This window comes from Apiospora hydei (assembly GCF_038363865.1).
Source record: "Apiospora hydei strain CBS 114990 chromosome Unknown utg000010l_segment0_segment0, whole genome shotgun sequence".
Classification (NCBI taxonomy): domain Eukaryota; kingdom Fungi; phylum Ascomycota; class Sordariomycetes; order Amphisphaeriales; family Apiosporaceae; genus Apiospora; species Apiospora hydei.
In genome coordinates, this window is record NW_027117369.1 from 1,658,481 (window position 1) to 2,141,554 (window position 483,074).

General features: G+C 53.0%; 180 protein-coding genes across 180 annotated transcripts; 77 read left to right on the top strand and 103 right to left on the bottom strand.

Moving 5' to 3' along the window:
• Window positions 1-7,404: 7,404 nt before the first annotated feature.
• PG997_014704 (Ras family protein) lies at window positions 7,405-8,011 on the top strand (the record flags this gene model as incomplete). The annotated part of the gene is made up of 2 exons (XM_066819018.1): window positions 7,405-7,476; window positions 7,751-8,011. 2 exons carry the CDS (start codon window positions 7,405-7,407, stop codon window positions 8,009-8,011), a joined length of 333 nt encoding a protein of 110 aa, XP_066661206.1.
• Window positions 8,012-11,982: 3,971 nt separating this feature from the next.
• Window positions 11,983-12,403, bottom strand: PG997_014705 (uncharacterized protein; the record flags this gene model as incomplete). The annotated part of the gene is made up of 2 exons (XM_066819019.1): window positions 11,983-12,248; window positions 12,355-12,403. 2 exons carry the CDS (start codon window positions 12,401-12,403, stop codon window positions 11,983-11,985), a joined length of 315 nt encoding a protein of 104 aa, XP_066661207.1.
• A 294-nt stretch (window positions 12,404-12,697) lies between these two features.
• PG997_014706 (uncharacterized protein) lies at window positions 12,698-12,977 on the bottom strand (the record flags this gene model as incomplete). The annotated part of the gene is made up of 2 exons (XM_066819020.1): window positions 12,698-12,845; window positions 12,877-12,977. The coding sequence occupies 2 exons, from the start codon at window positions 12,975-12,977 to the stop codon at window positions 12,698-12,700; spliced, it is 249 nt and encodes an 82-aa protein (XP_066661208.1).
• Window positions 12,978-13,011: 34 nt separating this feature from the next.
• PG997_014707 (uncharacterized protein) lies at window positions 13,012-13,338 on the bottom strand (the record flags this gene model as incomplete). The annotated part of the gene is made up of 1 exon (XM_066819021.1): window positions 13,012-13,338. One exon carries the CDS (start codon window positions 13,336-13,338, stop codon window positions 13,012-13,014), a length of 327 nt encoding a protein of 108 aa, XP_066661209.1.
• Window positions 13,339-17,889: 4,551 nt separating this feature from the next.
• On the bottom strand, window positions 17,890-18,822 carry PG997_014708 (uncharacterized protein; the record flags this gene model as incomplete). Its single annotated transcript, XM_066819022.1, has 1 exon — window positions 17,890-18,822. One exon carries the CDS (start codon window positions 18,820-18,822, stop codon window positions 17,890-17,892), a length of 933 nt encoding a protein of 310 aa, XP_066661210.1.
• A 2,721-nt stretch (window positions 18,823-21,543) lies between these two features.
• Window positions 21,544-21,750, bottom strand: PG997_014709 (uncharacterized protein; the record flags this gene model as incomplete). The annotated part of the gene is made up of 1 exon (XM_066819023.1): window positions 21,544-21,750. The coding sequence occupies one exon, from the start codon at window positions 21,748-21,750 to the stop codon at window positions 21,544-21,546; it is 207 nt and encodes a 68-aa protein (XP_066661211.1).
• A 4,074-nt stretch (window positions 21,751-25,824) lies between these two features.
• Window positions 25,825-26,474, top strand: PG997_014710 (zinc finger protein odd-paired-like (opl); the record flags this gene model as incomplete). The annotated part of the gene is made up of 2 exons (XM_066819024.1): window positions 25,825-26,160; window positions 26,289-26,474. 2 exons carry the CDS (start codon window positions 25,825-25,827, stop codon window positions 26,472-26,474), a joined length of 522 nt encoding a protein of 173 aa, XP_066661212.1.
• An 8,227-nt stretch (window positions 26,475-34,701) lies between these two features.
• PG997_014711 (uncharacterized protein) lies at window positions 34,702-37,221 on the top strand (the record flags this gene model as incomplete). The annotated part of the gene is made up of 1 exon (XM_066819025.1): window positions 34,702-37,221. One exon carries the CDS (start codon window positions 34,702-34,704, stop codon window positions 37,219-37,221), a length of 2,520 nt encoding a protein of 839 aa, XP_066661213.1.
• Window positions 37,222-38,029: 808 nt separating this feature from the next.
• On the bottom strand, window positions 38,030-38,566 carry PG997_014712 (uncharacterized protein; the record flags this gene model as incomplete). The annotated part of the gene is made up of 1 exon (XM_066819026.1): window positions 38,030-38,566. The coding sequence occupies one exon, from the start codon at window positions 38,564-38,566 to the stop codon at window positions 38,030-38,032; it is 537 nt and encodes a 178-aa protein (XP_066661214.1).
• A 1,131-nt stretch (window positions 38,567-39,697) lies between these two features.
• PG997_014713 (uncharacterized protein) lies at window positions 39,698-40,267 on the bottom strand (the record flags this gene model as incomplete). The annotated part of the gene is made up of 1 exon (XM_066819027.1): window positions 39,698-40,267. One exon carries the CDS (start codon window positions 40,265-40,267, stop codon window positions 39,698-39,700), a length of 570 nt encoding a protein of 189 aa, XP_066661215.1.
• Window positions 40,268-41,352: 1,085 nt separating this feature from the next.
• Window positions 41,353-41,802, bottom strand: PG997_014714 (uncharacterized protein; the record flags this gene model as incomplete). The annotated part of the gene is made up of 1 exon (XM_066819028.1): window positions 41,353-41,802. One exon carries the CDS (start codon window positions 41,800-41,802, stop codon window positions 41,353-41,355), a length of 450 nt encoding a protein of 149 aa, XP_066661216.1.
• Window positions 41,803-42,333: 531 nt separating this feature from the next.
• PG997_014715 (uncharacterized protein) lies at window positions 42,334-42,866 on the top strand (the record flags this gene model as incomplete). The annotated part of the gene is made up of 2 exons (XM_066819029.1): window positions 42,334-42,596; window positions 42,704-42,866. The coding sequence occupies 2 exons, from the start codon at window positions 42,334-42,336 to the stop codon at window positions 42,864-42,866; spliced, it is 426 nt and encodes a 141-aa protein (XP_066661217.1).
• Window positions 42,867-43,582: 716 nt separating this feature from the next.
• Window positions 43,583-44,746, top strand: PG997_014716 (uncharacterized protein; the record flags this gene model as incomplete). Its single annotated transcript, XM_066819030.1, has 1 exon — window positions 43,583-44,746. One exon carries the CDS (start codon window positions 43,583-43,585, stop codon window positions 44,744-44,746), a length of 1,164 nt encoding a protein of 387 aa, XP_066661218.1.
• An 891-nt stretch (window positions 44,747-45,637) lies between these two features.
• PG997_014717 (rhamnogalacturonase) lies at window positions 45,638-47,776 on the top strand (the record flags this gene model as incomplete). Its single annotated transcript, XM_066819031.1, has 4 exons — window positions 45,638-47,206; window positions 47,360-47,551; window positions 47,644-47,680; window positions 47,757-47,776. 4 exons carry the CDS (start codon window positions 45,638-45,640, stop codon window positions 47,774-47,776), a joined length of 1,818 nt encoding a protein of 605 aa, XP_066661219.1.
• Window positions 47,777-50,825: 3,049 nt separating this feature from the next.
• On the top strand, window positions 50,826-52,647 carry PG997_014718 (uncharacterized protein; the record flags this gene model as incomplete). The annotated part of the gene is made up of 4 exons (XM_066819032.1): window positions 50,826-51,019; window positions 51,102-51,358; window positions 51,427-51,635; window positions 51,724-52,647. The coding sequence occupies 4 exons, from the start codon at window positions 50,826-50,828 to the stop codon at window positions 52,645-52,647; spliced, it is 1,584 nt and encodes a 527-aa protein (XP_066661220.1).
• A 261-nt stretch (window positions 52,648-52,908) lies between these two features.
• On the bottom strand, window positions 52,909-54,426 carry PG997_014719 (uncharacterized protein; the record flags this gene model as incomplete). Its single annotated transcript, XM_066819033.1, has 1 exon — window positions 52,909-54,426. The coding sequence occupies one exon, from the start codon at window positions 54,424-54,426 to the stop codon at window positions 52,909-52,911; it is 1,518 nt and encodes a 505-aa protein (XP_066661221.1).
• Window positions 54,427-55,069: 643 nt separating this feature from the next.
• Window positions 55,070-59,153, bottom strand: PG997_014720 (major facilitator superfamily domain-containing protein; the record flags this gene model as incomplete). Its single annotated transcript, XM_066819034.1, has 5 exons — window positions 55,070-55,337; window positions 57,198-57,915; window positions 57,971-58,044; window positions 58,171-58,698; window positions 58,984-59,153. The coding sequence occupies 5 exons, from the start codon at window positions 59,151-59,153 to the stop codon at window positions 55,070-55,072; spliced, it is 1,758 nt and encodes a 585-aa protein (XP_066661222.1).
• Window positions 59,154-59,467: 314 nt separating this feature from the next.
• On the bottom strand, window positions 59,468-60,781 carry PG997_014721 (uncharacterized protein; the record flags this gene model as incomplete). The annotated part of the gene is made up of 2 exons (XM_066819035.1): window positions 59,468-60,144; window positions 60,289-60,781. 2 exons carry the CDS (start codon window positions 60,779-60,781, stop codon window positions 59,468-59,470), a joined length of 1,170 nt encoding a protein of 389 aa, XP_066661223.1.
• Window positions 60,782-61,904: 1,123 nt separating this feature from the next.
• Window positions 61,905-63,633, top strand: PG997_014722 (Haloacid dehalogenase-like hydrolase-domain-containing protein; the record flags this gene model as incomplete). Its single annotated transcript, XM_066819036.1, has 3 exons — window positions 61,905-62,682; window positions 62,757-62,908; window positions 63,019-63,633. The coding sequence occupies 3 exons, from the start codon at window positions 61,905-61,907 to the stop codon at window positions 63,631-63,633; spliced, it is 1,545 nt and encodes a 514-aa protein (XP_066661224.1).
• An 832-nt stretch (window positions 63,634-64,465) lies between these two features.
• Window positions 64,466-65,636, top strand: PG997_014723 (uncharacterized protein; the record flags this gene model as incomplete). The annotated part of the gene is made up of 2 exons (XM_066819037.1): window positions 64,466-64,879; window positions 64,962-65,636. 2 exons carry the CDS (start codon window positions 64,466-64,468, stop codon window positions 65,634-65,636), a joined length of 1,089 nt encoding a protein of 362 aa, XP_066661225.1.
• A 908-nt stretch (window positions 65,637-66,544) lies between these two features.
• On the bottom strand, window positions 66,545-67,408 carry PG997_014724 (uncharacterized protein; the record flags this gene model as incomplete). Its single annotated transcript, XM_066819038.1, has 1 exon — window positions 66,545-67,408. The coding sequence occupies one exon, from the start codon at window positions 67,406-67,408 to the stop codon at window positions 66,545-66,547; it is 864 nt and encodes a 287-aa protein (XP_066661226.1).
• A 426-nt stretch (window positions 67,409-67,834) lies between these two features.
• PG997_014725 (uncharacterized protein) lies at window positions 67,835-68,776 on the bottom strand (the record flags this gene model as incomplete). The annotated part of the gene is made up of 1 exon (XM_066819039.1): window positions 67,835-68,776. The coding sequence occupies one exon, from the start codon at window positions 68,774-68,776 to the stop codon at window positions 67,835-67,837; it is 942 nt and encodes a 313-aa protein (XP_066661227.1).
• A 938-nt stretch (window positions 68,777-69,714) lies between these two features.
• On the bottom strand, window positions 69,715-70,614 carry PG997_014726 (uncharacterized protein; the record flags this gene model as incomplete). Its single annotated transcript, XM_066819040.1, has 1 exon — window positions 69,715-70,614. One exon carries the CDS (start codon window positions 70,612-70,614, stop codon window positions 69,715-69,717), a length of 900 nt encoding a protein of 299 aa, XP_066661228.1.
• Window positions 70,615-73,393: 2,779 nt separating this feature from the next.
• PG997_014727 (MFS general substrate transporter) lies at window positions 73,394-75,180 on the bottom strand (the record flags this gene model as incomplete). Its single annotated transcript, XM_066819041.1, has 4 exons — window positions 73,394-73,397; window positions 73,580-73,687; window positions 73,714-75,082; window positions 75,171-75,180. The coding sequence occupies 4 exons, from the start codon at window positions 75,178-75,180 to the stop codon at window positions 73,394-73,396; spliced, it is 1,491 nt and encodes a 496-aa protein (XP_066661229.1).
• A 777-nt stretch (window positions 75,181-75,957) lies between these two features.
• PG997_014728 (ascus development protein 3) lies at window positions 75,958-77,735 on the top strand (the record flags this gene model as incomplete). The annotated part of the gene is given in 7 exon segments (XM_066819042.1): window positions 75,958-76,034; window positions 76,108-76,431; window positions 76,489-76,572; window positions 76,627-76,762; window positions 76,776-77,324; window positions 77,381-77,539; window positions 77,595-77,735. The coding sequence occupies 7 exon segments, from the start codon at window positions 75,958-75,960 to the stop codon at window positions 77,733-77,735; spliced, it is 1,470 nt and encodes a 489-aa protein (XP_066661230.1).
• A 191-nt stretch (window positions 77,736-77,926) lies between these two features.
• PG997_014729 (uncharacterized protein) lies at window positions 77,927-79,019 on the bottom strand (the record flags this gene model as incomplete). Its single annotated transcript, XM_066819043.1, has 2 exons — window positions 77,927-78,319; window positions 78,375-79,019. 2 exons carry the CDS (start codon window positions 79,017-79,019, stop codon window positions 77,927-77,929), a joined length of 1,038 nt encoding a protein of 345 aa, XP_066661231.1.
• Window positions 79,020-79,899: 880 nt separating this feature from the next.
• On the top strand, window positions 79,900-81,420 carry PG997_014730 (uncharacterized protein; the record flags this gene model as incomplete). The annotated part of the gene is made up of 1 exon (XM_066819044.1): window positions 79,900-81,420. The coding sequence occupies one exon, from the start codon at window positions 79,900-79,902 to the stop codon at window positions 81,418-81,420; it is 1,521 nt and encodes a 506-aa protein (XP_066661232.1).
• A 1,188-nt stretch (window positions 81,421-82,608) lies between these two features.
• Window positions 82,609-82,884, bottom strand: PG997_014731 (uncharacterized protein; the record flags this gene model as incomplete). Its single annotated transcript, XM_066819045.1, has 1 exon — window positions 82,609-82,884. One exon carries the CDS (start codon window positions 82,882-82,884, stop codon window positions 82,609-82,611), a length of 276 nt encoding a protein of 91 aa, XP_066661233.1.
• A 795-nt stretch (window positions 82,885-83,679) lies between these two features.
• On the bottom strand, window positions 83,680-85,698 carry PG997_014732 (integral peroxisomal membrane peroxin; the record flags this gene model as incomplete). Its single annotated transcript, XM_066819046.1, has 2 exons — window positions 83,680-84,261; window positions 84,328-85,698. The coding sequence occupies 2 exons, from the start codon at window positions 85,696-85,698 to the stop codon at window positions 83,680-83,682; spliced, it is 1,953 nt and encodes a 650-aa protein (XP_066661234.1).
• A 499-nt stretch (window positions 85,699-86,197) lies between these two features.
• Window positions 86,198-86,488, top strand: PG997_014733 (uncharacterized protein; the record flags this gene model as incomplete). The annotated part of the gene is made up of 1 exon (XM_066819047.1): window positions 86,198-86,488. One exon carries the CDS (start codon window positions 86,198-86,200, stop codon window positions 86,486-86,488), a length of 291 nt encoding a protein of 96 aa, XP_066661235.1.
• Window positions 86,489-87,561: 1,073 nt separating this feature from the next.
• On the bottom strand, window positions 87,562-89,211 carry PG997_014734 (uncharacterized protein; the record flags this gene model as incomplete). Its single annotated transcript, XM_066819048.1, has 1 exon — window positions 87,562-89,211. The coding sequence occupies one exon, from the start codon at window positions 89,209-89,211 to the stop codon at window positions 87,562-87,564; it is 1,650 nt and encodes a 549-aa protein (XP_066661236.1).
• A 258-nt stretch (window positions 89,212-89,469) lies between these two features.
• PG997_014735 (uncharacterized protein) lies at window positions 89,470-89,817 on the bottom strand (the record flags this gene model as incomplete). The annotated part of the gene is made up of 1 exon (XM_066819049.1): window positions 89,470-89,817. The coding sequence occupies one exon, from the start codon at window positions 89,815-89,817 to the stop codon at window positions 89,470-89,472; it is 348 nt and encodes a 115-aa protein (XP_066661237.1).
• A 1,710-nt stretch (window positions 89,818-91,527) lies between these two features.
• Window positions 91,528-91,870, bottom strand: PG997_014736 (uncharacterized protein; the record flags this gene model as incomplete). The annotated part of the gene is made up of 2 exons (XM_066819050.1): window positions 91,528-91,662; window positions 91,703-91,870. The coding sequence occupies 2 exons, from the start codon at window positions 91,868-91,870 to the stop codon at window positions 91,528-91,530; spliced, it is 303 nt and encodes a 100-aa protein (XP_066661238.1).
• A 2,848-nt stretch (window positions 91,871-94,718) lies between these two features.
• On the bottom strand, window positions 94,719-102,948 carry PG997_014737 (uncharacterized protein; the record flags this gene model as incomplete). The annotated part of the gene is made up of 7 exons (XM_066819051.1): window positions 94,719-95,171; window positions 95,228-100,612; window positions 100,650-100,798; window positions 100,890-102,279; window positions 102,407-102,594; window positions 102,633-102,718; window positions 102,860-102,948. 7 exons carry the CDS (start codon window positions 102,946-102,948, stop codon window positions 94,719-94,721), a joined length of 7,740 nt encoding a protein of 2,579 aa, XP_066661239.1.
• A 1,669-nt stretch (window positions 102,949-104,617) lies between these two features.
• PG997_014738 (uncharacterized protein) lies at window positions 104,618-105,514 on the top strand (the record flags this gene model as incomplete). The annotated part of the gene is made up of 1 exon (XM_066819052.1): window positions 104,618-105,514. One exon carries the CDS (start codon window positions 104,618-104,620, stop codon window positions 105,512-105,514), a length of 897 nt encoding a protein of 298 aa, XP_066661240.1.
• A 249-nt stretch (window positions 105,515-105,763) lies between these two features.
• PG997_014739 (glucosidase 2 subunit beta) lies at window positions 105,764-107,655 on the bottom strand (the record flags this gene model as incomplete). The annotated part of the gene is made up of 4 exons (XM_066819053.1): window positions 105,764-106,413; window positions 106,468-107,207; window positions 107,279-107,408; window positions 107,559-107,655. 4 exons carry the CDS (start codon window positions 107,653-107,655, stop codon window positions 105,764-105,766), a joined length of 1,617 nt encoding a protein of 538 aa, XP_066661241.1.
• Window positions 107,656-108,500: 845 nt separating this feature from the next.
• Window positions 108,501-109,179, bottom strand: PG997_014740 (uncharacterized protein; the record flags this gene model as incomplete). The annotated part of the gene is made up of 2 exons (XM_066819054.1): window positions 108,501-108,675; window positions 108,821-109,179. 2 exons carry the CDS (start codon window positions 109,177-109,179, stop codon window positions 108,501-108,503), a joined length of 534 nt encoding a protein of 177 aa, XP_066661242.1.
• Window positions 109,180-110,513: 1,334 nt separating this feature from the next.
• PG997_014741 (uncharacterized protein) lies at window positions 110,514-112,029 on the bottom strand (the record flags this gene model as incomplete). Its single annotated transcript, XM_066819055.1, has 4 exons — window positions 110,514-111,508; window positions 111,621-111,670; window positions 111,725-111,823; window positions 111,893-112,029. The coding sequence occupies 4 exons, from the start codon at window positions 112,027-112,029 to the stop codon at window positions 110,514-110,516; spliced, it is 1,281 nt and encodes a 426-aa protein (XP_066661243.1).
• A 3,702-nt stretch (window positions 112,030-115,731) lies between these two features.
• PG997_014742 (uncharacterized protein) lies at window positions 115,732-117,463 on the top strand (the record flags this gene model as incomplete). The annotated part of the gene is made up of 2 exons (XM_066819056.1): window positions 115,732-117,316; window positions 117,390-117,463. 2 exons carry the CDS (start codon window positions 115,732-115,734, stop codon window positions 117,461-117,463), a joined length of 1,659 nt encoding a protein of 552 aa, XP_066661244.1.
• Window positions 117,464-118,556: 1,093 nt separating this feature from the next.
• PG997_014743 (uncharacterized protein) lies at window positions 118,557-119,112 on the bottom strand (the record flags this gene model as incomplete). Its single annotated transcript, XM_066819057.1, has 2 exons — window positions 118,557-118,667; window positions 118,912-119,112. The coding sequence occupies 2 exons, from the start codon at window positions 119,110-119,112 to the stop codon at window positions 118,557-118,559; spliced, it is 312 nt and encodes a 103-aa protein (XP_066661245.1).
• Window positions 119,113-121,124: 2,012 nt separating this feature from the next.
• PG997_014744 (uncharacterized protein) lies at window positions 121,125-122,300 on the bottom strand (the record flags this gene model as incomplete). The annotated part of the gene is made up of 1 exon (XM_066819058.1): window positions 121,125-122,300. The coding sequence occupies one exon, from the start codon at window positions 122,298-122,300 to the stop codon at window positions 121,125-121,127; it is 1,176 nt and encodes a 391-aa protein (XP_066661246.1).
• Window positions 122,301-123,260: 960 nt separating this feature from the next.
• On the bottom strand, window positions 123,261-125,815 carry PG997_014745 (ATP-dependent RNA helicase MAK5; the record flags this gene model as incomplete). Its single annotated transcript, XM_066819059.1, has 4 exons — window positions 123,261-124,101; window positions 124,157-124,242; window positions 124,424-124,798; window positions 124,838-125,815. 4 exons carry the CDS (start codon window positions 125,813-125,815, stop codon window positions 123,261-123,263), a joined length of 2,280 nt encoding a protein of 759 aa, XP_066661247.1.
• A 354-nt stretch (window positions 125,816-126,169) lies between these two features.
• Window positions 126,170-127,432, top strand: PG997_014746 (tRNA (cytidine(32)/guanosine(34)-2'-O)-methyltransferase; the record flags this gene model as incomplete). Its single annotated transcript, XM_066819060.1, has 2 exons — window positions 126,170-126,272; window positions 126,339-127,432. The coding sequence occupies 2 exons, from the start codon at window positions 126,170-126,172 to the stop codon at window positions 127,430-127,432; spliced, it is 1,197 nt and encodes a 398-aa protein (XP_066661248.1).
• Window positions 127,433-127,470: 38 nt separating this feature from the next.
• PG997_014747 (gnat family n- protein) lies at window positions 127,471-128,088 on the bottom strand (the record flags this gene model as incomplete). The annotated part of the gene is made up of 2 exons (XM_066819061.1): window positions 127,471-127,775; window positions 127,875-128,088. 2 exons carry the CDS (start codon window positions 128,086-128,088, stop codon window positions 127,471-127,473), a joined length of 519 nt encoding a protein of 172 aa, XP_066661249.1.
• Window positions 128,089-129,193: 1,105 nt separating this feature from the next.
• On the top strand, window positions 129,194-130,235 carry PG997_014748 (uncharacterized protein; the record flags this gene model as incomplete). The annotated part of the gene is made up of 2 exons (XM_066819062.1): window positions 129,194-129,278; window positions 129,343-130,235. 2 exons carry the CDS (start codon window positions 129,194-129,196, stop codon window positions 130,233-130,235), a joined length of 978 nt encoding a protein of 325 aa, XP_066661250.1.
• Window positions 130,236-130,625: 390 nt separating this feature from the next.
• Window positions 130,626-132,053, bottom strand: PG997_014749 (uncharacterized protein; the record flags this gene model as incomplete). The annotated part of the gene is made up of 2 exons (XM_066819063.1): window positions 130,626-131,915; window positions 131,985-132,053. The coding sequence occupies 2 exons, from the start codon at window positions 132,051-132,053 to the stop codon at window positions 130,626-130,628; spliced, it is 1,359 nt and encodes a 452-aa protein (XP_066661251.1).
• Window positions 132,054-132,502: 449 nt separating this feature from the next.
• Window positions 132,503-134,293, bottom strand: PG997_014750 (uncharacterized protein; the record flags this gene model as incomplete). Its single annotated transcript, XM_066819064.1, has 3 exons — window positions 132,503-133,613; window positions 133,676-133,929; window positions 134,099-134,293. The coding sequence occupies 3 exons, from the start codon at window positions 134,291-134,293 to the stop codon at window positions 132,503-132,505; spliced, it is 1,560 nt and encodes a 519-aa protein (XP_066661252.1).
• Window positions 134,294-136,088: 1,795 nt separating this feature from the next.
• PG997_014751 (uncharacterized protein) lies at window positions 136,089-136,857 on the bottom strand (the record flags this gene model as incomplete). Its single annotated transcript, XM_066819065.1, has 2 exons — window positions 136,089-136,286; window positions 136,348-136,857. The coding sequence occupies 2 exons, from the start codon at window positions 136,855-136,857 to the stop codon at window positions 136,089-136,091; spliced, it is 708 nt and encodes a 235-aa protein (XP_066661253.1).
• A 330-nt stretch (window positions 136,858-137,187) lies between these two features.
• On the bottom strand, window positions 137,188-137,635 carry PG997_014752 (uncharacterized protein; the record flags this gene model as incomplete). The annotated part of the gene is made up of 2 exons (XM_066819066.1): window positions 137,188-137,487; window positions 137,582-137,635. 2 exons carry the CDS (start codon window positions 137,633-137,635, stop codon window positions 137,188-137,190), a joined length of 354 nt encoding a protein of 117 aa, XP_066661254.1.
• Window positions 137,636-145,218: 7,583 nt separating this feature from the next.
• On the bottom strand, window positions 145,219-147,470 carry PG997_014753 (cytochrome P450; the record flags this gene model as incomplete). The annotated part of the gene is made up of 8 exons (XM_066819067.1): window positions 145,219-145,347; window positions 145,425-145,730; window positions 145,772-146,045; window positions 146,164-146,289; window positions 146,374-146,735; window positions 146,810-147,009; window positions 147,091-147,213; window positions 147,464-147,470. 8 exons carry the CDS (start codon window positions 147,468-147,470, stop codon window positions 145,219-145,221), a joined length of 1,527 nt encoding a protein of 508 aa, XP_066661255.1.
• Window positions 147,471-147,717: 247 nt separating this feature from the next.
• Window positions 147,718-148,849, bottom strand: PG997_014754 (dehydrogenase reductase SDR member 13; the record flags this gene model as incomplete). Its single annotated transcript, XM_066819068.1, has 2 exons — window positions 147,718-148,080; window positions 148,169-148,849. The coding sequence occupies 2 exons, from the start codon at window positions 148,847-148,849 to the stop codon at window positions 147,718-147,720; spliced, it is 1,044 nt and encodes a 347-aa protein (XP_066661256.1).
• A 586-nt stretch (window positions 148,850-149,435) lies between these two features.
• PG997_014755 (uncharacterized protein) lies at window positions 149,436-150,879 on the bottom strand (the record flags this gene model as incomplete). Its single annotated transcript, XM_066819069.1, has 4 exons — window positions 149,436-149,821; window positions 149,902-150,123; window positions 150,198-150,708; window positions 150,805-150,879. 4 exons carry the CDS (start codon window positions 150,877-150,879, stop codon window positions 149,436-149,438), a joined length of 1,194 nt encoding a protein of 397 aa, XP_066661257.1.
• Window positions 150,880-151,407: 528 nt separating this feature from the next.
• On the top strand, window positions 151,408-153,285 carry PG997_014756 (vera protein; the record flags this gene model as incomplete). The annotated part of the gene is made up of 4 exons (XM_066819070.1): window positions 151,408-151,539; window positions 151,605-152,131; window positions 152,192-153,103; window positions 153,171-153,285. 4 exons carry the CDS (start codon window positions 151,408-151,410, stop codon window positions 153,283-153,285), a joined length of 1,686 nt encoding a protein of 561 aa, XP_066661258.1.
• Window positions 153,286-158,192: 4,907 nt separating this feature from the next.
• Window positions 158,193-160,542, top strand: PG997_014757 (CAMK protein kinase; the record flags this gene model as incomplete). The annotated part of the gene is made up of 4 exons (XM_066819071.1): window positions 158,193-159,148; window positions 159,199-159,512; window positions 159,568-159,873; window positions 159,980-160,542. The coding sequence occupies 4 exons, from the start codon at window positions 158,193-158,195 to the stop codon at window positions 160,540-160,542; spliced, it is 2,139 nt and encodes a 712-aa protein (XP_066661259.1).
• A 1,098-nt stretch (window positions 160,543-161,640) lies between these two features.
• Window positions 161,641-163,065, top strand: PG997_014758 (zinc-binding alcohol dehydrogenase; the record flags this gene model as incomplete). Its single annotated transcript, XM_066819072.1, has 4 exons — window positions 161,641-161,777; window positions 161,852-161,888; window positions 161,955-162,683; window positions 162,754-163,065. 4 exons carry the CDS (start codon window positions 161,641-161,643, stop codon window positions 163,063-163,065), a joined length of 1,215 nt encoding a protein of 404 aa, XP_066661260.1.
• A 91-nt stretch (window positions 163,066-163,156) lies between these two features.
• Window positions 163,157-165,187, bottom strand: PG997_014759 (uncharacterized protein; the record flags this gene model as incomplete). Its single annotated transcript, XM_066819073.1, has 4 exons — window positions 163,157-163,701; window positions 163,781-164,037; window positions 164,129-165,057; window positions 165,125-165,187. 4 exons carry the CDS (start codon window positions 165,185-165,187, stop codon window positions 163,157-163,159), a joined length of 1,794 nt encoding a protein of 597 aa, XP_066661261.1.
• Window positions 165,188-165,754: 567 nt separating this feature from the next.
• Window positions 165,755-166,639, top strand: PG997_014760 (NAD(P)-binding protein; the record flags this gene model as incomplete). Its single annotated transcript, XM_066819074.1, has 3 exons — window positions 165,755-165,981; window positions 166,047-166,260; window positions 166,349-166,639. 3 exons carry the CDS (start codon window positions 165,755-165,757, stop codon window positions 166,637-166,639), a joined length of 732 nt encoding a protein of 243 aa, XP_066661262.1.
• A 279-nt stretch (window positions 166,640-166,918) lies between these two features.
• PG997_014761 (heterokaryon incompatibility protein) lies at window positions 166,919-167,944 on the bottom strand (the record flags this gene model as incomplete). Its single annotated transcript, XM_066819075.1, has 1 exon — window positions 166,919-167,944. One exon carries the CDS (start codon window positions 167,942-167,944, stop codon window positions 166,919-166,921), a length of 1,026 nt encoding a protein of 341 aa, XP_066661263.1.
• A 52-nt stretch (window positions 167,945-167,996) lies between these two features.
• Window positions 167,997-169,565, bottom strand: PG997_014762 (heterokaryon incompatibility protein-domain-containing protein; the record flags this gene model as incomplete). Its single annotated transcript, XM_066819076.1, has 1 exon — window positions 167,997-169,565. The coding sequence occupies one exon, from the start codon at window positions 169,563-169,565 to the stop codon at window positions 167,997-167,999; it is 1,569 nt and encodes a 522-aa protein (XP_066661264.1).
• An 818-nt stretch (window positions 169,566-170,383) lies between these two features.
• PG997_014763 (uncharacterized protein) lies at window positions 170,384-171,607 on the top strand (the record flags this gene model as incomplete). Its single annotated transcript, XM_066819077.1, has 2 exons — window positions 170,384-171,466; window positions 171,545-171,607. 2 exons carry the CDS (start codon window positions 170,384-170,386, stop codon window positions 171,605-171,607), a joined length of 1,146 nt encoding a protein of 381 aa, XP_066661265.1.
• Window positions 171,608-171,788: 181 nt separating this feature from the next.
• Window positions 171,789-172,133, top strand: PG997_014764 (uncharacterized protein; the record flags this gene model as incomplete). Its single annotated transcript, XM_066819078.1, has 1 exon — window positions 171,789-172,133. The coding sequence occupies one exon, from the start codon at window positions 171,789-171,791 to the stop codon at window positions 172,131-172,133; it is 345 nt and encodes a 114-aa protein (XP_066661266.1).
• Window positions 172,134-172,162: 29 nt separating this feature from the next.
• PG997_014765 (aaa family protein) lies at window positions 172,163-172,786 on the top strand (the record flags this gene model as incomplete). Its single annotated transcript, XM_066819079.1, has 1 exon — window positions 172,163-172,786. The coding sequence occupies one exon, from the start codon at window positions 172,163-172,165 to the stop codon at window positions 172,784-172,786; it is 624 nt and encodes a 207-aa protein (XP_066661267.1).
• A 560-nt stretch (window positions 172,787-173,346) lies between these two features.
• On the bottom strand, window positions 173,347-175,089 carry PG997_014766 (beta-lactamase/transpeptidase-like protein; the record flags this gene model as incomplete). The annotated part of the gene is made up of 2 exons (XM_066819080.1): window positions 173,347-174,652; window positions 174,719-175,089. The coding sequence occupies 2 exons, from the start codon at window positions 175,087-175,089 to the stop codon at window positions 173,347-173,349; spliced, it is 1,677 nt and encodes a 558-aa protein (XP_066661268.1).
• A 510-nt stretch (window positions 175,090-175,599) lies between these two features.
• Window positions 175,600-177,201, bottom strand: PG997_014767 (uncharacterized protein; the record flags this gene model as incomplete). Its single annotated transcript, XM_066819081.1, has 6 exons — window positions 175,600-176,021; window positions 176,096-176,289; window positions 176,364-176,481; window positions 176,560-176,670; window positions 176,730-176,976; window positions 177,052-177,201. Coding segments are annotated over 6 exons (1,242 nt in total), but the record flags the coding sequence as incomplete, so codon positions are not given.
• A 1,006-nt stretch (window positions 177,202-178,207) lies between these two features.
• Window positions 178,208-178,549, bottom strand: PG997_014768 (ribokinase protein; the record flags this gene model as incomplete). The annotated part of the gene is made up of 1 exon (XM_066819082.1): window positions 178,208-178,549. One exon carries the CDS (start codon window positions 178,547-178,549, stop codon window positions 178,208-178,210), a length of 342 nt encoding a protein of 113 aa, XP_066661270.1.
• A 1,742-nt stretch (window positions 178,550-180,291) lies between these two features.
• On the top strand, window positions 180,292-181,485 carry PG997_014769 (uncharacterized protein; the record flags this gene model as incomplete). Its single annotated transcript, XM_066819083.1, has 1 exon — window positions 180,292-181,485. One exon carries the CDS (start codon window positions 180,292-180,294, stop codon window positions 181,483-181,485), a length of 1,194 nt encoding a protein of 397 aa, XP_066661271.1.
• A 1,163-nt stretch (window positions 181,486-182,648) lies between these two features.
• On the bottom strand, window positions 182,649-183,437 carry PG997_014770 (uncharacterized protein; the record flags this gene model as incomplete). The annotated part of the gene is made up of 1 exon (XM_066819084.1): window positions 182,649-183,437. The coding sequence occupies one exon, from the start codon at window positions 183,435-183,437 to the stop codon at window positions 182,649-182,651; it is 789 nt and encodes a 262-aa protein (XP_066661272.1).
• A 1,028-nt stretch (window positions 183,438-184,465) lies between these two features.
• On the top strand, window positions 184,466-185,478 carry PG997_014771 (uncharacterized protein; the record flags this gene model as incomplete). The annotated part of the gene is made up of 2 exons (XM_066819085.1): window positions 184,466-184,477; window positions 184,534-185,478. The coding sequence occupies 2 exons, from the start codon at window positions 184,466-184,468 to the stop codon at window positions 185,476-185,478; spliced, it is 957 nt and encodes a 318-aa protein (XP_066661273.1).
• Window positions 185,479-186,561: 1,083 nt separating this feature from the next.
• Window positions 186,562-188,234, top strand: PG997_014772 (uncharacterized protein; the record flags this gene model as incomplete). Its single annotated transcript, XM_066819086.1, has 2 exons — window positions 186,562-187,124; window positions 187,202-188,234. 2 exons carry the CDS (start codon window positions 186,562-186,564, stop codon window positions 188,232-188,234), a joined length of 1,596 nt encoding a protein of 531 aa, XP_066661274.1.
• Window positions 188,235-189,156: 922 nt separating this feature from the next.
• On the top strand, window positions 189,157-190,738 carry PG997_014773 (Glycoside hydrolase- family 43; the record flags this gene model as incomplete). The annotated part of the gene is made up of 2 exons (XM_066819087.1): window positions 189,157-189,453; window positions 189,488-190,738. 2 exons carry the CDS (start codon window positions 189,157-189,159, stop codon window positions 190,736-190,738), a joined length of 1,548 nt encoding a protein of 515 aa, XP_066661275.1.
• Window positions 190,739-191,764: 1,026 nt separating this feature from the next.
• PG997_014774 (uncharacterized protein) lies at window positions 191,765-194,527 on the top strand (the record flags this gene model as incomplete). The annotated part of the gene is made up of 1 exon (XM_066819088.1): window positions 191,765-194,527. One exon carries the CDS (start codon window positions 191,765-191,767, stop codon window positions 194,525-194,527), a length of 2,763 nt encoding a protein of 920 aa, XP_066661276.1.
• Window positions 194,528-194,944: 417 nt separating this feature from the next.
• Window positions 194,945-196,828, bottom strand: PG997_014775 (uncharacterized protein; the record flags this gene model as incomplete). The annotated part of the gene is made up of 3 exons (XM_066819089.1): window positions 194,945-195,284; window positions 195,398-195,795; window positions 196,784-196,828. 3 exons carry the CDS (start codon window positions 196,826-196,828, stop codon window positions 194,945-194,947), a joined length of 783 nt encoding a protein of 260 aa, XP_066661277.1.
• A 350-nt stretch (window positions 196,829-197,178) lies between these two features.
• PG997_014776 (uncharacterized protein) lies at window positions 197,179-198,658 on the bottom strand (the record flags this gene model as incomplete). The annotated part of the gene is made up of 3 exons (XM_066819090.1): window positions 197,179-197,849; window positions 197,915-198,531; window positions 198,618-198,658. 3 exons carry the CDS (start codon window positions 198,656-198,658, stop codon window positions 197,179-197,181), a joined length of 1,329 nt encoding a protein of 442 aa, XP_066661278.1.
• Window positions 198,659-199,820: 1,162 nt separating this feature from the next.
• On the bottom strand, window positions 199,821-201,971 carry PG997_014777 (cytochrome P450; the record flags this gene model as incomplete). The annotated part of the gene is made up of 6 exons (XM_066819091.1): window positions 199,821-200,382; window positions 200,490-200,519; window positions 200,604-200,752; window positions 200,824-201,026; window positions 201,105-201,239; window positions 201,359-201,971. Coding segments are annotated over 6 exons (1,692 nt in total), but the record flags the coding sequence as incomplete, so codon positions are not given.
• A 1,245-nt stretch (window positions 201,972-203,216) lies between these two features.
• Window positions 203,217-205,345, bottom strand: PG997_014778 (uncharacterized protein; the record flags this gene model as incomplete). Its single annotated transcript, XM_066819092.1, has 2 exons — window positions 203,217-203,430; window positions 203,538-205,345. The coding sequence occupies 2 exons, from the start codon at window positions 205,343-205,345 to the stop codon at window positions 203,217-203,219; spliced, it is 2,022 nt and encodes a 673-aa protein (XP_066661280.1).
• Window positions 205,346-207,016: 1,671 nt separating this feature from the next.
• Window positions 207,017-208,429, bottom strand: PG997_014779 (NADH kinase pos5; the record flags this gene model as incomplete). The annotated part of the gene is made up of 1 exon (XM_066819093.1): window positions 207,017-208,429. The coding sequence occupies one exon, from the start codon at window positions 208,427-208,429 to the stop codon at window positions 207,017-207,019; it is 1,413 nt and encodes a 470-aa protein (XP_066661281.1).
• A 1,193-nt stretch (window positions 208,430-209,622) lies between these two features.
• PG997_014780 (oxidoreductase domain-containing protein) lies at window positions 209,623-210,818 on the top strand (the record flags this gene model as incomplete). Its single annotated transcript, XM_066819094.1, has 2 exons — window positions 209,623-209,666; window positions 209,735-210,818. 2 exons carry the CDS (start codon window positions 209,623-209,625, stop codon window positions 210,816-210,818), a joined length of 1,128 nt encoding a protein of 375 aa, XP_066661282.1.
• A 610-nt stretch (window positions 210,819-211,428) lies between these two features.
• On the bottom strand, window positions 211,429-212,980 carry PG997_014781 (lysocardiolipin acyltransferase; the record flags this gene model as incomplete). The annotated part of the gene is given in 4 exon segments (XM_066819095.1): window positions 211,429-211,786; window positions 211,881-212,329; window positions 212,418-212,645; window positions 212,663-212,980. The coding sequence occupies 4 exon segments, from the start codon at window positions 212,978-212,980 to the stop codon at window positions 211,429-211,431; spliced, it is 1,353 nt and encodes a 450-aa protein (XP_066661283.1).
• Window positions 212,981-214,272: 1,292 nt separating this feature from the next.
• Window positions 214,273-215,453, top strand: PG997_014782 (Lipid droplet-associated hydrolase; the record flags this gene model as incomplete). The annotated part of the gene is made up of 2 exons (XM_066819096.1): window positions 214,273-215,254; window positions 215,392-215,453. The coding sequence occupies 2 exons, from the start codon at window positions 214,273-214,275 to the stop codon at window positions 215,451-215,453; spliced, it is 1,044 nt and encodes a 347-aa protein (XP_066661284.1).
• Window positions 215,454-217,104: 1,651 nt separating this feature from the next.
• PG997_014783 (uncharacterized protein) lies at window positions 217,105-218,714 on the bottom strand (the record flags this gene model as incomplete). The annotated part of the gene is made up of 6 exons (XM_066819097.1): window positions 217,105-217,569; window positions 217,622-217,754; window positions 217,825-217,994; window positions 218,066-218,139; window positions 218,204-218,431; window positions 218,489-218,714. 6 exons carry the CDS (start codon window positions 218,712-218,714, stop codon window positions 217,105-217,107), a joined length of 1,296 nt encoding a protein of 431 aa, XP_066661285.1.
• A 3,792-nt stretch (window positions 218,715-222,506) lies between these two features.
• PG997_014784 (uncharacterized protein) lies at window positions 222,507-225,116 on the top strand (the record flags this gene model as incomplete). The annotated part of the gene is made up of 7 exons (XM_066819098.1): window positions 222,507-223,472; window positions 223,533-224,017; window positions 224,086-224,110; window positions 224,173-224,239; window positions 224,292-224,605; window positions 224,661-224,877; window positions 224,938-225,116. 7 exons carry the CDS (start codon window positions 222,507-222,509, stop codon window positions 225,114-225,116), a joined length of 2,253 nt encoding a protein of 750 aa, XP_066661286.1.
• Window positions 225,117-229,118: 4,002 nt separating this feature from the next.
• On the bottom strand, window positions 229,119-230,402 carry PG997_014785 (uncharacterized protein; the record flags this gene model as incomplete). Its single annotated transcript, XM_066819099.1, has 1 exon — window positions 229,119-230,402. The coding sequence occupies one exon, from the start codon at window positions 230,400-230,402 to the stop codon at window positions 229,119-229,121; it is 1,284 nt and encodes a 427-aa protein (XP_066661287.1).
• Window positions 230,403-230,501: 99 nt separating this feature from the next.
• On the bottom strand, window positions 230,502-231,550 carry PG997_014786 (glycoside hydrolase family 92 protein; the record flags this gene model as incomplete). The annotated part of the gene is made up of 2 exons (XM_066819100.1): window positions 230,502-231,225; window positions 231,354-231,550. The coding sequence occupies 2 exons, from the start codon at window positions 231,548-231,550 to the stop codon at window positions 230,502-230,504; spliced, it is 921 nt and encodes a 306-aa protein (XP_066661288.1).
• A 1,281-nt stretch (window positions 231,551-232,831) lies between these two features.
• On the bottom strand, window positions 232,832-233,761 carry PG997_014787 (uncharacterized protein; the record flags this gene model as incomplete). Its single annotated transcript, XM_066819101.1, has 1 exon — window positions 232,832-233,761. The coding sequence occupies one exon, from the start codon at window positions 233,759-233,761 to the stop codon at window positions 232,832-232,834; it is 930 nt and encodes a 309-aa protein (XP_066661289.1).
• A 649-nt stretch (window positions 233,762-234,410) lies between these two features.
• PG997_014788 (uncharacterized protein) lies at window positions 234,411-234,920 on the bottom strand (the record flags this gene model as incomplete). The annotated part of the gene is made up of 1 exon (XM_066819102.1): window positions 234,411-234,920. One exon carries the CDS (start codon window positions 234,918-234,920, stop codon window positions 234,411-234,413), a length of 510 nt encoding a protein of 169 aa, XP_066661290.1.
• A 636-nt stretch (window positions 234,921-235,556) lies between these two features.
• Window positions 235,557-237,152, bottom strand: PG997_014789 (uncharacterized protein; the record flags this gene model as incomplete). The annotated part of the gene is made up of 1 exon (XM_066819103.1): window positions 235,557-237,152. The coding sequence occupies one exon, from the start codon at window positions 237,150-237,152 to the stop codon at window positions 235,557-235,559; it is 1,596 nt and encodes a 531-aa protein (XP_066661291.1).
• A 1,931-nt stretch (window positions 237,153-239,083) lies between these two features.
• PG997_014790 (Heterokaryon incompatibility protein 6- OR allele) lies at window positions 239,084-241,810 on the top strand (the record flags this gene model as incomplete). The annotated part of the gene is made up of 1 exon (XM_066819104.1): window positions 239,084-241,810. The coding sequence occupies one exon, from the start codon at window positions 239,084-239,086 to the stop codon at window positions 241,808-241,810; it is 2,727 nt and encodes a 908-aa protein (XP_066661292.1).
• Window positions 241,811-242,491: 681 nt separating this feature from the next.
• On the bottom strand, window positions 242,492-244,758 carry PG997_014791 (uncharacterized protein; the record flags this gene model as incomplete). The annotated part of the gene is made up of 8 exons (XM_066819105.1): window positions 242,492-242,830; window positions 242,919-243,371; window positions 243,437-243,633; window positions 243,690-244,109; window positions 244,169-244,371; window positions 244,444-244,496; window positions 244,547-244,594; window positions 244,651-244,758. 8 exons carry the CDS (start codon window positions 244,756-244,758, stop codon window positions 242,492-242,494), a joined length of 1,821 nt encoding a protein of 606 aa, XP_066661293.1.
• Window positions 244,759-245,761: 1,003 nt separating this feature from the next.
• Window positions 245,762-246,545, bottom strand: PG997_014792 (uncharacterized protein; the record flags this gene model as incomplete). Its single annotated transcript, XM_066819106.1, has 2 exons — window positions 245,762-246,147; window positions 246,209-246,545. 2 exons carry the CDS (start codon window positions 246,543-246,545, stop codon window positions 245,762-245,764), a joined length of 723 nt encoding a protein of 240 aa, XP_066661294.1.
• A 1,559-nt stretch (window positions 246,546-248,104) lies between these two features.
• Window positions 248,105-248,843, top strand: PG997_014793 (uncharacterized protein; the record flags this gene model as incomplete). Its single annotated transcript, XM_066819107.1, has 2 exons — window positions 248,105-248,155; window positions 248,205-248,843. The coding sequence occupies 2 exons, from the start codon at window positions 248,105-248,107 to the stop codon at window positions 248,841-248,843; spliced, it is 690 nt and encodes a 229-aa protein (XP_066661295.1).
• A 710-nt stretch (window positions 248,844-249,553) lies between these two features.
• Window positions 249,554-250,441, top strand: PG997_014794 (uncharacterized protein; the record flags this gene model as incomplete). Its single annotated transcript, XM_066819108.1, has 1 exon — window positions 249,554-250,441. The coding sequence occupies one exon, from the start codon at window positions 249,554-249,556 to the stop codon at window positions 250,439-250,441; it is 888 nt and encodes a 295-aa protein (XP_066661296.1).
• A 432-nt stretch (window positions 250,442-250,873) lies between these two features.
• On the bottom strand, window positions 250,874-251,592 carry PG997_014795 (uncharacterized protein; the record flags this gene model as incomplete). Its single annotated transcript, XM_066819109.1, has 2 exons — window positions 250,874-251,069; window positions 251,204-251,592. The coding sequence occupies 2 exons, from the start codon at window positions 251,590-251,592 to the stop codon at window positions 250,874-250,876; spliced, it is 585 nt and encodes a 194-aa protein (XP_066661297.1).
• An 861-nt stretch (window positions 251,593-252,453) lies between these two features.
• On the bottom strand, window positions 252,454-255,459 carry PG997_014796 (beta-glucosidase M; the record flags this gene model as incomplete). The annotated part of the gene is made up of 10 exons (XM_066819110.1): window positions 252,454-252,624; window positions 252,686-253,826; window positions 253,883-254,049; window positions 254,112-254,241; window positions 254,308-254,411; window positions 254,465-254,553; window positions 254,606-254,739; window positions 254,799-254,962; window positions 255,032-255,114; window positions 255,198-255,459. 10 exons carry the CDS (start codon window positions 255,457-255,459, stop codon window positions 252,454-252,456), a joined length of 2,445 nt encoding a protein of 814 aa, XP_066661298.1.
• Window positions 255,460-258,108: 2,649 nt separating this feature from the next.
• On the bottom strand, window positions 258,109-260,011 carry PG997_014797 (uncharacterized protein; the record flags this gene model as incomplete). Its single annotated transcript, XM_066819111.1, has 5 exons — window positions 258,109-258,256; window positions 258,547-258,642; window positions 258,718-258,976; window positions 259,502-259,696; window positions 259,912-260,011. The coding sequence occupies 5 exons, from the start codon at window positions 260,009-260,011 to the stop codon at window positions 258,109-258,111; spliced, it is 798 nt and encodes a 265-aa protein (XP_066661299.1).
• Window positions 260,012-260,205: 194 nt separating this feature from the next.
• Window positions 260,206-262,000, top strand: PG997_014798 (cytochrome P450; the record flags this gene model as incomplete). The annotated part of the gene is made up of 5 exons (XM_066819112.1): window positions 260,206-260,235; window positions 260,281-260,387; window positions 260,502-260,924; window positions 260,997-261,344; window positions 261,577-262,000. The coding sequence occupies 5 exons, from the start codon at window positions 260,206-260,208 to the stop codon at window positions 261,998-262,000; spliced, it is 1,332 nt and encodes a 443-aa protein (XP_066661300.1).
• Window positions 262,001-263,956: 1,956 nt separating this feature from the next.
• On the top strand, window positions 263,957-265,161 carry PG997_014799 (uncharacterized protein; the record flags this gene model as incomplete). Its single annotated transcript, XM_066819113.1, is given in 3 exon segments — window positions 263,957-264,199; window positions 264,216-265,124; window positions 265,153-265,161. 3 exon segments carry the CDS (start codon window positions 263,957-263,959, stop codon window positions 265,159-265,161), a joined length of 1,161 nt encoding a protein of 386 aa, XP_066661301.1.
• Window positions 265,162-266,011: 850 nt separating this feature from the next.
• PG997_014800 (uncharacterized protein) lies at window positions 266,012-267,198 on the bottom strand (the record flags this gene model as incomplete). Its single annotated transcript, XM_066819114.1, has 2 exons — window positions 266,012-266,609; window positions 266,696-267,198. The coding sequence occupies 2 exons, from the start codon at window positions 267,196-267,198 to the stop codon at window positions 266,012-266,014; spliced, it is 1,101 nt and encodes a 366-aa protein (XP_066661302.1).
• A 1,367-nt stretch (window positions 267,199-268,565) lies between these two features.
• Window positions 268,566-270,132, bottom strand: PG997_014801 (uncharacterized protein; the record flags this gene model as incomplete). Its single annotated transcript, XM_066819115.1, has 2 exons — window positions 268,566-269,100; window positions 269,156-270,132. 2 exons carry the CDS (start codon window positions 270,130-270,132, stop codon window positions 268,566-268,568), a joined length of 1,512 nt encoding a protein of 503 aa, XP_066661303.1.
• A 1,312-nt stretch (window positions 270,133-271,444) lies between these two features.
• PG997_014802 (uncharacterized protein) lies at window positions 271,445-271,747 on the top strand (the record flags this gene model as incomplete). The annotated part of the gene is made up of 1 exon (XM_066819116.1): window positions 271,445-271,747. The coding sequence occupies one exon, from the start codon at window positions 271,445-271,447 to the stop codon at window positions 271,745-271,747; it is 303 nt and encodes a 100-aa protein (XP_066661304.1).
• A 1,584-nt stretch (window positions 271,748-273,331) lies between these two features.
• PG997_014803 (uncharacterized protein) lies at window positions 273,332-274,119 on the bottom strand (the record flags this gene model as incomplete). The annotated part of the gene is made up of 2 exons (XM_066819117.1): window positions 273,332-273,778; window positions 273,856-274,119. The coding sequence occupies 2 exons, from the start codon at window positions 274,117-274,119 to the stop codon at window positions 273,332-273,334; spliced, it is 711 nt and encodes a 236-aa protein (XP_066661305.1).
• Window positions 274,120-275,280: 1,161 nt separating this feature from the next.
• PG997_014804 (Elongator subunit ELP3) lies at window positions 275,281-277,005 on the top strand (the record flags this gene model as incomplete). Its single annotated transcript, XM_066819118.1, has 1 exon — window positions 275,281-277,005. The coding sequence occupies one exon, from the start codon at window positions 275,281-275,283 to the stop codon at window positions 277,003-277,005; it is 1,725 nt and encodes a 574-aa protein (XP_066661306.1).
• A 52-nt stretch (window positions 277,006-277,057) lies between these two features.
• On the bottom strand, window positions 277,058-278,181 carry PG997_014805 (uncharacterized protein; the record flags this gene model as incomplete). Its single annotated transcript, XM_066819119.1, has 2 exons — window positions 277,058-278,083; window positions 278,158-278,181. The coding sequence occupies 2 exons, from the start codon at window positions 278,179-278,181 to the stop codon at window positions 277,058-277,060; spliced, it is 1,050 nt and encodes a 349-aa protein (XP_066661307.1).
• Window positions 278,182-278,874: 693 nt separating this feature from the next.
• PG997_014806 (uncharacterized protein) lies at window positions 278,875-280,029 on the top strand (the record flags this gene model as incomplete). Its single annotated transcript, XM_066819120.1, has 3 exons — window positions 278,875-279,454; window positions 279,715-279,738; window positions 279,863-280,029. The coding sequence occupies 3 exons, from the start codon at window positions 278,875-278,877 to the stop codon at window positions 280,027-280,029; spliced, it is 771 nt and encodes a 256-aa protein (XP_066661308.1).
• A 1,162-nt stretch (window positions 280,030-281,191) lies between these two features.
• PG997_014807 (uncharacterized protein) lies at window positions 281,192-282,011 on the top strand (the record flags this gene model as incomplete). The annotated part of the gene is made up of 2 exons (XM_066819121.1): window positions 281,192-281,296; window positions 281,361-282,011. The coding sequence occupies 2 exons, from the start codon at window positions 281,192-281,194 to the stop codon at window positions 282,009-282,011; spliced, it is 756 nt and encodes a 251-aa protein (XP_066661309.1).
• A 666-nt stretch (window positions 282,012-282,677) lies between these two features.
• PG997_014808 (uncharacterized protein) lies at window positions 282,678-283,268 on the top strand (the record flags this gene model as incomplete). Its single annotated transcript, XM_066819122.1, has 1 exon — window positions 282,678-283,268. One exon carries the CDS (start codon window positions 282,678-282,680, stop codon window positions 283,266-283,268), a length of 591 nt encoding a protein of 196 aa, XP_066661310.1.
• Window positions 283,269-284,903: 1,635 nt separating this feature from the next.
• PG997_014809 (pectinesterase precursor) lies at window positions 284,904-285,482 on the top strand (the record flags this gene model as incomplete). The annotated part of the gene is made up of 1 exon (XM_066819123.1): window positions 284,904-285,482. The coding sequence occupies one exon, from the start codon at window positions 284,904-284,906 to the stop codon at window positions 285,480-285,482; it is 579 nt and encodes a 192-aa protein (XP_066661311.1).
• A 779-nt stretch (window positions 285,483-286,261) lies between these two features.
• Window positions 286,262-286,864, top strand: PG997_014810 (uncharacterized protein; the record flags this gene model as incomplete). Its single annotated transcript, XM_066819124.1, has 1 exon — window positions 286,262-286,864. One exon carries the CDS (start codon window positions 286,262-286,264, stop codon window positions 286,862-286,864), a length of 603 nt encoding a protein of 200 aa, XP_066661312.1.
• Window positions 286,865-287,540: 676 nt separating this feature from the next.
• Window positions 287,541-288,963, bottom strand: PG997_014811 (uncharacterized protein; the record flags this gene model as incomplete). Its single annotated transcript, XM_066819125.1, is given in 2 exon segments — window positions 287,541-288,740; window positions 288,757-288,963. 2 exon segments carry the CDS (start codon window positions 288,961-288,963, stop codon window positions 287,541-287,543), a joined length of 1,407 nt encoding a protein of 468 aa, XP_066661313.1.
• A 1,164-nt stretch (window positions 288,964-290,127) lies between these two features.
• Window positions 290,128-291,574, bottom strand: PG997_014812 (uncharacterized protein; the record flags this gene model as incomplete). The annotated part of the gene is given in 2 exon segments (XM_066819126.1): window positions 290,128-290,637; window positions 290,654-291,574. 2 exon segments carry the CDS (start codon window positions 291,572-291,574, stop codon window positions 290,128-290,130), a joined length of 1,431 nt encoding a protein of 476 aa, XP_066661314.1.
• A 1,496-nt stretch (window positions 291,575-293,070) lies between these two features.
• PG997_014813 (family 32 glycosyltransferase) lies at window positions 293,071-294,529 on the top strand (the record flags this gene model as incomplete). The annotated part of the gene is given in 2 exon segments (XM_066819127.1): window positions 293,071-293,394; window positions 293,411-294,529. The coding sequence occupies 2 exon segments, from the start codon at window positions 293,071-293,073 to the stop codon at window positions 294,527-294,529; spliced, it is 1,443 nt and encodes a 480-aa protein (XP_066661315.1).
• A 1,455-nt stretch (window positions 294,530-295,984) lies between these two features.
• Window positions 295,985-296,611, bottom strand: PG997_014814 (uncharacterized protein; the record flags this gene model as incomplete). Its single annotated transcript, XM_066819128.1, has 1 exon — window positions 295,985-296,611. One exon carries the CDS (start codon window positions 296,609-296,611, stop codon window positions 295,985-295,987), a length of 627 nt encoding a protein of 208 aa, XP_066661316.1.
• A 2,510-nt stretch (window positions 296,612-299,121) lies between these two features.
• PG997_014815 (uncharacterized protein) lies at window positions 299,122-299,583 on the top strand (the record flags this gene model as incomplete). The annotated part of the gene is made up of 2 exons (XM_066819129.1): window positions 299,122-299,286; window positions 299,344-299,583. Coding segments are annotated over 2 exons (405 nt in total), but the record flags the coding sequence as incomplete, so codon positions are not given.
• Window positions 299,584-300,849: 1,266 nt separating this feature from the next.
• On the top strand, window positions 300,850-301,259 carry PG997_014816 (uncharacterized protein; the record flags this gene model as incomplete). The annotated part of the gene is made up of 2 exons (XM_066819130.1): window positions 300,850-300,962; window positions 301,043-301,259. The coding sequence occupies 2 exons, from the start codon at window positions 300,850-300,852 to the stop codon at window positions 301,257-301,259; spliced, it is 330 nt and encodes a 109-aa protein (XP_066661318.1).
• Window positions 301,260-302,251: 992 nt separating this feature from the next.
• Window positions 302,252-302,991, top strand: PG997_014817 (uncharacterized protein; the record flags this gene model as incomplete). Its single annotated transcript, XM_066819131.1, has 2 exons — window positions 302,252-302,410; window positions 302,524-302,991. The coding sequence occupies 2 exons, from the start codon at window positions 302,252-302,254 to the stop codon at window positions 302,989-302,991; spliced, it is 627 nt and encodes a 208-aa protein (XP_066661319.1).
• A 373-nt stretch (window positions 302,992-303,364) lies between these two features.
• Window positions 303,365-303,844, bottom strand: PG997_014818 (uncharacterized protein; the record flags this gene model as incomplete). The annotated part of the gene is made up of 1 exon (XM_066819132.1): window positions 303,365-303,844. The coding sequence occupies one exon, from the start codon at window positions 303,842-303,844 to the stop codon at window positions 303,365-303,367; it is 480 nt and encodes a 159-aa protein (XP_066661320.1).
• A 1,602-nt stretch (window positions 303,845-305,446) lies between these two features.
• Window positions 305,447-306,229, top strand: PG997_014819 (uncharacterized protein; the record flags this gene model as incomplete). The annotated part of the gene is made up of 2 exons (XM_066819133.1): window positions 305,447-305,632; window positions 305,753-306,229. 2 exons carry the CDS (start codon window positions 305,447-305,449, stop codon window positions 306,227-306,229), a joined length of 663 nt encoding a protein of 220 aa, XP_066661321.1.
• A 446-nt stretch (window positions 306,230-306,675) lies between these two features.
• PG997_014820 (uncharacterized protein) lies at window positions 306,676-309,181 on the bottom strand (the record flags this gene model as incomplete). The annotated part of the gene is made up of 8 exons (XM_066819134.1): window positions 306,676-306,932; window positions 307,019-307,290; window positions 307,343-307,506; window positions 307,574-307,655; window positions 308,257-308,746; window positions 308,849-308,930; window positions 308,998-309,124; window positions 309,177-309,181. The coding sequence occupies 8 exons, from the start codon at window positions 309,179-309,181 to the stop codon at window positions 306,676-306,678; spliced, it is 1,479 nt and encodes a 492-aa protein (XP_066661322.1).
• Window positions 309,182-310,071: 890 nt separating this feature from the next.
• Window positions 310,072-311,043, bottom strand: PG997_014821 (uncharacterized protein; the record flags this gene model as incomplete). Its single annotated transcript, XM_066819135.1, has 3 exons — window positions 310,072-310,560; window positions 310,808-310,931; window positions 310,997-311,043. The coding sequence occupies 3 exons, from the start codon at window positions 311,041-311,043 to the stop codon at window positions 310,072-310,074; spliced, it is 660 nt and encodes a 219-aa protein (XP_066661323.1).
• Window positions 311,044-313,688: 2,645 nt separating this feature from the next.
• On the top strand, window positions 313,689-314,327 carry PG997_014822 (uncharacterized protein; the record flags this gene model as incomplete). The annotated part of the gene is made up of 2 exons (XM_066819136.1): window positions 313,689-313,944; window positions 313,996-314,327. The coding sequence occupies 2 exons, from the start codon at window positions 313,689-313,691 to the stop codon at window positions 314,325-314,327; spliced, it is 588 nt and encodes a 195-aa protein (XP_066661324.1).
• A 1,091-nt stretch (window positions 314,328-315,418) lies between these two features.
• Window positions 315,419-316,349, top strand: PG997_014823 (alpha/beta-hydrolase; the record flags this gene model as incomplete). Its single annotated transcript, XM_066819137.1, is given in 3 exon segments — window positions 315,419-315,757; window positions 315,823-316,020; window positions 316,032-316,349. The coding sequence occupies 3 exon segments, from the start codon at window positions 315,419-315,421 to the stop codon at window positions 316,347-316,349; spliced, it is 855 nt and encodes a 284-aa protein (XP_066661325.1).
• A 258-nt stretch (window positions 316,350-316,607) lies between these two features.
• Window positions 316,608-318,679, bottom strand: PG997_014824 (uncharacterized protein; the record flags this gene model as incomplete). Its single annotated transcript, XM_066819138.1, has 4 exons — window positions 316,608-317,311; window positions 317,387-318,061; window positions 318,127-318,587; window positions 318,657-318,679. 4 exons carry the CDS (start codon window positions 318,677-318,679, stop codon window positions 316,608-316,610), a joined length of 1,863 nt encoding a protein of 620 aa, XP_066661326.1.
• An 863-nt stretch (window positions 318,680-319,542) lies between these two features.
• PG997_014825 (fungal transcriptional regulatory protein) lies at window positions 319,543-321,932 on the top strand (the record flags this gene model as incomplete). Its single annotated transcript, XM_066819139.1, has 7 exons — window positions 319,543-319,655; window positions 319,728-319,768; window positions 319,825-320,495; window positions 320,657-320,945; window positions 321,004-321,678; window positions 321,734-321,788; window positions 321,833-321,932. 7 exons carry the CDS (start codon window positions 319,543-319,545, stop codon window positions 321,930-321,932), a joined length of 1,944 nt encoding a protein of 647 aa, XP_066661327.1.
• Window positions 321,933-321,963: 31 nt separating this feature from the next.
• On the bottom strand, window positions 321,964-322,523 carry PG997_014826 (putative ribose 5-phosphate isomerase RpiB; the record flags this gene model as incomplete). The annotated part of the gene is made up of 2 exons (XM_066819140.1): window positions 321,964-322,054; window positions 322,126-322,523. Coding segments are annotated over 2 exons (489 nt in total), but the record flags the coding sequence as incomplete, so codon positions are not given.
• A 614-nt stretch (window positions 322,524-323,137) lies between these two features.
• On the top strand, window positions 323,138-324,095 carry PG997_014827 (tagatose 1-6-diphosphate aldolase; the record flags this gene model as incomplete). The annotated part of the gene is made up of 2 exons (XM_066819141.1): window positions 323,138-323,220; window positions 323,306-324,095. The coding sequence occupies 2 exons, from the start codon at window positions 323,138-323,140 to the stop codon at window positions 324,093-324,095; spliced, it is 873 nt and encodes a 290-aa protein (XP_066661329.1).
• A 655-nt stretch (window positions 324,096-324,750) lies between these two features.
• On the bottom strand, window positions 324,751-325,673 carry PG997_014828 (uncharacterized protein; the record flags this gene model as incomplete). The annotated part of the gene is made up of 2 exons (XM_066819142.1): window positions 324,751-325,481; window positions 325,550-325,673. 2 exons carry the CDS (start codon window positions 325,671-325,673, stop codon window positions 324,751-324,753), a joined length of 855 nt encoding a protein of 284 aa, XP_066661330.1.
• An 867-nt stretch (window positions 325,674-326,540) lies between these two features.
• Window positions 326,541-326,753, top strand: PG997_014829 (uncharacterized protein; the record flags this gene model as incomplete). The annotated part of the gene is made up of 1 exon (XM_066819143.1): window positions 326,541-326,753. One exon carries the CDS (start codon window positions 326,541-326,543, stop codon window positions 326,751-326,753), a length of 213 nt encoding a protein of 70 aa, XP_066661331.1.
• Window positions 326,754-327,396: 643 nt separating this feature from the next.
• PG997_014830 (vitamin H transporter) lies at window positions 327,397-328,308 on the top strand (the record flags this gene model as incomplete). The annotated part of the gene is made up of 5 exons (XM_066819144.1): window positions 327,397-327,613; window positions 327,675-327,882; window positions 327,948-328,021; window positions 328,060-328,183; window positions 328,257-328,308. 5 exons carry the CDS (start codon window positions 327,397-327,399, stop codon window positions 328,306-328,308), a joined length of 675 nt encoding a protein of 224 aa, XP_066661332.1.
• Window positions 328,309-329,223: 915 nt separating this feature from the next.
• Window positions 329,224-329,906, top strand: PG997_014831 (uncharacterized protein; the record flags this gene model as incomplete). The annotated part of the gene is made up of 3 exons (XM_066819145.1): window positions 329,224-329,346; window positions 329,469-329,614; window positions 329,687-329,906. 3 exons carry the CDS (start codon window positions 329,224-329,226, stop codon window positions 329,904-329,906), a joined length of 489 nt encoding a protein of 162 aa, XP_066661333.1.
• Window positions 329,907-330,231: 325 nt separating this feature from the next.
• PG997_014832 (uncharacterized protein) lies at window positions 330,232-330,954 on the bottom strand (the record flags this gene model as incomplete). The annotated part of the gene is made up of 1 exon (XM_066819146.1): window positions 330,232-330,954. One exon carries the CDS (start codon window positions 330,952-330,954, stop codon window positions 330,232-330,234), a length of 723 nt encoding a protein of 240 aa, XP_066661334.1.
• Window positions 330,955-332,715: 1,761 nt separating this feature from the next.
• PG997_014833 (Alpha/Beta hydrolase protein) lies at window positions 332,716-334,907 on the bottom strand (the record flags this gene model as incomplete). Its single annotated transcript, XM_066819147.1, has 7 exons — window positions 332,716-333,023; window positions 333,091-333,255; window positions 333,311-333,427; window positions 333,490-333,631; window positions 333,700-334,138; window positions 334,197-334,714; window positions 334,776-334,907. The coding sequence occupies 7 exons, from the start codon at window positions 334,905-334,907 to the stop codon at window positions 332,716-332,718; spliced, it is 1,821 nt and encodes a 606-aa protein (XP_066661335.1).
• Window positions 334,908-336,325: 1,418 nt separating this feature from the next.
• Window positions 336,326-336,925, top strand: PG997_014834 (uncharacterized protein; the record flags this gene model as incomplete). The annotated part of the gene is made up of 1 exon (XM_066819148.1): window positions 336,326-336,925. The coding sequence occupies one exon, from the start codon at window positions 336,326-336,328 to the stop codon at window positions 336,923-336,925; it is 600 nt and encodes a 199-aa protein (XP_066661336.1).
• Window positions 336,926-337,587: 662 nt separating this feature from the next.
• PG997_014835 (uncharacterized protein) lies at window positions 337,588-338,169 on the top strand (the record flags this gene model as incomplete). The annotated part of the gene is made up of 1 exon (XM_066819149.1): window positions 337,588-338,169. One exon carries the CDS (start codon window positions 337,588-337,590, stop codon window positions 338,167-338,169), a length of 582 nt encoding a protein of 193 aa, XP_066661337.1.
• Window positions 338,170-338,197: 28 nt separating this feature from the next.
• Window positions 338,198-338,991, bottom strand: PG997_014836 (uncharacterized protein; the record flags this gene model as incomplete). The annotated part of the gene is made up of 2 exons (XM_066819150.1): window positions 338,198-338,205; window positions 338,316-338,991. 2 exons carry the CDS (start codon window positions 338,989-338,991, stop codon window positions 338,198-338,200), a joined length of 684 nt encoding a protein of 227 aa, XP_066661338.1.
• Window positions 338,992-339,852: 861 nt separating this feature from the next.
• Window positions 339,853-341,902, bottom strand: PG997_014837 (uncharacterized protein; the record flags this gene model as incomplete). The annotated part of the gene is made up of 6 exons (XM_066819151.1): window positions 339,853-341,051; window positions 341,109-341,264; window positions 341,316-341,363; window positions 341,419-341,478; window positions 341,534-341,722; window positions 341,779-341,902. The coding sequence occupies 6 exons, from the start codon at window positions 341,900-341,902 to the stop codon at window positions 339,853-339,855; spliced, it is 1,776 nt and encodes a 591-aa protein (XP_066661339.1).
• A 655-nt stretch (window positions 341,903-342,557) lies between these two features.
• PG997_014838 (uncharacterized protein) lies at window positions 342,558-344,579 on the top strand (the record flags this gene model as incomplete). The annotated part of the gene is made up of 7 exons (XM_066819152.1): window positions 342,558-342,726; window positions 342,765-342,991; window positions 343,049-343,219; window positions 343,281-343,456; window positions 343,537-343,553; window positions 343,594-343,758; window positions 343,828-344,579. 7 exons carry the CDS (start codon window positions 342,558-342,560, stop codon window positions 344,577-344,579), a joined length of 1,677 nt encoding a protein of 558 aa, XP_066661340.1.
• Window positions 344,580-348,898: 4,319 nt separating this feature from the next.
• On the bottom strand, window positions 348,899-350,814 carry PG997_014839 (cytochrome P450 monooxygenase; the record flags this gene model as incomplete). Its single annotated transcript, XM_066819153.1, has 5 exons — window positions 348,899-348,973; window positions 349,044-349,922; window positions 350,030-350,275; window positions 350,330-350,547; window positions 350,613-350,814. 5 exons carry the CDS (start codon window positions 350,812-350,814, stop codon window positions 348,899-348,901), a joined length of 1,620 nt encoding a protein of 539 aa, XP_066661341.1.
• Window positions 350,815-351,418: 604 nt separating this feature from the next.
• PG997_014840 (uncharacterized protein) lies at window positions 351,419-353,064 on the bottom strand (the record flags this gene model as incomplete). The annotated part of the gene is made up of 8 exons (XM_066819154.1): window positions 351,419-351,791; window positions 351,857-351,970; window positions 352,067-352,452; window positions 352,508-352,597; window positions 352,644-352,712; window positions 352,771-352,790; window positions 352,843-352,871; window positions 352,916-353,064. 8 exons carry the CDS (start codon window positions 353,062-353,064, stop codon window positions 351,419-351,421), a joined length of 1,230 nt encoding a protein of 409 aa, XP_066661342.1.
• A 1,110-nt stretch (window positions 353,065-354,174) lies between these two features.
• Window positions 354,175-356,526, bottom strand: PG997_014841 (uncharacterized protein; the record flags this gene model as incomplete). Its single annotated transcript, XM_066819155.1, has 6 exons — window positions 354,175-354,397; window positions 354,482-355,130; window positions 355,190-355,225; window positions 355,294-355,620; window positions 355,700-355,893; window positions 356,351-356,526. 6 exons carry the CDS (start codon window positions 356,524-356,526, stop codon window positions 354,175-354,177), a joined length of 1,605 nt encoding a protein of 534 aa, XP_066661343.1.
• A 123-nt stretch (window positions 356,527-356,649) lies between these two features.
• On the top strand, window positions 356,650-359,439 carry PG997_014842 (uncharacterized protein; the record flags this gene model as incomplete). Its single annotated transcript, XM_066819156.1, has 1 exon — window positions 356,650-359,439. One exon carries the CDS (start codon window positions 356,650-356,652, stop codon window positions 359,437-359,439), a length of 2,790 nt encoding a protein of 929 aa, XP_066661344.1.
• A 1,089-nt stretch (window positions 359,440-360,528) lies between these two features.
• Window positions 360,529-361,527, top strand: PG997_014843 (uncharacterized protein; the record flags this gene model as incomplete). Its single annotated transcript, XM_066819157.1, has 1 exon — window positions 360,529-361,527. One exon carries the CDS (start codon window positions 360,529-360,531, stop codon window positions 361,525-361,527), a length of 999 nt encoding a protein of 332 aa, XP_066661345.1.
• A 735-nt stretch (window positions 361,528-362,262) lies between these two features.
• On the top strand, window positions 362,263-364,225 carry PG997_014844 (peptidase S10- serine carboxypeptidase; the record flags this gene model as incomplete). The annotated part of the gene is made up of 5 exons (XM_066819158.1): window positions 362,263-362,642; window positions 362,685-363,271; window positions 363,340-363,515; window positions 363,566-363,724; window positions 363,815-364,225. The coding sequence occupies 5 exons, from the start codon at window positions 362,263-362,265 to the stop codon at window positions 364,223-364,225; spliced, it is 1,713 nt and encodes a 570-aa protein (XP_066661346.1).
• Window positions 364,226-364,666: 441 nt separating this feature from the next.
• PG997_014845 (uncharacterized protein) lies at window positions 364,667-365,218 on the bottom strand (the record flags this gene model as incomplete). Its single annotated transcript, XM_066819159.1, has 2 exons — window positions 364,667-364,929; window positions 365,113-365,218. The coding sequence occupies 2 exons, from the start codon at window positions 365,216-365,218 to the stop codon at window positions 364,667-364,669; spliced, it is 369 nt and encodes a 122-aa protein (XP_066661347.1).
• Window positions 365,219-365,960: 742 nt separating this feature from the next.
• PG997_014846 (BAG domain-containing protein) lies at window positions 365,961-368,658 on the top strand (the record flags this gene model as incomplete). The annotated part of the gene is made up of 2 exons (XM_066819160.1): window positions 365,961-365,991; window positions 367,538-368,658. 2 exons carry the CDS (start codon window positions 365,961-365,963, stop codon window positions 368,656-368,658), a joined length of 1,152 nt encoding a protein of 383 aa, XP_066661348.1.
• An 845-nt stretch (window positions 368,659-369,503) lies between these two features.
• Window positions 369,504-370,909, top strand: PG997_014847 (60S ribosomal protein uL13). Its single transcript, XM_066819161.1, has 5 exons — window positions 369,504-369,795; window positions 370,065-370,200; window positions 370,388-370,557; window positions 370,581-370,699; window positions 370,767-370,909. The coding sequence occupies exons 1-5, from the start codon at window positions 369,775-369,777 to the stop codon at window positions 370,903-370,905; spliced, it is 585 nt and encodes a 194-aa protein (XP_066661349.1). The 5' UTR covers window positions 369,504-369,774; the 3' UTR covers window positions 370,906-370,909.
• Window positions 370,910-374,409: 3,500 nt separating this feature from the next.
• Window positions 374,410-374,631, bottom strand: PG997_014848 (uncharacterized protein; the record flags this gene model as incomplete). Its single annotated transcript, XM_066819162.1, has 1 exon — window positions 374,410-374,631. The coding sequence occupies one exon, from the start codon at window positions 374,629-374,631 to the stop codon at window positions 374,410-374,412; it is 222 nt and encodes a 73-aa protein (XP_066661350.1).
• Window positions 374,632-384,032: 9,401 nt separating this feature from the next.
• Window positions 384,033-384,203, bottom strand: PG997_014849 (uncharacterized protein; the record flags this gene model as incomplete). Its single annotated transcript, XM_066819163.1, has 1 exon — window positions 384,033-384,203. The coding sequence occupies one exon, from the start codon at window positions 384,201-384,203 to the stop codon at window positions 384,033-384,035; it is 171 nt and encodes a 56-aa protein (XP_066661351.1).
• An 8,272-nt stretch (window positions 384,204-392,475) lies between these two features.
• PG997_014850 (uncharacterized protein) lies at window positions 392,476-394,337 on the bottom strand (the record flags this gene model as incomplete). The annotated part of the gene is made up of 3 exons (XM_066819164.1): window positions 392,476-393,834; window positions 393,964-394,023; window positions 394,140-394,337. 3 exons carry the CDS (start codon window positions 394,335-394,337, stop codon window positions 392,476-392,478), a joined length of 1,617 nt encoding a protein of 538 aa, XP_066661352.1.
• A 1,191-nt stretch (window positions 394,338-395,528) lies between these two features.
• On the top strand, window positions 395,529-397,204 carry PG997_014851 (uncharacterized protein; the record flags this gene model as incomplete). Its single annotated transcript, XM_066819165.1, has 2 exons — window positions 395,529-395,772; window positions 395,838-397,204. The coding sequence occupies 2 exons, from the start codon at window positions 395,529-395,531 to the stop codon at window positions 397,202-397,204; spliced, it is 1,611 nt and encodes a 536-aa protein (XP_066661353.1).
• A 399-nt stretch (window positions 397,205-397,603) lies between these two features.
• On the bottom strand, window positions 397,604-398,880 carry PG997_014852 (uncharacterized protein; the record flags this gene model as incomplete). Its single annotated transcript, XM_066819166.1, has 2 exons — window positions 397,604-398,684; window positions 398,759-398,880. The coding sequence occupies 2 exons, from the start codon at window positions 398,878-398,880 to the stop codon at window positions 397,604-397,606; spliced, it is 1,203 nt and encodes a 400-aa protein (XP_066661354.1).
• A 1,191-nt stretch (window positions 398,881-400,071) lies between these two features.
• PG997_014853 (uncharacterized protein) lies at window positions 400,072-401,413 on the bottom strand (the record flags this gene model as incomplete). Its single annotated transcript, XM_066819167.1, has 3 exons — window positions 400,072-400,564; window positions 400,749-400,911; window positions 401,059-401,413. 3 exons carry the CDS (start codon window positions 401,411-401,413, stop codon window positions 400,072-400,074), a joined length of 1,011 nt encoding a protein of 336 aa, XP_066661355.1.
• An 848-nt stretch (window positions 401,414-402,261) lies between these two features.
• On the bottom strand, window positions 402,262-403,975 carry PG997_014854 (uncharacterized protein; the record flags this gene model as incomplete). Its single annotated transcript, XM_066819168.1, has 3 exons — window positions 402,262-403,041; window positions 403,119-403,614; window positions 403,662-403,975. The coding sequence occupies 3 exons, from the start codon at window positions 403,973-403,975 to the stop codon at window positions 402,262-402,264; spliced, it is 1,590 nt and encodes a 529-aa protein (XP_066661356.1).
• A 727-nt stretch (window positions 403,976-404,702) lies between these two features.
• Window positions 404,703-405,677, top strand: PG997_014855 (mitochondrial 54S ribosomal protein mL57; the record flags this gene model as incomplete). The annotated part of the gene is made up of 2 exons (XM_066819169.1): window positions 404,703-405,461; window positions 405,531-405,677. The coding sequence occupies 2 exons, from the start codon at window positions 404,703-404,705 to the stop codon at window positions 405,675-405,677; spliced, it is 906 nt and encodes a 301-aa protein (XP_066661357.1).
• A 1,217-nt stretch (window positions 405,678-406,894) lies between these two features.
• Window positions 406,895-408,064, top strand: PG997_014856 (uncharacterized protein; the record flags this gene model as incomplete). Its single annotated transcript, XM_066819170.1, has 1 exon — window positions 406,895-408,064. The coding sequence occupies one exon, from the start codon at window positions 406,895-406,897 to the stop codon at window positions 408,062-408,064; it is 1,170 nt and encodes a 389-aa protein (XP_066661358.1).
• Window positions 408,065-409,581: 1,517 nt separating this feature from the next.
• Window positions 409,582-410,675, top strand: PG997_014857 (pectinesterase precursor; the record flags this gene model as incomplete). The annotated part of the gene is made up of 3 exons (XM_066819171.1): window positions 409,582-409,769; window positions 410,055-410,451; window positions 410,547-410,675. 3 exons carry the CDS (start codon window positions 409,582-409,584, stop codon window positions 410,673-410,675), a joined length of 714 nt encoding a protein of 237 aa, XP_066661359.1.
• Window positions 410,676-410,981: 306 nt separating this feature from the next.
• PG997_014858 (uncharacterized protein) lies at window positions 410,982-412,349 on the bottom strand (the record flags this gene model as incomplete). The annotated part of the gene is made up of 4 exons (XM_066819172.1): window positions 410,982-411,301; window positions 411,575-411,915; window positions 411,971-411,992; window positions 412,049-412,349. 4 exons carry the CDS (start codon window positions 412,347-412,349, stop codon window positions 410,982-410,984), a joined length of 984 nt encoding a protein of 327 aa, XP_066661360.1.
• Window positions 412,350-413,373: 1,024 nt separating this feature from the next.
• PG997_014859 (uncharacterized protein) lies at window positions 413,374-414,047 on the top strand (the record flags this gene model as incomplete). The annotated part of the gene is made up of 2 exons (XM_066819173.1): window positions 413,374-413,637; window positions 413,790-414,047. The coding sequence occupies 2 exons, from the start codon at window positions 413,374-413,376 to the stop codon at window positions 414,045-414,047; spliced, it is 522 nt and encodes a 173-aa protein (XP_066661361.1).
• Window positions 414,048-414,574: 527 nt separating this feature from the next.
• On the bottom strand, window positions 414,575-416,570 carry PG997_014860 (cytochrome P450 oxidoreductase; the record flags this gene model as incomplete). Its single annotated transcript, XM_066819174.1, has 3 exons — window positions 414,575-414,931; window positions 415,043-415,482; window positions 416,489-416,570. The coding sequence occupies 3 exons, from the start codon at window positions 416,568-416,570 to the stop codon at window positions 414,575-414,577; spliced, it is 879 nt and encodes a 292-aa protein (XP_066661362.1).
• PG997_014861 (uncharacterized protein) lies at window positions 416,466-418,408 on the bottom strand (the record flags this gene model as incomplete). Its single annotated transcript, XM_066819175.1, has 6 exons — window positions 416,466-416,631; window positions 416,740-416,831; window positions 416,866-417,439; window positions 417,553-417,876; window positions 417,955-418,075; window positions 418,159-418,408. The coding sequence occupies 6 exons, from the start codon at window positions 418,406-418,408 to the stop codon at window positions 416,466-416,468; spliced, it is 1,527 nt and encodes a 508-aa protein (XP_066661363.1).
• Window positions 418,409-419,522: 1,114 nt separating this feature from the next.
• On the bottom strand, window positions 419,523-421,586 carry PG997_014862 (Cytochrome P450; the record flags this gene model as incomplete). The annotated part of the gene is made up of 8 exons (XM_066819176.1): window positions 419,523-419,694; window positions 419,788-420,022; window positions 420,103-420,291; window positions 420,359-420,420; window positions 420,495-420,736; window positions 420,821-420,896; window positions 420,962-421,134; window positions 421,230-421,586. The coding sequence occupies 8 exons, from the start codon at window positions 421,584-421,586 to the stop codon at window positions 419,523-419,525; spliced, it is 1,506 nt and encodes a 501-aa protein (XP_066661364.1).
• A 1,430-nt stretch (window positions 421,587-423,016) lies between these two features.
• Window positions 423,017-424,384, bottom strand: PG997_014863 (uncharacterized protein; the record flags this gene model as incomplete). The annotated part of the gene is made up of 1 exon (XM_066819177.1): window positions 423,017-424,384. One exon carries the CDS (start codon window positions 424,382-424,384, stop codon window positions 423,017-423,019), a length of 1,368 nt encoding a protein of 455 aa, XP_066661365.1.
• A 1,988-nt stretch (window positions 424,385-426,372) lies between these two features.
• PG997_014864 (BcABA1- cytochrome P450 monooxygenase) lies at window positions 426,373-428,143 on the top strand (the record flags this gene model as incomplete). The annotated part of the gene is made up of 4 exons (XM_066819178.1): window positions 426,373-427,214; window positions 427,269-427,332; window positions 427,377-427,955; window positions 428,024-428,143. 4 exons carry the CDS (start codon window positions 426,373-426,375, stop codon window positions 428,141-428,143), a joined length of 1,605 nt encoding a protein of 534 aa, XP_066661366.1.
• Window positions 428,144-429,757: 1,614 nt separating this feature from the next.
• On the top strand, window positions 429,758-431,704 carry PG997_014865 (cytochrome P450; the record flags this gene model as incomplete). The annotated part of the gene is made up of 6 exons (XM_066819179.1): window positions 429,758-429,817; window positions 429,888-430,050; window positions 430,127-430,203; window positions 430,266-430,512; window positions 430,580-431,549; window positions 431,671-431,704. The coding sequence occupies 6 exons, from the start codon at window positions 429,758-429,760 to the stop codon at window positions 431,702-431,704; spliced, it is 1,551 nt and encodes a 516-aa protein (XP_066661367.1).
• Window positions 431,705-432,463: 759 nt separating this feature from the next.
• PG997_014866 (uncharacterized protein) lies at window positions 432,464-433,108 on the bottom strand (the record flags this gene model as incomplete). Its single annotated transcript, XM_066819180.1, has 2 exons — window positions 432,464-432,871; window positions 433,106-433,108. 2 exons carry the CDS (start codon window positions 433,106-433,108, stop codon window positions 432,464-432,466), a joined length of 411 nt encoding a protein of 136 aa, XP_066661368.1.
• Window positions 433,109-434,802: 1,694 nt separating this feature from the next.
• Window positions 434,803-437,347, top strand: PG997_014867 (uncharacterized protein; the record flags this gene model as incomplete). Its single annotated transcript, XM_066819181.1, has 4 exons — window positions 434,803-435,059; window positions 435,111-435,574; window positions 435,762-435,863; window positions 435,918-437,347. 4 exons carry the CDS (start codon window positions 434,803-434,805, stop codon window positions 437,345-437,347), a joined length of 2,253 nt encoding a protein of 750 aa, XP_066661369.1.
• A 1,391-nt stretch (window positions 437,348-438,738) lies between these two features.
• PG997_014868 (ribosome biogenesis protein nop10) lies at window positions 438,739-438,924 on the top strand (the record flags this gene model as incomplete). Its single annotated transcript, XM_066819182.1, has 1 exon — window positions 438,739-438,924. One exon carries the CDS (start codon window positions 438,739-438,741, stop codon window positions 438,922-438,924), a length of 186 nt encoding a protein of 61 aa, XP_066661370.1.
• Window positions 438,925-439,780: 856 nt separating this feature from the next.
• PG997_014869 (nin one binding (NOB1) zn-ribbon like domain-containing protein) lies at window positions 439,781-441,184 on the bottom strand (the record flags this gene model as incomplete). The annotated part of the gene is made up of 1 exon (XM_066819183.1): window positions 439,781-441,184. One exon carries the CDS (start codon window positions 441,182-441,184, stop codon window positions 439,781-439,783), a length of 1,404 nt encoding a protein of 467 aa, XP_066661371.1.
• A 1,242-nt stretch (window positions 441,185-442,426) lies between these two features.
• Window positions 442,427-445,076, bottom strand: PG997_014870 (uncharacterized protein; the record flags this gene model as incomplete). Its single annotated transcript, XM_066819184.1, has 3 exons — window positions 442,427-444,176; window positions 444,256-444,878; window positions 444,927-445,076. 3 exons carry the CDS (start codon window positions 445,074-445,076, stop codon window positions 442,427-442,429), a joined length of 2,523 nt encoding a protein of 840 aa, XP_066661372.1.
• Window positions 445,077-446,700: 1,624 nt separating this feature from the next.
• Window positions 446,701-447,576, top strand: PG997_014871 (uncharacterized protein; the record flags this gene model as incomplete). The annotated part of the gene is made up of 4 exons (XM_066819185.1): window positions 446,701-446,811; window positions 446,913-447,265; window positions 447,351-447,417; window positions 447,508-447,576. 4 exons carry the CDS (start codon window positions 446,701-446,703, stop codon window positions 447,574-447,576), a joined length of 600 nt encoding a protein of 199 aa, XP_066661373.1.
• A 507-nt stretch (window positions 447,577-448,083) lies between these two features.
• Window positions 448,084-449,267, top strand: PG997_014872 (uncharacterized protein; the record flags this gene model as incomplete). The annotated part of the gene is made up of 2 exons (XM_066819186.1): window positions 448,084-448,604; window positions 448,679-449,267. 2 exons carry the CDS (start codon window positions 448,084-448,086, stop codon window positions 449,265-449,267), a joined length of 1,110 nt encoding a protein of 369 aa, XP_066661374.1.
• Window positions 449,268-450,768: 1,501 nt separating this feature from the next.
• Window positions 450,769-452,937, top strand: PG997_014873 (major facilitator superfamily transporter; the record flags this gene model as incomplete). Its single annotated transcript, XM_066819187.1, has 5 exons — window positions 450,769-450,966; window positions 451,024-451,430; window positions 451,492-451,625; window positions 451,688-451,896; window positions 451,975-452,937. The coding sequence occupies 5 exons, from the start codon at window positions 450,769-450,771 to the stop codon at window positions 452,935-452,937; spliced, it is 1,911 nt and encodes a 636-aa protein (XP_066661375.1).
• A 644-nt stretch (window positions 452,938-453,581) lies between these two features.
• On the top strand, window positions 453,582-454,686 carry PG997_014874 (uncharacterized protein; the record flags this gene model as incomplete). Its single annotated transcript, XM_066819188.1, has 3 exons — window positions 453,582-453,725; window positions 453,795-454,135; window positions 454,164-454,686. The coding sequence occupies 3 exons, from the start codon at window positions 453,582-453,584 to the stop codon at window positions 454,684-454,686; spliced, it is 1,008 nt and encodes a 335-aa protein (XP_066661376.1).
• Window positions 454,687-456,115: 1,429 nt separating this feature from the next.
• PG997_014875 (uncharacterized protein) lies at window positions 456,116-457,491 on the bottom strand (the record flags this gene model as incomplete). The annotated part of the gene is made up of 3 exons (XM_066819189.1): window positions 456,116-456,383; window positions 456,464-456,864; window positions 456,928-457,491. The coding sequence occupies 3 exons, from the start codon at window positions 457,489-457,491 to the stop codon at window positions 456,116-456,118; spliced, it is 1,233 nt and encodes a 410-aa protein (XP_066661377.1).
• Window positions 457,492-458,426: 935 nt separating this feature from the next.
• Window positions 458,427-459,143, bottom strand: PG997_014876 (uncharacterized protein; the record flags this gene model as incomplete). The annotated part of the gene is made up of 1 exon (XM_066819190.1): window positions 458,427-459,143. One exon carries the CDS (start codon window positions 459,141-459,143, stop codon window positions 458,427-458,429), a length of 717 nt encoding a protein of 238 aa, XP_066661378.1.
• Window positions 459,144-460,531: 1,388 nt separating this feature from the next.
• PG997_014877 (uncharacterized protein) lies at window positions 460,532-461,612 on the bottom strand (the record flags this gene model as incomplete). The annotated part of the gene is made up of 2 exons (XM_066819191.1): window positions 460,532-461,325; window positions 461,399-461,612. 2 exons carry the CDS (start codon window positions 461,610-461,612, stop codon window positions 460,532-460,534), a joined length of 1,008 nt encoding a protein of 335 aa, XP_066661379.1.
• Window positions 461,613-463,777: 2,165 nt separating this feature from the next.
• Window positions 463,778-464,050, bottom strand: PG997_014878 (uncharacterized protein; the record flags this gene model as incomplete). The annotated part of the gene is made up of 1 exon (XM_066819192.1): window positions 463,778-464,050. One exon carries the CDS (start codon window positions 464,048-464,050, stop codon window positions 463,778-463,780), a length of 273 nt encoding a protein of 90 aa, XP_066661380.1.
• Window positions 464,051-464,595: 545 nt separating this feature from the next.
• PG997_014879 (uncharacterized protein) lies at window positions 464,596-466,325 on the bottom strand (the record flags this gene model as incomplete). Its single annotated transcript, XM_066819193.1, has 2 exons — window positions 464,596-466,180; window positions 466,246-466,325. The coding sequence occupies 2 exons, from the start codon at window positions 466,323-466,325 to the stop codon at window positions 464,596-464,598; spliced, it is 1,665 nt and encodes a 554-aa protein (XP_066661381.1).
• A 1,207-nt stretch (window positions 466,326-467,532) lies between these two features.
• PG997_014880 (oxidoreductase family protein) lies at window positions 467,533-467,916 on the top strand (the record flags this gene model as incomplete). The annotated part of the gene is made up of 1 exon (XM_066819194.1): window positions 467,533-467,916. The coding sequence occupies one exon, from the start codon at window positions 467,533-467,535 to the stop codon at window positions 467,914-467,916; it is 384 nt and encodes a 127-aa protein (XP_066661382.1).
• Window positions 467,917-469,190: 1,274 nt separating this feature from the next.
• PG997_014881 (uncharacterized protein) lies at window positions 469,191-470,222 on the bottom strand (the record flags this gene model as incomplete). Its single annotated transcript, XM_066819195.1, has 1 exon — window positions 469,191-470,222. One exon carries the CDS (start codon window positions 470,220-470,222, stop codon window positions 469,191-469,193), a length of 1,032 nt encoding a protein of 343 aa, XP_066661383.1.
• A 3,135-nt stretch (window positions 470,223-473,357) lies between these two features.
• Window positions 473,358-474,353, bottom strand: PG997_014882 (uncharacterized protein; the record flags this gene model as incomplete). Its single annotated transcript, XM_066819196.1, has 1 exon — window positions 473,358-474,353. The coding sequence occupies one exon, from the start codon at window positions 474,351-474,353 to the stop codon at window positions 473,358-473,360; it is 996 nt and encodes a 331-aa protein (XP_066661384.1).
• A 63-nt stretch (window positions 474,354-474,416) lies between these two features.
• PG997_014883 (heterokaryon incompatibility protein-domain-containing protein) lies at window positions 474,417-474,713 on the bottom strand (the record flags this gene model as incomplete). Its single annotated transcript, XM_066819197.1, has 1 exon — window positions 474,417-474,713. The coding sequence occupies one exon, from the start codon at window positions 474,711-474,713 to the stop codon at window positions 474,417-474,419; it is 297 nt and encodes a 98-aa protein (XP_066661385.1).
• Between the last annotated feature and the right edge of the window lie 8,361 nt (window positions 474,714-483,074).

The following is a 483,074-nucleotide window of genomic DNA, read 5'->3' on the forward strand; positions in this document are numbered from 1 at the left end:
CTATTTTCTCCTGTTTTCGGAGGAGTTAGTCGTACGTATTTTAATTTTTCTTTTATTATTAAAATAAAAAGGCGCAGAGAGTATTTTTATTAAGTTTAGATAATTATTTTATTATTTATAGTAGGTTGAATATAACGTTTATTATAAACGTTACTAGGTCGAACTTAATACTACTATAAAACCTAAGGCTACCGTTAGCGCTTAAATGTTTATTTTTAAATATAATAAAAATAATTAAAGTATATAAAAGAGGGAGTATTAATTAATAATTATTACGAGTAATAGTATAATTTAAAAGATATTACTATATTATAATAAGGTTTTAAGTCTTTAATATTTAAATAATTATAACTATTTTATTAATTATTTTTTTAAATATATTTTTAAGTAACTCTCTATATTAATATAGTAGGGGCGTGTCGCGCTACGGATACCCCTAAGAATAACGAACTTACGGACTTCACCGTTCCGATCCTACTAATCCTTACACTCTATAGTGCCTGCGCACCAGCTTCTTCGGTGCATTTTTAAGTAATCTATACGAATGCTAACATTTACGCATAACGACTAGATCCGATCGGAATAATAAAACGCGGCATTATTTATTATAAGTATAGATTTAAGCTTCGGCTATTTACCGTAATACGGGAGTAGCTCCTTAAAAAAGTTTTTAAAAATCGTAGTGTTAATAGTTCCTTAAAAGACTCGCGAATAGAGAATCCCGTCCTGCGTGTATGCAGGTAAAATCTAATAGCGTCGATCGCGGTGAAACTAGGCTATTTAAATTAGCGTTGTCTTTAAAGGAGATTATTTAGTTCGCCTAAACCTAGTACGCTTATCGTACTTAGATTCGTCTATATATACTAAATAGTACGAAAAGAACGCCGAAAGAGTGTATAAATAGAAATCTCGTAGGTCGGCGTTACGTTTTTACGCTACGCGACGAGCGACTTTTTTAATCCAGCCGGCCGATACTAAAGCACGGCCAACGCTCGAAATCGTCACGAGCGTTTCGAACTCGTCCTAAAGGAACACGACTATCTCGTCACGGTACATCTCCGGCTTTTCGATTAATCGGTCGCATAATGCACTAAGCATAAGAGGTATAATACTCTTAGGTCGGCCGACGCTGTTCGAAAGAGCTTTCGTGGAACCGAAATATCGGAAATTCGATCGTATCCTGCGAATAAAGCGCTCACTGCATTTAATAATCCTAAGTATCTCGTTATTAGTATATTTTCTACTCGAGATTATATAATTTAACTGCTCGTGTATAGCATTAACGAGGTTAAGTGCTATAATTAATAACGTCTAGTTAATCCGTTCGCGAATTTATAAATAGACGCAACGACGATTAACGTACGCATAGCTTAAAAATAAAAGGCTCGGCTTAACCTCGAAAGCTTATAGTGAGGAGTGTATAACCTACTTAATTATATCCGTTCCTTTATTTTATTACACTAAATTAACTAGCGCTAATACTAAGATAAGAAGCCGAATATACTTTATTCGATTCTATATAATAGTTTCTATTAAAAACTATAAGTGCTTAGAAAAAAAACTTATTACGCGGGAGGGTTATATATATATATTTAATATATATAATAGATTAACTCGACTATTTAATATTATACGGTTATCGGATTATATAGTTAAATTAATAGACTAAGCTATAAATAATAAGCGTCGAATTCGAGGTATTTTATTTCCTCTTTTTATAGTTCCCTCGAATATTCACTAGTGTAAAAGTATTATATAATTATATAATACTTTAATAATAACGCTAGTTAATTAAGTACGTACCTTAAACAAGCGAAAGTATTACGCTAGTTATATAAAGTATTTATTAACGTTAAGTTATATATAAATTAAACTTTAATAAATAGTTTAATTTTAAAAAGCGAAAACCGATTTCGAATTTAATTATAAACTACTTAATAAAAAGCTACTTAAAAAGATTTCGAAGGGATTATACTTTTTAAAGAGGAACTTTTATTTTATTTTATTTTAATTAATTATTATTTTATTATTAAAAAGAGAGGTAAATAAAGAGGCGGCGAACGTTCGACGCGATAATAAAAAACTATGTAAAAATAAAGATCGTAATGAACGCGCTAAATTTTATCGCGACGTCGGTTAAACGATCGAAGCGGGCGAAGCTTAGCGTTAAAGCTCGAGAAGCTTTACTTTCGAATAAAAGCGATAATAAACCGGAGATAAGCTCGAGTAATAACGTATTTATTAACCCGGAGGTATTATAGTATATTTACGAGCTCGTAGTTAATTTTTATAACGAGGTTTAAAATTTAAAAAGATTATTAATAATTAATAAGTAATTATTTAATAGCTTACCGCCGAGCTTTAAAATATTACTTAGTAATTAAAAGAATTAAAAAATAGCGCGGCCCTCGCCGATAGCGTTTAAACGAGCCCGTAGGTTTTTTACGCGTATATTATACGTACGCTTTTAACGAGTTAACCGAATAATATACGTACGTTTATTTCGATAAATACGACGCTTTTTATGTTTATTAATACTTTATATTATATTATTAATATATTTCGAATAGAGGACGAGAAACGAGCTAATATAATCGCCGGAACGGTTCGAGCTGCTATTAAGAAAGAGATACGAGCGACGGGAGAATAGAAGGACTAGCGATGCCGCGCCGTAATTATAAACCTTAGGAAGCCTTAGCGTATTAAGATTATTTACCGAGATAAGACTAAGCATCGCCTAGTTAAATAAGCCGCCGAGAAGATTAGCGTGTTTAAAGCTCGCGTTTTACGAAACGAATTATATTTAATTAAAGTTAATAGCGTTAAACGTACCGCGGTTTTAAATAAAAACGATAATATACGAAATAAAGCCGCCGAGGTATTCGAATAAGAGAACGAGATAATAATCGTTAAAATAATATAGCTAAGCCGAAAAAATAACGAGAAAGTATACGGCTTTATAATCGTTTATTTAACGAAGGCGGCCGAGGCGCGGAAGTTCTTCGAGGAGGGTTTTTTTATACCGGAAACGAGTTGGGCTATATAAGGATTTTCGAGCAACGAGAGCGGCCGGAGTAATGCTATAATTGCTAATAAGTGAAATATAAAGCGTTCTAGTGTAAAAACGCTTAAACTTACGAACGATATATAAAGTAAGGATATAATTACTATAGCTACGAAGTTACCGTTTTAAAATACGTCTCGTGCGAAGGACTATACGAGTCGTTTAATCGATATTATTCGAAGTTATATTTATCGAATTATAATTAAACCGTTCCGTATTATTTAAAATAACGTAAAAAAATAAAGACTCGTTTACGATAGTTTTATTAACGACGAGGATATATAATACGCGATAGTAATTTCGATTTAAAAGCTATACGCGAGGATAATTTAAGGGAAGCTTTTAATAATACCGATAAAATATTATAAATAAGTTAAAATAATTTTATTAGTTCGGAGAGAAAAGAGGTAGCCGATCCGGAGCATATTTTAAGTTAATAAAGAAGTGGAAGTAGAATAGGTCCCGGTGAAGTCGTTAAATATTACCGCGGTAGTCGTGCGGCTGCCGGAATAAGCGGTTTTAATAACGTTTATATACGTTTTTATAAAAGACCCCCCGGCGTTTTAAAAGACGTGTAAAAAGCTTCGCATTATTATTAAAGTAATAAAAAAGAGAACGGGGATAATAGTAAAGTTAATTATTACGGCGGATTTTAATCGATATAATTAACTTTAAGGCGAAGAGGAGGTGCGATTAAAAAAGTAAAGAGAGGCGGATTCGATTATTTATTTTATAGCCGAATTCGGTTTAAATAGTTTATTTCCGCGGGGTATAAAAACGTGGAGTGGCGGAGTTTATAATACGATTATTAACCTCGTTTTAATATCGAAAGCGATAAAAGAATCTTTAATTAAATATAAGGTGCTCGATACGGAATATAGGTTAAATTATAAGACTATCGAGACGGTCTTCGAGACGACTACACTAGTGCCTGCGGGCTAAGAACGACTTCTCTTTAAGAACGCCCCGTGAAAGGACATTAACGCCCGGATCGTAGCTGTATTAACTACGACGCCCACGGGCGGTACGGTTTAAGAATAAACGGACCGGTTAATAAACGTTGTTTTAAAAACAGTGCACGTATTAACTTTTAAAACTAAACTATCGCCGTATACGAAGCGATAATAAATAATAAACTTAATATAACTCCGGCGTATTTATATATATTAAAAAAACCGAGCTTAAGCCGAAAAGAGGGTAAGCGGCGTTAAATATAACTTAAAAGCGACGGCTAAGGGTGCCGTTAAATAATACTACGAGGCTATTCGATAATAAAAAAAAGCATTAGCACGACTTTCTCGCCGATAACGATAATATTTAAAAAGTAGTAAAATATTTTAAAGCGGGCGACGACACGGCGTTTAAAAAGGTTCTTTAGTTTATTTATACGAACGGAACGAGCATAGTTAACTATGTAAAATAGGCGGAGGAGCTGGTTACTAAGTTTTTCTCCCCGCTTCCGGACGAGATTACCGACGAAAGGGACCGCCTATAGAGGGCGCCCATCGAAATGCGCGCTATTACGATAGAAGAGATCGAACGGCAGCTGTTCGCGGCCAAGTCCTGGAAAGCACCTAGAGAGGACGGCCTTCCGGTGGCTGTTTAGTAAAAAGTTTAGCCGGTGGTTAAACAACGGGTTTTTACGTTATTTCGTACGTCGCTCGAGGAAAGAGAACTATTAGCTTAATGGCGCTACGCGAAGATTATTTTTTTCGAAAGCCCGGTAAAAAAGATTACACGATCGCGAAAACTTAAAGGCCGATCTCGCTACTATTTATACTCGAAGAAGTAATAAAGTCGATTATTACGAAAAGGGTTTTATACTTAGTAAAGATATTTAAGCTCTTTTTAATTAATTACTTCGGCGCTCGAAAATAATAATTAACGAAATAAACGTTTATACTCTTATAAGAATAAGTCTACGCTATTTAACGAGGTCGTAAAGTTTTTAGTTTTATAAGTTTTAACATTAAAAGAGCGTATAACGAGGTATTTAACGTTAAGCTATTTTAAAAAATAAAAACGCGAGAAATATTAAAGTAATTACTCCGTTAAATTCGCGCTTTCTACTCCGGTCGTACGGCGACGATTTTAATAAACGAATACACGTCCGAAAGCCGTAACCTTTTATAGGCGGGCCTATCGTAAAGGTCTCCCCTATTTCTAATCCTATTCCTCTTTTTTAATGCGGATCTAGTACAGCGGCGGATCGATTACTACGGGGGCGCCATCGCCTTTATCGACGATTTTACCGCTTAGGTTACCGGCCTTACGGCGCAAAGTAACCGCGAAGGCATAGAAGCCATTATTTAAAACGCCCTCGCATGGGAAAGGAGGAGCGGTGCGACGTTCGAAGCGGACAAGATAGCCATTATTCACTTTGCCCGTAAGCCGTATAAAGCCGACCCGACGCCTTTTAATATTAAAAAATAAAAGGTGCGGCTTAAAAAACACGTTAAAATCCTCGGGGTTATTATAGATACTAAGCTTAAATATAAAGAATATATCGCCGAAGCCGCGGTTAAAAAACTAGAGGCCGTTTTTAAGCTGCGACGGCTTAAGGGGCTTACCTCGGCCACGGCGCGACAGCTTTTCACGTCGATAGTGGCGCCGGTAATAAACTACGCCTCGAACGTTTAAATATACGAGTATAGGTATTAGGTAACGAGACCGGTTTAACGCGTTTAAAAGATCGGCGCGCAGGCGATTATAGGAACTTTTATAACGGTAACGATAAGCGTTACCGAGGTAAAAGCTTATATTATCGTAGCTTAAAACCGGTTTTAATATAAAGTAATTAAAATATAAACGAATATTTACACTTTTTTAACGATTAACCCCTTTCGTAATAATACGGCGCGAATATAAAAGTTTTAAAGATATTATCGGTCGTTATTTTATTAAGTTGCGAACCTACTTAAAAATTTACCGATAAAAGAGTTAAAAACCGTGGAAGCGTTTATATTAGCTTCGTAAAAGAGCCGGACAAAAACGATCGCGAACGAGTTAGACGCGAAAGCTAAGATCGAACGTGCCGACTAGGCTATGCGTATTACGGTCAGCAGCTCGGCTAGGAACGGGCTAGTAGGCTTTAGAGCAGCTATTAAAATACGGAGATCGATGCGAGGGGACCGCTTACACTTAACCCGCGCTGTGACATTCGGTGTAAGAATAGAGCAGAACCCGTATACGGGAGAGCTAGCCGCTATAATAAATACCCTATATTCGTTACTAAAGCTCCGGTATCGTAATATCTTACTCGTAACGAGGAATAAAATAGCGGCCTTTACACTAGGAAAGCTTTATTAATAGTTTAAGTAACGATATATTCGTTAAGCTTATTAAGTTATTTCGAGCTTACGAAGAAAAAGAAATAGTATCACCGTCGCTTAATTACCGACGCGTAAAATAAATGAACTTATAAATTAAGCGAAAAAAAAACGAAAACTATAATATAACTAAGTGCCGAACTAAGGATTAAAATATTAAGGACGAAGTTAATAATATTAAACCTCGCGTAAGTTAAACGAAGCGCTTTAATTAGTTTATTAAAACGCGTTAAGTAATATTTTAAGCGCGTCGATATAGCTCTTTTAAAAAAATATACGAAATAGCTATATAACCGACTTTCGTGAAAAGAAGCTAATATACTTACTTAGCTTCGAATAGGGAAAGCGAGGTTAAACGAATACCTATATTAAATTAAAGCGATACCGACCGACTAGTGCGACTATAAATACGCGAGAGAGACGGTGGAGTATTTCCTCTTTCGATACAGTAAATAAATAATATACCGACGAGAAATATTATAGTATATAAATACTTATAAGAGTAACTTATTCTTTTATTTAAACGGAAAGTTACCTTTAAACGATAAGTTTTAATCTCTTAATATAAAGGCTATTCGAGTAATAATACGATTTACGATAATTATAAACCGATTAAATATATACTTATTAACTTAAAGGGGTACACCTTAAGGTTATTTATTAACCTATTTTACTATTATTAATTAACCCGTGTTTTAAACTATAAACGCCGTTTTAATTACTAAGGATAAAATATTAAACACTTAAAAAAAAGCTTTTAAGCTAGCTTATTAAGAAATGCTATTAACACGAGATCTCGAATAAACACGTATTAACGGTAATAGAGTAACTAATTAAAATTAAAGCATATATAAGCTTTAAATAATAAGAAGCGACTTAAGAATATACCGTAAATTAGCGTTAGTTACCCTTTCGGCTCCGCCGCCCGGGCGTTAATAAACTATGTGTATATATATAAACTACCCACACAGCCTTGCGATGTCGTTACATATGCCGCTTTACTAGCTTGTAATGTTAAGAGAAGAACGTGTCGGCAAAACGGCTCTTACAACCCGGTTCTTATCGCAGCGATTTTTCGAAACAGTAAGCTATATACTTGCTATTAACTGCCTAGACTCCTGCTTATTAATTCTTTCGTCTTTTATAATATAATCTCACTATCGAAGACTTATACCGTAAGCAAGTAATAATCGATAGATACGTATATATCACCGGATTCCTAAATACTGCTAAGTAGAACGAGTATACCGTATTACGTAACTAATGGATACGATACGGCCAAGGCTTCTTCTTGGTCTATAGTATTACATGCCGGTCGTCTTTCTCTATAATACGCGACCTCCACGCGGAAATCCAGAAAACGAGGACCTATCCCATTCCGATTTTACTTATCGGGAATAAACGCGACCTCGAATCTGGGAGGGAAGTGTCGATTCATGAGGGCCGTGCTCTTGCGCAGGAGCTGCGCTGCGGATTTATCGAGACTTCGGCGAGGGACGACGATAACGTTGAGAAAGTGTTCTATACTATGGTTGGAATACTTCGGCGGCAAGCCGTAGCTGCAGCAGAGCAGCAAGGGTCTAAAAGTGGTATAGAGAACTTCTGCGCCGAAGAATAAGTAAAGAGCTTTTGGAACTACTTTAGGAACTGGACTTCTCGTGTCAAAGAAGATTCTCCGCCGGAGGCCCTAAGCTGTGGCTCTCCTTTCTAGGACGCTGCTGAGGGATTGCGAGCACCTACGAGCCGGACATGCTGGACTGAATGCACTTGGGCGGCTCGTTCTCTAGTATGAGGATGGTTAGGAAGTGTGACAGGAGAAGGCAGCAGTGGCAGCTGCTAACCTTGAAGCGTCGGATGGCAACGGAGAATGGCGCCAAAGCGTGGATGTCGGCTGGCTCAATTCGTGCCGTTTGGCTATACCGTTTACCGGGCCCGCTGTACCAATCGTTTATATTATAAGGGTAGGCATGGCCGTAGGTATCGATGAATCTGAAATCTACCTGGATAGCCGGGTCAGTCGTGTTGCGTCCATAGTTTGGAGGACGCCGGAAGGTCTAAGGCTTACTTTTAGATCGGCGAAGATGCTCGAGATCTTTCCTATGGTCTTGAGTAATCTACCGTTAAATTGCGCCTAATATTCCGTTTCTGCAGTCGCCGCCATTTTGTTGTGGCACTGATGGTAAATGTGTCCGTGGAAGCGTTGTTTACGAGGGTGTTGTGAAATGGAGCGGTAATGGTGAAAGGGTTCTTACCGAAGGAGCAGCTGTTGGAGGGGTAGCTGTTGGAGGGGTAGCTGTTGGAGGGGTATTGCGAGCCTGGATCTTGAGTTGTGCATTATTTGCTATCGCGGCTTCCTATCTTTACGATTATTAAGGAGTTAGGTCCTGGTTGAACAATGTCATGGTTAGACATTGCTTTTTTTAAACGGACTTTAAATGGTATATTTTCTACGGCCGGAAAATTGGGTTTAACGTATCCGGCGGGGTGTGGAAGTGAATGGGAAATCTTCTAGTAGTTTAGTGATTAACTAGTTAATAATAATATTCTATAGAGTTTAAGAATATCTTAATAGATACTGTAAAGAAAAACCTTTAATAAAAAGGCTTTATCCGTTAGGAAGACTTAGTCTTAGGGTTAATATTTTAGAGATGAAATGACGACCGTTTCTAAACAGTAGATGGCCTTGGCTTTTGCCGTTGAAACGTCCTTTATAATGAGGTATGCCGGCCGTAAAATCAAATAGAGACGAGTTGATAATTTGTAGCGTATTCGGCCTCTCCTGATCTCTATGTTTGGACGTAGGTGCGTTTTGGTACGCTTTTTGAGATATCCTCCCCGTCTAGGCTTTGCCCTTTTCTTCGGGGATTCCAAAGACCGACGGCCTCGGTAGTTATCTCGGTATATTAATGTAAGCTATATTCGAAATATTTTTATCTCCCGAGCAGAGCTTAGTGTAATGTGCACACCCTTATGTATAGTCTCTTTTAATAAATAATTAGTTTATAGCCTTAAGGTGATGTTTATAAATAAATAAGACTAGATAATCTAATTTAATAACTGCCTTTAATCACTTAATTTATTAAATATAAATATTTATATACCGCTTTCTCGTTTATACCTTAGCTTTTTCGGTCTTAATACTTATATTAAGGATATATTAATATAGAAATTTATCCATTCGAGAAACACTCTATATATATATTCTTAGTTTTAAACTTTACTCTGTATTTATAGTGAGTAAATTTCCTTTTTAACATTAGTTGTATATTTGCCGATATATCTTAACTTGTCTCAGATGGCCTTTATTCTGCGCACCTCGCCTGTTAACGGATGTACCTTTAATTCAGCATAGTTAAACGGTACCCCGAAGAAGAAAATCGATTGTGAGAGTAAGAATTGCCCATATTCCGTTAAATATATTCTAAAAAGTTGAACGCTATTAATTAAGTTATGTAAATAGCATTAATAATAATAAGTTAATAATAAATAGGAAGTAAAATAAGTTATTATATTATATTATACTCGGTTAATTAATAATTAATAAAGAGTGCGAGTAAACCACGGGATAAAGTATATTAACTATCTCGAATAAAGATTTATTTTTATAAGTGTCTTTCCTGTTTTTAATCCCTCTTAGTAAAATCACTCGGGACATTAATATTATAGAGGTTATCTAGTGCCACGAAGGCTTTAAAGTCATTAATAGTAAATTTAGTTATTATTGTATAAAAGCTATTATTTATATAAATAACACGCTTTACCTTATATCGTGGAAACTACGAAGACACGACGGTATTAACCTTTTAAAGCTCTTCGATATATATATGCTTTAAATAAGTAATAGAGGTTATAAGTTATAGTAATCCTAGAGAGTAGTAAAGCTAAACCTTAACCATTATGTGAAAAAGCTAAAACTATCGGATTACGCTAATAATAAACTCGAAGTATAAATACAGCGAGAGATTAAAACGTGGGAGATTTTACAGGGCTACCCTCACCTAAATATCGTATTATACTACGGTTATTATAAGAAAAATAACCGTGCTACGGTATTTACTTTTAAGAGATATAAGGTAACCCTCTCCGAGACGGTTAACCTATAAGGTTTAAATAAGTATTAATTCATAACGTTAGGGCGGGCTCTAGTTAGCAAAGAGATACTTGTCCAGCTTGGAGCGATTCGAGGGGCACTCGAATATCTTTATCATTCCCTCAATCACGCGTATAATGATATCAATCCATCGAATATTATACTGGACCAAGATGGGATGCTGGTCATTATCGACTTTAGTAGCTACCGTGCCGTGGGAGAATCACTGCAAGTCACGGGCACAGCCAGAACGCACGGATGGTATAACCCGTAAGTAGACCAGTCATCCGCCGAAAACGATATATAGGCGTTAGAGGAGTTAATAGTATAGCTGTCGGGCTCGGTGGATTAACTTCATTAGTGATTAATGTTCTTTATTCTCGCTTTGTAACTACCTAAATTAGGTGCCTTTAGAGTTAATCCCTCTATAAAATCGCTTCGCATATGTCTTCCTCTTATACCCGTGCCACACCCCTACTTTAGCATGAATTCGCTAATGCTCACCAATTAAAGTTAGTGTTAATCGGTTGAATATAGTAATTAAATCATTTGAATGATTAATATTTTCATTTCTTGTCACTAGTATCGCGTTTTTTTCCTTCATCGGAATGCCTTTTCTCGCGTTTTCTACTAAGGACCGGTCATAGGGAGCAGCTGCCTTCTATTCCGCGGCAGAGTTGACGAACATCAGCGAGATAGCTAAATTCTACGAAATTCCGCGACCAACGCTTTCCAAACGCATCCACGGCCAGCAACCTCATTAAAGCCACGCTCTAACACACATTGCTCATTAATATCGAAAAGAAGTCTGTTTACCGTTATAGTAACCGACTTGGTCGAATAAATCTTTTCAGTCCGACGGGAATTTGTGGAGGACGCCGCTAATCTCATCTTACAAGAGCGCGACGCGCTCTCCGATTCTGATAACGATCCTCACGATCCTCCCCGCGTCGGCTAGCACTGGACTTCTCGATTCCTGAAAAGATATAGTTATTCAAGAAGGACCAGAAACAACTCGATCATAACCGTCAAAATACAGAAGATGCCGAGGCTGTTCGGGGTTACTTTACATAGCTCGATCTGATCCTTCAGGAGCACGGTCTCCAACCAGCTGACATCGGAACATGGACGAGACCGGCTTCCAGATCGGTGCTGGGAAGAACCAATTGGTCATCACAAAGAGGGAAATGGCACATTATTTTGGTCTACCGGAGAATCGAGAGTCTGCTGCTGCGATTGAAGGCATCTCGGCTGTGGCGCATACCTACCGGCCTTCCTGCTCCTGACTGGTGCAGTTTATTCATTACGATGGTATGAGCAAAGCCTTCATCCAGACACCGGACTGCGACCTTGCGAAACAGGGTATTTCAATGACGAGATCAGCCTTGAATGGCTGGAATACTTCAACTAACACTCCCGCAAGACCCAAGTCAGCAATCGGCGACTGCTCTTTCTCGACGGTCACGGTCCGCGACTTGGTAGGGGACGTGCTCTGGCATCTAGCCCAGGAGCTGGTCGAGGACATCCTTGAAAATCACGTGGGCATGTCGCGGCAGCGCCTTAAGGCGCTTATTGACGCGCGTGTCAACGACGCCGTAAGGGAGCGCTTCTCTATATTTCAAGCTAGACTCAATAGAGCTTGTGAGGAATAGGATTGGTCTGCTCTCGCTGATTAAGTTGGTGTTTGATGTTAATAATGCATGATGCCTGTTCTTGGCGAGCTTGCTGTCGAGGACTGTTGCCAAGCTCGGCCGGAGGGGCCGCACTGCATGCTGGGTCAGAAATGCTTGTCTTGCAGGCCGGCGCGAATGGGAGGGAGTAATGAAGAGGAAGTGGTGGAGAAGGAAAGAACGAGCTGGGACCTTGCTTACCTTGGGACGAAGGTCGCGGGGTTCGGGGTTTAGATACAATCTGGAACATGGAGTTTGAGATCTATGATAGCTGTGTATAGATTGCTAGATGGTGTTACTAAAGAAGTCGAGCAGGTTAAACAAGAGAGAACATGTGCGTTCTATCCTCCGCTATATATCGACTCGATGCCTCTTGAACCTTTGCAGTTATTTTTGTAACGTGCGTTGATCGTCTGTTGGCCACCGTGCTGGTTTCGCGACAGTTGTCAAGATTGCGTTCTGCGTTCTGCGACTAAAGTACGATCGATTCCTCCGCGTCGGTCGCCATTGTCGCGTCTCACCGCACCGCCTCGCCTACCCAAGCTCACGATCTTTGCAGCTTAACAGGCACAACCCAGCCCTGGAGCGTATCCAACCGCATGTAGATGCGACACTCGTGACGCAGGTGCTCGAGACCGTCCGACAAGGCACCCTTGGCAACGAACGTGTAACCGTATGGTCCGAACTCCAGTCTGAATAGCATGCCAATCGCTCCCTTCTTACCCCTCCTGTCTAATACAGAGCAATCCCGGTATGGGTTTCGCGTAGCCGCTCAGCAACCAGGGCGGGTGGGTGAACTTCTCGGCCGTGATAGGGTGCCGCATGCCGCCCCCGCCCACGACACGATGCGAAGGCACATTAGGGCGACCTTCGTCGAAGTCCCAGCCCCCCCTTGGGACCGGGCAGGCATGCCTGCGGGGAATATGGCCTGATAGGCGCTGAGTGGCGCGTCTCGTCTTCCTCGGAGCCGCTATACGATGGACCGCCCTCCCGCTTGCCCACCGACCTTGTCCACGGCGGAGGCAATCTGCTTTCTGGCCCGTCCTCTTCCTCGCTCTCGTCGTCCCGGCGAGGCAGTGTCGGGGCCCCATACAGAGCCGCTTCGAGCAAAGCGTCCCGAAGCGCGTCGGATTGGAGATTTCGCAAGAATAAGCCGGTCAACTGGACGACTGCCGTGTAGACCATTTTGTCGGCCCCGCCCTCGACCGATACTTCTCCCACGTCTTCATTGGGCACACACGGATGGCAAAATAACGTCCGTGGATCGGCTCGGTCGATTTGGAGTAGTAGCAGGGACTCGGCCACCGCTATATGGCCGCACGCAACGCCGTAGTAAACCATGCAATTAAAGGCTCGTGCGAGCGCTATGGCAATCTGAGCTCCGGGCTCGGCAGTGCCATGACTCGGTACCCGTCCTCGATTGATTGCTGTTTATTTGTTCCATGAGTTCCATTAATCTCCGCTAGGTTGCGTTCGAAGCCCGGCTCCATCAGGGTTTGTTGGTCGAGGTCTTAACCTCCACTTGGATGCTACCCGTCTGTTCGGTCCGGTCCTTCGCCGCGCTGGCTCTTCGTTTTCCAGGTCCGCCTCGTTCGGTAGTGGAGTTCCGCCGCTCGTTCGCGTGATTTCGCGGCTGTTGTCGCCGAATCGCAGGTCGGTAAATCCGTAGTTTATCCGTATTACTTCTTGGCTTTCGAGATGTTGGAGTTGCTGGCGCAGCGAGTCTGCAAACTTGATCCAAAGACGAAGCCATTTCGGATAGAAGTTGCTATCGACTCTTGAAGATCCCGTGGAAGCTACGGACTTGTTGGTAAGGTTGAAGTTTTTATAGAGGTAGGTGTGGCAGTTCTGTAGATATTCATTCAGTGTAGTCGGTTAGTTCTCTCGTATAAGCCGTTCGAGGAGCAGTAGCTAGGGTTGCAGTCTGTTATAATGTGTGACTGCTTTAGTGGCTGGCAAAGGAAGGGGGAGAGGAAGGGCACGCGGCGGGGGTGGTCGAAGCGTTGGTACTGACATTTTGACCCTAGACGGAGCGCTCCCCCTGGTAGCCCTTCCGTGCTAGGTTGTAGTGACTGGCTGTTAATATAGTTACATCTGTAAACGCAGCCAATCCGAATCAAGCAAAGGCGTGGTACAGTACAGACCGCTAGAGGCCTCGATTGGCAGATGTTGGAGAGCCGCAAATGCAAGTGGGGAGCAGTTGAAAACTCTACAGCCAGCTTGCACCCAGTAGGTACTGTAAAGTCTGCTACTATTGTGTCGCTGCAGCTATCTCTCTATATTAGACCCGTCTTGAGAGTACGTTCACATTACTGGAGTGTGTATATATGTATTACTGTATATACGGTACATAAAATCCATTTGATTATTTCTTTCTGTTCTTCCACCCATTTATCCCGTTTACTAATAAACTTCTACCTCTTCTACCCTTTATACTCCTCTAGGTTATCGAAATAGCCTTTCGGTGCCACCTCCTAGTAATTGATCTAGGTTGCTCGTAACTTTCTTATCGCGAGGCGACTTAGGTCTAATGCGTTAGAAAAAGCAATAATTAGTTGCATAGAGTATATATATAACGTACTATCTGATTAGCATGCCATTGGCGGCAACCCCCAAGAACCGCCTGAAGCTCCGGACAAGCTACCCCGGCGCCCGCCCCAGCCCCAAATATCAGCCCCACGTGTTGTTTGCGTAGTGTGTTGTGATTTCAAGCGCGAGATCTCCTCTTAAATATTAAGGAGTTCCTGCTTCGTCTTCGTAAGGGTCGCCGTGCGGCCGCCTACGCATTTCCACCGTTCTATGTCGCAAGCCATTTTATCGACTCTGCATTGCTTCTTCGCTATCGATTTATATAATCGACATGGATCATTTTGCTGTTCGGTTGCCCATATAAGCTTTAAGCCGCAGGTCTCTCCCATCCGGCATTCCTTTGTGCACTGTTGAGAGAAACGGCCCTATCGCCAGTAGCCACAGGCCCAAAGGGTTTGGCGGAAGAAGCATATAGTATCTTGAAGAGAGAAGTAAGATAAACTTGGGGAAAAGTAGAAGTGCTAATTTAAGGTATATTTACGCTTTTATTGCACCGAGGTGCTCGTTAACCCTGCTAACCAAGCCGTCGGGACTAATTACCGGCCGCAATATCAACCCTACCTACGGCGCTCAGTTAGTGATTGACTGGTGCAACCACTGCCCCGCCGTACCTAGAAACCGGGCTTTGCAGACCTAGCTGGCATAATTGAACACGGTACGCACCTTGGGTGCCGCCCCGGCGAGCTCTACAGCTAATCAAGTCTTTACCGTTATACCTAAACGTTTCGCGGACCGGATGGTTTCTTACATAAACCAGTCGTCCGGCGTATACCGGCTGTCCGCACCCCGCCATTCCCGCCCGCGGTGTGGCGGATGATGTACGCCGGCACAAGAGCTTCGATAAACAGGGCTCGCAGTATGTCTCTCGTGCTTCCAGCGACCGTCATCAACCCCCTCAGGTCCCTGAATGGTCTCTGGCAGGGAGTAGCTCTCGCACAGGTAAGCGTATGGCAGCTCTAGGACGTCGGGAAGCTGTGGAAGGCGCACTACTCCGCGGAGGATTCACCCTTTTAGGGATTTGATATGCTTATGTCTGCTGAGCAGATAAGGTGGAAACTGTTGGTTTTACTTGGGAATATGGCCAATGCCTTGTTGCTTGCTCTTCTCTGTCCATATATAAATATAGAGGTCTTAGGTTTTTTCAAGCCCCTTGTGCTTTCCTTTCGACTTCCTACTTCTTCGACCTCTTTCGACCTTTGACTACAATACCTCAGACCACGATGAGTATACTGTACGACCTGCGTTATGTCCCCTTTGGATTAAGCGTGCTTACTACGCTCTTATGGTGCTTTAACGTCCTATCACAGGATAGAAGAGATACCCGAACGCTAAAGGCCTGCCAGTTACTCCGTGTGAAGTTTCGCCTCGCGTTCTTATTACTTTTTAGTAGCTATGTCCTTATTTCCCTTGTTACTAGAGTTATATTTCTTGCGTTTACTATTACCCTCGAGACGAATAGATAAATAGTCTATCTTCTTAGTTCTATTATTTGCCAGTGCATGATAAGTCAGGTAAAGCCCTTAAAGAAGAGAAATAAGATCTTTACTAAGAGTATCAGTGTATTCGGACGAGTGGGACGCGGTCATCAGTCCAAACTGCCCTCGGCCTGTTCTGGTCGACTCTGGGTTTGTTGACTGCTCTCGTTTGCTTTTTGGGAGGGGCAATCCTCGGAGATACCTAGGTCTTCTATGGGAGTACGATCATGCTCGTTTCTGCGGTCTTATTCCGACTGTGGATGGCATGTGAATGGGCAGTCTTCTCCCGACGTATACATCAGGTTAGGGGGCTACGTCTTTATAGAGGCGTTTACTGTGTCCTTGATGGCCGCGGCCGGCATTCTGTGTATAACGTGTGCTAAGACCTGGGATCTGGTTCCCGTGCTCAGACTGTACACGCTACTGGTAAATGGCTTATCTAGTATAAAAAGGGGCTAAGCTGACGGACTAGGTGCTCTCGTGCGACTATGGTATCTAAGACCTCTTGGCCGCGGTGTCGGCTATTAGGAATGAGGAAGGCTGTGACGAGTGGCCTGGAATACGATGATCCGAAGGGAAGCTCGAACCGCGTTACTCTACTTAGCTTTTACGCTTTTACGCTCTTACGCTCTTACGCTCTTACGCTCTTACGCTCTTACGCTCTTACGCTCTTACGCCTTACACGGGCTGTCCGTAGGCGGGTTTATTATCGATCGCGTGTAGGTCGATAATAATTGTGTGCGAGTGTCGTCGAGTGGCTGTAGTGTAGCTCGGAGAGCATTCAGGCGACCATATGGAGCAAGACTTAGGCGCCCTTACCTAGCATTTTGGGAATCATAATCCCGTAGCGGTTCATTTTATTAGATAATTATTAAATGATTGCTACTTACCCATACCCTGAGTGCTCGGACCGATCCCGAAAACTCCGATTAGGGCGATGGCATAGGCTCTTCTGACCGATTGACATTATATTATCCTATCTCGATTAGGAATCCAACTCTCAGGGAAGATTCCTCCTTACTAGCTTCGAGCGCCAGATCGAACGTAGCCTGTTACGTAAAGGGTACGAAGGCTTAGTACTTAGGCACGTCTTGGTGGCGATATCCATGGAGAAGCCCACAAGCCTTCTTATATGAAAAGAAAAACAAGCTAAGGACTAGTAGACCGGCGGGCGACAGGGTTCTGTTGGATGTGACTGGCCATCGACGAGAACTAGTTGGAGAAGCCGGGTAGTGGCATGATGAAAGCCAGCCGAGTGCCTATATCGATCCCCTGAAGTATAATAGTGTAAACGATATCCGCTCCGTCTAAGGCCTGTGCATGAACTCGGACTATAAGCCCGGAAGCACGCCTGAGCTACTCGGTGGATTGTTATTAACATTGAGCGAGGAAGTGATGAAAGGAAAACATCCTTCCCTTCGGATCAAGTACCCTAAGTGTGACACATGTGGCTCGAAGCGAATGCTCACGTGTTAAGGCTGGAATAGGTACTTGGACAGATATGTGGGAATGCATAAGATTTATATCAGTGGCAGTGGTCTTTTGTGGATGCTAAATAGAACTACTTCGTATACACTTTACCAACACAGCTTCTAGCCCCTTTGGCAACGGCTGCAAACATTTCGTTACGCTCAACTACCATGACATTACCATTAAGGTCGTATCCTCGAAACTAATCCTTTTGTGTGTCCAGAGTTACATTGAATGGCAACTCATAGCCATTGGGACGAATCTTGAACGATACGTTTAACGGGGATGTGAAGAAATAATCCCTTTCCTTAATATTGTAGCTTAAGACACGCCTCCACCGGCCTAGTATTCCACACCGGTGAGAAAGAGGCGTGTAATTGTCGTGGTGCCACTCAACTGCCTCGACCGAGAACTTGAAAATAGAGCCTGCCTTTCGCTTCGAGGGACCTGATCGCGAATTGGTCTTTCTCCTTTTATGCCGTCGTGGCTGGCTCGGTGTCTCAAGAGCGAGTGCACCCCTTTTCCTTAGCTCTTGAGGACACTTATTGTCAATTGTCCCCTGTTCAAGGTGACCTAAATCGGAGTCCCCGCCAGAAGGTGGATATAGGACGGCCTCCTGAGCCACATCTTCGCAGCTCACCTCTACCGAAAAAGTGCGTGCACTGCCACTGCCGAAGAGGTCCAAAGACCAGTTGGTGATGTCCGAGTAGTCCTTATGAACGTTTCCGGGGCAAAACGGCAAGTCATACGAGTTCAAAGGCAAATCGATAGAACTGGAAGGTATCTTCTCGGGTTCGAGAAGCCAACCACTAAAATCCGTGGTACCAACGGGCCAGCCGTTGGAGTCGAGCGGTGCTTCAGGCCAGAACCCGAGGCCGAGTGGTGCTTGAGGCCAGCAGTCGGTATCTAGCAACGCCTTGGACCATCGATTCGAGTCGAAGGATGATTCATTGATAGTGGATGCAAATTCAGTCGTATGCGAAGGGCTGGCAGGAGACGTCTTATAGCTCTTATCATGAGCATAGATTAGATTGACCCCGTCATCAGTCTGGGTGAGGTATTCGAGGACGGACGCCTCGAAATCATCGAGAGATTTATAGAAGCATCCTATCGGATCGGTGAACGACGACTCCATAGTTCGTAATAGTGCAAAGAAGTGTGTGTTGGAAGAGAAGATGAAGTGGTGTAGGAGGAGAGGAGCAAGTAAAGGGAGGAGTCCGAGTATATATACTTGTAGCCTGCATCTGTCTGTTCCAGGCATGAGGCGCGACCCTCTGGAGGGTTCCTTGAGGCAACTGGTTCCATCATAAGTCAAAGCCACGAACTTCTGCTTGTAGCCAACTCAGACACTAATGACAGCCAAAAGTTGAAGGAGGCCCATGATACTCCATATCATCGGAGGCCGCCTTGCCCGGCTACTGGACACCAACGAAGCTGATAAAAGGGGTAATCGGCTAGCTTCGCAGCCGACTGCGCTCAGGGGCTAGCCGCCCGGAACACAACAGCACGCCAATCAAGTCTTCAAGATTTATCGAAGCTTTCTTACAGCCGGCTCATATCCGTCGGCAGGGAGTTGTCGTCGCGGCCAGCGCAGCCCGTCTCAAGTGGTGATCCAGTGGCAGTACATTGCATTCGCTATCATGTATGAACTGCCACTATGCCAGCCCCTAACATGGGACCCTGGAAGAAGCACAGAACATAGCCTCTGATGTCTGTCTTCGCGATGGCCACTGAGCTCGGTAAGGGGCTTTGACAGTTGGCGCGAGGAGCGTATCTTGGGACAATATCCGTTCTGGGCTTTGTTATATTTACCGTTGGCTAGGTCGTCGTTCCTTAGAGGCCCCTTATAAAGTTGCAAGACCAGAACGCTTGAGGCTCGATCTGCTTAAGGAACACCTATGAAAGCACCGAGTCCCCGTTGCTCGCTTCTTAAACTTCTATCCTTATCCTTCTCACTTTCCTTCCGAGAATACACTTATCACCAGTAGAAATTGTCACTGAGAGTCCTTCCTCGCCATTGGTCGATATACGACCACCGCTCTAGTTGTCAAGGCATCGCCCTAGTCATCATAATTATCACGGGACTTCTCCTCCATCGAGCGATTCTATTTTATCCCTTTTGGTGCACCATGTCTGACTTACTATTCGGCTCATTCGGCTTCTTTGTCTTCTGTGTCTTCTCTCTCGTTTTGTTGATATCTGGACCTCGACCCCCGCAGCCCTCGCTCCCTTAGGAAGCATGCCTCCCAGACCGCCGTGGCGGTTGCGGTTCCAATTTCCAAGCCAAGTCAGTATTTCGAGTGAGCAGGTTCTTACTGATCTTGTCGCCAATATATATCTGATATTCACCTAGCCCTGACGCAGCCGTCCAGTCGACCGTTCTAGAGGAGGACCGGAACGCCGAACAGCTTAGGACCTCCGGATATATTATACTCGAAGAGACATTGATAACTCTGGCATACGGTCCAGAAACACGTGAGTCCCCTGAACGAGTCCTTCTGCAATGTGGCCGTCTATTCTAATACATCTCTAATATCCTCTTAGCCGTACGACTTTTCTTACGGTATATTACATCGACGCGAAATATTTCAAAGAGGCCGAGTCCGAGCTCAAAGATGTGGACTAGATTGCAACAATCGTACCGGTCAGAGTAATATCGGCTGAGTTGAGTGCCCTACGCCTACGCCTCAGCGAAGCGGCTGTGTCGAGGCGCGTGATGCATAGATATAATTGCTATCGTAAAGGTGCTGCGCTTTACGGTTATTTCTAAGAAGGCTTTCAATCGTTACTGTCATTACCGGCAGGTTAAGAAACACTGGGATTTCAGTCGTTAGTTATCATTACCGAAGGTTGAAAAATTCTAGGGGTAGGAGCATATAAAATGTTTAGTCGTTAAACTACCATTTAATAAGTCGTACAAAATGGACGACACTAATATCGTAATCTCTGTCCGATATCGTTCAGAAGGTGACCTCGACATAACAAAATTCTTCGTCCTATTGTTTCATTAGCTGGAACGCTGAAGGTGGTGCGCAGGATGATGCGGGTGGCGATCCTAGGCTGGTTTGGGGGGGCTTAGTCTAATTAGTGATAGTTAGTTGGGAGACGTTGCTCGAGCACAAGCCCGCCCGGCACTAATTACAGTGCCGGCGACCTACGAAACAAGACTAAGATTCGAAAACGACACGATTAATCTACTCTACCTATAGAACCATCTTGCTCTCTAACTATTCAAGTCGAATTAAAGGCCACGAGCACATTATACCTTACTATAAAGAATTATGGAGTTTATCCTACCATTCAGCAATGGCCTTGGCGAACGTCTTAGTTTTGCACTATCCCAGGGTCTTGTCTACACTATTGACTGCGATATCGTTATAAAGATGCCATTCCAGTACCCCGTTAAGGACCCTAACTTATATCATCTACTGGATCTCTCCCTTAGAAGTTTCGTCTCTCTAGAAAACGAATTGGCGGTCTATGCTACGAACAAAACATATTATCATCCCAGCATTGCCCGACAACTCGAAGCAGACCAAACCGATTGCCTTTTCTTAGAACGACTTACACCATTAGAAGCCGTATGGACTCGCTTAACTGAACTAGACCGCCGCCGATGGGCTCTGGAACTGCTTGATGCAACAAGCTGGCTAGAAACGCATAATTGGGCTAATGGCGACCTTGCCGTGCGGAACATTGGTGTCGATAGCACAAACCGTTTGAAGCTTTTCGACTTCGGATCAGCTATTAATAGTTCCCACCCAGATTACGCAAACGACACCATAAGGGATCATTTTGACCTAGCGACTTGCTTGCACTACATTCTTTCTGGAGTTATCTATTCACCGCTGCACGCTTACACGCCGAAGTTGTGGAAATCCGGGTAAAGCTGACGGGTGGTCGCGGCACCATTGCATAAGGCGCCGAAGTGCTCGCTGGCATTATCGAGGACGGTTGGACCGGGCGAGATCCTTTCCAGAGCTTCCGTTAACTTTCCAAGCGAGCTTCCGAGATTCTTGGTCCTTTGACGGACAGCAATCTGCCGGAACACTCCGAGTGCCATTATCAACGCCTCGAGTCGCGTTGTAGAGATTGGCTTCAGAATTCGAGCCGTGACGTCCGTTGGAAGGACATTGATGAATACCTTTCTTGCTGTAAGGATGTTGGCCACGAAGGCGATTTGGAAGTTTGGCGTTGATAGGTATCTATACAATCCCTCTTGCTATGGCGGCGAAGAAGGCAAATAGCGGCTAAGAGAGCGACAAGAATGTGTGTAGATGGTGAAATCCGCCGAGGAAGGGGTGCCTCGTGTTCTCGATGCGTTTTAAAGACAAAGTGTTCCGACTTAAGTCTTTATAAAAGTATATAGTAACGGGAAATTAGGCTTTTACAACAAAGTGATCTCGTAATTTGTGATAGATGATGCGTAAATATGTGCTGGTTGGGAGGGGTCGTGGAAGGGGCGAATTGCGGAAACACCTAAGGCAAACCAGCTGTGTAGGGCAGCACGGGAATTTCATGACAATATGGGTGATTTGCGACGACTTATCGACTGGGCTCTCTATGTTGATACATGGGGCTCGGCGTCCTATGGTATGATCCTGTTTTAAGAGCCCCAGGAACAGGTCGTCCTGCATGGAACTGAGTATATGGGTTGGTGTGCTGCATTTGGGGTCGTTGCCCAGCCTCCGCACGCTGTTCCGGAAATCTAGGGCGCTGGCTAGGAAGCGGGACTTGGTGGACTCGATGTTCAGCACACTGTCTGCACGGACTTGGCCGCTATGAGAGTGTCTGTTAGCAATCCAGGCAGCGTTTATGATGCGGGACAAGTGATTGGGGTCTTGGATACCCGGGCCGTGGCGTGAAGTCTTTATAATGGAAGTGAGATCGTTCCCCTAGTCGGCGAGTGTGTAGATTGCCTCTTAAACAGCCTCCTCATTCTAGTCGCCGATGGACAGCCCCACTGTACCGGCGCATGGCTTGTCGCAACCAGACGTATCGCAGAATGGGACCTGGAGCCTGGAGCCTGGAACTTAGACGTGCTAGCTGCCCTATGAAACAATGGCGTAGCGTTTAATAGGTGGCTATTCTTAAGAGCCCTACCAATGGGGTCTAATGACATCCATTCAAACAGCGACACGCTAAGAGAAAATAATTGGCTCCCTACGGCTCTTAGTGTCTGCCTGGATCTGCCTGTGGCGGCGCAGGTCCCAGGCCCTAAGCATTGTAGCTAAGCCTGCCCCTCTTTACCCGGTGATTCACGAGGCAATCTACATGCTCGCCAATTGGGGAGACGACCTCACTTCCATCATGAAGACTACATGGCACGGCTCGGGTATCCAAGACCCTAATCACCTGTCCCGCAGCATGAACGCTGCTTGGGGTGCCAACAGACATTCCCATACCGGCCAAGTCCGTGCAGACGGTGTGCTGGATATTGAGTTCACTAAGTCCCGCTTCCTAGCCGGCGCGAGATCGCTGAATCCAACTAGATGGTAAGCCCCTGAGCGTACTATAAGAAAAACGCACCCCTTGCTATTCCGCTAATAGACATACCTGCTTCTGGTTCGGTGAGGTGCTGCCCCGAGATTCATCGTTAGCAAAAGAGCGATGCAGACTCTGCCCGTCTTACTACGCACTTTAGTATTTCACTTGTTTCTCGACTCAGTTAGTCGATGTTTTCCTACGGTCTCTTTGCTTACCACATCTTGGGATCACGTGGTAGTCGACCTAGCTAGGAACGTGGCCAGAATTGAATGGCTTTGCTACTGTAATACTGTATGAGATTTTAATGCGTCATTGAGCCAGTCGTTGTCACAAGGCCTACAGGTAACTGATCGGAGGAGCCCTATTTATGACAGCTCCCAGGGTCCACTGACCCCTAACCTAATTCAACTAAAGCTAAGAGCTTCCTCTAAGACCCCCAGTCCAAGAGTGCACTCCAGCTCGCCTTGTGTGCGAACCCTAAATTGCATAATGGGTACGGGGCTTCGGATGCCTGTTCACATCTTCAAGGACCTAATCACTTCCATTCTATAGAGTCTTTAGATCAGTCTGACAAGCTGGATACCCTCTGGGTGCGCAGCGGAGGACGGCGGGGCACTGTGCCGATTTGCCCTATTAGGTTAGAATCCCACTATATTTTCTCGAGTTGCTTCCGGCAAGCTAAAAGGGTGCATTTCCGGCCTCTAGTCCCCAGTAATTCCTGTATTCATTTGGCTTTACTTCGTGGGCAGAGAAACAGCCATATTCTGATGCAAGCGTGGTACAGTGTACTATGTACCTCGCTTCTAAGAAACTGCCCGGCCACCCAAGTCCAGTTTTAAGAGCCGTATTCTGAGGCATGCTTGGAATACCCTTGTCGATATGTCTTTGCCAAGAGATTGACAAACCCACTAAGTCCAGGTAGAGAAGCTATATTCAGATGCATTCATTATCTACCCTTGTTAATGCTCTTTTGCCAAGGCCTTGGTAAACCACAATCCATAACACTATACCAGGTTATAGAAGCCAGAATTAAATGCATTCGTAATTCACCCTTGTCCATAGTCTTTTGCCGAGAGCGTAGCAAATTATAATCCATAACCTGGTTCCAGGGTATAGGAGCCACATTTAGATGCGTTTATCCTCTACCCTTATTAATAGTCTTTTACTCAGAGCTTAGTATATCGTAGTCCACTTAATGCATTTATTAAAATAAAGCTTGTACTAGATGCATATATACACACACGCGCGCGCGCGCCCTTTATTAAGCTAGGGCTAAGCCTTAAAGGGTAACTATTACTTGTAAAATTCTATAAACTTTTCTTAAGCTCCTGTTAATACTCCTTGAGGCCCTTACCTAGACGTGCATTTTAATCTCGTTATTAAACCGTACTTACGCTATAGTATTTAATATTCGTATACTAGTAAATAACGCGTTTAATTAGTGGCAAGTTAGCTCGGAGTTATATAATATTTCTAAGTCTTAAGCGTTCTATTTTAAACGGTTAAAGCAAGATCTATTAAGTTAGTATAAATATAGAGATGTTTAATTTAATACTGTAATACTATACCGTAATAACGAAATCAAACCAACCGGTAACACCTACCTTCTTCCCCTACTCTTTCCCGAAGCCGGTCTGTTGCTATGGCACATCGAATGGTCGCCCGGACGGCTTCCAGGCCTGGCTTCTACTTATCGTTATCATTCTTCCCTTCACTTCCAATATACTGCAATAAGAGGAGTTCCCTCTTCCTATTTCGGTGCACTGTAGCAGCTCTGTGCGCTGAGGTGGCCATCTGGCGCATCGGAATAGAAGGTGCTCGACTGTTTCCTTTGCACATACGCATGCGCATTCTGCTGACGGGCCCGGAAAACCCACTCCTTTCGGGGAGCCACCCGGTCAACCGTGGCGATGCCATGACCCCGTACGCCTTATGCTCCATTCGGAGACCTTCCCACAGGAGTGCAGCAGCCCCTACCAAAAGGCTGCAACGGTGCCGCCCCATATTCCGACACTTTTACTTGCCTATATAACCCTCTGTTAAATAGATCCTTTATTCCTTTGTCTCGTTAAGAGAGAATCGGCAATTCTTTAGCCTGCTAACCAGTTTATTATCCTTTACCCTTAAGGGGTTTCTTTATTACCTCTTCCTACGCCTATACACACTAACATCTGGTCGTTCATTACCCTATCAACAACCCTCTAGGTTTATAGACTAAGAGGTTGAGCCTAGAGTCTCTTGCACCGCTAATATGGAATACTAAATGCCTACCTTTACCTATAAACCTAACAGATACGATTCCACTATCGACCTCGAATTTAAATACACGCCTCCACTCCATCACGATAACCTACTCTTAACTAACCCTATACCGTGGCCGGGCCTAAACGAACGGTTTATAGATTTGGATAATTACGATCATGTATCGGAAGCTTCACTGCCGCCATCTGCGTTCCCCGTCGCGTCGGCCAACCCTCAGTCGTTACAACAGTATCCCCTTCCGGACCATCTACCGGACCTATTGATGCCTGCACACCCGATACACGTACCCTCGTTCAACTTTCTGGGTGAATGTGATATTTGGTCTCTGTGGGAAAACACGTCGGAGGGCCGTTATAGTCTTCTCTGGTACCTCGATATAGCCAGGACGATGGCGGCGGGTAACATACACCCGAACCTCAACAGCGACAACAACATCCCCAAAGACCCTCACAATCAAGTCTTAGGCCTGGAGACGAAATCGGCGCTCACCATGGGCTCTGTACTGCCAAGCAACACCAAGAAGGTGAACATCAGACGCGCGCAGGAGCACACGATAAGACTCCACGAAATACAATGTAGGGGCCGCGACGGCAGTGACACCAAGGACGTCATCAGTGAGGAGAGCATCTCGGTGACCAAGATTGCCAAGCCACGATATCGGTGCAACTGGCCCGGGTGCGCGAGCGAGAAAGTCTACAAGCGCAAGGAGCACCTCCGACGCCACGTCAATACGTAAGCCATTCACCGCCCTCGCTGAATTTCTTTTCTCTTTCTTTTTGTCTTTATCCTCCCACCCATAATCAAACCCGCATGGCTACAACGTAGGAAACATCTCTTTTGGTGAATTTGCAGTGCCAGTTCTGTAACAAGAAGCCCTTTAACCGCCACGACAACTATGTGTCCCACCTGAACCGGCACGCCTACCAGAACCCTCGTACGGGGCGCACCAAGTACTTTCCAGAGGCCTTGCCTGTCTACCTGCGGGAGAAGAACCTGACCCGGCGGCAGGAGAAGAAGAGTATCTACGCGCAGCAATAGACGTAGAGAGCCTCCCACGGAACGTGTACACTAAATATACGTTACGGAGTCTGGGTTGGAAAAGAGGATAAAATTACTGTTGGAATTTCTTTTACTATTTTTATTATAACGCTGTCACTATATAGGTTATAGAGGAAGAGGAGACTCCACGAAAAGTAATACGATATGTTCTTTGGGAAATTTGCGCCTGATTTACTTTTTAGCCTCGCCGACGTTCTGATGGCTGCGTGGTTAACCGTGCATATAATCACTTTTCCCCTATAGTTGCCCTTATTCCCGTCCTGTGCCATTTGGAGGACTAGGGAGATTCCCCTTAGCTCTCCGGCATATACAATGGACGTGTAATCGTCTCCCGGTATCGCCGCCCTTTAAAGTTTATATTTATAATAATAAGTGGCTCACGATCTAGGGATAAACAGCCCACTTATACTATCCCCTATTATGTTAATGTATATAATAATCGATAAATAACCTATAACGTGGTTTACTATTAAGTCGAATATATTATTAAATCGAATACTTTTATTATTAACCTATTTAATTAAACTTTAACGCGTAATAACTTTATAATTATAATATTTTATTTATTTTAAAAAAAGCGGATAACCTTAGTAATTTAAGCGTTACGAAACGGTCTAACCCGAATTAATTAAAAAGCTACGGCGAAACACTACGTCGTCTCATTATCCACCCTTAGCGACTAACTCCACGGCCGAACCGCACGACGCGAAATCCGACACTTAAAGCATAAATTAAATACGATTAAAAAAAGGTGCTTCGTAAATATATAATTAATTTAGATACCCGAAGGATGCCTCTAAAGATAACTAGTATAAAAAATATAGCCAATCTCTTTATCGCGTTGCGCGGCGGCGACCGCGTCGGTAAGCACTGGGCCAGGCGCTTTATCGACCGTAACCCGGACCTTAAGACTAGAATAAACCGTCGGTACGACTATTAAAAAGCTTTCTATAAAAATCCGAAGGTTATTTCCGGCTAGTTTAGCCTAGTTATTAATATTAAGGCTAAATACGGCATCGTCGACAAGGATATATAGAATTTTAACGAGACCGGCTTTATAATGGGCATAATCGGGTTAATACTCGTCGTAATACGCGCTGATCGGCGTAGGAAAGCGAAGTCGGTCCAGCCTAGTAATCGGGAATGGTCGACGGCCATTGAATGTATTAATTCGTAAGGCTGGTGCATTCCGCCTTTTTTAATCGTTTAGGGCTAATATTACCTCGTGAACTAATCGCGCGAAAATAGCTTACCGGGCGATTAGGTAATTAAACCGATTTTTAATAAATAAACCGATAACGAGACAAGTTTAAATTAAATTAAACACTTCGATAAACATACTAAATCGTAAATAAAAAGTTATTACCGCCTCCTAATTCTCGACGACTACGAGAGCTATATTTCGGCCAAATTCGAAGCATACTGCCAGGATAATAACATTATTACTATTAATATGCCTCCTTATTTATCGCACCTACTCTAACCTCTTAATATAGCACTTTATTCGCCCTTAAAACGTGCTTATTCGAAAAAAATCGAGCTATTTATTAAGGCCTCGATAAACTATATTACGAAGCTTAAATTCTTTATCGCGTTTAAGGCCGCACATTTTATTATTTTTATAAAAACTAATATTAAATCTAAATTTAACGCATCCAGCTTAATACCTCACTATCCGAACGAAGTAATAAGTAAGCTAAATGTGCAACTTCGGACGCCTACACCGGAGCAGTCGCGACCCGGGACTCTAAGCACGTATAACCCTAGACGCCGTCCAACCCGTAATAAACGACTAGGTATTTTATTTATATAAAAAAAAGGTATTTACCTATTAAGGAAGTTCTCTAACGCTAATTTTAAATACGGTAAACTAAATAGCGAAAAGTATAACCCGAATAGCCCACAAGGTAACTATATTAAAAAATTAGGTCCGCACCCTTCAAAATGCTAATTTAGCCCTTTCGAAACGCCGGAAAGCTAAAAAATCACGAGTCTAACTTAAAGGAGCCCTTACTATTAAGGAATCTCAAGCGCTACAAGACGAAAAAGTAAAAGGGAAGCGTCCACCGACCGACGAAGGCGAAAATAGTAGCTCGTCGAAACGACGCGCGACGGGCGGTAGGCGCTATAGCAACTGCGGCGAAACCGGTCACAATACGCGAACGTATAAAAAAGATATAGAATTAAATAGCGAATCGGATAGCGAGTAATTTTAATTAATTTAAAACGTTATAATTAAATAAATTTATATAAAAATATCGAAATATAAAAAAAGTGTTCGACTTAATAATATATCCGACTTAATGGTAAACTACGTTAATTAAGGGTAAATTATAAATGTATTTAAATTTAGCTCGTATACGTATTATAATACCTTAGTGTTTAAAACTAGATTATAATATACTAAACCCTTAATAAAAGAGCACTAAGAAAGGTAAATAATAAATACATTAAAATATACGGGCTCTTATACAGTACCCCTAGTTCGGTACTATATAGATTTTAAATATAGCTTTTACTGTGAGTATAGGCTATTAACCGTTAATAGCTACCTGTTTACCTATATAAGATTAGCTAGCAAGCTAGAGGGGCGGTGAATAAAGAATTATTAAAGTTATCATTGCATTTCCAGCCTTAAGTCCTATAGCTTTAAATCCTTATACTAATAATGACGTAGGTAAATTAAGTAGCCTTGTAAGAAAACCTCCAGATCTGGCTTAGATAGTCACCACCCCCCTCCCCACTTTAACGTCGAGTCTGTAGTTTCCGCGCGCGCCGCTTCTTGGCTTTCTCTCGCAGACCTGAGAAGCCCCTCTCGAACTTTTACGATACGCTCTTCCCTGATATCTGTTGCCCTGAGCCATGAGTTCTCTTTTTGGGAACGACCTAGCTATTTGATAAGATACTCGCTCTTCCTATTCCGTAGCCGCTTGTCAATCAGCTCGACGCCAGCATCGTTGCCCTGAAAGCTTACGTCGAAGTCTTTGACCATGTCTGGGCTAATATTAACTGTGACTTCCTACGAGTTATCTTTATTCTCAAAGCCTTGCCACTTAATAAGGTACTAGACAGTCCGACCCTTTTTCTATTTAGTAAGTAGTTTCTTTACCTGCCAAATGTCCTGCTCCGCGTCGAGTGGAACCGGTGTTCCTATGGTAATATCGGCTGTGTTAACCGACTCTGCTGGGTTTTCTCCAGCGGAGTCCGATGTAACGGAATCTCGGTTCGTACTAGAAACTGAAAGGGTTTCTGTCAAGGACGATTGCTTAAGACCGATAGATGGCTCCCCGAGCCGTGGATCGAGTATGCCGGTGATTAGCATGTCTTTGTGGGGTTCGCCGATGGGCGAGAGCTCTGCGCTACCTCGGGTAGATAATAATATATCAGGTACTTCTTCCAGAGTAGCAATATTAGACATATCATCAGGTGGGAACCCTAATGGCAAGAGACGAGACGTGTTAATGGAGAGCTCGTAGAGGCCGTAATTATTTTTTGGCGCACTGATAGTCACTTGGCCAAGGGTTTGTTGCTTTTGGCTCCAACTTTCCGAGAAGGCATGAGTGTCTATAACCGAGCATGAAGTCGATTTTATAGGCGTGCCTGACGGCAATGGTGTTCGGCTCTGTTGCTTAGGTCTTCCTGTATTGGGAGTCCATTTTTACTCGACTTTAACAGTGAGGCTTTCAATCCCATGAGCATCGTCGAGGTGGTAGACCAAATCAGATCGGCAAACGAAAACAGACGAGCATGAGAGATATAGGCATGGAATCGAGACCGAGTCCTCCTGGCTTGCGATGGATTCGGATACGCAGCGTGAGATGTGACGTTTCCAGGAAGAGAGGTCAAGAAATTGCCTCATTCTTTGACTCGCCGGGAGCAGGATGTTGCGAAGACAAGCTGGGTAATATCCGGCACAGGCAACGGCGTGGCGAAAGGTGATTGGATTGTATTGTGGCGGGAATGCTCCGCTATCGAGGTAACGTTAACAGTGGTTTTCCCATTCTTGCCTGCCGGTGATCCACGAGCTACACAGGAAGCAAAATTCGGCAGAGCCATGTTTTTGGCAGGAGAAACGCCGACTGCAGTCGTAGATATGTTTCCACCTTTTCGCAACCGGAATTCTAATTTAAAAAAGTTAGGTAAGAATCTCGATAGTAAAATAAATAGGGGGATATATTCCTTACCTCTCTATCTCCTGTCCGCAAAAAGCTGTAGGACAGCAGCCGTTGAAAGGCCGTAGTATTTCCTGGTATGCGACACGACAATTATCTGTTCGGAGTGCAATGAGGTCTTGTAGAGCCGTAACCCAGATATTACTGCGCGGTGCTGCTTTGTTTGACAAGGAAACGGCGAGACGGCCGCGCTTAGGCATTATGTGACGAACACGGTCAAATTGGGCCCGGCGCTAGTCTTTTGCTTCTTGCTCACCCCCGGGGTGTGAGACGCGGTTATAATGTTGCTGGTGGGTTTCCAGTGCATCCATCACTAGCTGACTCCTCTGTTTATAGAGCTGGTCTCTTTGGGCTATTAGATGTTTACGGTCTTCCTCGAGGCCGACCGTATTTATCTTGTAGGATAGCGCCTTGATCTGTGACGTGACTTCGCTGTAATCGGGCTGGCTCTGCAAAGCCTCTCTCAACTTGGCCGGCAATACTGACGGGAGATCGGGGTCTCTCCTTATAGATGCCGATCGAAAATTTTCGGTAAGGTCACGCCGGGGTTTTAAGCCGAGGAAGCTTGCAGTTCCATCAACGTTGGTCATGTCTGTTAAGTAATGTCCTACTAGGGTTCTTGGATTCCTATGCGTGGTAAACTTTATAACTTGACCTATAGAATAGCCATTATCTAGGGTTACCCCGTTAACTAACGATATAGAATTCTATAGAGGAAAGGTACGTACCGTCCACTTTGATTAGTGCTTCGCGTCGAGAAGCATGTAGGCCCATGCTTACGAGAAAGTTAACGCGTACGGCCCATGCAGAGGCCTGGGTTCCTTAAGATTTAGGACTCTTTATTTTGTCTTTCGGCCCTTTAGCGGACTATTCGGGAAAGAGAGGCTGGTCGAGCTTGTTATCCGCCCATTCCAGGATCCTATAGTTTTCACCCGGTCGAGGTGTTAAAGTAAGGATTTAGTTTACCGTCCTAAAGTCTCTAAACGCTTAGGCGGAAAGAAAATTTACGAGCTAGTGCAGGATTAATTGAGCGAATAGAGGTAATAGGTCATCTTTTCCTTCGATTTTCTCAGTTAGAGGGTGCTTAGGTTTAATACGTTAATTGAAAATATTATCGTGGGATTTTATAACTTACTTTTTTAACGTGTCTTATATACCTTTAATATACTCCCGTTTAAAGTCTATTTTAAATTCTAGCTCTCCGTTTTTCTAGCTAATTATATAAATAATATCCTAGTATATACTTAGTATATACCGAAACTATAGTGGATTACCGAACTCTAGTCTCTTACCTTATAAACGGCCTAGTAAACTTCCTTTAGTCTTATTAACGTAAAGTAATGAGTTTTAAGTAAATTAGCACTATCTACCCGGCTGCCTTTATATACGTAATTATAATGATTATAAGTTTAGAGCTGCTCCTGTAAGTAAACGTAATTTGCTATCGTGAGAAAAGTTAGCCGGCGCTTCTCTCTCGAAAGGCCTAGCTTATCGGCTAGCTCTCCGTCCACATACTAGCCATACGTTAGTCACAATAACTGCCAGTTAAGCAAGTATATTAGATTTAACTCACTGGCGCTATCGAAAGCTTAACTTCCTCCGGAATGCTAACTTTGTAATCGCGTTCCTATATATTGTAGAATCGCCGCATCTTATTTCTAATGCTTTAGGTAGTGGCTTTCCCCGTCTTGTCTAGCCTTCCTGGTGTGATCATTCCGACAACTTCGGTAAAGTGCTTTATCGTTCGTATTTCGCGAGGGTCGGACTTTGGATATTGTATCATATATCTGTTCGGGTTAAAATTCTATTATCTCCTTAGGAGTTACCAATATACGCTTCCTAAATTTTTATCTCTCGTTCGTAAGCCTCTTTGCTTTTCAGTTAGAGCTTCTTGCGAACAACGTGATTATCAATAGTAGACCGCTTTATTAATCCATTTCGTATGGCATGGTCGAGAGCGGCTTATATATTAAACTCACGGCGACGATTTAAAGAAGTCATTTTCGTCTATATTAAAGGAGTATTCCAACGTTAATAAGAGTTTTAAGAGAAGATTATTTAATAGTACAATAAGAATAAGAAGTTTTGTGCTATATATAAAAGGAAAATTTAATAACTAAGGTAAGAATATCTTAAAAAGAAAAATCCGGGCCAAGTTATAAGAGGCAGATATTTATAAACATCCATTTTTGGCTCTATAGGGCCATATACGGAGCCCCTATTTCGTGTGATTTCCCCTGACTCCATTTTTAGCCTAAGTTTAAAGGTAGGACTTCGTTCATATCCATATTTGTCCAAGTGGTTTATGGATCCTGGTACACTTTGGCAGTTCACTTTCACCAGCTCCGTTGTCGTAATGGATAAACCGGAGGGACCTGAGCAGGAGTGAGCAATGCTAAGGCTCTCTAAGCCGAACCTGAGCCGGCCTGAGCGAAGCCTGAGTAAAAGCGGCGCGAGGTTATGTAATCGCTAGCGTCCAGATTGACGAGGTATAATAAAAGAGAGAAAAGAGCGGCGAGCAAGGATCCCCTTCCCAAGGCTGAGGATGTAGGAAGGTCGAAACGGCTCAAATGATGTTGCCTCAAATAGCACTACATAAGGTATTTCATGATGAGACTCGGCAACAGGATGCATAATGCAAGTATTGGTGACCGAGCCACATAGTCGAGTTTCGTCCATGGCAAACCGCGGCAGCTGGACAGCAATGCATGTCGATGATGGCCGGCCATAGCAATGATCCGACGACTACAAATCAGCTGGGTTGAGGCTGTTCGGTGCAGTAAATGGAGCGGCCGTCCTCGCCGTCAATCTCCTCCCTACTCTCGCGTCGGGGGCTGTTTCGGCTGCGGCCCTTGGGGAGTGTTCCGACAACGCGCCTTTCTTAAAGAAAGCAACATTGGCCCCAAGCTACTTATCGGGCGGGTTATATTGAGCTGTGTGATTATTCAGCTGGAGGCATTGTACGCACGGCAAGGAAATGACAACCACGTGGGAGGAACATGTTCAGGGTTGCAAGATTAGGGCACGTTAGTGCTTACCTGCTGTGCTGACTGCGCCGCAAGACAACCTGTGGTCAGACGCTAGTATGGCCGCTCAACACGCACAAGAGGAGATCCCGTTGACGGAAAGTTCCAAACGTGCGGCAAACACGGCAGATATACAGAAATCTCTGAGATGGAACAGTAGATAGGTCTAGGCATGGGAGTATCTGGTGTGGGGGTAGGTAGTAGGGCTGAGTCAGTTTCTATTTTGGGATACTTGGGTTTTGTGGGTACGCTGAATATTTTGATCGCTTGACAGAGTGGGGAGTTGTCGTTCGTTCTATCACAATGCTTGCTTGCGAAACTACCGGTAAGTAGCTATTGATGGCCCGGCCAGTAGCCGGGGCTGATGGGTGTGGCGATCATTGAAATACAGCTACACGGGACAATTGCCGTGGGAGCTTTTGAGTCAGAGCTCTTGTGGATATGGTGTTCCCGTTATCAGAGGAACCCCCTTGCAACATGTAAGACCTAGCGAGACCCCTGCAGGAAAATATGCAGCCGCCCTCGACAGCTGGCTTTGGCTCAATCACAAAACTTCTCCTCAGTAGCAGTTGAAATTCATATGTTTTATTTTATATCATCATCATATGTCGATTCAATGTGAATATTGTCTCACCCGCGATGTTGATCGAATGAAAAACAACAGTCTGTTGGCCGCGCTGGCTTAAGATAAAAGATTACGGCCCCCAAAGCCTTGCGACTTCACAATGTGCACCATCTTACCCTAGCTAGCGTTGGGCAGGGGCAAACAACCGGGGGGTTGCATATCGACCTTATTATAGGATGTTCAGCTCGGGCTTGGCTTCGTACAGGGGTCTGGAGCCTCGCGACTTAGATCATGACCCAGAGTGTCATTGGGTTGCGGACATTTAAAGGAGCTGACTTCTTTTCGACATGTTCAAACTCATTCGAATCTGTCAATCCAACGGATACAGCTACATCCATTGAGCTTCATTTCACTCGGCAAGCCTAACGCTGATGAGAGGAACAATGGCGCAACAACACGACATTGAAATGCGGCAACGTCTTGCATCATCAGAGATCTACTCAACACTCGGCGATTTGTCCAACGCCCAGAGTCCCCTATCCCAGCCCGATCCATCCTACGCGAATTATAAATCTTCTCCGTACCATCGGGTATCCCAAGTGAACGAGGATGATCCCCGCTCGGCTCGGCCGCTACTGAATCACCAGGGCTCCTCCTTTTCCTACCAAGACTCCGAATATGCCTCCACGTACGGTCAGGATTTCCAGAAACCGGAAGCCAACTTCCAAGCTCCTATGGGCACGCCAAAGAAGGTGCTCGAGACGAGCTGGCTGCGCTTCTTCCAGAGTTGGCCGGTTCACATGCTGGGCATAGGGTCGACTGTCGGCATCGGCTGGCTCGGCTCCTCGCGTGTGTTCTGGTACCCCGAGAACGGCCCGGTTGTGTTCGGGCAACAGCTTACCCACGATATCGTCTCCAACCTGCTCCAGCTCGTGGCCAAGGTGCACGAGATCATGATCATCTTCTCCTTGTCGGCCATGGCGCTGGCGATGTTCCGGCGCCGGCTCGTAGGGGATGGCATCCGGCTCGGCTTTCTTACCGGCGGATACCGCGTCGGAGACCTGGCCTATCTAACGAGCTCCTCCTTTTGGCGCCAGGGCATGGACAAGTCGAGGCCTTGGGAGGTCCTCCTATGCGGGTTCCTAGTCTTCGCCACGATCATGTCCACACTTGTGGGACCGGTGTCTGCTGTACTCCTGGTCCCGGCTCTCGGCTGGTTTGACTACGCGCCTGGTACCGCCTTCAGCAACGTCAAATCTCCCCTCCTCTATCGGATCTCCAGGGATTTGGCTTGGCGTCCTACTATGCATGCCGATGAGGACGACGAGCAGACCGGGGTTTGTACGGAAGGCTACGGGATCTACATGTCGTCCTGTCCGGCACGAGGATTCAGAGAGATCAACGATTGGGTGCGAGATTGGGCGGCCACCGACCTGAACAACTCCCTCACGTTCCAGTCCACCACATCGGACATTGGTCGCCAGCTGAGATCGACCCAGGCCTCCGAAAAGCCCTCCGTGGTTCTCAGCACCACCCCATCGGAATTTCTGATGCAAAGCATCGGCTTGATGAAGAACTACATCGGGAATACTAACGTGGGCGAGGTGTCTGGGAGTTCTAGATACAAGTTAGCTACTAAAGGGGTGGATGATCCGAAAAACAACCTTTCGGCAGAGCTATTCCAGCCGCTAGTGCAGTCTCAATGCGAGCTGTACGACAAACTGATATTCATGGCCAGCGAAACGGTCTACTTTCCGACCGATGATCTCAGCTGCATGGGTGACGAGGACTGTCAACGTCTGCAAGAGACCCCCTACAGCTTCAACCCGAACGCGTCCTTCTTCTCCAACAGCACCAACCTGGACAGCGATCTCAGCCACTACTTCGTCGACTACGACGGCACCTCCCTCGTCTACCTGACGGGCCAGATCCCCGACGCCGTCGTCGGCCGCCAGGGTGCCAAAGTCTACATGTGCAGCATAGTGGCGAGCTGGATCCCGTCCCAATTCACCTTCGACCAAACGGCCAACGACGAGCTCGTCTCGACGCTCGGCTCGGACCAGAGCATGCAGAACGTCTTCCGCGAGCCGCCGGCCGCGCGCCGCATCGTACGCTTCGATGATGCCTGGCTGCGCCTGCTGAACCCGACGCTCGTCAACACGACGGACGCCGAGTGGACGGCCCTCGAGGCCCTCACCGGCCACTTCAGCACCGACACCATGCAGCAGGGCGACCACAAGCAGTACACGACCATGGCGGCGCACGAGGGCAACGACACGGCGGCCGCGCTGTTCCTGGCCAAGGTCTTCGGCGTGTACCTGACCGAGGCCCTGGCGCGCACGTCGACGACGTGGCGGACCGTCGTCAAGCTGAGCCGGAACGAGACGAGCCTCTCGTACGCCAACCTCGACTACCAGCATCACCCCGTCTGGAGCGTCAACAACATCACCGTCCACAACGCGACGCACGTCTGGGACCACGAGAGCGGACAGGCCCTCAACTTCACGCTCGACGCGTTCGATCGGGCGCTCGACGAGGGCTCGCTGCTCATCGTGCTCGAGGCGCAGCGCTACGGGTACGGGACGGGGCAGCAGCGCAAGACGCTGCACTTTGCGCAGGCCATCATCGGCATTTACCTGGGCACCGTGTTCCTGTACGCGGCCGCCATCAGCGTGGGACACGTGCTCGAGCTCTGCCGCATGCGGGGCAGTCGCGGGGACCGCATCCGCGTGCTGAGCGTCGCGGCTTGGTCCGATCTGCAGGACTTGATGATGCTGGCGCTCAAGACGCCGGCGCCGGGCGGGGATCTGGCCGATGCAGGGGCGGGCGTCACGTCGGCGCAAACTTGGAAGAAGATTGTCAGGGCGCGGGCGGATGAGATGGATCGGGTGCAGCTGGTGTTGGATGATGGGGCGCAGGCGACGCGGAGGCTGGATGAGACGGGGAAGGAACGGTACTATTAAAAGATGTATTTTACTATAGATATATATGAGTAGCGGAGTAACTAAGGGTTGTAATCTTTTATGACCTGTAATTTGTCACCGCAATCATTGCTATGAGCTTCTGCTTTCTTCTATTGGCCATATTGTATTTCCATCCCTGTTTTCGTGCGGTGACAGACTCCGTGTGACCAACGACTGACCTATTCTCAGGCCAGTCCGGACTTCGATGCCTGTTCCTTCAAGTACGCTATCTGGGCCGCTGTGGGAGCAAACTCCAAGCGGGAGTTGATGTCTGTGATCATCTTAGTAACACCGTGACCATACGCACTCCCGCAGAGCTTGTGAGCATCGTTTTAAATAGGTGGATGTCTCGCAATATGTAATAGGCTTGTTTCCACTTGTTTCGCTGTTTTCTTGAAAGTAACCCCCTGTTTCTGAAGCCGGGAGAAGACCTTCAGTGCGAAGGGCACGTATGAAGTACCCCAGCATTAGCATATTGCAGTGATCCGTGCGATGATCTGAGTGGCTGCAGAAACCTTTGCGTCGTTTACAGTTTGTCCAGGCCGGAATTGCGCCAGACATCTCCAGGATGATATTCTCGAAGGGTTGCAGGAGCGAATCGATTATTTCCTGACGAAGTTGTCTAATCATCTCTTGATGCCAATGTTAGGATGGAATTGATGTAACGTTCTGTAGTTGTAGTCGTAATAGTTATTAAATCTTATTTGAACTTACTGGCAACACCGGGGGAATCAAGGCAGATTCGAACGTATATCCAGACCGCATGTAGCGTGCTAAAAAGCGCCCTGCTTTCACGAAGAGTTCTTGGCTACCCAGTACCCCACGAAACCCACAGAAGTTCCAAATGCGACTGGAAGTCATTTTTCATGCCTCCACTGGCAGTGTTAAGCCACGCGAGCGCCCACGGTCTCACGATGTGCGTCATGTCGTACTTGTCGGTCATAATGGTAATATCGTAAACCTTCTGTAGGGGTGGCCCATATTCAAATCGTGGTATGAGATCAAACCTCGCATGCACCATCCCAAGCACCGTCAGCATGGCTTCAGGCGAATCATCAGGTAGCGCAACTGTCCAATCGACACCCTCTTTGGGCGGCTTGGACTCGGCGAAGCCGCCAAACAGCATTCTCTTCCAAACCGGCGAAGCGCGGGCCATGGCCTGCGAGCAGACCCGGAAGGTGTGGGCCACATCGTGTAGGTGGTCACATTGGTCGGAACTGGAACTATGAAGCTTGGTGGAACATCTGGTAGTGCCAACTTTGAGTAGAAGGTCTCCATCACCATGGATGGTCGTGATAGCGTGGTCTTTAGGTAGGAATGGGCATGGATCTGGTGTCGAGGCCATCATGTAAGTGTTGTGGTGTAAATAAGGTATACGGCAGTTAAAAACCCTGAGAAGTCTGGCTATGAATGGGATTTTACGTAGCTTTAAAGTTGATTCCCATGCGGTTGGCAACAGGTTCTTAAATAGAGTGCCCATGGTGTAGTCTGTTTGCCTGAAACTCTGTTCGTTGAGGTCTGAGTTTTGGTTGTCAACGAATATATGCTGGGCCAAAATTAATTGCCTGAACCAAACACTGTTTCTGTAACTACAGGCTTCCATTTAAAACGGGAACTCGAAGGTAATACTGATTGTCAATCCCAGGATAGGAGTAGAAAAATCTCGGCTGATTCGACAAAACATTTTTGGCTGGAATACATACAATTCCAAATATAGCATTTTTCCTATACTGTGCGGTGTTCATCTCTTAAGACATTTTGCCAGAACATGCTTGCATTCAAATAAGGTATCCTGTTTTGTTCGAATCACGTTTGCTGAAAGACACACTGGACAGATCTGGAAGCAGCCTGGAAATACGATTATAATGAAGGTCTCGAATATCCCTGAATTAGAAAATAGTGTCGCGGGTTGGGGTTCCTGTTCTCTCCACCGCATAGCATCTTGTGGTAAGTTACTGAGACATCCAACTGAGTATACCCCACTATTTTCATCAACACAGACTCCGAGTCTCCTTAGTCCCAGATATTGGGGTATGGCAGATCGAAGAAATATTCGCAAACCCTCCAAGCGCCCCCATGGACATGTCTCCAACAGTTCAGTGGATACGCGAACCCTTTCGACGCCTTCTTTACATGCTGGTGCTTCACACACCACGACCAGATGTATTCGGTCAGTAGTATTGCACCGAGCACGAACGTACAGTCTCTTATCAGACGGCGCATCGATATCTGCAAGCCCTGTTGCGTCATCCGCCACGGCTCGGGCGGGCGCGTGATGCGAGGACCGCCCATGGTGGTCAAGTCACCCCCATTTATGAACCACTTGGGCGTTGGCGTGGGGCATGGTCCACGCGAAGAGGCTCTCGTCAGTTGATACTGCCAGTAAGGCCTACTGGAGACGCACAAAGGCGCGCGCCCCTCCCACCCCGTACTGTGGCACCATCGGAGTCACATCATTAGCAATGATATCTGAAACTTATAGCACAGAGTTTTCGCTCAAAACCTTCCCCTGGATGTTGAAGGAATGGAAATACGAAGATGGTTCTCTTACCAGATATTGATCAAACGTACCGGGTATGCTGTATGCAATGTCCCCTTCCAGCGTCGTAGCTCGGTTCGCCATCCAACTCATCTTGACCGCGATGCAGGCACTGTGCATGGGCTTCTGGCCCGTCAGGTACTCCACAGCAATGCCCGTCACGGCCACGATGGCGCCGGCACGCTCGGCGCGTGTGCCCAGTGATGCCCAGTCCGTGTTGTAGAATTGCATGTCGTGAGGCGCAATTAACTCTTGTAGCGTCCATCCGCAGAAGGACCAAGCCGAGGGTTGCCCCGGGTGATCAATTCTTCTGAACACATTAGGGAGCCCGTTCGAGTCGGCAGCCATGGTTTCATCCTCCTCCAGCAATGGTTCTGGGCCTCTCTTCACGTCGTACAGGTACGTAACACAGGTCTTGGCGTCGCGGTACCACTTGAACATCGAATCGATTGACTCGGTCTCCTCGACGGAGTTGGCTTTGCTGATACGGCACGTGTCAATCCACATCCATTGCAGGCCCGCCCTTCTTGCGGGCGATTTTGCACGCGCCGCGGATCTTTTGCAGTTGTGGGACCTTCGCGACGCCCTCGCCGTCAGTTCTCGGCTTGGAGCTCTGTTCCCCAAACTGCTCGAAAGTGGCCTCTTGTCACTCACGACGCGTTTCCGGGTGGGTTGAGATGGGGTTGTGACGAATCTGAGGGTCTAATTACGCGACGTTACATTTCACGTACCATCGGGCATGACAATGCAGGAAGCGATGCCGTAGCCAAAAGGTCGCTCTTGTATCTACATTTGCATGTGCGCTTCAATGGTCTATTCGTGTCATTCATATCCATTCGCTAGCTATGTCGTATCTTCCTAGAATGCGCCCTGGAAAACCCCACGCCGCCATCCAATGTCTGCTGCAGCTCAAAAATGACAGGTACGATGCCTTCACGTTCCCGGAAGCTCACTCCACAATGACTGATCTTTAGACACATCCAACAGTCTACCAGAGATGTTTTCCCTCGTTCCAGAGATTGTCAATGCCGTATATGAGCTCCATGAACAAGACATTTGATGCGGTTGTGATAGCCGACAACTCCGGCTCCTTGACGCCAGCTACTTTTGGCACAACCCAATCTTCAAGCCCTGTGCCCGAAAATGCTTGAGCTCTGCCTCTGTGAGTGTGAAGCTCACATTTCCCACGATCTGATCGATTTCCGTGCCAGCTTCTTTCATGAGTCTGTGGCAGCCTTCATGGTCGCTATCCAGGACGGGCGTCTGAATGATGATAGACTTTAAGTTCCGTGCCACTGTACACACTGTCTTTCCAAGCATGATGCTCCTTGCGAATTCCGGATAGAGATGAGCCTTACGAAAGGAACGCTTAAGATACTTCAACAACAGCATACTGCATTCCGAGGCCTTATCATTATCTGACAGGCTGCAGCGACCGCGGCGTCGTCCATTGCTTGCTGCGGATGGATCCTCGCCTGATAATTGAAGAAGAACCTCCTCCCAGGGCCTGAGCAGCTTGGCAATAGTGTCATGGTGTATTTTGATTATTCGGTCTGAGAGGAAAAGGTCAGTAACGGGCACTTGAATCCATGTCAGAGTGGCTGAAACTCACCAGCGACATCTGGAGGGGTGAATAGAGAAAGCTTGAATGGGTATTCGCTCTGCATATTGAGTGCCAGGTAATGTGCAATTGCGACGAAACGGCTTTGGTCGCCCAGGACCCATGTGATCCATAACTGCAGGATGGCTGACAGGTACTGCTTGCTATCATTTTCCCAGACTTGATCAAGCCAGGCTCGGGCCCATGGCTTCAGGAGATGCGTCAAATCGTACTTGTCGGCGATGACAGCAATGTCGAAGAGCTCTTGCGGACTGATGGTTTGTGGTACGTCGTCGAACTTGGCATGCACTATGCCCAGAAGCGTCGACATGCTCTGAGGTAAATCATCCGGCAAATTGACAACCCAATCGCCTGACGGGGGCTTGGACTCGGCGAAGCCACCGAACAGCATTCTTCTCCAGACCGAAGAGGCGCGGGCCATGGAGCGAGAACAGACTCGGAAGGCAGAGGCAACATTATGGGAGTGGGTGACGTGGGTAATACCGAACGGATATCGTACACACTTCGTACTCCCAACGTTGAGCACGAGATCTCCGTCGTCGTCAAACACCACCGTAGCAGGTTCGCTGGGTAGACCGGGGCAGGGCATTGATACATCATCTGTGATTAAAAAATCCATCACGTCCCAATTGCCCCAGACAGGGAGGAAGTCTCGAGATTGAGAAACAATAATGTGGTGGTCGGTAGAAAATTCGGAAACAAAACGGCCATGTGGAATGTGGCATTGGCTAAGTTGATGTGAACTTTACGCAGGCAGGGCAAGTGAGAGGACATTTCTGCATGTATTCAATGTTGAGTGGAACCGAATGTTTTCTATAGATACTAGTTACAGAACATTGACCTTAGCTACACATCTCGAATACGTATGACTTTCTAATAGTAACGGTCAGCAGGCTAGCCCTTCGAACGCCGTGACCTTGTGATCGGGCTCGATGGCTGCAAAGCCGTGGATATGATCGATCTCCTCCATGCTGCCGTCGAAACCGTTGAACAGCATGATGGTAGATCTTCCACCGTCGCTGACCTTGTCGGCGGCGGCGAGGAATTAAATCAATCGCACGTTGAGCCCATTGACTTGCAAGAGCTGCCTCTGGCCGCGGGCCGGCAACAGGACGTTGGCCTTGTCAAAACACTCGGTCGGTTGCCGCCCTATGGATGTGAAGCGCGGGGCTTTTCGGTTACCATGCACGAAGAAGCCGCCCTATCCCGTAATGGGTGTGGGTGACCGCGCGGAATTAAGAGTCCCGAACCGATACGCGGTGCTTGAGCTGCGGGTGCGGGCAATGACCGCCTCCGCGCGCCGGGTCCAGACCGCGTACCAGGGCTCGAGGCCGCCGGGATGATCTCGCCGGCACTTACCTGGCACTCCCCTGGATCAGGAGTACTATAGGGGGCATGAGCGAGGAAGCGGAGGTTCTCAAAGAGGAAGAACTCGTCAGCGCTGGACTGATGAATGGTCACCAGACTTATGAGATTGGGGAATAGATTGTATTCAAAGGATGAGATGGGTAAGAAGCGACGAGTAGCTTGGGGGATTTAGATCTTTACTGCATGGCCAGTGATATCTTTATACTCTCTATTACTCATATGTGTACATCCGAAGAGCAATAACTGCTTGAATGATCTACCAAGTTGTTGGTTTATAGCTATCAGCAATGTGCCCTCTCCGGAGCTTCAGCTATGGGATGCAGGCGCCATTGAGTTATTTCGTGTGTGTCGTTCACTTAGTTTGATGGCTATCCAACACCAGGTCGTATTACTACATACTGAGAATATTTGGTGGCGTATTCGATCTGCTCTTCTGTTGGTGGCAATCGAGACTCTCGGGTCAGCCAGCGCGGCAAGAAGACAGAACGAGCAGCTTGATAGAGCAGCGTCTGGCAGTAGTTGTTGCGATTGCAGCATGTGTTGCCAACGACCCCGAGGATGGGAAGAGAACCTAGTCAAGCTTCAAACGACAAGAAATGACACCAATAACTATCCGCACCCAGTCGGGTCTGAATCGGGGAATTTGTAAAGATGATCAAGATCAGTTTCAGGGTACCTGACTTAGGTAGTTGAAGAGTTAGGTGGGGTACGTGGGGCAAGAAATAAAAAATCACAGCAGCCCGAGCCGTCTCCAAATTCGCGACACAACGAACATCGCATCGGGCCTGCAAAAAAGTTGGACGACCCTAACTCTCCGGCAAATTCCCCAGAAGATGGCGACCGCAACTGCGCCCGCGGGCTCGAGCGACGCCCTCACCAAGCTCGTACAGACGACAAGCTCCCTCATCTCCCAGTTCGAGCCCGTCTTGCACGCGGCCGCGACCGACAAAACTTCTTCAGCAACTACCCCGCCATCATCGTCACCCACCCCGCAGTCGCAGACCATCGACGCTCTGTCGCTCGCCCACGACTCGGCCAGCCTCATCAGAGCCCACAGCACCAAGATCTCCTTGCTGATCATCAACGAACCCTTTACGCCGTCCGCTATTGTCAAGGTCCTCAAGGAGCTCGTCGCCGGCCCCATCCCGGGCATTGCGTCTGCCGTCCAGGCGTGCGACGTCGACAGGTACACGACGGTCGCGCGACAAGATCTGGCATGGAGGTGCTACCGGGTACTGAAAGAGCTGAAGACGTTGATTGAAACGATACCGTTGAACGGCAAGGTACTGCCGGCAGAGAAAAAGAATGGCATCTCCGGTGGTATGGGCAGCATGACTGCCACCGGTGTCATTTGGGCCGCATGCGACGATGTGATATTGTTGAAAAAGCTTGGCATCGCAGGCCTGCTAGTGAAGAAGGTGGAGCAGTACAGGGACACGTTGAAGGATGTACTCGACGAGCTAAAGGAGTGGAAGGAGGAGGGCGAAGAAGCCGAGGACGAGGAGGAGGACGAGGTTGAGTACGTCGCGCACCAGCTCGATGCTACCAGCCTATCAGTACAGGACACTCAGGATGCCCTGGACGACCTCATGAACACAAGACATATTCCGCGTGATGATCCGGACAAGTTGGGCGAACGTCTGGATTCATGCCTGAAGAGGCTCCGACTTACCACTTTGTTGTACTCTGCGGTCATCAAACGAAGGCTCAAGACCCTGCCATCACTGCCGGCTGAGCCAGGCAGCCCAATCGTACGCCGTCTAGATGAGGTTTTCCCGATACTCCGAGGACTTCCCAACCGCTTCAATGAGCTGGCCTGCGCATTCTACGAGTTGGAGCCTGGCCCAATTGACGATGCCATGGATGCCTGTTTCTTCGACGCCTTTGCCGCGTCCGAAATGCTGATGAAGTCTTGGGCTGGCCAAAAGGATGAATTCACCGAATGGGCCGAGAAGTATCAGGTCAGCATCAAGAAACCCGAGGAGACCGAAGGATAAACCCATTGCAGTACTAGCATTCACAATTGATACCTACTTGTCCCCCGAATCTGAACCCGCTCTCGCAACCTGGAACCCGTAAACCCACGATGGGAGCAGGCAGTCCATGGTACTCTATCATGTCAGGAGTCAATGATGTTGCATGAGGGCACAGATCTTTGCGAATGATGAACGAATGAGAGCATCATGTCGGCGCTTGTTGTTGTGTGGTTCGGTCGTGTTTTGCCCACTGTTAGCCCCGGTGGAATGTGCTCCGGACGAAACAACGGTGGCATGGTTCAATCAGGCCATCCCGGCACCAGAACCAGCACCTCCCAGAACAGGCAACGGGCAGAAGATTGTGCTGTTCAACGCGGGGGACGTGCTGCATCAGAACCCGGCTCGCAGATCGGTTTAGTTACTCGTCCACCCACACGGTATTCAACGGCGTCTTGGTGTCAATTCCCATCAATCATCGCATCTCGACCAAGGCCAGATTTGCTGCAATGCAACGCACACTAGATGATCTTGTAGCTGGAGATGGCGAGCTGGCCGACTTGGACCGTCCTTCCGTTTCCTCTTTTGGCAAATTGGCCATATGCTTACCAGCCTAGGGGTACAGCACAGCCCATGCTCTCTCCACCAACGTGCCCTGATTCCGCCAATCAATGCGGCATCCTTTAATTAACACACACCGGCACCTGCTCCCCTGCATCACGGCCGAATCTGGCAGGTCTGGGGCCATGCGCCTGCAATTCGGAGATTGTAGGACAGGGTGCAGCGCATCGGCATCGAGTTCTTTTATAAGTCGACAAAAGCGCGCAAAGCAAGCAGCAACATGATGACCTCGTTCTGGATCACCACCTCCCCACGCTCATTTTCGGGAACCCTCGCAGCAGTGTTGTTGTGATCATGCTTCTCCAAACGCCTCTCCTGGCGGCCTTCGCCTTTGCCTCCACTGCTTTCGCCGCCTTCGGATTCACGAAGTCCGGCGATAACTATGTTGTGGATGCAGGCTCCGACAATCCCCTCATCTTCACCGTCAACGGCAAAAGCTGCGACATTACTTCCATCAGGTTCCGCGGCGTCGAACTGCAGGATAAACAAGGCAGTCATATATCTTCAGGTCTCGGATCTGCTACTGTCAGTGCCACCACTGTCAACAACCAATATGTCAAGATCACCTGCCAGACGTCGACCTTGACGCACTACCTGGTCGTCAGGTCCGGAGACAGCACCATCCACATGGCCACCTATATCTCTGCCGAGCCTTCCATTGGCGAGCTGCGATTCATCGCGCGACTCAACTCGGGCGAGTTGCCCAACGAGCATCCCTACGGAGCTGTGTCTACTACCTCCGGCAGTTCGTCCACCGTGGAGGGCTCCGACGTCTTTGTTGTCAATGGACAAACTCGATCCAAGTTCTACTCAAGCACCCGCTTCATCGACAAGGACGCCCAGTGTGTCTTCGGCGGCTCGGACCTGAAGCATGTCTGCATGATGACCCCGCAACAAGAGTCTTCGTCGGGCGGCCCCTTCTTCCGGGACATCGAGTCAAACAACGCCGGACCTGCGACCAACCTCTACAACTACATGAACAGCGGCCACGTCCAGACCGAGGCTTGGCGCACCAACGTCCTGCACGGACCTTACATGATGACCTTCTCTCGCTCCGGTGTTCCCACTGGCAAGGGATTCGACGACTCCTTCTGGGGCCAGCTCAGCGTCCAAGGCTATGTTCCCAAGAGCGGTCGTGGTTACGTCTCGGGTACCGCCTCTGGCGTCGCCAGCAACTTTGAGACCGTCATCCACTGGTACAATGGTGCCGCTCAGTACTGGACCAAGGCTGGGTCGAACGGTGCTTTCACCTCGCCTGCCATGAAGCCGGGCACCTACACCATGGTCCTATACCAGACGGAATTCAAGGTAGCCAGTGCCAGCGTCACCGTCGCCGCCGGGCAGACCAAGAAGCAGGACATTGCCAGCACGCTCCCCAAGCGCAACACCCTCTGGAGCATCGGCGACCTCGACGGCCAGCCCACGGGCTTCCTCAACGCCGACAAGCAGCAGCGCATGCACCCCTCGGACTCGCGCATGACGGCATGGAAGCCCGTGACGTACACTGTGGGATCCTCGACCGTCGGCCAGTTCCCCATGGCATTATTCAAGAGCGTCAACGACCCGGCCACCATCAAATTCAACCTCGACGCCGCGCCCGCCGGCACCGCCACACTGCGCATCGCCACGACTCTCTCGTTCGCCGGCGCGCGCCCGGGTGTCAAGATCAATAACTTCAGCCCCGCGACGCCCGCGTCGCCGCCCAAGATCGACAGCCGTGGCGTCACTCGCGGTGCCTACCATGGCAACAACGAGGTCTATGACTTCAGCATTCCCGCTGGCACCCTTGTTGCCGGGGCCAACACCGTCGTCATCAATGCTGTGTCTGGAAGCAGTGGTGCTACATTCCTGTCCCCCAACTTCGTAAGTTGCTCTGAGCTCATCCTACCCCTCTCTCTCTCCTTCTAACCAGGGCCGATTGGGGGTTGCGTCAAACAGATCTTTGATTCCGTCGAGCTCTTCACAAGCTAGATGTAGTCAAGTGGAGAATTGACACACTGTTCGCGCCAAATGTAGATCTTCGATAGCGTCGAGCTCTTCACGGCAGGCTCGGGCAATGGCGGCGGCAATGGCGGCGGCGGTGACAACTCGCCCCCGCCCACGACGACTACGGCTCAGGCCCCTCCTGCGACTACCACCACGACGGCCCCCGACTCGCAGCAGACTCAGTATGGTCAATGTGGGGGGGTTGGGTACACCGGACCTACTGTGGCAAGTACTTGTCGATCTACCTACGTTGGCTGAGGAGTTGGACAGAGGCGAGTTTCAGGTGTTGATGATTGCTGACACGTCTACGGTAGTGCGCGAGCCCGTTCCAGTGCACCGTGTCTAACGACTGTAAGTTCAGCTCCAAGAAGAGCAGGAAACTGTAGCTGCTACACCTGATGCTGAGATGATACTGACTGAGATGCAGGGTACTCCCAATGCCTATGAGGGGCAAGTGTGAATGGTCTGTGAACTCTTCGACATGACATCGAGATGCCGTATGCCGCAATGCAAGCGCCGGGTCTAAACCCCCAAGTACTTAATCAATATCATTAGTTATGCCGAAATGCAATTGTTCCTCCATCGGGCGTCTTACAGTGAGATCAGTTGGGCTAAGTGGACTCAATACACAGATTGAATCACATCATCTTGGGGGTGCCGCTCTAACGAGAGGAAAGAAGCAGTGTTACAAGTCCGACTGCCTTGTTCGGCAGCGGGCAGTTGGTGGCAATAAGCTTATGTACTTACCTTACCTATTTCTCAACCATGGAGAAGAGGTCAAAGCGATCTACTCTAAAAGGTACTCAACATGAACCCCCCAGCAAGCCCCTTCATCCGGCCGAGGAGATCATGCACAGCGTCGGCCGCCGTTCCGACTCTTGACAGGTTCCACACTGACTTGGTTCTTTTGCAGGGTCCCCTACAAATCACATGTACGCATGAGGATGCCGATGCATATGCATATTCCAGCAATGGACCTTACGTATGTGTATGTATGGCCCCGGAGGATCACCGAACGCTACGCTATCGGGGCCAACTACAGATCAGGCCCTCGCAGCTGCAGATGAGGAGTGCACCGCAACTGTCTGTTTGATGTAAACATTCCGAAGTCGCTCCCGAGTACGGCGCTGCTGCGAGGGGCGTATGGTCTTCATGTGGTGAGGTTGATTGTTGCCCTCCCTACTCTTCCGAGCAAGCCTCGGCACTAACCCAGCGCGGAAAGAGGTGCAGGGCCAGAAGTCGGCCCTCACTTTAGGGTTTCGGGATCCAAGGATGGGTGGTGGAGGGAAGAGACTATCGATACGTGGATGTTGGCCAATGTCAATGTCGTGACCAGACAAGGTCTACTCTTGACCAGGCCGGACCGAGCCTTCAGTCTCGAGAAAGTTTATGCATGTGCGAGGGAGGCAACTGCCAATTCAGAGACCCCAGTCCTTTTTTGACTTGAGTCTCTACACCAGTTGGGAAACGGGTGGGCAGATCTCATCTCACATTTGATGAGGAGACCCAGTCTCTTGCCCCGCCTGTTCATTCTAGGCTGCCAGACGGCCCAGGCCTGCTTGCAAGAGACACAAATCAAGGCACGTGGCTAGGTCGTAATGAGCGAGGGAGCTGTCCAGCACCCGTTTCGGCCCTGGCACCTTGTTGAAACGGCACCTTCTGCAAGCATCATCCTGATGCGCGTCCAGCATCTTTCTTGTACGCAACGCTCGCTCGCTGAATTGGGGATGGATGTCCGGTGGGGTCGGTGAACGTCTTTTGTGGGCTCCTTCCTTAAACCCATTTCCCATGCCGCGTCCCGAATGACACTGCCATGACACTGCCGGGGAATATTCTCCTGCAATAACTCTGCAGCATTCCAGTTTGCAGCATCGTGCATTGAGCATTGACGGATTGTATATCGTTTCTTCCTTTCATTTCCTTTTCTTTTTCCGCACTCTCTTCTTCGCTCGGCCAGGCCATGGATCCGGTCGTCTGCGACGACTTGAGCAATCTTTACCAGGAGCAGTTCATCATCGAGCCACCTTCTCTGGAGCCGTGCAGCTCTTAGCCCTACGTTGAGTCTACCGATCGCGTCTAGTGGCCTCCTACTTAGACATCAACCAAAGGAATATGCACCACTGCATCATGCACGATGCATCACTATCCCACGCAGCGTACTTTTCGATTTGCACGTCCTAGTCTCGACCGTCGACAGCGCTTTTCTGGTTGCCCAGCAGTACTTTTTAGGCCAGAACTGGCTTGGAACGTATGTGATAATGTAGGGAAGCGTCTCTCAACTCCATTTCGGTGTACTGCAACTTGTTTCAAACACATCGTGGCCTCGGAGCTGCAGTCATTTCACGTCTTAGCTGCAGTCTTGATAGGCTGTAACCCTCCGCGCTTATCTGCAATAGGGAAGATTGCCGAAGCAGCTTGGACCTCGACCAGACTCGGCAGGCCTTCCACCATCTGCCGACTCCACCATTCAACATTCTCTCCATGGCAGTTGGTGGTAGTGTTCCAATAGCGCCTTAGTAGCGCAACCAAGCACTTTCCACGGTTGTCTCCCATCGCGATTTCTCTCGGATTATATGTATATGATTATATTGCCCGAGAAGCAACGAAAATCCCCCGCGGATGCAACCGGCTGTTACGGTCACGTCACACTGATCAAGTTTCAGCGTAGCATCGATCTGCGCTTCATTATTCACCTTCACACTCCTTCTGCTCGTGCACCGTCGTTATCGTCAGCAGCCTCGTCACACATACACCTTCTTACACCGCTCACCTTGGCAGACGCCACTCCGTCTGTCTGTGTGTTCAATGTCTATCAGACACATTGGGACCCCGCATCATGCACCCCATGAAGGCCTGTCACTTCCAGAGCAAGCCCTTGCCACTTTGCACTCGACGACGACAACGACACAACTCCACGAATGTCTGCTATAGGCAGCCGTTGGAGCGCGGGCGCCTCCCGCGGCGGCAGCCCTGCGTAATGTCGGCCGTATCTGTGCCTGGACTAGTGCAGATCCATCTGCAATATTCTTTTTTGGTGGTCCCGGTGGCCGAGTGGGGGGTCTGACAGTCTGAACAGGGCCTAGACGGGATCAAAGCGGCATCAAATCTGCCTGCCATGCTGCAAGGCCATCGCATGGCGGCCCACGAGGATCATCCCCTAGGCCATATTCCATGTCTATATTACCATCAGGATCTCGTGGCACGAAAGACTCGGGAGGTTTATTGGTTATCTGATCTGATGCTTTCTTCTTTTCTTTCTTTTTGTATATATTGTGACGAGCGGCTGGTCCCCCCTCATCCTCCCTTGCCGGCTTAGCGAACCAGAAGGACGAGAACCCTTTTACAGCAACCGTTGGTCATGACTGGTCAGCTACCACAAGGAGCAAACGGTCCGGCAGCCTTGTCCTTGTTATTTGCTTCCTTCAGCCTGAGTTGCTCGATCATCTTGATATGGCTTGCCTGGTCCCTTAACGCCCGATTTTCATGTAAGTGTGCCATGTTCTCTTGCACGCTCAGCCTTTTCAACAGCCCACCTACTTACCGTGGCATAGACATCGCTTGTGTCGCGATCTGTACACTCGTCAGCACCACTGCTTCCATCATCCAGCAGATCCACGTCATCGGCTGGTACCGAGATGTCGCGGTGGAGGAGTTCGAGGCCAAGCTGGCAACCCCGGTAGCCCGGACCATGTCATTGCCAATGGCTCGACCGGCATGAACTTGGTACTCTTCTACATACGTATGTGACCTCTCTGATGTTTGACCTTTCCAGGACGCCAAGCTTACGATACACTCAAGAGTTCTACTGTTACAATGTCGAGTCCATGTTCGTCCTCTTCTGGGCGGCCGAACTGGGCCAGTCGGTTTATGGATTAACGCAGAAGTATCATCTGGCAACCAAGCTGAGGGACTTCAACTACGCGGCCAAGGCGATCGCCGTCCTTTTGCCGCTGATTTTCGTGTCTTGTCTACGGGCTCCGGCAGTTCAAGCCAACAAAACTGGTTTCACCGTCCTCGCCAGTCTACCTTGTAAGTGACGATGCCGCCCCCGCCAACGCACGTAACATACCAGCCCATACTAAGACCAAATGGCCTAGTGTGGCTCAGTATAGGATTCGGGACTATCATCATGATTGCCATCTTGGGCCGGTATATCTACACTCAGCGCATGCTGTGTCGATTCGATCCCGGACGGACGGCTTCCAATTCGACGACGCCGAGCCGCGGCAGTCGGAGAATCTTCTCGCGTCTATGGTGCACCTACGTCTACGACCGCTGGGTTGCGACGCGCTTTTTCGTTGCCTTTGTCAGGCTCGCGTGAGTACTTTTAATGCTTGACGTTTGATAGGATAGCCCCCATACTAATTGATCATCTCGCACTTAGCCTTTTCCAGGTGACCGTTACCGTCTTCCAGCAATTCGCCCCCACCGGCTCCAAAAGCATCGGCAACGCCGTGGCGGCTCCCGGCGACGCCCCCGACCTGAGCGTCGAGCGCGCCAGGATGGCCATGCACTTTTTCATCCCCGGCAACACGCCCGGCGTCGCGCTCATGATCATCTTTGGCACCACGGCGACCTTCCGCCACCACATTTACAAGACGTTCGTGCCCAAGCGGTTCCAGAAGTCGCCGCTGCCGCTGTACGACAACAATCCCGGCAGGACGTCGTACCCGCTGGAGAGGGCCACTACTAACGCGTCGGTGACGAAGCCGATCCCGCGCAACAACGCGGCGACGCCGGTGCCTGCTTGCCCGGAGAGGGCACTCATGAAGCAGGTCTCCTTCCGGTCGGATTCCGCCATGTCGTCGTTGAGCTCGCCCACGTCTTTGAACTCGCCGACCTCTTTGAACTCGCCGACCTCTTTGAACTCGCCGACGCCACTGTTACGTCGTTCCGACAGCGTCAAGTCCTGCATGCGGCAGACCGCACCGACGCCGCCCCTGCGCGCAAAGTCGGTATCCTTCCGATCGGACCTGGTCATGCCATGCTCGCCCACGCAGTCGCCGACGCGGCTGGTGCGGTCGCAATCTGTCCGGAGCACGAGGCAGACGCCGCCGCCGCCGACGAGGCTCCGGTCGAATACGGCCATGTCGTCCTATAACCGGAGGACCCCAACGCCGAAACCCGATCTCATGAAGACGCTGCCCGAGCGACCGCCACCATCATCGCATTCACAGTCGAATCCGCTTGAGGGCCTTGCTATGGGGCCCGGTGTCGAAACGGAGTGGCATGAGGATAGTGCGGCGTTTATTATCAAGCGGATTGAGGCGAGGCATGGGGTCCGGATCAGTCCCGGGTCTCGGGATGGGTTGATATGATGCGATGCATGCATTCAGAAACGAAGAAGCGACTGGAGTGGAGTCGGAGCTCCAGAGGAACCTGGAGGATACCCGATTGATGTGAAGGAGCGATTTTGAAATTCTTGCGCTTGATGGTCATGTCTCTTGATGGATATGGTCCTCCAAAGCGAACGGCCGAATGTTGCTGTTATTATACCCCAGATACCCCTAACGCAGATACCCCTTGATTTCATTGAATAAGAACTATACTCCATCTTTCAAAGCATGCCGTACCTCTTCTTATATAGGAGCAAAACTGACCAACTTATGCACTTGCGTGATTTCTTCCACGTTGCTGCCTGCTTTCCATCTAGCAGCAATGTAACCATCAGGCCGAATCAGAACGGCCCCGGTCTCTTCGACCCCAAAAGCTATCTCGAAGTCTCCTTCATCAACTTCCTCCACATCTGGACCAAGAAGCACGCACTCAAGTCCTTCTAGTTCTCCCAGCCGCTCCCGCAAACCCCCATCATTGGACAGCAACACCCACCCACCGCAGAAGAGGTCTAAGCTCGAGATAACCTCGCCCTTCCTCTTGAGCCAGATGTGCGGTGCCCTAGTCCCCGGCTGCCCCTTCCACTCCGCCGGCGTCTTCGCCAAGCCCAGTCCGCCATCCTCACCCTCCATAGCCACGGCCCCTGAGTTCGCGTAAATCTGCCCCAACTCCATCGCCACATCATCCAACACCTCAATGTCCTCCTTCCCGTCCTTCCGCCTCTGCTCCAGCCACGCCGAGTCCGCGACGTACTCCCGGTAATCCTCCCGCGCAAAGATCTGATCGTGCCGCACCAGCGCCACGGCCCGGCGCTCCGCCTCGTACGTCGCCAGCAGCGCCCGGTCCGCGCGCCCCGCGAGCACGGCCTCCAGCTTCCACGCCAGGTTGTGCGCGTCCGCGACGCCCGTGTTGGCGCCGTACCCGCCGCGGTTGGGCGGGAGCGCGTGCGCCGCGTCGCCCGCGAGGAACACCCTGCGGGACTCATCCGTGAACGCGTCCGCGATAGACCCCCGCAGAGCCCAGGTCCCCCGCGCGAGGACCTCAATCTCCTCGTCGCGGCCAATGGCTTGCCGGATCAGCGCCTTCCGCCCGTCGTCGTTCAACGCGGCGTGGGCCGGGTCCGACGTCATGAGCGCCCAGCGGCCTTCGCGGTAGGTCACGAGGAAGGCCTCGAGCTCGTCGTTCTTGATGCTCCACTGTGAGACGCCGCGCGTGAGGTGGTGCTCGATGGCGGGGCACCGGAAGAGCGTGCTGTGTATGGTGCGGAGGTGTCCGACGCCGCTGGTGCTGATGCCGAGGTCGGCGCGGATGCGGCTGTTGGCGCCGTCGCAGGCGATGAGGTGGGAGCCTTTGACTTGAAGGGTGTTGCCATTGGCGGCGTTCGTGGCGGTCAGCGATACGGTGTTGTCATCATTGAGCGTCCAGTCGGTCATGGTGTAGCCGAGACGCAGATCGGCGCCGAGCGCGGTCGCCTTGGCGCGGAGGATGGGCTCGAGCTTGTCCTGGGCGATGCCGAGGGCTTCGACGGGCGTGGCCGAGCTGAAGTCTGGAGGCCCGGGTGGCTTTCCGCTTTGGTCGCCTTCGTTCGGCCCGCTCCCGGCGGGCTTGCTGGTCCAATGCGACTCGTTTTCCCACTCGCCGTTCAAGGTCCGGGTCTTGACTCGGCGCGGCTTACCGCCGGCCCTGCTGGGAAAGGCTTTCAGCTCCGCCTCCAGACCGTCCACGGTTCGGAACAGCTCCATCGTGCGGTGCGTCCAGCCCATGGCGCGGGGGTGTGGGGAGCTGCCGGGGGTGCCGCTCTATGAGGATGCACGGGATGCCGCGCTGGGCGAGGAACAGGGCGCTGGATAGGCCAACTATGCTGCCGCCCAGGATAACGACTGACGTCTTTAGTGATTCTGCCATTGTGATAATGTTCAGGGGGGATTTGATAAAGTGGCAATAGTACACACGGTTTGCAACAGGTCTATAACGAGGAACTCATGATATGTCTTGTGCTGGTTTATAAACATGTCACTCCGGAGTTGTGTATTGCCATCGGCCTTCGGGTGTTGGGTAGCTGACTGCCAGGGTGGGCCTCTACCAAGACCGGAACCGAGCCCGATGGCCTAGACCCGGGGTTCGGGCTTTGGGGCTAGAGCCATTTTAGCCCAGGGGGTACTGCAATTAGCAAGTAGCTAATGTTCGACGCTGTAAAATAATAGTCTATTGGTCTGTTGATCCAAGGTTGACGGCATTTGTTGAGTCAATGCACTAGCAAGTTGAAGAGGATAGATATGGCATACTAGGGGATGAAGATGGACAAAAGCCCCTGGCTAGTCCATAGCTATATAACTAACGATATTTCATGTTCGTTCAATGTATACATTAAGAAAAATAAATCCTTATTAGACTGCATCTGTCCTTCTACGTTTCAAACGGCACCTTACTTCTCAGCCGAAGGCGCTTCCCAAGTCTCCAGAGGAGTAAGGGAGTTGGCACCAAAGCCAAGCATACGAACCCCAACAGCGAACAACCCCAGCCCAGCCCCAGGACCTCAAACATCTTGGGTCCCGCGATGGGCAAGGCGGCGCCCATGATACTCCGAAAGACCGCACTTGCCGCCACGGCCGTGGCCGAGTACGCCTCGTAGCAGTCCACCAAGTAAGCTCGACACCCTGTCAATGCCCCCCCCCTCAACGCCCCCCCTAAATTTGATGGGCAAATGAGCCAATGCAGTAATAAATTAATCAATTAATCAACATATACTTTATTTAAATACACAATTTAACGCGTGTGAACGCGAATTGAATCTCCCTCACGATCGGCTCGATTTTGATCAATTACTGGCCCTTCTGCAGCCTTTTTTTCGGCCTCTTCCTTGGCCGGCCCTCCCTTACATCGGCTTAGACCTGCCTAATATTTACCAACGATACGAAGCCCTCATTAGGGTCCTTATCGACCTTCCTTCTCTTTTAAGCCTTCGTCTTCTCCAGATCGGCCTCTAGACCGGCTTTTTTATACTCCAGCCGGCCGATTCGAGAGGTCAAATCGTCGATACTCTTCCCAAACTTCGCCTACAGGAATTAGCGTATTAAATCACCGACGACGTCCTTCCCGAAGTAGGTAACTCCGAAATCCTTTAACTGCCGGCCGGTTTTAAGTGTCTCGATCCTTCCGAGCTCCGGTTCCGGCGGCCGGCTCGCCTCCTCGGCCGCTAAGGCCTCGTCGACGGCTCGGAGCGTAGCGGACCTCCGGAGCCGGTTGTTTATCGGCTTCTAAATATTAACGGGCCAGAGCCCGGTTATAGACCAGCCCTTAGCGATATATATAGGTAATAAGCCGATTTTCCGGGCCTTAGCCCAGGCTTATAGGAAGTCCCCTTTCCGGACGTAGCTGTCATTAGAAAGGGCACACGCTAACTCCAGCTCTCGCCGGAACCTCCTTTTAAGTAGGCGAAACAGCCTATATCTAAAGGCTGAAAAATATGGCTACTATAGGAGGGGGTAAAAAAGCTAAACCTTAGCCTCTAAGGCCGCTAATATAAATTCCTCGGTAATATAACTACCGTGGCCATTTAAAATAAAGAGTCTTTATTATAAAAAGTTAACCGGCTAGGTTTAAAGGATAAAGATCTTTTTAAACCACTTAACGGCGATAAGGTTAAAAGTCTAGCCTTTAGAGGAAGCTTTAAACGCCCAGTTCTTATAAGGGGCGTTAATTTCATTATTATTAACGGGGAACTACTATTACTAAACCGACTAGCTTTTAAAAATTACTAATAAAAAAAAGTATCACCGACGGCGTTAATAGTCTTTAAAATAGTAGCTCATTCGTAATTAGCCGAGTTATTCGTTATTAAACTTTTAATTTTAACCGGTTTAATAACGAAAAAGCCCCCTTAATCATTATAAAAATTCCTACCTTATTAGCGTTAAATCGTAAATATAATAGAATCTTTACGATTTATAAGCTAATAAACCGGTTAAAAAACAACTGCACGGCCCCGTCTAATATACATACGAAACGCCGAAAATCCATCGCTCGAAACCGCACGAACTTCACTGCCTTATAACGACGCAGAAATCGGAGTAGCCACTTCGATCCGAAGGTATAAAAATCACCCTTCGCAATTAAAAAGCGTTAAACATACATACGGAACAGCCGGTACGTCGATACGTACCCTAAACCAGCCTAAAAAAAGCCCAGTAAGCCAAAAAACGCTCCTCAACACACGTAAACAGCTACCGGTCCTTATCGGACTCCTACCGGCTTCGACCCCCTTAAATCCGGCGGCGGAAAGTACGCTTCGCGACGTTATTCCTCCTATAAGCTTAATTAAGGGAGTATCCATCTAAAACGTCCTAGATCGCCTGCTAGATACGCTTTTCTTTATTAAGCATAATAGTATTAAAAAAAAAAAAAGAGGTTCAAATTAATATGTTTAACTTTTAGATTAAAGAAGATTTAACCCCCTTTATATACAATTAATGTGGTTCAGGGGCTGTATAATCGTCTGATTTAAGGGGGGGCATTGACAGGGTGTCGAGCTTACAGCTGCAAGGTCTGGAAGATGCCCGACATGGCAAAGGTAAACGGCAGGAGGCTGACAAGCGGTACGGCCCAGTGCGCCTGCTTTTCCGCCGCCCAGCCGAACACGAAGAATGTGACGGGCGAAACGAACGCGAATTTTATGCTAAGGGGTAGTCGCATCTCCGGTTCGTAACACCCGTTGTTCTTCTGGACGCGGCTGACCAAGTCGCGATCCGACGCGATCATAAAGACGACAAGGCCCAGCAAGCCGCCCAGGCCCGGGGAAAGGTACACCAAGCCGGCCAGTCCCACGCTCCAGCCGTAGGTCTGGGTGAAGACCCGACCGATGGTTGTCAGGAGCAGATAGTACGCTCCGTAGGCGAAGGCGGTATATAGCGAAACGGCGAAGACGAGCGGTTTGAACAGCAACGTGAGCGGGCGTAGCAAACCCCGCGCGATAACAGTATAGGCGTTGCTGCTTTGGGGACGACCGCCCGAGCTTGTTGTAGAGACTGAGACTGATTCATCGTCGTAACAGCTCCGCAAGGCTTCGGCCTTCGGGGTTACATTCCGCAGCCTTTTTGTTTTGCGTTCCACCAAGACGCGGTGATTGGTTTCCTTAATGAAGAAAATGCCGAGCACAGCCGCTGGCGTGGATACAATCAAAAATAACCAGAAATCCCATCTCCAACCGAGACTTTGAGAGAGATAGGCGCCTATAAGTGGTCCTAATGTTGGTCCTAAGTGGTGAAGGTTAGAGAAAGAAAGAAACGAGAGGAGAGGGGGAGAACTTACCGAAAAGGGGTCCAATACTGAAAATACCCATGGCCAGTCCCCTTTCCTCGGTCCGGAATAGATCTCCCACGACACTGGGTCCTAACGTCTATATCAAAGAAACAGATTAGTCAACTCGAACCTGCTTCCAACAGGCAGCCAGGAAAGGAATGCTAAAGTGTGATTACATTACAGCCGGCGCCCCCAAGCCGCTAAAGAACCGAGCCACGATCAAAGTAGCGGTATTGGGGGCCATCGCGCATCCGATCTGCCAAACAACAAAGAAGAGATTGGAAGCGTCGAGAACGATTTTGCGTCCGTAGATCTCGGATAAGGGCGCAAGAAACAGCGGCCCAATCACATAGCCCAGCAGGTAGATACTGACCGTCGCCGTCACCATGGTTGCACTCTTTTCGCCCAGGTCTGTCATGATGGCTCGGATACTTGTTGACTGGACGGCCGAGGCGAAGGGGACGAAGAACGTGATGACCGAGAGAAGCCCGATGATGGTCCATTTCTTGCGGAGAGGGAAGTTGAATGGCATCTCCGGATCATCTTGGCTCTCCCATCCCACGATGCCCTGGGCCAGATTGGAGAGAGGAATCGTCGGGCGCAGATCATCGGGGCCGGGTGTTGGGGGTGCTGAGTCTTCATTTGATGTCAAACCCTTCTCTCCAACCACCATAACAGCTTTTCTTGCGTCCCCGGTGACTGAATCTGACAAGGAACCGGGACCCATGGCCTCTAGTCTTGGGGTATTTTAATATGTTTGAAGGCGAAGGAAATCCTGCTGTTGACGTTGGTCAGGAATATAGAGATACGCACCTATGTTTTTCTAAAGAAATGTAGTTATTCCACAGTAGGCCTTCTGTGACATAGGCGTATCATCGATATAGGATGATGCATGTTTCCTGGAAAGGCACATGTAGCACGATGTCTTCATCAGGGGTTATGCTACTCAGAAGGTGCTGGGCATGGCATGTATCCTGAGTCAGTTGTCAACTTAAAGTTTGCTGTTAACCTGCACAACGTACTTATTTGCGGATCCTCTCAGCTGGGACCCGAACCGCTTAACGGCAGGGATACCATCTCCACGGAAAACAGGTTTGCGGGCAATTTCCACCTTCGCGTACGGCAATATCGGACGCGGCTTGTCTGGGCCCCGTGCTGGGACTGAACAGACTCCACTGGCGGACGCGACCATCTCGTAAACCATGCGAACGAGCTACGAAACGGATACGTATACATATTCCAACGACATATAATCCAGCTTATCAACGATGCCTGCCTGGACTCGTAACCGGAACTGTCATTACCTCCAACTGGGACTTTCGATGTACGTATATCAACAATTATATTGATTTGAAACCTGCGTAGCGGAATACACTACAGCTACTATAAGGCCAGTACAGGGTTATAAAAGTGGAGGTGTGTTGTAAACAAAGTATAGGTCTTGCAGTTCTACCTGCAAAAGCCAAGTAACAGCAAGCGGGTCGAGAAGCAGAAAGTAACAATCCCTTATTTCTTAATCCTTGCAGCCTCGCCGCCATACCGGCTAGTAGTCATGGTGTAGAAGGTATTGCCCGCGCAGAGAAGAAGCAGAGCATCGACAAAGCGCCAGTGCTCACCCGTCATACGGTCATCCGTCTTCAAGTGCTCGCACTCCGCCAACATCTCCTGCTCATTGAGCAGCTGCAACACGAAAGCCGCCGCTTTGGCATCATCCAAGGACAAGCCACAGCCGGTCCGCAGCACCTGCACCAAATTGATAAACACGACCGTTTTCCCGGACTCGAACGACGCGAGCTCCTTGTCGAACGAGCCCAAGTCGTTGACGATGGAGATGTGGTCCCCTGCCAGCCGCAGTATTTTAGCGGTCACGGGGTCCGTCAGCGAGACGGGCGACGCGATGCTCAGCTTGCACGCCGCCGCGAGCCACCAGTCCGCAGCGTCCATCCAGCGGTAGTCGAGGTACTCGCGCGGCGACGCGAACCCGCGCGGCTCGGGCTGCGAGTGCATTACCCACTCGAGCATCCGCTCGATGAAGTCGTGGCCCGCGTCTGTGCCCGTCCGCTCGTCGCACCCGCGGCACAGGGCCACAATCTCGTCGATGCGCGCCTGGAGGGGAGTAGTAGTAGTGCTGCCGCCGCCCTCCGTTGTCTCGGATTCCGATGACGAGGGGTTGGTGGGGGCTTCTGGCCGCGCATGCGCGCGACGAAATCGTCTTGGACGTTTTTCAGATCCTCTCCGGGGGCTTCCTCCCAGGAATCTGGTTGTGGGGACGCACGTCTGTCAGCAGGCCGTACGTAACCTTAAGTGAGCAACGAGGAAATACGAACCATCGAACATGACGACAAACAGGATACCCACAGCAATCAGCTTCATGCGCTCCTCGTCGGCCTTGGGGAACAGGTTGATGGCGAACGTGACGAAACGCTCGCCCAGCGGCGTGGCAAGCTCGCGCTGGGCAATGGTGGCCAGGTTCCCTCCACGAGACAGCTTGGCGCTGTTGTAGCTCTTGTCTGCCGCGATGAGCTCGCATAGCTCGGCCGCATAGTCAAGCGCCGCCTTCCAGTGCCGGTTGTGATGGAGGCATGTGAGGCCAGTGTGATAGGGGAAGCCGGCTGCCTTGGGATCGATGGGGAAGCAATTGTCTGAAAAGGGGTCGTGGGCAGAAGGGCGGCTGGTGACGGGGTTCTCAAAAGACCAGTCCTGGGCTACCAGGAAAGGCGGAAGTCGGGGAATGTAATTCCATGAAAACACCACAGGGATCACGTGCTCTATGTCCTGAGGAGCGGCGAGCTTTTCCAACTTTAGGGTTCGGGCTGACATGGCAGGGTCTGTCTGGTATCTCAAGTCATATATCGGGGAAGACAGATGTGACACTACCCGTGATGTCAAGAGGTAATAATAGGGGTCACAAACGACGGTGAGTGAACACTTAGAAAGAAATGAGGCCAGATATAGAAACTTACTAAGAACATCATCGGTTGTTGGAGAAAGATGCTACAGGTAACAAGCTAGGGAGTTGGAACGACCTCTTGCGACGGGCAGCTATGATGAAATTCTTGGCACTGTGATCGTACAACGGTTTACCAAAGTGATTTTGGTTTGGTAGCAGGTCCGCTCAATCCCAGTCTCTAGATTACGTAACATGTATAGGCAGTTGGGATCTCGAACGGTCCAAACAGATGAGAAACTCGTCGAGACACAGTTTCCCAGTGACCTGCCAACGAGGCGGGACCGAGTTTAATGCCAAAGCAACAACGGCTGGACGGCCCGCAAAATATGAGCCCTGTCATGACTCGCATCATCCCACAAAGGGCTCGGCCCGCAAAATACAGTTTGTCTCACGTATACTGAGTTCGGCTCCAGTTACCTAAGATCATGTGCACCAGTCCCCGACTCGTGAAGTGGTTCACCAACTTCGGTTTAGGGGTGAACATGTTATTGCGCCGAGTAGGTGGTGCATCGTGGGATGCATTGACATTGTATGCATAACCGATTCAGTGCATTGATCACCGTATGAGACGTAACAATGGCTCTCAAACGTTTCAAAACAAATACACTCATCGATTGGTTAAGGAAATCAACTAGGCTCCACTTCTATAAGTGTTTATCGTAGTCATGGGCATATAATGGTAATGATAGAACCTGTTCCATAGTACAGCCAAGAACGCAGGAAACTGGCCGAAACCAAACCACAGGGTCTGCACTCCGTCTGCCCGGTTCCCGCGCGCTCTTGAAGACGAGCACAAGAAGCTCCTGAGGTCCCATGGGGGTCAGAGCAGGGAAATTAGAGAGAGAGGAAAAAAATCCGTGGAGACGACCCAGCACGTCACGAGCTATGTTGTGACTTATATATTACACGCCGCGTCTGCAAGCGGGAAGGCCAGCTGATAAAATTCCCAAGAAATCCCTTTTCATCTTAGACTCCCCAGACAGTAAAACTGAAATGCTGGACTCTCGGCCGATCAACACCATTATATTGGACATTGGAGATGTTCTCTGCAGCTGGGAACCTTCCTCGGCCCTCCCCATTCAACCCAAACTCCTCAAAGAGTTCCGCACCTCGCCTATCTGGCGCGAGTACAACTGTGGCCTACTAAGTCAAGATGAATGTTACGCACGTTTGGCAACGCACTACGGCATCCCTTTCGACGACATCACTACAGCTTTTGATCTGGCCAGAGCTTCACAGGGTCAGAATGACGACGTGGTCGGCTTTATTCGAGAACTCCGAGCTAGCCACCCAGACCTGCGCGTGTATGCCATGTCCAACATCTCGAGACCCGACTGGGAAATTCTGCAGGCCAAGGCGTTCGACTGGGACATATTCGACTTTGTCTTCACGTCCAGCGAAGCCGGCATGTGCAAGCCCGAACTCCGTTTCTACCAACACGTCCTATCCGCCGCCAACATCACCGCCAGCGAGGCCGTCTTCGTCGACGACAAGGCTGAGAACGTCCTGGCCGCGAAATCGCTCGGCTTTCGCGAAGGAATTGTCTTCGACAAGGCCGAGATGGTGCGGGAGAAGTTGCTTGCACTCCTCGAGGACCCCGTGGTGCGGAGTCGGCAGTGGCTCCGGGCCCACGCTCGGAATCTTCACTCGGAGACGAGCACAGGTGTAGTCGTGCCTGACAACTTTGGTCAGCTGTTGGTCTACGAGCTCATGGAGGATTTGAGCTTGATCGAGCTTAAGCACTTTGATCGGACATGGAATTACTTCATTGGTAAGCAAGCACCTGCATTTTGTTTCTACATCCTCCTAGCAGAACAGCTCGAAAAGGGGCTAACTATGCGATAGGGGCCCCCTTTGGAACATCCGAGAACTACCCCAACGATGTCGACACGACCTCATACGCACTCAAGGTCCTTTCACCGAGCCTCGAGACTTCGAATTCGGTCATGGATGAGATGATTTCTCCGGAAATGGTAACTGCAGACGGAATTGTCAAGGTAAGAAAGGCATTGCCCATGGAAACTGATCCTTGTCCTTGTCCTTGTCCTTGTCGATAGGTATCACCGAGTCGGAAAATTGACACTGACTTCTGATGTGCTGCACACAGGTATACTTCGACAGGATACGAGACCGGACGGACCCAACAGTCTGTGTAAACGTAATCAGGCTCTTCTACACCTACGGGCGCGGCCAGGACCCGGGCCTAGCCGCGACCAAGAAATGGGTGCAGGACGTGCTCCTGCACCGAGCCTACGAGAACGGGACGCGGTACTACCACCAGCCCGACGTGTTCCTGTACTTCTTCGCGCGGCTGCTGCGGGAAAACCCGCAGTCCGATCTGCACCGGAGCCAGGCGTCGACGCTCCGGGACCGCCTGCGGGAACGCGTCAACGTGACGGCGGATCCCATGGCCTTGGGTATGCGGGTCCTGGCTTGTCATTATATGGGCATCCGCGACGAGGCGGACTTGAGGCAGTTGTTGAAGAAGCAGCAGGCGGATGGGGCGTTTGAGATTGGGTGGCTTTGCCAGTATGGCAAGACGGGTGTCAAGCTAGGGCATCAAGGGCTCACGACCGCGCTGGCTGTCAAGGCGATAGAGGCGATTAACGGGTCTTCGGAGGCTAGCTACGGGAGCATGTCCCCTACAATCAAGGCTTCCCTGGCGCGGAAACAGAGTGAAGATGCCTGCAGTAATGGAGGCGACAGTGGTATCGGTTACTAGCTAGTCAATGTGTGCGCGTGCACATAAAGATACGTACTTAGCAATAGTTAATGTGACGCCGGTGTCCTGACTCGCAGGACACGCATAATAGGTCTGCAGCCTTACGTTTCTGTTTCTGTTCCAGGTCGGAATAAGCCGTTGGTCGTGTGATTAAAGTACGCTTACTACTATGAACACAAGGGCGAGCCGGTCGAGACCAAGGACACTGTTCGCGCTCCGGCACCCAAATCAAGTCGCCCAGGCGCGAATTGGTAAGGGGAAATAGCCACAAGGGTCCTCGAGGATCCTGGTCCAGTATCACACATTGCGACGTTGAACTCTAAAATCTTGTTATAGCCCGAGTGACTAATAGTATTCTGGTCGATTGCCGAATGCGGCAATAGCTAGTTTATGTGGACAACGTGCGTACCAATCGGAAAATGCGCAAACGACCTAAATGTTTCGGCACGATGCAGTTAGTGGCTCGAGCGGCGGCCCGAAACAACTGGTTACCAAAGTTGGCACTTTAACGGGATGACCCGACGCAGGCACTGAAGCACTCCTGATGCAGACGCCAAGACCGAGTACATGGATGAATGTGGATATACCAAGAAACTATAAATTGTTCTCGAATGGCGGTACAGTACGTAATGTATACTACATACGAGGTGGCCAGACTCAGGGATGGACTGATATGGTCGATGCAGTCTATCTTCCTCCTTTCCGGTTCTATGCTTACACCATCGATGAGGCATATGAATCTGTGAATGTACAACATAGTTGACGCCCACTGAAAACTCCAGTAACTCACGATGAACATTTGTCACATCAAGTTGACAGTCTAACATCCACCATGTCGGTCGACATCGCCAAGGAAATGCCGGCCAATCCCCGGGACTGGACCGGCGGCATCGAGAGCTATCTCGAAGAGCACCAAATTGTCTGCGAAAAGGTCACGCCTTTGACTAGCGGCCTGTCGAGCTGGGTATGGCGCCTCGACGGTTTAAGCGATGGCCGTTACCGGGAGGGAGAGCCGGCGATTTTGAAATGCGCCGAAGGTATGGCCAAGCTGGCCCCCGTGCCCCTCGCCGCTGACCGGCTGCAGCTCGAGATCAAGGCTTTGAAGTCCCGCGCTGTAGCCGAGGCTTGCCGCCAAGAGCCGTCGGTCCGGGTCCCTCGCGTGCTGCAGGAGACGCAACGGGGGTACCTGATGACTTGGGGTGGTGAGATGGACCTTCGGGTAGCATATAAGGAGGGTAAATTGATGGTGAGCAGCAATATCTTGGACCGCCAGTGCCAGTGCCCTTGTTACTCTTTTGCGGCACCAACTAAAGCTAAATCCCAAACAGGATCCAGCAGCAGTCGGCGCACGCCTGGGGAAGTGGTTAGCATGTCTCCATCTAGCCGGAACCGACCGTGACGAGTGGAACACCCGGAACTCAGACGTCGACACTTTTATCGCTCCCGGCGGCCTGGAGGAACAAGCCATCCGCACCGCGCTGGGGACAGAGGGAAGCAGCGTGCAAGAGATAGATCACGTGATAGACGTGCTGCGTCAACCGGCCCCCGTCCAAACCTTGACACCCTGGGACTTCAGACCCATGAACACGCTGTTGAAGTTCAAGGAGCCCGGCGCCGTGCCCGAGCTCACAATCGTGGACTGGGAGTTCAGCCACTATGGCGATCCGGCCTACGACCTCCGACTGTGGGCGGCCGAGGCCATGGTCCTCGAGGCCAAGTTTGGGAAGGGAAAAGAAAACAGCGGGAGCTTGCTGTCCTCCTGCCTGGCGGCCTATCGACTCGGCACGGGTGATGCGATTGTCGACGACAAGTTTGTCTGCAAGACGGCTATCGCGCTGGGCGCTTTTCTCTTGCTGTTCATGCCGGCGCCGTTTTGGGATTGTGTCGAGGAGGATAGAGAGCCATGGGTGAAGCTGGCGCTCCAATACATCAAAGCTGGCGCCGAGACGGATATGGGTTGGTTACTACAAAGTAGTTTAGGGCCATTGTTGATGAAGCCCTGAAACAATTCCGATTCCTGCCTGTCCCTCCTAAACATAAAAAGTTTGAACGTATTCTTGATTGTTGCCGGCGTGGTCTTCGTCATATTCGCTGATGGATGTGAGCCGATACACCTATCCTGATTGACTAACTTGTCTATTATCGTCCTCCGAGACCCAGAACATATTGGTCTTATGTGTTCAGCCCAAAGTCGAAACCACAACACCAGGCTCGCTCCCAAATCCATGTGCTGGAGCACGGGGTTCCGAGTAGACTCGTACTCGGAGTTCCAGGTACGCCTCTACTCGGAGTTCCGAGCACGTCTATACTCGGGGTTCCGAGTTTAGGTTTCGCGCCAAGAAGTCCAAGGCTGGTCATATCATGCATGCCGTGTCCATCATAGGCCCAGAGCTTCAGTCATCGTATCGATTAATACAGTAGTAGTTGACCAGTTTAGCCAAAAGGGAGTGTGCTCGCTGGCGTCTTCATATGTGAGGGCACCCGCCAGGGCCCCCAACTAAGATGGGTCAATACTGAGAAGATCGATGCCTGTAACACCCAAATATCTTTTCAGTATCTCCATAGCACGAACAAGACGTATGACGGGCCGTCATTATGTGAAAAATTGATTTTGCAGCTAGCTTGGGTCAATCTGAGTTTCAGTGTAGAACTATTTTTTGCATACAACAGAAACGCCCATGTCGAGGCCGTTAAGATTAAAAGTCCCCTTGCCAGTAAGCCACCGGTTAGGTTCGACCAATTATTTTTGTTTGCGTGAGTCCATATCATATCCCAGCCCAAGTTTTGGTTATTCAGGACTCACTATCTGCTCCTGTTCCGGTGCTTGTTCCACCTCCCCCTCTTTCTCTCCCTCTGCTTCCGCCTCCGCCTCCGCTGCCTCCTCTAAAGCATCCTCATACTCGTCGAGGTCCTATTCATTGTAAAACACCCATTTATTGTCACTGCTTCTCCAAGTCCGTCGTTTGAGCTCACCTCCCATGTCGACATCCCAACCATAGGACAGCACGACCCTTTCCATCTCGGCAACCTGCTTTCGTGTGTGATTACCGTTTCCCATCATCGCGATATCTGGACCCGTGATAACCTCGGCGTCATCTGCCTCAACAGGCTCCTCGGTATTGACCTGATCATCGTTGCCCGCAGAAGTTTGCTCGTCGTCCTCGGGCTCCTGGTCATCCTTATTGGTAAAGACACCGATGTGGATGATGACCTTCTCAAGCCACGGGATGTCCTTCAAGTTCGCCGCGAGTGTGTGCAGCTGAGCGGGTGTGTCCGGCGGCACAGGCCCTCCACCCAACCTATAGGAACTCCTAGAGGAATCCGAAAGCCTGAACTGTATCGTCCTGATATTCGGGCACAGCAAGCGAATCGCCGCCAAGTTCTCTCTATCCAGGTCGTGGATGTCCGTGGGGCCGCACTCGCCCCAGAGACGATGGTCGAAGGCCCTCAAGCCGGTTTCGATGTATCGAATGAGGCGGGCTTGGCGCCCGATCCGCGCCAAAAAGATGGCGACCGCAGCCGTCTTGCCCGTGTCCAGGTTCCCGTAGCACTCCTCGCCCCAGATGGAGAGCTGGTTGCGGGAATAGAGCATGGGGCTGGCTTCGTGGAGCATGCGCTTGTTGACGCGCAGGATCTGGGGGTTCGGCGGGTCCGGCCACGTGAAGCCGTCCCAGGGACCATCCTTTTCGCAGTTGATGTAGATGGGGAGTTCACTAACTAACAAGTATTCGTAAATTTCAAACCGCAACTCCGTCGGCAAATGGAAGAAATTCATGTCGAAAGATGTCTGACGAGGTTCGCCAATTCACTGAAATTTTGGTGGCAAGTTGAGGGGGTGAAGACGGGAGGTTTTCCTGGCTTGTGCCGGGCCGGGGGCAATTGGACGTAAGAGGACGGACGTCTGAATACGTCCGCCCGGGCTTGGACTCGGGCCCATTGGATTAGGTTGGGGCCGTCAGTTCGGGGTGGGTCATGAACGCATCGCATCACATCTCTAGATCGGATGAATTGCGTTTGAATGACGACAGGATTCATTCGACCAACTGAAGTCTTGGATGCCATGTTGGTCTACAATCTGACACTAGCCGGCCCCGCGTTGCTGCTTGGACTCGCGAGCATTCAGCCTACACGAGAGACAGAGAGGTGAGAAGAACACAGCCAATCGAACTTGAATGGTCTATCCAGTTTGTAGAAGCTCATGTTACCTTCTCATCCTCAAGCCAGGTCCTATTATGACCGGGCCCCATAACCGTTCACTTTCCCGTTGCAATTCCAGCTCCACGAGATCATCCTTGTACGCTTCGAGGTCCTCTTGGCTGTAAACGATACATTCACCATCGCTGGTAGTCCAAGTCCGTCTCTTGATCCGTTTCACTTTGACAGTCCAGCCATAGGACAAGGCAAGGCTCTCCATGTCATCAATCTCTTTGCGTCTGTGATTGCCATTCCCAACAACCATGACCTTCTTACCAGTAGGGATCTCATCGAGCCTGTTGGCCAAATCGTACTTCACTTCCTGATCGTCTTCATCGACATAAACGCGAATGTCGAGAACGACATTTTCTGGGTTCGTCATACCCTCCAGCGTCGAGGCGAGTGTTTTCAATTGGAGCTGGGTTTCCGGTAGCTCATACAATTCCAACAAGCTGTGACCGCTCAATTCCCAGTCGACGAGCCTGAATTCGAGGGTAGTAGTGGGAGGACACATTTCCTGTATGGCCAACAGGTTTTCCCTGTCCCACTCGTCAAGATTGACGGTGTTGTTCGCCCGGTCTAGGTCGCGTACGAAGGTCCAAAGTGTCAACGCGATATGTCGAACAAGGCGAGCCTGGCTTCCGATCATCACGAGAAATGTTTCCACGATGGGCTTTCCAGATCTCAGCTCTGCGAACTCGTGGAGGGGCATTTCCAACAACGAGAGCTTGTTCTTGGAGTAAAGTAAGGGGCTGGCTTCTTGGAGGATGCACTTGTTGGTGCGAAGCAATTGAGGTTGCAGTCCTTGGTTTGTGCTGAAAGGCATTTCTCGATCTGAGACGAAGGGCAGACCTTGCGTATAACAAAAGATTGGTATCCCATCGTCTTTGACAAATAAGTACGCAAATATCTCGAGTCGTATCTGCAAAGGCAGCTTGAAGAGATCCATTCTGGGAGTTGAAGTTGCCAGTTTATGGAGCGACTTTGAAGTTTACATGGCACAGAACTGGGGTAGGGAAGGTAGTGGTTTAATATTAAGTTGATTGAGGGGAGATCTGTGAGGTACATATATGCAGTGCCTCGTTGTTTCGGGCCAATCCATCGGATGGCTCGGAAAGTTGTAACTTCAGTTGATGGAAGTTTCCTAGCCGGCCCACTGTCACTGACATCCGAATGGGGTGTCGTTGTCGTTATGCGTAACCGGTCCCTACTCTATCTCTGGTCCAGCAACATGATTTTCCATGCAACAGCGTCCCCCTCACCGCCTGCATGCGAAAGTAAACCGTATTCCATGCTAACGGCTTGCATTAGCCAACCATCTGAAGAAAGGACTTGATGTATGTTTCACGCTAAAGTTAAAGACAATCTTTCTGGTTGCAATGTTGCTGGGGCGTGGAAAATCCGCATGGTACCCACTACTATGGCATTAGTCAAAAGGCAAAAATGACTTCATGTATCTTATTACTGGTAATACTGTCCAAGTCAAAAGTAGAAGCACACAGGAAGCATCACCATCTTATGGTCAAAAACTACTCTGATAGGATTATTGGTAGCAGACAGACACCAGGAGCGCGGTCAGGTCCCGTATTTGGCGATCGATCATGTTGATTCGATGTCAGGGCAGCCCCTAACCGCGAGAAACGGCTCGGTATAAGGTATGGAGTTGCTGTTGATGAAGAAGATAGATTCTTTGTTTCAACACATATTGGACTGGTAGGGAAACTGGGAAGCTGTAGCTGCGTAAATTAAGTAATTATTACACGGTCACAGTAGTTGGGAAGCACTTGATAGTGAAACAAACACATTTCTCAGTCTGCATGATACAAAGGCTTCCAACATTTGCAAGGAGCATAGCAATTGTAGGTAGTTTGATTAATCAGCGTGAGACTAATTCCAACGCCATGCGTGGAAACCACGTCTGGCGTAGTGGCTACATTGGGCCATTTCTCTTTCAATCTTCCGTTCGTATTCTTCCTCCCGAGCCCAGCGCTCGTACACTTGCAGGGCCTTCGAACAGTAAAATATGCGCCGACCGTCACTGCTCCGCAGTGTTGGCTTCTTCATCTCTGTCATTCGGACGAACCAACCAAAGCCCAGGGATTTTACCATGTTTGAAATATCATCATGGCGTGTCCTTTGGGACCTGCTGCTGCCACTGCTCTCCCCGGCTTCGGTTGGAATATTTGGAAGGGGATAGTGGATTGGGTTCCCATTTTCGTCAACGTAGCCACGGAGGTTGACGATGACCTTCTCTAGGGATGGCATGTCTTTGAGATGCAGTGCGAGTGCCTGGAAATGGTCGTGGGTGCTTGGTGACCAAGAGCATGTCGGTAAACAGTCGGAAGTGGGCTGAGAATCTTCCAGCAGGAACTCGAGGGTATGGATGTAGGGACACATTGTTCGGATTGTTGTCAACTCTTTTATGTCCGTCTCGTTTAGGCCAAAGTAGTGATGATACGTGTCACAGCCGCCGGTGTTGAAGGTCGAAAACCTTATGGCTACGTAACGAATGAGATGGGATTGGCCCCCGATCCGACTCAGATAGTGATGCGCTCTTGCATAATCCCAGGTTCGATCACCGTCATGAAATTTGTCGACCTCATGGATGAGTTGAAACTTGTTGCTGCAGTAAAGCACTGGGCTAGCTTCGAGCAAGATTTGTTTGCTAGTGCGGAGTATCGCAGAGCTGAGTGCCTTTGTTCTGAAGGATCTTATGGGCACCTGTGTAATCAACAAGTGGGCATAGATCTGCAAACGAATCTCCACAGGAAGATCAAGGAAGTTCATTTTCCAAGTGTTGGATTAATATGTGCGGAGGGATGTCAAGGACAAGATGCCAGGAGTGAGAACTTTGTGTTGGGGATTGGTAGGATGCGGGGGGACTTCTCAGTTGTACGACGTCTCACGTGAGCTGCAACAAGCAGATTCTTTCCATTCCTGATTTTCATGCATGAAGTGGGCCTTTGAGCCTATTAGGGCTTCATACAGTGACCACTCAACCATGCTTCGTCGGTTTACCTTCGAAGATTTGATGGCAGTATTCAGGATGGCATTCACTTGCCCCTCATCGGCAGAAGCTGGAAGACGGCTGATACTGGTCCTTGTAACAGCATGCAGTCACCAGAACCCCTCAAGTACTGAATCCATTCTTTGCGGCCTAGAGCTTGAAGCTTCTGAAGCCTGTTTTATTTACATCCGTCTTTTGTTTTGGGCTTTTGTGACGGTCTTGACGTTGGCCTGGGCCGAAATACGCAGCAGGTGACAAAAGTTGGCGATAAGAGCTTCACAAAATGCATGATGTTATCAATCAGTGAAAAAGTAACGACATATCGATTGTCAGGTCCCCCAAATTATTGGGATGGAGGGAGATATGTCGAGTTGGAAAATGATCCTTCAGCTCCTAAATGCACATCATGTGGTAAGAAGCAGCCACACATAGGTCATGTGTGGGAGGTTTTCCGTCATGTTCAAACCATAGCATGGGAGACTACCACGACTTGTACCTGTGAGCAAGCAGCTTGGTAACGGTAATGGCTCCTTGATCTATCTGAAACTAGAACTCGATCGCAGATAAGTTATTTATCAGCCCCAGAGTCGTTGGTTAGGTGATGAGGTCGGTGGGTCAGAAGATACGGTGCTATCAAGAGAAGGACAACTTCACCTAACAAGGTAAAAAAGGTGAAGGAAGATTCCTTTGTCTTATGGGTGCTACCAGCTAGACTTCTATGGTTGCTGTTCTTAGGGGTCCCTTGAGCCTGTAAACTGCGCTGATGTGTTTGTACGTGTTGGAAATCTGTGTGTCTGCTAGCTGTTCATGCTCCTTTGTGTTGGCTCAATGTGTGTGGATGACAAAGAAAACGTGATGTGTAAGATGGCCTTTCCCATAATTGTTGAACCAGCGGTCGCTTCTGTAGCAAGTAATAAAGTGTGAGGGTACAGCTTGTAAATACGTAAGGTAGGAGCGTTAATCATTTGTCCCTAAGTACGTGATGAGAGCTTATTGTTCAAGTTTTACAATTGACACGAACAACTGTTAGGTCAATGAGAGCAGTGATGAAAGAGCGAAACGGAGTGAGCACATGTTGTAAATAAACATGTTAGAAGCAGCTATCCATGGTAACAGACTCCATAAGTTGGAATTAGTAGCTGGCATGCCGCCAGCGATTCCAGGAGTTGCTGGACCACAGTTCCATCCTACCATAATGATGACCAAGATGCCAAATAGAAAGAGGACACCGCCTTCAAATAAGCAAACCGTGTAGGACGACCGCTTTTCCACATCCAAGTGAGCTGTAACTGACAGCTGGTGAGCCAGCAGCAATCTCAAATATTGCTGGGCCAGTGGTCATTTTCATAATACACACTTAGCAAGACGCTAAAGAGACGTAAGACGGCCTGCGCGCATAAGAGAACTTTGCAAACCAAGGGCTTGTCCCTGAACTCATAAGTTGTAACTAGTCGCTGATATGGCGTCAGCGATCCCAAAAGCTGTTGAATCGGTGGTGAATCTCAGGACGCAGACTAAACAAGATACCAAAGGGAAGGGGCACCATATGTAGACAAGCAAAATGTGTCATAAATTACTTGTAACTAACTTCACAACCCCAAGTTAGTTGTCGATATTCCAATAGCGATCCCAAGAAGTGGTGGTTTAGTGGTCAATCCCACGTCGCCAAGTTAAGAAGAAGGGCGAACCGCCTCTAGATATCTAAACAAGAAGTACCAAACAGTGACTTGTACCCAAACTTGGAATCCCAAGTAAGTTATCGGTATCTGAACAAGGAGCGATCCCAAAAGTTGTTGACTCAGTGGCCAATCCCCCGTCTGCGAGTGAAGAGGAAGGAGAACCGCCTTTAGATGCCTAAGTAAGCAAGCTGTACCAAACAATCACTTGTCCCCAACCTTATAAGTCCCAATTGCTCGTCGATATCTCAACAAACAGTGATCCCAAGGGTTGGTGGTTCAGTGGTCAATCCCACGTCGCCGAGTTAATATGCTAACAGGGCGGTCAGGAGTTCGAGCACGGCTACGAGCACAACAGAACCGACAACGCAACACAGCACCACTTCCACTTGCTGACACCTAACTTGCAGTAGCTAACTCCTCCTTGCATTACACGTCACAGTGCTATGGCATCTCACTGACCCTACAAAAACACAAAAGAATTGCCCTCACACCCATGGGAAGCAAGTAAGTACAAACCCCCTACTACACCAACAACTCTGGGATCGCTCTATTTTTTTGAACTTTTTCACCTTCCCACCTTAGCGGTAATATCTACCTACCAACTGTATGCTTTCCATTCAAAATATTTAACATGGTCTACATTGCTTCTGCATTACTATCTCTCGCCCCCGGCACGCACTCGAGTTGGTATGACTAATCTTCAATGGTACGCAAGATAGAGCACATGACTTCCTACCACTGGGACAATGACAGCACAATACGGAAACTCAATATCTCCTTCATAAATGCCTCTTTGAATCATCATAGTATGTTGGCCGCCGCCACTGTGCTGATTGATGTTATTCTATGACGTCCAGTATTCGGGTCCACTTTTTAGCCCCTATCTATGAATAGTGACCATGTAAGCGCGCATACTGCTATGATGACAAGGTATAACCACCACACCAAACCTACAATCCCTTCCTCCACACCCAACGCGAATACCCAGCCTCCTAGAGCGGGTCCCACAGCCCGAGCAAAACTGGCCAACATATTGCCTGCCCCATGAATGGTGCCCAGAACAGACTTGTCAGGCGCCGACTCAGTCAGCAGGATGACGGTGCTGGGGATCGCCATCGTCCGCGCCATGATCTGGGCGCAGACCACCAACCCGAGCAGCACGTAGCGTACTGCGCTGTCCCCGGCCACCAGCGAGAGTACGGCGCCGCGGCGTACGTGGCAGGGAAGAGAACGAGCGCGATCCGGAAGACGCCGCGGGTGCCGATCCGGGCTTGGATCCGCGGGTAGATGAACAGCTGGAGCAGGATGCCGCATATCCCGAAGCTTGACATCCAGATCCCAATGGACGCGGACCTCAGGCCGAGACCGCCGGTGAAGGTGAAGATGGTGGCTTCGGTGTTGTCGGCGGGCGGGCTGCTGAGGTAGACGGGGAATATGTGCATGAACGCCGAATTGTGCAAGGGCAAGAGTCCGAATGAAACCAGTGATGCCAGTACTTCTCGAGTCCATATCTGTCGAAATGGTCTTGGCGTTGAAGTTTTGAGTGGTCCAGTATCTGCGGTCGGTGGTTTCTCGTCATGGTCTCCTCCCTCGACCAAAGCATCGCCGTCTTGGCTCCCGACCGTCGCGTACCCTCTGCCCCTCCTAGGGTAGATGTAGGCCCGGAACCACCTAAGCAACGAACGGCCCGCCCGCAATCCGTAATCCTCGGTCGCCTCTCTTCCAGGCAGAGTTTCGCCGAGTCCGAAAACGGCAAGAAGTAGAGTCCCAGCCAGAACCAGCGCGTTCATCAAGGCCGGCAGTGCGTATGGGTATGCGAGAGCCCACCCAACACCCTCGGGATTCCCATCGAAGTTGAACGCGCCACCGGGACCAAAAAGCCATGGCAGGTTCGCGACCGGCTCGGCCAACCAGCCGCCCAGAGCCAGACTGGCCACCATGCCCGAATTGAACACGAGCGGGAGCAGCAGGAAAGCCTTGGTCTGGAACCGGCGCTCGCGCACAATCTCCGCGGTGACGGTGCGCATTATCCCGACATTGCCGTTACCCAGCCCGGCCAAGACGCGCCAGAACAGCAGCGCGCCCAGCGACCGCGAGAGCCCGAACCCGACGTTGGCCAGCACCGAGACGGCGAGCCCCGCCAGGATGGAGATGCGCCGCCCGTGCCGGTCTGAGAGCCAGCCCCAGGGCAGACTCACGAAGAACTGGGCCAGCGGGAACGCGGCGACCAGGATGCCCGAGTAGGTGGATACGCGCGCCGCTTCTGCGTCTGGATCCGGGGCTGATCCATTGTCGTTGGCCGGAGGCAGTACCGAGCGCACTAGGTAGAAGATGTAAGGTAATAGACAGACGTTGGATAAGGGCTCCGATAATCGGCAGAGGGCGAGAATGAACAATTGGTCTTTATTGGGTAGGTCTCTCCAGCGCACAGCTTTTGATGATGGTGGTAGTACTGCTGCTGCTGCTTCAATTGTAGCGTTGGCCGCTTCTGTATGCGGGCGTTGATGCGCGTGCGAGGGCTCGCCCCCGCATTGGCTGCTGCTACTTGCCGCAGGCGCTGCTGCTGGGCCTAACAGGTGATCAGTGACAATAGCTCAGTCTCAGGGTCTTGGCACCCGGCAATTGTAAGTGGTGAGATCTTTCGGCATACTACTTACCAATACTCATGATGCGTCAAAGTAGTGATTGAAGCTTGCCATGCATTTCCCACCTGGAAAAGGTTTGCTGGAATCATTTGTTCTTCCTGACATGTGTGACGATTGTTTGTCCTCTGCAGGTCTTGGCGAGTTCAAGGCAACTGGAACCTGGGGAGAGTGATCAGTCCTACCTACAGCAGCCAGTTTCGGGGAAGGGCTCCTGGATATATGCCTTTCCCACCCCGGAATTTACGCGTCGCAATCTGTCGTGCTCGACTCATTCCGATCGCCTTGTTTTCTCTGGGCATGACGTGCAAATGGGAGTTCTTCCAGGTGCGTGCTTTAATCTGGGCATGTTCCCCTGCCCCTGACTCTCGCTTGGCTTGGCTCCGTCCGACGGGTAAGCTGCCTTAGGAAGTCAACCCCGCTTCCCATTGCCCCCAGACAGTTACCCTGCAACCACCCCCAGTCTACTGCCCTATCCCGCATATCACAGGGAGGGGACGGCATATCTGGGCAACGAATAGCGGGGTTTCGGGGCCCCGGACTGCCACCAAACGACATGTCTGTTCTGGGCAGTTCCGCACCTCCCTCTCGAGTTGTCAATTCGCAGCCAGCTTTGGCGCGTGATTGGAGACGTATATGCAGACGCTGGTGCATATATCTCATCAATATGGTAAACCGGGTCCATTGAGTCATTTGATAAATGGTTGCTGAGGACCCTTTCTAAACTGCCTCCGTCGACAGGTTCTTCCCAGCTGCGACAGCTGGACCTGATCTCAACAGATCAAATCGACAGAGTAAAGCCATGGCCATGTTCACCCAAGCAGTAGTCAGATTGCATCTCCTGTGCATCTTCTTCGCAATAGGGTCTTTCGTATGGGGGTAGGTACATTTACCACGAACAGCGACCGCGGCCGTGAGGGGGAGTTTGTTACACTCGCTGACCCCTCCCCAGCTACAATGTCGGCATCCTGTCCTCCATCCTCGTGCACCCGGGCTTCGTCGCCGCCATGGGCGAGCTGACCGCCGCACGCAAGGGCGTCATCACCGCCATCTACTACCTCGGCACCTGGCTCAGCTACATCTTCATCTCCCACCCGGTCAGCGACTACCTCGGCCGGCGGTACGCCGCGCTCATCGGCACCGCCGTCCTGGCCGTCGGCACGGGGTTCGAGGCGGGCGCGACCGCGCCGCGGGCTTATGCCATGATGATCGTCGGGCGCATCATCTGCGGGCTCGGCGTCGCGATGGTGTCGACTTCGGTGCCCCTTTATCAGGCGTAAGTTGATCCACCCTGCCTCTTGGGGTTATGTGCTCCATTCTAACTCGAGTACAGCGAGATCGCACCGGCGGGGCAGCGCGGCAAGTATGTCGTGCTGAACCATGTCGGGTTCGTTGCTGGTCTGGCCAGCGGATTTTGGTAAGAGTCGTCTCACCCTTGCCCGAACATCACTTGCTGATGAGTTGCTACCAGGGTCGGTTATGCTGTCACATTCTGGGAGTCGACGCCCCATCAAATCTACGTCTCCTGGAGGTTCTCCGCCGCCGTCGTCCTGATCCCCGCCCTCATCTTCGGCGCCGGGCTTCCCCTTCCTCCCCGAGACGCCCCGGTGGCTCATTGAGCACAGCCGCTTCACCGAAGCGCAGCGGTCCCTGCACTGGCTACGCGAAGGCAGCTGCACCAACGCCCAGATCGACGACGAGCTGACGGAAATCCAAGAGTCCGTGGAGGCTTACCGGATGTCGGGCCTGAACTGGCTCTCGCTGTTCCGGGAACGGCACCTCTTCGATCGTCTGTGGCGGGCATCCTTGCTCCAGTTCATGGCGCAGATGTGCGGCGCGACCGCGATGAAGTATTACCTCCCTACCTTGTTCCTCAAGCTGGGTTTGGGGACCAGGGTGTCCTTACTCGCCGGCGGCATCGAGTCGAGTCTCAAGATCGTCATGACGGTCATCGAGATGTTGCTCATTGACAGGCTTGGTCGCCGAACGACGTTGGTTGCCGGGTGTGTGGCAATGAGTTCGGGCTTGCTCATCAATGGTGTGCTGGGCCAAGTCTACCCCGACAACCAGAACCGAGCAGCCGACATTGTCTGCGTCGTCTTCATCTTCATCTACGCGATCGGGTTCAGTCTCGGGTTTGGACCGACGGCGTGGGTATACGGGTCCGAGGTGAGTACGAGTGGATCGAAGGCGTATAAGCACGGAAAGTACTGACTCTCGAAAAGATCTTCCCGACTGCCATACGTGCTCGCGGACTGAACTTCTCGGCCTCGGGCGGTGCCATCGGATCCATCGTGGTGGCTCAAGTTTGGCCGGTAGGCATCGAGACGATTGGATCCAACATCTACTTCTTCTTCTTTGCAGTCACAGTAGTCTGCATCCCGGTAAGTCTCGATGTATAACGGTTTCGGTACATGTTCTAGCTAACAACGACTCAAGATCATCTACATGTTCTACCCAGAGACGAAGGGTCGTACTTTGGAGGAGATGGATGATCTCTTCCATGCAAGTCTTGTCCGGAGACACGTGGAGCCTGTTGACGGGGATACAGAGACGGTTCTACCGAAGAACGTCCCGTAGATATACATGTTGTCATGTTGCTTAGCGAGCGAGTAGCTAAGGCACAGGCGATTATCTTGGTTATCCTTTGATCATACTAGGTGCAATTCCAAAGATAGACTGAAGTAGATTCGAGATACCAAGGCATTAAGGGATACAGTTTGAAAGTAATGACCGCCTATGGTTCCCTATATCCCCAAACCAAGAGCGTTTCATCTCTCAAGAGACTTGAACGATGCATAGACCTGCAGTGCCCCTTCCACGCTCTGTATCAAGCCAAACACTATCGTTAGAACCAGTACGAGGACGGCCACCCAGAAGGTATACCACTGCACGCCGTTCCGGCGGTCGTGCCACCACTGGGTCAAGGTCTTGGGTTGTGCCTCATCGTACGCCTGCTTCAGCATGATCAACCGGTCCCGCCAGAAGTGAAACCTTTCAATCTGACGCAACTCCGTCTTCAGCCGTCCGCAGTGACCCAGGCGTCGGTCTATCGAGGGAGCCTCGACAGCCACCGGCGAGTCTCGCGGTCCGTGCTGGGGCATAGCAGCGCGGGCGTCTGTAGCGTCTCTGCGGCTAAGCCATTGGGCAAGAGGCTTTCCGAGCTTGGAGATGGACACGTCAGCGATGACCAATTTCCAGGATTTGGCGTACCATTACTTGCCTGTGGTTCTGGTATTCGAGGAATGATGCATGATGGAAAATGTGCACTTTCGTATCGTCGTTACTCAAGCGGAGATGGTCGACCAGGTTCTCAGTCCAGATGATGTCAATGCCGCCGATCCTAGACAGATTTTTTGCCAGAAACGTCTTTTCAAGTTTCATACCTTCATGCGACAGGACGAGTGGGCCATTGAAGTAGTCCCTCAGGAAGGTCTGTAAGGTGCCCTGGGTCCAACTCAGCTCAGTCCGGCCTGAGAAGCTGAGTGGTGTGATACCAAAATCGCACATGAGAAGCAGGCTCGCGGACAGATTTATTGAGCTGTCCAACAGTTCGCTCTCATTCTCGTGTGTTCTAGATAGCTTGGAACGGAGAGCGGTGCGAATCTCGTTTCTGGTCGCACCTAACTTCAGCATTCGGACCACCTCGATAATGTCGGCGTGCGAGCGTAGAGCATTGTGCCGGCCGGCATCGTGCAAGGCCTGTCTGCATGCTCTGCTGTAGTACTCCCAGAAGGGTGTGAGGTCACTGTGGAAGCCTTTCGGCTGCGCATTGCCACATTTACCCCAGAACTCGGTTGCCACAGTAGCTCTAGTGGACTGGTTGAGTGCGCCCAAGAAATCCGATTCCACTGTATTAGCCATGGGATAACTGATCAAAACACTAGTGAGACTTAGGGGCGTATATAGTTGAGTAGTTAACTCATTGAAAGCCTTTCATCTTTGCAGGAGGGGTGACCTTTCGACTTGGGCGAAGATTAACACAAAGAGGGAACTACCGCCGTTCACCGCTGCTCCAGAAACGGCATGCCATGTATGCGTCGACTACCCAGTCACTCAGTTTCAGTTAGCCACTAATGAATAAATTGCATCCAATCAAGCTGGCAGGACATGAAGAAATTCGTGAGGGTGGGTGTGACAAGATAAGCAGACCCTCTTGCGGTTAGTCTTAAGAACAGTTTACCCTCATGTGATGAGGATGCCGGTGTAGTCGATTCTGTATGCAAGTAAGCCCTATTTCCATACACATCCGAAATTAATCATTGTGAAACCGACAAGTAAATATAGGTAGGGTTCGGTCAGAGCTAGGACTAAAATTGGACTGTTGATCCGGCAAGTTTTACCAGCGTAGATGATGAGAGTCAATAATTTGGAAGATCTGTGGCCAGCTATTTGAGATAATATCTAACCGGCATAGGTACCTTCTGATACAAACCACCTGCACACGCGATCTTGCCTGCGCTGCATTCCATGGTTGCATCAGTGACGGGAGGATACGGGGATTACAATGTCGCCACACATGCTCTGGGGACCGCTTTCAGGTGCTTCCCCGCAACCCCAGATTCGCCTCACTGTACCTTATTTAAATGCTGGATTGAGACTACAAGAAGGAGGAATTCAATCCGACCAAATTACCCTTGAAATATCCATCCACAACTCAGCTAAAACCCCAGCTTCCCCGCGACCTTACACCATGTTGGCTGACGTGAAAGGTACCATAGTCGATACAATTGTCGGCTTCATCATGGGATTCCGTGGGCGACCAGTAGCGGACCACCAACCGCAATTGGTGTCCCATGGTAGCACATTCTTCTCGTTGCGCAAACATCGGCGCAATGCAGACAATCGACAGATATGTACTGAAATGGAGCAATGTGTTGGTCGCCTCATCTGCAGATCGGGCAGAAACTCCATCTGGGAAGCCTGCGGACCCGCACGTGACGCCTTCGACGAGATGGCGCCGCAAATCAAGGGGTACCTCGACAGTTGTGCTGAGCCTATCTCAGGTTGGGTGACATGGTCCATGTATATGATTGGTAGCGACAAGGCTAGCGCTATTCCAACAGTACTTTTCTGCTGCGATGTCGCCTCGCATCGTCGAGAAGTCCGAGACATCATCAAACAGAGCGGTATCCTCAGAGGCTACCCAGGAGTCAAGACCGGAGACATGCCCCAGACACCAGGATTCGAACAACTCGTTACATTGGCCGCAGAAAGTATTCCTGGTCAGCTTTCGTTTTCTCTTTCGGTCAACACAAGCGAAAGGTGTTTGACTATCGGAAACAGCTTCGATTCCAGCATCGACGGATTGAACACAGTTACGCTCGGAGGAGTCATTAGGATCCGAGACAAGTTCCTATTGACAACTGCTGGTCACCCTTTCCGCAAAGCTGCAGAGGTGCCCATTCTGTGTACAGGCTCTGATCACCGACGTATGGAGAGTGAGGAAGCTCTCAGCTTGGATGAAGACTCTGATGCCGAGGGCGCTGACAGCAGCAATTGGACATCTCGCGCGACTGGGGCCAAAAGCTATATTGACTCCAGAGTACCAAGTTTACCTGGGTCTGGACGGAAAGAAAAAGCATTTTGGAAATCACGTCAACGCCCACTTTCCACCGGTGGAGAATCCTTCACGGTTCAAAGCTTTGCGAAACCCCTGGCACATCTCAAGATGCGAGACAGCTTCAGCATGGGCCAAATGGGCGGTCTGTTTTTGACGGGTATGGCCTGCTCGGCTGCCGATCTCGACTACGCTCTTATTGAACTTGATGGGCACGACTGTGCGGCCCTAATCACTTTCAATGATCCGCGGACACCAGGGAGGTACGTCTCGGTTGAGGCACTCGCCGAAAATACCGTAATCAGCACGTCAGCCCTTACCATTACTTCTCGCGGCACGTTACCCGGAACAGTTTCCGAGACTCCATCGTATGCTCGAGGTCCTCAGGATTTGAAGTTCCGGCGAATGATCAGAGCATTTGCCGATGGCAGACTAGAGAAAGGCGACTGCGGGTCCTGGGTGATAGATGCGGACACGGGGAATCTGCATGGTCACGTTATTGCAGGCTCACCCGGGTCCGGCGCCATGCTGGTCTTGCCCTTCTCCGATGTATTTGATGATATCTCGCATCGCGTCGAGATATCGCCAGAACTCCCTGTGATTGGCGAAGAAGCGGACAACAACGCGAAGCGTATTCCCGGATTCCCCGGCATGTGGCCCATCATGATCAATATTTTGCTAATTTTTGGGGGCCACTTTTTGTAATCGGAGTTTTTGTAAGGAGTCTTACGGGTGCTGAGTATTGAGGGACTTCTCCAAGTTTACAATCTTGGGAGTATGGGAGTTAGATTGAGCCCTTTTAACTGGCTTGAATGAGAAAAAAGTTATAATTTCTCAGGAATTATGCAACACTGCCTACCTTTTCTTGTTTTTGAGCTAGACCACAATGGTTATACGAAGGTAATTTTGGTTGCTATTCACCCTACCAGATCTCTTAGGTACGTGACTGGAAGACGCAGGACAGACGACTTCCGTTACACCTCACTCCCCTGTTCTGCCTTCATTTCCCTATGTCTCCTGCTGAGAATCTATATCCATTCAATTTGAAATTAAAGCTTCATCCACGCCTTTCCTCGTCTACATACCACATAGAACGGCCCGCCCAATTACAGCCACAGTAAAAGTGACACCAATGGGCCTGCTCCATTCAGCCCAGAATCTTTTCTGTCGGGTTTTGTTCTCTCTGCTCTGACCTTTTGTCCCTTCCATACATGCCAAATCCAGTTATCTCCGCGAGAGGAGACGTAGTTGCAAGCATGTGAGCACCGGAACGTTTGCTTTGCCACATGAATCTCAATACCATCAATAACGGATCGATCACACTGCTTCCTCGTCTACAAGTGGCGCATGAGGTCTTGTTTGGTGGGAGCCGTATAGTCATATCCGTCATGCATAAAGGGGAATACCCTGGTTATAACAGGTCCCCTTTCAGATAACGTTAGTGGTAATCCCCCTAGAGCTGGGGAACGAGTGGTTTAACTAACCTGCCCCGTCTCGGGCTTGTTATGTTTGGGGCCTGAGCTTCTGCCTCTATATCAGAAGAATAGGTTGATGACCCCGGCGTCTTTGAAAGTGCCACGTCCGGAGGTTAGAGGTTATAACCAATATTGTTGCCAAGCTTCACGGATACTCGTGAATTGTCAACATCACTATAAGAAATTAATACACTAGGTAACTACATTCCATATAGTCAATACAGAGGAGTTGTTTATTATTTACAGAAAACGTCTTATAGCTAGCCACCGTTCTAAGTTTCATCTGGACTCCGTATTAGTTTGTGGACCTAGCATGATTAGTTTGTGGACCTAGCATGATTAGTTTGTTATCAGCTAACTCCTTACCCTGATAGTCCACACAATACTTCCCAGCATCCCTCTCAAAGAGCCTTACCACTCACCAGCGTCCCAAGTTCCCTTCCCTTTTCAAATCACTGCCAGAGCATATCCTCTCCATGAAGGCAGCGTCCGGGTCCTCGCCCGGCGCAGGAGGGGGCGCTTCCGGACCCATCGTCCACTCCCGCAACCTCTGCATGTAGTACTTGGCATCCTCCACGTCGGACCGCCGGTGCGGATCGCACAACCCCTCCCGGTGCTCGTGAGCATGGATGGATCGGGTCTCCAGCGGCCCTCGCGGGCTTCCCGGAGGGAGCTTCGGCGGGGGCGGAACCATTCCGTGCGCTTCCCACTCCTTCGGCCGGGGCTGGTAGGGCTGCAGCCAGTCGAAGGCGCCGGGGCTTTGATACGTCGGACTGGACTGGAAGCACAGGAAAAAGCCCAGCAGGATGAAGCGATGCTTAGCTACGCAGTCGTTCAGATCCACCCCTGGGCCAACAAAGGGGCTAGACTATTTGGTGGCTTGGTAAAGATATTGCGTTCATACCTTTGCAGTTTCCAAATCAAACAGTCTCTCAGGACCAGGTCACTTAACATAGTTAAAGTAAAGAGATATGCCCTTAAAGCAAAGTCCGGAAACATACTGATATCCCAGTATCAGCTCCTTCAGGTCAACTCGTATGATAATCTTAAAGGAATCGATTAAAGGATACATACGTAGCGCGCAGTGCATTATTACGCTTCTTTATAAAAATTAGAATACTAGAAATAGTTACTACAAGTCCATATACTCTCCCATGAGAGAATCCAAAGTCAAAAGGACGACCCCGAGTGGTATCTTCCTAAGAACGCCAGCCCTATGCATTCTGGCCTTACCTGACCTGAACCTGACCCCGACCCATTCCAGCTGCACAATCTCATAATCCCGTAATTACACCCAATCGACCATGCCAAGCATTATGCAGCCGGCCAGTGCTGCTTGCTCCCGGAATGACTTTGGCATGTTCCGTTGAGCCCCTTAGTCTCCCAAAACGCCCGCTGTATCTCCCCATCTTACAACTTTGATTTTTACCATTGGAGTAGTGTCGACTCAAAAGCCGCATTCGAATTCGATAATCAGGTGCTCCTGCCATCATTCAAGCCCCATGGCCACTTCGTCCCCAAAGCCCCAACTGGCCTGCTCTTTACGGGATCCTTGGATCTCCAGTTCCAGGGCCGGCGTCAGAGAACCATCGTTCTCATGGGCGCTGTTCACAGAGTCGCTGGTGCGCCTAGTCCGCTTAGAACTGTTCGTCACCTTCTTGCCTCGGATCGACGGGGGGTTGCTGTGACTGTGGTGGGCATAGGGGTTTATGCCGAAGCCCGGCCACTTGAAGCCTCGAGCCGACTTGGACGAAGTAGACAGCACGGAGGCGGTGTCGGTCTCCTCGTTATCCCTATCGTGCTCGTTGCTGGTTTGCGAGTGGCCAGGATCTGAGCTGCCACTCTGGACCGAAGAGGAGAGTGGAGCCTTGGACTCAGCTACATCCTGACGGGGTGGAGCTGGGCGTGCCGGGAGTTCTGGAGGCGGGGGCGATATTGTTGGTTCAGCTGGTGTCGATGATCCGGATATCTCTGTTTCGTCATTTACCTCAACAAGCTCGGCATCCCGATACCACTTTCGCCGACGGGTCCATCGTCCCCAGCCATCCGCACCTCGGCGGCCATTGTTCCACTGTACGATACCATATTAGCGACCCTCCTTTCGTTCCATATTACCGCCTGATAAAGATGAGCATACCTTGTTGTCGTAGTAGATCCAACCATTCTTGCCGGCTTCGGAGTCATAGTCGTGCTCGTCCTGAATGTCGGATACTCCGTCCACGCGCCACTTGCTTCCCTTAACCCAGCGCCACCTCGCATGGCCATCCTCAACCTCGGGTAATGCGAACTCGTCCTTTGGTGGGACCTCATTATTGTGCTCATCCGTCCATGCCGCTCTCTCGTAGGCGAACAAGTTGTTCGTCCAGCCAAGTCCGACCCACCTCCTCTGATTCTCATAAAGTATAAATGTAAAGCGCACTCCGGTCTCCTTGCCGGACGAGAATCCTGACCTCGATCGCTGAAGCAGAGTAGTCAGCGCCGACGTAGACTGCGACTTCTTGGTCGCGTTGGATCTCCCCAACGTCTTCCCGTTAACGGCGTCCTTGGTAAGCTTCTTGGGTCCTTCGAATTCGAGCCCGGTGACCCATCTGGCAATTCGACGAACCGTGGCGCTCCGCCACAGCAGGGTCCTCGAGACCTTGCAGATTCGACTATGCCAGCTGAGCACCAGCGTGCCGAATAGCATTATAACGCGCTTGGTCGTAATAATGCGTAAAGGTGGCAATGTTAGGATGACCCATACAGGTGTCACCGCTAGGATCCTCACGAACAGGGCCGTGAGGGCCGGTCTGGTGGTAGCACTCGTGGCTGTGCGCTGCGTGCTCAGGAAATCTGTCATCAAGAGCAGGGGCTCCAGGAGGATGTTGCACCGTGTCGTGAAGACCTTGACGGTATCGACGATTTCATCTAGTGTCTTCTGATGACGCGTATTTGTCGATTCGCTCTTATTTCTTTGATGGTCGCCCTTCTTGCTGCTCGCCCCACCGGCAGCGGAACCCTCGGCCGCACTGCTTTTCTTGCTGGACTTGCTCGAGGACGACGACGCCCAGGACGGATGCTCGCCCCAACCGCTGCTGCTCAAGGGGCTGTACCGGCGACCGTACATGCCTCCGATGATGCCCATGACGACAACGATCGGCCCAGCGAAGCGGACCAGGAAGTCGCCATACTGCACGGTCGCCCAGAAGACGACCAGCAGCAGAAAGCTTTCCCATGCGTCGCCCGTCGTCCAACTCAGCAGGCCCGCGAGCTTATTGAGGGGTAGCAGGAACGGGTGGCTGTAGGCGAGAGCTCGGGTGACTTGCGGCGGGGTGGCGAGGAGCAAGGGTGACTTTTGGTGTACGAGGATCGTCGAGCGTCGGGCAGCGGCGGTAGCCGTTGTCGAAAGGTTCGTGGAGCTGAAGGCGGCGTAGGTGGGCGGGGGAGCGCCGTAAGGGTTTTCGATGATGGGCGAGGAAACGGAGCCGTCGACGTCGCCGTCGCCGCGGGGTTTGGATGGGGTCGACATTTGGGTGAGGAGCCAAGGAGTGTCCTGAGACGGGAAAGGGTTAGAATTCAGCCACCATAATCATTCCGTGGGGGGGGCAGATCAGGTGCGCAAACGCGAAGCCGCTAAATTGGGTGAGAGGAAGAGGAACGCGTCGGAAGATGAGATGTGTCGTGGTCGGACTCCTCGGCGTGCATAACTGGGGAATATCGAATTGATTGTGGCAAGATGCAGAACCAGAATGAGAGAGGGATGGATAGAGTGCCCGCGATAAAAACGATGTCGTCACCCCCAACCAGGTACTGTAGCCAGGTAGGCACTAGGCTAGGAGGGTGCCTAAGCTCCGGCCGCTTGGGGGTCCGCGGAGAGAGAGACAGACAGCCGCCAGTGGAGAGGACAGAGGACAGACAGTAAAGCAAAGTGGCCCTGGATCGCATGTTGCGGGCATGTGTAAAAAACCAAGAACCAAAAACCAAAAAACAGCGTGTCCGCACCAACAACTCGACTTACCAGGGCAGCCATGAAGAAGAAAATGCGACGCGGCACCCTCACTCGGTGGCCCACGTTTGGCGGAAGGGATGTGCGATGCGATGCGATGCGATGCGATGGAGCACAACGGGAGTTAGTAGCAGCAGCAGTGGGTGCGCTCGCTGCAGCCTCTCACAAGCAACCCACCCGGATGCAGCGCATGCATGCTCCCCCCGCTCTCGCTCTCGCTCTCACGCACTCTCGCTCTGCTCCCGCTGCTGCCTCTCTCGCCAAAAGCCAGAATCGGGCAATGTCGTTCGGTTTCGTCTTCGTCTCGAGCTAGATAGCGCCCTGCAGTGGATTAGTTCGGCCTCAACAAGAGCCTCTTGCCGCTGATAAAAGGTGGGAGTTGCCGCGTGCCAAACAGACTGCAGGTCCCCAAGGTTTGACGGTGAGATGGCCGGCTTCGATTATGCCGAGGATAATTGAACTGGCGGGCTAAAAGTTGCAAATGATGGTGGGGAGAAGGTCTGCTGCTTTCCAGGTCCGGGCCAGCAGAGACAAATGAATAAAAATAAATCAAGCAGGTAGGTTATTGACTGTTCGTAGTCGTACACGGAAATTCAACCGAACCCTTGCGTTCCTGAGAGGGACGAGTCAGCAGACAGCCCTGACAGCGCCAAGGTCCAACGCCAACGCGGGGCACGCGGCTTTTCGGTTCAGCTATCACATGCCAAACCATTGGAACAACCCAAACCATCGAATCCATCGTACTACATCCTCCGCACCTTGCAAAACCGCTGTCTCGGCCCTCGCAGGTTAGGTACGTAGTATTTCATCGCCAGGAACAGACAGAATGTTTGAAAGTGAAGAAACGGAACACTTGCAATAAAAAGACCATCCAGTATACTTCCGAGGCACTGAACTCATGAGAAAAGGCCACTGGAAAATGGGGGAAACTCTCGAATTGTACCCAGTAAATGCAACTTTTTGGACTCGCTGTATTCGTCCGCTGTGGAAAAAAAAATGTACATAACTCTTCCATCCCTTGATTGTAAACATCACCGGAGTGATGCTGTCCATCCATCCATCCAGCCAGTACGTCGCTGGCTGGCAAAGCTCAGTAACCACACCCTCAGACCTCCTGCCGCAAGCTTTGGTAGGGTATCATATGCATGTAAAACTAAAGAAACCACCTCACCCTTCGTAAAAATACAGCGTACCTCCCTTATATATGACGACAATAGTCAAATTGCTCAAGACTTCATGTTTGGGTTTTGCTCCCAGAGCCATCGAGAAAAATGACGCATTCGCTTGTGGCCCATCTCGCCGTTCTCGTCGTCGCTCCGATCGAATGTCATCTTGATCGATGATCCGCCCGACACTTGAGGGACAGTTACGTAACCGACCCCGTGTTCACTGATAAGGCCATCTTCCCCCAAAAAGTGGTGTCTTGAGTCTTACCCGTAGGCACTCCTGCGGATTGATTGTGAGTTCGAACGGCCCTCCTTGTACCAGCGCTGTTCGTCGATCGGCGCTGATGACCAGCCTAACGCAGGGCTCGCTTCGGCTGCCTCTTTGCCAAACAAGTTGGCTTCGAAGCTCACCACCTTCACTGATAAGACGTTCGTACGACGAGATCTCAAATGTACCCACAAGAGGACCTTGGTTACCACCAATGGTTGCCACTTGCGCCTGAGGGGTTGGAGTTTGGGGAGTCGGCATCTGGGGTGACGGAGCTGATACCGGCGGTATTATCACCGGCGGAGCTAGTACGGGCGCTGCCAGTACCGGGGCTGCTGATGCTGGCCGGTCTGCTGCCGGCGGAGCTGCGTTTTGTGCCGTTTCCATTGCAGGCTCTGGAGCTGGATTCGCGGTCATACCAGGGGCCGAATTCGTGGATCGGGCGCTTGAAACAGGGCGTGATCTCGGCTTATCTCGGCCTTTGATGTCTGATACTAATGAATTCTGGAACGCATCCGGATTTGCCGAGAGCCGCTCGAGCGTCTCCTCGAAGGAGAAAATGTGCACGGAGTCATTAATCTTGGGTGTATTCTCCTTCTCTGCCGGGTTTGTGTCATGCTCTGGCTCCGAGATCACGTCGCCGATGTTCGAGAAAGAGCTCACACTGTTGTCGCGAGACTGTGGTGCTCTGTACTGGGGACCAGCAGACCGTATGGTATCCGGGGGCTTTGGCTGAGGGCCAGCTGAGTCCCTAACACGCAGGCCTTTCCTCTCCGCACTGAGCTTCTCCCAGGTTTTGTACCCACATCGCTGGGCTACCCAGTCTCTTGCGTCATTGTAGGATCCTTCGGGATACCCTTTTCTCTTCGGGGCGTTAGCCCGATCCAGGTCAAGCTTCGATAGGTCTTTTGCCGGTACCCAGCCATAGTTCTTTTCTTCATCGAAGTACATGACGGGGAACTCTCTTTTCTCCACCGACTTCCCGCCGTCCACGTAGTTCGACATCCATCCGATAATCCTCTGGTATCCCTCGAAGTTGTAACAACGAGGCGGATCGTGCTTGATGAGTTCTGATGCCGCCAATGTGGAGTGTCGACATCCTTCCGGGAGTTTATCCCATCCTAGAATCACGACGGCCCAATGTTGGCCTTCGTACTTTGCATAGTAAACGTGGGATGTTTTGGGGTGGGTGATGATGCTTGATGCTGACTTGGCTGAGGGTTGATTGGGCTTCCGTGGAGATCGGTCCGGGGCCGGGGCGGGTAGATCCTTAACTCTGGCCTCGCGTTTGTGCTCGTTGCGCGGAATATACCCGGCTGCATACTTGGCGTTGACTTCTGCGTTGTGCGATTCGCGGCGTTGATCTGTGCAGTCCGGGATATAGTAGCCGAGTTGAACAATGGCCGGCCTCCTGTCTCGCGTGGGGAGCCTGTGCAAACTTCCAGCCAGGTGCTTAGCTGCAGCGTTGTCCGCTTTCTGCTTGAAATGGATTCTGTGTTCCTCGCAAAACAAGACCCAGAACTGGTTGGACTGCTCGGGCCATTCGATTATGGTATCCCAATCATTACGGTCGACGGCGTTCTTACGGACGTCCGCGAACATGAGCGTTTTTATTGGGTCCGGTCTGACCCGCCCTGGTGTTACGGAGGCCGATTCCGTGACCCGTTGCCTTTTGGGTAAGGGCTATCATCTCCATCGGCCTTCCGCTTTGAACCGAGAGGCTCCTGGTCATGTGTGGAGGAGTCTGACGATGGTGAGTGAAGAGGAATAGAGCGAACCATGTTGCCGTGGAGCTCCCAGCGACAGGGACCCATCTCGGCGTGGGCGGCACCGGAATGTTGTGTATCCATGGCCTTTGCTTCACCCCCCGTCCTTTGAGTCAACGGAGGCCCGTGGGTCAGATGTGGGCGGCTGTTGTTGGTCCTGTTGAGGGTCGGGGTAGGTTAAGCTGCGGAGGTAGTCCTGGGCTTCGCGGCGGCGACGAGCTTCTAGGTCGGCCATAGACTTTGTATGATCGGCCGTTACCTTGTCCATGGCAAGTCTGCGTTGGTCATCTGACATACGAAGCGCGCTTCCGGCAGATAGGGCGGAAAGCTCGTTCTTCTTCCAGGTGTCCAGTTTGTCACGCTCCTTACGATATCGTTCCTCCATAGCCACACAGTGTCTCTTCCATTCCTGGCGAGCACTAAGAAATGTTGGCGTCGACATTTTAAAATGTAGAAGGAGGAAAGGGGGGTTGATAGGCTTACAACTGGATGGGAAGTCTGTGATATCAAAGTTGGTTAGAAGCCTGTGTGTTTGAAGCGGCGTAACGCATCCAGTACCTAGCCGCGGCCGTCGTGGGTTCGGCGGTGAGCGGGGGTGCCTTCCCCGTTTGCGCGTTTATGAAACTGAGTAAGTTGTTGTCTTGTCCTAGGGTGGCTGCGTTGTGTTGGCGATGAGTGGTATGGTGAGGAGATGTGTGATAGAGAAGTGGGCAAGAACGGGCCACGAAGCGCCTAGCAGGGCTGGCGGGAATGCGAGGGCGATGCTTTGGTTCCCAATGCAGGCATAGGGTAATTACAGACCCTCGAGGTTCGTAATCGGATGGGAGGGGATGCACGGATAGTGACAGCGCCTAGATGGGTAGACGTTCTTTTGCCTACGGTCAGTAAGCAAGCACGACCTGGCTTCCAGATTCAGCCACCACACGAGGAAAGAAGAACGCAGTGGTTGAAAGAATGGACAAGACAGCATCCCACCAATCAATTTCAAAATCAAAAGGGGGCGGGGCTGAGCGGGCAGTTGGCTCGTGCGCGCTGTTTACGTGAGAAGGAGAGGCAGAGTGAGTGTTGCTCAAGAGAAGGAAGGTGGGAGAGTGTGTGAGAGAGGAGGGCGAATAGGATTCGGCCCATTCAGCCAGTCAGCACTGTGCTGGATGTGTGGCGGAAATTCCAATCTAACGACGAGGTTGGGGGCATTGATGGGATGGGGTCGGGTTAAACGTAAAGTAGGCATTAGGAAGAAACGATCAAAAAGAAAAGAAAACCCTCGCTAGCGTACGCGCTTTCCCACATTGGAGATTTATAACTTTTAGGCTGTACATGGGTGCATGTGCCCAACCCCTGCCAGGTAGAATACGTACCTCACTAACCTACATGTATGCACTACGGGTAAAACCCTTCATAGCTACCAGCTCTTATTACCCGGCCTGACGATCATATGTTTTATACCACCAGGGGTCGCAAGCCACTCTGATCCCCCTCTCCTATATGTGGTATGAATATCCTATCGTCACATCTCGGGCTGGTGCACCAGCAACCACCGACCTGAAGGCAACGCCAGGAGACTCCCCCGTTCTCAGGAAGGCCGAATGCAGAAACATGTCCCCTTCGTGGGCGTAAGAAGCGCTTTCGCCATCTGGGAGATAAATATAAGATAGATGGAGAAGATAACACATGAAATATATGTTGTGGTCAGTCATACTATTCGAGACTTACCAGACCAGTAGCAGAAAGGACTGATGGATTAGCACTCACCTCGATATAGTCGCATATGGAAAGCCAAACAAAAATAAGGATGCGAGTATCACGGGCGGAACACAAGCAACAGAGACCGGATGGGCAAGTCGAGAGTAATGTCTCAGCTGCGCCCAGGTGCAGTCTGAGTATCGAACCAATATGTTTTCTTAGGTTCCGGCGGTGCCTACCAGCCAGCCATTGCGGAGTACGCAGCGAACAAACAAGCTGCTGGCCAAGGCCCGAGTCGCACTGCATAACGCAAAACCACGCCCGATGACGTTGCCATGAGATATAAATAGCCACAAAGAAATTCAAGCAAATGCATGGGTATGCAAGTAGTTCCGTCTCTATCACCAGCCCACCAGTCGTGCGTCTACTTCATCTAGAAAAGACACCGGGAGAGAAAGCGCTGCAACAATCACCACGTGTAAGGAGACCCATAATCATCACTATCGCCGTCATTGTCATTGTCCATCACCCGGCCCCGGCCACCCCCGCTGCCGCCCCCACCGGTCCTCCGCCAGCCCAGGCCCTTGGCAGCAAAGTCGCTCATCTGCAGCTGGTCCATAAACGACTCGCGCGCCGCGCAGCACCTTGCACTCCTCGCCCCGGAACTCCTCCTCGGCGCGGCGGAGGCCCGAGGTGCACCGGCCCAGCGTGCCCCGGCGCCGTGCGTCCCGGCACCACTGCGTGTTGGTGTTCTCCCCGATCCGGTCGTTGCAGGTTGCACAGACCGACTTGGTTTTGACCTTGCGACACATGATGATTATGGGATTTCCTTTCCTAAGTAGTCTAAACGCATCCCAAGCAGAAGTGTAAGTGATGCGCATGAGAAGCTTTTTCCCTTTGGGCAGGAGAGGACGGAATGTTTGGAAGGCAAGTAACTTTTGAGCTGGAGACAAGTGGGTGCGGCGTGAAGGGGAGCATGCATTGTGAACACGAGGCTGTTATACCTTAACACAGGTAGGGTCGGTGACAAACAATCGGGCTCGGATAGGAGCCAGTCAGGGTCGACTCCTGAATGATCAGATCAGCCAAATCAAGGGACCGCAGTGGTGGCTGATTGTTTGAGGTTACCTGGACACAGCGCGAGTCTGAGACAAAAAAGAGCAAGGCAAGGCAGTGCAGTGCCCACGTACGTGCTTGTTCAGGGCGTCGTGTGTGTCTTTGTGTGTGCGTGCGTCAGCAGCGTCGGGCAGCAAGACCTGGAGGCGATGCGGTTGGGCCGAGGTTGCTCCCGCCCGTCAGAGATTGAGATAAGAAGAGCACGCGTCCCCCCCAGACTTCCCGTTGCCAGTGCTTTGGCGGGCTGACGACTATATATACGGCCCACGGCCCCAGGACATTCTCGCTCATCTCCTAACCTATCCTCTTTCGACTACACGTGCATCGATCTAGCTGGACTTACCCGAGTCCTCGCAGTTTGTGACGCAGGCTGCTCCAGGTCCGTCATCGTTGCTGTTCTCTGTGTTTAGACAGAATTCGATCTTGACCAAAGGATCGGCCAGGCCCTGGGATGTGTAACCGGGTCTCCAGAAGTGGTTGTTGCACGACAGGAGTCATAAGTCCGTCATAACTTCGGGGTCCTCGCAGCTCTCGGGTGCATTGTTGCTTCATAAACGAGCTGCTCCCCAGTCGAGCTGTCTGTGGGCAGATCTCTCCCATCGCCAATGCAACTTGGGTGCCAGCGTCTTGAGCAAAACATGGCGTCCCATGAAAAACCGGAATTGCTCATACTTCTCAGAACTTGAGTGTTTTCCTGCTCTAGGTTGCTATGGAGCAGCTGTCCCGAGCTGTGTGCTTCGTTTGGGAACTCGCAGCCGTCGGTCTGCAGGACGCCCGTTCGGGCAAATTGCACACATAATCGAGTTTCACAATCAGAGCGGCTCGCCACAAGACGGCCCACGAATTTGCATGCGAGAATAGGAGCCCTCCTTCGTCAATAACCACGTAGTTGGACAGGTGCACGATGAGAAGCTGGCCTGGAACATTTCACGATTCGAGAGCGAATCGATAACGAACCTCGATGGCCTGTGTGCGGAGTTGAGCATCCCGAACAGCTTGCGCGACGGATTGGGACTCTGAGTTCGCTGTTCATGTTACTTCTGCATCACCCTGAGCGGGGAGAAGAGAATGTGACTGACAGCGAACATGGTCCAAATGGTCCGTGGCTACGCTCCGATCGTGGTCCGAGACGGCACTTGGTTTTTCATGCAGGTAAGCGAACTGCAGAATTCCTGTTTGCCGTGATTTCGCATATGGAAATAGCTGACATGGCTTTTGCAAGGTAGGGCCCGGGCCAAAGAGGACACGAGAAAACCAGAAAACTCAATATATATCACTCATATGAGGCTTGGTTCGTGCATCCAGGAGCCTATCGTCGTGGGACTCTCCAGCGGCCAAGATCGCCCTTTTCGTGCGAGATCTTAGGTGATCGAAGTACGCCACTGTGCTTCCCAGCTGCCTCGGGAGTCAGAGCCTCCTTCCAATACACGGGCCGCTGGAATCTCATCTTCAGGTGCTAGGATAGCACAACAGAAACAGGCGTGGATCACACCAATACACAGCACCAAGCACCTGTTAGCAGTGCCGATTCAATGCAACCCCTAGCCAGTCCTTCGAGAACACCACGAGCACAGCCAGATCGGGATCTAGATTATCCATCGGGAACTATATCATCGCGTTGTGCCAGTAACGCACCCCAAGTCCCAGAGCAAGCAGGTGGCGAACGACATGGTGATATATGCCTGGCCGTCTAGGCAGTCACGGCCGATATTCGGCTTGACGACCGCGTTCTGGCCAAGACCAACTCCCTCAGATTTGTCGGGCGGCAGACAGCCGCGACTGTCTACCACTCATTATTCAAGATGATTCCACCAGATAGAAACGCCACTGAGATTTGTCCTGTACGGCTACATTATTACACAGGTACAGTAACATGAGTTTGTAGCGTAGGGGGAGAAGTACGCAGGCGAACGGGCCACCAATATTCGGAACAACCGCTTGCTCGAGAAGTATCTCTGAGAACACTTCCCGGGGGCAGCGAGTCCAGGAGTATACACAACATATTAGAAAGTGCTAGGCATGATACATCGACCCCCATAGCTTACAGGGGGTACATGATGTATGCCAAAGAGGGGAGAACGTAGGAGATACGGTGACCATGGCTAATGAATGTGCCCACGACTTGATCGCTGCAAACTCCGTTTCTTTCTCTTCTTTCTTTTTGTCCTCCCAAGTTCGAACATATCACTTAATCTTGGCAAAAATCGGAAAACACGCCCAAGTCTTAGAATAAGCCAAGTATTTATTATGGTCCCTCTTCTTCTCTTCTTCTCAGAAAGCAGATCGCCTCAATGTTGATCAAGCAAAAAAGAACTCCCGTCTCCTATAGAAAAAAACAGAACATATACACACAAGACACAGAAATTCCGCCTTCCTTCTTGCCAAACTCCGAAATGCTTAACGTGACGAAATCTTGTGATGTGATCCTCCCAACGCCACAACGTCATGATGCTCCCCAATCGTTGGGTACGCCGATCTCGAAAGCGTACGCCACCAACGTTATGCAGTGGAGCGAAAGCAAGAACACACATTCCTCCTCTTTCTCTACCAGAAGGGACACCAACCGATGTAGTGCTGGCAGAGATTCTCCAGTCTGGTGGCCTGGATGATGAGCTTGTTGACCTGGGTCACTGGCTCCAGCTCCTCGTCAGGCTTGAAGTCACGACCATTAAGCTTCTGACTAACGCGGCCCAGGACTTCGACAGCCCGAGCATTGCGGGCTTCCGTCTCGATGTTCTCGGTGTGGCCGTTGACTGCGCTCGAGTTGGTTCTAGCACGAGGTCGAACGCCAGGCGGGCCACCCGTAACAGAACCATCAATCTGTCCCGCAAGGAACTCGGACGGTGGCTGGTTGGCTGCCAGGATCGAAGGTCGTCTAGCTCGAGGAGCGCCAGGGTTGGCCTCCATGGCATGCTCGCGATCTGCATTGCGGAAGTCGGGACCCGTGGGAGACGCAACATTAGTGAGACCCCAACTAAGGAGGGGATCGTGAATGAACTGTTCGCAAACTGGATTAGCATAGCACGCAAATAGAATCGGGACACAGCACTTACAGCTTCGAGAACAGCCATGACGCTCTCCTTGTTATCTCTCAATACCCGCATCACCTGTTCGCACGTAATGCGGAAACTGCCCTCGATGTTGCTAACTTCCATGGCATATGTGAGCATGCGCGTCAGCCGGAACGGCACCTGCTCGGGGTACTTGTCTCGCTTGCAAGCCACTTCGAAACAATCACCGAAATCGATATGGATGATCTTGCCAGTGACACGGTCAAGCATGAAGTTGCTAGGATGACGGTCGCCAAGGCCGAGGATGTAGCCCACTATGCTCATCACACCCAGCGATCGCGTGTAGTTGGTACGTCGCTCCAACCAAGCCTCGGATGACTTGCTCTTCAGCCAGAGGACGCGATACAGATCCTGGCCAGTAGTGTTGTCCAGCGCGTAGCCGAACACTTCCACTTTCTGCATCAGCGTAAGTGTCTCGTAGTCAGGAGCCATCTGAACCATGATGCGGTGCTCAATATTAGTCAAGATCTTGCGCGTATCTCTGTACTCGCGGATGAGAACATGTAAGGTGTCGCTGTTAGGGACCCAACCAAGTAGACCCGAGTTCTGACTGAGAGGGATGGCTGGGTAGCGCTGGATGCCGAGATGCCTCTTATAGCATTCGGAATCGTGTGCGAGCAGTGTGTTGCACAGGCCGAAGAGCTGCATGCAACGCTCATCTTGACGAATATCCTCGTGTCCCTTGAGGACGAAGGCATACGTGCTTCCATCGCTCCCGTTCATAATCAACTTCCTCGGACGCTGCTTCGAGTTGATGACACTAACAGTTGGTTCGAAAGAGATGATTCGGACGATAGGCTGGCCACTCTTGTAAGTGCCAGGCACCGCTAGATCAAGGTCCTTGGAAGCCAACAATTGCGGGGAACAATAAGCCAGCTCTAGAGATGTCATCTGTGGCAACTGGCGTCCAATGCGACGGAATACGTGATAATACAGCTCCCAGGCTTGGTTGATGTCATTAACATCTTGGCTCGACTCGTAATGGCGGCACCATTCCCGTGCTTCGGATAAGTCGCGGCCAAAGGTCTGCGCAAAGCTGATTTCTCGCAGAGTCTGCGGGCCCCTTTCGAGCTGATCGTGCAGCGGCCCCAGAGTGCTGAACATGCCATCGACGTTCTGGTCGCCAAAGTACAGTCGCGATGCCTCCTCAAGTGCCTCATACCACTGCTCATGCCAAAGAACAGCAACACGGATCAACTCGTGACTAACAGAATCGGCTTGCTCGACCAGATTAGGGCTGTGCGCACGCATGCTGTCCATGATTTGGGCGGCCGATCGTGACCTGCGCGTGCTCTGAGATGACTTCATTGCCACCGTGAGGGGGTAAACAAGGGCTTGGGGATGGGTTCGTCCGACGTCAGATAGCAGGTTGTGGATCGACTGTCGCACGCGGCTGTTTGGCTGATTGATGCGAGCAATGAGTTGCGGGATAACTTCGAGCCAAGTATCGACACTGACAGTACCGAAGCCCTGTACAACAGCATTGTTGACTTCGCTACTACCACCATGGGCGAACCAAAGGGTGAGAAGTCTAAGAGTGTCCTGAAGAGAACTGCCAGACGAGAGGGCAATAGACTTGAAGAATCCTTGTACGGCTTGAACAACGTGGCCGACGACGACGGCGGGGTCCATCCGGGAGATGGCTCCATTGGCAGATGGCGAGCCGATAGCCTGGACGATCTCGAAGTTCGCCAGTGCCCAAGCATGCCATGCCTTGTACCACTTGGGATTGTACTGGGTTGCCTTCGAGTACGAGGTCAGGATATCCTGCACGTTGTGGTATTGCCAGTCGTCCTTGTTCAGAGCAACCTGCCATTCACCTTGTCGGAGATAGCACTTGGCCAGGAGGTGGGTGTACTCGTTCAGTTCGTCCATGGATCGCATGTTGACACGCTGGGCTTGCGTCTGTGGGTTGGAGACGGGGTATCCAAACTCATTGACCGGGCCCAACACACCCAGCTCATTAGGTACCTGAGGCTGGATACTGCTCCGAACAACATCAAACTGGCGGCTAATATCGGCTGTGAAAGCACGCAGGCAGCTCAATGTCTTCTCGGGGTATTCTTGCTTGCGTAGGTCTGGCGTTTGGCCGTATTCCCATTGGTACTTCAAGATCGCGTACATGATGGGCGGCGGAGACGACATCACTCTCCTGTTAGGAGTCTGCGGCATGTTCTCGTCACTCCAGTACGGGATGACCGACTCCAAGGGAGCCTCGGTACCGATGAGCTGTTTGAGCCACTTCTCAGCAAGGCCCATGCGCTGCGACTTTCTGCAAAGGTTGCAGAACTTGATCCACATGTGCATGTTCTCATGTGGTGCAAGTACCAGTCCACGGAGTCGCAACATCCTCGACCAGGTTTCCACGTTGCGCTGGCAACCCTGAAGGCGCACTTCCCATGTCCGACGCAGTGTCGCCTTCTTCTTGTCGTCGGCTTGCTTGTAGACAATCAACTCTTCAAGCTCTGCAAGCATTTGGACTCTAACCACGACTTGGTACGCTCGGTTGTACGATTCACTAACAAGCGCACTAAGCTCCGTATCAAGGCCCTCACGGGTTTGTTGGATGCAGGCGGCTGCCTCTCGGAACTGGTTCCGGTGAAGAGCAAGAATGGCGCCGAAGAAGGACCTGTCCGGAGAATGGCGCTTAAGAGACTGCAGGTAGTTATCCATGGCATCCCATTTGCCCAAGCCCCATGCAGCGGCAGTAGCGAGAGGGGCAATCAATCGTTGGATCTCGGGAGCTGAGTTGGACCAAGTATTGCCTGCCAAGCCTGCCAGGGCATCCCACTCGCCCAAGGCATGGAAACATCGCATCTTGCCCATAACAATATCGATAGGGATCGCTTGATCGGCTGGAACATTCGCTTCGCGTTTGTTATACGACTCCAGAGCCTCGTCCCATCTCTCCAGCTTCTCGAACCATGTCTCTCTGAGGCGGATACCATCTTTATAGAGCTGGGCCTTACGGAGAATGCCGATTGCTGCATCGTACTGCTGAAGCTGGTTGTTGATGTCGATCAATGCCTCGACAGCCGGGCCGCTCTGATCTTGCAAGAACTCGAGTTCCTTATAGTGAAGTGCCTTGGCATAAGCATGGCAGCGGGCTGCTTCTCTTCCGAGGATCCTGATGTCGATCGGAAGAGCCTTGTCGTCGTGTTCCATGAACTCGGCCAAGTTGAGCAGAAGACCCAGCAGATCCGGAGGAACATGCTCACACTTGATGGCTTGTTCGATATTCACTATCAGTTCGTCCTGATAGTTCTCATAAAGCTCGCTCCAGCAGGAAACGAAGGCAGAGTTAAACAGCTCGCGTGCGAGTGGGAGATGCATGCTGGCCAGAACCGCACAGGCCCGCAGAGCATGATTGGGAGATTCCGTGAGAAGTGTTGTGCTGAATCGTCTCAGCCACTCCTGCCAATCTTCCTTGGTCGACTTTCCCTTAGTATCCCACGCGGTCTTGAGATGGATAGCATTCATCTCGAGCTTCTTGGATCCGAGTTCGGCGAAAATCGGCTCGTCTTGCTGGTCGACAAATTGCGTCTCGGAGCTCAGATCTTGGGGCAGTACTTCACCCTTCTGCAGCTTGCTGACAAGGAGTTCGTAGTTCTGGTGCTGAATGGGATGTGTCTGCAGAACCTTATTCACAGTACCCATAAAATGCAGGTAGTCCTTGCCAAGTTGCTGGATGAGGGCACAGAGAGTGTCGAGAGCAGCATGTCTCAGAGACATATCTGCCCCAGAAGCAAGGAGACGAGCCAGCGGATGGATGATCTTGGCTGCGTAATCGTTGAGGTTAACCTGGCGAGAGATCTTGCCAATGGTTTCGACAGCCGACTTGCGCAAGAATGTAGGCTGTCCAAGCTTCTCAAAGGTCTGAACGACCACTGGGATGATGAGATGCATGTACTCTTCAGCACTCGCACCGAAGACAAGGAAAGCATGCAAGACCTTCTCCGAAGGTATCCGCTTTGGCGATGTGTCCTTATCGAGCACACTAAGCATCATCGGGAGAAGGCGCGCCAGGTAGATCTTGAACTCCCCTTCGAGAGATCTGGATATCGCCTCAATCAAAGACAATATCGTTGACTGAAGTGGGCCAGAGGATTTGGGCCAGAAGTCCTGCAGTGTATCTACGATCTCCGGTAGAAAGTTGCGAATGTGCTGTCTCACGATGTTGACCAAGCCAGCTAGTTGACTAAAGTAGGGCTCCTTCTTCGTATCCGGACAGGTCCTGATCGTGGAGATGAAAGCGGGGACGATACGATCGAGGAACGGGACACATTCGAGGCCAAGAGTGCGGAAGATGTTCATGATGGCCTCAACAACAGCAGCATGATGCGTTTGGAGGGACTGGTCCTTGAGAATGTTAAGTAAAGCATTGATGACCACAGTAGGGTAATACTCCTTAGCAGACGGCGTCAGTCCGGTCATCATTAGCGAAATATCCGTCATGCGTGTGGCTTCGACGTTTTGTTTGGCGTCGGGTATACGCTCTTCGACTTGCTGTAGTGTTCGGTTTCGGTTAGCATACTCCCAATCTTTCTGGGGGTCTTTCTCGAATGCATATTTGTATTCGTTCGGTCTTTTAGGCGTGTACTTATATCTCCACTTGTCGATAGTACAGACGCTGTTGAGTTCGTCAAAGAAGCGGGTAAATACCTGATGTCGGTAAGGATCCAATGCACCCAAAATACCCATCAATTTGATCGTTTCCTGTCGAAGTGGTCCGCGCTGTGGTTCGGATCGAATGATCGCTTGGAGGATCTCGAGGAGTTCGGGATATTCGAGGTAGGGGTCAATCACGTAGCCACTGTTGCTAGCAAGTTGACCAAGTGTGTGGAGGGCCGCTTCGCGTTTCGCCGTCGAGCTTTGATCCTGTAGTGCGTCAATGATGATGGGCATAAGCTTCTCCTTGTGGACGAGCATGTCTTCTCCTCCAACTGTGCAGAGCTCTCCAATAGCTTTGAGGATAGTAGCCGCCACAGCTGGGCTTGTGTCTCGCGCTTTGGGGAGAAGAACGGCCATCATGGGTTCAACATAGGGTTTGACGAGGCCTTGCGCATTCTGGACGAGGAGGCTGAGCAGCTTGGCACTCTCTTCCTTGTTGCGCGCCACATCAGTATATTCCAGCTCTGTGAGCATCTGGATGAGGGTCTTTCGTAATGATGGAATGACGTAGGCGGGGTTGTAGCGGGCCAAGCGGCCTATGATGGAAATGGATACTTCTCTGATGGAGAAGTCCTCGTCATTCAAGGCGTAGAAGAGGGTACGGATATTCTCGGCCTTGGCCAGGTGAGGGTCGAAGCGCTCGTCAAGTGCGGCGAGGACTGTTCGTCGGATACCGGCTTCGGGGTCGGCCACTCCCTACAGTCAGTAGTTTCTCTATAACATCGCCGACTACCTGGAGAGCGTGATAACTAGTCTGGTTGACGATAGGGTCGCGAACGTAGAGTTGACAGCAAGTAAGAGCGGCGGCTTCTCGAATTTGCGCATCGTCATCTTCGACATACTTGATGGCCACATCACGTACGAATTCGTTAAGAACATGTCCTAGCAGTTGGGTTAGTATCGCGGTCGCTGCCAGTATCGACCTCAAGCAACACCGTGCAGCTGATATTGCAGAATCATAAGATGTACTCACCTGAGAAATCGAAGCTGCCCAATGTATTGAGGGCAAGCTTCACTTCCGCCTTCCTGTGCTCGTAGGCTTGAGGATCCTTGGGGTCCTTTGGTATCACCGGCACGGAGGCGAGTGTGTTGGGGGTTGGTGCGCCAAGCGGTTTGAAAGGCTCTCCGCAGAGGACTTTGCTCAGCATATCCAACAGGCGTTCCTGGATAGTCGCCTTGACAGGTGGGATGTAGAATGCCATGTCCACGAGAGCTTGAGTCAGCTTTGGTGTAAGCTCGCAGGCGAAGATGGGATCCAGCAGGGCCTCCATGTACTTGCTCAGGGTCTGACCAACAGCAACGGCAAGTCTGCTAATACAGTCGAAGACTGGGTCGACCGAGCCACGCTTCCGAGATTGGATGCTGAGACCTTCTCTGACGTAGATCAACACTCCGTCCAAGTACGGGGCAATTGCGCTCTTAACGGAGTTGGCAATGTTTCCGATGGCTAGGAAGGCGTCGTTACGCTCCTTATCCTTCTTCAACATGCCAGAAAGGTAGACCATGAACTTGTGGAGGTATTGGTGCGAGAACTCAGACGGAGCGTAGTTGGCCAAATCCGGTGTAAGTACCACCACCGTCTTTCGGATGATGGGATCTCGGTGGTCGCGATATCGGTAGACAATCTCGCAAGCCTCCATGTAGTGGTCTTGCATGAACATGCCACCCTGTTCGAGTAGCTCCTTGAGTACCAATAGTGATCCATGGACAGTCTCAATGGTGTTAATCTTGAGGCCAGAGATCATCTCGTTGTACATCTTATGCATCCAGCCGCTCTTCATCTCTTGGTCTCGTTCGCGGATTATTCGAAAGCAGGCGCAAACTGTCTCGCCCGAGGCCACACGGATAAGTTGTCGAGGGTCGCGCAGGCCCACCCAGACCAGCTCGAAGATCAAGCCGACATATTGGTACATGAGAGTGGGCGAGTTCCGAGCCAGCTCTCGCAACACCAGGACGGCGCTGTACCGCTTCTCTTCGACGCGATCTGATTGAAGCCATTCCAATGATGTCTTGACTTCGGATTCGACGAGTTCAGAGATAAGAGAGCCACCAGGTCGGCACAGCTTGCCCAAGGCAATAGCCGCAGGCTGCATAGGTACAGTGTCTTGACCACGGAGAATCGTCTTCAGGTTGTTCATGAAACGTGTGTATTTGATGGTGGCATCCACTGCGTCGAAATCTGCGAGGGCGTCCATTGCGTAAACACCGCCCAGGCGATCTGCCGGAACGCTGCTGTGAATTAGTTGTGTTATCTTCTGGTTGACGTTGTTGTAGAAGTAGGTAAACTGATCGGTCCCCAAGTCTGACACCACGCATGCGTTAGCAAACCAAGACCAAGTCCGGAAGTTGGGTTTGGAAGGGTTCTGGAATCAAGAATAGTCATGGGAAGGTGAGCATGAGCGTAGCCTAAGGCCGTTGCAATATTTGGGTGTTTCCAAACGCAAAGTCGTCAAAAAGCTGTGGGCTTGCTCAAGCTTGCTCAAGCTGCACCAGGGCCAAATTGTTTGGACCTAAGGGAAGCTTAAACCATGCCGTCGCCTCCAGCGTAACTGCCCGACGAATAAGACTTCCGCCAAATTTCCAGGCAGCGATTTCGCACCAAAGCTCAGCCTGGCAAGCTGAGCCAGGCTGCTCGTTTCCATCCTTGGACCGCTCATGCTCACCACCAAGCACGCCTCCTGCACCAATATCGCCGGGTTCCCACTCCGAGACTTACCTTTGGACTTGGACACGACCATTTCTCGCAAGCGCAGCGCCGCATGTTTGCGTATTTCGTCACTCGCCCGGTCTGAAGACGGATGCCTATTGTTGTTGAGTAAGTATTTGTGGGAATAATGCGAATATTTGCTCTCGAGTGCTACACTATAGCACGTCGTCGAACTACGACGGAGAGATGTGGATCGCCGAACGGATCGGTAATGGAACGGGTTCGGGTATGCTGACTTCGCCTTGAGGTCCTTGACGATATCATCCAACGCATTATTCAGTGCTTGCTGGGCCGCAGCAGTGGGGTTATTAACCGGGACCGACATGATGCCTGTTCGTTCCGACGAAGCGCGTGCGTGGGAAGATCGAAGACAACAAAGTCGGGATTATAGGAGAGGCTGGCTCTCGTTAGTTGTATCGTCGCGGACGAAGCGATCGTCAATTATCGATGCCAGTTCGAAGTGCCAGCGAGGAGATCGACTCGGTCGTATCGACAGTCGAGGTATTCGACGACAGCCTGGTCGGTCGGCAATCAAGCGTGGGTGGTTCGTTGGACCTGGACCCCTGATGATCAACCACTGAGCCGTCTGCGCCCTCGGCCGTGTCTGCTACAACTTCAGCAGAGGGCGACAGACACCATTGACGTTGCGCTGCTTCATGCGACACGCGCTCTGTTGTGTCAACAATGCCGATGACGTGGGAGAGGCGCAGTCGATGGCCTTTCGAGAGCTCGAAGGTGCGACGTCGAAATCGGGATTGAGGGGAGGGTTCGTCGGTGGGAATGAGATGATTCGAAGTGTTGAACTATGTACAGCTCCCACCTTTGATGATGGAACTGGGACTTGGATCGAGCTGCTTGGAGGTGCACGCTGCACACGGGCCGACCGACAGGATGCAACAGTCGCTGTCTGATTGGGCGGATGCGTGCTGATGACTCCAGGCGAGTGCTGCAATGATGTCGAAGTACTCAGGGATGTGCGCAAGCCCAGCTGGAGACTGTGAGCTGGGTGCGAAAAAGGTGAGCGAGGACAGTGTGGATGCTCGAGTCAAGCAAGAACGAGCTGTCAGAGGTACAGTGCAGCTGGGGCTGCTTGCGCTAATCCCACTTCCCGCGCGCTAACGACTTGGAAGCGTGAACCGAGCAAGCGAGCGGGCGAGCTGCACTTGTTGTTGGAACTGGATATAACGATGTGTTCGCGGAAAAGGAGAGGACGAATAAAGGATTATAGTGAAGGACGAGGCAGATCTCTTCGCCAGGATCTGAACGCGATCCTTATGTCCGCGAAGGAAACATTCGGAGAAGGCTTGTTATTGTTGATTCAATGTTCTATTTCAGGAACCAGCTCAAGCAATGGGAAGCTGCCAAGCGATTATCGAATAACCGCGCTAGTGACGCTGGCGTTATCGTTATCGATACGGACTTCTTAGAAGTCGCATGATGGGGAGTGACGCTAGCGCGATAATGCTAGCGCTTATCGTTATCGATATGACTTTCTCAGAGGTCGTGGTTGCCGCATAACGGGAGGTGACATTCGCGCCACTTCGCATCTCCATCATCTCTTTTGGCCAAGACAGCTTTGTGCACACGACAAGCCAGAAAGGGGCTTGACCGACGGATCACAATTGAAGTTCGTCCTTGTAACTCGTTGTCATCTTATAGTCCCCTATACCGGGAGTAGTTGGTTGAACTTGTGAACCTCCTAGCTTCTATTCTCATAATCTGCATATCAAACCCACCCAAAACCATCGAAGCGCAACCATCCGCTTCTCGCCACCATCGTATCTTCGGCGACCGTTATATCTTCGCGAAACGTTCTATACATCGCGCCAACCGCTCAGGGGCTATCAACGAGGCAGATACCACTTCGTCGCCGAATCTCAGGGGCTTCCTGTACACCCACGGGTCCAGCGTCTTCGCTCGCAACATCTACAACCACTATCTCATCCGCACCCGACCACCCGACCACCCGCCCAATCCCCAGCACATCTCTCAAAATGGGCAACGATGGCGGCTCCATCCCCAAACGCCGCGAGCTTGTCAAGAACGCCGCCCGCCTCCCGACCGCGACCGAGCTCAAAGAAACCCTGCACGAGTCCCTGACCCATGCCTGGACGACGTGCCCCCTGTCCTCGCAGCCGCTCGACCTCAACAACAAGGACATGGTCGTGTCCGACTGGCGCGGGATCCTCTACAACTACGAATCGATCCTACAGTGCTTACTTCCCACGGACGACGCCGCCGTGCCCGAGGCCCAAGAGGAGGCCTTCCGCCAGACCGACATCAAGGGCGTCAAGGATGTCGTGAAACTGCGCTTCACCGTGCGCAAGGACGAGAAGGGTCGCGAGTTTCGCGCCTGTCCCGTCAGTCTCAAGGAGTTGGGCGGGGCCGCGACCAAGGCCGTCTACATTGTACCATGTGGCCATGTCTTTGCCGAGGCCGCTATGAAGGAGTTGCAGCCGGCGGAAGGCAACGGCAAGAGCAACAGCAGCAGTGGAAGCGACGAGGCGAAGAAAGAGCCAGAGCAGCAAAAGCAACATTGTCCAGAATGTAGCGAGCCATTTGAGGAAAGCAACGTCATCCCGATTTTGCCAACCTCGGATGCCGAGCTCGGGAAACTGAAGGCGAGGATGGAAGACCTCAAGTCGAAAGGTCTGTCGCATAGTCTGAAGAAGGATAAGAGCGGCGGCAAGAAGAAGCGCAAGGCCGAGGAGGCCGCGAACGGTGAGAAGGAGAACGGCACCAAGAAAGGAAAAAAGGAGAAGGAGACGGGTATCGAAAGCCGTATCAACAACTCCATGACAGCCTCACTCACTGCAAGGGTGTTAGCAGAGCAAGAGGAGAACACCAAACGGCGGAAGATTGCAGAAGGCAGGCGAGAGAAAGTGAGGTGATGATGTAACGAGGCGAGGCATCAAGACCCGAGAAAGGGCGTTGCTACACTACTAATCACTTGTATATAAGATGATGCTCAATGATACCACGATTCATGATTCTCAAAACATCGCCAAACTCTTAGATTCTTGTGATTCAACAGGCTAAAAACAGATTTTGTCATCCCTCGCTTAAGTCATCATCCATCGTCTATCCACTGTCTAACTCAGTGTGTATATAAGATTTGTGTAGCATCACCGCGAGTAAGCTTACAACTCGTCCTTCTCCCTTACGTTGCCGGGTTCCACAGCTTCTTCGCAAGCAGCAGGGGTGCCAACTTCCATGCGGTAAACGCACTTCTCCTGCTCGGCAATCCGCCAGAGCTCTTCGGTCTCGGCACATGCCAGCCAAACATCGGTTCGGCGGTTCGGGCCGTTCCAGCAGCCCTGCCCGTTTTCGTAACGCATCACCATGCGCTTGCCCCGGCCCAGACCCTTGCCGTCATGGCGCTCTTCTTCGTCGCTTTCTTCCCAGTCAATGCGTTCGAAGTTGCCCATAGTAGTGTGGCCATGACCCTTCTTGGACTTCTGAGAAGTGCGGGACAGCCAGCAAAGCTCGTAGTTGTATTCTCCGGCATCCGTGGACACACACTTGTCCTTGAGGTAGCGGAAAATGTCGTCGGCGCCGTAATCCTTCTGGAGATCCTCCTGTTGGCTGGACAGATCACGCTCCTTGGTGCTGATCTCGCTCTCGACAGCCTGGTAGGCCTCACGCGCGGCAATAACGAGGCGAGACTCTCCAGAGCTTGTCGGGTTATCGGCTAGAATACCGTTCTGGATCAGCCAGATGCGGATGAAGTTCAGCTTATCGTGGACGAAATCGCGGACAGGGCCAGGGAGGTAAGCCTCCAAACTGTAGACTGTAACTTGTTAGCATACCATATTAAATAGCCAGAAAATATCACACAACTTACGGATATCGGTATCGGTAATCTCGCCTTCCTCATACTCCTTCCAGTTGATGCCGTTGGAGTCGGTATCTTCCTTCAGCACTTCCTGGATGTCATCTTCATGGAGGGTCTCGGCCGGGGCCTCCACGAGCTTGGCAGCATAGTCCTCCCATGCACGGACAGCCTTCTTGACACCCTCGTCGTTGAAGTTGGGGTTGTACTCCTCCTTGAATGCGGCCAGGATGCCTTGCAGCTCTTCAACCTTGCCCTTGAGGTCGTCTCGCTGCCCCATGACAACTCGGAGAACATCTCTGAGCTCGTTGACCCGGTTGCGAGCCAGACCAACCAGAACACCGAGCTTGCCGGTACCTTCGGTCTTGACCACCTTGCCACGCTCGGAGCGTTCAACCTCGTCGTACTTTTGCTTGAGCTCGTCACGCTTGAACTCGAGACCCTTGATCTCCTCTTGCAGGGTCGTGATCTTAGCCTCGACCCGGCGTCGGAGCTCTCTAGATTCCTTGGCCATGGTACGGCGCTTCTTGTTGGCCCGCTCCAGGTTCTCCTTGCGTTCCTTCTCGACTCTCCGCCATTCCTTTCCGATAGTCGCACAGCGGTTCTCGCACTTGACACCGCCGATACCGCGGTACTCGTCGCTGCCGTCACAGCACAGTTGGTAGTCACAGACACCGTCATTCACGTACATGAACGGGACGTAAGCGCCAATGTGGCCCTCGTTGGCACACCAGAAGCCGGGCAGGGCATTGCTCGCATTGGTGGTGCCGGAGAAGGCGGCAGGCAATGGCTGGGGGGCGAGAGAGGGTCCAGGTAGGCACACGCTGCCGTGCCAGGCTCGTCGGAGCCGTCAGGGCAGTCGCAGCTGTTGTCGTTTACTTTGGACGCGGGGATGGAAATGGACGGATGGCCGATGCAAGTGAAAGTGTCCTTGAACTCGTAGAACTTGACAACTGCAGAGCGATTGGTTGGTCAGTCGTTGTTTGCCACACATACTCAACCTCAAAAACGTGGGCTGTTGCAATTGCAATCTCCCAAGGTGTACCAAGCTACCCAGCAACCTGAGGGCCCTAGAGAAAGACAGGAATTGGGGGATGACGTACATTCAGGGCCGACACCTCGTGGTAATGAACCAGCAGCCACGAGGCCACTGTGAGCAGCAGCTGTGCCCAATAGCACAAATGCCCGTGATTGCCGCATGTTTGCTGTTGTTGTTGGGGATAGAACCCTTTCCTTGAACAGAAGAGCGAGCGGATGCTAGGTGAACTGAACTGAACACGAAACACATCAGAGGAGGAGCTCCCGAACAGCTAACGAACTAACGCCGCAGCTCCCCTGCCCTGCCAGCTGGCTTGGGCTCTTTGGCTCTTAGCCACGCTGTGTGGGGTGAAATGTGGCGTGCGGGGGTTCAATTCAGGGATGGCCCCCAAGCACCAAGACCCCCTCGCTTTATTGATCAACTCACAATTGACAGAACCCGGGGGCATGGTTGCAACTCTGAGAAGCTGCCACTCATGGCTCTTCCAGAGAAGTGGCATGTTGAGATTCGAACACTTACTCCGTACATACCTACATACTTCCATTGCCATTTAACATAAGTCCTTCGCAGTTATTTGATTTTAGGGGTTTATTTTAGGTAATTTTGCTGCACAATTCAATTGCACTCCTCGGTGACGATGTAAGGAATAAGTTCCCTCAAAATCTCCTAGCTCCTTGTCTCCGTCACATTGGATGGACTACTTGGGATGTTTTCCACCCTTAGCATCCCAGACCAAGCTTATTTGAACGCCATCACTGACCGATTGTGCCTAAAGCAAATACGGCATGCAGAGTTATGTTGACACTGAGACGTTGTGCAACCAGCAATATATTCCTATCTGATTACCTCCTAATTAAACCACAACCATTCAACACAACCAATCGCCCAAGACACACTACACAATTAATCCCACATTAATCCCATCGGACTTCGCTGCAAGCGCCATGACTTGTGATGCGCCGCCAGCAACCGCCGCCGGCCGGCAACATGACATACCAGCCATCCTCTATCCGAAGTAGGGGCGCTCGACCTTGGGGGCCAGGTTGGTGACCAAGCTGTACTTCAGCTTCCAGTTGCCGTCGGAACTGTCAACGACGAAGTAGTCGTCGCATCGCTCGTAGATGCGGAACGTCTTGGTGGCGTCGTTGAGCGCCGCGGGGTCCCAGCGCGAGTAGACGATGCTGCACGTGATGATATATTTGGTTAGCTCTGTCTCTTCCACTCTTATGTTGGACCGAAAGATGTGTAATTGTTATAGGTAGGAAGAGTAAGGGGCAAGGAGTGTGTTCGGTGTGAAGTGAAGAAGAAACAAAAGAGCAAACGTACTAGGTGGTCACGTTGGCCGCCTTCCCATCCTTCTGGGGCACAATGATGGCGTTGGAGACGTGGTGCGCAACCTTGGCGCCGGCAAAGGCGGCGCGGATGTTGTCGGTGGTCTGCTTGAGCCCGACGGAGAGGCCGCCGTAGTTGGGGCCCAGGGGGCGGCTGTCGTAGACGATGTCGTTGGTCATGGACTCACCGAGGCGGTTGTACTGCTTGGTGTCCAGGGTGTAGGCGAGAACGTTCTCGCGCTGGTGGATGGCCTCGTACAGGCCCGGCTCCAAGGCAGCGGTGCCGTACGTCGTGGCCGCCAGGGACATGGGGATGCTGGCGACGGCAGCGATGAAGGCGGTAGAGAACTGCATGATGGATGGATTCGTGATGAAGAAGGGGATGAGATGTAGTAGTTGTTTGATGGTGAAGATGGTTGGCTTGCGAAAGGATGCTTGTCTGGTGGTTTTTTCAAATCGTTGATGGACTGGCATGCCAGCCATACTTATACTAATTCACCAGACTGCCCGCATCGTATGGCAATATGGGACTCTTGACGACTTTGCATATAGTAAACCAAGATACGGAGGTCCGCTGGATCTAAAACAGCCTTGGTCCCTGGTTCTCTGCTTTAGGTGCTGTGCAATATGCCCTCTTACACTTCTCGACAATATCGAGGCCTGAAACACCTGGGATTTCTTAAGTTTCGTTTCTGCAGTTTCTCTGTGTGCTCACCAGAGCATTGTCGTTAAAACAGGTTCAATGATTCATACCTCAGCCCTATCTTAGTCCCTTGGGCACAGTGGATCACTCAAGGGGTCCAAGTGAGATTCGGTGCTAAATTTCGAAGGCCTGGACCGAGTCTCAACATCATCTTGGAGAGTGCCCCAGCGTACGGGACGGTTCGAAAAGCTTGGCTAAGTTGGGGACGAGCCGCGTTCTTGGAACAGTCTGTGCATAGTGTATAAGCATGGCTCGGTGAGACATTCCTGTTTCCGGGGAAAGCAGAAGCGAGGCAAATCCTTCTAACTGCCAACACAACGGAATAGAGTGCTAGGTCCCTGAAGATGGCTTGCAAGTTCACCAAAGTCAATTCCGTTAGCTGTGCTGCTGCGAAGCAAATCTGGGGTAAATCCGCTGCCCTGGGGAACTAAGCAAAACTTCGCACGGATGGACATTCACATTTCGAAGTTAGAGACATAGATGGGCAAGGTGTTAATCTGCTTCCTCGTTTCATGGCCACAACTTTAATGTTACGTAACCTGGAGAGTCTCTTTGGTCTCTGGTACTACTCCTTTTTTACAAGCCTCCCTCGTTAAAGTAGACATTGCAGATGCGAATAAGCATGAAGCTCGGGCAAGCTACACAAGCCCCTGGTATGCCGAGATCCACATGTATACTAGGTGTGCGCAATGAATTCCTTTTCAGGTGAAATTGTTTCATTCATCGTCTGTGATATCGTAACCCAAAGACTCCCAAACGGTCTTTCTGCCCATGCTGGCCCGTCCCCTTCTCGTACAACCCGCTATCCCTGAAAATGTAAAATGCCGTAAAACCACAAGTGTCGTGGTTGAACCCCGAGGAGATATAGGAAGCGAAAATTCCCACCCATGAAATGTTTATCAGAGAAACCTGCCACCCAAACCGAACATAAGGAATAGAAAGACAAGAAAAAGAAAAAGAATAGAATAGCCCCCTACCCGTCGTCTTAGATCAGGTTCTGCGCAATATTGGCATACTTGCTGTCCGGGTACTTGAGGTTATTCTGCGTCGACTTGAGCGACCCCAGCGCCTCCGCACTGACCCCAATCAAACTGTCCGCCCCCGTCTTGTCCCCGGACGCCTCCCAGAACATGGACCCGCCGAGCCCCTTGCCCGTGGCGTACGAGACCTTGGCCCGGACCATGTCGGGCGTGTCGTACGAGATGAACTCCCTCTTGCCCGCGTCGTACGACCAGCTCGCCCCGACCTTGTCGTCCTTGTTGGTCACCTCGGCCCCGGCCTTGGGCAGCGCCTTGTAGTCCCAGATCCCTTGCTCCCACGACCCCTCCCCGATGCCGCTGTAGGGCTTGCCCGGTCCGTCGGTCGACTCGAAGGCCCGGCCGTACAGTGGCATGCCCATGACGATTTTGCTCGCGGGGACGCCCGCGGCGATGTAGTCGGTCACGGCGCGGTCGGTGCTGAAGGGCGTGGCGTCCTTGTTAGATGGGTCCGGGTACAAGTTCGCCTGGTGGCCCGTGGCGTTGCTGAAACTGCCGGCGTAGTCGTAGGCCATGAGGTTGAAGGTGTCGAGGTACTTGTCCATCTCGCCGAGGCGCATGTTGTTGTAGTTCTGCGGGCCCGCGGGCACTGCGGCTGTGAGCAGGAAGTGGTAGCCGTCCAGGTCGTTGCGCGACGAGTAGTCGTCCAGCTCGGCCCGGATCGTGGCCAACAGCGAGACCAGGTCCTGCGCCTCCTGGTCGTTGGCCGGGTACTCCCAGTCGATGTCGACACCGTCGAAGCCCCAGTCCTTCATCAGGGCTACCGACGACTTGGCGAACTGCTTGCGCTTGGCGTCCGTGCTGACGGCAGACGCGAACCGCCCGTTCAGGCTGTACGTCCAGCCACCGATGGAGAGCAGCACCTTCATGTTGCGGTTGGCCTTCTTGAGCTTGAACAGCTGCTTCACGCAGCCGTAAGCATAGCCTGAGGGGTCGTTCCAGGCTGGAAGGAGAAGATCAGTAAAAGTACATCTAATCATGCTTGAAGAATGCCTATTGTTGAATCCCACATAGCAGATCCAGCTTTGGAAAAGGATAAAGAAACCTCGACTTACAGTCACCCTCCCAATGTATCTCGACATCAGCCCACGAATCGGACGTAATACTTAAGGTGTTGTCAGCTACCGTGTGGTCCTCGCGTTCCGGACTTTGTACTTACACCGTCCCGTCATCCTGAAAGTTAGCAAATGCATAGAGAACGTTTGTGATCTGGTTGGCAGGCAGCGACTGGGGCTTGTAGTTGCGGCCGTAGATACCCCTATATTGCGGCGAGTGTCAGTGCGTATGTTCAAATATCAACTTACAGGAATTTGAATATGCGACTTACCAGTTCACGAAGTAGGCCGAGTTTTCGTAACCGCCAGCGCGTTTGTCGACGCTGTGTGTGAGAGGAGAGGCGTGACTGACCGATGCGTAGAGGGAGAGGCAGGTAGTTGCCAGCAACTGGAACGTGTTAGACAGCATGACGGCAACGTATGTATAGAACACGCGAAAGGAGTGGTCGTGTTATATATATGCTAGCAAGACAGTAGAAGGCAAGACAAGAAGTCGACGTCAGATGTCTGACTCTGGAAGCTATAGTTGGTGTGGTCGAGATGAGAATACCACAGAAGAACAACGGCTGGTTACGACACCTTTATACTGCATGAAGGCCAGGCACATGGAACGTCCCCCGTTTGCACTTTCCCGGTAGGTGACAACACGCGTCGAGAGACATGTTGCCATCGTGTTGCATAAGCGATGTCTCTTAGTCGGTACCCCATGTTGTCAGCTAGGCGGTGGGTGAAGAAAGGGGGGCCGTTGAAGGCTGACCCGACCCACACATCCTACAGTCTAAGCCCATCGTTCCCCAGCTGCTGGTAGCATGAGCCTCTCTTGCGCATCCTCCGTGGGGAATGAAGCCAGAAAAGTAGGCCGGGTGTGCCAGATGTAACAACAACATGAGAAAGCCACACGCGGTCCATGTGTGTCCAGCCCTTCTAGGGATCATTTCCGGAGCTGGTAATCTCCGAATGGAGGATGAGGAACAGAAACCGGTGACCCTTACAGAGAACAGGACACCTGCAAGACAGGGAGATAATCCTCGCCCGAATAGGCGGCAACGTTGCCACATATGTCTGCCCTGAAGCCTTGCGGCTCGAAAGACGACCAAGTCGCGTGCGGTCGTCAGCAGGTGTGGGAGTACCTAGTCAAATGATGGGTGTCGTCAATCAGGGGGTAGGTAACATGGCATATGGGGGACCCAGGGAAAGTGACAGGAGGTCGAAGTCCTATGCCGCAACGGGAAGGTGGAGTGGACAGGGTGTTTCTGATTAGCCGAACGATCTGCTCTGGGATGTCTCGGTATTCTCTCCAACAGAGCCCATCCTAGCCAGTCCTTCTGTATAGTGAGTGGAATGTACATGAGCAAGAATGGGGGCTAATGCGCCTTTGCCATCGAAGCGCCGAATCATGTCGCTGTGATTCGGGGAACGCTGCTCTCGAAAGGAGGGCCCGTCTTATCTCAGGGTCACATCCGTCATCTCCAGTGCGCGATTAGGAACCCCGATCTCTGAAGCCTCTCAGCGAATGAAGACCCTTGCTGCAAGTCATGATGGGCTCGTCACGGCTCGCGTGGGCAAACTACCCGTGATGGCAAGTGTAAGACATGCAGTTTTGATAGCAGATGCCAAGAAGAACCCAAAATGTAGATTTGTCTCGTCCATACGTACGGTGTATTGATGTGGGATGAACCACGCCTGCTCAACGGCTCGGCTTGCATATAAATAGCATGGTAGCACACGCTTTTCAGTAACATTGGAGATGTTTCTGGTCAGTCGCCAGGGGTGCACGCAATTGTTCGGCTGCATCCCAGAGGCGCGAAGCCAAGGAACCGGCGTTCATGAGGATCAGGGGCCACCTGAAGGAAGCATTGGGCTTTTTGGGGGTGCGGCGTGGAAGAAAGGCTATCAGATAGAGTGGCCGAGGGAGATTGGCGGGTCGGCCCTGCATCTGCTTCGGGAAGCATGTGCGAAAGAGCGTGGTTATCGCGTGCAGTGGTTTGACCAGTCAGCTCTCGCCCTGGCCCATCTCACGACCACGACCCTGTACCCCAGCAATTCCATCACACTCCTTCCTAGTCCAGGTTCATCTGTTCCACAGTCTGGGCAAATGCCAGCATGATGGGTTGCATTCTGGCCGTGAACGATTAACTCTGCAACGTTACCAAGTCGATGGCCAAAACCATCGCAGTGGGTATTGGCAGCTGTGAGCTTCTTATCGCCGGCCGTGACGGATCCTCCGCTCTGCTTGAGCCTGAATACCCCAAGAAAGGAGGAGACAGTGATGTGTCAAGCAAGTAAACGCGAGGCTTGCATATCGAAAGTAGATGTGAACAGACCAGAGCCCCAAGACATCGTGCATCTGCGCCACTCCCGAATGGGGGCCCGGCTGGACACAGAAAGCTGACTGGGTTCTACCATTGTGGCATGGTAGTATGACAAGCATCCCTGAACTCCTGGATTAGATATGGCAGGCATCATAGTCCATCCGACGGGGAGCTTGCTGGGTTGTACCGAAAGCCGATGTAGCTATGGCCGCTGTATCGTCGGGGTTCTGCGTTGTGGTACAAAGATAGGCGTCCACAAAAAGATAAACAATTACGGGCGGATCATCGGTGCGGTTCGGTTCATGTGGAGTCTGAAACAAGAAACATCCGACATTTGCCAAGGGATGGAAGAGACGTACGGAAGAAAAACTTGTGTTATCTCCGAGGTCAATACCCAGTGATGACTTGCATATGCTTCTCCCTTGCTCTGTATTCCCAGCGCAGAGGTCCACGTCTGAGACAAGGTCAGGTAGACAGACAAATGACATCAACCTTGTCATGGTCAGGGGGCAGCTGATGTGAGGACAGGGGCAAAGGCGACCGACGACGCCTGTAGGTAATACCGGAATATTAAAGTATCGGTCATATCGGGAAAGGTTTCAATTGCTTACACAAAATGTGGTACGAGGACGAGCCGATCTATTCTCTTTGCGTAAGGAAAAAGGAAGCTTGTGGTTACTGCGCCGTATGCAAGCACTTACTGTATCACTTGGTTCCTGCATTTTGACGCCCATCCCAACCCAGCCTCCAAAGCACAGTGAGGCCAGCAGGCTTTGGCATAGGGCGAAATATGTGCCCTACCGAGCCTTTTCTGTCATATTCAAAAATAATATTAGCCCGGAGAGTACCGGGACTGAGTATATTTGAAATTATTCGAGATATATAACAATATGGAAGCTGCATGCATTAGGTTTGATGTCTTGTAGAAACTGTGATGAGAAGACGGAGACGGGATCATTCATTCTATCATTCATTCTTCAGCGGGGAAGACCCCGCCAAAGCTAGCCTCAAGGGTCGCCCCGATAGAGCAAGATGGCCCCCGAAGAGGCCTAGCCTGGCAAGCCTGTCCACCATGGTGCTAAATTTGGCGGTAACCAGGCCGAAGCACGCCGCGGCTGAAGCAACGCAGGGATCCACCACTTTTTGACGATTAAATCTTAATTACTTTCTTCTTGGGGGTCGTACTTTGGGGGCCGTATTTCCTTCAATTCGATTTCGCCTGGAGGATCTTTACCCAATTGATTATTTTCATACTACCTTGAGGCTCAGGTACGCCCTACGAGAACAGTCGGGGGCCACATCGTTAAAGCTGCGACGCTCCAAGCCCCCCAGCCTGCTGCTACGCCAGATCTATTTACGCTCGGCCACCTGTGCGATCCGCCGCCAAACAACAACCCACTTCCTCAACAGCTGGGAGGAAGTGGTGTGGTGGAAAAAAGCAATTGGGAAGGATTCTCTTCCAGCGAACCGAGTTATTGACTTTTCTCCGTTACGCGACTGCTGGGATTGCTTGATTGCTTCTCAGGCCGATAATCTCCTGTGTCCTTCCTTCGAGTTTCACAGATATTGCCCATCGGACGAAACGAGACACACCTCGGCGCGGAACCTCCTATTACGCTGCCCTACCACGACCGACCTTGCCACGAACCCCCTGCCGAAGATACGAGCGCGACATAGACTCCCTGTGTCGCCCTGACCGATGCGGCCGAGACAGCCCATCTGCTCACGACCGTAGGGCGCAGGCCCCCAATAATCAACCACCCCCTCCCACCCCCTTTTCTCGCTACGGCGTACAAACGATGCGACACTTCGCCTCCTCGAGCGAGCGACAGCCCTTCGTCGACCCCGCCGACCAAACCCTCTCGCCCGCCTCGTCCACGACCCTCGGCGACTTCGACTATGCCGAGGACGTAGAGAAGGACTCGTGGCAGGACCGGCTCGCGTCCGCCGGCGGCCGCGGCGGCCAGTCTTGGAATAGCTGGTTTAGATCAAGACAGCGGGGCTTCCGGCGCATACTCAGGAGGCATCCCGGACACCCCCTATTTACCGTGTTGAAATACACCATCCTATTAATATGTATACTTATTATCGGCACCCCGATCCTCGCGCCGTCGTACACGCGGCAGCCCAAGCACTACCGGGACCTGGCCGCGCGATGTCAAGGTCCAGGCCCCTCGGCCGAGCCGGGCTGCGCAAACCCTTTCAAAGAGAAGGTCTTTATAAGCGTCAGTCTGTACGACAAGGACGGCCACCTGGCCACTGGAAGCTGGGGTCGGACGCTGCTCGAGCTCGTCCGTCTGATCGGCGAGGATAACGTTTTCGTTAGCATCTACGAGAACGACAGCGGCGAGGCGGGCGAAAAGGCGCTCAACTGGCTGAAGAGCCAACTGCGATGCCGCCACAAGGTCGTGTACGATCCACATGTCTCGCTGTCCGACTTCCCGACGATCCGGATGCCGGACGGCACAGACCGCATCAAGCGCCTGGCCTACCTGTCCGAGATGCGCAACCGCCCGCTGCGGCCGCTCGACCAGCTGGACGAGAACGAGGATGGCGGCGTAGTGGAATACGATAAGATCCTGTTCCTCAACGACGTCGCCTTCCACCCGATCGACGCGGCGCAGCTCCTCTTCAGCACGAACCAGGGCCCCGACGGCCGGACGCGCTACCTGTCGACCTGCGGCATGGACTTCGCCAACCCCCTGCTATTTTACGATCTCTACGCCCAGCGCGACGCCGAGGGCTTCAGCAACGGCCTGCCCATTTTTCCGTATTTCAGCAACGCCGGCGCCGGCCTCTCCCGCGCCGCCGTCCTGCGCCAGGCCGACGCCGTCCCCGTCACCGCCTGCTGGGGCGGCATCGTCGCCATGCAGGCCCGCCACGTCCAGAACCTAAACCAGTCCCTGCCCGACCCGGACTTCCGCGCCCCCGGCCACCACGTCCTCGACCCGGCCCAGCCCGCCAGCGTGACGAGCCCCGTCCGCTTCCGCTACGAGCCCGAGGTCTTCTACGACGCGTGCGAGTGCTGCCTCTTCCTAGCCGACGTGGCCCAGGTCGCGCGCAAGGCCAGCGGCAAGACCGAGAAGGAGCTCGGCACGTACGTGAACCCCTACGTCCGCGTCGCCTACTCCCAGGAGACGCTCGCGTGGCTCCCCTGGGTCCGCCGCTGGGAGCGCCTCCTGAGCGTGCTGCAGCGCATCCTCACGCCCATCCTCCGCCTCCCCACCCACAACCCCCACCGCGCCGTCCGCGAAGGCGAGAGCTTCATGGAGGAGGTCTGGGTAAACAACGAGGGTTCACAAGGTGGCCACTGGCAGCTCACCCAGCGTGTAGCCAGGAACGGGCTGCAGTGCGGCGTCCGGGAGATGCAGCTCGTTCAACAAGGTAAGTTCACCACAACCCCTCACCCCTATGAAGAATTTACAAAGACCAAATGAGGTAGCTAACATGATATCAGGCGAACGCACCAACGACGTCAACTGGCAAAACACCAAGATGCCCCCTGGACAGGTCCTCCACTTCCCGACTTAAACCACTCTCTGAAAGCGCGTGACTACGACTTTGACGACGACCACTTACTTCCTGTTTATCTGTTTATATTGGTGATGTTACCACAGGGATACAATACGTATTCCTTACGTTGGGGAAACGCTCCCGTATATTTGCTTGTATATGCATTTTTGGTACATTACTTGGAAACAACATGACATAATCTTGGCCAATGGCAGAATTGAAAAAGAGCCAGTGCCATCTTCACATATTATCTGGGGGACTGTCCTGTGTCTATATTTGGATATATGGATTCATCCACATAGTTGCCTATCTAGCAGATAACGTTTGCTCGAACATGAATATACTCAAGATACACGATATCTTCTATTCATCATAGCTTCGCTTCACGGCGGTTAAAACGTGCGTATATAATTTTTGTAGATGTCCAAATGAAGGTGCTCGGCTTCGTATCATTGGATCATAGCCTCCAGCAGTGCCATCTCCAGAATTGAAGACGACGTATATCGGTCGGTCAGCAGTATCAAATGTGTTCAGACGAAAGTACTATTCGCAATACGCAAGTAAGGTATATTTGTCCCTGAGAACTCCTACGCCGGCTAGCATTGATATCGACACATAAAACCAACATTTACCCATATCAGTCAGGCAGACTCCCCATCTTTCCCAAGATGGATCCAGAGCCCAAGCCAACCGACCCATAAAGCCAATGCCCATCCAGGTATCTCACCGCCCGCACCGCCCCGAAAGAGGAAAACAGGCTACTCCAAAAAACGCAAGGAGGTATCCGAAAATAAAGAGCAAGCAGGAAAGACGGCAAGAGAGCAGACCCAATCCACCAATCGAGCGAATAGACTGCGTCTTGTTCAGGAGTCCAAACCCACGAGACTTCCCCAGGTTTGGGCGAAACGTCCTCTGAACTTCTCCCACGGCTTTGATTCGCGCAAATGCTTCACGGCATTGACATATCCCTTCTTCGTTGCTTATTCCGTAGCTTCAACCGGAGCGTTTTAGTCTTGCCCAGTTGCTGGCGCGCCTTACTTTTGCCCAGCGACGCCCAACGGGACGCCTTCGTTTTGGCTTGATTGTGCATGATTTTACAGCGGCCAAAGATCTACTTGGCAGCCGTCTTGGGCTTGGAAGCAGTTGCCTTCTTCGCCTTGACCTCATCAGTCTTGGCTTCAGTCTTGGCCTTACCAGTGGCCCTGCTCACTGCCGACTTGACCTATGTAAGAGTTAGCCATTTGCGTCGTCGCGAAAAGATCGAAATTCATGGAAGTATGATGGAGAGAAGCGGGGAGGGTAGGGTGTGCTGTTCCACTAAAGATGCTGATCCGCATCGGCAACGATAAAGTAAAATGACACGAGCAAGTCGCGGCCCGGGGCAGTACGAGAATCATACCGAACCGAGGGCGACACAGCGAATATGGAAGGTAATGCTTGCATGGGGAAACAAAGATCTGACTAACCTTGGCAGCGACACCGTTCTTCTTCGCGGGCGTCTTCTTAGTGACGCCAGCAGGCTTAGTGGTGACGGAAGTAGACTCAGCGGCAGGCTTCTTGGTAGTCTTGGGCTTGGTGGTGCGCTTGATGGCGGGCGCGGTGTCAACGGACTCGAAGACGCGCGGCTTGGAGTTGCCGGTCGCAGAGCGTGTTCCCTCGCGAGCCATTTTGACGTGTGATATTGGGGTGGTTTTGGAAAGTTGGTAAAGCGTAATCTATATGTACCGTTAGCATGCGACGTAATTGAAGACGCGATGCATCGCATCCGTCCATGCGACGTTGTGCGAACATGCGCGGGCGAATGCGACAACTGCGCAAAGTTGGATGGGCAGTGGATGGGCCGACTTACGAAACGGGCGGTTAGCTTGTCGCAAAGATTGCGGCTGTGAGTTTAGGACTTGGAAGGATGTTGGTAAAAAGTAGAAAGTAAGTTCAATTACAATCTCGTACAGCTTCAGGTGACAATTCGAGGAAAGAGGAGAGTGGTGAAGAAAGAGAAAAGAGAAAAGGAGGAGGGCAGAGGCAGAAAAGAGATGGGATGGGGATGGGGATGGGAACGGGGAGCTGTTGTGTGGCCCGGCTTGCGAGAGCGTGCAAGAGAGAGACTGGAGTATGTGCGTGTGTATTGCCATCGCGCTCTAATCCCAACACACCAACACCAGACCCCAGCTCCGATCCAGCAGGGCCAGGACGAGACGAGACAAGCGAGGAGCACGTCGCCCGCAATAGCAACCGCCATACTACGAGAGCGACCGAAAAGACGGGGAGCTAGACGAGCTACTGTACCTAATGCCTAACCTACCTGGTCACCTGGACCTGAACGCCAGAGGCTGGGTCGGCATGGAGGGAAAACCCCATCCATCCATCGATAGCCATTGATAAATGGGCAGGCAATAATAATATCACTCGAACCAGGCAAATGACACGCGGGTAGTCAGAAGTAGGCGGTGCTTTCCCCTCTTCTTCGCTTCCTACCCTCTCCGTTCCATGTGGCTCTTGCTCTTGCTCTTGCTAGAGGCGACGGGAGATCCGAAATGGGGACGATAGGTGTCAAATAATAGACCAGACGTGTTGGTCGAGAAATCGCGGTGTCTCCTTCCGTAGTCCATGGAAGCTGCCCCCTCCAACATCGAGAGAGGGAAGAGGAGGGTGGTGGACACCTGGTTCATCTCATTCGATGGAAAGGGTGCCCTTTTCTGCATGCCGGATCAAGCCTAACGGCTACGACTGCTCTGCTCTCCCACCACTGCCGCGCGCGGCGCGCCTCGAGGTTTTCTAGTCATTTCTCATTCATGATGACGATTTTTCATCTAGACGAGAGAGGAGCAATTCGGCCATTGGTCTAGAACTTTCCTGGTGTCTTCCCGACTTCTCGCTTGAGAAACATGGGACATAGGGTTAGTTCACGGAAGGCTGGACTCGACCGAAAGGATGAATGAATACAGCAGCGAGTAACTGCAACGGAGACGCGATGCGTTGGCCAGTCCCACGTCAACAGCCCAAATGATTGGCCCAATTCGTGCATGGCCTGTTTGTATCAACCATACCCGCGATTGACACTGAACTGGGATGTTCGCATTGGTGTTTCATGAGTTGATTGAAGTAAAAAGGTCGCGGGAAGAGAGGGAGGAGAGAGCAGGAGGATTGGAGGAGGGGAAACTAGGGGAAGGCACCACTTGCGCATCAATTGTCGCACCTCCACGCTGTTTCCCCCGCATTGCAGCAGATCCCCATTGCGCCTTCCCTGCAAGCAATGAAGGCATCTGCATCGCCGTCGCCGCAGTCTTCTTTTGACATGCGTAGAAAAACCTTGGGGCTTACATTAGGGAGGTGTACCTTGAAGCCCTTTAAGAACCCGTATTAATACCGTCTTTCGATGTATAGAGGCAAATCGCATGTAAGTCGGTAAGAAATAGTCATTCTATTGCAATGCGCATCCCACTGAATGATGGGACCAGGCATCTCCTTTTCCCCCTTCCTTTTTACCTTCCGTTTCTCGCCAAGAAAGCTCAAAGGCCTTCTACCTTGATATCTGGAAATACCAAATTTCTGTACATTAACTTGTCGCAGCTCAAGAAAGATGTTATATACTGAAGCACCAAGTGTTTTTATTTTAGGTGAGGAGTGTATACAGCCATTTTTCATCAATGGACTGCGCGCTTGGCGCGACTAAATCACGTCAAACTCGAACGCCTCCCCCGTACTTCTCGACCCCCCATCTCCTATGCCCCTCGACCAAACCAACCGTGAACTCCTCGTCATACCCCTTCGCATCCTCCGCCCAAGCCGGCTTCCCCGCGCGCCACGTAACCCAGTCCTCAGCCTTGACCCCCTCGGGCGCGCGCAGCAGGCCCATCGCGACATTGAGCACGGCCTGCGCCGCCGTCGGCTCGCGGTGCTTGGTCGCGAGGAACACCGTCGCGCCGCACACGCCGCAGAACCCGCGCGTGTTGGGCGCCGACGACTTGTACGTCTTCAGGGTGCCGTACGGTCGTTGCTGCTGATGCTGCTCTTCTCGGCCTAGGTCCGCCGGAACGGGCGGCTCGAGGACCACGCGCGGCACCAGCATCCAGGGCACCACGTTGGCGCCCGAGAGGCGGCCGCAGTCGCGGCAGAGGTCAAGGAACGCCTTCCACTTCGTCGGGTCCGAGGGCGAGACGTAGTCGCGCAGGTACGTGTCGTCGAGGACGGCTTGGCTCGGACGGGGGATCGTGAACGACACCCCTCCGCAGTGACACTCGGCGCGGAGGCGCTCTGTCCCGTCCGCGGCTCGTTCCGGCTCCGCGGCCACGAACGAGTCCATGTGGTTCGGACTATACCAGATGATCTCCTCAGCGCCAGCAGAAGCCGCAGCACCCGGCAGTAGCCACCCCAGCAACCCGCCGTCGGGGACCGACTTGGGGAAGCCGTGGACGCGAAACTCCCAGAAACTGCTATCGAACAGCGAGACCGGCATGGACCACTGACCGTCCGCCCCATGCCCACCGATCGTCGACCCGCATGTAGAGCAGAAGAACTGGGGCGTAGGGCGACCCGGTATTTCGTAGCTTGCCATCTTGTTGCTAGGCATTAAGCCACCGGCCCAGTCTGGTTTGACGCCGGGTGGCAAAACGACCCCCATCCGAGCGTACGTCCCCTGCGCGTGCCGGCAAATGCTGCAATGGCAGAGATAGCCCCGCAGCGGCAAGCTGGCGACGGGCAGGCTGACACTGAACGCGACGGCGCCACAGTGACACTGGGCCGCCACCTTCGTGGTCTCGTGCGGGCCCGAAGGTGCCGCTTTGTCGTGGTTGAGGCCCTTGCTCAATAGAGCAGTAGCAGTCGACTCTGACATCCCAGCAACTGACTGCGACATGTTTGCTAACGTAAGTACCTAGGATAGTTTGCGCGTGGGTGTCGTAATTAGACAGGATTGAGTGAAGAGATAGTTCCAATAATCGAGTTATGTTCCGGGAATTTGAGACATAAGCGTTGACCGCTCCGGGGATGACTTGTCTACATATAGGTAAGGTAAGCCAATTGCAGCTACCTCGCATGTATGCAAGTGTAAGTGCTTACTGATTCGACAACCCTGACGCCCGTATCTACATTTTCCTTTTTCTGGCCAGCTGTCATATTACAGTTCATATCTTGAGAGCAGTCCTGGGAAAAGTAAGTCCACACGATCTGTGTTTATTATATTTGGGAAATCGATATAAGTAGGCAGTAGGTTGTTTCGAAGAACCCGCTGCTTGATTTGCTGAACACGACTGGCTCGATCTCATCGCCCCTTTCTGCTGCCATTGCCACATGTTTTAAATGACATCGGCTCAGAGAGAAACAATGGCAGACCAGACCATTGATATTGAAGAAGAAGAATCACTGCCAAGAAATGAATTGATTTCGTTCTACCGAATGTAAAGTAATCGTCCCGACTCCCGGGCTCTTGGGGCTTTTGATGCAATAAGGAAATGGATGGCCCTCCATGTTGAAGTTGGGCAATTCATTAAGCTCCATAAAAGCCCCCAATAATTACCCCAGGTTTCCCGATATTCTGGGCAGCATCCATACGATTATGCACCAAAATCATGAAATGCCGAGGCTGGGTAGCTTTGGAACAGCGACTCGAATTGTCAGATGAAAAGAACTCGTTGCTCGAAGATGAGGGAGGGACCAGCCGGCATACATGTGCTCAAGACTGATGTGCTGTGGTATTGTACATTTGCTATTGCTTATTCTATCGAATGCTGCTGTCTGGGTATCAGATTAAAGAGGAACCGAAGTGGTGGCCGAGGAATATAACATGGCGCAACTCTGTGCAAGTATATACGAAGCATTAAAGGCCTTGGATGTCCAGGCCGTCAACCTTGCCCAGGAAGTCGCCCTTGGCACCTTTCAACAGCTCGTCCACGTCCAGCATGCCCGTAGCGATGTACTTGGTGCTTACACCGGTATTGATCCGCTGGGACATGAGCTCCTTCAGCTCGGCCTTGAGAGCACCCATTTCTTGCTTCGACATGTTTTTGCCTTCTTTTTGCTTCTCCTTTCTCACGCTACCTCGTCCTCCCCACTTGCCCGCCTTCTCCAGCTCGTCGCTGTCGTACTCGACGCCCAACTCCTCGGCGGCCTTGCGCATCCAGTCGTCTTCCTTGCTACCCTTCTCCTTCGCCTGCGACGCGTCGGCAATCTTCTTGGCCAGTGTGAGGCGCGGCTTGAGACGGCTGGCGAGCTTGCGGTCCACATCCATTGTCTGCACAAAAAAGTTCTTGCCCGCTCCTGATCCTCTACCCTCGGCGTGGACCTTGGCAATGAGTCGCCGTGTCGAAATGACTTCTTCAGGCGCGCAGAGCAGGATACTGATACCAGTCTTCTCAGCACGAGCTGTGCGCCCGGATCGATGGACATAGGAGCTCGCATCGCGAGGGACATGGTAGTGGATAACTATATCAACCCCTGGGATATCGAGACCACGAGCAGCCACATCAGTAGCAATGAGGACAGAGGCTTGTCCATGAGGGGCATTAGTGAAGCGTTCGACTGATCGTAATCGAGCTTTCTGAGCCATCTGAGAATGTAAGGGGTTTGTCGGAAGGTTGAGTAGCTGTAACATGGGATTTATGCGTCTTGCAGAGCTGATTGAGTTGGTGAATACCAATACACGTTTGTTGGGGTAAATCCTATTGATACAGTCAGTTGCAACCCATAGGTCTATCAGAAATGGCAGCATCTTACATCAGTAGTAGGTAAAGGTATAGGTCCTTTTCCATGGCTCCGCACTCAACAAGGCCCTCCTTGAGACCTTCCGCCATTTGTGCAACCTATCGATTCTCGGCGTTAGTATTGCTCTCCAAAGGGGGAGGAGGAAAGGGTGGAATCTATGTCTTGGGAGAGGATATATGTAACCTTGGAATGCTCCATGTACATTCAGTCCTCAAGACAGCGGTATAAAGAAGGGTAAATACTGGAATAGGGACGGGCTAAATCCCTAAAGGTGCTTACAGGATTAACATCACAGTACACAGGCTGCTCCTCGCGGAAGTTGAGCTTCTTCAGAAGATACTCCATCGAGTCTGCCTCATTCATCAGGCCAAATTTGCCCTTGCCCGCAAGCTTCTGCTGCAGCCCCTTGTGGAAGGTGGCGGAGAAGACCAAGGTCTGGCGCGGCATAGGCTTGCGCGCCTCTTCATCTTCGTTGGCCGTGTAGCGATCGAGACCGTTGAGGATATCCTCGGCTTCCTTGAAGGAACCCTCGCTGAGTAGGCGATCGGCCTCATCCACGACCAGGAACTTGATGTTCTTGAACTTGTTCATAAGCTCGGTGCTCGAGCTCAAGACTTCCCACAGGCGACCGGGGAGTGCCAATAACGATATCGGCTTTGGTCAGCTGGCGCTGTTGCTTGTGCACGGAGAGACCTCCGGTAACCGAGCAGATGTAGGGGAGTTGGGCATGCCGCTGCAGAGGTTCTTGATATGTTCGGTGAGTTGGTGGGCCAGTTCTCGTGTGGGCGATAGTATCAGGGCGATGGGGTCCCTGGATTCGGGCTCGTCCGCTTCGTGGGTCGACTCGAATACCTCTAGCCATCGCTCGACAATGGGAATACCAAAGGCCAATGTCTTTCCGGAACCCGTCGAGGCCTTTCCGATAACGTCGTGGCCGGCTAGGATGTGCGGTATGGCTGCCCTCTGGATCTTGGTTGGTTTGCTGAACTTCAGCTTCGCAAGACCCGACACCACCTGCGGTGACAGATCCATGCGAACCCAGGCCGAAACGTTGACTTCATCTTCTGCTGCCTCCACTTTTTCCAGCGCATCAAAGGCGTTGCCCGTCACTTCCAGGTCGTCTTCAGACTTGTCGGCTTTCTTCGTTGACTGTTTCTCCTTCTTCTCCTTTTGCTCCTGCTTCTTCTCGGCCTTGGTCTTCTTCTCTTTCTTTGCCTTTTCTTTAGGTTCCTTGGCCTTCTCGGTAGGGGCCTCAGCAGGAGTCGTTACTTCCTCGACTTTGCCTTGGGTCTCGGTGGTATCAGCTTCCATTGGGCCATCGCCGAAGCCCTCGAACTCGTCGTCGTCGCCTTCGGCATTGTCCTCGGCCTGTTCGTCCTCATCTTCATCGTCCGCAGCAATAGTCCTAAACTCGACCGAGTTGTCTGGCCTTTTGATGACTTCTACATCATCTATCTCCTCAAGTCCAAAGAAACCCTCGGCGTCGTTCAACATGTCGGGGAGCTCGGCGGCCTTCCATTTCAGCGCATCGGCGGCAAGCAATCGGTTCGGCCTCCTGGTAGGCTTTTGCGACTTGGGCTTGGGCTGGGTTTTCTGCTTCTTGGAGGCGGATTGGGCGCCGCCAGCAGCCGCAGCCGCCAGATTCAGCTTTCTCTTCTTGTAATCGACCATGGTGAGGCTGGGTATTTCGCAAAAAGTTGCGAGATGGCGGGGCGTCTTTGGTCGGGATGATGCTGAAGCTTCAAGACTCGAGGTTTCTAAATTTTTGTAGAGATCGGCATCTTTTGGGACCGACATTGCCCACTAAAACCGCCCACCAGTACCATCCCAGCACTGACCATACCTTAATTCCGCCCTGTTTCGCAGCATCCTATTCGCTGGGAAAAAAATAATTGGAAATCTCCAGAATGAACCACCCCGCCAACGGTAAGGGAAAATGGGCAGAATATTAGGTAGACAGTTATTCTCTGTATACCGTCAACTTTGAGTACTTACGGGATACTGTAAAGGAGACAATAACGCGAAATGGGCAAATCTTCAAAAGACAAGCGCGATGCCTACTACCGCCTGGCCAAGGAGCAGGGCTGGCGCGCAAGAAGTGCTTTCAAACTGCTGCAGCTGGATGAAGGTCCGTTTCCGACGTAGAACCCCGCCATCAGATGAAGAAATCTCAATAACTCATTCAACCCCTCAGAATTCGATCTCTTCGCCGACGTCACCAGAGTCGTAGACTTATGCGCTGCACCTGGCAGTTGGTCGCAAGTCCTCTCACGCGTACTCATTAAGGGTGAGAAGTTCGGCCGTGCGGCATGGCAGAATCGCGAGGTCAAGTTCCGCCAGCAGATGCTGGGAGTCTTTGGCCCGGTAAAGGAGGCCCCTGAAGAGCATGTCGTCGAGGTAGATCCCTCCGAGGACGAGCTGAAGCCAAGAAAGGACGTCAAGATCGTTTCGATCGACCTGCAGCCTATCAGTCCCCTGCCGGGTATCATCACTCTTCGGGCGGACATCACGCACCCCGCCACGGTCCCTCTTCTGCTTCATGCCTTGGACCCGGACTACGATGCCACGTCAAAGGACCAGAAGGCCGCCCACCCCGTCGACTTAGTCATCAGCGATGGTGCCCCTGATGTTACTGGCTTACATGATCTGGATATTTACGTGCAGTCGCAACTACTGTTCGCTGCCCTGAACCTAGCTCTCTGTGTGCTGAAGCCTGGCGGCAAGTTCGTCGCCAAGATCTTCCGCGGCAAGAACGTGGACGTGCTATATGCCCAACTAAAGATCTTCTTCGAGGAAGTCCACGTCGCCAAGCCCCGCTCATCGCGCGCCAGCAGTGTCGAGGCCTTCATCGTCTGCCTGAACTTCCAACCCCCAAAGGGGTTCTCAGCCAGCCTGGAGGAGCCGCTCGGCGTGGGATACCGCTTGTCGGACATGATGGAAGAGAGGCGAAACGTGCTTTCAGCCAGGGCGCCGACGGTCCTTCAGAACCCCGAAACCAGCGCTTGGAATTGCAGTCCAGAATACCCGCGCAGCACCAATGCCGACGGAGTCACGGAAGTCGAGTTTGAGGATCTACGCGCCCCTGAGAAGGATGACGTGAGATGGATTGCGCCCTTTATCGCCTGCGGTGATCTCTCTGCCTTCGACTCCGACGCTTCGTACCGACTGCCCCCTGGTCACGTATCACTGGACCCCGTGCAGCCACCAACCGCGCCGCCTTACAAGCGAGCACTTGAGATGAGGAAGTTGGCTGGAGGTGCATATGGAAAGACAGGGACCAAGAGCTGATCGAGGCGCTCCTATGTCTGTCAATTTGCTAATGAATATCATGAATCTGGATGCTGCGCTGCGGGCCCCTCTACTACACCGACCATGACATCCTTCATTCCGCACTCCTCCCATGTCTTGGCACCCAGCGTCTTGCGGTACATGTCCATCGCATCGCTGGTTAAGAACATGAAACGTCGCAGATGCGGCCATCCTTTAATAACCTCGCCGAGACACTCAAGCATCCAACGACCAATGCCTTTCCCCTGATGTTCTGGCAAAACATAAACATCGGTCAAGTAGGCGAAAGTCACATCGTCCGTGATGACTCTCAAGAGGCCGACTTGTTTTGGACTGCCATGGCCTATGGATAATCAGTTTATCAGTGGAGAGCTTCTCATTCACCCAGGTCAGGGAAGATAGCACAAGGTGAAACAACAGTCCTGAAGTATTCCAGGCATACCTGCGATTTCCGCCGTGGATTGCGGGAGGGCGTAGAGACCGAAGCAGAGCGAGTTGTGCAGGGCTTTTCTCATCTGATCTCTGGGTAGACCCTGCGCCCACCACATCAGATCAGAGCCTAGAACCGCATTGATTTCGTCGACCTGGATGAGCTGCGGTTCGGTCGAAATCAGATAGTCATCACGATACCAGTTCTTCACTTCGGGGTTCAACATTCTCGCGACCTTAGGAGATAGGCACGAAAATAAATAACTGTTCACATAAGTAAAGTCTTGGAACAGTGTCATCGTTGACCTCCATGGCCACCCCCTCAGTGCAGAAATTGATAGACTTTCAGCTGAGCCCGCCTCACGTCATGGCTCACGTGACCTCCGCAACGTACACCTCCTCTCAAGGCAAAGGAGTGCAGTAGGCACGCCGGTTTTGAAACCGGAAACAAGCAGCAGGTTGTCTTTTGGACTCTCCTAAATTACTTGTTCTTACATATGCCAACACCGTCAGTCAGATAGCGTATGCAATCCGACCTGGTATGGTCGGAACCACCCGAAGTATGATATATCCCAACATCGTTGTACTTGGGGGCAATATCCTGAGCAAATATGGGGGAATCATGGTAAATGGCGACGGCGCTGCAGAACGGGTGTGGGCTCCCCAAAAGGTCACGTATACGTGAGGCCATTGCCGCAAGTACCTGGATGGTAACCTGCGCGCTAAGTCTTGTCGAATTCATTCGCGTTCGGTCTACGTGACCCTCTTTTTATGTTTACTGTACCTTTCTTGTTCGAAGGCTCCCAGAGGGGCGTTTCGTCTTCTTTCAACTGGGGACAAAATTACGTGTTCACCATCACACGGCTCCATCGCATTTGTTCATCATACTTGTACAAAACCACTTTGGAGACTGTTGCACATTTGGGCCTGTAAGCAGGCGTTCGACGCTCCAATAATCTTACAACTTCACTCCTGATGCAGATACGGCATTCCTCACGCTCCATGAAGCAGGAATCGCAACCGCGCGCAATGATGGCTGCCTTTTCTCCCAACGCACTGTACGACGAGAAGTAAGTGTTGGCTGTTGCTTGGGTGTTTGCCACTGCTAATTTTGATTTTCTTGTAACCATCCAGACTCCTCCGAACGGGAAATTTCTCTGATGTGCTAGTCCGGTGCGGCGGCCAGAGCTGGCGGCTTCACAAGCTGATGCTCTCTTCCCGATGCCTGTATTTTCGAACCGGTCTTTCAAACGCTTGGGTAAGATTAATCCATCAGCGTTCACCCAAAACACGTATCCCAAATAAGCACAAACTAACAAGAATGCTCAAAAGATGTTCGGAGACCCGGCATATTTCTACATCGATGAGGAAGATGCCCAGGCAGTTTGGTGGATCATTACCTGGATCTACACGGGATGTGAGTAGGGCACGAGATGACCTGATCCATGATAGTTCTGTTGGCTGACATGGTTTGTACATAGGCCTACCTGGTGAGGTCTTCGCCAAGGATGGTAGCAACATTACTGCATGCCTGCGTCTGATCCACTGCTCGCGGGTATTCCTGCTACCCGACCTGACCGCCTACGCACGAAACCACCTCCACCACGCCTTGCACAAGATGATGATCGAGGCCCAGACCGCGTTCTACGAGGCCGAAGACAGCGATGAGCAGCTCGATGTATCCGAGCTGCGCGGCTTCTTCGCCGGCGTCAGGATGGTGTACGAGGAGGAGGACAAGAACGAGTTCGCGTGCGAGCAACAGTACTTTGTCAATGTCGTCAAAGGCGCTCACTTCTGGCCCCTGTTAGACTCCAACTTCCAGCGGATGACTCAAGATTGCCCGCACTTCTGGACCGAGGTCATGTCGCTGCAGCAGATCGCCATCACCGAGGGATCCCATTGGCCCTACTTGAAGCCCGAGGAGTGCTGCAAGTGCGAGCACAGCCCCTGGAAATTCGACGACCTTCCGCGGTCGACCCACTGGGCGAAGCTGAAACTCGTCAAGGGCAAGTGCGAAGCTACGTGCAACCGCTGTACAGGCGAGGAGGAAGAACGAAAGTCGTGGACTGAGTTGTGGAAGGAGGAGGAGCGACAGCTTCTTCTCTCCCCGGACGACGAGGGAGAAGAAGGGTCAAGCACAAGCAACGATAGCGACACTGCGTATCTGCCTACACCATCGGCAAGAGACGAGGAGCCAAACACTGACGCACTTACGAGTGCACAAAAAGATCGCGATGAGGAAAGAGAGAGGGACAGGAAGTGGCTGGAACGGCTGTTGAAAATCAGTGGAACAGGCACCATCCCGACAGCGACGCGGGATATGCTCTGGAAGAAAATCGATGAGATGCGGCAAGAAGCCCAGGGAAGAAGCTGAATGTGGGTTCAAATCTGCCGCCGCACTTGTGGGATGCATACACTCCAAGGTTTCAAGGGGAATTGGTCACGATAAAGATAGCTTTGAAGGTCTTTGAGGAAGTGACTTGCTGGTCAAGCATGTAATAGATCCGCGACACTCCATAATTCTCCCTCTTTCCTGTACAATGAGTCACCTTGACGATGTATAACTGAACCGCCATACTATGCTATCTAGAGATCTGCAGTGTTACTATATCCAAAAAGGGGGAAACCAAACGCCCCGTCCAAAATGTGATTCCCACCCATTGCCTAGGCTGTGCTCGAGAGATCCCCCTTACCTCCCAACCACCTTGCCTTTACGTGCTTTCTTGCTACCAATCCGGGGCCTCTTCTCCCTCAACCACTCCGATTACGAGTCGGAGTACGAGCCCGAGTATGAGTCTGAGTACGAGTCTGTCCCCGAGTCCGAGTACGAACCATCACCCGAGTTGTTGCTCAACTCATCCACCTCAGGAGCGTCAGCAGGAACCACAAAGTCGGGATCGCCGATCTCGTCGACCTGCACGACCTTCCCGTCAGCAGAAACTCCTTTTTCGTACCCCTTAACTTCGCGCTCGTGCCCCGACACGTCGGCGTACCAATCCAGCACCGACAACTCGCTCGCAAAGTAGCGGTCGTAGCCGCCAGTCGTGCTCCCCGCCGTCTTCTCGTCGAAAAGTCCGCTCGTTTTCGTCTCGTCGGGGACTCTGAGCCGCGCGCCGCGGCTCCTCGCGTTGGCATTGGAGTCGAGGTCGACCACGAGCCGTACGTCGACCCTGCGGCCTGAGAAGAGCGGGGGGCGGAGGAGGCGGCGCAGCTCGCGCCGGACCACGCGGGCGAACCGGTCGTATCGCGGAAAGGGCAGCACCCTCTTCCATGGGAGGCCGTCGTCGGTCGAAGCAGCCGCATGGACGAACAAAGCCCCGGGCACCTTGATGGGCCACTCGTAGCCGAGCTTCTTCTTCTTGTCGTCGTCATCGCCGGCGGCGGCGACGACGAAGGCGTCGTAGTCGCTGAAGCCGTACGCGTCGCGGGGCTGCGCCTTGGCCAGCGCGCGCAGCTCCGTGCGGGTGCCCACCAGGTTGGTCTTGCGGCGGGGGATCCGGCGGTAGGCGATGCCAAAGGGAACTCGGAAGAGGCGGTCGACGACGAGGCGGAGCGTTTGCAGGCTGGGGAGCGCCGTCAGCGCGGCCGGTAGTCCGGGCAATAGCCATGGGCTGTCTGTGGGTCGGAGAGATGGGTCGAAACTCGCTTGCGTATCCTTGTCCGGCCAATAAGCAATTTCAAACAGCGGAAGAGAGAGATGGCGGAGATTTTGGCCAATCTGGATGTTCTGTTGTAAGGGCGTTGTCATGGCCTGGATGGAGTGCTTCAAATTAACGATGTAAAACATATCCTCCCTGGTGTCCACTGCCACCACTCCTGGCTGGCCGGGCACACGAGGTTCAATGGAGAGTGTATGGTGATAACGCCCCACGACCTTACGAGCTTCTCGATTCACACGACCCAAGTTCACTTCTGGCTTCAGCTCTGGTTCCGATGTGATGTACTGTATCTCCGAATGAGCGTAGCTGTGCTTGAAACGATAGCGTGTACCACCCCTTTTGACCTGTGCGTAGAATACGTGGAGGCATGATGAGTGACCGAATGCTTCTTCCCACTAGAAGAAGTAATGTTAGTTGAAGTAGAGCGAAAATCTTGACGGGATGAGCACAACAGTGACACATACAATCATTTCCCGAACGTTTGGTGGCAGCTTGCTGAATTTGCTGAATGCAGGAGGCTTGGTGCGCCGCATTTTGTGAATGATCGTGCGGATGGTTTTATGGCTAGACTTGCTTGGCTGTGTTATCAGGGGATGGTCAGTGACGATGATTCCAAATCGGCGGGCCACTCATAGCGTCGGCTAGAGGTAGGTATATATAGGTCTACAGATGGTAGAATGAGCCTGAGGTACCCGGAGCGCCTTGATCATTGTCGTAGATTCTGGTGTAAGTCATGCTAAAGTCCTTTGTCATGTACGATCTCCCGCGTCAATCATTGGTGACAAGAGTAAAACAGTCAGACATCGAGAACGGAAGAAGGCCACTGGTATCCTGGAGCTTCCAGCCGAGCCCAAAAGAATCCATTGGCAGAGAAGGAAACAACTCAGCACCATATCCTTCCTACTGTCCAAGGTGGCCATGGCGATCAAGTAGAAAGACCAGCCCCCTTGGGTAAGATATTGAACCCCCTGAGACAGCGTCCTCACCATCCCGCCACCACCGACTCCCTCCTCGTAACCATGCGCTTAACCCGAATAGCCGCCGACCCCAACCTCCTTCTCTCCTCCGAGGGCACCGGACTGTTACTCGTGCCGATCTCGGTACTGACGCGCGACTCCAGCAGCCAGTTGCCACTTCTTTGGTCGCGAAGGTAACTGCCGTGATCGTCATTGCCGTTCCGATGGACGTAGTAATTGTCTTGTCGTTGTTGATACCGGCGCTGATGCTGCTGCTGCGCTGACGAGGAGAATGAAGACAAAGGCAGAGGCATGGCGGCGAACCGGACCACGGAGCTGGTCTCGGCCGTCGAGGACCACCGGCTACTGCTACTACCGCCGCCACCAGGCATCAACGGCCGCATGATGGACATGCACATGGGTGGCGGGGAAGGCGTCGCGGGCTGCACGGGCACGGCTTTGCGCGCGGTCTCGAGGCCATAGATGAAATCGGAGTCGGAACCGCTGGCGGAGGAACGCGGCAGCGACGCCGATGGTCTCCTCGATGACGGCGAAGAAGCACTGGTAGTGTCAGTATTGCTGTTGTAGTATGTGCCACCGCCGCGGCGGCCGTCAGCGCGGGCACAGGGCGGGGGTCGCTTGGGACCCATTGCGGCTTTCTCCGGGTCGCCGCCGTGAGAGTTGCCAACGGGCGACCGGTTCGTCGTGGATCGGTTGCCGCCTTTAGCGTTAGGCGTGGCGGACGCGACGGTGCTAGTGAGCGACGCTGGGAGCCAGCGCGCGACCAGCGGCCGGAGGGTTGGGAGACAGAGGCAGATGGTACCGGAACAGAGCTCCGCCAGGGACAAGATGGACGGGTCCACATATTCCCAGGTTGGATCGGTGTATTCGCGAAAGTACATAATCCGGACGGCCGCCAATGCGCAGGTACTGTGGACGGGGTCAGCATTCTCACATGAATTGATGTAGGGATAGACATACAAGAACCCCAGGCAGAAGATGCCAATCAGCAGGCACTTCTGCGCGCGCGGCAAGCGTAGACTGCTCAGAGCGGGGAGTGGCAGAACCAGGACAGCAATGTAGGTGACGATGTTGCCAGCGGCGTTCTGGTAGGCCAGGGGGAGGGTGGGTATGCACCTGATCGTTGTTGCTTCGGCGTTCTGAGTGGGGTCCCCGGAGCCAGTTCCTTGTCCCAGTACGCCTGAATGGGAAAGCAGGTGAAGATGCTGAGCATGATCTGCGACAGGCCCCAGAGGCCGATGACGACCTGGAGCGCGGCGCAGGCCCGGCGCAGGCTTTGAATCGGCAGCACCCGGTGGTATTGCGCCAGCAGGGCCAGCTTGGTCGACATGATAGCCGTGTTATACCACAGCACCGAGAACCAAAGGTACTCGGTGTAGGTCTTGAGCCCAGCGGGATTGAGAATGGTGTTGACATGGCGTCCCAGACCATGCTGTGTCACTGCAGAGGAACCCTCGGGTCAGCATGTGCGGTTCGTCATTCGTGGACCGACCGACTTACTCCAACAGTGCGTCACACCGGTAGCAAGCACGAATATCTGCCATGGGAAAGGAAGTTAGTCTTCAGTGTATTCCGCATGGAAAGGGGTCCGCGGTCCTTACGAGTGCTAGTAGCGCCATCCAATCGTCATATCCCAGGCGATTAAGAACGACGTATCGCGTGTAGAACCTTAAAGAAATGAAGATGGTCGCCATTGCCATGAGAACAATATTGACGCTCAAGAGCATGGAGGCTCGCGACTCGAGAGCAGCAGCCGGCGCCTGCCCCGGGTTATTGGCGACGTTACTCGATTCCATCGTTGAGCGAGATGTTTCCTTGTCGGGGAGACGATTCCGGGTATAAAGACACAAGGGCCAAATGTCCCAGCACGGAGAAGATGGGTTCTCAGTATCTTCTCCCGCCGTCAACCCCGACTCTCCATGGCATTTAAATGCATCCTCCCTCTTGCCTCCCACAGTCCATCCATGTGCAATGCAGTATCGACCATCTTCATAAGATCTGAGAGCCCTCCATCGTATACCGGCTGAAATCCGGGGTGCGCATGCGCACACAAAACCACCGTCACCAAATCGTGGATGGTGGTACTCTATCCCGCGAAAACGTGCGCCCCGGGATGCGCTTGGCCAATAGGAGATGAAGTAAGGTAGGGTCTGCCAACCCAACACCATGATGGAGGTGTTACACGAACCAACTGCCATCTGATAAACCGTTGGAGAAGGGCGTCGCACATGGCTGATGGGCTTGTTCGATTGCTTGCACGGACCGGCTTGCATTGGAAGGAGTCTGGTGCCCCCCTTCCATATTGCCCATTCTCAAAAACAAGATATCATGGCGCGAACGTGCCGCTATATCGCACTCGTCTGTGCGGTATATATCTCCCTTCCTGCCGTCCCCGGTAAGCGATAGACAGATACTCTTCTGGTGGACGAGACGAGAGGGGCTTGATACTTGACCGTCTGTTCTCCTCGATGCCGAGCACAAAGCTTTCAATTACCCGAGCCGTCCATGGCCCCAAGCGCAATCCAAACCCCCGCATTTTCTAAAACCGGCAAACGCCAAAAAAGGCCATGGACCAAACACACCATCCTCCCGGTTAGTTTCTTTCCTCTGAGTAGATCCGATCCTCGTCTTCGACGTGTGTAACGACGGGGTGGCTCAATGCCCCATAACTTCCTCCTCTGCCTCCTCTGCCTTGGTGTGGTGTGTGTGTCAACATCGTAATTGACAGGTTCCCTTATTGCGCAGCCCCACTGGTCGTCTGACAGCTCGCTCTCGCATCGGGACCCTTTGTTGCTTGTTGCAAGCCTGCGACTCGGCTTGGCACTTCGCATCCGGTTATGCGAGTATATGCGACGTAATATCGTGTATGACTCGGCCGTCTATCGTCATAGCCGTTTGCTTCCGGGGTCGTCGCCGTCCCACGACGAAGCTCTCGGCGACAACTGGAAATGCGACCGAGTGCCGGTCGCATTGAAAAAAGCCCCGGTTTCCCGGGGGACCATCACTGGAGAGAGCGAGAAAGAACAGTAGGTGTTTGCGAAGTCATTAAAATTGTGGTATCTCTGAATGCTGTGTGCGCCATATGAAACCATGACAAGCTCAATCGCTAAAAAGCATGCGATGCCGAGGCTAATACATGAACAAATCCCTCTAGGGTATATATAAATATGTAGATAAAGCATGAAAATGGCGATTGCGGCCCCAAGGCTCGATGCCAATGGGGGAGGGCATCGCGGCTCGGGGTATCATGCAAGCTGAAAATCAGTGACGCCCAGTGTATCTATGCTGCGAAATGCGCGCGCATCAGTTTTATCCCGTCATAAAATTGCTGACATGTGCAATGGCTCTGCAACTCCGCCCGGCTACTCCCTCCGAGGATCAAATCGTCCTGGCAGCATTCCCGTTTCTCTCTTTTTTGAAAGCCCCATACCATGTGTCCCAGACCACCCATCCTGCGCCGAAAAAAGCAAGCCCAGTATCGTGTTTCCTCCGTGTGGAGTAGAGAGGGGTGTTTGTTCTGTGTTTGTTGTGTGTTTGTTGTGTGTGTGTTGTCGAGATTAATTGTATTCATAAGTCGTCAAAAGGAGGTCTTCATTGCCCGTAGCCTCTGGGCTGGAACACCGATGCGCCGTAGCCCTGAGGCTGCCAGCTGGGTGTGGGGTGGCCAGCACCCAGAAGTTGCTCGAAAGCTTGCAGGCGTCGCGTCAGCTCGTCATTCTTGTGAGCCATGTTGCGATTCCGACGCTCCAATTGATGAATGTACTCAGTTGCCTTGGTCAAGATGGTACCCTGTTGTGAATATGTTAGTAAGCGAAAAAGAAGAAAGCGGAGTACGGGCGGTGGAACTGACCTTGCTGACCTTGGGCGCCTTCGACGCGGGGACCGGAGAGTCATCGTCATCCTCGGGTATCGACCGGAGAGATGGGATGGCTTCGCGCAGATCGGCAATCCTGTCCTTCAGGTTTGTGCGGTACTTGCGCTCAATGTCGTTGTGGGCTGCCCGGTCGCTGTTCCTGGGCTTGTCCTTGCGATCGCCAATATCGGCAGGAGTAGTCTGGCCGGAGCGCATGGGCTTGGCCACTGACGATGTCCTCCGCTTCATCTCCGGAGGCGGATCACTGGCCGTCTCAGACGTGGTGCTGGGGCTTCGTTGCTTCTCGAAGTTGAAGTAGTCGACTGGCGCACCAGCGCGGGTGGTGGTGTTGATTGGGGGAAGGCCAGTGCCCATGGCGATGGCAAGTAGTCGTTGGCGCTCGGGGTCGTTGAAGACGGGGCTGTTGTATTGCGACTCCATGCGCAGGCCGGGTTGTGGGGGTTCCCAGCTCAGCGGGGGTAGAGTAGAGTCTCTCGGGAATGACATCGAGGGGCGTCTCGTCGCCCCTTCTCGTGTAGTCATCATCCAGAGCCATTGCGAAAGCTTCCTCCTCAGACGAAAGTGCGTGATCGAGCGCACTGTCAGAATCAACCAGATCGTTGATCATTGACGGGAAATCAGGCTTCACGCTGTCGAATGACGTGACCCGCGATGACCTTGCTGACGGGTGGATGAAGTCGAAGGGTCTAATCTACAGTTCAGTAGGGTATTCAGCTTATTTGACTACGACATAGAATGCATAGCCAACTAGGGGTTTTGGGGGCTCACCTGCGGGTTTGGTTGTCGAATTCGGATTTGTCGAGGCTCTCGTCGTCGCTATCGAAACGAAGCCAGTAGTCTGTGCAGTCGAGCGCTGAGTAGTCTTGCTTGCGCTTTAATGACTTCTTCACGTTCTGGCCCTTGGATCCGGACTTGGAGATTCTGGAAGACTTGGATAATATCTCCTTCTTGGCGAGAGGCGGGCTTAATGAACCGTTTCTCGTCTTGGGCTCTGTGACGGGGGGGTGATAGGGGATGGTTGACGGTTTGTTGTTGGGGCAGGCCGTTGTCAAAGTTGTCCCAGAAGGATATCGAAGACAGTTGACGGAGGCAGTTGGAAGAGTTGTCAATGAAGGACTGTTTGGCGAACCAGTTAGCCTCGTTCGCAGACGAAAGATGAGGAACAGAAACGAGTACACTTGTACCCAGTCAGCAGGGGCTCCGAAATTACCTTGCTGTTGGCCGTCGGGAACAGGTCAATGTTCTGTAGAACTTCACTGTCCATGACGACGGAATTGGAAATTTAATGTAGCTCGGATGCTACGTACAATCTGCTCTCTACCTCTAGATGATAGGTACTCCGGGCGAGTGGAGTATCAAGTCGCGAGACGGAGAAATCAGAATGGCGAGGTTGGAATATGCGCTGAGGCAGGTGTCGAAATCTTTCGATGCCTTCGAAAGTGGACGATGAATGTCGTGATAGTAAACCAACGGATACACTGTATCGGTCGAGTCGGCGTTTGACTAGTTGGTGGTGGGCTGACTCGGGTCTCGGCGAGGTATGTGGTTGGTTGCGATGGTTATGGTGTGGCAATGTGCCGACGATGTTGTTGGTGAAGTTGGGGTTGTTGATGGACAAGACGGTCTAGAATGTGAGCCGTGGAGCGGATGGAAGAATGTTGTCACAACTTGTAACAGTTGATTGCTGCTTGATGATAGAAACGACGAAACGAACATGAGATGGAGGGCGGCGATATGGCAATTCTAATAATAAGCCGCGAACATGGGATAGTGGGGAATCAGGGTGTATGGTGGTGGATTAGAGCACAAGGCGCCAAGATGAGAGTCAGAACGAGCCAGATGGCCAAGAGCAAGTCACACACTCAGACACTACGAGCTTTGGCAGGCTGGGTGGTAACCGACGGCCGGTCCCAGGAGTTGGAGGAATGCTCAACAACGGCAGCGGTACAGGCGGAGACCGGCCCCGAGAGCTGCCACATGCTGAAGGGCCTTGGGCAAATGGTCTGACTTTCCAGGCGCTACGAAAATGCAACGGTTTCGGGCGGCCAGATTGTGGGAAGCTGTACGTGGCCGAGCGTACAGTACAGTACTTCTCGCGTAATTGTGCCAGAGCTAGGTCGTGTACCCATACCCCTACGACTGCGACATTATGGATGGAGGCGGCACGCACTGCTTGCTGTACTCGTAGCTCTGGTCACTGGGTGCTGGGGTCTGGCTGCTGGTGGAGGCAGAACGAGGTACGCAGGGTACGCAGGATACGCAGGGCACGCAGAGAAGGGTCGGTACGTGTTACCGGGTGTGGGGCGCCATTGATGGGAATGGGCCATTGATGGTGTTCAAGCTGCCTGTTTCCCGTGTCTTTCTCCCCTTTCCCATTTTTTCACTACGCTGGACGCTGGAGGGTCGGGGGAAATAATGCCCAAGCTGTGCACAAATGTCTGGATCAGGACGGAGGAGCAGGACCGATCGGGTACATTGCTCGCGCAGGATCGCACGCCCAAACTGGCAGGCGAGCGCCATGCAGGCCAAGTAGAGATCGGAATAAGCGGAGCCTTGGATAAAAGTCCAGGCGTCAGAGACACGTGAGCTTGGCGTAGAGTGGCCTGACTTTCCCCGTTGTCTTCCAACCTTTTAGGACCTGGGGGGCAAGGGTTTCAACGACCCAGAGGGACCAGCCAGGCTAGCCAGAATATGCGAACCTCGTGCAAATGCAAAAGCGCGGGACATGCACCAAGCACCTGCACTCGCTGCACCGGGGCGGGCAGACAAGAAAAAAAGGAGGGTCCAGAACTTTAGGCTCGTCTAGCAAAGTGTTCGAAAGTGGGGGTGCAAATCAGCCCATTCGCAAGGCTGAGGGTGGGAAAATCGTATGAGAAGCGGGGCCGGCGGCAGGGCTCTCAAGCGTCTCTTGATGGGATTTATTGGCCGGCCAGCCCTCAGTCCGTTGGCCGCCGTCGGCATGCGCTTAAACTCTGCGTCAAGCCCGACTCAGCCTTGCAGCGAGCCCGGCTTTACCCAGGTCTGGTCGTGGCGTTTGCAGTCGCAGTCGGGTCGGGGGTGTGGCCATCATTCACACCCTGAGTGCGTTCTCGACCCCCTCCCCTGCTCCCAATTACCGTGGGAACGTTATCCGTCACTTATCACATACTGCATCCAGCAACGGAGGATTGCGCTTCTGGAGGTCATGGCAAATCAAGAATTTCCGCAGTTGAGGATAGGATCTACGTACATGGGCAGCATGGGGTTTTCCAAAATGTGAGGCTCCAGATTGCCAGATCGTCAAGAGTCCTGTCAGATTTCGGTTTGGCAATTCCCAAAAGCACCCGATATTCAAACCGCGAGATAAGACTATCGCCAATAAATCGCCAATCCCCCAATGTCCAATCCATCCATCCGTCGTCGCGAAAGAGTCATGCATGTGCATCATCTACAGCTACCAGTCAATTCCTTCTTTGCGAAGTCAGACGGACATTTGCATTTTGCAATGCACCCGGTGTCCACAACGGGAATGTCCACGCTGGAGTCGAAAAGAGGGCATTTCACCATTGAAAACTTGCCCACTCGCTTTCGGGCATCCTGATATTACATTGCCATACTTACAATGATACGGATACCGTACATACAGTAGTATGCAGTGGCAGGGCCGGAGTTTTGGACTATTGCCGCCGACCTACTGTAAGGCGGCTCGTAGATCAGTGGTGGCAGTGGTAGGCAGGTAGGCGTTCTCCGTCACGGCCGACGGACGAATGAAAGAAGAAAGCAAGTCGCAGGCAAGAATGCTGTAGCCTGCACCCACTTCGCCATGTCCCGAGTCCCGCGGCCTCTCGCTCTTGGGGGCTCTTGGGACGACACAGCCAATCAGCGGAGGGCCAATTCGGATTGTAATCAGCGCATCGTACCACTTCTGACCTGATGTTTACATTTGGTCTGCAACACATATCTACCGCTTCGTCGCACGCAACTCCCCAGCGTTTTTTTCTGCTGGTCGGAAACACTTCTTGTTTTCTCCCCATGCGCTTACCACTCTCCGTATGCGCCCTGCCTTCCCCGGACTCCTGCGATCTCCTGCGGACAGCCTCCCTCCACACACTGGGACCCTCCTCCAATTCATTCCGTAACGTGACCCTGCTACACCCGAATACGTGTACTGTACACTCCGGAGCCCAATCTCGGACTGGAGTGATGCAATGTTGCCAATGCACACCTACTCTGCTTCCTGTCGTAGTAGTAATTCCCAATTCGGGACCCTCCCTGCAGTACATCCCCCACCCACGTAAAATAGGCGCAGGGCCAAAGTAGGTGCCATCCCGCCCGCGTGGCAGGTGCCCCTCGGCCGCTGCCGCCTCAGAGCAGAATTAAGTACTGTACCCTGGGAATAGCTTCCTAGCTCCCTTACCAGTCTGCCCTAGCTCTGAGACACCAACAACACCAAAGACACAAAACGACAGCCGACCACTGCATAGCTAACTGTACGAGAGCATGCAAAGGCCCGACTTCTCACCGTCTGTCCTTCTCTCGTCACTTCTGCGCCGGCAAGTACCGCTGTCCGAATAGTCGGTATCCTTCCGGGCACATGACCCCTTCCAGACGCCCACTGCCCTGCGTAATCTGGTCTTCATCAAATCGGAACATGAACCCAATCTCGGTACGTATATGCCATGCCAATACGCCAAGATCTAATCAGATGGCGCGCCCCCGGCCCTCCGCGGCCGCCCGGGAGGACTCGCCATCGGCAGGCCCCATCGGTGGGATCGAGTGACTCAGCTCGAATTCGTATTCCCAACACTTCATCCCGCAACCCGAGGCTGAACGAACTGGTGGATGGGTGACGAACCCTTCTTTTGCCGTTGTCGGATCCACGTAAGCTCTCCTTGACTAATCTAAATCTGCATCACCGCTCGATCCCTTCACCGTGGGCTGGTGAGCTCCCTTTGTCTCACATACATCGCCAGCAGGCCCGGTCACTGATAAGTCGGCTGGACGAAGGATTCCAGGGGCTCGGAGCAGTAAGTGACATTCCATTTCACATGTCTCATCACCACATCGGCGATGGATGGACCAAACAATTTTCACTTGACGATCAAAATCCAAACCACTCCCATCTTCTCGAACATTGCCGCTGCTTTTCTTGATGCAGGGTCTTGCGATAAGTCTCGAGCTGATTATGCAGCCCAGCAGTAGGCTCTCCCCTCCTTGTTCTGTCTGGACCCTGAAAGGTTTGATCCTCCTCTGGTGCTGTCAGATAAGATTGTCCACCAGCCAAATCTTGGAACGCTGGCCAGGCCAGGGGGTGGAGAGATTTGGTGGCAAAAAAGCACGACGATCCTCCGCCAACGATTCCGGTCCAGGCCGACCTGGTCTGAAGACTAGAAAACCTACCAGTTTACCAGTTTACCGCCTCGTCGGAACTAGCGCTTACCTTCATCGTTCTCGATCTAGGCTCTGGGCGAGTCGCCGGCCATACACCCTCAAGTCGGTTCCCTTCATGCTGACTGGGCTGAATCCGTGTGATGAAGTGTGAATATTGACCAACACAAAGTACCCAATGGTCTTCAACGACTGGATATGACATCTCCACTTCATCTTCATGGGTCCCTCTCATAGCGTGCTGTTGGCTGGCACGAAACGAGCCTGGCACCTGGTACAAGTGACCCCGTCTTTTCTCTTTTTGTCGTCTTCACTGCCAAGAGCGCAGCTACACAGTTACTGAAAGTTCAGTCTATCTTCCCCCGGAAGGGACATGCCTGAGGCCATCCCGCTATCCTTCCAGCCTCCATATCCTCCTCTCTCCTGCATATGTCGACGTCTAGACCGCACTCGAGACTCTACTAGCCACGGCAAAGGGTGGAGATGGCAGGGCCATCAGGACTCCATCCGGCTGCAGGCGTGCGGGACACAGAGTGGTAGGTGTTGGCGTCGATACAAGTATGTAAAAAGCCAGTAGTCTCGCTTTCTCTCTCTTCTCCGGCGGGATTCCGAGCTGTGGTCCTGGTCCTGCGCGGATCATACCCACTGCGAGCATATACATGAATCGTGTACATATGCAAAGAGCCTCCATACACCGATCTTGATGTGATAAAATTGACCGATTGGTCGGCCTCATTGTTGGCCCAAAGCATGCATACATACCTACAAGGCACTATTACTGGTTTCTCGACGACATCTCGGCTGCTTTTGTTCTCCTGTCTTGACCAGCCACGCCTATTGCGTCTGCAATGTCGCATCGTCAAGTATTTCCCAGTTTTGTATGTTTCGTACCTTGATCTGCGCTGGGTCTTTGCTGGCCTTTTCGCCTGTTTGCCTTGAGGTCTACTGTAATACCTAGAATACCACCCCGGGTACAGACGTAAGGCTCATGAGAGAATTATTGAATTGCATCATACTACTCTTTGCAATTATATCATGTTGCTTAAGCGTGGCGGCCTTGCTTCCGATGCAGCTGCAGGACCGCTTTATCGTCATCTTTCCCTGAGCAGGGTTGAACGAGTCGGCGACTCGGCCATCTGGCCATTTTGCTGCATTGGGGCATTACATAAGACTTACCTTTACAAAAGTCCCACTGCATCTTACAGAATATAGTGAATACTTCATCTCAAGCTTTTACGGATACTACTTCCGCTCATCCGATTTGTTGATTTCTCCATCTCTCGGGGACCTCTTAGTCGGTGCGATCCACCCTGTCTTCATCCGTTCATGCTCGTAAGGCCGACCCGCGAGCCAATCAGCCGCCCTTCTCGCCCACAGCTTGCCGATATAGGTCTGATATTGGTAGCTTGTGCGTAATGTACTCGGCTCTATTACTATGAAATGGTAATAGTCAGGTCACTTGGATGCACTGACGACGGGACAAACCTTGTTGACGTTACTTCAACGACGATAGTAGAAAAATGCCAACCACCGCAACATTAGCTTCCTATGACTGGGATGTTGAAGAAGAATATCTCTTTCGCGCAGTAACCGGAAAGATGGGAGTTGATGAATACTATGGAGAGTCGTTTGCCAAGATATCTAATTGCAAGGCTGCAACTCCGTATCCCCACGATAAATGCAATCCTCCTATAGACTCGGCATGTCTGTATGTGATGTAACGCCGGTGCGGCACGTACGGCACATGCTAACTAGATATACGATATAGGCACCTTGCAGAAAGGGGTCTGGAACAGTCTTATAGATCTGGTCATCACAATGCAATCTCCGCAGGTAGGTTGCAATATGGAAATTGATTGCATAGGCCAAGATCGTATCTGCGCGAGTTCACAAACTCAGAAGCATACACATAATAGATTCTCAAATTCACATGGTTGGGGAAGAACGAGATGCCGGGTGATGGTCCCGCACCGGACCTGTGGATGCGACTCCTCGATGAACACGCGACTCTTGCATATATCTCCAACTTTCTCGGCTCCGGCTGACGGCCTGCTTCGGACTGTCGCCTGAAAGAAACGTGGATTAAGTAATGTTCCCCGGATGCATAGCTCGCTCTTCAACCCCACCCGCCATGCCTCGGCTCAACTGGCGGCGGAATTCTGGACACTAAGGGGGAGATATCCACGGATATCTGGACTCTTTAAGGATCACCCAGGGATATCTGATCAGCAAGTGCCGCATATGATGCCACGTAGGGAAAAAGCAAAACCATCACCAACCTATTCCGCATTGCCAAGTCGGGTATTGCCCGAAAAGAAAGCAGCTTTGGTTTTCAATAGGTTCGCGCAAAGTGTACATGGTAATGCAATAGCCAGCTAGCTTCTATAGGAAGAGACCTCGGCAAAGCTTTCTGTATGTAATGTTGCTCCCAATTCAGCCGTCCCGGCCGGATACGCTTGCCTAATTCGTGACTTCCTCCGTTACAGGGCTGAGGAAAATGTGCAAGAATTGCCGTGTTACCCCTGGGAGTGGGCGACGACCACCATTCATATCACTTCACCGAGCAAACTATTCCACCAGGGCGTAGCTGTGAGCTGGCAAACGTTATTCCGAAATCGAATCGACACCAGATGCGGCCGCACTTGAAGAATGACGGCTAGTGACTCTTGGTATCCGGATGCTGGGATGTATACTAGCTGACCTGGCCGTGCTTATAGCCCCCTGCTGTAAGCATCGCTGAATGCTACACACTGAGAGCTCCGCAGAACTAGGGATATGAGGTCTAGGCACACAATGACCAAAGTGCAATTATGCGGCATGGGCGGCACTATGTAACATATCTCGGAAGAAAGCGGGATGAGCATACATTCGAAAATGACTTCACTCGAATATGGGATTGGCTTGCCAAGGTAAGTGTCACATCGCATGAAGATGAGTTTTGCCAGGGGTCGAGTGTTTGTGATCAAGCGGACTGGAAAGGGGCCGGAAGTGAAAGTAAAGCCTATCTCAGTCGAGACAGGATAACTCTGCAGGCTAGAATTCTAGTTGAGTCCGAAAACACCATACATGCAAGTGTCATCAAACAACACAGCGGTGCATCTATTTGGCGTTTCCCGTTAATTCAGCCTTCAAGAAAAAGTAAGAAATCCCGTCGAGATGTTTAGGTAGCACCCCGGGCCAAGAAAGCTCCCTCAAGGAGGACTTGACTCGAACCGGTTCTTGCTCCTCAGTGGATCCCTAAGGAATGCTACTCCTGTGTGCGGGCGAGCAATGCCAAGGTCAGAACATGGGCAGTTGAGTTCAATGTCTTGAGAGCATGTCAATCCCTCTCTCTCTCAAAAAAGAAAAAGAACAAAAAAGAGTAAGTCAATGCCTCGAGACGGCAAACTTTATCGTTTGAGGTGCTATATACAGGTCCTCAGTAGATGCAGTAGATGTCAAAGGCTAACAACGGCTCGAACCCCTGGATATAACGTCTCATCATACCTCCGCCCACTCTGGCCTGCGTGTGACTCGCAGATGAAAACCGTGTACCACCGTGATAGCAAAGGACTGCAGTTGCAGCGGTGCAATGTTATCGACGATATCAAAGTCAAATCTGCGAAACAACTGCCGGCCATTTTCATAAGAGTCAGTACGTGTTGATCAACCCCTTTCAAGGGGCGTTCTTCCCTTCCGCAACTTACCTCGACGAACAGCTTGCGGACCTCCATCCACGCAATGGCCTTGCCCATGCACTGGAACTTGCCCGCGCCGAAGACTGTATCCAGAGTCTTGCGCATTCGGCTGAGTCTCGCGGCCTCTGCCGCAGGTGTCTTCCCATCCCCCGTCAGTGGAAGCCACCGCTCCGGCCGGAAGCATCCGGCATCGTCGCCGAAGACGTCCTTTGATCTCAGGATGCCGGGGACGTTGGCTCCGATTTGCGTATTGGCGGGGATATGGTACCCGCACACCATCGCGGGCTTGGGCTTGTGCTTCGTCTCCTTATCGGACTCGTTCGAGTTGTCTCTGCTGCTGCGGCTGCTGCCGGCACTCCAGCAGTGCCACCATGGTGTTTTGTTGCCGTCTGGGGAGAAAGCTTAGACGGTGCTATGGATGGCGGATGTAGGCGTAGGGACTCGCAGAGAACCGCTTCGAGATAGACAAGCTTGCGAGCTTCTTCGTCGGCGGCGATGGGCTTGCTAAGACGGTTCGCGGAGTTGGCGTGGTCGATTTCTCGTTGTAGTCTCAGATAGGCGGTCGGACAGGTCAATAAGCACAGCATCATCATGCGGGCCCAGTTAGCCGATGCATCTGTCCCTGCGACTCTACAGGTGAAGAGATTGTATAAACAGGTTAGAACCAAGGAACGGGTTACCGGAACATTGGCAATGAAGGTTTGCAGGAGAAAAAGGGGGCGGGCGGTCTATCTGGGCTCTTACTTACATATGAATATAGACCTGCTGCATCAGCTGCTCCCTGGTCATTCCACTGCGGATAAAAGCCTGCATCATGTCGTTTTTCGGTACAGCACCTGGTGCCGTCCTCTTATCCACTAGGCTCTTAGCAAGTCTAGTACAAGAAAGGGGTTAGTAGGTGCCATCCTAGCCCATCACTATGCTATTTCCACTAGGAAGTATATGAAAGTATACTTACCCGAAAAGGATTCCGAAACCGACCTTGTTACCTTCTCTTGGCAGCAGGAGGCGGAACGGCCATATTGACCTCAAGTCGGCAAGCCACGGTATCAGACCGGCCACGGTCATAAGACGTATCGATAAGTCGTTGATCTCCGTCATACGGCGGACGTCCACGTCCTTTTTCAAAAAGCCGAAGGACTCTCCAAAGGCAAACTCGCCGATGAAGTCGAGCGTATAGAACTGCACCTTCTGGCCGAAGTCCATGTAGGGTGGCATACTCCGGGGGTTCCGCCCTGGCTGAGAGACGTACTTTCTGCTGATTAGATGCATAAGATTGGATATCTGATGATCTGCAGCAGGCTGAAAGTTGATCGAGTACTTCAAGTAAAGATGAAGGTATAGATTAGCGACTAAAATACACGTGTTGGGTTCAGGGATCATGCACGACATACCGCAGAGCCCATTTTGAGCCTCAGCGCCTTGTGCTTGGCCGGATCCCGCTCCGAAGCCACGTGGGTTTCATCACCGTCTGTCACTCGGCCCGCGTCGTAGGCCGGACCTTTAGTGAATTGGGACCGGATGCCGGAGATGGCAACCACCTCGTCGGCATCTGAGCAAAGGAGGAGGTTCGGACCAATACGGACAAGAGAACCTTATGGGTTTCCGGCAGTCAGTAGGTATGCAAATAAAGCATGGATGAGTGGATGAATATCTGGATGAACCGGGCACTAACCATAGTCCTCACCGGCTTGGATCAAGGTAGGGAACAGGTTGCCGTTCCAAGCATGGCGGACCAGCCAAATGATAGAGAAATGGGCAACCGGGTGACCTGGAATGTGTGCCAGTTTCTTCCATGCTGCATAATAGTGATGAGATATAGCCACAGCCAATAAAGCGAGAAAGAATATCAACCAATTTGGGGAAGGTTTCCAGGTTCCTATCCCAGTCTCCCCCTGAATGTGCTTAGTAGCAATGTAACGACCCTCATTGTATCGGCAAGAGAGAGACTGTGTAAAAGCTTTGAAATAAGACTGGGACTCGAGACTGGATCACAGGCCGGTGTACACAGGTGTTTATATAGCAGGACGTGATACAGAATGACGCACTATTCATGGCATCGGACCTTATTGACACCCCAAGATTTGGCTCTCCGGCCGTATTTTCACGTCACACCACACCACTACATTCAATGTCGGCATTCACCAACAAATCATACATGATATCAGGGCGCTATTCACCCCCCTTCCAAATTACTTGATTTGTAGAAAGCCAAAGACCGAGGTATCGGCCGAATCTATTGCACAGCTCCGGGGGATTTCCCCTCTCTACATGATCTACTACCTCGGTAAGTCTCGCGCAATCATAAGCTCAGCTCCTTTTCAGTCCACTCCCAGAGCCTTTCAATAAGGCCATCGTCCTTGGCCACCGCGGACTCCTTATCTGGGATTCCCACGGGCTCATAGTACTTGCCGCTGACCACGTCGGGGCTGGTGGCGGCCCAGAGATGGTTCTTAATCCCTGCTGCGACCGGGACGCAGACAAGTGGCGCGATCGGGGCGGTTATACGCACCAATAGGCTTTCTTTTCGAAGAGACTCGGCCATGCCTGTCAGGATCCTCCCCGGATGTACGGCCGCAACTTTCAGTTGCGGATACCGCCGGCCGAGCTGCTTCGCGAGCCCGATAAGAGCTACTTTGCTTTGGCCGTACCGTTGGCCGTATGACTAAATGAAAGGCATGTCAGTAAACATGACGAAAACCGAAACTCGCTTTATCCCCGAGGCTTAGATGCGGGCGTGTGCGATCACATACCATCTCGGCGCACGTGCCCTTCAGCGCGTCAAACTGGACCCCACCCTTCGGGGCCACACTGTGCCCCTCGCTCGACACCACCACGACGCGCGTGTCCGACTGCTGCTCCGCCGTCCGGACCAAGGTCGGCACCAGCAACCGCGCCAGCAGCGCGTGGCCGAGGTAGTTGATGCCAAAGTGCGCCTCGTAGCCGTCGCTCGTGGTCCCCGGAGCGACCCGGATGATCCCGGCGTTCAGGATCAGGATGTCCAGCCTCTCCTCGCGGGCTATGAAATGGGCGGCGCACGCCCGCACGCTCTTTAGCGAGCCGAGATCTAACCCGAGGAACCGGAATTCGGTGTGCGTCGCGTTGTCGTCGCCGGCAGCCTTCCCGGACTCGGGCACCGCTTTCGCGTCATCCGTCCCGTACGCTTCGCGCGTGATCCGGCGGAGCAGCCCCTCCTCGTTGGAACTGCTGCGCGGGAGATCTGCCACGTAGATGCGGGCGGGCTTCCCGTAACGTGCGAGCTGGACCGCGGTGGTCCGACCCAGATCTCCGGCCGCGCCGGTGACGAGGACGACCTTTCCCGCGAGCGACGGGATGTCGCGCGATGGGTCGAAAGACGGCGCTCCCTTGCCTCCGGGCGCGTCGTTGCGCGACCCGAACAGGGTGACGCGCAGCATCTCCATCAATTGGGCCATCGTCTCAAGTGGTATCGCCGGTGCTGACGCTGCCGGAATCAACTGAGGTGTTGGAACCTAGCTCCCTGAGGCGGAACGCTGCGTACTGGCAATGAGGCGATACGGTAGACGCGCGAAGGAATTTCGGAATGACCCGCCCAGTAGTGAAGATATTCCGAGCTAGCTGGTTTGAATGAACCTGGGAGGATGGGAACGAGTCGAGGCATGCGCATCTCGGGTCCAGAAAGCGATTAGTAAACTGCAATATCACCTACAAATGGAGAATAAAAATCCAAAGAAAGGACAGGCTTCTTTTTGTTCGTCCGGATTAGTCTACTCGGGTGGTAGAGGTTAAGCAGGGGGGACTGAAAAAAGCGGCTGGGTTGACTTGACCCTCATATCCACTAATGAGATACAGTAAGCGCTATTCATTTAGCCTGTCCAAGGGCAGTTAAAGCCGATGCCGTTTTCCACGTTGGTTCTTGCGTTGTGTGCTGAGATTTCTTCACTGCTAGGTAAGTAGTGCTCGAGAAATCAAAGTAAATCGTTCTGTGCTTGCGCATCTATTTCTTCTCTCTCTGTCTCTTCTTCTGCCAACATAGGATAGTTACAAGGGCGAGTTATTCCTCGACTGCGAACTGTCGAGAGTCTCACGACGTGAAGACGATTCCCTACGTGCGCCTGCAGACCCGTCATTTTCGCCCCGATCACGGTTCGACAAGTCGGCCATCATGGTTTCGGACGGCGGTTGTTGTTCAAGTAGGTGATTCGAGTCCGGCTCCGGTTCCAAGTCCTTGGCCTCCAGGTCTGCCAGCGTCTGCAGCACGCTATCTTGCCACCGAGATCGCGGGCCGCGGCGCTGCCTGCTGTCGGGCGGGGATAGGTCCTCGGCGGCGCGCTGACGTTGGTCGAGTTGGAACCGCCGGCTGTTGTTCTTATCGCGTTTGTTGACCCAGAGGGACCGGAAGGAAATGATGCAAGCAATCATAAAAGCTGCGATAGCATCAGCGTCAGTATGTTTTGACCTATTGGCTCAAAGACCGAAGCGAGTGATTATTGGACCGGCGACTTACACACTATGTATTGGATCATAAACCAGAACAACAGCCAGCCAATGTTCAGCACTCTGATGTGGTCCGCGTCACCGACGGCCTTGTAAACGCCACCAAAGATGTTGCCGCGGACAATAGTTACGGCAACAGTAAAGCCCACGAGCAGGAAGACACCGGTGAGGACGAGTTTCTGACGAATGGTAATCCCGCTCCGCCAAGCGATGAAGACTGGGAAGCAAATGACTGGATCCCAATTCCGAGGTCAGTAAGTGTACGGGTTGACCACAAGACTGCCATTTTTGCCAAGGCAGACTTACTGATAGCATCGGATATCACATCCAGTGCAATGCTTGCTTTGTAGATGGTGTAGACGTGGATAAGGTTCTCCGTGATGAGGGCCAAACTGTCGAACTGGGAACCGATGGCCAGGATGACGCCGATCTGCACCAGCCCGCAGGACACGACCAAAAAGCTGGCAACCCACCAGGAAATCATGTACGATCTGATCTGGATGCCGAAACGGCGGAAGAAGGCCAGGAAGTTGAGCTTGATGGCCCAGATGCCCACGGTGTTGAGGGTGAGGGCGGTGCGGAGTCCCGGCTCCTCCAATACGATGCGGTCGGGCATCTTCACCTGGGTCGGCATTTCGAGGACGAGGTACATGTATCCGAGGAAGTGCTGCAAGACGGAGGCCAGTGCGATGAGGCAGAGGACCGAGAAAAGCATAAAGTAGTCCTCATTGAAGAGACGCCGGAACGTCAAGAAGCGGATAGTGAACCGCAGGGCTGAGACTACGATGCAAATCGCGGTGGTGAGCCAAACAACGACCTGATGAGAACGTACACAAGAATTCAGATTCAAATCCAGTAATGGAAGCAGCGCGAGCGCGCTCGCTGCACATATCCAACAATAGAACATACATACCTTGAACGCAGTCTCGGAGACGAATAGATCGGTCGACGGTTCCTGACGAGGAATCAGCGTATCTGGAGACGCCATCGAGACGGCTTGCCGTTCAGGCGGAACTGGTTGCGGAAGAGAAAGCACGAGCGAAGCGAGATCTCAGGATATGGGGGTGACACATGCTCGGCTGTTAGGACCCCTAAGTCAGGCCCAGAGACAAAAGGAGCGGGCCGGGGTTATTACCAAGCAGTCCCCAGCGAGGCGTCCGGTCGTCGCCGCCCGGCATTCCATAGGGCTGGGGTAAATGAGAGGAGGAAACATGCTGATAGGATTCAGAGGATGGGCGAGGGGGTAGATAACGAATGCATCAACGCGTAGACTGAACCTCGCAAAGGCTCGAATGGGATGGGACAAAAGGTGGTAATAAGTAAGCTGACGTTAGCATTGGCAGCATGAATAATGTGGGCCAATTCCATTCTCTCTTCGGCAGATTCGTAAGACGCCCTTGATCCTAGCCTTCCTTGCATCCCCGGCTGTACCGGCCCAATGGGACATCCGATTTGGCTGCACACCGTCCTCCTACCTTTATCGATTGATTCTCCGCATCCCCGCCCATCTGCCACCATGGCGATGACTGCGATGATCCTTCTGCTTCTCAGGGGTGTCGCTGCCATCTTGGCAATCATTGTGGTCAGATTTCTCTACCATGGCTACGCTCATCGAAGAGCAGTGAGGTCACTGAAAGCCCAGGGGCTTGTCAGCGCTTTTGATCTCTCATTTCACAAATGCCAACCAAAACTGGAGTTGACGCATGCTTACAGCCAATCTTACCTCATTCAATCCTCTTCGGACATTTACCCATCTTTGCCAAGTTTAAGAAGGCCCACCCCCCAGATATCAATGTATATGTCTTTCACACCTGGCTAGCAGAAAACTGCAAGACCTACTTCCCGGACCATGACTACCTTCCGTCCGTGGTGTACCTGGATATTTGGCCACTTACCGGCTCTCTGGCCATGGTGACGGACCCCGTAGCGGTCTCGCAGTTCACCATCGCCAAGAATGAGCCAAAGGTCGACGTAGTCGCCAAGTTCTTCCACCCCATGACCCTAGGCCTCGATACCCTGACGACCGAGGGCCAGATATGGAAGACCTGGCGGCCACGGTTCAATCCAGGCTTCAGCCAACGTAACCTGACAGCTCTTATGCCTGAGATCATCGAGGAGGTATCGATTTTCGCCGATAGATTAAAGCAAGTAGCTGGAAAGGGTGACGAATCTGGACCGGTGTTCCCATTGATGGATATGACCACAGACCTGACATTTGATGTTATCGGTCGAGCTACATTGTGAGTTGCCAGCTGCAGATTTTCTACTGCCTACGATAAACTCATCCTCATGTCCTAAAGGGACATTCGCTTGCACTCGCAGACCGATCAATCCGATAGCGACAGTCTAAAGAAGACGTTCTTTGATCAGATCCGCCTCATGGAAATCTTCGAAAACATTGCACAAGGCGTCATCATAGGGCGTTGGCCATGGCAGCAAGCAGCGGTAGCACGCAACAACAGAACAATGCACAACTTCCTGCTCCCACAGATTCAGAAGAGGTTGCACTCGGACTCATGGATTGGGCAAAAAGCCACCGTCCTTGACCTCGCTATCAAACATGTCGATACAGATGCCCCTGACGGGTCACAAAAGGAGCCCACTCTGGAATTTGTGGACCGACTTATTGCTAACCTCAAAACCTCCCTTTTCGCCGGCCATGATACCACGGCGGCCACTATCTGTTTCATGATGAAATTGTTGCAGGACTACCCGGAATGCCTCGAGAAGATTCGGGCGGAGCATGACGCGGTGCTTGGTATTAATCCGGATCCGGCCCATGCAGCCCAAGTCTTGACCACATCGCCGCACCTCCTGCACTCGCTCCCGTACTCGCTGGGCGTTATCAAAGAGACGCTGCGACTCTATCCATTGGCTGCTACGGTGCGTCAGCCGCCTCCCGGATATTACCTGACCGGTGCAGACTCCGTCAAGTACCCCATGGACCGCTTCGGGCTGTGGGCGTCGGCCCCGGCAATACAGCGTCACCCAAGATACTGGCCGAGGCCCAATGAGTTTCTCCCCGAACGGTGGATGGTCTCGGAAGGGGATCCGTTATATCCAGCCACTCCGAATAGTTGGATCCCCTTTTCGCTTGGTCCCCGGAACTGCATCGGGATGGAGCTAGCGCATATGGAGCTCAAGCTTGTGTTGGTTCTGACCGCTCGCACGCTCGAGATCCAGGAGGCGTGGAGTGAATGGGATGTCTTGAAGTAAGTATCGAACTGAGTGGTCTGGAACCCTCTGCTTCTATAAGATAACTGACTAGTATACCTTTAGGGGAGCCAAAAGTACGCCCTCGCACACCGTAGATGGACAGCGCTTGTATCAGATTGGAACCGGATTAGTCCATCCGAAGGATGGAATGCCAGTGCATGTTAGGCTCAGAAAGTAGATATGCACCTAGGTATCCAAGATATCCATAAAAGCGGTGGCTGGTAGTCAAGAGGTGTAGTTGCTGTGGCTAGGCTGACCACTTACATAGTCTGCGTGATGACTGGTTAACCCCTGAGATCTCAACATATCAGTGGCTATTATGGTCATAGAGTTCACCTTTGAAGATTCTGTATTGGTTTTGTCTGAGCTGTGCTGCGTTGGTATAGAACTGAATGCCCAACATATGGAACATGACGAAAATAGGGGTTATGAAAAGGGGGTTCGATATGTACCGAACCCGAAGTCTTTGAATCACGGAGCCTTTAAAATTCGGTACCTTAACTTTTTGACAAGTGCTCTTTAACCCATCATTGATTAGCTATTTCTCCGGAGCTTCGCATGACAACACTCGTTATGGTATTCTAGTGATGATTAGAAATAGGGGTGCTCGTTAGCGATTGCCATGGCAGATGTTGGTTGCACCCAGGCTAAGCAGGATGAGTTATCCGGGTCTGTATCATCGATTTGGAAATCGCCTAGGAAGAATTCTACTAGCAGAAGTTTGCCCACACCGTACATTTCATGAAATTCCATATGATTTACGGGACTTTCCGAGCTCAGAATTACGACGCGGAGAAGTCCTAAGTCCCTGGGCTCTACGGAACCGAGGGACCGAAAGTAGGTTACGACCCAGCTGTGGTTCTCACGCACATAGCCGGACCTCAGGTTAATGACCTTCGTTGGGTAGTCTGGGGGTGGTAGCAGGCGGCCGTCGCCGATAATGACAAGGGTGATGAAGGCATATGGGACCCAGTCGAAGGAGAAGCAGGCGGGCGTGAAGCATTAAAGCCCTGTGCTTTGAGCTAGCGCTTTTTGCACGACATCGCCGCCGATGACCATCAGGATGGGGGAAATGTCCGTCGGGTTGCACAGCTGGCCCGCCAGGGACTCGGCCGTGCCTGCGTGCTGGTGCTGGTGCCGCCGGTAGCAGCAGCAGTGCCCCGCAGCTGTACGGCATTCCGCCGTACTCCGGCCAGGCCTCGCACAATGCACGGAGGGACGGAGATGCGCAGGGGAGCAAGAACAAGCCTTGGTCGAGGCTTCCATGGTAAAGAGTACAGCTACCCCTTGTTCGTCTTCCCACACGTGGCCAAGTGAACCCGGTTGTAGAAATGGAAGACTCGATTGAGATATTGCATTTTGGCTGTGCCTCAGGAGAAACCGCACCAACCAGTTAACTGCGCCGGGCATCGCTGCAATTCGTAGCGCGTACTCACCTATGCATTTTGCTATTGGAAGTTAGTATCATAGCCACATTAGGTCTACTCAGAGTAGGATTCACAGGGTGAGAGCCCAAGTGGCAGCAATGTGTGCTGGGCGACATCCTGCCCCTTGCGGCAAACAGGATCTCTCATCCCCCCTCTCCCTCTCCATTACAACGGTGCCACGACGAATGAGCACGTTTCCCACTAGGAAATACGTCAGCAATCTCATGCCTAATTGTTTCCCATATGTATATCTGAGCAGGAATTTCGGCTGGAGCTAGAGTGTTCTCATGGGCAATGATCTCAACGTAGGCTGGGTATGACGGTGTGACCCTTTAGTGGCGGGCTGACTCCCGTTAGCCTGGCCCCCTACATTGTTAGTTCCGAGTAAGAATATTCTGTCAGACTGCTGTGTAAAAGCTGCAGATCAACCAATTGATACCCCGAAGGCAGGTGGAACTTGGGGCTTGTACGTAGGGCATTCGCGCCTTGCTGTTCTTGTTCTGATGGCCAGACAAATGGGCATTGGTTAACTTGCATGGTACCAAATCACGTGACGCGTATGACCACTGGTGCAGAAATGCATGCACTTTTCTTCGTATCGAAGGTTGCGGGCTGCGGCGTTTCTAGAGGAGCAAGTAAGTGATATACATTTACCTTGCGGTCGCAGACAGAGGTACGCTAGTGACGTGCTCGACAGTTTTCCGGTGTGGCATCGGTGAGCCGCCAAGAAGAGAAGTCACGAGGCAAGAGTCAAGAGTGACCGTTTCGATGGAAAAACAGAGCAGGTCGAAGGACAACCAGGTTTCTTGGGGTCCGGCGGGGATGGCATGCACCAGACCGCTGAGATCTTCGGGGGCAGATCCATTAATAGCGCCTGCTTGCATTCCCGTTTGGCTGGAAGATGGGGCCGGGAGTCGCCGACCAATGGGCTGGCAAGGATGCAGAGCGTGGGACCGCGCCCGCGCCTGACTGGAATTCAACAACATGTCTGCCGTTGCAGAAAACCGCGAAACCGCTCGCCAATGAAGATCATTTCTCCATGTAATGACGAGTCGACTGGGGACGACCGTAGAGAAAAAAAGAGCGATGATCCGCTTAGCCGTTCGACCCGAATCTTTTTTCTTCCTCCATCAAGAATCAGCATGACGAAGTTTGGGAGTGAGTTTCAGTAGCAACTAAGGTTGAAGAGCTTATATTCGGTGAGACTGGCGCGTGCCAAGACCACGCTGTCAGCACTATGAGAAGATTTGCAAGACGACAGAAGCATATGAAGGCGATCGTATTCGCGTGCAGGAACATTGATCAGAACACGAGAGAGGTTCGGTTCGACATCACAGTTGAAACTTGACACCTCTCCGAACATGAGGCCAGTCGAGTCGAGTCGAGTCGAGTCGAGTCGCGGTGGTGGTGTTCCTGTGGTTCACGTTTCGATACTTGCGAACCCGGCGGCTGGTACATGGCCCGAGTACTTCCTGTAAGGGCAGGCATTTGAAGCTTCGAGAGTGGCACCACTAGTGGCCCTTCAGTGGGGTTGGCCCTGGCATTGGCTTCCCGGCGCAACGATAGGGCAATTGACAAGCACCCTACCCATCCTTCGAAACCTCGAGATCGATTGATCTGGTTCAGTTTCTGACTTTCTGAGACCCTATTCACACCTAGGTATTCCTGCGATTTGCCCAGAGAAACGGCCAACACCTAAACTACGTACCAAAGGCCTTCCCGGAGTCCTATCCGGAGATAGTCACCAATGGCAATCTTGGATGAAGGCATCAAATTGCAGTGGCACCGTGCGTGCGGCCGAGTACAGACAGAACAAATGACTAATGTCCGTCTGTGTTAACACACGACCAGTAAGACCCGGGATAAGCGAACACCTGAGATGAGAAATTTGGCGGGCAATCTTACAGCATCGGACATTGCATGTCAGCAGGCGAGGACAAACACACCACATTCCTCAGGTGCTATCTAAGTAATCATTCACCAACTGTACTTGGATCCTAACGCGCGCGCGCTTACCGGCACAGCATGATTTTTGACCTCGTACCAGGTCGTTTATCTGCTCATCCTGCCAAGCTGTTTATGTTTTCTTGATGGTGAAGCGACGCGAGTGCTTGGTGCTTGGTGGACGGGATTTGGAAGGTGTCGTCTACGGCATCTGCTCACCGAACCGTTTTTAATTAAGACCCGGTCAATCAGGCCGATGTACACCGGAAGTACATACTGGTCGAGCTTCACGGGGCACAGCAGCACTGCAAGAACCCAGCAGGTCCAATCTCACGATACCCCGCAAAACACCTCAATTCGGAGCTTCCTTCGATGCCCGTCATTTGTGAGGGCCGTTCAGGATTGGGCAGCCTATGTTGGCTGGTCCTCTCCCGGCGTTCCGCCTAATGTTCTTCTATCAGCGGCTAGCAGCGAAAACGACCAGAAAGGGCAGGACGTATCTGTCTTTGTCTTTGCGGCTTAAGGGTAGGTACATGTAGGTAGTATCTAAAGTAGGGGTACCTCTTGTACTGACCTAAGCAGGTGGTGTACCTTATCAGGATCAGAAGGGGGGCCATTCTGCCACTGGCCCTCTCGCTAGGCTGCCTGCTAGGCCCTTCATGTCGCAGTGTCGCAGTGTCGCACAAGGGGGGGGGGTCCACCTGCGCATGTCTGGGCTGCTGGACACTGGGCACTGCGGACTCAACGTTACAGGACCCATCCATCCCTCCCCGGCGATCAAATCAGAATCAGTCAATCAAAAAATGTTCTCAGGTCCTGTCGCTGTCTCTGTTGTCACTGTGCATCCTTGAGGCCCTCCCATTGATTGATTCCCATTCCATCCCGCGCCCCGAAAGGCTGACGGTGATCCTCTGGCGGCTTGTCTGTTGCTTGCTATCTGTCTATCTACATGTACCGTAGCTAGCTGCTACCTAACCTAAGCATCAAACCCCCACAATTTCCCACTCTTCATTCTCTTCCCGACTTCCTTTCGTTCAGGCGGCTTCTGTACTTTTTGGTTCTGCTTCTTTTTGGGTTGGAGCACATCCACCGTCACAACAAACCCCTCCCTCCCCTTTACTGTTTCTGACTGTTTGTTACTGTACGGACGGTTCTTGTACGGACGGGTCGGATCCCATCGCTCCTACAAAGACGCACAATACACACACACACACGAGAGAACGGCGCGCCAAGACTACTGACACTCGCTCACTCTCCAAGCGGCTCAAGGGGACAGACAGACAGTATCTGTCGCAGCTTCATCCCACTGTATCGCACAGATGGACCCGTGCTTGTGACGGAAACCTGCCCTATCAGATTTTGGTTTTTGCCCAGCTCTGCTCTCTGCTCTGCTCAGGCTCGACAGCTTCGATCGAGGGCACTCCCGCTATCGCATTGCACCCTTTTCCTGCACGTTTACCCAAGCCGAGACGACGAATCCGCTCCTGCGGTAGTCGCATGTCAACCTACACACCAAAACTCAGTAGTGCATCGAATCCTCGTTTGTCTCGGTACACGCAGAGTACTTCCGAACCTAGCTGCCACACCACACACCCAAAGGCCGCCAACCTTTTTTTTGGTCCTCGATCGAATACAGGGCCCCTCCCCCGTGTTTCCCATTCGACTGTTCGATCCTGGCCGTCCTGAGCTTGCTTTCCCTTATCAAACACCAAACATGAGTAACACCACCAGGCCACCACCACCACCCCAGACCCTGCCACATGCTGCACATGCATTCGTCCGTGGCAACGAGAGGCAACGCCTGCCTACCCCGGGCTCTCTCCCTCTCTTAGATACCTCCAACGCCCCGACTACGCCTACCCGGCCGTCCAAGGATACCGCTGCCTACCTCAACCACCAGAGTCTTCTTGCCAACCAGGCCATCCAACTATCACCGCATTCGTTCCACCATGACGTTTCATCCCATCGCCCCGACCAAGCCATCAGTGCCGATGACACGATGAACTCCCAGCTCCCGGTGCGCCCCGGCCAGATTCAGTTCCGTTCCAACACTATATCGCCGTCCCCGCCAACAGAGACCATCGCCGAAGAGACGACCGCGTCGCCCACCGACGGTGCCCTACACCCATCTACCCCACTGGGGCCCCGAAGCATCGACTCCCTTTCCCTCAACACCGACTTTCCGAGCCAGACACCCTCGCGGGCGGATAGCCTCAACAGCAACTACGGACTGAGCTCGTCACATCGCCTGGGACACAAATCCTCTTCGGCCAGCCTCCGGCCAGTATCGAGAACCCCATCCGTTAAGCGGGCGTTTGCCAATAATATTGGCTCTGCTTGCAGTTCGGCCGTGCCCAGCCCCGTTATTGCGGCTATGGGCGATTTGACACCCTTGCCTTCCCCGTTATTATTAGGTGATTCGCCAGGACCGTGGAGGAGACTTGGTGCAAGGCCGCCGTCCAGGGAAGCCAACCTGCCGACCATTATGCCCGACTCCGTTCTGGTTACTTCGAGTGGCGAATCTGTGGCTGCTCATCTGGCCAACCAGTCTAAGAGAAAGGTATATGGTGGTCTCAGAGCAGGGGATCCTCCAGCGAACAGTATATCTAGCAGCGGAGACAAGATGCATGGGCGAAACAGAAGCGTCAGCGAATACATACCCGATCCGATGTCGATACCCAAGAGGCAGCTCACAGTCTCTGCGTCGCATAATCGACAAGGCGAGCGCAACAACAACAACAATGGCGATGGCGATCACAACCTACGTCGCGAACCCCATCTCTCCGCTTCGCGTGGATTAACGGCCGCTGCAAACCCCCTACTCCCCCACCAAGCGAATCTTCCCAGAGCAACGATGGTTCCGCTGGCCGGCTCTCGAAAAAGCCGCGGTTTGAATACTTCGAGGCTCGTGGAAAGGAGGACAACAAACTGCGAAGATGGCGCGCCGTGAAGCAGCTCGGCGAGGGAACTTTTAGTCGGGTCATGCTCGCGACCAGCCAGGTTGCTGTTGACGACAGCGAGGAGGATGGACCTGGTGGCGTGACGACCCCCCGTCGAACCTGACCTTAAGACTCTGGTGGCCGTCAAAGTGTGCGAACATGGCCCGCGCGGCGGAGCGTCTGAGCAACGCATCGAGATGAGCCTCAAGCGAGAACTCGAAATCATGCGATCCATCAACCACCCGTCGATAGTGCATCTCAAAGCCTGGAACATTGAACCGACGCGAGCCCTCCTCGTCTTGAGCTACTGCCCCGGCGGCGATTTGTTCGATGTCGCTACCACACACCGGGACCTGCTTTCGCCGTCCCTATTAAGGCGCATATTCGCCGAACTCGTGGGCGCGGTGAGATATCTTCACGACCGGCGCATAGTGCACCGCGACATCAAACTCGAGAGTAGGTGAATTTCCTTTCTTTTGCCGACTCTACCTTGGAATGTTGTAGTCGCACATGTACAATTATCGTCGCTCTCGTGTACCGATTGCTCAGCTAACCCACTTAGATGTTCTGGTGAACATTCCTGCCCACGAGCTGGCCAGCCCTAACCATGACTGGCAAACGTATCCGGACTCCATTATCACACTGACCGATCTCGGCTTGTCTCGTTTTGTGGCCGACGATGAGAAGTTGGAAACACGATGTGGCTCTGATGACTATGCCGCCCCTGAGGTAATTCTGGGACAGCCATACGATGGGAGGGCCATTGATGCCTGGTCCATGGGCGTACTCCTGTATTCGCTGCTCGAATCACGACTACCGTTCGACCCGCCACCCGGCGCAAGTGACGCGCACAGGATGCGCAGCCGTACCAGCCACAGGATAGCGCGGGTCGAATGGAGGTGGATCGAGTATGCCGGAGAGGATGGAGATCATGACGGCGACGAAGCAAAGTTCGAAGCCAAGGGTCTAAAGGGCGCCATGGAAGTTACGGAAGGATTGCTCAAGAGAGCGCGCAGCCGTTGGACCATCGACAAGGTCGCGGCCAACGAATGGGTCCGTGGGGGCATCCAGGTGGGGGGAGGGCCTCATTTTCGACAGGAGGAGGAAGGCGTCGAAGTATTATGACACTAACGACGACGTGCCTTTTTTCGCATTTCGCTCCTCGGCTTCTGGCTAATCTGCATAACTCGTTTCAGCAGAGCGGCTTTTTTCCCCCATTAACCGCTTCTCCGCTACATGGCCGAAGCCAGTAGGTAACACTCGCTTTTGGGCGGTAGCTTCACACATTATCTTGGGGGCTTTACTGACTATGCTTACTTACTTATTATCATGGTGCTTCTACGTCCCGGGCGCCTATTCTTTTGTTATTATTATTACCTTAGCGCGATAGAGTCCATTTACAAGGGCGCAGAGAAGGGACTACCATAAAACTATTGGCGTTTTGGGGTTTTTATCATACTTATTAGGAAAATACCTTCAAAGAGCTTGAATCGACTCCAAACTAGCGGGCTTCTTCCTACACCACCACCGCCTTCTGGTGCTGCGCGGCGAGTCCATCGTAAGTGGGTTTTCCGTTCTGACTTGGCTTGGCCTCCTTGGCTGGCTACCTACCTACCTACCTATATATGTATAAGCCGATCGCGGATCGTAGGTTGCCATTATCACACTCCATATCTCTCTCCAACCCGGATGCATGACGGTCATGGTTTGGCAGAAGCCGTTTCTCCGAGGCCGCCGGCCCTGCATATTGCACCAAGTCCAGGTAGATAAGTACCAATGTAGAGTTGCATACATTTCGAAAGATAACGTCAACGTTCTTGTGTGCCTCGGCCCCAGCCTCCCGCATCTGGTCCTCTTTCTCCACACTTTGGCCTGATGGCTTGCGGAGAGAGCTCCGCAGGCAACGGGTTGTCTACTTTAATTGGACGTCATTCATTTAAACTGATTCCTCGAAGACATACATAAAGTGTTTCCCCGTGCCCACGTGTATCGTGGTACCCTCCTTTACTTCTACTGAACACTGCTACTTGCTACCTACCTAGAGACTGGTAGCCTGTTTCCTTCGCTATCGCTTACTTCGTTTTGGCGTCACCAGCAACATAGTCGTCGGATACTCCCTACGGGTCCTTCTTACGGCAAACTCCGCACTTACCCTGGCGTGTCGCTAGCCAGACAACACAACACATTCAAGCAAATAAGGGGGTTATTTAAGAAGGGGACAACATGCCACAGAATTACAAGTTCGAGGGCTGGCTCGGCCATGACGCGTCTTCGGCCGAGGGCAACATGGTTTGGAGCGAGTTCGAGCCGAAGCGGTGGGAGGAGACGGACATTGACATCCGGATCACGCATGCCGGCATGTGAGTGTGTCTGCCGCGTTGCTCTCTTACTCGAGGTGACAGAATCTCGAACTGATTGAGGATCCTGTGTCTAGGTGTGGGAGCGACCTGCATACGTTGAGCAGTGGCTGGGTGAGTTGACTACTACTGGCTTTCTGAGTGGACGCCCGACTAAAGCTCGTTGCTCCTGATAACTAGTACCCCGCGCCCTACCCCATCATCGTCGGCCACGAGATCGTCGGCGAGGTCGTCCGCGTCGGGTCCCAGGCCGCGGGCGGGCACAAGGTCGGCGACCGCGTCGGCGTCGGCTGCCTCGCCGACAACTGCGAGGGTCTGCTGGGGTCCCCCAACAACGACAAGGACGGCAAGAAGAAGATCGAGAGTCTGTGCGCCAACTGCAGCAGCGAGGACCCGGCCGAGCGGAACGAGCAGTTCTGCCCCCACGGCCTCTGGACGTACCCGGGCCCCCACCACAACGGCGACAAGGCCTACGGCGGCTACGCGACGCACCACCGCACGCCCGGCCGGTTCGCGTTCGCGCTGCCCGGCGGCCTGCGCTCGGCGCACGCCGCGACCATGATGTGCGCGGGGGTGACGATGTACTCGCCCCTCAAGCGCTGGCTGGGCTTCGATCCGGCCGCGTCGGGCTCGGACGGGAGCGGGAGCGGCGGCAGCGCTACCGCCCAGGGGAAGAAGAAGAAGAAGGTGGGCATCATCGGCTTCGGCGGGCTGGGCCACTACGGCGTCCTCTTCGCGCGCCATGGGCGCGGAGTTGGTGCTGGCTATTTCGCGGAGGGAGTCGAAGAGGGGGAGGCGCTGAGGTTGGGGGCGCATGATTATCTGGCTAGCGAGGAGGGCGGGAAGGGGTGGTTTAAGAAGTACTATGGGCAGTTGGATTTGCTAATTAGTACGGTGGCTTCGGCCAAGGTAGGCTGTTTCTCCCCTTTCCCTCGGTGTCCTTACATCCCTCCAGTACTAAACTCCCATTCGCGCGCAGGCCCCCATCCGCGCCTACCTCTCCCTCCTCAAGCCCCGCGGCACCCTCGTCCACGTCGGTAACCCGGACGATGGGCCCTTCGCCATCGACCCGCCGGGCGCGCTGGTGGCGCGCAGTCTCAACTTCGCGGGGTCCTGCATCGGGTCCGCGGCCGAGATCCGCGAGATGCTCGAGTTTGCCGCGGCGCAGGGGATTACGCCTTGGGTCGAGGAGAGGCCGATGAAGGAGGCCAACGCGGCCCTCCGCGATCTTCATGCGGGGAAGCCGAGGTACCGGTACTGTTTGGTCAATGCGGAGGCGGCGCGGCTGTGATGCAAGCGGTAGAACTGGTGGGAATGCGAGACGTGAGATATAAATTTAGTGAACGAGCTTGATTCACGGGTATCTCACTTGCAGACATCAACTAGGAAAACAATTCCTCCGGGCATTCAAATGCAGCCGCACTAAACATGCTCGTTGCCCACATATCCAAGGGGTCCAACTGGTCAAATAGTGAAGGCCCATCCTCCGCCAATTTCGATGCGCACCATGCCCGCACCGCCGTGAAGACTCTCAAAACGCCTGTCAAATACCCAGTTGCCGACCACAAGTCGCCATCACCACTACAACTACCACCAACCGCTGAAATGCTCTGGATGTCTGTGATCACCTGGTCCAAAAACTGTAGTACGTCCACCGTTTGTCGCGCTAGGCTCTTGTCCCACGCCGGATCCTCGAGCGTGGAGAGATCGACGGCGACCTTGATGTAGCGGGCCTGGTGCACGAAGCAGGGAAACGGCTTTGTGGGATTTTCGGCGGGCGGAACTGCGAGGAAGTTGTCCATGGCAGCCCTAACCACTTGCAGACACGTGTATAAACAATCAACGCGCTGCGTGCTCGGAATGTCTTGGGAAAGCGCGAGCTCGAGGATGCTCAGTTCGGCGAAGTGTACGTGCCCAAGAAGAATGACTATATCCAAGTACGAAATTTAGTAAAGGGCGTTGCTGCTTTAGGTGTGATTGGTTTGTTAAATGAGGGCTCGACTTACCATCGCTTTGCAAGTTCGGTGGTATGGAGTTCTTGGCACTGTCCAAACTCGACCGGAAGGCCTTTAAGTAGAACGAATGCGGCGGCACCGTCAGATACCGGATACTCTCTACCTCCCTGGACAAGAGCTGCAGGCGGATTTGATGCACGAAGGACTCGTCCGTGGCGCACTCCTTGCTGTGGTCCAGGACAACGAGGCTCTCTTCCATGTAGGGTGTCCATTGCAAGGCGTCGATCTGTCCGAAGTACGAAGATATCCTGTCCTCCCACAAGATCTTAGTCCTCGGATTGGAAACGAAAGGGGAGGAAAAGGGGTGGTGGAAGGGGTTATGAGACACGGAGGACAAACACGGCGGATATGTAAAAGCACCCCAACATGGCTCTTCGCTCCTCAAGAGTGTGCTCTGGCTGCCCTCGCAGGGCCGTGGACGGCTCGCTACTGTGCGTGCTGCTCCCTCTGCTGCCAGTACTGTGCTTGTTAATCGAGAGCATGTTGGTCTCCTGGGTGGGCGGCCTGTTCAGGCGGAGCTCGAAAACCACCATCATGGCCAGCTGGGTGAAGCGCGAGAAACTGTTGATCCCACATTTGAGCAAGGTGTCGTGGCCCCACGCTAGGAAGGTCAGCAGGCCGAGTAGGATATCGATGCTCACGGTCCCGTGGCTGCCCAGGATGAGCTTGTCGGCCACAATCTGCTTGATGCGGTTGCCCAGGTCGAGCCGGGTTGGAGCCGACCTGGAGCTGGCGGCGCAGATGCAGAGGAGCAGGAAGGGTCGTTCGCGCTTCACCCAAGCCAGGTCGGTGGGTGGGCACATGAAGGGGAAGTACTTGAGCATGTGATGGCAGAACGAATGAAGGCAGTCCTCGACGTCGGGCGGGAAGTCGAAGGCCGACAACAAGTCGGCTCGAGGCGGCGGCGGACTTGGAGGGGTGGTGGTGGTGGTTATAGTTGTACCAGGCACCGCCAAAGGGGTGATGAAGCCGACTGTCGCTCCTCCGGGGACAGAGGACGTAATCTGGCCGGTCAAGCCACTAACAGCAGGAACAGGAGCGGAAACATCCAGTGACGCGACACGACCAGTACCCAGCGCGGTGATAAGCTCGTCCAGCTTGGACTCCAATTGCGCAATGCAACCGACGGGGTTGTTCTTCTGCGCGGCGGCCTTTCGGGCATACTCCCCCGGCACGCAGGGCTTGTTGAGACGGCGGCACCGGACACATCCCCGTCCATCTGGCCGGTTGACGCATTTGCACTTGGACTTGGCGCAGCTGGAGCATGCCTGCGAAGAGAGCCATAATCATATCCAGTCAGTGTCGGCGCTTTTGGGGTAGATTGATCCCACACACGGCGGGGCATTGACTTGCCTTTCCGTATGGCTGTGTGGCTGTCGGTGGTGGACTCGACGGCATTGCGATGAGACGATGCTGTAAGTAACTAGACCCAAACGAAGCACAGGTATAAGCCTATGCTGTTACTACAGGCCATTTAGGAACGTAGTGATGGCGGAGGTTTAGCCAACAACCGCCGTTGGCTGTTCGGTTGGTAATAAGCCAATGCTTACCCCTAGTCCAAGTGGCTTTGGGCACCCCGAACGCCGATGTAAGCAATGAATACACGGGGTGGGGTTAGGGCCCTGGAAGATCATCCCCTTTTCTTGAGGGCTGGTATTGGACCGCGGAGCAACCTGCAATCCCTCGGAGGATTGTGAAAGGAGCTTCGGCGTTCGGCAGTCCGAACGCCGCTCCTGTCCTACGCTGTGACACTGACAGAGCGAGTGCCATCATATCATCGGTCAGATACCTCGTCATTCCCGTATGGTATATATACCCTATTCTTTATTCTATTGAATTCGATCGATTCACAGATATTTTATCCTGGATAACGATCACGCATCCTTCTCTACGGGTCACTGGACAGGACAAGAGTCAACCGTTGCTGCTGGGAGCACCCACGACACGGCCAGGTTCAGCAACGCCATGAAGATTGCCATTGTAGGAGGCACCGGCCTGGTTGCAACAGAGCTCATCGCGCAATGCTTGGCCATGCCCGAAATCACATCGGTTGTCGCCCTGGCCCGTAAACCGATACAGCTCGAGGCAGATACAATCAACAGGGCCAAGTTCAAGAGCGTGGTCATCCGCGACTATGAGGAGTTTACAGAATCGGTAAAGGCAGACATCTCGGGGCTAGATGTGTGTATATGGTAGGTCTTTATTTGAATTGAAGCAGATTCTTTGGTTCTGTGACTAACAGCGTATATATCGATAGGACGGTCGCTGTTACCCCAGGAAGGCTCGGCAGGTTTGACTTTGCCGAGGTCAAGCGTGTTTGTCAAGACTGCACTGTAGCTGGACTGAAGGCAGTCAGCGAAGTCAGCAGCGTCTCTGCCAAACCTGCGACCTTTATCTACATGAGCGCGGAAGGGACTCCCGAGGATCTCACGAAGAAGCCATTCTTCCTGGGAGACTACCTCATCATGCGGGTACGTCGGACATCAACTGATACCTTGATGGCCATACGGTTGGAGAGTGGACAAGTGTTTCCATACTAACCCCAGAACCTTCAAATAGGGCAGGACGGACAAGCTAGTCCAAGAATTTGGAAAAGAGAGTGGCCACGTTGATGTCCACATTGTCCGCCCGGGGATGGTCTGGTCCTTGATCACCTTCTGGCGCAGCGTGCTAGCCAACTTCTTCCGGGTCTTGAATCTACTCACACGCGCCATTCCGAATATCAGTAGGACAGAGCTTGCTGCAGCGATTCTGGATCAGGCTGTAAGTGGGTTCGAGAAGGAGCATCTGTCAAATGCTGACTTGGTTCGCATTGGGGGAGCTGCTTTGGGGAAGAAAGCAAATCACTAAGACCGCGACAGCCGGCAATCTCTCAAGCAATGGCTCCAGTAGCGCCGCAATGAAGATGGCGAAAAGCGCAAGCTTTATTTATAAAAGTACATGTTCAATTGATAAAGGACTATATAATACGTTCACTAACAAACTAAAACCCACGAACGTTTACTGCGCGAGCTTGGAGGTCAGGTAGGAAAACAGTACAATACGTCGAGCATTCACTTGATTCAGAACCCCATTGGCCTTTCTATACAAGATGAAACTCCTGCAACTCTTCTTCTCTGGCCCTTTGTCCTAAGATCGCCTCCCCTTGCATAATCCCGTGGACGTAACTGATACCCCAAAGTGGTCAGCATCGCCATTCTCTACGCTGATGCCGGTAAGAAGATATTGATGTTTCTGCACGTACCTTTCGCCAATCACCCGGTGATATGTCTTATCGCTCTTGGAGGTATCGTATTCGAACTTGTCCTTGCTTTGACGCAGAATGATGGGGAAGCGACCACCCATCAACACGGCTACCATATCACCAACGGAAGTGCTCGGTGGGCCAAGTCCTAGTAGACCCGACGTTGTCACAAACATCTTTCTCCAGGGCAGTTGGCATACAGTTTCGGACGGCCAAGTGCATATGAAGTCGATTAGCCCCTGTTCCTCTGTCCCGATAGCGGGTGGTATGTCGAAACGCCCGTCAACCCTAGCTGGCAATTCCGGGAAAGGTTCATCGGCGCTATGGTCGGGCCAATAGATATTGCACAGTACTGTCCTCCAGAATGCCTCTGCGCACTTTAAACCCCCATGCGGATAGTCTTTGTCGCGATTCCCTGTCAAGAACATATCTTTCCATTCATAGAGACATCGTCGGCGTGACACATCGTCAATTTTCGGCCAGTGGGGGCTGACATCGGAAACAGTGTCCACCATAATACCATCCAGTGAAAACACTTTCAAGTCAGGCGAGAAGTTGTAACTGGATGGCGGAGGTATGTCTAAAGACGCTCTAAAGGCCCGTTGCCGACTCAGCTTCTTGTCATTTGGGACGATAGACTTGGAAGAAGCTTCGAACATCATACGCCAGTAGTCCTTATCCCCAGACTCTTTCCAGTTCGCACCGTCTAAAGAGCGTTTGCCATGAACCTCGCGGAAATCAGGTACCCAGGTGGGAAGTCGGGGATCTTTGTGCGGCGTAATCATGCCATCCACGATATATGGCTCTGGATCAAACAGATCTCCGAAGATATCCAAGTCCATCCGGCTGAGGAGAAAGTTGATTGTCATCTGCGTGTAAACCTTCGAAAAAGAGCTCGTGTAGTCTGGCATGACAGGATCACGCATGTCACTCAGATCCGCCATTGCCAATAAGGCGAATATTCTATCCCGGGGGGTCTGTTGCATCGCGGTCGCTGGTGCTATGGAGTAGAGCAGACAGTTTCAACGATTTTCCGGCAAGGGTTCCGTGCCTCAGAGCACGCATAACTCGCAGAGGCCGCATTTGCACTGCCCTCCTAGTCCTGCTGGACCCAACCCTAGTAGTCGTGAAGTTTCCAAGGTCACTGGTGACAGCAGCAGGGTGGCTATCACGCATGGTGTGACTGTAAAAAACGATGACCTCCATACAAGCGGTAAACTCTTCCCAATTCATCGATAGACTGCCTTGGAACACAGTTGCTGACCGGGCCAAGACGACTTCTTGAAGGGTCCATACTCGTCGCCAATAGGGGTTGTGCCAGAGCGTCTCAATACACTGGATGTGAGAGTTCAAGAGGTCTAGACCGAAGAATCTTTCTAGCGTGTCATAAAAACCGCTTCGGTTTGGTATTCCTTCCGAGGCCCAATCGACAGGGACATTGAAACCCCCTTGATAGGTATTGTTGTGCGCCGCTTCCCAAAACATGTTGAAAGCTGTCCATATCGATTCCGGGGTCATTTCTCTCGGGTGATCTGTATGCCACAACTTGTACCATGTCGACACCAAGCCCAATAACTCAAATGACTTCGCCGAGGTATCATTCTCAGTTCCAAGCCAGACAAGCACGTTACTTGCCTTGCTGTACAACTGACCCATCAGCTGCACCTGTGTCGCTTTCTCTGCATTGTCCTTTTGATTGATGCATACGGCGTCCACCCAGAGAACCCGAGGTTTATCTCTAAGCCGTAGGGCACGCAGAGCAGCAATGAGGTTTTTGGTCGCCATAAAGGGTCTGTTGTCCACGTAAATCCTGGCAGAACCGGGCACTGCGCCCCACACGTAGGAAAGGGCCTCATATTGACCTCCAGGTTCAAGGGTGTCTTGTACCAACTGAGACTTTATGGGTGCAGTTTTGTCGAGTGAGGGTAGCAGGATCATCAACCGGATTGTGTTCTTGTCTGGTGAGGTTCGCAATGGCTCGTAAGGATGAGCTGACGGGTCATCGCGCCACGACCGGGCTGCGAGTGTCTCTTCGTCACGTCTTGGGTTCCTCATAAATTGGAGCAATCCTTCGTAAAGCATTTGTGGGAGGGCGGCTTTGAGCTCTGCAAGCTTTTCGGACCAGATGAGCTCAATGCCCGTGTTTGGCCTCGCTGAGTGCCACCGATCGACGACCTCGTCAATAGCAGTGCGTGAGAGAGACATGAAAAGTGAGGACTCTGCCACCTCTATTTCTCTCTCAGTACACTCGCGGAAAATCAAAGTGTCATCAGACTCAAATGGCTCGCTATCAAGCCCGTCCGGAAGAAGAACGAACCGCTTGTTATCGGGCATGTGCAGAATCTTTGGGACCTCTGGGTCATCTTCGGCGGCGGCTTGATCCCGTTCGGAATTTATGGGTAAAGACGTGCCATTATCAGGATCAGGCTTAATCCCTTCATCCAATTTGGGCGAGGGTAGAGTCTCATCAGAGTTGGATTCGTGTTGTCCAGGCGATGTGCCTCGGCCTCCCGCTTCTGAAGGGCCGTCCATTCTTCGCGGGTTGTGTTGGAACAGAGATGAAAGTTTCAAGTAGGTTTTGTTGGACCCATTTATCATATAGTGTTATAGTTTGTCCTTTCGAGTTCATTGACGATACTGGTCATCCCGTAGCGATCACCACAGCCTCCTTGGGGGTATATGTTCCGCCTACTATTTGTCGGGCGAACGGGTAATTTGCTCAGTGCTGTGTGGGATGTTGACGCCCAATCGACATCCAAAGTGACTCATTACACTTCGATATCGAATGCTGTGCTACTCAAGTTTTGGGGCGCATGCAGCCGGTGAGGATGGTCGCAACCACGGCAGATGGCTTGGCCTATGAAAAGCCGCCGATATAACTGGAAAAACTCCACCCCACCTTTGGTCGGAACGTTGGATATGCATAGCAACCCACTCAAAGGGAGATTGCTTCAATCTTCAGGGAAAATGAGGCTGTCGGCTACCAGACTTGCAGTGTAAAAGTTTAGGGATACCACTCTCGGACTTGTCGACAGAGTCCGAGCCCGAGTCTGGAGGACCCGCCAATGGATCAGCTTAACATTACGGAAATGGTGTACCCTGCTGGAGCAGGAACAGGGCCACTCATGAAGATGGGAAATAATTTAATAAGGGACTTAAGCCCGTGGTAGAAACATGTCTGTTTTCTTATTCCATCTTGTGTTTATACCCACTCAGACTAGCAGAAACAAAATACTCCCCAGAAATTCGACTCCCTTGCCATATGCAAAGTCAACAACATGTTTCCTACTCAAGAGAACAAAGCTGAAGCTTTTCGAGCATTCTTTGAAGGTGCGAGCAAAAGTTCGAACATGCCCAAGAACGACGAAGCTGGAGATCCGGTAACCCAGGATGTCCCGGGTTCTTCCGGCGCATCCAAGGAGGATCCCGAACACTCATCCCCACCGCTGGAAACTCCCAAGGAACCATGGTTCTCTGAGGTCGCGAGGAACTTCGGCATCGGAGATTCTGTGATGCCAGTTGTCCAAGATGACGATGCAGAGATCAACATCGCCCCCAAAGGCATGAAACCCAAGCCCATGTTCCTGTACGAGGGCCCACTTCGATGCCCGTGCTGTCCCAACTGGGTTAAAGAGTATCCAAACGACGTCAAAGAAGTTGTTGAAACCACCAACGTGGTCCAGCAGCACGCCGTGGTCATACGGAAGAAGAAGGCGCACAAGAAAAATCCACACAAGCCCCTAGAGATCCACTCCATTGTGATCTATTCTTCACTGATCAGAGAGGCCCTCAAGCAACACGTTTTCGACGGCTACGCGGGCGTCAACCTCGAGGTGGAGGACTTGGTATTTGAGGCACCTTTCCGGGAGTTCTTCCATCGATGGGAAAAGCTCAACGATTGCATTACCAACGGTGAAGACCCAAGAACGGTAGCTCACCTCAACGTATTGCACGAAATTCTCCAGCCAGAGGTCGAAGAGCAGTTGAACCTCAGCAAAAGCCTGGTCAAGAAAGGCCTGATCACCTTCGACCTATTGTGGTCCTTGTTCAAGCCGGGTGAATGCATCTACGCACCAGCTACACAAGGATGGCCCGAACGCTTGATGTTACTCGAAACGGCGAAATATGATGAAGATTGGCAGAAGAAACCTTTCTACAGGCTGAACTATAAGTTCATAGAGTGGGATGGTAGACGACTAGGGTTCAACAAGGAGCTTAGGAGAATCTATGGGTTTGAAGGTCCAGAGAGAATCACCGAACTTCCGGTTTACCCCCTGAGCTACCATGGGACAATTGATGCCGTCAAGGACCGTTGTTACCAAAGGGGACGTCGATTCGAACAGCTCGCAGGTTTGCACTACGTGGCCTATCGAGGTACAGCCTATCGCCGGTTGCAGTTTATGATGGTACTCGACCACGATAGTGAGACTTTGGTATGCTTGAAGACTTCTTATTTCTTTATTGTTCACGATCCAGCAAGTCGAATTCCATACCTGACGCACAATAAATAGCTTGACGAACGAGTCATGATTGACGCCAAGAGCTACTACCGCGAGGGTAGCGATAAGCTATAGCTGCAACCCCTTCATCAAAGCATAGTTACACCAATGCCACAGCATGAGAATCATGGCCTGGTATTTGGAGCGGAATTTGGAGAGTACCCGATGATGCCTCATGCTTCTCGTGACACTAATAGAGATGGGGACGCTTTGGAGGAAGGCAACAAGGACATTGAAAGTTGGTTACAAATCCCTCATGTCGACCCGTACCAAGGTTAACAAAGCCGCTGCAGATCCGGAGCCGCTGACAGATGACCAATGCTTGATATGCTCGCCATGGCTGAAGGGGTATGCATTGAAAAGCAAGCAGTGGGTCTCTATTCTCGTTCAGGAAGTACGGGAGATCGAGTGGAACGAGGATGCTTTCGAATATCTCGTGCTCCCTAACGGGTACAAGGACCTCGTCAAGGGACTGGTCATGGCCCAACTCCGAAATCCTTCTCCCGAGAAGAGGGAGAAGAGGTTTGACGACTTCATCGACGGTAAGGGGCGCGGCATGGTCATGTTGCTCAGCGGCCCCCAGGGGTGGGCAAGACGCTGACGGCCGAGGCAGCTGCCGAGAAGCTGCACATGCCGCTCTACACAGTGAGCGCGGGTCAGCTTGGCACCGAGGCCTCCCGCGTCGAAGAGAACCTGAAGGAGGCCCTGCAGCTATCCAAGGGCTGGGGCGCCGTTCTCCTGCTGGTCGAGGCCGACGTATTCCTCGAGCAGCGTGACAGCAGGGACCTGCACCGCAATCACCTCGTCTCCGTCTTCTTGCGCGCCCTCGAATACTTCGAAGGTGTGCTATTCTTGACAACGAACCGGCTCCAGGATTTCGATACCGCTTTCGAGTCCCGTATCGATATCCACCTCGAATTCCCCGACCTCGACGCGGACAGCCGCTTACGTATATGGAAGAACTTGCTATCCAACCTTAAGCGGCCGGTCGATTTCACCGAGGCCGATTACGAGAAGCTAGCTGCGGCCGACATTAACGGACGTCGCATCAAGAACATCATCAAATCGGCCACTCTCCTAATGGCGGTCGATGCAGACACTCAGAAACAAGGCGTTGAGAATGGGTCGTTGAGCATGAAGCACATTGAGACAATGTTGCAGATCCCAACGCCCACCCCAGCTGCTGGAGGTGATCGATGGCGATCGTATCTTCGACGTCCTTCACACTGGCAGAAGTCAACAGCGAGTAGATAAAAGAGTACACGACGCGGGGATACGCGGAGGACTTGTTTGGGAAAGTGAGATGTGAGAGTTGAGAGAGTTGGTTGGTGAGAAGAAACGGTTTCTGGACATTAATGATCAGTTATGCCTATTCATAGGTTTTTATATTTGATTTCCCATGATGATATGACCTTCTTTTCGTAGTCGTCACCTTTTCTTTCAGTTACATGAGATTGGTTCGACTTGACGGAGAGCGAAGTCAACAACAATCTCCATCGGACGATTAAGAAATATGAAGGGGTGGTACATGTGGCCACGCGTGTCCCTCCAATCGGAGAGGCTGCCCATATGGACTATAGTGCATTACCAGTTGAGAGAGGACTGCATCCCAGGCGACGTTTCACATCTAGATGAATAACACACAGGGCGGTTGTTGACTTGAAGCATAGCAGCTCCCCAAACTGAAATGTACCAAATATACTTCGATATTAATGCGCGCGTTCCCTGACTACTTTCACAGTTGGTCAAACGCAGGGGCGAAATTAATGTATGCGTGTCTGTCTCGTATCCCTCTCTACATCGCTCTCCACCTTTCATGGTGCTGCTCCTTCCTCACTCAACACCGGAGATCTTTCGCCAGAACCATCATCCCCGCCCCCTTTCCCAAACCAGATCAACCCCTTCACATCCTCCTCCAGGTCCAGCCCCATCCTCACGACCTCCCCGTTCTCCCACACGAACTCGGCATCGACGGGAGAACTCCCGCCGGTCGTCAAGCAAAACGTCATATGAGCGGTGAACTTGCGGTTCTCCGTGAAATGCTCCAATGTGATGGTGAACCCGAAAGACCGGTCTTGGGCATCGATAAACAGCTTCTCATCTCGGATAGCTACCTTCATCGTGTGGTACCCAGGGTGCCAGTATGTGCCGGTGTACGCGCTCAGGGGCGCTGTTTGAGGTTCTGGTGGCGGCTGTTTTGGGTCCTTCGGCTTCTTCTCTTTGGCTCTGTCCGGATTTGTAGATGGATCTTGCCTTACAGCAAATTCCTTGCTGGCATCACCACCGAGTCTCTCTTGTCGCTTGTCCTGGGCTTGGTCTGGTGGAGGAGTACTCTTCTTGATTCTGGCGGATTTGGAGGTTTTCTTCTTCGTGAACTGTGTAAGATAGGGGCGTTCCGGCAGGGGCACCCCGAGAACTTCATCGATGAGTTCCTTGGTCAAGGTGCACTGGATATCAAACGCCCCATCAGCGTTTCCCAAGATCACAGTGCCAAAGTGTAGATCGGGCAGCAAGAAAAAGCGACCCGAAAAGCCGAACCCAGAGCCATCGTGGGAAACGACTCGCTGCCCCCGGTACGTGTGGACCACGAGTCCGGCGGCGTACATGGTCGTCGTCGTGTGCGGCTTCGGCTTCCTCCACGTCGGTTCCATAATAGTCCGCAACCGCACCAGGCCCTGGAAGACGCGGCCGTTGATCGGGCCCTCGCAGTGCAAGAGGGCTTTAACCCACTTGATCATGTCGTTGGCGCTCGAGACGACTAGCCCTGCCCCCTGCGCTTCGGGGGCGTCCGGCCACTGAAAGCCTTGGTAGGCGACCTTGGCCTTGTCCCAGTCGTATCCGGCCCCGATCCGGTCCCCGAGGCCCTTTCGCCGGGCTTCTGCGGGCTGCAGGTTGGTGGAATCCATTCCAAGCGGTACGAAGAAGTTCTCTTGGAGGAAGTCGCTAAAGGTCTTCTTCGTCTTGACCTCGACCAGGTGGGTTGCCACCGTGTACATCAGGTTGTTGTACATGAACTTGGAGCGGAGCGGGGTGGCTACGGGGAGGTGCCGGAGGTTCCTCGTGATGGATCGCGCGTCGTCTATGTGTGGCGAAAGGGGGCCCAAGCACGAGAGATCGTGACTACGTGTATTGCTTGTTCAGCATATCGACCTTGACCCCAATGAAAAGGAGTATATAGACACATACCGTGGCATACCAGTTCTGTGGCTTAAGATGTCATCCACAGTAACATTCTCGGTATACCCGACCCCCGGCATCACGAAGTCATCGGGCAGCAGCTCGGACATGACGGCGTCCCACTGCACCTTGGGGTATTTCTCGTTGTCGTCGATCAAGAGCGCCACCGACGCCGCCGTCAGCGACTTGGAGCACGACGCGATGTCGAACAGCGTATCGGGCGTGCAGGGCTTCGGCGGATCCAGGGACGCCTTCCCCCAACCGGCCGAAGCCGTTTTACCCTTGTGGACGATCGCGAGCGAGAGCCCTGGGACGTGGTGGGAGCGCATCATCGCTTCGATGCGGGCATTGAAGGCGGCTGAGCGGATGTAATCCTCCATATTGATTAAACGTCTCTAGTGTCTATCGAATTGATATGTTATTGAACCAGAGCTGAGAAAGGATGGTGGGGACACTAACGTTTCGATCTGACTTGAAATCACTCCGGTTCGTTATGAGGGTAGCCAGGAAAACAGAGGGGTTATAACCCACGTTGCTGTTGCAGAGTGGCATATAACATGTGGTATAAGTAAGATGCTATGTTCCAGGATCCAGCCTATGACTCACTTGCGATTACGTCTCACATATTGTTGCTGAGGACTGAGCTGCAGGCTAGCGGATGAATCATAATGAAACACCATTGCCCTGGTATGCAGTCAGCGTAGTAACGAGTTATCGTGTGTCAAAAAGCACAACGTTTCTGATTTGCTTCTGGTTCGCCTAGTTAAGTTTATGCAATTTGTTACATTACTATTTGGGGATATACCAAACTTATTTTCCCCCTTATTTTGAGGCTGCTCCTCCTAACCAAGCTAACGGCTGCTACCCATTTATGACGTCCATCATGACCTGTGGACGTGAAATGTCTTCGTGCTCATAATAACATGCTCGCCAGCCAAGGGAGGCGGCCTATGAGCGCTTTCAATAGTATGTGCTTGCACCTCGGTTCCAATTTTGCCGAGGACCCAGTCCTTGCTGATCCGGACCGAGTCGTCAACCCCTACCTCTGCGGCATTCGATGCATCCTTGACTTGCGTGGCGGTGTGATCCTTCTTCACGATCCCCTGATCGCTCGCGCCATCATCGTCGTCATGGTGGAGGTGATGATCTGTCTTGGTGTCGAAACTGGCCATGTTGGCACTGGGATGTGACGACTTCTTGGACGGCTTTGACGACTGGACCACCCTGGCACCAAACATGGGGGTGCCGCCGATAGTGCGCAGACCGACGGGCTCTCCATGTCGTTGCCGCGGCTCGTCTTGATGTACTGGGACTGGGTTCGTATTAGCAAAACGTGGTTTGCACCTTTGGGCTGAAAATACATATACGCGAGGATTGGAAACACACCATATCCACTGTTTCTCCTTTTCGTATTGTTGAACCAGCTGCCTATCGTGCGACTCCACAGGGGCCGGCAGACCGGTATGCTAACGCAAATCATGGTGACGCTTATCTCGACCTGGGACCAGATGATCATGTCATAGACGACTTCACGGACGCCTCGAACATAGGTAATCCGTATAATACCAGCCACGGCAGCTCTTTGTGTGATGTTTGGTCAGTCGGAGTAGCCTACGCGCCAGCTGCAGAGAAAGAAGGCAGCGGGAGAACTCACAGGAGTCCTAAGCTCAGACTTCCCGCAATGATCAGCTTGTCTTTTCGGGACATGTTCAGTTTCCAGACAAAGTTCCAGGGTAGTAGAGCGAACATGAGGTCGATGAAAACCGTGCCGACTGTGTTTCGGGGGTTTGGAATATCAGCGTTATTCTTTTTAACTTGCTCGAAAAGAAACAAGCGAATGTTCTACTTACGACCCATGGCCACTCCTAGTGGCACTGTGTTGATGCATGTTCCCCCTGGAATCCGATCATCCCATGAGAACTCGACGGGCGTGCATGCCGCCCAAGTAAATATTGCCATAACTTATAGGCAGGAAGTCAGCTTAAATCTTATCATGCAAGACAGCAGAAGAAGCACTTACGAATACAGATGGCGCCCAGCGCGCCCATGGCCATCGAGATGAGGACCTTCTGCCACCTGGCGATGACCAAACGAATCATGAAGAAACCCACCGAGGCTTTCGCTGCCGCAGTCGCCACCAGCGCATTGGACTGGCCCACATCTCTCCAGAAGATGGTATTGTACTTCGTGTCTTCGTCGAGATCGTCCCTTCCGAACCCTTTTCCCACGGCTACGGTGATGACGACATCGGATGCGACCATGAGCAGCTACCACGTAAATGCATCTTGTATGAGCTTGGTGTAGGTAGATGGATGAAAAGCCTCATTGAGAATGTTACTCACGAACGCTATGAGGAAGAAGTGATCGTCAACGCCATAGGAGGCGACGCAGATGACGCGGGTGTATATCCGCAGAAGCAAAAATACGAAGACAATGGCAGTCAATGCCCATAACACCGCCATGAGGCGGGGACCCTGGTCGTCTGCGGCCATGTCGACCAATGTGAATTCATCCGGTGTTTGCGCCAAGATCTCGGGGATAGCCTAAACGTATTAGAAGCAGAAGCCAAGAAGTCTCTAAGTGTTGTTTGTTCTGTGTTGAATGCAGGACAGGACGATCATCTTATCAGGAAGACAGACGACCAAGCATTTACTTGAGAGAAGATAAGAACCGACAACAATGACAACCTGGTTGGTTTGAAATGCAACGGCTTTTTTCTCCTCCTCTCCCTCCTCTCGGCCGGCCCTCGATTAGCAAGGACCTGCGCGGGCGCGGGACGGTAGAATTGATGCCCTCCCTACGCTGTGCATCGCATTGCATGCATCATGGCGAGAGTGTGAGTGGGCAGTCATACCATCTGCAGCCAACAGCAAGTAAGCAGTTTTTGCCGCAAATGTGCATATGCATGGAACTGGGGGTGCAGTGCTACCCAAGCCAGTTTTTACCGAGATCAGTGCCTCCCAGTCACCAGTGGACGTGGAGATGAAACTGCCCGTCTCCAATGCAAGGTAGGATTGAAAGAACACACATCCCCAACAAGACAGAGAGGCCAATTCTCTCGGTTGAGCTGTACTGTATTTTCGATGTGCCCTCCACTTCCCGGACTCGAGCTGATCTTGAAGTAACAAGGGTGCTGCTTACGCATCAGTTGGATGAATGGTTGGCCCCGGATACGCCCCCGGTACAAGGGTCCCCGTTTTTGCCCGGTCAAGCCCCTGGCTGTCTGTCCCTCTTTGTAACTAAACCCGCTCTCACCACGGTCTGCAAATTACCGTTCCGCCTATTCCCAAACGTACGGCGCGGTTGAATCCTTCTCATATGCACTTCACTCAGTTACTTATCTGGAGTCAGTTCGATGTTACTAATGCTTACAAGCACCGTTCGCATTCTAGACCGCCCGCGATCGGTTGCTTTGTGGGTGCGCTAAAATCATCGATCTCGTCTACCCAAGGGATGCCGTGTTGCGCATCTACACCATGAATCACCATGGACACGGCCTTACTTGCATGGAACAGAACTCCTGATGTCCCAAGTGGCTCGGGCCTTTTGACGCATGTAGTCGGAAGCATGTGCTATCTTGATAGTGTCCATGCCGCGCGGGTCCTTGGACCCGTCAATCCTATCCAAGCACATCCGGACGCACATACCCTGCACCGGCTGCATCGACGACATTGACATCAAATGCGGGACAGCGGCCTCAGACTCATTCACCATCGAATGTGTCAGGTATTGGCTGAAGCGCTCGTCGAGAGGGCATCTTGCGGGGTGGTCGAGCAGGACGTAGCAGACGCTCGATCGCGCGTTGGGCACTGTCATAATACCCGGCAGTACCAACACCATTGCGGCTCATTTCTGTGATGTCATTATCACCTTACGTAGTCGTCGCCGACAGCGCCAACCATTTTGACATCGAAGTTTCTTTCATGCTGCTCTGGCGCCGATGCAAACTTCGACGTTCATTGCCACCAACTTGCTTCTCGTTGCAACGCGGAGTTGGCCCCTCAACCCCTTTGCCGCCCAAGGCTTCGCAAAACTCGCTTGTATGGATCTCCGCAGCCGGGGATGCAATACGTGACCATAATCAGAGCCACGTCAAGTTCGCCGTGACTGTGATGGTTTGAGACACCATTGCTGAGCACCACCACTGAGCTGAGGTGTGGCCAGAAGGAAATGGGTTGAGAGCAAGTAATTCGATGTTCTCAGTTGCCCTGAATTGAGGTCGACTCAATTGATGCACCGACGGACAGACTGCGCTAGGACGGCCGAGAGCTACCCCACCACCAAAACTTCGAGACTTTCAGGCCATGGACGTCGATACGAACCAGCTGTAGCTCCCTCGAACGGAAGGGGATGTTTACTGCAAAATGATGGACCCCTTTCCGCCGTCCTCGTGGTTTTATTTCCGGGACATGCACTTGCGGATTTGCTGTCTTTGGGAAGTTTTTAGGTACTTACATTAGGTACCTAACGTAACCGCTATCCACCCACACCCCCCACACATGGGCATCGCGGCGCCTGTAGTGCATTTTCCCCTTTTGAGTGGCTTTTGAGATTCTGTTGCTGCACCGATCGTGACAACACCAGCAACGCGGGCCCAGCACTGGTCAAAGACCTGATGTGGACAATGCAACACGGTATACCTACATGTTCTTCTGTTCTTCTGTTCTTCTGTTCTTCTGTTCTTCTGTTTTTTTCTTTCTCTTTTTTTTCTAATATATATATTGCCGCGAAGTCGGTTGACGATGCAGCTCCTGGTCATCGCGTACGGCTGCCTTGTTAAAAGGGGGTGGACGGAAAGCAGACCTGCAGCCCCTGCTTCTAGCCGCCGCGACTTGTCTTCCTTCATAGGGTATGACCATTAGCATTCACCTCGTCAACAGCCTGAGGCGCTGGACGAGGAAATCGGCCCACCAGATGCATTGGTTCTCATTTCATCTTAAAATACCCGACTTGCTCATCCCCGAGTCGATCTTGGCGCACCGTATTCCTCGGATTGGGCGACCACTCGATAATGAGATCCGAGTGGATTCGTAGGCATGCCACCTGTCGTTTGGCTTACTACTACTACCCTACACTAGCTAGTTCTGGCTTGCGGTCGAACACAGGACGTTTTTATGCTTAATACGCCTCGGGTCCGGCAGCCCGGCGTGCAAGTGAACCAGGTACGTCATACTTGGGCCTGAGGAACAGTCCTAGAAGAGGCCTGAATATTACCAAGAAGCACAGGAAATTAGAACATGGCGACGGTCGAACTGCATCGGGACATAGACCGGAGCTAGCGGGACTATGGCTGGCTGAGAACGGAGGGACTAAGCACATTACGAAGATACTAGCGTTCAGTCCGGCCACGACCACGGCGGCAGAGCGGCAGCTTGAGGAAGCGGTCGCGAACTAGCACGGCGGTGGGCTCTCTGTGGCTATTCAGGACAACAGGCAATATAACTAACTCGTCGCTCAGTTACACTTTATTGCTGGTCGTTTGCTGTCGGTTCTCCTTGGGCAAACGCGTTCACTCGTTCTGATAACACACTCATTTCAAGGGTATCATCCGGTATACCAACTCACGTTCTTTAGCCATCAACATGCGTTTCCTCCCGGTGGCCGCTCTTGTGGCCGGGGGTGCTGCGTCCGCCATCCCCGGCGTGAATCCCTTCTTGCCTGCTGCCAAGAACTCCATTCATCGACGCATTACGCAGCTAGTCACCTTAATTCCTCAGCAGACCTGCTCGAGCTACACCACGGTGACGGTAAGCCCGCCGGTGCTGACCTCGACCCGCACGGAAGATGTCACGGTCACCGCCGAGACCGTTACCAGTACCCTAGTCTCCGTCAAGCAATCGACGCTGGAGACGACTGATATCGCCACCATCACCACGTTTGAGACGTCCTTTGTGACGGCGACGGTTACGGCCGCGACGGTGACGAAGACCACGGTGGCTCAGCAGCCGATACGCAAGAAGAAACGAGGTGACAGCTGCAAGAGACACTTGAGTTCCTCCTCCTCGTCGGCGGCGCAGAGCACATCTTCTGCTTCTGCCTCCGATGACACCTCCGTCGCTCCATCTACCTCTTCTTCCTCAGAGGCCGCTACATCCACTTCTTCCATCATTCCCTCAGGCCCCGTCTGCACCGTCACCGTTACGGCCGCTGCCTCGAACGCCATCGTAACCGTGACCGCCACGGGTAGCGCCACCGCCACCGCCACCGCCCTCGAGACCGTCACGTCCCTGATCGTCGTGACCGTCACGACGACCGTCCACACGACCGACGTGCGAACGACGGCCGTCCCAACCACCCTGGCCGTGACCGCAACGACGACCATGGCCGCGCCGGCCGCGACCCCGACCTTCTACCTACGCGTCTCGGGCGGCGACTCGAACGGCAAGTACTTGGTCCTGATGCCATCCTTCGACCCGGGCTTCTCGTACCTCGACTACGCCACCGGGGCCAACGCGGCGACCAAGTTCCACCTCGACGCCGCGGGCGCGCTGGTCCCCGCGGGCGCCCCCGTGGGCCATGTCGCGTACTACTCTGACGAGGACGGCATCGCGAGCTACGTCCTGGTCTCGGACCAGGCGTTCTCGGAGCCGCAGAGCGGGAAGCGGACGCGGTGCCAGCTCCAGGGAGGGTCTGCCAGTGTCGGCGGGACCGGGTCGTTCAATTGCTCCAACAATGGCGCGATGAACGTTTTCTCCAACATCGATGGGCACTTGAATGTGCAGAGCGCGAATGGGCCCGGCTCGGTCTTTACGCTGAAGTACACGGTGGTGTCATAGACAAACGTGTGATATTATTGCCGAAAAGGAGAGGGGATTACAATTACTAATAATATTTAATGAGAATATACACCAATTCGCTTCTATGGATGCTGCTTCTGTTGAAAGGATGCCACGTGCGTTGGGGATGAGGTCGAGTCTGACCACGGTAGTTCGTCGAAGCGCAGAGCGAGGTGGGCGACCCTGTAAGTCGCAGTGCACAGCGTCCAGGGGTCTGACGCTTTGTCGGGGTGAAGCGTCTCACTCACGTCAACCGGCAATTACCTAAGGGGATGCGAACAAAATCGATGGCCAACAACATAATAGCATTGGCCAGGGACTCGGACTCGGAGTTTACATTGCATGCGCTTTCAGCCGCTGCAGCCGTTTTGGCTGTCACCAAAGTACAGGGGGCCCTGCCTGTCAACCGTCTGATAATTGGACAACCAAGATGCACGTCCGCTTCGTTCATCACTGTGCCAGGCCGCCCATCGATCCCAGTAGATGGATAATATGATCCACGACTACTCCGTAATTACCGCCCATCAACCGTGTTCCCACCTTGGTACCTATCGGAAGCGAAATGAACAAAGACTCATTGCATGGGGAGATGCCATTGGTACCCAAGTACTAAATGCTTGGTAATGTTCGTCCCAAATCCACAGGACCAGTGTGCTGGAGGCCCTTCTTGGGCGTTCAGGAACCAAACTGCTTAGCGGACGGAGGAGCAGCCCTACTCCCCGCAACACTACCCCGCCCCCGCAACAAGCTCGCCTATCAGGAGCGTCTGGGCCAAACATTAGTCGCTAAGCACCTTACAATGACCGTGGAATTACTGGACCATAGCCCTATGATCGACAGGTGAACTTGCTGGGACACAAACTATGAATAGCAGCAATCGTACATTTCACGGGTCAAGCTCCCCAGATTAGCCCTCTAGAAGAGCAAGCAATACGCCAGCCGTGATTACTTACAGAAACGGGAAACGAAGTAAATGGAATGTGCCAATCAGTCATATGTCGTGGAGTGGATGCGAATACTTTCGCATTAATATTATTGCTACCTCCAGTTTGTAGGAATTTATTTTTACTTTCACTCGCTCAGCAGCCATAAGTATCTACATGTAGTTCTTTGCTCCGGGTAACCAAAATCCAGGCCAGTTCACTATGTAGTTCTGTATATACTTAGCGACCCCTAATGATTTCGCACTGATTCCAACGGTTGTACTCCCAACCCCATTCTCTGACCTGGAGCTTCTCGATGCCGTCGGTGGGCCCCATATACCCGAAGAAATCCTCCGCGTCGCAGCGGCGGCAAATCCATGACCGCTCTCGCTCGCGCCGCGCGTCGTATCTATGCGGCAGCCAGCAGTGCCGCCAGCTTTTGGTGGAGGGAAACCATGATTTCCCCCAGAGTATGTTGGCGCAGCTCAGCGCGTACGCTGCGGCGCAGGGCATCGGGGAATGAGGCAGGATCTCGGCAAGCACCATGTTCTGGACCAGATGCCGGTCTGCGTCCCCCATTAGGGCCGAAACGTAGGCTTTGGTGCGTGGCGTAGTATGTTCTGAGGTCCAGGGAATGTTGTACAGGAAGTACTTGGTGAAGTCGATGCCGCAGAGGAAGGTGTCGTGTTGTGGACTGAGATACACAAAACCCACCGCCTGGCCCTGGCTCTTGATGCCTCGGAGGCCTGTACGGACAGCCGATTGAATTTCGACATACTCGCACGACCTTAGACGCAGCCCCGCAGGTTTTCCGCAGAGGCTAGAGTAATGGTCTGCGTCGCGGTAGATCTTGGGGAATTTGTAGATGGGAAGCTTGATCGGGTAGAATCGGAGAGCGTGCCATCGCGACTGGCGGCAGGTCGACAGCAGTGGACTCGCCAGCTGTTTCCGCGGTATGACATGTGCATCATAGTCCACAGGTACAATCCGAGTGCTCGCCTCGACCTCCAGGGCTGTTTTCCATATCATTTCCCACAACTCTGGGGGAGAAACGGTGGTGCCATTGCCAGTTTCCTTCTGGCTAGGATCAGAAATAGGGTAGGCGTATTTGTAACTTAAGCGACAAGGGAATTATATTTTTGTGTTACACTAGAGTAACATCTGGGAAGGAAGGAGGGCGAAGGAAAATTGAAGCCAATAAATATGTATATGTGAGATTGAAGACGGGAAAAGGTAGAGTTTTGCAAAGTTTTGCAATTCCTGGCTGTGAGAATGTGTAAATGGCCCTCAACCATCCACAGCCCCGGTGTTACTATCCACCATCTTCATTACTCTCTCATGAATATCGCACTGCTGACTATGCTCACTTGTATTCAAGGTCTTCATAACGGTGTTTCCATTATGATGGTTATGGGATCATGGTCGTTCCTATATATCTAAGACCATGGCACCAGTTCAATGCCTACTTACATCAAGCCCCGTGAACCATCCCCGGCGAAAAGATTTCACGGCTTCTGCAAGGCCTAAAAGTTCTGAGCAGGCCATCTGCCATGTTGGTCGTCATCGAGCAGACGGGCCATCTGGTAGAGAGACTTTACACAGATGATTGGGGAGAGCACGGGCCGAAATTCACGGCGTGTGAAATTTGGTCACTGCGAAATCATTGTGACAACTGTAGACAGGTTGTTCCCGATTACTCACTCACTCATAATTGTCTTCCACTGGAACCTGGGTGAGTCTTTGTTCCTCTTGCGGACGCTCGGACTTAGCTGCTTTGTTATGCAACCGATTTAGCAACAATCGCGATTGCAGTTCTTTGTCACTTTGAGGGTGATCCTATTGACAGAAACCGCCACAGACTTCGAGGCCTCTCCATCTCTTGCAGCAGCGAAGCTCGGATGAGCACACAGCGTAGGTTTGCCGCCGATCTTGCAATATGGTAAAGAAAAACTACCGCAAATCCGATTTCAGTCACAGCCAGGCCTGAGATAACACTTACAACAAGCCGCCGACGATTGATAGGTATCCTGCTGGATTTCGCATTCTCTCCGCCAAAGATGAAACCGCTTGTGAGTTGCCCCCAGCACGCGAGACGCCCATGGAGTTGGACTTACACTAGATACAGTTCTTGTTACCCGAGCCAAGGTCGTCCTTATGGCAAGAAAGGGAGGAATGGTTCAAAAGAGTGGAGGAAAGCTGCGCGTACTACCTCAACCGCCTCGCCGAATTCAAGCCAACCATAGACCAGCTATGCGCCGCGAACCCGAGCCTCGTCCCCGACCAAGATCAGAGATTTCGAAGTTATCCAAATCGTCAGATCAAAACCGCCGAGGCTAAGAAAAAACATATAACGAAGACTGGAGAGTACAAGAAGAGTTTTGAAGACTTGAGGGAGGAACGGACGAGACTGGTCAACAATGTAAGGAGCTTCGAGGAGAAAGTCAAAGCCATGCACGCAGAGTTTGCAAGCCGGAATACTTGGGAATCCAACGCGGACGACCCTCTCGTACATGACTACTACGAGCTCATGACGAGATGCAGGCGGTTCGAGACGGGCGTCCAGCGGATCCTTCGAGATGCCGATCTGTTAACGAATACCCGACCTAAGCATACCTCAAAGGGCTCAGAGCTAGAGTCAGAGTTAGAGCCAGAGCCCGCCATCGCCAAAGAGTCAAAACGACACAAGAGCAACTGGTTGTACGCACTGATGTGCTGGTGCAGAGGCACTGGTCCCGGCGATGACACTTCCAATAAAAGTGGTCAATGGTGGCAAAGGTTTGACTGGTTCGCTGTCATGACTCTGCTGTTACTTCCGTTCCTCCCGGCCCTCACGGCCTACCACTTCAGCAACAGCTACACTGGACTACTGGTTCTCGGATACTGCATTTGGTTCTTCAAGTATCAGTTGTTCGTTCATAGCCCTGAGAGGTGGACGGTGTTGTGGCCGACCTATTACATATCCGACCTCCTGGCCACTGGGGTATTCTTCAGTGTCTGCGCCTCGCATGCGCTCTTTACTTTGGCGCTGCCCAGTCTAAGAGATTACGCAGAGGAGTACACCAAGCGGTAGCATAGAACATGGAAGTCTAGGTAGTAGAAATTGTTACATGCTCGTGCTGCTTCTGTATGTTGTCTGCTGGTCAAGTGTTTGATGCGAGCAAGCCTTATGCAGTTAGATATATGTACGAAAGGCTCCAACCTTGGGATAAAAAGGCCACACTTCCATCCAAAGTCCCAACCGACTTGAGCCGTCCATTCGGACTGGCAGGAATAATCCCTCGTTCGCCTGAGATGTGTCCATAGGTTGTACTACGCCGCCGCCCCATTGCATTTTCCATCTTGTAAATATATCACCACTCGCTAACTTGCTTCTGGTATATATTCTGCATGGACTGGGACAAGCATCAAAACGTAGCTTGGCTCCTTTCCAGTACCTATCCCGAGGCTGGTGTGGTGACGGACAGCTGCAAGCCGCAGAAGCGAGTCAAGGAGCAGTGGCACAGTCGCTGAGACAATGGCACGAGGTTACCCTGTAGCGGGGACGTATTCTGGCATATTTCATATCTCGGAAAGGAACCTCTTTATATTTGAACTTCCGTAGTTCGTCAATAGTCACCAATGTTTCGAACCAGAAGAGATCTCATGCTTTCAAGAATATAATATCGATTACCTCCTTTTCGTCTGTCCCTGTTGATGGCCGCACAATCAATATATTGAACGACAAGTTGGAAGGCCACTGCTACCATCCCATCCGCAGTCTTTTTGAGGTTCAGTCTCTTGAACCCCACCGTTGTTGCTGTTATTACCTTCCGCTTACGTGACGCCCCTCCTTCCGGGCACCCCTTCCCCGAGAAGCCCCACCGGTCCCGGGAGGCACCCCTTCTAGCACCATCCGGAGCTTGTGCTGCCTTCCAACACCACCTCCGTACAAGGGCGTGCCGGGCCCAACCCACTAACCAAATATTATTTCACCAGACCCGTAAAATAAATAAACATCCCCCAAACACGTCGACTTGCCTTCCAAGTTGATTTCCCATTACTTCAACTTTTCCTTCCATTTCCCCTTCCATTTCCCTTTCCAATAACACCTTCCAACTTCCCTTTCCAACATCACCTTCCAACTTCCCATCCCAACACCACAGCAGAGAGCACCATGGAAATGGAAGTCTTGCCCAAATTGTGGGAGGCGCTGTCTCCGGAGATCAAACTCCAGATCTTCGGCCATTTGGCATCTCAGAACCTGAGTGAGAATGCAGCAAACCTGCGTGTTGCACCCTTGGCCACCGTCAACAAAGAGTGGCAAAAATACTTCGAAAGTATCACCTTCCAGTCCTTGACCTTGCAACAGTACCATGTTGCCCAGCTTCAGACCATGGTCAGCCCGCACCCGCGGCGAGTGGAGGCTGTTCGTCACATTCATCTGCGCCTCGAACTGCCACGTTACTTTGGCGCCAATGCCGACAAGCCTGAGACCAAGAAGGAGGTTAAGGTTAGTGACACGATCTTCAACAAGGCCACCCGCAAGCTGTTTTCAATCGTATCGCGCTGGCCCGCAAACCCAGACCAGGAATGCGTGTTCGAGATCAGCGCCCATTCGCCCAGTGATTTCCAGGCGCGGTTTGAAAGAATGCAGTACTATGCGAACAATACGTTGTTTCATTTCCGCCCAAATAATCCGAGAGACCACGAGGGTGACACGGAGCCTATCCCTGCTTGGTAAGTGATATTCCAGCCTCTTGGCTGCTTGTTCCAGTATCTTGGAGTTTCGAAAGACTAACGACAAGAATCGATAGGGCGGAAGAGGAGTGGTTCCTTGAAATGAATGGGCCGCAAATTGGGTACTATGAGCCAACACGGGCGTCGAAAGACAGGGTGGTAGGAAGTGGTCTCTGTTCGACCATGAAAGTAGCCAAGTTCGCCGCCGTAAAGAAGTTTGACGCCTTCATCCTGCGCCGTCAGTTCTTCCGCACCTTCGCCGCCGGAGGTGGCATCAACGTGATTCTTGATGCCATGCCAAACCTGCGCTCCTTCACATACGAGCCTTGGCACGGCATGACCGAGGTAGATTGCGAGCTCCAGGACGAAGGCTACTGTGAGCTGTTTCGATGTCTATCCGGCCACGAGAAGCTCCAGAACGTCACCATCTTCAAAAGCTTCGAAGCGTATTTGAGCCACGATTACCGGTATGCAAGAACCTCTTTGCCAACACCTGACCCAGTTGTGGGATACCAAGCGGCCGTGTCTTCCAGCCAAGCCGACGCCGTCACGACCCTGAATCTCTGCTTCGTCACGGACGCGATGGACTTCTTCCGGTCCTTCTGGAACCCTGAGCAGTTCCCGCCCGAGCCTCCGCTTATACTCCCGAGCGACGAGATGCGCTGGGCCAAGCTGGAGAAGCTGGTTCTGACTTCTGACGCGCTGCGCAGGGACGGCGACCACAACAACCTTGTCTGTATTGCTGCCGATGCGGCAAAGAACATGCCGCGGCTGGCGGTCATGAGAGTATGGAATTGCGGCGACCGCCACTGTGCTTATATCCTATACACCAGGGATTTGTACAACCTCTCATCGCCAAAGTTGAGATTAGGCAGCACCTGGGGTTTCAAACTCAGCGAGAACGCGAACGACCAGTGGGAAAGTGTTGTCGAGGTGCACCAGTGCCGCTACCCGTTGGCCATCAAATACATCGCATACAAGAAAGATCATATGAGATGCTATACCTCGCTCACCAGATGGAACTGGACGGAGGAACACGACTTCCCCAATGTTGCCACAAATACAACCCTGAAGGAGATGAGACAGGATGAAAAGCACGAGCGGTATTAATGGGAAAGGGTGGTTTGAAAAGGGCAGCAACACGAATACTTACTTAGCTATTGCGACGGATTTGTTGATGTTAGTGGGGTAAACGATGGAATAGTTGGTGGCTGGCAACGGCGAGTGCCATTATTGTAGTAACGTTGCTAGGAAGTACATAAGTGAATAATGCATTGATTGATGAGATACCGGTCTACTTATTCTATGCAGGCTTGTCGTTACGGTTGGAATAAGGTTGAGTAAACTCCGTTAGCGTGGACTGAACCGAAGAATGTGGATGCGCCCAGGAGAGAGGCGGCCCGAGTCGATAGAAGATGGCTGCTGCCATGGGCGGGCTCACTGATGTCGTTTGGTCGTTAGGTAAGTACTTTGACGGTTGCCGAATTGGCACTTCAGCATCCGCAACTGCACAGCTGATAGCACAATTCCCAGGGAAGCATGGAATCGCCTATTTCCTTCCTCCCTTGCCTATCCGACACTGGGTTCCCCGCGACGTCATTGGCGAGACATTTTGAGACACCATTGGCCCATGACCGCATCAGTTTCCGGGGTAGAATGGGGCAATTGCAGATCGGGTGGATCAGCTGGTTCAACGTCGCATTCATGAAGACAACGTCGCGTGGTCGTCATGGACATTCACAGCGCCTGCAACTTACAGCCGTCGGTCAGAATCGTCTCCCGCTAATCGGTCAGCTCATAAGGCACCGCCTATCCGCCACCTTTTTCTCTTCCAAGGTTCTTGCTTGTGGATGACCACCCAGAAACTGATCTCACAGATTGGCTCCGCCAACTAACCCCGCAACTTGGTCGGAAACTCCTCGGTCAGATACCCCACACTTTGCCTTGAAGGAAAAGGAGTGTACAACGGAAACCAGTAGCGCTAATAGGAATCGTACCTATCTCGTTGTACATTGGCTTCTCTCAGTGAAGGATGCTCCCGCAAATGATCCTGGCCGCTGTTGGCCACACGCCCGGCTTATCCCGCCAGCAACAGGCCGGGCTTGTGCCTGACTACCTGACCGCGCCCGCAGGGAACCCCTTCGTGTCTGGCTGGTACGCCGACCCGGACACCGAGTTCTACGAGGGGCAGTACTGGGTCTTCCCGACCTCGTCGTACGCCTACGCCGAGCAGACCTACCTGGACGCCTTCTCCAGCCCGGACCTGGTCAACTGGACGAAGCACCCCAACATCCTGACGACCAAGGACGTCAAGTGGGCCACCGAGGCCGTGGGCCCCCGCGCCCATCGCGCGCAACGGGAAGTACTACCTCTACTTTGGCGCCAACGACATCCAGGAGGATGAGGATGCCGAGGGCACCAAGGTTGGCGGCATCGGCGTCGCGGTGGCCGACCGGCCAGAGGGGCCTTATGTTGATGCCATCGGCGCGCCCCTCATCGGGCATTACTACAACGGCGCGCAACCCATCGATCAGGACGTCTTCATCGACGACGACGGGCAGGCCTACATCTACTATGGCGGCCACAGCCACGCCAACGTGGCCAAGCTCAACGAGGACATGATCTCAATCGGGCAGCTCGACGGCGGCAACAGCAGCGGAAATGGCACCGCCGCCGCCCAGTACAAGGAGATCACACCCGAGAACTACACCGAGGGGTCACAGATGATGAAGCGAAACGGCACGTACTACTTCATGTGGTCCGAAGGCGGCTGGGGTGGCCCGGACTACAGTGTCTCGTACGCCATGGCCGACTCGCCTCTGGGTCCCTTTGATCGCAAGGCCAAGATCCTCCAGCAAGACGACGCCGTCGCGACGGGCAGCGGCCACCACGGCGTCATCCACGTGCCCGAGGCGGATATCTATTATATCGTCTATCACCGCCGCCCGCTCAGCGAGACGGGCCGGGACCACCGCGTCCTTGCGTACGACCGCATGTACTTCAACGAGGATGGCACGATTGCGCCCGTCCAAATGCTGGTGCATGATAACTTTGCGGACGGCAAGGCTATCGGATGGAAGTTCTACGGCGACAAGGTGGATAATTGGACGGTGGCGGGGCAGCAACTTGTGGGCGTCTGCAAGGGCGACGGGCTGGCGATGCTGGATACCAACTTCACCGACCTCGTGATGAATGCGACAGTCGCCGTCTCGGATGGGACGCGCGAGCGCAGCGACGTGGGGCTCGTGTTCCGTGCCACGAATCTGGGGGAAAGTAATGGTGGTGCATCGGGGTTTTCCTTGACCGGGCCGGCTGTGTTCAATGGGTACTACGCAGGCATCTCGGCGGCGGGCTACGTGGTACTGGGCAAGTATGGTGGGAACAACGGCACGATGACGACGCTCGGCGAGGGGTCAGTTTCTCGGCTCCAGGCGGCTTCGAACTATGCCATGACAGTCACGGCGATAGGGAGCGAGATCAAGGTCTACTTGGGCAATACTGACACTGCGTTGATCACGGCTACGGATCCAACTTACACATCGGGAGCCAATGGTGTCGCGGTTCATGCCGCGAAGGGCGTGTTTGGGAATGTCTCTGTGGATAAGCCTACATAAGTAGAAGTGAACCTAGTTGAGGCGATTCTGGACGAGTTGTATTAGTTGAATATCATTATGCAGCATTTTAAACCTGGTTGCGTGGTTGCAGTCATTGCGCTAACTTTCGGCTGTCAGTCACCTAAATCACTAATGCTTCTGTGCTTAGCGACAATGCTCTAGGGGTGTAAAGCATACGCTGTCAGTGTGGCCACCTAGCGATTTGAAACGGAGATAAAAGAAATGACAAGAATCACTGGATGAACTTCGTGACTTTCCACCCGCCATCTACCACCTACATGTGCTTATATTCTCGATACTGTTGCCAATTGAAGCCATTTGAATTGGATTGTGTCACACACTACACACAAGGAAGTTGCCGGGCCTAGGTCACCTGATCTCGTGACAGAGAGATCTTTGGTCTGCACGGCGCGTTTCGTGTCAAGGCCTGCCTCCACTAAATGACATAATTCTTCGCAAGCTCTCTGTACCTCTCCTTCCACTTACACCATCCATTTGGAGACTGCAGGAGAGAAACGAAACAAACACCGGCTACTGCGGAACTCGAAATCCAGGGAAGGCGACAAGTGTGCATCGTTCTTTGCTATCAGTTTGCCTGGGGGCAAGAAAACCTGTGCAAAGAACGTGTGATTCTTGGACGGCTGCCTTGCGACGATGCGACAGGTCACTTCGCCAAGCATCACCACTTGGAAACCGGCACTCAATCAAACATGAACACTTCCCGCGCCCCCTCTTCGCAATCCCCAACCGAAGGCGTGACCCCGCGGCATCAGCGACATCTGCCTTTGATCAATGCGACACCTGCATCTATGAACCAGATGGCGAAGGTACTAGAAGCTTTTCGCTGAGCCTGGTATACATACTTTTTTTATTGGCAAGCAGTGAAACCTGAAGACTAACCGGGAAGCTTCTTCTGACTCACAGTCTGAACCTGGGCGTGGCCGCCAATTAAAGCCCGAATCTTCGACCTCTTCAAGGCTGTCCCGTACCCCAACACCTCGATCGCAACCATCACAGCCCGCCATTATGGGGCCTCTCGGCGACGAGAACCACGGCACCTCAACACCACCACCCTCCTCCTCGGCCAGCTCTCACATCGCAGCAGCCATCGCGAGACTCTCGGCCACAACCCCACACTCCGACGATGACATTGCCTGGGGAAGCTATTTGGCTTCGCAGGGTAGAGATCCCGAAGACATGGTCTATCGCGACCCTGCGCAGTCACAGGCAAACGTGCGCGCGAACCTTCAAAACCTCCTATCCGTGCCCGAGCACGAGATCGCCCCCGCGCAGCGACTCGATACGCCGATGCAGATGAAATGCGTGTTGTTGGAACACCAGAGGGTCGGGCTCACTTGGTTGGTCAACGAGGAGAAGAGTATAAGGAAGGGTGCTCTTCTTGCCGACACCATGGGACTAGGCAAGACCATCCAAGCTCTGGCACTCATCCTAGCCCATCAATCGAGCCTCGACTCCCGCAAAACCACCCTGATCGTGGCGCCCCTTGCGCTGCTGAAGCAATGGGACTCCGAGATCCGCCACAAGGTCGAAAAGCATTACCGGCTCGAAACCTTCATCTACCATGGCCCGGACAAGAAAGGCATGACGGCCGCCGAGCTCATGAAGTACGATGTGGTGCTTACAACCTACGGCACCGTTGGCCAGGAGTTTCGGCGAAAGCGCTTGCATGGATTGTTGGCTCCTGACGCCATGTTTCATAGAATTATCCTTGACGAGGCCCACAACATCAAGAACCGAAAATCCACTGCGTCGGAGGCCGTATGTAAGATCAAGGCCACGTACAGGATTTGCATGACCGGTACCCCCTTCATGAACAATACGTCGGAGATATACTCTCTGATTCGATTTCTTCGAATCGAACCGTACCGTTGGTGGGACGAGTTCAGCCAAGATATCGATAGGCCTGTCAGGAAGTGGGATGACGATGAGCACAGCGAAGCAATGAGCCGACTCCGGGCTCTGATTTGGCGTTTTACCCTACGACGTTCCAAGCACAGCATACTGGATGGCAAGCAGATCTTGAACTTGCCTGCCAAGCATGTTGTCGAGATCAAGGCTAAATTCAACGAGGACCAGGCAAAATTCTATAACGACCTGGAAGAGGAGCATCGCAAAAAGTTTGAGAATTATAACAGATCACAGTCTAAGAAGAAGAACTACATGTTCGTCTTGGTGCTTATCCTCCGCCTGCGCCAGGTCTGCAGCCACCCGCACCTCATCAGAAATTTTGGAATTCCCGACGGCGCTGAGCTGGATTCTGATGGTATGATCGAACTCGCGCTTGACCTGAGTCCTGATGTGGTGGAGCGAGTATGCGCCCAACCGTCCTTTCAGTGCCCCATCTGCGATGATCTGACAATGGACCCAATGATCATCGCCCCCTGCGGCCACCACATTTGCTGCCAGTGTTTCACGGCCGTGATGCAGGTTAGCGTCCTGGAGGGACGGGACGAGGGCGTGCCAGGCGGGTCAGATACTAGGTGCCCCCATGATGGCTGCACGACGGAGATTCTTCCTGACAGAGTCGTTTGCTACACTTACTTCGTGCGAGCCCATGGTGCAGGCGTGGCCAAGATCGACCGGGGCGGGGAAGACTCGGCGACTTGCGATTCGGAAACCGAAGACGAGGATGGTACACCAGATCGGCATGTGAAAAGAGAAAGAATAGCGGGAGGCCGCCACGTGAAGCAAGAAGTGAAGCAGGAAGGGATTCAAGAATCCAAGAAGCCGATCGTCAAGACTGAAGAGGCGGCATCCTCCTTGTCGGCTGTGAGTGTTGTGCCTTCGCGGGGACCTCAGGGAGAGAATGTCAAACAGGAAGATGCATCAGCCGGGGCCGAAACAGATCCCTTAAAAGACCTCGAGGACTTCATGGACAAGGCCGATTCGTTCCTCGCCAGAGGACGAGCCATCATGATCAACAGGGGCAAGCTCTCTGACCCCACCACAGCTGCAGGGAGCGAAGCAGCGGCACGATCTCGCACCCCGAAGAGGCCCTTGAAGGCGGAAGGCTCCCCATCACCATCATCCCCCACTTCACAGCCGAGGTCAGCTAAACGGACCAAGAAGAACGACGGGAGCTACAAGGAGAAGAATAAGGTTATCACGCTCGCAGACCTCAAGCGCGAGAGCCAGCGCAACGCGACCGCCAAGGCCGCCTACCTGCAGCGGCTGCGCCGGGACTGGGTCTCGAGCGCCAAGATCGACGCCACCATGGATCTGCTGCGGCGCCTCCGCGACGAGAAGCCCAACGAGAAGATTCTTGTTTTCAGCCTGTGGACATCGTTTTTGGATCTGCTGGAGGTGCCCCTGCACGACGGCAAGTTCACGTATGCGCGGTACGATGGGTCGATGCGGCCCGATGCGCGAAACGACGCGGTCAAGCAGTTCACCCGACAACCCGTCTCCGCCACCCTGGGAAACAACCGTGCTGGAGGCAGCAAAAACATCGGCACGCGCGTGCTCCTGGTGAGCCTGACGGCCGGTAACGCAGGTCTGAACCTCACGGCGGCGAGCCAGGTGGTGGTGCTGGAGCCGTTCTGGAACCCATTTGTCGAGGACCAGGCCGTCGACCGGGCGCACCGCATCGGGCAGGAGCGCGAGGTCACGGTGCACCGCGTGCTGGTGGCCGGCACCATCGAGGACCGCATCCTCGAGCTGCAGGAGAAGAAGCGGCGGCTCGTGGGGGCGGCGCTCAGCGAGGAGGGGGCTCGCGGAATTACGCGGTTGAGTTTGCAGGAGCTCCGGGGGCTGTTTGGGGTTCGATGAGTCTGTCAATCTCGAAGCATAGGAGGGTCAGGCAGGCTACTTGAAGCGGTTTCATATTGCTTGTTATTGTTGGTTGGTTGGTTGGTTTTTTTCTTTTCTCGTTCTGTCAGCATGGCGTTTTAGCCCAGCGCTGGTTTGGAAGGCGGCGTCTTTCCTTATTGCCAGCCTATGGATATTGAGGAACTGAAGCAGGGACAGTTGATTTATGGTTATGCCTTGCTATTGGACATGGATTATCCCATGGTTAACTACTATTTATGTTATCCTGGATGGTTACTTGGCAAGAGCTACGTTGAGGGGGACATTAGCGAGGAGTGATTTATCAAGTTTACCTCCACGAAGAGGATGGATAAGTGGCCCGGAAGAGCAATCACGTCCTAGTATCAATCAAAAATCATTTGTTAAATTTGCAATGTATTAATTCACTATCCCCCGCAGTCGCGGGTCTATGATCAGAACCTTTTGAAGGTCTCTCGGATCATACAGTGGCTCTGGCATGGGGCCTTGGTACTTGGTGTTCAGCTCGCGATCATAGTCGGACGTTGAGGCTGGCGCTGCCGGTCCCCATGTGGTAGACTCGGCTAGTGGTGATGCTATATTGTTGTTGTACTGCTGTTGCTGCTGCTGCTGCTGCGGCATCAATTGGTGCTGCTGTTGCTGCATCTGCAGGGCAATGACGAGCTGCTGGATGCGCCGGTCCTTTTTCCGCCGGTCTACTTCGAGGCAAGACCGGACGAAGAGACCGAACTCGAGAACTCTGTTTTGGGGAGGATGAAAAATGTCAGCGTAATTGCCTCTCTTCCTCGTAGCATCTTCGCTTTATACGTAGATTTACCGCTACCAATGAGGTGGGGGAGAAGGGAGACGTACCCTAATACCGCGAAGCACGACACGGTCGAGGCCCCGCTCGTGACGTACATGGAGTAGCCCGCAAAGGCCTGGGTGACGCTGCCGGCGACGCCGAGCATCCAGAGCAGCAGCTCGAGCGCGACGTGGGCCTTGGCGGAGATGCCCTTGTGCCGGCTGCGGCGGGCGCACATGGTGGCGAACTCGGCGCCGTTCCAGACGGCGGCGAGCAGGCCGATGGGCAGGGCGGTCTCGGCGAGGGCGAGAATGGTGGCGTCGTCGCGGGCCGCGTCGTAGTGGGCCAGCGTCCAGAGGGCGAAGGCGGCGAGGAGGAGGCCGAGGAGGAGGCAGAGGGACCGGAGGACGATCTTGACGATGACCCAGGCGGCGTCGGTGCCGATTTGGGGGAGGTCGGGGAGGGTCTCGCGCGGGGGGAGGTTAATTATTACGGGGGTGTGCGAGGGGGCTGTGGTTGGGGTGGCGGCAGTGGCGGCGGCCGAGGCTTAGGGAGGAAATAGAATTCATGCTCGAGGAAGCTGGCGGCGCCGGAGGGGGCGGCTCGGGGTGGTTTGCGCGGCCGGCCGACATGGCTGGCGGCGCGTGGGGTTCCCAGACGGAGGATGACCGGTTGGGAGGAGGCGTGTAAGTATCGTAGCAAGGGGATATCTTAGCAGCGTGCTCGCGGCTGAGGTGTGCGTCTCTATCCTCCTACTGGGTCTTATTGGAGGGACCGCGACTGCGGAAAAGCTGCGACTAAGTCAATCGGCGCTCATCCAGAAAGGCGACGGGGCCTCAGTGGGTCGTGCGGGCTGTTGGATTGGGTTGGCGGCGTAATGCGCAATAGGAGGCTTATTGATGACAGACTCGGTGGTGTCGCATCTTTGTCGACACCGGATCATCCCCTCCTTCCCCCAGAATGCCAATTGGAGTTGAACGAATGTGGTCTGCAGGAAGGAACTGCGAGAAGCGAGCGCAAAATGGCAGCAGCAGGAGGACCATCTCCCCGAAGGAGTGGCCCCATGCTTTTATTATCGCGGGTCCCATTCGCATGGAGATGATCCCCCAAGAAGCTAGCGACGGCTAGGCGAACCGACGGGCTGCTGCGCCATCCCGCAAGAGAGCCCCGCCTGCCAGTGGATGGGAGCTGCAGGTCCTGTCTCTGTCAGATTCGTCGTCGCACTGAACGAAACATGCCTGGGCAGAACGGACTCGTACAGAGAGGCTGTAGTTTGCTCTGGGTGTCCCTACCGTTAGGACTCTTGTCCCTTCCTTTTGACCAATTACATACCAAGCTCAGGTCACTCTGGAAGCTATTTTGAGCAGCAGCTTCGTGTCGCCTGCCAACGTTACTCTGGCGACCCGTAGTATTCTAGTGCCCTTCCCAGATTGACTACCTCACACATCAAGTACCTGCTCACAGTTCAATGTCTGAGTCGCGGGGGGCAGGGCGATCATTGGTGGCCCCCGCTTAGCCTGGAAAACGATAGGTTCGGCCCGTTGGCGATCAGCAGAATGGCCAAGTCGTAGCACCCAAAAGCCTGGCAATCAATTGAGTCAGATACGAGATGTCACAACATTCTAGAAGCACCAGAGACGTGGGGCTTATGTTGTTACTTTCCTTGAGTTCCGTTACAACACCAATCATAATCACTAGCAGGTACTACGAGGAATGAGTGTTCAGTAATCGCGATCGCTAGAAGCATACCAAATATCATTCCATTGTTTTCTTAGAAATTAGGTGCATACTTTTTGATGGATACATTTCGCTGCTCAATTATATCTGTATCAATTACCACACGTGCTTCTCATGCGTGCACGACGGCCACCTTGCTGCGCACCGGCACGTTCTCCGAGCGGTCCACGTCGGGGAAGTCGTCGACCTTGACGCCCTTGCGGAACAGCAGGCAGTGCGACGAGCCGCCAAAGTGGAACATGCCCGTCTGCTCGCCCTTCTTGATGTGCTGGCCCTCCTTGACGGTGATGTCGCACGTGCTGACCTCGTCCATGCCGATGCCGATGAAGGCCATGAGGCCAATGGCCGGGTTGTCGGCCTCGATGAAGATGACGGCGCGCGTCGCGAGCGCCGTCAGGTAGCCCTGCGCCATCGAGATGCCGCGGCTGTCGATCTCGTACTGCTGCCCGTCCTGGTTCTCGAGCAGCGGCTCGCTGAAGTAGGTCCCGTCCTGCACGAAGCACCGCTTCACCGTGCCCGACACGGGCGCGTGCCACCGGTGGTACGACAGCGCCGACAGGAACGCCTGGTACACGGTGCAGCCGTCGAACTGGGCTGACAGCGGGTCGTGCGCCAGCATGTCCCCCACCGAGTACGGCTGGCCCTTGATCCAGAACCGGTCCCGGATCTTGGCGGACCGCGCCACGTTGTACACTTTCGACTCACACGCGTTGGCGACGACGTTGTCGTCTTCGGGCGAGGCGATGGGGCGGACGCCTTCGCGCAGCTCGCGCGTGAAGAAGTCTATTAGGGTCAATTAGCCAGGAAGCTCTCTCATGTCTCAATAGTCTCTTCACTGCTTTACTTACCATCCCAAGACTTGTAGCCAAAGTGCTCCTTGGCCGGGTCGCAGATGTACATGTCCTCGAACGTGTGCGACGTCTTCAGGGGCGCGTTGGCGACCTGCATCAGGTCCGTCCGGGCGTGCTTCCCGAACCAGCCGCTCTCGGCGTTCAGAACCTCGGCGGAGGCGGGCGTCTGGAGGAACTTGCCCCACTCGTTGAGGATCTTCTTGAGCATCCTGTTAACGTCCGGGTCCAGGAAGGCGGCGTGGCCGCTGGGGGTCGCCATGGCGTAATCAAAAATGCCGACCATGGGCACGCCGACCATGCCGACGCCGTACGCGGCGTCGGTCCACTCGGGGGCCTTGGTGAAGACGTGGTTGAGCATGTCGAGCATGTGCTCGTAGTCGCGGATCTGGGCCTGGCCGGTGGGGTCCTTGTCGTAGGGGTGCTTGTGGGGCACCTCCTCCCACATCTGCGAGAAGTACATGTAGAAGCGCGGGTTGCCCTCGATCATGTCCTTGAACTCCTGCAGCACCGGGATCAGCTTCGGCTTCTTGTCGCCGTGGCCCTCGACGTGCTTGATCTGCTTGGCGAGCCAGTCGCGGTGCACGCGGTGGTCGGCCGGCATCCAGCCGCCGGGTCTGTTGGTTCTTTGTTAGCAAAAGTGACCAAGGAGATGATGCTGTTCCCACCATCCTCGGAGAGATTGAGGACGATGACGTGAGACTTGCCTGTGCATCCGGTGGTGGTGAGGGATCTCATGCTCATCGCCGTGCTGGTGGACCATCTTGGGCTAATGTGTCTCAGGTCTAAGATAGGTACGAGGTAGTATTATATTATGTATGTATGGATATAGTAACGTGAAGATGATAAGAGTAGGTAAATAGATCTGGTATTGCAAGTGTCTGTTCCTAGATTGCCAAGACACCATCTTTATATATGCCGGTCCATCGCTGTGGTGTGGGGGGACAGCCCGCGGATGTAGCGGGGTCACTAGCTCTCAGCTGCAAGCTCAAGCTCATGTTGCAACCATGAGGTCATTGCATGAAGACGTATGAACGCATATGCGTCAGGAAAACAAACACCCAGTACGCAGTGCCCAGGCTGATTGATCCATCATCCAAGTGGTAATTGTGGTGCTTGGTGACTGGTCGCTAGCAGATGCTAAAACCGGTTTACCGTCCCCGCCAATTGCCGGTGCTTACTGCGGGCAGACGCAGACAGCTCCCCCTAGGTAGCCCTGGAACGTCCACGTCGCAATCCGCCTTGCCACGCACTGACTGGCTCCTTGGCTCCGCATGACGCATCTTGGCAGGGGGTTCATTGCGGTGGGAAAGATGACAGCCCCATCGTGAGCACACCCAACCACACCAACACCAACACCAGCCCGTAAGACGGCACCAGGCACTTAGACTTCCCACGTCCAATGCTAAGCTTTCGTTAAATCGGACCTAGAACGGGAAAACCGGCATTCTTCTTATTCGTTCTTTTTATAGCAACCGCTGAGATCCCCTATTGACTACAGTTTAATCCTTGAATTATTGTTGGACCTATAGGCTCGTTCAAGGGCCCTTGTACGGGTATTTTATGCGTCACCAATACTTTTATCGTGCTGAAACGTATTTTCGTAGACCGGCAGTGGCATGAATTCTACGGTGGTATTTTTTCTCTTTTTTTATGTTTCAAATAAGGAATCGATGTACTCCCAACACAAAAATGGCCTGTCGATACTTCATCCGAACTGTGAGACGATATCCACCAATTAACAATAATTCAAAGGGGAAACTGTAAATGATGTGAGGCTTTCCTCATACTGGAGCCGCTAATGGGACCTGCGGCATGGCACCCCGCCGCGTACAAGCAACCACGCGCTTCCTCTTGCGCTCTCTCTCTCTTTCCCTCTTTCCCCTCTCTCCCTTTCCACCTCACCTCGGAGTGAACACCAGCAGCAGCGGGGAAGATGCATCGTGAACCGGTCCTCGGCCCCGCGATCAAACGCCTCCGCATCGAACCCGGGCGCGAAGCGGGGAACCTCGAAGCGCGCCGCGATCTTGGCCAGCACGAGCCGCAGCTCCATGAACGCGAGGTTCTTGCCCGGGCACACGCCGGCGCCCCGGTTGAACGCCATCCAGGCCGCCTTCTCGGTCGACAGGCCCTCCCACCGCTCCGGCCGGTACGCGGCCGCGTCGCCGCCGTTGCCCCAGTACCGCGCGTCCCGCTGGATGCTGTGCATGGGGACCACGACGATGGTGTCGCCCGGGACGCGGACCTCGTCGATCTGCAGGCCCTCGGGCGGGGTGAGCCGGGTCACGCCGCTCGGCACCGCGGGCTTGAGGCGCAGGGTTTCTTGGACGAGCCAGTCGAGGTAGGCGATGTCTTTGATCTTTTCGTGGGTTACTTCGGTACTGTCGCCTCCGTCGGCTTTCAGGGCTGTGTCGACCAGGTCCTGGAGCTTGTGGTAGATTTCCGGGTTGCTGGCGAGGAAGTATAGGCTGTGAAACGTCGATCGTCAGTGCTCCGCTTATTGAACATTGCCTTGTCTTCCCAGCGACAGTAGAGAGGTCGGGAAAAAGATAAGACCAGGAGCCAGTTTACTCACGTATTTGTCAGAACCGTGCTGGTTGTATCACTAATTGCGCCGATTGGTGGTTAGAACTTATCCATGCAAAGACCGGTGCGAGAGTCGCCCAAGAGGCTGGTTGATGACACTTACCTTCCAGCCACGATTAGCAGCCGGGCCTCCTCCTGCCAAGCGAGGTTGGATCGAGGGGCGCCGACATCTCCCTCTTCTTCGCCCTTGATCAGCCAGGAGACGACATCGCTGGGATCCTGGTCATTCATCGCCCTTTCCTGCTTGTAAGCCTACCGTATGTAGGATAAGCAAGCGGCTCATTTCGTATATTGGATCGCACAGAGGAATCGAATCGGCTTACCTTTCTTCTGGCTTGCAGCTCACCGCCGCACCACTCGATGAACTCCTGGTACCCCGCGCTGGCCCCGGGGATCCGGGTCAGCATCCCCAAGAGCCAGGGCAGGGAGCCGCCGACGATGGAGAGGATGGAGAGACTGTTGTGCAGTGCCACGATGGCCGGGTGCTCCTTTTGCGAGTTCAGCATATTGAAGTCCTTGGAGAAACCTGAGATTTCATTAACCTTCATTCTTGGCTAGAAACGGATAAGACAGCTCGCTTCGCAAGTTTTTTTGTTTCACTCACCCACTTCGCTCATGACGTCGAAGCCGTAGAACATGCCGTACATGGTCATGTCGATGGGCTTGCCCACATTTTCATCGAGACGGGTAAGTAGGAGGTCGGCCTTGGCCCTCACGCGCGGCTCGTACGATTGCAGGGCTAGGAGATATCATTCAGCATCACTCCAAGATAAGAAAGAAAAGCAAGGTGAGAGACCGTATGAGACAGAAAGCCAGTGCCCCTGCGGTTCAACCACGAAACGGGAGAGCTACGCATACCTTTAAAGCTCAGCCCTCTCTCCCAAAGCTTCTTGCGCCGCCTGTGCGCCTCGGGATCCCGCGTCTGGAGCAGCGACAGGTCGTCCAGCCCGCCCGGGTGGGCGTTGTACCACGGGCTCCGCACGCACTTGGTCGCGGGCCCGTAGATGGCCGGGATGGCGGCGGGCCGCAGGATCGAGAGGTGGCGCGGCCCCGTCCGCACGAAGTCGCCGTACTCGTCGTGCAGCCTCTGCGTGGCGAGGTGCATCTGCAGGCCGTCGGCCGAGGCGCGCGCGGCGTAGAGGCGCGAGATCTTGGCCGCGAAGGGGCCCGGGAAGCGGTGCAGGCGGTGGAAGAAGACGCGGTAGATCAGCAGGCTGGAGACGAGGCCGGCGTTGAAGGTACAGGATAGAATCAGGGTGTGCGCCGCGGCGGTCCAGGCATCTACGCCGACGACGGTGCGGAAATACAACAGAAAGGCGGCCGCTAGGGAGGCGAGGTAGGCGCTGCAGATGGTCAGGGGATAGCTGTCGATCTCGAATGGTCGGATGAGGTGATGCGAACCAACTCCAGCCACAAACAGGGTCATGAGGTGTGTAGCTGACGGCCAAGAGGCCGTGAGTAGAGAAGCCATCGTTGGTGGTTCACGCCCGCTGGATTTGGATGGCGAGGAGACGTGGCAGAAGAGGTGCAAGAGGGGAGACGAACCGTATTTATCCAGGCGCAGCGGCGCAGTCAAAATCTTGTATGCGACCCGAAATACCGGGAAGGGTTTCCCGTGTGGATGGGTGGGCTCTCGGACTTAACACCGCGCCCAGCCTAGCACCCGCTCCAGCCCGGTCTATGCGGGTCGATCTTGGCCGAATCTGTATACCACTGGTGGGTTGTCCCAGATGCGGGCGTGCGGCACAACGCGGCGTAGAGCGGCGCAGACAGGCAGGGTTCTATGGGCAGGGCCCCCCAAGATATGCAACTATGTCACCCTCAAGTCCCAGCGGAAATCGTGAATCGGGTGACCGTCACCTCATCGCATCACGTCGATCAAAAGGTCAAAGACTCTCTTGACGCAGATCTGCCCCAAAAGGGTAATATATCCTAATCTGTAATCTTGCAATCGGCGCTCATGCTTGGCATCTAGCTAACCCTGGTGTTTGGACAGCCTCGTTATCCGATTTCATATGGCCCAGCCCGCAACACCTTTATCTGACTGGGACAATAACTGTGGTTGCTGGGTTCTATCCCATGAGTGTCCTACACCACGTGGCATGGTCAAGCATCAATCTTATCAAGTAGGCCTACATACGGAGCATAATTACATGATCGCATGCTGGCAAATGGTCTGTGATGTGCTGCAGAATTCCCACGTGAGAAATAGGGGTCTTAATTAGTAGAGTACGACGTTGGCCCACTTGAATACATACTATCGATCCACTCGGCCTTGGCCTATGCCCATAAGCAGTTGGTCAGCAGAGATATATTGCAACCTGTCTTCGTACTGGACTGGTGAACTTCAATATTAGTCGCCCGCTCATCCGATCTGGCAAATTCATAGTCAGAACACAACACAAACCTTACAAGTAAATGTGCAAAGTGTAGTGGGCGGTTGCAAAGGTGTAGACCTCGTTTGCAAATCGTTCATGCCGACTTATTCCATGGGGTACCCATTACAGTAGCCAGTCATCCCTTAAGAAGAAGTCTGAATAACAGGGCGGATAACCATTATCTGGATGGCGGGATGGCATAATCAGTAGATGAGATGCTGTCTAAACGGCGGATTACAGTGGACGAGGAAGTTGGGATGAACGATTCAATGTGATTAGTCGCTGTCTACAATGGATGCATATGTAACGCTGACTAGAGGTATCTACTGTTGCTTCCCCTATCTGTATTCCGAGTCCTTGCCGAAATAGTGGACAGCCACGTCCTTCCACATCTCGTCGACATTCGACTGTCCCGGACCCCTTGCGACACTGAGCTTGCCCCCATGCGCATTGGCAGTGGCTTCGATCCATGGAGTAATCGCACAATCGAACGTCATTTGGCGAATCCTCTTGGAGTACTTTTGGCTTTTGGCGTCATCTTTGCAACGATATCTAGTGGAATAACAATGTCATAAACGTGTCAGTATTATTATTCCAATGGGCGGTTTGGGTTAAGTGGAATAACGGTAAGTGGAATAACGGTCAGTTGAATAACTTACGGCTCGTTGTAGTAAGGCTCGGCGCAGAAAATCATGGACTGGATTGACACCAACACTTGGAGTAACGTTGATTGCTCCGGACGCCATGGCTCACCAGACCAAGTGCCGAGCAGGCTTAGACAGACGTAGCCGCTGCTGTAGAGGTTGGGGTTGAGGCCCTCGTTCTGGTGATTGGTGGAGCAGGGCATCGTTCGGAACCGGACGAAAGGTGGCTTCTGTGGAAATTCGAGTGGCAGGAACATGTCGAACAGGAAGAAGCCGTCTGCGTACGGGGTGTCCTTTGGTCCGATGATGAGGAACTTCAGAACGTCTAGACGGGAGCTGCCGTGCCGAACGAATACGCCCTCAGGCAGCGACGATTGCAGGGTCGTGATTTCCCGAATCACGCGCTTCATGCGTTGGCGGGGAGGCTGTCCGGTGCTTGCCTTCGTGGCTGCCACATTGTAGTGGTGTGAATATAGGATTAAGTTATCGGAGACTTCTGCCAGGCCGTTCTCTCGGTGGTAATCTGCGAAGGTCTGGATTGCTGGTGCTGGATCGATTCGCAGGTTGGCCATGGATCTAACAACAGCCTTCACACGATACGTCTGAACAATTTTGGAAATGCGTGAATCCCAAGCCTGCATGTTGGCGATGGTATTGTCAGTGGCGTCGCGGTGAAGGTTGTGCTTTCGGTTGTATTCCAGCGTCTTCCTGTTCCTCTCGAAGATTGCCTGAAGCATGGATTCCAGCGACTTCCCAGTGGTGTCCACGGCGTTGGCTTCGCTGCCAATATTCCTCAACTTAAGGAAGGAAATTCGGTGCAGCCGGCCTCCATCGCCGTATATGCTGCGTGCTTGCTTCACGAGCTGCGTCGTGGCGGGATGGTTTGCTAGCGCTTCAATGAAGTCGAGAAGGCCGTCGTATAGCTGATACTGCTTCTGTATCTCTTCAGCAGAGTCGTTGACGAGGAGGTCTGCAGTCCAGCTCAGCAGGTCGGAGCGAGCCAACATGAACGCCACGAGTCCCATGTCGTCATTCAAGCAATTCGGTAGCAGACGGGCCAAGAGTCGGAACCGAAGCTCCAGGAGCATCATCAGTTCCGAGTCCTCCTGAGGAGTATTGATACGCGGCGGCTTGCGATTAATCAACCGCTGCAGGATAGGTTCGGACCTAGCGTAGCCTACGCCTTCCGCGTTGGTACCATTGTTGGTCTCTTTGGGGCCCGAGGAGATGGACGGAGTCGACGATGGCTGGGACTGCGAAGTCGCAGTGGCTAGCATCCACACAGCAACAAGTCGGCCTTGGTAGCAGCAGTGGTTGAAGACGAATCTGGTTCCAGACACGCGTGCTTTGAGTTCGTGACGGTTCAGCCATCCTGTGGACACCGTGGACCCGCAGGGGCAGGTGACGGCGTGGCAGGACTGCTTGCCACAGCAAAGACCACAAGCCAGCTCGACCTTCTTAGTGCCGGACCGACGTGTTCGTTCCTTCCACCACCGCTGGACAGACCGCGTGACATTGTCGGCGCTTAGCTCGATCAATCTAGAGCAGCCGGCGCACTGAGCAGGCACCCTTGATGACAGGAAACGCTCGAGGCTCGTCAGATGTTGGCGGTCTTCTACGCGAGAATCGACATCATCGCCATCAGGTCTTTCATCAATGGCGGAAGACGGCGGCGGTACTGGCGGTGGAAGCGAGTCTTCCGCGGCCTGTGCTGGACTGGAAGATTCTCGTTGCTGCTGTTGCTGCTGCTGTTGCTGGTGCCGCTGCTGCTGCCGCTGCTGCTGCTGTTCAGCGATCTGCTGCCGAAGCCATTTGAAAAACATGGCGAAGCATGGGACGGAAATGATGGCACCAAGAATGATAGAATAGAAGATCAAAAGCCCGTGGGAATTCATAGTTCCGTATTGATATGAGCGAGTGCTTGTGGGATTGGGGAGATAAAGTTGGCAGAGTGCGCACTTGAGAGCATGTTCTGGGAGGGAAGGAAAGATGCCACAGTGGGGATGAGGTGAGCCTGACATGAGTCTGGTTCGGCTCCTAATAAATGGAAAGAACCACCAGAGTTAGGTAGGTAGCTTCCAAGTTTTCCAGGCATCCTATTGATTGATGGGTGTAGGTGCAACTGGAAGCAGCTCGCAGGCAACGTCGACCGACCTAGCTAGTGTCATGTAAAACCACTTGGCTACGGAATTGTCGTGGTATAAAGCAAGATGATGCTCAGCTCATGTCTGTACTTACTCAGTCTCCAAGCCAGGCCGTGTTGAAGTTTCCCGAGCCCATCAGTATGAGTGATGAAAAGGGATTTTGGTGGTTGTGTTGCTTGGAAGCCTCTAGATCCCTCAACCAGCCAGCCGGCTGCCACAACCAAGTATGTATGCTTGTTGGTCTAAACTTCTCACCTAGAAGGTGATTCAGATCTAAAAGAAATGGCAAGCTCGAATTGAAGCACATCCATTGATCCACGAGTGGTATTGCGGTGAATCCCCAAATCTCGGATGCTTTCTGGATTAGTTCAGTGGGTAAGGTAAGTGCAATAGACTTCACATGGACCCAACGCAGCGGCAGATTATTTAAAATATGCGGAGACGCGGCGATTGTTAGAGCTGGGTGTACGATTAGACTGAAAGTGTGACCTTTTGCAGGAGTGTTGGTTCAAGATGACTTTGGAATACCCAGCCAGGCCTAATGTCACCACCTTTCTTGATAACGTATGTAAGTACATGTATATGGTGATAATCGATTGGAATAGCTAGGAGCATCGGCGTTCGACTAAGCACTCGAACATTCCGTGCAAATGGAGTAGGCAATAAATCGATGTTGCTGCCATTGTTCCACCTGTTGGCTGTTTTGATTAGTCCAGTGTCTTTCCAATGCCCCCTTGAGTGCCTACCTATGCTCTTAACCATATGAAGAAGGGAATATGCTCAACCATCGTGGGCTGGAGTAGTATAATCAAACCCGGTTGAGACTTCTTCCCATGAGGGATCTACCTAGGCAGTAACTGACCAGTAGCTATTCTATCCCACACTGGCTGTCCTCATTGGTTACGACGTTGCATAAAAGTCGCTGTCTTGGTTTAGAAACTAGAATAAACATCTTTCTGGACATTACCCCAGAGGACGATATTCCTAATCAAGAAGGTACACGATGGTCCCCCAATGGCATCACCATGGCCAAAATATAGTGCTTCGCGTTTGGCGAGAGTTCATCTGGGGAGGCCATGTTACGATATTCAAATGTCATTAATCAAACATTTATCAGACATTTACCCCTAGTACAATGTTGGCTGGGACATTCCAAACCCATGGCACCCTTTTTGGTGTATTATGTGGTGTGGTATTCTGGATCACTTGCAGACTATGTATCGGATCATTCGTTCATTTATTCGTTAAATATATATATATATATATATCCATCCCGGTATCCCAGGAGTCTACCTAGCAGCTGATCAGATACACTTCAGCCCACCGGGTAATTGAACTTGAGCCTCTCATTCAGCCCCCAACCCACCCATCATCATCATCCCCCTCGTCCCCCTGCCCGCTACTCCGAATGACGCAGGGAACCCCGCCCGTCCAGCTATTATCGCGACACCCGTCGGCCCCCTTGGGCTTGCGGCCGACCTCCTCGCCCGTGACGCGGATCTCCATGCCGATGGTGACGCCCGCCTTGCGCTTCCCGTCGATGCTGACCTCGAGCTCGCGCCCGCGGTTCTTCTTGCTGACCTTGAGCACGACCTTCTTGTTGAGCGGCAGGCTCAGGTGGCGAAAGCTGAGGGTGCGGGCGCAGATGGGCGTCAGCAGCATCGCTTTCGTCAGGGGGTGGATGATGGTCCCGCCCGCGCTTAGCGAGTAGGCCGTCGAGCCCGTGGGGGTGCTGATGAGGATGCCGTCGGCGACGGCCTCGGTCAGGAACCGGTTGCCGACGTAGACGTCGACGATGGCGAGGTGCGGGTTGGGACCCCGGTGGATGACAAGCTCGTTGATGGCGTGGATGTCCGGGACGTGCACGTCGGGCTGCCCAGAGCCCAGGATGTCGCGGATGGCCGGCTCGACGGGGAAGGCCGCGGTCGAGGTCGGCATGAGCTGCTCGTTGACATTGTTACCGTCGGAGTCATACACGCCGACCTTCAGGCGGTGGCGCAGCAGCATCTTGGAGGAGCGGTTGACGCCCATGCTGCGGCCGCGCATGCTGGCCCAGCCCTCGTAGCGCTTCTGGATCTCCGCGGCGTCGTGCTGGCCCGCGGCCGACGTGGACGTGGGAGTATTCAGCGCGGCCTGGGTGTGCGGGCCCTGCAGGTCGCTCATAGCGACGACGCTGCCGCTCATGTAGACCTCGCGCCAGGCGCGCTTGAACTCCTCAAACTTCCACTCGCCCAGGAAGCCGAGCGTGCCCATGCTGAAGCTCAGGATGGGCGGGACCGAGGTGTGCAGGCTGAAGAGGCTGGCGGCGCGCAGGATGGTGCCGTCGCCGCCGAGGGTGGCGACGAGGTCGGTCCGGGTGGGGAAGTGGATGGGCTCGGAGCTGTAGACGGGGAAGGGGAGGGCCTCGTGCAGCATGTCGGCGATGCGCTTCTCGAAGATGAGGTTCAGGTTCGGGTACTCGCCGTGGATGTGCTTGGCGAACTCGACGGTGGACGCGATCACGGGCGGCGCGTGCAGCTTCGGCATGATCAGCACGTTGCGCGGGGGCGACGGCCACTCGAGCGAGAGCAGCGACGAGGTCGAGCTGCTCTTGTAGAGCGGGACGATGCGGTCGCCGAGGGTGCGGGCGTCGCGGATCTCGCGCCGGCGCGGGGTGGCGGAGAAGCATCGTCGTCGTTGGGTGGTGGTGGTTGTAGTCTTGATCCTCCATGCCGGCGGCGAGGCGGCGGACACGGATGTCGCTGTCGTCCGAAGTCTATTCATCTTTGCGACAACGGCAGCAGCAGCTATCGAGCTTTGTCGTTGGACCAGACGCACTGGTCATGGTTGCAGGAAGTCAAAGGGTTCGCCGCCGCTTCGCTCAGGATTCCATCTCTTGCGCGCAGCTCTGAGAAACTGTGGCCCTGTTTCTCCTTGACCTGTTGATGATGTCCTGGAGTTCTGACGTGCCAGATTCTACAGAATCGGTTGCGTGCGGGCGGCTCGGTAGAAATTGCTGCGAGCGCCGATCATGGAGGGCTACCCTTGCAGCCCTTGCTGGAGCGCTCTCCCCCACTAAACCAATCAGATAAGGTCCTAAATTCAGCAGCTCCATGCCACTGACAGCTTGCCATGACATGGCGTCTGGGGTAAGACTGCCAGTCAAACAGACACAGCCTTTGCTTCCTCATGTTTGTATCTACCAAATTTTGATCTTTCTTCACGCTTCCCAGACTGGATCACTATCCCCGGAGCCTGCTCCGTATCCAACGAGTACCTGCTACCAGACGAAAGTTGACACGTGCACTAGTGGACCGCTCTCGTGCTCTTTCTCGGGATCTCAACTCTTCGCATTGCCAGAAACGGCGTTAGACGGTATCTTTCTGACACGACAGATCGATGAGTCCCTGTCCTTGTCCTTGTCTTCCATCCTCTGTCCCCCGGCCTCGAGTCAAGAAAAAAAAACATGCCGAGACATTTTGTATTACCAAGCACTCAATCGGACCCGTTGCGACGACAGAGTCTTCCCTCACCAACTGCTATTCCTACCCGAAATGGAAATGACGCAACACGGTCCTCATCAGCTAGCAGGCTAGAGAGCTAGCTCCAGCGCTTTTAGCTTGCGAGCTGCCCACTGTTTCGCTTCTAGCTGTGGTGGGGTGAAGCTTTGCAAGCAAGCGTCCCCGCTGTGGTGTCAGTCAGTCACGGTTGGAGAAAGGCATCGTAATGTGTGGGATGGTATCACCATCCTACTGTCCACCCCGCCATCGGTAGGGGCTATTACGAGAGTCGAACTGCCAGGGTTGCTTACAAAGTGCGAGTGTACTGCATCGGCTGCGGATTCTTCAAGCGAAGGACACAGCTCTCCCGAATTTTGTCTCTCGTGAACTATATATACCCCGTTGTCCCCCGTATTCTAGCTTACCAGCAGCATCTTCCCCAAGCTATCTGAAGCAACGAAAGAACCAGCACTCAAGATGGCGAGCTCCAAGCAATTCAATGTCGGCGTCGTCGGCTATGGGTAAGCCTCTCCGACTTTCACTTGGATCGTCCCAGAGAACATAGACTGACCTAGAGCGTGTGTCGCAGCATGTCGGCCAAGATCTTCCACATCCCCTTCATCAAGGCCACCCCCTTGCTGAAGCTGCGCTCGATCCTCCAGCGCAGCCCGAAGCCCGGCGACTCGGCCCCCGCCGACTACCCCGACCTGCAGCACCACACCGCCCTCGACAGCCTGCTCGCCGACCCCGAGCTCGACGTCGTGGTCCTCTGCACCACCCCGCCCACGCACTTCGCCTTCGCGACCGCCGCCCTCGAGGCCGGCAAGCACGTCTGCTGCGAGAAGCCCTTCGTCCCGACCTCGGCCGAGGCCGCCCAGCTCGCCGCTCTGGCCTCCAAGCAGGGCAAGCTGCTGTGCGTGTACCAGAACCGCCGCTACGACGCCGACTTCGCGACCGTGTCCCAACTGATTAAAGACGGCATCCTCGGCCGCGTCGTCGAGTTCGAGACCCACTTCGACCGCTACAAGATGGAGCACCCGACCAACTGGAAGGGCACCATGCCCATGGAGCAGGGCGGCGGCGCCGTCTACGACCTGGGCACCCACCTCGTCGACCAGGTCTACACCCTCTTCGGCATGCCCGAGTCCGTCTACGCCAAGTTCGTCAGCCAGCGCCAGGGCAAGTTCTACCCGGGCTCTACCGCGGACGGAGGCGCCGTCGACCCGGACTCCCTGACGGCGCACCTGTACTACCCCGACACCGGCCTGACGGCCATTGTGCGCATCGGCGTCCTCAGCGTCGAGACCCAGCAGCCGCGCTTCTGGATCCGCGGCTCCAAGGGGTCCTACACCAAGAAGGGCCTCGACACCCAAGAGCCCCAGCTCAAGGGCGGCATGACGACCTCGGATGCCAAGTTCGGCCGCGAGGGGCCCGAGTGGGCGGGCAAGCTCGCCATCCTGGGAGAGGGCGGCGCCGTCTCCCAGCGCGACCTGCCCAACGTCGAGCCCCCGCCCACCTATGCCAAGATCTACGAGTCCTTCGCCCGCGCCCTCGCCTCGGGCAAGGAGGAGGATGTGCCCGTGCCCGCGTCGCAGGCCCGGGACGTGCTCAAGATCATCGAGGCCGTGCAAGAGAGCGGCAAGACAGGGAGGGAGGTGCCGATCTCATCGTGAGAAGGAAGGTTCCCGTAAATATGACTTAAAATAGGCAATCGTAGAGAATGCATAATGTACATATCTGTTTCACCAGGATGGCGGAAGTGAAACTGCCAGTCACACATAACGTGAGTAGTGAGGTATAATACTGCCTTAGAAAACATACCAAGACCGCACTGATGCGACGCCTGAGCTTGCCCCGTCTGTCTGTCAGCCCACCTCTTTAAACGATGCTGTATGCTCCATACGTTAAGTAATGTACGTCGGTACGTAACCAAGAAATCAGAACAAACAAACTGATGCCCCAACCGTGAAGGATTCCGTCCTGCCTGCCTTGTCGAACCGAGGTGCATGCCGTCTCAAAATCCAGCACACGGGAACGCCGCTCCATGAGAATGCCCCAGGATGTTTTGGTGTGGCTCCACGCCCGTCCGTCCCGTTCTTACATTGGTATCATTGATAAAAAAGAAAACAAAATCATAAAATGCCCCCAGTGAGCCCATCCTAGTTCCATATTTTCCACATTCTTGTGTGCACGCCAGAAAGAGGGATGCCGCATTCCTCCAACTCATCTCATAGTCCGAATAGCGATGATCCCCGCCAAACTTCGTGGTTGAAACCAAGTGGATCAGGAATCCCGGAACTTGAGCAAGAACCTCGTCAGAGAGGTGAGGAAGAAGCCGAAGCAGCCGAGCCAAGTAAAGATCTTAATGAACTCCCACCAGTACTGCGTCCGCACCTCCGTCTCGATGTGGCCCTTAATGCCGGCACCGTTGGCGGGGAAGCGGCCCGTCGTCACGTACTGCTCCAGCAGCGCGTCCTTCTCGTACCAGCGCTCGCGTAGCCAGGCGTCGAACTCGGTCTGGTCGTGCAGGGGCATGTCCGCCAGCGCGAAACGCCGCCAGTAGAGGTTGACAGATTTCGGGCCGCGGCCCTGGAAGAATGTGCTGGACAGGGTGAAGTACTCTTCGCCAAATCCTCCTCGGCTATAGGTTATCAGGAGTGTCAGCCAACGATGAACAACTCAAACGCGTTCACAACAAAATATTTCTTCGATGTCTGGGAGGGAGAGAAACTTACGGTACGCCTTCGTATGCTACTGTGCAATCATAGACATAATCGACCGACCCCTTCAGCTCGTTGAGACAGAAGAAGGTGCCGGTACTTCTGGGCAGCATCAGGTGCGCCGTGTCCTTGACGCCTATCTTGTCTGCCCAAGCCGCCGATTTCACCCTGCCATTGTCCGACAGGTTGGTGCCTTCCGGGAAGAGCAGAAGCCACATGGGGTTCAGGTACTCCTCACCGTTGGGCCCCTCGTGTTTCATCCTGAGCTTCTGCAGCCGGTGCGCGAGGCGGGGGCGATCGACGGCCATCTTGCGCGACATAAAGATAAAGCTGAAGAACATACACCCGGGCCCAATTATGGGAATGTATTTGAGCGATTCCTTCAAAATAATGTAGATATGACCGTGCATCCTGGGTTTATTGGTGTAGCCCACCCACCACAGGTATAGCCAGTCTGTGTAAATCTGTTTGATCTCAAAGTCAGCTTGCCGCCATCTTCTTACTAGCTAGCCCAACTCCAACAGATATTTCCGGAATAGCAAGACGCCTTACCTGATGATTGGCGATCATGACCATGCGATCGGGGAACGAGCATTCCACCCTCCCGTCGGGCGTCACGCTGAGCTGGTCGGCGGTCGATGCATCACCACTAATTCTGATCACGGTCGGCGCCCACCAGTGCGTCATAGTCGTGACTAACAGGCCGAAGGACTCCTTGGTGACGGCCATGTAGGCGTAGTAGAGATCGCGGTTAAGGAAATAGAACCACGCCCCGAGGAACTGGGTGAGATGGATACTGCCAAGACCATGTATATATCAGTACGGGTTTCTTCTTTTTCTTCCTCATCCAACATATTCGCGATATATGAACCGGTGGTAGATGATGGTGGGTTTGCCTTACACCAGAGAGCCTCCGAAGAAGTATAGTGCCGCAGTGAATGCGCGGAATTTGGACCTGATCCAACCGTACTTGGCCTCCCCGAAGGGTGCCCAGCTTGCTGCATATTCAACATGGCATCGGCCACGCCTGGGCTAGCCATGGGGAAGGCATCGAACTCGTCGCCGGGGACGGCCTTACCGTTCGGCCGGTGTCGAAGCTCCGAAGTCGTCGTCATGTTGGGTGTTGGCGGATATGGATTTCAGATCATAGGTATGTATGTAGGTGTGCGGTCGGCAACGATGTCTTGGGATGATGAAACAGCGAGTGTGTGTGAGAGTATTCGATATCGGATATGGATACTAGGTCAGGTCGTAGGTCGGTTAGTCCGGAAAGAGGCAAGACATGGGAGGAGGATGTTGTCATGAACTAGAGGGGCGCTGCGCCAGGCAGGCTAGGCCGCTCAGGCTATTGTGCGGGGCCCGCGATGCGAGATGCGACGAGCGTTGAATGTTTGAAGTGGTCCAGCACGACAGAGCGGAGAACAGGTGCCTTGCTGCATGTATGTAGGTGTAGGTGCTCAGAGATAGACAGATGGGAAGGGAATGGAAGCAGGTCGCGTGCTCGTGATCTGATCATGTGGGGGAAGCTGAAGCTGGACTCGCTTCATTTGAGCCGGCACTGCCTAGCAGCAGTCGAGGTGGCAGGTAGAGTTGAGAGCTTGCCTCGCGGCATGTGATAAGATAAGGTATGGAGAAGTGAGACATGGATCAAGTCAAATCAAATGGAGGGGCAACAAACCGTTCAACGACGTCAACAATCGCAAGTACGTAAGACTGACTGCAGTGGTCGAGAGAGAGAGAGAGAGAGAGAGAGCCCAAGATCAACGATGCATTTTTGTGATTGAGTTGTTACTTGATATCAGTAATCACGACGAGGAATGAAGAAGAGAAAATAACTGTGGGAAGCGCATTCTTGGGATGGCGCCTTTGCTGGCTTCTTTCGAAATAGCTGGTCGTCTGATAGCCCTATCTCTAGCTGTTTGGTGTTTGTTGGCATTTCTGGGACATGGATAACTCGGGATTTGGAGACTATTGGGTTTGCACGTGGAAGAGCGTCAGCGCGTCCAGCAAGCATTGCATCAGCAATCAGGCTCGCTTCCCAGGCTGCAATGGGCAATTCAGCTCCCGAGCTCCAAAATTCCAGGGCGTCCAAGGGCATCCAGGGCGTCACAGTGGGGGTGGTAGAACCAAGAGTTACAGTGGGGTCCCTCGGGTTTTACTTGGGTCCCATTCGGTGCCCCGGCAAGAATAAGCTCTCGGGGCAAGCTTAGGTCGGGTTGGAGTGCAGTGAAGATCAGGCCTGAGCCACACTGTAACTAACTACCGAGGGAGCAAGCTGTTGTAAGAGCCACAGCTGTCTGTGGTCAAATCAATTGATTGAGGCTTGACTTATTCTCCGAATTGCTGTGGTATTGCCTGCGTGCTGCGAAATCCAACAAGGGGTTCAGGGATCCATTGAGCGAGAGAAATGGCTATTCACTCCATCTCCTTCCCAGCTGGCCAGGAGTCCAGATCGGCCAGCAGGGATGTCCTCATCTTCATGATCTCAGGTAATCCCGGTCTCATCGACTACTACGCGCCCTTCCTGTCCGCACTGCGGACCCTCCTGGACTCGTCTCCCGCCTCCAAGGGGACCCGGTTCCACATTTACGGGCAGGATCTGGCCGGCTTCAACGACGCCGACCACGAGTCTCCCTTCAGCGCCGCGCACCCGCCCCGCGACGTGGCCTACCAGGTGAACTACCTGTTCCAGACCCTCTCGGAGATCAGCATCCCGGAAGACGGTAATGCGGGCAGCGCAAAGCAGGGAAAGCCCTTCGACGAGGTCATCCTGGTCGGCCACTCGGTCGGCACCTACTTGATCCTGCAGCTGTTCCACAAGCTCCTCCGCGAGCCCCAGGCCGCGCCGCACCTCCGCCTCAAGACGGGCATCCTGCTCTTCCCCACCATCGAGCACATCCGGCACTCGCCGAGCGGCCAGCGCCTGGAGCTGCTGCGGAGCGCCGCCTTCCTCGAGCGCCACGCCCACCTGCTCGCGTCCGGCTTTCTGCGGCTGTGGCCCTACGCCGCCCTGCACTGGATCCTCAGGACGCTGCTGGGCCAGCCGCCGGCCGCCGCCGACGTCACGGCCCGCTGGCTCAAGAGCCGCGACGGCGTCTGGCAGGCCCTGCACATGGGGCTCGACGAGATGCGCGTCATCGGCGAGGACCAGTGGGATGAGGAGCTCTGGGAGATTGAGCGGGAGGATGCCAAGGCCGCTGCTGATGATGATGACAGTGACGACGGCGCTGCCAAGAGACTGCCGCCCAAGTTCTTCTTCTTCTTCGGCAAGGACGACCACTGGGTCGCCAACCACTTCCGGGATGCGTTCATTGAGCGAAGGCAGAAGCAGGCGGAGAGGACGAGGGTGATGGTGGACGAGGGCAACCTGCCACACGCGTTTTGTATACGTAAGTCATACTTCCTTCCAGTTTTGTCACCCCAGCACACCATTTCCATCCATCCAGACATTCGTGCCCATTTCACCGCCCTTCTAGCTGCATTGCTTACCGAAAGTACCTACTAATATGCATGGACCGAAAACTAGATCATAGTGAAGTCGTGGCGGAGAAGGTCTCATCCTGGATCAACGAGCTGTACGCCGCATGATGGACTCTATGCAGTGTTTGACGGGGTGATGAGGCAAGGATCAGATCTCATGACCATCATAGACTAGCCAATGCCTGAAGTCCGGACATGGTCCGGCCTACGATACGAATCGTTGGGATAGACGATAGATTGATACGAAGACAGCCACCCATTGTATCTCGCACTTTGACGGATGAACACGTATCTAGCGCTATCAAGAATGGGTGGTATTGTCAGCCTCCAGTGCTATTAATGTGTCACTATCCCTGCTCAGACATTTTTGTGCTACATGGGGGCGTATGGGGGCGTGTTGTCAGGGCCGTTACCACCCCTCCTAGCCTTGGCGACCGTTGCGTAAGCGTCCTATCAGATCAGCGCATATACGCCTGACAGCCCGGCTTGTGGGACGTCCAGGCGCAAGTCATCTCCGGGTTCGGCAAAGGCAAACTTGGGGGGCCGTTGTAAGCGTGAAAGGGGGCCTCACATCCCTGCCTGCCGCCGCTTTTGCTCTTAGTTCTTCGGCTCTCGCTATCATTCCCGTATCCCACAGATCAGCCCGCTCCCCAACCAACCAAGCCCCCTGCCGCGCTATATCCTATGATCTCCTATCGGGCGAGACAAAACCGTCGGATCGTCGAGGATCGCCAGCTATCGGCCCGCCCATCTGCTTGCTGGTCCTTGGTCCCGATGGTGCATTGTGTTTGCTCACCAATTTTAATGTCTCGGGCTGTGGTGGTCACTCTTGGTATAGTTTCTCGTCGAATTTGAGATCCTATGCATTGCCAGAACCTAAGTCGTATCGTATGTACCACAAGAAAGAAGTATGACATGTCGTACCATACCGGCCAAGGCCGAACTCCCCCATCCAACCAAGCTACTCAGATCTGCAAAAATGGCATGTTGTAACACATTGCCACCCCCACATCTGGGAGCTGAACTGCATGTCTTGTTCGTCCATACGCTGCCTCGTGACCTAAGTATGTATCGTGAGTTCACATGACTTTTCCATCGCATCGTACCTCAACCCAATATTCCCATGGCAGTGGCTGTCTCTAATGTCGAACCCGGTTTTGGGCCTCGTGTAAGTTCCAAACAACAGTATTTCCAATTACTATATGCAGCATCCACATTCGCCACGCCCCTGCAACGTCACGTTGACCTACATACATGTGCTTCCTGTTTGCCTGAAACGCCACACGAGTTCATTTACATCTCCATGATGTCATTCTGAACGCAACATGTGTCTAGAACAGGGCTCGGGATCGCCCGGCCATAGAATAGAGCAGGTCAGGGGCATTGTTTGCACCACGGTCATCAAGCACACCCAGACCAGGGAGGCGAATTGCTCTATAGTGAAGACCAACTTGATTCCAACTTTTCTCGATCCAGTACGTAAGTAACCAAATAAACCAAATCCAGGGCGTACATACCCAGGAGCCTATCAAATACACCGACTAGTCCACAGACGTAACCGTTCCATGGCACATTTGGCAATGCTACAGTAGTTCAACCTTTCCTCTCACAGACCAATTATGAAATTAGAAATGCCCGAAAAAGGAAGAGAGAGAAAGAAAAAAAGACACGCTAAGACTGGCGCCCCAACCCCCCAATCCTTGAGGAATCCCTCCATATGTAGTAGGTCCGTGAAAGCCTCGAGTTTGCGATCATGCAGTTAGAGAGCGTCGTCGGCAACCGCAGGCTCTGTACTCGAGTCTTCGTCCATAGCAGTTGCTGCTGTTGTTGTCGTAGTGGACGGACCAGCAGAAGAGGATTCACCACCAGTCGTCTTGCTCCCGTCGTCTTCATCATCACTTGAATCGTCGTCATCGTCGTCCGGTACGAATGCAGCCGTGTTATTGTGATATCTCGGCTCCATGTAGATGGGCATGGGTACCAAGGGGTATCGGCGGTTTAGTATCTTGGCAGCCGCGTCGCCGAAGGACGAGTCCCAGGGCATCCTCATCGAATCCGGCACGGGCCAGCCGAGCGCGTCGTTGCGCAGCCACATCCGCACCAGGTGTCGCGAGAACGTCTCGCCGTCCTGATAGGGCTGGCGCGCATGGAGCGTGCTCCACGAGTTCAGGTAGATCATGTCGCCCGGCTCGCTCTCGAGGCATATCTCGTGCCTCCGCGCTGCCTGATGTACCCTCGCCAGAGCATGTTGTTGGACGGGGGTCAGGGGGCGGAACCTTGGCAGCGGCCGCGGTGCGGGGTGCCGATGCGAGAGGACCTAGGCGTGCTGGGTCTGCGGAGAAGAGTAGATTTCCTCGGTAGTACTCAAAGAGCGGCGATAGTGTATATGGGGGCTTTCGCCTCAGGCTCCTGTGACCAAAAGCGAGCAGTGGTTAGTCGAGGAGCAAGACGGGGAAGTGGCGCACGCAGGCAGACTTACGCTTGGATAGGCCAGTTCGGCTCTATCAGAGTGCGTAGAGCTGAGGGATCCGAATTGGCCAGCTCGTTATATATAGTATGGGAGGAAGCAACACAAAGCCGACCGCCGACGGCTGCCATTTTGCGCACGTGAAGAGACAGTATATCTGAGCCCATGTCACAATGATGCGGCTATGCGTGGTCAGTCAGCTTGAGAGATCTGTGGCATATTAAGAAGCATAGGCCCCAGGATAGACTCTTACCAGGCCATAGTTCGTGTGTATGCCGTGTCTCCGCTCTAGGGGGACGGTCCAGGTCTTCGAGTCAGTGACATGCGCTGCAGACGACAGGTCAGGTCAGCATTTCTCTTGCGCACCGTGCGACGTGGAGCACAAACGTACAAAGCATTGATCCCTTGGCATCTTGAAGCCCGCGGCGATTGCCGATGTAGCATGAGATCCCCAAGTAGATGGTCATGTAGTCTTCGATGGAATATTTTGACTCAAGGCCTCGGATTACGCATATTCCAGTGCCGTTGTGGACTTCCAGCGCGCACCTGTCAAGTCGACTCTCTAGGCTAGGGAGAGGAAACAACTCCCGAGAGATTTGGTCCCCATGCATACCAAGACCTGTGAAGTGTCAGGTCAGCCTGACATGAGGTAGTAAGCACGAGAGAGAGATCGTACCTTTGAAGCGCTCTAAGGCAATCTCTACGTCGGCAACATCTTGCTCAGTAAGCTCGAATATATGCGTAGGCTCATCGTCGTCTAACCCTGACCATGCCGTAGGGCCTTGTATCTGTGATGGAAAATTGGAAGGGATTGAGGGAGGGTGAGATGAGTTATGGGCATTATCTTCAAGATGGCCCTGATTATAGTCGACAATTGACGGGAGCGAGGTCTGAGCCGCCATGTTTCATCGAAACATAAGGAAACAAGACTGGTAGCAGCACGCACACCACCTGCGGTGGGAAGCAGGGCTCTGGTGGGACCTTTATAGTCCAAGGGGCTGATTGAGAGGTCGGCGTGTTGCAAGAGGTAGAGAGCTAGGGGTCATAGGGCAGAGAGCACGGTTCTTCGAGGGTACTTCCCTGCCATCAACGGGAGACGGGGGCGAGGGCTAGCACCGGAGAGCCAACCGAAGCTGTCGGCGGTATTATAGGGTGTGGTTGAAAGAACGAAGATCCTTGAACGGAAAGCAGAGGAAGAAGGAACTGCCGTACCCAAGGTAGTCGCGAAGGGGGCGCCAGACCATGTAGTGCCGCCATTCAGGGTCGTATTATACCATTGGGCGCCTGCGCCTAGCGTCTCCGGCTCCTATGCTGAGGATGTTGCATCTTGATGCATGCCATCGTAGGATGCCTCGGGGGTGAATGCTATTTGGTGTAGTGAAGGGAGTGGCTGCAGCCGCCGCAGATCCGTCATCGCCTGGCCAGCTAAGTGGCTCTCGCGGAGGCATGGCGGTCATGCTTGGGTATGGGATCTGTCATAGGCGTAAGAGATGGGACGGTTTCTTGTGTTGGTTCGAAGTATGGTTGAGAAAAGTAGATGTTGTTTTTTCTTCCTGGACAAAGGGGACGAACTGCCAACGAGGACGAAGAGCTGACCGTGTTTGTCCAAAGCGGATCAAGAAGCTGCTGCATGCGCTGTCTCGAAGCCAATCGACTCATACGATGGAGGCGGATTGCAGCCCAATCCACCGCTGCATAGCATCACGAGGAGGTCTTGGCAGGTTCGGTAGTTTAGCGGTCACTGAAGAGTAGAGCTTGCCAGGCTTGCCAGTATTGATGTATGCTATCGCCCAGGCTGGGGTGTGCCGATCGACGTGGCATCGAACGTGACGCCGTCGAAGAGAAGAGGAGGTGGGCAGCCGGCAGCCGAAATAGCCTACCAACGGGCAAAAGGAACGAGTTCAAGAGGAGCTTCTTTGATTCCACACCGACATCATTGGTGCAGGGGATGGATGTGCAGAGGCAGGAGTCTCTCACATAATAGGCGACGGGTGGTGGATGTCCGGGCCCAGATACCCGGATCTTTCTCTCATCTCTTTCGTCGCGCGGCTTTGCTTCTTATTCGATCCACGGTCGAGTAGCAACACACGCATGGGCTACCAGCGGGGACGTCCCGCCTGCAGATCATATCGGGTTGTGTGCATATGTCAGCCGTGTCTAATGTCGAAAGGGGAGCCAGTCTCTCATGGGGGCATTCAGCAGCTTTCCAAGAGATTGAAAATGACCTGTCAAAGAGGTTCTGCCGGTCTTCGGCCATGTCGCTTGGACGAAAAATGACGTACGTGGTAGCATTGCACAGTCGTATTGTGATGGCAGCCAGTCAGGGGGCACGCCGTAGGGAGATCATATAAAACCAGACGGACGAAGGCGCGGCAGCAGGCAAGACAAGGGTGCATTGTCTTCCAAGGTAGCACTGTATCTCGCGTCGCGCATCCTCTCTGGCCCCCACCCTATGGCTGCACCCCTGTCAGCCTGTACTAAGTACGGCGGGACAGGGAGGAGGCAGATGGGATGCCAAAGATTGCGCAGTACGTGCGATGCAGCTTTGCGGGGGACCGGGTCTTTGCGAGATGAGATGCGATTCGCGCAGTTGTTTGTTCTGTCACATATATAAATCGCCGTCTCTTGGATGGCTGGCTTTCCTCGTCTGGCTTGACTTGATACGGTCTGGGCCAATGGCACGACGCGACCGCTGCACCCATGCTGCCGATTCCGAATCCCGACTGGGATTGCGAGGCCCGAGGCAATGAAACAATCAATTGTGCGACCTCGAAAAACACGTGGGTTTTTTGGTCGCACAAGCAACCAGCAGCAGCACAACACGACGCAACACGTCACAGCATATAATCGCCATGGCTGCCATTCCCCTCCAACGGAGTGGCCGCTGCCCTCTGGCTCGAGGCAAGCTGGGCTTCTTGTTTTATGTAGGCTAGGTAGTTCTCTGGATGGGAGGTTCTTTCACTGCCTGCTGCATTGCCGTACATGCACATGCTGAAAGGCAAAGAGGTGCATGGCGCCGAGTGAGCTGCGCTTCATCGTAAAGACGAAGAGAAGCTCGGGAACGCAGCGCCCTATTGCAGATGTATCTCCCAGGCGGAATGCCAGGCGCAATGTACTTACTCAGCACGACCCAAGCCACAAATCCGAGGAGCATTGAGCAGGTGCAGAAAAAGGAAGCAATCATATGAGAAAAGCGTAGAATAAGCAAGATCAATGCAGCCGAAGTGTTTTCTCGACTGCCAATGAGAGGTCGTCAACGACCGCCGGCCCGCGCTAACTGCTTCCTTTCCCTCGAGATGTGCATGTTGTGGAGGAGATGAGCAGCTTGAACGATGGATTGATTCCATGGAAGCTGGGGATGGCATTGCTCTTTCCCTCGCCTGCTCGTCTCGCCTCTTTCTCTTTCTCTCTTTCTTTTTCTTCTGTTTTTTTTCTTCTTTCTCCCCCCGTCCCGTTCCTCTTTCCCTCTCTTTGGCACTTTTGGGTGGGTGGATGAGCAGGTTCCAGGGATGCGAAACAGCAACAAAAGGTGGAAAATGCAATACAAAAAGAAAAAGGAAGCAGCGACAGTAACCAAGAAGGTAGCGATCTGGAACCAACCACCACCAGACCTGATCTGATGGATGACAACGCACACTTTTTTCCGATTCTGCATCTTTTTTCCCACCTTCTCCATCCATACTCCGCGAACAGAATATTCCCGCCATCCACTGGATTTTTCCCTCCTTGCCTGCATGTTCGTGCGAATCCCAACCCTGACGATCCAAGTCCAGTCCAGTCCAGTCCCGTCAGAAACCAGTCCCCTTCCATCTCTTGCTTGCGCCAACAACTTCCGCAATACCCAACACCACATAAGCTTCCCTACCAAGATCCAAGGTACCTTCCAAGTTCTTGCCTCAGGTACTGGTACTTCAATTGCATATCTTACGTGGCCTACGTAGGCATTGCTTGAGGTCGTCGGAATCAAATTGGCTTGGTTGACCAATCGGTCTGTTTGATCAATCGATTCCACTCTACTCTGGTGAAGCCGTGCTGTCCACTCCCCATCTGTCGTGCAAATCAATCTGTGCAACGAGACTGCCGACGCCGTCAGCCAGCCAGACACTGACTCAACCCCTGATAGGAACCCGGTCCATTGGGAGCTCGACCTCTAGACCTGAGTGTTGGCAGGTCGTTACTTGGACGCTTACGGAAAGGCGCCCTGCCGCCCATCGGCATTGATGCTGTGCAACCCACCAAGATCCCGCGTCCACTTTGACTTACAGACGTCGTCCTTAGCCTTGTCCGTCACTTCAACGCCTCACCGGTTTCAACAGGCTCCACTTCCAATCCCACTTGCATCTTGTCGCCTATCCCCGTATTCTGTCACGATAGGTCATCTTATACTTCGGGCTGTTCCACACCGGGTGAATTGCTGGTTCAACTTCGACTCATCCTGCCTTGCCACGCAGCCATGGCCGGTCCGCTGATTCATGTCGCGGTACCTCTGGGAGAGCCACCCGTCTTCGATGTAATGGAACCTCCTTTCTTCTCCCTCCCGTCTCGTTTGTCTGTCGTGCCCTCAACGTAGAATGACCCTGTATTGACTTGAGTTTGTCGCTGTCGCTGCTAAGACCAGAAAAAGAGCACGCTTCGCCGAGGATCCTTGCTTTGGACTGTCAGATGATTTTGTGCCTGACTGGTTACACCGCAATATGCGGCCAAAGAAGAGGAACTACCCCGGCTATCCCTATCAAGGAGTGTCCGCGGTGATGGGAAGCATGCAGTCTCAATGTCAGAGTGTGCCAATGGCTGCTGCTGCACCCTTTGCCGACTCGCCGGACGTGCGTCTGATGTTGTGCTCAGCACCACCACCAGCACCACCACTACCCCAAGAAGCTGTCGACACACCCTGGCAACATGTTAACCTGGAGCCAACCGTCACACAGCCTCCGCCCTGGGGCCATGCTGCTGCAGATGACATCCCAACTGCCACCGCCGAGCTCTACCCTTATCTCTCTCCCCCTCCATCCCACAACCCCAGCTTCGTGTCAGGCTTTCCAACTTTCTCACACGGATCCGGTCAGCCTTGGTCTTTCAACTTCCAGTCTATTGACATCCCGTTACTTCTTGATCAATATCCCTTCCTCTATCAGCAGGACAATATGCAGTTGCCCGACTACGACTCCGCTGACCACAACCCTAACAACTCGGTTGACCACACCGGTGGTGCGACCGCATCGGGTCATGAAGACCTCGAAGGCGTCTATCACTCTGATGCCGCATCCACGGCTCACATCTTGAACTCGACCTTCTCTCTGCCTGATCCATCTGTCATGTCTGCAGCTAACATGGAACCGAACTATAGACCGCCCATAAACCTCCCCGCATCAAACCAGGAGGAGTCGGAATGGCAGTTCGTGGAGAAAGAGAAAGCCAGTCCCATAGACGGGCCATGGCAATGCATACCATGGTTTCTCGACCCGCCTCAAGAGGTGTATTCCAGTTACACGGCATACGGCACGTCATCTCCAGAGGCACTAAGCCCAGCCAGTCATGAGGATCCAACCAGTCAGCCGAGGCCCAAGAAGAGAGGCGCCTTATCTCCCGAGGAGAGGCAACAGACCAGCAAAACCAGGCGGATGGCTGCTTGCGTTCGCTGTCAGATGCAACGCAAACGGGTAAGCTTTGCCTTGAACCAGCAGCACCAACAACAACAGATACATAGCTGACATCATTAGTGCACTCCTAACCCTGATGATGAGATGGGTGCTTGCCTCACCTGCCAAGAAGTCCGCCAGTCCAAGAAGGTCATCCACAAGCTGGATTGCTGCAGATGGAAGCTCACTGCAGCCACCGTCTACCGCCAGGCCCATCTGAAACTGACAAAGCGGTGGCAAGGTAGTACTATGTACGACATACCCTCCTCGGACTGGGCAGATGACGAGATCCGGATCATCCAAATCAGCGAGGGGTTGTGTTCGAAACCTTTCGAAATCAAGGTCAGGCGATTTAAGCCCAAGCCCGGCGATGTGACCGATCGCATCTGGACCGACAAGCACGGAAACTCCCATGTTGTCAAGCTGCCACCCTATGCGATATCCAGTGTTAGTGAAACCTGCAAGCGGTTCGTGAAGTATGCAGAAGAGAACGCCTTTGAGGCTGTGGAGCAATTCGCCAACAGACACGACGTGCACCCCATCGTTCAGGAAACGTACAAGGCTGCGTGAGTTCTTCTCCATTATCGTTGGCCAAGCCAGTTTTGCCGATGGTAGACACTCACAAGTAATGCAGGTGGAATCACATGAGACACGTTACAGTGAGTCGAGAATCATCCTTGCAGCCATCCATTGAACATGTGCAAATACTAAGCTGCTTCAGGGAACATCTGAAAACATCGACCTCAGGGGGTTCATGAAAGAATTCTGGGGATTCTGGTTTGTGTTACGTAAGTCGCTTGCCCCTGGCTTGGAGTTGGGTCTCCGCTGACAAGACTTCAGGGCACACCATCGGTTCCAACCAGATGGTTGGGGATGAACATCTAGGAATGGAGCCTGAAACGCACAAGGACTACCCGTTTCCACCCGGCCACCTCTCAGTTCCCCGCATGGTGTGCCAGCAGTTTGACTCAATAGTGTACGATGCACTGCTGAGGAAAAGGAGGACCAAAATTCTCAAGACTCTTTGGGCATTGATGCAGAAAAAGGACCCACAAAGCTTCGAGACCATCTTCTTTGCCATCTTCATATTGCTTCACGAGATATCAGCCACCTCGAAGGATCGCTTTCGGTGGTCGAGGGAAAACCAAATCAAGGTAAGATTTCCGTGCCTGACATGGCGCATGTATGCCAGCTGACGTGGGATTACAGGCAAGATATGATATGGAGCAGAGTATGGAGGAGCTACACGAAGGGGCAAATATCATACTCACCCTATGGACATACTACAGGAGAGGCTTGTGCCCAGATGTTGAGGATTGGCACTCCATTCGCAACAGTCCGCCCAAGGCCAAGATACAACTCAAGTACGTAAGCGACGACGTACAAAAGCTAATGATAGCACTTTGCACCGCATCGGAAGGAGAGAGTAAGACCCATCCACCCCTTTTCCACCAGTCATGGCGCACCTTAACCAACTCTCTTCTAGTCGAATCAGAGACGGAAAGGCCGGCCGGCTGGACCACGTCGCGCTACGCCAGGAAAAGGAAAGAGGTTCGTCCGGAGGCGGACCTGCCGTTTATCTGGGAGCGGGACATGCATTTCACCTCGCAAATGTTTCAAGCGGGTTGGCAGCCCCAAAAGCAATGGCAGCGTTCGGATGGTTGAGGTCACAAGGTGGCCCTTTGATGTTCACTTCATGCACTTTTCTTCCTATGTCTATACCAGTTACAAGCCGCATATAAATGGTATGGCGAAATGTATTTGAGAAATCGGTCTGTACTTCCAATACATTATTCACGCAGATGATACTTCGTCGGTGCATATATTCTACGACAATGTGAAAAGGGCGCCACGATAGCGCCATGTGGGATTGCATGTCGAATCGCCTGCCTGAAATGGGATTACCTACGTGATATGGGATTCCTTTGCAGGCGTGTAGGACCGGAGACCTCCGCACATGGAGGCACGGGTGACCGAGACGTTGGATGGGTCTGGGGGTTTTACGTGGTGTCTCACTGCCTTTGTGCATTTGGAAGAGCTAGGTATGCAATGACGTCCCGTTCCGTCCACGTGCATGGCAAGGCAATGCTGATACTGGCGTACCACGGCGCTTGGGACATTTGAGTGCGTATGGTTATGGTCTATGCTGGATGCATGCAGACGGAGCAGTCACGTATAGCGCCACTTGATGCAAGGAGCTTCTGGGCAGGCAGGGCAAGCATCAAATGAACCGTGGGCCATCATTTTGCTATGTAGCCATGCGTTGGGGACATTATTTGCTTTCTACCCGCCAACCCACCTTCGATCAAGTGGACAATCCCAGATCTTAATTTTTTGGTGCAACCTCTGGAGACCGGTGAAGGAGAACGAGGTTGGTTCTTGGTAGGGGAGGTGCGGCAGGCGGTCAAGCATTTGTATAGGCAGTGTCCGGCTAGGGATGCTTGTCTTCTTCCCATGACCCCTGGCGAGTTGGCAGCCAGCCTATGAGCACTCATGCATGGAAGATATCTCAGGCATTTTGACAACCTGCCGGCCCCCAGCCACTCTGCAGCTCTCTATGTCGAGATAAGACGAACGAACAAATCACGTCTGCTATGACCTGGAACCTCGTTGATGACGCAATCTCCCGCACGCCACTGTTAACTGCTTTCGATTAGTTGGTAAGCCCCCAGACTGCGAACTAATTTTGAAAAGAAAAAGAAGGAAAAGAAGAAAGAAAAAAACATAGTTCCGTGGAAACATTGGACTCGATGATTCTGGCAGTTGTGGGGGAGAGGAGGCCGTCTCTCATCGGGCGATTTAGTGGTCACATCTGTGCATGACCTGTCATCAACCTAGAGGTAGAGATAACAGTACATTGGTTCAGGTGAAAGCGAGGAAGAAGGAAGAAAAAAGCAATTCTTTTGAAAAGAAAAGGAGGCCGACGAGACGCGAACGGATGTGGAGACCAGACCGCTTTCCCTGCGGACAGCACATTGTGATTGATAGTAGTAGACGATGGTCGTTTTTGAGAAAAAAGTAAAAGGGGGGGCGTGCGCCTATGCATAGGACTTTGAAAGTCCCCTATTGGCCCGGCTTCTTCGTGCTCGCGCTGTCACCTAGCTTCATTTAGCCTAACCCATGCATTTGGATTTCCTTTTTCTTCCATCCCCTGACCTACGTGCCTTGACGACCTTTGCTCATGGAATCGTCGTTGGCTGGTCATACTCACACCCATGACCTAGACGCGCGCGACGGTCCGTCCCTTCTTCCCCAATTAAACTGCTTGATCTGTGGGGAAGGCGCCGGGCGAAGACCGAAAATCGCTGCCAATTATGTAGCAAAACAGGACGGAAAGTGAAGTGCATTCGTAGCAGAAAAGGAGAAGACGACAGGGATAAATTGTCTGGGTCGGGCTGTCCACGGGAACCTCCCCACCAAAAAGGAGACGAGTCATATGTGATACCTCCAGCCGATGTAGCAGAAGTAACAATTCATGGTCTTTGTCTCGTTCCTTCTCGAAGGTAGAGAGAGCAGTATAGTGGCCGTGAGGCTGATGGGGTGACTAGCCCAGGTGGAGGGGGCCTCCGAGAACGACGGTGGTGACCCCGTCCAGCCAATGACCGGTTTCCCGGTCCACGTGACCCCCACCCGTGGCTGGAGACGAGTACGTTCTCGAGCACCTGTCATATTTCACCGCCGCCCGAGTCAAGTGAACAGGTTCGAGGTACTGTATGCTTGGTGCACCTGCACCGAGCATGTTCGTCTGTTTTCCATACGCGAATCGATATGTCATAAAACCACGAACCCCTCCGCTTCGCTTTTGCAGATCGGTTGGCTGCCATCACTATTCTTCAGCTGCATGTTCATCTTGCTCGTTCTTGATGTGGCGGCGGCGGTGACGCCGAAAAAGGCGGTATGTGATTGGACATGCGATAGTCCATTCTCATTGGACACAGATTACTGCTTACCTAGATATGTGCCTACTCATGGTAGGTGGCGTGTGGGGGCTAGGGAAACGGAGACTATGTACACCACAAGAACTTTGTATAACCAATCGGCGGGCAAGTTTATTATCACACAACTAACCCCCCCACTCGCTTATGTTTGTGTCAGCGCCTATGTAGACGAGGCTATGCTCTCGGGAGGCAGGCTGTATGTAGCAAGGATCTAGAGACGGCCTGCCTGTCGTGGCATGAGTCTCGTGAGTGTGTTGTATGACCGTGGCGGCGCCTCCGAGATACAGAACTTGTCCGATCCCCAACGGTATGCGGCGGACGCCTTCAGATTGCACCCTGAGCTACGCAAACAATTTCAGTTCCCTAAATAGGCAAGGACACGATCTCCCGGAGATGCTTGGGCTGATGTCTCAACAAAAGCCACGACAATCAATATTGCGAGGATCTCCTGATAGCATCAACAAGCACGACATCTGCAGCTGTGTTCTGGACTTCGTGAATAGTTGTTCGGTGAAGCATGATGACTGGAGTTCTGTGGAATGGACAACCCTACTAGATTCCCCGCGGAACAAGTAGGCTTGCGAATTGCGTGTGCGAATATGCTGTATCACCACACCGGCCTGAAAAGTGCCTTGTATGGTATGTAGCAATGGGTGCGTAATAAGTACCTCTCAAGATGAATCGTATCACAGAGTCCAAGTTAGATGACGAGAATCTGACTACCTGCATTGCAGATCAGACCGAAGAGAAAGCACTGCATCATGCTTGTCGCCAGAAATGGGGATGCCTCTCGAGGGTGTCTCGAGGTCATGCTTTGATGCTTCCCGCGGCTCTAGTGACGGTCAGATTATCAGGCTGAGGGTGGAGGCCTTTCACCCTGAGCAATACCACTGTTGCAGTCCGAGTACTGTGTTCAGTATTGTTTATCGGGTCTCTTCCAAGACTGGGCATAAGGTCACTTTTTCTTTGGATACGAAGGGCTCCCGCACCTAGATAGTAACGAGGTCATCTTGGTGGTGGCCATGATAGAAAAAAGGTTTAGTATATCAGTTCGACTGACCGACGATCGTGGATATGCAACCGTAGACCCGGCTGCCAGTCCAACATTGCAATGACGAATTATGACAACTCCATCCAGGCGGAAGAGGAACTACTATGAAGGAGACTGCTTCGGTTTTTTGGGTGAGTAGGACCCTGCCGCTACACTGTCTTGCGACTCGAGGTTTTGGGTAAAATCACGTAACACCAAGGTAGCGCCACAACAGCAATATTCCGTGTTTGTTTCGTCACTGAACTGTCATCAGCCACAAAAGTCAAGACTTGCTACAGGCTTGTGTGATGTGACGGAGAGTACAGGTCGGTCTATCTGGGCGGTCCGATGAGCTACTTCGACATCGTGTGATGCTTCCTTATTGTAAACAATCATCAGACCGATGAAATGATGTCTTGGGTACCTATGGCACAGGCATAGTGTCAACAAAGTTGCGGTGCAATACAAGGATACAAAGACCGGGGCAATCGTAATGTCTCTGGCCATCTATATAAGACCGGCCGGTGACCCATTAGTGACCTGACTACACGACATATACACATCAACACCAGGAAATTACTCGCACTTCGTTTGTGGGTACTCGCTGGCCAAGAAACGGCACTACCTGGAGGATGTAAAAGGATCTAGCTACCAAGGAACGACAAGAGGGAAAAAGGGGGTCGACTACGACGATGCCCCTTACACGAAGCCTCCGGTACTAACACTGCTAGGTTCCTGCCCGTCGCAGCCCAGCCTCTCCACATCCGTCATGACGAACTCGACCTCGCGCGCCGCGAACAGCTGCCCGAAGTCGACGCGGCACCGACCCACCGCGACGCCGTCCAGCCTGAGCGTCTCGACGAAGGCGCGGCTGCCCGGCGGGACGTCACGCGCCAGGCTCGACGGGTCGAACCCCGTGACGCGGACGCGGACGTCGCCCAGCAGCTCGTTGCGGATCTCGTACCCGGGCACGAAGGGCGACAGGATGAGCATCTCGCCCGACGCGGGGACGGGGTAGAGGCCCAGGAGGTGCCAAACCAGCAGGCTCGCCATGGCGGCGTTGTCGTCGTTGCCCGGGAGGCCGCCGCGCTCGAGGCTGAAGTGGTCGTACACGATGCGCCGGACCTGCCGGACCGAGTCGGCGGGGCGGCCGACGTGGTGGAACAGCGTGGGTGTCTGGAAGCTCGGCTCGTTGCCGGGGAGGTAGTAGCCCGCGTCGAAGAAGTGGTGCAGCCGCTTTGCGAACGTGTCGTTCCTTTTGGTGGCGGTATCGTTTTGGCTTCCTCCCAGGATCAAGATCAAGCCCGCCACATCGTGCGGCGCGTACAGGCTGTACTCCCAGCTCGAGCTCTCGTAGATGCCGAACGTGTTGGTCGACTGCGTGCTGCACTCGTGCGAGCTGTTGGTGTCGAGCGGGCTGCAGTCGACCGGGTTCGAGCCGGGCGCGAAGGTGCCGTTGGGGAAGCGCCGCGCCACGAAGCTCCGGTAGCCGTCCGACTCGAGGTTCGGGTCGAAGTTGTTGGCGTAGGACAGGCTGCGCTGGAGGAGGGCCGCGGACGCGTCGGGCTTGTTCAGGGTCCGGGCCGCCATGCCCGCCGCGAAGTCGCCGAAGGCGTACTCGAGCCCGCGGCTGGCTTCGCGGGTCCGCTGACCGGTGCTGCCGCTTTCTAGGTAGTTGTAGGCCATGTAGCCCAGGGTTTGGTAGGACTCTTGACGGCGGCCGGTGTAGTCCCAGTTCTCAGGCGTCGCCTCCACGTCGTGCTCCAGCGCTCCCCAGAACTCGTCCATGTCGACGCCCAGCTCGGCGGCGTGGGCGGCGTACTTTACGATAAAGTCGGCCACGATGGGCACTGCATTGTTGCCGCCTTGCGTCCAGCCGAGGACGTTGTTGGCGCGGCACTCGGGCAGCCAACCCTCGCGGCGCCACCCGTCCACGTACGTGTCGGTAATCTGGGCCATCTCGCGGGGCGAGGTCAGGGCCATGAGGGGAACAGTGTGCGGTAGGTATCCCAGCTGCAGTACAGGCCGTCCAAATAGGGGTGCTCCGAGTCGGTATACGGAGGCGGCGCGTTGCCCGTGGCGTTATTGGGCGACAGGAAGGTGCGGTAGAAGGATGTAGAAGAGTCGCCGGATGTAGTCGGAGGTGCCGTTGGCGAGTACGATGCGGCCCAGCTTATCCTCCCACTGGGCGTTGCTGTCGGCGACGATCTTGTCGAAGTCCGGCTCGGGGATCTCGCGTTCCATGTTTTCACATGCGCGCTGGGCCGAGGTGAAAGAGACGCCGCGGCGCACTACGATGGACTGGTCCTCGCTGGATGGTGTTGCGAAACGGACTATCGCACCGGCTTGAAGGGGCTGGATGAAGTCGGGTCTTCGCAAGCGCTCGGCGACGCGTGGCAGGTCCCAGAATTCGAGGTCGTCGCGACGGGCGTCCATGCCGTTCACATTACCTCCGAAGAAGGCGCGGTCTGTAATTGAACCGGCAAGTGTTAGGTCCACACACTGAAAGGCTGGGTAGCTAAACTGACTGGGCCCGAAGCTGCTTCGCCAGGTCCCGTTCATGATGATCCGCTGCGCCGACCAATCCGCGCTCATCTGCCCATACAGAAACGAATGCGGCGAGTCGTCAGTCCAGTCCAACACCAGCGTCGGCGCCGTCCCCTCGGGGAAGCTATACCGCTCCAACGACGCAGCCTGCGTCGACGCTAACTCGATCCGCACGCCGTTCACGAGCGTCGTGCTAAAGTAGCCCGGGAACCCCGTATCGTTCCCTCCCGTCGCCGACGCGGCGCAAGGACCTCGGCTCCTCGAGCGTCGGGCACTGATCAAAGCCGCCGCACACGACGGGCATGATGCAGAAGTTGCCGAAGCTGCCCTCGGAGCTGCCGGTGCCGGAGTCGTGCAGCGGGGAGATGCCGCGCGAGCTCCGTTGACTCGGAGACGTATCCGGCGGGGGAGTAGCCGGCAACCTGCAGGGTGACTTTGGCCATGCCGAAGGGCACGGCGGCGCCGGCGAAGACGTTGCCTGGGTTGTCGTTTTGGGCGGTGCCGGTGAAGACGTTGACGTATTGAGTCAAGGGTCCGGGCCCAATGCTGCCTAGAGCCGGGGCGGCAAATCCTGATGTCGCCATCACGACTGCGGCGCTTAACCCAAGGTTATTCATCGTGTGGGAATTCACTATTTTGAAGTGATGTAAAGAGTCGGCGATGCAGCTGGCGAATTGAATGGAGAAAGAGAGGGGTTGAAAAAAAGCGCGGCGACGGCGGTTTCCCAGGCGAATGAGTCGGTAAGTTGGACTAGGCCAGTCAAACACCACGGGTCGTCCCCGACTTGCCCTGCATATGCAACTTCCCCGTTGCGGGGTTGATGAGGCCATCTTGTCTTACACAGCGAGGTTACATCGCATCTAGGAGCTAGAGGGAACAAGAATTAGTGGAGCCGAGTATATTAAATTGAAGCAGTGGACTAGTCGAAGCTTATTGTAGTAGTTGAACTACATTGATTCAGCTAGGTATGGAAAAGGGGGGTGAGGGTGCTATCACTGCCTAAGTATATCTAGGTATATCAAATGATGCGGATGACTATCCCATGAAATTATACTACCCGCACACATACTGCTATTCAAAATGGTGCGCCTCATTCCCACCGGCAAAGAGAAGTATATCCGCCAGTCCAGGGTATGGAGAAAGAATAATTCTCTAAGTACGAGTGGGATGATCACCTAGGCACTTCAACGCCACTTGCACATCCTCGCCCGACCCGCGGTACCATATACTTCTTACTTGGCCGACGACGGTGGCCCTCCATACTGTGATGTCTTCCACAATATCCCCTTAATGGCGACAGCGCTGCTTCCACCGTTTATGCCGTACTGTATGGACCAATGATTGTCTATACTGTTGGCATAATGTTGATTACACTGGATATGATGGCTAGAAATTTATTCGAACATAATACCTCAGCTGTCACGGAATGGATGCAATGCCTAATCGGACAGATCGGGAACCAGTTGGTCTATCATGGAAAGTAATGCCAAAAACAGCGTTCTCGCCATTAAGGGGATATTCGAAGCCGTCACGACAATGGATCTTGAATTGGCCATTGAGAAGGAGGGGATGAAAGGAAGCGTTAAACTCGTCTAATACCCCACGTCTGTTCATCCCGTTGAGCCATCGTTGGTTAAGGTTTAACAACTTCAAAACTGAGTCCAAATCGTGTACTCAGTTCCTCGTCCGAGTTGTCAGCTAATGTAGCCCCCATTCCTGGCGTTCTGTCTCTTCCAATACGAACCGGACCCTGGAAAGGCGTGGCGTCGTGGTCTTCCATCCCGTCAACCACGTCTTCACAGGGTCAAACGGGGAATCCGGCACGCCGTCCCATTCCGGCCCGAAGGAGGCAGTGTCCACGATGGTCAGACTTTCGAGGCTTGGCGGCAGGGATTTCGCAATGTGGTGCGGCGCCGCCTCTGGGGTGTGAAGGATGTCGTCAAGAAGATAAGAGGAATCTCGAGTGATTTCAGTTTGGGGAACCTGGTCAGATCGGAGAGCGTTCCTCGCACCCGAACAGTGTCGTAACGGTGGCCTAGTTCCAGCTCCACGTGTCCAATGGTGATGGTTAGGTCCGTGAGGCTCTTGTGGATATGGGAAACGCATTGCGCCACGGTTGAGAGGTGCAGGTACAGTACCATCTCACCGGTAACCTCGTTATGGACCCGTTTACCTCGCCATCGCCATCGCAAGTATTTGAGATTCTTCATGGTGGATAATATCCTTTTGGCATAATATTGTTTGTGCATGGTCAGGTCCAACGACACGAGATCCTTGGGGCTGGCTTGGTGTGCAGCTGGCCACCAGCCAGGTGCTGCAGTACCATCTGCAAACGGCCAAGCTTTGGCTGCTGGTAGGTACAAGAGAGAGAGCAAGTCCACCTTGTCACAGGTAAGTAAAAGTCGCCTATCAAAGTCTTCGTGATCCTTTACAGACCCAGGTGCCGTCTGGTCCATACAGGCCTTGACTAAGACACCGCTGGTGTACTTGTCTGGTAAGTATTCCTCGTCAATGTGCAGATGTTGCAAGTTCGGGGTCAAGCCGAGTAGGAGTGCCACGAATGCACCCATCCGGCCCTGCCGCAGCTCTTCGACCCAGCGGTCAGCATATGGGACGTTGAAACCCTCCACTCGAGCGACGAGATCGGCGAGGTCAGCTCCGACCGTGGGGAGCGCAGGGGTGTCCTTGTAGTGTACAGTCGCGGCGTGGCTATCGAACACGCCACAACCCAGATCAATCGTGTGCACGTAGGCGGCGAGCTCTGGACGGCGTGAGGCGGTGCGGAGAAACAGCATTAAGGGAGGAATGCTGGTGTTCATGGGATACGGGCGAGGCGGGGGCCTCCGGCCAGGCAAAGCTCCATTTCCACCGCAGTTCGGAGTAGAGACGCGTCTCTGCAACGGCGCGTAGGCGCCTGCTGACACCACAGAGCGCGTGGAACTCGGCCTTGGACAGCGAGTGGAAGATCAGATCAATGATCTCCGGGGGAAAATCTAGACCAGAAGGCGCCATTGGAAGAGCTCGTTGAAAGAGATGCGGGGAGATGAGCAGCAAACCCTTTCCTGGAAAGGATGAAAGATTAAAAACAACTAGGTCGGATTTGATGAGGGTCGCATAAAGTGCCTAATGCTACGCTAGAAGTTGGCCGCTGTTCCGCGCCAACCCGACGTGTTGGCACGTTACCTTACGGCTGACCAATGGGTTGCGATACGTTGTCCGTCCCTTCATTGCGACCTCCTGAGACTTCGACATAGGCTTAAAAAGGCCTATTTCGCGCACGCATCCTTGTTCACGACTGAACCAGCGATGTTCTTGCATTCCTGGCCGTTCTTCAAGACCTTGCAAGTAAAGGTCCTGGATGCGTCATGATTGTCAGTATAGCGGTCACCAGGGGAGATACGAGACAAGGGCGGCTCGCGGGTAGGTAGAGAAGACGACATGCACTTACTTGGCAGGGTTTGGTGTGCTGCTGTAGCATCCGTTGGTAATCTTCGTCGTCTCTGTGCAGCTGTATTCGATCCAGCCATAGACGGTGACATCCTGGTACGTTGCTTTCTGTTGGTTCGTGGCAGTTGTCAGTAAATCAATCCTATCCAGCAAATCGTGCGACTTCAAACTGGGTAGACCCACCAAAAGGGTAGCGTTCTCGCCGGGCTGCATCAGATTGCAGCTCGAGGGAAAGTCGGCGGCGTCGACGACGGTGCCGGTCGAGAGCCCCAGCTCGAAGTTGAGCTCGGCGCCGGCCGCGACCTGGCCGTTGATGGTGCCGGCCGAGCCGCAGTCCCACTCGGGCTGCTGCGGCTCGCCGTTGGGCATGTAGTTGCACTCCGAGGGGGCCGTGCAGGCGCCGATGCCCTTGCAGGCCTTTTCGTCGAACATGGCCGCGGCCGGGGCGACGAGGGAGGCCACGACGGCGGCGGCGGCGACGGCGAGGGAGGAGGTAGAGTACTGCATCTTGGGTGGTATTCTGTGTGGCGGGATGATCGTTACTCTGGATGCGACGTGGCCGTGGTCTTATATACACGTATTGGACAAAACCGACGGCGGAGGGCCCGGTTCCGCGGCCCCGCGGTAAACGGTTGGCAATCGTTCGTTCATGATCTCATTGAGCGCGTTTTACTTGATGCATTCCCTGTTTCCACCCGGATGGATGGTGATCCAGTCTGGACCCAGAGTAAAAGCAAACGGGCGCCCGAACAATTGGTAATGATACGTGTTCCTGAGCGAGGAAACTTTCATATATTAAAAGTCTGGGCCTTTCTTGGACAGCGAGTCATGTTCCGTGTGATTGTCAGGCCCAAAAGGGAAACCCACGACAGGGGGCTGTGGCCAGTTCCGAGTGGGCCAGAACCGACAATCCGGGGCAGCAGGGAAGATGCCAGCTCACGATATCCGCTCGAGTCCCACTCAAGGTGGCTGGCGCTCGAGGTTAAGAAGCGGGCTCGTTGATTGTGATCGGCGCATTCCGAATTAGAGCTGCCGAGTGGAAGGGTTTATTTCCTTGAATCCTTCCGTAACTCGGACGCTCCAGAGGCCCCCGACATTTCCGACTGGCGGTCTACCAATGCTCGGATCCCGGTGCCATAAGTATTACACTCCCGTCCTGGTCAGCCCTAGCTCCAGTAGACAGGCCAACAGGCTGTCTTTCTGAGCTTGGGCGTAAAGTATGTCTGGGTCTGTGATGACACACCCCAACGCCCCTTCAAGGGATCCTTGAGCACCGCCTGGAGCCACGGATGGCGGCGGATGTGCAGTCGGACCAGAGGCGGCCGAACTGCCTTTCTGCAAGTTTGACTGGAAAATGCCCGCGGCCGAGAACGGCAGGAAGTCTTCATAGGTGATCGGCTCGGCCACGAGGACCCCGTCGTCCACCAAGCGATGCGCCCAACATATGACGGCCTCTTGATACTTGGCCATAACCTCCTCGAGACCGGCGGGGGTGGGATCCGGGCCAAGTAGTGTGGCGAAGTTGGGTGACATCTTGGTTGGCTGCTTCCCGGTGCACCGGTACCGACAGTAGATGAGCTGCTGCCGGCACAGCTCGCGCAGGTCATCAGGATACCTATCCCGGAACGTATCCGCCATAACTTCATCGTACGTGCGACCGTCATTGGAGGCAGCCGTGGCCTTGGCCAGTAGCTCGTCATACAGTCGACGACCAGCAGCCGTCACCGCGGCACCGCGCTCCTCGATTTCACCGAAGCGAGCGCAGTGCGAGCCTTTGACAAGGCTTCGCTCTCCAGTTACAGCATTTCCTTCGCTGGGGTCACAGAGAAAGTGGACGGGCTCGTCGAGAGCAAGGAAGCTGGTCTGGCGCAGCAGGATCGGGCAACGACGACGCGGAGGGCCCTCGATGCGTTCCTTGACGGCCATGCCCTCGGCGACCATGGCGTCCTGGGCTGCGTCGATATTCAGTGTGCGCGGGGTGAGATGGTTGATGTGGGCGGTGCGGAAGCAGGCAATATCAGCAAGCACAGGGTGCTCGGCGCGCAGGCGGGCGTACTCGTCGACCGTCGAAGCCGCTACACCGCTCGCCCAGCTGAAAGTCCGGAGCGCCTCGCGGATGAAGACCTCGGCTTGATCCGCATGCAGGTGACCTTGCTGCTGCTGCTCCACCGTGTCGAGGATGGAGAGGAGCTCTGTGGTGAAGAGCTTGCGGCGCGACAATAGTTGCAGGGCCAGGTCTCGCGCCCCGTCTTCGGACTTCACCAGCTCTGGTCGCAGAAGCGTTGTGAAGATCCGGAACGGGTTGCGGGCCAGGGACTTCGATGTTATCGGTCGAAAGCATGTGGCGTGCATCGGAAGCCCGGCTACGGACAGGTCGTAGTAGCCGACGGGATACATACCCAGCACAGCGAAGATGCGGCGGACGGTCCGGAGCTCGGTCGGGAGGCCTAGTCTTATGGCGCCATGCCTTTCTAGACTTAGGCGCTCTGGCGAGTCCGGTGTGATGCTACTACTTGCTTGAAGGTCGCTGCCGTTGGTGCTGTTCGCCGATAGAGCAGCCTGGTTTACGTCGTGTACTATCCGCACCAGGTCGCCGTAGAGCGGCACCTCGTTCTTGTACATCTGGGACATGGCCATCGCGAAAGCGGTACGCAGCTCGTCCGCGTGGACAAAGGACGTTGCCGCATCTGGCAACGGGTCCCGCCGATGCAAGTACTGGGCGGGCGTGGCATGCAACATGGCGAATGCAATGAGAGATGGGAGCGACGAGGCAGTTTGGAAGCAATGAATTCGTCACAACAGAGGACTACCTCTATTGAATATCGTCAAGCCGAGCAAAAAGTAAAAACACTCGGGGGATGCAAGATATAGACATCAGGTAGAGTCTCTTTGAGTCTTATCGGAATGCTGCTGCACGGCGTCGACAAGCCCGAACTATATCCGTCTCCCTTTGCCCGCCCGGCATGTGAATCCCAAGCATCGTATGAGCACGCGTACGTAAACACGAGGTTGGAAGGTAGACGCCATCAATGATAGCTGTGTCACGGATGCGGGAGGCGGTAAGCACCCACCCCTTTATCTCTCTGTCCCAGGTCTTTCCGCCAGTAGCCGCGGAGCTTATCAGCTTCCACTCATGCGAAGGAAAGTCCGACGGACGTGCGAAGGCGGAACCATATTCTTCTCGGCCAAAGTAAGGAGGCAAGGAAGTATGTACATAGATAAGCAGGTGTCATCTGCACGGGTTATCTCGTGACGCGGAAAATGTCGGCCTACTTACTCGAGGACTGTGGGGGTTAATGGTTGGTGCGGAATTGAATCAGGGCGGATGGGAGCGGATGACAGACGACGGAGCCACGTGGGGTCGGGTCGGATGCAAAGCAGCGGATGGACCATCTACCCGAACCTAAAGATGATGTCGGCTCGTGGTTGAATATCTCGTAAATCCATTTGAAGCAAACCTTGGTTGACGTAGGGGGATGCCTTTGACATACAGTGGCTTGTCTCATCGGCGCTCTCGAGGCAATTGAATGCTGAAGCCTGGAGCAAGGATGGTGCTAGTGGGTTGTTATTCAGTTGCCTGTCGATACGCGTTAACTAAAGCATCCACAGGCGCTTCACGAACGTAAATAGGATTATTATGAAAGAACATGGACCAACCTCTATAGTAAACGTTGATCATATTCTACAGGAGGTGAAACTGTCCGTCCCGGATTGCTGGAGGGCGGGGAGAGGTCGGGCGTTATCTGCTCTTGCGCAAGGACGTGCCGGAGCTGATTGTTTTTAGGCCGAGCCACTGATCCCCAACTCATTGGCTTCTGCCGTCCGCCTAGAGACAGCACGCCGTCAATTTCCTGGATTTAACATTCTGGTATTAATCGTTTGAGCATACCTACGCAAGGATCATGTTTTATTTTCTGTATCAATCGGCAAGCGGATTTAAGCTGTGTCTACATTGTATGCGCTATAATTGAGAATCCACCATGATTTTTCAGATGGCATGAATGCCGCATTTACACTTCTCAAGAATAGCGCCCAAATGTTTACTGGGTAGTGATGTTACGTCGCCTGCTGCGCCTGGCCTGCCAGTAATCCCAGATGCGACCGCTCGATGGCTCTGTCACTTAGACAGAAGCATTACTTCGCGACTGCATCGATCCCAGCGCGTGAGGGCTTCGCCCGGCAATTGAAGGGCTCTACCCAGGGGTTTTTACCATCTATCGCACGACCATCCCTGGTTGGGTTTATCGGGAACCTGCCATTGAAGCGTGCGAGGAGATCATCCGCTGGCTGATGGACTCGCGAAGAAAGCGAATGTATTGGATGTTTCATTCACGCGCATGGCAAGACCGAAGAGCTTTGTCTATGTTTGTCGCGCAGGCTCCGTCGCGCTCGTGGCGGTAGACAGCATGGCTTGAGCAGACTGGAAGTTGCCCTAGCGGCACATTGCCCGGCCCGTCGAGTCAAGGCAATGACCAAAATTTGCAGCTGGTATTTCAGCTTGACGCCAGACAGCTTGTGAAGTTGAATTGACAATACAGTAAGCTCGCAAGTGGTTGTCATGCAGCTGCGGGCGCTAAAATCTCACGCCTAAGGGCTAACTGAAGCCACAGCCAACAAGCAAGAGAAATCAGCATTCATTCATTGTAACAGCAAACCCAAAAGCAGCCAACATGTCTCAGCCTGAGTCTACGGATATTCAAGGCACCAAATCGCCAGATATCGAAGCCATCGACCTAGACTGGGACGACTATGACATCCAGATAGCTCTCGACCAGCTTGCTGGCGGCTCCACAGAAGCGTTGAAACTCTTTCTCGCGCGCAAGGAGGGCGTCGACCCCAACACAGTCTCATTGGTTTCGAAGCCATGGCATGCCCGAGAGGAGGCCTCGGTTTCGTTCATCGGCGCTGTCGATGACATCGGCCCTCCAGGTGGGAAGAAGAACATATGGGCAAGTGAGCCGCCCCCGCAGGCTCGTCCCATTGCGCTCAAGAACACCCGCACACCATACAAGTACTCGGAGCTCGACCCTGAACTTCGACAGTTTAGGCTCTTGAAACTGTCGGACCCTGGCGAAGACGGCGTTATCGAACATCTTGAGCTCCAAACGTTCTCTTTGAGCGACGCGCCGACTTTCTTCTGTCTGTCCTACGTGTGGGGTGACCCCAATCAATTCCTCGCCGTCAATTGCAATGGGGGAATGGTCCCTGTCACACAGAACCTCTTCCACGCCTTACGGACCTGTTTTGACCGCTATCCGGACTCTTGGTTATGGGCTGACGGTATCTGCATCAACCAGCAAGACTTTGCTGAGAGGGGGTTTCAGGTCCAGCTAATGGGCAGTATCTATGAGAAGACATCAAAGGTACTTGCTCACCCAGGTCACTATCTATACGGCAAGGCGGAGAGTGACTCAGAATCAGAAGACAACGAACCGGCCATGGAGGAGCACATACGAGGAATTACGATTGAGGATTCGCAATGCCCTACCGCGAAGGAACCTGTAGATCCTACGACTTCTACAACCTTGAGCAAGACCACCAAGTCTACTGACTCTTATGGCATCGCCGACTTCCATCACATTGACACCGGCGATGCATATAGCTCCACCAATGTCCAGAGCGCTGTCAGCATTATGACATTCTTGTCGAGAACTTGGACCGTGGGCAATCACGACAAAACCCTGTCAGATACCTACTGGGATAAGACAAGTTTACCTGACCTAGAAACACAGGAGGGACGCAGGACCTGGGTCAACCTTCTTAACTTCTGGAGTCAAGACTGGTATTTCCGGACATGGGTTCTTCAGGAAATTGTCTTGGCGGCAAAAGTGGTGGTTCTGTACCGGGATACAGCAATCAGTCTCGATGCTATCACGGAGTTCTGGTCTTTGGCTGGGTCACATGGCCTTCCTCGAGTACTCCGCATTGGGCGGATAGCGGACATGTACAACAGGGTGCGGCATCTCAGCCCCGTCAGCTCTATCAAGGCGTTGCGGGATAGACGAGAGAAGGGACTTGGGATTGAGGGAAAGGCCGATGATACGTCCACCCCAAGTCTATTGGAACTATTGTGTCTTTCCCGAAGCAACCTTGCTACGGACCCCCGAGACAAAGTTTATGGACTCCTTGGTCTGACCGACGACGATATATCAAGATCTATCGTCCCGGATTACTCTCAGGCCAACACAGCTGCCAGGCTGTTTACTGACGTTGCTTTGAAACTGGTTCTCTCTGCCTTCACGGGGGATCTCCTCCATCATGCCGGCGTTGACAAAAATATTCCTGGCCTGCCCTCATGGGTTCCAGACTGGACCAAACAGTCACGTTCGACATTACCAGCGCACCTGTACCGGCGCATGGGCGAAACCACCCCTAAATGCTCCATCCTGGATATGGAAGGAGGGAAGCCCAAACTGCGTGTTCGCGGAGTCATCATCGCACAAATCAACCTCGCCGGGGCTCCTTGGAAGTTTTACTCGCATGATCGGTCCGATCCTTCGTTCGGCAGATTCAAAAACGCCCCCGACGTTGATATTGCCCCGGATCCATCATTCAACGACGAGGATGCGAGGAACTTGATCTTTGACATGTCCTCGTCATTCGAGGAAGAAATCGATATCGACGTACGATACAGCGGGGAAGAGTTCCAAGATGCAGTGGCCCGGACACTGGCCGCTGACGTTTCCTCTCAAGGTCACAGGATCGGACGGAGGACCCGAGAGGCCTCCACCGATGTGCCTCCGAGGGACCCATCATCGCCGGCTCCCAATGTACCTGCCTGCGCTGATAGTGACGATTTCTTCGCAGGCCTGGACGCTTACAGACATTTCTACGCCAGAGGGCCGACCTGCATAGAGGATCTCGAGGCGCCGGGGATCCGAGTCCATCAAACAGGGTCGTTTATGTGGCTGCTCGACTTTGACGAGGAGGTCGGTGCTGATTTCCAGCATCGCATGTTACAATTTAGCGGGCCGTTCCAGGAGGCACATCGGGGTCGGCGCTTTGCTCTTCTAGGAACTTCTGTCGAGAAAGATGAGAATGGAGAGGAGGCAGAGGAGGAGCAGGAAAACTACTTCATGGCCAGCGTGCCCTGGGATGCAGAAAACGAAGACTATTGTGTCCTGCTTGAAGGGTTTAGAACGCCGTTCATTCTACGCAAGACGTTGCAACAGGGGCAGCAGCAGAACTCTATCGTCGATGGGTCTGGTGAAGAGGGATTTGAGCTCGTGGGGGACTGCTATGTGCATGGCATTATGGATGGTGAGTTACTTAGCTGGGCTGACGAGATCGACGAGGAGCTTGGACCGGAGTTCCGGAGCATCAACGACAAGGGGAGAGAGTATGTGGTGAGGGCGCCCCAAGGCTATGTTCCGTTTACAGACTTCGTCCTCGTCTAGTCAATTGCTTTCTGGTTCTTTAGCTGCTCCTGGTCATGTGTCAGTATCAAGTCTCTCGCATGTTTAATAATGTGACGTTACGATGTGGGATCGCATGCCTTTCCCTTGCCTGCTCTTCAAGTTGGCCTCTCATCCGTTGTCGCTGCCGTGCGCCTTATGATATGTATTGACCACTAGGCTTCACCCGTTCACCCGACGTGGCTCGTCGTCTTAATTATCAAGGCAATACTGATATCGCCGTACACGAAGCTATATAGTCCAGTAAGTATAACTTTCATAGATCATGCACATCGGTACTAAACCAGCTTCTTCTTCAAATGTCTCGGCTAGTAATATTTAATGTGATCGATACTCAGCATGCGTTTCATTACTTCAGAGATAGCCCTCCTTTAGGTCGGCGTATCAGGTTTCAAATGACACTGTCACATCGATATCATACGTTTCAGCTGTTCTGAGGATATGGTAGAGTTGAGAAGAATTATTCAAGTAATCATGATATCCAAATATATGTTCCCTTGGGTGTCTATAGTAAAACATTTTCGCGACCATTGTCTTCCCCACCTTCATTTCCCGCTGTTGGGAGCCATATTCTGCAGACCGATATAGGCTGGCATAGACTGCGCGCTGTTGTGCCAGCTATCATTGTCACGTTCATCATGGATCGCCAGGGCTTGGAGACTGCTATATGCAGTCACTGACGAACGCTCGTGGGTGCGTGGAGTTCTCCGACCTGTAAGCGATTGATACCAAATCACCGGCGGTCGATGAATGTGTGAGCACGAAAACGAAGAAGACGGTCAGGGTAATTGTTGGAAGAACCCAGGGGCTGACATAGTACGCGTATTCGGCCTCTTCGTTGAGCGATATCAGTGGCATCAGCCCCAGGCCCAGTCCCGCCGCGAGGAATAGACCAATGCGGATGTAGTCGAAGGAGACCCGGCGCCTCTTGGGTAAGGTGAGGACGTGGAAGAAGGTCATGAACAGTAGAGCTAGTCCGGAAGATACGAACATGTATCGGAACTGGGGAGATTGTCTGTTAGTCTATCCAGAGAAAACGACTTGTAGTGATGGATAGAAAATATCATATCACTTTGAAAGGGATTCATACTGTGGTTCCAACATGTTGCCCCAGGCTCTGGACAAAGGCCTCCCGATCTGCCGTGGCCTGTGGTTTTGATAAAACAACGCCATCTCTGTCATCTGTGCCGAGCGAGGCCACTTCGAAGCTTGTCGCGATGGAGTTGGACATCTCGACGTAGAATATATGAGTCAAGTTTGTCAACGTGTTGTCGCTAGTGTGATTGGACGCGGCCCAGTCACCATCTGGAACTAATCTGATTTTGTCTAAAACATCGGTAACTGTTTTGACTATTGTAGCAGACTTGACGGGATACCTGGCATCGATTTCCAAAGTGACGTTCCATAGCATATCGGCCAACGCCGCACTCTTAGTCGTAATGTTGTGAGCTTCGAGATCGGATTTGCTCCAGTTGGTGATCTGGGCCATTGCATCCATAAGTTGCTGACGCATCTCGACCTGCACTTGTCGCAAGACTTTTACCTAAATTAAAGACACAGAATGAGCCCCCATATCTTGAGACAGGCTGCTATAGGAATAACACTTACTGCCTGAGCCAACTTCATAAACAAGGCCGTACCGGCCCCGAAAAGGAGAAGAGCGGCGTGGAGGAAGAAATGGAAAAGCGAGTAGACCAGTTGCTTGTATCCGGCAAGATGCCCGTGGTCCATCCAATCAAAGTAGATTAAAAAGATGAAGTATGTCGTCGCTATGCCAGATATGAATACCCCTATAATGCTAGGGTCTTGTGTATAAGTTAGCAGAATACAAACAACGTCGCACGAGTTTATCATGACTCACTCCAGTTTGCCCCGTTTTCGACAACGAGGAGGATAGTCTTGGTGATTGCCGAAATACCTTCCCCTAGAACAACGACGGTGAACACAGCCATACGTTCTGTCAATTTCGTCCCTTCGAAGGTGAGCACGCCGAAGCGGCTTGCGAGGCCAAGTTGAACGATAGCCTCTAGGGCTGACCCGATGTACCATACGAGGTGAACTTTGCTGCTGTGGGTGTGGTCGAAACGAAACGTAATGCCCAAATAGACCATGCCGGCCACAAAGTGGACGGCTGCGGCAGCCAAGATGGGCGATCCATTAGGCTTAGCATCCGTAGCTGGATTAGACTGGTTGCTCTTGCTTCTGCGCTCGGGGTATCGAATCAAGAAGTTGCTGCAGTACTGGGCAACGAGAGACAAGCGCACTGCCATTAGTAATAGAGCTGGCATACTTTGAGTAAGTATGTGCTCAGTATCTGGGGCAGGGAATGGGGCAACGAACAAACTGTTTGGTTCGCATAAAGTCTGCTGTCCGCACTCCTTGCTGGGTCAAAGGTTTCATGCCTTGGGTCGAATTTGGTTACTACCACGGTGAATCCCGCCATGGAGGCGAACTGTACGATACGGATGACTCGTTCGAAGATACTGTCCGTCATGAAACGGACATCGAACATGCATACGTTAAACCACGTAAACCAGAGGACGCTGTCGGTGGCGCAAAGATCAGATTGGACTGAACGAAATACCATTGTACGGGAGGATATGATGGCCTCTTACCAAAGAAACGCGAAATACAATTTGAGGTCGTTGGGACTGGAAATTTCTGTACTCTTGGCTTGGTGAGACGCATTTTTGCTGACGATACGACGTGCGCGCGTACCTCAGCAAGAATCTGTATATTGGCGACAAACCAGAGATCGAAGAACAGCTTAAATAAGTCAGTCGTGAATTGGGTGGAAACTAGTCTTTGGCCTGAGACTGTACCTCGAACTTGATGCTGCGGGAGTCTTCCTTGGCGCCATTATCGGATGGACGCGCGAATAATCGAAGCCTAGGCACTTCCATGGGCTGCTTGGGCTCGTGTCTCTCCATTTCTGGCGAGGATAAATATTGGAGGATAGAAATGAGTTGCGTGAGAACAGCTTAGTGCAAGCGCGTCGCAGTATTATGTACACACGAATGTGAGGACGGGTAGGCCCTGCATGCTCTCGTCAGACTGGAAGTCAATTTCGTATGGCGACTGTGGCTGATCGAGATTTAGACCCTACGCATGGTGCCCCTTTATATCTGTGCTTTCTTCTTTTACTTTGCCCCAGAGCCTCGCCTGCTCGATGGGCAACCTGGGGGCGGTATCCAATGGCCAAGACGGCGGAACCGATGAATATGAGGTGATCTGCCATGGTCAATGTAACCCCCTCTGCCTCTGGTGCAGTGCGCATGAAATGAAATCTGTAAGCCCTAGCGACGCAACCGTTGGGCTTACCCCACCAATCAAGCAATCGGCGTTACGGTATGTTAGATTATGAGCAGTGATTGGGCACTTTTTGCTTATGTTGGGCAGCATGCCATGAGGTTCCATCCAGCCCGTTCTATTTCTGTCCCAAGCAAAGGACACAATGATTACGAATCTCTGCCACACAATACTGAGACACAAGGCTCGATATTGCTGTTAAAGATGATTAATGTCATCCATATGGAGAAGCAAGGAGCAATAGATGCTGCCGGGCTTTTATCTCCGGCTAATTTCCAGTTGTTGCCAGAGCAGACGTCAAATACGCCCCTATTTGGATCTCGAAGCTCATAATGTGGCTCACTGATTGACTTCCAGGCACTTGTATTATTTCTCCCTGCTACATTCACCCCGTAGTAGGTTATTGACCTCTCAACAGCTTTAGTGGAAACATCAGCCCCTTTTCTTGTCTTTGGCCCACGCCTCACATCCGTGATATCGCATACATTTCCGGGCACAAGAACTAGCAGAACCAAAAGACTGTAACCCTAAACGAATTGATCCCAAACCCGGCATATATCAAACATACAGCAAGGAAAGTGGCCCGTACTCCAACACATACCATACAAAGCCCATCCAACCAATTCAAACACGCTTTGTTCCCTCTAGCCCAAACCAACTAGGCAGCGTACACCTCGCTACCAAAAGCCCCGATGCCATCGACCTTCCAGTAGCCCCCTCGTAGTCGTTGTGCTTCTTCCCGTAGCAGTCGTCCCGCTTGCCGAGGTAGACGTGCTCCTCCCCGTCCTCGCCGCGCTTGACCGCATGGCTCCCCAGCGGCGCCTTCATCGCCTTCATGCACGTGTCGTGGTCGACGACGTAGGTGCCGTCGCGCTCCGTGTTGTAGATGGCGAACACGATGTTGCCGGCCGGGCCGGTCTGCTTGTCGTTCTTCTGGTTGGTCAGGGTAATGGGGTAGGTGTCGCTGGTCTCATGGCCCTTGGCGATGTCGGTGCCGACATAGCCGCTGCCTGTCATGGGGGTTCAGTAACTATTTCCAGATCATTCGGTTGGAACGGTTTGGTTACTTACAGAACTCGTCGGCGACCTTGCTGAACTGCGCAACGGGAATCCATTTGCCGTGGCCGTTGCTGCCACCCTTGCCGTTGACCTTGTGACCACAGTTCATCTTGTGATCTCGCGCCTCGAGGCCGCCGTCGTCACGAGCCTTGAGGCCGCCCGACTTGAGTGCGGACCACTCGTCGTCCGTGATGGGTTGGTTGACGGACTTGGGGGATCGAGCCTTCAGGCCGCCGGATTTAAGAGCCGCCCACTCATCGTCGGTAATGGGCTGGTTCTTTCCAGGCATGGGACTGCCGGCAACGAGGCCGGTGAGAAGAAAGGCAGCGATGAAAGAATTGGCGTACATTTTGAAGGCTTGGGTTCTTGAACTATGTGGTAGAATTTGTAAGATGGGGTAGAGTGATGGAAATATAGTAAAGTAGTGCTTTGAGACTTGTATTTTGTGATGTGATACTGGCTGTGAATAAGGAGAGCAAACTGGCGGACGCATCACGGTCCTTTATAGACCGTAGAAACGAAGGCCATGCCTGGTCTCGAAGATATTTCCTCAAAGTCCTGAAGCCATCTCCAGCACTAATCCCAAAGATAGAGACGGTAGGCAACTCTTTCAGTTCGATTCTATATTTAGGAGTCGCTGATCAGAGCGAAGATCATGACATTCTCATCCTGTTGGATCCAGCTGAAGCCAAGGGTGATGCCCTGAATAATTACCTTTACAGATGTGGTACTGGTTATTGCTACCATATTTGAGGCAATCCCAAAGTTGACGATCTTTCTGATGATTGGTGGGAAAACTGCCAAGCCTCCCAGCGATATTGTATTCTTACAGTTGAAGGATCCTGTGGCGTTATAGGTGATGTCATATGGCATAAGGGGTAACATCCGACAATTTAAAGCCGAGCATACGGATACGGTATATACTTGTAAGATTACAGTCTTCGTGCATGAACCGAGGTATGGCGCTTCCTGCGCTTGTCGCATATGGCGTCTCGCGTTTATGGCCTATATACCTGCTCTTAGACAGTCTCTTATGGGCTTAGTACCGAGACTAATCGTTTGATGGCAGTGTCTTATTCAAACAGAGATACACGCTGTCAAGCAGTGCAGTCCGCCACATATAGTCAGCGTCAAGATTCTCGACAGGGCGCTGGCAGAGTAACTTTCTGGAACATCGTCTCTCCAGAGCGGGAACCTCGGAGGGGTTTAAGAGGATTTAGGCAGATGCGCCCGAAGAGGCGTTGCGCATCAATTTGACGTCACTGTATAGGAAGCGCAACATTATAAATCACCTCTACGGGATAGTTCGAGGCCACGCGAAAGGAAGCTGAAAACCAGGGGTTGAAACGGCCCCCAGGTTAAAAGTTGTCTAATCTTGGAAGATAGATGATGTGGCGGTGGCAGTAAACGCTCCTCTGGGCAAATGCTTGTACAATGCTTGTGTATTAGCCGCTGATGGGCTTACCCCCGCGCCAGGAACAAATCCTGCGTTGCGGTATTTCGATATGCGGCGCTAAACCAATACGGCCAGGCCCCCAGCCGATCATCTAGGACTATTGGCTTCACAACGGTGAACTTCGGGATAGAAAGTAGTCCGTTTGAAGGATTCAACATGAAAATCGCGTGAATGTGTTGCTTGTCTGTCGATGCCCTGCTTCCATTGTGCGGTCTACTTGGACTCTATTTTTAGTATTCTCAGCGATGGCGACGACATCATCGCAAAGACATAAGGGAGAAAACGGATATAAAAGGTAGACTACCAAGCGTTTGTTTCTACATATCTCGACATCTTCCGTTCTCCAAGCAACACAAGACTCCAGCTCGTTCAGTATCCATCACCTTTCTCCATTATACAATCCTCGTGCACTTCAAGGCATTCAGCCCCTTACTGTATTACCTGATCCCAAAATGGTTTCTTTCAAAAAGATCTTCGCACTCAGTGCTGCCTTCTCCGCGAGCGTAAGCGCTCTCCCATCACCCGACAACGCCCTTGCCAAACCGCAGCTAGAGGTCCGCGGCGGCGAGTCTTTCGCCACCGGCGGCAGCGACCCTAGACGTCGTCGCCAAGCGCGCACCGCGCCGCCAGATGCTGCAGTGGTCTCCGTCCGGCACGCTCGTCTACCTGCTCGGCGCGCCCATCGACGCCTTCGCCCAGCTCCCCGCCGAGCTGCGGAACCTGATCACGGGCCACGGCGAGGGCGGCCCGGCGCAAATGCTGCTGTACAACTGGGTCGAGTTTGTGAAAAGCCACGTCTCTCAGTACCGGGCCGCGTACAATCTCTACCTCGACCACATGTTCAACGTCGGCGCCCAGGTCGGCGGCGTCTACGGGCAGGGCCAGGCCGCCAACCTGTGGGGGTTCGGCTTCCACTTCGCGCACCCGCCCAGCGCCGCGGACCTGCAGAACCTGCGCGACGCCATCCAGGCGTGGGGCCAGCAGGAGGGCGGCGCGGTGAACGTGCTGCAGCGCGCCAACGGCTTCTTTAACCCGGCGGATATTGGCGCGGGGCTTCGCAGGCGTTCGCGCGATGACCATTGCCCCAAGCCGGTCGACGTGCTCAAGTACGCGAAGCGGGATGTGCCCTCGGACCTCGATTTCAAGAAGTTGACTCGGTGGGCTGGTATGTGTGACGGTATGCCCGCTTAAAAGTGTCAGGATATAGGTGTGCTTTGCACCGGATTCCGGGCTCGATGTCGCACTCTTAGTTACCGGTGTGTTTGGCCAAAGGATCCCATTCGGGTGGGATGAACCAGTCCATGTGTTCGGGGGTTTGTCGGGATCTGGCAGAGAATCATGTGTCGATGGCATTGCTTGTTTCTTCTTCCTTTAGCTTGTCGTTCGTTTCTGTTATTGCTCGGGGCTATCTAGGTATATGTATATTGGACTCTTTCATCACTTGAAGTTATTTCAATACCAACTCCCATTACTTGATCTCGCTTGTGTCGGACATGTTCTTGAAGTGATTATTAAGATTTTGATATGCTCTCAGAGCCAAAAGCTTGTTTGCAGGCAAGGAGCTAATGGCTCTCAATCCCACATCTGTCGATCTTGTCTCGTTCGTACAGGACATGCATCGTTCGGGTTTGCACTGCCACCCCCACTGTTGGCTCTGCTGACAAACCCCTGCTTTCCCCAATCCTCCGGGTCTATAATTAGTAAGAGGCGCCAGCATCATTGACTTACTACCTCCACACGTTCACATCTCTTTATTGCACCACCAGCAGGAGATCAAAAGCAAGTGACTGACCAAAAAGTGGCCAAGAAGAAGATATTCCACCCAATATCTTCGAACGTCTCATCGCCCGTGAGTACAGTGTACACTTGCGTACCAACACCCAACCACACCCCTGTAATCCATGGGGTCAATATGCCATCTGGACCGTCTCCCAGACGAAATCCTTCAGCACATCCTCGACCTGGCCATGGCCCGAGACTCCCCCTTCTACCTCGACAACCCGTTCCCGCAAAAGGAGTTCCCCGTCCCCCCCGGACCACGCGTACCCCGCCCTCGAAGCCGCCGACGGCGCCCGCGACGCCCGCTGCACGCCCCGCCACCCCTTCAGCCGCCGGCCCGACCACCAGCGCGACTGGCTCGCCGCCAACGGCACCAGCCGCCGCCTCCACCGTCTCGGGCGCGCCTCCTTCTTCCGCGCCAAGGCCGTCGCCCTGACGTCGAGCGGCGACCGGCTCCTGGGGGCGATGGCCGCGGCGGCGGGCCGAGGCGACGACGGCCTGCCGCCGTGGAGCGCGCTCTGGGGCGCCCGGATGCCGGCCCAGAGCGCACGGGACCTGCGCGACGCGCTGGCGTGCGTGCGCCACATCGTCCTCGTCGACGCGCGCACCCACCGCCCGAACTGGTTCCTGCAGCTGCCGAAGCTGCTCGCGCCGTCGTCGGGGTCGGGTTCGGGGTCGGGCGCCGCGTTCCCGCGGCTGCGGCGCTGCACGCTGCTCTACGAGTACCAGCCCTACCACGACCGCGCCCAGGCCGGGGCCGTCAGCAACAGCTACCACGACCCGGAGTGGATCACGGCGGCGTGCGCGCTGGCGCGGCCCGTGCCCGCGGAGATGCGCGAGCTGCTGGTCGGGGTCGGGGCGTCGCCCCAGGTGGAGTTCGAGGAGGCCTTGGGGCCCTGCACGCGGACCTGGGCGGACGTTCGGGGGAGATGGAGCGGTGCATCTATCCCGTCTTGCGGTTCAAGGCGAGAGCCAGGCTGGCCAAGCAAGAGAAAGAACGGGCTTCGTAGTTCGGCGTACGACTTCGGGGGATGGGATGAGGAATGACAGAATCCGCGGGGAAGAAAGAAAAAAGGGGGTCGATTACTCTGTGCTCTTTGGAAACGCGCCATTGTCAACGGCTGCGTCATTGCGTGCATTGCTGTGTCCGAAAATGATGGTAAGATGCTGGTCGGGACTGGGTTTTATAAACGGCTTACAGAGCTTGAGGTCACTCAGCAGTACGGAAAACCATCCGGTTTTAATCCTGAAGTACAATTTGCAGTTTTGGTCGCCCAAGCAGCGAGTGAATTCATCTCTTTGCTCCTCCCAGCTATAAGTGAATAATACCTTGCGGGGTCCTCCTATCATGCCTTCTCTTGTACGTGCATTCGAATATTTGATACTAATACTACGGTAATCAACATTCGTGCCGCGCAAGCAGTGCCCTTGCCGTCGCCACCCTAGACCTGCTCCGATGCGTCTTGTGGAGCTGAGTCGTCGCCCACGTCGCTTTGAAGTGGCGTGTACTCATCGTCCTCCGGCAGAGAAATGCCTGCTCGCCCACGGCCATGCACGCTCCGGCAGTGCGGGCAATCGCACTTGGGCGAGAGCAGGATGTGGAAAACCTCCTTCAAGGCGAAATAGAAATGGATTCCGCTGTGTTGTTTCCCAAGAGCGTTAGCAGATGTAACTTTCAACTGAATTCTTAACTCCTGATGACAACATGGAAAAAGACGAAAGGAATAAAGAAAGGGGGTGGGAGTGACAGAGAGGAGAAGAAATAAACTTACCAGTCCACCATCATGAACACGGTCCCGTACGTCCCCAAGATGGTCAAGCTATTGTGGCCCCAGTGGTTCGACATGTCGATCCAGCTGAAAATCAACAGGGTCAGCTGGACGCCCGCCACGACGAGATCGCAGTACATGACGTTCTGGGCCGAGAGGCTGGTCTGGACGGGCGAGCCCGCGGCGGCGAGGGCGTCGCGGTGCAGCAGCAGGCCGCTCAGGAGGGCCGACGAGGTCAGCGGCAGGAGGCCCAGCGCGGGCAGCGCCGTGCGCGCCGCGATGCCGTGCGCCAGCAGCAGGATCCAGCAGAAGGCGTACTGGACCAGCGCGATGCGCCGCAGGAAGACGGGCACGGGCGTCGCGGGCTGCGGATGGGTCGAGGTGGGCGGCATCTTGGGCTGCGCGGTCTTTGGGCTTTTTGGTGGGTTATCAAGGGTTTGGTGGGAACAGGAACGGTATAGCAGCGGCACATGTGCAATTGAATCAAATCCTTCTGGTTAAAGATTGCAGGATTTGATTAATTCCATCGACAATTTGCTTCGGGCCAGTCGTTCCTTCTTATGCGATCTGTCAGTATTCAGTCATGAAGACTCGGTGCCACAATACTAGGCAACTAGATTCCGTGCCAAGCTGTCATGCCGTGTGTGTTGAGTTGGTTCTGGTGGCCTTGGCCAAATCCCCGTTACGCGAAGCACGACCTGAGCTCAATGATTGGCGCCCGTGTTGGGGGTTTGGCAAGTTTGCTGATCTGCATCGAGGCTTGGAAGGCTTGTCTCGCAAGCACCCATAATATTCAGCCTGTCGTGCCTGGTTACTCCATCCTTCCTTCCCGTTTTTTGTGCCGCTTTGAAAGCTGGAGACACAGGCTGTGCACGCCTTGGAAGCGGCACAGCAGCCGCCACTTGGACTTTTACTTGTAGTACAGCAGTCTCTGTCAATGTGGAAGGTCTGACGCGACACAAGTCCGCTTAACCGATTAGTTTTCAGTCGTGCTTGGCAACCACAGGCACAGTAATCTCCAATAAAAAAGCAAACTCGTACAAAAAGAAGGTATGATTCCGTATTCGATTAAGGCGAACACTCTCGATGCAGTGGGTACGTACTTCGCTTTCTAAAAATAAGTTGTAGTAGTAAGCCCCTCCCTACACCACGCCGATCCTTCTCCACCCATGATGCGCCTCCCTGTTCACCCCGGCAGTCTTCCAACCCTTTCAGCGCCGGGGTCCTCTCGTCCCTGGTGCGATGTTGCGCACCTAGATTGTCAAAGTCGTAGTCAACGGCAGACTCCTGCTGCTGGACCCCACGTAGATCTTGTACTCGCCCTTCTGCAGCTTCCAGTTCTGCGCAGCCACATCCCACGTGCTCAGATCGCGCCGGTTGAGCGGGAACTCGACCGTCGCCGACTCGCCGGGCGCAAGTGTGGGCTTAGCGAATCCGCGCAGCTGTCGGACGGGGGGTATCGTTGCTATCCCCAGGAATACCGACATACATCTGCGCGACCTCAGCGCCAGCAACGTCGCCCGTGTTAGTCACGGTGGCTGACACCTGCGCGATGACGTCCCATAGATCGATCTGGCCGCCGGACTCGATGGGGCCCGTGGGGTACGCATCGGTGTTACTCGACGACTCGGCGGAAGCCTGGACGTCGGTGTAGTTGAAGGTGGTGTAGCTCAGCCCGAAGCCGAACTCGTAGCGGGGCTCGATGCCCTGCTTGTCGAAGGCGCGGTAGTCAATGAAGACGCCCTCGTCGAAGTCGGACTGCGGGAAGTTCTCGTAGATGCCCTCGGGCCGGGTCTCGTTGGCGATGGGGCCCCAGTCCGACTCGGTGTGGGGCACCGAGTACGGCAGCTTCCCGCTGGGGTTGGCGTCGCCGTACAGGATGGAAGCGAGAGCGCGGCCGGAGTCTTGGCCGGGGAGGTGGGCGAATATGAGGGCCGTCACGTTGGGGTGGTCGACGAAGCCGTCCACGAGCCGCACGCCCGCGTTCTGGAAGACGACGATGGTGTTGGCGCACTTGGACGCGATGCTCTTGATTAGGCTGTCGGTGTAGTCGTCCTGCAGACCGACGCGGTCCCAGCCCTCGGCCGCGTACGCGTTGACGTCGACGATGCAGGCGTCCGAGGTCGGGTCCACCTGCGGGTTGGGGTTGATGAAGTCCCACCAGATGTTGGTGCCGTCTTCGTAAGCACGCTGGCTCAGCGCCTCGAAGGTAGAGCTAAGGTAGGCAGGCTGAGTCGCGCCGGAGCCACCGCCGCTCAGAAGGGTGCCGTTTGAGGCGATCTGCGAGTGGATGACGTCGTTGAAGCCGGGTCCGTTTCGGATCTGGTCACCTGGGCCAAGGGCTTCCCCTCCGTCGTTCCAGCTAGGGCTTGAGGGGGTGTAGCGGTCGAAGCCTCGCGCTGAGTAGCCGAAGATGGATAGCTGCTTGGGCTCTTTGAGTGGGAGGGCGTTGTTGGTGTTCTTGAGCAACACATGGGATTCAATGGCGCCTTGGAGGAGAAGTGGCTTGCCGCTAGCCGATCGCCCAATGATCCTCTCATGGGGCGCGGCCAGGTTCGGTGGCATGCCAATACCCGGAGCCGGGAAATCAGTGTCCTGCTTGAACTTATACCATGTCGACAAGATTCTGAACCCATTTGTTAGTGTTCACCTTGCATGCAGTAATGCACTGGGGGATCTTACCTGGTGGCCATGTCATCAATCCTCGACTCAGGAACGGAGCCATTAGTGACGGCTTGAACCAGTTTGTCTCCCCAGAATTGTGAGCCCGACGGCATGACCATGTCAAGACCCGCCAAAGCCGTGGCAACGCCGGAGTGTTGAGCACCCCAGTCAGTGACGACGTAGCCCTGAAAAGGTTGTAAGGTCAGAGTGAACTTCAGATAAATGATCAAAGATATGGTACACTTACCTGGAAGCCAAGCTCGGTCTTGAGCAGTCCGTTCTGGGTCTTGCTGTTGGCGCAGCCGTAAGAGTTGTTGATACGTTGATAGCTGCACATGATCGAGCCGGTCCCGGCTTTGACGGCGTCTTGGAACGGCCTAGAATGGTCAGTGAAACAGTCACTGCCGCTTACTGAACGATAAGGGGGTAAAGGGGTAACTTACCAGAGGTAAAGTTCGTGCATTGTCTTGTCGTCAAGGTTCGACGACACTGCTTCGACGTTACCTTCGGGATTGCGGTTCCTCTCTTGCTCGTTCATGATAAAGTGCTTTGATCTATGTCAGCATGGATCACACGATCAGACTGTTGGGTTTTACTCACCTTGGTACTGGCGACCACACCGGTAGACTGCATGCCTTCAACGGTGTCGGCTACGAGAATGCCGGCCAGATACGGGTCATTGGCGAAACCTGATGCCTTAAGGTCAACGATGGACTCTCAGCACATGAAAACTATACGTACCTTCCCAGTTCCTACCACCAGTGGCAATACGGCCGAGGGGTCCGACAACCGGTCCAAGCGGGACCTGAACTCCCTTGCGCTTGAACTCGAGCGCCATCTCAACACCCCTCTGGCGTGTCAAGTTTCGGTTCCAGCTGCCAGCAAAGTTAGTCTTCCACCCTGAAACATCGCGCCCATGGGGTGCTTCACGTACCTAGCGCCGGCCGAGATACCGGAAGGCCAGCTGGAGACATAGTTGGTGGACCGAACTCCGGCGGGGCCGTCACTGAGGCAGAGCCCGGGGAAGTTCAGTCGCGAGATAGCCGGGATGTTTCCAGAGCACAGGTTGTTGGCCCGGACACCACCAGTCAAGCTGACCTAGAAGAGTTGTCAGCACCAGATGTCGACATCATGATTAAAAGCCAAGTACGTAAGGCTTCTAATTACCTTTTCTTCGAGGGTCATCTGACCAACCAATGCCTGCGCCTTCGCGTATGCATCCTGCCAATCTCCGAGACCTTGTCCCTCAGCTGCATTGGAGTGTCAGACGATTTCTCCTTAGGCTCTGATACTGCATCTTAGGTGCATCCAGGGGGTGGCCAGCAGAACTTACGAGAAGGGTACACAGGCGGGGACTGCCCGTAGAACTCGGTGTCAGAGGTAATCTGGCCAGCGGTGCACGCCACCAAGGCCGAGCCGGCCAGTAGGCGTTGGAGTAGAGCCACCATGATGAGGAGCAGGCAGACGAGGGCGCGGACAGAGCGGGATGGTCCAGAAACTCTAGTGGGCGGTGGTGACGGGGCAGCCACGTTCCAGCGGTCAGTCTTTGTAGTCGCCGTGACACGGCTGGTTGGCAACCCCTCTTTGCGCGACATGTTTTCCTTTTCCGCACACCCTCGGTGTAATGGCTAGTCGTGCGGTCATACGGATGGCAGCAGGTTGCAGTCCAGGTCAGATTAGCCGTGTTACCGTGGTATCCCGCAACGGAGAAACTCTCGCGCCCATACGATTACCTGCAGTTTTCGTTATACCGGATGAGAATTTTCATGACACACACACAAAGCTTTCATGGTGGTCGGGTCGGCTTACCCACCCCCTGGCGCCCCGTAAGTTCAATGACGTTGCGCTGCGGCACTTGGCACATGCAGCTAAGTCGATAGTTATGCGGGGAAGGCGGCCACGGGTCGGCAGTGTATCTCGTGATTTGGCGCAGAAAACTGTCGACAATCTGACTCTCGATGCGACCTGCTCGCCACTCCGAGCCGAAATGAGTGTGGAGAAGCCGAGGCGGGAAATCGGGGGGCTTCGCTTAATTAATGCCCGAGATCTTGGGGAAGGGCAGCCAAAGCGAGTCATGAGGGGGGAAGGGATGGGGAAGTGGTTGTAGTCTTGCCTGACAGGTCACCCCCGAATGTTACCCCGCGTCAAATGAGTAGCCATTTTGTTTCCCCCAGCCTCCGAAATTCTCAAAAGCAAAACTCGTATTACATGGTACGCCGTGACATTGGGGATTACTTGGGATCGCCTCCAGAATAGAGTTTATCTCGACAAGCTAGCCGGCCGCCCATCGTTAGTTGGATCGTATATGCAACAAGCGGTTTGCCTCTACAATAAGCAATGCGACAACTCTCCAAAACAGATTGAGGAATCTCCCACGGTGTCAGTCTTCCAAGATCAGCTTCAGGAGAAGGTCGTAAAGTGGAACATCCCTATGAGAGATCATTGTCTACGAGTGGCTAGGTTAGACTCAGTTTGGTAACGGCAAGACGTTGATTAGCTACATGTTCTGCTTTCACTTGTCGGGAGCTTCCAGCCTCCTCGGATCATCTTCCTTCAAGCCGAACCTTTTTTGGTCAAGTGCATGATATCGATTGATCGGACTTAGCTGTAGTTCACTCGCTCGCCGGGCCGCTGTATGATGGGTTCTTCGTAGGTTGGCTCCGTCTTCCGAAGAAAGCGCTCGTGCTTCCGCACAACTCAAAGTCTATTTCAACGACATTAATATGGCTCTACCATCTCCCAACGACGTATATAGCAACAAGGTCTCTCCAGTAACCGTCCCATATCCAATTTCAGCCGAGACTCCCGGCATGCAAGTCACCAAGGCCTTTGGAAGGCACAATGGCAAGATAGCTACAACTCCGCCCTGTCAAGGAGCTCTCCTCCGCTGACCGGGCCGTCTACACAGGCGATCCTCAAGACACGGTTCACCCGGAGGGGCCCGTTGCACGTCAACGCACTCGCGAGTCCAAATGCTGTTAGAGCAAGGTCATGTGCGGCGTCGTCTCCCCACCGCTGCTGATCGGTGAGGTTGCTGACTGGAATGGCTCCTCGGTCTATGGCCTGTTTGGCGGCGAGGCAGCAGGCTCGCCGTAGTTGGTGCGAGGGTCGAGCAGGGTGGCCGAACCGTTGGCAGGCGGGAAGAAGGCGTTCATGCACGTGCTGGTGTTGCTGCTGCAGGTACCTTTGTTGCACTCATGGTCAACTACAAAGCCGCCGCTATACCGGCTGCAGACCTTGCTGGAAGCGGCGGGGAAGGCTTCGCCGCAGCTGTGCAGACACTGGTACTTGATCTGATCAAGGCTATTCCCGAGGCAGTCAATTTGCTACTCATGGCTTCTATTATCGCTAGACTTGAGATATCAAAGGGGCACCAGGATATCTATTATATTTTTGGTTTACCAGTTGACCGGGCCGAAACGATACGTGGCGCTGAAAATGTAGGTATATATACATGTATAACTGCACCATTCGCTCCTCCCAGGAATAACGACAGCTAAACCTAGCAAGCACATAAGTGTTTGGCAGCAAGCGCCTACACAGCTATACCCGCTATACCGCATCAAACCTACGCTCTAAGCCTCGATCAATCACCAACACGCCCGCGGGGAGCCTGAGGTTTTCTGGCACGATATAGCCGCTGGGGCAGGGCTTCTCCACAGTACCGAACGACTGATCGGCGTTGTTGGGGGCCAAATTGCATAAAAGCCCCCGATTTGGGGGCAGAGGATGACGTCTTGCCAATGGGAATAGCCATCATGTACGTCCATGGAACATGAGCATCCGATATTTCCGCGTGTATTAGACCGGCATGCTGCCGCAGATAACGGTTTTGAGAACGGCATGTGTCGAAGCAGACTGGATGAACTGTGATCAGATGGTATTTATGTTGGCGATATGGTTCATGCCGTTTGCAGCTCCAATCGCAATGCAACCTGACAGGCCTCATCAGCCTTGGTCCGCATTTGTGACGGCTTTTCGCAAGACCAACACTCGATGCAACCATATCTGAACTTCTCCCATTTTGCTAAGACCCCTAGCCCAAATATGTATCCATGAGTAAGTAGTGTTGACTTCACTGGAGTTACGCGGCTCCAAAATTAGGTAACGATTCAAGCAGTAGATTTGGTGATTGACTTCGAATGTGAAATCCATACACTGTTCTTCGAAGTAATGAAAGCTGTGAATTGCAATTTGTAGAGTCATCTGTGGACACTCCCCCTGACTCGTCAGTCCTGGTCAAACTATTGTTGGGAAGTGTCCTCTGCAACATCCCTATTCATCCACGGTCGATCCAAATGCGCATGATAGTCATAATCCGCGCTCACGAGACTGGGAACACCCCCATGCGCGGTATCCGGTCGTGTCGGTCGGCCTTGAACGAAGAGTCCTCTGCATGAAACGTTTCAAGCCACTCAGAGTGCCTGGGGGGACAGATGGTAGATGGTCATTGCCTGCCTCGACTTCCGCATTCAGATGCACCTTCCATTCATTTTGGTTCTGCGGTTTCCCACTGGCACGCATTTGCATGATCCATTTCAAAAACCGCCTAGCAATTCCTCGGAAAAGAACTAATACAACGGGCATACACGCGCAGATGATACCAATATTGAGCTCGGCAACGCTGTCCTCATGATCAGTGGAAGACCCAAGGAGTAGATAGGCATGAAGCCAGGACTCACGATAGTGCGTAGACAGGAACCTCAATCCACAGAGTGTCCCTTGATTGAAACATCTCGAACCGTAAGGCAGCGTTGATGATGGAAACAATGCAAGCACTAGTGTTCGTTAGTATACGCTCCGCAGTTGCGTTCTCGTAGCCGATGGCTCAATCGGATGCACGCAAAACTCACAGGAAGCCAGTAGCAAAGACGCCGTAGACGCCAGTCTTCTGCTTGCGGGAAAGGCGAACTTTAGCAATCATGGTCATCGGTACGATCCAGACATACAAGTCTATGAGAGCACCGACGATGCCCTGGACCTCGGCGAATCTCGAGTCCTCTTCAAAGCAACGATCGCCTCTTGAAGGGCTGAGAATCGACCAGCCGCCATCCCCTGCGCGTGGTAGGCAAGTAGCCAGTGTAACGATGACACTGATGAGGTAGAACACCACTATGAAGATTTAGCCAGACCAAATCAGTCTCTTCGCGTTGGGTTGGGGAGCGAATATACGCAAGTAAAACACCAGCAGTGTCTATTTCACGGCCTTGCAGCCGAGAGCGTATAGAACAACCGAAGCAACAGTGAGCTGGGGAAAACAGTCAGTCATATTAGAATCACCCATCCGGCCACTTGCCCTTTTGACTCAGCTACCTACTTTTTGGAATAAGATGGTAATGTTTGCCACCGGCACATCCCACTGGTGAGGGCCTACAGGGTTATCAAGAACTGACGAATCATCAACGAGGGTCCCACAATAACTGTAGATGGAGGGAGCTTCAGATCACCCACAAGACAATGTGATGCCACAGAAGGCGACGACGAGAGCCTGTACACTCCTGTTAGTTGCACATGCTGCCAACGCTGCTTCGTCTCATTAGAATCAAACAAACTGCGGAGACAAGGCAAAGGACTAAAGTCATATGGTTAGCTCCCGTGTCTTTTTGCGCGCAAGTCCAAACAGCACCATCAACGTACCGTCATCGGCTCCCACGGCGCGTGCCACCCATTGGCGGACGTAGACCCTGAGAGCAAGGAAGATGACCATCAACGGCAAAGTGATCGCGATCATGACTAAACAGATTGGTGCAATCGATACAGGATCAGCAAAGTTAGGCACGATGCCCGAGCCTGGCGGCGGTTCCAGAGCTGGAATCAGGGATAGGTTCATATCTATAGTGGTGTAATAAAGAAGTTGGCAGGCTAAATGGAATGTTTGGATAGTAAAAAGGGCTGATGTTGCTGAGTATAGGAGCCTCGCAGCGAGAGGAAGACGTGTATGAACATTTGAGAGTCATCCCGATTTGACATTCGTCGTTGGTGCTAGCCAATCGTCTTGGCAGTGTGTTGTGGCCCCACGAGATAGGTATGTTGGTCACACTACTTACATGTAGGCGCCTTTTTGGTAACCAACTGTTCCAAGGCCCACGGTGCGTTGGGACCAGCTGCAATGTAACAAAATGTAGCAGGGACTCGGATTACCAACATTGATTTGATAGGTGGGCTGATGCATGCATCTGCCCCTTGCATCGCATCCCATACCTCAGCTAGCCAATTGACAAGACACTTTGCAACCTTTCTCTACTCTCGCCACTTCGATCTTTTCTCATTCCGTATTCTGTTTCCCATCTCTACTCTAATTTTCCCACATTGTCTATTAGCCGACCGCGAGATTTCTCACGATGATGCACATCGATCTTGCGGTCTTAGCCGTAAGTCTGGCCGTCATGTATACATTCTTGCGGGCATTACTACAGTTCACCCAAGACAAGAGAGAGCCGCTCTCGGTGGAGGACTGGATCCCCTTCCTCAGCCCAGTGATTGCTATGGGTAGCAAAGGTGCCAAGTTTCACAAACGCATGAGGTGAGATTTCCCCGGAAGGGTCGCTCAGCGTATGCTCTACCGACGGGCCCAATAACAGCAGTCACACACGTATAAGTACGCTCACAATGTCCACATGCCCAGAGACAAGTAAAGGCTGGCCATATACACACTGCGACTACCAGGATCACGTCTCTACATTGTCAATGACACATCTCTCATTCCTGTTCTGCAGAGACAAGTCCGGACGCTATCCATCTCTCCGATCATGGTCAGGATCTTTTCCCATTTCATGGGTGTCAGCCGGCCGGCCCTAGATATCATGGGTCGCGATCCCGTCGAAGATCATGGTTTCGTGCATGAAATCACTCTCGAGACTGTGAAAGGCCTCGCCCCGGGACTGAACCTGGATGATCTCAATTCCAAAGCCGTGAGCATCCTCAACGCGTCCCTGGAGCACGCCCCCTCCAGGGTCAAAATATTTCAATGGGCATCCCACGAGATCATGATGGCCACGACAAGTGCCGTCTACGGTCCTCAAAATCCGTTTAACGACCCAGCTGTACGAGCAGCCTACTAGTACGTGTGTTCAATATGTGGTTTTATAATCCCACTCTACGTTGTTATGCGCTGACCTGAGACACACTGTAGTAAGCTGGAGGGTGGCCTTCTGACTCTAGTCACTGGGTTCCTGCCGTCACTGCTTGCCAAGGAGGCGCTGAAAGCTCGTCGCGTCATAACCGAAGCTTTCCTCAAGTACTATGCTGAAAACGGCCTTGGAAATGGAGCATCAGTCTATGCGCGAAACAGATACCATTACCCTATTTCGCTTGGTGTTCCTGTGGAAGACGTCGCTAGGATGGAAGCCGGAGGCTCCCTCGGTTTGATCAGCAACACGATGCCCGCGACATTCTGGACTTTATACCATATCTTCTCCGACCCCGTCGTACTAAAAGATTGCCGAGAAGAGGTCAAAAGGCCATCCGCGAGAGAGAGAGGGTGAAAGCTACCTTGATTTGACTTTTATCAAGAGCTCCTGCCCCCTTCTGGTCTCGACTATGAAAGAAGCCTTCCGTTTCCACAGCATAGGGATATCGGCCAGGACAGTCGTGGAAGATCACTTGCTTGACGGGAAGTACCTACTAAAAAAGTACGTCACGGCGCACTTTACGTGTTATTTTATCATGCACGTATGTTGCGAATTGTCATGCTAATACATACCAATGTGTAGGGGATCTACCGTCTTGATCCGGAGCACTGTCCAGCACAGCTCGCCTACCGCCTGGAGTCAGGATGTAGACGAATTCCACCATGATCGATTCATCAAACAGGCCAACAAAGCCAAGAATAACCCAGTGGCGTTTCGTGCCTTTGGCGGAGGGGCAACTCTGTGTCCTGGTCGGCATTTCGCTTCTACGGAGATCCTCGCATTTGCAAGCATCATTCTCTTACGGTTCGATATCAAACCCGTGACGGGTTCATGGAGCACGGAGTTTTATAAGGAAACTAATGCCGCATTTCGCGTTCCCAATTGCGAAATCGATGTGCAGCTCATTCCGAGGGATACCAGGAAGTGGCACATGTTTTTCTCGGAACCCGGGAAGCCCATGGAGATTTCGACAGAGGATACTTCCCTTGCTTTTAAGGAAGCATGAGGGCAGTCATTGATCCTATCAACCATCCGGTCTGCGCATGGATTTGTCGACTTCATGACAGCATAAACAAGATTGCTGCTGCCCTCAGCAGCGCCCCGCAGGCGGAGTCCAAAGTCAGCTACGCACTGGACGCCGCGCAGGCATATAATCGGTACGCCGCGCAGCTCATCATCACGAGGTATGCCATGACTTCTTCCTCGCACTGCGGCAGCCGGCAGACTGGCGCGAGCCGTCGATGGGGGGATTGCCAAGCCGGGGTGGCGGACTGGAGCTGCCACCACAGTGGGAGTCGGCTAACTGCCCAAGCGGTGCGGGGCTACGGGTTGGCATGCTCCAGTAGGGAGAAAAGGAACGGAGGTATGGCGCGGGTTCAATGCGGAGATGTTTGCCGGCGGAGCGTCATGGTGTTGGCGCGGGAGCAAGACGTAGGAGAAAAGGGGGTGATGGTTCTCGCGTCACCTCGCTGGTGCGGAAGCATGGTACGAGGAGATGGCAGGAACCATTGAGGGGGCGGTGGGTTTGAAGACGGGCTCGCTGGTCTGGGTGAAAAGGTATTGCCGCGTGACGGCCAATGGCCTTGCTGAGGAGGTTGTTAGAAGAAGATCGGGCCAGGGGCGGCGACAAGGTAAGGGACGATGAAGTGGTCGATGCATCGGAGACTTTTCTAATCCTGTAGCAGAATGGGTCAATAGGGGGTTGCTGCCAAGCATGTAGGAGTTGACATTAGGTCAAATCCATAAATAAATGTTTTGGTTGCCAAGACAGTAATGGAAACTGGCGAACTGTTCACCCAACGTGCTGACCATTTTACATATGGGCATTGAACTCATTCTCATTTGTAAAGGTGTCAGTCAGAAACTTCAGATGACCGGTGGTGTAGTGTTTTCTGTTTTCTTTCTTTTGACGTTGAAGTTGTAGTGCCACTGCGGAAACCACCAACTGCCATCAATGGGTGGCACGATCAAACGTCCCACAGGGCGGCAAGCAATGGAGCTACTGCCAGACTGTAGCGCAAGCGCGTGACGACGACCAGTAAATAACAGTAATTGCCGACACAACATCCAATAATCGAATTCTGACGTGCAACTTTGGATGGTCTTCATTTCCCGGCAGCCGGCATACCTACTCGCACAGCCTGCTACCTTGTGTCTGTCTCGATTGGGAGTGCTACCTTGGATCTCGATGTGGTTACCTTTGCTTTGGTGCTCGACCAGAGAGCCTGGAGTAATGATCTGCCCCACAAGGAATAATTGCCCGTAATCGTACTCCATTCAGCAGCCTACATACGTAAAGACGGGCATGTAAGGTACACATTGATTCGTCTGGGAGTATCTTATGTAGAAATGCCATTCCGCATCCAGGCTCAAAGGTGTGTTTTGGTTTCGATGGATTGGAAGCAACAATATCCGTGGCCAATCAATCAATGCATTCAGGCGTGCTACCTGTTGCAGATCAATGCAAGACCTCAGGCGGCACGCACGGCGGCACTGCTGCTGGTCAGCTGCAGGCGTGTTTGGCTTAGCGGGCGTAGCGGAGTCGTTTTTGTGGAGGGCCAAGGGGTCCTAACGGGGATTCGCATTGGATTAGGGGGATCGGCTGCTGCCTGTTATGTGTTTCGTAATTGATTGCTAGGCCAGCAGCTGAGCCGCCCTGAGGCCCTGAGGCCAGTACTCTCGGTACTGACAGGCAAGGAGGCCTTGGGAGGCGTAGTGCGTAGGGACCAACAACAGCCAACAGCCAACGCCGGATGATGACTCCGCCCCCACTCCCAATTTACCGTCTCCCTTTTCTAGCAGCAACATCCACTGCTGACTGCATTTCCCTTTCGTTTCCTTTCTCATCAATCCATTTGATCGCCATTTTCGACCATTCATTCGTTCTTTACCCCCGTTTTGACAATTGAATTTCCAGTCCTACCATCGAACTCGATCTGACTGCGAGCCTCATTCACACACAATGTCGTCGCTCATATCCCGCGCGGTCCTCGTGTCCGTCCACGGGCACAAGCAGCTGTCCAGCGCGCCCATCGATATCCATCTTCGCGCGACCCGGCCCCAAGATGAGTGGCAGGCGACTGCCCAGGAGAAGCTGGGGAACCTGTCCATAGGTATCCTCATGGTCGCCAACCTTCTCCTCTTCATTCCCGCCATGCTCTATATCGGTTACACCCTGGGCCTCGTCCTCCCCACCCTCGCCTCGGTGGAATCCTCCCCAGACCACCTACGAGCCCATCCCCGTCGTTGACGAAGTCGACAGCAAGGGCGAGAAGTCTCCCAAGGCCGCCGTACCCGAGGCCGAAGAAGCCGGTGCCATCAAGCGCCAGCCCGTCACCGCCAGCATCCGAGCCGCCCAGCAGCACCTCCGCACCGTCACCTCGGCCGGCTGGCGCTCCCTCTTCCGCGGTTTCGGCCTCGCCTTGACCATCCACGCCCTCTCTGGCTTCATTGCCGGACCCGTCATGATGCTGCTGCCCGGCGTTCCCGCCATCGTCCCGCTGTTCCTGGTGGATATCCTCCTGGTCCAGCTTAACACCGTCTGGGTCCACTCCGTCATCTCCACTTCGGCTCTTCCTTGGTGGCGCCGCCTCCCGCCCTTCATCTCGACCCTCAAGGCCACCTTCCTGCCCATCTGCGCCGTCGTCCTCTCGACCGCCGCCAGCTCCGGCCTGCCGACCCTGGTCCTTCTCGCCATGGGCCGCCCCATGGTCGAGCGCGAGGTCGGCCCCGGCCTCGTCGTCCGCACCGTCGAGAAGCAGGGCGGCGACGCGCTCCTGTACTTTGCCGTCTGGTTCGGCCTGATGGTCTTCGCCGCCTACCCGGCCCTCGTCGTGCTCACCCGCGTCCAGGCCTCGCTGCTGCCCGACTCCGACGAGACCATCGTCTCCTTCGACCGCTCCCTCGGCCGCACCTCGCCCCAGCCCGGCGCTTACCAGACCATGATCGATGCCTACACGTCCTACTCGGGCTCCTGGGTCCGCTTCTACAAGTTGGTGGCCAAGAGCTTCGTTGTCTCCATGGCCATCGGTGTCGCGCTCAGCGCTTTCGTCGGCCTGCAGTTCGAGTCATTGGCTCCTTGTAAGGAGAGAGATTACCACTTGAGGTCGCAGTGCAGCTTGCTGCTTAGGGTTTACATTCTATCATTTGACCATTTAGCCTATATAAAGCTGAGAAAAAGCTGTCGGTCAGATGCGATATTTTGAAGTTGACGGTGTCTTCAAAGTTGATTTGAGAGCAGAGAGGACACCCTACGTTCATTTGGAGTTGAGTAGTTCAAAGAAAAACAGAAAACAAAAATTAAATTCAAGATGGGTTTCCGTCTTGACCCAGTTTCACTTCATTCTTTGTATATCAGCCCCAAGGTCTCAAAATTGTGCGAGTTCAATAGCAAACCTTGCGCGTAACAGTATCTTCAAGGCATCGCAGTGGGATGTTACGTAGTCTCATACGGCGTAAAAGTAGCAATAAAGCTCTATTAGAAGAATACGTAGCTAAGTAGGTATCTGTTAAGCATCGGAGTTTCATGTACTGTACTCGGAATTCCGAGTTCTGAGCCCGGAACACCTGGTGCTCGTACCCGGAATTCCGAGTGCTGTACTCGGAACTCCGGGTATCCCACCCCTGTTGCACTGGAAGAACCCCCAAGCAAGGGCAGGAGCAAAAGGAAGAGCTGCGAATTTCTCCTTGCAGCTTGCTGTCGAGCGTGATTAAGTATTCATGAGTGGATAGCGTCTATGTCCTACCCCTGACCAAGCATTGAGTAAAAGAGACGCGGGACATGTGTACAGCCCTGGACCAAGTGGTTACTGCTCGTTGGGCTGTGTAGTGGACCTACACATAGCTCGAAGGCAACGCCACGGTCTTGTCCCCTTTCAGATCGTCACACAGAGGATTCTTAATATTGTCGAATAGATCTTGACTGTGATACTTCTGCCCTCTTTTGTAGTCCCTCAATCAGTCCAGACAATCATCCGGCCAGTCCAGGGGCTGGTCCAAAGGCTCGATCATCCGCCAACTAAGCGGCAGATAACCCCCCAAGACGCGCGACCCCCAGACCCCGCCCGCCCGGAGGTCCCGCCCGGCGCACAGGTGGCCCAGGACCGCAAGGTGCTCGCCGGCGGCGAAGTCGGCAAAGGCCCGGTGGCAGTGCTCGAGCGCGTACAGGTCGCGGCTCAGCGTGTCGTGGAACCAGTCGGCCGCGTGCGCGGCGCTGCGGGAAGTGGTACTTGTCGGTGTAGGGCAGGGCATTCTCCGCCCCGAAGTCGCGCGGGAGCGGGAAATCGGGGCTGATCTGCAGGCCGCGCCGCGCGAGGCGGCGGAGGCTGGTGGGTGGGGTGAGTGTACTGGACGCCGCGGCGGCGCGGTACAGCGTCGTCATTGACGTGTTGTTGTTGTTTTTGTTGTTCTTGTTCTTGTTCTTGTTGTCGCCGCAGGGGAAATCGGCGCGGCGCAGGGGGTCGCAGGGGAACGCGTCCCGGGCCGCCTTGTTGAAGTGTGTGAGAGTCACGAAGTAGTCGCGCTCCGGGTCGAGGTAGACGACGCCGCGCCTGGTCGTGGGGACCGGCGTGTCCCCATAAGGGCGTTCCCACGGCACGCGGGCCCAGGGGCTGTATCTTGCCGAACCCGTCCACCAGAAGGCTTCGCAGAGGCCGTATCTGAGCGCCGCCTCTTCGGGGGCCAAGACGGCGCATGTAGCGACAATCCTGTGGTGGCGCTGAGGAGATATTCATTGGTAGCGTCCGTAGCTCTTTGCTGTGCTATGGGTTTCAGCGCATCGTAGATGAGCTGCAGCTCGTCCGCGGCCAGCTCTTCGCCCCAGCCGAGCAGACGGTTGGCGAGCTCTTGGGCCCGATCCTGCGCCTCGTACAGGCGCAGTACGCGTCGGCGCTGCTCGTCGGACATGTCGAGGCCCACGGCGGGCGGCTCGCCGTCTTCGAGCATGTGCGGCGGCCGCTCCCAGACGTCGAGGCGGGCGGAGCAGTGCTTCAGCGCCACGGTCCGCGAGGCTTGGTTGACTTCCAGGAGGGCGCGGCGCAGGTTGGGCGTGGGCGTGATGCCCATGGCAGCCCGCCGGAACCCGTGTTTGAAATGGGAGGCGGCATCGATGAGGACGTAGTGATGGTCTGCCAGGACGGCTTCTTTCCAGACCATGAGCTGCAGCTCCATAGGGAGGCGGGGGAACGGGTCGAACGATGACCCCATCGAGATTTACCTGGCGCAGATAATATGAAACTTTGTATATTGGGGTACAGCTCGTTGTCCACGAGTCCTTCGTTTCTGGTAGGATGATGACGCTTGATTCGATATACAGGTAGGGGAACAAAATATTCTATGGAAATAGTGGAAGATGGGATGTTCTACAAATCATGAGCAAATTTAGACAAATATCGTTCCAGGGAAAAAGGTAGCAGTAAACTCTGGTTATAAATTTTGCATCTATGGCACCTATACACCGTATTCTATATTATGAGCCACGCCGTGGGACAAGTTTAGACCATCCCCAGCTCTGACAGCACCTGGTTAGGACATGTGGTTATCCAAGTAAGCTCATCTATGCGACAGCCCTTGGTATTGGTATATAGTGTCCATTCCCTGGCTTCCTACTACGATCACCAAGGGGAATCCTGGCATGTATCCGCCAGTTCCCGGCTGGCTGCCGGTAACTAGTAGCACAAAACATACACAGAGCATTTTCATAGCATCACGGGAGACCGGTGCTCTAGGTTGTGATATGAGTTTTCGTCTGCTCGGAACTCTGGGGAAAAGAGATGTCCAGTCGATCGAAATAGGGGTTCTGTAGCCTTGCCGCGGTCACATCTGCAGTCGAGCCAAGGAAGTTTTCCTTCCACCTTTACTGTCCCCCATTTCCTCGACCAGTTTCATGATATCCAAATAAAGCCCAAGTAGTTCCCTGTGTAGTCCGTCAACTCTACTTACCATCGCCCGGAACATGTCGTTGAATCCTCGTGGGACTGACTTAATCCGATGTTTGGAGAGTTTCGACATAGTAACTCAGGACGTAGGCAGGGGTGTCATCTCAGGTGACGAAGCACGCCTGAATGGACACACCTTCTGCTCTCTGGGTGATGGGTTCGGCTGTGCCATGGGTTCATAGGATATATGCATAGGGACTATTATTGTTCACCATCTTCTGGCATGGAAACGTGTTCATGTCTTCCCGATTCAGATCGAAGGGGGGTTATTTTACCTGGGTAACCCAGAGGACGGCCTCCTTATCTTCAGGTAAAGGTCTACCTGATAGCCAATCTGCCCGAGACACGTACTAAGACAAGCGAATAGCATTAAAAATAGTCATCAATAGAACATCGATGCAATATCACGCAAAAGGAATGGAAATGACTGGTAATATTTATATGAACGCCCCTAAATATACTGGCACCCGTGGTATATCCCAAGCATATGTGCTTCCAATTCGTAGGCCCTGTGTGCGCTTGATATCATATCGTACTGTAAGTCTTACATTCACATTCAAAATTCTTCTCCCCTCCATCTAGATAACTCGTCCACTGTCTTTTTCGTTCCCCACCTTATTCATACATAAAGCAAAATCAAGGGGCACTGGCACTTAGACTACCCTCGGTCCTCGCCTTGCCGACCTCCTCGGCCCAAAGCCGATCTTCCTTCCTGAGCTCGTGCTGGACATAGAAGATGGTGCAGGCAGCCCAGATACCCGCCCACACGAAGGGCAAGGACCAGCCGATGGCGTAGCCGACGTCGTGGTTGTTCATTCCGAATACGAGGGCGGTGGTGAGGACGGCGCAACCTTCGGAGCCGATAGCCCAGAAGGCACCTAGGCGGCGGAGCATGGCGCGGAAGACGTGCGACGCGGCATAGCGCTTGGCCAGGGCCGCGCGGAACTCGGTGCCTCCTGATCCGTCGACGGCGCAAATGTCCTCGATCAGCGGGTAGATGCCCGGGCGCAGTTGGGAGCCCTTAGGGATCGAGGAGATGCGCACAGGGGCGGGAACGGCGAAGAAGTGCAACACATCCATGATAATAAGAATTGTGCCGAAAACAAAGCACATGGTCGCTAGCGGCATGGACAGTAGACGGATGTAACGAGCATCGTCTTGGATGGAGCCACTGATCATCTGTTAGCAGGGGTTGAGACGAAATAGAGAGCGATGGGGACACCTACATAATTAGTTCGATCATGACAACGATCCATCCGAAACTGAACCACCAGTGGAACCAATCCAGATACCAGCGATGCGCCCCCAGGACAGCGCAAGTACTATCCTTGCGGTACAGCCGCCAGAAGCGCACGAAGTACTCGAGAATGCTGGCACCGCCGATGGCCGCCGTTACGATACTGAAGACGGTGTTGGCGCTGAGTTTCTCATTATCGGGGTTGCCGGGCCCAACGCCGTACCAAAGGCCGAAGTAGAGGCCAATGGGCATGACGACGCTGTCGAAGACGATGATGGTCCAAAAGATGCCAATGAACCAGATGCGCTTCGTCGTCCGGATGGTGTAGCCAAGTCGCGGGGGCTCAAGCTCAATGGGGGGACGAACGCCTGCCCTTGCCGCCTCCGGGTCTTGCACCAGCCCATTTGACGGCGCGGTAGTTTGTTGGGAGTCGCGTGCTCCTCCTGGTATCGCCGCCGCTGTTGCCGATGGTGCGGCAGCCAAAGGTAAAGATGTGGTGCCGTCACTGTTATTCCGTGGCAGTTGTTGCGACTGTCTTCGTGTGTAGTTCAGACTCTGCCTGCCAAACGGGCCGTCGTATCTCCGGTCGAACTCCTCGCTCTGCCGCACCTTTTTCCTGCCTCCATGGCCACTGTCTCCGGACATATTGGACGGATTGGCCGCATTGTATGGGCTCGGTCGCTGTCGATCGGAGTGATGGTGAGTAATGGGTGGTACTGGTGGACGATTCTTATCGTCGTGGGCGGCAGCATGTGCCGCGCCAGCATCGTTTAAGCTACGAGTCCGTCGATCACCATCGGCGGGGATGGAAGAAGGCGATTGCGCTTCTGTACCGGCAGCTGTATCAGCTGTTCGATGGGACAGATGCGGATTTGTGCGGTCCGTCATTTCGTGAGTCTCATCGCTGGCGTCCGTTGTGGCGCTGGTGGACGGAGCTACCATCGCTTTCTCGTCGTCATAAGCCATTGTTGTTGGGTTTGGCCTGGTAACCACGGCTCATGCCTCTGCGTAGGGAAATCCAATTGGTTCTCGCCTTGGGACAATGTGTTGCTGTAATTGGCTCTCTTCTTGCTGAATTGTTCTCGCTAGGTACAGTATTTTGCAGCAACTGAGCAATAAGACGCTTCGGGAATTAGTACAGAAAACCTGGCCGGAAATACGCCACGCTAAGTTCCAGAGAGCGAACCAGATGAGACGACGTGACAATCGCGATAACGATTGGAGATGGACGGGAAATAAAACGAAAGTATCAAGCTGATGGACCACGGTATTATCCGTAGAGGCCAAAAAGTAGATGGAGGGTAAGTCGATCTTAAAAAAATAGGATGGGCGATGTGGTGTTGTTGAAAGAGGGCGAGCGACTCGGGTCCCCGTTTGGATGATGCATCCACTCGGATCGCTTTGGGAAAATGCTGGGCAGTGATGTCATTGTCTGCCGTGGGCCAAGCCTTGTTCATCGGCGTCAATCAGTCAGAGAGTCCACCGTCCGCGAACCCACTCCAAACACGCCCTGACAGCCTGAGGCCCCCCCAGAATCTGCCGGGGACCAGGGGTCTGACAGTCCAGAACGGCCAAACGATCACCGATGACTTAATGGCCCAGAGCTTGGCCCGACTGGACTTCTCATCTTTCATTTCCTGTCCCCATCCCGCCCGCCCTTCGTTCTGCATCGCATCAGCCAAGCTCGCTCGGACTAAATCCTCCTGGTGCCCGCGCTTGGCTGCGAACGGGTCGGGCTCTGCAAATGCCATCGCGAAGTCGCAATTCCCCGATTGGCTTGCGACGCAAGTGGTAAGGTCGCTCAATCGTCGCTCAATCCCACACGGCATCTGGGCATTAGAGCCAAGAATAGCGCACAGTAGCACAGCTAGGAACTGAACCTAATTCTCATCAATTGATGGTTCGTCGCAGAATTGGCGCAACTCAAATGCGAAGAGGCTCAAAACATCTCTGCCAGGAATGAACGGTACCGAGTTTCAAGACGATCGTTGGCCAATCGAGTTGTTTCGATGAAACCTACATGTGCTTAACACATTTAACCATGAACGCAATATCCTTTTTGTGTCCCCGATGATGCAAGTCCAACACCATCTACGCGACACGCAACACCGTCATCGTCGTCCCTTGTCCAATCTCCCGCGGTCCGGTCCGCCCAAATACGACGACAGCAAACGGTGAAGCGCCGTCCGTGACCCTGCTTCCCCATTCCCCCATCCCCATCCCGCTAAGGGAGGAGAGTGACCCTATGTCCAGCCCCCCACACCTGCGGCCCGGCGACATGACCGACACATTGACTCTGGCCTATTCCCCTTCTCAGATCTCGGAAGACATGTCCGTGATGCGTAGCAGCCCCCTCGAGAGCCTGTCCGCGGAACTCCATCTCGGGGTCATAGGCTACCTCGCCCCGCACGGCCTGCTCTCGCTCGTCGCCGCGAGCCCGAAGAGCCTGCGCGTCTTCGGCTGCCACCCGCCGCGCCCTCGTGGAGCGCGTCTTGACAGTCTGGTGGGCGAGATTCTGGGCCGGCCCCGGCTTCGCCATACCCAAGGAAATGGCCGAAAAGCGGATCATCATTCCCCGTAGTGCGTTTTCTATTCTTATTTTTACAATCCGGGGACAACTCGCTTGCGTCTACACCTCCTTTCGGAGGACCACCAACGCTGGCCCAGAAACATGACGGCTGGCGGTGGTTTGACGCCGGACCAGGGCCGTGATCTCCATGATAGCCTGATGCGATGCGTCTTGCTTGATAAGGCATCATGCTACGCAGCCCCCTAAGCGAACCCGCTTCAACGGCGATTTGCGGGGAGGAAGACCAAGAGGCCTGTAGCTACCTAATGATATACACAGACAGGTAGGTGAAGTTTCTCCAGATAAAAGCTTCCCATATGCACATGTATAAATGGTGCCGCCAGCTTGGCCCTGAGTGCAGAACTATGCGTACCGTGCTCCTTGCGCATGGTCTCCGAGAGCCAGCGAACCGGGGCTGTGCTCGTACCCTGGGCGCTTGGCATATCCTCAGGGCCAAGTAAAATATACATCTGTTCGGTACGATATCTTGCGTCCTGACACTTTCCTTAGATATTTACTGAATTATATATACTATAAACTCCCGACTTATTCTCTATAATGTGCTCAACGTAATTGACTCTTAGGTTGTTCGTTTCCTCTACCGCGTTCAGCTGCATTGTGTACCACTCCATTTGACCAAAAACAGCTTCTCCTATCCCCCCTTTACAAAAAGTTGTGTGGCTACGCTGCAAGGATAGCCCCTCGAGAATAGCGAGCCCGCAAGAGCACTTTTGCCAACCAGAAGTTCTCGTAGCAAGAGTCCTCGACGCACATTATCAAGAGACTTACTTGCTCTGCGCAGGCATCTGTAGGGACAACCAGCTCGTCTCCATGGAAGCGCATTAGGCAACTAGCGGCTCGTTTGCACGCAAGACGAGATCCCCGGAACTGCATTCTCGGTGCACGCCGGGTTTACTTTCATCTATAGGTGAAATATTGTGTCGGCTGCAAATGCTCTGACACAGGCTCGTCCAAACCCCCAAATAGCCAGTTATACCTACACCCATGCTCATTGAATAGCATTGCGGGACAGACTCCATTCGTTGTACTCGACCCAATCCCCTTAGATTATCAGTACAACATCATTCAAGCCAGAGATTGGGTAAGGCTGTGGTCGCCATCGGTGCAGCAGCAGCAATAAGATGCGGCGATCCTGGCGTGAGAACCCTAGAGCACTTTAACAAGTAAGGCCTAATCGGTAGCTGTAGGGGACAGTATTTCCACCACCGGCAGCAAGTCCAAATCAGCAGTGACATGAGATATGTGTACAGCAATGATAACTCATACATGTAAATCAATGGATCGACCGTTATGTAAGTAAGAGCATAATGCGGGTTGTTTAATTATCCCAGCTGAATATGGTTGAGCCCCTAATAAAATGCCTGACCGGAACACCATTAACGCCAATATTTGCCATTGCCCACTTGCCCATGCTTCTTCTTGCCACCACCAGGCCGATCTACGGTTTGCCTAGCAGACGCGCCGTAATGTCATTTGCAGGTATTCCCCCCAACACGTAGTTCCCGCCATTGTTCAAATCGGCATGTACATAACGGGTGACCCCGGCGATGAGCCTTCCGACGGCGGCGGGCCTTCCTACGGTTCGCCCAGCAGACGTGCCGTGATGTCACCCATGTAGGCTTCCTCCAGCACGTAGTCCTCGCCACCGTTCTTATCAATGCCGACGAACTGAAATGCCTCGACCACCCGGTCCACGTCAAAGCCCATGCTGACGAACCGGCCGACCAGCTCCTTGTTGTACCCTTGGTATCTGGCCTCGTCTATCTCTTGCTTGGCCAGGTTGGTGCGTGGCCGCACGCCCTGGAACTTGGTGTTTTTCGGGGCGCCGGCGTGAGAAATGGCCCACTCGTGAGCCTTAGCGTTGAAGCCGTCGGGGTCGGCCATCATCATGCGGGCGACCTCGGCATCTTGGGGGTCCTTCGGCTCGGGGCTTTCGAGCAGCGATTGCAGGGAAAGGAGGGAAGACTTGATCGTCAGGACGGGCGACCACGCAGTACTGAGCGTGTCGAGGCAGATGGCTCCCTGCAGAAGAATCACGAAGTTAGTCAAGTGCTATTTCCATGCAGAGGCGGGCAGGGAGCAGTGGGTGAAACGCTTACGGTCTGACTGCTGATGTTGGGATGCCAGACTTTGGTGTCGAACTTCATGACAGGCGGGCGGAAAGGGTACTCGGTGGGGATGCGGACGTCGACAATGAAGCTGCCGCCCTCGTACGGGGTGCCGGGCGGGCCCGGGATGCTGGCCTTGAGGTGTGTCAGGTCGCCCGTGGACTCGGCCGCCTCGGCGGTGATCTTGCTGCTGGCATCGGCCTTAATGTCGGCCAGCTCTTTGGCGATTCGCCGGGTTCTACTCGAGGTCGCCATGCTTCTGCTGCTGCTGCTGCTGCTGCTGCGGTCTGGCGCTCGGGCGGAGAAGAGTATGCCTCTCAGATGCTGTTGCTATAAAGAGAAGAGAAAAAGAAAAGAAAAATGTTTGGAACTCACGAGACGTGAGAAGTGTGAAAATAGAAATAGAATTTGTGCCCGTCAGAAGCGAAGGATGCCGAGCCTGGTATGTTGAGAGCTTCCAGTGCGTTTGCTTTGTCTCGCAGCAGCTGAGCTGGGCAGTCTCGGGTTGGAAAGGATGGAGGGGTTCCTTCCAACTGGGGATGGATAGTGGGGAAAAGGTGCAGGTGCAGGTGTCTTGGGCGGGCAGGCGGGCTTAGAGTCAGTAAAGTCAGCCTGGGCCCAGCCCCTGCCTCAAGCACAGGCATGCAATGAATGGAGGAGAAGTCGTGGCTGTTTAAGTCCCAGACAGAAACAGACGCTATGCACCTTACACCTTGGTCTGATTGGGTGTCAGCGGCACCTATCACTTTGTTGGAATGTGAAAAAGGGGTCGGTCAAGAGATGATAGATGGGAAACCAGTATCAGATTGAACCCTTCCAGTGTCAACCTCCTACATGTCAGAAATCAAATGCCCATATTGGTCTATCGTCAGAAAAGAAAAAGACATGCACAGCTGGGATGTATGCTACATGACTGATGTCATATCTCGACTTGCATGCACCATATGCTTAGGTAGGATGAAGGTACTATTGATGTATGTGACATCGACCTGCTGGTTCACGCCGTTATCCATGCTCCAAATATGCTGCCTCTGGCCGGTCTCAGGCTACCCCACCATCAGCCAGATTTTCCGGTGGTTGGCCTTACCGCTGCCAGTCAAAATGTTGTAAGTTTTTTATTCTCAGTCCGTAGTTCCATTTACCTTGATTTTGGACAGACATGCAAGGTGGTACGCCAGTGGTTAGCTATGACTGGCGAAATCCAAGATGAACTTGATCTGAGAGCTGCACCCGGAATTGTGGGGGAAATGAGGGGTGAGGTGCTATCGATAAGAGGTCTGCTGCTGTAAAGCGCCCTCTGTGACTTTTTTCCTTGCCCCCCGCCAAATTCCCATAATTGGGCAATGCACACTCCATTCGAATTTGGCCCAACACCATCTCCGTCCGACCTCACAGCACGAGCCGACGTGACCAAAGATGGCAACGACAACCGTTACCACCACCGCGACGATTCGCAAGAAGGATGCCAACCTTCCACCCGAGAATGAGCGCTTCCTTCGCTGCTGCGCCGACGTCGCCAACGCCCTCATCGAAGACTATGAGTCCTCCAAGGACCCCAAGGCCCCTAAGAAGGACATCAACCTCAACAGTCTGCGAGCCAAGCTCTCGAGGAAGCATAAGCTGCCGAACCTGCCGCCCTTGACTGCGATTATCGCCGCCGTGCCAGAACACTACAAGAAGTACATCTTGCCCAAGCTGGTGGCGAAACCGATTCGATCATCCTCTGGTATTGCCGTCGTCGCTGTCATGTGCAAGCCGCATCGCTGCCCGCATATCGCATACACTGGAAACATTTGCGTATACTGCCCAGGTGGCCCCGACTCGGATTTCGAATACAGCACCCAGTCATATACTGGATATGAGCCCACATCAATGCGCGCCATCCGCGCGAGATACGACCCCTTCGAGCAGGCTCGCGGCCGAGTCGACCAGCTCAAATCCCTAGGTCATTCCGTTGACAAGGTCGAATACATCATTATGGGCGGCACTTTCATGTCGCTTGCACCCTCTTACAGAGAAGAATTCATCTCGCAATTGCACAATGCCCTGAGCGGCTACCAAACGAATAACGTCGACGAGGCCGTCGAGGCTGGCGAGATGAGCAATTCCAAGTGTGTAGGAATCACCATCGAGACGAGACCAGATTATTGTCTTCCTTCACACTTGACAGATATGCTGCGATACGGATGTACCCGCCTCGAGATCGGTGTGCAGTCCCTCTACGAGGATGTTGCTCGCGATTCTAACAGAGGCCATACCGTTGCTGCTGTTGCTGAGACCTTCTGTTATTCCAAGGATGCCGGCTTCAAGGTTGTTTCTCATATGATGCCCGATCTCCCTAATGTTGGCATGGAGCGTGACATGGACCAATTCCGCGAGTATTTCGAGAATCCTGCCTTCAGGACGGACGGGTTGAAGATCTATCCCACATTGGTTATCCGCGGCACAGGTCTATATGAGCTTTGGCGAACCGGTCGATACCAGAACTACACTCCAAACGCCTTGGTTGACTTGGTGGCGAGGATATTGGCATTGGTTCCACCATGGACCCGTATCTACCGTGTCCAGCGAGATATCCCCATGCCGCTTGTCACCTCAGGCGTCGAGAACGGCAATCTCCGTGAGCTTGCTTTAGCACGCATGAAAGATTTTGGCACTACATGCCGAGATGTGCGGACACGAGAAGTTGGTATCAACGAAGTCAAGCACAAGATAAGACCCAATCAGATCGAGCTGATTCGACGTGACTATACCGCCAATGGGGGCTGGGAGACTTTCCTGGCTTACGAAGATCCCAAGCAAGACATCCTGGTTGCGCTTCTGCGGCTGCGCAAGTGTACGGAGAAGTACACGTACCGCGAGGAGCTCACGGACCAGCAGACGAGCATGGTCAGAGAGCTTCACGTCTATGGTACAGCAGTACCGGTGCACGCCCGAGACCCCAAGAAGTTCCAGCATCAAGGCTTCGGTACCTTGCTGATGGAAGAGGCCGAACGCATTGCGATTGAAGAGCATGGGAGTGCGAAGATCAGTGTCATCAGCGGCGTTGGTGTGCGAAGCTATTACAAGAAACTGGGCTACTGGCTTGATGGGCCTTACATGAGCAAATGGCTGGACGGTCGACCTCAGCCCGAGTCTTGAGGTGCCCGTTCGCATTTCTAGACTTCAAGGACTTGGGGGTTTTTCAACCGTATCAGTGGGGTTTCAGTAAAGCCCATTCGGTGAAAACGGTGTCCACGAAACTGTCCTGCCACGAAGGGCCGTTGCCGAAGCACATGAAGGCATCAACCATCTTGTGGATGGTTTCTTTCAGTGCTCGATGCGCTTGAGAACTCTCCGGGGCCCTGGCGGCTTGTTCAAGACGATCGAACATCTCACGGCCCAGTCCTCGTCGAACCCGCCCTTCGACATCTTTGGGTAACAGCCAAGCACTAGTGTCTCTGCCCTTTGATGCATAATCCTCATCGACCATACTTCTCATCGCCGCGAGTGAACTCCACTCAGTCGCCGGTGCATACCTGTCATCGACGTAGCCGTTTTGGAGATACTGTTGACGGGCCTTTGCTGCCAAGCTGTTGATGAACTCTGGTCGGACCCTGCTCAGTGACTTGGAATGGGCTGTCGTACGACGCACGAGTGACTTTAGCTCTTCGCATGATCTTGGGTGATGCCTGTGCGTGCACGCATTCGTAACATGATCAAGGACGCCCCAGAAGAGCAGCCCCCCAAGTGTATAGCGGCCTTGGCCAACATAGGGGACGACGTCTTGGTGAGTTGTTGTGATGTTTGTGGATCTCAGCGGATCGAACCAGAAATTGCCGATGGTCACGGGCGGTCGATTGGTTGTGCTCCATGTGACAGGCGAAGCTGCCCGGCTCTTGGAAGGCTGTGCATTGACCAGAGTTGAGCCAATGGCCGTAATATTGGTATCGGTGGTGCATCCATTGGATGGAAACCCGACCTCCCTCGCATCAGCAGATAGCGTGATATCATCCGAGGTCGAGGTCGATGCTTCCAGATGCTTGGCTTCTATGCCTGCAGCAGCCGCAGCTTCGCGAATGACCTGCAGGAGCCCAGGACGGTCGCTTCTATTGGCGGCATGTATAATAGACTCGATGGCTTCCCTCAAACTCTTGTTCTCTTCTTGGACTGATTGAGCCGCTTTCGCTTGTCGTTTGCGAAAGGCAGCTTGTGCTTGACGGCCGCGCTCCCGCCTTCGCTGGAATTAGTCAGCCATGAAACACTCACTGTCAACCCACACCGCCAAGAATCACGTAACAGCGCGAGGCTTACCTTCAACTCTTGATCCGCGTCCATAATTATTCTTACTTGGCTGCTCTTTCATATGTCTAATGTAGTTTCGAGTACAAGGGAGTTACGTGAGGGAGAGAATCCCTCAGGTCAGGTTCCAAGTTCCCTTGGGGCAGGGAGGCTTTTGCTGACGGCCGTGCCGCTACGTGAAAGTGGGGGCCACTGCCGGCGACTTTCTCACTGGCGATGAATTCCTCCGATCACGTAACATCACGTAGGCAGCTCATTACAGCTTCGACTTCCTCGGTGCCGAGCATCTCGGTGTCGTCGTAAACCTGCAACTTCACGGGATGACGACAATTGCCATCGCATAATGGCCTTTCCCGATTTGTTTACTAATGGCGCACTGGATTTGTCAAATACAGCGCAAGAGATAATTGGTTTGCTGGGTTGAAGCGATCATTGAGCCTTCCGACAGGATGGCATCAGATTGCAGATATAAAAGGCTATGCGGGCGTGCTTCTGCCACTTTAGAATACAGAGTATCCTCCGCAGTTTTCTAGATATATCAATAGCATCATTGCCGAGTTCCAGAAAAAGACACTTCAAGATCCCTGCGCAACAATCCGGTTCATCCCAACTATCTATCATTCGATCTCGTGGTTCTCCGCAACTTCCAGACCCTCCGAGGAAGTCATTCGAACACTTTACGTCTTACTATAAACATTCCAATCCAGACACTCACCACTATCTATCACCATGTCCGGATCAGCAGTTGTGCCCAACCGCGACGACCCCCTCTTCCAGGAGGTCTTCCGCCCCGTGACCAAGACGTACCGCACCCAGACGTACGCGGCCATCGACCCCACGCGCCCGGCACTCTCCAACCGCGGCAAGACAGCCGTGGTCGCGGGCGCCGGGACCGGCATCGGCGCCGCCTGCGCCCTCTCGCTGGCCAAGTCGGGCGTCGCCGCCGTCGCGCTGCTGGCCCGCACCGAGTCCGCGCTGAAGCAAACCAAGTCGGCCATCGAGGCGCTGGGGCTCGGGACTCGGGTCTTCGTCTACGCTGTGGAAATTGGGAACGCCGAGGCGCTGAACCGGGCACTTGCGGAGTTTGCGGCCAACAATGGGAGCGACCAGAAGAAGGTCGATATCCTCGTCGCGAGCGCGGGCATCATGCCCGTTATCATCTCGATTGAGGAGGCTGACGCCGATGCGTGGTGGAAGGGCTTCGAGGTCAATGTCCGCGGCCGGTTCAATTTGCTGCGCGCCTTTGGGCCCGTCGCGGCCGATGGGGGCGTGGTGATCCATATCACCACAGCGGCTCTGCACATGGGCTGTAAGTAAACCAGACCCCCTTTACTTCTCCCGTTTAGCCTCTCTTTGGCTTGGAAATAAGCAACATGAAAATGTCTGACAATGCCCCGCAACTACTGCAGACTTGCCGGGCTTCTCATCCTACCGCGCCAGCAACTCCGCGGCCACCAAGATGTTCGAGTACTTCGGCAACGAGCACCCGGAGCTGCGCGTCGTGCAGGTCCACCCCGGGCCTCATCCGCACGCCGTTGAGCTATTCATTTGCGCCTACGGCCGAGATAGCGGAGCAACTGCCCTGGGATGACGGTATGTCTCTTCTTCTCGCTTTATTTTCATCCCAAACACCCTCTTTTATCTCCTTTATGTTATTATGTCGTGGCTTCTGGTTATTAGATGAGGACTTGCCCGCTAACAAAGTCTCATCTCATAGTCGAGCTCTCGGGTGACTTTGTCAACTGGGCCACCAGCTCCGAGGCGGCGTTCCTCAAGAACAGGTTCGTTCACGTCAACTGGGATGTTGAGGAGCTTATGCAGAGGAAGGCGGATGTGGAGAAGGACCCTTTCCTGTTCACCGTCAGCCTCAAAGGTTGGGCTTAAAGCCTGGCATTTGTCTGGTAGTAGGTGTGGTATTCCAACATACCAGAAAGAAGCCGGCATGGTGCAACGCGGAAGATAGCTTAGACAAAGATGACAAACGTGGCTTATTGTGGAAGGATGAGCACTACCCCAGACGTTTCATCCATCACAAAGGCACATATAGGGTCGGCTTTCAGTGAGATTTGGAGGATTCGACCAGAATCAGTATATCCGGATCAATTGACACGGAAGGATTCATTGTAGTTGCAGTCTCTGATCCCGGTCGGCCATCGAGCGTTGTTCTATGCGGCATCTAGGGCAGTATCTTTGCCGTTTGAAATCTGAGCAGTTGAGGTGCTCTGATCTCCAGCCATTGACGTACCTGACAGGACTGACCCGGTAACGTGTAACTCTCGGGGAATCAGCCGTTCTACAAAGGGGAATAAGTGTTCATGGTCCCTTGAAATTATTGGATATTTGCCCTGTTCGGCGTTTAGTCCGACTGACATTTGTGTCGAATCTCTAGAGAGAGTGCCAGTGGAATAAATGTGTACAGTCGGGAATCCGGAGAGATTGACAGTGGGACAAAGGTGTACAATCGGGCATGTTTTACGGTACATTCGGCGATGTCGACATTCGGCGTCGTAGATCATGCCGTCATTGTGGTAGATGGAAGCAACTTTGAAGCTTGGGCTAATGTTTAGAATCGATGGCTGGTCCAAAATTAGAAGCACATCCACACCAGTGCGGGACCGAAGGATCGTGGGGGTAAGCAGGCTGGCGCCGTTCGATCCCCAGCCTTCGTCTAAGCCACGCTGGTATTATCGCGAGCTTACCAAATGGGGTAGCTTCACCCTGTCTTGTGCTCAGCTCATCCAATCAGCCCCCTGCCTGGCTGCATCTTACATCTGCAATTGCCGCAAGGCTCCGCGGGCTACAGGCTGCAGTAGCCAACGGCCCGGCCATCTTGTCAAAAGGTGCTGTAGATTGGCGTAGAAGTAGTAAGCGTGAACTACGTCTTGTTCATGTATATGTAAAACTGGCCCTCGCCATGTTCTCGACAAATGGAACGTTCAGATTCTCCCAACTAACCATCTAAGTCTGTACTGGCATAGGCCGTTACTCTGCGCATACTGCCACTCCCATCGCCCAAGACCGTGCAATCCCACTCCTAATCTACACAATGCAGCTTACAACTCTCCTCACTCACCACGGCGTCTATCGCCACCGCTGTGCTGGCGGCCGGTGCACCACCGATCACGACCACGACTGCTCCCTCATCCACTTCGTCTACCGTCTCGTCTCTCTCCTCAACACACTCTGGAACCTCGAGCCCACCTCCGAGATCCCAGGGGACAGAATCGCCTGGAGGAGGCGGTCCGCAGCAAGGAGGCCGCCCCCAGGTCCACGTCACCGTTGAGACCCCCGCGAGCGACGATGCCTGCGGCAAGGGCACCAACACCACCATCCTCATCCCCATCGACGGCGTCTACACCAACCGGACGGCCCTGGGAAAAGTCGCGGCGCTGTACCTGACCGGCGTTACGGGCGGCAACCCGGGCCCCAGGCTGGAAGATATCACCTGCGTTCCGTACTTGAAAGAGAACGGCACGGGTACCCCGGCGGGCAACACCTTCACTTACAACCTCCCCTCCCATCTCGCCCCCACCGTCGGCACCCCGAACCACATCGGCAGCATCTTCTGCATGGTGCCCTTTCCCGCGGGCGGTATCCCCGGCGCTGGCAGTGGCAAGCCGCCAGGTGGTGGAGCGCCAGGGGGCGGCAGCGCCGCTGCTCCTGGCCATAACGCTACCTCCGTCAACACCCCTTCTACCCCAGCGCCGACGCCCATCAACCCTACGGCTACACCGCCCGGATCATCAGCGCCGCCGCCGCCAGCGCAGTCCTCACAGGTGCCGGCGTCCGGTGTCGAGGAGTTGGGGGTGCCGGTTCTGGTGTCGGCTGCTCTGTTTGGAGTGCTGGGGATTATGTTCACTCTATAGTGGCTGCATATCAGTGACTTAGGTGTTAGGTTTTCCGGGTTTTCATTGTTTACGTATGCATTGCGATGGTATTGGTCTGCTACGAGAAGGACATGGCGTCCCTTGGTTTCGTTGGTGACTTGCTTTAGGCTTTTGCTTTTCTTTGGTCACGAAGTATCTGTCCGGTCCAGTGGCATTTGAATAAAAAATACTGTTGCCTAATAAGCTAATCACCTATAAATCGACTCTACCGTGTCTCCTGTAACTTTGACAATAGGTGGTATACCTCTGCCTGAACCATCCAAGACGGTAACCGTATTCGCAGGTGTCAAATTATTACACCATTATACGTGTTCTATATGGGTCGTAATTTATAAATCTACTTGGTTACTCCATCGTTGTACGACATGTCCTACCACTATTCCACTTTTCTTTTATTGCCTCCATTGGGAGTAATGCCTATTCTTTTTACGTTCTCTACCGATGGCACGCCACTCACCCCTTCTGCCTACTCCAGGCAACGGGTCTCAACGTTTGGACGGCCGTCCACAAGGCGGCCCTTCCCAATTTATACGATTCCCCATATTACCACGCGAGCTACAGATTCACATCTGGAATTACGCAGTCCATGATCCACAGAACTGGCAGTTACGTATGCGATGCGATCGCGGGGGCAATTTGAGCCCCATGCACGACCTACACTCGCCACTGTTGGCCGCATGCGGAGCCTCAAGGGACGCATTTCTCCAAGCTTCCAGCGAGGTGTGCTTACCCGACATCCCGGGCCAGCCCATCGACGAGAGCCGGTGGAAGGACGTAGTCTGGCGTCCCGGCCTCCGCCTCGCGGTGCTGGGTCCTGGCCACAACGTTGCGGAGTTATCGACGGTGGAAGGGGGCGCTGAGATCAGGCACCTGGTCATCTCTTACGCGCTCGCGCACGACACGCTCGTCGACCTCTGCTACCCGCGCCAGTTCAACCGGGAGCGGGAGTGGATGCTGCGGCGGCTTCCGAACTTGATGTCCTGGCAGATCTACGCCCTGCCGATTGAGCCGCCGCCGTCCGGTGGAGGTGATGACACTGACCTCAAGGAGCGGCTACGGGCATTGCCGATTCCAGGCTCGATAAATCCCACCAATTGGGTTGAGGTGTCGCTTTCGGCAGATTGCTCACTTAGCAGTTGGAAGATTCTTTCGCTACTCAGGGAGTGTACCGAAACTACCAGAAATACGGGATACCAGGGCATAAGCTGCTGTCCAAGAGTCCGGTCTTTGGTGTAGAGTGGAGATCATGAGCCGTAGGAGACGCCACAAGTGCTAGAGCAGGTATATTTCGTTGCTGTCAGGGGCAATTATTGTTGTCTAGGGTCCTGAATATAGCAGAGAGGACAATCTGGTTCCATTCTTTGTGTAATTACATAGGTCTAGTCGTCGTTCTGATAAGCAAGATCCTCCGCAGAGGTTCCTGGCCAAAGGATCCCAAACACCCCCCACCTCCTCGGCCCCCTTTACCGCGCCTCTTCATCCCCGATCTTCTTCTTTCTATATTATACTTGAGTTAGGCAACTATAAAAGGTTTGGCGTAGGATATAACTTACGGCACTGGTTTCTTCGTATAGCAAGTCCCCATCCAGTAGATAAGAGATGCCATAACCGAGATAACTGCCAACCAGCCGCTCGCCGCTTCCACCCATGCACCGGGCTTTTCAGACGTTTCTTGGCTTGAATTCTATAGTATCCTTATAGCTCGGGCAGCGCCACGGACACCACAAAAATAGCGAGCCTGGTGGCAAATGACGGGAGCAGGTCGAGAAGGGCGGTGTCCCATTGTGCTAAGTGCAATGATAATGGCAAAGACTGTGACAGGCGAAGAAAGCTGTGGATATTTGAAAAGGACGATGGAGCGGGCAGGATGCACCTGGCCTCGAGGCAGGTAATGATCAATAAATTCGAGGAAGAAACCAAAAAACATGGTGGATCGTGCGAATGGATTCATGGCTCTCATTTTTGTGCAATTTATTTCGCCTTCTACAGGAACTGGAAAGCTCAAATGTGCGCAAGCCGTGCTCTATTGGCAGGCGCGACGGGGACCCAGCTACTTACCTACTTTCTGTTGAAGAGATCAAAGTGTTTGATGTAAGGGAAGGAGCGAGGCTTCCGCAGCATTCTGTCGGCTTGGACCAGAGAATCGCGGAAGGCTTGGGCACTTCAACATGCAACTCGATATGCACCAAGCAGAGTAATGCATGGTAGCAGCTGCTGTGATTGGGAGGAGCCATCATCCACGCCCTTTCCCTCCAATTCTCTAGGCAGACTTATTGCCCGGAATGGTTGGGTACTACGGGCCACCTTCCTTCAATCAGTCCACCCTGGCCGGCCCGCTAGCACTACGTGCTTGGGGCATTCGTCTCCTGTGCCGCTGGCTGCTAGCCACACGACCCCTGCGCCAGACGCTCCGATGGGCCCTCCTTATCGACGAGGAGACCTTCGCCGCGCCGCCGGTTCCGAGGCCAAGGACTAGCTGGGCGGTCCTCTTATCAAAGTATGCCTGTTTCTCGTAGAACCGCTCCTGCTAGAACATGAGTAATAAGGCAATACTAGAGCAGAAAAATGATTTGCCAGATAGATACTATTTCATTGATACATTGAACGTATGAACTTAAAACGAGAGCGTGATATATTACCGAAAGAAAATCGAAATGATCATGTCTCGAGTTTGGACCCGCAAACTCAGTTGAAACCCCCAATGGGCAATGGGCCAATGCATTATGTATTTTCCAAGATGTATCAAAAATACTCAACCTACTTAACTCGCTGGCGCATTCTTGAACGAATTCTCTTCTACCGCGAAAATCCTTTCTATCTATCGACGTCATTGCGTGCAGTGCTTCCATTTTCTCGTTACTTTCACCAACAATGGCAGTTGACAGACCACCCCTGTTTCATCTTTACAATGACCCTATGAATTCTAACTGTCGTCCGAGAGAAAATCATGCTCAATTCACGCTATTCCCAAAATTGCCACTCGAGCTCCAATTCTTGGTCTGGGAACTTGCAGCGTCCGAGCCACGGATTTTCCGGCTGAAGGTGCGAGCCAGTCGAATAGTGAACACGACCCCGTTGCATGACCTGCAATCGTCGCTTTTATCAGCATGCCGCGCCTCGCGGAAGGCGTTTCTGGAAGCCCCCGGTCTGGTGCGCTCCCCGGACGGCGTGGGCGGACCCGATAGTGAGGGCAGACGCGCCGCGGTGGTTTGGCATCCGGACCGCGATCTCGTGGTGTTCGATACGATCAGTCTCTCCATCGCAAATATACAAGATGACATCGCGGGGTCCAACGACATCAGGCACCTGGCGTTTCCGTTTGAGCCCGCTCAAGAAATACTCATGGACCTCTGCCACCCGTCCCACTTCCACCTTCGAGAAGGGTGGCTGCCGAGGCGTTTTCCAAACTTGAAGACCTGGCAGATCTACGCCGACTGGATTGATCCCTAAGCCCGACAGATCATTGACCCAAAGGAGGTAGGGGACTTATCGAGTCCAATCCTAAATGATTTCGCCCAGTGGATCGAGAGGTTGGGCCGAAACGCCGGCAGATTTTGTGGATTTCGGAGGGGCGGTCCCGGTATTGTCTTGATACCAAATGATTTCCTGTATAATAATGCCTGCTGGATACTGCTCTTGCAACTGAGGGCGGTATACCGCGCTTACCAGCGTTGCGGGATTCCAGGACAGAAACTGCTGTTTGGAAGTCCCATCTTTGGTGTCGAATGGACACAATGAGATGCAACCAAAGCCTCGAGCATCGGAGCAGGTGGCCTTCTTCGTAGTCAGAGGTATAGAATGTCGCAAAGGGTCGTGTATATACTACCATCGGTGAGCCAATAGTCACAGGCCTTCTGAAACTAAAGAGGGTTTTTGTCAAGTAAGCTATCGACAGTCACCTGGCCTCGATGTCGTATGGTGGCCCAGAGCTTAAATTTCTCCGTAAAAATGACTTTATACCATCTCTGGGTCGTCCAAAGAACGTCGAAAGCATCCCCAAGTCATGTCATACCATTAAACCAGACTCTATTCACCTCATCACATTGTGCATATACTTTCGGTGTTTGTGTTTATGCATATTATGGCCTCCACGTAAGTATTCTTGGGTATATCGGAGATGGCTTTACTCATATCTTTTCATTTCTGTCACTTATCCCCGTCGTAATCTCTCTTGACATCTCTTTATTTGAAGTATACCAACACCCTGCAATCACTGAACACTATACAAAATGAGGCCCAAGGATTCCACTCATGACCGACCACCTGTATATACCCCTGATGAGGAGCAAAGGTACCCTGGAGATTGTTTGCCTGGGGGTTCTTCACTACCGTTCACGCGCTTCCTCGATTTTCCTGCCGATATCCAGCTCCTCATATGGAAGCATGCAGCTGCGGCGCCAGCCATCTTGCGACTGGACAAGAATGGCGCAGTCTATTTCGAATCGGGCCTCCTGACCGCGTGCACCGCCTCCAGGGCGGCCTTTCTCCAATTCCCCGGCACCGTCCGGTCCCTCTACGGCTGGGGCGCCGCCAAGAAAGCAGGGCCTTCCGACTTCGACTGTGACTATCCCCAGTGCCCCCGTAGTGGGAAGCCCGGCGTCTGGTGGCGGCCCCAGCTGGATCTCGTGGTGCTGGGCCGCGGGATGCAGCGAAACGACCTGGGCCGCATCGCGGGGGCCGACCAAATCCGGCATCTGGCGATCCACTACGACGACGCTATTTCATACAGATATAGACCATATTTCGTCAGCTTTTCCACCAACGAACAGTGGGACCATTGGCTGACGACGATCTTTCCAGATCTGCGCACCTGGGAGATCTACGCCGAGTAGATCGAGTCGCTGGACCAGCAGCGCGCGGCCGGCGACGGCCGCTCGACAAGCAATCCGGACATCGTTTTTCTACCGCACCTCCGAAACCTGAGGTGGGCCATGGTTTCCCAGTTGCTGGCAAGGTTACGTAAGGAGAAAGTCCTAGGCTACAGGAAGCGTCACCAAAACCCGAAGCTGCTCGGGAGACCCATCCTCCACGTTGGTCGGGCCAAATTGAACCTAGACCCCTGATTTCAAAGGTTCCGAGGATGAGGGCAAGCTTGGGATTATGGCTTCGACTGAAGAGACACCATCGCCAGATGAAAGCACGATGGCAGCAACTTATGCGCCATTGCCGGAGTTGTCTAGACACGAATAAATATCATAATCCGTCATTCCATAGTTCAGTTTTCGAATTTCGCGTAAGAAACGGCACCAACCCACTGGTAAGCTCATTAGCAGTACCCCTGAGTCGAATGTTTGATGCTTATCACTGCTTGGCAGAGAAGGGTATCAGGGTGGCGACCAATAACGAGGAAGCCAGACTTCATGGAGGAGAACAAAGTCTGATTGTCATTCCATTAAATCCCACGTAAAAACAACAGATAGGCTCAATTGCTGTTGAAAAGTCTCAAAGTGGGAATACTAAACTAGAAATTCACCTAGACCAGTATCAGGCCTGCCTAGGTCACTTCCTTCAGCCATCCGAACACAGCCCGAGACCTCTGAGCAATTCACTCGCCAGTACATCGATACCCCCCGTATTCTCATCCTCGATCCCGAAAGCCAGAAACAGCACATCGTCGAGGTAACCATGGTACTTCTGCCCCCGCGCCTTCCAGCTCATCGACACGACGTAGAACATCTGCGACTGGTGCGGCTCGTCGGGCGTCCGCTGCTGCTCCCGGCCGTGGATCCAGATGGACTTCTTGGAGATGCCGTAGACCTCGAAGGGCGCGCGCTGCCAGAAGAGCAGGACGTACGGCTCGTAGACGCCGTGGAAGTCGTAGAAGGACTTGTGCTGGAAGAGGGTGAAGACGAAGGTGTTGTTCTCGGACTGCTCGCACGCCATGTCGCTGCGGCGGCACAGCGTGATGGCCAGCGAGTTGGTCGATTGGTGGATCGACTCGAGCGTGGGGGCGACTTTCGGCAGGAGCCGCGCCAGGCACTTCTCGTCCGTGGCCTGGGCGAGCGGCGCCAGGTCCGGCCCGGCCGCGCCGTTCTCCTGGAGGGCGGCGAAGGCGCGCCGGGGTGCTACGTCGTAATGGGCGTAGACGCGGTCCTCGCGGTCCCAGAACATGAACCAGTTCTTCTCGACGCGAGAGTAATGTGAGGATGTCTGGTCAGCTGCCACCGCCGACGGACGCTGCAGCTCCGTGCCCAGCTTAAACCGGTGCTCCTGCGTCATGTCGAGGCCCCAGGGGAAGAGGACGCGGAAGTCCTGGACCCACTGCCCGAAGCAGGTGAAGGCGGACTGGGAGCCGTAGAGGGCGTATGGCGCGCGGGGCCCGAAGAAGACGCGGGCGTCGTGGGGCCCCACGTTGAGGCCGAAGTAGGCCAGGTCGCCGTCGCACTTGTCGCCCGACGTCGCGGCGATGGGCAGCGTCGACGGGGTGCCGTCCTTGCTGGACTCGTCGCACGCCAACGCCGTGCCGTTGCCGTCGGCGGCATCGGGAGCCGTGAATACGGCGCTGCACACAATCTCGGTGAACCAGGTCTGCTGGTCTTCGGGGCCCTTGTACTTCTGGGCCACGATGATCCACGTGCTCTCGCGCAGCGGGTGCGGGATGATGTTGGGGTTTATGGCGCGCTGGGCGCCGAACTTGATGGGGAAGAACTTCTTGTCTTTGGTCGAGACGGAGAAGACTTCGTTGTGGGGGGGCGAAGGGGTCGACTTCTTCCAGGAGACTGACCATGGCGGTTGAGCCTGGGGGCTTGGAAGAGTCGCTGACGGGCTGGGCTAGTGGTGCTGGGCCGGCATCGCCATGGAAACTTGAGAGGGCATCGCCGATCAAGCTATCGATGCTCTTCTTGTCAACGAATAGTCGGACCCCGGTATAGCTCATGAACAACAAAATGCAAACGATGCCCACCAAACGCCGCGTTTCTCGGATGAGCATCTTCGATTTGTGAAATGCTAACCTGAGCTTCAGATCAAGGGGTGATCCTATTCAACGGCTGTTCCGACTTTTTCCCCTCTGACACCTTGAAGATTACTCCCCGATAAGGAAGTGTAACATGAGTTCCGGACGTGGTACAAGCTTTTTCTCAGCAGTCATGTCACACACGGCGAAGATTGCCTATCATGGCTTTTTCTTTCGGGTGTGCCAGGACGAAAACGCGTTACCAAGATAAGAAGCTGCCTTGTTCAGCGAATGGTTACACCAAAAACGGGAAATAGAGACCAACCTCGGCTTGCTAGTAGTGAGTAATGTCAATTGGGGAGCCAATGCTTCGGGCTCGGCGTCGTTGGGTATCAACTCTCCCGATGAGACAGCTGCTGATGGCTGCTTCCAGACGTATGCAGCACCGTTTTCGCTGTGTTGCGGATGTTATTCAAATGATGCCCAGTGCTAGATTAGGTATGTTTCGGGCAAATTGAATGTTGCATCAGCCGCATGAAGCACAACAAAACCTGCCACTCGAGGTGGTGGGCTCGGGTGTGCGCGCGGTGCCAGTCATCAGGCCGCAGGCCGCCGCGATGATGATGTGCGCACGACTCTGGAAGGTGTCGAGACCTCCCAATAGGGTTCCTTCGGCAAGCCACACCAACCCTGCCGGACGCGGCTGTTTGCACCGGGAAGCTCCATGCTCCGCCCAACCTTCCCGACCCCAGCCCCTTACCCGATGTAGCAGAGGGACGCCCGCTCCCGCGCAGCAACCCCACGCGATTGGGGCGATCCATGCAGGGAGCCATGGCTTGGTCTGATGTCAATCTGGCTAGTGGAATTCGGGGCCACGCAAAACACGAGAATCTTAATATTGCCGTTTTGACTTTGCTGCGCTCAGGGCGTGGCGTGTATCAGAACCGGGCATTAAGCTATGGGCTGTTCGTCACCATGCACCCCGCACGTCTGATCTCGTGGGCGGGGGAGAGGTTATTGGATGAAATTTTCCGGAATCATCAGCTGTTGTTGGCCGATGCACCAATCGAGAAGAGGCGCCGGAACAATGTGGTAGTAAACAACAAGGATCACCGTCTGCTGATCTGAATCGTATGTTTACGCGTTATTCTTAGCTATAGAGTGTGCTGTTCAGGAGACCCTCGTAGTATTACTTCCAACTCATTTCTTGTCTGACCGAGGTACAGTTTTAGAATACAGCCATTGGGCGAACTTTACACTGGGCTCATCTATCACTCTCGTCACTACCTCTGCCAACCATATCGTAAGTGGAAGCAGGATGAGCTGAGGTAGAAGAAAAGATACTTCTAATCCCAGAGGCCCGGCTTTAGGCAGCTTGACCTTGTCCACCCAGTGAGGCAGATTAGTTAGTTGAGCCTCTTGATGCCATCCCACGGCCGTGTAGACACGGTCCCCCAGCGTCCAGAGTACCGGGCCATGCACCAGGTAGAGAGAGTAAGAGATGCGCCCAAGGTACTGGCAGAACCCGGTCTCAAAAAAGGACTTGAGCCAGGCGACGCGCGGCGTGGAGGCAACAAGTAAACTCGCGGCCCAGAACAGGTAGAACCACTTGCAGTCGAAGAAGGCTTGCGGCTTGAGGAACGACAGGTAGTACCAGCCGCGCATTTTTGCGCAGCAGCAGAGCGTCTCGGTTCGCCTCCGGAACGCTGCCTAGGTAGAAGCTGACGGCGAGGAGGTGGTAGTAGATGAACTTCTTCGCCGAGCCCAGCCTCGACAGAAAGGGCGGCAACCTCTGCTTCTTAGCCAACAGGTCCAGATCGCAAATTAACATGCCGGAGACGAACATGGCGCAGTACCATGCGTCGGTGATGTACATGAAGTAGAAGATGAGCGCCGCGCAGCACCATAGACGCGCGTTTTTGGAGCACCGGGAGAATGCCAGTAGGCAGGTGTAGATGACGATGGAGCCCTTCATCTCGACGGGGATGGACCAGAGGTGGAAGTTGTACGAGAACCACGGCAATCCGCCCATATTAAAGACGAAGCTGAAGTTCTTGAACTCGATGTACCAGTTCCAAACCTCGTCTACCCACGTCCGCTGCGGGGTCCGATCGTAGATCCACAGATCCAGGGCGTGCCAGCAACTGAGGTAGACAAACGTGGTAGCGATGAAGGGCAGATACAGACGCAGCCAGCGCCGGAACAGCGCCGAGGCGACGTTGTCGCCCAGCTTCACGTACTCGCGGTCGTGGATGAGGCCCAAGGGCTTCGCCGAGAGGACGTAGCCCGAGATGACGAAGAAGACGGACACGGCGAAGTGGCCGCCGGTGAAGAAGATGCGGAAGAAGGGCAGCGCGGCGAAGTGGTAGTTGCCCTCGTAGGCGAAGCCGTGCTCGAAGCGGCGCTGCCCCTTGGACTCGTGCGCCCAGAGCTCGTGGTGGTGCCAGTAGACCAGCAGGGCCGCGAAGCCGCGCAGGCCGTCGAGCCAGGCGGTCGGGCGCTGGTTCTTTCGCGACGAGGCGCTGCTGCTGCTGGTGGCTTTGGGCCGGAAGGGGCGGCGAGGCGCCGGGCTAGGTAGGCCCAGGCGAGGAGGGTTCGCTTTGCGCGGAGCCGGAGCTGCGTTGCGGGCTTCCAGTCTGGTTCCCATGGGGTTCGGTTGGCTTCCATTTCTCCCATGTCCACGTCGTCCAGGAGTCCGCCGTTGAACTGGTTTTCCATCTTGGCCATCTGGGAGGTTGGTACCCTCAATGGCGCAGGCAGTTTCTTTGGAGATCTAGATGCAGTACTTGAATCGACAGAATTTATAGGCAGCAAAGGGACTGTTGCTGACGATTGTGTCTGCTGAAAATCGTTGGCCGATGCATCCATATACACATGTAAGGGTTTTGGTGACTGGCTGAATACGTAGGTATGATATGAACTGTAGTTAGAATAGGGTACCCGACATGAATACGCCAATTACAGTTGGATGCAATCTAGCATGGACTGATAGGCTTTGCATGAGATTGCAACCTCTGAGCTCGTAGTGAATAAGTTGACTAGGAACTTGGAAACGAAATCGCGGGCAGAAAGTGTAGCTCGGTGCAAGTCAAATCAAACAAATTGGTTCAATTAGGAAACGTCCACCGTCGGACTGCGGAAATGGTTGGTAATCGAGTCAGGGTCAGCATCCGGAAGTGGAAGGGAAAATGCTGGGGGATCTCCGAGAAAGTGACGGGCTAGAACCCCTCCTTTTCTTGCCTTGTGTAGCGCGACTAATAGCCAGCATGGATAGATAACGGCGATGCCCGAATTCAAGCCATAATCCACATTATTGCCTTCTTAGCGAGAGTTGGGCACATCTGAAGTGGTGCGAATCTGCGAGGCACGCCCAAGTCATTGGGCGGCATGTGAACTCTGATGCTCCAGGTTGATGCCCGCAATATGCAGGCAGCCGGGTTCCTGGATTGCCACCGATGCAGTGATCGCCATCCGCGAATTATATGCGCGTATCTGATTGGTCGTGAAGCAGTATAAATCCGGGAATTAGTGCGACGCCACGGTCTGAAGATCGAACCAACACACACCGAGCAAGAGAGGACGCTTTCTTTCCACGCAAATTAACAGCCAGAGGTTGCCAAGCATATCCGTGACCACACTCCAGAACACAGCTACACATCTCAAGCCACATGCGGATCAACAGGCATGGAGTATGTCAGTCAATCTAGCTAACACATCTATTATCTATCCTCGTGCCCCTGTCTGTTTATTTGTGTTGACCATTGCCATCGGCAGGCGTCCTGCCGCAGCCTCACACGACCGCGACGAAAACTACTGCATGATGCAGCTAAAAGATGAGACGGGCCCGTGAACCCATAGGCTGCTGAGCTTAACCTTGTTCAACACGCTCATGCCAAAAATCCGGTTTCATGACACTTCCTTGCCATTGGGTGGCAGAAACATTACAGTGTCTGCTTTTCAACTGTTGTTGTGTACTAGCGGCGCCCGGCGGCGATTGGCTCTTCAAATTAGGGACGGATTTCTTTAAGTCATGGATAGACTGGCCTTCATCTGATATCTTCATCCTGAATTTCCAACTCCTACTGAGCTTTAGCTAATACTACCCCGTCGTTCGCTTACCAAACACACCACACTCTCTTGACCATGAATTCGCCAATGTCTCCTCTATCACCGCGGCTGGCTTCGTCCACGGCCGTGCTGCGGAACCGGGTGCCCACGCAGATGCGGAGGCTGATACCCATCTACGCCATATGTCTTTGCCTCGTCTTGCTGTTTTTGAACGCTGATATACTGCCATCGTCGTCAAAACGAGCGAGCGTGTTCAACAAGAGGGGGAGCAGGCCCTCTTCGAAGAATCACATGACAAGGCCTGAAGGAACCAAATTTCCTCGGAAGATCTGGCAGACTTGGAAGATAGACCCCTACTCCTTCGACGAACGGGACTTCAACACGGCCAAGACGTGGACCGTGAAGAACCCCCGAGTACCGCTACGAGGTCCTCACCGACAACAATGACCTGAACTACGTGGAGGAGAAGTTTGGGCCCGATGGATTCGGCCGCACAGACATTGTGGACATGTACCGCACCATCAACGCCACCATCATCAAGGCCGACCTGCTGCGGTATCTCATCATGTACGCCGAGGGCGGCGTCTACGCCGACATCGACGTCGAGGACCTGCGGCCCGTCCACAGGTTCATCCCGGAGAGGTACGACGAGCGGGATATCGACATGGTGATCGGCGTCGAGATCGACCAGCCCCAGTTCCAGGACCACCCCATCCTGGGCAAGAAGTCGCAGTCCTTCTGCCAGTGGACCTTCATGGCGAAGCCGCAGCTGTCCGTCATGCTGAAGCTGGTCGAGAACATCATGAACTGGCTCAACGACATCGCCGAGAGCCAGAACGTGCCCGTGAGCGAGATCGTGCTCAACTTCGACCAGGTCATCAGCGGCACGGGGCCCTCCGCCTTCACCATGGCCATCCTGGACTACATGAACGATCAGCAGCAGCAGGGCAAAGAAGCAAAGATGGCGGCGTCGAACACCCACACCATCACCTGGGCCGACTTCCACGAGCTCGACGAGTCCAAGGTCGTCAGCCGCATCCTCGTGCAGAACGTCGAGGTCTTCGCCGCGGGCCAGGGCCACTCGGACTCGGGCAACCACGACAGCCGTGGCGCGCTGGTCAAGCACCACTACCACGCCTCCAACTGGCCGAGCCGGCACGCGCGCTTCGCGCACCCCGTCTACGGCGAGGTCGAGCGCTGCAACTGGAACCCCGACTGCGTGCGCCAGTGGGACGAGGACATTGCCGCGTTCGGCCGGCTGTCGCCCGAGGAGCAGCAGAAGAAGATCGCTGAGGCTCATCAGGTGGTCGAGTTCCCGGTCCCCGTAGGTCCTCCTCCTGAGACGCCTCAGGCGCCGCCGGCCTTCTTCCCTGCGCAACAGCCGGAGGCGGCCCAGCCACCGGCGTTAGGCTTCGGGCAGCTACCTCAACCGCAACAGCAGCAGCAGCCGTTGCAGGGCTTTGGCGAGCTGCCGCCACAGCAGCCTGAGGTGCTGGCACCAGACGCGAACGCATTTGGAGGGTTTGGGCTTTGAGTCAACTGTGCAGGACTAGTTGGTCATGCTTAAGCTTTCGAGTCTTCTTCGGTCAAGGACCTCACTTACAAAGCCCCGAGAAGCACTTGGTCTTGAGGCTGCAGCGAAACTAATGTAGCCAGATCTTATATCCAAGGGGCAATACATAGGAACCCGCATGCATATCGAAAACGAAGCGATACATGAGCGTGATATTGAGTTTATATGGCGTTTGAATTTTCTTGGTTCCTGTAGGTCTGGCATTAGCGAATGAAGCGGCATGATTGGGAAGAAAGCGCGTGATCAAGTAGGACCCGGGTCTGGTACCCGCCACAATTTTCACGATGAAGGGCGAGATGGCATCATAGCTCATCTTGTATATAGTGATATTATACCCATATTAATAAGTAAGAGACATGGATCAAAAATATGGGGCCTAATCTGGATTTTAAGCATTCATCAGCAATGTCGACCTCGCAGAGACGGTAGGACGATATGGGCACGCGATGATCCGTCGCATGACTCGTACTTCTAGGCTGGCATGAGAAAGTTTTTGTGGAAAGTCAATATGGAATCTGATCAAATCCAATGCTGCAGCAAGCGCATTCGAAAGAGAATACGAGGAGTTAATGCGGCGAAATAGTTTGGTTTACGCTAACCTCCTTCTATCGCCATTCTGGGCGTGGCACGTCTATGGGTGGCTTGACACCACTATAGCCACGAAACGAAGATAGATGCATTTGTTGTCACGGAAAACAACATCATTGTGGTTCAGATCTTGTTTCGCTATCACGCTGCCAACTTGGTATCCCTCTCTACCTTGTATAGCGGAGATATACTCAGCATGCCGCCCTCCTACCTGGGGCAGCCTGACACACAGTACCCCGAAGGTGCGCCACAATGCGGGCAACAGCTGGAAGCCTAACATAGCGCGAAGAATAGCGCCGAGAAAAGTTAGATACTGTACGGGCAGGGCATGTTGGACACCCTCCAGTAAGGGATACATACCCCAGACAGGGCGCAGCCGTTGGACGGCATGGAGGGCAGCGACGTTTCTGCCTTGTGTTTCATGCGGGTTATCTCCACATCAGGGTTCGGCGGGAAGGGAGATACGGTTTCTTCGGGTTTACCTCCAAACATGGTCAATCGGTATGTGGACTGGTATACACTTCTCCTTTGAATGGTGCTTATCTTGGTATATGGACAACAGCGTCAAGATCCAAAGACCTTGGGGAATTAGGAACGCAGCGTATTTATATTGCATAAAGATTTGAACAGTTGGTCAAAATGAATCATTCACAATCCATATTGGGTCACACCCATCCTACATTTTAAGTCACTATGATGCTAAAGTGGCGAACAGAGACCACGAGAAACTAGTTGGATGATTTAGAGTAAGAATATGGTATGACTACACTCTCTGTTGCAATATTTAAATACGCAAGAAGGAAAACGATAGATTCCGGACGATAGTCTTTACATCACGATACCCATGGCCAAAACACCAAACCCGATTATCGACCAAGAGAACGGCCCCATCGCAATCATGGCAGCCCCACTGTCTGGATCCTCCTCCTCCTGCTTGGTGTCGTTATTTCCAATCTTATTGCTTGACTTCGACCACGAGCCATCCAGGAACCGAGTCTGGGTCGCGTTCTGTTTCGGGCCCGAGTACGGCGCGGCCACCTCGGCGGCCTTGCCGTTGAGCGTCTCGTTGGAGCAGCCGCCGAGGACGCCGCTGCTGTAGACGTGGTAGGCGCCCCACCGCAGCGCGGCCCAGTCGCCCTCGTCGACCTCGAAGTAGGCGTCGCCGAGGTCCGCGGTGCTGACGGCGCCCGACAGCGGCGCGAACTTGACGGACCGCGCCGGCGCGGCGCTGCCGTTGGCGTACTTGGCCTCCTTGTCGTTGTAGGCCTTCTCCACCATCCGGTAGATGGCCGCGGCCTCGTCGTTGGCGAGGGCGGACGCCGAGTGCTCGCCGCCGTGCACCACGTTGCCGCCGAACGTGATGAAGGGGCGCGCGGTCACTTGGTACTCGCTGGCGGCGGGGAGGCGGCATTTCCCGTGGCCGGCGGGACACTCGAGGCGCTCGACGACGTGCATGTCGTCGAGGTTTACTGCTGGGGGGTCGTCATGCCGTTATGTTTGGGCTCCCATTCGGTGCAGACGGCGAGGGCTTGGGTGGCATACGCCACCGCGGCGAGGGAGAATTGTGGTCTCATGGCTGTGAATAATTATGGGATCGCGGTCGCTGTGGGTCCTCTGGTTGAAGTTGTTGATCCTCCTGATGATCGATTTTGCCTAGCCGCAAGACCATGGGGGTAGTCACTTATTTATAGAAGTGAGAGACGGGAAGGACGGCCGGAGGAACATCCCGATGAGCTTCGGAGCAACTTGTTGATGAAAAAGGGCGGTTGGTGGTTGGTCGGCTGGCTGATGGGACCGCGGTCCAACCAACAGAGCCACATTATAATTTCGGGTTCTGGAGGCGCGGCAGCCAATTACCTTACAAAGTGCATGTTTGGTTTCTGCTCGCGAGCGGCACAGTTTACGTTTCTCAGCGGTGTGGAATTTTCGCTGCCACAACAACAGCGAAGGTTGGACATCGCCAACACCGCCAAGTGCTTGGCATACCGACCAAATGGGCGATGCAAAATTGCAATTGACCAATATGACGTACGGTATCAGAAGCACAGCTACCTGAGTGGTCCAGATACCACAGGAGTGTTGCTGTGCATCACACTGCAACCACGCATTGATGCTTTGGGGATCCTACCCCTGAGATCCCCATCCAGAAAGCTATAATCTCCGTAACTTCTTATGCAGCCTTCCGCAGTCAACTGTCCTTCTTCGCCCATCGCGACAGGAGCTTAACATATTCATTCAACAGTCGTCGTTGTGTTCCTTTATTGGCCAGACAAGATTTCGTTCTGGTTGCCGAACTGTAGAATAACGACAAGCAATGGAGATCCATGATGATCCATATCACCAAAAGCAGAAGCCTGGAGCTACGCTCAACAACGGCTGGAGCGGAAGCAGCGTTACTTGCCGAACTGATATCCTGACAGATGCAGTTTGCCCGAAAAGCCGCCTCTGGGCTTGCTTAGTGAGTGCAGTATGGGCGTTGATTCACGGCCACTTCAGTCGAGCAGCAAGGGCGATGGAGGTGCACCGTGAACGACCGGAAAAGCAATCCTACATCGTGTTTTCTAATACGTGATGCGCCGCATTCCATCATCCTCGCTTCCGCGGTGTCAATATATCAATGAACAATGCCTGTTCCCGATTCCGGGCCCTATTTGCTTCTAGAACGTACATTCGAATGATTCTTGTTTACTGTCCCTCCTGGCTGCTAACGAGAAATCCTGCTCGACAGCAGCCCCTATAGTTAGATTCTTGGTAGGCCCTTGCTGGGATATTATGCTAAGGCGGTGGACATGGCATTCTCTCTGATTGCCTGGAGTCTGGGTGCCCTTTAGAAACACTGAAGGTGAAGATTGCAAGTGATGGGTTTAGCTATTGCGCAAATTTTACATTCAGAGCTTCCCCGGCTCTTCCCTCCCTAGCCATTGTGGTGAGCTGGGTAAGGCGTGCCGGTTTATGCTCACCATCTGCGATAGCAGGGTAATATGAGGGTGAGGCCAGATTGGCTTAGGGTGATTGTTACTTAATACGGAACCTTCGAGATTCAAATATACGATTACTACGCTACACTAGTAAACCTCTTAGATCATGCCAGGGGCATTATACGGAAGTATAACGATAGCCTGATCGGCCCGTATGGCCGGAACGAGGGTTGGGTGCAGTTCATATTTCCAAACTGCCCGGGAGATGCCCAAATTATATGTTCAATAATCAGTTCAATAGCATTCGAATGGCCCATGGGTATTTTAACATTAGTTTGGTCAGTCTGTATGACACTCTTACTGCGAATATCTGATCACGCGGTACTCATGACCACAATACAAATGGCAACATCCTTTTGACTGGCAAAAGACTTCTATATTGTATCCCCTTACTGGAACGTTCCGTAACTAGGAATGGAGCCCCCATATATGCCAGGTACCCGATCCTATGTGAGCATCTGACGTGCGCAAACAAGAAAACCAAACATATGTACTTATGGGCCAATCCACCTTTCTTTCATCATGAGTGGCAGCGACTATCACGAGGATGGCTGCTACACCCAGATATGAAAAACATATTCCTACTCGACTCGCGACCAGAGTCTGTGGGACAAGACATGCATTTCATCTAACGTAATTCGCAGTCCACCCAGTTTTAGATAGCTTGGGGGCTAAATTTATGTAGCTAGTGATGAGACGTCCTTCCCACCCTCGCTCGACTGGCTGGATGGAGACATTTAATAGGCACCAGTCAGATGTGAGCAAATAGTTGCACCAAGTATCAGATGATGACATTCGAGACACGAGAAGAAGAACGCCTATAAATACGTTCCGATAACCCATGTTAACAGAATATCACCTCCCAAGCATCTCACTCAAGCTCTGCCATGTTGACCCGAGACGCGGCGGCGGAGACCGGGCTGACGATAGCCGTTACGGCCAGCCCGAGGATGAAATGCACAGTGTTAGAGGAACGCATAGTTTTAGATTGAAGTTGTTCTTGTGATGGTGTCCGAGGGGCAGAGGTCGCCAGACTGCCAGCGGCTGCACTTACTTGTACGATGCGCCTCGGTCTTCCCTGCCTATCTGATCAACTTTTCGTTACTAACCCGCTCTTTTCGCAGTGCTGCCCCGCGCTGCTGTGTCCCTACGGTCTGCCCGTTATGGCCCGTAGCAGATCATTTCGAGCCGGTGGCTAGCCCTACATAGATCAAGCTTTCTAACCCCCTCCCTGCAGGCAAGATCTACCAGGTCAACCAGGACGCTGTGAACGGGGGTCGTGACGGCTGCGACCCGCCATGGGGATTCATTGTTAACTCTAATAACCAATTCCCTGGATACTGCTGCCGCGAGGCCGGGGGCCAGGAGGCGCAGGGGGCTAACAGGAGAGGAAGCTCTGGCTTACTTGAATGGGTCTCACTGAGGGTGACAGCTGATGGCAAACAGTGACAGAGTTTGCTAAATAGGAAGCTACGTTATGGGGCGATGCCAGAACCTGTATCTATTGATCTCATTCTTGCCGCGTGTGATAATCTGTTACAACCATGGCTTACTTGCATAGCGGATAGACCTTAGGGTTAGGACCAAGCTTCCCTTTACTTCTCTGTTGGGGCACCATTCTACAAACATAGCGGTTCATTCGTCACGGTTCGGTCGCCTGTCCTATTCAAGGTGATTGCCCTTGTTTAATTGCTGCATTCTGTGGGATTTCTCCCCAACACTTCCACAGACCCGAATCCACAACATGTAATTAACCCGCGGAAGGTTTAAGAAGGACGTACGTCTCGCACTGCTCCAACATCAAATCAGGTGGGTAGGTAGGTATCCTCACTGCTTTCGGCAGCATCGCTTTCGAGAAGGATTCCATCAAACCCACCAGAATGTAACACGGGGATAGTGATCCATTTGATGCAACATATGATATACCAATTTACAGTTTGTATTCGTGCCGAACTCCGGAGGCCCCAACTCTTTCCACTGGTTGTTCTATTGATCTGACTAAGATCGAGGCTGCGCCGTGGACGTTACACCGAAGCCCGGCCGGGGGTCCCACTCGTTCTCTGCACCTGCTGTCTGCAAAGAGAAGGACGGAGAGCCAAGATTTGAGTCGTAAGAGAAGTCGCTCGATATAGCGGCACCGGCCATGTCTCACATGATCCCGAAAGTATAGGAGGAGTTGCGCCGCGGGGGAATAAGTCACGGCCCGTGTCCCCGTTGGCTGAGAAATATACGAATCGCCGCCTAGTTACACCAGGCAGGCTGCAACTACTAGTAGCTATCACGACAGTTTTAGGCCCCCAGATGGTGCGTGTATCACACGACCTGCTAGGATGGCATGGATTCCTATCACGAGTTTCTATGTTGCCTCTTCAGGACTCCCGTATGTCAGACGATGAGAGACCGAGAATCGTCGGTCAAAGGCTATCAGACCATCAGGAAGGATTGGCATCTGCACTGCGTATCGACTTTGGTCAAAGGCGTGGGCAGGTGCTTTTGTCACACGTCGCCTCTCACCACCAACGGGCTATATTCCATACGAAGCATGTACACATCTATAACTAGGTACGACTTGTCGTATGCAATTCATCTAATCGTTCGACGGTTTTCATCGTGTGGGAGTATAAAGTGGCTTGAATTGCCTTTCCAGCTGAACATCAAATTTCCTCACCCCCTACAGCAACCAACAGAACCTTTCACTCCCATACTATCCTCGACATGAAGTCCTCCATCTTTGCTCTGCTTGCGGCTTCAGCCCAATTGATCTCGGCCTCGCCGATGGATACCTCCACCGCCGTCAAGTCCCGGCGCGATAGCGGGTGTTGGAACGTGTAAGTAGCCAAGGAAGAAACAGAATCCAGTTGTCTTCGACGAGGACGCATGCTAACGGCTTGCCCCCTGGCACGTACAGGGCCTCACCTCGCTGCTGCCTTCCCAACGTCTGCGTGTGCAGAGGTGATTCGGGAATCTACCAGCTCAACAGGGACAAACTCGCCCAGGGCGGTGACGCGTGCGACCCCCCTTGGGGCTACATCGGCGAGGGCCGTTCCAGCTTCCCCGGCTACTGCTGCCGCGAGGCCCCAGATGGAACGCTGGTCGAAATTGCGACTGGCGAGATCGTGGAATGATCGATAGAGCCGATGGGTATACCGTTTGCCAGATTTGATTTACCTGGAAGGGATGGACTGTGATAGGGGGAACACAATCTTAGTCACCATTTTACGTCGCTCTTTGGCTGATTACAGCTTAAATTACTACCTACAAAGTTAAAGCACATTGCCATATTTTGCTCCAACCAAAGAAATGTCTTCGGGGAAGCCGAGAGAGCTTTTCATATAGGATCCGTGTAATGTGCCGCCATTCTACAACTTGAAGTACTTATTCTTTGCACATTAGCATCATGAGAACATCGATCCGATGTGATACGTCCTGAGGCGACATGTCAAGACTTCTCAAGCTAACAGGTGACCAGTCTAGCTCTTGCCCATCAAGGCGAATAAGGGGCAAGGGGGGCGCGTTGAATTGAAGCGAACCATTCTCAGGGGTGCATTTAGTGGCGCACCCCAGTGGCTGGGATTGAAACTCCCCGGGCAAGCCACAAGTGTCTGAGTGCTGGCTAGTGCCCCTCCATGAGAGCTGGAGCTTGGAGCTCCCCAACTCTCCCCAGGTCAAGTCGCAACTGCCAGTGGTGCAGTCTGGTTGCAGTATGTCATCATCGCGTTGTCACAGTGTCTTAGATTCCTCATCGGCAAGCGCGTGCGACCGACGAGCTGAAGAAGGCGTTGCGCCTGGCTGAAAAGCCCGACACCACCATCATCTGTCCCCGAAATGCTATTTTGATTACTATTCTCCTATTCCCATCCTCCTGCTAATGCTAGTCTTCCATCAATTGATTTGATTCTTCAAGCTACGTAGCCCTCTGTCGTAATTGACCCCGTTTGCGATCACCATTGTCATCCATCTTAGTGCCCGCCGTCGCTAGCAAAGTAACGTCGGCGCTCGCTGCCTTGGACATTTGACACGCTCTTCTGCGCATCCGAGTCTGGAATTCGGCGCATCGTCCAACTCCCTTTTCTTCATCTTACAGTCTTCAAAGCATCGATACTATACAACAGATATCATGGGAGTCAACGGCATTCAGACCAAGCCCAATTCCGAGGCCAATGGAGGCATCTTCGCCTACGGGCAACGCCAAGTCAATCGCGTCGTGAGCCCGCCGACCCGACAAAAGGCCTACGATGCGACTGCAACTTTCGCACAGGAACGGCCATTGACCTTTGTACGTGTTTCCGCATCGACCTACTTTGATTTGTGCCATTGTTCGCTGCTTCAAAAGTCGCAAGGTAATTGATCTTGCTCGGCTGACAGTTTCCCACGCGAACCTGCTTCTAGGCCTTCATCGTGTCGCAGTCCATCTTCTCGCTCCTGCCGCTGATGCTCTTCGTGTCGTTCGCGCTGTCGACCGCTGTTTTCGCCTTCGTCTGCGGCCTCGTCTTCTCGCTGTTTTGGATCGGCATCGCGACGCTAATCCTCGTGCCCACGCTCTTCGTCACCTTCAGCGTCGCCATCCTCGTCTGGATCTGGGCCGTCGCCACGTTCGTCTTTGCCCGCCGTGTCTACCAAATGATTCCCGCCTCGGTGCGCGGCGACATGGCGATCCGCATGCCCGGCACCGGCGAGCAGGCCGTCTTCCAGAAGAACGGCGGCGCTGCGGCCGGCGCGAACTCGAACGCCAACGGACACAACAAGAATTACAGCAGAAACATGGGCGGAGGCAACGTGGAAGAAGTGCGAGAAGGGAAAGACTTCAGCTTCGACGGCGTTGAGGTGAAGTCTGAGGCAACCGAGGTCGAGCTGTAGGTCCGTGGCGAGGTGTTGCCGGTACCGGCCCAGGTGATGTTGGTCTTGAAGAACTGGCCCACGAGACGGGCACATCCCGGTTTGGCGGGTGGACCTGGGAGCTGTGGGAAAAGTTCTGACAAGGGTCTTGCACTCGTTCGATTGGCAGAATGGGGATTTGTACAATACGATGGGAGAATGGTGCGCTTTTACAAGAGGCGGCCCACACTATCAGAAGCAAGCGTCAAAATGACGCAAGGCTCAGAGCGTTTCTTTACCATGCTCTTTCACGCGGCGTACGGGGTTTTTTGGGGTAACTTGATGGCAGACTAACTACATATCCGAGCTTTTATTTCAAATCAACCCTTAGGCAGGAATTCCCAGCTTGCCTCGTTCACAGCTCAGAGCAAGTGACCCCGCTATGGTTGGCAGAGTGACTACGCCATGAAAAGATCCAGTCAGCAAAACCCTCCGTTTCCCCAGGAACAGCTGACAAGACAACGCGGGGATTATGACTGCTCTGCCAAGAGCTTGTCGAACAGCTCCCCATTGACCTCCTCGAAGACCCGGGAGACGGCGGCCCGCGGGATGCTGCCGTAGACGTGGGGGAAGAGCGCGCCGCCGCGCGACGCCTCCCCACCGAACCGGGTCGGCGACCTGGGGAAAGGTCGACCTCGGCGACGACGAGGCCCGTCTGGCCCGCAAAGTACTTCTCGAACGTCTCCTTGGACTGCGCGGCGGTGGAAAGGTGGATGTAGCCGTCCGTCAGGTCGATCGAGGCGCCTCGGAAGGTGCCGGACTCGTGCCAGGCTTGCCATTCAACGGCGCTGAGGATCTTGAAGGCTTTGGTGGGTTGTTGCTGTGCGGCAGCCATGGCGAAGGTTAGATAGAGTTGGATACCGATAAGAGATGATATGGAGAGTTTCCGGTACGCAGGGCGCTTGGGTAGGTCGAGAATGAAATGTGTTTTGAGTGTTTCGTCCTACAATAGCTGGATCGGCAATTCATCAGGGCGTGGGTAAGCGGGGAGGGGCACGTTAGCGGAACCAGTTTTAATGTTTGTAGGAGCCTAGGAGGGGCGGGAGGGGCCGCTCTCTCTCCAAACGCGATTTCATTTCCATTGCGGGTCGTCAACTCAACCACCAGAGGGTCCCGCCAGTTACTGGCCAGCACGACGTTTTCGTCGTATCGAACAAGCGACGCCAGCAATTATCTGTCAAAGCACAGCTCAGCAAAGTTACACAATCCCATCAGACGTGCCTGTCGGGGTCGATCTGCGGGGGAAAGAAGGCAAGGCAACCTGCCAATCATGTTGGGCGGAAGGTTGGGCGGAGGATCACAGCCACTTGTGTTACACGTAGATGTGGGCAGCGTCGCGGCGACACAAAAAGCACTGGAAGGTGGAGGTGGGAGGGTTAGATTATGGGTTGGATTAGATTATGGGCTGGATCCTGGACTGCAATCCAAATGTGAGTCTTGCTCGTCCTCCTATCCGGATCCCCGTACGGCTTGCTGCCTCGCATGGACCCAAAAAGAACCCCAGGGTCGGAGAAACTCCCGACGCCCTAACATTGCTTCTGCCCATCAGGCAAGGATCTAGTCAAGAACGAGGGAAATCGAGACACAAGCCACACGTGTGGAGATATGTATCCCTCTCTCTCTTCTCTCGTTCAGTCGGAATCTAGACCAACAATTGTTCTTGTGGCAGCGTGCAGCGGCAAAGCCACTCAATTCCTCGCTAAAAGACTGGTAGTTTGGCCCTGCGCAGACTTTTGCCTCCCCCTAAACCCCCTTCTGAGCCCCCCACACTAGCACACCAATTTTCGGGGCATGGACACCCCCAGCACTGCTCCCAGGTACGCTCAGTAGCACGCTGGCGCGGGAGGGCTGTGACGGTATGTAGGCATGTCAGCGTGCAGATTGGCAACCACGCTCAGCTGCCGACCAATCCTGGCTGCCGCTCGGAAGGCGTATCCGAATCCATCGTCACTTCTGACTAGGTTAGCCGTCGGCCGGAAAAAGATTGCTTGCCTGGTGGTCAGCCTGGCAGCCCGAATCTTCTGGCTTGGTCTGGCCTCGTCGCGACCGTCGATCAGATTGGGTCCCCACTGGCTACACCACCTGAGTGGCAAGTGGTTCAGATCACGAATGAGGTAATAACCAGGCGATTGCACAGTCGCAGGCAAAAACCAAACAAAGTAAGAGACAGCACAAAACCCGACGGGGGAGTCAATATTCGTGGTGGCTATCCACAATTTCCATTTTCCCCTTTGGCTTTTCGGCTCGGGTCTTGCTTTTAACATTTGTTTATGACTTTAGCTCGGTGCTTCCTCCAACAAGGTTGCGTGCTGTAGGAAGTACCTAGAGGCCTAGCAGGCTTGCAGCTCGGCATTCTTTTCGGCCTCTCTGTTTTTTTTTTTTCTGTCTCTCACTCCATCGGTCCGCCTCAGTGCCGAGGCAGACAACTGAGGTCATGATGGACTCCCCGAGCAACAACCGAGGCACACCATCATTGTCAGCCCGCAACTACCGGCCCTTACGACCCGCGCCACCAGTGGACTCAGGTCGAATAACACCGCAGCCGACGCAGTCGGGAGAGCCTCCCGCCAAACGGAAAGTTACCGAGGTGGCCTGCCAAAGCTGTCGCACCCGCAAGTCAAAGGTAAGCTAGGATGCACGACCGCAGCTAATACACCCCGACTCCCCAACACCAAGCGCGCACCGCCTTTTTCTTTCCGTCGTTTGACAGGCTCACACGTATCCCTCTCTTTCGACTCTCTAGTGTGATGGTGCGAGCCCGCAGTGTGCTACGTGTGTCAAGCGTGGCACCGATTGTATATATCCCGGGGTGGAGAACCCCCAGGCTTTGCGGCGAAGGTACCAAGAGATAGAGCCCCTGTTGCGGTCCCACCAGGAGCTGTACGACGTTATCCAGAACAGGTCGGAGGAGGAAGGCTTCGAGATCGTCCGTCGGATCCGGCGGGGCCACGACGTTGACACCATCCTGGACCATATCCGGGACGGCGACCTTCTGCTTCAGGCGCAGCATGGCACCAGTCATCGTCAGCAACAGCCTTTTGCAGCCGATGTTCAGAAAAGGCCGTCGATCCAGGCCATGCTGGGAAATGGCAGCGACACGGCAATACCTCTCAGCCGTAACCCGTCGACATCGCCATCGCTTACGCGGTCTGCGACCGATGCCATGTCTATCTTGGCAGTGTGCCAGACCGACCCAATGACGACAGAAACACGACAATGACACTCGGTGTATGCGGTGTGTGGATTTGCCCTAGCGGTATTACGAAGTGCCCTTCACAGTCGACTTGGTCAATAAGATACCCCAAATACCCCATTATATAAAAAATCACAGGTCATAGCAGAGCCTGCTTCATTCAAAAACACGCCCCCTTGCACCAGTGCTGTCGCGAGTTCGCGATGAGCCGATCCTGGCTCCTTGCACACTTCTATCCTTGCTACAGGAGCAGCCAGACGGATTAATCCGGCTACAACGAACGCAGAATTCATTCATATATATCGGACATATGTAGGTTTTGCCCAGTCTCAGCAAGTCGTGCTCTCCAGCTCTATTTAACAAATCGGTCAGACTTCCTTCACCTCCTTTTCTCCTCCGTGCAGCGGTAGCCCTGGGTCCGCCCAGCTGCTTCAGTGCCCGTCAATCAGCCGCCACGCGCACTCTCCGACAATCTACCGATGCGCCGGTAGCAGTACGGCCTCTTCGATCTTGCTGCATCGTCCTTCCCCAGCATAGACGACGTGTCCATCTTTTGTGGAGTCGGCCATGAGCTGGGCCACGTCTCGAGCCGCATCCGCCGCGATAACCTCGACGACTTGACTATCGGCCGGCCCCGGCATTAGCACGTTGACGCGGATAGAAAGTGCGGCCGTGTCCAGGTTGCTCTCGACACCGCGTGCAAAACCGAGGATACCATATTTGGAAATGACTGTGTAGGCAGATCAGCTTTGGTTCACTTCACCAGAGCATGGAGGGACGCTGCAAAGCATTAAGGGGAGTCGCGGGGGTGCTTACCATGATCGACGCCGCCAGCGCCATGAAGACCTGTGGTCGAACTGTTGAGCACGATACTGCCGCCCTGAGGATCCTGCGTGCGCATGTACTGGATCGCCAGCGTGGTCGTGTTTATGGTGCCCTTGAGATGGACGTCAAGCACCGTATGGCAGGGCTCTTGGAGCTCGCCACCGGCGCCAAGAGCCATGGTGGTCAACATAGTCGCCGCGGAGCGGGACGCCCTCCGCATTGGTGAAGACGTGGTCGACGCGGCCGTGGATTTGGATGGTCCGCTGGAACAGGCGCGCGAGGTCCGCCCACACGCCTACGTCCGTCGGGACGTACGTGAAGAAGGCCGCGGCGTCGGAGCCTGCGGACGGGTAAATGACTTGCGGCGCCGGCGGCGGTACTGGTCGCCGCTGACCACGGCGGCGCCTAGGCCGAGGAGGAGCTCGACTGTTGCTAGCCCGATTCCTGATGAACCGCCTGTGGGCAAGGCGAGGTGTACACTATTAGTCTGACAGCATTTATGAATGATGTGATGTGGTGGTGACACCGACTCAAAATCGAGAAAACTGTACCTGTCACTATTATCACCTTCCCCCTGAGTCTCGTCAAGTCTGCATCTTCAATCGTGAATTCGGCCATGCTAGCCGTCCTTTGCGTGCGTGTAGATTGATACAGTGATGTATAGCTCGAGATTGAAATCCAGATAAGAGAAAATGCTCGCGATGAGGCTTTTGGTTGAGCCCGGAATTTAGAACAGGTGTTTGTCTCACTCACAGCAAATTTGTCTCATGGTTTCTTTTTTGGCTCAAGTAGCGTCATCCGCGAGGTTGGACTGGGTTTGGGGGCGGGGGGTGACACCAACGGCCGTATCTGTGCCGCACAACCTTGATGAGCGCCAGTCCATTTTAAGCTTTTGTGGCTTACAGTGAACCTTGCCTTGCGAGAGTCCATCTAGTATGACGTAGCAAACAACGTGGCAGGGTAGATCACATAGCCACGCGTATAACGACTGACAAGCATCGCACCTCACTTACTTCGTCGCCAAATTGGTTAAATCCAATCAAGCGTGAGCAAACATTTGCTGAATTCATTTCTGATAAATGTCAGACTATTTGCTCATCCTAACTGCCGGCTACTTCATGTACGTGAGTTAGCTATGAACTAATCATCGTCACCTGACTCCAGAGGTCTTCCAACTGAGGTCACCCAGGCAGGTAATAGCAGATCATCGTCTGGATTGGGACCTGTACTTCTTGTCATGCTTCTTCCCGTACTCCTTTCCAGACTTCTTGCGGGATTGTCTCCGGGCTTTGGTGTCGCTCTCGCTCTCGCCGTCCTCGTCCTCGTCACTCTCGTCTCCCCAGTTTTTCCTGCCCATGACCTGAAACAGATCGGCCGAGAACGCAGGGATCGATCGGATCTTCTCGTAGAAATGGGAATTCGGTCCAATTTGCTTGAGGCACCGGGAGAAGAAGTTGAGGTAGGCGGCTCGTAATTCCGCCTGCTGGTGCTCCGCGCGAGAATACGCGAACTTGACACCACCTAAGATCCCGGTAACTTTGATCTTCTCCGTGGGGTTTTCCGCGATATACTCGATTCGACCGTTGAGGGCTTTGGTTAACATGGTGACTAGAGCGTCCCGGAGCTCCGGAAGATCGAAGTCGATGCCCATTCGGTGCAGCTTGGCGAGGACGACGTTGTCGGGCTTCATGCGGTCTCTTAGGTGCTCATGGTCGATGACTGGTAGATGGATTAGCAGGTGGGCGTGATAGAATTCAACATGGCTTGTACTTTGGGCTTGGGGAGAAGGAAGCCGACTAGGGTTTGGCCAAAATGACTCACCTCCATTGTAAATGAAGTACAGGAAGGCCCGCACCAGAAGGTGATGATGGTCCTCGAGCACGAGCTCGTAATAACCCTCTTTCTGCGTAGTAAATATCCATATTAGTCTCTGCGTCAGTGGTCCAAAGTGCATTGCGTGCTGTATTTACCTTGCGAAGTTTCCAGATTCGGTCATTGAACCAGGCGCATCTGGACGCAAGAATGTTGCGGTGTACGAGCCAGTACTTGCCGTCGCATACAATCTTCATGTCAGCATACTTGCGAGTCCGCCACAAGCTACAAGGTTGAATTAGCATTGGTAGTAGGGAAGATGGAGTGGCCAACTTACAACATGTCGCCTTTCTGGGCGATGACGGGGGTTGCTGGCGGAAGGCATTGTCAATGGCTTTTCAGTTGCGAATGATTGACTCAGTAAGGGCGAGAGTTGAGCATTAGGGACAACGGATGGGTAAAGAAGAGCAACGAGCGAATATGATGAGCTCGATAGAGGCTAAGGAAACGAATGAGTATGAAAGGTGCGAGCAAATGCTGTAGTGAGAAGATTGAGGATGATGGTGCATCTATAGGTGGAACACGATAGCAAAGAGGATGATGGAAAGGGAAAAGTAAAGAGTGAGCCTGGTGGGCATATCACCACCCTTAAATAGGAAAACTCAGAGGCAGGACTTTACAGTGAATGTAGTGAATTGAATACAAGATAATAAATCAGCCACGTCTCGTGTCTATAAATATTGAATTATAAATGTATATCATGTACATTTGTTATGGAAGCTTTGAGAAGTGTTGGAATCGATGGATAACTGCTGCAATGCTACTTTTCCACACGCTCGGGTCCCTCAGCTGGCATGAACAGCCACTCGCCACTTTATTGGCGCGATGGTGTCTGCTCGTCTCGGGTGGTCGACCACGGCGCCATGCATATCACGCCAACCAGCATGGTCAGTATCTAAACAAAACCTTGATAAACCCCAGTCCATTTTGAGCTTCATGATAAGTATGTGTTTGTGGACAATCAAGTAATATTATAATTACTGGTATCCACGCAGCTCAACCTGGCGCTGTATCCTCTACGCAAACATTCGCCATGATCATGCCAAACAATCTCATTCCATAGCAACTCCAAAAACGCCGAATGCCATTATAATCCTGCAAGATAGAAACCCCTCATCCAATGTATCGTCTCCTTGCGTCAAATGTCGAGCCAACCGTGAAGTAATCTCGAGCTAGTCCTGCTCCCAGGCGGCCTTCATGGCCGCCTCCAGGGACGGCGTGGCATTGTTGCAGACATGCACCGTGTAGATGGTGGTCTCGAGCCGGTCGTGGCCGGCGTTCTTGCGGCCGACGTTCTCCATGAGGTCGACGGAGAACATGGGGACGGAGCGGACCTGGCCGAAGAAGTAGGGGTCGTTCTGGACGTTGCGCCAGCACTCGGTGAAGAAGTGGACGTAGAGGCCGCGCAGGGTCGCCTGCGTCTGCACGTCGCCGGCGTAGGCGATGCGGAGGCCGCGCAGCAGCTGGTCGATCTGGCCCGCGGTCAGCTTCCTGCGGGGGCGGCAGCTGAAGTACTGGATCCCGCTGTTGAGGAACTCGATGCCCGTGTTCAGGACGGCCGTCTGGAACAGCGGGAACTTGAAGGTGGCGCCCAGGCCGTAGAGCTGGGCCAGGACTTCGTGGTCGAAGAAGGTGTTGGGCTGGAGGCTGTTGTCGTTGATCTCTGTAGATGGCGGTTAGTGAATGTCTACAAAAGCAACAAGATGCTTCCAAAAAGGCTGTGGGACTAGAGAAGGGTGGGGCTTTGGGGAGATGAGTAACTACTTACGAGTGCTGTAGATGAATGACAGGAGAGTCTGGAGCAAACCGGGGAGAATCGGTCCAGATTGATCTCGAGCATGTTGTTGTCCTAAAAGAATTAATTTCAGTCAGTGAAATTCTCATCTGCGATATGCGGGGTTCACTAACACTGAATCGGTTCTCCATCTTCTCCTTGAACCAAGGGCATCGGGAAAGGATCGCTCGGTGTAGGAGCATGGACTGGCCGCGGCAGGTGACGCGGACATCAGAGTACTGGCCAGTTTTCCATAGGCTGCGAGGAGGTAACGTTAGTAGTCAGTAGTAGTACACAGCAGGATGATCAAATTCATGACGTACTGGAGATCACCCTCCTGGCTAATGACGGGATGCTTTTGCGAAGGCATTGTGTTCAACTTGGTAGTGATGACAGTTGCTGAGCTCGGTGAAGGGTCTGCGACAAGCAGGCTGACGGCTAGGCTGGTAGCAACGTGGGGAAGATGAAGTCGCGTGTGCGATGTGGCGTCTTCAGTGAGCTCAATTGAGTTTGAGATGTCGCGAGAATGGAAAGATAAGATGTGAAATGCGATAGCAAGGAGGTGAGAGAGTCGTCTCGAGGTGCCGAGATGGAAGGTTGATGGTGTTCGTTTTAGTGAATTGGGTGAGGCTGGATGATTTCACAGTCCAGGTCAAGGTTGATGGATGAGAACACAAGATGGGAGTTGGCGGGTTGAGGATGAAACACTTGCTTAAGTACACCAGGACCAGCACTGATTGAGAGCTGGATCAGTAAGTTGCTGATTTGGTTGCCCGGCCCAGGTCCGCCGCAGCGAATTCTAAGAAGCTCCTCAGATACACAGGCAGTCCACTGACTGCTCACTTCAGGTCTAGATCAGGTAGTACGTTATTGCTCGCTCAGCCCTATGAGAAAAATGGGCCCCCCCTATGCACCTCGTCCTAGTCCCGCATGGTTGATTTTGATGGCAGATGCCCCCCTTCCCTCGCCACTCTCAACATCGTTTGATACTAACCAAGAGAGGCCATCGGAACGGGTACTTGTAACCACTTTTAATGATTTTGTAGACATAAACACCTCGCTAGCAACATGATGTGATAGCATCTTTCCCAGCAGGTTCATTCAACTGGCATGTCGTCGTCACACGCAGCCGGTAAATGAGGCGAATAATACGCTGATGAAAACTGCTACTTGAATGCATATCTAGGCCACCTTAACATTCATGCCAACGGCGATGTTTCCAACTTTGGTAGATGCGTTTGACACTGCCCATATCATTATCAGCTCCATGAGGTTGTTTTAAAGTATTTCGGACCCCTAGCGCCGGCATTGACCGTCGACGGTAATATCACGTGATGGAGTCCACATCAATATTCCATAACTCTGGTCTATATTGTCTTTTGATCATGTCTGATGGCTATCTGTCTGATCTACTCTGGCTGTGTCTATTGACATCAAAATAATGACCATGGTCAATGTCTTCTCAACCATCTATGTCTGTCGGTGACGCAGACACCTGGTGTTGACTGACCCCATCAGGTTGAGCACTGATGGCTATATCGCTTCCTATTCCTAAGGTCGGTTCGTGCAGTGAAGTGTCGTCCTGGGAAGGCTCACACGGGTCTGGTAGGTAAGCACAGAAGACCTCATTCCTACGGTATCTGTTGCGGAGAAGGTTGTGGGCGTGGTATGCCTGATTCACATAAGCGCCGAACCTGTATTCTACCACCATGACATCGGGCGCGGACCGCTTCACAATGATTTGATCCAGAACAAAGTGAAATTTGCTGTCGAACCAGGGCAGTAAAACACTGGGAGCAACCTTGTCCGGGTGCCCTCGCACTTTCAAGACTCGAGACCTTTTGCTGTGTCGTTGTGGTTCCACCTTGACCCGGTTCCAGTACGCCTGCAAGTCGTGTCCCTCGAAGCCGAAGCTCTCTGTCGTTACTGCGCGCAGGATTCGGAACGCTCCTTCTCGATCCCACATTGTCACTTTCACAGCGGCGGTAGGGACGAACGGAAGAGCTGGTTTTAAACTAACAGCCGCGATCTTACCGAGCCGTTTTATTTGGACTTGGTTGATGAACTCGGGAACGGTTACTGTGCTGGGAAGTCCAGTCACAAGTAAGCAACAGTTGTTGTCCTCGGTCAGAGCGATCGGTCCGGTTGGTTCGTGGTACAATGTGCTATGGGAACTTGGCCACGGCGTATGGTACTCTTGGGGCTGAACCAGACCCTCGTGTTCGATATAATGAAGGATGCCGGTCATTATCTCTTCCGAGGCTGATACGGGCGTGCTATCATCCGTCGAGGTAAATCTCTGAGACCCAAGTTCCGTGTGTGGAAGCGATGGTGTGCGGGGTGGTTGCTTGTGTTGGAGTTTGGCTGGCGATGGAGTTGTGAAACGCCTAGGTTATGAGGAATATGTTAGTGTTCAATCATAAGGAGTTTTAATGAGAAAAGAAAAATGCTCTTTCCTACGCCGATCGCCAAGGGAAGGAGGAGAAAAGAGAAAAACAATCATCTTGCTTGTGAGTTACTTGCCTCGCGGACTTCAGACACGGAGCGGCCCCACCCTGGTGCCAGCTCAGGGCGTGTGGTTCGGATGGGTGGTAACGGAGTACTATCCTCTCGCAGTTCCTCAAGGAGCGTTTTGAGATCTTTGTGATCCATTTCGCTGCCAAAAATGATGTCCTTGGGGTGTTGTTGTGTCAGGGAAGGGAAGACACTAAGCTGGCTAAAAGACAACTGAAGGGCCAGAGCGGGTTGAATGCTAGATGTGGGTGTCAGGTTATTGGTCTCTGAGATAAGTACATGAGAATTTATAATTATTCAATATACAACCACCAGACCGGCCCTACACACTTAATTTGCTATGGATCGAAAATTGCCTTCTATCAACTGTATATTGTATAGAGTAGAGAAAATCTCTGGCCACTTGCGCGAAGTAGCTTCATCATTTTCTGGGTGTCTACATGGAGAGTCGAGATACCAATGCCTCTTAGCCTATGAGATTTGCCACTATTGTCAGCGACTATGCCCATCTCAATTTGTGTGTCAAACCACATCCGATCCCATGTGTCTGAGCAGCAACTGTTTGGGGACCCCAGATCGCCAGCAGGTCGTGGCTTGAAAGGCAATCTGGCGAGACTGGAAGTCTTGCATAGGTCTCTGAGCCTCGGATCTGGTCCACATGATGACCTTGACGGCGTGTGCGGTGTAGCCATTTATGGGACCGCTACTGCTGACTTGTTTAAATGGCTCAGGACTGACTGTTTTAGGACTCAGGACTGTTTGTTTCTGATATTTGGCATTACTCGCTCTGCTTAGCACGTTTGATCAGGGGCTTCTCGTCATCGGATGGCATGTCACCAGAAGAAGACGGCGAAGGCGTCCAGGTGTTGTCACACTCCGAGCTGGGAACGACAGTCTCCGTTGGAGGACTTGGCACAAATTACTGCAGAACGGGGGAGCATGGGCTCCCATGAGGAGTACGACGCGCAAGTCAAGGAGCGGCGAGTCGACCCCAGCGGCGGCGAGCTCCCAATAGAGGACCTCGTCGTTGACATTGAAGATGGTGCCGGTCCGCTTCCTGGCTTCTTGGTAGTGGATGAGGGCAAATCGCCAGGGGTGCACGTACTCCGTGAGCGAATGGAAAGTTCGACTACCAAGTAAGAGGGGGTAGTTTGACTGAGGTTGAGGCGAAGCGTTCGTGCACCATTCAATCTCGACGACCGTCGCAGTGGTACTTCTTTGCCTGGGGTGGGCGGTCGAAGGTGGTCATCAAAAGCATCTAGAGCCTCGCCAGTAGCCCCAGTTACTTATGGTATGGCTGGCGCAAAACGGGGCCATTCCCAGCGGCAGTCGGGGCAAGACCACTAGAGTTGATAATGGACTTACCGTGCCGGCCCACGACCGACTCGCCACGAAGGCCGGAAACGGAAAGTTCCCGCAATATCGCCTCCATCCAGAGAAATGCCAATGGATTTTGCCGTAATTGTCCATCGAGATCCATGGTGTTAGCTTATTATAAAACTTTTCTTACTGAACTGTATGGTCTGGTTGGTCGATGTGAGGATGAGAAGCTGAGCTACCCGGGGTAGCTCCTCACCATGCCCCTTTGGAAAAAGCTGCTGTCTTTTATAACTAACTAGATGACACTGTGTGTATTGCACAATGTGAATGTGCCAATTGATTTGATAGAAAATTGTCGTCAGTTGTAGGAGGTATGCTAACAACAACTCATGTTAGACCGTGAAAGCTTCAATGCGAAGCTCCCAGGGGCTGGTGGGGGTGCGACGTTCCCTAACTTTAGCGGCTAGCTGCCACTACCAACAGCAGTGAGAGTCGGGCTCGTAACCTTGCGCATTACTTATTTAAGTCTTGATCCGACGTAGAAGATTTGCAGGCAATGCACCATATCAATTGAGTACGTCTTCGGCTGCTTAGGTTTGGCTGTCGGTTGCTCGCATCTACGAAACCTGCGTGAAACCGGCGTTTACGGGGTTATGCTCATCATACGAGAGCAGGGCGAGTAAGCAGTCAGTTCCGCCGTGGTGGATTCTGGTCAGAACCGACTGGGTGGATCGCAAGACTTAAAATCCACGACCACCTGTCCAGATCAGATCAGGCTTCAGTAATTGTTGCTTCTACAGGTCGATAGAACACTTGCGCAGAGGTTATGATCAATCGAATAAATTTGATTAATTGACGTATTGTTATTTTCCCCCGTTTCTTTTATTATCGTTCCCACCCCCATTCTCACTATGGCTGGCCATTCCCCCGCACGCTTCGCAGAGCTCCAAGCCGCCGTCACCACAGCGCGCGCCCAATTCGACGCCGCCAAGGCCGCCCAACCCGAGAACCTCGCTGCCGTCCTGGAAGGCGTCGAGGAGAACCCCGTGCAGATCCCCTCGCGCGGCGGCGGCCGCCATATCGAAGCGCGCCTCTACCGCTCCACCACCGCCAAGGATGCCGCAGCCACATCCTCCGCGGGCCCGTCGCCTGTCCTCGTCAACTGGCACGGCAGCGGCATGGTCTTCCACATGTTCGGCCAGGACCGCCCCTTCTGCGCCCAGATGGCCCGCGACCTCCCCGGCCTCGTCGTGATTGACGCCGACTACCGCAAGGGGCCCGAGGCCCCTTCCCCGCGGCCGTGCACGACGTCGAGGACGCGCTGCGCTGGGTCGCGGCGCAGCCTGACGTCTACGACGTGGCCCGCGTCGCCGTCTCGGGCTTCAGCGCGGGCGGCCTCCTGGCGCTCGTGGCCTCTTCGTCCTTCCGCCAGACCTTCGCGACCAGCGACGACGCGCTCAAGCAGATGCAGATCCCCCTCGTCGTCGCGGTGTACCCGCCCACGGACCTCTCCGTCCCCCCGAGGCCCGCAAGCAGGTCGAGAGGCCCGTCCGGCCCATCCCGCCGCAGATGGCCGCGCTGTTCGACGAGTGCTACACGCCTGACCCGGCGGCGCGCAAGGACCCGCGCGTCTCGCCGGGGCGCGCCGACGCGGCGCTGTTTCCCGGGCACGTCGTCATCGTCACGTGCGGGGGCGACAACTGCGCGCCCGAGGCGAACGAGCTGGCGGACCGGCTGAGGGACGGGAAGCGCAGGGTCGTCAACGAGGTCATGGAGGGGATGCCGCATGCGTTTGACAAGACGTGCCGGCCCGGGACGGCGGAGTGGGGAGCAGAAGGATAGGATGAATGCGCTCATTGTTAAGGAGCTCAGGGAGGCGCTGAAGATTTAGGAAGGGCTGGGGTTTCACCCGAGATATATATTGGGAATGAGAATATGACGAGAATGACTATAGACTGTCCTTAGTGAGTGAAGCGAACTTTCAACTCTGCTGCGCAGTTGATACCTTTATCATGGGTCAATTACATTTGATTTCTTTCTCTATATGAGAACCAGCAAGATAGTGATACAGATAGCAACAACATTCCAGTTTGCTCTACGTTACTGCTGCTCAATAGCTTTTTGCATGCCCGCCACCCACTCGTAAAACGCCCAAGCCCCCGGGTCGGGAATCGCCTGCCCCTGCGCCTCGGCCACGTACGACGCCCGGCCGAACTTGGCCTTGAGATGCCGCGTGCCCTCGGCCTTCTCGTGCGCCACGCGCACCGCGGCCGCGAAGTCGCCGCCCGTCTTCGCGAAGGACTCGGCGAAGGGGATCATGACGTCCATGACGGTGCGGTCCCCCTCGCGCGCGCCCGTGTACTTCTTCAGGGTCTCGACGGCCTCGGCCAGGGTTTGGGCATAGGTAGTAGAGGAGGATGCGGACTGGCCGCCGTTGCGCTTGACGACCTGCTGGAGGGCGGAGGTGAAGGCGGAGAGCAGGATGCAAGGATCGCGCCCAGGCTCCCGCCCATGTTGTCGACGGCGTCGGTCGTGGCTAGGAGGAACTTCATGATGGAGCCTTCCTTGTTTTCGCCGCGGTCTAGTATTGCGATAATGTCTATTACGGCAAATGTCAGCCGACGTCCCAAAACGAATAAACGGCGAATATGGCAATTTAGGGTGCTCACCTTCTGAAACGCCTTGTACTGCTTCACCACAGTCGCCGTCGCCCATGATCATATCCCATTTCGTGAGGTTCGGCTCCGCAGCAATAGCTGCTAGGCAGGCTGTTCGGATTACGGAGTCTAGTAGGCTGGGTGCCACTGTTTTGTTGTTGTTCTGTTAGCTTCCGCGTATAAATCATACCTGTTGCTCCTTCTCCTACGCAATATACTTACCTTTGATATCATTTTCATGCGCCAACTCCGGCCTGTGCTCTATGTGCTCGGTGGTACTCTCTTCGGTTTGAGTTTTGTATGCGTCGGGGGAAAAGACATTAGGCCAGTGGACAGCATCAGTCTTCATGTCCAAGAGATCAAGCAGCTCCTCGACCGGCGCAGAGACCTCGTTGGCGGCGTTGGTAAGGTTGCATAGCGAGATGGAGAAACCGGGCCCGTTCAACGACGTCTCAAACGAACCCGACAGAATCCGTGCCGGCTTGATATTCCACGTCCGGCCCAGCTGTACCATCGTCTCGTCTGTGAGCGCGCCCAGCTCCAGGTTGCTGACACCGCCGTAGTTGTTGATCAATAACACGACTGTGTCGTTGTTGTGGAACTCGACGAACGATCGCTCGGGGTCGTTCGGGTCGCAGAGAAGCTTCAAACAGTGGCTGATCAGGTCCTCTACCGGAGGAAACGGGCTTAGCCTCTGAGCACCCGGCTCGTTGTGGATGCCGGCTCCTACTACGACGACGTCGGAGGGGAGGGTCTCGTGCTTGGCCCGGCCGGGCACATGGCAGTGGTCGAGAGCAGACCCTATCGAAACGACTTCGGCATTAACCGCCGTTGCCAGCTTCACGCACCGGTCGAATGAGTACTTCTTAGCCGCTGCTGCTGTGGTAATCTTGGCGGCTGTTGTTTCAGGGGCCTGTCAGTAATGCCCCTCCTCGCGCACCATATCAAACTAAAAGACTTACGGATCATGTGGCCCGGCATGCCTCTCCTGCCCACCACGGCAGACTTGCTCCTCCCCAGCGACACATCATCCGTCAACGGGATGACGGCGACATTCCTGCACGTGCCGTCGGCCTTGGCCCGCTCCGCCGCGAGGCCGAAGTGCAGCTTGTCGCCGGTGTAGTTGGTGATCATCATGATGTGCCCCTCATCGGACGGCGTGGCCCGGACGGCCGCGAGGATCTGCTTGGTGCTGGGCGACGCGAAGATGTCGCCGCACGCCGCGGCCGCGAGCGCGCCCTTGCCGACGTACCCGGACCACCCGGGCTCGTGGCCGCTGCCGCCGCCCGAGATGACCGAGACGGCGCGCCGGTCGTGCTGCTTTTCGTACACGACCCGCTCCGACTCGATCAGGCCCAGGTGCGGGTTCGCCGCGGTGAAGGCGCGCAGGTACTTGGGGACCAGGGTGTTGGCGGCCGTCTCGCTGGAGGTAGAGAAGGACTGTAAGTAAAACGCTCCGTGTCGCTAATGAATTGCTTACTCGGTTACTTACGGAAAGAAGTGCTTATCCGACATCTTCGGCCTGATGTGTCTCCTTTATTGAATTTGGCGTTACGTGTGAGGGAGAAAAGGAAAGAAGCAACTTGAGGGCGTTTCAAGTTCAATCACCACCTAGAAAATGTCAACACCATTAACAGACAAACGTACTCGTGGCCCTTTTTGAGATGCATCGTCCTATCGTGGATCAGCGACATTTGACTCCAGAATTCAGTCTGATCACGAGCGTCCGAAGTGTTTCCAAGGCAGACCCTTTGTTTCTGCTAGTCAATGTATGTGGCCGCGACTCGAGTCCCATCTCACAAGACCGTTGATTCTGGCTAGTGTCGGACACACACCCGCGTTTCGAGTCAATTGGCGGCAACTGACCCAGTACTCTTGTCTAGGAGAGAGCGCGCATAGTGGTCGGGAATAATGCGATGCAGGACGCAGCCTAGCTCCATCTCGCATTGCCAGATTGGGAATCTCCGCATTAGGGTGCGGGTAATGGTGACGGCGGTAGCACTAAGTGCACGAGTCAGGTGCCATTATGGATTGCGGCCTGGTAGCTATTGCGGAGCTGATACGACGATGAAAAAGCTGGGGTTGGAGTTTGCGGGGAATGGTGTTGGGGTTTGTGCCTTCCCCTGCAGCAACATTTTCGCCAATAGCTCGCATCCCCTTTTGGCGTGCCCTTTGCCCTGTCCCGGGCGAATTGACCAAAGCCCCCCGAGACGAGAACTTCTCCCTCTGCATCCTCGTTTCGCCAGGAATCATCCGCCTGGACAGATCATACCGGAGTCAGCTTGCTCATCCATTGTTTCATCCCCTAGCCCCAGAACGGAGCGTCAATTGGCGCGCGCTCTTATCTCGTACTATCACTGGCACTATCGAACCATAACATGGATAGCCGCGATACTCCCGCCCGGAGTCTGGAAACGGACGGCTCGCAGTCTTCGAAGCCGAAGCGCATGCGCAAGTCGAGGTCTCGAGGGCTTCGCACTAGGACTGGATGGTAGGTCCCGTCGCCAATAGCACTTGTCAGGCATAGCAATAGGCACCTATAGCTGAATCTATCTATCTGTAGCTTGACGTGTCGGTCTAGACACAAGAAATGTGACGAGAATCGTATGTTTATCCATGGTCTCGAAGGCCCTGAACTGGAGCTGATGACGACACGACAGTCCCGACCTGCGGGCCCTGCTCCATCGCGAGCCGCGCCTGTGTCTACAGCGAAGAAGCAAGTCGCAACCCCGCCGCGCCGCGGCAATATAGCCAAGCCAGCAGCATCGACCCGTCCCTCTCGGCGGGGTCTGCCTCTGGACTCGCTCTACCTGAGAGGCGGGAGTCGATTTCGAATCCATTCCACATGTTGGCGGAGGCTGCCTCCTCGTCACCACATCCACCTCGACCCGTGCCAGCCCCGGCTTCGATCCCGGCGTCTTCTCCACACGCAGGTCCACCCGCCCCCTCGCTCATGACAATAGCCGAGTCGTACCAGTATGCGCGCTCGCCGGACACGGTGGCCTCGGAGCAGCTGACGGCCGACATGGCCTCGAACCGCTGGCTCGACCTCTTGGCGACCGACGCGGCCCAGGCCGACGCCAACTTCTCATTGGCCCCGAGCCCGGCCCCGTTCGAGGAGGATTCGTCGTCGTCGGCTAGCCACACCCATGCTGAGTCGCGGCCGATTGGTACCGAGAACCAGCCCATCGCCGGTGGTGATGTCACGACGACGGTTCCGTCATTGGTGGGCACCTTTGAGCGGCATGCTTGGTCGCTCGACCAAGACATCAAACTGACGTCGGAGGAAGCTTACCTGTTCCGAGTCTTTGCGGAGAGAGCCAGCCAATGGGTAAGCGAGCCTTACTGGTAATCCTCAAACGTACTCTGTAATTGCTAACATGCGATCTCCCCGAAAGCTGGATCTGTTTGACCCTCATGTAGGTGCTCTATCTCTTGGTATCATATGTGAACATACCAAATGTGTCTGTTGATGCTTACTATCTTGCATAGAAACACTTTTCCACACACGCTATCAGACTTGCTTTACGAAATGTTGGCTTGTCCAAAGCCATCTTGGCACTGTGCGCGCGACATCGTGCCACGTCCTTGCAAACTGCTGGCCATGCTGTTGTCGCTCATCCGTCATCATCAGAGTCAGACCCATCCAGCATGGCGGTGCAGTACTACTACGAGACGCTACACTACCTCCAGATCGCTCTCCAGTACGAATCATATACGCACTCGGAGGAGCTCCTGGCTACTGCTCGTAAGACGTCCCTCCCCGTCCCAAGCAGTTCCCGTAAGCGAGTGTATGAAGCATGCCGGTATACTAACATCAAGCGGTGGTGGCTATGTAGTGGTAATCTCAACGTACGAGATGCTTGATTCTTCGAAGAGCAACTGGAAGCGGCACCTCAAGGGCGTCTTCTGGATCCAGCGCTCGCAAAACGTCAACGGCGTCTCCGGCGGCCTGCGGCAGTCCGTGTGGTGGGCCTGGCTCCGCCAAGACATCTGGGCCGCCTTCCGGGAACGACGGCGGTGCTTCTCGTTCTGGCGCCCCCTGGTGGACTACCCGGACCTGACCCAAGACGAGCTGGCGAACCGCATCGTCTACCTCCTGTCCCAGACGGTCAACTACTGCGCTAAGAGCGACAGCGGCAGCGGCAGCAGCGGGAGCGGCGATAACTCGGCGCAGAAGCGAGCCTACCTCGGGGAAGCCCTCTTGTCGGAGCTCGAGCGCTGGAAGATGCACCTCGGACCTAGCTTTCAGCCGTTGCCCACGGCGGCGGTCGATTTGCAGAGCGTGTTTGCGCCGATATGGATCCATCCGCCTCGCTTCGCCGTCTCGATGCAGATATACAACTTTATTCGGATCCTTATCACGTTGCATCGCCCAGTTGTCTCGTCCGGGTTTGACGGATATCTCAAAACGCAGAAGATCCTGCACGAAGCTGTGAATACGATATGTGGTATCGCCATGGAGCTGAGAGATGAGGGGAGCCAGATCATGTCCGCGCAGTGTTTATTTGGAGGTGAGTTCGTATTCTCTACATCGTTAAGTGCCATTAAAACTCCTTGCTGCCCCAGTTCCCAGACAGGCCCAGAACCATGACTTGTGTGCTCCTGTTGCTGATACATGGTGGTATAATAGCTGGATTATGCGTGCAAGAGGAAGAAAAAGCGCAGGGCCATCCTATCTCTGATCGACGCCTGCGAAGCCCGGACGGGCTGGCCGATGGCGGCGCTTCGCGATGACCTGATGGCCGAGTGGGCTCGAGTGTCGTAGTGAAACACGTCATCTCTCGTCATCATCATACCGCAGCCACAGTATGTGAGCGCTGCATGTCGTAGTTGTTGATCGCCTGCACTTTCGCCGCGGATGCCGATGTGGGATCGAATGTGTAACCACTAGGTAATCTGTCAGTGCCTCGCTCTCGATACAGCATGCTTGATGATGGGCAGGGGACAAGGACACTTACAGCCACTCCTTCGTTAACCGCCTGGCCAACTCCAGACCAATGACCCGCTGCCCGAGGCAGAGAATCTGCGCATCGTTGGACAGCACCGCGCGCTCGACGCTAAAGCTATCGTGGGCCGTCACTGCTCGTACTCCCGCCACCTTGTTGGCGCTGATGGCGACTCCCAAACCAGTGCCGCAGATGAGCAGCGCCCGGTCGGCCTTGCCGGAAGCCACCAGCTCAGCCGCCGCGATGGCATATTGCGGGTAGGGCGTCTTGTCGCTGGACGAGTTGGGTCCGACATCAATCACCTCGGCCACGCGCGGGTCCGCCGCCAGGTCCGCCGCCAGCTTGGCCTTGTACTCGAAGCCGGCATCGTCGCCGCCGATGGCGATTCGGAGTTTGTTAATCGACGTCATTTGAGTTTGAGGTAGATGAGATAATGTGCTTTGTGATAATTATGGACTGATAATTGATTGGCAGTACGGGATTCTGGTAGGGCAGGATTTATTACTCAAAGGATAGCTAGCTAAAAACGACGATGCGGGGGTGGTGTTGAGGCTATTATGCTAATTCGCATTGCTGAAGTCTTTCGCACGTCATGAGACAGGCCCGCGGCGGCAGGAGGTGTCATTTGCCTCGTACGGAGGGTATTGGGCGTTGTGACCTTTAGCCGAGCGAGTGTGCCTCGAGACGCGATGCAGACTCCACATGCGGGGAAAACTTGGCGAGATCTGGAATTCCCATTCTTACCCCTGATCGAGTTGGGGTCATGAGGGGGAGCGGTAAGGGGGCCATGCAGGTCGATGCAACACTGGGGGTGGGGCAGCGGCACTGCGGCAGGCACTTTCGGGCTTCGTCCGAATTCTCAAATATGCGTTATGACGAACGAGCTTAATGATGCGACGATGCCCGACTTGTTGGAAACTTTGGGAAGTTGACGATAAGCGTTGACAGTTGAGACTCTTCCTATCCACCCCTTTCACCGACCCGATTGATCAACATTTACGACGACAAATATACGGTTGCCAAAATGGAGTGGAAAAAGGACAACAGGACTTACAAGATTCTCTCGGACGCCGAGAAGGGCGGATATGGCGTCGTCGCGCCCATAGCGTAAGTTACATCTCACCTGCCACCACTTGACTGTCTGTCGTTTTGGCTGGTGTTGCTCTTTGACTGACATACTCTCCCTTCGCAGCTACAACATCGAGTGCATCCTCGCTTTCATCCGCGCCGCCGAGGCCAAGCGCGCCCCGCTCATCATCCAAGTCTTCCCCTGGGCCATCACCTACAGCGACGGCCTGCTGGTGCACGCCGCAGCCCAAGCGGCGCGCGCCGCCTTGGTGCCGGTGGCCATCCACCTCGACCACGCGCAGGACGCGGCCCTGATCCGGCACGCGGCGGAGAAGCTGCCGTTCGACTCCATTATGGTCGACATGAGCCACTACGAGATGGCGGAGAACCTGGCCAAGACCAAGGAGCTCGTCGCGTTCTGCAACACCCATAAGATCTGCACCGAGGCCGAGCCGGGCCGCATCGAGGGCGGCGAGGACGGGATCGCGGACACGGCGGACCTGGAGGGCGCCCTGACGACGCCCGAGCAGGTCGACGACTTCGTGGCCACGGGCATCGACTTCCTCGCGCCCGCCTTCGGCAACGTGCACGGCGAGTACGGCGCGCGGGGCCCCGTGCTCGAGTACGACCGGCTGGCCGCGATCCGCGCCAAGCTGTCCGCGTCGAAAGATACTGATGTGCGCATCGTGCTGCACGGCACCAACGACTTCCCCGAGGACGTGATGAAGCGCTGCATCCAGGGCGGCTGCAGCAAGATCAACGTCAACAAGCTGGTGCTGGACGACTACCTCGCGTACATGAAGGCGCAGGCGGCGACGGCCAGCCTCACGACGTTCATGGAGGAGGGGACCAAGGCGATACAGAAGCTGATGGAGTGGCAGATGGATGTTACGGGGTCGGCGGGGAAGGCATAAGGATACGGTGCCCGGCTTAATGAATTTATAACTATTTGATGCAAGTTCCATCACGTCCTAGAGTTCTATCTCTGATCCCGAACGCTGTGAAGATGCAGTTGTGACTGGGCATGTCCCTGGCCCCAGACTCATTACGCCCCGGGCGTAAACACCAACAGTATATAGAGCCTGTTACTTGGCCTTTCTGTCACATACGACCATATCCTGCTGAATCCTAGGGATCCCGTCCGCTCTCCCATATATAAGCAACAGAGAGCCGAATTAGTACTAGGGTCGGTGACGACCTGGGAATCCTCGGTGTTGTATGTTTTGTTCTGTGGTTTTGTCGGGTTTTGCCTCTCCTTCAGCCGCAGAATTCGACCGTGCCACAGTAAGTTTTGTCATGTAAGTGTTTCATGCCTTATGGGCTTAGCGGGCGTAACATCAACTCGATGTGGGGGCAGACGACATTCAGGTGTAAGTCGCAATCGTGAAACTAGGGTAGAAGTGGTGTAGACATTGATATGAGACGAGACTTAGCAGCGATTTCTTGAGAAATGCTTGTGGCCTTTGTGATGCTGTGGGACTGGTATTGTTTTTAATACCTTTCTATTGGACGTATAATATTTACATGATGTGAAACCCCAAAACGCCTCTATGCAGTTCTGTCCTTCTTTTACCAAGCGCCAACGATGCCGGCTATGGGGATATCGATACCCGTGGTATACGTCGCCGTATCCGAAAGCAGATAGACGTACGCGCCACCAAGCTCCTGCGGCAGTGCCAGGCGGGGCATGCCGCCGTAGTACTTCATCTTGAGGTCCCAGTCGGGGCTGGTCTCGACGTAGTAGGTGAGGGCGGTCTTGACGAAGCCGGGGCTGATGCTGTTGACGCGGATGCCGTACTGGGCCCACTCCATGGCGAGCGTGTGGGCCATGTTGCGGACGGCGGCCTTGGTGCCGCCGTAGGGCGCCGAGGGCGCGGCGCGGTTGGGCCGGTACGACGTCATGGACGCGGTGAAGACGACGGACCCCTTCGTCTTGAGCTCGATGAACTTGCGCGCCGCGTACGTGGCGCACAGCCACGCGCCCGTCACGTTGAGCTTGTACAGCCGCTCGAACTGCTCGAGCGTGAAGTCGAGCGCGGGCTGGTGCTTGGTCGCGCCTGCGTTGGCGATCATGCCGTCGAAGCGGCCGCCGCGCGCCGCGACCTCGTCGATGGCGGCTTTGACCGAGGCTTCGTCCGTCACGTCCGTCTGCACGTACTCGAGGCGGCCTGGGTTCTGCTTGGCCAGGGCGGCGAAGTCGTCGCCCGGTTGGCTGATGTCCATGGAGAAGACCTTGCCCGCGCCGTTGGCGAGACACACTTCGGCGAGGCCGAGACCGATTCCTTGGTTTGCGCCGGTGACTGGAAGTTGCGTTTGCGGTCAGCCTGTGCTCAAGTGTCGCGGAGTATGAATGAGGGATAAGACTTACTTGCAATCACCTTGTCTTGGAGAGTGATTTGCCAGTTGTGGCCAGCTTGGGGCAGGGTGGAGGGGTAGTTATCCGCCACGTGAGCATCGCCGCTCGCAGCTGAGTCTAGCGCAGAAGGAGACATGGTGTGTAATATGGAAGAAGAGATGCTGAAGTCGAGGTGATGATTCTGGGCTTCAATGGATGCGGATTGTAGTCTTGCTTAGAAGCGGAAGACTGTAATATGAATGAGAGTTGAGGGTATCGAGTTAAAAGTGCTTAACATGAAAACTGTCAGTAATCAGTGCGAAATAGTCTCGCAAGATATATCTACACTTTTTCCATCGCAGCCTCTAACGACTAGCTCTTCCCCAATCGTGCTGCGGGGAATTTGCGCCAGTATGCGACTGGATTGGCAATATTGTAACGGTTAGTCGACAGAGTGTGGATATACGCTTAGCCGGTGCCGTCGTCTCGGGGCACATCTGGTCACCAGATCCCACTAGAGTGGCCTCGAGACGCGGCCAGGGGCTCCTGCATATGCGATGCTGTCCTCGTTCCGCGCCAAGTCTCCACCCCAACTCAGCTGCATGCCAAGCTCACTGCAACACGAGTCAGCACACCATGCGGGGGCAAGGGTGGTTCCCCGTACCCCGTGTGGGAGAAATATCACCACGCCATGGTGGGTCATGATGGAAACTGGGGAAGATAGTATGGGGAAAGGCCGAAATCTTGGAATGTCAAGATTCCTGGGTCCCGACTGTCTGGACATCAAGGCTGGAAGTCTACCCGTCAGTAGCTTGGCCTGTCTCGTGAGCCCTGCGGTCATCTATCGATTGAGAAAAAGCAAAGGCTGAATTGATTATAAAGACTTGGCTGCATTCTGTCGAGCGCAGATGATAAACAAGAACCTCGCCTCTACCCTCCACACCCACAAATACCTCAAGCTCATTGACGGCAGGCAGCCTTCCATACCAAATCACTTCCCTATATGAGCCGCCAAGCCCTCAACATGGATAACAAACATTTAGACAAGGCTTCAGGAGAGCACGAGGAGTTCGTGGAATCCGGCACGATGAAGGACCCCAAGTCCCAACATGAGTACGCCGAGGCCTATGTGCCCGACACCGAGGAGGAGCGGAAGCTGGTTCGCAAGATTGACCTCTACATTCTCCCGACAATGTGGCTCATGTACCTGCTGAGCTACATGGACCGGACGAAGTAAGTTGAGGAAGACCCCCTGACTGTGTTCTGTACATCACGATGGGACGAAATCGCTGACATCCGTCGTTTTCTCGCACCACAGTATCGGCAACGCCAAGATCGCCGGCATGGACAAAGACCTCGACCTGACCTCGGACCGCTACTCGATCGTCCTCATCGTCTTCTTCATCGGCTACGTCCTCTGGGAGGTGCCCTCCAACATGATCCTCGCCCGCACCAAGCCGTCCATCTTCCTGCCCGCCATCATGTTCCTCTGGGGCTGCGCCACCATCGGCATGGCCTTCATCGAAAGCTACCACGCCCTCATCGGCCTGCGCGTCATCGTCGGTCTATTGGAATCTGGCTTCGCCCCGGGTATGCTGCTTCTGCTGTCCAGCTGGTACAAGCCCGACGAGCAGGCCCGCCGCTTCGGCGTCTACATCTCGGCCGCCATTCTGTCCGGCGCCTTCGGCGGCCTCATCGCGGGGTCCATCACGAAAGGACTGGATGGTGCCCATGGTCTCGCGGGCTGGCGTTGGTTGTTCATCGTGGAGGGCGTCGCCACCGCCGGCTGGTCCATTATCGCCTCGTTCATCCTCATGGACTTCCCGGCCAACACCAAGCGCCTCTCGGAACCCGAGCGCGAGCTGGCTATCCGTCGTCTCATGGCCGATCCCTCGCGCTTCGACGGCGGCGAGGACCGCCCCAAGCTTTCTCACTTCCAGGCCCTCAAGGTCGCTCTCACCGACTGGAAGGTCTGGCTTTTCGTTGTCGGCTACATGGCTGTGGTTGGCTCGTCCACGCTGTCCTACTTCTACCCGACTCTGGTTGCTGGTCTTGGTTACTCCACTGTTAACGCTCAGTACATGACCATCCCTATCTGTAAGTCTTCCATAATTGTATATACCGACATTGATAACGAGTACTAACACTCCATTGCTAGATGTTGTCGCATTCGTCGTAACAATTGTTGTTGTCGTCTTCATGGACAAGTACCCCCGCTGGAGAGGCTTGGTTCTGGGCTGCTGCATGGGCGTGGCCTGCCTGTGTGCCATCATCACCTGCGCCGTGTACGACTTCAAGGCTCGGTATGCTCTGCTGGTCATCATGGCATCGGGTCTCTGGGCTTCCAACGGTCTCTCGCTGGCATAGTAAGTCAACCATGATGATTGGTCTTTTTGGCATATGACAACGATTACTGACTATCTGGTTACAGTGCAAGCTCTACTTTCACGACAATGACTGCCGAGGTTCGCGGTATCAGCCTTGCATTCGTGAATGCTATGGTATGTAACATCCCAATACAAGTATTTCTGTGTGAACATCAGCTAACGCAGCAATTGCAGGAAACCTGGCTCAAATCTACGGGTCGTACCTGTTCCCATCCAAGGACTCGCCAAAGTACCTCATGGGCTTTGGAGTCATCTCCGGTCTTTGCTTTACCGGTGTCGTGTAAGTCTCAACGCATTCACATCATTGACATTTTGTGCTGCTTCCTTTCGGACTATGACTAACGTTTTCACAGTGCTTACCTCGCGCTATTCGTTCTCCTCAAGAGACCTACCGCCAGGCGCTAGGAATCCATTCCCAGGCTCTTCACGATCAACGAAGCTCTGTATATGATATCCAAATTTGTTCAATTTTCTATCTTTAATTAATGATATAACTCGTTTACAATTCAATGTGTTATGTGGCTATGCACGCTGTGGAATGAAAGACCACAGAAACTTGGGCATCATCGGCCATTGCCGTGCACAGGAAGCTCAGTCAACGCAAGTACATCAATTCAGTCGTGTCGCTAGAAGGCAAGAGAACAGATAGTTCCCTGATAAGCGTTTAAGCGAGGTGACAATCTGGTCGAAACCAACAAGAACCGGGTAAATTACCATGCCAGGGGGCGATTAGTTCGCCAGAGTAGACAGGGCATTGGCTTGACCGCTCGAGAATTGGCAAGAGAAACGAAGCGATGTACGACCTGAAAATGCTTATCAGGGCCAAAGCGCTGCCTACCTAATCAAGCTGTCTGGAAGGGACTCCGCCTGCTAGACCCCAAGATCTACAGGGGTTAGCTGCCGGGGTTGAGAGGACGGACAGTACTTTTTCAAACATAGAATCACCTCGATGAACAAAAGCATTTCCGGGCTGTTCGGAGACTCAAGCAAACTGCTTCTTTCACTCACGGCAATTAAGGAACCAACTACATGCGATGACATTGCTTCGTCACCTTGAGGTGCCCTTCAGGTGCAACCGCAACAGAACGCAACGTCGGTAAATGAGGAACTGCAGAGGTTCGCTCTTGAGACTAATGGCCACTAATCGCCAGACCGTAATCCCCACAGCCCTGGGCTCATTAACAACCAACAACGCAAGGGATAGAGTTTCTAGGTGCACATATAAGCTTCCAGGACAACTACCTTCGCTCCGAGTTCCAAGAGCATTGGTATTCATTCACTTGATTCCATAGCCACCGACTTGAGCCGACCCATCCCATCATGAAGTCCGCTGTTCCTTCAATTGCCCTGCTGCTAGCTACGTGCTCGCAGCTTAGCTACGGGCATGACCACGGCCACCTGAACGCCCGTGATGGGGACGAGCCATGTACGCGCCGTGCCGATGTATGTGCAACCTCTTTACTTCTTTCCGAAGCTCGAAGCCAAAGTTTCCCATTTTCGAAGCCTGGACGCCCGGAACTGACGCTAACATGAGAGAAGCTAACATGAGAGAATACAACGTACAGATGAAGCTTTGCTCTGGCGGCAATGGCACCGGCGACTGCTACCCCAATACCTTTGCGTTCCAGAAGTGCTACGACTTGGCGGGCTCTTGGACTCAGGCGAGAACCCTGACGCCGCACCAGACCTGGTACGACTGTTATGCATACACGTGAGTGGCAGCCCGCATCATCTCCTTCCATTCATTATTATCTGCTAACTTGACCAATTCGTCATCTCGCAGGACGCCATGCCCGTCCATTACTCCGGCCGCCGAAGTCGACTGCAAGCCCGCCATGGACTGCGACCTCAAGATCAATAATGCTGAGAATGCGAAGGCACTCTTCTTCCCTGGAACAGATTACAGGAGCTGGGATCTACAGCTTTACCACTTACAGGGCATGATCAAGTCGTTCGCGTGTTTCTCCAGGCTACCTTCGGGCGAGTCTAGTATCGTCGAATGAGGGCTGGGCGAGATAGTAGGGTACAAACAATGTTTTTCCTTTCTTCAGTAGTTGATTGACTGCTAGAGAGTTGGTTGTTGTTGCGTGGGGCAGCCTTTGTCTACTCCGTATATCGCAATTACACGATGGGCTTACACTCAAATCACATATTGGTATGGTTATGGTCTCTTAATTGAAGCCACTATCTATGTGTCTATGGCATTCGAGACCATTTTCAGTCAGGTTCCTTGATCAGCAGACTGGTACTGCTTAGCTGTATTGACCAGCCATGTGAAATCTGATTGCAAAGCGCCTTCCTTCATCTTGTGAAGTTTTCGGTCGTTCCTCATCTGCCTTTTCCAACTGCTTGTCCCTGCAAGAAGCGTTGACATCGATTCACCAAGATCTCAGATCTGGGCATCGGCAGAGTTGCAGGGTCATGAGCCCACTCTACCATCATGCTTTGCCGATCCGGATGATTCTCTCGGAGAAAACGAAATGCGTTCTCGCTCTGGAACCAGAACGAGCCAAAGCGAATCTCCAGAATGCTGCCTTCCTGGCCCTGCTCGATGGTGACGATTTCCTCCAAGTCAAAATAGAAGTGACTCCATAGGAACACGCAGATCGCCTGCTCGTTCACGATCTCACGAGGACCTTGAACTCGTACGACTCTCGAGGATGTGAGGTCAGCAGGGTCTTGGGGAGCGACTCGGACTCGGTTCCACGTTGCTCGGACGCGACAGCCGAGGAATGCGACCTCTCGATGTCTGACTGCCGCCATGAAACGTCCGGCACCGGCTCTGTCCCAGAAGACGATTTTGGCCGCTGCGCCGTAGTGATTTCCAGTCGGGGGGTTGATGTGCGACTGGACAATGTGGCCGTATCGAACTCGTTGTAGGAGGTCAAAGTAGCCGATGTTGCTCGGCAAGCCCGTGACGAACACGCTGCAGTTTTCCTCCTCGGGGATGTCTGCAGAAATGTTCCGCCAGTGAAGAGCATTCCCCTCGTAGGCGGGGGCTCGGTCGGATCGACGACACGAGTTGCTGCTGGACGCCCTGGTTCGCATCATCGTCGGGGGAAGTGCCAGTTCCGGCACGATGGCGATGAACGAGGTTGTTCTCCATATCGGCTACTCTGGCGGGAGGGCCCGGTGCCATGTAGCGCTGGCCTGGCTGTCGTCCTTCAAACGTGATGGATGTGCCGCCTTCGTCCAGGGCCGCCAGCAAGGCGCCGAAGTTTGCAAGGCCATCTCCTGTAATGCATGCGTTAGACAGCGGCATCAGACGATCGGATGTATAAAGCAGGAATATTTGGTCTTACCAGTCTCAGAGGATGCGCTGAATTCCATTTTGATTTGGAATTGTTTAATGATGTTTCTGGGTAGTTTACTGTTGTTGAACTTTGTGCGACTGGATTATTTCAAAGAAATGGTGCTTTCTACTTTGAACCTGATGGGTTCCAGTGCAATGTGATGTAGAAAGGTTGCTTTGGTTGCAAATGGCCAGTGCAGTAAGTCTTATCAGGAACACAGGCTGTCAATGCCCTAAATCCAAGGTACTTCAAATGATTGTTCTATCTGTTCAAGTGAATACATGCCGGAACGACGACAATGAGAAACGCCCCACCTCAACAATCTAGCTGTGCATTGGAAAAATAGTACCTACAGCCTAGCCTAACTAGCAGTATCGAATGGAGGCAGGCCAGTACCACTGAATTTTTTAAATAGCCCACAGTGGCATGTAGATGCGGGTTGAGTTTCTGGTCGCGGCAGATACGCTCGCAGTGACTGTTCTAGTAGCAGTGCCACTCCCACTTTTGGGCCTCGCCGTCCGGGTAAGCCAGGTAGTAGCAATGGCTGTCGAGGCAGCTGCCCATGGCCTCCATCAAAGGGCCTCCCACAGGGTTAAGCAAGGCATAGCTGACGCCAACGATCGGTCCAGCATATTCAGTGTTTAGCCTACACGCGGGCTTCACCACTACATACCAAAGACTTGCAGACTTTGCATTATTACAAACCGGCTATCAGTTCGAACGATGGGTGACATCTGTAGTAGACTGACGGGGCTACAACAGCATGGATAGTATCTAATGAATCATTGATGGCCTATTAAAGAGACAAGAGAGATCCCATGATGCAAGACCTCCGCACCAATTCAAAGATTTTATAGACGCATCATCAAGCTTGAAACAAACCAGAACAAAGGGGCCGAGCAGATGCAAACGATCAGTGCCAGCCTCATGACACAACTGGAAGCCTTGAGTCATCACGAAAAGCAGCAGCAACGAGCACAGCTGCGATGACGCTGCCGTGTAGAGTCATGCCCAGCGAGCCCGTTGACCCTACGGGATCACCAAGCCTCCCGAAAGCACAATGGCGTGACTGTAAATCTACCTTTACAAGTCTGAGTGAATGGGTCATATGTTGCATAAGTGGCATCATCTAGGCATACACTCGTTAATGTTTGTGATGTGGCTTCTTGAGCTGAGATTGACAGTTAGGCCATCATTACGCAGACCAAAATAACCATGATGCGAGATGGAACACGTTTATATGGTCAGCACAAACCAGCTTCACATTAACTCACATATGTATCGTCTATAACGGTATCCAAGTTTCTCGATGCTGCTCTTTGGATATCTGTAGTTGGTGGCTGATTGCCTATTATTCAGGTCAGACTATCTCATCGACCGGGTAGGAAATGGAACAACAATGACTCAGGCTAGTGATAGTATTCTAATTTTGATTCTATTATAACCAACCAGTGAGTCAGAGTGTAACACAAACGCCTATCCAACTCCTGGCAAACATCCACTAGGAAATGCTACAAGCCTAAGGATAATACACCGATGTACCATTGGCCGCCACGTAGCCCATCATGATGAAGTCCTTGAAGATGGCCTTGCCACTCTTGATGATCTTGACCTGATCCGGCATACAGGTCTCCATGATGTCCCAGAAGTAGCACTCGGGCTTGTGCGGCTCGGGCAGCTTGTTCTTGACGCCCGAGATGTCGGTGGGTCCCGTGGTGCCGTGCGGCGTCTTGCAGCCCTTGGTCGACTTGCTGCCGGTCGCGACGTCCTTGTTGAACATTACGCGGCGGAAGATCTCGTAGGCCGTCTCGGGCTGGTACCAGGGGACTTTTGGGATGCAGTTGTTAGTTCATCCGTGCTTGAGGAGGGACGGTTGGTTGATGTAATTACGTACCTTCGTGTCCGGCGTTGTAGACGCGCGTGAAGGAGAGGTTGCCGAACTGGCGGACCATGCCGCCGACGTTGTCCTTGTTGGTCTTGAGGTCCGTGTAGCCCGCCTTGCGGAAGTCGGCGGAGTATTTTGAGCTGATGTTCAAGCTGATAGCCTCGCCACCTCGCCCTGGTTTGGTGATCAGTACACACGGATATTCCGTTGGCTTGGTTTATGAACTTACAGTTGCATTGGTAATCGCGGTCGCCATACATGAAGGCCACCTTGACACCCTTGTCGAGAAGACGGCCCAGGTCTGCGACGTTGTGACCGAGCATGAAGTCGCCAGTCTTGGTGAAAACTACAGAAGTTGCATTAGTAAACTATTCTTTTGAGATGCTAGAGCATGAAAAGTGTGCGTACCATTACTGACTCCTGCTGCGAAACCAGTGAAGTTGAGCGGCACACCGAGGGCGTCCTGCACCTCTTTCGAGTTCAGGTACCCAGCGGCAAACTTGGGAGGGAATGAGCCTATTGAGGCAGACGTGAGGTCAAATGCATTGTGCTATGATACAGTTAGCGGCCGATACTCATCTTCTAGCGGTTTAGGGACCCGCTTCCGGAGGCACTTACAAGAAGTTGGTTGTAAGGGTCATGCATAGTCTTGAAGCAAGTACCAAACGCAGCAGCACAAGCAGTGTTCGTCTCATTGTTGGAACCAGTGTTGATCGGATCCTTCTTCGCCTCCAAGGCCCGGCATTGGTGGATCAGCTTCTGGCACTGGGGCCAGCTCTCGACGGCCTTCCGGTAGACGGTCTCGTTGATGATCTGGAGGCCGTACGTGTTGTTGTAAGCCGTCTCCGGGTAGAACGGGATCTGGACCTCGGCGTCGAGGCAGGCGTTGATGAGGCCCACAGTCTCGACGTTGAGCGGGATGGCGTTGCTGATGTTCTTGGACGCGACGAGGGCGTTCTGCTTGTCGAAATAGGAGGCGAAGGTGGGGCCGTAGTGTCCGCCGTAGGACTCGGACCAGATGGAGAACTTGTTGGACTTGGGCTTGTAGTGCGGGAACCTAGTCGGCCAAGTTAGTTGTAGACCTTTTAAACTTTTGATGAAACATGGTGACATACTCAGTCATCCACGTCTGCATGAATTGCCATGCAGCATGGGCAGCAGTGGCTGTGGTGTTAGCCGTTGACAGCTCATCCTGGGACGAGAAGACACCGGCCAAGTTCGTCGAGTTGACCTGGACGCCCTCCATGGACTTGTGCTGAGTAACTTGGAACGGAGAATCCGGCTCGCTGATGGTGCCGTTGATCAGCCTGTCGTAGGAGAATCCGGTCTGGACCGGCTGGTCAATGTATAGCATGTTGACCTCGTTGTTCCACGACCAAGGGTTCAGGACGGTGTCTCGCGAGTTGGGCGCGACTCGGCAGGGCCCGTTCTCGCCGACGGCCGTGTTGACGGAGGGAGCACCGGGTCCGCCTTGCAGCCAGAGGGAGAGCGGCGCATTGGCGGGGTCCTTGCGGGACTCGAAGAACCAGAAGAAGGTGTGGATGTCGTAAGCCCGGCCCTCGGACGCGGACGCGGGGAGGTTCACGTAGCCGGAGTAGGACTTCACGCCGGGCGTGGTCTCGCAGATGTGCGTCTACATAAGTAACCAGTTAGTCGAGACGAGAAGACCGAAGATGAGTCTTCCGAAGACTTGCCTCCTTGAAGTCAATTGTGATCTTCGGATCGGAAGGCGACCTGACGCTCAGGTGTCCAGGACGACCGACGGGGGTGGCGTTGCAGAAGGATGCTGCAGCCAGAGCTGCGGCCACCAGTGTAGTGAAAGCCATGATGATATTAACACTAACAGATTACGGTGCGTTGAAGCAGTTTGGTCAGAACAGTTTCTATGTCCAGTCACATCTTGACGTCTTATATGTTCGCGCTACACTAGACAGAGGTATGATATGATAGCTAGTAAGCATAGTATGTACGCATTGAAATTGCAGTGCCATGATGACAATCGCTACAACTACGCAAGTCTCGTCGCAAGTCTGGGGCTTGGGCTTACATGCGTGTGGAGAAAGGCCGCTAGTCCAGGCTTCCAGATCTTGTTCAGATCTGCAACTTGGTGCGACTAATAAGCTGAAATTCAAAGCGGCGCCTCTTTTCGTGTGAAGGATGGAAATTTGAAGGATTAGACGACGAGACTAGCCGAGAGCTAGTATGGTTGACCAGTGCGGATCCCAGTGACGAGGTCTCGTCTGATTGGTCGCCTGGGGAAGCATCCGAGCGGCTCAGGCTTCAGCCCCAGTGGAGCAGTTATTCGTACAGTAGACGAGCCCCGCGTTGGTGTCTTGGCATCGTGAAGCCACTGGTGTTCTTAAAATAGAGCAACAGCAAGGCTCAGCAAGTTCGGTGCCTCCTGCGCCGAGTCCCTAGTATCGCACATTTCAGTCTGGCGAACACCTACTTATCAATCATTCGATTGGGATTCGCATCTTTTAATGCTTCTACGTCACTGGCAATGCTCTATGTCAATTGTCGCAGTGGTAAATGCACAGCTAAGTGGCTTAATGGGCCGCCGCAACCTTCTCATTTCCACCACTCTTCCATGTCGATATCTTTTTCAATCTGGTCGATGCCATGTTTCGTTCGAGAAGCAGCGCGCGTCAGGTCAGACGATAATTCCTGTCTCTTCTCCCATCCCCATTTCCGGCAAACCAGTTTGATATCGTACTTCGCACCTACACGAATACTCGAGAGCTGTTCTACATGATTCCATCGTTTTAAGAGTTGCGGTTTTGGTCGCAACATTCTTTTTCAAACTTGGTTGCTTGGCTGTCTGCCACTGAACATACAGAATGGAACAGAGTGAGCAAGTTACCAGCAGCAATGGTAAACTCAAAGAAGACCATTCCACGGCTAGGGTTTTTAAAGCGTCACATGCTTCACAAGATCCATGTCATGGACGGTTCGAAAGGGCGTCCTGCGTATTGACTGGCTGTTTGTCCTGGTAACAGGGACAAGGTTCAAGTAGGACGGGGAATTACACGACGGAGACTCACTTGCCCAGAAATGCAATTCATATTTATTAAGTGCCGGATATCGCGCCATTGTTACTTTGATTTTTAAAATAGCCCACATCCAATAAATATCTTCAACAACCCCAAACTGCTGTCGCGTTTGTTACTTTTACAACTGCCTTACACCTATCACAATACCAACACTGTGATATTCACAATTTACAGTCCTCACGCTTAGCAAAATGGATGACCGACCCATTCCTTTGCAAGAGCAGCATACTGCTCTGCGGAATACGATCCTTGGCGCCGCTTTAAGCATACTCATATTGGTTGCCATGCTCACTCCTATCGTCTGCTCGGCACTCTCCGTGCCAAATCTGGACGTTGCTGCAGGGCTTGCTGTCTGGGGCTTGATAACCTGGAGCGCTTTAGCATTGATATTCTTGATGGAACAAATACCCAGTCGGATCCTCCACTGTTTGCTCGCCGGTGTTATCACCCTGGTGGCAGAGAGTATTTTCTTCTTCCTTGTCTCGGTTTCCACCTGGGCTACGAAGCCCTTGGTCTTGTTTCTGTCCTTCTGGGCCAGCTTTGCGGCTGAATACTTTGTGGGATTGATTTCGGACGCCGTCGAGTGGTGCGTGAAGCTGGCAGTGGCGAAGGAGCAGCCAAGGACACAGGGTAATGCGCAAACGCAGCCCGGCACTTCGGATCTCAGTTCAGAAGTAGTGCCGCTCACGACGGTCACTTGGGCGGGACGGGATGAACGGGGATCGGATCTCCCACCAGGTTACGAATCCAGCTCTGTCGATGCACCGAAGCCATTGAGCGTATCTACATAGGTCACTGCTGCTAATAGCCAGGATGGACCGTTTTGCCTACCCCGCGCTCGATATATCAAACCACACAATCCGGTCGCTACTCCTTTATGGATTCGCATATGCTGGGCTATATAAACCATCTCGACGCCTGTCATTTCGAAAAGCGCAACAACAACCTATGCATATGTACCAGGCGTGATCTTCGTCCCTGGTCACTTATTTGGGGTGGGGGGCTACTGGGCTTGCTAGGCTTGCTGGGCGATGGACCAAAGTTAGAGGAGAAGAACAAGCGCAAAAGCGAGCAAGTTGCCCACAGAATGAACAAATTTCAAGAAAATATTTCTATGGCGAGTACGTTTTTGGCTTTTAAACTTCAAAAGTCGGACCGTTTGGGGCTTTTGTCAGTTGGAAAATTCTCATTGTCCGCACAAGTGCTGAACACATGGTTCTTGCAAGTGAGGGAGCCATGCATTACGTAAAGGAGATCCTTCTGCCAATGGCTGGAGTCCGTAATAAAATAGATATTCCCGTTTCGTCTTTGCACGTACACTTCAAACCCACTCACGCTCATTCTGATTTTGCAGATCTCACTTCACCATCGTTTCCCCCACCAAGTACCAGCATTACTGGATTTGCAGCAGAAGCTCATATCGAACATCCCTGGCACTATGAACCAAACCGAAATGTTGACGGCTCTGCGGGCCGATTTACGGAAACGAATCCTCGCGATAGCATCTACCGGCTTTGTTTTCATCATCCTGGCCATAGTGACTGGATGTGACGCGTTTTCCGGGGAGGATTACGGCCCCGCTTCGTTCTTTGCTTGCATTGGGCAGCTGATCTGGACTACATTCGTACTTGGATACCTATACCCGGGCGTAATAAACGATTGCACCCGTTACTGGTATTCCGTCGTCGCCGGCTCGGTATCCCTACTGGCTGACACCATCGTCTTCATGATCGTCTCGTTCCGCGTCTGGTCGACCGTCCCTTTCGTCTTCTTCCTGTCGTTCTGGATTAGTTTCGCCGCGGAGCACTACATCGGCATCATATCGCGCCCCGTCGAGTGGTACGTGAACCGTACCGTGCCGATACAGCGGCAAGGAGCCCCTGCCGGTGGGCAGGCGCAGCCTGATGGTGCAAACCCAGAGGTGGTACCGATCACAGAGGTCATGTGGGAAGGCCGGGATGAACAAGAGTACGAGTTGCCCCCAGAATACGACCACGAGTGCGATTCGCGTCCCGAAACACCTCAATGTACATAGACAACGCATTTTGAACTCTCCATTGGTACTAGCAGACTGTATATGCGAGAATGGTAACATCATTTGTGTGGGATATGGCATTGAGTGGACTGTATCTACAGGATAATGGGGACCAAAACAAAAGCAAACAAGAAACAATAATCTACGGCGGCCAATACACAAGCGCGTTTTATCAAGCGCTCCCAAAAATCCCTTGTGCCGCCCCCTCCAGCTCCGCCTTGACCTCCCCCGCAAGATCCTCTCCGGCGTGATGCCTTCCTCCCCGTAGAACCCCTCATTGATATCGTCGCGCGCATTGAACCGCGTCCCATCCACCTGAGCGCCGAGGAAGATGCCGCGGGACTTGGAGTATATCCAAACAGGATCCCTGGCCCCGTGCAGCGAAGCCGTCCCCGCTCCCACGGGGCCCGCGGTCACGGACAAGCCCGCGCCAAAGCCGAACCTCTCCTGAGCGAAGGCCCGCACGGCCTCGTCCGTGTTGAGCACGCAGACGGACTCGGTGTGGTCCGCGCCCAGGATCACGCCGGCGCCGACGGTGTAGGCGCTGAAGGCCGAGGGCGGGCTCCAGCTGTTGCTGCCGTCGGGGAGCCGCGCCATGACCACGCCTGAGCCTGCGGAGCCGGACACCCACATGCCCGCGCGCACCGTGGTGAAGATGGCGATGCCCTTGGCCTGCTGGATGACTTCGGCGGGGATCTTGGCGCGGCTTTTGCTCTTCTTGCTGGCGTCGGAGTTGGGCGAGGGGGTGGTGGAGCCCAAGTCGACGCCGTCCTTGGTGAAGGACTTGAGGATCTTCTGGGCTTTGGCGATTTCTTTGTCCATTTTGGTGAAGGTGCGATATGGATGATTTGTTTTCGATTGAAGAGAAGTAGACTGTTGGAGAGCAGGGCAGGGATTGGTCCTGGTTGGTAGTGACTGTTACTCTTTGATGCTTGAGGTCACAGGATATTGGTTCTGTATTTTGAGATCTACATATGGTGGTTATATAGTCTAGTTTCGCAAGCATGCCAATCCCCTGTGTGGTCAATTTCTTCTTCTTCTTTCTATTCCAAATACGCAAGTTGTTGTAATGCTCAGTTGTGGCTGTGAGTAAGCCAGCATATGAGGCTATCTGGAGATCTCAAATATGGTAAAAGTACGCTTCTGTTAGCTAACATCAGCCAAGTATGCAGGTGCTATACGCTAACACTAAAGCAGCTAAGCCAGATGAATGCTGAATGGTCGACCACCGAGCCGGTGCGCTGAATCCCTGCCTAAACTTCATGGGCGCATCCACTACTTCAGCGCTAGACTGTGCCCTGTAAACGAATGACAAATAAAGGCGGCGTAGCCAAAAGTGTTCATCATCTGGCATATGTCACGTTCACTCAGCCACCTAAAGTGCGAGACAATGACTCGTCATTGCAGCTATGGTTTTATTTCAATACCCTACGTACATCTCCATCCGCACACAATAATGACCGTGGAATAAACGAGTGGGTGAAAAGAAAAGAAAAGCCAATCCAATTTGCGTTTCGTCCTAGTGTCTGCGCAGCATGGGATAACAACCAATAGCATAACCTTATCCCAACTAAGCATATTTAAACCTTCTTACCTACCTAGAAAAGATGTCAATTCGATTGCATACCAAATACGTTGTTCCAGACAGATGCTGCTCTGTCCAAAATGGCTTACCCAACGTTGCTATGCACCTTGGCTACTACCAGCAGCACCGGGAGCACCGCCCTGTCCGCCAAACGAGGCCTGGCTCTGCCCAGTGAAGTCCGCACCGGATATAGCGATCTGCGCTCCGCCAACGTGTTGCGGGTTACTGTAACGATATAGTGGCTGTCCTTGCTGCTGCTGCTGGCCTTGGGGGTTTTGCCATTGGGAGCTCGACAACTGCGATTGTCCTTGCTGAGGCCCCGCATCTGGCGGATATCCTTTATTCAACACAGGCCCAATGTTGCTCCAGGTCCGGCCAGGGTCCTGTTGACTGTGCGCCTGATAAAGTCTCGGTTCCATCTGTCCTGGCTGAGTTCCAGAGTATGAGTAGCCTTGGCTCTGCGGATTCACTTGGGTGTTGTGCATCATACCACCTGGTTCCTGAAGTTGACCTTGTGATGGCGCGTGACGTCTGTAGAGTGATTGTCCCATGTCTGTGGGCGCGTTCACCGTGTACGCACCCCCGCTGCCACTGAGATCCCCCTGGTTCATTTGACGATTGGGTGGATCAACTGCATTGCTTCCCTGGGGCTGGTAGTTGTGGTTGTTGTAAGGGGAACTGTACCCATGTGATATGGGGCTCGGTTGATAACGGTTGATGTTCAGGCCCGCTGCACCTCCTATATCCGAAGAGTAGCTGGGCTCATTCGTCTGGTAGGGGGTGTGGGTCTTTGCGCGCAGGCCGTAGTCGATGGCGCGGCGGTCTCCTTGCGTGCCGCGGATATCGCCGAGATAGCGACCAAAGTCCAGGTACGCCGTCTGCACGAGACGGAAATGGCGGGGCTGTAAAAAGACAACGATGCTACTGACGTTCGTGCCGTCGTCATCTTGGGCAACATGGCCGCCGTGGGCATCGTATTCGGCTAGTGCCAGTGCCGTTTGGCAGGCATTGCGGATCTGCCGCCCGTTCCACCGGCTGTATCTGTGTTCGCGGTAATGGTGCTCCGCGAAATCCTCGATAGATGATGCATCGAATGTGATCGTACGCCCTTGCCAGTCGAAGCGTTCCTGGATGAGGTCGAGGTTGAGCTTGAAGACCTTCTTGGTCTTCAGCTCGTCCAACTCCGGGTAGTAGAGACTCATGTGGATTCGGGATGCGAATGCCTCATCGAAGTCGCCAATGCGATTAGTGGTAAGAAAGAGGATACCCGTGTAATATTCAAGCACACGTAGGAAAACTTCAGTCCCGGATTAGATCAGCATTATGTATAAGCATCTAGTGTGGGGTAGCTTACCAGCGACCAAGTCGTTCCGTTCAAAGTCTTTACGCTCGCGAGCAGACAGGAAGACATCAGCCTCATCAAGCAGAAGAATGCATCCCCAACGGCTTGCAAGAGCAAAGTTCTTCTCCAGTTCTTCCTCGACGTCTCGGGCAGTACTTCCGAGGTCGCCTACAATGAGTTAGCGACACCATGTCAAACTTGGATTGCTTTCCTACTTACCACATGTTATATGAAATAATGGCTTCTGAAACAGCTCTGCCACTCCCTCTATCGGAACGTCAGCACTTGAACGTATATCATATCGTGTGCGAAAGATACTCACCGGCAGTGGTGGTTTTGCCGACCCCAGGAGCGCCATGGAGAAGCATGATAAGACCCTTGCCTAGAAAACTGCGGTCAGAGCTGATATAGTATTGACGCTGTGTCGCTTAGCGTACCTTTGCCTCTAACTAGATCTGTTCGATCATCTTTGGTCCCTGCAGCCCTTCTATCACGAAAGTGCTGAGTGACCAGTGACCTCACCATCTCTCGGTGGCCACCAGGAAGCTCAAGGCGATCAAATGCACTTAGCGTTGAGTCTCGCAAGTCCTTCTTCTCATATCTCAGGTAGGTAAGGTCAAGCTGGGCTTCAAATAGAGTTAGAAAACAGTTGAAACTTGTTGGGTTAGAGGTATCGACTTACCCCATTTGCGCGTCCGCAATACAAATGCAAAAGCACGGTATGTCATAACAAGGAACTTGTCGTCGCTTGGTTCGTCTTCAGTGCCAGGTGCAACTTCCTCCAGTGGACGAGGCGAGAGAATCATTGATGGGGGCCGGAACTGAGTTTTGGGCGCCAATTCTTCTAAAAATTCGTTCGCCAGCTTGATGTCATATGTCCGCCGGAGGAGATATTGGCGTAATCACAGCAGGGAAGGTCGCACTGGTCGTCTAGAGCGTATAGGCTAGCGATATAGATGGGCATGGTAGCGTGCATTAGATATGGATTTTTACAATACTCGGCTTCTTGATTGGTTGAAAGGCAGATGATGACTGCATGATGGAAAGGGTTGTGGAAGCGGGGTTTGGGGGCCATGGACATAGTCAGCCTGCACGGTAGGGAGGCTTCCCCTTGTTTGTGCACGAATCATTTGTTATATTCCAGTTTTGTTTTCGTTCACCTCGTAGTTCACTAAGCTCACCGAGGATTGATACTGAAACTAACGTCATACGCAATGCTACCCTGTTCGGCTGATATGGTTGACAACTATATCTTGATTGTTTCCCCACATTCTACTCCTGTTGGCCCATTTTCCCCCAGCTATCTCACTCGTAGTCGATATCACAGATGGCAGACGAAGATATCAATCCGGTGACTGTCCTTGACGCGGCGAGTCAAGGCCCGTCTTTGTCCTCCACAGGCCAGCAGTAGATTTCATTGAGAACAGAGGACCTGAGTACCACCCTGCTCTGGACGCCAGCATGTGTCGATACAGTCCTGATCAGGACAAGTTCGTCCAACTTATGGGTCCATCCGCGGTCATGTCTATGCCTACCGGTCCTGTAATGCCCCAATCCCGACCAACTCCTGGCTCTGTCAACGAGATGGGCTTCTGGACCGAAGTGTTCCCTCAAGCCATGAGCCGCCTGAGTCAGGAGTCACTGCCATATAGTGGACCATACCGGCAGCATGGGGAATCCGGCACCTCAGCGTATGGGCGGATGTCCAAGCAAAACTCGACATGGCGCGAAGGGAATACGATCACTACAATGGCCAGCAGAACATTGGGAAGTTCAGGAGGAAGCTGCGTCGTTCTTTGGACAAGGCGGCTGTGCCAATTCAACAAGGCATGAAATTGGTCCCTGATATCGAGATAGCTTCGCCGGTGGTTGGCGCCATTGATCTTCTGGTCGATGTAAGAGTCCCAGTTTGCCAAGTTTTGACATATGTACAATACTTACTCAATCCACAGGCATACCGCCAGGCAGCTGCGGTGCGCGAGACAGTTCATTCTGGTTTTGATGATCTGCCAGAGACTTTCATACGAATAGACTTTTTCATGAAGTCGTACCCAAAAGATGAAAACATTCTTGCAGTGTCAATCGATCTCGTTCTTGCCGTATTCAAAGCCATCGAGGAGGCTGTTGGGTTTTACACGAGCGCCCAAGGCAACATGCCTCCTTACCATGAAACGCATGCTCTAGTCGCAAAGGGCTTTAGGAGCGCTGACAATATATCTTGCAGCCAAACATGCGGGACTTGCAATACTCAATGGAGAGGAGTACCAACAGAATCTCCTGCGTGCCCTGAAAGAGATCAGTGTTTGCTCCGAGAAATTGGAGGAGGGCATCCCTGTCATTCCAGCATCGCGTGATTTCAGGTGTGCGACTTTCTAACATCCATGCAGCCGAAGCACGCTATGGCATTCCTATAGCTATGGCTGCCAACTGCATTCTCTAGTGGCATTCCTCGCACCGGTGGCTCCTACATATGGATGCTGACTATCCTCTCTTCCAGATGGTAATGCAGCTCGCCAGGCACACACTACCATGATGCAAAACGACTGGGCAACGCATCAAACCCTCGGTGCAATCTTAAACGGGCAGCTACAAGGAAATGCGCAAATTGCCTGGATAGCTAAACTGCTGACCATATTCTTGGGTGTTCTGAGCGACCGAGAGAGTACGTCGCATATTTATTCCCCACGCCTGCTTCAGACGAACGAGCTGCTAGATACTAAACGTCCTATAGATAATTGGCGGCCTCTGACACCCACTCCCCTGCTCCCAAACACCGTCTCAAGCGGAATGTTGCTTCCCAGTCCCAACCCCGGTCCTGTGCAATGGACCAAGACGGAGCTGCTCTCGCATCTGGCAGCCCCATTGCTCGACGAGGTGGACCTCCAGAACGTGCTATTTAACAGCGGAGAGGCCATTCTGGAACATCGCGAGCGCGCCGAGCAGGTAATGGCTACTCGAGAGCTTCGCGACTGGATGACCACTCGCGGATCCTACAGACTTCATGTCCATGGCAACTTTGACAGCACGGACGCCATAGACAGAAGGGTGACCCCTTTATCCGTGCTATGCGCAACGTTGGTGCGAACACTGAGGGTCAACAGCGAGTCGGTCGATGGGATATGCATCAGCCTGGTGTTCTTCTGCGGGCTGCACCGACGAGAAGACGCCTACAGCGGCGGTGTAGTCATGATCCGATCCCTTGCGCAGCAGCTGGTAGAGCACTTCCCGGCACCAACGATCGAGCTCGACCCCCGCCTGGATATAGCCAAACTGGAACACGGGGACCTGATCGAGCTGTGCAGACTATTCATGTGCTTGATGTACAAGCTCCCGCCAGAGGTGACGGTGTTTTGCCTCATTGATGGCGTCCAGGAGTATGAACGCTCAGAACATCTGCCGGATATGATGACAGTTGTCATGACACTAACCACGCTGGTAAACGAGTGCAACAGACCGACGGGGGCATATTCAAGTTGCTGCTAAGCAGTCCTTGTGAGACTGTCGAGTTACGGAGGGAATTTGACCAATTGCCCGGAGGGTTGCTGCACATGGCACGTTTACCAAGCTTTTGATAAGCTGGAGTCGATGTCAGGGAGCACCAAGAAGAGACTATAGTCATTTTTTATGGTAAAGTTGGACAGGAATGTTGGGGGAGCAAGATGTGAAAGTGGCCTGCCTTGTGGAGTATCCCCTTAATGGCGACAACGCTGCCCTTGGTATAATGCCTAGGTAGTATGATTTCTACTACTAACTGAATAAACATTATACCACTAATTGAATAAACATTATTTCACGGTACTGGTTATTCCCTAGTCCATATAGGACGACACGATATGGTGGGAGCAGCGTTGTCACCATCAAGGGGATAGTGTAAAGGCATTTGTGATTGGATTTGCAACTGATGGGTAGATGCCCTCAGGTTTCAGCGACCGGTTCGAACAGAACGGGCTTCATCTGGCCTCGCAGACTTTCTGCAAGTCAGCAGTATTGTTGTGGTCGCGGTTGTCCGGGGCTTTGGCCGGCGGCCCGGCTATTTCCCCTCCCCCCCTTCTCTTTCATGCTGTCCAGGAAAGGCACGTAGAGGCACTGGCACGTGCAATCGAATTAATTTCCCTGTATCCATTTCATAGTCGCTCTGGTTCCTTTCGCCTTGTGACCGCGGCAGTCTACATCAGTTATCGTGCATTCACAGACCGCCGGCTCTGACGGGAATCAGACAGTGCCCCGCTCAAGATTGTTGGCCGTTGGTGCTGCCAAACAATTGCCGTAGTTGGCTACGAGGAGGATAGAAAGCCACCAAATGAGGATCTGATGGGTGTTGGTGGTCGTCATCTTGAAATAACGTATTATGCAGGTGTGGGCTTCTGGTAATACGTAAACAGAGAACAGAGAGGGTCTGCGTTGTCGATGGCGTGCGGAAGAGAACTGATATTCGAATATGAGAGACATCAGCGATATATATAGAGCATTCACCTCACGTGGGATACTAGAGCCGGTCTATTCGTATATTGACAGCGAGGTCATCAGGGTATGGTCAACTGTGAGTACCGTTTAGACCGGATACAATTTTAGTTCTGTTTATCCTCATTGAAGCTAGGCCCAAAGTGTTCAATGTCTCGCGAAAGTAACGTAGATTCATCAAGGTACCCTTTAGTTGGTCGAAGGTTCCGTATTAGTAGCGTACATCGCACGGCCCGTAGTAGCTCGGGTATATTTAACTATCGTCAAGATGTATTATTCGCCAAGATCTTGCCCAAACCACCGTCGAAAATCTTCAATGGGAGGGCCAAGGCAAGCCGCCAAAGAGTTGGTTGAAGTAGTGCTAGTCCAGGCTCTTTTCATAACGGACTGCAGATGATGATTCAGTGCTCTGGCCATCCTTTGATGACGATAGAGGTGTTGGTTGGTCACTGGGTGGTTCCGAATGATACAGCCTACAAGGTGTCTGCCGCCGTGCGAATATTCTACGGATAGAACGGGCGGAAGGGGCCAAGTAAATCGACCTATCGGCGGTAACGCTTCTCCAAAACCACGATTGTTGTCCCGCCCGTCCGTGGTGACTCAATCGTCCAGGGGTAAGCACTGGCCCATGAAGTGTTTCAGCGACTTTACGGGCTTTTCTTGATCTTTGGCGGCTGCCTAGTCCCCGAGACATACAGCGCCATACCTTTCCGCAGGATCGTCGCGAGGATCTCCAAGTAGGCGGTGGGTAGTATCTCATGAATGCAGTGTCTACATGAATGGCGTGGTAGCTATTGACGCAAATCCCAGCCATTTCGGGGCAGAAGAGGCCAATGTTTGAGATGGTAGTAACGCAACTCCTCAGAATATCCAGCGGAGTTGTGAGCCAGCGGTGATCTAGGCACCGATACGGCCTTGGGGGACGAGACGAGTTGGGCCCCGGATCAATGTGATAGTGGGACAGACACTGCTGCCGGCTCATCGTTCACCGGCTACTTGGGAATCAGTGCTGACTTGGACGGAATACTTTTGTCCTGGAAAACAATGATTTAGTCCGTGGCCCAGGTATCGGCTTTTGGTCCAGCATGTCTGGGTCGCAGTAGTGGTAGAAGTCGAGGCAAGTCACACAAAACGGCAGTGACACTAGCCTGTAATTTCTCGCCGTGGCGGTGGCTGACGGATCGGGAACTAATATTGTCGGTGGGAGGAGCCCGGGCAAGCAGCCAATGTCGCCTGTGGAAAACATGACTTGGTGACATGAGAGGAAGCTCTGGTCGAGTAGCGAAGCTAAGGTAAATCCGCGTGGAACGGTCATAACGTGTCTCGTCATTTTTGATTATAATACTGCATTGCTTCGACCAACAGTGCTGCAGCAGCCAGTCCTGCTTTGAACGGAATATGCTGCCCCGAGAGAAGGGAGATCGGGACGTAGGATAGGGCCTCCATCCATGCAAGGTCTTCGATAGGAGAGGCCGAAGTAAGCCGCATAAGTCGGCTGTAACGCTGGATCTATGACAGCCCTGGTGGATACGGTCGACAAACGCCGCCCAAGTCGGTTGCAACGCTGGATCAATGACAAGCCGCCGCATAAGTTGGCTGTAACGCTTGGGGTGTGTTTACCTTTCGTCAGCCAGCTGAGCTTTTGGGCCACGCACGTCCCCTTATAGGGGCTAGAAGCATATCGCCGGTGACGGCCACCCTTTTTACATATCAGCCGAAAATTCAGCAGTGTATTTATATTTACTTCGACCCCTTGGCTGGAAGTGAAAAAACGTTGGTTGACGTCGTTTCGTCTTTCCCCGTCAACCGGCCAATCGTATCGACGAATCTTGGCTGAATAGTTCAGCCGACCTTGGGGCTACTGATCCAGCTTTTCGAGGGTGTTACAGGGCGCAGAGGGCGCTGTAGGGTGCTGTAAAAGGTGCTGTAAAAGGTGCTGTAGAGGGTGCTGTAGAGGGTGCTGTAAGTGTGGCATTGCTCGCGCTCGGCCCTCGACGTACGCTCGATCTCCCGAAACGTTGATTCTTATCTCGACGGCAGCACGGAAGGGGCCGACGAAAGCATCAGCTGGTAAGCCGGATCGAAAAGCCGGCTCGAAATAAGCTGCTGGAGAGGTGCGTGCGTCGGCCGATAAGTTCAGCTGGCTGCCCAGAGTAAACACGTCCCTGGATCGGTGACAAGCAGCCGCCTAAGTTGGCTGTAACGCTGGGTCGATGACAACACCAGTGGAAGCGAGTTGATGAATTGAAGCTTGCTTGACGAGGCGGGTAGGTGTTGTCGGCTTTGGGGTGAATGCTGCTCCCCACCATCAGTGGCGTGTGCGTGCATAGCGGGGTTTTAGCGCCTTGGTGTGCGCAGCCGGTCCCAACAAGCCCAACAACCACCAAAAATCCCGGTAGGTAGAGAGTACCTACCTAGCGTACAGTCGCCCCGGAAGATGGACAGACCTAGCTCTCGAGGAGAGCTGATAAGTTGGCTGTAGCGCTAGGACTTTTTGGTGGTGGTTTTTTTGTTTTTTTTTTTGTTGGTTTTGGTGGTTTTTTAGACGTTGGGTGTCAGATTGTTGGTAATGATGTTGGCCTTGGTCCGGTGCTTAGGACTCGTGAGCGGCGACAGCCTCTGGCTTGTGCGAGCCGTTTTCTTCAGAGTTCTGTTGTTCAGTGGTTAACTGGGCACCTAATGGAAACGATTGAGGTGGATGGTCTCACGGTGATGGGGCGGCGACGCCCCTGGACGACGATCTCGTCCCAACACATTTTTGGGTTTGCTCGGTTTTGAGTCACTTGCTTCTGCTGGCCTGCGCTGGTATGAGTCGAAAAGCAAAAGAACAAAAAAAAGACGATCTCGTCCAGCTCCTCACCAGCCATGGCCTCAGGCATACTGGCATGAAAGAGATATGGCGAGGGAGTTAAGTGGTTCGTGAGAACTAGTTCAATCCGACATCTAAAGAGAAAGAAGAATATTTCGGTTAGATATTTGAATCATCGCATTGCAAACCTGACAGAGGGGAAGGTGGCAGAAATCCCACTAGCACTGTCATGTGGGGAATCGGATTGTGCACTGGAATAAACAGTTGTACACCGAGATGAACGATCGTACACCGGAATAAGTATTGGTTATACTGGAATAAACGCCCCCAAATATTTCAAACTTGGTTGACCTCTGGAATTAACAGCTATCCCATGGTTGCTTACATCGCCGTATTAGGTAGACCAAGTAGCGATCAGAGCGGACACCATGGGGAACATTGATAATGGAGATGACCCTCCGTGTATCGGCCTAGATGAAGTCTTACGGTACCAAGTGGAAAATGGTGTCCACGATGGTTGGGCAATGGCTTTTCAACCACTCGTTGGTGATGCTAGCTTCACTTTCATCATCATTCCATCCACAGGCTTGCTAGCGATCCTAAAGGTCTGGAGCACATCAGTACGGTGGCCTCATGGCTCTCATTGAACATACGGCGGGTATACTCTGATAACTCACATTGTACAATTCCGACTTGACTTTGAACTGCCCCTTATCGTCAATCATCGGCCGACCCTGTTGATCTAGCTGAGGTTCCCCGAGACCGACCTTGGTAAACTCATATCGCTGCGCCAATATAGCTACAATGACTCGCAGCTCAATGTTGGCCAACTCTTGTCCCATGCAGTTTCTCGGCCCACGTTCGAAGGCTCGCCATGAACCGACCGGGAACCCGTCAGCGTTAGACGAGAGCCAACGCTCCGGCACGAAGTCGTCCGCCGAGTCGCCGTATACAGCTCGGTCACGCTGGATCAGATTATGCTCGAGATACAACCAGCAGCCGTCGAGGTTGTAGGCGCCGGCGTCCGGGGTAGACACCACGAACCCCGCCCCGGGCGGAGCCCAGCGCATAGAGCCTGCCGGCGGATGCAGGCGCATCACCTCTTTCAGAACGGCGGAGATGTACCGCATGCGGTGGATTAGCTCGTCACCTCCTGGCTCTAGAAGCTTTGCACAAACAATGGCCGGGTCATGCGCGCCATTCTTCCCGAACAGCATGTCCAGTTCGTCTTGGACGCATGTGAGGACGTGTGGAGTGCGAGAGAGTTCGTAAATCGTCCAAATGAGGACAGCGCTGGTGGTATCTTGGCCCGCGAAGAAGAATGTCTTGATCTGGTCGCACGTCTCCTCCAGCACGTCAGGGGTTAAGCTCTCGACGTGCTGTAAGCTGAGCGCCACGACAGTTCGCAACCTCCCCGCATCCTCATGGTTTCGTTCTTTGGCTTTCATATCGGCGAAGTCCCGACGGACGATCTCTCTCAGCCGCTGGGAGATGCGCTCTCCAAGCCGATAACGTCTCAGGTGGGGCAAGGGCGCCATCCACCATGGGAACTGAAGCTTGTCATCCGTAAAGGTTGAAAGATCGGGTATTAGCCATATGTAGTGTGTGTACAGCTTTGGAATGGGTTATCTGTACTTTTAATGAGCTGTTTAACCATGCGGACTAGGTCATGCTGGCGACCCGGCTGTTGTGCGTACATATCCTCACTGATAGACACAGCTGCGATTACGTCAAATGTAAGGTTGGTCGTGACCTCATCCAGGGGAAACGCCTCTCTTTTGCGTACAAACTCGTCAAGGTTCTCGACGTAAGGAGTCAGCTTCTCCACGATGATCGGCAGCAAAGTCATGAGGTGCTGTGGAGCAAAGCCAGGACTCAACCTTCTACGAATGGCTTTCCACTCCTTGTTCTTTGGATGGGTAGATTAGCGATGTCACAACACGCCATGCGGAGAAGCACTAACCTGCCACAGAAATATCGACTTATATCCAAGCAAAGGCCTGAGATGTTCCACTGACCATGCCTTTGGGGTGCTATACGGGAACGTGCTCGAAGACTTCGAGATCTGTTCCGCAACATGGTGGCTAGGAATCACTACCAGAGGTGGTACGATCGGCCAGTTGTCGACCAACATGACCGGTGGCTCACCGAGCGTCTGATACATCTCCGTAAACATATAGTCTATTCAAACCGGTAGTTGCATGTCAGCCCGAATGCGACCGCCGTCCTTCAAATCCAATACTAACCTGGGTGCCGATCCATCTTGCCTCGCTTAGTGTAGTCATAAAAGAGCTTGATATGGCCCCAAAGAAGAGAAGAGGGAAACTGTGGCAGGTGTGCATTTTGTGTAAATCGTTTGTAGTGAAGCGTGCGGTACAGAAACGTGACAGCGACGAGCAATAGTGTGATAGCAGTGGCCTGGACTGGCCGTTGCAGAAGTTCATCCATGTCGATCATGACAAGAGCTGCTAGATAGAAGAACGAATGATATGAAATCCCGCAGTTGGTGTGTGAAGCAACGCGCTTCATACCTACCTACTTGTACCAATGGGTCGGACAGCCAATTTCGAAAACGACAAGGGCACGGGTGTTGGTTATGGCGCAGTAACTGTTGGTTTCCTGCTAATTGGACACGGTGGGTACGCCGAGGAATTGTGTGGAGACACGAAGCAAAGAGGTATCGTCGTCAAGGAACATGGCATGCCATGACGCAGATTTTGTCTGTTTTGTTTGGTCGGTCCCGTACGAATCGAATGGGAGAAACTTAAGAGAGAGGAAAGGAAAAGCATGAAAAGAATTATCTGTTAAGGCCTACTTTGGATGAATACTTGAACATATGCATTTGAAATAGGGGAAAAGACCATTTTGTCTGACATTTGCTCGCTCCCACAACAAAATGCAGTATTACATCACCAGATTTCACTCTCTCCCCACGTGTCTGCTAAACAAATAATCAGGCTTATGGTGATGGTTCGAAGCCCCTGACTCCATTCGAGTTACCTTCACCGGGCAGCCCATTGCTGGCGACAACTGATGTGAACGGATTTGGGCTTTAGTGGCCGTTTACCAAGTACCTATGGTAGTCCATGTCAACGGACCCCATGTCGGAATAAGAAGATGATTCGATGTCGGTGTCTCTGGTTACAGTAACACCGTCCTGGGACGTCTTTGTTCGAGGGTCGTTTGGGCTCCGCAAGATTGAGAGCAACGTTTTCAGGTTCACCCTAGATACCTTTGGCAGCAGACTGACTGCAGTGCACTGTCCGTTTTCCATATCGGGACTCTGGGTTGAAGGCTCCTTGGGCCCAAGGACGTATTGCTTACAGGCGGATGCCGTTTGGCCCAGAGTTTCAAGTACAGTCTTGAACAGCGGAAAGCAAACTGGTACACAGGCGCAAAAGATACCAACATTTACCTCCGCAACACTATAGATAAATTAGTCAGACTCGGCGAGAAATATAGTATGATAGAAGCCATTGGATGTACTTACGCTAGACCATAAGCTGGCATGGAAAGCCAGTATGGGTCAGCATGTTTGATTACAATGGCGGCGTGGAAGTTCTGGAGGCGGTAAACGAGTCCAGCAGTTGAGCAAGCGCATGCACTATACACATACGTATATTAGATCAAAACACTTCACCGAAACCATTAAATTTCTAAGAGATTAGCAAAAGAAAGAAGAAGAAAAAACAGAACTTACAACAGCCCAGTTGCGAAAACCGCAGACACACCAATCTTCTTGCCGAACGATAACTTGAGCCCCGAAACGATACTCAAAGGGACTGCGATGGCGAAGTAGTCTGTGAAGGTGCTCACAGCGCCGAGTGCCACGTTTATCTTTGGAGTATGTTCGCCCATTCGTTCGGTATAGGCTAGGTCCATCCAACCTGCATCTTCTGCATGTGGCACACTGTACACTAACCATACCAGAGACAATACTGTGTAGGATATGGTATTGAAGATAATACCAAAGCGAATCATGTACTTGGATCGCGGCATAGGTGAGAACATGCGGCGAAAAAGGAAGAGAGAGTTATTGATCAAGGCGGCCGCCGCGCAGTATACCAGTGTTATAGAGCAGCTTTCCTAATAGAGGTCAGTAAGTACTAGATCTGTTGGCTCCGATAGCTCTGGGGATTACCTTGATAATCTTTGCAGTTACTGATGCCACTGGAATGTCCCAAATGTGACGTCCGTACGTGTCATCCAGCATTGCAAAGTAAGTTAGCCCCTGAATCAGTATGTGGGAAAAAACTTATCTTCATCCAACATCAAACCACAAAGCCCAATACTGGCGAGCTGTAAAGAGTTGTCAGAAACTCGCGGCCCTCAGGTGAGTGGTAAGGCTACGTATATGGCCAAGCAGCCATCCTGCTGGAAAATGGGGACGGCACGGACACATACTCCAGCAGCTATACACAGATCTTGTCGTCATTAGAGCACAGGTCAAGTCGATGAACTCATCACGGGACTCACAGTCATCGCAAACCAGGCCATGTCTCAATCTAAAACGGACATAGACCCGCAGAAGAATAAGAATAATGGCTACTGGTAGGGTTGAAAAGATGGCCAGTCGAGCAGTCCATGCTTGCGATGGGGGTCGAGGAAGTTGCTCTCGTATCCCGGGGGCACAACGCCGGCGGGAGTCATGTATGGGTCAATACCGGGAGGCATCTGACGAGGATCTAAGTAACTCATCGTGGTATCTCAGGCTGGCTACTCAGGTTTGCCTGAGTATTGTACCAGGTAACAGCTCAAATCCAAACAAGTAGAAACATGAAAACGGAGCTGCGAAGCCAGGGTCCAGGCTAATAAAGGAGTTTCACCAGTTTCTTTTTTTGATTTTGTATGAGAGCTCGAATGGCCCATCCTCGGTTCCCAACCAGGTCCACAACTATCAATACTGTAGAAGCCAATGTGACTGGGTCTCTGGAACGGCCATATTTGGATGAGTAGTTTCAACTCGACGTCAAAGCCTAAAACCAACTGCGTGGTATATGCAACGTGGATATCAGTGTCTTGTTAGCCGTGATATCTCAAATGGAGGAAGATGCCCGGAAAGATGTTGCAAGTCTACCAATCAGAGCGCTGCATTGTGCCGCGTTCCCTTCCCTGCGACGCGAGGCACAAGTGATGCCGTCAAACTGGGCCAGTTCTGACCTGTTGGAACTTTCTTCAATTATTTACTCCAAATTACCACCCCAAACCAACGAGGCATTGGGGTGGAGGTCTCAATAGTACCATCATACACCAGTTGGTCAGAGTGGTACTTCAATCTCGGGTGGAACCGACTGAATACCAGAAGCAGGGGGGCAAAGTGCACAGTAACCGCCCCTCACCGAGGTCGTACTTGACAACCAACAGACCTAGCAGTCCATGGGGGAGTGGAGTTGGGGGCGGAATCGTGCATAGTAACACTCGAGACTATGTCCATCACATATCCAGCGCCAACGGAGAACGAATCAAAACTAACCTCACCGATAACATAGGATACCCCCGACTTACATGCACGCGATGTTCTATTGTGATGTTCAGATGTCTCCATCCCTCGGCTGAACCCACAATTGACAACAATCAGACCTGTCTGTTGGACTACCCGTATACACACTTCTTCGAGCCACCACCGGCGGCTGACCAGACATTTTCATTTGCGTACTAGGCCTAAGCATGGACACTGGTAAGCCATGAAATAACGTCCAATTGACGTCGGCACAAAACCTGTCTGACGTACTGGCTATCCTCCCAACATAACACATTGGCTCGATATCAAAGCCTCTTGAATACATGATTCGGGATAGGCCTAGCTGTCTAGACTTTCGATCTGCCCTGAGAGGATGGCGAGTGTCTAATATCTTCCAGTTCCACAGCACTAGTTTTAGCCGCAACGTCAATATCGCCAATATGATCAGTAGCGAGGACATCACCAAAGAGCTCCCCGACTTCTTCGAGACTCTTGCCGGCGGTCTCGGGGAGGAAGAAGAAGTAAATGAGTCCGGCCGTGAGGTTCGTGGCGATGAAGAGGGAATAGTATCTGTCTATAGTGAGCCACAAGATCGCATGCATACGTTATACCATATGACGGAGAATGGAGGAAGAGGAAGAAGGATAGACTGACCGCCAGCTAACCTCGGCGAGGGCGACGGGCGTTATCTGCGATAGCACAATGGCCACGACGGAGTGAAAGAAGACACTGATGGCGATGCCCCGCGAGCGAAGGAAGAAAGGGAACAGCTCCGAGCAGACGACCCAAACGGTCCCGTTGAAGAAGACGGCGAAGGCCGCCGAATAAATGAAAATGAAGGCGATGGCTCCATGGGCCCCATTCAGGTTTGTACTGTCCGCGCTGCCGTATACCGCGCTAAGAGCCATGCAAACGGCGATGAGGACAGAAAGCACGACGGAACCAATGGACAAGGTGCGGACGCGGGGCCAGCGGTCGGCCACGATGAAGAGGTAGAAGGCTTGGCCAAAGACACCCATTAGGCCATAGACGCCACTGATGAGCAGCGCCTGCTGGCCCTTGAATCCCACCGCCGCGTAGAAGATGTTTTGGAAATTCTGAATCACCGAAGAGCCGCTGAGCTGCGACATGGCCAGGATAAAAGTCGCCGTGGAAGTGCGGCGGATATACTGGCGTGAGAACAGCTGCCGTAACGCTGCGATCCATGATACACGAACTTGGAGCTTCTCGAGGTGGATCTGTTCGCCAATCTGTATGAGCTCCTGGGCGACCAAGTCGTCATCCCCATGGATGCTTCTGAGTACTAAGGCAAGTAAGTTAAGGTTGGCCAAAAGCTCATAACTGGGTACATGGGGATCGCACCTCTTGATGCGTCATCCACGCGATCTTTTTGGACAACTGAAAGTAGTACAGATTAGCACAAATCGCACTAACGCCTGGTAGTGAAGGAAGGGAGGAATACATACGCCAGCGTGGAGTATATGGAATAAAGCACACGCCAATGGCGAGGCACAGAGCCCCCGGAATTTGCATAGCAAGGGGTATCCGCCATTGAGCATCGCCCATGGCGAAAGAACCACCATATCCGATCCAGTTAGCCACGCAGAATCCAATGGCAATGGCCATGCCTTGCAGTCCGACCAGGAAGCCGCGCTGTGTGGGAGGCGATATTTCCGCAATGTAGATGGGCACCACCGACAGGAGCTGGCCACACGCGATCCCACCGATGGCACGACCAGCTATTAGCATGCCGATACTCATGGCGCCAGCTTGGATGGCCGTGCCAATGATAGCTGGTGGCAGGCGTTAGTCGCGCAATATTAGTTGGGGAGTCCACCATGGACGGCGAGCAGGTTAGGGGACGAAACTAACCAAACAACGCAGCAACAAAGATAGTCCATCTCCTGCTGATCCAATCTGCGAGGGCGCCAGTGCAAAGGCTCCCGATAGCCTGGCCCGCGTTGTAGACCGAGACCACTGCACCAGAAAGGGCGGCGTTGGTCTTGGTCGGCCCATACATGTACAACTTGAACGTGTCGTGGCCGAGTGTGGTGGCGATGATGCCGCTATCAACGCCGTAGATGAAACCACCAAGTGCCGCCACAGTGGCAATACTTAAGATGAAGAAACGACCTATTGACTCTCGGAGGTTAGTATCTATCTCCTAGGATTGGGTAGATTGTCTCAAAATTGAATGAACGCAACTCTTCGCATATATATCTCATTGATTACTCCTGAGATACTGGACTGAGAAGAAATAACCACCGAAGGTCACTTACCCATATTGATTCGGAAGAGTTGTGGCAAATCTTGGGGAGTTGGGGCTATTATGTCCGACGATGTACTTGTTCAAGGAGCGGGCGCATAGTGACTTTATCAATTTGCAACAGTGACAAGTGACGACGGTTATATCGCATGCAAGTGGAAGCTGAAGACCATCTAGAAGGCGATTGGCGGGTGAAAGCACACCGACCAGATCATGTTAGGCCTCGGGAATCTATCAGGTGGTGGATACATCTGTACCTAAGCAGATACGCCAGAAATGAGGATGGTAATCTGGGGTACTCCATAGATCCCCATAAAGTGAGTGCGAGGTTGCATTGAGGCTCGTCAAAGTCAATGCCGGACTCCACGGCAGTGTATGATGCCAACTCAAGTTCGGTGTGTGCTAAGCCGAGATAAAATGGGGATCGGTTCATCTCCGCCGAGCAACCCCCACGCGACAACATCAAACCCCCAAAACGCCTGGACACCACCACCAAAACACCCCGAGACGCCCATCAATTTGACGATACGAGTTCTTCATTGGTATACACATCACGATGTCCAGCCCTCAAGTGTCCAAAGTAACGTTTGAGCACCACCACGACGGCTTTGGCCTAGGTTACAGTCGCCCGCGGCTTTCTTGGCGATTCACCACCTCCGAGGATACTCTTCCAGCTTGGAAACAAACGGGTTATGATATCGAGGTTGAATGGCTTTCACCAAGCAGACCGACCAAGACGTTTTCTGTTAACTCGGACGAATCAACTCTTGTGCCGTGGCCCGCCGAGCCACTTTCTTCCCGGTCCCGGGCGGCCGTGAGGGTATGGGTTCAAGGACGGGGCAATGACGGAAATGGATCGCTGCACGAGACCAGCAGCGAATGGTCTCATCCGTCCATTGTGGAAGCCGGGCTGCTAGAGAGGGACGACTGGGCCGCGTCTTTCATCGCGAACGAGAGTGAGACCAGCAGCAGCGATCGTGACGATGATGAACTGGCGCCGCATCCCCTGCGCTTCCGAAAGGAGTTCAAAATCGATGAATCCGTAACGTCGTCCGGGTCGCGCGCTCGCCTATACATCACCGGCCTCGGCGTTCTCAAGGCGTATATCAACGGCCGTCGCACCAGCGACGAAGAGATGGCTCCGGGGTGGACGAGCTACCGCCACCGTCTGAACTACCGGGTCCACGACGTCACGGATCTCTTGAAGACGGACGGGACCAACGCCATTGTGGTTGAGGTTGCGCAAGGTTGGTACTCCGGATGGCTTGGGTTTGATGGCGGGACCAGGTTCAACTATGGAGAAGACATCGGCGTCCTAGCGCAGTTGGAGATCAGTACTGATCAGGAGGGATCCCAACCGTGGCGTTTGTGTACTGACACCACGTGGACGGTAAAGCGCAGCCCCATCCGCTCGAGCTCCATTTACGACGGAGAGGTGTTTGACGCTATGGGGGACAACAGTTTGGAATGGAGCCAGCCTGTTCAGGAGAGCGACGAGCAGAGAGGCTGGAGCGCGACACGTGAGCTGCCATGGCCCGGTGGCGAGCTCGTTGCCCCGAATGCTGCCCCTGTCCGCGTGGTGCAGGTCGTTGACGCCGTCTCCGTATTCAAGTCGCCTAGCGGCAAGAAAATTGTCGATTTTGGTCAGAACCTCGTGGGAAAAGTGCAAGTCCAGGAGATCAATGTCCCGAAGGACCGCGAAGTCACGCTCAAGCACGCAGAGGTCATGGAGAACGGGGAACTGGGCACTCGGCCGCTGCGTTTTGCTAAAGCGACGGATACTGTCATATCAGCTGGCGAGCCACTGCGTCAGTGGTCTCCTGAGTTCACGTTTCACGGCTTTCGGTACGCTCAAGTTGACGGACTGACCGACTCGGATTCCCCTCTTCCACCCAAGGAGAACTTCAAGGCTTTGGTGATGCATACGGATATGAAACCCCGAGGGGACTTCACGTGCTCCAATGAAATGGTAAATCAGTTGTACCGCAACATCAGGTGGAGCATGAAGGGGAACTTTCTCTCCATACCCACCGACTGCCCGCAACGTGACGAGAGACTGGGCTGGACGGGTGATATCCAGATCTTTGCTCCCACCGCCAACTTCCTCTATGATTCCACGGGCATGCTGAAGGACTGGCTTCAGGACCTGAAAGCGGAGCAGATGGAGGAAGAGGACTTCGTCCCGCCTTTCATTATCCCGTCCATCCCTACGCCCGGTTGGTCACACATGCCGGCCGCCGTCTGGGACGACGTGCTCATCCTCACCCCGTACGCCCTGTACGAGTCCTCCGGCGACCGCGCGATCCTGGAACGCCACTTTGAAAGCATGCGCGGCTGGCTCGAACACGGCATCCGCCGCGACCCGGTCGACGGCCTCTGGGACCAGGGACACTGGCAGCTGGGCGACTGGCTCGACCCCAAGGCGCCCACCGACGATCCGGCCGGCGGCGTGACGGACGACGTCCTGGTAGCCGACGCGTACCTGGTGCAAGTAACGACCGCTTTCGCAGACGCTTGCAAGGTACTCGGCAAAGCCGACGAGCACGCCAAGTATGCCCAACAGGCCACCCAGCTCCGGCAAGCTTTCCAGCACAAATACATCACCCCCGCGGGCAACCTCATGTCCAACACGCAGACGGGCATCGCGCTCGCGCTGCGCTTCGGGCTCTACCGGAACGAGCGCGAGCGCGAGACGGCCCGCGCCCGGCTCGAGAAGCTGGTGCGCCGAGCCGGGTTCAACATCGCGACGGGCTTCGCGGGGACCCCTGCGATCCTCGGCGCGCTCACATCGGTCGGGCGCCCGCAGCTGGCGTACCGCATGCTGCTCGAGAAGACGTGCCCCAGCTGGCTGTACCCCGTCGCCATGGGCGCGACGACGGTCTGGGAGCGCTGGGACAGCATGCTGCCCGACGGCAGCGTCAACCCGGGCTCGATGACCAGCTTCAACCACTACGCTCTCGGCGCCGTGGCCGAGTGGCTGCACGGCACCGTCGGCGGCATCGGCACGGCGCCGAACGCGGGTTGGCGCAGGATCCTGGTGCGGCCGGTGCCGGGCGGTACCATCACCAGTGCCGCCGTCTCGTTCGACGGGCCTTACGGGCTGGTAAGTTGCGAGTGGCGGCTGGAAGGGGTCAAGTTCACCATGAAGTTGACCGTGCCGCCCAATTCGTTCGCCGAGGTCACGTTGCCGTCAGAGCAAGGGCAACAGACCATGGGTGCTACGACGCCTGGTCGCGTCGTTGGATCGGGTACTCACCACTTTACTTGCGACTTTGATCCGGGCGAGTGGCCACCCGAAGCTATCATTGCGCCGCACAGGGAGGCGCCGACGAAGGATATTGCGTAGGCAACCTTCCGGCGGCCGCTGGCCCCAGCCAAGATTCCTAGCAGTTCGTTGAATAATTAATTTAGCTACTCGAGAATGATGGAGAGCGCAAAGGCAATTGACCAGGGTTCCAACATAGACTTTTACCGCGGCCAGGTTTGAGGACCAAATTCAATGAGAGAATAGAAAACCCAAAGACTGGAAAACACCTTTCGGAATTATGTCGCATGGGTCACAGTCAGATTGGTCTAAACTGTCCACGCCTCGCCAATTGCCAGATTGTTGACATCTTTGCTATTTTGCCCACACCGCTAATAAAACCCCTGACTTGTTGCAATGGTTGCGATTCAGGCTTTCCCGGACGAAATCTTGCTATGCATCGTCAAACTGCTTCCGCTAGAGGCTTACTACTGTCTAGCAAGGACTTGTCATACCTTCAGGAGACTGAGCTACGATGCCAAAGTCCGCCAACGTTTGAATCAAGAGGGCAAGCCAGTGATCCACGCCGCAGACCAAACGATACACAGTTGGTACCTTTGGGCTTTGCATTATTCAGGTAGAAGCGTGAAGGCACACGAACCGAGCATTTACGCTGGCCTTTTCAACCCACCGGGCGAGTACATGCCACCATGGCCCCGGAATGGGCAACTCGAAGGCACCTTTACCAAAACCGAGTATGTCACTTCTACGTATCAGGTACCACGCGAATTTGTACCGCACAGTCTTTGCTACAATATACACAAGCCGGAAAACCGACTTATGTCACAGATTGCCGGTCTTCTTCTCAAGGATAGTCTCTGTTCCCCGTGCTGGCAGCTTCGTGGCACAATGACATTCCAGCGCCGCTTGCAGATACTGATGCGCCCGCTTTATTGCACTGGCTGCGAGCTATACCACGCACGAGTCTTCTTCTCCCAGTCAGCAGTGGATCATGGTAACTATATGCACCGGTTATGTCTGGGTTGGACTGGCCGGGCCCGTATATGCGCCCATAGGACCATAACCTGGCAGGAATACAAAGCAAAATATCCAAAAAGGGGCAACCACAGCTGCGGGAAATGCAGTACCTCTTTTGATGCGTCTCTTGGGGCTATTCGCAGATCGATTCGAATGAAAGATCTCCCCGGTTATCAAGACGGCAGAAACAAGCAGCAGCTGGCACCTCTCCAAGAATGGGTCAGCCAGTCGAAGGAACTTGCTTGCCCGCACTATCGAATCAACGACCCGAGCCTGCGAACCAATCTACTACACACCATTCGACAATCCTACCCGGTTGCCACAATTCTAGGACAGGTTACCCGGGTCGAGAGGACGTTGGTGGACAATTGGGGAAAGCCTTGGGGATGTCCTATCTGCAAAGCGGCTTTTTCAATCGTATACGTGAAGTCTAAGAACACTGCGCTTGGAGGCGGACTACTTTCCATACGCCTGGAGTCGTCTAGGTCCCTTCTCAAGTCTATTGCCAAACCGTGCGATTCACGCTGGCTGGCCCAACTGGAGCCGTCCACGGAGACTCGCAGCGAGGACGCCCGAGGAGTAACTTGGTGCGACGACGCCTCGTGCGGGACGTCGAGACAGCGTCGGAAGGAAGCCCTCCTGATTTGGTTGCTGGACCACGGCGTCAAGGCCCAGGTCCCGGGCATCGATAGCCCGCCGGTGGCCGCGGGTGCGCGGGGCCAATGGCTTTGGTTCGCGTTCTGGTGGTTCTGGACCCAGGCCCAAGTCCCCGGCGACAGCGAGAACTCGCTGAGGTGGTGGCTGACCAACTACCCGGACAGGGAGTTGGTGAGCGGCTCGTTCTTCGGGAAGCAGCATCTGTGCAGGGAAATAGGCACCGACGACAGACACTGGAACAGAGCTGCGGCGCGGCACGCGGCCACGCTCCACGCCGACGCCGACGTGGTTAGGGAGCTCTTGCGCGTCTCCATCTTGGGCGACTTGAACAAGTACCGGACGTATCTCGAGGGCAAACCGCGGAGCCACCTCGCAGTCCTCCGTGACTGGTACTGGGAGAGGAAGATGCTCAGAGCAAACAACGAGACGCAAGACTGTCACAGAGATTGGTTGACGGACGCTATGTGGTACAACTATGCCATTAGTCGCATTTGATTCAAATTAGTTACTATCTCATTAGCCTTGATCTTGTAAGGGTGTTCCTGGACGCGATAAAGTCGGGAGGCTCAGCAACAATACCCGAACGAAGTTGGAAGCCAAAACCAACAACTGCGTCTGCTTTTGTTCTCGGGATCACCGTAATCCCGGAAAGGGACTGCGTATGTATTCAGGGAATTGCCAATGCAGATGCAATATACAGCCGGGTTATGATTGTTGCTCTTAATCGACACAAGAACCAAGAAAACAAGGGGAAAAGACAAGCAAGCCAATAGGAGCTCAAGGGCTAGTCTACATGAGATCGACAGATACTTGCTATTTCCTTTTTGGGTAAAATGCCAACGTCAGCACTATGATCAAATGCGCCCATCGTATTCTTCAGCCTTTCACTGAGTTTCCAATAATATACGTACGCAATTATATAATGCACCAAGCCAAAAAGTCCTTGCAGCAGTGGTGCCTTGGCATTGCGTAATCTTGTCTTCCCGCGATCTACCAACCCATTTCTTTACGGCGTATGCGTACTCATACACAATCCAGGCACTGGCAGAATTTACCGCATTATGAGCAAACCAATATCAAGAACGTATTCGAGGATCGTGGCTATGGCAACAATTCTGTTTCGAAGGGGTATAAGTAGGATGGCTTCCATGTGAAGATGCTGGGTTGTCACACAGGAGAACATCAACCAGGTTTACAAGCAATCCATTGTATACAGTACCCAAACAAAGCATGCTTCGGTTCCTCTCTAAGGCGGCGACGGCGGCGTCTTTGCTGCTTTCGCTTCCTCTAATCCCTAATGTCGCGGCCGAGTCTTTACCTCATCCAATCGAGCAGTTGCTTAGAAGACAACTCCCCGCCAGCCCCAAGGGTGTCAAAACGATCACAACACCAAACAATGTCACAGTCAGATATAAGGAGCCAGGCTTGGAAGGCGTCTGCGAGACGACGCCGGGTGTCAAGTCCTATTCGGGATACGTCGACTTGGACGAACACACGCACATGTTCTTCTGGTTCTTCGAAGCGAGGAAGAACCCCGACAAAGCCCCCATTACGCTGTGGCTGAATGGAGGTCCTGGTTCTGATTCCCTTATCTCTCTCTTCTCTGGCAAGTAGGGTTACGGCGGCTCACTCACAGCATCTTGACTGACCAGTCTACCAGCCATTGGCCCTTGCAATGTCACCGCGAACGGCACTGCGGTCTTGAATCCCTATTCTTGGACCGAAGAAAGCAACATGCTCTTCCTCTCGCAGCCTGTCGGCGTCGGCTTCTCATACCAGGAGAAAATCAAGGGAAACTACGACAACGCGACCGGGGTGGCCGTCAACTCGTCCAACCCGACCGGCCGCTTCAGCGGAATCCGGGAAGACTACTCCACCGACAGGACGGCCCTGGCTGCGGTGACGGCCTGGGAGGTGATGCAAGCCTTCTTCGGGACCCTTCCGCGCCTGGACCCGACGGTCCAGTCGCGCCGCTTCCACCTCTGGACCGAGAGCTACGGCGGCCATTGGGGCCCTGGGTTCTACCGATACTTCTACGAACAGAATGAGCGCATTCGGAACGGAACCACCGGCAGCCGCGGCGTGCAGCTTGAGTTGGAGTCGCTCGGTATCATCAACGGGCTCATCTCGGCGCGCATCCAGTACCCCTTCTGGCCCGAGTTCGCGCGCAACAACACGTACGGCATCTCGGTCGACGAATTCACGTACAAGCTGATGAAACTAAACATGGAAATGGAAGGTGAGCAAACTGATTCTCGCCCCCCCTTTGCTGCCGACCGGCTGACACTCCCCCTACCCATCCTCCAGGCGGCTGCAAGACCGCCATCGACACCTGCCTCCTTGCCGACGCCCTGCCGCAAGGGGATGACGCGGCCTTCTTCTGCGGCTACGCGCACCGGGTGTGCAACAGCCTAGCGCTTGGCCCCTACACGCTCCTGGGCGGGCGCGACGTCTACGACGTCCGCGCCGCGGCCGGCGCCGACGTCCGCCCAGCGGGCCCTGGATGGACTACGTCAACACGGCGCGGGTGCAGGACGCCCTGGGCGTCGACCTCAACTACACGGACAAGTTCAGCGTCGGCGTCAACCTCGCCTTCGGGCTCCAGGGCGACCCGGTCCGAGACACCACGTTCCACGACCTCGAGTGGCTCCTGGCCAAGGGCGTGCGGGTCGCTTTGGTTTATGGCGATGCTGTGAGTCTCGACCCCCTCTCTTTAGCAAAAAGAAGAAGAAGAAAAAGCCGAGGAGGACTGGTGATATACTGACTGATCAACTAAACACAGGACTTCATTTGCAACTGGGAAGGCGGCGAAGCCGTCTCGCTATCGCTGAAGTGGCCCAACGCGACCGCGTTTGCCAAAGCGGGCTACGCGCCCTTCACCGTCGCCGCCTCCTCCCCCAACTCTACCGCCAACAATAAGACGTACGGCGACACCCGGCAGTACGGCGGTCTCTCCTTCACGCGCGTCTACGAGGCCGGGCACATCGTGCCGTACTACCAGCCCGCGGCCAGCCTGGAACTGTTCCGGCGCGTGCTGCGCGACCGGGTGTTGGCCGGCGGCGGCGACGTCCTCGTCACGCCGACCTTTGAGAGCCATGGGCCGGCTAACGCGACGGCTACGAACTCGGGGTGGGATACGGGCGCGATGTTCACGGGGAGGCCGGGGGATTGGAAGAAGAGGAGGGGGGTCTGATCTAGGTGAGGGAAGGGGACGGGACGGGACGGGGACGGACAGAGGTTTGGCGCAGCGTTGGGTTAGGTAGATAGTTTTAGATCGTAGATACGTGGGAACTCTTCGGGATGTCTATGTTCTAGTTGCTACACATTATTGGAACTCCTGGCATGTAGTACGCTGTCAACTTGGACCGAACAGCTGGACGGTTAGACCAATTGCATAGAATAAGACGTCGCGCATGGTAACGGGAAGTTTTGAAAAAGTCAATGATAGGTTGGTGTATCTCTAGTATTCATGTGATGTCTATCGGGGCCTTAGGGTTATGGGTATGCAATTCGATCGGTGTATGCGACAAGGACAACGCTTCGCTGTGACAAGTGAAAGCGCGACGAGTGCACAAAGAACGCGGGCATCCGACGACTCCGGGCGACAATCATTAGGTGGTCATTTTCTCCCTCTCTATGCCTTGATGGCGTTGACGCTGGACAGCAGCGACTTGAGCTCCTTGGCCTTGGCCTGGAGGTCGCTGTTGCCGCCGATGTGCTTCTGGCCGATGAAGACGTTGGGGACGGTGCGCTGGCCGGTCAGCTTCTCGAGGGCGTCCTGGATGGCGGAGCCATCTTCCTCCTGGTCGAGCTCGAGGGCGTAGAACTCGGCGTTGTTGTCCTTGAGGAGCTTCTTGGTCTGGTTGCAGTAGGGGCAGTACGACTTGGAGAACACCGCTGCGGAGAAGGAAAGATGTCAGCAAAGGAACACAAAAGCCCAGAGTCGATTGGAGCGAGGTAGCAGGGGGGAGGGGGGAGTTGTGCCCGCCACCAGCGTTCGCGCAGTCGAATGCGACAACGACGGCGCATCATTGCGGGGAGGGAGATCGGAGGGCAGGGACAGGCTCGAGAAGTACATACCAACGGCGTTTCCGTCAATGATGGACTGGGCCTTTTGAGTAGCGGCAGACATGGCTTCGGCTGTGACTGGTGATGAGAAGAATCGGCGGATGAAGGATAGAGACATGTGGGTTGTTTTCTTTCAAGGCAAAGGAATGAACGATCGGGCGGCGGCTTGGTCTCCCACATATATGAATGAATGGCGTTTTCTGTTCTGGAGCGGGCGGGCGTAGTGTCACAGGCTGGCCAAGTGGGGACTTTGAGACGGAGGGGCGGTTTGCCAGCCCCAGCGGCGGGTTTTTTTATACTTATCGACGTCAGAGACTAAACACCTGCCAGCCTGCCGAGGGAGGCGGCCTTCTACGTACGCATTAGGCAGTTCGTGATTTGTCAGTCCAATGGCGCAAGAGGCAGCGGCATGTTCGGCGTCCAAGCCACAAATCAGGGTATTGATTGATTGATTACATATGTGCATACTTTAGGTACCTAGTACACCTAATTGCCAGTCCTAGGTAGCGTCTCATTGTTGCTTGCTGTTGTCAGCTTCCCATGGGAGCCGCAGCCGACTCTGACGTGAGATGCCTTGAGACTTGATTAGGAACACTATCAGAACTCACTAATATGATCTCGCATCAAGCTCAAACCGTATCTTGGTGACTATGAATTCTCCCGAGTTCCACCAAGCTGGTAGCACGGCGGGATGACGCCATTCAGACGGGAGACCTTTGTCTTTGTCGGCGATAAGGATTGTTATTTGTTCGTGGTAATGTCGGGGGTCTATGTGCCATGTGGCAGCTGCTGGAGATCAATAATACCAATTCTATACATACTCGACGTGGTCGTATGCGGCGGCGACCTTGTGGTCATTCATGTCCTGGGCGTACATGTGGTACCAGAACCGTCAGTCATGTACCGAATGGTTCCTTGAATGGCCTCAGTTCAAGCTGGATTTGGTTTCCATTCATAGCCTCGTAGGCGCTGCATGGAATTACAGATTATTGAGACGGCTAGGTTATCGCATCGACCATTCGGTCTCCTTGCTCGCTCCAATGTGTGTTGCTCGATCGGGCTGTTGATCTGGCGTTCCAGCTAGCCGGGGCCGTTAAGACCCCAGGGGTCCAACAACGGAGGGTGCAGATCGAATCCTTGTTTCCTCGTTTTTCTGCCGCCTCCCCGGTCAGATACGTACAGTATCACTGTTCAACAAGGGACCTAACATTGCCATAGATCCGAGCCCCTCTTCTCGATGCAATCAAGCGCTCGGTAGGGAACCCCGAATATTTTGCAGTCAGTGGAATGGTTCAATGCATCGAAGTTTTCGCGACAAGTGCAGCTGAAGCTGAAGAGGATGAAAGGATGGATCCGAGCGAGGTTCTCTATCCTTTATCGATACGCCAAAAGTTAGCTGCTGGGGTCTGGTCGCGTCAAAAAAGTCCAGAGGTACCAACCAAGTAGCTGACACTTGAACGCAACATGTGGCTTCAACTCCGGCATTGCCCATCATTAAGATTAATCAGTTCTTTTCGTGTCATTAAACAAAAAAGTTCCTGTAGCCAAGCTCCAACTCCAAGAGACCTACATGTACTTACTCAACACCAAGACAACCTGCGCATTGCTGATACTTGTATGCTAACATTTATGTAAGTACGTTCCATGCCATTTTACGACAAGACGCCAAAACATTGCGGTGTGTCAAGCTATCTTGCTTTTGCAACCCACCTCACTCGTCAGCCTGCTTGCCTCTCGTAACTGCTCGGGAGCTGTTGGACCACTACTGTGGAACAGGACTCGCTGCCTGGCCAATTAGCAAACCAGTTTGCGAGGAACTTTGGCCTGATCGCCTTTGCGGAGTTCCATGACCAACTGCTGCATTGTTCGCTGCCGGGCACTCCTCGTCTCGCTTTTCTCTAGACGCAGCAGCTGACTTGCCTTGCAGCTCTGACAACACATCAACCCGTACATCCCTTGGTCGACGTCGAACCATTTCACCGAACGCCCAGCAACCGAGGAAAGAAATAAAGCACCAGGACATCCCAATCGGCTGAGCACCCAGGGCTTTGCCGATCTCCCAGCAATTGTCGGCCCACCCCACGATATCCCAAAAGAAGGGCGACGAGTTATAGCGACGATATTCCGCCCCGGGGCGCACTGGCAGAACGGCCTTGTATCATTACCAAAAAACTGGGATCTGAGACGAGACTAAACGGCCCCACGGCAGACGGTCCGCCGTCATCATCAGACTAAGCAGCGCCGCACCTCGCCGGATTGCTCCCCTCCAGCCCTCCTCACATTCTCTCTCAAAACCACGACCCCTCTATTTATTTTCCATCTGGGTTTGTCCCCGCGAGGACAGCCCGATCCCACGTCAAGGTGGCTTCATCTCAGACAATCCTGGCATCATCTGGTGCCTTCCAGAACCTGACCCAACTGTTGCCCCCGTCCCTAGCGACCTACGTCGACGCTACCATCAGTCAGCTTTCGGAAGCGCTCGCCGGTTCCAACGAGTACATCGCAGCCCAGGGCATATCACCCACCGTCCTATACTCTACCCTCGCCTGCGCCGCTTTGGCGATACCAATCGGCATGTCTCGACTCCCAGGTTGGCCGTCGGGCCGAGATGGGCTCTCGCCTTTCGGTTCGCAGTCGGATGGCGTCCCTCGTGTCACCGACGACGACTTCAGCTACATTACATCAGAAGACCTCGAGCACTCGCTACGCTCGCCGTCGCGGACCTACGACCCCCATGGCCGGAATCCACCGGCCAGTGCAGATATCGAGGATGACATACTTTTAATCAAGCACAAGGGCGTCACCTATCCTGTCCACTTCCCAGCCTACTCGATCGGAGATGGAAAGCTATATGTGCACGATGTTCGGGAACGTGTTGCATGGCTCATGAAGATCAGCGAGCAGCGCAGCCAGAGAATCAAGATGCTCTACAAGGGAAGGAATCTCAAGGTGGACCCCAGCCAACCCATTCCCGTCCGGGAGTACGGTGTCAAGAATAATAGCGAGATTCTTGTCGTTCTTCCCGAGGGCAACGAGTCGGATGACGATTCCAGCGAGTCGGAGGAAATCATTGTCACGGACCCCCGTGATGAACAGAAGCCTAAGAAATCCAAGAAGTCTAAGAAGGGCGGCAAGAAGAAGAAGGTCAAGAGCCCGCGCGACAGCAACGCCAACTTGGACATACCAAACTCGGCCGAGGCAGAGAGAAGATCGTCTGCCGACGGGTCGAAGATCCCGAGTCGGGTGTCGTCCCCAGCCGTGCCCGCGGGGCCCATGGAGAAGCTCGATTCCATCAGCTCGCACTTCAGCACCAAATTCCTACCTCTGTGTGTCGAGTTCTCCGCCAACCCTCCCAAGGACGACAAGAAGTGCGTCGATGAGCACCGAAAGCTCAGCGAAAGCATCATGCAGCAGGTACTACTGGAGCTGGACGGGGTGGATACGGGCGGTGATCCGGATGTCCGGGCCAGGAGGAAACAGCTGGTCAACCAAGTGCACGACGTGCTCAAGGGCATCGATGAGCACCTGCCGGAGGGCGCGACGAAGTCCAACTGGTAAGATCGGTTGGGTTTGTGGTAGACTATTGTGCTGCATGCAACAAACAACATAACATAGGACACTAGAAGAAGGGAGAGAAATAGGATAATACCTCCTCTTCGGCTGCTCTTACGATGAAGTGACATGGGTCCCAGACCTGGTGAGGTGGTTGTGTATTTATTGATAGGGGCTTCCGTCCTCGGATGGGCCTAGATGGAGAGGGCAGAACGGCAGGCGTGGGATGTACCACAATGCGTTTTATGCTGCACTGTACAATACGAATTTCCCCGCATCAATGAAATTGTAGCCAGATCTGGCCCGAAGGTATCTGACGCCAACCTCAGCTCAGGGCAGATACATCAATTCCATCAATCTTATCAATCTCATCAATCTCATCAATCTCACAAGGAACGAATGTCCTAACACTACCGTTGATTGCAGCTCTACTCGCTTGCAAATCAGTGACCAATGCATACATAAATGGCAATGTGTTTTGTTCGATTTTAATAATGTGAAAGCGACCGTATAATTCATGTGTATTATTCAGAGTGATTGATCTTAAGCCAGATCTGCCGGCCTTTGGTGGTCGGTCGGGTCTATTGTAGATCCAGTTCATCAAATGGGATGACTGGAATGACTGGAAGGATGACTGATCTGCCCCACCGCCTTTGTTCTGCAGTCCGTCTGCTGGTCCCGTGGTCACTGGTGGCTTATGCTTATCAATCGCTCTTATCGCAGGTGCGCACTTCGGCTGATAAGTTGAGACCTCCTGCAAAAGCGTAGGTCAAAAACCCTAGAGTGTGGCATTGTGTGGCCTGGGACCGCGATCCAGCCCCACCCGCCCCCCAATCGGCTTAGCTCATCTTTGCCTGCGCACTTGCCCCAGCCTGCCAACAGGACCGCTCCAAAATTCTACGCACATTTGATATTGTCTAGTTGCGACCATCAACAAATCACTTCCCCAAGGTGAACATTACGGCAACCACATCGCCCAGCGAGGAATAACATTTCCCGGCTCCCAAGGTAAGACACAGGCTTCTGGAAAGGATCACTATCTTTCTTTGAAGTGTGCACTGCGAGCAGATTCCTCTTTTCTTTCTATTCTTTCCACAAATCCCACATACCCGACCGGAAAAGATGTCGTCCTTCGAGTCTGTCGTAAGTTATAACTCCCCCTCCAAATCAATCCCCCACGTACGCTTGGCCTCTATCGCGATCGGGCCTGGAACGCGAGCAATTGCAATCGACACGAATTGGATCGGGACCGACGACACGGATCTGCGCTGGATATCGACCGCGCCACACAATTATCGAATCACGCCGGAACTCAGGGGAGCAAGAGGTGGAATCATCGCGATACTCGGCCAAGCAGAACACCACATGATGGGCGAAACAGGATAGACCACTGACATGCTTTACTTCTACAGGTCGTCATTGATGGCAAGGGCCATCTCCTTGGCCGTCTGGCCTCGATTGTCGCCAAGCAGCTTCTGAGCGGTCAGAAGATTGTTGTCGTCCGCTGCGAGGCCCTCAACATCTCCGGCGAGTTCTTCCGCGCCAAGCGTACGTCTCTCCAACTTCCCAATCATCATGGATGGTTTCTTCGATTTCTCGCAGACCGTGCGTAGATGGTCTGTGGACAAGATACACAGGCTGCTACGATCATGGTCGATGGCACATTCTGTCATGAGGAGGGGGACCATGCACGAAATGAACACAGGTTCCGAGACTGACCCGAATCCTCCTATAGTCAAGTACGCCGCCTACCTCCGCAAGATGACGCGATACAACCCTACCCGTGGTGGTCCCTTCCACTTCCGCGCCCCGTCTCGTATCTTCTACAAGGCCGTCCGTGGTATGATTCCCCACAAGACCGCCCGCGGTGCCGCCGCTCTCCAGAGACTCAAGGTCTTTGAGGGTGTCCCTCCCCCTACGACCTCCAGAAGAAGATGGTCGTTCCCCAGGCTCTGCGTGTCCTGCGCCTGCAGCCCGGCCGCAAGTACTGCCTTGTCGGCCGTCTCAGCCACGAGAACGGCTGGAAGTACAAGGATGTTGTTGAGAGGTATGTTATACTGGTGTCCCCGGTTGAGTCCAAAGGGTGTACATGGCTGACTCTCGATGCTTTACAGACTGGAGGAGCGCCGCAAGGCCAAGTCCGCCGCCTACTACGAGCGCAAGAAGCTGGCCCAGCGACAACTGTCCGAGGCCAAGAAGAACGCCAAGGTCGACGACAAGACTGCCGAGGCTCTCACGAACTTCGGTTACTAATTTCTCGTTGTCTGACGACTTGTTTGTTCTTCGTACTTCTTGCATTTTCGGGGGTAAGGGCAATATCCACAATCACACATCACCAAAACGAGTCACCTTCGCAAACTAGATCTGGCGTGAAGGGCATGGGAAAGACATTCATCGACATCTTTTACCTCTTTGTCAGCAACACACCTTGCGAACCCCAACGGTTCCTCGGAGTGGATAACAGACAAAAGAGCCTGGTTCGCATCGACAGGGGTTGGGGATTTGGTTCACCGGCTTCAGGAGAAGGGACCTGTGTTCATTGTCAAATTCGTCGTCTAGGAAGTCTAGGATTCCGAAATGTGAAATGAACCAAAAACTTGAACGAAAGCTAGCTGCACAGGGGTTTTGTGTGTCTTGGGTCAATGCATGTGATGGTAACGACGGTATCGGCGTACTTTGGTTTGGCGAAAATAGAGAGAACAGCAGTAACACCCTTTCCGTTTCACTTGCAGCTCGATGTGATGTCGCCCCGAGTGATGTCATCAATGTGCTTGCTCCGTGTCGTCTACTGCCGCCAACCTCTTAACCTCTTACACATCCCACTGTCTCGTCATGCTGTGCCTCGTCGGCTACGGTAATTTCCAGTCAATTAAATGCCCACCTTGCCATCGTTTGGGTCGAGCACCACGGTGTGCCACTGCATGGGTTTTTGGCCAGATCAATTGAGATCTGTAGGCATAATTAGGTGGCTTAAGTCTGCGTTGATCGGCACATGCGGCTCATGGACCCTGGATGCCCACAAGTGATTATGCCTTGTTCGTCCTTCTCAACTGTTTTCCTGTGACCCTTTAACAGCACATCGCGCGTAGCTGCTGGATGGCGAGGGCACCCCACTGAAACGACAAGTGTCACTATATTACAAGCCATGCTCTCAACTCATAATGGGTATGGCCCGTAGCCACCTGGAATGTTCTGCCGATTCCCACTTCCTGATTTATCGTCTCATTTGGCATGTCGCTTTGAGCGTGGTCTCTTGTGGAAAGGGGGAGCTTTTCCTTCTCCGGCCCAAGCGGGCTTCTGGGAGATTTGCGAGCTCTGAGTCTATCGGAGACAGTACTGGAAGCCAGCCAGATGGGGGCAGGGAGGAGTCGGCGCCGGTTGACGATGACAAGCATATCATGGACATTGACGACCTGAACAGAGACGCTTAGGGAATGAGCTAGCAACCACTGACTATCATAGCACGATTATGCAACAGAGAGGAAGGGTCGGACAAGAAAGCAATTGACAAGCAACATTTTCCGAGCGTCATTCGGTTGATGGTGGCCACGACGCTGACCCCCACGGGTAGTTGGGGATGCACACAAGCAAGGTTCAAGATACTAAGCCAGCAGGAAAGACGTCGCAATGTTCGGGTCAGGACTTCGTTGGAAAGTGAGGGATCCGTTCCGATTTGTAAAATACATTTTATCTCGAGATAAGGAGTATCAAAGGTCATACTAGCCATTTGGACTGCATTGATTTAAAGGGAGTTTGGGTCAAAATAGTCACACTCATCAGATCAAGGCTTCTTTCCAATGTGATAACATAGTAAACAGTCAATCCAAACACTGGTGTATCGTAAGTTCAAGTCATGTACAAGCGCTAACATGAAATGTTTATGATAAGGAACGCATTTCTTGGCCTCCATTGGCCACTGCTACACTGCTGAACCAGCCTCTACTGGTGCCGGTAGTGTGACTCCCTATCCTGTGGAAGAGACTATAATCGACATCGTGCTGATAATGCTCATCGCAGATTGCCGTAACACATGGTCACAGTGTGAGCTTGGTACTAAATGGGGCAATACGGCGACATGTGCGGCAGGGCCATCAGCGTGAATTAACTGGCGACAGTGCTTGCTAATAGCAGTGCTTGCCCATAACTGTATTATCTGAGTCGCCTGAACAAAGCACCATATGTTATGAAGGGGCATTCCCTCTCGCCTGATAGACTCGCACGCTGGTAGCTCAGCCGAACAAGCGAATCATCCTGGAGATACGATAATTCAACCATTTAAAGTCAAGATTCCAGTGCCGACGGTCAATGAATGATATGGGGAGGCCCAAATGTATAAGATGTTCTCTTTTAACTGTGTTTTGGTTTCGAGTTCATAGACTGCTATCTCTGCTACTTGATCATTCTGCCATAGAGAGATGATGACTTATCGCCACTGTCGTCCAGGTACATATATGCATACAGTCAGGTATGTGTCAGTCAGTCATGCGAAGCTCTTAACTCTTGATGTCTGGGAAAATCCAGACATAGCTGAACAGCAATGACATTGAGGGTGCGAGTGATGCAATGAATTGACCCAATGCACATACTGTATCTCAAAGTACAGACAAACCTCACGTCTGTTACTCCTCGCTCGTTTCTCGCCTATCAAGTGATACAATATGCTATTAGTAACATTCTCTCACTTTCATCTATCATCTCCCCGTACCCACCCACCAAGTACCTTATCTGCTCGGACTATAACCTTCGAACCTGCTTGAAATTCGCCAATCTATCCCCCATCGAAGATATTCGCATCCACTGATCGTTGACCGCTCTTCATCCTCATGTTTTGACTGGCTCCGGCTCTTGGGTCAGGATAAGAGTTTTCGACTACCCAAACCTACCCATGAGGCCCATGGCCCATGATGACGGTGATACCATAGCCAACTAGATGGTCCGGCTCAAAGCCTTTGCTTGAATACGGCCTTCTTTCCGCTAGGCTCTTGATGGGTAACGGTATACCCTACAGCAGGTGGGGCGTCGTGACCCACACAAACCACCGGAACGGGATGAGAACGGAAATATGAATAGATCTTCACTTATCCGTTTGTCGATGAAGCTTGCCGGGCTGCCGGGTGGGCTTGCGGAGAAACCAAACCTAGTCAAAAGGGCATTCACCTCACAGCCGGCAAGCCGAAAGTATAAGGGGCAAAAGACAAAAAACATACAACACCGAGGATTCCCAGGTCGTCACCGACCCTAGTACTAATTCGGCTCTCTGCTGCTTATATATGGGAGAGCGGACGGGATCCCTAGTATTCAGCAGGATATGGTCGTATGTGAAAGATCTGTCTATTTAGTGGCATTATATTACATATGCTCATGTCGGGTCTAGCTTTGCGCATTTCAAGGAGAGGCTCACATATCAGAGTGCGGCCCGGCTACGTATTTTAGTAAATTTATATGGATAAAAGAGCGACTGATTGTATCGTGTAGATATACAACGGTGGGGGCCCCAAAAGACGAATGTGAGAAGGGAAATGTGCTTAGGGGTGCAAAAAAGACCTGTGGCCATCAGGTTTCTCCTGAATCCCCGTGGAAAGGAGACACCCCTATTTGACCCGGACGTGGCGAGCGACGATTCAGCGAGATGAGAAAACATCCCCTCATCAACTAAATCCAAATGCATCCAGTGCCCTCCTGGCCACAGACCATCTGTATAAGTTTCATATTAGCAGATGCTGTATTTGCAAATATGGGGTGCTGACGGGGGTATACTCACGACAGTGTTCTTTCCCTCTCCGGGGCAGGTCCAGACATCGCACTTCTCCTTCTGGCCTTCGCAGCGGCAGTTGGTCTGCCCGACGACGTGGCCGCCGTTGCAAGCGGAAAGATGGCCGCGCAACGAGCCTGGAGAGTGTGCTCGTCGGCCGCGGCGTTGGGCATGGCGACGGCGCCAGCGGCGAGGAAAGCGATGGCGGAGATGGTGACGAACTGCATTTTGAAGAAGAAAGAGCAGATGATTCGTGTGTAGCGGAGTGGAACTTGTTTGGTTCGGTCGTTGCTTAGTGAAGCTGTGTTGGCCTAGTTGCTTTGGGTGAGTTTGTCGATGATGGTGGAGGAAAAGCGAAGAGTCGGTCATTGCCAGGCTTTATATACTTGGAACTTCTGTGTCTTGGTGCCTGCTACTCATCTCAAGTCTCGCTGTACGTTTATAATATCATGGATGGCACTACTCATCGGCATGACTTTGCGTCGCCTCCAGGCCAGTTTCCCCTATCATGCACCACCACGATCATCACCACAGATTTCTCACCCTTATGGGAGGATGCGACATCTCCATACAGCCGGAAACTCGAACTGCGGAATACCGGTGATGTAAGACGAAGCCGTGAGGTTCCAGTTTGAGCCAACTGACAAAATCATCCCTACTGTTTGCTGTCAACGCATGTGTGTTGCACGAAAGGCTTACCACTCAGTGAAGACGGCAGTGTCTGGCCGGTCATGGTCATGTGCTGTGTGTCGAACTCACTACGCCGGTAAGGATCGACGCGAAGTTGTTCCACGATTATGATGTCGGCGTGCCAATGTTGATGATGGAAGTACATTGGCTACCAACTTGCCGGTGCGCCGAATAGCACCGCATAGTATGCGAGGAGTACTCTCACATCAGTCAATTTTGTTTTCCCAGACCCTGTCGCTGATGAGAAAGGGGGTTATCTGATGTCAGCTCAACAAAACAAGCCACCCAACGAAATGCTGGTATTCAAAGCCCGAAGAAGGGTCTTGTCAGGTAATAAATCCCGGGTCAAGTACCAGTTTGGTTTTCTGAGTAAGAGCAGCACTCTGCGAACCAACATATGTATTCTAGATCTTACAGGATACAATCCCAAGCTCTCGCACCTGGCGTATCGTGCGAAAACTGCTCTACTCCCAAACAGTCGTACAACACGAGACTTGGGGTAACTTAATCGTTTTCAGTCTGTCTTTGCCGGCAGGTTCGGCATTTAAATTCCAAGTTGGGAAACCACGGAGATTCAGGTTTCGCACCTGGTACAACTCTTGGTCAGGCGAACGGCGACTGTCGAGCAAGATGGGATTATGGTGGCTTTGTCGTTGTGGTGATCGACCTAACAATTATGTGTCATGAATAGAGTGGATGTTGCAATTGGTCATACATCTCAGTGTTTGGTCATTTTATCCCCTCCTTGCCCCCCCTTTAGGCCTTTGTGTAACGGGTCTGGGACATATTGTGGCTTACCTTACATTATATATATCTACTTCGCCAAGTCATGAGACGACATACATCGGCCTCTTGCTGTCAACGTCCATGCATGACATGATAGGCTAATCATCCATAAACACGAGGTGGAGATATAGAGAGGAAGGTCTCTTCCGTCGTAAAAAACGACCAATCGGATAGATTTCGGGGGCCATTCAGCCATGACAACTGCTGCCAATACTAAAATAAGATACATACGTAGGTGTCGGAAGCTAAGAGCTTTGAAAAGCTCTTTTGCTCCCTTCACGTTCTCATACTAATCACCTCAATACGCTGATAATGATGATCTACGAGGAAGGAGCCAGTCGACCGTGAGCAACCTTTTCCTAATCGCGGCATGTAAGAAGGGAGGCTTTTACTGCATCGCCCAATGATAAATATAATGGCAAAACAGCGTATGGATTACGAATGGGTTATGTAGTGATGCCTTTGAAAGTATCAACGAGGCGCGCCAAAAGACCCGCGGAACAGAACTTCCCAGAATGGTCAATACACTGAAACAACAACGAAAATCAGCTTAGCTCGACGAGGCAACTCAAGTCAACGCTATTTACTCCGTACGCTTCCTTCTCTCGCCTCTTGTTCCCCTTCAACGCTAGTCCAGCGTGAACTTGATGTCAAGAAAGCGGAAACCCCAAATTAAAGACAGAATTGGATCAACCGCAGCATCCGACGCCCTACTCATGGTGATTGCGATATTATGGTTCCCCATTGGCATGTTGTTCCCGTTCCTATTCACTCCTCCACGCTCACCTAAATACCTGTTCCTCAGTTGACTTCGTCATCCCACGGGGGCAACGGTGATGTCCAGTCCACTCCTCGTGGTCTGGAATTTCGAGTGACAGTCACATCATGTTATTTAATCAATGCTTATGTCGCAGATACGGGCCTTGGTGTCGATTTCATGTCTTTTATTTTTCCATATACAAGCTTCCCCTAATCGAACCACCACCCAAGCCTTATCGTGGATATGAGACCTGTCAATCAAACAAGCCTCAAATCCCCATCAGAGGTACATACCTCTGGAGCGAGGATCGGGTGCCTATTTCCATTTCCATCCTCGATAGCGAAATTATACCGTGTAGCATATGCCTTTTGACGAAGCTCCTCATGTCTAGAAAGTGAAGAGACCCTGAACTCGTGATGCCGTTGGATCACATTGATACCATCTTATACGTAATATCCGGCAGTCAGTCAGCCCCATCAAGTGGGTTCTTCAATACCGACCAGTATGTCGGCTCGGGAATTAGGACCGAGACGGTGGTATCCGTTTCCGGCGGAGAGTAGAGCGGCCAGTCATCAGCAGGTAGACTGCCATGTCATGGAAGGATGCTGCTTCTCAGACTTTCTCTCTGCCCCTTTTCTTTCCCCAACATGCCTCTTGCAAGGTTCAGGTTAGCGCCCCTGGGTCTGGAAACGACGATCTGATCAAATTCCATTCATTTCATGGGGTTAATGCATAAAGTAGGCCCTTGCAGGTAGCAATATCGCCGTGGTTGGCATATAAGGTTGACGATCTTGCGGTAGTTAGCTTCGTCGGGCATTTCCAGAATGCTCAGGGGCCTTTCTGTGTGATGAGTGTCGAGATCAGCAGTCTCAGAACCAACATTACTCACTGACTGGACTGTTCTGATCTTTATTATAGCTTGGAGGGGTAGGGATTACCCCAGATAACGCTGTTTACCGGGTATGGGGTCCCAATGGCCAGGTGCGAGCTAACGGCACTTGACAGGAAATGCTTGATCCCGGTAACCTATAGGGGGTGGTTTCATTCGGGGCCGGTATACCCTATATCAACAACCGGGCACATGGTAGAGTCTCATTTCATTCGGTGTCGCCCACATGGCTCAACCTCTAAAACCGCCCCAGCCACCTCCGCAAGGCCGTTGTTCATATCCATCGCCGATATTAAGCTGTGCGGCCGCATCTGGGCGAAGGTTGCCGTAAGGGAGCACATATCCACTCCATGTTAGAGATCCTTCTGTGAGATGAGGATTTGTCGTTTTAGTCTGGGGATGGCCCTGTACCAAGAACGACAGACGCTGGGCGGAATCTAGAAACTCCGGCGCGGACATGTCCTTTTTCTTGGTGATCGACATGCTACTCCCTTTTTTTTCTTGTCTACCGGTGTGCATTTAAACTTTTCTAGCCATGAGGTCCCATGGAGATCAGTGGTTTGACGTTCCAGACTCGAGATGGAATTGGCTGGCACTGGATGGGGATTGGTCGGATTGGCAGGTGGAAAAAACGCCCAATCCTGTCAATCGGAGCCAAACGGAGCCGAACCGCAGGTCGAGGGAGGGGGAAAAAGATCACCGTTTTCTTCTCTCGTGGGCCGGCCCAGAGACTGACTCGGGCTCCGTTTCGAACTTCCAAGTTATTCGTGCCTCCACCGTTGAAGATCGTGGAGCCTCGGGCACTCCTGCGCAATCCGACTTATTTTACCTACAGATTCTCTCCTCCATAGGATCTACATGAGGAAACACTTACCAACGCGCTGACTAACTTACATAACCATTCCAGAGGGGTCTGATTATGTTCAATTGTCTCCTTTGTAAAGTACCTAGGAACTAGCTGGCAAGTGGGGGAGTTGTGGCCAGGAACAGACACGACGTCGTGCTGGCCTGTCGCCCATGGTTGCAGCGCTAGGTACTCCGTAACGGGATCAGACTCTGTCAAAAGGGCCCCACCAGCAGCGTGCCAGCGGGGGGTGAACGCGCACGCGAAGCTATTCGCAATCCATACCTCTTCCAGGGCGAGCGGGCGTGCCAAGGATAGAGAACATGGGCTCACTTGCCATTGGTGGCTGGGATTCGTCTGGGGCTGGGGAGCGCGAAAAGGATAACAGCAATGGTCATTTCACTCTCCCTGTCTCTTATCTCTCTGTGTAATCAGACACAGAGGGGGGTGGAAGTGAACCCATTTCCAGCGAAAACGGCGTTCCGGGAAACCCCAAGTCCGACCTTACTCCGCCCCATCCCCGGGAACATGCCTACGCGGGAAATGAAGCCGGGACGCGCATCGAGCGACGTTTTCGTACTAATACTTCATTTAATCAATCAGGAACAGTGGATTTGGCCAGATAAGAGATCGATAGGGTAGATGCACCCGCCTGCTAGCTGACAAGGGGAGTTGAGTTGATCTTTCTCGATCGATGCGTGCGACAGACGGACGCAGCTGGGGCTTAGTTCCGTTTCGAAGGTTAGTACACGGTAATAAGACTGGATAAGATGTCCAGACAAGAACAAGGCCGGGCATCCAATCCATGAAACGCGGACGCCCACCCGTCGCAATGGTTCACTAACGGCGTCGGAAAGCCAGACCACGGGGATGCCTGCCGGCTACAGCTGCTGGCTTGCTCTTGTTGGCGTTGGCTCGTCGTCGCTTGGGGCTCCGATTGGTGGGAACGTGGGTGGGACGACGCCCTGAAGCGGCATGACGTAGAAAAAAACGCTAGTAGGGGGTTTTCGATGTTTCTCGTCTCTGATGTGTGCACGTGTGTCGCTGCTACGTCTTACAGTATCCAGTGTGCTGGTGGTGGTGCTGGTGGTGGTGTTGCTATTTCTGTTCACGAAGTTACAATGCCACGACGACTTGGTCTCGGAGCATTGAGCCTGGCATTGATTGCTCTGCTTGTCTTGTTTGTGTGCGCTATGTGGTCGAAGGGTTCCTGAAAAAGAAAAAAGCTCCGGCAGCCAGCCCCGGAAGAGGGACCCTGATCGAGGGTGACCTGCGCCCGATCGGGTTGCGCGTCGATGTTGTCACCAAAACGGTAAAAGCAACACGGGGTGGCAAGCGAGACTGGCGACCATGATGGCGATGAGGAATATACATAGAAACACTAGCGCCGTCAATCCCATCGGATCTCCTCGTGTTTTCGATTTGGAAGATGGAGAGATCGCGAGCTACTTGGTGACTTAGTCAGTCAGCTGCCTCTATGACACCCCCCAACAAGGCCGACTGACGTTGTTTTTCAGTGTGGTCTTCTTGACTTAACGTATTGTAGTAGTCCCGTCCCCAGTTCTCTTCTCGCTTCTCCGCCAGGTCCCCCGTCAGCACCTTGATTGAATGGCTTTGCTTGCTACCGAGGAGCTGCCCACCTGCCTGTGTGAGCTATGTATATAAGCGTGTCCCGCATTTTTTCCCAGCCCACAGCATCATGCTATTGCGCGTCCAATATGTGACCAGAACCGAATCATAACGGCGCCATGTGCTGAAAACCTGCTGCCAAGCGGCCCCCCAGATTGGTCAGTCGGAGGAAGCTGCAATTAGGTGTGCATGCAACCGCCGTCATAGGGGGCAGGCCCGCCAGCTAGTCTGCTGGTCACGTATCAGCCCGTCCTTTTTGACATTTGCTCTCTGCTCTGTCGGCGTCTGCTCGCCCTAACATCACTCACCCCGCGTTGTCTTGTCATTCGAAGAGGGCCGGCCCCCTCCCCTTACCCTTAACCCCCTCCTAAAAACTGGCGCTGCACCATTGCCCGGCTTTTCTCTCTCCGTCCTATAACTCTGGGAAAATCTGGAGATATGCGGAGGTTAGCGAATGGGGGAAAAAAAGAAAGAAAACCGAAAGTCCCAGGGTGCGGTTCGTACCTGACGACAACGAATCCATACCTACCTACAGTACCAGTACCACCCCCGGTGCCCAACCATGTCGTCGTGGTGTCGTTTGTGGTTTTATTGTTACCATAGCATTACTCAGGGCAACAGCGCCCCTTGTACGCGCACTTCCTCTGCGGAGCTGGCGGAGCCCCAGGGTAGCCCTCCCGCCGATCTCTCATCTCATTAAGCAGTCGTCTTCATCCCGACTGCAACGTAGCTACTTGTTTGATCCCCTCCCTCAACCCTCCTCCGATATGTAGATGGACGCAATTGGTCACAGCGGGAGCTCCTGTCCGGGCCGGGGTGCGCATCGTAGTCGTCGTCCTTGTCCTGCTCGCATTCCGCACTTGGCTTGGAGAAGGACAAGGACAAGCAAGGACCACGACGCAAGTGTAGCCACCCTATTTTCTTCCCGGTTTGGACCCTTTGTGGGGGGTTGCTGTGCTTGCTTGCTTGCTCGTACCCAAGCCGGGTCGGTCGCAACGGTACATAGCGCATACCGAAATATGGCGTATGCGGCGAACCTCTGCTGTCACCGAATTACTTCACAGCACATATTGGCACATGGAGGTGTAAGCCGCTAGCGTCTATGCCTATATCATAGTATCTCCGGCCGAGTCCGTCATCGTGACAAGACCCCACATGGGACCTCCTGCCCTGCCTACTACTACGTAGTTTCGCCCGTTTCGGGCCATCCGTCAGGTCGGTCAGAGCCAGGGCCTTGTCGTGCCTGCCTACGGGAAAGAACGGTATTGCGTACATACGTCGGCGTGCATAAAATAGAACACCAAAATACCTACCTACAGGAGCTATCATGAGCTACTAGCTGCATTGGCATGGGCGCGACAGGCCAGCCCCCCGTGGGTGAAGTTTGAAGAAAGAAAGCCAAGGCAGTTGTTTACTAGTTCCAGCCGACTGGACGAAACGAGCCAATCAGCTGCCTTGTCTGATCAGCGAAAGGAGACACCAAAGAAAAAGTCCGCAACCCACCTAGCCCAGCCAAAAAGCATCCTTGCTTGCTGCGACCGACGCACGGCACGCAACGCTGCCATGCCACGGGCGCCGAGGCGCTCGTCGTCCCGCTGATCCAGGGTCTTTTTTTCGTCGCTCTGGCGCCCTCCCTTATTTTGTTTTTTACCCTTCGAAGGCATTATGACATCGACGTGCAGATCTGTAGCGACACCAAGAGACCCTGATCGTCCCAGTCTTGCTAGCTGGAGATAGCAAGCATTGTCCAATTTTGTCCCTCTCCCTCCCCCCAATTCAACACCCAGACCGACCAGCTGCCAGCCGACCCCACTACCTACACGCATACTCATCCTTTTTTGGTCTGTAGGAAAGCGAAAGCCTACTGGGCGATTGGGTCGTCCTTCTTCTCCTCGGAGCATATTTCCTGTTCCTATGCCAGCTTTATCTTTTGAGTTATTAGACGCAGTAGCCAGCCCTCTTTTGCCGACGGACAGGGTAGGCATCTACTTATCCTCAATCCCCATTTGCTTACAGCAGAAAAGAAGAAAAAGCCGGACAAGGTTGTTGAATACGAAGTATAGAATGCTGGCAAGCTGCAGGTGGCAGGTCAAACTAGGCCAGACAGGACTTGGCTAGACAGGCCCGGCCTTATTGCAAAGGCCCCGTTCCGCTCTCAATTGTATTGGGGCCGTCGGTTTTCGTCAAAGGGAAAGTGGGAAAAGAAAGTGGTCGGGTCGGTAGGGCACGTGCAGCCATTGACCCTCCTCCTCCTCCTAACTCCTCCCAAAGTCACAAAGCTGATTGATTGTACAGTCAATGAGTGGTTCATCAGTCACGGGGGAGGAGAGCGATCTAGGCTTATGTAGACAAGGACATGGTTTGCAGTATAGAGTTTTTCCTCAGAGTTGTTGATATATCGGTAATATGATATTGGTAGGTACTATGCAACATGAAAAAGTCAAATTGTGTGTTTTGGTAAAGGTGTAATTGGGTATCCATCATAAGTAATAAAAAAAAATTCGAAAAATCAAAAACATCAAAACGTTTCGCTAAGCTCGTCGCCCTTCCTTTTTCCCACCCATGTACCCCCATTTCCATGAGTTTTCGAGCGCTGCTCAGCATGAAAAAAATCCCAATCCATCGAAAAACGCCGCTTGTAAAATGCTGCCTCCCAGTAACCAGCGGGTATCCATTTTCCTGCCAAGTCCGAAAGCCCAATCACCAGTAGTAGGAGGGACAATAATAAAAAAACAGATGGTAGACCATTCTGGTCCAAGAGGGGCCCTCGAGCGATGCCAGATCAGGCCCAAAAGCCCACTCTGCTCGTAGCCCGTAGCCCGTAGCGACTAGCGGCCATGTTTGGGTGCCAACCGCAGTGGGTTGCGTCCGAGGGCCAGAAAAGCAGCTCGACGTCAGAGACGCAAATTTCTGGCAGGGGAATGCCGGCCTAAAATAGCCAAGGGTGGTGGAGGGGGCTGTGAGGCTTTTCGCGGGCACCTCAGAGGGCGGCGCCGAGTCGTGATTGGCCTTCGGCCGCTTGCGACTAGTGACGTGGGTATCCCTCCAACTTCGACCGTGGGCGTCTCCATTCCGCCCAAACCGCACTCATTGGCGAACGCCCGCCGGAAATCCTCCAGCAGCTGCGGATTCATGTGATGGTTGCCCCCTCCTCCTCCAGTGATCCCTCCAGTGATCCCTGGCGATGGGACACACTATTTGCACATTCCAGTCCCGAACCAATGCCCAATGCTGGGAGGTAGCGAGCACTCGAATGGCAGACGGCAATCCAGCGTCTCGCACCCTGTTTGAGACGACGAGAAATGGCAATTGCCTTTGGGCGACTTGTGCCATCAATCCCACACCTGTGTGATCTGGTGTTCCATCCCAGCTGGGGCCCCGTTAGAAAGTTGTCGCGCGACAATGGGGTCAATCGAATGCCGATATATCCATAACCGTAATTTTGACTTGTCTCGCCGAAATCTTAGTAATGGTCGTCTCATGTCTGCATGGCCGCCGGACGTCGGCACATCGGGTTGCCAGAGGGCAACAGGTGTGCTTCGACTGCATCGCGAAACCGAGCATCGGTCTAGAACTCCGTCGCCCAGGGCCCAGACTTGCCAGGATGGTCGTGCTTCCGGCGAGACAGGGAATTGGCCTGTCTGCTGCAGCCATGCGAAGGCTGGATGTTCGCATTTCGCAATACCACGTGCGGGAGTCCCGAGTCAATTGGCGGCTCATCGGCACGCCCTTTTTGACTTTGCGGTTAAAGATGCGATGCATATCCAAGGATGGGTGACCGCCGGATTGCCGATGGCGCGAGTCTTCCGAGGCTTGCCCCGCACATCCCATGGATGGTGTACGGAGTTGACCATGGGAATGTCGAACAACTCTCTCGGTGCGCGCTAGGGTGGTAATTGGTTGCCGTGACAATGTTGTCACGTTTGTGTGTTATAGAATTAGTGAGAGATGCCTAACTAATGGCTCTCGTGTTTTTGTTTGCTTGTTGGCGGCTTCAGAACGTCTGAGATGCGGAAAGGCCGGCTCTCGTTCATTTGTAGCCGACCATCTTGGCGCACCGGTCGCAGTAGTAGATGTTGTGTCCGACGCGGACCATGCCCGTGGAGGCCGGGTCGTCAGTGCTGGTGGCCTCGACGGATCTGGCGCAGCGCATGCAGCGTAGCACCTCGACCGAGGCGATGGGCCGGGAGATGGTGTCCATGCTGGCCCGGAAGGGTGAGGGGAGATGACAGGTCGGAGTCGGAGGAAGAGTATGATGAGGCCGAAGAGGTGGAGGAGGAGCTGGAGTATTGCGCTTTGGGTGGTCTGGTCGCCATTTCGTTGATGTGGGAGGGTATGAGTAGTAGAGACACTTTGAACGAGGGAATGGCCCAAGGTGTCTGTCTGTCTGTGTGTCTCTGTGTGTGGGTGCGTATATATATATGGAGTGCGTTATATATATATATATATATATACTTAGTTGTAGACGACGATGATGTTCCAGAAATAGCTGAACGAGGTTTGAGGTGGTGGTCTGGTGTGTATATGTAGATGGTGGTAGTGTGGGATGCGGCAAGGTGGTGGATGGGGGTGGCCGTTAGAAATAGGTAGCCCTGGAATGGAGCTCTTGTTTGGAATAGTTTTGGCTAGATGCGAACTCGACTGATTGCAGGGTTGGCCTAGTGTTGGGTAGATGGATTCGTTCCGGAAGGGTCTATTTGCTTGGGGGTGAAAGGTTGCTGGTCCCGGTCAGGTAATAATAGGGAGAAAAGGGCTGAGTCGAGATGCCAACAAAGACTGGAGTCTGGATGGAGATATTGGACAAACCAGAGTTATAAGTGAAGTAGTAAGTAATATAACATCAGACTCTGGCAGGAAAAGCTATGTCATGTACGAAGTGGGGTCGGCCTGCGAAACAAGACAAGCGCACTGGGACCAGGTTTGGTGGATGGGTAGCGCTGCTGCTGGGCACTGGAGCCGGAGCTTGGCTGGGCGCTGCGCTTGCGGGCACTGCGACAGGGACAGGTTAGAGCGACGAGACGGAGACGGAGGCAGCTGGCTGTGGGAGCGTCTTGTCTTGGCGCCTTGTTTGTGCGATCTGGTCTGTGTTGTGTTGGTTGGGCCGGTTGGTCCAGTCCAGGGGGAGGGGAGCGAGGAGAAGGACGAGGGAGCGAGAAAGAGTTCGTTTAAAACTGTCCAGTCGAGTGAGTACCTAATGTAGGTGTAGTCGTAAACGCAGTCGCAGCAGTACGGATACGGTAGGTACCTCGCAGACTGTACAGCGCTAGTATTACGGGACAGTCGGGCTCGATGACTGACGGGCTGGATAGTTCGGGCGCTCTGCATTAATTAGACGGTGGATGGCGTGGCTTATGGCGACACCTCACAGCCGAGACACTGGATGGAAGACGGAGAGAGTGTGTGTGAGAGCGCGAAAGTACTCTAGGTACCGTACACGGGCACAAGACTCGCGCCCTCGGACAGGGACCTGGGTCGTAGATGCAGCAGTAGTCTGGACGAGTACAGCGGAGCACGAACACCACAGCCAAAGACACAACGGAACGGAATGCACAGTAATTGGGCGTGGAAGGTATTGGTCTGGCCCAGAAAAAAAAGTACGTAGGCAGCAGAGATAACCGACAGCGGCGGTTTAATAATAAACTCCGTTTTCAGTCCGAGTTTTTTTCTGTCGTCGCAAGACAGATCGGTGATTGCCGTGCGGATGTGTTCGTTTCAAGCAAAGACACCTGTCTGTCTGTTGTCTCTGGCGATGAGATGGGTAACGGAAGTGGTTTGGGTTTTGCGTCACCGTCTGGTGTTTTTATCGTCCGTAATCCAGTACGGTATTGGATGGAAGATGGGTTGACTCTTGCTGTTTCTGGCTTCTGGGTCGAGATCTTTTCGAGAGAAGGCTGGAATCATCGGTGGAAGAAGAGAAGAATCCAGCAAACCTCGGATGTGAGCCCGGGGGTGTACCGACTCTTTATGGGTGGTATCACGCCCAGCCATTATGCATGTGTATCCATTCTCACGAGTGCAGCAATCTACGAGTAACATGCTCTAAACCAATAGTCCTGCTAGTCCACCGATCCATCGGGCAAGACAAAGACAGCAAACGCATGAGGGCAGCCTGTTCAAGTATGGGAAACCAAGATTCGGATCGATTTGTTTCCCATGGCAGCCCGGACTATTGCTGGCCGGAGGGGGATCGTGATCGAGGATCGAAGTTGAGTTTCAGAACCGCTACTAGTCGACTGAGTGTGGCCTGGTGGGAAAGGGAGAAAGTTGGAGACTTCATCCAGCAGATCTTAGATCCCCCGCTGCCATCTGATATCCAAGCCAGCCCAGGGGGCGAAAAAAACACGTAAATGCGTACACGTCTGCCGTTGCGGCTGGTTTGCTTCACCTGATTTGACCGTGACTGTGACTGGGTCTCGCTACGGTTGGCACGATACTGCCTGATAAACACCCCAGCACCGTCCTGTCCTGTCTCTTTCTTGCATGCGTGCAGGCAGCTTCAGTAGGTGCGCGTGCAAATCCATGCCGGATCTACTCTGCTGGTCTGCCCCTTTCGCCAAGTCGTGCATGCTACTGGCGACCAAATGCTACCAGATCCGAACGAACAGGATGTCCGGGGAAAGTGAGGCCATCGGCCTGCTTATGTACGATTTAGGGCCATGCGGGCAGCTCGCGTCGCATCTCCCGTATCTAAGGGCGATCAGCCCCTCCGTCTTCGATGGCCAGACCACATCACGTTAACCCTTCCAATCCTTGGCTGCCTGGGGAGGGAAGTTCCTGTATTCTGACGAGACGGACGCAGCCACTAGGCAACGGTCGTGGGTACCTTTTTCTTTTTCTCTCTGTTCCGCCTACCGCTACGGACTACGGGTTTGAGCCGCTTGACTACTTGACTCTTGAGCCGCGATGTCATCGAGATGATTGATAACGGAGGCACAAATTTCCCGTTCCTGGCTACCTAGGCTGCTGGGCTTGCTTGTTCTGACGGTGTCCAGCCAAAGGGGCTACTGACCGTTCCGGCCAGACGGAGGCCTTATGCGTGCTAATGAGTCTTAGCAGCGTCTTAGCACGCAGCCAATAAGTAACGTTTCTGCTCGAACCCGCAGCGGATGGGCTGGAAACTGGGGGAGGCCAGAGGAAAAAAGGAGCAGAAAATGGGAGCAGAGAAAAAAAGGGAAAAAGGAGGGGCTGATCAGTCCATTAGCAGTCTAGCCCTCCATGACACTGCCGATCGCCTCACCAAATCTTCGATCCAGACCGTTCCGTGGCTTCTTCATCTCCTTTGCAGCATGCCTAAGCATGATCACCCTAGGGTTCTCCTTCGCATCTGGGCAGTCGCTGGCGATCAGGGAAACGCTCTCCCCAGGCGGCCAAGCTACCTGGAGCTGCCTGGAGCTACCACTCACGACCACGCAATTTGCGACAGCGCGGCTCCGTTTTGCACCTCTTCTGAAGCTCTAGACTGACTGGCAATGGCCAGCAAAACCTGCTTTCAACGTTACTTGCACGAGTTTTTCTTCTTCTTCTTTCTCTTTTTTTGCCTCCATTCATGCTTAGCCGGTGCCAATACGTAATTCTCCGTGACGATTTGTGCACCGCTCTTGGACATACTGTAGCAGACACTCTGACACTAGCCTAGCAGCAGCTCAGCAGCACCCTTGCCCGTCCTGCCCGTCGCGTTCGTTCCGTAAACCTAATCTGCCCTTGTCCCCATGAACGCCAAGCCCTGCGTATCGCTCACTCCGTCCAATACCTAGCCGAACTGCCGCGGGCTCCGTTCAAAGTTCCAAACGAAGCTCAGCTCACCATCGAGCCATGAAGTACTTACTCCTGGTATCTCCTGTGCTGCCGCGTCTGTAAATGCAACATGCTGCATCAAATACATTAAGACAACCTTACGCGAGCGGCAGCACCAACCTCGGAGTGTGCATGCAACATGGTGTAGTACCACTACACCCTATGCTGCTGTTGCGTTGCAGTGCTGCTGCTGCAAGGCCTCGATCCGCACTGATATCAAAGATCTAATTCCCACGCAGCCCGCCCGCGTCCAAATTGGCTAGCATCCCGTTCGCTTCCCCATCCCGTCGCTTCCTGTCCGCATCTGTCTGGTCTTCACCACGATGGTGCATGTGCGTTATTACCGCGTACATGAAATGGAAAGAAACAGCAGCTAGTGGAAACATCCTCTTGCGATTCTCTCTCCTGCCCAGCCGGTGAGATGGGACACGGGAGCACGAGGAACGGATGGCGCGGTCGTCCATGCTGCACGGCAACTTTAACCATCATGCTATTGTCTTCCAGAAAGTCTAATACCCGTTGCGACGCCTCGTGCCTCGGTAGATCGAATCATGCCGAAGCCGAACACACCGCATGCCAGCGTATTAGCATCGTGAGTCACTCCGGACGATTCAGTCCTAGTATTGATCTGTCGCACAACCGACAGATCAGGGCAGGGCAGGGTACACAGCTCGACTTGCTTCACCCTGGTATCACGACATACGGAGTACATGCAGCTTGTGAATGCAAGCCGCGTGGTTGTCAGTTTGATATTGATGCCCGCCTGTCTGCCTACTTTGCCTGTACGTACCGTGACCGTAACCGTGAGCCGGCCGTCGTCCATGGTGACCAATCCCAGCCCGCCCACTTACAGTAAGCATGTCGTTTTTATTAACAATATCATATTAATTGAAGACCGTTACATCGCAGCCGCTTTGACATTTGACACACTGCTGCTGATGAGAGCCGCTTTCCCCGTCCCCCCCGGCTTCGGAGAGCAGCTTGGACTTTGGCTGCTCTCCCCGGGATGGAATAGCTTCATGCCGGCTGGCTGGCTGGCTGTTGATGGGTTGACATGACTTCACCCGTGCGGCCGTTTGATCTTCGGATTTGTGCCCGTCCAGTGATCGACAGTCCCAGACCCAACGATCAGGTAGCTTGGTGGAGTGATCCGTTCCCGGCTGTGCCTGGGCTCCTGGGACACACACAACCACGCGTTTGTGTCGGGGAGCGGTTTTTTGTGGTTTTCGTTTGGCAACAACAACTCAGCCGGAACCACAACTTTTTCTCCCCTTCGTCTCCCTGCTTGGCTCTCCCTGTGTTCCGGGAGAGCAAATGATCAGCAGGCGCTTCCCGGTTTTTCCTTCTCGAAGTATTTTCCGGACCTTCTGGCGTGTTACAGAATTTGCCTGTCGAAGAGTCTAGACCCATCCGGCTCTCCTCATTCTATGGAAACTTTGAATTGGAATGAGCGGGTTTGCGTTTTGGGGGCGCGTGTTTGCCTCCTCGTTCACGTGCTCCTACATCCCAGCAACGCATCAGGCACCACAGGACAGAAAACCGTCTGGTCGCTGACCCAGGCACCGCCAGGTCGGTTAGACGGACACCCGTCACCAATGGCCGACCGAACCCCGATCGATATTCCTGTTTTTCCGCAGGCTGGCATAACTGTCATTTATGACGGCTGACGCTGAATTTTCAATGCATCCGTCTCGCGTGGCCACCGTGACAAAAAGCCGCCGTCATCAATTGATTACTGAGGACCGATTGGCAATTGTTCCGTTTCGAGCGTGCCATCAAGCAAGGGTCCTGTTCATTCCCCCGTCGTTTCCACCGACAGACGAGAGCTTATTCTCTCGTTTGGTGCCTGATATTGGGAACAAACACGCACCTGACCTGAACCTGACCGCTGCTAACCTCCTCAAATCGGTCGCTCCCCCGCCTGCCCAATCCGCTAAAGTTGTCAGAGAGCTTATTGCGATCCCGGTCCCTGCCTGTCACAGGGCATTTGCTGGCCCAGATACCCGTACTATTGCTTTCGCCCTTTTAACTCTATCTGACGCTCTTCCGTTTCCGGAGGAGCGGCCCCTTAGGTTCGCGCAAAAACCAAACCAAACAGCCCAACATCGCGGATGCCGTGCGCTATTATTTGCCCGAGACAGCGAGTCCCGCCGAAGGGGAGGAGGGAACAACGCATCTATTGGCAACCATAGGGAAGGGGTGAATTGAGGAGAAGATAATAGCGGAAAGGGTGAAAAGTAAGGGTCCAAACTTTTGGTCAAAGCTCTCTCAATCGACGGTCGGCTGAAGCGTAGCGCCTATTCGTTGCTCCTGACAGGGCCCTGATCAGGAGGAAATAGGGCGATAGGGCGATAGGGCGACAGATAGCGCAGTCCGAAAGCACGCCTTCGTGTTTTACTAAGTGCGGTAGAACTTCCACATACTGACACATTTCCACTTACTAACGGCCGGCCCGGGGCGAGCTGGATGGTGGTGGTGTGTGGTTGCGGTTTGCCCGCCCTGGGACGGCCGGCTTCCGCTATTCACCCCCAGGCACTGCACGTGTTACTTCCTGCCTGCTTGCCTTGTTAGTTTCTATTTCAGGTGAAAGGGAGAGTCCGTTGGCCTGGCGATGCAGGCATTCATTCATGCTCATACGAACGCCCCTCCCATGGCCTGATTAAACAAATTCCGCATTGTTGGTACGTAAATGCCTGCCCGCTGAGAGGAAGGCGTATCCCTTCTCGCCATTTTAGAAATCCCGTGAGGTTGTTTTTTGAAACAATGATTCCTGCGCTATATTTAGACGCTGGCGTGGTGTTTGCGTGTGTTTGCGTGTGTTTGTGGCCGGGAGGGTCCCCCAGGGAAAGAAAATGGGCTATGCAACCTTAATCATGCCGAAAAAAAGGAAAACCACGATGGTCTGGTTCCGGCCCCGCATGCGAGGGTTTTTGTTTGCTCAATGGCATAGCAAACCATCGTGAGGCACGCGGCCGGTTCTCCAGGACCCCAGGACCCCCAGGGGGCGTTGGGGGCGTTCTTCCAATGGTCTAGATGCGCAACTGCACTCTATCTGCCGCAGGGGAGAATCTCCCGTCCAACTGGACTGGGCTGACGACTCACACCACACCACCACACACCATACAAGCCCCCGTGGCGTAAGCCACACGGCAATTCTGCTCAGATTTCGCCGAAGCCTTTCCTGGATATGTAGCATCTAACGAACGCTGGCGAGGCCTTCTTGGCAAAGTGAGAGTAAGCCAGCCGCAAGAGAAAATCCTCGAGGCGACTGGTCTGTTTCATCAGTTGCTCCGGACGACGACTGACTGCATGCTTTGGCCTTGGCACACTGGACTATTGCCAATGTATCTGTCTGCTTATCTACGGAGTATCTGTCAACTCATTGAGGGCAGCAGTTCTCATTACGGTGAATTCCCTCGCTTGCATACGCACGCAAGGTGGCTGGCGCGGCACGGCGCGGCACGACGCGATGCTATTCACATGCGTCGCTCTCTCAACGCCTCCCCGGCCGCAAGTCGGAGATGAATCGAGAAGGGGGCGCAGAGCACCATTTGACGACTAATGGCAATGGTACAGATTACAGAGTACAGAGCAGGCGAACAACAATAATACCACCGCAGTCGTGTGATGTGATGGATTTATTATTGGGTTTTGCTCAGGTACGTCCGTTTTCTTTTTTCACCAATACGGACGGACGGTCGACGGCCGGGGACGACGAAAGCGATTGCGTAAGCCACCCCCAGCCACCCAGCCCTACCAACTGCGCTCTGAGATCTTATCCCCAACCACGTACGTAACGTACACAGCCGTGCTTAGGCAGGATACGGTTCACGGAGAGATGCTTTTGCATGTGTGGCTAGGCTTAGCTTCGAAAATGAAGATTTCGTACTCGCCTAGTAGTATGTGTGTGAGTGACTGAGTGAGCATCATGCACGCGCGCGCCCGCAACTTGTTTCTCCGTTGCTCCCGGTGGTGGGCGCGAGTAAGTGAATCGAGGGGCGAACACCGGATACCGGCTCATACGATACCTTGCGACATTGTGTCCTTGCCGAAGGTGCCGGTCGTCCCGTTTCCCCCGCGAAAGAGCGAGCTCCAAACAGCCTAGCAAACAGGCTAGAATTGACCATCGGCGCGAGGCGTTTCTGAGCTATTGATATGGCGGTTTCAATACGCGAATGCCGTGGTGGTGGCCGTGGTGGTATCAAGAGGCGTAGGGCTAGGACGTTCGGCCTTCTGCCGTCAACTATGGTACGCTGGAGGGATATGCCGGTTGCATCGCATGCCATACTATCCAGCTCGGGGTTATTTCGCAGTTAGAGAGGGGCCATCACGCCGGCGGCAAGACGTAGAATGTGTAGGTTTAATAGACGGCGTGTAGGCAATGGTAAAGCCACGATGCACGGTACAGGGATACGTTTCCAAGGCTGAAAATGAGGTAATGGCGTCGCCAACGTTTGGAACGGTTGTTGGACATCTGAAGATAGCAACTACTTGAAGACTAGGTAGGTTTCCCACATACAAGCCCGCGCATGTCGGGACGTCGAGTGCTTCACAATGTTCAGGCAGAGAGAGATATAGAGTGTGTGTATGAAAAATATGCGAACAGATCACAAGTCAAGCAAGTAGGTATTCATTATGAGCTCATTACATAAGGAAGTAAGCAATAGTACGGAGTATGTTTAAGGAAACTCCTTCAACGTCTGCCGCTGAGCCTCCTCCGGGCTGCTCCCGTAGACCCTGCTGCCCCGGCCGTTGATGATGTGGGAGATCTCGCTGCCGTTCTGGCCGTTGAGCCAGATGGTGGTCATGCGGTGGATCTTGACGCCCGCGCGGCCGTCGGCGGGCGCCTCGATGGCGTTCTCGGCCTTGACGGGGCTGTCGCGGAAGTACGAGTAGACGCCGAGGCCCCAGGCCTCGTGGGTCGCGACGCCGTCGGCAATCTTGTAGGAGGCGTACCCGTTGACCGTCCCGCCGTGTGACATGTACCGCTCCTGGCTCGGCGGGTCGTACGGGATCTCGGACTGGTAGAAGTAGACCCGCCCGTTCTGCCCGTTCCAGAGGGTCTGGTACTCCTCGTGGTGCTCGTTGAAGAGGCCGTACGCCACCACGTTGTCGCCGTTGACCACGATGCCGTGCTTGGTCGGGTTGCTGTCCCAGCCCGCGCCGGGGCCGTGGTCCGCGCGCCAGAGCCAGAGCTGGTCGCACACGACGTCGTGGCTGTGGATGACGATGCCGACGTCGTTCTTGCCCGCCTGCGCGCCGCCGGTGCGCGCCGTGATGTCGAACAGGAAGGTCGGGTCCGCGCTGTGGCTCGCCGAGCTGCCCTCGGTGCCCACCTCCATCAGGTAGGGGAGTTGGTGGGGCCCGCGTCGATGATGAGGCCGGCGACGGTCACGCCGTCGACGTCGGCGACCTTGATGGCCGTGTTGCCCTGTCTCCGGGATGAGCGTGGCGAAGCCCATGCCGAGGACGATGGTGCCCGCCTTGGTGACCTGCAGGGCCTCGTCCAGCTGGTAGACGCCCGGGGTCAGCAGGATGTGCTTGCCGGCGCGCAGGGCCTCGTTGAGCGACGCGGCCGTCGAGGTCGCGGACTGCGCGACGTGGAACTCGCCGCCCTCGACGGGGATGGAGCGGCCGGGCGTGTGCCTGCCCTCGGTCCACGAGGGGCCCTGGGTGTCGCGCTGGAGGGCGGGGACGAAGACGGCGTAGCGGCCGGCGTCGTCCACATACAAGTACGGCTTCTCGCGCACGAGGGGCGTGCGGTCGACGGTGGTGTAGGGGTCCGTGGGCCAGTTGTTGCCGCTGGGCGCGTTGCCGCACCCCACAAAGACCATGTTCCAGACGCCGTTGGCCCAGCTGCCCCACGAGCAGTTGCGCGACAGCCACTGCTGCTGCGAGCCCGGTAGGACCTGGTTGTCCACCACCGAGTCGGCCATGAAGCCGCCGCTGGCCCAGCCGCCGGCGTGCGTCTCCGGGTCCACCTGGAATAGCCAGAGGCCGTTCGGGCTGGTGATGTGCAGACGGCGCAGAGGGGCGGCCTGGATTGGGTGTAAGTACGTCTGTGCTTGCGAGAATAAAAGGAAAGAAGAAAAAAGGGAGGAAAGACTAGTAAAAGTGACTGACGTCACACACTAGACGAGACAAACAGAACGCATGAATAGACTAACCTGGGAAATGGCAATGGTGGTGGTCTTGTTGGTGGCGTCGGAGGCATTAATGGCGAGGTTCTCGTAGGAGCGCCAGAAGTTGCAGGTGGCGTTCATGTGCGGCATCCAGTAGGCGGGGCACGTTGGCGCCGCCCTCGATGCGGACGGCGTCGGGGCCCTGGCCGAGCCCCCGCCACGGAGGTGTAGAAGCCGACGTCGAAGAGGACGGGATAGGTGCCGGGCTTGAAGAGGAGCGAGTAGCGCTCCGGGCCGAACTCGTTGGCCTCCATCTGCTTGAAGATCTTGTTCGCTTGCTCCTGCACCGCCCCGGCGGGCATGCTGGGGTCGAAGACGTAGACGTTGGGGCCCAGCACGGTGTTGTTTGCGTCGGCCATGTTGTTGTTTGGTGTGTTGGAACTGATTACAATAGGGTAAAAGGTAGGGATGATCTGTCCGAAGAAAGGTAGAGCAGAATCTAGGGGAGGAAGAAGATGAATTATATATATAGCTCTCGGATTCTCCAAAGCAATCAATCATATTGCATGAAGCTAAATTCAAGTTTCTTTTACCGTCTTCACTCCACTTATGAGACAGCAAACCAGCCGACAGCCAGTGCAAGCCATGGCGCGAGGACCCGGTGACCGTCACCTAGTTAATGCAGTCACCGAGATGGAGCTATGCTGTTACGAAGAGCAAGCCGGCTGTGGAGTTCTGGCCGGGTGCTGGAGTGAAACATCTCATGTTCGCTGTGCCAGAGTGTGATGGTCTTGGTGATGTTGAGCAGAGACACGCCGAGTCCAGAAGCAGCCCAGTGACTGCAGCCCGGTGCGGCGGGCACGCATGGCTGTTGGTCGGGAACCGCCTGGCCCAGCAGAGACGGATTCCGTTTTTTCCTCGGCGCCCCGATGGCTTCTTCTTGGCTGTGGCCCGGTGACTACCATCAATCAATTCAATGCGTGGCGAGGCAAGCAACAGACTATTTCTATTGAGGGAGCCGAGCTCTCAACTCACGTCGGCTGGCAGTTGTCATTTGCCGCAATCTGTCTGGTGTTCGCTGTGGACCAGCTTGGCAGGCACTTGGCGCTACAGTGAGCTACCTACCACAGCCTAGCTTGCCTAAAGTAGCTGATTGCGGATGACATCAGTCGTCACCTCTGGGCACGCAAGGAAAACAAGATGCGTTGAACAACGAGTGCGTTCATTTGCGAAGAGGCAATAGGGCATGCATCCTTTTACAGGGAAGTGGCTGGCGCAAAGAAGCACCAGCCACTGTGCTACGTAAGGGAGATGGGCGATGGACCGAGAGAGGCGAAGTAAGTGTGTCGTGTCGTATCGTGTCGACCTGCGCTGGATTGAAACATTCTCACGCAACCCCACCATTGACTGCAAGTGAGCGAGCAGGCGGGTTTCCTACCTACACCCATCAAATAGCTTCAGCGCCAGCGCAGCATCAACCACCTCAATCAAGACCTTTAAATTACTTACCTACCTACATCCTACCCATCTTCACCAGCGTGACCTTCATTTACCTTCCGTACAGCTGTTTACTCCACCCCATCACAGCCAACAGGTCTCGTCAGTCAGCCATGGTGAGTACCCAAGATAGCCAGCCGCCGCACGCGGGAGGCAATCCGCCCTACTACGCTGAGACCGCCAATGTCGCCGGCGCCCCTCCCTCAGAGCTCGCAGGCGATTCATCTTCATCACGCCCTCGCCCTCCTTCTCTGCCGTACCAGATCAACCTCAACGACCAGCCTTTGGGAGAAGACGGCGAGCCCTACCACGTGCCGCCGCCGCCGCCAGGCCCCCGCCGGCAAAGACGGAACAACAGTATTACCCTCCCCCCTCCGCCAGGGCCGCCCCCGAATCACGATGCGCATCCGCACCCTCTGCAGTCGCACCCCTACACATCCACGCCGCCCCTCCGAGCTACCAAGAGACCGCACCGCCCGGGTCGTCGGTGACGTTCAACGACGAGAAGCGACCAGTACTACCACCGCGACCGTCTTCACAGCCGGGACAGCAGGGACAAGGACAAGTGCCGTACTTTGCACCTCCACCCACCGAAGCGAACAATGCTGGACCCAGTCAAGCGCAAGCTCCCTACTTTCCGCCGCCGCCAGGACAGGCGACGAGCGATGCGCCCCCAGCAGCCGCCCATAATGAGCCCTCATCCTCCTATGTACCCAGCGCTGCAGCGATCGGCGTCGCCTCCAGCAATAACGAGAAGCCGGATCAAAAACAACAACAAGCCCAGCCGCAGGGCGCCAAGAAGAAGACTTTTGGCGAGCGCTTGTACCAGTGGGGCGTCGCGACGGGCGTGCCCGTCAACAAGATCACGAACAAGCTAGGGTCGGAGGCGTTCTGGCCGACGACCATGGACAAGGAGTGCGACAAGGCCGCGCGCATCCTGAAGTCCTTCTGCAAGGACGGCTTCTACGCGAACCCCTCGTGCCAGCAAGCGCCGTCGCCGTCGCCGGGCCACCCGACATCGCCGGGCCCCAAGGGCGACAGCAAGGCCCTGGTCAAGATCCCCGCCGAGGCCATCAAGCAGGCCCGGGGCCTCGCCATCTTCACGACCTTGCGGACGGGCCTGCACTTCAGCGGCGCGGGCGGCTCGGGCATCGTCGTCTCGCGGCTGCCCGACGGCTCGTGGTCGCCGCCCTCGGGCTTCCTGGTGCACACGCTGGGCGCGGGCTTCATGATCGGCCTCGACATCTACGACAGCGTCTGCGTGCTCAACACCGAGGACGCCGTGCGCGCGTTTACGCGCCCGCGGCTCAGCCTCGGCGGCGAGATCGCGGTCGTCGCGGGCCCCGTCGGCGCCGGCAAGTCCCTCGAGGGCGCGCTCGGCGCCGGCAAGCCCGTCTGGTCGTACATGAAGTCGCGCGGCTTCTACGCGGGCGTCCAGGCGGACGGGACCGTCATCATCCAGCGGCCCGCCGCCAACGCGGATTTTTACGGCGAGGAGAAGATCACGCCCGAGCGCATCCTCAAGGGCGACGTCAAGCCCAACGCCACGGCGGCGGCGGCACCGCCGAAGGAGGGCGAGATCGTCATGTGGCCCGCGGGCGCGCGGCAGCTGATGGAGGTCCTCAAGAGCGCCGAGGGCAAGAAGGCGGACGAGAAGCTGATGAGCGATCTGGGGTCCGGGCCGACGCCGGGGGACCTCGCGACGGCGGACGGGGTGCACCCGGAGGGGCAGCAGCAGCAGCAGCACCAACAGGCTGGCGCGGGGCTGGGGGATGTTAAGTACGGTTGATACGAGACAAGAAAGACATAGAGACTGGCGGCGGTGACGACGTGGCGTCGATAGAAATGCGACGGGATTTCTTTACCCCCTCTCTTCCTCCCTTGATTGCTTTCAAAGGCAAAGCGTTAATTAGGTTTATGGCTTGTTTCAGCACTGCTTGTTGGTAGGTAGATAAGATGAATGGTAAATTATGTATGTATGTAGTAGTATCATTACTCCATTACCCGTCACTCCTATGGACATTTTCTCTCGTAAATGCTGTTTCTCTCCGTGTATCGCAACTCGCGCGTACATTCTCCTTGGTATCAAAACAAAACCTCAACCCAAAACGTAGACCATCATCATCTCGTCATCCCACCATGCCTTCTCGTCAAAAGTCATCGGGCCAAATCAACCCAATCTATCCCATTAGACGCCCCCGGAATCCTCCTTCTTCGTCTTGAGATACTGCAAATTGACCGGCGTGATGGGTGCCCCGCCCCCCAGCACGGCCATGACGTTGCGCATCGCAAGCTCCTCGAACCCGACGTGCGTCTCGACGGTGCCGCCCGCGTTGTGGCACGTCAGCAGGACCCGGTCGTCGGCCAGGGCCGCGAGCCGCGGGTGCACGCGCGGCTCGTCGGCGTGCACGTCGAGCGCCGCGGCCACGAGCCGGCCGTCCTCGAGCGCGTCCGCGAGCGCCTCCTCGTCGACGAGCGTGCCGCGCGCCACGTTGACCAGGCGCCCGCGCCCCGGCGGGAACCAGGCCAGGCTCGCGCGGTTGATCAGTTGGCCGGCGCCCGAGGGCGCGCAGAGGACGACGCAGTCGCTCGAGCGGATGAGCGCCTCGAGCGTGGCGCAGAACCGGACCCCGAGCCGGGACTCGAGCGCGGCCGGCTTCCGCTCGACGTCGTGGTACAGCACCGCCATGCCGAAGGCGAGGGCGCACTTGCGCGCGAGCTGCTGCCCGATGTTGCCGAGCCCGACGAGCCCGAGCGTCTGGGTCCGCAGGTTGCGGCTGCGGGCCGTCGCGGCCTCGTGGCAGCGCGCGAAGGCGTCGGGGCTGGTCCGGCTCGCGGCCAGGGTGTAGGGCAGGGCGCGGAAGGTGCCGACGACGAGGGCGACGGCGAAGTCGGCGACGGCCTCGGCCGCGGCCAGGCCGCCGTTGCAGTAGACGATCCCCCGCGCGCCCAGCAGCGCGGTGTCGGCCCAGTCGAAGCCGGCGCCCGCGCTGGCGAAGACGCGGACGCTGGCGGGGAGCAGGGCGACGAGCTCGGCGTCCCAGCGGCCCATCTCGCCGCCCGTGCCCCAGAAGGGGCGCAGGACGGCGTCGAAGTCGCCCCAGCGGCGCTCGCGCAGGGCGGCGAGGAACTGCGGCCGGGCGCGCTCGGCCGCGGTCGGGCGGATCACGGTGAAGGTGGCGGACAGGGCCGCGTAGGTCGCGGGGTTGTACTGGATGGGGTCGCCGATGTGGAGGACGACGGGCTTTCTCGCGGCGGCAGCGCCGGTGCTGTCGACTGAGGAGGAGGCCGAATGGTGAGAACGAGGATGACGAATAGTCGGGACAGGGGCTGAAGATGCGACAAAAGGGGGGATGGGAGGAAGCGGGCCCGGCAGTGGTGGTGCGGACTGTGCGGGGGATGCGGAGCGCGGCGTCGCGGAGATGGGCGTCGAGGGGGCATGGGCGTGTTTGCTGGTTCCGCCATGGCTGCTTGGGTCTGACGCAAGTATGTAGATATGCTACGAATTTGGGTTACAGATAGACGAGTGAGTAGACAACCCCTTTAGGTGGTGATTTGTGCCACCTTTTTTCTGGTTGAGGGGGATATGAGAATCCGGGGTAACGCTCCCCACCTGACGATGCGGGATCTATCAGCTATCAATCTGATCTCTCTCGCTCTCTCACCGCTAGTGCCGATCTTTGGGGGAAGTTGGGCGTGTTAAGAGAGGGCCGTCCCGAGTAGGGGGGACTCGAATTTAACGACTGCGACTAATCAACTCCTTCACAGTAATCACAGCAAGGGGGTCAATTAGCATGCGAAGTGTTGGGCTGGCAGGATGGGACGGGGATGTGGCTTTTGTACAGACGACGATGGGAACACCGTTTTATTAGGGAGAGAGGTCCAAGAATTGGAGCTGTCGTGGCGGGCGTACTGCACTATGCAAAATAAGCAAAAAGCACCTTGTCCCTAACGTTTGCCCAACAGCTCCGGCATACCCTTTTGGGAAAGATAAGGTGAAGAGCGGCTGCATGGGCGTTTGGACGTTAATCGACCCCAATGATCGCCGAGCAGCAAGTGCCGCAACGGGAGCTCTGGAGTGGGGGGTTTGGGGTGGGGGATAACCTACAGGTACAGCTGCTGCGGTGCTCTGTAGGCGATCTGCCTAGGCATCTACCTGTGGGTTTGATGTCAGGGCTGCAATTCAGCTATTGGAATTTACTTACGCTCTGTTTCTCTGGCTTGATGGTGTTAGGCTATTTGCCCTTCACCTCCACCGATGGAATCAATCATCGTATCATAAGTGAGGCAGTCAGTATGTCTATGCTACCGCCCATCCTATGATAGTATATGACTGTGCTAAGCCCTTTGTGCCCCAGGACCGAGGGCGCCTACATTTCAATGCGCTTATAAGGACACCCACGGAATTAAGAGTCACGAGATTCACGTTCGACCGCAAGAAGAGAAATATTCAGTTCAGTCGGGTGGTTCATCAGCCCCCGTAAAAAATCGCAAATGGTATTCATGCTCTGTTCGCGCGTGTCCTTATTCATGGCATCGCTGCTTCCAGCAGCCCATGTTCCAAACTTCAAAAAACACAAAAAGAAAAGAGGAGGAAGTAAAAAAAAAGAACAAAATAAAATGGGGTTTGGTCGCCCGCCCCCTCTCCTCCCCCTCCTAAACTTGGTGCTCTTGCTGCTGCTGCTGCTGCTGTCGTTGAGGCTGCTGCTGCGACAGGTCCACGAGCTCGATGTGACTCTCGTTGCCGTTGCCACCGCCGTTGCCGTTGCCGTTCCCGCCGCCGTGCTGACGACGACGACGGGCGTCGAACCGGTACCGGAACGACGCGGCGAAGCGGACGAGGCCGAGCACAAGGAAGAAGCCCAGGATGGTGCCGATGGTGATGGCCACGACGGTGATGGTCTCCTTGTCGTCTCCGCCGGAGCCGGCATCGGTGGTGGTGCTGCTGCTAGGCGTTGCCGTTGGCGAGGCGGCAACGCCCCCACTGTCGCTGGTGCTGGTGGTGCTGGTGCTGGTTCGAGAGTCGAGCGCGAACTGCGGCTCGTCCAGCATCGTCACCACCGAGCTGGTCGGGAAGCATCGGTACATGGACCGGGCCGGCGTCCCGGTCCAGAGGTACGTTCCGCAGGCGGGGAAGTCGGTGTAGGTGCTATACAGGGGAATCAAGTCAGCCAGACAGTTCATAAGTATTGATATCTCGCTATTCCGATAGAGGGTTTGGACTAGTAGTGCTGAGATCGATAACAAGCAAGCAAATCTGAAATGCGCGCTACAGACGATGATGAAAAGAAGATGCCAAGAAGGATATGAAATGGAGGCGGAGGAAGACTTACCAACAGCCGGAGTTGGTGTTGGCCACGTCGCAAGACCCGGCCACGACGGCGCTGTAGTCCACGCAGACCGAGAACAGCGGGGAGTATGTGCCCGAGGCACAGCCGACGACGTGCGCCTTGTTGGTGGCGCAAGAGTACTCCGGGTCGCATGTCCAGGGGTACGCTTTTCATATATATTGTCAGTATCAGGTCCTTGGTTCTCAGTTTTCTGTTCCAATTCGTCTCAGGGTGTGATTAATGGTGCTCTACTGGAAAAGAAATCGAAGAAGGAAGCAACGGAGAACGTCTTTCGGTTGGGCAAGAAACTTACAAGAAACGTTGGCGACCCATCCGCAAGTCTGCGAGTTCACCCAGGTGTTGCTGGTGGTGGTGATGGCGGGGGCGGCGGAGGCGAAGAAGGCGGCGGCGAAGGCGGTCTCAGGGGCAGGGACAGAGACAGAGACAGAGACAGAGACAGAGACAGAGACAGAGACAGAGACAGAGACAGAGACAGAGACAGAGACAGAGACAGAGACAGAGACAGAGGCAGAGGCAGAGGCAGGGGCGGCGGCAGAGGCGGCAGCAGCGGGCGGGACAAGACCAGTTTCGCGAGGCACCCAAGGGGCGCGCTCGCCCATCGCCATGGTGACGATGGCCACCAGAAGCAGCGTCAGGAACTTGTTCATGATCTGTATATATATGTGAGTGAGTACGAGCTGAGAAACCCATCTTGGATGCTAGGTTTCGGGAGTGTACTTACGATCGTATAAATATTCACAGGCTTTATGTCGATCGAGGATTATTACTGGTGGGCAGGAGTCGCGAGAGAGAGCGTGTGCTTGATTGCCAATACCGAAGTTCAACGTGTGCGAAGTCAGATCAGAAGTGAGGTTGGTTGGCGATCGATGCTATTTGTTTGCAGAGGTAAACAACAGAGTGACTGGAGGTCTTGAGCGCGCCAGTCAAGTGTAAGTTGATTCGCGTCTAAGCTCGCTATCTACATTGAATCAAAAAGCTCCCAGTAATATCAATGGCTCAACTGTGACTTACGCCGTGCCATTCACTGCAAAGCAGTACCTATGACCAGATAGGACTGCTAAGTCATATCGCCTAAGGCGCCTGGGAAGGCACACTCACTCCCTTGTGAGCCCTCAGGCTTCCACTGAGCGTCGCCGACCGTCATAGCTATTACCACCTGAGCCGCGTGAAGGCCCTTGAAGGCCCTTGAAGGCCCTGTTTGTAAAAGGTATTGCTCCCGTTCCCAGCAGCAAAGCTCCTCACGCTAGCGCGGGGATTGTCTGCAATTAGGAGGAGACTTGTAATTAACTTGGCCAAACTGCTGTGCAATGGCGATTGTTATGCCCGGTGAGGCACAAGGTGAGTCGACGCCGGCCAAGAATGACTTCCAGGGCTCATCCAAGCATGCCTCGAAAGAGATCCTGTCAGCTAATGCGTTGTTGCTCACTTCCAGGCCAATCCAGCGAATTTGCGATGTACACCAGTCAACCTCGTATCATGAGCAATCAAGCGTTTCTCATGACTTCTGCTTCTTCCTCACAAGCCCCGCGCTTAGTACATTCACCTGCCCCCCGTTCGATGGTGTAGGTGTAGGCAGAGATTGCTGCAAATCCGAAGTTTTCGGCTTCTTCCTGACGAGACCCCCGCCCAGAGTATTCACAGGTGCCGTTTCTCCTGGACACGAATTCTCGTCGCCGTCCGTCGTGCGCTTTCGCTTAACCATGCCCGACAAGTTGTTGATGGTACCGCCGATTGCGCCGTCACCACTCGCCTCCGGCAGCATGGGATTCGATCGGCGCCCCACAATATCGAGGCTCCAGCGTTCTCCGACGTTGACCTCGTTGATCCATCGGGCCGTGCTTGCGAGGGCCTGCTTCACCGAGCCAAACTCGAGGTGGAGCAGGAGTTCAACGGCGCGCTTGTATCCCGAGTCGTCGAGAATGACCTGGCCCCGCCCTTCCTCGGGCCAGTAGTAATGGGCGGTGCTCGTGTGTTTGGGGAAGTGGGCACGCTGGTGGGTTTTGATGCGTGGCTGGCGCGGAACAATGGGACCCTTCAGGACCACCTTTTTCTTCTGCTTCTTCTCTTTCGTCGCCTTGGAGTCCGTCTCGCTGCGCTTCAGAGTTGCTGCCGCGGCCGCGGCTTCACTTGCAGTCCGCGCATCAATCTGCGCTTGATCGTGGGCCGGATCTGCAGAAGAGCTTGAAGGCCGAGAGGGCGGGTCAAGAACTAGCCAGATGAAGCCAGTCAAACGCCCACTGGAGCATTCCTGCCGGTGCGACATCAGCTCCCAGAACTGGTCAAGAGTTTTGGGCGTTGGCCATCCTCTGGTCAGCCTTTGCCTTTGGGGGTGGTTTCCTCCAGCTCATCTACGAAGCGGGCCTTTGGGTCGTCTGGGTACATAGGTATAAGGCAGCGTGGGGGTATATTCTTTCCGTATGTCGCTGGATCCGAGGTATAGGGTGATATGCGCTCCAGAGGATCACCAAGAGTCCAGTTGTCCTTGGCTTTCTGTGTGCGAGGCAGCAGGAGTCGGGTGTCATACTGCTCCAGACCCGGCACTATTAGATAGCCGTGTACCTGTTTCCACTCTGGGGTGCTTTCACTCGGCGGTTCAAGTAACGGGTTGAGGACGCGACACCACCATCTTACTAGACCTCTGTCGTCGAGGACATGCTTCCCGCCGTTCTTGACGCTCCCGGGGAAGAGGTATTGCGACTGAGCTCGGGCGAATAGGTTGATGACGCACTGGATGTGTTTGCGCTGCCGTTGCGAAACGAGGTACGAGACGAAGGTGGTCGTGACTTGGCGGATGGGCGACGGGGTGCCTTGGGGAGCTTCAATAGATTGAGGTAGCCGGTCGAGTCGGCTTTGGAAACGAAGATGATGGTGGAAAATGAGGTCGTATATATGTACACTTCCAGGGCAAGCACGAGAAGCTGCTCCTTTGACTCGGGGTGTTCGATCGAGACGGCCAGGAAATGCTTCTCGCAGTAGGTCTTGAGCGGCTTTCGGGGGCGGACCTCGCTTGCGTCGGCTCCCTCTTTGGTCGGAAGCGCGGGCGGGTTGTTCAGAGGTTCGGTCAGGGTAGGCGGCGTCGAGAGGTGGTGAACGGCAAACTTGGCATGTTCGGGGAGGGCCTGCGCAAGCAGTTCGACGAGGGTATTCTTCTTGGAGTCGGGACTCGAGGTGGCTTCGGGGCCGTCCTTTGTCTCTGTTGGATTCGCCATGGTTTCGAGATTGGAGATTGGAGACTGGGATGGGGGGTTTATTTTCTAGTCAGAGGGAAAGCCCATCAATTCGATTCAAGTCATACTTTCTTTTTGGGTTGTGGGAAAAACAGTCATCTAGACTGGTATGAATTAAATTGGCATGATGATGGCTTTCGCTTCAGGTCAGGCTCGACAACAGCACGCAGTTCAATATTATGAATCAGGACCAACGGGACGTGGTGGCTCAGACTCTAGGCTCGTCATGCTTCGACTGCACGCAATGCTCAAGCAGTGGACGCGCTCCCGATTGGCGATCAACCGGCATTGCGAAAACCCCCTAAGCTTGAGCTCTGACAGTCTACAGCTACACGTACAGGGGGTGCTGCGGCCATTAGCGCGGATTACCTGCTGCTAACCTGCTGCTAACCTGCTGCTACCAGATGCTACTTGCTGCTGAAGGGCGATTTGGCGCGAAATCAAAAGTATCGAAAATGCACGTCCCCACGTGACAGTGTGCCCAATCAAATCCATCCCGGCAACAGCAAGCCTCTTTTGGTCCCTCAATTGGATTATCGCTGGCGACTCCAGAAAATTTCCCAATCGCCAGCTCAAGCCACCACCACCACCGGCGCCGATTCGCACCCACCACGACAGCGATTGCCCAAGACGACTTGGCTACCAAGTTGCTGCCAACCGTGTTGAGTTTGTCCTTTTTATTTGCCGTCAAGCAGAGCCCGCAATCGCAATGGCCCTCAGCACCTCGAGGTCGGCGGCACAGCTCGCCCGGCAAGCTCTGCAAAGCTCGACCAAATCCTCCTCGCCCGCCATAGTCACACGATCTCTCGCCGCCGCCGCCACTGCCACAACAACACCACAACGGTCCTTTTCGTCCTCGAGCAGGTCACTACAGGAAGATGCCTCCGCCCTTTCGTCCGAACAAGCGCCCCGGTGGGCCTACACCCCGAAGCGCATGAAGGCGCCCTTCAGCCCGCACATGACCAAGGACCCGAGCCGCTCCGTCTGGGCCGTCAACGAGTCGTCCCAGAAGCTCGACGATGCCCTCGCCAGCCTGCTCGGCCACGGCGGCGACCGCCTGCTGCCGGACGAGCTCAAGTGGCTCGCCGTCACCCACAAGTCCTTCGACCAGGGCCGCCGCGGCTTCAACGACCGCCTCGCCTTCCTGGGCAAGCAGATCGCCACCATGGAGGCCATGCAAGGAATCTTGAGCTCGCAATACTCTAAGCCCGCGGCCGCGACCCCGGCTCCTTCAGTTCACCCCACCGAGGGCGTCATCGGCGAGGTGGTGGAGGGTATGGCCAACGAGGGCAAGGGCATCCCGGAGGATATCTACGGCGACAGGCGGGAGCCTTTCCAGCACGCCGCTCTGGAGAGGACAGACGAGCTGAGCAGCTTGCAGGCTAACGATATCCTCAGCCTGAAGAAGCTGCAGAAGCTTGCTGTAGAGACGGGCATTGCCGGAGTTGTGCGGTGGAAGCCGAGAAAGGTGAGTGCACCAATTCCCATTTGAACTCTCTAGGGTTCCTTGGAACATCCTACTAACCCATTCGACCAGCCCGAAAGCTTGAAAGCCTCGGGTATCCTGCCCGTCATGGGCGGAGCTATTTACGCCATTATCGGAGCCATCTCCTTGCAACACGGCGGAAAGGTCGCGAGCAAAGTTGTCCGGGAGCGGATACTGAGGAAAATCAAGCCCAACTAAGTTCAAATGCGACGAAAAAACTAGAAAATATGACATAAGAAGCCCAGGGAGCATTGTAACAACATGTATAAAATACTATATCCATGTGTATAACGACGTTATAGAGCACCGTTCATTATATCCAAAGCCGGCTCTCTCCTCATTGAGTATCATTTGCTCGAAATCTCACTGCGCAGTCGGAGACCAGGGTTAGTTTTTGTACTAGAGGTATGTTGCTTTCAAAACAGCATGCTGCTGATTCGAGGACCGCATCGACTTGACAGAACCCTAGATCAAGTGAAATCCGCAATGGACTAGGATCACCTCATTGGGCCAAGAATAGCCGTTACACCCACCTTGTGTTCTGAGAATAACCAACCCAAGTCGAATATTAGAAGCCGATAGAGGCGGGATGGGGTCTTGCGAAATCAAACTGCCGAGTTATTCAGCACTGGGTAATGGCCATAGCCCACCCACACACAGATCAAATGTTGATCCAATCAACAGGCTTGAAGTAGTAGATCAAGGGCTTCTTCTGGAATGTATGCCCTATAAGTCGAATGATATATAATGACTGGCCACAGAAAAGAAGACGCCAAGTTGTACCTTGCATGACGCCTATTTGGTTTTCCATGGCAGATGTGCTCTCTCTCCCACTTTGCTGTCCATCTGCTCCTCCTTTGGGTGGGGAGCAGACAGCAAGCAAGAATTGTCGGATCATGCCTACGTCACCCTCCGAATTCCGATGGGATGGTCTGCAAGCCCATATTAACAGTAGTAATAAAACGAAAGTCGATATATGTCCAACTCCAGATCAGAACCAAGATTAGAAGACAGATTAGAAGCAAGATCCAAAGCAAAGATCAGCAGCAAGTTTATTTCTACCTCGAATCTGTCTCGGCCAGGCCCCGGTCATTCGGACAATTTGGACTTTGGAGAACCCCTGCCCAGCACCTTACTAAAAAGGGCAACTAACACAAATGCGGGTTGTCCGCCGATCTTGGTAGCAGCAACAACATCATCCTTGGATCAATCCAACCTGCCTACTTTTTCCCTCGTATCAGCATCTTCTTCCGCGAGAGTTTTCGCCCTACCTGGCCAGCCTACATCCTTATACCGAATCGCAGTCCAGTCGGCCAGCTCATTCTCGGGGTTCTGAGCTAGCGGCAGTCCGAAGTCCACTGTTTTGTTTGCTTAGTTCGATCTCCCCACCCCTTCCATTCACCAAGATTGGAGCGATGGACTCGCTGCAGAAGAAGCTTCTGCCCTTGGCGGGTCACCGGCCTCTCCTCCACCGGCTCCGCCTGCCCTACCTCCTCATCGTCCCGGCGCTGCTCGCCATCGCCACCGTCGCCCTGCTCGGCTTCCACTCGGACCTCGACATCGCGGCACTCTACTCGCAGTGCCACGCCAGGTCGCGCCTGCGCTGGGTGTCGCGCGTCCCCGTCGTCGGCGCGCCCTCGTGCTTCCTCATCTCCTTCTTCCAGCTCGCCGTCGGAGGCGGCGACGACGACGGCCACCACAATCATACGTCCTTCCGCGCCCTCGCCATCATGAGCGTCGTGCTGTCCTTCATTGCGGCTCTGCTCACGGCCAACCTGGTTGAGTCGGCCCGCCTCTGCAACCGTCGGAGCTGGCTCCTCGCCCGGCCCACCTTGTCGTGGCTCGTCTTCAACCTGATCGGAGGCGCCCTCGTCTGGGATATCGTCATCGTGCCCGAGTTCCTCCGCCGCGCCAAGCACGTCCAGGCCGCCAAGGAGTCGGCCGCGGCCGAGCAGTTGCGAGATGTCGACTCGTTCATCGACGTCGAGGTGCGCGGCCTCACGAGCCAGGTCGAGGTGTATGCCATCCCGCTGGCCGTGCTGTTTGGGTTCGTGGCGCCCAGCGTGGCCATGCTGGCGACGGCGGGCCACCCCATCGCCGTCGTGGTCTGGCTGTTCTTCCCGCTCTGGGTTTCCCTGGTGCGGTACGTCGTCAAGGTCGTCGGGGTCAACGCCATCCGCGATCCCGAGCCGCACCGTCTCGAGTCTCATCGGCTATCTCTCGGCCTGGTGTACGCGGTGCCCGTCGTGTGCTCCATCGCGTCGCACGTCTTCCTCCTGGTGAACGTCTTCGGCAGCCCTGACGATCGTAGGGAGATGACACGGGCGACGACCAAGTTCATCCAGATCGACACCCTCATCATCGGCGCCACCGTCCTCTACTGGCTCCTGGTCGAGGCCGGCCTGCTGACTATGCTGGTCATGATTGTCAGCTCCGTCGTGCTCGGTCCTGGCGCTGGCTTGAGTGGGTCCTGGCTGATGAGGGAGAAGGCCATCGAGAGGTATCCTGATGGTGCGGGCGGTGAGCGAGCTGCAGCTGGAGATGAGCAAGATCCGGACGAGGAATCACCGCTCTTGCGGCCATAGGATTATAAATCCGTATGCCCGCCCTATTACCTAGCATATATTCCAAGAATAGACATCCGAACATACCACCTGAAGCAACGGGGCTGAAAACCCTACCACAACCACGCGCACCCATCTGGCGGTCCTATCCAGACTACTCCGTGCACCTTCTGTTTTGCAGCTGTGTTGTGGTACGCTACTGTACGATCCATATTGGCGTGCCGCGACGGGTAACCGTCGGACAATATAATCCCCTCAAAATCGCGCACCGGTTTCATTTCGACGTGTCCTTTAGGCGGCATCATATCCGTGTGCCGTAGCTGCCCAGCCCGGCCCTATCATGGCAGTAGGCGTCGAGAAGCGCGCCCCTTTATTATGCTTGCTGGCGCTTTTCGGGACGGCACATGAAACCTTGTTTCCATTCTGTCGTGCCGTTCGGATTTACTCCCCCTCAATTGGAAACACGACTCGATACCACCACCCGACTCAGGTCAAACCGGTGTCCGAACTCAATATACCGGTTTGCAATGTCGCATCCTCCTACTCGTCCAACCAGGGCGGTGGGACCACCGGTTCAGACTACTTTAGTGCGCGTGAGAAAAAGGAAAAAAAAGATGGTTGTTCCCGATTCAGATGGCTTGCATCTCCAGGGGGGCATCGCGCTTCTGGGCGACAACGAACCTGGCGCGCGGCTTATGGCTGCAGGATGGGACGGCAAGAAGTTGGCAGACAACGACGAATAGTTTGAGGCGCAGGCTGCTATCCGAAGCAGACTTCATTTCCGATTAATACGGATCACATGCCGATTAATTGAAGTCTATCCTGCGGCCCGTCTTATTGGCGCTGGCGCGAGACGATGTCGTCGTCATGCCACTGTCTTAGTAAATACACCAAAGATGCAGCTTTTTCCAAAAAGTCGCATGAAATCCTGCCTTGGCCGACGGGGCCATGTGAAGCCCGAAAAGCAGGATTCACGAACGCCACCGGACTATGTCGCCTGAAAATTAGAAGGTATATCCCAGGTCGCTGCATCCTCAACGTTACATCCGGCCGGCAGTCGGACGAGCAGGGGATGGTGTCGGACGACCACAAGTTCTGCGCCCGCAAAGTTTCAATCGAAATGGCCCTGCGACCCTGAAAGCCGACCTTGGCCTGAACACGGGTCGATTGGGAATAGTGTCGGCTGTTGTTCTGGGAAAAGGAGGAGGAGTTGTTGTCGGGGCCAAGGCAGGCCAATCAATTGCCCCGCCATGGATGGAAGGATAAAGTAAAAGACAAGGCCTCTCGCCATGCATCCCCTTCTCAAGTCAACAACTCAACCGACCATCCAACACCACCAACCGAATCAAGCCCCGTAGCATCCGTCACAAGAAACTGGGCAGACAAAACTTTCAGGGCGCCATTTATCCCTCAAAACAACAACTTACACACACATACACATACACACACACATCTACACAAGCCAGAGAGCTCGAGTGGAAGAGAGACAGGGGATAGCGACGGCGAGCACAACCACAACCACACACACAACACACACCATGAAGCATCACTGGATAACGAGCGACACGCCGGACTACCTGCTGGACAAACCAAGCGACACGCCAGACTCGGACTGCATCCCGACGTCTACGAGTAGTAAAGAGCAACCGTCACCTGAAATGGCTCAAGAGGAGCGGTCATTTCACCTCTTCCCGCAATTGCCCTTGGAGATCCGCCAGAAGATCTGGTAAGTTCCGAGTCGTCTCCCCGTCTCCCCGTGCCTCACCGCCAGCCCCGCCCGGTTGCATATCTCACGATGGCCTCGCCCGATTTGCTGCCCCTTTTGGTTGCCCTGTATACCTTTCTGTATTCGGGTGTAAATCCGTATGAAAAACCGGATTCGTGCTTTATTCCATCCTGTCGCCCGCTTTTCGTTCCCCTTTTCCTTTTCCGCACCCCCTCCTTCTCTGTCTCGCTTGTCATCATTTCTTCCTTGCTTTCTGTCTTGCTCACCATGCCACCACCCCCATAGGCGCCTCTCCCTAGAACCCCGCGTGCTCGAGCTGCACTCGCGCCGCACGCACTACGCCCAGGCCGAGGACTGGCCCTGGCGGTCCGACTGCTTCAACCCGGCGCTGCTGTCCGTGTGCGACGAGGCGCGCGGCGAGGCCCTGGGCGCCCTGACGGTGGCGCTGCCGATGCCGCACGGCGGCATGCTGTACTGCGACCCGATGCGCGACGTGCTGGTGGTCCTGGGCGACTCGGACCTGCCGCGCCTGCGCCGGCTCTTCGCCGAGGTCGAGGACCAAGACCCGCGCGGGCTGCGGCACCTGGCCCTCAGCGTCGCGTGCTGGGCGCACGATTACGCGGGGCCCACGCTCCGCATCTGGCAGCGCGCCCTCTTCCACAAGCTCGACCGCCTCACCCTCGTGCTCTACCGCGGCCGCGACCCCCGCCGGGCTTCCACCGCGGCACCTGTCGGCTCGACAGCTTCGAGGAAGGGTCCGACCACCGCTACATGCAGTACCTCGTCCTCGTCGACCGGTTCAAGCAGTTCCGCGGCCGCGGCGACTCGTGGATGGTCGTGGGCAAGGCGCAGATCCGGATCGAGGAGCTCGTGTTCATGGCGGAGGATGGGTCGAGGCTGGAGTGACGTTTTCTTTTCTGGTTTCTCTTCTTCTTCTTCTTCTTGATGATAGGGTACGGGGTAAACTTATACATAGGAAATAACGAAATGATTGATGACGTATAAACTATTGCAAATAACTTAAGATCTGCAGCGAGGCATTCTTCTGACATCATCTCTCTTTTCCATGTCGATACCCATGTCATACGACCTTTTGCCCGCATGTATCTCCTATAATCCATGAGCCCACGTGCTTGACATGTAACCACTATACCTGTCAACTTGTTGCGCACTCCTGGTCGTTGATGCAGATGATCTCAGAAAATGCAATTCTCAGATATTCGAAGAACTCTCAACAGCCAGGCCGATGAAGACGGCCAACACTGCCGCATAAGCAGCAGTGTTGGACATGACTTCTTTAGGTTCTGTTAAAGACCATGCCATTGCAGCCCCGAATACAAAAACGAAGTTGATGGCGGTGAGCAGACAAGCCAACAATCCATTATTAAAAGACATGATGATCATTGGAACCAGGAGAAAAGTAGCACTAAACAACGCCATTGAATGCCGCCGCAAAATATCCCATTTCTCCTGATTCTTGTAGTCACGGGATCCGCCGATAGGCTGGATGTCCTGTTCCCAAGGGCCGGGGACTTTGATCGTGTTTTCGTCCGAGGATCCAATCGAGGTTCTTAAGGAGTTCCAATCGAGGCGATAGACAGATTCCCCCCGAGGATCTTCTCCAGCACGTGGTTGTCAACAAGCCTCCGTCCCATGATGAGAAATGGGTCTTTCGGATGCCTGCTCCACCTGTTCATGTATTCGTAGTCTTGCACCAGCTTCACTACAGATCACGTTTCCATCGCGCTCAGCTCAGTTGGCACGAAGCTTGGAGGCTCGGGTGAAGAACAGTAGAGAACACATACCGTATGTATCAACGTCAGATTCCCAACCTTTAGGTTCTTTGCCGTTGAACTGGATCTCGGCAGCGTGTTCAGCGAGTTTCCACTGCACCTTCCTCAACCTGAGGCTCTGCATCTCCGCTATATTGACCTGCAAGCCGTATTTTCCATTCGGCTTCGCCATGACATCTGGTACTCTCTCCTGCTCGGAAGACTGTTTCGTGATGAGTTTAAGCAGGGAAGCAGGCAAATCCGCAAAGCGCTCTCCGATGCTTGGGGCTCGTATCTCAATGACCTTGATGAGCTTTTTGTGGTGAAGGGCGACCGCAAAAGAGGGTTCATCTCGTCTCGGGCTCGATCTGGGCCTTGTGATTATGTTAAATGATATGGCCACCATAACACTTTAGTCTATACATATACCTTGCTGCTGGGAACCTGTTTCCTGCAACTGGTCAGTTGGTGCGGGTGGATGTTATAGATTCAGCGAGACCACTGCACCTCGTGGGGTCGTGCCAACATCATTGGCGTCCTCAGCGATAGAACTTCCAGTAGCAGTTGACTGTGGTTGTCGACTATCTCTCAAAACTTGCTGTGGGTGGTCTTGGAGGGGATTCGAAGCCCGATTCGAGTACTGGACTTGAGGCCTGCTGATCGTGTGGCTAGCCTGTGCTTGCGGTGGTTGGGTCTGTGGCTCTCGCATGTTGGTCGCCAGATAGTTCCCGTTGCTCGGAGCCGCTCGGCCAGCTTCGAGATCGCGGACTATTACATCAAGCTCAATGGAAGGCACGTTTTGTGACATGATTTCGCCGTCCGGTCATGAAACCACCATCCAAATGGGATCTAAACAATTTGTTGTAAAATGTTTGAAGTGTTTTTGTTTGCCCACTTGGGTGTTGTTTGGGATTTGGTTTCCAGCCTGCTTGATCTATGGGGGATTGTTTTCATCTGCCGGCAGTAAAATATCAAAAGGAGGGGTATGCTCTCATGGGGGTGATGACCTCCTGTCACACCATGACTGGGCATTATCATCCAATGACGCCTGCAGGGCGTTTGGCAGCGGTAAAAGACACTTGCAGCGTATGCTGCATCCGTGTTTGAAGCAAGCTGTTTAGATGGCCGGCCTTTACAGGTAAGGGTATTTACCCACTCACCCAGTTGCACACTACCAGATAAGACAGTACTATAAAAGTCTCTATAGTACGAATCCTTCATTACATCCTCACATTCATTTTACTTCTATAGATACCTTGTCTGCATTTCGCCGCACTAGGTTGGCCTTGCACCGGAAAAGAGTGCAATGGCATGCTTCAACCCACATGTAAGATCGCAGTTGAATAATTTTTTCTTTTATTTTAAATGAAGCAAGCTAATTCAAAAAAGAGAGGCTTATAATAGTAACGAATACATTATGATAATCACCTTCCGTCCAGTACATGCAGTTCCAAGTAGCAGGTTCTATTTCGATGCCTACCCCCGAAGCGTAATAACAACCACCGCACAGCAGCTTATTGGTACTACATGTTGTTATCTAGGCACTAGTAAACCACTACCACCTGAATTTTGGTATCGGTAAGAAGCCTAGAAATTTAGAACAATCTCTGTGGTTTCTTGTCCCTCCTTGCACTACCAAAATCATTATTGCCATTCCCGCTAAACCAATTCCTGTAACAGTTAAACACCAACACCATGGCTCCCCGAAAAAGCAAGACGACGGAGAAGAAGACACATAAGAAGGGTAAAAAGAGGATTTTAAGCCCGTCGCATACAAGGGCCGCGGCTTCATCGGCGAGCTCACCGACGGCGGCCGCAAGGTCATTTGCCACATGCCTTCCCGTGCCAGTAAACGACGCCCCGAGGGCGAAGCCTGTCGTGCCATTCTCACCAACGAGCAGGCGCACATCGCGAGCCACATCATTCGCGAACACGACCCGAAGTCGGCTCACTTCCGAGACACGATGAAGAGCCCGGCCAACCCCTGGACCTGTTGTGGCGGCAAGACCCATGACAGCTGGGTCAATTACTTGGCTCACTTGCGTCGCAAGCACGGTTTCAAGGGTTCGTCCAAGGCCATTCGCGAGGCTGGTGGTGTAAGTTTTACCTGCTATTGCTGAAGATTGTATTCCCATGCCCTTCTCTCCCTCATCCGCCGTCCAGTATTACTTACTCCTTCCCGCTCATGGACTAAGCAACGTCCTCATGGTTTCTTGACCCCATTTACTGAAACCTTTTCTTTTTCTAGGCCAAAATCGACGCGAAGACGGACCAGGTCATGGGACCCAGAACCGGACCCAGAACCGTGGGAAAATATGATGTTAGTTCGGCTGCCGTGCAGGAAGACAGTAGCGGCGAAGACGAGGAGGAAGACTTAATGTTTTCGATGGCCTTGTCTCCTCCTGATCACGACACAAAGGGACCTGAATACGATAATGATGATGACAAGGATGGTGGGCTTGGCCCGTCGGGTGCTGCTGGAGGCCTCATCGAAGCAGTCGCTTAAGCGAGAGAACTAAGATAGGCGTGCCCAGTGTGGTGGTTGAGCAGGTAAGTGATATCCTAAATTCCATGTTTTCTACTATTGCTCTTTGAGTGGCTAATGATATTATCTCACCAGTGGAACTGCCACTCAGCTCTCTACAGTAACATACAATTCTTGACTGGTTCTTTTATCGTGGATGCTAGACGAATTCGGAACATGTATCTCTATTGATCAATGAGTAGCAAGAATCATCATTATAATCACTCCCGGTTGAATGAGGCATCGTAATAGGCTCGTCCAATAACGAGCCTGAGATAAGACACTCTGAGATAATCCAGCCCGGCGAAGTGTTGACTTGCAAGATGATGTGGATAGTTTTACTGCTACAGTAGGCGATGTCGCCGAGGTTGGAGAAGCTGCTTGGGACGGTACAGCTTCATGCGACATTTGTGTTTACTACTATGTGTCTGAGTGTATCTAAGAGCCTTGATACCAGTACTCGCCTCCATTGTCTCCCAAACTAACATCGTATTTTGATGGAAGTAAGTCTAGGAAGAGAGGGAACTGTCGTCCATATTACCGTCTGGAAGGTCTTCCCGCGCAGCTCGTTGTGCTGCGAGGTGTTCGATACCGGATGGGTAGGCGATGCTATCGTACCAGTGGTCCTTGACGCCATCGATCTCCTGTTCTTTGGACGCCAAGTGCTCCTCTTCCTTGTTTGACCTTTGGAACCTATAAAACCATAGATCGTCTAAGTCCTCGGCCTCGATCTTCATCCAGCCCCGTCGGGTCAAGACCCAACTGTGATCGTAGCAAAAACTTGTTTCGATGGTGTACGGGGCGGAGTGTCGAATAAACCACGGCTCGAATATCCATAGGAACGCGAAACCGGCACCACGCCATTCCTGTTGTTGTGACACAGGTCATTATTAGCAAAATTCCGATAGGATAGATGATGTGCTCTTCTCTCCCGCCTGCATCAGCGACGATGTCCTGCTCGGCTGTGATTAACTTACACGTTTCTGCGCTGAATCGACCGCCACGCGCAACGGCGACGTCTCGTCGGGGAGGGCCAGGAGCGACCGCAAGACCTCCTCGTCCACGACCAAGAAGTCGCGGAAGCGGGGGTTCCGCTGGCACTCGACATCGACGTCGCCCCCTTGGCCGGCCACCCACCTGCCGAAGACGTCGCAGACCCGCTCGATGTCGGCGCGGGAGGCGTCCCGGATGCGGGGGATGTCGAGCTCCGCCCCGGCGTCTTGCACCACGTCGAACCGCAGGCGGCGGCCGAGCTCCGCGTTGATGCACCCGTCGGGCTTGTGCGAGGCCTCGCCCTTCTCACCCCATAGACTGAACCGGGTCTTGTGCACGTAGTACTGGCGGATCCATCGCTCCAGCTTCGCTATGGCGGCGGGGAACAGGGCGTTGGACTCGGGCGTGTAGACGGTGCGTAGAACTAGAAGGTCCGTAGTTAGCAATGCAAGGGGGAAAGGGTGATGGCGAAGCGTTCTTACTGGTGTAACCCCAGTCGTCTTGGCTATTCCAACAAAGTTGCTTCAATCGCCAGAGAGCTTCGGGATCTCTGCCCTTGACCCGACGGGGATTTTGAGTGAGCTCGTACTCGTACGGGAATTCGACACCATGTTCGTTTATATAAACGGGCCTAGTGTTATCCTCCATACTCCAGTTGGCAAGTCGTCTCTGATATATCGCAAGTTAAGTGGATACTCTTCTTTTGTTGCAGCGTGAAGAGTCGCGGTTGTGGAAGCCGGGTAGAGGATCAGTTGTGCTGAAGAAGTTGTTACTTCAAAACTCGGCGTTCAGCTTATGGCGTAGCTGCCGCTTCCTGCACGGGAAATACAATACTAATACTCAGCTCATTAGAATATCTAATGAAGATTATATTGAGCGAAATATCAGGTTTTTGGGGAAAGAACGAGCAGATATACAAGTTTGTAAGTGATCTAGTGCAATTGGCTGATCCGCAGAATGGGGAATACTGCCTAGAGAGAGGAGCCTGGAGCCTAAAACTTGTGGATGAGTAGCGCCTAATTCAGCAATTGCGCCCGCGCTTTAGGCCCATCTACCGACCGATTCTCCACAATCCACCCCTCTATTTCAACGACCACGACACCAGAACAGGATACGGGCTGAGTCTCGAGCCGTAAGGGGCGCTCAAGCCTTGTTGATGGACCGTTGCGTCCTGGGCTCACGCCGAGTTCTGGCTGTGCTCTCAAGCGAGATGGCTCTTCAGCTAGATACCGAGTCCCTGGGGTGTCAGCCCCCCCCCACCGCCCTCTGTTTTAGTGGCGTTACTTGTGACAGCAGGCGGGGTCAATTGGTTTAGCTGACAAGCTGACCGGGCCCCGAGCAAATCCAGGACGAAAAAGGGGCTAGGATTCCCGAGTTTTACCAACTATGCACCATTTCCCGTCTCATCTAGTCCATCAGAACTCGCACACCCTTGCTGTCCTTGTGCGTCAGCGGAACGAACATGTCATGGTCGTACCGCACGTCCAGCTCCGTTGTCTCATATAGGCGCATGTGCGGGATAACCCGCAACACCAACGCCGTCAAGCACAAGTAGAGTTCGCAGTACGCGAGCCTGGCAAGCGATATGAATCAGATCCTCATCAGAAACCGTTCCACAACTACATGGTCGCGGGAGGAGGAACTAGAGAAGAACGAACGCGCATTTGGGTTTGGAACTTACTGCATCCCGATGCACGCCCGGCTGCCCTTGGAAAAGGCCAACTGGTGCCGCTCCAGCTCCTTGCGCAGCTGCCCCTTGTCGTCGAGCCAGCGCTCCGGGATGAACGAGTGCGGAGTCGGGCCACACGCCCTCGTCGTGGTGGCTGATGGCCGACGACATCCCGACGGCGTAGCCGCGGGGGATCACGTACTCGAGCCGGACGGGCGCCTCGCCGCCTCCTCCCGGCGGCGTCCACTCGCCGCGGTAGACCAGGTCCTCCTGCGTCGCGACGCGCGCGGTGCGGGCCGACACCCCGTACGAGAGCCGCAGACCCTCCTGGAGGACGGCGCCGAGGTACGGCAGCCGCTCGAGCGCGGTCCACACGGGTAGCTGCTTGGGGTCGCTGACCGCGCCGCGCAGCTCCTCCGCGAGCTTCGCGAGGATCACCGGCTTGTCCAGGAGGTGGTACGTGATGACCGACAGCGTCCAGCTGGTGGTCTCGGTCCCCGCGGCGAGCACGGCCGCCGCTTCGTCCGAGATGCGCCTCATCGACTTCTCGTGCGCGGGCAGGCTCGACTCGAGCAGCTCGCCGAAGACGGTCTGGCGCTTGCGGACGATGCCGGCTTTGCGGTCTGCCTTGGCGCGTTGGATGAGGTTCGGGATGTCTGTCTGGATGGTCTTGATGAGGAGCGCCATGTCGTTGGACATGTACTTTGACAGCCTGGGTGACAACGTGAGCTTGTTAGGCGAGAGAACAGGGGGAATGGCAAGTAAGAGACTTTAATTACGCACCACGATGCGGCGAGAGAGAGATGACGCAAGAATGGGAAATACCGAAACACGTAGACGGTCTGCAAGAAGGCGTACGTGGCGGCCCGGTAGTTCGGGTACCACGACTCCTGGGCCAAGAACCCAAAGCTCTGGCCGAAACAGTAGTCGGAGATGGTATCGGACGTGAAGCAGCTGTAGGACATGGTCACGTCGATGGGCTCCCCCTTGCCGCTCTCCAGCAGCAGCTTGTCGCATAACCGCTGCACAAGGACCTGGATTTCGGGTTCCAGCCGGCCGATCTGCGCGCGCGAAAAGAACTTGGACAGAGCGGCGCGGCGTATGCGGTGTAAGTCATGGTCGCTGGTGGCGAAGCCTGCGTACTCGATCCTGATTTCCGTCTTGAAGGTTATTATTGCGCGCCACATCGAAGCAGTTGCACAAGAAGAAGGGGGAGGTGCTGCTTACGTAGAGCCGCGGTTCTCGTGGATAGGCTTGTCGCGCTTTCGTCCGCCGACGGCGTAGATCTCGTCGGCGAAGCTGTAGTCGGCGCAGTGCACCTCGCTTGGATTGATGCGAACGATTGGGCCTTGGAGATTGGTTGCTCAAGTCAGCGCGAATTCTTCCTTCCTCGTCGTTAACGCCTTCACGGGGCTGGCGCGCACTACATGCCGTATTTCTCATGCATCTTTTGGATCCGCTGCGTGTAGCGACCATACTGGATGGTGTCGTAGTAGAACTCGGGCAGGTACGTCGCGGCCGCGAGCCTGGGCCCGGGAATGTGGCTCAGAGGATGGAAGGGGGACAAGTTCCATGCCGCCAGGATGAGCTGGTATGCGAGCAGGCCACCGGCAACGATGAGTGCGATCTGAAACATGGACAATTGGGTCAACGCCTCGTAGGCAGCAGACTGCGACGCCATGATGGCTTGGTGATAGTGGCAGGGAATTGACTGTGACGCTGACAAGAATTCGGAGAAAACAGGAATATGAGGTTGCTCGTTAACATCTGCTCGCAAGTATGTGTAAACCCGTTATTGATAACTATGACTCGTTGTTAACCGGCGTTTTTACTATATTCACTTTACGAAAGCAGAACTGGCCAAGGTTTGGTTCGATAACTTTCGATGATCGCATATGGCTTCAAGGTTCAATGGCTGATATGCGCTGTTACGATCATTGACGTATTGCGCCTGCCCCTTGCACCCCTGCTGGCCAGGGAGTATATTATAGTATACAGGGGGCGGCCATCACGAGTCATGGCTCATTAGCCCAGCACTCCTCCATGCATCTATATTGTACTACTATCATGGTTCCACTTCTTCAGGGTTGATGACCCCTGCCCCTTTTGGGTTTACCGCGGCAGGGAATGAAATGGAACTGCGATAAGGCAAGGGTGCGTGCAACGGCACGGTGGGGACCCCGTGTCCGTGGCGGAGTTTGCTACATGGTCGTGGTCATCCACCGCGGGGTCACGAATGCGAACAGGCAGTGTGCGGGATATCATTAATGGGTCAGTACAAATGAGGCGAGACTGACAATTGCCATGAGACTGACAGTCAAAGCGGTGTTGGATCATCAATGATGGGATGGGATACACGGACTAACAAGAAGGCTATCAGAACAGCTGGAGTCAAGAGTGAAGCAATCAATAGCAAACACTGATAGTCAGTTTGGCTCTTCTCCAGAAGAACCTTTGGCACAATGTGTGTCAGGAACTTCTCACAGTTCGACAACCTACGTTACATTAATGTTGCTATAATATGAACAATCACCAAGAATAATAACCTCAGCGTTATATTTTGGATGTCGATAGACTAATGTAGATAATCAGTAACTCGTCATTATTGAGCCCATATAGCTGAACACATCCCCTGTACCGTCACGCTAATATTGCCGTCTAACCTCAGGAACTCGCCAAGTGACATCTTACCTTCCGGCTTCAGACCCCCTTAACCACTATTTCCCCCATTTGCCGTACCTGCCTAGACGACCCCGAATGTCGCTTTGTGAAAGTACCAAGGAAGTTATCTCACCCTAGTCGCTGAAATGCGGCACCCGGGGTGTTAGGATCACCATCAGCGGCGTCTTATCCCACACATTGTACGTCTTTTGAGACTCCTTCCAGCCCTTGCTCTCGTCGCACAGCTTGATATCGAAGTTCCAGAGCACGCGGGCCAGAATCAGACGCATTTCGGCCATGGCAAGGCTTTATCTTCGTCAGCATGATCCGCGAGTCCCTTTCCGCGGAAACAAAAAGAAAAGAAAAAGAAAAAGGAAAAGAGATCGGGGAGAAACTCACTTCCGGCCGATACAACCCCGAGGTCCCAAACTGAAGGCCTGAGTCGCCTCGAGATGGTCGTCGGCGTACTTTGCAGGCGGCTGCTTGAGCCACCGCTCCGGCACGAAGTCTTCGGGATCGGCAAAGTTGGCCGGCGATAGGTTCGCCGCCATGGCATGAACATACGCCACGGTACCCTCGGGGACGTGCCTGTCGAGGATCAGTGATCCACCTTTGGTAGCTACTCTGGGAAGGCCTGCAGAAATGGTGTTAGTTGGCAACTGGAGCGGCGAATGGCATTTAGGCGGGAGAGGCGAAGAAGTTGGAAAGGCATACCAGACGGTACCGGAGCGTAGGTGCGACCTCCTTCTTGGATGACTGCAGACAGGTATTCGATTTCGGACAAGGCATTGAACGTGATCTCATCTTCGGACTTGAACGTGGACCTAATGATGCCTGCCAGCTTCTCCATCACACTGGGTTTGCACAACATGTGATAGATGATCCCGGAGAGATACACGGCGCCTAGGGTTCAGTGTCAGTTTCCGCCATAGCCTTGCCGTGGTGAGATGGTAAAGGCGTGTATACGTACTAGTTTCTCCTCCGGCAATGATGAGGATACTCGAATTGCTCATGATCTCGCCTTCGGACATTCTGAAGACAAATCCCGTGGTTAGTAGTCCGCTTGCCAATTTAACCTTCCTTTTTATCATGTTCCCTCAACTTACCCTTTCTCGTCGTTGTATTTCAACATGTAGCTCATAAAGTCGTGCTTCTCCATCGTGATGCCTCTCTCCAGTCTCTCCCGGGCACGCTCGGTCGCAAAGTTGAACTCGGCCTTTCTTGCCTGGCTCAGCTCGTCGTCGACTACGATGCGGTACGCTATCCGGTTAAGAGGCCAAGGGAAACGGTTCAGGATGCGCTGGAGATAGCTTTGTTTTATCGACCCGAATATATTGGTCACCCACGGCTGCAGTTCGCAGCGAAAGAGTCTAGTCGTTAGCTATGTATGTACGGGCCATTATGTCTTCAGCATGGAGAGAGTGTGACTTACATGGAGCTCGCCGGTCTCCAATCCGCCGAAATCCTTCCCAAATGCTAAGGCACCAAGAACATCAAATGTCGTACATCTAGTGAAGTCCACCGGTTTTGGTGAGCGAAGAGACCTTATAGTGACAAGGAAGTGTGCACGCACGCAAAGCATAGGCCAATATCCAGAGGCTCTCCAGCTCGAGACTGGAGCGTGGCTACCAATTTGTCGACATATCCGCGGATCAACGGCTCCTGCCCGGCCAGGGCTGCCGCGGAAAACATGTGCGTCATCAGTTTGCGCATGCGCCGGTGGCCGTGCTCAGTCGGGACGTTGATCTGTTCATTACGCACAAGACGCTGTTAGCTTGCCAAAAACGTCAAACGGAACGTTCGCTACCCATATTAATGAAGGGGTAAAATAAAACGCTTACAATGTCCGAGTAGCCGTTGGGGTTGGTCCGGACAGCATACGGTGGCTTGGGCAAATTGCCCACGGTCGTGCTGTTGGCACCTGTTTTGTGGCCGTAGATATCGCGCCAGGCCTGACCGTCGTTGTAGCTCAGCAGGTTGGGCTCGAGACGGACGACGGGCCCGTACCGTTTGTGCTGTGCGTGGACGAAGTTGGTCGACTCGCCCCTACATTGGACCAGCATCCACGTCAGGAACGTGGCCCGACATAGGAGCGGCCCGGGATAGCCTCGGAGAGGGTGTAGGTAGACATTGTAGACGGCACGGGCTAGACAACTGGCAGCAATGAGAGTCAGAGCCCATAGTACAGCCTGTAACATTATTGCGTCTCGATCAGTCTGAGCAGTTAGTCAAGTCTGAGCTGCTATCAGTTGGTGTGTTCAAATGAATCCAAGAGTTGAACTACACCTACGTAAACTAGTTTGTTGCTAGACTATGCTCCCGGCACACAAGTATTGCTGTTGGCGAGTGTCAGAAAGCAGATAAACAGGAAACGTCGGGCAGTGACATGGATGGAGGGGATAACAGAAACCCCCAACAGAGAGATAGCCCTCTCCATCCCAGATTAAACCCCCGCCATCAATTGATGCCTCCGGGGAAAGTTCCGGGTGCGAATGTTCCCTGCTCGCGTCCCGCGGCTCCATCGTCGGAACGGAGACCAAGAGGGCGGGTCGATCCAGAAAGCAAAGCTGATGTTGTTTGTACCGCTGCCTCTCACTGATTACTTACTCAGGAGGCTTCAATAACGCCCAGTCGGCCCTCCTCCGACATACGTGGCACTCTCACAACATTCAATACGCCAATTAACCTTCGATTACAGGATGGTTCTGGAGGATTTCAAGGCAAGGACCCCGGCGATGCCTGCCCACAGGCGTAGATGCCCAAATCGAGGATGGTGGTCGACGTTGTTCCAATTCCGAGGAAGTCTCTGTATCTGTGTGGGGGTGCAGATCCGATCGTGGTATTAAGGTTCGCGACTTAATATATCTTGAAGCTTAATAGTATCCCCTTTATAGACGCAATTGGCCACTAACGCGGGAAGGCAATGCGGGTATCCGCGATGCAGCCGCGACTCAGTCTTTGACATGGCATGTGCATGCACCCATGTCAGCGAATGAGTGTCTGCGCTCAAGCTGCGGGCTGGCTGCAAGGCAACAGGGGTGAGATAAGCTCCCTTTTACCAGCCCCGGCTTTTGTCCAGGGAAAACATATCTGACCGGGATGAACCTTCGTGTTTCGGCCAAACTCAAAACGGCCTTTACAATGCGCCTTGGCATAATTCCCACCAGTTACGACCATGTGTTGGCGGCTTGGCATATCGGAGTGTTTTGAAGCGGGCTACAGCACCTGGCTCAAACGGCTGGAAAATATTGCCGTTGAAAACTTCCAAGTTGCTTCGAAAAGTGAACGGCAATCTGGTTGATGCGTCTGGTAGAAAGACAAATGTGCTCTGTATTAAAACAAACGCCATAAAACACAGTAGTTATGGGGGAAGGTAGTATAATCACCATCATGTGGTTTCCATTCATAACAATTGCAATCTGATTTGGACTATGATTGTACCAAAGGATCACGAGACAGACTGAAGGAAGGCGACTAGGAAAACGTGAATCTATCTTCATGTAGTGACAGGAATAGTAAAGCAAATTGGCGCCCCCAACGTTAGTAGACCTAATTGTTCTGAATATCAGATAAATATGATCATCATCAGCTAGCTAAAGAAGTAGTGAACTCCCTCTCCCCCATCACCTCAGACCTGAACTGCCTGCAATGTGGCCTTATTGCTGTGAATATAGTTGGGTGCTTCATCCATGATGCCACCTATCAGGGCTTTTTCAAGGTCGCCGTTGACCAGTGGGCGAGGGGTATCGGGCGTATATTCGTCCGTCAGCCGCTGTATGTGTACGGCGGCGGCGGCAGACTCTTTGGGCTTCTTTTCCGTCTCCTGGACTGGCGGTTCCCGCAGGACCAGGTCGGGGAAGACCTCCTTGGCGCGTTCGGGCAGCGACTCGACGTAGCCGCGCCACATGGCCCGGCAGCCGGGGCACAGCTCGACGCCGCCGAAGCGGTGGATGACCTTGGCCCCGTACGAGGCGCGGTAGCGGCAGCGATCACACTGAGGCGTGCCGGCGCGCTCGAGGATGTCGGGAAGCTCTGGAAACATGAGGTCATGGGCCCGGGTCTGCACCAGGTGGCGGTAGCGGTCGCCCTGGGGGGCCTCCGCGTCCTGGTGCTGTTTATCGACGGTGGCGTCGACGCGGTTCCAGAGCTTGAAGTTCTTGCGCGTCTGGGCCACGATGTCGCTCGTCTCGACGCGGCCGACGGTCAGGTCCTCCTCGACGAAGCGGTAGCGCCGCATCATCATGTGAATGGGCCCGCCGAAGAAGCGGACAAAGTTCATGAGGACGGGTCCCTCGGGCCGGCGCGCGAGGGCCACGTCGACGGCCCAGAGGATCTCGCGCGCGACCCGGAAGGCGTCGACGCGAATCGCGGGCGGGACGTAGCCGAAGGTGCTGTTGGTCTCGCCCTCGCTTCGGTGCTTGTAGAAGGCGACGGCGTCGTAGAGGGTGTCGCCGATCTCGGCCAGGAGCTCGAACTCGGCGTCGGACGGCCAGACGGTGTCGAGGTCGTTGCAGGCGAGGGCCGAGGCCATGGTGAAGCGGGCGAGGGCGTCGCAGTCGCGCATGCGGAACCAGACGCGCGGCGACGAGGCGAGGCCGTTGACGTAGCGGCGGAACGTCTCGCTGTTGCGGTTCTTGCTCGCCTTCTCCGCCGTCATGAGCAGGAACGTCTTGTACTCGCGGGCCATGAGCGCGTGGCCCGGCGTGCCCTCGAACAGCTCCGCGAGGGTGCCGTCGAGCGAGTAGCCCAGGATGCTGTCGCTGGTCTCGACGTCGACCAGGTCGCCCCGGAACTCGGCGATGATGCCCATGATGATGATGCGCATGAAGGCGACGTAGCGCTTCCAGTTGGTGTACTGGGGTATGACACATCTGGTGTATTCCCAGGCGCATGCGTAAGCTTCTTGTTTGAGAGCTACCGACAGCTTATCTATACCGTCCAGATCATGGGCGATATCTGGAGGATAGTACCACGCGTCACGAAACTTGGGGCTCATGATGGATAGTACGGCAGCGAGTCTTTGATCTTAGACAATACGAAGTTGTTTGGTAATGTTGGGAAGAGGCATTGACTTTGTAGAACTGTGACTGAGAAGTCTAGGTAAAATTCGATAGCAATGGACAATACAGTGAGACTGGGCTCTCTGAGACAACCCGGTAGACTGCATAGTTACACAGTATACGACGACTCATTTATAATACCACACACCAAGGAAAGCAAAACCGTCCACATGACTCGAATCTCGGTCACCGAGGTGGGGGTCCGCGGTGATACCCCAGTTACGCCCTGTGATAGTACAAACCTGTAACCAGCCGATGAAGGTACAAGACAAGAGCCCGGCGCTCTGCTGACTGCAGGGGGACTACGAACGAGGGGGCATTTAGCCCAGCGAAGGGGACACAGATGCTGACGTGCGTATACGGCGTATACGACCTTACGCCTCGCCCAGATACTTTACTTGAACTGCGTTGTGAAGTGTCGGTGTGCCAGTTGTGCTTTCATCTTCACCACACCCAGTTACCTGTTCTAGCTATTACTTGCTATTATCTAAAGCCCATACATGCTTATACTATACCTACCGTACACATATCGGGAAAATGGCAGTATGGAGACATTGCCCCACGAGGCTAGCCAGCATTAGACAGTATGCACCAGAAGAGTCATGTTTTGAGGCGGTACTTCTGCAAGGTAAACAAATCCTGATAGACTATACAAAGTTTGATTGAATATATTATCGGATGGCTGCCCAATGGCGGCACTAAGGGCTGGCACATGTTGCGGTCAATGTGATTTGCCTGGAAACGTCGTGTTTTAGACTTTGAACCCCTGCAACCGACTGCTGTTTCACGAAGAAAGCTCCAGGGCGAGGATCCCCTCCGAGGGCGTAAGCTCTCTCCAGGCATCCTGCGGCTCGAGAATTGATACCGATACGAGCCGTCGGAGTCGGGGGTACCTTCCACATTCGGTGCTCAGTTCGGGCGGGTTTTCCTTCGACATGAATCGCCTCGCGGGGTCGGTGGCAGTGACGGCCCCTCATGAAGGGCAGATCGAGATATGGAGATGCCTCTACACTACCCGGGGAGTACTAGCTTTCTAAACCAATTGTAGAATACATATCGTATTAGCTGAAGCCAAGTGCATTCTGAGTCAGCGTGGTAACCCGCGATAATGGAGTTGATGGAGAATATGGTCCCATTTGTACCAACGGGAATAGCTCCGCCAACACCCTTGCGCTTCAGCAGCCGGCCTGTGGGCTGAGACAGGGCTGTATGGTCACACGCTAGAAAGAATAGCCTTCAGAGCTAAGGTGAGATTCAACTTACTATGTCTATACCCTGCACATACACTGTACATGCACGTATATGCAAGTACCCACTGGACTACTGCACAGATCGAGATAAAAAGCAGGATGTAGCAGAGAAAACGAGATGCCAACAGCGCTGACAGGAATCCAACATGTCTCCATTCCATGCAGTCCGTACCCTCTCCGGTTACATGGCCTGTCGAACACAATAGGGTCTCGCGGCAGATTCCTACCGGCGGTATTTCCCGCCCCGCGGTTTAGACCAGACCTTTCATCTCAGATGCCCATAAACTCTAATTCATACCAAGTACCAGTACTTTGGTCTACTTGAATCCGACCATCGGGAAACTCGCGAACTTTATTAGTAATTCCCGAACTCTCAGCAATGCCGTCTGATTATCTCACTGGCTGTGGGTATGCGTTGTATACTATAGGCTCTGCTTGGCAGCGATTCCTCTTCCCTCCTACACATCTTTGAGACAGCGAAGCCCTGCTTATAATAAACATCACCAAGCTTAACGCCCGATCAGAGATCCTATAGGGCCATTATTATCATAGGTGAAAGCCTTGCCATGCTAGATATTGCCATTTTCTATAGTGGCGTATTCACTTCTCTCTTCTTTATACCTGTTATTCGAGCTTCTCACATCATGGAATTTGTAAACAATTTAAAATCCAGCCTGGCCAGTGTCGACTTGGAGTTTCTATCCAAGTCGCTCGGGGACAGGCCGCTCTTCCCGTCCCCGCTGGCCGCGCCCTCGTACTATGCCGCCATCGTCGGCGTCTCGGCCGTGCTGTGGTACGTCCTCACCAGCATCGCGGCTTGGTACCGCCTGCGCGGCTTCCGCGCCGTGCACTGGAGCGCCCACTTCTCGTACTTCTGGGCGGCCAAGACGGCGTACGGCGGCCAGCAGTACTGGGTGCACCGCGTCATGTTCGACCAATACAAAAACGCCGACGACGACGACGGCACGCCCCTGCTGCGCATCGGCCCCAACCAGCTCATCACAAACGACCCGGACATCGTGCGCCGCATCAACGCCGCCCGCAGCGGCTACGACCGCGACCCCTGGTACTCGGCGGGCCGCTTCAACCCCTACTACGACAACATGTTCAGCGTCCTGTCGACGCCGCAGCACGCGCGCTGGCGCACGCGCACCTCGCACGCCTACACGGGCCGCGAGGTCCCCGACTTCGAGGCCGGCGTCAACGAGCAGCTCGCCACCTTCCTCGAGCGGCTGCGCGCGTACGCCGCCTCCAGCGACAGGCTGCTCGACTTCGGGCCCATGTCGAGCTACTTCACCGTCGATGTCATTACGCGCCTCGCCTTCGGCAAGGAGTTTGGCTTCCTCGCTGAGGAGTCGGACAAGTACAACTTCTTGACCGAACTGACGGCGCTCTGGCCCCGCATGGCCACGTCGGCGGATGTGCCCTGGATCCGCGCCGTCTTGTTCTCCAAGCCCGTCTTGAAGCTGATGGGCCCCAAGGGGCGCGACAAGACGGGGTTCGGGGCGCTCATGGGGTACGTATCGTTTGCCAAACCCTTTACCAAGATGAAGCACTAACCCGAGAACAGTGTCGCCGAGAAGGAGGTTGCCAAACGTTTTGCTCCTGGGGCAGAGAAGAAGAAAGACATGCTGGTAAGTAGCCCATCACAATCAGTTGTCACAGTCGGTCACGACAGATCAGCAAGCTCATGGCTAGGCAGGGCTCCTTCATGAACCACGGCCTCAACCAGACCGAATGCGAGGTCGAGGGCCTCTTCATGGTCATTTCGGGGACCGAAAGCACCGCCTCGGCCATCCGCTGCATCATGACCTACGCCATGGCGACGCCCTCGGTCTACGTGAAGCTCAAGGCCGAGATCCAGGCGGCCGTGCGGGACGGCAGGGTGTCGAGCCCCATCAAGGTCGAGGAGGCCCGCAGGCTGCCCTACCTGCAGGCCGTCATCTACGAGGGCATCCGCATGCGCCCGCCCCTGCTGGGGCTCCTGGCCAAGGTCGTGCCGGCCGGCGGCGACACCCTCGCGGGCAAGCACGTCCCCGCCGGCACCGCCATCTGCACCAACTTCTCGTCGCTGCTGCGTTCGACCAAGATGTTCGGTGCCGATGCGGATGTCTACCGCCCCGAGCGCTTCATGGAGCTCGGGGCTGAGGACCGCGTCGCTATGGAACGCAATACCGAGCTCGCTTTTGGCTCCGGGCAGTGGCAGTGCGTCGGCAGGGTCATCAGCTTCATGGAGATGAACAAGATCGTGTTTGAGGTAGGTTCCCCCTTTTAATTTTTCGTGGCGTTGAAAAACTTAGGTTGCTAATGGCTTTCCGTTCATAGACATTTCGCCATTTTGATCTCCAGCTGGCTTGCCCGGTAAAGGCGTGTGCCGTTGAGAGCTACGGTGTCTTCCTCGAGTCCAATATGATGGTGAGAGTGACAAACACGGCGACGTACTAGATAAGGGGTACAAGCAGGGTAGGTTGATGATATCTAGCGATGTTTACGGTAGTATATGTCTATGGAGGGTGTTGGGCTTCGTGTAGTTTCTAGGTTGTATAGGTAGCGTAAACTACATATCCTATGAAGATATTCGCAATTTCATACTGATAACCCAGTGATATTATCTTTCGCGGCTGTAATGCGACCTTTTTACTCTATGCACTTTGTGGCCATTACACTGCGTCCTGGAATTAGAGACCCCAGGGACCTCTTTGCTGTCTGGTCATGTATAAGTACCATACATCTGCTTTTAGAGGAACCCATCATGACTTCAACCAGTAGGCAGAATATGATTAACTAGGGCCATGGATGCAGTGTCGCTCTTGAATCGCAGAATGGCTTATTTGCATGTAATTAGGTAATCATGGGTAAACCCCTACCCGCAGCGAGTCATGGTCCCATGTCCCGGGAGGCGATGGCCTCAACTCCCGGCAGGGCGGTGACCCCAGCGATGCCAAGAAAATAAGTATCGACAGGAGCAAGTCAGTATCCCAGTGAATGAGCAGTCATTGCCTTTTTCGGAAACCTAGCCTAACCCATTCCATCCGACTACCAAAACTGTAAGTTGCCATGCAGCCCAATCAAGCCTTTTAAGCTTCCCGGGCGCATAAGGCGGCGGAGATGGTGGGAGAGATAAGGTTCTGCGGGGCCGGTCTATATCTTTTCACATTGGGTAAAACTAGGTAAAGTTCCCTGCTGGCAGAGCGATGCCCAAGGGGCTGACCCCAGTTCTCCGCTTCATTCGTCCGCCAAGTATCCATCCCCCCACTGCCAACCCCAGACCGGGGCTATAGGCTGGGCGCTAAACGCTCTGTTTAGAAGAGGAATACGAGCTGGCAGAAGACGATACACTGTGGGTAACGACCGAGGTTCTGCCATCGATGCTACCCTGCGACGGATACCGATGTGAGGGCGGGACTACCCTTAACTACGACGATGAAATCAGATGGTTGTCGGCCTCTGCCCGACCCTTAACCCTTGCGTCCACACCGAATAAACGTTGCATCTGGTACTTTGCTGGCTTGGCCTTGCCTGACTAGTTCCGTCCCTAGCCCGTTAACGTCTAACAAGGGTCAGATCCGCCCCCCACGGCTCCCTAGGTACAGCCCAAGTACAACTACATGCTACCTGCTTATTTGTAATTACCTAATAGGTATTTGAGGGGACTGGATGTATAGGAACTGGGCCATCATTAGTTGTGTTTGAGTTTCGCGCAAAAGGCTATATCGTCATCAAATATATTTGAGTTACTTGCCGGGGATGTCCTTCGCTCGGCTCTTGATGTCGGGTGGCAGCCCTGCTGTGTATCGATAGTATCATCAGCCGTTGGGGGTTTGGGCTAATGAACAGATAGGCTCACCAGTTAGCTGCGGTTCTGTACATGTTACTGATCTATTGGCACCATCAGGCCGAAGTCTTCGGGTTCTTCTTGCTCCTCGTTCCTCGTATCAGGGTTAGGCAAGATTCCATCCAACGAGGACTGTATACTGATCGCGTTGCCCATATTCGCTTTTCATCTCCCGTACCTGCATAATTTAGTTTCCTCTCAGAATTTGAGGACCATCAAGCACAATGTTTCTCGCCAGCATGGAAAACCCTTTGCGGACGGTTCTGAGCACGATTTCCTTTTTGGTGAGTCGACGTGTCCTTGCCTTACCTGTAGATACGCTCCGCGAAGCTTCATGCTAATATCACCCGCCAGGTGCTCGCAGCACTCGCCGTGCGTGTCGTTCATATGAGGTTTCTGCACCCTCTTCGGCGATTCCCCGGACCCTGGCTTCGAAGCATATCCCAGATCCCCACGGCGCTCGACCTGCTCCGCGCAAACCAGCCTATGGTTATGCGGAAGCTCCATGAGAAATACGGTACGTCGGACACACAAATAAAGGCAAATCAGAATAGTAATAAGACCTGAGAAACTCATTTTCCATGTGTTTGCAGGCCCAATTGTGAGACTCGCTCCAAACGAGCTCAGCTTCATCGACGCGGACGCGTGGGAGGCTATTTTCGGGTTTCAGGTGAGCTTCGAAAACGACTTTGCCTTCGGACTCTGGCACCGAGAGCTAATATAACGGCCTAGAAAAATGGCCCCAACTTTGAGAAGAGCGAGCTCTTCATCGGGGCGGTGAACCCTTTAAATGGCTCGGTGGGGATCAGTCTTGCGCCGAACGAGATTCATACGCGTCAACGCAAGGCACTCGCCGCGCCTTTTACGAACAAGGCTCTGCTCCAGCAAGAAAGTATATTACAGCGTCATGTCGACAAGTTCATCGCAGCCATGAAGACAATGGCTAATGGAGGCCAGGCGGTCAATCTGGCAGACTGGTGTAAGTGCTCTTCTGACCCGGCTCAGGTTTGATTGTTTGGCACACTGACATGGGCAATAATTCACAGATACATTCGTGACATTCGATATGATCGGCGACATCTGCTTCGCTGAGCCCTTCGGCTGTCTCGATACAGGAGCATCTACCGAATGGGCTGCGTCCATTTGCAACATCTTCAAGTCGGCCGTTTATGACCAAGCGATCCGGCGCCTGACCAAGACGGGCTCGTTCCTGCACAAGATCCTGCTCAAGCTCATCGTGCCGGCCGACGCGGCGCGGTGGCGCCAAGTCCATTTCCAGAACTCCAAGGAGAAGACGATGCGGCGGCTGGCGGACCCGGACCGCGACCACCCCGACCTCATCAAGCACATCCTCGACAACGAGGACTCGCGCAAGGCGCTCACCGAGACCGAGATCGTCCTCAACATGGTGCTCTTCATCAGCGCCGGCAGCGAGACGACGGCCAACCTGATCACGGGTTGGACCTACTTCATGCTGCGCAACCCAGCCAAGCTAGCCCGCGCGACCGCCGAGGTGCGCAGCGCCTTCGCCACGGCCCAGGCGATCCGGTGGGAGGGCGTCAAGAACCTCAAGTACCTCGACGCGACCATCCACGAGGCCCTGCGCCTCTTCTCGCCCGCCGCGGCGAACCAGATGCGCGTCGTGCCGGCCGGGGGCGCGACCGTGTGCGGGCACTTCCTGCCGGGCGGCACGACGGCGGGCATCGCGCCATACGCGGCGGTGCACTCGCCGCGCAACTTCTCGCACCACGAGGCGTTCGCGCCGGAGCGCTGGCTCGACGGCGGCGACGCGCGCTACGCCGGCGACCGCCTGCACGCGTCGCAGGCCTTCAGCGTCGGGCCCCGCGGCTGCATCGGTCGGAACCTGTCGTGGATGGAGATGCGGCTCATCCTGTCCAACCTGCTGTGGCACTTCGACCTGGCCCTCGACGAGGAGCGGCCGGCGGCGCGCGCCGCACTTAGGAAGTGGGACGAGTTTGATATTGAGTCCTATGCGACTTGGATGAAGCCGGACCTGTGGGTGAGGATGAGGGAGGCTGAGCGATGAGAGTTCCCGTGACCACGTTGTTTCGTTTACAGACGAATCATCGTTGGGGGACATCGGACGGCAGGGTGCATTGCATAAACACTATATTAGGCAAGGCTTTGGACACATCAAGCGGTGTTACTAGGTATATCCTTGAACGTGGCGAACGACTCAGGTGGTTGTGGCTATAAATAGGAGAACCCTTGGCATTTGCATAAAGGCCCAAGGGGGAGGATGTTTCGAAGTACGAAAGGTACACGAAAGGTATTTTTACCATAGGAACGAACCGATATATTATAGTTCCCAAGAGTTTGGTATAACTAAACTTGTCAGTAAGAACCAAATAAATCTGGGTATCCCCTGGACTGCTAATGACCGCAGTAAAACCAGGATTAAAGCCCGTTTGGTTTGATTGGATGCTAAGAACTCGGAGGAGTCACTAAACGGTAGGTTCCATTTGGATGAACGCTTTTTGAATGAATAAAAAGAGTATCCTACTCTTGTTATAGTTGACGGCCGAGGAGATAGCATGACACCGGGGCTGTGCTGATCACAAGGGGGAAGACTACGGAGAATCCCGTGCTTGGGACAGTTGCATGTTATTAGTGAAGTCATCATGAACCATCGTTTTTATAGCTGTTCACGACGAGCTTTGCATGTATATAAACACTCAAGAGCCCCGAAAGTTGGGAATGTTCATCTCACCACCACCATTATCCACAGCTAACCAACATCATCAACCCCTTCTTCAATATTACACATCTCTTCCCAAGTTTCTCATCATCTATAATTCACGATACCAAACCTGTCCTACGAGCCAGTACTTGTGTTTATCAAGTTTCGAAAGAATCCATCAATAGCAATGCAGTTCATAAACCCCCTCACCACACTCTTCTTCACCGTCCTAGCCGCCAGCGGCGCCACGGCCGACCTGTGCACGCCCATGTTCCAGGGCTCCAGCAAGACGACCAGCTGGTCCGTGTGCGCCCGGGCGACAGGCGCGAACGCGGACCCGGCCCCGGTCGCGGCCTATTTCAAGAACAAGCTCGGCTGCGCGCGCATCGTCAACGGCGACAAGAAACCACTCGTCGGCACCGTCCAGGCCAATGCCTGTACCAGCGGCGCCTTCGTCAAGAGCAACGAAGTGCCCGGTTTCGCCATCAACGCGGTCCTGTACCAGCCGGCGTGCACGCCCGGCAGTAAATGCGGCAGGAAGATGAGGCGTCGTTGGGCGACGCTGGAGCAGCGGGAGAATGAGGATGAAGAGGTCGAGGAAACGGACCCCACTGACGGATGAGGATGCAAGGGTCAACTATCAGCTACGTTAACTCAATAGTGAATCTTATTATGATGTATAACCGCAGTTTGGGGTTAATAGCAATCAGGGATTTATTCATCGTGGCATGAAATAACTTCTCAATACCAAAATAAAGCTCCCATCCAAGACTCGTCACGGTGATGGAATGAATTGTAACTTCTAGGGTATTTCCCGACATATGGTTTATGGTCTATCAATTTGAAACAAAACTATCCCACCCTTTAACACCATGTCGGACCAAGCCTAACCTCCAGCAACGAATGGCGGCGATATATAGAAATTCAAATGGCTGAGAGACGCATGTTGACCAGAAGGTGCTGCTCGAATCAAACCCATGTCCTTGATATTTGGAGAATTGAGAAAATGTGACCAATTTCATCTTCAAGTAAGAAAATCAATAGTATTCCACTCCAATACCAACGCCTGACCAATTCAGGCTGAAACTCCAGCCTTTCATTGGTAGCCTTACTCTCTAGCATGGCTTCATTCATGCAAGTAAGTAGGTGGTACTTTAGACTCCAGGCTAGCGTCCAACAACCTCGGTGTGTCATTCCAGTTCCGAAAGACCGAAAATATGGCTGCCATCGACGTAGCCACCTGCTTCAAGGTCAGTTGAAGCTCTGGCTGTTGGCAACACATCCGCAGCTGTTGTGTCATGTCCTAGTCCGCTTCGAGCATGCTCTCCTACACAAGAGCCGTCAGCACATGTCATTTTTTGTTATCAGCAACGATATTGCCTTTTGTAGACGGCCTCTGTATTATGGTGAAAGGTACACCGGAGTACTCAATGCCTCGATTTCTTCCATCGCCGGGCTCAGAGACACTTACGCATTATAACCCAGTGTTTCAATGCCACAAGTGCCAAAACCGTAGTGCTGATCAGAGTCGCTATTCCAATGACCGAAGCAGTTGACCACGCTCCAGAAACGAACACGCCTCCCATACTACTTTGGGTCTGCGCAATCTGGCTGACTAATATATTTATGAGCGAACATCTATCATTGAAGATATATAAAAGGCTGTGATATTGGCGTTTTAATAGACTGTGCCGCTTTCTAGCTTTGGGAACCTCGAGTATATATAACCCAATATTCAAAATAAAATTACTTTTGAAGTTGGGCCAACAGCAAGGCAGCCAGTGTCTTAAGCCTAGCACATGGACAAGACTGCTTCATGAATTGTGTTACGATATTGCCCAATGGTAAGAATTCCTGGTCGGCAACTGATGAGAGCCTCAACTGAGACCATTTTGGCCCCCAGTTCATCTCCGTTATATGATCCAAGGCAAATGCATAATTTCTGCCTGTGGCTGAGGAAATGGCTGGGGCCAGTCGCGCCCAGCGAGGGGCAGATATGATCGAACTTGATTGGTGAAACTAACGCCCGAATCACTGCAACTAAACCAAAAGGGCGAGGTGATGTACCATCCATTTGGTGTCAGGTCTCTGACATTTCGAAATTCCGAAGTCTTCGACCTCCGCGGAGCATCGATAGCTAATGCCCAAGATTAACCGACGACAAATTAGACGCGCTCTTATTCATAGGATGAGGTGCGATCTCGATCCCATTCAATAGACCGTGGTGTAGGCCTGGCGACATCGAGCTACAGCTCTACAATTTGGACACCTTGTGGAGTCTGACTGCTTGTGGTGGTGTTGCCAGTATTATATAAGATGGGTCAAATGCGCTCTGGACTGGTCTGGATATGCAGCACCCTCATCCCTACACCGTCTTCCAAGCAAGATTCATAGCCCCCAGCCAATTTAAACATCGCATCTCGCTTGATCAATATTGCTTTGGTGCCCCTGAGTACGTCAGCTTATCTTTGTTACGGACCGGGAACTCTTCTGATACGGTCAATGAGCTCGGGGGCTACAATCGAGTGATGCAACTTAGCAAATAGTGCGATCGAGACGAAGACCATGATGACTCCAAGTTTACCCCAACTCGAGGTCTCGACACCAACTTCGGAAGGCTCTTCAAAGGCTGCTGCGGGCGAGGTTGAATGTGTCGATATCCCTGCGACGTCTGTTGGAGGCCCCAACAAAGAAGTCCCCCCGCAAGAGCCTGGCTTTGGTACTCTTCCCGGGCGACCCAAAGAGAGTGAGGGTGGTGGTTTTCTAGCCAAACGGCTCCAAGCCGCATACCCCACGACGCCAATCAACGTCCCTGAAGGGAACCGGTTATTGTCCCATAATATATCCGACCAAACACATGATCTAATCCGTCCCAGGCATTCGGAAAGCGAAAACCCTTTCCAGAAGGTCCGAAGTAGCCTGCCAGTAACTTCCTCCCAGCTCGCCGATGATGTTGTTGGGTATCATGGCATCTCTGGAGAACCACAAACGCGTATTATGGATGACCCTAGTTTCCATGAGTTCCTTGAATCCATCCCAGAGTCCGATCCCACAACTATGCAATCACTTCTCCCTGAAAAGGATAGTCGCGAGGTCAGCACGCAGCAACAACCACGTGGCATATTGACGGCAACAGATAAATCCAGAATTTGCTGCATCGCGTCACAATCAACTACACATAACAACAACGATGAGCATACAAATTCTTCTCAGATTCCTAGGGCCTGGCGCCTACCCTCAGCAGATGGGAGTGTTTACGTGTTGCAACACAAGGGGTCTTCGCATTCTTACCATGGCAAACGAAAGCTACCGAGCCTTCAACAGATGTGGAACGATGATTGTCTGCTGCGATTATACGGGGAGAGATCAGGCAGGCGAATCAAAAGACAGAAAAAGAAGGGAAGACAGTGCGCAAGGTGCAGACTGAAGAATCTGAAGGTACATATATACCTTTGTGAGCTTTGAGCCTCACATCCTAACATATCTCTCTCAGTGCTCAAACACATTCCCATGCACATCATGCATAGATCATTGGGACAAAGCCGCGAACTGGGCAACCCAACGGAGGACGGTGACCTGGAGCCACTGTTTTGATGCAAGGCTGGAAGATCTCAATGTCCTTATCGACTGTAAGTGTTCATGCCTCAGAGGATGGCAATATTCGACTAACACATGATAACAAGTGACACATTCGATTATGTTCGCCAGGACCTATCCGAAGAAGGAATCCATGAATTCGAAGCGCCCCTACGATAATGCGTTTGAGCATATCTGCTTCATCAAGGAGCTTGTGGACAGCTTCACAATTGACCCGAGTTTGCGGAAGCACCTCGAATCACAATACTCCGGACATCTAGGCTCTGATAAACCCCTGAAAGGAAAACCGGCAGGCCCGCCATTATCTCGGCTGATCGATGATATCCAGACGCAACTACCCAGTGACACATGGACCTTGAATCCCACCACATATTCGATGTCGCCCGCCCCAGAGTGTCCATCCCTTAGGCTTTCAGAGATCGTTATTATTCTATTCCTCCATCACGAATACCTTCGAGAGCATACATATTTGAGTCCCTATGAAATTTACAGCTTGTCCATGGTTTTTTCGGATATGTTTTTCGATCAAATATCGAGACATTTTAAAACTGGCAAGATCCACACTGCAACAAGAGGCTCACCTATGGCGACAGATATGGCTATAGACTTGGGAACCCTGTTTCTTTTGGTTTCTTACGGCCCTGCCCATTTTCGAACCAGGAGTATATTTAATTCAACGCCGGGTGATTCACAAGCCACTCAAGACTACATCAACAGGAAGAAAGTGGAGGGTGTATTTCAACCCCCGAGAGACGCATCAGCAACCAACAAGAGTCTGGGATATATCCTCAGTGAACTTGATCAACTACTGGAGCCAGAACGTTCAAAATCGTCAAAGGGGAGGAATTTGCCCTTCAAAGCCGCTGCATTGCCTGACCGATGGGCGTTTCTCAAAGACTACCTGTCTCACTGGATGGATAGAGTTGGGCTTTGCTCCACCGAGCCCTCCATCGTCACATCTAGACTGTTGCTAGCACATAAGCTATGCACCTTGGAACTAACACCTCGTGATAGGAGCCCCAGCTCATGCGAGAGACTTCAACAGCCAATGCTTCCGAGCTTACAGAGGCCGAATATATCTCAAGAGCTCTCGAGTGTATGCAGACAGCTGCAGGACCGATGGACTCCTCAACACGAATTGGATGCCATTCACGGATTTTTAGGAGACAAGAGGGTCTTGACGTGGCATCTGATCGCCCTATGGTGGCAGGATACTACTGGACAGAGACGTCCACAAGACTCGTCGAACCAGCAAGATTTGGTGGAAGTATCCAGTTTCTTCCCCGCCAGTATAAGGACCCAGCTCAGCAGTACCGAAGCATTCGAACTGCAACGTAGGAATCTTGACGTTTTGCGTGAAGAGTCACCGCACGAGACGGACATGATCCAACAGGAATGGCGAGCCATATCTGAGGATATGAGTCTCTCTGTGCAGCGGAGTCAGGAACTGGCCGCAAGGGATGGTAGGGGTCGTCAGATCACCATGGATTCCTTTTTGAAACGAATATGGATGTAGGAGAGTATATCTTAGCAATTGCAACACAGCGGAAAGAATGGTATGATCAATTTCTGATTTCAATGATGATCATGGCCTGGCTTTGCTATGGGAGGGATTAAATTTGAAGATGCGACACTGACTTGATGTACCATCCTAATCATTGACGCCGAAAAGCCACTACAGCGAATAATTTTCAGATAGAATCGAATGCGGTGCAAATATATGACAGACAGCTAGACCAGGTAGAGGGATACTTCGGTCGCAAGTATGAAATACTACCCAAGGCTTACTGGTATGCACCTGGAATGGACCGTAAGGCTGTGAACTGTTTTCGGGAAGGGACTTTGGAGGGTGGGGGAGTAAGACATTGCCTGGTTGTTTCCCCCTTTTTGTCCAACAACGAACAAGATCAACCTGGAATGATTCCGGTGTACGCCCTGTCACATGCGATTGACATAGCCACTGTATGTTTGGAGTCAGGTTGTCCGATGGCGACTGATTTCTCACGTCCACTTCGTTATCCAATAGCTCTCATCGCGGCCCCCAACCTTTGACCTCTGGTAATACCTTTGTGCCTGGTGAAGGCCACATAGCAAGCTCATATTTCAGAAGTATTCTTCCGATAAGCAAGTCATTTCCATTGCGACCGAGTTGCTAGAGCTGTGCTCGTTGATTTCCACGTATTGCGGTAGCTAACCCCAGCTTGACAAATGATGCTATTAGGAGTGTGTAAAAGCCACAATGGGGGATTGCATGCGACTCGTGCAGCTGTTCGCCGAGGTTCACGAGACGATGACGGCGATCAGGTTGGGCCCGAAAAGCGAGAAAGGCCGATGTGCTGATGTTATGGGATCATTTACGCCCGTGATCTACAAATCATAGCTACCCCGACCATGATTTGGTCTGCGACTGAATATTTGGCACGGCAATTTTTCACACTCAAACTGCTAATCAACTGAACGAAGCATGTGGAATCCAGAACCGTATCAGGGAGACGTATTTGATAGATTAAAAATCACAAATGAAAGGGATCTAATCTACTCAGAACATCATTCATCATATCATTGGATCATCAACGGATCGCTTGATGAGGGCCTTGTAGGGAGTCTTCTGGGGAGTCTCTACCAGTCTGCCAGTTCCTTAATTGACCCACTTCCAAAGTAAGACGGCGCCAGCCAGTGCCCCACCTACCAAAGCACCGAGCTCTTCACCGCCTGCCCATTGAAAACCTTATTCCCAAAAACAATCCCAATTGCCATTTTTTCTGCGGAAGCAGAAAAAAAATAGTTTCAGTCCAGCAGCAGCTCCAGCCAGCCTCAAGTCCAATCCCCCAGCTTGACGACCGCCGACAACGACCACCAAGACCACCCCCCATTCCCGCCAAATCACCACTTTCACAAACCGCCAAGATGCATTTGATGTACACTCTCGCTCCCGATGGCAAGCGCGTCTACACGTTGAAGAAGGTCCTGTCCGGCGAGGTCACCAAGTCGGCGCACCCGGCGCGCTTCTCCCCCGACGACAAGTGGTCGCGCCAGCGCGTCACCCTCAAGAAGCGCTACGGCCTTCTGCTTCACCTCCAGGATGGTGCGTAACTGTCTCTTTCTATCCTCTTCCACTCCACCCCTCCCTGTTTTCCGCTCCTCCCCCGTTTTGTTTTGAGCTCTGGCTGAGTGTAGTAGCCCCAGTTCAAAACGGCGAGAAAGCCAAGAAGGGACTTGTCATTCTGGGTAAAGAATGAGAACAACACCTATGGCGAAGATAATGAGCTAACGTATGCCTTCGAAACCGTGCAGACAAGCCTTCGCAATAGACCATCCAAGACTAGACAGCACATGACAGACGACCCAAATCCCCCAGCCCCCAAGACGAGCGAAAACTCTTCAACGCGAGGGAACTGGATTGGACTAAGCTGGATGGAAAATTGTGCCGCTTCCGAAATCACGGTCCTGCAGAAACCATGAAGAATTGAGCACACTCGCAGTAGCAGCAACAATGCCAGCCGCATGGATTGGGGGTTTGGGATACGATGAAAATGGAATGCTCTTACTACGTATATTCAAGAAGCAAATGAGGCCGGATCCGCTCGTCTATTACTATGAAGCAGGTATCACCTCGGGGAAACGGAGTTCAAGGCGTGGAATATATTTGATTGGCATATCAGCTTGAAAATGGTTCTCTATCTGCTTTGGGAAAGCTTGGGACTTCCGTGCGCCTTATACTATTGACAATATCGGCTAAGGTGCTGTTTGCTCTCTACAGACAGTGTTGACTTCTTTTGGGATTCTGCACGTCCAGCGATAGGCATCGTAGCTCACGCGTTGTCTGCACAATAGAAGCAATGTCAGGTTTTATCCAGCAATTCCCAAATTTTGGTGGTATCATTTATACGTAGTGTATGTCATGTCATGTCTATAAAGTCTTTTTATGATTTTACTTTTTGATCTCTCTTCAACCATTCCTCTTCTTGGAGTTGATGGCCCTCCCAGCCCCCACGCGCGGCCTGCCAGGACCGCCGCTGCTCTGCCGGTTGCCCGTCAAGATGCCGGGCAGGTAGTCCTCGTCCATGAGGTCCTTGGCCCGCATCCGGTTGTTGTCGGTGACCTTCTGCGCGTACTCCTTCTGGTCCTCGGCGAGCAGGAGCTCGGTGCCCCAGCCGCCCTTGCCGCCGCCCTGGCCGCGGTACTTGTTGTTGCTGGTGCCGTGGACGGGCTTGGGGATGCTGTAGACGTTGCCGCGCTTGTTGAACTGGAAGTTCTTCTTGAGGTGCACCGTGAAGTTGCCGCCGCTGTCCGTCGTCGCGCTGACGCGCGTCAGCGTCGGCTGGCCGCACCGCGGGCAGAACTGCTTGTCCATTTGGCGCGTCACCTGGAAGCAGCCGTGGCAGCGCAGCAGCCACGTCTTGACCCGCGTGATGCGCGCCATGGACGGCGACAGCAGGTTCAGGTTGATGCGCAGGATGACGTTCTGCATGGCGAAATCGGAGGTGAGCAGGGCCACTTGCAGGACCCGCTGGATGGGCTGCTCGGGCGTCGAGGCCTGGTCCTTCGCCTGGTGCTTCTTGAGGTTGGACGGGGTAATCCAGCCTTCCTCGTCATCCTCTTCCTCGTCTTCCGCGACGGCGTCTGCCGGTGCGTTGTCGGTCGATGTGTTCTCTGTCGTCGTCTCGGCTAGGCTCAGAGTATCCAGTTTGTGTGTCACCTCTTCTTGGCCGACTACTGGTTCTTCGGTCTTGGCTTGCGCTTCTTCCGACGCAGCGGGCGTCTCTGTCGCTGTGCTGTTGTTTGTGGCGGTCTCCGTTGTCCCCTCCTTCCCCTGCGCCTCCTTCGCGAGCGCCGCGGGCGACTTCCCGTTCGTCGACTTCTGCCCGGGCTCCTTGCGCAAGCGCCAGTCGCCGCCGTTCTTCTCGCACTCGAGCTCGTACGCGAGCGCGATGAGGTGGATGTCGGGCTTGCTGAGGACCTCGAGGTCGCCGGTGCGGCGCGCGAAGCCCTGGACGAACTGGACGCTCTCGGGCCGCGGGCTGCGCAGCTGCAGGAAGGGCAGCAGCTGCGTCTGGACGCGCGACCGGGTCGCCTCGTCGCGGATCTCGCTCAGCACCGACGGCAGCGTGTAGATCTCGTCGGCCTGGGCGAGCAGCGTGCCCAGCGGCGGGTCGTTCTTGATCAGGGGGCCGGTGTCCACGATCAGCAGCTTGACGGGCTTCTGGGAAGTAGGGTCGGTCGTCGTCGTCGTCGGCTCAGACGCTGAGGCTTGGAGCGGCGCTGGGGCAGGGGCTGGTGTCGGTGTTGGTGCAGCAGCAGCGGCGGCCGCTGCCATTGACTGAGGCGGTGCGGCTGCGTTCGGTTCCGCCATGTTGACAACTTTTCTGGGGATCGGAAAACGAGGCTACTCGGATGCAATGTATCGCTTCGGATCCTTTGTCTCGGGTATTCAATAAGACCAAGAATAAGCGACTGGATCGCAGCAGTTTTTGGTTCAATTGCTAGTGGGGTTACACTGTCTCTCTGATTTTCGTTATCACCAATGGCGGGGTTGTGCTATTGGCTCTGGCGATAAAGAGAATTTTAGCGGACACTGATGGCAGAATTAGCACCCAATGCACCTGAGTGGTGGAAGCGATTAGTGAGTGATGGACCCTGCTTTGCCTGCAGGCAGAATAAAGCTGCAGTGAAGCAAGCCATGCGCCTTAGGCATTGCCGCAATCCACTGGGGATATAAACCCAATTACAGCAGTCTGCCTTCAGCGAAGTAGCTCAATCAGATATTATTGGGAATCTAGAGCCCTTAGGACTCTTCGCTTTTTTTGTCTACCTTGTTTGAACTAAAACTACCCGGTAGGTAACATACCAGTCTTATGCATTTACTGCTCAGTTATTTCCATTACGGTTCTCTATTAGGCAGAGCTGGACTGTGAGGATGCAATGTCTTCTTCGATACTTTATCCCGTACTGGTTATTATGGTCGAATGGCATAAGGGAGAGATTAACATGTAACAGGACCGTCTGTTTGCGCATATGCATATTCCGAGCGTGCATACAAACATCACCCAGATGCAATGGTTCAAGTCCAGGTAGTTACACCTATTTCTCTCAGGTGTGATTTGGAGGATGTCTGTTCGGAACCATCATGCCCCTCCTCCCCAACGGGCGAACTCAGCCATAAACATAAGACAGCCACCGAGTGCCAACATCCTAGAAATCACGAACTACATGACAGCCAGAAGCCCCGAGTCTTGGAATTTGAATTATTTTATTTCTACCTAGATCTAAAAGCACTCTAAATATACACCAAACGCAATGCTATGTGTGACATGACGCCTGCTTTCTCCAGGCACCAAACCAACTCCCACGGGGTATATAAACCAAAGCCACAAGTAGTGCAATCATCACCCATCATGCCTTTTGAGCTATATTCAGTGTGTGCTTAGTATGACATTTTGTGGCACCGTTTCCTTTCCAAGTATAATCAAATTCTTCGTGGTTGGAAAGTCGTGCTGAAAGGTAGAGGCAAGGTTTCGTGTATTTGGTCCTCGGATGACCATTATGATTGCCCCCTTAAATCCGTTTAAGATGGTGTGTTGTGAATGGTAGTAGTTCATGCCGTGGTCTGCGAGTACTCGTTCCCCAGCCACTCGTTGGAGAACCACGAGACCGCCTCGGCGCCTGTGTTCCCGAAGGACTCCATGTTGAAGTCGAACCCGTCCATGGCGCCCTCGAAGGCGTTGTTGTTGTCGAGGCCCTCGGGCGGGTCCACGGGAGCGAGGTGCGGCCGAGGCATGGTAAGATGGTGCGCGCCAGGCATCTGGTCAGCAAAGGCAGCCGCCCGGGCCGCCGTCGTTGGTGGCGTCGATTGCGACAACGGTGTCTGCAAGATCGGTGTGCCTCCGTGCCCGTGAGTGAGGGGCGACGCGATAGCCCCATGGATGGAAGGCGAGGCCACCATCCCCGCAGACCTTGCCGGAATCTCGTTCTCGTCCGTGATGCCCATCAGCTGAATGGGGTTATGCCGCGACAGAATCTGCTGGGTGGGGATCGAGGCGCGTGCAAAGTCGGGGCTGCTCGGGTGGCTCGGGGTCGTGCTCGTCGAGAAGCCCCGCGCGATGAGCTTCTCGAGGTCGCTCAGGATCGTCTGCACGGCGGGTATATGCGACATATGCCGTGCGATCTGCAGGCAACGCTGCGAGTGCTCGTTGACCTGGTCCGCGCTGATCTGAAATTGCAGCCCAGCCATATGGTGGGCGAAGAAGAGCATCCGCGCGCACTGGTACGCGCAGACCGGCAGGTCCAGGTCCGTGACGGGGAGTCCGCCGTCCAGGGACAGCACGACTCGAAAGATGTCGGCCATGGCCAGAGCGTGCTCGTAGCACTGTCGCTGGCATAACTCGACGAACTGGGGCGGAAGGCGTTCGAGCGAAGACCGCGGGAGCGCCTCTTTGAGCCCCACCAGAACGATACGGTATAGATCGCAGTGGCATTGGCGCCACCAGACGTGGATCATGATGAAGACACATAGTCGGGGCGAGTAGGCGCGAAGCTTGACGTTGTTGTCCGAAAAACGGAAGGACGCTGGCAGGTGCTCGTTGAAGCCGTTGAGCTCCTGGGCCAGAACATCGACGAGCTTGGGGAGTTCGCGGAGTTCGGTTTCCGGCATCGCTAGCACATTCTTGGTGCAGTAGAGGATCCGGCTGCGGATCCAGAGTAGGCGCACGTGAAGTGCCAGCGACCCGACATCATCTGGAAATGGTTTAGTAGGTATAGGGCGCAGGTGTTCGGTGATCTGAGGGAGATCAAACTCGAAGTTCCGCTCGTTGCAGGGCAATTGTATGTGCAACGCTTCAGACGGCAGCAGCGTGAAGTCGGGGTAACCTCCGTTAATGCCAGAATCAATGGTCATGAAAGCCCACATCAGCCGTCGTCGCGACTCGCGTGCTAAAAAGCAGAGGTTGGGGTTCTCGTAGTTCAGGCGCAGGGCGTAGGAAGCGCGACCGGCGACGGAGGCTAGCATGAAAGCACTTGTGAAACGCTGGGTGAGCATCCGGTACTTCATGATGAAAACCATGGCTTGGATCTTGATCGTCGACGGGTTCTCCATATCTGCCAGGATCATCTTCTGGCATTCGTCAATGCACTTGGACCCGTACTCCCGGGTCCCTGGCCCAAGATCGGTGAGGAGTGATGTGATGCCGACTAGCGCCAGCAACAAGGCACGATCCATCATGCCTGCGTGATATCGTTGCATTAGCGACGCCCGGTGAAGGAAAGAAAATACCGGCACGTGGTGTACATGCTTGAAATAGTTGTCGAATGTGCGGTTTATGAGAGCTTCGTCGGGGAATGTAATGCTTCTGCGAGTTTGTTCAGTCATAGTTCCAACAGCGAGCTCCAGGGTGGTAAGGCGGGCAGGCAGATAGGATCAGTACTGACGGGTCATGATTCATGGACCAAGGTCCATGGGCGCTGGCCCGGTTGGCGGTGGCATAATCGCCGTGTGAGGCATTGGAGCCGCTGTGTACATGTCTCCTTTTCTCCGGAGGCTCGGAGGAGACGGACTCGTGCTCGGAATCGCCGGCCTGCCCCGGAGCTGGGGTGGTCAGGGTTCCAGACCGTTTGGTCGGTCGGTAGATGCACTCGATGCCCTGGGATTGACACCGCTTACATGTGGGCATTTCTCCGCTGCATCGCGCCTTGCGCGAGTGACAGTTGCTGCATGCCAGCCGCACGCGCCTCCGTGGCAATGTCATGGACGATGCGGAGCCATTGTCGCCGTCGCCCTGCGGCGATGCAGCCTGGAAAGAGCACGTGAAGCCCAGGCGGTCGCAATTGGCGCATGAAGCACCATCACCCTGCAGACATCTCACCTTCCTCAGGCGACAGGGTTGGCATGTTTTCCGGGGGTTTGACGGGTCGGACTGCTTGGGCGGCGGCCTGTGGTTGGCAGGGTCCGAGACAGCAGCCTCGGCGGCGATTTCGGCAGCGGTGTCCTTTTCGGCCACTTGAGGCTCACGTCTTCCATCTCCATGGCACACGCAGGCGATCTGGGGTCCGATCTCCAAGCGCGTGGGTAGTCGGATTGCGGGTCTTTCGGGGCATTACACCAGGCCGGATCCGAGGAATTGTCTCCTCCGTCGAAAGGGTCGCGAGAGAGGAGAGAGAAATAGAAAAGCAGATGTCGGGAAAATTGCAGGATTGGGTGGGAAGGTCACGAGGGAACCCGGCTCGGGAACTAAGGGGAAACGCGGGGACATTTTCATCGGTCAGTCACCGGCCCCCAGTCACCACTTGCTTATCATTAAGTACCCTGTGGCCCAGGTGGATTTAGCGGTCAGTTCGCACGCCAATGCACTGTGATTCGGTGCGTTTTAGTGGATGTGGGCCCGATGCGCCTGGAGTTAGTGGACGTGGACACACTGAAGACCGAAGCACAGGTACTGTAGTAAAGGTTCGTCCGGATCAGCACAATGATCTGTCAACTGCTGTCGACTCTCGCCATGCAATAGAAAAAAAGAAGACAGAATGTATTGTTTCACTTCTATAATACGAAAGGCTCAAAGATATGAACTCTGGCGCCTCTTTTGACGAAGTTGAGCATGCGTGTTGATGGACTCCTACTGCTGCTGATGGGGTCCTTCATCTTATCTCGACGACTCGACTCAGGCGAAGCTCGAGGGAAAGATCCGAAGATCGCTTGTTTAGCCACATCGTCATGCAAGCCAACAATCGTAGCTCCTGAGAGCTTAGCACACCGGGAACCTGGGCGATTGCTGACAGCTGACATCTATCATCCCGATTTCGATTCCCTCATTGTGCTGTCAGCCAAGGGCCCTGCCAAGATGAATAGCGGCTGTCGGCCGTGGAGCGCGGCAAAGATGGCAATCGGCGGAAGTCGGGCGACCAAATGGAGCAATCAACACCGGCACTTGGGTTAGGCTGCGATGCTACATGTAGGGGGACGGGTCCTGTAGTGCCACCTAACTGCACCCCATAGAAGTACGGATACATATGGTGCATGTGTGTCTTCCTTTGATGCAACGGCGCAGAATGATATTCCTCATGTGACAGCTACGTCCTGGGTGAGATCCAGAATATCGTCCACCGCACCACGCCAAATGAAGATATTCTCAAGCAGAGGCACCCGGGTGAAGATATATCCAATCGGACATGCCAATTCTTGTGGGGCTTGTCGCTGCGATGGTATGCAATCGATTCAGTAGGGATCATCGCAGTATGCGACCAAGCCGAAAGGTGTTTCATGTGTTTCGAAGGTTTATCTACCCATGATGGGGGAGCTACAATTGAGGCTCGGCGGTATGCCCAGCCGAGCTAAGTTACCGGTAAGCCCGACACCATCATATCCTAGTCGAAGATCAAGGGGTTTCGTTTGGTCTTCGCCACCTTGGCCCTTTACTATTGGAAAGCTCGTTCATCTGATAACGCCAGATCCCAACCAGCATAGTACCAAAAATAGCCAAGTATAGACATCCCCTTATAAATGGCTCGTGAGAAGTGCTTTTGATGCTGCTATACTCTATTCTATTACCAGCCTACCCCATGTAACAACCGATCATGCATCACGACGGTGCCTAAGTATTGCATCATCTGCACCAGGGTGCAAGGAATAACACGACCACAGCGATACCACAGCATCACCATACGTTCGGCATTTCCCATAAGGTTTCAGTATGTCGTGACTATATAAGTCAAGTCTCCCACCGCCTCTCAGTCGGAAAATTCTCTTCTTCACCATCGAGCTTTTCGAACCACATTCTTTAAGTCCAACTTCATTTTTCCTTTCCCTCTCTTATCCTTAGGCGCTCAATCCGCCAGACGCTCTTTACAGCAACTTCATTCCAAGTTTCCCCAACCATCAACATGCAGATCTCCAGTGCCCTTCTTTCACCGCCGCCCTCGGCGCCTCCGTGGTGTCTGGCACCGCAATCCAGCCCCGAGCATCCGGCGACCGAGCCCTCGTCGGCCTCACAGGTGAAAAGGTAGGTCACAGGTGAAAAGGTAGGGAGTCCCTCCTCACCCTCTTTACCCCTTAATGATACAAACCCCCAGCTGACATGCACTCGTCATTGTAGAGCAGCAACGGCATCACGCAGGGTCTCGAGCCCGTCAAGAAGCGTGATATCGAGGAACGCCAAGTCACCGCGGCCGTGGTCACCATCCTCGGCATCGTGGGCTCCGCCGCGCTTGAGCAGCTGACCTCCAGGGCGGTCGACGCCGCCATCGATCTGGTCAAGGACATCTCCGAGTGGAACAAGGCGCGCGAGGAGTTCACCAAGGCCACCGTCAAGGGCATGATGGACGCCAACCCGGACCCGGCCAACCTGGTCGCCGCCGCCTGCTACAACATGCAGTACAAGCTCGAGACGCCCGCCAATGTCGACTCGACGGCCAGCCTCGAGTTCAAGCTGGGCGCACTCAAGACAAAGTCAGTATTATTGGTTCCGTGTGACGCCCACAGCCTGATATGGGCCCATTGATATTGTTTGATTGGTTGACCGTCTGGATAATAGCTTCGACTGCATGTACATCAAGGGCCCTAACAACTTCTACACCGAGGGTGACAACGGTTACGTCAACGTGAGTGAGACCAACCAGCTAGTATCTTCCCATTACTAGCTGTGTTGTAATTGTTATTCTTAAGGGTTCTTGGCTAACTTGTCTATCCAGCTTGCTTACGACTACCTCACCGACCGCTGCACATTCGACAAGTCCACTGGCGATCTGACTTGCAAATAGAGGGGATCCCCCTTTACTTTGACGAACAAGCTAGTACGCTAGTGTGATCCCGATCTTATGAGGAGTATAGCGAGGGCTTTTGTTTCGTAACGGTGTTCATTCATGGTGTTTCAAGAGGGTCCTGGGTTACGATAGATTGGGAGTGTTGCTGTCATTTGTGTCTTCCGGTTAGTGCTAGATCTCCTTTTTATCTTTTATCCTTAGAAAAAGGGCCGCCTGGTCCGTAGCTAGTTTATTCGAGCTTCACCTGGTTTCCCGCTCAAGTATTCTCCTGAAATGCGTGGTCAATGTGCGAACTCAAATCCTTAAGGTTTCGAAGTATCCGGGCATCGCCAATATTGAATAGTCTTACGAAGTATAAAAGATGGAGCTTGCTCTGTCTCCTATAGACGGATTTTATCTCACATCGATTTCGTTATTATACTTACCAAGAACCTTTAACTCTATCTCAATTCTATCCGCTACAATTTCCAAGCCCCCTACACTTATCCCGCGAACTCATGCACCATGGCACTATCCCTTCCACAAGACCTCATCAAAGATGATCCCGAACTCCGATGGCTCAATTCCATATGCCTACCACGCTGGGAAACGCGATCAAAGGAACGCCACGTCGCGCGGCCGGAAAGGCCTGAATATGCCATCGCCTTAGGCTTGGCCCCAAATGCCAATTGGGAGCGTGTGCTGTTCCAGCTGCGTGAGGGCATGCGGAGGAACGAATCGACCAGAACGACGTTGGAATCCGCCAAAGCGTCCGAGCAGGGAGCCTCCATCCATAATGAGACCGCCGCCGGTGGTAAGTCGTCACGCATCAGCAGCTGGATCGCAGAGTATCCCAACTTCTTCACTGTGATTGCCACTCTTCTTTACGCCCAAGAGAGCCATCGGGTTCTGCCGGAAGAGAAGCACACCTCTACTATTCCGGAGTATGATGCTGCAGCCCAGGAGAACCTGAAGTTAGGGGTTAAACTAAGACCCCAGTTCAAACGCCTCTTCTTTGAGATGCTTCATGTCGACTACGGCAGCTCGTGCATGAGGGTTAAGCCAGTCGAGCAAGGCAACGGCTGGGGGATTTCCTTCGATTTACTGGCTCGGTCATCAGCTATGCCAATCACTTTATCCACTCCTGGGACGTCATGGACGTAACAGACGCCACTATACCGGACGTCGTTAAAGAGATCAACTCCGCTTGCGACGAGTTCGATCCTTCAGACTTTGCCATGATGCTATACTACTTCTATACCCATCACCGGGTGCTGGATAACGATCAGAAGGTCGAATACACCGGCGTCATGCAGACACTCATCGACGACATCCCACTACTCGGAAACAGCGAAAGACTTCATCGCAAACTTTCTGTCGACTACAACGTGCTCACATCGCAAGTCGACGGCCCATTCTCCGACAAATGGGCCATGAAAACCACCGCTAGGGCTTACAAAGAATGGCACCAATTATCTCTCAGAATCCCAACGAAAAAAACTCTGGTAGAACCTTATATCGAACCAAAGGCGAATTACAGACAAAGGTGGATGAAATGGATGGTCGTAATCCTCCTCCACAGCGTCTTCGATTTGATGGGAGAGTGGTTATTGCCCTCTCTTGTGCAAAAGACATGGCTATGGTACACGATATTGCTCGTCGGATTCTGGGTCGTCAAGGCGTCTGTTGATGCGATTTGGGACTCCTAGGCTCACTCAATCAAGTGTGGCAAGCACATCCCAATCTTACATGATAGCAATATACCTAATATCCACACTCAGGTCTAGTACCTTGAGACTGCCCGGTCTCCCGAGCAAATACAGCGCCATAAACCGAGGGTTATCGTCAATGTATCGTAGCACGTGGACTGTCGTGAGCAACACGTCGACAGGAATCCTGGAGTAACGGGTCTGGGAATCCTGACTGGCTCAAGGAGTTTTGCGTGAAGGAAAAAGCATTTGCGTAACGTCGGATAGCGGCGTGGAACGGTGGGCGTGATGGGGGCTTTCCTCCGAATGGTGCTTCCCCTGGCGCGGCTGGAGGACTGTCTGGGCGGCAGAATGGAGCTCCAAGCGATGGTCAGGTAGAGATGCGTCGATGGGCATCGGGCAGAAGATTGTACTACTCACACCTTTCCTTTCCTTTTCCCTTCTGCGTCCCGGGGCGTGAGTGTTCATTGGAATACTTGAATCAGGCTGCAAAGTGACAGCTGCGGAGAAGATGGTATTTACCAAGTACGACAACCCGCTCGGCCATTTGTCGGGATTTGGTAGCCAATTGCTTTTTGAGGCTGACTACTTCCTCGCTGAGGTCAGCGTACAGCCACGATACGACCTAACGACACTCTATTTATGGCTTCAGATAAGGCTGCCGAATGATAGAGCCTCGGCTTACGGACCTGGGACTTGGATTGGGGCAATTGGAATAAAAACGTTGGAAAAGAAAGCCCACACGCACGCATGTCGACGGCTTCTGGCACACCCAACTACTACTAAGCAAACTCATTTATGCACGCTGACATTCAGCTCTGCCTGCCGAATGAAGAGGCTCAGTCTTGAATGGGAGACGGTCCGCGATGTTTAATTGGCTCGTTGGGTGGTGCATATATCCATCCTTGCCGTCTTGGTGGGTGGTATCCGGCATAGCCCCCAGTCACCAACGGGCGGCTGCCCACCAACCTCCGGCCCCCAAACCCGTTATACGCAACATAACAACAGCACCAAGTTGCATTATCATGTTGTGTTGGGGTCCAACAGCATCCAATATCACATGTTTCCAGCTCCCGTTAGAGCTGTGTTTGTCAAATACTGGTAGGGCTGTTACATGCACGTAGTCGGGCCATTTAACTGTCATATTCCCCGGCACTCAGCGGCCGAATGAGGGCTGCCAAAAAGCAAGTCCAACGTCTTGCATGGTAGGACCGGTGTAGCCTCCAACGACGATGGGCCCCCACACAGCCGCGTCCCAAGAATAGATTCTCGAAGGGCGGTGGATTAGGCGCGGTATTCACATCTGTCCAGCACATCGAGAGAGCCCACTGCATCATTCTGACTTACTCGTGATATAACTTCCAACAGGGGAATGGACGAGGTTAAAAGACATGGACACTCCCCGGGCATTGGTGGCGCTGGGATTACAGCGACCTTTCACTAGATAGTATATGTATCAAAGATCGTTGCCTCTTGGTAGTCATCTACGAGCTTCACTACAATGGCCGCTTCCAATTCCGAGTTCACTGCGGTGAATAATGACTCAACAGACTCTGAAGCGGCATATGGGACGGCGGAGAAAGCCGATGATGCCTTGGACTGGAAACCTAACAGGCAGCAGCTACTGATCATCATCACACTGGCCATCGTCTGTCTACTAGTCGCCCTTGATGCCAGTATCATTGTCACTTCATTAAGTGTGAGTGTTCATGAATTTACCATGAGTTGAGTGTTACTGACCGAGCCTCTTCCACAGGAAATCATCATCGACCTCAAGGGCGACACGACCGAAGGCTTCTGGGTCGGCACCTCGTACCTGCTCGTCAACGCCGTGACCATGCCCGTGCTCGCGTCCATCAGCGAGATCTTCGGCCGCCCGCTCTGCCTCGAGTTCTCCCTCGTCATGTTCACCGCCGGCACCGTCCTCTGCAGCACCGCGACCAGCATCCCCGTCATGCTGGCGGGCCGCTCCATCCAGGGCGTCGGCGGCGGCGGCATCCAGGTCCTGAGCGGCGTCATCATGACCGACATCGTGCCCCTCCGCCACCGGCCCAAGTGGTACGGCGCCGTCCTCGCGGCGTGGGCGCTGGGGACGTGCGTCGGGCCCATCATTGGCGGCGCGATCGCGCAGAACACCACGTGGCGGTGGGTGTTCTATCTGATGTAAGTCGGTCCCCGTTGGACACACCGGAACTTGGTGTGTTGCTGACCCCTATTTCTCCAGGTTTCCAATCTGCGCATATGGACTTATTGCCGTCCCGCTACTACTCAAGTTGAAGCCGAGGACGGAGAGCCTCAGCCAAAAGCTTAAGAGGGTCGACTGGGTAGGCATGGTGCTGTTCATGGGTTCCGCGACGTGTAAGTAATCGAAAGCGTATAAGAGATGGTTCCGAGAAGTGTTTGTACTAACTAACGATTAGCATTCCTCGTCGCCATCTGCTGGGGCGGGACGCAACAGCCGTGGGACAGCGCGGCTACAATTGCCCCGCTGGTCATCGGCCTCGGCGGCCTGGTCGTAACGGTGCTTTGGGAGATCTACTTTGCCTCCGAACCGGTCCTCAAGCCATCCCTTTTCCATGATGTCTCCTCAGTCGCCACCTACATCTGCGGCGGCGCGCAAGGATTCCTAGTGAGTCGCTCCCCTCACCACCCCCCCTTCTCTCTCCGTCTTGCCTAGTAAGTACGCCGATGTTGACCATGTATCTAGATGTGGTCGTCTTTCTACTACTACCCCTTCTACTTCCTGTCGGTGAAAATGACCAGTCCCGTCATGGCCGGCGTAAACCTCCTGCCCGCCGTTCTCATCATGGTCCCCGGCTCCGTCATAACCGGACGCCTGGTGACCCGCTTCGACAACTACCGTCTCGCCATCTGGCTCGGCTGGGCCTTCACCGTGGCCTCGGCCGTCGTGTCGGTCGCGTGGCAGTTCGTCGACGTGAGCACGGCGGTCTGGGCCGTCACCTTTATTCTCCTCGGCCTCGGCCACGGCGCCGTCCTGAATGCGCAGAACTTCGCCACGCAGGCCATGTGCCGCGAGGGCGACGAGGGCCACGCGGCGGCCATGTACCTCTTCATCCGGCAGATCGGCGCCGCGATCGGGGTCGGTGTGGGCGGGACCACGTTTCAGAACGTCATGTCGCTCAAGCTCGAGTGGGAAGGCCTGCCAACCGCGATCGCGCACGAGGCCGAGGCGTTTCTGCTGAAGCTGGCCAAGTTGGACCCCGAAGATGATCTCCGCAGGCGCGTCACCGATGCGTACATCTTCGGGTTCGGCGGCGTCTTCCAAGTGTACCTGGGCGTCGCTGCGGTGTCGCTCATCATCAGCCTCGTCTTCATCAAGCACTTCACGCTGAACAAAGCGTTGACCAGCGAACATGTCTTGGAAGGGAGCTCCACTGGTGCCTCGACGCCCAAGTTCTCGTGGGACCAGCAGACGCTGGAGAGCCAGCGATACTCCGGGGCACCGACGCCTTATCAGGGTCGCCAGATGCTGCAAGATACAACTCCTTCTGGGGCTGCTTACGCACCTGGGCCAGCAGCACAGCTGAATCAGGTGCAGGGAACTGCAGCTGAGTCCGCTCAACAACAACAGACACAGTCGGGAAGCTGGCAGCAAGATGTCTCCCCAATGTCTCAACATCCATACCCACCAGATCATCGATACACGTGATTACAGACAGTCTTGCTATCTGAAGGTTAGGATGACCAACCCACAGCTGGATGGTGTCGCATCTGATCAGCAGTCTCAGGGGGCATGGTAGAAGTGGAAGTGCTATAGTTGATTATTGGACGGCTTGCTTTAATTTCCGCATTTAGATACCTGCCTACATTTGATTGAGCGATTATACGTTGACTGGGTTTATTAATACAACAAAGCCTCACTTTTATGACTGTGTTGGTTATATCGGGACACTGGCGCGGGGATAGGCATCGCTTGAGACGATGGCTGCTTGCTTGCCGTGGAGGCGGTACGACGCCTGAGGGAAGCGGAGAGCTGACAACTGACTGGACGGGGGATGATGGCAATGCAATCCCTGGTGGTGAACCCCCGTGACCTCGCCGGTTTCATCCACGAACATAATGTCGATCGACAAAACCAACCAATCGCCGACACCAGCAACAACCCCGCACGACACCCCCACGACCTTGCTTCGGCAATTGTTGATTTGGCCGTATGGAAAGGTGATATAAGTACTTGAGACAGAGGTAGTCATCGGAATGGTATGCTCATCTCTTCCTACCGGTGGCATGTATTGAATAAATATCGGTCTCAACTCTACATCATACGTGCAAGACACCATCGCGACAAACAGGATGCCAGGCACTATTGAAACACCTGCATTCAAGACTATCGACGTCAAGGAACTGCATCCTACATTTGCAGCCGAGGTGACGGGAGTCGACTTCCGAGATGTGTCTGAGGAGCAGTTCGCCGAGATCGTCGCCGCCATGGCCAAGGTCAGTTTCCCTACATATATATGACCAATATTCAATTACATGCTGACACTCCATTACACATGGATGCAGTACGGCGTCTGCGTGTTCCGCAACACGGGCCTGACCGACGAAGACGACGAAGCCCACGTCGCCTTCAGCCGCCGCTTCGGCGAGCTCGACAACATCCGGCGCTACCTGGGCGGGGGCCGCCAGCCGCGCCGGCCCCTGTACGAGATCTTCGACGCGGGCAACCTGACCGAGGATGGCACGGACGTCCTGGCCCCGGACTCGCCGCGCGCGCACAGCAACCGCGGCAACGGGCTCTGGCACGTCGACTCGAGCTTCAACCCGCGCCGCGCCAGCTTCTCGCTCCTGCGCGCCTGCGCGCTGCCCCCCGCCCGCGCCCGCGGACCACTTCGGCGGCGGCAGCGGCCGGTGCCGCACCGACTTCGCCGACAGCCGCGCCGCCTTCGCGGAGCTCCCGGAGGACCTGCGGCGCGAGCTGCTGGCGCACGAGTACGTCGGCGCGCACTCGATGGCGCACAGCCGGAAGCTCGGGAGCCCGGACTTCTTCCGGGACATGGACGTGCTAACCAACGTGCCGATGTACCGGCACCAGATCGTGCAGCTGCACGAGCCCAGCGGGCGCATGAACCTGTACGTCGGGACGCACATGCACCACATCGAAGAGGGCGGGGCCGAGATCCCGGACAGCTGGGCGCTGGTGCAGAAGCTCAACGCGCACGCGACGCAGGAGAAGTACCAGACGTCCGTCGCGTGGCACGGTGTCGGCGACATGGTCATCTGGGACAACCGCTGCGTGCTGCACCGCGCAGGGGGCAACGCCTTTGAGGGCCGCTTCAAGAGGGATCTTCGGAGGACTACGGTGCATGATGATAGCCCGACGGCTTGGGGAGTCAATGATGAGAAGAGCGTGTGGCCGGGATTCAACACTTTTGTTCAGCCCAAGGCTGCTGCTTGAGAGGCAACTATGGTCGTTGAAGCTTGTTTTGGTCCCAAAATATATACGCCTTCCCTCATTAATCGATCTTGCGTTTGCCCAACCATCTCAACCGTGGCGCTGGGCATCCTGGCTCTTATTTACTTAGGATTTCGTCCTCCTATGCCATTGGGAAATGGCATCCCGTGCTTGTTACTTTCGGGTCCCAGGACTTCGCGTTCGCGTCTTAACGTGTATATCGCCCACGTTCTGGGTTTCGCCCAGTCGTAGTTTATGATGAGCAGTGCCTGCTTTCAGCCGCCAAAGCTTTCCAGGTTCGCCTGTCCCTTCTGACCTTTGCATAGCCTTATCACATACAGTTCCGACTTTGAGGCGCCAAGAGGTGATATCATATGTGCACCCTATCGAATCCAGGTCGATCATCTGCCCGAACCGTATGGAAATTACATTGCAGATCACCTCCCGGCGATTGGCCGAAGGCTCCGCCGTAGTCCTGGAGAGTTGATGTCCGCAGAGATCCGAAACGGACCTGCTCGGATGTGATGATAAAAACAAATAGCTCATTCACGCCACCGACTCGGTAGATGTAGGCTTGGCATCTGACTGTAACCATTAAAAGGCTGGATTCTGCGAAATGGTATCATGTCCACAACAGCCTCGTCTCGCATTCAACTCGGATTGCTGATATCCTGCATGCTCCTCGTAATTGCACTCGTCATCAGTCGTATGTTGATCTTCCGCCACAGGTGAGATTGCTGATACTACCCCCACCTTTTGTACACCTGCCCAATCAGCAGGAGGCGGCACGGATCTCGTCAGCTTATGCATATGCCGTGCTACGGAAGCCTTATCATCGTCGTAAAGCCAACGAGTCTGGGGGAAGGCTTCGCAACCCCTTGAAACGCGTCATAATGCCGCAAGGGAATATATAAGGCGCTCGGTAGCCGTTGCCAAGCAACGGAAGCTATGCTAAGACCTTGGCAAATTCCATTGCATGTCCCTTCGGTGCCTTGGTGGCGCCTAATACCACCCACCTCATCGCGGAGCCGAGACGCCCTCCCCGACAGTATTGCTGCCAGGACTGTGACGCCGGGTTATACCAGGCCTGATCAACGGCTTACGCGGAACCGGGCTATCATTCAGTTTGCCATCGGCAAAGCAATTCGCATTGTTACCGGAACTCCTCTGAATCACCCTGTCAATGCATGTGCTATGAGGCTGTCTGCCGAAGTTCAACAATGTGCCAACAACTGAGATTTTATTTATTCGCTCTTGCGGGTAGGCCCGGACATAAAGCCCAGCTAGGAAAATATATAACTGTTCTCAAAACCGAAAGGAGATGTATATGATCCACGGAAACTCTATCCATATGTCCTATATTCCCATCAGTAGTGAAGAATGTACCGTTTGGGACCCGAGAATCTTGGCCAAGGAACGTCATAGCAGATGCCTAGAATGGCTTGGTGAATACAGCGTCGTACTTGGCTTGCAGCCCCTGCTTATCAGCCATGGTGCGACGCACCAGCTCGTCTCTCTCTTCGCGGCGCTCGGCCGGAACCACCCGGATGGCACCCTGCTGCCGCGCTGACTTGGCCACCATCTCCACGTGAGGTTGTTGCTGGTGAGCGTATGTCGAAAAGGCGTCGGTCAGTCTGGCGGTGCTGAGCCCGGCTGGATCGTACGCGGGAAGTTGCTGGGAGAGGTAGTAGGCGTCCTCACTGTGGTAGTCTTTGAGTTAGCATGTTTGAAAAAGGGGCTTCTGAAGTGGACCTGCGTCTTTTCAGGGGTAGTGACATACCAAGCTTGGTTGGCGCCTTGGCCAACATGCACACTCATCGGGTGCACTGCATCCCCAATCATGACACAGCGCGAGTTGTACCACTGCTCGGCCTCGATTGGTGGCCTGTCGAAGAGACCATACTTGATGAGTCGCTGGGCACCTCCTACCAGCTCCACGACATCATTGTCCCAACCCTCGCTTCGGAGGCGCTCGACGAGGCGGGACAGGATCGCTTGGCGGGTCTCGCTGTCGTACAAGCCCCAAGAAGCCTCTTTGCCGGTGTCCTCCGCCAAGGACATACCCCAGCTTGTGTGTTCGTGCGTTATGGGGTAGCAAACAATGTTCATGCCAACCCCATACCAGTTACGGAGAGCCGGCTTTCCTCGGAAGCTAGCAGGCGTGGGTCCCATCCCGTTGATCTAAAGAGAGTGTCAGTAACCATCTTTCCTCAGGAATCAACATAGTAAATACATAGCCGTTACCTGAACAATTCCCGTGAACCTCGGTAACCCGTCACTAATTCCCCGCCTGGCCAGCAGCAGCTTCCGCGACGTGGCTCTCAGTCCATCGCATCCGATAAAGAAGGCACCAGTCTCGGAGCGCCCGCCGTTGAAATGGGCAGTGACCTCGTTGTCGGTCTCGTCGATGCCCTCCAGCGACCAGCCTTCCCTCAGCTCGATCCCGTTCTCCTTGGCCATGTCTCGGAGCCAGGAGGCCACGAGGGTCCGCTTGATGCCCACGGCCGGCTTCTTGTACAGGTCCACTCCGCGGCCGGGAATGTCGGAGGAGCCGAGCGCCTTGCCGTCCGCCTTGTACTCGAGCATCCACTCGACATTGGGACCGTTCTCCAGCAAGCGGCGGCTGACGTCGCCCACCAGGTCCAATACTTTGAGGCCGTTGGGGGCGATCATGAGCGAAGCACCAATGTCTTCTTGGGTCTCGGCGCGTTCGAAGATGATGGGGTTGTAACCTTTCTGTTTGAGCAGCATGGCGATGACTGGCCCGGCCACACCACACCCGATGATTAGGACTTTGGAGGAGGCCATGTTGTGAAAGCTCCAAGACTGCTTTATTATCTTTGGCTTCTTTCTTGGATAATCAATATCAGAGAGGAGACGTTAATGATCTACTTAAGGGATCACGGCTCCGGTGTGAATTGTGAAAGATAGCAAATTGTAGAGTATAGAAATCCACTCCGGGCTCTTGGAAACGCGGGTTATTATATACATGTACTTTGTTTCTGGTCAGGCTGCAGTCGCACGATGCGAGCGGGGTACGGCGTATTCAGATCACTCCGAAGTATTCACAGGCTACATCAGATAATACCTCACATACCGGTGCTGACTGCATGCAGATGTGAGACCAGAGTAAACCTAGCCTTAAAAGGACGGTTCGGTCGTTAAAAATTTTGTAGACCGCTCTATCTTGATTGAATCTCGGTGGAATCATCCGATCTTTCCGCACATCAGGCTATGCATAACTCGGCCGATCTTTCACGGTCGACCTTTCACGGTCGGGCTGTCACATTCGGACTGTCACATTCGGACTGTCACTGTCGGTCTTTCACGGTCGGTCTTTTACCGTCGGTCTTCAACGGCCGATCCTTCACTGCCCACCTCTCATTGCAATTGTATAGGCGAATTCAAGATGGCCTACAACTGGGTTGCTTTAGGCGCAAGATTATATATCCATGCACAACGTTCCCTGCTCACTTGTCGCCTGCACGCCACCTCCAAACCCCCCACACACGGTTCTGCAATACTTACGCCATGCGTTCAACCCGCCGCTATTAACAGGGGAGAAATACTAGCTATCCAAATTATTGCAACTTGAGACTACTACTTACGATATCTGCATACAACTACAAGGGGCTTGTTCACACCATGGATTACATGACATCATTATGGTCTTGATACACTCAGCTTACTGTTTCACAAACGCTCATATTCTCTTTACGACTTACCTAGATAGAATGGGATATTCAGGCGACTACCCGGGTGTTCCAGTCGTCGGGCGGCGGGGTTGGCATGGGGACTGGCGACACAGCCATGTTGAGCCATTCCTTCTCTTCAATCCCCCATCGGAACCCACGGGACGAGTCCTGGTTGACCAACACGCTCCTGTCGCTATACAGAGCCATCGAAGCACAAAAATCATCCTCGTCACCCTGATACGGGTACCAGTGAATCCGAGGCTGGTCGTCGCTTTCTGCATTGGATCCGACTAGCTCGCGGAGCTGGGTCATCAACTCCCGCTGAGCCTCATAAGAAGTGTCTACCCCATCCTGTCCGCACAACCCGAGCAGGGTATCCGGATCTACGGCTGTCACATGGATTTGCAAATCGCCCAGACCGATGCTCGTGGCCTCCTGCACTTGGTCGCGAAGATTGACAAAGTTCTGTTCCCAGTTAGCCTCGACCGTATGAGTCATGAATCTGTCATACCTCACGATTGCAGGATCCTCAGTTGAAACTCGTGGCGGGTATAGACCACTGATGGCGATGCCAGTACGAGTAGACATACCCGTAGTGTATAGGTATCTGCGATCGCCTTCGACAAGCCGAGAAGGGCCAACCATACAGTCCTCTTCCGATGACATAGCGGCGTAGACGTGATCTGCTTCGGCTGGTCGGTACGTAATTAGCCCGTTTTCAGGGGCAGCGAGCGCCGAGGCAGAGGCCACCTGATTTTCAACCATGTTATTGGGTTCTTTTGCAATTGGCGAGTTTGATTGGTGGAGGTTAGCCATTTCTGCTAGATCTGGGATTTGAGAATCCGATATCAAGGGGCAAAGGTACATTCTAGCCAACTTAAATCGAAAGGATCTCAGAGAAATCAAGCAGTTATATATTTCTATAACCCGTCCTGTTTGCACACAGACGAGATCTTGGGACGGAACTGAGCTCTTCATTTGTTTAGCAACTATTGTTCTGGAAGTAAACAATGCATACGCTAAAAGACATGCCAACAAAGAGATCAACAAGGCCTCCAATACAATACACTTGTCCACGGCATCGAGCCGGCTATGCCATTCTCGTATGGTATGCCACACAAGTCTCGTAAGACTCTCGAGGATCGATGGTATCCCTCATCACAGTCTAGAAGGAGAATTAATACGTCTACCACGTTACCATGCTACTTAGACTTACTATACTCCATCGCCAGCTGCAATGCCCGGGCTTTACATTAGTTCAAGCTACCTCTGTCTCTAGGTCTGTAATTGGAGATACCAATACTTTTGAACTTCCCATTAATAGAGGCGGTACGTCAACATCATTAGTGAAATTGGCGATGTTTTTTTTTTGGTGTTGAGGGGTCGTGTGTCGATTTTAGGTTGGTCCCGTCACAAAATGTTACTCAAAGATTCAGATCGCACCTTTGGCGCGGGGTGCTTCCCTCAGTGGGATGCACTCACTGAGATGCGGAGGATTGTAAGTATTTCCCTGCAAGTGTAAGCCCCGTAACCCGTTATTTATTCTTCCTCCTTTCCTTCTCCTACTTTCTCGATTCATACCAGGGTGGCCAAGAAGAAACGAAAGACTTGCGAGGAACAAATCAAGTAGAGCTAGCCAAATGCTATCAACGACTTGGCTGCGTCTGCTAATGGCAGGGGCTGACTGTCAATTAACTTGCTCGAGCACAGCGGCACAGCAGCCTAAATCGTTAGAGTTTTTACTTTCAGTGTCAAGGTCTCCCTGCTTCAAGTAGTGCGAACCGCCTGTTCTGGTTTCTAATTCAGCTCTTCTCTCCTTTCACAATCAACCTTTTCCTGGACGGTTGGGATCGGAGGTCCTTCAAAACCCTGCCCGCGTGCCAAACCTCATCCGCGGCATCGTTCTCCACGTGAGCTACTAGATGGATGATCCTTGCAGTGGGCGATCGCGGTTGACGATCCTCCTAGCATCCAACCAACTGATCATCCTTCTGAGCTGACATACTCTCAGACTGTCTGAAACGATTCATCCTAGGCTGATAGGCAGAAAGGGGCATTCAACACTAAGCAACTCACTGTACCATCAAGTTGAGGAATGTAAAGCCAATGCTTGCGAAAACAAGGTAACAAAAGGAATTATTGCTGCATTTGTGTTATTTAATGCTACTGACGCTGACGTTGACCGTCCTCATGATCCCGATATTATCGCCATCGGGTTTGATGTGCCAATCCTCCTCCTCGCTCCCCGACGGGCTGACGGCCGTCGCCCTCACCTGATGTATCCCTTTCCGCTCGTGCAGGGCCCCGAACATGTCGGTCGTCATCTCGAACTCGTCCGTCTCGCTCTTCGATTTGAACCACCCCTTCTTGTTGGCACCGCCCGCCGCACCGCCGCCCAACCCGATCCCCCTCGACTCCCGACGTCCCACCGCCGACTGCGCGCCGGTGCCGTACTGGGAGCCCCGACCGTCTTCGCCGCCGCCGCTCTCGCCATGCCGCGATGTCCCCGAAGTCAGGCGCAGGACGCCGCCGACCAGGGGCTCGAGGCTGGGTGCGCACGCGGCCATGATGCCCACATTAACCTGGAGGAAGCCGAAGAACTGGACCCGGTCGGTGAAGGACTGGTCCGGATCCCCGCGAAAGACGTTCTCGCAGACGACTTTCGCGATGCCGAGCAGCACGGCCGCGTAGCCGAGGCTCAGGATGCCGATGAGCCAGGCGCGCGCGCGGGACGTCATCTGCAGGCGCCAGATCACGGGGGCGGGCAGGGTGGCGAAGACGACGTCGGTGAAGATGTTGCAGGCCGTGTTCATGAGGGCGAAGCCCTTGTGCGTCGCGGCGGGCAGGCACCGGACCCCCGGGAGCGACTTGTCCCAGAGGCCGGCGATCGGGTCGCAGCTGACGAGCCACTCAATCCAGGAGACCATGGCGTAAACGCATACGAAACCTAGCGGTAGTATTTGTCGGTTTTTCTGCGCTTTGAGGGGGTGGTCATGGTGATGTTTGACGGAGTGACATACCTATCATGCCCCAGATTATCTGCGAGTACCGGCGCGACTGGCTGAGTCGAAGGAGCGCGAACCCGATGGAGATCTTGAGACACGCGAGCGCGCCGATGGTCAACATGACGAATTGGATAAAGGTTATCTTCATGTACTCCTTGTAGTCTGCCGTCGGGATCGTGTCCGCGTGCCGCCCCAGTCCGTGGAAGGCGGCGATGATGTACGTAACCATTCCACCAAAGAGAGCGCATATCTAATACCAACTTGTTAGCTAACATCGCCGTATAAGGCAAGCATAGGTAAGACCATGTGGAATTAGAGAAGAAAAGGGGGTTTGACAGAAGGGGTCGGTTGCTTACGGCAGACATCAATATCATGGCGTCATCTTTCCCGAATGACCTCACGATGGCCAGTCTGATGTAGATGCGGGTTGCAACAAATATCAGCGCTAGGGCGTGGAACGCGGAAGTGACGCCGAGGATCCAACCCAGGTTGCTCTCTGCCGCGCGAGCTGGGTCGATCGGCTTTCTGGAAGACATGTGTGCTAACTGAATAGCATCTGACGGAAGGTATCAAACACAAAAGGAAGGGTATCTGCAAGAGATATCCGCGCAGATCATTTCAATGTAGGGTAATCACCATCGTCCATATATCCTCTTCCCTTGACCTTATAGGGCACGTGAGTAACGTCGTCCCAGCCGATCAGATCAAGCGTAAGGACCCCTATTCATTTCATTCCACGTGGGATAAATCGCAGAGGGTTGGCGCCCGTACGCTTGAAACATCATCGATGCAACGATCGTCTCCCACCCACGGAAACAACCAGGACGGGATATAGTTTGGTTGAGTTGGGCAGTGTCCTGTTTTATCGAAAGATTCTTTCGGGTCCGCGGTGGAGTGGAGAAACCCGACTCGCAGCGCAAGCTCTGGCGAACTATCCTGGTTTCTATGACTATTCGATACAAGTTTTTGATAGTTAATATCTTCTAGAACAAAGTGGGCGAGGCGGACGCAAGCCATTATAAAACCCTGGTAAGTTTAATATGTACCCCATCCATGACAGAGTGTAGCCGAGCCGGATATGCGCCAAGTGTGATCTTACCTCATGGTTCCCGGGTAACTCATTTTTCATGTTCAACTTGCCCATAGTATGGTGCATCTCCGTTGCCATGTGAAATTAGCATCTTGATTGGATGGATCAGTTTTCGATTCCAGGTGTATGACGATGGTGCCTGATGACAACATGGCTGACAATGTCGAGAACTTGCTGACATGTATGTATCGTCGTCTTTGGTGACTGAGTGCCGCGCCACCCATTGGCTCAGAGTCGGGAGAGCAAATCTTTGAATCAGACGATTTCTCAAGGGGCGTGCTCTGTTCCGGGTTCTCGAACCGGGGCATACGGCCGAAAGCAGCATTGGCCGAAACGGCAATGCCCGCGGCCCGCCTCTGGGAAGTTCCGTTGGGGCCACAGACTGGAACCGACCGTGGAGATTGCACAGGAAAACCCGGGACGGACTACCATACTAAATAAGGCTGACAGTCCTACCCTTGCAATGCAGCTGGTACATATGAAGGTCATCTATATTTATAGAGGCGGATGGTGTCCTCGCCCATTTGACCCGACGAAGATATAAGCTGTCTTGAAAGACTAGCAATCTAGATCCTCGGTCGCACAATCTACGATCTGCCAAGGATTGGCCTGTGGAGTGCAAGATCGGAGGCGGAGACAAGTCCGGTGCGCCCGCACACCGGATGAACTGGTTCTTTGGAACCGAGCTCGCGTGGAATCTCCGGCTGTCAGGGTTTCAGAATCTGGCAACAAACTCATTTTCCACTCCGCCCGTCTTCCGCATCTGAAATGACAACCATTTCCTTGATGAGACGGCGCCTGACTGGTCCTGGCCCAGTAAGACTGGTACGCCATCAAAATACTCCCTTGATGAGATTCCATTCCGGGTCGATAGGCCTCGTAATGGTAAACCTGGATGTAATCCGATCGCGTAATATCTTCGTGCCAGGGCAGAGATCTGGGCTCCGCCGAGCCATGTGGAAGGAACCAGGACTGCAACTGCAATGTCCCGCCCATATTTACCCCTAAGACCAGCTACATAGAGGCACTGATATCGCTAAGCGAAAAAGGGCCAGGCCCGTCGGTTCGATGGTGGATGTCGCGTAATGAAATCCGATAAGCCATTAGGTCCGCAGGTTAGACGAACCGGGCAGGTGATTTTTCCAAGTTTTCAAGCATCAACCAGATTGGTACTGGGAGAGCACCCCATTAAACCTTTCCTAGACGAACAACAAGTCACCAAGCGATTGTTGAGCAAGGTGAAACTATTAGATCATCACAAACACAGACCCCTACCGCCGACTTTGCAGCCAGCTGTTGAGATGCTACCAATTGCTCGGGATAGATGTGTAGAGGAGCCGATCGGGCTTTGGTTCTGTGACGACGCCCCAATTCTTGTCAGGTTTGGGTCCCTCTTGCGCTAGCTTGTCCTCCTTCTTCAACAATAGCTCGGCTTTGTCCATTTTGTGCGCTGCATCGCACTCGATGACCAGACCTGCCACATTCTCCATCAACAGTTCTCGTGGGTACCACTCGTAGTGGTACTCTTTACATCGTACTTTGGTACGCTGAGACAACAGCCGGAGGCTGTTTTGCATCTCTTTTCTTTTCTTTCGTTTTCTTCTACTCCCTCTTGCTACAGCCCCTTAGGGCTACTTTCGCTTATCCGCTCCCCAGACCTGGCAAACAACAGTCACGCCTTTTACCAAGAGTATCTCACCCGTGGCTCTGACTGTTCGTCATGCGTTTCTTCAGCATTGGAGCAGCTTTCTACTTGACGGCCGTCGCCGTCGCCGATGTGGCTGCCATCGACCAGTCGTGGAGTGCTGTCAATGCCCTGAGTGAGCTACAGCAGCAGGCAATGAAGGGGTTAGAAGTCAGCCCGCCTAGTCGCAAGAGGGGGTCAGCAACGTCCTGCAACCTATTCACTGCAGACCGCCGCCAAGGCTGGTAAGCTCAATGATCTAGTCTTATCACATCAGCTTGTACGGGGAGGAGGCCAGGACGCACCACGTTGTTTTCTTTTCCCCGAAATATGTGGTGGACGGTATTCCCCAACATTTCCACGCTGAACCCATCCCCACTTTGAATCCATTCCCAAAGTCAAGAGAACCGGAAAAAAAAGAAAAAAAAATCATGCCCATTATCCAACAGATCCAATTTCATTCAGCCATCCTTCCAGGTCGTTCAAGAGGCCCTCACCGATACCTGCTTCCACAGCACAGTCCTGCCAGCTGCAGGTGACAGCCATCTGCTCGTCCTTGACCGTCACAAGCGACACCGATATCGCAGCGGAGCAAACCTCGGCGCTGAGGACCAGCTCTGCCCGCCGTACTGACCAGCTTCCTCCTTCTAATCCGTGTTTTTGACGCTCATTCCCTTCTTCCTCATGTTCATGGGAGTCGCACAGAGTCCCATCGATGCCGGCTGCTACTTCTGTTTCTCCTTCTTTCCCGTCCATGGTGAGGAGGTTGGTGACCAGCCACGATAGATGTCTCGGCTTTCGCGCCTCGCTCCGCTGCACGTCCTTGAAATCGCCGGCCAGCTTCATGAGGCCGATGAAGTCGTTCCGCCCGCCAGCGTCTAGTGTTGATTTGATCTCCCAGCGTATCCGTGCCGATACTGACCATACTAGATCCATCAGATCAGCCGGCAACGGCCGGCCTGCTTCTGCCAGAGCTTCTCCTTCGGCCTTAGCTGCTCCTGGCAACTTGGCTCGGATCTCGGCAACTAAGCGTGCGTCAAATTCATGGTCCACTGCCGACACATAGTTGCACATGGCCTCTTTGGGCTCGAGCCAGGGATATCTGCGGGGCCGCGACGGCAGGATCTGCCGCAGGTCGAAAGGAGTCCTGCTGGCGAAGCCTTTCATTTCCCTGAGCTGCGATGAAAGTGATAAGAGGATCAGACCGTGGAGAAGGCCGGTCACGGTGGTCTGATGCTGGCGGCAGGCCTCTACTACTCTTGTGACGATCTCGTGACCGATCGTGAAGGTGCGAAACCGGGTCTTGTACGGAGAAGTCTTGATCGGGGCCCATTTGGCATAGGTGTCGCCAGGCGGAAAGAGTTTGGGCGGCTTCACCTCGTTGAATAACGTCTTGGCCAGCCATGGCACACTCGAGGGAAATGCACTGAGATCCTCCGGGGGTGGCGGGAGCTTATCCGAGCAATCGGGGAGGTCGACGATCCAATGGTCCGGATCCTCATCAGCATTACGCACGGCGGGTATCTCCATGTTCGGTTCCACCTTCTTATTCAGGTTTTGAAGTAGCTGCTGGTGGAATATTTTCCCGCTCATGCCGTCGTGGTGTGTATGGTCCCAATCATAAATGACATCTATGCAGCCTGCCCCGGCCATGTGCAAGACGACTATATTCCACCCGGGTCGAGTTGAGATATTAGAAAATTTGGCATCGAGATTGAACTGCATTGTCTTCAGGTACTGAGCCTCGGAATCCTTGGAGCCCTCAAGTGATATCCACTCGACATGGTTGCGGAGTTCGAAGCTGTCAAGACGAACGAATTTGGGCTTTTTGGAGGTTTCGCCTACGATGCCGGTTTGCATATGCGGTTGAGCAAGCACGACGTGTACAACTGCATCGTATAATTTGGCCTTGAGGGATACAATGTTCTCGGAACTTGTTAGGCCCGAGGGAGGGCAGTAACGGCAGGCGACGATAGTGCCGCGGAGTTGGCCAAGGACCTCCATTGCCAGATGGTATGCGTCACTGTGGCTCTGTAATCAGCTATTTGATATTCTCCGTGGCTTATTGTGGAAAAGATCATAACTTACTGAAGGCCAAGTCCACGGATGATGTTAGTGTTGGCATCGCGAGCGCCGGGAGGCGCCCGCCGTCGCGGCAGATGAACCATGATGAATGCGCAACACTATGCGTGGACACAGCAGAGATTAAGAAACCTGGAGGTACTGGTGTGCTGCATATGAATGCTTTTCTTGGACGTGGAAAACCATATTGAAGAATCAAGGGATGTCCCGGGACGTTGGCACGGAAATGGTTAAAAATAGAAATACCACGCTAAATCACTTCATGTAGGGGTCACCCCCTGTCGATTCGGTCCAATTAACGAAATGAGGGATATGATCGCAACCTCTTCACGTTGTTAAGATGGTTGTCACGAGCCGTTCCTGTATTTACATATAGCTACATCTCTCAGTTTCTCTCAGAGACTCTCTTCTTTCCACCTCCAATCAACTCATTGCCCATACTCCTGGAGCCCTATGTCAATACACGTAGACTGGGTGTAAGTCAAGTGACACAGTATAACATTTTCTGCCCTGAAATCATACTGTGACCGCCATCTAGCCCTGCCTCTTTCACAAGGCGAAGAATAAGTTTCCGTTTACCCCGAATATGTCGACGTTGTGTCTTGACTATGCTGTGGGTTGTGGTTGAAAGACGTCTGGTATTCAGCGCCTCCAAGTGTTTCAGTATTTAATATACAGAGATACGTACTAAGTACACATGTTTTGCCCACAAATAATTGATCGCAGATATGAGACTAATAATGACCGATTGTCGTTACAAGAGAATTGATGCTGAGTTGCACTAGTCGTATCACACAGATCAAACTATTCTTCTTTCGACGAGATGTAAGAAGTCGATTTTTTCATCCTACCGATATTGGACCGACAAATCCAAATTCCGGTGGCATAGCTCGCTAAGCGAGACCCGTGATCCATCCTGCCGGAGCATTCAGCCTTTTGGGACATCTCAGAACAGTAGGCTGAGATCTTCAGAATATGGTTCAGCCAATTGGACGGTGCCAACGGGGTCTCTATCTCCACTACACGATCATGGACCCCTGGCTCTATTCGGGCCTTCTACAGAGGGCACATGGGCTCTACCGTATGTTGCGGTGACCCGGGCGTCGACACTCCAACATAAGGGTCCTTCACGGCGACAGAGCGCCGTATAGAAATATGTGCTTTCTTCCCGCTTCTGTCCGCTTTCACGACTATCTGGTTCCAACCTGACACGGCCGTTGATCTCCAAGTATATCCCAATTTGCATCCCAAACCTCTCTTTCCAGTCGTCGCACGGCCACAAAGCATCTCAAGATGTCGTTGTCTCCGCCAAACATCAGCGCCAGCTGCCCGCCTATAGACAAGATGATGATGCCCGACGCCCAGAACATTGCCGGCCTCCCTCTCAACATCACCACCTACCTCACACCGGCCGAGGATTCCTTATACGAGAACATGGTCTCGTGCTGCAGCCCCAACCCCGTCGGCCTCGCGGACGGCTGCTACTTCTGGTGCGAGCACCCGGCGTCCCAAGAGGCCTTTCAAACTTGGAGCGGCTGCTTGACCAAGAACAAGACTCGCGGGTTCATCTTAGGGATGCACGAGGCGGGCGCGGCTAGGCTGGAAACCGGCGCCCCGAAGAAGATGGCCATGGTCCTTCTCGCCGGCCTTATCGGCAGTGCGTTTACTTGGTTTTGAGATGGGAGTCTTACGCAAAGGGGAATGGGCGCAGTGGTAGGATTCGTGACGGGAAGGTCTTTGTTGGGTACGCGCCACCCGTATGGGCAAAGTAGCTGGGTTGATCAGGTGTTTGTTGTTCCTCGTACATCAAGGCATGAGGAGGTGAGGTGTTATTTCAGGATATTGGGCACGGGAACTGTCGCTGCCGGACCCTTAAAAGATTGGTTACCTTTATCGGCCCGAGGTAAGGGATTGAACCCTCCCTATTATTGCACACGCCTCGAGAGCTTTGTATACCCTCTTAGGGATAAGGCGTGATGCGCAAGAGGTTTCCGCCACTCTATAGGAGTTGGAACACCTTGTCTGGGTCGTACTTATCCTCCAGACCCGCGTCTTGCCACGAGGCAGCCGCAACCCACCCTGGATCATCGCACGAGCCGAAGTTGGTTACAAATGAGAGATGACAGTAATAAATGTTAGGATGCGGGAGCCGAGGAAGAGGGGTGATAGAGAGAGAGGCAGATGATAGGATCATAACGTACGGTTTTGTGCGACCTTCTCCATCCTCATGATGTTGCCTCCCTTTTCTTCACCCTGTTGCACAGCGCTGGACACGACAGACTGGACGGTGTAGAGTACAGCGGTATCGGGCGTCCTAAGGGCCTCGAGATACAGCTCATGGGACTGGATGTAGAGATCCAAGGAGACCTTTGTTGTCGTCACTGACTGCGTACGTTTTCCCCCAGAACATACCTCGCACTAGGCGCGTTATACTGGATGCTTCACACAAGTGACTTGATGGCCTCTTCGGTCCACGGGACCGCCGCGCTCATGAGGCTCTTGAGGTCGAGGAACGGCTTGAACGCCCCCGGGACCTCAGTTGGCGCATGGGCATACAAGAGCCCCACCGCGATAAAAGTAGGATTGAAGCTGACGAACAGACCGATCTTGGGGTCGGATTCCATGGACCCTTGGACCTGGAGTATGGCCTTGAGGATATTGATGTAGTCGGCGGGGCCGTAGAGGTGGATTGCATACTTCGTCTTGATCAAGGGGTACGATCAGGAGGGTGTCTTGACAATTGCTTGACTGTACTGTATGGACGTCCGCCCGTTCTATCCGGTCCAGTATCAGTTATCGCAATGAGGATGATGAACGGGACGAGCGGAACGGGCCACTATGTTGGAAATTTCATTCATAGATGCCAAAAACATTACTAACATCAATTAAAAATGTATTATCCGAATCGTCACCGAACCAGGAAGCGGCAGCAACATAATAAGCAGCACCGATTAGGTTTCTTGTATAGCACTTATGAGTTTCCTTTTTAATTCCTCTCGGTACATGACCACCATATCCCCTATGGACTCTTGCACTTTGTCGTTGATGTCGTCAATTAATGCGTCTCTTGACATATCTCGTATCTCGGCCACCTCTAGCCCAATCCTGCTGCAGTCTGCCTCCAGTTCGCTTTGATGCACGTCCACGTTGGCGACAGTCTCTTCCAGTACCTCATGCTGTTCTCCCAGTTGGTCGACGCGACTCTCCAAGCCTTGCAATTCCCGGACGCAGCCCTCCAGCTCCGCGACACGGCGCTCAAGCTCTACATTCCGAGTCTTGCACTGCCTGTTCTCCGCCTCGAGCGCTTCAATTCGCTCATCCTGCTGTTTCATTCGCGCTTCGATAGCACCAAGTCGGCTGTCAGAGTGATCAGTCTTGGCTGACGGTGATAGAGACTCGGTCTCGACGAAAGCTTCCGCATCGGGCGACCATAACCGGCGCTTCGACGTCGCTCGGTTGCTGGATCCATCACTACTGCGGCGGAAATAACGTTTGCGATTGTTGTCTGGTAACTTGCGGTCCGAGGCGAAAGCTTCACTCTCGCTATCCGGATACCCAGGAAGCTCTTCGTCATCCGGTGGGCCATAGCCTGATGGCGTAGTGACCGCAACCGTATCATTGTCCGACTCGTGCGAAGGCGTGCGTCCCTCAGTTTCGTTCACGTATTTTGGTGGAGAGCTGGGGTGGAATAGCTCGAGCTGCTGCGGCGCGCCTGCGGGATCGATAAATCCCGTGGGATTGAGAAATGGCCGAACGGCCCTGTAGAAAATGTTGTATGTTGCTTTCGGCAACGCATCGTGGGCCATGTAGACCGAGAAGGTCGACGATCCGGCAAGCGACATGAGGGCATCGACGGCCACTGAATTTTGAGGCTCAGGTGAGACTTCCCCAACAGGATTGATGAGGCGACCAAGTGCTCGCAATCGGAAATGGAGGCGAGTGAGATTGCGCGTGGCGCCGAGCTGCTGACGCACGAGGTCCATACATGGCGGAGAGTCGACCAGTTGGGTCGTATGGTCATGTACCGTCCGGGCTAAGGAACATATTCGATCGGCGGTGATCTGAAGGGAAGGCGTACGCGCGCTAGTGTCGATGCTGAAAGTAAAGCGAACTGATGGGCTGTATGTTGTTGTCTCTACATGAAGAGAAATGGCGTCTCTCGCAACTTGATTGCTCGGCTCGCAAACAACGACGATCGGATGGGTGAAATGCGTCTCGTCTGTCATGTCAAGGGAAGAGGGAGGGGGCCTACGAATACTGACCTAGAACGATCAGCGTGGTCCAGATCCTACTCCGACAACATCACAGATACCCTTAGACGAATCGTAGCATGATCAGATGGCGCCAAACCTGGTCTGCGAGGTGCAATACAGACAACAGGCTCTGACGTGAGCCCACCGATCCGACTCAATCAAGGAATACTATGAGCTGCCGAGAAGAGAGAAATGGAAACACGCGTACCTTCCGATTGTAACCTTTTGTGCGCACTCTTGCGACGCGTGTCAACGTGGTCCAAATCCTACCCTTGGAAGCATCAGAGATACCCTTAGATGAGTCGTAGCGTGACCAGAGGGCGTCGAACCTGGCCTGTGGTGTGCGATACAGACAGGTTACGGCGTGATCCCACTGATCCGAGTCAATCAAGGAGTACTGTGAGCTTGCAAGGAATAGAGAAATGGAAACGCGATTGAGGACACGTCAAATGAGTTTGCGAAGGTGTTTGCGCGACGTTGATTTCGGGTCGCGACGTTGATGTGGAAAGAATGTGGTGTTGATTTTATATGATGGAGAGATGGGAGGCTGGAGATGAAAGAAAGGATGGGTTGGTTAGTGACTGGATTGATGGGCCCACCGTGCATCGGAAAATTGTCGGGTGATTGAAGTGGGACTGATTACTTAAGTCCATTCCTGTCTACTACTAAAGCATCAACGTTAGCCCCACCTTCCATTGTTCTCCGTCTATCGTCTGGGGGTGGGGTAATAGCCCGACCTGTCAAAAATAACGAGCGGCATTAGTCGAGGGGTTCTGACTCCTGAGGCTCTCGGACGAAATAGTTCGAGCGAGTAAACACCAAAACGACCGTTTGCGCGACTTGAGTCTGTATTGGGGTAGAGGTGGAATAATCAGAGCGAGATAGCTGACATTGGGATAGGTGGCGCTGGAATAGCTGCTCAAGTATTATGGCCAAGGAGGAATCACAAAACCGCCGAACCTATGGAGGGTAAGTGGGTGAAATAAACTGGCTTATCTGTACTGTATGCGCTATATCAGCCCTATGGGCCCGTGGTGTGCCACAGCAAGGATGCCATTTCAGGTGGTTTAACGAGGTTACGCGGTATCCTTGATGCCTCCGGGTGTGATTACATCAATGTCGGAGAGAGGGGTCGACTGCCTAGTGATTCCGGGCTCTCACTGGATTCCTCACTGCCTGATTGTACTCTCTGGCGCTAACGTGTCTGTTTTTAATGTTGTGCGGCGAACGATTGGCGCATCCACACAGGCTGCATTCGCAGAGAACTGCTTCTACCCATCGTCCAAAGGAGGCGGTGCACCCGCAAGGTTGAATCGACGAAGTACTGGGTGTTTATGGCATCCCCTCCCCAAATCTGATTCTTGGTACTTTTTAATTTCCGTTTTGCTCACACAAACTTGGCTGACGATATGCCCGTCTTCGCGACGACTGTAAGAAGGCCGCGTCCCGCATCTGCATCGGGCCCAAACACAGCTGGGGGTGTAGTCTTCAGACCCTAAGGTCGCCTCAGGGGACATCGGCCACTAGCACTGTTTCCCCCGCAGCCCCCGCAAACCCCTTGAACCCACCAACACCACCACTACCACCCCCTCCATCGTCTTCACCTTCACCTTCACCCACGAGCCCTGGTAATGTTTCAAGTGCACCTGCAAGAAATTGCCATTCGATCAGCCCGGCAACTCGGGCCTGCAACAACCATGGCCGGACGGGGAAGCGGGGGTTTGATACGTGTGGGAAATTTCTCGTGGGCGTTCTTGGCCTGCTCGTTGCAGGGATAGCACTGTGACCTGCAATCAGGGCATTGCAAATAGCTGCGTGGACTGCAAGAAAGAACTGCCGCCAAGACTGTGAGTCTGTACTACTAAGTTCAAGGCTACACCCGCCCCATTGAGATGATGGTTGTTTCATGGATGTCCCCTGACAACCCTTCTAACAGCATGACTGGCCAACACCCGAATGCTCCAGGTTGAAGGATAGTCCGCTAGAGCCTCCGCCCAGCTTGTGGCGGAGACTTTTGCTCTTACCTTATGGTTCCGTCCCTGGCAGGCCAGACAACGTCGAGCCCATAATTCACGACAGTCAACCCTTATTCGTTTCTCTACTCTTGTTTCCCTGTTCCACCTTTTGGATGGCGCTGGCGATCATGATACTTCGGAGACGAGGGGTATATGGACGCTGCAAGGGCTTGTTTGTGATGTTTGCAGGCCAGCAGAATGCCGGGCCACAGTATCCTCCTACCTTACAAACTGCAGCAACATCGGGACCGCTCCTAGCCATACACGTCACCGATCGTCCTACTGCATTAGACGCTTCCCAGGTGGCAAGGCGCCGAATGGTCCACCAGCCCAGTGCCGAGGACCAGACCTTTTACCGCTGCAGATGTGGCTACGAGACTGCTCGACTGGACAACTTCAAGAGACACCTGGGACGCCAGAGCCCGGGCTGCGTAGGGGGGAGAGCCTTGGTTCGTTCACCTGCAAATGCAACACAAGTTTCGACGATGTGGGAGAGTTGGCAAAGCATATCGATCCATGCTATTTTTGGTGGTCGGAAAGGAGCCTAGCCCTCGCTAAGGAGTACCTACCTTTCTACCTTTGACCAGATCCGATGCGTAAAAGTAGGTACAAGCTATGATGATGCTTCAAATATGGACACATTATTAGGCTCATCATTAGCATTGGCGGTATGGTTTATAACATCAGACAATATAAAATTGCTTACTTTATCGGATCTTATGGTATCTCAATGAGGATATTCAGGTTGGGTTCATGACACAGCAGTATACTATAATGTTGCAAACCACCATCCTCCAAGGAAGTAATAAAGCCTAGCTTTAAGCCTTCCAGCGGCTCCAGGTGTATCAGATCAGACAACTTTGATGGTCCCAAGTAGCTGCCGCAGTTGTTGCGAAGTCAAAAGCTCGCCACCTCCCCAATCGTGTACCAGTCCGATACGCTCAAACTTGCCCTCGTCCGTCGGCCGCAGCACAAGCGCCATGTCGGGCTTGAACCAGAGGCAGCGCACAGATATGGGACTGGCTTGCTCGGTAAAGAGGGCAAAGTCCGGGTGGAAGCTGTACTCGGAATCCACGGGCCTGTTAGCCAACTCGGATAGCGCTGGCAGGTGCCAAGTGGACGCATTGTTTGGTTCTTTGCGGTCTCCAGGCGGACGAGAAACTAATGGCTGCCAGGCGAGCTCCGAGGCCAGAATTGGCCCTGTCAGCTTCAGAGAGGCTCCGACAACCTGCCCGTATCCGTCGCCGGTGTCCGTGGTGCATTGGGCATGGTCGACCTCGACCAAGTTCCTGTTCCAGTGCGGGCTCGGCAGCCACCACCGTATGGGGCCAACGATGGATGCCCATGACCATGAAGGAACTCGTGGGTCTGAGGCACGTTGGGGATACGAGCCAGCCGGGCTCTCGAGGTTCGGGTCCGGGACATACCAGAGCAGGCCGTAGGGCAGCGTCGACTTCCATATGCCGCACAGGTAGTCATCCTCGGCCGGGCGGGTGTCTCCTATCCGCCAGGCGATCCCCGACAGAGCCAGCAGAACGTCCTTCTCGAACGTGAGACGGAGCTGGCTGTACTGCCGGGTCATGGCCCACCAGCCCCGATGGGACTGCCGACTGTCCAAGGCGGCGTCGCCAGTCAGTAGCTGGGCGAATATCTCCTTCGGACCGACTTCCGGTTCCCGCTCGCCGCACTGGCATTGGTTTCCTGCACGGCACTCGAACAAGAGCTCGCGGCGGCAGAAGTGCAGCACGCGTGGGGAAAGCAGCCGCTCCTGGTATACCCAACCCCTTTTCAACAGCGGCGGGGGCGACTCATCTCCACCCGAGCCTTCCCGTCCGTCCATTTTCATCTTGAAATGATCGTGTGGCTGCCGGGAATAAATCGCGATTTTCTCTCCATCATCTCCGGTAAATCAGATTGCATCGTGGTTTAACTCCTTGGTGGGCCGACGGTAACACCCTCCATCTCCGTTCAGCGAATCTGTGGCTGCGATGGTAACGTGGGAGCTTTCATAGATTTCTGCCATGCGCTGCGCCTCTGAATCCCAATCCTTTTTGCAGTCTTGGATGATACACAAGGAGTCGATCCAGAGATACCGGATCCCCAGGCGCCGCGTGATGTCGACTGCGTCCTGGAACGATTGGGGCAAATCAGCAATCGCAATGCCGTTCAGATGCGATGACAGGGTCTCCGTCGTCGTCTTGAGCATGCGACTTGTGTTGCCCCAGCAGTGGCTCAGGCAGGCGTAAGTTGCATCTTGTCGGTCTGTGGCCAGCAGCTTTACCGAATCCTCCTGTCCAGATCGACAAGATACGTCCAGTACTCTTGTGGGGAGTGAGGAAGCTCGAGCGCCGTGCGAACATGCATGCTCCGATATACATGTTTTGATCTTCTCTTTTGCCCAGGCCAAGCTGATTTCGGACGAGGTGTCACAAGGTACTACTTCCATGCCGAAGCCAACTCCTCCTAGGCATAAGGTTAAATTGTATCTATTTTAAGTTAATTTTTTGGTGTATATTATGTTTTAGACTAGCAGAATTTATTAGTATAGCCGGCTTTCTCTGCGCCCCTTTTCCTACGTTTCTTACCCCCTTTTCCGTTTAGGTTTATTTACTCCTCGGCTTTTTTATCCGCCTTTTCGAGTCTTTTTATTAACTTTTTTACCTAACTATTTTTATAATGCTTATTATTAAATAAACCTTTTTAACGTTTTTTATTTTTTTAAAGTTATTAAGATATTTTTCGAGTTCGTTATATTATTTTCGAATAAATATTTTATTATTTTCGTTAATTATTTTTATAAATAGAAAATAGTAATTTATTCGATATATTTTATAAAAAGCGAAAATAGTTAAAAGTATTAGAATTTACTTTATTTTTTTAATAAGTATTTTAGATTTTCGGTTAAAAGCTTTCGGTATTAATTATTAAATACTAGTTTATTATAACGGTTACGAAGTATTCGACATTAATTAAAGTAATGAATATTAATAAGTATAATAAGCGAATATATTAATAAATAATAAATATAACGTAATCCACGGTTTAATTAAATACACGGTTTAATTAAACACTTTCTTTAATTCCGTATAACTTATATTTTATACCTTATATTTCTATTACCCACGATAGTAAATTAATAAAAAAGAGAACGATATATAATTAACGCTCTAAGCGCTTTAAAAAGACCCTAAATTACACGTACGAGCCGCAGCGCGAATATATAATATCCCCTATACAACCTTACGTTACCGGCGTTGCGGTGGTATTTTACGACGAAATACGCAGTCGTTAACGTAAAAACTTACGAATTCCGAAAAGTAATTAATTATATAATATATAATTAATTTAAATTCGTAATCGTTTTCGCCTCGGATAAATAATATTAAAAATATAGCGAATTAATTATTTAATTTACGCGACGCGGGACGCGTCGGCGTTAATTAAGCTTTTAATTTCGTACGACGATAATTAGATCTCCGGACGCGTTTTAACCGAAAAATCGATTATTAAAAAATCTTTTACGAAAATCCCGACGCGTATCGCGTATAATTTATTTTCGTACGGAATATAATTAATAAATATAAAATTTAAAAAAAGATATATATAATTTCGATAAAACCGGGTTTTTTTATAAGCTAAATCTCGTTCGAAATAATCGTAACCACCTCCGATTAACTCGGAAAGCCTAGGGCAATACAGTAAAAAAACCGGGAATAAATTACAGTAATCCAGGGCGTCGGATTACACGATTACGCCATCCCTCTATATATTATTTTTACCGGGAAAACGCACCTTTTTTCCTAGTACGAAAACAGCCTATTATTAAAAAACTAAGTAATTACAATTATTAAAAATAGTTAAACCACGAATAAAAAAGGCGAGGACTAAATTTAACACTTTAATAAATACACGAAGTCTCGTACGAAGGGTACTTACCGCTTATTAATCTTTAACGACTATAAAAGCTATTATTTAATAATTTTCGAACTTTATTATTAAAAAAACTCGATTATTATACTTTATATGCCTTTTTATTCGTCGTATAAACTCTAGCCTTTTAATATCGGCTGTTTTCGTGCGTTAAAAAAGGCGTACGGGAAAAAAATTAAAGGTTTTATGCAGGCGCATATTACTTATATCTTAAAGGAGGACTTCCTACTAGCGTTTTTAAAAGCGTTCCAGGCGACTTTCACCGTTTCGAATATACAAAGAGGCTTTTAAGGGATAAGACTCGTCCCGTATAATTTAAAATATATTATTTCATAATTATATATAAAGCTACGTACTTTAATATTTACGGGGACGTTTTTCGGCCTACTTATTTTTTAAGAATTAAAAACCTTAAATAACTCGATTAAAGCTTAATTTTAAACCGAATACGTTTAAAACCGTATCGTACGGCATTAAAATAGCTCTCCGACGTCGATTTTAATTAAATTTAATTAGATTACGAAAAATATAACGTAGATAATATACCGGCTCGCTTTTTTTAAAAAATAAAATAACCGCACTACGAGAGGTAAATAAAATACTTAGCCGGCGCCGCCGTATAAAAAAAACGGCTATAAAATAAAGAATTATTTTATATATAAATTAAAAAAAACTTATAGTTTTAAAAAAACATTAATAAATAATTATTGGATAAATCGCGCCGGAATAATAATCGTACGAAAAAGCTTAAAACGCGCCCGCGACGCTATAAAATCTACGGGGAGCCCGGGCATAATACGCGTACCTATTAAAATAATATAAAAATATTTAAAGAAAAGGATTCCGATTAATTTTAATATATTAAATACGTTATAGTGGAATTAATTTATATTTCGTTATACGAGGCCTTAAAAAGTATTTAATTAAACCGTATGTTTAATTAAACCGTGGATTACGTTAACGTAGTTTATTATTAAGCGGGTTATATTATTAAGCGGGCTATTTTTTCTATACTTTATCACTTTTATATAAGTTAATTTAACTATAACGTGGTTTACTAGTAAACGGGATATATTATATATCGAGACACTTTTTTTACTTTTCGATACTTTTATATAGATTTATTTAATTATAACGCGCTTTATTAATTAAATTTACTCGCTATCCGATTCGCTACTCGATTTTATATCCTTTTTATATGTTCGTATATTATAGCCTATTTCGCCGTAGATCCCACAGCGCCTGCCGTCCGTCGCGCGCCTTTTCGACAAACCACTATTTTCGCCTTTATTAATCGCTGGCCGCTTCCTTTTTGCCTTTTCGTCCTGTAGCTTTCGAGATTCCTTAATCGTAAGGGCTTCTCTAAGCTAGACTCGCGACTTTTTAGTTCTCCGGCGCTTTAAAAGGGCTAAATTAGCCTTTTATAATATACGTATTTAATTTTTTATAAAAGTTATTTTATACACGATTATATATATACCTTTTATTATTTAGTTTATCGTTTTTAAAATTAACGTTAAGGAGTTTTTTTAATAAATAAATACTCTTTTTTTAATAAAAAAGAGTGCTTAGTTATTTATTAAGGGTTAGACGGCGTTTAAAGGTCGTAGGTGCTGGCCGTCCCCGGACGCGACGAGCTAAGTGTAGGTATCCGGAGACGCATATTTAGTTTATTAATTACTTCGTTAAGGTTATAAGGTATTAAATTAAATACGTTAAATTTAAATTTAATATTAACTTCCGTAAAAACAGTAAAATACGCGGCCTTAAACGCGATAAAGAACTCGAGCTTCGTAATATAATTAATCGAGGTTTTAATAAATAACTCGATTTCTTTCGAATACGCGCGCTTTAAAGGCGAATAAAGTGTTATATTTAATGGTTAAAGTAAATAAAAAAAATAAAGAGGCATACTAAGCGTAATAATGCCGTTATTTTTATAGTATACCTCGAATTCGGCCGAAATATAGTTCTCGTGGCCGTCGAGAATTAAAAAATAATATAGACTTTTCGTTCGCGACTTAGTATATTTATCGAAGTGTTTAATTTAATTTAAGCCTATTTTATTATTTATTTAATTATTCGAAGTCGGTTTAATTATTTAATTACCCGGTAAGTTATATTTAATAGCTTAATTCGTTAAGTAATATTAGCCTTAAACGATTAAAAACGGCGGAATATATTAGCCTTACGAATTAATATATTTAATCGCCGTTAATTATTCCCGATTGCTAGGCTAGACCGATTTCGCCTTCTCACGCCGATCGGCGCGTGTTACGACGAGGGTTAACCCGATTATACCTATTATAAAGCCGGTCTTATCGAAATTATCACGGCGAGCATTAGCGTAGACTAAAATATAGCCACAGCGATAGGCATATATATCTATTAACGAAAATAATAAAGATAAAAAAGAAAAAAAAGGCTATCTACGGTAGGAACGAAGGCCGCACTTATATAAAGTCCCCGGACGGGGTTCGTATAATTTAAGGATAGCCGTTAATTTATCGCTAGTTAATATAAGGCCTAAGCTTCGTATTTAGCTGTTATATTACCCCCCCTCCACGGAGGCCTGGCAGGGCCGGTTCCGTTTATTATTTACCGTGGCGCCGATAGCGTTTCCTAGTTACGTTTTTTTTAATTTTTTATAAAAGCTTATTATTAAAAATATCGCTTAATAGTTTATTATTAATTATTACCGTAATTTATTTTTTTAGTTTAAGTAATAGTTTCGGCGCGTTCGGGTTTACCTCGTAAAACTCTTTTATTCGTATAGTTACGTTTTTTAAGTTAATAGCCGGATATTATATAAAGTTTAAGTTATAACTTAATTAATCGATTTAGTATTAAAGCTTACCTTTTAAAAGCTTAAAAGAAACTACCTTTAAGACTATATATTCCTATTTTTTATTAATTATTATAAGATCTAAGGGTATAATACGCTGTTTAGGCACCGGGTTTTAAGATATTTTAAATAGTTTACTAGTATTAATTACACGGCTAATTTTTATTTCGGCGGGGAGGTTAACCTCGTAAATGTTTTTATACGGGTTATTTAAAACCTTATACGGTTTTACGTAAAGGTTATTTAAGCTATTATAAAAACGATTAATGCTTTAGTTTTTATAATAAACGTAAACTATATCCTTAATTTATTAATCGATAAACCGACGGGCTTTATTTATTTATTTTTATTAAACCTTTTAAACTTTTTATATATTTATCCTAGCGAAAGCGATAGTTTCGTCGCGGCGTTTCGTAAAGCTTTATATTTCTTCTTTTAAAAGCTTTTCTCGTAATAATAATATTATATATAAACGTATTTCCTAATCGAAAATTATTTTTAATAAATACCCTATTTTTATCTTTGCCGGTAAAAGCCCGGTATTATTATAAGGTTAAGTAGTATACGCGAAATCGAGGCAGGGTAATAAATTTAACTAGTCGTTTTAAAAGTAACCGATAAAAAGCCGTAGTTTTATTTAAAAAAACTAATTAACGATCTCTATTTATTTATTAATTTAAAGATACTCGGCCGTAAACCGCTATAGTTTAATACCGGTTAGTTTCGTAAGCTCGTTTAAAAAGTTTACTATAAACTAAGGGCTTTTATTCGAAGTAATAGTTTTAAGAGTACTATAAATCCGCTAAGGAAAAAAGTAATAAAGCTTCGTTAACTTAATTACTATACACGTTTTATAAATAAAAATTTAAAAAAATCGCTTTTTTAACCTATTAACGATTATTAAAACCGAATCGTAACCCTTTTTATTTTTTAATATCGATTTAAAGTCTATGCTCACATATTGCCAAGGGCGTTCCGGAATAGGGAGAGGTTAAAGTAGTCCTGCCGGCTTCTGGCGGGTCGCGCGGCTGCGTAAGTACTCGGGGCAGTGAGTATAGTATCGATTAATAAAGGCTTTTATGCCCGGCTACGCGTATCGCTCTCGGAGTATTTTACGTATTTTATTCCGTCCCGGATAAGCGCGGTTAAGTGGATAATAAAACTCGTTATATAGGCGCGTTTAAAAGTCCGTTTTATTTAATATTATTAACTTTTTTAAAATAATAGCAGCTCGTTATAAAGGGTATAATTCTCGTCTCTATTCGATGTACGCTGCCGTTCTTAGTTTAGTTTAAGGGACTTCCGGTTAACGAATAGTATCGCGTCGACTAGTAGGATTTTTTAAAGCTTTTCCGGTTTTTCGGTCTCCTCTATACGGCCTTAATCGGCGGAAAGTGCTGTTTATTCGTCCGAGAGGAGCGCTATAATTAAATCTGTCGATATACCGCCTATAAACGCGTTAAGAAAGAGGAAAACCTAAGTTTTACTTTATTTTTTAATAGCTTGCTACGTTACTAAGTCTTCGGCCTTTCGCGAAAGAGTATTAATAATTAGGTTTTACTTGCCGGGCTTATAATAAAACTAGTAGTCGAAACGAGAAAAAAATTTATTTTATAAAGCTTAACGCGAGTTAAACTTTCGTTTTATAACGAAGTATTATAAAGCTTAATAATCGATATAAATATTAAACCGACGTCGGTAAAAAATTAACGTTTACTCTTACTTTTATAAGGCGTATATTATAATTAAAAACTTTTTATTATAGATTATATAATTATATTCCGCCGGTGTTATCGTTTTAAAAAAAAAAGCAGCTAGATATTATTTACCCTAATCGTTCTCTTATATAAGTATTATCGATACGACCCCGTTAAAAGCATTAGTTTTCACCCTAGTGGCGCGGTCTTTACGAAAGTGCGAAAAAACTAGCGCGCTAGTAATAACAGCTTTAAGTTCGTTAAAAGAGAATTAGTATTTTTAAGTTTATTTTTAAAGCGGGGACGCGGTTAATTTATATAAAGGCTTCGCGATACGGCTGAATTTATCGATAAATTAACGGTAAAAATTACTGAATCTAAAGAAAAACTAGAGTTCCCGTACCCGTATAAGCGGTTTTTAGGCAGTTATAGCGGTCACTTTTTCGGGGTTAACCGAGATACCCGTGGTCGAGATAATATAGCTAAAGAACTTGGTTTTAATTACGCCGAACTCGCTTTTTTTTAATGTTTATTTAAAGGCCTACTTCGCGTAGTTTTTATAAAACCTAACGAATATATTCTTTATAAGCCTTTAAGTTTTTAGAAAAAATAAAGATATTATCGATGTAAACGGTGTAAAACTTATTAAAAAACGAGAATAAAACTTTATTAATATAGCGTTAAAACGTACTAGGATTATTATAAAGGCCGAAAAGTATTACCCGGTATTTATACTACTTAAAACGCGTTTAAAAAGTAATAAAGTCCTTCGATTATTTATTTATTTTAATCCGATAAAAAGCTTATCGGATATTTAATTTAATATATATTTTTACGCGTACGATACGCTTTAATATTTTTTAATTAAAAGTAAAAGGTAGCGGTCTTTTTTAATACGTACGTTTAACTCTTAATAATTAATATAGAGTCGGAGACTACCGTTAGGTTTTCGTGCGAAAAAAACGGGGGATCCGTATTTAGTTTTATTAAGTACGATCTATTTTTTTTCGAAAGTTCTCGGTAAAGTACTCTTTTAAAATAATTAACTAATCGGTAAATATATTATAAAATAGATACGTTCGTATAAAAGAGCGTCGGGGATTAACTCGATTTTATAGTCGCTATCCCGATGCGAAGGCAGGTAGTCGCTCTTTATTTTCGAAAAAACGTCGTAGAATTCTTCGTAATTTTAAGGCAGTTTTTAAAGAATCTCGTCCCGGGTTACTTCGTTTTTTTATTATAAAAAGTTTTCGATTAGCCGGTCGAAAATAAAGACCGAAAAATAATATTTATCGATAACGTGGTATTTATAACTAACCGGGCGCCGTAAGTTACGAAAATAAGCGTCCCCTAAGATTAAATAAACGTTTAAAAAAGGGGAAATAGACCCGGGCGCTTCGGAAGGTTACGGGGTCGGCTCGGTGGTATAAAGGCCCCTTTGAGTGCCTGATCCATTTTCCATAACGCCTCTCGCTGGCTCTGCTCCCACGATGTAGCTCCTGCAGTCTTTTTTAAGATTTTAACAGTGGCCACTATAGTCGATAGAACCTGATTGGGCTCTCGTGCTCTCTATCGACGGTCTTTTCGCTCTATATCGCGCTATGCCTTTTAATCGAGCTTCCGTCGAAGGTTCCGTACGGGCATAATAATATCGGAACGCTAATCCTTTCGGTACGACAAGTCCGGAGGGAAATAAAAGCGTTAGCGGCCGTAGTTTAGTATTAGCCGATAATAAGAAAAAAACTATAGCCCGATAATTACTTAAAAATCTTATCGATCGCTTAAATTAGTTTTTAAAAGAAGTATATCGTAAAAAGTGCGACCGTATATTTAAAAATTAGCCGTAATAAAGCTTTAAATTAATTAAATAATTATATTTTTAAATTTTTTCACGGTAACCGGTTTATTATAAATAGTTTAAAGGAAAGACTAAGCTTAGGCGAGGCGTGCGTAGAACGCCTTATCGGCTAGCAGTTATATTTATACTTTAATATTAATTAATACGTATAAAGAAATAACGATTTTATCTTTTTTAATTATTACGTTAATAATAAAAGTATTACTTTTAATTAAGTTTTTAAGAGAGGAGAGTTCG

Excerpts from the sequence above, each read along its gene's own strand:
- PG997_014847 (XM_066819161.1), top strand. The coding sequence starts at position 369,775 with ATGTCGTCCTTCGAGTCTGTC. Across the intron at positions 369,796-370,064 it reads TGTCGTCCTTCGAGTCTGTC|GTCGTCATTGATGGCAAGGG; the intron begins GTAAGTTATAAC and ends TTACTTCTACAG. Across the intron at positions 370,700-370,766 it reads TACAAGGATGTTGTTGAGAG|ACTGGAGGAGCGCCGCAAGG; the intron begins GTATGTTATACT and ends GATGCTTTACAG.